We start from the raw sequence: 576,716 nt of genomic DNA on the forward strand, positions 1-576,716 counted from the left end.
ACACAGCTTTTGCTGCATCCCAGAGATTTTGATATGTTGTGTTTCTGTTTTCCTTTATTTCAAAAAAAACTATTTCTGCCTTAATTTTGTTCTTCACCCCAAAGTCTTTCAGGAGGAAGTTGTCTAATTTCTGTGTATTTATATGTTTTGAGAGATCTTGGTATTGATTTTGATTTTCATTCTACTGTGGTCCAAAATTATGGTTGATATGATTTTGATTTTTTTGAATTTTATAGAGACTTGCCTTATGATTAGAGCATATGATCCATCATACAGTGTGTCCTGTGTACAGATGAGAAGAATGCATATTCTGTGGTTGATGAATGGAGTGTTCTGTAGATGTCTATTAGGTCCAATTGGTCAAGTGTCAAGTTTAAGTCCAGAATTTCTTTGTTGTCTGTTTCAGTGATCTAATTCTGTCAGTGAGGTGTTGAAGTTTACTGCTATTATTTTGTGACTGTCTAAGCCTTTTCATGGATCTAGAAGTACTACTTTTATAAATCTCAGTGCTTCAATATTGAGTGTGTATATATTTAGGATAATTAAGTCTTCTTGTGGTATTGAATCCTTTACCATTGTGTAGTGCCTTTCTTTGTCCTTTTTTCCATTGTGGGTTTAAAGTCTGTTTTATCTAATATAATAGCAAGCCCTGCCCTTTTTATTTTTCTGTTTGTGTGATAGGTCTTTCTCCAACTCCTTACTTTGAGCTATGGATGGTGGTATTTGTGAGATGGGTCTCTTAAAGACAGCAGATGGATGGATCTTTTTTTTTTTTTTAATCTGTGCTTGACCATCTGTGCCTTTTAAGTGGGGCACTAAAACTGTTTACATTCCGAGTTAATATTGATATGTGAAATGTTGGTCCTATGATGTTGTTAGCTGGTCATTCTGCAGTTTCTGTTGTATAGTTGCTTTACAGGATCTGAGGGCTATGTATTTAAGTGTGATTTTATGGTAACACATATTGTTCTTCCATTTCCATGTTTAAAACTCTCTTAAAGATCTCTTATAAGGCTAGTCTAGTGATAATGAATTCTTTTAGCAATTGCTTGTCTGAAAAGGATTTTATTTCTTTTTTACTTATGAAACTTAGTTTGGCGGGATATGAAATTATTGGCTGGAATTTCTTTTCTTTGAGAATGCTGAAAATAAGTCCTCAGTCTCTTCTGGCTTGTAAGGTTTCTGCTGAGAAGGCAATGGTTAGTCTGACGAGGTTCCCTTTGTCTACCTCTCTAGCAAGATTAGAAACATTTTTCCTGAACTATTGTTGTGTACAATTTCTCCTTCTTTCTCAGGAATTCCAATAATTTATAGGTTTGCTGGCTTTACATAATCCCGTATTTCTTGGTGATTTAGTTCATTTGTTAAGTTATTTTTCCTGAATTTAGTCTGACTGGGTCAATTTAAAAGACCAGTAATTAAAGATCTGAAATTCTTTCTTCTCCACAGTCCAGCCTATTAATAAAAAGTTCAATGTGTTTTGAAATTCCTTAAGTGAGTTGTCTATATCCAGTAGCTCTAATTCATTTCTTTTAAAGATGTTTATCTCTTCCTTTATTTTCTGGATTGCTTTAGAAATATCTTTGTGTTGATTTTCAGCCTTGTCTTGAATCTCATTGAGCTTCTTTGCAATCCGTGCTTTGAACTCTTGATCTGTCTTTATGAGTTTCCATTTTTTGTTAGGGACCACTGCTGAAGATCTAGAATGGTCCTTTGATGGTGTCATAACAATCAGATATTTTATGGTGCCAGAATTCTTATGCTGGTTGCTTATCACCTGAAGAGGAGTGTATTGGGTAGAGTCTTTTGATTTTACTTCTATAGCCCTATGTACTTTCTGTTGGCAGGTTTTATATTGGGCTGTGCACTTCAACCTACAGGCCAGTAGATGAAGCTTGTGAGTAAGAGCTAGCTGTGACACTAGCAGATGGGTATGTACCTCAGCTTTGTTTACTGTGAGTCATTTTCTGTTGCTTCAGGTGAAGGGCTGGACAGTGGAGTGCCTAGTGCCCTGAGCTTCCTGTTCTGTGGGGTTGGGAAGACACCACTGGGCAAATCTGAAGCTCCTGTCTTGCCCATGAATGCCCTGATGTCAAGTACAGGAGCCAGTCCTGATGAGAATGGCTAGGAGAAGCTTCTGGTGAAGTGTGCTAAGGTCTCTGCAGGAAGGTCAGGTGGCTGCAGTAGCTCCCTGTCCTAGATAGGCAGGAGCCTGCTCTGTTTCTCTATCAAACCCCTGTTCCAGGGCTTGTGACTCCCAGTTCAGACGCACACTGTAGTCTATCTCCAAACTACAGTGTGGCTGAGAACCACAGGAAACACCTGTTTGGTGATTCTGTGGGAATAGATTCAGGGCATAACTTCATCATGTTACATGATACAGATTGCTTTATGGTCCACCTATTCTCCAATGCGATAGCACTGCTGCTTCTTGTAAAGGAGCAGGCTCTATCTTTGGGCACGTTGAGTGGGTGTTAGTTGTGGTGGTATTGGCTGGTTGGGTCAGTCTGACTTCAGGGTCAGTCTGACTTCAGGCACTGGGGAAAGGGGTCAGGTGCCAGTAGAGTTGCAATGGGGTAAGTGGTTTCCCAGTTTTCAGGCCCCTAGTTGGCCTACTGGACAGTGTGTATGAGTCCTGAAGGGCTGGACTGGAGTCAGGCTACCCCAGAGTTTCAGTGCTGGCTGTGATGTGGAAGGGTGGACTGATCTCTGGGTCATCAGCTGAACTTTCAGGCTGAGGTAAGGTGGAATGCATAGGTGGTGAGAGCCTGAGAATATCACAGGCAGGTGGGGATTGAGTTTTCAGAAGAGCTCTGGACTGCAGGTGAAACATTCAGACAGGGGCAGGGCATTCCTTGACTTTCTTTCTGATGATTTTCATGCATTTTGTCAGCTTTATGGCAATGCTTACTAAACTATGCATCATCTTCACAATGCCTGCTCTCCTTATTTCAGTGTTACATCCCTAATACCAGCATGCCTAAGTACTGTTCTAAACCAAATCAATCCCTCTCCATCATAGTTTGTTAACTTATACTATGCCAATTGTTAAGAATGGCTCAAATATCTCTTATATTTATAGTGAACAAAGTTATTCTGAAGTCTAAAATCATAAGAAATACATTGCTACTTTTATCATTCTAGGCAGCCAGGGAGTAACTGACTGTTAGAAGAACTTATATTTTGTACATCTTGGACAACTGTGCTTCTTGATGATACTATTTTTGATATTTCTTTTATTAGTCCTGTCTTAAGGCAATGTGGATAATCAACAAGAATGCTGTTCCTGATTTCTGATTTTTTTATGCTGAACTCGTGCCAGCAAAATTTGACTTGTTATATACTTACCCATATTTACCCATTAACTGTAATGTCTTCTCAAAAATTATGTGAAATGGTTTTGTTCCCTTAGTAGATGTGAATGATTAAGATGACACTGTAAAGCCAGCATACCCTCTCAACCTCCCAGCATTTGAGTGAAATAAAAGAGCATTAAATCCAAGTCAGATTGAAAGCCAATGGACATAAATGTTCCCCATTGTAATCTTTACATATTGCTAAAAATTAGAAATGGAATAGTGAGATGTGAGGTGCAAAGTTTTTAAGTGAAAATACTTAGATGAATTCGCCATCTTATCCCACTCAGCCAGCCAAGAGTGAGGGTACTTTTAGATGTTTATACATTTGTTTGCTCATTTGTTTATTTATTTGTTCATTTTAAAATATGCTAGATATTTGGATACACAGACACAATAAACTTCTCTCAAGAAACTTGTAGTAATTTAGACTCGTGGTTCCAGACTTGAGTTCAAATCCAAACTCTATCATCTAAATTTATGAGCATTTGGGCAAACAATGGCCTCTGTGGATGGTTCCTTTATATGGAAGATCACATTAGATCGTCTTAATAAAGTTCCTAGCAGTGGTATCTGGCACATTTTGGGCTTTGTTAATGAGAATTATGATTTTGTGGTAAAGCATATAAAATCTGAAATCAGGTCGTCTCTACCCCTTGTTCTTTAACAAGACAGTTTTCTGCTTTGCGTCTCCAGTTTTTTTCTGTATAAAATGAGGATGATAGTAGTACCAATCCCACGGGAAAGTTATGATTACTGAATGAGTTAATATATGCAAAAGACTTAAATGGTGCTTGGCTTGTAACTAATGCTGGTTGAGTGTTTTCTATCTCTTTTAAAAATAAGAATAGTTAAAAATAACAATTCTCATTATTGTTATTACATATGATCTGTATACAAATGACTATAACGCAAAACAGAAAATAGTGATTCAATTAGAGATCTATAAATAATTATAAGACTTTTTAAAGTAATATTTTAGGCTGAGAGGTGGTAAAAAATTTCCAGGAACTATGATAGTATTAGGCATGCTAAGTTGAGAGGTCAAGAGAAAATCCTATGGATAAATAAAAGAATGTAAGCAAAATGATGTGTAAACTGTGGATAGTTCCATTGCTATACATGGGAAGATATTATGAGTGAGTGGTTACAAACATAGGTTAAAGCAGATCATGAAAGAACTTGAATGCAAGCCATAGGCTATCAATTAATTTTCTCAGTAATGGGAAATCTCTGAGGGCCTGTGGCAAGACCTATCTTGTAGAATAATTTGTAGAGCAAAGAAACAAGAAATAGAAACGCCAGATAGGAGATTTCTGCATAGCTCAAGCTAAATGTACAGGAGAACTTCACTAGGTTAGTAGCAAAGAGAGATGGAATGAATGTATGTGTTGAAGTGAATTCCCAAACAAAACAGTTTGAGTAAGGGTTAGATTGGATTTTTTAAATGAATACAGCACAAATCAAAATTGGACTTCTCTCATGTCTTCCCTTCTCCACTACCACTTTCCCTTTTTGAGAAAGAGATATAGCTTCTATCTGAGGCATTTGAAAACTTAGATGCTTACGCAAAACAGGCAGGTAACCTGGATAAATAAGGAGTGCCTGCCAGAACGAGGCTATGGAGAACTTGGGGTCTCATGACCCATCTCAACTGTGAGGTAGTCTTGGGGCTCCAGGCAACTATTGCTATGGAGAAACATTGCCCAGCACTGCCAGTTATTCTGAGTTTTCCAAGAGAACTAGGAAATCTGGATCTTCAAAATGTGAAAACTACCAATTTTTACATGTTGGCAACTACTTTGAAATTTTTAAAAAGCCTCTCTAGGCCAAACAAAACATGCCTGTGGCCAAATGTAGCATGTGGGTCACCAGTTTGCAAAATCTGTCTAACTCTTGTTATCTGGCAAGGTAATGAAGCATTCTGGTTAGTCAACACTCTGACTGAGTTTCCACATACGTTATATAAGGCTTTTGAGCCTTCCAAGAATCGGGATACATCAGCTACGCTGAACATGAAAGTTCTACTTAACATTTACCAAACTTTCCCCTGTTGATTCAAACACTTATTCACTCAGCAAATAATTATTATTTGGCTATGTTTCATACACAATGATAATAATTTAGAAATATATAAATATGAATGAGATAACCCTGACCTTAAGTAGCTCAGTTTGATGAGGGTATAAACACAGGTCACAGATACTGATAGTACAATCAGTTTGACAACTCAGAATCATTTAATATCGCAATATCATCAATAGTCATGTAAAAATATGGAGAATGGCATAGTGTTTTCCAACTGATAGATATTCCAGAAGTTCTGTCTAGAACTCTAACTTTCAATACTTAACATTTTCTCAGAAAGACCATTTCAGACTCTCAAGCAAGCTTCTGTACTAGCTCCTGTCTTTTTTCAAAATGCTTTTTCTTAAGATACCTCTTTCAAAAATTAGGGAATGGAATCAGTCTTCCAAAGATAAATAATCCCATTCTAAGATTCCTGGGCTCGTGATTTAAATTCCATAGGTCAGAAGTAGGAAGAGGAATCACTCTGGATGGTTTATGGGGAACACTCTATTTCCATTTAATTCATATCAACAATTTCCCTCCTAAAGCAACCCCTCCTTGCTACACTGAAGAACAAGGAACACAGTGTATTCCCCTGCTGAGGTTAATATTGTTCAGCAACTTGAGAGAAACTTCTAAAGAAGTAACCATTAAAATAAGTACAGTATTATTCTGTCTCCTCTAGCATACGATTTCTTTGGCTACATGATGATTTTTTAAAAATATATCAAATTAGTGGCTTAAATGCATTTCTTCTTCAGGTAGTAGAAGGGAAGGGAAGACATACATTTAAATATTGAATTTTAGACAAATATTTGGGGAAAAGCTATAATCATTTCCCTGTTACTACAAACTCAGTGACTCTCACATTCCCCTCAACTACCATCATTTGGTGTCACTAAAAGGCTGTCCCAAAAGGTCACATTCCAAAAAGAAATCATTACTTTGTTTTTATAATTGATATATCCAAAGATATGGGCAGAGCTATTACAAAGGAATTTATAGGTCAAAAAAAAAATAAGACTTAAAAGTGTAAAATACTTGGTTCCACAGTATATGAAATAACTATTTTTCTCATTAGGTGCAGTAGTATACATAACATCATGTACTTTGAGTAGCACAGAGAATAAGAACTGAATGATACAAGATTAATTACTACACTATTGTCATCTCTAGCTAATAACAACATAGAGATTAACCTTGCTGTTAAAGTCTCTCTGGATGTATTTGTTTGCCAGTGGCGTAATTAGGGAGGCATGCAAGTAGAAAAAAAGCACACAAAATAAAGTTTGTGTCTTGGGAGGAACAGAATTTGTTTATTACTTTGTCACTGCAGGCAACAGGGTGTGAAACCAGCAAGAAATCAAGCCAGTTCTTGACGTCAGTTATTCCTAATTTGGAGCAATTGAGTGCATCTTTGACTTATGTGCCAGGGCTGATCATTGATTAAGCTGCAGGGGTGTTTCCTATGGTGTTCCTTTGGCCTTATTACTGTGACTAGCAATGCGTTATCAAGTTGCTTTTTGTTTTGTTATTTTCCTTCTCCAGAAGACCCTGAATTAAAATATTACTGAAGTTAGTTACAAGTAAACTTAGTAATTTCCTAAGTATTAAGTACATATTTTCTCTTGATTTTGATCTTTACCTTTGGAGAACCAAATGTCACATTTTGGACGTTTCATAGTTACAGAAAACATGCAGTGAGCACATCTAGCTGATGACGATCACACCTTTTCCCCCATCTTTTTTGAAAAATTGTAAATCTGATCATATCAACATGTATGAACTTAAAATATGGAGAATATTATGGAAGAAATAGTTTATAAGTTTGTTAAGTACTTATAACATGGTGTATCTTTTTGATTATTAATTTTTTATGCTAACCATTGTTTCTGTAGTTAAAATTGTTTTCTTGGTGTTATCTTTTCTCAAAATAAAATTAGAAACTTTTGATGGGAAAAAAAAAACTTTTTTAACCTTGTGTTTTCAGGTTTGGATAAATGGTACCAAAGCAATCCTTTGGGCAAGCAAAATGAACTTCTCAATTGTTACATATTATTCATTAGACTGTTTCTATTTAAATAAAATATCGCTTGAAAGCAAAAGTGATTCAGATCTTTCTTTCAGGGTTTAGAGAAGTTACAGGCCATTTTAATGCTTGATAAAAATGAACAACCATTATGAAACTTTAAGGAAATGGCCAACATCCTGAGGTTGCCATCCAGAAAAAAATGGAAAGAATCTACATCTCCAATGACTTTATAGAACTCCTGAATTAAAACTCTGTCACTACAGACTCTAATCATATTTGTTATGAGATTATCTTGCTTTAAAGAATGAATTTTCTACTTTAAAAACTTATCAAGAGACCAGACATGGTGGCTCATGCCTGTAATCCCAGCACTTTGGGAGGCCAAGGCAGGAGGATAGCTTGAGCCCAAGACTTTGAGACCAGCTTGGACAACATGGAGAGATCCCATCTCTATGAAAAATTTAAAAATCACCTGGGCATGGTGGTGCACCTGTAGTCCCAGCTACTGGGGAGGCTGATGCGGGAGGATCATTTGAGCCCAGGAATTTGAGGCAGCAGTGAGCTATGATAATGCCACTGCAAACCAGCCTGGGTGACAAAGTAAGACCGCATGTCTAAAACACACACACACACACACACACACACACCCCACCCCAAAGAATTGTATCTGCATTCTAGATGCCAGCTAAGGTCTCTCTGACTTTTCAGTATTTAATTAAAATGGCTTGGAGACCACATTTCACTTTATCTGAGAAGTCTAATATCTTCTTCAAGAGTTCTCAGAATATTTTCTTGTTTTGAGATACTGGAATACTATGCAGCCATAAAAATGATGAGTTCATGTCCTTTGTAGGGACATGGATGAAACTGGAAATCATCATTCTCAGTAAACTATCGCAAGAACAAAAAACCAAACACCGCATATTCTCACTCATAGGTGGGAATTGAACAGTGAGAACACATGGACACAGGAAGGGGAACATCACACTCTGGGGACTGTTGTGGGGTGGCGGGAGGGGGAGGGATAGCTTTAGGAGACATACCTAATGCTAAATAACAAGTTAATGGGTGCAGCACACCAGCATGGCACATGTGTACATATGTAACTAACCTGCACATTGTGCACATGTACCCTAAAACTTAAAGAATAATAATAAAATAAAATAAAATGAAAAGAGATACTAACCTTGCTGGATTCTGTCACTTGCATGAGATAGCTCTTTCTTCTTTCTGGTTAGTGCCAGCTCAGATGTGAAAATTGGCCTCTTTGTGACATTTGTGTAAATCATGGAAAAAAGGTACAGGATGCATAGAAGATTCTGCTGAGGTTCTGAGATGGAGAGTATTTTCCTTGAGCAGTAAAGAGAACTTAAATGTTTCTTTTTCATAAAATGCCCTCCATTAGTCTACCACAAGAAATTACCTATCTGCTTTGTAGAAAATTTACCGGTCTGATTTCTACTGTACCGTTTCCCATCCTTGCTCCTCTTTTAACTTCTTCTCTCTGAATTTTATGTATACTTTCTATATGTAGTACTTTAAATACATTATTTCAACTTAAACTTACGTAGCCAGGCACTCCTTTTACTAAAGACATTTCCCTTCACAAATGCAGCATTGTGCCGTTTGATGTGTATATATATATGTGTGTGTGTATATATATATATGTGTGTATGTGTGTGTGTGTATATATATGTGCGTGTGTGTGTGTGTGTGTGTGTATATATATATATATAGTGCCAGTTGATGTGTGTGTATATATATTTAATCTGCTATACATGTCTAGAAATTTCTCTACTGTTTTTGTGAGGTGTGGTATGGGAATTGAAAAATATAGTATTTACATCTTCACTTAGGGCAAACAACTAAACCAATGTAGATAGATAATAAAATGTTAAGATATATAACCTGAAAATAAATAACCTGAGTTGTTAATTCCTTAAGTCTTACACACTTAGGTGACTTACCATTCTCTTTCTCAACTCCTCAGGGACCAGCTCCACTACCGTTGAGATATAAATATTTTTGGATTCACAAAATAAGTTGATCATTTATTACTGGACAAAGTAAATACAGTTTCTTTTAAATTTAGTATCTGATCTTTCATAAGTATAAGACAATTCTACTTACATTCATTCTTTTTAATTCATTATAATGAAATTTGGATAAAGGAAGTATTGCTACAAGATGGCCAACTCTTAGGCGGGCTAATAAAATTGCTTAAATATCACAGCAATTAAGTATTAACTCCAGGATTTCAAACCAGCTCTGTTGGACTTTGAGCTCACGTAATTCCATTTGCTGATTCTGAGCACAGTCATACTTACTCCATCTCATTTCCAATGTCTTTTAATAAGAAGGCAGAGGTGGGAAATGAGATTTTGCTGAGGCCCTGTTATTTAACATAAATGTGTTGGGTTAATAAAGTAAGTTATTTTTAGGACAGAAAAAAATTGTAAAAACTGCTTTACAAGTCACAAGATTAAAGGAGAACGGGAAAACAATGAACAAAGGGTAGGCAGAGTGACAGATGCTGGGACAGATTGTGTATCTTCTCCCCAGCCTCAATCTAGCAAAGAAGGGGGGAAGGGAGAAAAGGAAAAGGAGAATGAGAAAAAACAAATCTGATCCAGTTACACATGGTCATTTTAGGTCTCTTCTGGCATAGTTGATGTGCACCTCTCCTAAAAGTACACGGCAAATGTTCCATCATCCGCTGTACACCTCTCTTGTTGGCCAGAATATAACAACTGGCTCCTTGCTGGCTTGCTCAACTTTTTTTTTTTTTTTTTTTTTTTCTCTGAGACAGAGTCTCGCTCTGTCGCCCAGGCTGGTGTACAGTGGCGTGATCTCGGCTCACTGCAAGCTCCGCCTCCCAGGTTCATGCCATTCTTTTGCCTTAGCCTCCCAAGTAGGGGGACTACAGGCGTCTGCCACCAAGCCCGGCTAATTTTTTTGTATTTTTAGTAGAGACAGGTTTTCACCGTGTTAGCCAGGACGGTCTCCATCTCCTGACCTCGTGATCCGCCCGCCTCGGCCTCCCAGAGGGCTGGGATTACAAGCGTGAGCCACCCCGCCTGGCCAATGTTTGGTTACAATTATCTAAAACAAATTCCATGTTTTTCCGCTGTGTCTGCATAAAATGGGCTTAAGATGCGCAGAAAATATAATGTAAACATTTAAAAGCTTTCCCCCATATTCTCACTTCCACATTTGGGAGGTATTTTGAATTTTTCTGCCGTTCTTCGTGTGGGATACCCCGTAGTTTATATGTGGGTTCTCTCACTTTTTATCACTTCTTTCTTGCTATGCTTACCCCCATGTTTGTTTTCGAAGTCATCAAAAAGGAAAAAAATATAAAACCATCCCAGTGTATTAATTGAATAAAAGACTAGGAAAAAAAAATTGTAAAAAAGACTGAACATGGTCATTAGGATGTGAAAACATCTGGCTGCAATGTGAAAAGTTTAGTCAATTGATGGGCTCTTTTTCAAAGATACTATGTTTTTGCTTCTGAATTTTGGGGGCCTGTTTCTGGATTCACCAAATCTATGGGTTGTCCACATTGGCATAGTATAAACTTATCCAATGATTGATTTTGATCTTGTAGATAACTTGCAAAATATGAGGTAACTAGAGCTTCATTTTATTTTTTTATTTTACTTTATTTAATTTTTTTATAGAAACAGGGTCTCTCTCTGTCACCCAGGCTCCAGTGCAGCTGTGCAATCATAGCTCACTGCAGCTTTGAACTCCTGGGCTCAAGTGTTCCTCCTGCCTCAGCCTCCCAAGTAGCTAGGACTACAGGTGCACACCACTACACCTGACTAATTTTCTTTTATCTTTTTTTTCCTTTTTTTTTTTTTTCTTAGAGACGAAGTCTAGTTATGTGGCATAGACTGGTCTGGAACTCCTGGCCTCAAGTGATCCTCTTGGATTTGTCACCCAAACTGTTGAGATTACAGACATGAGCCACTGTGCTTGGCCAAGAGCATGCTTTAAATACATCTAAAGAGGAAGAGAGAATTGATCAATTGATTACTTGATCACTTGTTATTTTAGAAGTTTTACACTTAATAATCTTCTTTCATTTTCCAAAGCAATCAAAGAGAAAAAGCATGTAATATTTTATGTTTGCCACTATAGAAAATACTCTAATTATCTATCTATTGTAGTATTTACAATTACACTATGAAGTAAATGTTATCCACAATTTATGAGTGAAATGTTCAGAGAACTTATGGAATTTCAGCTGCAGATTTAATTAAAATGTGAAGCTAAAGTTGAAATTTCATCTCTGGAATTTAAAAACCTATGCTTTTTCCACTAGGCCAGTACAGTGCTATAAAATCATGTCTCTGAGCCTACACAAAATTGAATTTACAAAACATTTATCTTTTAGTTATTTAATAAGGATCTTTCCAACACATAGTGGGTGAACAAAAATCACACACTTCTCAACAGATGAAATAAGAAAAAAACTATTGAATAGTAATATTTTAATGCATCGCTTATTTCAGCATAATTTAGAATGCTCCAGCCACATCTGAAGATCTTAAATTAATTATTTGGGTCCTGAGGGGAGAGAGTTTCTGAAAGAGCAGGGTAGAATTAACTTTCATCAAGCACCTGATATATGTGAGGTGGTATCATTTATTTAACTCTTTTTTATAGGCCGGAACCATGAGAAATGCTAAGCATTCTACACTTAATACATCCTTTAATATTGTTAATAACCCTGTGTGGCATGACACATTAATATTAACCTCATTTTACCCAGTAACAAATTGAAGTTGGTCAGTAGTAAAGGTGAAATTTGAACCCAGGTCCTGTTTTTTGAACCTATGTACTTTCTCAAATAATTGCTGGAAGACACATACAGAGCCAGTAGTACCTCCAAATAAGTTCTGCTTAGAGTAACTGCATAGTTGCTTCTTACACCAGCACATGAGCAGATAATTTTTATCAAAGATTCATTACTTGGGATTTCCATTCATTTATTTAATGAAGTAATTCCTCAGCTAGTGTTAGTATTTGGCCAGGCTCCTGCAGTCTCTCAGCCTTTTTGTGTTTATGGACAGGTCAACCAGTGGAATAATTTTCATTTGACAAGCCCCAGTTGAACTTGTTTCCTGGATCATTAAGCACATTGGCATGTACATTAACAACCATTTTCTGCCTTGTTGGTTTCCATCTATTTCATTCACGAATTAATAGGTACATAAAGAGAACTCAATTAATGCCTCTTTGCATACCACCACCAGCCTTCTTGGTGGGTGGCAGGTATTGAAGCTGTGATGTTGAAAGAGACTGAAAACAAGCAGAACTGAGACTCAAATCAAGATTCATTTATCTTTTTTGGACCAGAAAACTATGCCAATAGAAATGAATCACAGATTCGTAAAATCAAATTTGCTTTTGATGTTATCAAGATTCCCTATCAAGAACCTTCTAATCAAGGGTTTTTCAACCTCGGCACTATTGACATTTGGAGCTGGATAATTATTTGTTGTAAGGGCTGCTCTGTGCTTTGCAGGCTGTTTAGCCACATCCCATCCTCTACCCACTAGATGTCAGTAGCACCACCATCCTCTTCCTTGAAAATTAAAAAATAAATAAATAAATAATAATGCCTCTAGACATTACCTAATGTCTCCTAGGGCAGCAAAATCACCCCACTGAGCATCACTAGTCTGTCCTCATCAAGAATTACCTCTTTGTTTCATTCCCCTGGACTCCAGAAGAACAAGTGCTAGACATCATGTTCTTTCTTTTTATTTATTTATTTATATTTATTTATTTATTTATTTATTTATTTATTTATTTAGAGATGGAGTCTCACTCTCTCACCAGGTTGGAGTGCAGTGGCGCAACCTCAGCTCACTGCAACCTCCGTCTCCTGGGTTTAAGTGATTCTCCTGCCTCAGCCTCCTGAGTAGCTGGGATTACAGGCATGCATAACCACGCCCAGCTAATTTTTGTATTTTTAGCAGAGACAGGTTTCACCATGTTGGTCAGGATGCTCTTGATCTCCTGACGTCGTGATCCGCCCGGCTTGGCCTCGCAATGTGCTGGGATTACAGGCATGAGCCACTGCGCCTGGCCCTTTCTTTTTATTAGTAGGGAAACTAAAACCTGAGAAGAGAGAGTTGCTTAAGTGGGGAATATTTGATGAGCATATGCTATGTGCCAAGACATTGTAGAAACACTAAGAGGATCCTCATGAGAAAATTCTTGCTACTCTTATTTTTAAAATGAAAAACTTAGGAGACGATCTTGCCCCAAAACTCATATATGCTAATTTGCCTTATAAGACCCAGGTATGGGAAACCAGGTTTTAATATAGACATACCTCAATATGTATATTTTAAAATAATTCTAAAGATTTGCAAATGTTTTTATTGAATATTTACTATCTAAAATGAAAATCAGCTCTAATGGATTCACATGGTCACAGTAGAAAAATATTTCAGTTGCCCTCAAGTTCAGGCAAAAGGATATTGAGTTGTCTGCAGTCATAACTTAGTTGTGCTTTTCCAGTTGATATCATTTATTTCTTTGTGTTTAGCATGTTTGAATCATTGTTATCCTCATCTTTTCCTCCAAGATGCTATTCTTCATGGGTCTCTGGTATTTCTTCTGCCAGGTCTGGGGACACTACCAACCAGTTTCAATTTACTTAATTTTAGCATCTTTAATATTATCTTATTGCTTGTTTATATAAACATTTCTTAAACAGCTTTGCAATTAGGGAAGACAGAAAACCTAATTCAGATCTGGTACTCTACAACATTGGAACCCACTGTACAGATATCTGAGTTCATTAAGTGTTAAATAATTTGATAATTGGCATTTTAAATGCAGTATTTGATGCTGAACTCCTAGTGTTAAAGCACGTTTTAGTAGTATTTGGTGAACTTGTTCAGGGCTTTTGGATGGGCTGGAAATACTGTATTTTATCATTTATAGCATATGAAAATTCAATAGCCAAGACATTCACAAGAACAGATTAGATATTATTTTGAGAGATCTCTCTAGTCCTTTTCTCTAAAAGTATCCAGGATCTTTACACTTTTCATGATCTCACAATAACCTATTTTTCCTGAAATTTCCACCTTAGTTAACCTTTACTCTTACCTCAAACTTAATGCCAATGAAGAGTATATGTGGAAGCTTTAAATTACAGATTTCAATTCTTTGACAGCCTTGTCTTCAAGATCAAGGTTTGTGTTCCCTCCCTGGGAATCCAGGAGGGCTTGTGGCTGTTTTGACTGATTTGTCAGAAGTGATGTCATATGACTTCTGAGACTAAATCATAGGCCATGTAGCTCCTGCCTTGGTCTCTTGGAAAGCTCATCTCTAGACATTCCCTCTGGAGATGTTCCATCTAAGAAGTCAGGCTCCATTATGTAAGAAGCCTAAGCCACATAAATAGTTCAGGAGTAGTGACTCTGGTCAATAGATTATTTAGCTGAGGAAAGCTTTGGGTAACCCCAGGACAGGGGGCATACATGTGAGTGAAGAAGCCAACTTAGATATGTATCCTCCCACTTCAGATGTTTGAACTCATAGCACGTCAGTCACCCTATCTCTTAGACTTTACAATTCATGTCCCAGATGTTATGGAGCAAAGTCAAACTATCCCTGGTGTGCTTAATCTGAATTCTGGACCACAGAGTATAATAAAATGGTGTCATATTATGCTGCTAAATTTTTGAGTGGTTTGTTATTAGGAATGAATAACTGAACCATTGCATATAGCGTGGCCCATTCTCTCTAGATCCTGCTCTCTGATAGAACATGATAGAAAATACCTATGACCATCAGGTAGGACTCATGCATTTTAACCTAGTTAAAAAATAAGAAACTTTTTCTACAAAGTAACCTACTTGTTAAAGATTTCAGGCTGAACATTTATAAAATTTTGCATCAGAGCATTTTAGAAAGTAGGACTAGTCACTCCCTTTATAAATTTCTAAGGATATAGAAAAGAATGCAAAAGTAAGTCCTAAGAGATATAAAGAAAACAAAAATGAGAATATGAAGATAGAGAAATGTTTTGAGATTGACAATATTAATAATAAAAACTTTCTATTGCAAGTTTTTGATCTGAACAGGTGAAGCTGACTTTCACTGTCAAGGGGCAGCTGGATTTGAGTTGTATTTTACAAAGTATGCTTTTCAGAATAATGGTTCCCACAAGGTAGATGTAAGTTTTATTTACATTCACATACACAGTGACGGTTAAATATTTGTCTAGGTGTTACTATGAAGGTGTTTTTTGGATGTAACATCTATAATCAGTTGTCTTTCAAGATTACTTTCAATAATGTGGGTAGGCCTCATTCAATGAATTGAAGACCTAAAGAGAAAAAACTGAAGCTTTCCAAAGAAGGAATTCTGCCTCAAAAATGTGACATTAAAACCCCTGCTTGATTTTCCTGTCTGCTAGCCTGTCTTCAGATTTTAGAATTGCCAGCCCCGTACTCAAGTGAGCCGATTTCTTAAAATCATTACCTCTGTCTCTGTCTGTATCTCTATCTCTCTTTACCTATGTATCAGTCCATTTATCTACCTATCATTATCAGTAGGATATATGTGTGTGAGTGTATGTGTGTATGTTTATGTATGTGTGTACTATGGATTCTGTATCTTGAGAACCCTAACCAATAGACACACTTAAATATACACATGCATATTTATACACATATGCATATATACACATGTACATACATATACAAGAACTGAAATTAAGTAAGTTCGGAAAACACTGAGATAAGCCAATATCTGTAACAGAAGAATTTCTCTAAAAGTTGCCATGCATGTCACCATATTTCATCATGTATACAGTATTTGTCAAACTTGTTTTTCCATGGAACTCTTGTTACAAAGCATCCTCTGAAACTTGTGTTATATAGAAACAATTTGGACTTTCTGCAGTGGGTTTGCCGCCAGAACACAGGTGTCCTGAAGATGACTCCTAAAAGCCAAATTGGAAAAGAATAGAGTCATATCAACATCATCATCACTGGACACACAGATCTGGGCCAGTCCACCACTGCTGGCCATCTGATATACATATGTGGTGGCACTGACAAAAGAAACATTGAAAAAGCTGAAAAAGAGACTGCTGAGATGGAAAAGGGCTCCTTCAAGTATGCCTGGGTATTGGATAAACTGAAAGCAGAGCGTGAACATACTGCGTCCACCTCATCCAACTGCAAGCCCCTTTGCTGCCTCTCCAAGATGTCTCTAAAATTGGCGATATCGGTACTGTCCCTGTGGGCTGAATGGAGACTGGTGTTCTCAAACCCAGCATAGTGGTCACTTTTGCTTCAGTCAATGTTAAAACTGAAGTAAAGTCTATTGAAATGCACCATGAAGCTCCGAGTGAAGATCTTCCTGGGGATAATGTGGGCTTCAATGTCAAAAATATGCCTGTTGAAGATGTTCATTGTGGCAATGTTGCTGGTGACAGCAAAAATGACCCACCAGTGGAAACAGCTGGCCTCACTGCTCAGGTGATTATCCTGAACCAACCAGGCCAAATCAGTGCTCACTGTGAATCTGTACTGGATTGTCACACAACTCAAATTGCTTGCAAGGTTGCTGAGCTGAAGGAAAAGATTGATTGCAATTCTGGTAAGAAGTTGGAAGATGATCCTAAATTATTAAATGCTGATGATGCTGCCATCCTTTATATGGTTCCTGGCAAGCCCATGTGTGTTGAGAACTTCTCTGACTGGCCTCCTCTGGGTTGTTTTGCTGTTTGTGATATGAGATAGACAGTTGCTATGGGTGTCATCAAAGCAGTGGACAAGGCAAGGTCATCAAAGGTGTCATCAAAGCAGTGGACAAGAAGGCAAGGTATTGCCAAGGAGCTGGCAAGGTCTGCAAGTCTGCTCAGAAAGCTCAGAAAGCTAAACAGATGTTATCCCTAATACCTGCCACCCTAGTCTTAGTCATTGGTAGAAAACATTCTCAGAACTGTTTGTTTCAATTGATCATTTAAATTTAATAGTAACAGACAGATTAATTATAACAATGCATTGTTAAACCTTCAGAAGGAAAGAATGTTTTGTGGACCATTTTGGTTTTTTCTGGTATGTGGTCATTTTAAATTATTCATTTTAAAAATCGGTATTTTTAATGGAAACAACTTAACCAAAAATCTGTCGCAGAGTTTTAAGAACCATTAAAACAAAATTTAATGAGAAAAAAAAACATTTGGGAAATTCTCATTTAGCATTTGAGGGAAACAGAGAAAGCTTGGAGTAGCTGCCCCAGGGAGGTGAATGAAGAGTCAAAGAGGGGTAAGTCAAGTGTTTTTTACAAAGCACCCATAACTTAGATATTTTATGGAACACAAATATTGTACAGTTGGTTAGTCTATTTTATTTGCTTTCTTTATAAATAAAGTAGATATTGAAATATACAAAGTTTTGGGTGTTAGCAAAAGTTAGAGGCAAAAATCAAGAGGGTATGTAATACTAAATCATTTAAAAATTATATGTATAAAATGGGTAGACTATGGAAAGATTTTCTTCCATTTATCCACACTATTTACCTAAGCCAGATGACTGGCAATTTTATCTAAATTTCTCCCTTATCATCTCACATCAGGTGGGTTGCAAAAGCATATCATTACACTTCTTAATTTCACTGATATCTATATCCTTGCCTCAATCTTTATTGCTTTAAAAGGGTCCAATTATTTCCAAGTTACATTTAAATAATAGCTTCTATGTTTGAATGTTTGTGCCCATTCCCCACCTTGCCCCTGTAATTCATATGTTGAAATTCTAACTTTCATGCTGATATTAGGAAGTGTGGCCTTTGGGAGATGATTAGGTCATGAGGGTAGAACACTCACGACTGAGATTAGTGCCTTTATAAAAGCATCCCTAGAGAAATGGCCCATCCTTTCCATAATGTGAGTACACAGCTGGAAGGCACCATCTATGAACCAGAAACAGGGTCCTCATCAGACATTGATTGCCCCTGTCAGTGCCTTGATCATAGACTTCCCTGCCTCCACAGTGGGAGGAATAAATATCTGTTGTTTATTAACCACTCAGTTTATGTATTCTTGCTATAAAAGCCCTAATGAACGAAGACAATAGCCTTACAGGTTCTCCTCAGTTCAATCATCAAAGGATTCTCCTTGCTGTAGCCAACATGATATTCTTAGAAAATGAATAGGATCTAATTACTCTGAGGATTAAACCTGTTACTTTAATGATAAGATCCAAACTCAGACGGTCCATGATGTGGATATTAATAAGCCATGGTTCTTCTCACTTTGGATCTTATTATGAAAGTAATGGAACAAATTGAGTTAGGATCTTCCTTCAGATCTATCCTTTACCCTATCTCCACATCAACCCTTAATCCAAACAACCAAATATGATTCTGTTTCCTCATTCAATTTTCTCCAATAGCAGATGCCTTGCTTATGCTTTTCTCATTGCTTAGGATGCCAACCAATAAGCCACTCAGATGCAAAGGAGGAGCCATGTTTAAAAATTGTACCCAGACTTAAATGAGTAAAAAGAAAGAAAAGAGATCTAGGCAATTAGAAACCTGGACAATTGCTTCAAACAGAGGATGGGGAATTCAGAAATGTATTTCCAATTAAAAATTATACATACATAAGCATATGGGATATTTGTGGCGTATCTGCACGTTTTAATTAAATAGGGTCAAATGCTAATAAGTGATGCTGTATCTCCATTTTCTCCTTTTTTTTTAACATTACAGTTTTAAATGTATGTTAGTATACTCTGAAGCTAGATGGCTTAGTGTATAATTATTGCAATTGAAATAGTATATGTATACTTATGATAAAAAGGGACAAATAAGTCATACTAACAATTTATATCTTAAAAACCTAAACTTATAACCTTTCTGCTACTCAATCAGTTCTTTTTTCTCACTTAAAAATTTAATTTTCTTATTATAATTGTAATATGACTTTTTATTTAAAATTTTAAAATATAGATATGAATAACAATAAATCTGTGTTCATATGTGTATTGAAAAATACTTGTTACTAACATTTTATTTTTGCTTATATCATTCTGTCCTTTCATTTATGCAAATGTAATCTTTTTTATTTACAAAACTGGATTGAAAAATAATATTACATTGTAAACTGTTTTTCTTCAATAAGATATACTATGTTTATCTTTCCATGACATCACATATTTTTCACGGAAAAATATTTTAAAAATATTTTTCAAGGCTGCATAATATTGCATAATATGAGACTGCTATAATTTAATACATTTTCTATGACTGGGCATTAAATTTACTTTCACTGTTTTATTATTACAAGATGTAAACTACAATAAGATCCTTATAGCCATATAATTGTAAAAAGCCTTCCTTCCTCCTTTAGGATTGATTTGTACAGGATAAATAGCTACATCAAGAGGTATGCAAGTTCGATATACTAATAATGGGTTGTCACGTTTGTCTTCAGAAACACTGTAACAGATTTATTTCCATTAACAAGAAATGAGAATCCCTGTTTTCTGCACTATTGCCAAATTTAGCTACCTAACCATTTCTAAAATGATTCTTTAGATTTTTTTCAGCTTCTATTTGCAACCAAATTCCCTAAGCCCTTATCTTTTCTATTCTGGTTTTCTTTTATTTAAATAAAAGAAACTTCCACATGGAAAATATGACTTGTAAGAAATAAGTCCAGAAGCAACCAAATAAGCCTAGAATACAGGAGCAATGAAAGGGAGGCAGCTCTTGCAAAATTTCTAGGAAGGAAATAACAACAAAAAGATACAAAAACTTAACTACGTGATTTTACAGTGCCCATGCCTATTATTTTATTAGCCAGTTAGGTAGTACAACAAAATCAGAGAAGAGTATGTGATTGTGTTTGTTCATTATTTTGGTCAACATAAATTACCTTTATTAAAGAAGAATTAGGTTTACAATCAGATAAGGAAAATGTGTGGTAAGATATTAAAATAGAAAATGATAAAATTCTACAGGACATTGAGGTTGAACCTTATAGTCAAGTGGATAGAACACTTTAAAAGGTAAAGGAAAAATAATAAATTCAATTGTCTGATTTTTAAAAATTAGTCATAAAAATAATGATACATTCACAAATCCCTATAAGCAAGAACTATTTAACTAAGCAAGCTGACATTGACATTCAGCTGATATTGGCAAACAGCAACAGAAACCTGACTATGGTGCATAGCGGGTTAGAAAACACAAGACTGTCCTTGTGTCTGTTTTTACACCTATGCAGCCTCGCTTCACACATTCTCACAATACCCATCTTAGTTTAATCAGGCAACCTGTACATTCACATTTCAGGAGTTTCTAGATCACCACAAAGGGCACTATTTTATGGAATGAGTGTAATTAAAGCATTCCATTATTATCATCTACATTTTCCTCTCTAGAAAATACAATTGTTTCATTTCAGTAAAGCCTGTGTGTGAAATGAAGAACAACCCGATGAATTCTTTGTACTCAGGAAATAAATATTACATATAAGCTTTTCTTTCCCTTTGGGAATTTCCCAGAATTAAGGAGGGCTTCTACTCTTCCCGGTCAGCTAGGAGAAATGCTGGTCAGTGAAGCAAACGCAAGACATTTAATTATTTTAACACAAGTTGGTAGCAGTAAAGGATAAGAAGAAAATACCGTCATTAGCTGAGAAGGCAGCACTCTTCCTCCAGCAAGAACTGATCACTCTCATAAAAATATAAATGAATTAATCAGGTAAAAAGTATGAGAGAACTGAAAAGGTGGTATCATGTGGTCCTCCATCATTTCTTTAGAAATGCATAAACTTTTCCAGTTAAAGAGTGATCAGGGAAAAGGGACTGAGGCTGGTGTGAAGAGAAACAAGTTCGAGACAAAACCTGAGGTCCTTAAGCAGGAAGACATTTTCTGTGTGTGCTCTAAAGCAACTTCTCACAGGTTTCTCCATTGTTGGAGCTGGACTGGAGAGAGACAAAGAAATGACTCACTCTAGATTCACACCGAAGAACACCACCCTGGTTTCACATTTATTAGCAGGTGGTATTTTCCATGGTTAGGTAAGAGTATAGCTGTATTTTCTCCACTCTACTCTTTTTATTTTTTGACTCTTTGAAAGTATGCTAAACAGCATCCTAGCAATTATCAAAGCTCTGTGTGTTTGTGTGTGTGTATGTGTGTGTGCGCGCGTGTGCATGCATCTGCCTGCTTGTATGTATGAGTGCGATGCTATCTGTGTGTAAATACTCTTACAATGACACAGTACTTGACCATTGCTATCCTCCATGAGCCATATTTACAGGGAAGATTAATTAAGCAGAAGCCTAATTTTTATAAATAATCTATGTTCCTTTTACAACACAGGGGTTGTTTAGAGTTGCTGTGTGATCACACATTTGCAGCTTTATTCCTCAGATTTTAATGCTGAAACCAGGCTGTCATTAACACTTGCACTCTCTTATTCTGATAGAGTATAACAGTTTGCAGTTTAATTAAAGGGCTATTGGGGGTGGTAACAGTGAGAGGGGTGATGGTGTGGATTTTAGAACATCAGGGTATCCAATAGCCACAAACACCTGGTGCTATTTAAGTTGTACCTTTAACCAATTGCAGTTGGCAGCCATCAGAATACAAAAGAAGCCAGAAAGGGGAATAAATGACATATTTTAAAGAGTGAAGGGATTGATTTTTACATCAGTCACTTGAATGAGTGATTCTCTCCAGAGGGTGCAGGGAGGAGGCTCCTGTCTAAATGCTAGGAGTGTCTATGGATTTGAATAATGGATTAGGAAGTGCCCAAACATCACGATTTTCAGATTTCTCCTGCTGAATCAGGACAGCTTGTCCAAAGCGTCAGGGAGAAAGCTATTCTTTACCTTGGAAACACTGCGACAGGGGGCCTGAATAATGACTTTTCAATAGGGAGAGAGTCCCCAAAGACCAATGTTGGATGAGTGTGAGTTACAATGATCAGAGGTAGTTTGCTTTAGGTGGGTGGGCCTTGGAGCACTTTCCTGCTTGTCATTTTTATTCCATTAGGGTGTGTGTGGGGGCAAGGAACTACAAATTCAGAATGCTTTGGGGAGAGCAGGTTGTGAGGGGAGGGCTGGGGGAGGGATCTTAATTATTTCCTTGACTAGATTGTTTAATGGTGCCATCCTTAGAGACCCCCTTGCTGCCAGCTTGTTACTCATTCCCAGAGTGAATATTACTTTAGTAGATAGAGTTCTGAAGTTTGTATGGCATCTGAATTGAAAAATAGGAAACATTTCTTTAAAAAATAATGACACTCTTCAGACTGCAAGAATTGGGAATTCGTTAATATCCACTCCTATATCTTAGGAAATAATTACATATTAAGAACATGCTACAGGGACCAATGTAAACAATCAAGGCCTCTAACACATTCTTTGAAAATAAAATATACATATACCTTTACCTTGACCAAATAGGGGAAAAGGTGAGCAGAAAGGTCAGATGTTTGGCAAGAAGAGGAGTAAGTAATTGAGTGGGAGGGGGAGCATAACCAAGTCATTTTCCTCATCAGTGAACAGCACCAAACAGTTGGAGGATGGAAGCCGACAGTGTTTTTAAAACAAAAAGCAGAGTGAGTAGCCATACGTGAGGCTATGTAAACAGGACACTTTTGATCCCAGGAGTTAACAAAGACAGTGCCAGAAAAATGAGTCACTCAAGCACTGCCACAAAAGCCAAGGATGAGGTTGGGGCTGAGTCATCTCATATTCAGATCTAAACTCATGTCTCTGCCTCCTTGTCCAGGTCCCCTGCTTTGGGCAGATGAAATGGAATCCTAGCTGTGTCTCCTCTCAACATGGACTGGGTGGATAAATAAGCCAGAAAATTCAGGATTTTTGAAAATTACTTTAACTGTAACTTTTCTCACTGAATTAGTCAACCCTTCTTTTCAGGTTGGTATCTACATTTGGGTACAAACTGTACTGAAAATGATAGCATACTCCAAGGACTCCTCAATAATAAACTCAAGGAATTATCTACATGCACCTCTGGCCAAATCACCATAATTTGGTGAATAAAAATGTCTACAGAGAACACCTTTCCTCTGCCTCCCTCAGAAAGTCCTTGCATCTTGAAGAGCTGACTTTGGTCTCTGACTTCTAGGTTTAATGCTAGGCTTCGTCAGCCAATGTGCCTAAGACAAGTCATTGGCTAAGACACACGCATGACCTTCAAAGAACTAATAGGCTTTTTGGTAAGATAAGCTATAGAAACATATAACCTTCAAAGATAACAGTTAAGTAAAATATTTTATTTTGATTCTGTGAATGAATGTATAGACAATATTGTAGAAGTGGCAAGGAGAACATTTAAAATAGATACAATATATAAACATATATATATATACACACACACACACACACACACACACGCACACAAATACAGAAGATTTATGTGCCTGTGTATGTTTAGTCTGAGATGTATTTCAAAAGGAAGATGGATGATCCTGAATCTCTTCGAAATGAGTGGCATTTAGATAGGTAGAAAGAAAGAAGGAAGAGATTCTATTCACACTGAAACACAGGTAAGCCTTTAGTGCAAAGACAATACTTGTCTTGACTCACATTTAAGTAGGATGCAAGGCAGTTAAAAACATTCCTTGAATCCCCACAACTCCTTGCAAACTTTATACATAGACACTCTTGAGGATGGCCAACATAACACATTAGTAGAAGAATCAGAATTTGCAGCCAAGTGTTTCCTGACTTCAACACCCACAGTGTTGACACTGCGTGTACTAGATTAAGGTAGATAGTTTGAGAAACTGGCAGCTTCGACTTTCTCAATGACTTAAAAGCATGTAGTAAAGTCAAGTAGGCGGCAGACGTGCATGTCATTACAGAATTTTTACGTGCTCAGAATTAAAACATAGAATGTTTACTTAAATTTAGAAACAATTTTCATACATGTGCTTTCATTTGTTCTTTTAATTCCAAAATCAAATACTGTCAACCATCATAACTTTAGTGAGAATTCAATCAAGGCTAAAGAATCACCTCTTTCAGCAAGCCTAATGACTTTCACCTTAGTCTCTACTGTATTAAGATAAGGGAAACTACTATTTTATTTCTAGCCTCTACCTTTGTTTTTCCTTTATTTTTTTAAATTTAAAGGCAAAACATAAACACTTAATTACACAGACACCATTGCCATAGTTGGTGACATGGATCAAACTGTTTTGTTGGCCAGAGAAAACAACACCTGCATGGGACAGTTAAATGTTCGTTTGGGAGTTGCCCTGTGGAAGTCCCAGTGTTGGGTGTATAAAGAAGCCTCAGGTTGTCAAACAATGCACATGTGAAAAAGTAAGGGTTGCAAAGATCTACAGTAATGCTAGTGTTGGTTTTTATAAAATGAGTCCCTGCATTTTTAACATTCTGGAAATGTAGAAAGTAATTTATTATTTTTCAACATAGAATAATTTTGAATTAATTCACTCATGAAAGATACTCTGTTGAGCATGTAATCCTAAACAAAACAGGGTTCCTGCCTTTAAGTGTTTCTCCAAATTAGAATTTAAAAATATGTTTACATTATGTTTGGCAAATGATATGTTGCATATATCAATTAACGGAATTATATTTTTGCAGATTTTGTATGATATTTGAATTCTACTTTTTTGGTACCCTTGGTAGACAAATGGCTCCCCTGGAGCAATAAAACTGCCTTGGGATAGTTGAGTTGGAGATAAATAATACACTGTATGAAAAAAAATTCTAAAGAAATAGTATAAATAGTTCTGGTCTGTCTAAAGTGAAATAGCTATGACCTGCACTCACAGTAGGACAAGAAAACAACTTCAGGAACAGAAGTATTTTTTACATTTATATTCTGAGGAATCTTTATTATTAATAGTGACCTATATTTTTATTACCCAAGGCTAAATATCTCTGTATATCTACCTTTTGACCATATTTCCAGAAAAGTACAGATGTAGATATGTATGTAAATATATGTAGGAGGTATGAATTTCAGTCCACAATCAGAAGAAGCAGGAGATATCATAGTTTTTTTTTTCTCTTTAAAGTAGATTTAATACCTCAGAGTTCTCACCAGTGAAATATAGGAATTTCACTTTGAGTAAATTTGGGTTATCTTCTTACCAGGATTTAAATATGGAGGTGACTGAAATCTTAATTGATGGAGGCTATCATTTTAAAAATTGCTCCTGTTACCCTATAATGCTGTGGTCAATTGACAGTACCTGCCCTCTGGCTCTTGAAAACTGATGTTCTTCCAGCTTTGCAACAACATAGATGATCCTGGTGGACATTATGCTACATGAAACAAAACAGGCACAGAAAGACAAATACCGTATGAACTCACTTATATGTGAAATTAAAGTGTAAGTCATAGAAACGGGGTAGAAGGGTGGTTACAAGGAGTTGGGGAAGTGGGAAAAATGAAAAGATATTGGTCAAAGGATAGAAACTTCTAAATATGTGATAATTTTTGAGACTTAATATGCAGCATAGTGAGTACGGTCATCATGTATACAGTAATGTATTACATACTTGAAATTTGCTAAGAGAGTAGATCTTAAGTATTCTTACCACACACATACACATAAAAGGTAACTATATGAGGTGATGGGTATGTTAATTAGCTTGATCATGGTAATCCTTTTACAATGTATACATATATCAAAACATCACTTTGAGTACTTTAAATATACAATCACGCATTGCTCAGCTACAGACATGCGTTCTGAGACATTTGTCTTTAGTTGATTTTGTCTTTGCACAAACATCATCATGTGTACTTTCACAAACCTAGATGGTATAGTCTACTACACACCTATACTATATGGTATAGCCTATTGTTCCTAGGCTATAAACCTGTACAACATGCCACTTTACTGAAGGTTACAGGCAATTGTAACACAATGGTAAGTATTTGTGCATCTAAGCATATCTAACATAGAAAGGGTATGATAAAAATACGATATGAAAATCTTCTGAGACCACTATTATATGTACAGTCTCTCATTGACCAAAACATCTTTATGCAGTACATGGAGTATATAATTTTAATTTGTCAATTATACTTCAATTAAGCTGGAAAAAAAAAACCAGAACAAACAAAACTTCTGATCTAAGCTGGTTCTGAGATGACCCTTACATAATCTTTCCTATTGGCCTGATAGTCCACATCTGGGATGCAGGGACGTGCCACCAGCCACCCTGTCTCTGTCTCCTCCTTAATCTAAGAAGAGGTTAAAACTTCCTTTCTTGGATGGAAGCTTCTACCTCCCTTACCTCCACTATTCAAAACACTTCTTTCCATCCATCCCCCTCATCTTCTCCTTTTTGGGCCTTTAGAAATACAGAAACATTCTTAATTTCCTCTGTTATATAAATAACTTACATGCTACATAACTTGGAAGTTTATTTCTCACTAACCCTATTGTGAAAAATATTTGAGGAAGTTTTCTCTATTGAACAATGCCACGCAAGCTATGAATGTACATTAGATCAGTGTACATCTGAGCATGCAATACTTAGAATTTATTTTTAACTATGTCTGACAAGGTAAATCAATTATATTCCAGTCATTTAAAATGATTATTTAATCCAACAATCACAATTTTGTTGACTTGAGTTCCTTATAAGCTTTCCTATCATTTCCCTCCCTTCTATTTCCTGGTCAGAGATTAGGCACTGGACAAGCTCATGTGATATGTATTTTTTTTTCTTAAATGAATGCTTTGTAATTGAATCACCCAGAAAATTAATTAAAACGATCAAACTTCTTGGTGTCAGATAGACATATCCCTTTTCAAATATCATTTGATAGTAGATATGAGGCATCTCAAAGACTTACGGTAGAGAAAAGAAAAAGTGGTTGTTAAAATAGCCTTGTACAGTCACTATGAACAGAATTTTTAACACAAAAACATACAAGGAGTATGATGTTTACAATCCACAAAGATGCTTTAAATAGAACATTTCTGTAATGCAACATCTTGTGTTTTCATATTTCCCATCATATTCAAAAATATTCTTCAACATAAAGAAAAAGTCCAATATATTTGCATAGTAAGAAGAGTTGAAAACATCAGATAATATTAAGAAACTGAAATAATAATATATAGTGCTTTTATTTCTATATATTCTAAAAGTGGGTGTTTATACTTATAAATTGATATATAAAGAGTTACTATCAAATTCATATTTAAAAAAATAAAAATACCAATGCTCTGTTTAAATGCTGGCATCAAAAGGATTAAGCTATAATTATTTTCTTGAGGACTTGTGGGTTTCGAAGTGATACATAGGCTTATATACAATTATATATAGACAGGAAAAAAGACTAAGCAAAGTAGTAAAAAATTATAATGAATCTAGTAATAGCTAAAAAATTAAGGCCTTGTTTGTACATCTATAGATAAGCAAACTTCACTTTTTAAAATGATATCTTGCTTTCTTTAGAATCACTTATACTCAAAATGATTAAGCATTTTAATTTTTGTAGTTACATTTGCATTTTATCCATGTTACACTTCCTTGCAGAAATAACAGTCTTGGGGAGAGGGAGAAGTGGTTTGGGGCTGCTTCAGGCAGCATTTTCCTCATTTATTTGATAAATATTTATTGTGTTAGTTACTAAGCATACAGCTGTGAATAAGACACAGTTTAATCCCTCACACAATCAAAACCAGGTCATTATTAAATTAACAATGATTATGCTTCAAAGCATATATAGACACCATTTCTTGATTTTGAATTAACCAGTTGTTTTTCCCGGATGTGCATACTGGAACACATAAGTACACAGACATTTTATTTCTAGCAGTAATCTTGGCTATACATTAACTCTTTCACTACATATTATGCATGTCTTATTATCTCCATGGTTTTATTATTTAAGGAAACCTAGATGATTCTTCTAAAGGTAACTGGATAATTCAAATAAGAAAATTCAACAAAAGTTGAAAAGGGATATTTTACATTTAAAAATGGGTCATAGTCAGTTTATTGTCTACTCCTAAAGTTCAGTTTAAAAAGGTAATTCTTTTCTTTTTTTTTAAGATTGAACAAAACTATTTATTAGGTTTTATACATATTTGTTCCAATTTTTTTATTATACTTTAATCTTTAGGGTACATGTGCACAACGTGCAGGTTAGTTACATATGTATACATGTGCCATGTTGGTGTGCTGCACTCATTAACTCGTCATTTAACATTAGGTATATCTCCTAATGCTATCCCTCCCCCCTCCCCCCACCCCACAACAGGCCCGGGTGTGTGATGTTCCCCTTCCTGTGTCCATGTGTTCTCATTGTTCAGTTCCCACCTATGAGTGAGAACATGCGGTGTTTGGTTTTTTGTCCTTGCGATAGTTTGCTGAGAATGATGGTTCCCAGCTTCATCCATGTCCCTACAAAGGACATGAACTAATCATTTTTTATGGCTGCATAGTATTCCATGGTGTATATGTGCCATATTTTCTTTATCCAGTCTATCATTGTTGAACATTTGGCTTGGTTCCAAGTCTTTGCTATTGTGAATAGTGCCTCAATAAATATACGTGTGCATCTGTCTTTACAGCAGCATGATTTATAATCCTTTGGGTATATACCCAGTAATGGGATGGCTGGGTCAAATGGTATTTCTAGTTCTAGATTCTTGAGGAATCGCCACACTGACTTCCACAATGGTTGAACTAGTTTACAGTCTCACCAACAGTGTAAAGGTGTTCCTATTTCTCCACATCCTCTCCAGCACCTGTTGTTTCCTGACTTTTTAATGATTGCCATTCTAACTGGTGTGAGATGGTATCTCATTGTGGTTTTGATTTGCATTTCTCTGATGGCCAATGAAACTATTCCAATCAATAGAAAAAGAGGGAATCCTCCCTAACTCGTTTTATGAGGCCAGCGTCATCCTGATACCAAAGCCTGGAAGAGACACAACAAAAAAAAGAATTTTAGACCAATATCCCTGATGAAAATCGATGCAAAAATCCTCAGTAAAATACTGGCAAACCGAATCCAGTAGCATATCAAAAAGCTTATCCACCATGATCAAGTGGGCTTCATCCCTGGGATGCAAGCCTGGTTCAACACACACAAATCAATAAATGTAATCCAGCATATAAACAGAACCAAAGACAAAAACCACATGATTATCTCAATAGATGCAGAAAAGGCCTTTGACAAAATTCAACAACTCTTCATGCTAAAAACTCTCAATAAATTAGGTATTGATGGGATGTATCTCAAAATAATAAGAGCTATCTATGACAAACCCACAGCCAATATCATACTGAATGGGCAAAAACTGGAAGCATTCCCTTTGAAAACTGGCACGAGACAGGGATGCCCTCTCTCACCACTCCTATTCAACATAGTGTTGGAAGTTCTGGCCAGGGAAATCAGGCAGGAGAAGGAAATAAAGGGTATTCAGTTAGGAAAAGAGGAAGTCAAATTGTCCCTGTTTGCAAAGAAAACATTTTTTTAAAGTAGTCTGTGATAAAAAACATCCAGGTCTAATCTACTCTTCATACAAAAAATTCACCTGAGTTCCCTAGATTGAAACTTGCTATTAAGTAACTGTCTACATTTGGAAATATGTCCAATAAACTGCAAGGCCATGACTTTGAAAAACTCAACACGTGGTCTTTCCTTAGGTGAAATCAACACTACTCTAGAACTGATTGCAATTCTGGTACCCTCAGACAGGGTAAATATGTGTTAGTTAATTATGATCATTCATTCATGTTTTTATGTGTTCAACGGTTCATCAAATGATTACTAAGTGCCTACTATGTGATAGGCGTCATGCCATAACTAGGTAATGCAATAGTAAACCGAGTAATTTTCTTACTGTCACGCAGTTTGCATTGAAAAGTTTAATTGTAGAGAATAGCTATGACAGGCAATGTTTCTACAATATTTCAAGTGTTTTTTTCTTATCTCTTTGTGCACATAAATGTTACTGTCTCATATGTTTTGTATCAAAACAGTCATCAAGCCCCAGTGTGTGATGGTCCCCTTCCTGTGTCCAAGTGTTCTCATTGTTCAATTCCCACCTATGAGTGATAACATGTACCCTAGAACTTAAAGTATAATTAAAGAAAAAGAAAAAAAAAACTACATGAAAAATAAATTTAAAAAAACATTTGAACTATAAAAAAAAAAAATCATCAAGTCACCAAGAGTGACACTGCATATGTATTCTGATAGACTAAGTTACATGAATATCTTTTTGTTTGATTAGTTGTTAAAACTTATGAAGTACTTTAAGTGAAATGAGTATCAGCAAAATAGTTGATAATTCTATGGAGAACTTTTTAGCCAAAGCATTAACTCATACATTTTGATTTTATGTCAATAACATCATTTGCTGTTGTCTCCTAAAGTTTTTGGCTTTGTTTTGTTATGCTTTTGAAGAGGAATTATGGGGACATTATCAGGTGTATCTTAGTCGTTGTTTAAACTTATTTAATTTGTATCAAGGGCAATCTTTCATAGAATTTTGTTTAAAGAGAAAGTAGTCCTGCTTCTCAGAATGAACGAATTGCTTTTAGAGTTTATATACAAAATGGGGAGGAATAATTTTCAGAAATAAAATGAGTGTGTGTGTGTGTGTGTGTGTGTGTGTACACAGAGAAAGAGGAATTCACTTATTCTCTTATGTTTTAGTTCTGAAATTAGTATTGCTATTATTTTGGGGTTTTCTTCTGGGGAAAAATTACTTAGTACCAATTTTTAAATACTTATGAATGAAAGTCACATTCAATTAATAGATATTTTACCCTAACTGATTTCAAATATATCTGTAGGATAGTTAATGATAAGGTGATCATACCAGTTTTCCTAGAAAAGCTCCAATTTATATCAGTATTTTCAGAGTAATTATGAAATGTGTCTTTTTAAATTCTTAAAACCATCCTTATTTGGGCAATGAATCTTATGGTCATCTTACTAGTGAGAGACTGGGGAAGTTAAAAGAAAGGTTTAATCTGAAAAATTAAATTCTATATAATTTTATCTTTTGTGCAAAAGAGAAGAAAGAAATTGCTGATGATCCACAAAAGAATAACTTAGCTGAGTTTTAATTGGGAGGAATGTTTTCTACATAGAAACTTCTAGATTGATGCTCTGATCTGCATAATTACCAACATACATTTTGGTGAAAGCAAGTAACGGTGAGAGGAGAATCATTTGAGGCCAAAATTTTGGGATTGCTAGTCCCAAAAGTTCAATCCTATAATTAAGTTCATATATAATACCATGTCTTCCTAAACAAAATAAAACAAAACCAGAAGTGGCACTGTTGAATCTTAAAACTTCCCAGTCACAGGAAGATGCTGCATGATGAGATGGTGAAGGTAGGGGAATCAGAACCTAGATTTTAATCCTCACTTTGCCAATGGAAGTGGAGTTGGATAACTTTGGAAAATTACTTATCTCTTTGGGGCCTCAGTTTTTTCATCTTTTAAATGAAAAAGACTCCATCCAGAATTTTCAATCTTTGTATGTGTGTTTGTGTGTGAGGGGCGGTGGGGGGGGGGTGGTGTCAGAATATCTAGAAGCTCTTTCTTACAACTATATCTCAGGAGAATTCCTCAAGTGGGGGAAGTTGATTAAAGTGAGCTATATTGATTGAAAGTGAAGCAGGGGTACCTGGAACTCTGTCCTATTGGACTTCTCCTTACCTCCTATAGTAACTTGTGAGAGCTCTAAGGAGCACAGATTTTTTTAAATGCTAGAAAAAAATAATAGCTAAAGGGCTTTCTTTATCAAAATTTCCTAGGCATGAAGATTTTACTCTGTGCAAACACTAAAGTGTTCCACTGTTTTTCAATGGTTCATCAGGACCTCAACCACCATTCATAACTTTAAAACAATGGAAAGAAATTAACAGTTCTTCAGTGATTAATCATAATGAGGCATTGAGTTTATATAGCACTTATAAACTCACTATACACTATAGTGTATCTTTTATGTACCTCAACAGCAAATATAGACGGTTGATAGGGAAAAAGGAAAGCATAATTATTTCTGCTTTACAGATGAGGAAACTGAGTCTCAAAAGTGTAAAGAAGTATGTGTCATGACAAACAACCATTGGGTGAAGAATGTACTTCATATTGTTTCTCTATCAAAAATATCTTATTTCATAATCAAAAGAATAAAAGAATATTTTATTTGATTGAAGGACCTAAAAGAGACAGAGTTAAATATCTTATTGTTTAGGAAGATGATGAGTTTCCAAAACCACGAAATCAGTGGCAAAAAAGGAAAATCATGGGAGTTTTAAAATTTTCTTTTGCAGAAAATGTAACATAACAGAGAAGGTACAGTTGATTGCTAATCAAGTAGATAAGGAGGTCATATGAAGATGTACATTACCACAAAGTCAGTTTTAATACCATATTACAAAAGATAACATAAGTGGTATCAGCGGTTACTCATTGTGTTTTCTTTTCAAAGTTCCTCCTTCTATGGAAATATAATTTAGCAAGAGAAACAGTGCCATACATTGCTGTGATAGGGAAGTGAATATGGGAGAAAATGGAGATAGATAGAATTAATACTGAAGTGGAAACAACAATATATCAGAGGACAGAAAGCTTAGATATGTTTTGCTACAAAATAACTCAGTAGTTTGAGGACAATGTCTCTAAATTTTTATAAATCTCAGTTTCTTAATCTAAAACACGAAGGTGTTGGATTTAACGATTTTTACTTCCATTTTAGCACGAATACTTTCTCATTTTTGAGTCCTCTTTAAATAACTTGAAATGTCTACTGACATAACTTAGGAGATCCAAGGGAAAATGCCAAGAAGTTTTAACCATGCTGTAGTGACACATATTTGGGAAAATGCATTCACTTCCTTGCAAGTGATATCAGTGATCTACTTGGTGAGATTGAGATGCATCTTCTGTCAGGAAATCTTGCCCACCCTTCATTATGCTTATGCTGGTCAAGCTTTTTTGGTGGCAAATGATAATAAGCAAAGCTCAAAACAAAGTAATCAATAAAGCGAACCCATTGTCTTACTTAACAAAAAATATCTCAGGTAAATATGTTAAGATTTAAGAGGGAACTCCAATAGTGTCATAAGAACATCATCTCTATTCTTGATTCTGCTTGTCTCTCTATGGCATTTATTTTCAGGTTATACAAGGTCTTAACATGGCGGCCAAAGTCTTAAGTCGTGAGTTATTCCAGATTCAGATTTCCCAGAATCTTCCAAGTAGCTCCAGTACAACTTCCCGAATTCACAGAAATTGGAACGTTTTGGCTTTATGCTCTCATCCATTAGTCAGTCAATATTGCCTGGGGAATAAAATTACTCTAACTAGCCAGGCCTACTACAGAGGTCAATATTAATTTTCGTGGACTATACTGTTACTAATCAAGCAGGTGTCAATTTCCTAAAATGATTTAAAATTCCAACAGCTCCTTGGGTAGAACTTTTCATAAATAAAGCATTTCCTGCTTTATTTATCACCATAGCATCTATCATTACCTAATATACTTATTTTGATTGGCTGATTGATTGTCTATTCTTTTTCAACTAGACCATAAACTGCATGAGAACAGGGATTTTTATCCCTGACCTAGAAAAATGCATGACATTTAGGAGGGACTCAATAATGAATAACCCTGGGGAGAAACATATATTATTATTCACGATTTATGGTAAGGACAGAAAGCTGAGGCATAAAAATGTTAAAGTTTCCAAAATTATATATTTATTTAGTAACCAGGAAGTCTGACGAAGGAGATCAGAGACTTCACCATTAACTTTTATACTAGTTGCCAGTAGATGTTGGTTTTTATACTATGTCTACCATTTGATAGCTTTCTGAATTTTATTAGTGACTAAGGGACTCTGGACTCAATGTTTCTACTCTAAAATGAGGTAATATTAGCTCTGCTAACTTCACAGGAATATGAAAATGCTATTCAAATTGTAAATGAGTTTATAAATGTGAGCCATTATTGTTTATGTTGCTAAAAATTCAGGTATCATGAGAGGTCTTAATAAAGACAATTATGTCATTTTGATAAAGGAACAATCCAGCTTCCCTGGTAATTAGTTCAAATACTGGTATATTTGATGTTTGCACACCAAAGTTTGAAGTGAATATTTAAGCCAAATCAGTATCATTAACTTTCACTTGATTAAGCTCAGACATCCCTAGGTAACTTTCTCAAACTTCTCCCATTCATAGATGACACAGCTGGGTAGAAATTAGTCTCTAAAAATACTTTCACACAACCGGCTTGTTTTCTAGTCACTGTCTGCTTATGTTATGCTCATTCCATCTGTCAATAGATGTGAGTCACACATTCGACCTTTCAGTTTCACTTGCGCACATAAATTTCTTCCAATTTCCTGTGAAACAAACACTTTTAACTCTTTAGGGTTTTGTAATTTGTACACAGGTCATTCAGGGATGATTCAAAGAACAAAGTAAGCCCTTGACTGTGTGACAAATTTGGCTTGAGCATTTTATAACTGGAACAAATTTTCTTTTATTGTTTGACTAATAAATGTAGGTCTATGTAGAGACACAGACATACATATATTTGTATTTGTATTTTAATTGTATATGCATAAACTAAATCTTCTGGTAGCTTTCTATAATGTAGGACAACTAAAAGTAAAATAGTTTAAAGGAGGCCCATGTATGGGCTAAAAAATTCTCATTAGCCTCCCTCCTTAAGTCAGTATAGTTTTATCTTCTTACAATTCATGTGAAGAAAACACTTGGATTTTCAAGTGAAAAAGCAAAGTTTATTCCTTTCTAATGTTTACCTGTGATCATGACTGTTATATCAAATTTGTCTAATCTTTTTATTTTGACTACACACAAGAAATAAAAATGATATGTTGGTAGAAACATCTCTATTTTGAGAAATCGTATTTGGACTGAGCTTAAATTAAAACTAGTTTCATGATTTAACAGAAGCTGCAAAGCTCTCCCCAAAGTCTTTTATGATAAAAAGTACACAATAACTGAATAACAAAATGATGGAATCAACAAAGGTAATAAAAATAAATGTATTCTTATCTCAAAAGCTATTCTTACCCAAGACAAAAGAGGAACAACAAAACCTTTTTCTTCCATTTCCTCCTTGGTTACCAATCTCAGAGCAGCTAAAGTGATAATGGGGGATGTTTGTTTCAGCACTGTGGAAGGGAGCCATACCTGCAAAGCTCCAGGAAAATGGAAAGGAGGTATTCTAGCTTTCTGCCAAAATGTTAAGGACTACTCCTCCAGGCCCATTTCTGTTTTACTTTTTGTCTCTCCTTTTTTTTGTTTGTTACTTGGCAAATCTATTGTCTTCAGTCACATTTTCTAAGTGTACTTCCTATTTTATGGATACAGGCCTAGGACTATAGAGACAGAGTTACTCCGGGGGAGATCCATGATTATTGGTAGTATAATTGAACCACTTCATCTGAGACCAACTGAGATTACGATATTTTCCCCTTCACACACCCTAAGTGCAGAACCCAGAGATCCTGATTCACTGACCAGTAACCATTAGGTTTTGCCACACTCTATTCCATACCTCTGTTTGATGTCGTAGAAGTAGGTACTCTGAATCATGCTAGCAAACAGTATAAGCCATAATTTATTCATAATATATAAATCCTGAATGCAAGTTTGATTTCCCCTGAAAATTTTTGTTATTTTTGTGATCAAGTCTGAAATGTAGGAAGAAGGATAAAATGGCCAGGAACCTAGCAGTAGCTTATGGCAACTGGGTGCAACAATTGCTTAAAGGCTTCTCTAAACATATAGGACTAGATGAGAGCTGAAGGAAATTTTATTATGGACCAATACATAACAGGTATGGAAACGTGAAGGCACAATACATTCCAGCTTTGTTTGCCTGGAAGTGAAAGGAGACAGAGCTCGATGAAGTTTAATAGAACTCTTTGAAATAAGGCAGATCTGAGGTTTAATTTAACCTCTGCAGCAGAATGATCTTGCACAAATGGCTCAACTATAAATGGGATGAATGGAGGACAAGTGGTAGTTATAAATATCTTGAATTATGAGAATTAAATGATATGGAACACGGTCTGTCTTATTCACCATTATATTCCCAACTTCTTGGTGCTGCCAAGAAATTCCCCCCAATTCCCTGAGTTTGGCACATAGTGGGAGCCAGAATTCTATAAGTTGTTCATTTTTGCTCTCTCTAAACTTCCTTTTGTTAAAAACTAATGTGTCTTCTTCTTCCAGTTTTATCAGTTCATTCTCTTGGGAATGTGTAGAAATGGAAACTATAACTTATTATTAGGGTATCCCTAATAAATAGGAAATCATAAATGAAGAGCAAATCTGAAACAAAAAATAATGGAGATGTTCAGGAGATCAGAGGAGACATTTAATATGTGACAACGCAACCAGTCACAGGGTCTGTTGTAACTCAATCTTATTAAGGAAACAGCAATAATGTATACCTATATAGGTTGGTCAATAATAAGTTCAAGAAAACTTGAATTTCATTTAAAAGACTAATGAAACATCCTAGGCAAAGAACAACTTTCAAGACCCAAGCTAAGGAGAAAACTTTCTAGATACAAAATGTGTGCAAGGACTTTGTAGCACAGGAAGAGCCAACATCATGCCAGCTATGAATTCAGGTTTATCAAGAAGGCATAACCATTAAGACCAGGTTCTTTCCTCAGGTCCAACAAAACAAAAAATCCAAGAAGACATAACCAGAAACGGAAGAAAACAAAATGTTGGTTGAAAAGAAAACTTCCTAGCAGGACAGTCTATCCAAACCATGATTCTTTCCAAGAAGGTGATTCAGCCAGCCTCCCCAGAAGCAAATGAACCCAGGTTTGCACAGAGGAATAGGAAGTACACCATGGTGAACAGTCTGCTCCTCTAAGTCGCTAGGTGTGCCCTGGCTGCACCAGTGAAGGCTTTCCATCTTGATTCTCTGTGATTTTAGGACAAATTGCTTTTGGGGTTCCTGACCCCTGCTGGAATTTGCAAAGTTGTTAGAGGGTGACTAAATTAGTGGAAAAGAGAGAAGTGAGGAGGCTCCCAAATCAGATTACTGTGTAAATATTAGAGATGCTTCAGAGGGCCCAGTGTATTTGGATGCTGGCTTCTGATTCAAAAAGCAAATTTGCTTGGCAGGTATCTGTGTCTATGGCTCTTGGCCTACTGTCCAGTTGTCAGTGTTTTAAACAAATAACTTTCTAAACTTTATTTCATGACATCTAAGTCACATTGCAAGGTTATTCTCAATAGGTGGTGAGTCAAAGGGAGGTGGCAAACAACCTTACCATTTTTTACAGCCGCTTTACTTTGGCTACAGCTTCTGAATGACAGGAAAAATATTTAAGATAGTCACTCATATTTCTTTCTCCATCAATTGATATTCTAGGAAATCTATTTACACCCTGTCTGAAACAAGCTGGCATGTAACAGAATAATGAAAAATGATGCTATTCTAGTAAGGAAAACCACTTCTACAAACTACAAGCAAGAACAGGTCAGAGAAATAGAGACCTTAGTATCAATGATATTGGATTCTTTTCCAGAAAATTTTTCCTAAAATTAAGATTAAATAAACCCAAACTAAATCAGATTGGCCTACTGCCAAAGGTAAATGGAAGGCTGGACACACAATCTGAAATTTATCTTTCACATTTTATATTTGCACTATTCGTTTTTGCCAGTGCATTTCAACAAGATTGCTCCAAAGGTAATTTGGATATATCAAACCCCATTTAGCCTTTATTATCTATATAATTAATGGAACAGCAGTCACAACTATAATGAATCTCAATGAAACAAGTAGAAAAGCAGTAGTATACTTAAAATGGCTGGCCCTGTTACAAGTTGGGGACTATAATCCTAAAATAAGAACATCTAGTGTCTGTAAATGCCTTTTCATTGTCAAAATGTGTTAACATGGAGTCCTCTCCAATTTTTAAATACGGAGGAAATGAACTGCCAAGGAAGTTCACTGAAATGGTCAAGGACAGGAGAATGACGTGAACCCAGGAGGCGGAGCTTGCAGTGAGCCGACATCACGCCACTGCACTCCAGCCTGGGCGACAGAGCAAGACTCCATCTCAAAAAAAAAAAAAAAAAAAAGAAAAAGAAAAAAAAAAGCAATGGCCAAGGAGACACTTACTCAAATGACCAGTACACTCCATCGTGTGGTAGTGGCAGCCCACATAGTGATGACTGTTTTTATTTTAACATCATTTTGCAGCCAACCTTTCTGTCATTCGTTTTGTTTTAACACCACATTACCACCCCAGATAACAGGGGTTTCAGACCCCGAGTAGGTAAAATATCAAAGAAATGTAGTACGGTTGCCTTGGGGTCAATTCTTAGTGCACACCACTATTTATCTGTCAATTTATTTGACTGCTCGTAACTCCTGAATCCTTGCTTCCCTCAATAACTTTGTGTAAACAGATCTATGTGTAAATCAAATTTTAGCCACTTAAGAGGAGTTCACTTAACTCCTCTGTATCTTTAAAATGGATATCATAATAATGTTCATTGTTGTTTTGAGAATTAAATGAGGGATAATGCATTTAGACACATCCCACTGACAATCAGTAAAAGTTTTCCTTTTCCACTCATTCCCTATTTTATCTAACCCAGATGCACATCTTTCAAATAAACAGAAATGAGATCTTCCCAAAATATGCTGCCTTCCTCCAATCGCCAATTGCTTGCTGTATCTTGAGGGTCCATCCCTATTAACTTAGGAGATTAGTATCCAAACCCAATTATTGCCCAAATCCTTTGTCACAAAGACATTGCTCTAGAAGACAGTGTTTTATTATTTTACTATAAAATTACATCTCAAAGAAAAATGCAAAAGAAAAATAAATGTACCAAATGATAGGTATAATGCACACAATTGTGTAATTAATTCCTTTGTCAACATATACAACATTGCCGTCAACATAGGTGTTCTTTTGAAGGTATAACTCTTTTAGAGACAGTTATGCACATATATAGAGATGAATTCTTATATGGTGGGAAAGACTTAGGTTGTAAAATGACACAGGCCTGGGATTAGTCTTGTTTCTCTCACTTATAAACAGTGTGACTTTGGCCAAGTCACTTTTATCATTAGCATCCACATCTGATAAATGAGAGTGATAAAACTTTTCAGTATAGCTGTGAGGTTGACATATGTATACACATACACACACATATATACACACACACACATATATACACACACGTGTGTGCACAGGTATGTGGGGGAGGCATATATACTTACTCAATGAATAGTAACTATTACCGTTAGTAATCATGCATACTTCAAAGGCATTGTGGCTTCAATGCATGACAAATTTATTAATTCTAGTAATTTAAATAATAAACATTTGCATTGGCAAAAATTTGTCTTTACAATGATTCCAAGCTGGAAGAGTGCTGATTTCTTAAGCAAATGGATATTTTAAATCAGAATATAGAAGACTTATTTAACAAACCTTTAGATATTGTGTGTATGCACTGCAAATTGAAAATATTTATTAAAATATACCCAGCAGAGTTTCCAATTACATTGTACATTATTTACTAAAATATTAAGTGATTTTTAATTAAAATGTTTAAAATTCAGATTTTCAATTAATTGACCAAAATAATCATCTCCAATAATCTGATTTAAAAGTAATTTGGTGAATTATTATAACATTTTTGTCAGTCTTTTGTAACAATACAATTTTTAATATATCATAACTAAATCAACTGGATTATTAGACTATCACTTTATGGATTATATCTCATATCAGAATATTCTAGCACTCCATTCTTGGGAAAACTTATACATAAATTAATACAATGAGAAACGTAGTCCCAACTTTCCTAGAATTCTCAGGAATGACATCATCTTTTCTTAATTGGCCCTAGCTTCTGTGCCAATAAGAATAAAAGGAAATTTAGGTCGTTTTATGACAGCAAGATTAGAAAAGAGCGAATGGGAATTGTACTTAGTTAATTAGCATTTAATCCTTTATATTTTGGGGGGCTTTTCGTTTGTTTGTTTTGTTTTTTTGAGACAGAGACTCACTTTTGTTGCCCAGGCTGGAATGCAATGGAGTGATCTCAGCTCACTGCAACCTCCGCCTCCCGGGTTCAAGCAGTTCTCTTGCCTCAGCCTCCCAGATAGCTGGGATTATAGGTGCCTGTCACCACACCCGGCTAATTTTTGTATTTTTAGTAGAGATGGAGTTTCGCCATGTTGGCGAGGCTGGTCTGAAACTCCTGACCTCAGGTGATCCGCCCATCTCAGCCTCCCCAAAGTGCTGGGATTACAGGCGTGAGCCACTGTACCCAGCCAATCCTTTGTTTAGTTTTGAGTTTTCCACCTGAAAATAGACCCATGGGAAGTTTTATTTCCTCACAGCAGTGAATGCATGCATACTCGTGTTATGTCTTGGGTTTGATTCTCATCTCTGAAACTCTTTCTATCTGATATTGAGTAATTTCTTAATGTCTTTTAGCTTTAGTTTCCTCACCTTTAGATTGAAATAACAATTTCATCCATACCTACATAATATATTTATATTAAGAATAAACTGATAATATATGTAAAACTACTTTTTAAAAAAACTATAGCTGCTATACTAATGAAAATTATTACTGTTTTCTCATCAAGCCAGAGTTTAGTTAATCCCAATTTTACAAGTTGTGATATTCTTGAGTTGGATTATTTTACAAATCCTACTTCACTGTTTACCTTACTTCGGGAATGTCTTTAGAATATAAAAGGAAAAGTTATGTTTATGGATACATACTTTGTGGATTAATGGTTCTAAGAAGAATCTTGGCTTTATCTTTTTGTTAGGTCAATCGAATGAGACCTCACCACTCAGGAATGCATTCATTGTGATTCAAAAACTTTCAGGATTCACTTCTAAGTTAAAATGGGTAATACTGATTTCTTTGACCAAGATTGTAGCTAAGATGATTCATTAAATCATCTGAAAAGAGAGTAAGTGTGGTTACAGAACTAGGCACATGAAGCACATACAGGTCCCTCAAGGCAGATTCTGTAACATGCTGTTTCCGCTCCCTGGAATGCTCAAACTCTTCTTCCCCTCAAATCCTGACACCCACTTTAGAGTCCAGCTCAGCTGTTCTTTTTTCAATAATGATAATTCCCCAATTGGAATCAATTTAATTCCTTGCCTCATTCCCTAAACACTGCCTTTCTTCTGTATCATTTATGCTGCTTGATTCTGAAGATCAGGAATCTAGTCTCACCCGTTCTTCTGTCCTTTGGGTTATCATAACAACTTTCATTGTTTCTCACTGTGATGTGAATGTTCTCCCCAATTATCTGATATCACCTATTTTCTCATATTTTCCACTTGGATATGTGGCTGCCTGGAATAACAACTGTATTTCCAAATCTAAATGTGGTCACATAACAAAGTCTATCTTGGTATTGACTTAACAGCAGAAATGATACAGGAAAATTCTAGACAGTACACCTTAAAGAAAAATATTGTTCACTTCCCTAATTTCTTTTCTGTTCATTATGAGTGATTTTGAAACACCCAGAACAAGTCAATATTCTAGGAATCATTGAGCAATATGATTTAAGGAGACTTGAGCCCTCAACACTGTGGAACCACCATCTCAACCTGGGATGACGCTTTGACTGTTACATGAGAGAAAAACCAAACTTCTCCCATGTTTAAGCTTGTATTGCTTTTGGGTTTCATAGCTCATTGCTTTTGACTGTTATGCCCTCTGGGCATTATTCATTGTAATTTGCTCTGTTAGCTTCTAGGTCTTCTAGGTTTTTGGGTAAAGATACATTTGGGTTACTTGTGCTTTTAAAATATTTTGTTGTGTTTAACAGGGGTCTCTTTCTTACGGTATAGGATTATAAAAGAAGATTGTGGAAAGAATATAATTCACTCTTTGATACAGTTTTGGCTATCGACATAAATCTAGGATATATTAGACCTCGTTTTGCTCATTTTCTAATGTTCACATAGGCTGTTCCCATTGTCTGGGAAGCTCCATATTTGGAATTACTTTATATCCTACTCATATTTTGATCTCAACTTCAATATTGTTGCCTTTGGAAAAGTCTTCCCTGACCTTACAGACTTAAGTTAATATAATATTGTCTCATATTTTATAACATATATTATTAGCACTACAATTATATCATACTTTGTATAGCTTTTAATTTAATTATTGATCTTTTACTAAACTATAAGTTCCATGAAGGCAGAGACCATGTCTGCAAAATTTACTGATGTAGCCTAAGGGCCTGGAATAAGGAATATTCTATGTATTCAATAATTATTGAAAAGAAGGAATGAAGGAAAGAAGGAAGGGGGAGGGAGGGAGGGAGGGAGGGAGGAGAGAAACAGCGAGACAGAAGGAGGAAAGCTACCCAGCCATGAAAAGGAAGAAAACAAGCAGTCATTTTGGAATCTGATTGTTTAGATTTAAAAACCTCCACTTGAAATACTTATATAATGGAGGAAAATATGTTCTTTAGGAGAGGTGTTTGAATCATTGAGATTAATTTTTTCAAATCTCTTCATTCTGGATGAGGAGTTACAGTAGGAAAATATGTTGCCTTTATTTTGTCACTTTTTATTTTTTAAATTTTCTTCTAGGTCGAAATAAATCAAAGCTCGAAAACTTTCTATATTTGGAAATCAGTAGTTACTTCCAAAAACTTATCTATAGTATTTTGGGACATGTGCCCAGCGTCTTCCATTTTCTCTTATTTCTTGAATAATAATTTTCCAGGAGGGATTTGATCAGGCCCACCTCTTGTGCTGCCAGCCTGACTGAATTTCCTGGTCCTCTAGGTGATTTTGGAAATGTCAACTCGAAGGAGCACTGCCAAGTTAGAAAATCACTGCTTATGACTCTACATGCAGATAGGGACAGGTGTCTTCATCTTTCTGCTGGCAGGTTCTGTGCCATGAGAAGTTTCTGTAATAAAAAAATCAATAAAGTTTCTTTTGAAATATGGATTTAATTTCCAATACATTTCAAATCAAAATTATTTGACATAATTGATACTCCTGCTCATTGATACAGTTTTTTCACTTGGCTCCCAAGACACCATACTCTGCTGGTTTTCTTCGTACCTCACTGGTCACTTCCTCTTAGTCTCTTTTATTCATTAGAATGTCCCATGACTCATTCTTAGGACCACTTCTCTTTCCTACTGCATTTTCATGAAGATTTCATCCATATTCACAGTTCTGATTACCAGATATGCTAATGACTCTCTCAATTTTGTATCTTCAGCTATACTCCAGACCCATGTGGCCAACTTGTATACATGACAATTTCATTTGACTATCCATAGTCACCACAAATCCACCATATCAAAAATGACCTTCTATCACACCTCCAGATATGCATCATCTCGGCTGACTGAAATTCAGGATTCCAGTTGTGAGAACAAAAAGTGGTATTTACAAGTGACAGCTTTGATAGCCCTCTTTCACTGCTAATCCATCAGAGCATCTTGCCTACTCTTCATCAAAATATAGGCACACTTCGTTTATTGAACTTTGCTTTACTTGGATTCACAGATATTACATTTTTTTTTTCACAAATTGAAGGTTTGTAGCAATCCTAAGCTGAGCATGTTTATCAGTGCCGTTTTTCGAATGGCACATGTTCACGTCATGTCTCTTTGTCACATTTTGGTAATTTTCACAATATTTCAAACTTTTTATTATTATATCGTTTATGGCAATCTGTCATCAGGGATCTTTGGTGTTACTGATATAATTGTTTGTTTTGGAGTGCCACAAACTATTTCCATATGAGAGGTCAGTAAATTTTGTGTGTATTCCGACTGCTCCACTGACTGGTTATTCCTTTGTTTGTTTGTTTGTTTGTTTCCTTTCCTTGGCCCTTCCTATTCCCTGAGACACAATAATATTGAAATTATGCCATTTAATAACTCTGCAATGGCCTCTAAGTGTTCAAGTTAAAGGAAAAGCTTGATGTCTCTCACCTTAGATAAAAAACTAAAAAGTATTAAGCTTAGTGAGAAATACATGTTGAAAGCTGAGATGGGCCAAAATCTAGGACTCTTGTCCCAGTTATTCAAGGTGTGAATGTAAAAGAAGAGTTCTTGAAGGAAATTAAAAGTGCTACTCCAGTGAATACATGAATGCTTAAGAAAGCAAAACAGACTTATTTATGATATGGAGAAAGTTTTAGTGCTCTGGAGAGATCAAACCAGCCACAACATTCCCTTAAGCCAAAGACTAATCTACGGCAAGGCCCTAAATCTCTTTAATTCTATGAAGACTAAGAGAGGTGAGGAAGCTGCAAAATTGAAACCTAGCAGAGGTTGATTCATGAGGTTTAAGGAAGGAAGTCATCTCCACAACATAAAAGTGCAAGGTGAAGCAGCAAATGCTGATGTAGAACCTGCAGCAAGAGATACAGATGATCTAGCTAAGATCATTGATGAGGGTGGCTACACTAAGCAGCTTTCTCAATGTGGACAAAACAGCCTTATATTAGAATAAGATGCCATTTAGGACTGTAATAGGTAGAGAGGGAAAGTGAATGCCTGGCTTCAAAGTTTCAAAGGACAGGATGATTCTCTTGTTAGGGGCTAATGCAGCTGGTTACTTTAAGTTGAAGACAATTGCCATTTACCATTCTGACAATCCTAAGGCCCTTAAGAATTATGGTAAATCTACTCTTCCTATGTTCTGCAAATAGAACAACAAAGCCTGATGACAGCAAGCCTATTTCCAGCAAGGTTTACTGTCACTGTAGAGACCTACCACTTGGAAAGAGAGAAAACAGATTCCTTTAAACTATTACTCCTCATTAGCAATGCACCTGATCACCCAAGAGCTCTGATGGAGATGTACAAGGAGATGAATGTTGTTTGCATGCCTGCTAACACAACACTTATTCTTCAGCCCATATATCAAGGAGTAACTTTATCTTCCAAGTCTTATTATTTAAGAAATATATTTCACAAAGCTATAGCTACCATAGATAGTGATTCCTCTGATGGGTCTGGGTAAAGTAAATTGAAAACTGTCTGGAAAGGATTCACCATTCTAGATGCCATTAAGAATATCTGTGATTCACGGGAAGAGGTCAAAATATCAACATTAACAGGAGTTTGAAAGTCGTTTATTCCAACTCTCATGCATGACTTTGGGGGTTCAAGACTTCAATGGAGAATGTAACTGTAGATATGGTGGAAATAGCAAAGACCCAGATTAGAAGTGGAGCCTGAAGATGTGACTGAATTGCTGCAATCTCATGATGAAACTTAAATGGATGAGAAGTTGCTTCTTAAGGATGAACAAAAAAAGTGGTTTATTTATGTATTTATTTTATTTATTTTTGAGACTGAGTCTTGCTCTATCACCCAGGCTGGAGTGCAGTGGTGCAATCCCGGCTCACTGAAACCTCTGCCTCCCAGGTTCAAGAGATTCTCATTCCTCAGAACCCGAGTAGCTGGGATTACAGGTGCCTACGACCATGTCCGGCTAATTTTTGTATTTTTATTAGAGACGGGGTTTCACCATGTTGGCCAGGCTGGCCTTGAACTCCTGATCTCAAGTAATCTGCCTGCCTCAGCCTCCCAAAGTGCTGGGAATACATGCATGAGCCACTGTGTCTGGACGAAAGTGGGTTTTTTTGTTTGTTTCTTTGTTTTTGTTTTTTTTGTTTGTTTGTTTTGTTTTGTTTTGAGATGAGATCTACTCCTGGTAAAGATGCTATGAACAATGTTGCAATGATAACAAAATATTTACAATATTGCATAAAATTAGTTAATAAAGCAGTGGCAGGGTCTGAGAGGATTGACTCCAATTTTGAAATTCTATTGAGGGTAAAATGCTGTCAAACAGCATCACATATTACAGAGAACCTTTTCATGAAAGGAAGAGTCTGTCTATGCAGCAAACCTTACTTTTGTCTTATTTTTAGGAAGTGCTACAGCCACTTCCACTTTCAGCAACCACAACTGAGCAGCCAGCACCACCAAGGCAAGACCCTCCTTCAGCAACAAGATTATAACTCATTGAGGGTCCAGATGGTCATTAGCATTTTCAGCAACACAGTATTTTTAATTAAGGCATGTACAATATTTTAAAGACATAATGCTGTTGCACACAATAGATTACAGTATAGTATTAACATAAGTTTTATATGCACAGGAAAATTTAAAAAAACTTCTTGTGCCTTCCTTTATTGCAATATTCAGCTCATTGAGATCCAGAACTGAACCTGCAATATCTTCAAGGTATGCCTGTATCTACATGCTGTGACCATTTCTCCATACTTCCCCTGCCACCACCCTGGCTGGAACCAGCTTCATCTTAATCATACATCATTGAAATAATCTCCTATGTGGTTGCCTTGCTTTTACAAACTCTTCAGGCCCTATCACCCAAGTTTCAAATAGCAACCAGAGTGCTCCACTTTATTTTGTTCTTGTTTTTATTTTTATTTGTTAAAGGTTAAGTCTTGCTATGTTGCCTGGGCTTGGAACCAGCTTTATCTTAATCATATGTCATTGAAATAATCTCCTCTATGGAGATCCCTGCTTTTACAAATGTTTCGGTCCCTACCACCTAAGTTTCAAACAGCAACCAGAGTGATTTATTTTTTCATTTTTATTTGTTAGAGATGAAGTCTCACTATGTTGTCTGGGCTGGAGTGCATTGGATATTTATGGGGCAGATCATAGTTCACTGAAACCTCAAACTCCTTGCCTCAAGCAATATTTCTACCTCAACCTCCCCAGTAGCTGAGACTACAGGGGTGTATCACTGCCCCTGGCTCGAGTGATCCTTTAAAATGTCAGATCCTGTCACCTTTCTTTCAAAGCATTATAATAGTTCTCCATTCCTTGCCAACTTATAGCCGAAGGCTTTCCTCCATGGCTTTATGTGGCCTGCCCTCATGACCTCCCTAACCTCATCTCTTCTTTTTCTGGTTACTTGCTTTGCTTTAGACACACTGGCCTGGCTGCTGTTCAAATGCATCAGGCACACTCTTGTACTTGGGCCATAACACTGGTATTTCCTCTGCCTGGAATGCATTCTTCCCTGATATCCACAAGACTAACTCTCTGACTGCCTCCAGACTCTACTCAAAGATCACTTCCTCAATGAGGTCTATCCTGCATCACCCCACTAGCACTTGGCACTCCCAATCTTTCTGATTTTACTTATTCTCTGCTGTACTTTCATTACATAAAATGTTAGAATGTATATTAGAATTAGAATATTAGACTATTTCACATTCTAATATTTTATATAACTTATGTATTTATTATGTGTATTATATATTGTATGTCTCTCCCACTAGAATATAAGTTACATATTGTCTTATTTAATGATACATAGAATAGTTTCTACATAGTAGGAGATTAATAAATATTAATGGAATAAGTGATACTTTCTTAATAAAAATAGGAACAGGGCAAGTTTTCCTGCTACTACCACTACTTGTCAGTATTACAATTGATATGTCCAAATCAATGCAAAGGGACAAAGAGAAAAGTTATAAATAATAGGAAGAGTCAAAATTGTGACCATGTGCATACAATGTGATTATCTACTTATAAAACCAAGGACATTACTCTAAAAGGTGGGAAAAACCAAACTTCTTTTTCTACTCTCATGCTCAACACAGAGCACTTTTATGACCAGATGTGTATTTTTTTTTCCCTGCACATTGACGAATTCTCAATACCATCTGGATGTCCTATAATTCAATTTAATTCTGACATTAACTCGAATGAGTATAGACTCCACATGTTAAGAGCTCAGTATTATGAAACTGCCCCTCTCCACTTCAGCTGAAGTGCCAAGGGAAAGTCCCAAGTTGTTTTACCTGTGATTCTGACCAACCGCCTATAAATGGGTGGTTCCCATAAATCCCTCCTCAGGTTCAATTATTATAGAGTTGCTCACAGAACTCAGAGAAACAATTTACTTATGTTTGTTCATTTATTATAAAAAGATAAGGATGAACAGCCAGATGTAAGAGATGCTTAGGCAAGGTATGGAGGAGGGTGCAGAGCTTCCATGCCCTCTTGTAGGGGGCGCACCCCACTCCTATCTCCTCCATGTGTTCAGCAACAAAGAAGCTCTCTGAACCCTGTCCTTCTGGTTTTTGTATGGAGGCTTCGATACATAGGCCTGACTGATTAAATCATTAGCATTGGTGATCAACTCACTTTTCAGCCTCCTTCTCTCTCTGGGATTGGTGGAGGTGAGGAAAATTCCAACTCTCTAATCACCTGGTTGGTTACCCTGGCAACCAGACCCCATCCAGAAGCTAGCCAAGAGCCCCCAACCACCAGTCATCTCATTCTCTTACAAAAAGACTCTTTTCACTTCAGAGATTCCAAGGGTTTTTGGAGCTTGTGTGCCAGGAAAAGGAGAGGAAGATCAAATTTATAGTTTTTATTATAAATCATATTACAGTCACCTAAAGAGACTTGTGAGACCTAATGACAGAATTCTGTAAAGAGGCCAAATTCACATTTAATATAAATTTTTTACAATTTAACAATTTTTCTATGTTTCAACAGTAACCATATTTTAAAAAATAAATTCATGGACAGAAAGGGATCCTATCTGCAATATCAAAAATAGAGGCTGGGTACAGTGGCTCATACCTGTAATCCCAAAGCTTTGGGAGGCCAAGATGGGAGGATTGCTTGAGGCCTGGAGTTTGAGACAAGCCTGGAAAATAGGGAGACCTTGTCTCTACCAAATATATATAATATATATATTTATATATAATATATATTTATATGAAATATATATTATATAAAATATATATTTTTAATTAACTGAGTGTGGTGTCACATACTTGTAGTCCTAGCTACTTGGGAGACTGAGGTGGGAGGATTGCTTGAGCCCAGGAATTCCTAGCTGCAGTGAACTATGATAGTGCCACTGTACTCTAGCCCGAGTGACAGAAGGAAACCTAGTCTCTAAAAAAAAAAAAAAAGAGAGGGAGAAAAAAGAATGCCTAGAAATACACCTAACATAAAAGATTCAAGACTTACATTAAGTAATGTATCAAATTAAATATTATGAATAAATTGAGTAGCATATCAACATCATGAACAGGAAGATGCATTCTTATAGACATATATTTGTCCCAAAGTAATTGATGATTTAATGCATTTTAACCAAAATATAAAAAGTAATTTTATAGAATTTGACAATTTTTAATTCAGATGGAAGAAAAATATTTAAGTATATCCAATACACTTAATTATTAAGTATATCCAATACAAGATATCAAGTATATCCAATACACTTCTACCAAAGGTAAAAAGAAAAATATAGCATTATTAGTACAGGAGTAGACCAGATCCACAGCCTTTCAATCTCTTAGAAAAAGAATTACTGTTAAATAAATCATGTTCAGATAATTGACTATTAAGCAAATAATAAAGCAAGATTCTGTAATTCAGGCATATACCAAGTTTAATTTCCTGTGGCTCAAAGAGCTAAAACTAAACTAGAGATATATTGTGAAAAATGTAGGAGAATACCTTATAATTTTATTGTAGGGAAGGGTTTCCTAAGAAAGCACAAAACATAGAATGTCTCAGAAATTAACTACTAGCTTTGCCCTTATAAAAATGAACACAAAACAAAATAGGTTAGCATAGGCATCATCGAAATTCTGGATTAATTTTCAGGGTACATAAAGAACTCCTTCAAGCCAGCAGAAAAACATACAAGCTTCTGAGGGTGAAATATATGAAAATATAGTTTATAAGAGAAGAAGACAAATATGAAAAGACAATCTCACTGATAATCTGGGAAATACAATACAGCAATTTTTTTATACACCTAACAACTAAAAAGTTTAAAAGATTGCAAAGATTGAGCATTCCCAAAATTTGGGGAAATAGAAATATGTCATACACTCTGATTTAAAGGGTGAAGACTTTTTGAAGCCATTTATGTAATGAGTCCCCTGCCACTTACTTTAGAATTCTGTCTAAAGTGAGAGAACGAAGGAAATGAAAATAGCATATAAAAGACACTCTCATCTTTATCATTCTATTCATTTGATTTCAGTTTCTCATGTCAATTCAACCTACATTTATCAAGTATATCTCCAAATTATACGCACTATAGAAAAAAACAAAACAAAAGTGTATCAGAATCAACCCTGTTTGTTTTCTGAGATGTTGGATGAGAAAGACTCTTTCAAAAGTGTCTCATAAGATTGTTAAGTGCTCTGATAAAGGCTCCTACCAGGTGCTATGCAACCATGGAGAGGAAGAGATTAATCACTACCATTACCACATTTTAAAATCAATTTATCAGGTTCTCAGCTTTGCAATTAAAGGAAACTTGCCAGGGCACTTAGAACAAAAGTATCTGTATATAACTTTCTTTCCCCCTTTTACCTCTCTACTGTAGGCCATTCCACTCAGTGGATTACATACAATCAGGATTTTCCTCTTGCTACTTACTGGTTAAAATATGACTCAGAATGGAGACTAACTCTGGATACAATATCAATGCCTTATATGGCTTCACTCTTACCATTTGTAGTTCCAGAAATACCGTACAATAAAGGTCATTCATTTTACCAGCATGACAAAATTGTTTTGAGAAAAAAAATTGCCCATATTAAATTTATGAATTCTTTATTATCTAAAATTTGAAACGATTTCTACTAGTCACCTCTATGAAAGATAGTGTTTTCTTGATTATTTCAATTTTCCTATTTGGTGCAAATTATATCATTTATCCAAATTTACCACAAAGCACTAGTAAAGTAAATTAAGGACAATAAACTAACTATTTTCATTATCAAATAACAAATAACATTTCTTCTATTTTTTTCATTCATTCTTTCAAATAATAATTGTGGAGCACCTAGTAAGTTCAAAGTGTTCTTCTAAGTGCTGAGAATACAGAGGTAAGCAAAATAGACTAAGTATTTGACCTCAGAGGACTTCTTTTGTCATAGAGGAAACCAGCAAGTAAACTTTAAAACAGAGCACGATTGAAGATAATAATAGGTGTCAAAAAAAGGACAAGGATAGATTTTGGAGATACAAATGCTAGGCATCAAGGCTATTCTAAGGTGGACTGGTAAGGAAAGAATGACATTTGAGCAGAGTTAAAAGGTGAGAACACATATCACACAGAGGTATGGGGAAACAGCAATTTACATAGAATGACTAACAAGCACAAAGACCCAGAGAAAGGACGGTGGATGTTCCAACACATCTTGGAAGTGTAGTGAGCAGCCTTCTCACTTGCTGAAAACTGAGTGTGTCTCAGGATACTGAGCTTTCAATGGTGAAACTGGAAAAATCCTAGGAAAAAAGGGACAATTTAGTCATCCTACTAGGAAAGCCACTCTGACCAGAGTGGATGAGAAGTTGGGCAATGTAGTGGGAGATGGGTTCAGAGAGGTAGACAGGAACCAGATAATGAGTGACCTTGAGAATCTGGCTAGGAGAACTGCACTTTATAGTTTGGCAGAAACATTTGGAGAGAGATTATTAGAAGAGCTGTGTGATCGGAGTTACACAAAGCCCTAATTCTTATTTGCTATATTGAAATAAGTAGGCATCCTGTTTATTGAGAAGACTTCCTGTTTCTTTACAAGTCAGGACAGTAGAGAAGTTTGATCAGACACCTATGAGGCAAACCAATTCTGAAAGTCAGTGTCGAAAACTTGGGTCAGAAGATTAACCTGCCCTCAGCATCCTTTCTAATGATATATTCAGAAATAAATTTTTGAGTGCCTTAGGGCAACTCTGTTTGTTGAGAATGTAAAGAAAATAGGCTTCTCATAGAAGAAAATGCTGACATAATCTACCATGTCTTTGTGGATATAGGTAACAGATCGCAGACTCTGCTTGTGAGCCATTCGTCACCTCTCAGCCATTCTGAACTGAAGGTGCCAATGTGATCACTGATGTGATTTGAGCTCAGGAGCTCTTTATTCAGCAGAAATACTAAAGGCTTCTCTCACTATATTTTCTGCATTGATGCCTTTAAAAAGTGTCCTTCCTGGAAAGTCTCAAAGCAATTTCTCTAAGCTAGGAAAATATCCTTATCTTTTGGCTCAAAAGGAGATTGTATACCCCTTCATCATTAGGAATGGCTTACTGTGTTCAGCCCAAACTGTAACTGCAAAATACCAAAGACCCACCTCTCTATGATGTTGTGATTCTAACATGTATTCTACCCTTTGCCCACTGTGCAACCTGATAAGTGTATCAGTGAAATCCACCTCTCTATGATGTTGTGATTCTATATGATGTTTTGATCCACTGTTCTTTATTTTGTCTGAAGCATAGATGCAGAGAGAAAATGAAAAATTAAAATAATTGAAGAAAAAACAGGTGGGAGATTACAAGCCAAAAAAGTAAACAACACAAGAGCAAAGAAAGATGAAGTGAAGGCAAGACAAGGGATTACAAGTGTAGGGCTTATATTATAAAAAATTTATACAAAGAATAACTCATGTATGATTTTGTTTTCCAAGTAAGGCAGATAAGAATAAAGACAGGCAACATAAAATATATAATTATGTGTAGAATCTTAAGAAGAGTCTTTACACTGGAAGCATAGTTTTAAGACAGTCATTAAAGCATCTCAAAATGAGATATCCAGTGTCTTGGAAAGAAGCAAGAGAAATGTGAAGAGAAGATGGGACCAATTTAAGGTTTGGTATGACGGGGACATTACCAGAGGTCTATCCTATTTTATTGCACAAACTTAGTAATATTCACCCAGGCATGTGCTCAGCACCAAAAGAAAGAAACAGGGAACAAGTACCGGATCTATTAGAGGAAATGAAAATAAATTATCATTTATCTAGCAACTTTTATGTTCCAGATTCTGGGCATTTCCAATATATTACCTCATTTTATTCTCACAGAAACAACTAGGGGCATTTTAGAAAATTTAAATGACTTTTGTAACAGAGATTGTCAGTGCTCAACCATATCCAGTTCTCTTCTTCCTGGTGCACAGGAAGGCTACAGTTCCTGGCTACCTTGACATCAGGCAGGGTCATTTGACCAATTCTAGCCAATGAAATGCAAATGAAAATAAAAAGAGTCATTTTTCTGGACAAGATATTTGTGAACTTGTATAATATCTACATAACTTTTTTTCTTTATAACTTGGAGCCAACCTATGGAGATGGCAGAGCCAATAGAATGGAAACCATCTGCCTTATTGAGTCATTGCTTGGAGGGGTTTTCAGAATGTCAAGAACTACCCAATCCATACTGGACTCAGTATGAGTAAGAAGCACATATTTCCTGCATTAAATCACTGAGATTTCAAAGTTTATTTACTATTATAGCAAATTTGAACTTGTCCAGACTGATACACTTATTGACTTCCACAGTGATTAAAGGGTAGACATCTATATACATACTGAAATCTATGTTTGCCTAACTCCAAATCCAAGGCCTTTCCACTCTATCATACTGCCTCTAATAAGCAATGCAAATTCACTGCTAATATGTGGTGATTCAGAGCCTACAATTTCTGTACGCTCAGAATAAAGTTCATATCATCTTTAATACAAGGTCATGGAACATGACTGCAGGTTACTGGGCTTTGACTTGGATCTTGAAATGAATGTTGGAGAAGGAAGGGAATTATCAATAAAAAGAAAAGGAAGCTGTATAAAACCAGATCTTTGAGGTGGGCATGAGAATGGCCTATATGAGGAGAAGATGCATACAATGGGAAACCATAGGATATAAGATTAGAGTATAAAGGAGCTATTTTTTGAGATTCTCAATGCCAAACTGAGGAACTTAGACTTGGAGACAGGGCAACATGGTGGACAAAGCACTAAACCGAGAGTCAAGAAATTTCCAAAATAAAAATCTCTGCTGTAGCTACATCTCTACTGACCACAAGCTCCTTTTAAAAATGCAAGGAGTGTCCTGGATAATTTCTAAGATCTGGGTTCTATATATTTTTATGTCTGCCTCTTAAAGTTTTTTATTATGGATTCATTAGTTTTTTCTATTTAGGGAATATCAGAACTAATGACATTGAATAATCATGAACTTTTTAATGAAGTGGCTACTAATCTTCTAGATTTAGCAATGTTCTTAGGCCAGAATTTATGAAGATTTTTACGCTGATTTTGCCACAAGAAGTAGTAGCAGAAGAATGACTCTACTGCTGTAGTGATAGATGTTAACCTTCCTATAGGCAAAATTGAATAGCTACTTTTTTCCGTTGCAAGGGGACGTTGCCATCATCACCTTCTGTTGGGAAAAGTTTATTATCTCCAATTTCCAGGAACTCCATTACCAAGTCTTCTGTCCTCTAGTTCTTATTCCAACTCTCTTCGTAGCACTTCCCTCTTCAGAAGCTCCTCTGTTCAACGATAGTGGGAAAGGTAGCATAAATGACTGCATATGAGCATAGGCATACATTGACTGTCCTATAAATGCTAGCAATCTGTTGAACACTAAAGATTATATAAATCTTAGCAGCTTTACTGATGCTTCATACACAAGCAGCTGTTGTTTCTTGGTCGCCTGATTAAATATGCTGCAAAATTTCTCCCAAGAAAATCTCACTAAAGTTGATTCCAGCAAATCCTTCATAACATCTCTGCTAGCAACTTCATTTTCTAAGCAATTCAAAGACAAGACCCAATCAATGGCAATTTTTTTTCAAAGGGCCTGGTCTTTCTTCCTTTGAAAATGAGACATTTATAACATCAGACCACATATTCTAGTCTTGGCTCAGCCTTTAACAGGCAGTCACTCAACATTTCCAAAATGAAGTGTCTGTATATGACTACTTCTAAGACATATTATGTGGATTGAAATGTGTTTTTGACAATATGCCTATCTCTTTATATATGTATCTTTTTATATCATATCCATATATCTATATGTCTCTCTCTCTCTCTCTCTCTCTCTCTCTCTCTCTCTATATATATATATATATATATATATATATAGAAATAAGTGAAATAATTATGGCATATTTAGGAACAAAGTTGGGAAATATGTTTTGCTAAGCCTAAGACTATCATATGAACATTAAATGCATAAAACTAACCATCTGTAAAACCATTCACTGGGAAAATCAAACCAAGAATATGCCTAAAATGTGATTTTCAGGACTGTTGACCACAAGAGTAGGAGTCTGCCTCAGTCTATGCAAGAGGTTTGTGGGACTCCCTGATGTCCAGTGTTTAATCTATCTTCACATCTCAACTGAGAAATTACTTCCTCCAAGACTTACTTAATTTTTCTAAATGTGGGTCATATGCCTTTTATTATGCTTCTGTGATCCCCAATACTTGCCATCATCATGTTTGATTTTCCATTAAATTGTACTTTCAAGAAATGAACCATACCTGCCTTGATCATTGTATCCTTAGCAGTCAGTACAGTGCTTGATACAGTATGCTCTCAATTTAAAAAATAAATTGTTGAATGATTGATTAAAATGTTATATGTAAAATGCATTAAAATCTCAGGAGCACTGCATGTAAATTATGATGTCACATTCTAATGACAGACATTTAGTGAATGCACTATATATTTTTTTCCTGCAACAAGACTTTTATATATTCTATTTCTAAGCCTGGAGAAATCTTTCTGTGGTGTCTTCCTAGTGGTTGCTACTCCCCATTCCAACATCTGGTAATGCAGCATTTCTTCAGATGCACTTTTCTGACCCCTCTAACAATCCATCTTCTCTTATTGCATCCTTTCATATATTCACTACCCTCTCTCACAGCACTTTAACCTTCCTAATTTTATATGTCATTGTGTAAATATTTGCTTAATGTATGCTTCTCTGTCTAGACAGTAAGCCTCATGATGTCAGGGGCCCTGCATGATTTTGCTAATTACTGTATCTCCTCTTCTATTTTTTATTTGATTTATAGATCAGTTCTTTGGATTTAGCTACTGTGAGATGATAATCCAGAGATAGGCAATATCCATTGGAACATCCCTTCATTCAGATGCACATTCATTTTTTATTCTTTCTAGAGTGCCTACTCAGTGCCAGCACAGTGCCAAGTATTACTCTGGTGTACCTAGTTGTGTATAAAGGGTTAATATCAGGCCTGGGCTGATAAAGAACTGAAAACTCAGTGTCTGTCTTCTCACAGCCCTGTTTCCTTGGAAACTACAGAGTTAAGATAAATGTGGAATGTTGTGTCTGCCTGATTTGCCGTTTGGGACTACACCTGGATTGGGGCAGCTAGGATTTGGCATGAAGACCTTGGTCCTATGTAAATACAGTTATAAAAGATGGCTGGGAAATAACGGAGCAGTTTATCTGGGTCTAAATGACCCATACACGTCTTGGGTTTTAACAGAAGCAACCATATGTGTCTTATATGGACACAGGGACTAAAGAATCTGTGAACTCAGGTAGCTGACACCTGCCCTTCAATGAAGATAAAATAAATGCTGAATCTCTTGACCTATATAACTAAAGAAACTCAGATTGAAGCCTCTTTGTGCCTTATGGGACTGATTGTCTTCTCAAGCTTGTAACACCTGTGGTGGATACACTGACAAAATCTAGGACGGATCCTCCAAAGCCTAAACTATGTGTTCACCTGAAGAAACTACTTTCATAGCACATGCTCCTTCTAAGGTCCCAGTTCCTGTCTTGCCAGCCTTTCTCTTTTGCTCTGTTTACTCTGTTGCAGCTTCTGATGTGCTTAGGATGTCATGATGATCAGCATCGCAGTAGGAGAATGACCAAGGGTCATCTCCCAGACCAGTGACTTCCTGGCTCCATGATGTTGGCAAACGATTTAATTTTGTACATCCGTTTTTTTTTTCTTCTGCAAAATGAGCTCATACTGGAGAAGTAGTAGAGCAAACTCATTAAAAATGCACTGTCTGCAGCCAGGCTTCATAAGTTGAACTACCATTAGTAAACAGTTGTGTGTCCATGGCCAAGGTACCACACCTCTCTGGCCTCTGTTTCCTCATCTACAAAATAGAACAATTAAACCTACATTATAGAGATACTATGAGAATATAAAAAGTGTATGTGTTTGTGTATATTCTCATAGTATATATATATATATAGAGAGAGAGAGAGAGAGAGATAGAGATGTATGTGTATATTCTCATAGTGTGTATATATATATATATAAAACTCTGTATACTCTGTATAGAGTTACTATGAGAATACACACACACACACATCTCACATAGTTGGTACGATGTGCAGAATATAGTAAATTATCAACAAATGCCAGCTATTAACTATAATTATGATTACATTCAAATTTCAATATAACTCTGCTTCTTCCACTGTTTTTACTTCAAAAGTAATGAAATAGGTCATTAGCCTGGGAAGATGAACTGGTCAACAAAGAGCTACAGATTCCAAATCTTTTGTTTTCTTTCATGAAAACAAAAAATGAAACACAACTACTCCAGAATGGTTACTTTTACTTTCCTAGACTGGAGAAACAATGGAATTATGACAACATGAGATAGCATAATTCACAAGCAGCAAATTATTTGAAAAAGAGCAAGAAAATCAGGACACATATGAAGTCGCCATGGTGACCCAGAAAAAACATTTGGATTGGCTCTATTTAATATTTATTCCTCCTTATTTTACAAAAGATTTTATACAAGTGGATATGTCTTGTCTTTTCTCTAGAGGCCTCGTTTTCTCCTATAAAATGAAAGATTCAAATGAAATAACTTCTACAGCCATTTTTAGTTCTAAGTTTCTACTACCTATTCAAGTTAAGGAAAATCAAGCTAAGAATTGCCAAGTCTCTGATACTAATGAACAACAATATATTTATAGTCAGGTATCATTAGGCCATTCAATTGGGTGAACATCAGAGTGTACTTACACTTACCTAGATGGCATAGCCTACTACACATCTAGGCTATAGGGTATAGCCTAGTTCTCCTAGACTGCAACCTATAATGGCATGTTACTGTGCTGAATGCTGTAGGCAATTGTAACACAATGCTAGTTATTTGTGTTCCTAAACATAGAAAAGGTGCAGTAAAAATATGGTATCATAATCTTATGGGAGCACCGTCATGTAGTCAATCCCTCCTTGACAGAAACGTCATTATGCAGCCCATGACTCTATATCTTTTTCTTAGCCAAAAATAATGTGTAACTGAACTTCCTTTTCAATTAATCATACCAGAGATTTTTATTTTAAGATTCGTGTAACTTAAATTCTTCATCTGCTTATTTTAAGTTTTGTGAAGAATTTCCATTTGCCTGTGTGGAAACTGAATACTGAGCCTCTCCCAGAATCTAAAGTCATGTTTGTCTCCCACACAGTCCAATTCTGAAATGTTTTCATGACATTTTCATTGGTTCAATAAATTACTCCGCAATATATACTTGCCTTTCCTTTTCCCCCATCAAGCATAAATAAATAAATAAATAAATAAATACAAATGAACCCTGTGTCAGCTGTGAAGACTTTCCTACTTGCCTCACCCACACTCACCCAACTCACCTGGCAGCTGTTCATAGAGATCATTTCAATTAAAGAAGAAATCACTTTTAATCAGGGACCCTGGTTGGCTTTGTGCTGTCTTGTGGTAAAGTTTTCTCAAGTTCCACAGATGCACTGTGGATGATTCAAACTCCTTTGTCATTCATTATGTTTGTACAAGAGTTTAACGTGAGGGGGCTGGTTTGGAAATAATTAATTGCTTTTGTGAGCTGGGGAGGAGTCCCTCAGATACAGCTCTCTGGGGCTAGAGGACACCATGGCAATGTTCTTAGCCAATATTCTAGTGAAAGAGCCTATAGACAATTCAAACCATAGGCTGGGAAGTCTCATGCATAACAGGCCTCAGTACAACAATGGATTATCATTACATCCCTCTATTTGTTGAGGATAGAATCAGAGTTGGAAGTTAACGTGATGTCTAGGTATGCTGTGCCCAGCTGTCATGGAAATCAGAAACTATAATGCCACAGAGAGGAGTATGAGCTTTGGAATTCAAATGAGACATGCCCTTTACAAGTTATGTATTTAATGTCCTTGAGACTTAGACTTCACATCTGAAAAACGGGGAAAAATATACTCAACTTTATAGGATTGTTACCAAAATTAACCAAGATATTTTGTGTAAGGTGTTTAATATTGTGCTCAATTGATACTTCTTCTTAGTATTATTCTTAGGCCCAAGTGATGGATGTGATTCCCTTTGACTCACTAAATTTCATGTGGTAAAATACCCACCCCAGAGTTCTAGGCTAATTTTCCAAACACATGCTTTTAAGTATAGTAAGAGTCTGCACAGAGTCAAAAATAAGAGCATGCACACCGCTATTTCTATAGAGACATCTGAGACTGAATATTTCAGAGAATGATGTATGGAATCATTTTAATAGATTTTATACCCATGTGAAGGGCAATGCATGGCATTTTGTTGATGCACAAATGAGTTTGAAGATGATCCTTAAACTCCAGAAAGACTAATGTAAACAGGAAAAGTGAGGAGATCAAGAAATGTCCTCTGCTGTGATAGATAAGTAATCCTCAAATGGTTTTAGAGCTTACAACAGTGCATTGTTAGCACATGGGGCTTTGGCCATTACCGGGCTGCTACAATTTATGATAGACCACACCCTAAAGCTAGCCAGAAAGGAGGATGCACTCTGAGGTTCTATTAATATTTTAATCTACATATGGCAACAGTACCACTTCAACCCAAGCATAATTAGTCAGGCAACATTCTTCAAATGGCAGTGTAATCTGGTGGGAACTATTCCCTTCCAAATGTACTGCTACAGATGCTTCTTATCCAAAGCTACCTAGGAGACTGAAGGCAATTTTTTAAACAGTCATAGAGAGAAACAGTGAATATCTTTTAAGCTATTAGAGATATCAGTGTATTTACATAGTTTTAGGCATAACAAAATAGTTAGCATACAGTGTATGTGAGGAGACCTAGTTCATTGTGCTTTTTTATGATTTTTAAAGGGGTGATAAACTTGAACATCTATGAAAATATTGAACCTTTTGTGGCACATCTCTAGCATGCATTGGCTGAAGAAGGATAGTGGATTTCACTCTCCAAGTGTGAATTCTTCATCTTGACAGATGAAATACTGTTCTTAATATTCATTATTAAATATTGTTTCATAAGACACAGAATTATTTGGTACTTCTATATTCAACACACTAGACACTTGTATTTATGTTCATTCCATTTGATATTTATTTCCGTTCTAACAATGTTACTATCCCCATTTTAAGGCTGAAAGAAAGCCATACACAGATGATGGTAACCAACTTGCTCATGCTCTCATAGCTAGAATGGCAGAGTTGGGTTATGAATTCATTAATTGAAAGCCTGATATTCTCTTTCCTAAGTTAAAAATGAGGATAATAATTGAGAAGTGGGGTCTGGGGGAGTCCAAAACCCTGCCAGGACTGCAGAGCTCCTCCTTAAAGCAGGCACCTCTTCCAACGTAGTAACAATTGTAAAAACATGAGGTTCCTTTTTTCAAACATACCTCTACTTAATGAGCACCTATGATTTGTCCAGCATGTTTTAGACGCTAATAAATAAAGCAAGAGAGAGAGAAAGAAGGAGAAAGAAAAAATCTTTTAAAATAAGCTTATCACCAACAAATCCATCTAAAGAGCAGCTCCATGACTCAGTTATTGCAAAACAGTGGTTAATCCAAAAATCTTCTGCTTTGTGCTCATTTTGGAAGCAGGTCCATGACCCACAGCACGAAGTGCTGGCCATACAACTGGACCAATGCTTCCAAAAACATAACTGAATTCTGTTGTGTTACAAACTTTGGACCAGGGGTTTACAGAACAGGAGTAACATTAATACATTTTGTAATCTTGCTCCTGAATGAAAGACTTGGTTGTTTGAGATCCAGAAATTAAGTCATTTAAAATGCCAATTTACTCATTAAATCATTTATATGATAACCTACAAGTTATCCATTTTGGAAAAAAAAAAAGACACTTTACAAAAACATTAAGCCCCTCTAAAAAACTGAAGCTCTAAAGATGAAAAAAAATCACTACACCATGGAAACAATTATCAAAATAGACCTAAGCATGTAGACTTAATTACTGATTCTTGTAAAGTATGTGTATAAATAGTTTGACTTTGTAAATAAATGCTGATATCTGACAGCTACTTAGTAAAATAAAATTTCATTACAAACTCTTAAATTTTATTCATTATGTGTTGTAAATACAAAAGTGGAAAGGGAACAACACGAGAACCTCTCATTTGATTAGGAAATTGTTTATACTCTTACCAAGTGAATATGAGCTGTTTTTTGTTGTTGATTTTTCTCCCCAAGTACTTCATATCTTAGTTTTAGGCTTGTTTTTCTGTAACACAGTTTTGATATTTCTTTCAGGTCTTATCACTTATATGCATTTACTAATCCTTCAAGGTCTTCTTACTGAAAAGTTCATCAAATCTTCCCTTGAAGAGTTGACACTCAAAGTCTTCTACCATTAAGCTTCCTTTCCAACATTATCGTCCACTCTCCCCTTTCAAATGTGGCCTCTGTTTTGATATATTATTTGCTTATATTGCTCATTCCACATATGATTTTCTTCTAAACCTACTCATCCTGAAATGCAGTGACAAAACCAAGTAGGGCTCCCATGAGCCAAACACAATCCCCCGTAATATCGATTTGTCCCCATAAATGAGTCTAAATAAATACACCTTCTAAATTGGCATAAGCCACAAAGACTGGTGAAGGTTAGGAGACTGATGGTAGACACTCAGCTTCAATGTGAGGTTATTTGCTTGAGGTTACTATTCAACCTGCAAATAAACAGTTCAATGGAAACACAAGATCAAGGGTACAAGTTAGGGGACAAGGCCCTGTAATTCCTTTTTTTGTTTTGTAGAGATGTACACTGAAATTTAGGCCATTAGTTAGCCCATTAGAATGACAGATATGCCTAATAGAGTAAATCAGAGCCACAGACTCATAACATTTGTCATTTGTGGCTGGGGATCAGACCATGTGAAGAGCAAAGGGTGCAATTATTGGCGTATCTGAGTTTATTACTATACCAGAGTTACATACTATTTCATTCAATATCTTCCTGGACTATTGGGTTTGTAGCTGGCTGGGCAGTGCCCTATCATATAAATAAGATAGCATGTGCTTGTTCTGCACACATAACCCAAAGATGACTCACATAGGTGGGGGCACCCTCTCAGCTAACCCTTCAACCTCATCACTACTCATAAACCACTTCTAAGCTGTTTCGAGATAATGTTTCAAGGCCAAACTGAAATACAAACAATGTGGAATATTTTCTAGATATATCCATTTTCTTTCTACAACTGAGAGTAACTTTTCCCTTCAAAACATCAAAAGTGCCTTGGACTGCTCTTGGGATTCCCACATTCTATTTTCCATGAAAACCACTGGAGTGTGTATCTCGTTTCCCTTACCAGACTGAAAGCTCCTTGGAAACAAGGATTCAAATTGGATTAACTTTTTATTGTTTCCCAGTTGCTTAGCACAAGACCTGGCCAACAATATTCTTTGAATTCACGAATGGATGAAAAAAAAGTCAGTCACATCTGGTATCATGGACATAAATATATCACGCAAGCATGGTATTGGCCAGAGACTTTATTATGCTAATTATTAAAAGGGAAAAAAATAGGTGGGTAAAAGAATATTGATTTATTTTGCTGCTTGGACAAGATAGTTAATTCTCCTCATCCACATGCCTGTGGTCCTTGCTCAACTCTGGATCCTGACTTTTCATCCCCACCAGCATCATGAAGAGAGAAGCCAAAAAGAAAATCACAAATGCTTTCAGATGTCAAATGAAAGAGCTACTTACAGAGCAAATGCACTTGCTTATCCCACTGTTAAATGAGAATGATCTGAGAAAAATGCATTTCTGCATCTTTAAAAAAGTAGAATAAGGCAAACTTGATTTTGTACGATTCTCAAATGAAACAATCAGTGATATAAAATGGCGAGAATTAAAAAGATGAAAGTTAACAAGTGTTGGCAAGAATGTGGAGAAAAGGGAACTCTGGTTCATTGTTGGTAGGAATATAAATTAGTACAGCCATTTTGGAAAAAAATATGAAATTTCCTCAAAACACTAGAAATAGAATCACCATATAATCCAGCAATCCCGTGCATGGGTATATATTCGAAAAAAATTAAAATCAATATGTTGAAGAGCTATCTACACTCCCAAGTTAATTTCAGCATTCTTCACAATAGCAAAGATATGGAAACACCCTAAGTGTCCATCAAGAGATGAATGGATAAAGAAAATGTGGTGTGTGTATTATTAATATATATTAATTTAGTCTATGTTATAATATCTATATTATAGTAATAGATATTCCTTCTTTATAAATGCTGTGTAGTCTTCCATTGCCTCTGGAATATATGCAATATATCCATCACATATTCCATATGCAATGGAATACTATACAGCTTTTATAAAGAAGGAAAGTCTATTATTTGCAATAACATAGATGAACCTGGAGGGCATTACACTAAGTGACATAAGCCAGGCACAGAGAAACAAACACTGCATGATCTCACTCTTTTGTAGAATCTAAAAATTTGAACTCATACAAGCAGAGAGTGAAATAGTGGTTAAAAGAGGTTGGGGTGAGAGGTGATGGGGAAAGGGGAGATAATGGTGAATGGGTACAAATTTCATTTAGAATAAATAAGTTTTAGTGATCTATTGTACAACATGATCATAGTTAATATTGTATTATATATTTCAAAATGTGAAAAGCATGCATTTAAATAATCTCACAAGGTAGATGAGACGATGAATATGTTAGTTAGCTTTATTTATCTTTCTATAGTATGTGCATATATTAAAATGTTTAAAATGTCACATTGTACTCCACAAATAGATAGAATTATTTTTGTCAATTAAACATTTTAGGCTAGGCACAGTGGCTCACGCCTGTAATCTCACCATTTTGGGAGGCCAAGACAGGTGGATCACTTGAGGACAGGAGTTCGAGACCAGGCTGGCCAACACAGCAAATCCTCATGCCTACTAAAAATACAAAAATTAGCTAGACATGATGGCACACACTTGTAATCCCAGCTACTCGGGAGACTGAAGCAAAAAAAAAAAAGAAAGAAAGAAAAAGAAAAAGAAAAAAATATCAGCTTCTTCCAAAATGAAAGATAAAATGATAAAACTGAGAGAATAAGAGAACAAAAGAAAAGCATTGTCCCTTCCATTTCTTTATGTGATTTATGTATCCCCTGAACAGAAAGGGAATGAATTAGCCTTCAGAGCATGTAACTGTGTTCTGGGTACTGAAGGCACTTGATGTTGCTTATCCAGTGAGGAGCCCTGACAACCCATGAAATCTCCATTCCACCAATGAGGACGTCAGAAAATAGAAAGGAACTTGCCCAGAGTCACATAGGTCCATGCATCAGACCTAAGACCCAAACACAGACATCTCTGTCTCTAAAGTTCATGCTGTCTAGTCTCTCTTGGCTGAACAAGTACAGGACTATTTTGTGATAATTATATGAGGACAGAATATTACAGAATGACTATTTAAGGAGAAAACTGCAACTGTTGTGAGAAACCAAAAATGATCTGATGTTAGCAAGAGGTTCTAGTGCCAAGGAGGTTAATTAAAAGTAGATATTTAATAAAGTTTACACTGCAACAGCAGAATGGCAGCTGTAATCAAATCCAGGAGAAGAAGAAAATATACAGGCTCCCAGTGTTGTGAAGGACAGAGCTATTTCTGAAATCAAAACAATAACATGAAGAGATTACATTTTGACCCATTTCCTGGCATAAGAACTTGGTATTTCCAGATTGCTTCAGAACACCAATAATCTTACCACAGCTTGAAAATATTATTTAGGATCAACAGATTGGCAGACAATGTTGGGCATGGATGCTGAGGCACTTGAAACAGATTTATCTATTACTTAAATTAAAAATGTTATTTATGTTTTATATGCAGAGATGGCTTGGGGGCCAGATGGCTATACAATCTCATATTACAAAGCTCACAAAGTACATTTGATTTGGGTTTTGAACTTACAGTTTCCACATTTTAAAAAGGAATTTTATTAAAGCTGCACATAGACCCCATTCTCAGTAATTAAAAATGGCTTTTAAACGCTTCTAAAAAACTTGTAGCAGACAGAGAACGCAGATTTATTTATAGGATGATTTGTGAGGGCAAGTGATCTGGCATGAATGGTTATTTTCCCTACACATTTATATTTTCCTTTAATGCAAACTAAGAAGAATCAAAATATTTTTAGTTATTAGGTATTAAGCCCTATTTCTAGAGGCTTCAGGCCACTGTTTCTAAGAAAAAATTGCTTTAGGAACACATGAAAATTTTTATCTACAAAATGACAAACTATTCCAATAAAAAGCAAAAAAAATATTTTTCAAATGTTTGAAAACACCTTGATATTTGTTAAAGTATAGCTTCTGGAAAATATATTTGGAATTTTGTATGTGAACCATGGAGAAATTATCACTTTTATTTGAATTAATAGTAGCTTTCTCTGAAAAGGAATATTCAGTAATGATCTTCAAAAAATGATAAGAAAAAAGTAAATAAGATATCACCTTTAAGAGACACTGTAGTGCTGAACACCTTAGATTTTGGAGTGATGCAGACCTAGGTTTACAACCCAGCTTCCCTACCTAATAGTGATTTTATTAGGGTAATTTTTTTTTTTTTTTTTGAGATGGAGTCTTGATCTGTCATCCAGGCTGGAGTGCAGTGGTGCAATCTCAGCTCACTGCAAACTCCGCCTCCTGGGTTCAAGCAATTCTCCTGCTTCAGCCTCCTGAGTAGCTGGGATTACAGGCGAGCACTGCCAACCCCAGCTAATTTTGGTATTTTTAGTAGAGACGGGGTTTCACCATATTGGTCAGGCTGGTCTCGAACTCCTGACCTCGTGATCCACCCGCCTCAGCCTCCCAAAGTGCTGGGATTACAGGTGTGAACCACCACGCCTGGCCGGTAATTTATTTTAATTTCTCTTATATTGAATATTTTAGATTATAAAATGAGAAGTTTAAATAAAATAATGTGTGAAAAGTAAGTAGATAAGTATTTGATATATAACAACTAATAAATGTTAGCTATTTTTATATGTGGATGTTCCACATGAAATTGCCATTTCTGTAGGGCAAATGGTTAAATATTGGCAGCTAGATATGATATCATAAGGTTCAACTCAGCATTATAAATGCCAAATACCCTCAAAGGGAAAGTAGAAAGTGAACGTGTAACTTGCCCAACGAAATCAAAGTAGAAAAATTTCCCAAAATATGAGAAAACATCCAGCAATACTTATAGACATACAGCAATACTATAAGCTAAGAAATTGCATTGGGTTTTTAGAATGCCAAAAAGCACATTAAAGGATGTAATAGAGGGAAAATTATTTGATGAAATGTGGAAATTGAAGATGATGGGGAAGTAAGTATCCATATGCCTATTGTTTTTGCTGATGATTATTTTTAAAAAGGTATTCACAGATCAAACTGGAATCAAAGGAAAACAATATGGAAAATAATAAATTCAGAATACTTTCTTGGTGAAGTATAAGTTCAGCTCAGCAAAGATAGTTCAATAATAGCAAAGAGAATTCTTTCTACCTGTCTATATTTTTTCAAGCTATGATTGAACATGTTTTCTTGGTTTTTCACATCCTCAAAGAAAAGTTGTGGAAATACTTTTAAAATTATTTAAAATGACCAGCAATGCCTATTTTACTTTCATGTGCTTTGAAGTTATTCAAGTGATCAGATTTTTTTTGTAGTAGTTGTTGAAAAAATATCAAGCAAACTTAAATTCACTTAATAAGGACCAAGCATCCTCAAAACCTTGGAATAGCCTAGAATTCCCATTGTCTCTGCCTACACCCTCCAATTCTAATCTTGTCATGTATTCATCCTCATGCCAACCTTCAGGTAAAAATGTTCTCCAATTCACAAAAATGAATATATCTCTGAGATTCTTGATTATAATGAAACATTATTCAAATTGAATGTGTTTCTTAAATATATTTACTTCCAAAATGTAAGGCTTTCCAAAAACTGTACAATGCAAACTAGACACATTGTACCAGCCGTACATTCACAAAAAAGAATAAGTATGCATCATAATGAAAGGAAATTAAAATATCAAGCAGAACAACCACAAAAAATTCCCACAGAATATGCTACAAGGCTCAGAACTTCTCTTCAAGTACTCATAGAATCATTCATTCATTCATTCATTCATTCATTCAACTAAGATATAGTGAGCTTCCTGAAACTGGGCACGCAACTGTGAGCAAAAACACTAAAAAGTAGCGGTTTTTATAGATTTTGCAGTCTGGTGGGAGAATAGGTGACAAGACACAAGTGAATGTGAATAAATGCTTCAAAATGAGATAAGTGTTATGCAGGAAACAGGGTGCTAAAATGAAGTCTTTTTATTGTAGGGGTTTATGAATTTCTTCCTAAGGAAGTAGCATTTGAAGTAAAAGATGAAGGGCGAAGGAGTTAACAGAAAAGGGAGAGTGTGTTCAAAGATTCTGAAGTTGGAAAGAAAATGGTCTGTCCTAGAACTTGAAAGGCCAGGGTGGCTAGAGCACAGAGAATGAAGAGAAGAAATAGGACTCTAAGATGAGATTGGAGAGATGGACAGGACCCAGGCCAAAAACCCGAAAGCCGTTGTAAGGCTTTTACTTTACTTTTTCTTATAGGAAAGATGGTTTAAATCAAGGAGTGGAAAAAATAGATTTCTGTTTTAAAAATTGTACTCTTCGGCCAGGCACGGTGGCTCACGCCTGTAATCCCAGCACTTTGGGAGGCCGAGGTGGGTGGATCACAAGGTCAGGAGATCGAGACCATCCTGGCTAACATGGCGAAACCCCGTCTCTACTAAAAATACAAAAAATTAGCCGGGTGTGTTGGCGGGCGCCTGTAGTCCCAGCTACTCGGGAGGCTGAGGCAGGAGAATGGCGTGAACCGGGGAAGCGGAGCTTGCAGTGAGCCGAGATCGCGGCACTGCACTCCAGCCTGGGCAACAGAGTAAGACTCTTGTCTCAAAAAAAAAAAAAATGTTACTCTTATGGGAGGGTGGAGAGTAGCAAAGAACCAGGTCAGAGGCCAATACCATCATTCTGTCAGGAGATAGTGGTGACAAAGAACCAAAAAACTATCGGGACCAAAGATACAGAGACAGTTTCCCCTATTTCATAAACTCAACTATAAGGAATTTAGTATTTTGAGTTGACTCACAATAAAATATGCTTTCTAAATTTTAGTTCATTGAGAACAAAGGACTGTTCGGGAATCTTTGACAGTCAGCTCAAGGAAAATGTAAAAAGTTGGGGAAAGAGTGGCTGTAAAGTCTCAGAAAACCACATGTGGCATTTGGTTGAAGGAAGTATAAGCAGTGCACGTAGGAACTGGAAGCTTTTCAGATACCTATACTGTGTATCTTTCTGAGTCTAAATTTTTTTCTCGCATATGATATTTTCTTTGTACACATCCCATTCTTCTTTCTGCAGACTGAATTCCTCTGCTTATTCATAAAATTAGTATCCCCAAACTTCAAATTCTTTATGGCTTTGGTTTGCCAAAGTGAAGCTCCTACTTTGACACGGGGTGCCTTTTCAACCCTAGAGCCTTCTTCCTTCTGGATTCAGGCTTTTTGTCTCCTGATCCATGTTCTCTCAGGCCTCTGGATGGGTAATTTCAGTCTATGGTTGCTTTCCACTTACTTCAAGTATCCATCCCAGAAACAATTCATTATCACAATGGGAGAGTTTGGTAAGCGTGATTGCTCATTTTAGAAGCTGTCGTCAAATTGGATTAATTTAGAAATGAAAGCTAAGCCTAGAAGAAACTGAGTTCATATCACAAACTTAAAAAAAAAAAAAAACCAACTTTTACACTTAGAAAAACTAAAACAAACAAAAATTGAGTTTCCACACTAACCAACACCACCAGAACAGAATATAAAAAAGGCAGGTCAGGCTTAATAACTTACCTCTTAGCTTCTCTGATTAAGCAAGGCTTGAGCATGGGAAATCTTTGGTCCATTTTGTTCTGTTACATTTTCTAATAACCCACAACCACCTAAGTTATGAAATGCTATAAAACAGAATGTTTATTCCCACTTTCAGCATTCATATATCATCTGCTCAAAGCTAGACTTTAAAGTTTGGAATGTGGAGAAGACACGTGCTTTATTGGTCTGCGGCATTCATGTTTTCTGTTGACACCATCACTCTTGAAAGACGGAGGAGAGAAAATGAGACATCACCTCTGGTTGAGTGGAATTCAATTGCAGAGGACCATGGCTGCGGAAAGCTTACAAAGTGCACTCAAATTTTCAAATCTCTGGACTTTCATGTGCAGGTAGACACTCTGGAGCCATCTAGTGGCATAACATCATTGAAATGAGAAGAGCCAGGGTTGAGAATTGACGAAAAGTCCAAATGTAACTCCAGTGTAATCTAGCATAGTCTCACCCACATGGGTCATGATTTCAGGAAGGTAACTGATATGGCAAATGCCCTGGTTCTGGGAAGGAAACTGACAACCTATGATCCTGCCTCATTCCCTGTGACTGCAGTTTCTTCTAGCACTGTTCCTACATGTGCATCACCTGGTGACCTAGTTGGAGTGGAATTTATGAGCAACAGTTATTTTAATGAATCTGTTAGAAACAAAATACAAGACTGCGTTTAACCACTGCAAATTGTAACATGTCAGTGACTTTACCATTGTCTCTTAATTAGCTCCACCTATTTTCAAATAAGCAGCTTGGGGCCGAGATAGAGTTTCAAAGCGTTATTCAATGGTTTTAAGTTGTTAAGCTAGTGCTTTATTTTGACTGATATTTATGGGGCTGGAGGAATAGAAGAACTGGAGGCATTTTTTCCTTTCTCTAAAACTGAAAACCAATTCTCTCTATGATGATTTAGACTGGAGCTAAGATATAATACTTGGAAGAGGTTTTCCTTAGAAAGTGCACTACTGCACTGACAGTGACTTTCTATTCATACCACCTCATTTCTTTTACTTGGTAAACTAAATTAAGCTCTAGGACACTTGTTCTCAAACTTGAACATGCATCAGAATCAACTAAAAACCTGTTAAAATGCAGATTGCTGGGCTTTATTGGAGTTTCTGCTTTAGATAGGTCTGGAGTAATGTTCAAGAATTTGCATTTATAAAAACTTCCAAGGAGATACTGATACTGTTGTTGGCTGAGGGACTGCACTTTGTAAGCTATTGCTGTGGAAAATTAAGGCATGGATGTTCACCTTTTATTGTTTTACTGACTCAAAGACAAAGCCGAAACACTCTTTCTGGCCTTCTCAATGAGCAATAGGGTTTTATGGCAGGTAATCTTTTATTTTTTAGAATAGATCTGGTTCTTCAAATGAGATCCTTCATAGAAACTCAATGTATAAGACAGGTAAAAATAGAGCTCCTTTGATTAATGTGAAGGTGAGAGAACAGCACCTCTTCTGTCTTTCCTCATAAATTTCCATAGCAGATACCGGCACCACCTCAGCAGAAACTGGGAGCCAGCATAGAGCATGTTGAAAACCAAAGCGGGTATTACTATCATTGCTGACTCTTTAGCTCCCTCTTACATGGTCACCAGATGCTCAGAAGTTTCTGTTCATCATCCAGATTGTTCCATTCCAGCCTCAAATTACTATTTTCTACAAAATTATTGGTTTGCCCCTCACTGATATATTCCACTGGGTTCGGTGCAGTGTAGTTATAATATGAATAAAAGAGTGTGCATTGTTCTTTTCCAGATAACTCTTGATTACAGAATTTGTTTTGTAATACCAGTCCATGAGATATTGGGAATGGTGTAAAACACCCATACTCCATGAGGAGCGTCTGTGCACAGCTACATTTTTCAGCACTTCTAGCAGCATGACATTCACGTCCCCATTGCCCTGGCTGTTGTCACTGTTCCCAGGACCACCGTCATGCTTCCCACCAACCCCTTCCACAATTACAAAACAGATAATGGCATTGATAACTAATGTATCACTTATCACAAACAATTACAAATATTTATTGAGTAACACTTTTGAACTATATCCTTTAATTCAGAATTCTCCCCTTCAATAGCTCAAAGATGGTTGATATATAGCAGAGAGAAGGCAGGTTAGGAATTTTCACCAACTTGCAGATGTTCTAAGTCATGGCTTTTATCAATTTACCTATGGGAATATGTAACCCTATGAATATTTTCCTAATTTAGATATTTCTTTGTTTCATCTCCAAATGAGTTCTTGAATCTAAACTACTACTCAAAAACAGAAAAGTGGAAAGTTCTATATCTCTTAGTACTGGACTTTCCTTGTAATATAAGTCTAGAATCAATCCGCTTCAGGCTGAAGAGATTTGTTTTTCTTTCTGGGAGATAAGAATCAAAGATAAATAGTTCTACGGTTTTCCCATAGGAGATAAGACCCACTTTGACAATCAGAACGAACAGACTAATTCGATTAAGGATAGGTACACCTTTGTTACTGATCTACCAACAAAGTATAGGAAAGTTTCAGAATAAAATAAAACCACTGAGAACTGTACGTCCACTTTTACCTTGTCGTTTTTTAATGTTCATTGACTGAAGGTGAATTTCATCAAGAATATTTTAGATGATCAATTTTCTTTCTCCAAGAATTTACAATTATAGTCCTTATGCCCATTGGCAAGAAACTGTTCCCTAATCTCAACTAAAAAAAAAGGAATCTAATTTAAAATCACTGCTATTTATAATATCTGCTCCACACCTTGTTGGATCTCCTTGTTGGCTTCAACAAAGAGGAGACTGTCTCAAAGAGGTGAAAGGAAAAATTAGCTAATGTACAGTGGAGATCCGGAAGTTAAAGGAAGAATTATGCAAGTGAGTCTAGGTCATAGTATGCAAAACAAACAATACAATATTGGTGACTCTATTTCATAGGTTGGTGTTGTTTGGCATATGTATTACAGTGCATATTCAGAACACGCAAATAATATCTATCATTAAAATTCCCAACATGTTTTTTACACTCTTTTCTATTTCTTAGAATAGACACACTCCAGATTCCTGAAGAGGGGTGTGACAACCAAATTTTTTTCAAGGTGGCAATAATGGAATGATACACGGAAAAAGTATGTTAGCATTTTTTATCTTCTCCAATCCCTTAGATGTTGGTGTAAACTATTATATTATCCAAATTAGTTCACTCTGAGGATATAGAGCAAACAGAAGGGCAAAGCAAAACCTACAAAGAAATTCTTCCAAATACATTCATCAAGGGCTTTTTATACAGACAGCTTAGGGACTCTGCCTATGGCAGGGAGTGAGAGATGTGACATTAAGAAACAAAGATTAATTGCCCAACTTCATATCACAATGTGAGAGTGGAATCTAAAACATCTCCCAAGGTTTACGGTTCTAGTCTAGTCACCCTTTCTTTCTTATAATCAGAAACTATGAATAATTCTCTCTGTATCTGCTACTTTTATACTTAGGAAAGGAAAAGATAAAAATACAAAAAAAAAAAGAGTAAAGTCTACATCCCCCTGGAAGCAACTGCTCAATTTCCTATGGAAAAAAAAAATTAAGGTACTTTAATAGCGCACTAAGGACATTTGGATAGTGGTCCAAATAAATCCTCCAAACCAATAGACTTGTGATTTGTCAAGGTTTGTTACAAAGACTATGCCCTTAAGCCAAACAAGCATCATCTTTGGGGAGATTTTATTTGTGTTATCAATTCATATCTGGACAGGTCTTCTGCTGGTTGGCATAGCAACTAACTGAAGTTCATTGAACTTTCAGATGTGTGTGCTAACAGTCTAAAGCTGATTTCCCCCCATGGGGACCAGAAAAGGCTTTCTTTGTTAAACCTCTCCAGTTGCATTCAAAAATACATCATTTTTCTCAAGCCTACAAACACACACATTTGAAATTTGGAAAATAATATTAGGAAAATTGTTTCTATCATGTAATATCATAATGGTTTTCCTCTATTTTCTGAAAGAAAGGCTAAAGTTTATCATATTTTCTGTCCATTTCTAGGTCTTTCAATAGTAATCTTAGGGAAATTCTTTCCAAGAATTTATTTTTTTTTTAAGATTTTGTTGAGGACATCCGGGTAGAGATTTTGCAGACTGTTGATATTTAGCATGGCCTTGTTAAAATTTTAGACATGGAAATGTTAGGCCTTCACTTAGGTGAAGATCACAGGTAACTTGCTTTCATGCTATGTTGGTTAAGCAAAGATTTAATGAATGTTCATTTAGAGAGGAAGTAGTGTCAAAACCTGTGCTGAGCACTGTGGGAGATGAAGAGGAACAAGAGATAGCATTGGTTTTTAAATTATTTATAATACGACTTCAAAAAAGGAACTAAAGGATAAGGAATATTAGTGAAGAAGATGTCTCTACTTTTGGGAATAGTAGAAAAAACGACTAAAAAGGAAAAGTTTGTAGTTATACCTTTGCCTTGATTAGTTACCAATTTTGGAAGTCATATTACTATGATAATTTAAAAAGCTTAAATGCAGAATAAATGTTTTCCCCAGAAGGATATAATACTTATGTGTACTTTATTATTATTTAATTGAGATGGAGTCTCATTCTATCGCCCGGGGTGGAGTGCAGTGGTGAGATCACGGCTCACTGCAACCTCTGCCTCCCTGGTTCAAGCGATCCTCTGGTCTCAGCCTCCTGAGTAACTGGGACTACAGGCGCACACCATCACACCTGGCTAATTTTTGTATTATTAGTAGACATGAGGTTTCACCATGTTGGCCAGGCTGGTATCGAACTCCTCACCTCAAGTGATCCTCCCACCTTGGCCTCCCAAAATGCTGAGATTACAGGCATGAGCCACTGCACCCAGCCAACTTATGTGTACTTTAGATAATCTAATATTTAAAGATATGAGAAATAAAAGTCACTTTTTGAAAATCTGCCCTCCCTTTATAAAGTAGGAATGCTATTCCAAATATTTGTTAAAGAAGTATCCTTGCTTTTTGCTTCCTAATTAAAGTCTGTAAGCAATACCCGAGTTTTCAAATTTCAGAAAGATTTTGTCTCCTTTATTTTTCTGAAAGTATAGAAAAGATGTATCAAGCATGATTTTGTACTTATTTCTTCTTACTGGATCTGTTTAAGGCTCCATGCTCTGATTAAATAATTACCATCCCAGTACTCATGAAAACTATTTTCTTGTATGTTGAACCTGAGCCAATTCACTGCCAATGAGGCTATTATACTTCAATGACTTTATTGATTAACAGTGATTAGGTCAAGGTTGCTGACAATGGGTAACCAACCACTGCTATTTATAGGCAACTACTCAGCAGCCCTGAACCAAGAGTTAGTCGCATGTGGTTTTGTGGGCAGCTGGACTCTGGCCTCCTCTGTCTGGGGGTCTTTTATAATGAAACTGTTGTATCATATGGATTTTTCATTCATAGACCTCCTTTTTGAACTGAAGAGGCTGGCTTTGTTTAAGATTAAAAAGGGGGAAGTGAGAAATATTTAGAGCTGAGTTACAGGAGGCTGCGGGTACATGGGGAGAGAATCGAGTGGCCAATTCTCAACAAAACCCCACTCATTCTGAAGGCTGTGTGTGCTGAGGTTGAACATTAACTTATACTGCCATCATGTGGATAAAAGGAGAAAGTTTTATTCTAGTGACAGCTGCAACAGCTGCAGATAACTTAATGATAAATGGCTGGCCAAAGGCTGAGGCTTCAGACAGTGCATGTTTAATTAAAAATATCTGGAAGCCCATGCAACTGTTTCAAATAAAAAGTTTTGGTTCATTTTCCATAGTGTCAAAAAAGCAATGCTCTGAGACTTCCAACAGTCTCTAAGGACCCGAGGCCAAGCCTCCCTTGTACAACGGAAAGTCTGAGGTTCCTTGGTACAGTCTCATCAGCCAAGTAAACACAAACAAAACCTTCTAAAGGTTAGACTAGAGAAAAAATAAAAAAGAGCCATAAATATCAATAACAAATGAGCATAACCAAAAGAAGCAATAGAAGATAGATTTGAAGCCAGTGACTAAATTTGTGTCTACACCCTGATAATCATTTACTGAGTCTTCTTGAATGAATAATTCTTTTATTCATGCCAAAGAGAAAATGCACTGGATAGCTAAACATGCAAGGAAGACATTATTCAAGACTATTGCATTAGAGGTCAAGAGCTCGAGGAAAAGCACTGTGGATTTTAGGGGAAGGTTGTTCAATGTGATGTAACCATCTAGGTTTGCTCATTGCTGCTTATGGAAGTTAGATTCATACTCTCCCACAGAGACTGGCAGATACAGGCACTGTCTTTTTTGATGATTATATTTGAAAAAAAAAATGGCTCTCAGATCCTTGAGAAAGAGGTGACCGGGTTGTAAAACTGGCAAAAGAGTCTGAGAAGATTTCCATGTAAAGGGGAGAGATACATTATTCACAAGCACAAGTTCTTTAAAGCAAATGATCTAAGAAGAAGGAGGTCAGGGGCCTAAAGTCAGGAAAAAACCTGTCTAAAGTTTGACAAAGGTAAGGGGAAGATTAAGACCATATTCGTGAGTCCCAGTCTCCTAATCTGTAAAATGGCCAGAGTAATCCCAGCTATCCTTATCGACAAGAGTGAACATGAGCACTGAAAAAAAAATAGAGAAATATTTGAATATGATATAAACCCAAAATGCAGTAGATGGTAAAGTACGGCTACTACTTTTGTCTATCCTGTTTTTAAAGTATGCACAAATTCAACTTTAAAGGACTAACTTGAAAAAGAAAAAAAATGTTTTTCCAAAGCAGAACAAGTCTAATAGAAAAATCTCAGATTCAGGCTTTGCTCTATAACTTACTAACCATGGAGCCTTAATAAAGTCATTTAATCTTTTTGAAACTTAAATTGATTACATAATGCTTACCTCTTATTGTTGTTGTAAAATTGAAATGAGAGAACGTGCAAAGATGCCAGCACAATGTTGGCACTTAGTGAATACTAGTAGATGCCGAAGTTGCATGTACTCTAGCTCTGTGTTGTGGGATTATTCTTGATTTGGTTGGTGTCACTGTCAACTATTTTCACCAAAATGTGGTGTAGCAAACAACCTTCAACCTCAGTGTCTTACAAAATTGAGCATTTATTTCTTGAAAGAAGGTATGGAAATATATTGTAGGTCTCACGGTTCTTCTGCACAGGACTGGGAATTATGAGATCCAAGCTGGGTTTGGCTGTGCTTGAATCCAGGCTCTGGGTTCATTTCAAGTCTAATCCATTTGCCTCTCCTTATTCTGGGGTGGTATGTCCTTCTCATGGTGATGACACCTGTGCAAAAAGACAATGCTTATGACATATTTGCTAAAATTCAACTAGCTAAACAAGTCACATGGGCAAGCCCAAAGGCAAGAGGTGGAAAATGCACTGCATAGAAAGAGCAAGAGGGTTAATCTATACTATTACCTCAGAGAAGCAAAGGATTAAGACCAATCATTCCATCTACAACCCTATCTCATCTATCATCTGCATATATTGTAGCTTCTCCCTCTCATACCTTGTTTTCTCAAATCTTGAAATCTTCAATGGCAATACATTGTGACAATAGAGAGAGTGTTTGAAAGTAAAGCAAAATCCTAGGAGAAAGGTGGGCAGGCTTTTAGCACGTTCCCTGCAATAATTCTGGAGGGAAAAAAATTAGAGGAAAGCATGACCTAAAGAAAATCTTGCATCTTTTGCAAAAGATTTTATTATGCAGATGTCTTATATTTTTCAATTTTCTTTAAAGATTTCCCCTTATTGAAAAATATTCCTATGACAAATTAAATGAAATGGAGATGCTAGGTTGAGGCAAAGAATTTGAAAGAGTTTGAAAAGTACAGGGGAAATAAATAACTATCAGAAGGTGAGCAAGAGATGGATAAGAATGAATACTTGTCCCCTGCTTTTTTATCTCCCCACCTCCTACTCACACCCCAACTAACAAACCTGCGTCATTTGAGCTGAAAGAAGAATTCATCTCTGAATATAGATCTGAGTTAAAATCATTTTGCAATGGTCCTACTGTGGTTTTTGAGAACAATGCCATCTCTTAAAATAACTGTTTTCAATCGTGACCTTCAGTGTGTCTGAAAGTTTGTGATGATGAATAGTGAACGCTGAATGGCATGCTACGGAATGCAGCCCCTTAATTGCTCACAGAGAAGTCACATAGGATTTTCAATCCTTCTGTTTATGCCAACGCTTGGAAAAGATCACTGAGTTCGGATCTGTGTTGAGCTACCAGACTGAATCAGAGATAAAATTTTCCATTTGAGCCAGCTACTCAGCCTTTGGTGAAATAATTTGGAGAGGTTGCGGGGCAGGGAGCACAGTGTGTAACTATGTTGTGCACAGACTCTGGCGTCAGACATATGTGGGTTTGAATTGTGGTTTTACCATTTCATGGCTGTGTGGCCTTGAGCAAGTTCATTAATTCTTTTGTTTTTCTCTCACAGTATCTGCAAAATAGGCATCATCATTCCTCACAGGGTTGTTATGAGGATTTAACATGCTAATATATGTAAAATATTGCATACAATAAGCATGCAAGAGAAGACAGCTGTTGTTGTAACTATTATAATGTATTATGAATTTGTTTTCAGCAAAGAGTAAGGAAGCAACCCAGCCCTGTGGCAAACCTGAGGCATGGACAGGGCAAGGGTGGAGGCTGTGGGATGGGCAAGGAAAGGGTCTGATAAGAGAGGTAGGTGGGTGCTCAGGGAATATAGCTAAAGGAAATGCAGACCAAAACCCATGAAAGGGTGATAGAAAGACCTCTTCTCTTTAAGCTGCCTCTTCTTCAAGGCTAAGCATTTAAAGTTCCTTCCTGGAAAATCATATTCATGTTAATGACCCTGAATTTAGTGACTGCAGCAGTGCACCGTGTATTTTTCAGCCTCTGGAATAATAGAGGAAGGATGTGATAATTAATTTTATGTGTCAACTTGACTGAGCCACAGAGAACCCAGATATTGGTTAAGCATTATTCTAGGTGTTTCTGTGAAAGTGTTTTGGATGAGATACAGATGTGTATATATATGTACATATACATTATGTATATATGTGTGAAGCACATATGTATGTAGTATATATATATATACATATGTATGTATATGTGTGTATATATATATAGAGAGAGAGAGAGAAAGAGAGAGACGGAATATACATATACATTCTATTGGTTCTATTTCTCTGGAGAAACCAGGCTAATACAAAGGATGTTGTACTTCTTGACTTCTGCTTCTAGAGACTACTTCTGAAACAGTGCTGAAAGCCATCTGGGCTTAAGGTATGAGGCAAATTACGCTGGGAATTCTCCTCCAACTTCTGTGTTCCAAGGAAAGCAAATAATGATCACCCTCCCAGGTAGTACTAAAGGAGAAAGGAAGAGGGAGCTATCTGTCAGGGATTCCACCTAGGAAAACCTTTGGATGGCATTGCTGGAACTAGAAAAATAAGACACTTTCTCTACAAGTGGATTGAGCATGGCAGTGGGGAGTCACAGAGGCAGTATGGTGAAGATTCTATAAAGCAACAGAGAGACTTCTGAGAACAAATCATGAGTCCAAACTGAGTTAGAAGTGGTAGTGTATTAGTCCATTCTCGCATTGCTATAAAGAAATACCTGAGACTTGTAATATAATGAAAAGAGGTATAGTTGGCTAATGGTTCTGCAGGCTATGCAGGAAGCATGATGCTGGCATCTGCTTGGCTTCTGAGGAGGCCTCAGGAAACTTACAATCATGGTGGGAGGTGAAGGGGGAGCAAATACATCACATGGCCAGAGCAGGAGCAAGACAGAGACAGGAGAGGAGCCACACACTTTTAAACAACCAGATCTTGCAAGAACTCACTCACTACCATGACAACAGCACCAAGGGAATGGGGCTAAACCATTCCTGAGAAATCCACCTCCATGATCCAATCACCTCCCACCAGGCCCCTCCTCCAACATTAGAGATTACAATTTAACATGAGATTTGGGCAAGGACACAGATCAAAAACATATCAGCTAGTGAGGCAAAGAATCTTCACCTTGGAAAGGAATGGAATTGGCAACACCAGGCTTCAGCCTTGTCAGAACATGTTTGGAACTAAGAAATAAAATTAGGCCTCAATTCATACATAAGGTACAAAATGGTATGTTGTTCCCTGAAACCAGGGAGAAGCCTGGTCACTAGGGCTAGAATACAAGGCAAGGGATGACTAGAAGCCAATCTGATCTGATGAGAGGCACCTGAACTGCTAATGTGAGTTCTACCAAAGCTGTTTTTCTAGATGAATGACAGCTATGATCCAGGCTTCTGTGCTGCCTTTAAGACAAGGGACCTTGAAGAGACTTTTGTAATGATCAGACTATTGGTAACTGGGCTTTGGAACAATGAGTCTTTCCAAAACTCTTTCTTCCACATTTGTGGAAAGGAGGAGGTCCATGTCTGTCTCCATCCTTGTCCAGGTCTTCATAGTCATGAAGCCTCCCTTGGTGAAATCCCACAAGACAGGACTCCAACAAACATTCCTTCAACATTTCAGACTGAATCCTAGGATTTGCTCAACTCTTTCTAATCATAGTATATGTGTTAGTCTGTTCTCATGCTGCTAATAAAGATGTATCTGAGACTGGGTAATTTATAAAGGAAAGAGGTTTAATGGACTCGTAGTTCCACATGGCTGGAGAGGTCTCACAATCATAGCAGAAGGTGAAGGAGGGGCAAAGGCACATCTTTCTTACATGGTGGGGGGAAAGAGGACATGTGCAGGGGACCTGCCTTTCATAAAAGCATCAGATCTCATGAGACTTATTCACTATCATGAGAACAGCACAGGAAAAGTCTGTCCCCATGATTCAATTATCTCCTACCAGGTCACCCCCATGATACTTGGGAATTATGGGAACTACAATTCAAGATGAGATTTGGGTGGGGACACAGCCAAACCATATCAGTATTATCTCACACTGTTTTTCAATCCCTGAGTGGTGGCCTTGTTACTGACTTTCTCATCTTTAACTTTACTACATCTTATACTTTGGACTTAATGCCCAATACTACTTTTTTAGAACCATCCTTGGATACTTCCCTTGGATTTGTTAAAAACTAATAAGTGCATAGCAGTCTAATTATTAAAATAGTATTGGAAATTAACTTTTTCTATCTCTGACAGAAATCTGGAAGATAGATTTATTGATCAGGCACATGCGCAGGGACTTAACCTTATTCTACCAATGGTTTAGAATGTGGCTGAAAAACACCAAACTGGACAGCAGCCCTGTAACACATAAATCTATATCAAAGGAAGAATAAGATGATAAGTTTCCTTGAAACAAAATGTATAATTTCACATTTTTTAAGAATTAGCATGGGGTGCAAAGTAGCATGGCAGCCAATCTTTGGAAAATCAAAACAAGAAGTCAGACCTTACCAAAGTGAAATGGTTGCCACACTAGACTGTCTCTCCTACCCCATAGATATGAGTAATCACTCTGTATGTTGCAGAGCATTTAAATTTGAGAGAGGAGATATGATAAGTTATTGACTTTGGGGAGGTTTAAAATTCCTCATAAATATTTGTCTTGAAATTATGCTTGGTGGGAAACCTTTCAGATTACAAGCTTATAGAGGCAAAAAAATACCTTAAAAGTCAGCAAGCCAAATAGTTTCTGTCCTCATTGCTACTACCCCAGCTTTAATGTAGAGATGTGTTATAAGGATTTTTCAGGCTGCCCCTGCTACACACTTTTCAGAGTAACACCAGTGCCCAGGTGGTCCTGAATTGAAGCAGTCTCTGCTCTACCCCTCTACTATTTGTCCATCTCTTACTGAATTTGTTCTGATGACTCATTAGAAAACAAGACATCAATTCTTTACCATTACTGAACTTCAGGAGATTGGAAGTTACCAAAGCAATTTGTATACTCTTTCTAGTTCTTGCCCTTCATCCATCTCTCAACCTCATTGTTCAACCAGTTAAGATAAAACAAATAAAGGAAACAAATAGGTTGTGAATGAATTCTATGACTTGATGCAAGAGATCCTGTTTCCCAGGCTGTCCTTTATCTGGCAATAGCTAGGAAGCCTACTTGAATGTGGCAGGACTGGTCAGTTTCCTAGGGTCGTCTTTGAACTACTACTTCAAAAGATAAGGGCATCATGAACATGGAAGTATGGTCTGACTTCACGGTGCCATATAGTATCAAGCATCCTTTCCTCCCCTCCAACCCAGGTACCATAAAGCCTATTGAATACCCATTTTCTTTGATATACTCACCTTGTTCTGAGACCAACTGGGCTCTATGCGAACTTATACAAATGCTGAAAGCAAAACAGCTAAAATGAGTGTTTTAATGAGTTTGAGCTGCTATAAAAGAACACCATAGGCTAGGTGGCTTATAAACAAGAGAAATTTATTTTTTTAACTTCTGAAGCCTGGGAGGTCCAAGATCAAGAGGCTGGCAGATTTGCTGTCTGGTGAGGATTCATTTCCTGGTTCATAGACAGCTGTCTTCTTGCTATCAGCTCACATGGCAGAAGGAGAAATGGAACGTTCTGAGGTCTTTTTAGAGCACTAATCCCATACATGAGGGCTCTATCCTCATGACCTATGATGCAACAATGAATTAAAAGAGAAAAATCTCAATTCACTGTGGATTTGCTGTTCTCACACCCCAAACTCACTTTAATTAATTTATTCTGCCTAAATGAACTCAGTAGATCAACCATGAGGTGTCATTACACATCACAGCATTCAAGAGACAATATACTTCAAGAGACGATATACTCTTGACAATATATCGTCAAGAGACAATAAAATGAATATATATATATATATATATATATATATATATTTATGGAGAAATCTTACATATAAGATACTGAGCAAAAGATTTTAATTATCGTCTATACTGACACAATCCAGAAATAACTATTATTTTTTCCCATTCTGAGCAAAATATTGCATACTATACTACGTCCCAAGTGAGCCACAAAAAGGCAGGCAAATTCAGTAGATTCAGTTTTACTAACTTTCAAACACATACAATGGATTATCTCTGAATTCAAGATTGTTCACAATTCCCCAAGAGGTCAGAAGCACGAGGACTGAGAATGATGTCTACATATTGCTTAGAAGCACTAAGAACTAGGAAGTGACTGAATAATTGAAAATTAGATGACTTTTCTGAAACTGGAATGTAAACTCCAGGTTTGACTTAATACGGAGGCATTCAGAAGTAGTTAGCATTATTCTCATTTTGTAGATGAAATCACTGAAGATCAAAAAGTATAGTGGCTTTCCTTAACTTACATATTTAGTAAGTGGCAGAATTGAGGTTTAAAATCTGGTCCTACGACTCCAGACCACAGAAAAGGGACAGAATACACAGCGGTTTAAGCAGTTCTAGACTAATAGGCTGGAGTGGGGGGCAGGGAGAAGAAATGAGAAGATGCAAGAAAATGGAGAAAATAAATTCAAATTTATGTCTATCTCTAAACCATATAAACCCCAAAGAGCCTCTTCATCCTCCTTGTGTCGTCCACATTGTTTTCTTGAACCTTCCTTCCAGGTTTGGCTGTAAAACATGTTGTAGGCTAAAAAAAGTCTTAAGATAGAGTAACTAAATAACAGATATTCGGGGTGATTTCTGAACTTTTTAAATAAGAATCTCCTTATTTAAATCAGACACATTCTCTAGAAACTATCTCCATTATTTGAGCAATGTGAGGAGGATATTAGTGTTGGCAGGGTTAGTTCGATGGTAAACTGAATAGGCAGGCACTCAACTTCAAAATGATTTAAAGGGATACATGGCTTCAAAATGTTTGTGACTGGAGTGTACCAGGATTTACAATCAGAAAGACAAGGTTTGAAATGTAGACCTGACCAGATGAGTAAAATTGAACAATTCACTTAACCTCTTTGGACATAGAAATAAATGTCTAAGATAGATGCTTACCCAAAGGCACACCGTAAGATCATGGAAGAACTGGGCTTGGAGCCCAGATCCACTGATACCTAGCCAATCATGTTAACTATGAAATAACCCACAGTAGACACCAAGTACTTGATTGCTGCTTTCTAATTTGCCTACCTGCAGCCTGGACCCTGGACTCTTTGCCAGGCTGGATAATCACAGAACTATTATTTGTCAAGTGGTAAACCCCGAGGGCCCTGAAACAACTCTTTGCAGTTCCTAGCCCCCACCACCATTCCCTCACCAGGCTGCAGCCTAGATAGAAAATGAATGCAACCTACAACGAAAAGGAGGGGCTTTTTAAAAATTACTCCCCCAAGTGTCAAACTTTATGGTGTTTGGATGTTATCTCATATCTTAATGCCCATTGTTTTATGTCATCTTACAAATGAGTCGCGATCATTATTATTCTCAATTTAAAATTGGGGAAACTGAGGCATAGAGAGGTGACGTGACTTTTCCAATATTGCACTGCTAAAGAGTGGCTAAAACAGGGTTTAAGGTCCATGCTTTTTCTCTGTCTCAAGCTTTCCTCCATGAAATATTGAGAGATGGTTTTATTTGATGAGAGAGGTGTTTACTGACCTCCATGATATATAGCCACTCTGAGCAAGCCCTTAGCTCTCAGAAAAAGGATGAGGGGAGAACCCCATTTTCAGAGTGGTCTACACTGTTCTCATCTTTCTCTCTGTCCTCTACCATGATGGGGAGGTCACTGCAGCTTCCTTCTCTTTCACTTTGGAAACCCAATAAAAGAGGAACAACCACGAGACTAGCAGCTCTGCTCCTTGGAATCACACGCACCACACGGCGGGAGGAGACCCCCTGGATTCCCCCATCACAGTCTGAGTCCCATTTATTTCTTACCCAGGCATCTCTACAAAGACCGAGCTGAAGGAATGCTGGTGTGGCTTTCCATTCCTTGCCCTTTATAACAGAATGTAATTGGTTCTAGTTCAGCTACCTCACAAGTGAAAATCTTCTACAAAATTGCATTAGGAAGAAAAAGCAAGCCAATCTGGCAGAGGGCAAGGGCAGCAGAAATCCTGTGTAGGTGTGTGACAAACGGGTTTATATGATTTCCTGAAAAATAAATACATACATAAATAAGCAAACAAACACCACCAGGCTGCCTCTGTGCATACGCAGTGCTCCGCTAGGTGGCAGCACACTCTGCACCTGGCTTCCTGCCTGCTCCATTGGAGAGTGGAGCATACCCACTCCACAGGCAGGAGAAAAGGGCAGGACAGAAAGAGGAGTGGAGCTAATATTTCTTGAAGGTCTCCTGTATGCCAGGTCCTAATACAGACATTTTGAAATATATTAGTTTATTTAATTCCTACAACAACATATTGGGGTAGATGTCTCTGTTTTAAAGTTATTCACAATAACATTGGATTTTGTTGATTTACTCTATGCCAACCACTCTACTATGTACTCTTAACTTCATTTGACTCCCTTAATATCCCTAAAAGTGATTCTTATTTTTATCTCTCTGTTACAGATAAGGAAACTGAGGTTTAAAGAGGGTAAGTGGCTTCAAAACCACACAAATATTAGGCCAGGACACTGAAATCTGAATTCTGGAAGTATGACAGCATCTGTAAACAACTGGGAATGACATTCCCTGATTATATGAAAGATTAAGTATTTTCAAATATAAAAAGTGAGACTAGTAACTAGTGCCAATGTTCCTAATAATAATTTTTATGAGTGTAAAATGAATATATATATATATATATATTTTATGGATAAATTTTACATGTAAGATACGGAGCAAAAGATTTTAATTATCATCTATACTGACACAATCCAGAAATAACTATTATTTTTTCCCATTCTACTTTTGCCTTTGTGCATGTGCATGTGTTTATAATTGTTCCTGATATGTTTTGGCTCTGTGTCCCAACCCAAATCTCATGTGGAATTGTAATCCCCACATGTTGAAGGTGGGGCTGGTGGGAGGTGACTGGATCATGGGGGTGGATTTCCCCCTGGCTGTTCTCATGATAGTGAGTGAGTTCTCATGGGAGCTGATGGTTTAAAAGTGTGTATCTCTTCTCCCTTCACTCTCTCTCTCTCTCTCTTCTGCCACCATGAGAAGAAGGTGCTTGCTTCCCCTTCACCTTCTGCCACGATTATAAGTTTTCTAAGGCCTCCAGTCATGTTTTCTGTTAAGCCTGTTGAAGTGTGAGTTGATTAAACCTCTTTTCTTCAGAAATTATTTAGTCTCAGGTAGTTTGTTATAGAAGTGTGAAAACAGACTAATACACTTCCAATCATATTGAATATAAAGCTTTCGATAATTATACATATACTTGGGAATTTGGATTGCCCAATTTTTTACTACTCTAACATTTGTTGTAATACACAGCCTTGGCTATTAATCTGAACACACATCGCTACTTTTTTCTGTAGACAAGTTTTCTATAAATGGAATTGCTGGATCAAAGAATCTGACCACATTTAAGTTAATACCTACTTCCAAATTATTTTTAGAGAAATTTTATCAGTTTTATTTTATTTATGCAAGCCCTGTATAAGATTCTCAGTTTCAATTGCTACTGCTGGTGCCTTGATCTTGGACTTCCTAGCCTGCAGAAATGTATGAAATTAATTACTCTTACTTATATGCCACTCAATCTAGGATATTTTGTTTTAGCAGCCTGAGGGAATAAGACACCTGCAATTACAGTTGAAACTTCTCCACTCTAATGAGGTAATCCTCATAATTATCAGCTTGCGTGTATAATTTAGCACCATCAAACTTTGTCACAGGATTTCACTCAGTGAGAGTGAAATCATTTTCATTCTTTAGTCTGCATGACATTGTACTTCCCTGTTTTTGTCCTGTTTCTGACTAGCATTTTCCTCCATCACTAGAACCTATTGCTCCATGAAAATCTTCACATGATTACCAGAGTCCACTTTTCCTAGTCCTAGCTGCCTATGTAGCTTGGCTGTCTTAATATAAACACAAACTTAAACTTTTAAAATTTCTCAAATAAGCATAGAGTTCATCCAAGCAGAGAGAAAAGGCAGGACACAGAGACACTATTCAAGGCAGAGTAATAGAGCAAAGAATGAGGTAGGGATGTGAATACCACTCCGAAGAATGACTAAAGTAGTGTTTCTCCCAGAATTCCAGGGCATTTGACAGGTGTTGCTCAAAATGAAAGAAGGAACACAGAGAGGGTACTCAATTGTCATTCTAGTTTGAGAAATATGATATGTTCTGCCCCCAATTTACCGTATAAATTTGCAGAGTAAAAAGCTCAGAAAAGTCCTACAATATGAAGACCTATTTAATCCAGTCTTTCTCATATTTATTTAACTATTGGGCATTTTGTGGCAAAAGGTCTAGTGAAATATAAGTGTGGGAAATTCTGAACTAGGAAGATGAGGTTCCCAGTAGTGACATTAGTAAGTTAGAGACAAACAGGTCATGGCAGATCTTAGCTGCCTGGAGTTGCTGGAGGGGTATTGTAGGTGTCTTGTTCAGCTTTGGGGACTGAATAAAAAACAGTGTTTCATCAGTTCATCAAGTTGGATTAAGTTATTTTTCTTGAATAGATTATTTAATGCATTTACCCAATGGAAGAAACCATACTTTGTACATAAAATAAAGTAACATTTCTTTAAACTTCAAAAAAATTGGAGGGGGCAGGGAGGTATACAAAGTTTCAGTTAGATAGGAGAAATAAGTTGAAGAGATCTATTGTACAACATAGTGACCATAGTTAACAACAATGTATTGTATTCCTGAAAATTGCTCAAAGAGGAGATTTTAATTGTTCTCGCCAAAAAAAAGTATGTGAGGTAATGCATATGCTAATTAGCTCAATTTAGCCATTCCACAATTTATACATATTTCAAATCAATATGTTATACATAATAAATATGCATAATTATTATTTGTCAATGAATTACTTAAAATATATTTTACAAGGGAGAAATCTGATGAATATTTTCTTTTGTAAATAGATAACATTTAGTGTGATATGAGCAAGGGTCTGAAGCCAGGTGATGGATTGAGACGACTTTGGAGTTGATAGGACTTCTCCCCTAGGACAGATGTGGTGCCTAATTCTCATAATGGTCTTGTGAGTGGAGAGAAAAACAATTCAAAAAGGAGAAGGAAAGACCAAAATTCTGCAATTGATTAACAGAGGAGGTGAAGTGGAGAAAGGAATCAAACGATGCTTATGTTTATTAATTCATTTATTTATCCAGACAGCAAATATCTGCAGTGCTAGTAACTGTAAGTATCAATTAAACCTTCCATAGGCCAGGTATAGTGGCTCATGCCTGTAATCCCAGCACTTTGAGAGGCTGAGACCAGAGGATCACATGAGCCCAGGAGTTTGAGACCAGCCTGGCCAACATAGTGAGACCATGTATCTACAAAAATTAAAATACAAAAACTGAAAAGATTTTTTTAAAAAAACCCTCCACAGCCCCTACTTGTATTCTGAGAATACAAGAGAATGTGCAGAAGGACTTTTTTTCTCTCCCCAATGCCTCACAGAGATTGAACAATATTAACTATAAGGAAAATATAAATGCACATAATAATTTTTATATCAGATATGTATATACAAATAAAATATTAATTTTCTATCAGCCAAGTTCTATTATGTCTGTGTATGTGTATTATATTGAATGTATAGTGAAATATTTAAATGTTATAAGGAAACAAGATAAATCCTGTGATCCAGGCTAATAACTAATATTATCACACCTCCCAGAACTCATGCCCTGATGTTGATGTAGCATCCAAAATTCAGCTTCCAAATCACTCAGACTATCGTTTGTTATTTCATTGCACTGTTCCTTTTTTTATTTCTGTAATAATGATAACAACCAACTCATCAATGCCTGGTGAGCAGAGCATTCAAGCAGCAGAGAAAATCTATCCTGAAAGATAACCAGTTTCTCTAAGCTGAAATGATACTAAAAAAAAAAGACACAGTCAAGCAAACAAAAAAAAGAATAGACCATGCAGTATCTGAAGGGAGAAAACTCACTCTCTTTGCTGTAATTTTAAAAATGGGATATGACAACCTCTTTTGGTGTGGTGCCTGTGCATGTTTCAATATTTTTATAGAAAATGGTAATATAATTTCTAGTCTCAGAAGTGAGCTGACATGACCAGTAATCTTTAGTGCCCTCTGAAGAGAAGGTTAGGCAGATATAAATTACAGCTTTGAAGATATGTGTATACTTACCAGCATTATTCACTGAAATAAAAGCTAGAATATTATCTTGGAATTGAAATGAGTCAGAAATGGATAAAACACTTGTTCTCACAAGATTTTGCTCTTCCTGGATAAATAACAAATCAAATTGTCAAGTGTATACTTCGCTGCCTAGTTGAGGGAAGCTCCATGCTAAAAAGGCTGGGAAAACAGTAACGTAAGAACAAAAGTGCTGAAGTCACATCGATACGGGTGTGATACCTCTCCCCATCCAAGTTACACTGACTAGCTGTGTAACTTGAACAAGTTGTTTGATCTCTCTGAACTATGGTTTCCATTTCGGAAAAATGAGGAAAAATAGTTATAAAACATATTTTATAATTTATGTAATTTTTTTAAAGTGACAGTGTGTGCTGTAGAAAAGAGACTCAAAAACTATTCATTATTTCACCTCACACAACACTTTTATTGGACTAGAAGGTCATATTGCACTCAAATACTTTGAGAACAAGGATGTGGCCCCTAGTCTCAGAAGAGTTGCAACGCGGTTGCCAAAAAAAAAAAAAATCAAAAGAGAAATAGACTAAACAATTTTTATGAGGCCCGCTCAAGGAAAAGCAGTGAGCTACTTCTCTGTGAGTCTCATCGTGTAGTGCGAAGAGCAGATGTTTCAGGACTGAGTTAGTCACCCTTGATATACCTTGATCTACGTGTTAGAGGGTTAGGATGCCACTAGTCATTGGAACATCAGGAGGGAGCCCTCCAGGTGGGCAAAGGGTTTCAGCAAATATGACAGCATAAAATCATTTTAGACTATTAAATGACAGAAAATTCATTACTTATAATTAGTATTTTACTATCCAGTATTTCATCTTCTACAACTGAAACAAACTTCCATTTTAGGCATCACTGAAAGGAGAGTTCAATAATGAAAAAGAAAACAAAGAGAAATACTTTTACTAAAAACAAGATAAAGGATCTAGCCAAACAAATAACAAAAGTACAAAAGACTAATATTTTTAAAATATTAAGCCTTGTTAGGAAAGAAATACAAACTAAAAAATTAAAAAACCATGGTTAACTATTCAAATTTCTAAATATTGCAGAAAAAGGGGGAGGAGGAGAAGGAGAGGGGAAGGAATAAAAATGTTGGTACAAGTATAGGACAATAGTCATTCGCATGGATTCCTAGTTGGCATGGAAGTCAATTTGATATTATTTATCATAATTTTAAAAAATTATGTAATTTAGCCCAGCAATTCCCAAGAAATTTATGTTAAGCATATAGCTACAGGAATGTTCATGACAGCTCTCAAATAATAGTGAATGATTAGAATAAATCTAAATATCTTACTGCTGACAGATTAAATGATTTATATCATATCTATTCATGGAATCCTATGAAATCATAAACATGTAATACTTGTCTCAGTAATGCTACGTTATGAAATGGAAAATGATATTCCAATATAAACCATTTTAATATGACTATAAATATATACAAATAGAAAGAACAAATGTTATTTTGAGAGTGGTCATTATTTGGTAATACTGTTTGTATTACCAAGTAATACAAATGTTTTAGCTTGTTCATTTGTACCTTCTGAATTTCCTGCAGTTTTCTGTTAATGAGATGTTAAAAATAAAAGATAAAAAAAACAAAGAAAATGAGAAAATATTATTCAATGCAATGAGAACTAATTTTTCAGGATCTACATACAGGATAAAACTCTGGAGGAAAATACAGTGATCTCTATGGGCACGTGTAGAGGGAGAATAAATTCTAAAAAGTAAGTGGACCAGCGATGGCTAAATTCAGCTTTGTCATAACTTATTCAACAATGATTACCATGTATCTTGAGAACTATGCTGATTTTGACTACAGTAGTATAATGAATTGTACTATTAGTGGCCATTATACAAGGTCATCATAAGGGCAGAATTTGGGAGAAATTTGGCTTTTCCACTGTAAATCATCCTGAGAAGAGGTATCAATACCGGACATAAAAGAGTGATTGATTGAGAGTAACTTTGCATATAAATATTAAGTATTTTCAGGGCTATTCCAGACAGATAGCTAATTTTATGATACGGGAAAGTCTTTGTCTATAGTTTCTAAGAATAGCCGCATCTTGTAGGAATTGTAAATAACTTTCCCTATTGAATTTCCCTTCTGTTATTATTAAACCTGTAATGATATTCAACTATGGTTTGCCTTAGCTGTGTGAGGGGCATTATGACAAATATAAGATTAGGGTTATAAAGGTCACCTGAGTCAGGGAGAACAGTGTTCATTACATGGAAAGAAAGACGGCTGATGAAGTGCCAGATTCCCAGGAACGGTGATAAGCAACAGCAATGACAGATGTGTAGATCATGAAAGCATCTTCAGGGTTTTTAAACAAATTCTGTGCACTTGAACTGAAGATTTGCATTAAATTTACCTAAAATATAAATGGTGAGTTTAAAATCAAAGCAATTTGGATATTCAAAGTCTTCGTAAAGTTAATGATACCTGGAGAACTCAGACTGAGCCCTAGGTGACATGGCACAAGCATGTTCCCAAAAATACATCAATTGACTCCAACTCAAGAGACACCATTAGTTCCTGATGCATACTAATCATAGAAAGGACTTAAGATCACACTGTGGTTTCTTCAGGCTTCACCAAGATATAAATACAAATGAAGTTGCATTAATGGTAATAATTGAAATCCTGCAAGACTACTCCTTAACTACACAATGGATAACCTCCAGCATCTTTTTAAAAGTCTGCCCCAATCACTTCTAAAGGCCACCATAGGAGTTACTTACGATTCACTAACCTTTATGCCATGTTTTTACACTGTTTGTTAGAGTCAATTGATGATAGCGCCTTGATTCTGGCACTGCTGCTAGTATCTATTCTTCATTGCACTGGGGTCATTAATTTATTCCAAAAATATTTGTTAAACAACTCCTATATAATATTATCTGTTCAACTGACTGTATAAAACAGAATGTAAATAAAACAGAAATGTTCTTATTATCCTAGGGCTCACATGGCAGGAGACAGAGAATACATAGGTAGGCAAATAGACATACAATATGCCAGGTTGTGATAAATGCAGTGATGACAAATAAATCATCAGAGTAAGAAAATGCAGAGTGATGGAGGTGAGGACAAGCTTTTTAAACAGGGGAGTCATGGAAGACCTGTTTATGCAGAGACATGTTTGAAATGAGGGAGCAAGCCAGGTGGTTATCTGTGCAAAGATCATTCAAAATAGTGGTAGCAGCGAGGGCACATGGAGATTCGTGGGCCCTTTCTGTGGCTAGTGATAATGTTGAGACTGGGGAGAGGTTATGCCAAAGAGATAATTACTAGTACACCCAAAGCTATATTATCAAATATAAAATTATCAAATTACCACTAAATGGAGGCAACTCATATTTCATGCCAGAGAGGAACAATGCCCCTTCTTATACCCTATCTTGAAATTAGTCACTAGAGGCATTGAAGAAGCATGACTTTAATTCAGACCCTCAGAGTCCCCGGGGAAATAACTCCCTCTTTCAACTTCTCCTTGTAAAATCCCTCTCTTGAGAACTAATGCATGAATCCAGGAATCAGGTTAAAAGTTAGACACAGTGCTATCTTGTCCATCCCCTCCTTCCCTTCAAACTCTATAGCACATATCTACAACCCTAATCCCCTGCCATGCTATAAAAATGACTCATACAATTCATGTTTTGTTAATAATTTATCTCTCTCATGTAGCATAGTGTGGGAGTTCACAAATACCCCAAACAAAATTTGAAGAAACAAACCCATCAATACCATAGCCATGTCCAGATATATCTGAATGCCAGCATGGGCACAGATGAGGCTTGGATTCTGATTTTCCCAAAATTTTTGGAAAAATTAATCTATGGATGAGACAAAGGGAACAGGGAGCTGAAATAATACTATTTTCCTAAAGCATTTCTCACGTTCTGATGGGAAGAGATTGGCTTCCAAACCAAATAGATATAAAGTGTTTGTTTTTCTGTGTGTCTGCCCTTAGACAGGTACATTCACTCATCCATTCTTCACTTACTAGGCACTTATTGAGGACATACTGCCTTTTGAGCCCTGTGCAGGTACAAAGTATTCAGAGATGAATCAGGCTTTTAAAAAATCTCTTAAGAAACTCATTTACTAGTGGGTAAGACAGATAAAAACAAGCATGTAGTTATTCCAGTTTAGTGTCTCTAATCCTCAGTTTCATTAATCTAAAAATGAAGCACACTACCTCCTTAGCTAGATAATTACAAAGATTAAATAGTTAAAATACATCAAACACCTAGCAGAATGCTGGACTCATAATAAGCACTCAGTAAGTGTTAAAAAGCAGCACAAGGCAGAAAAAAAGAGCATTAGGTAATTCAGTGGATCTCAAACTCTAGGGAATTTCAGAATCCTTTGGAGGGCTTGCTAAACAGACTGCTGCCCACCCATCCCCCACCACCAGAGATTCAAATTCAGTAGATAGGGGGTGGTACCCAAGGATTTGCATTTCCTGCAGTTCTTAGCTGATGCTGATGCAGTTGGTCCAAGAACCACATTTGAGAATCACTGGCTTACAGAATCAGATGTACTTGCAATGTCATTCCAAAGCTCTCCTTTACAATATCTGTGGTCATGGATGAGTAACTTAAATTCTCTTAGTCTCTGACTACACATCTCACAATTGAGGATACTAATACATATATCACAGGACTGCTTTGAGAGGACTCACTAATACAGTTTGGCATACGGTATGGGAACAATAGTCGTAAATTAGCTCTCGTTTAGTCTGTTTTCATTTATCTGAGCTCTGAAATTACTACTGAAACTCCTCAGAACTTTCTAATTTTCATGAAAGTAACTTTATAAGATTATCTTTTCTGCTGGACAGAAAGCTCCTCAGGAGAAAGAATATGATTTTCTACATTCTTCATCTAATATAGTGCCTGGAATATGACAGATATTCCCACAATATATGTATATTGTCTTTATTATAACTGGATCTTTCTAAAGATACCGTATGCCTTCATTATTTTACCCTCTTGCTTGTTTTCCAAAAGAAGGAAGTTGATAAATAGAAAGTTGCAGAAATTTTGCTGTCTTTCAAGCATAACTCACATACCATTGTCTATTGATTAATCAGACAAGCTCTGTTTCTAGCATTTAAGCAGTTGTTTGAAAACAATTACATAAACTTTCTCAGATGTGATATTGACCTTTCTTCTTGTTCTCTGACCAGTGCTCATGGAAATGTTGTTTGCAATTATTTCTCCACAACCTTGATCTTGGTGTCATTCTGCTCACTACCTTTTAGTGGCCAAATTTGTGTCATCTAATACTATTGTGGTACTCAGGGTCATCGTGATAGATGTGCAACCAGTGCAGTCAAACAGGGCCCTGGGCTTAGAAAGACTCTGTGCTTGGTTTAATGCTCTGTGATTATCATCTTTAAAGTCTTAATTTTTGGTCAAGCAACCTGAATTTTTATTTTGCACTAAGCCCTGCAAATTACGTAGCTGGTCCTGCTGGCACTAAAGCTGGGATTCCAGGGAAATGCAGATGCTACATCAACAATTAAAAAAAATCTACTTCTTTCGTCTTTCGCCAACTCATTTGCAGGTTTCTCAAAAACTACATAACCTTGGGAAGATCACTTCGGTTCAATGAGTCTGAACAACCTCATCTTAAATGGATGCTTTTTTATGTACTTCTAGTTCTAAAACACTATAAATTTGTTAATTTCTAAATACAGAGTACTTTACAACTTAAATAAAAGGAACTGCTACTTTAAGGACACACATTTGCTAAATCCATCTAAATCCATTCAATGTCTTTTAAGATGAAAAGCAGATGGTGAATGTATCCTAAGATACCATTACTTCTGAATTCATATAACTATATACCTTGCATTTCCATGTAATTTCCTGGGGATAGTCAATCCAAGAAAGCTTCCTATATCTTAACCTGAAAAATGACACATCAACAGCATGCTGAGCCTCCCCATTACCGGGAATGCAGGGCCCATTAAACTGTGAGGATGCATATGCACACCTAATTATGTTTATGCCTCCTTATAAATCAGCAAAGTGAAAGCATATGCATGCTGAAAATTACCCATAATTAACTTTCCTAATTGCACCCAAATAAAGAGGGAAATAATTCACTTCAGAATATGCTTTCATCCTTTGGGCAAAGCCTACACTCATCTTGTTTAGGTTTTGAAAAATTGTCTCCTTGTTCATAAATGGAAATTAATTCTTTGTATGCCAAACCACAACAGAGTTCTTCCCTGGGTGTTGAGCCACAGAAAATGAAAAGATTCAGATATGAATGTCAGAGGACTAGAGCAGGGATCTAGGCAGCAAAAAAAGCATACAGAGGAAATTCTAGGTAAATGAAAACAATTCCTTCATTCTGATGAAGAGGGCAATGCAGATGGTGACAGGCCAACCACAGATACAATAGGAGGCAACAACCAGGGACAGATCCTCAGGGAAAAGAAGCATTAAATTTAGATGTCGGACAGAAGACTCAATTTCGCGACAGTAATTGAGATCAATTGGAGCACTTTCTGTTCTCCTTACCCACCATTTCCCTTGCAGTTTCTCTGAACAATTACTGTTCTATTACTGGCAGAATTAAGACAGGCAGAAGTTGTGCATGCCTAATTGGGCTTCCAGATATGGTTTATTGCTATCCTTAGGGACAGTAACCAGAAAGAAAAGGTTTGAAGGGAAGGATGAAACACAGGGCTTTTGATGTTCACAAAAAGATAAATCATTCTTCTCCTAACTCGGAAGTGCAGAGCTCTGAATAAGTCTGAGTATCTGACTTCTGATCACTCTCTCTGGGTGCTTTGCATTCATTGTGTCATTTAGTCCTCATATCAGCACCATTCTTGTCTTCATTCACTGTACAGATGAAAATGGGGATAAAGAAATCAAATAAGATGATCCAATAATAAGTTGATGGAGTGAAGTTTCAAACCTCAGATTGTTTCTTACCCCTAAGCCCTTGTTTTAGGCTACACTGCCATGCAATTCAAGGGAACCCAAATTCCTAAATTGAATCATTTGCATTTTGGCAAAGATGTAGATGGACTTCTATTTTCTTTTTACTATATTAACAATTTTAAAATATAGAACAAATGAATTAATGACTTTAAAATGGGTATCATATGTATCATACGACTTTACTGGCTTCTGTTGACCTATGCTAGGATGATGTTTTTATTTGAGCCTACCTACTATCTTTGAAAGCCCTCAATTTTAGTTTTCCCAAATAATAAGTCTAGCTTTCCCAAAGGAAAAGGATAGAAAATTTCCATCTAGACTCTAACAATAACACTCACTTTTGCAAAATTTTCATGAGAACTAAATAACTCAAGGAAGTCATGTGTTTGGACATTGAACCTCAGGAAAGCAGAATGGTGAATGAGACCAATTCTTTTTTTTAATTATTTAAGTTCTAGGGTACATGTGCACAACGTGCAGGTTTGTTACGTATGTATACATGTGCCATGTTGGTGTGATGCACCCATTAACTCATCATTTACCTTAGCTATATCTCCTAATGCTATCCTACCCCTTCCCCCAACCCCATGACAGGCCCCGCTGTATGATGTTCCCCTTTCTGTGTCCAACTGTTCTCATTGTTCAATTCCCACCTCTGAGTGAAAACATGCGGTGTTTGGTTTTTTTGTCCTTGTGATAGTTTGCTCAGAATGATGGTTTCCAGCTTCATCCATGTCCCTACAAAGGACATGAACTCATCCTTTTTTATGGCGGCATACTATTCCATGGTGTATATGTGCCACATTTTCTTAATCCAGTCTATCATTGATGAACATTTGGGTTGGTTCCAAGTCTTTGCTATTGTAAATAGTGCCGCAATAAACATAACAGTTTGATTTATAATCAATAAACATAGCAGCATGATTTATAATCCTTTGGGTATATACCCAGTAATGGGATGGCTGGGTCAAATGGTATTTCTAGTTCTAGATCCTTGAGGAATCACCACACTGTCTTCCACAATGGTTGAACTAGTTTACAGTCCCACCAACAGTGTAAAAGTGTTCCTATTTCTCCACATCCTCTCCAGCACCTGTTGTTTCCTAACTTTTTAATGATCGCCATTCTAACTGATGTGAGATGGTATCTCATTGTGGTTTTGATTTGCATTTCATTGATGTCCAGTGATGATGAGCATTTTTTCATGTGTCTGTGAACATAAATGTCTTCTTTTGAGAAGCGTCTGTTCATATCCTTCACCCACTTTTTGATGGGGTTCTTTGATTTTTTCTTGTAAATTTGTTTAAGTTCTTTGTAGATTCTGGATATTAGCCCTTTGCCATATGGGTAGATTGTAAAAATTTTCTCCCATTCTGTAGGTTGCCTGTTCACTCTGATGGTAGTTTCTTTTGCTGTGCAGAAGCTCTTTAGTTGAATTAGATCCCATTTGTCAATTTTGGCTTTTGTTGCCATTGCTTTTGGTGTTTTAGACATGAAGTCCTTGTCCATGCCTATGTCCTGAATGGTATTGCCTGGGTTTTCTTCTAGGGTTTTTATGGCTTTGGGTCTAACATTTAAGTCTTTAATCCATCTTAAATTAATTTTTGTATAAGGTGTAAGGAAGGGATCCAGTTTCGGCTTTCTACATAGGGCTAGCCAGTTTTCCCAGCACCATTTATTAAATAGGGAATCCTTTCCCCATTTCTTGTTTTTGTCAGGTTTGTCAAAGATCAGATGGTTGTAGATGTGTGGTATTATTTCCAAGGGCTCTGTTCTGTTCCATTGGTCTATATCTGTTTTGGTACCAGTACCATGCTGTTTTGGTTACTGTAGCCTTGAGGTATAGTTTGAAGTCAGGTAGCGTGATGCCTCCAGCTTTGTTCTTTCGGCTTAGGATTGTCTTGGTAATGTGGGCTCTTTTTTGGTTCCAAATGAACTTTAAAGTAATTTTTTCCAATTCTGTGAAGAAAGTCATTGGTAGCTTGATGGGGATGGCATTGAATCTATAAATTACCTTGGACAATATGGCCATTTTCATGATATTGATTCTTCCTATCCATGAGCATGGAATGTTCTTCCATTTGTTTGTGTCCTCTTTTGTTTCGTTGAGCAGTGGTTTGTAGTTCTCCTTGAAGAGGTCCTTCGCATCCCTTGTACGTTGGATTCCTAGGTATTTTATTCTCTTTGAAGCAATTGTGAATGGGAGTTCCCTCATGATTTGGCTCTCTGTTTGTCTGTTATTGGTGTGTAGGAATGCTTGTGATTTTTGCACATTGATTTTGTATCCTGAGACTTTGCTGAAGTTGCTTATCAGCTTAAGGAGATTTTGGGCTGAGACAATGGGGTTTTCTAAATATACAATCATGTCATCTGCAAACGGGACAATTTGACTTCCTCTTTTCTTAATAGAATACCCTTTATTTCTTTCTCCTGCCTGATTGCCCTGGCCAGAACAGCCAACACTATGTTGAATAGGAGTGGTGAGAGAGGGCATCCCTGTCTTGTGCCAGTTTTCAAAGGGAATGCTTCCAGTTTTTGCCCATTCAATATGATATTGGCTGTGGTTTTGTCATAAATAGCTCTTATTATTTTGAGATACATCCCATCAATACCTAATTTATTGAGAGTTTTTAGCATGAAGGACTGTTGAATTTTGTCAGAGGCCTTTTCTGCATCTATTGAGATAATCATGTGGTTTCTGTCTTTGGTTCTGTTTATATGCTGGATTACGTTTATTCATTTGTGTATGTTGAACCAGCCTTGCATCCCAGGGATGAAGCCCACTTGATCATGGTGGATAAGCTTTTTGATGTGCCGCTGGATTCAGTTTGCCAGTATTTTATTGAGGATTTTTGCATCGATATTCATCGGGGATATTGGTCTAAAATTCTTTTTTTATGTGTGTGTCTCTGCCAGGCTTTGGTATGCGGATGATGCTGTCCTCATGAAATGAGTTAGGGAGAATTTTCTATTCATTTTCTATTCATTGGAATAGTTTCAGAAGGAATGGTACCAGCTCCTCTTTGTACCTCTGGTAGAATTTGGCTATGAATCCGTCTGGTCCTGGACTTTTTTTAGTTGGTAAGCTATTAATCATTGCCTCAATTTCAGAGCCTGTTATTGGTTTATTCAGGGATTCAACTTCTTCCTGGTTTAGTCTTGGGAGGGTGTATGTGTCCAGGAATTTATCAATTTCTTCTAAATTTTCTAGTTTATTTGCGTTGAGGTGTTTATAGTATTCTCTGATGAGTAGTTTGTATTTCTGTGGGATCGGTGATAATATCCCAATGTGACCAATTCTTAATGGATGACAGTGTCAGTGTTTGTAGTGTCTAGTCTTTGACATCCCAGGTGGTGTGCCATGGTACCTGAAGTGGGGTTGCACATTGATTTCATCTTTAGGGCTCAGTACCTACCTCTCTTGGCTTCCGGAGATTTTATAAACTACCTAATACTCTTTAATAAATCCCTTTTCTGCTTTTAGTAGCCAGAGTGGATGCTATTTTTTGCAACTAAAAATTGTAATTTTGACACCATCTTAAATATGAACTCTCTTCCCTGGCATCCATCAACTTTCTTCAGGGAAAAAAAAAAAACACTTTGGTAACATCACCTACTGCTTGTGCATAGCAGTGTTCTTATCAGTGTGATTTGTACCAGGCATTCCCTGTACTCAGAAAGCAATCCTATTCAATTAGACACCTCACTAGGCTTACTACACTGGAAATCATAGAGCGATCAGTTTCAAGGATCATTTATTTTATATACAAGTACCTAGACTAAGCCCCTACCCATGAGTAAATATAAGGATCATCCAGCCACCAATAAAGATTGCACAAAAAGAAAAACAGGGCAAGCTCACATCAAAATCAGTCGATCCCCAAGCAGATCTCTTCTGCATTCCTGCTTGTTTCCTACATTTGAACACTGGAAATGGCTAAGTGCTAGGAAAACTAAGGGTCGTGTTTATCTTCATACCTTCATACCTCTGATTTTCACATTTTTATTACAGAATTCTATGACCCACTCCCATTACTTAAGTTAAAAACCTGTTATTTTTTATTACATCTATACCATTAGTTCCTGAATTCAATTCAGTTAATAGTATCTACTTAATATTTTTTCAAATTATTCCTATGTCCATCTACTCATGACTTATATCAGTGGCTTCCTGCTGGTTTTACTTGCTTCCAGTTTCCTTGCTGTTTTTTTTTTTCTCCATAAGTATTAGGAGGGATATTTTTCCAGAACACAAATATGATCATGCCACTCCATGCCCCAAAACTCTTTTAATCACCCACAGAATAAAATCCCAACTTGCCAGCAAATAGGACGTACATGATGTGGCAAAACCTGCCCCTCCATCCTCATCTGCAGTGCTCTTCCACCCACACTATAAAAATCAACCCTTGATAAACCACAGAAACACATGTGGCTCTCCAAACAATCTTGCTTTCCATTTCCATGCATTTATCACATTGTCCCTCTTAGCAACACATCCTGCATAGAGTGGCTCAAAAACCTCAGCTCTAAGGACCCTTCAATGTCTCTAGACTAATTTGAGTTTTTCCTCTGTGCTCCCACACTCCCAAGTGTCTTATTCATTCGTTCCACCCTCCATTATGTGGTCATGATTATCCGTTTGGGGTTCTGTCTCTTCACCTAGTTTCTACTTCCTCTTATCATTGCCTACAAGAGGAGTCAGATTTGATGCCTGTCTTGTTGGTCAGTGACTGATGCTTGACAGCTTGTGTAAATTGGATTCTCTCAGCTGACTTCCATGAATTATTGTTGCTGTTAGCATAGACATTCTTAGGGCTCATGAATTCCTCAGAGAACCTCATGTTACTCTTCAATGAATATACCCGTGTCTAGTAGTGGATGAGAAACATAATTATTTTAATGATTATTATTAATAATAATAATTATTAGCTACTATTTACAGAATGTTACTATATGGCACCAGGTCATTTAATCCCATCACAACACTATGCCAGAAGTTATATCATTGTCACCTTGTAGATGAGGAAAATGGAGTACAGAATAATTTTAAACATTGCCAAGTGTCATGAAACCTAAAGAAGGCAAAGCCTGCAAATGAACTACACTCTGTCTGATTCTAAGTTTTACGTGCATAATCATTTAACTTTGCAGACCAGAAGTGGCTCACTTATTTAATTGTAGTGAACTGCATTTGCCTTGCTTCTTTAACAGCTTTATTCACACAATTCACATATAATACAATTCACTCATTTAAATTATACAACTCAATAATATTTTCAGATGTATGCAATCATCTCCACAGCCCATTTTAGAAATTTTCCTTATCTCATAAAGAAATCCTGTACCTTTTAGCCATCACTTCCCATCCCTCTACCCAACACTCTCAGCCCTAAGCAACCACAACTTACACTCTCTCACTAGAGATTTTCAGTTCTTGATGATTTATATGAATTTATATGATGATTATATGAATGAATCATATAATATGTGTCCTTTTTGTTTCCAGCTTCTTTCAAATAGAATAATGTTTCAAGTTTCATTCCCTATTAGCATGTATAAGTACTTCATTCCTTCATGTTTGCCTTGCTTCTTTTGGCTGGTTTTCTAGTCTGTTCTTATCTGAGAACAGTAACTTCCTTATGCCAGAGCAAGAAGGGCTTCTTTCCTGGACTTTGTCCTTGAAAGGCACTTCTCTGTCCCTTCTCCACCAGTGCCCAGTTCCCTTTCCTATGGGGTAAGTCCTTAGGTCCAGGTACCTGGGGCCCAAGAATATCCTGACCAATTAGCCCAGGGTATGTGCATCTTCTCAGAGACAGTTCTCCTCAAAGTGAATCCCACCCCACAATTGGTGAGGCCACCATTTGTTGTGAAGTATGAATGGGACTTTGACATGAGGGCTGGGGTGTCCATATACATGCAGACAGGGTCCCTCACACAGTCCAGTGGAGCTGGCGGTGGGAAGAAAAGGTGAAGTGCAGTTGAATAACACAGAGAAATTTGAGAATGCCTAGCTTAAACCTGAACTTGCTACACAAAGCTATATTTGTTAAAATAAGAGAAAAAAGAAAATATTTAATAGTTTCTAGTTTATAACTAACTTTTAAATATTTAGACATATGGTATGTTGACCTCTTATTGTACTCATATAACTGACCTTGCAAAATTTTAGAAGTGGGCCTTTTAAAAGCACAAACAGATCAATGAATAGCTCCACAAACAGATCAATGAATAGCTCCACATCACATCATTCATAAGAGCAATTTTACAGTTTTCTCTCAATGTCACAGGTTTTTGAGACTGACAGGTTAGTCTTTCATCTTCTTTGGAATCTTATTTGTGTCTACCATGTGCAACGCCAATCTGTACACTGAGATCCTGCAGATGTCTTACTAGGATTACTTAGTGAAGAAACCAACTTGATGGGGTGCCATGCCTCTCACTGTCACACTCAGTGTCCATATTAGATTCCTAAATCACTTTGAGCCTCACTGCCTAAGTCTGAGAAAATGTTTATCCTTCACATAGCCATTCTTTTGGGTGTAACTCCTGCTGGCCTGCAGGAACAGCACAACCATGATGCAATTCAAGGAAAGCAATCTCCCAAATAATTAGCATACAGAAGCCCCAAAGAGACAAGTTATATTTTTCCTGTTTAATTTAGGACATAGCTAACAATAATTTTCTAAAACAGTTCCACGAGAGAAAGTAGAAATTGTTATTTATATTATGTGTCATAATATTACCAGCTGGCATTGTTGAAAGCAGGGAACAAAGAATTATTTTCTCAGCTGATGAAATGACAACCAATTATTATATCTTCTTGAAGTAGTATGTTATGCTCTCCAAAAATACCAGAAGTCATTCATTGTTCTTAACTGCTACGGCATGTTTTTAATATGCTGGCTAAGAAGTTACCAGAGGTTGCAGTCAAGCTCAGGAGTGGCTCATGATCATTGTAGGGAAGGAGCTGCCTAAAATAAATGCGCAAACCCATACTTCATTGACCAGCCAGCATAAGTGTTCATGAAGAGCCCCCATGTGCCCAGCTTTATGCTGCATAGCCCACTCTCTTTGATAGGCTAGCACCTTCTCCAGACATTGCTTAAAACTCTCTTGTAACTTAAAAACTATGTTTCTGTTGACTTTTTTATTATTATTATACTTTAAGTTCTAGGGTACATGTGCACAACATGCAGGTTTGTTACATATGTATACATGTGACATGTTGGTGTGCTGCACCCATTAACTCGTCATTTACATTAGGTATATCTCCTAATGCTATCCTCCCACTTCCCCCAACCCCATGACAGGCCCCGGTGTGTGATGTTCCCCTTCCTATGTCCAAGTGTTCTCATTGTTCAGTTCCCACCTCTGAGTGAGAACATGTGGTGTTTGGTTTTTTGTCCTTGTGATAGTTTGCTCAGAGTGATGGTTTCCAGCTTCATCCATGTCCCTAACAAAGGACATGAACTCATCCTTTTTTATGGCGGCATAGTGTTCCATGGTGTATATGTGCCACATTTTCTTAATCCAGTCTATCATTGATGGACATTTGGGTTGGTTCCAAGTCTTTGGTATTGTAAATAGTGCCGCAATAAACATACGTGTGCATGTGTCTTTATAGCAGCATGATTTATAATCCTTTGGGTATATACCCAGTAATGGGATGGCTGGGTCAAACGGTATTTGTAGTTCTAGATCCTTGAGGAATTGCCACACTGTCTTCCACAATGATTGAACTAGTTTATAGTCCCACCAACAGTGTAAAAGTGTTCCTATTTCTCCACATCCTCTCCAGCACCTGTTGTTTCCTAACTAACTTTTTAATGATCGCCATTCTAACTGGTGTGAGATGATATCTCATTGTGGTTTTGATTTGCATTTCTCTGATGGCCAGTGATGATGAGCATTTTTTCATGTGTCTGTTGGCTGCATAAATGTCTTCTTCTGAGAAGTGTCTGTTCATATCCTTTGCCCACTTGTTGATGGGGTTGTTTGTTTGTTTTTTTCTTGTAAATTTTTTTAGTTCTTTGTAGATTCTGGATTTCATTCTCTTTAGAGATGCTTCATCAACATCATCATCATTGTTTTTCTTGCATGTTGTTAATATTCAGTGGGAGGTCTCTCACTCAGAAAGTTTAAGCAACTTGCCCAAGGTTACCATAACTCACGTCTTCAAATGCTCAGTCCTGTGCTATATACCACACTGCTTTCTGGTACAATTTAAATTATATTACACCTTGTATATTACTTTAAATGTATGTTCTGATCTACCACTCCATTATCTTTTCAAGCTATTCAGTTACTTACTAATGCACAAAAAAAAGTGTTCGCTTGCACAAAGAAAATCTTTATTCAAATAAATCCTAAAGTGGATTATTTAGTGAAGCAAGATTTATTTGTAGTCTCTCAAATTCATATTTCATTTTATCTTTATCGTGAACATAAACAATTGTATACCAGTATTACATTAATTTAATGAGGCTTACCTGTCATGTATAATATAGATTTGTGTGTTTCAATTTTTTTGTCTTGAATAGGGCTGTGCAGTGTTTTACTACAGTTTAAAAAACATAGTCAAAAAAAGGCTGTACAACCACAGCACTTGAATTCTCTGAACCAGAGAGGCCTTTTAAATTCTTGCAAAAGCTCCAAATTCTCCTCTCTGGAAGAAACAGATACATATACCTACAACATTTTGCATATGATTTTCTAGGGTTAGTGTAACCAAAGAAGCCTGTAAGAGAACTCCCTTGGTGTCCAGGACCCCTGATTAAGAACTTTGCCTTCTCAAGTGCCTGCCAATCTCTCCTCAATATTTTGATAGGAAGATTACAAGGAAGAAGATGGTGGAAAAGAAAAGTTGATGTCCCAAAGAGCAATAATTTAGATCTAGGGAAAATAATAGGAGAGAGAAGAGGGAGTAGGGGTATGGATACCTGAGAGGAAATTGGCAGAAATTAACCAAGTAAATTTAAAGATGTCTTAAATTTGATATTCAAAATATTGTCTGTGTCTCTTAGTCATGTAAGCTCCTCCTAGCTCTAATCCTTAAATCTCCAGTAAAAGCCTCCTGTGTGTGACTGCCTCACGGGAGATGAATTTGTGTGTAAAGAGCTCAAGTAGTAGATGCCGTCTTCAACATTTAAGTCAATGACAGGGCAGCAACAGAGAAACAGATGCAAGATGCAGAAGCCAGAAATCACAGCCAGACAGATAAGAAAAATAGTTTTTCAGAAACTAAAGACATCTTGGCATGCTAGATTTCCCATAGGATGTAGAACTGACTTTAGAGCCAATTTTATTCTTACTTTAAGTGGGTAAGTAACTTCAGCTCTTATCTTATTTACTCTGACTTATGACTAGCTCTCAAGAATTTGCAAAAGATAAGCACAATAATTATTTTATCTACTTGGAGACCCTACAAGGTGGGCTTTCCCCCCTCACCTTTACAAATGAGGAAACTGAGGCTCACAGTATAAAATAACCAAGATCACAGACTTGGCTCAGAGAGCTGTCAGGAGCTCTAACCTCTCTCCCTAACTAACCTTGTGCCCTTTCTTCTGGGACGCACTGCCTATTTGAAAGCAAATGCTAAATGATGGCTTGCTAGTGCTTGGTCTTTATTGCCACTTCTTCCCTATTGTGCCTATATATAATATTTCCTGCTGAGACCAGTTACAGCCTTAGTCTGCTACTAAACACACTACTCCAGGGGTCACTATCATCAGTTAAGAATTGGCAGTCGAGGTGAAACCTATTTAGCATCACTGTCTGAAATGACTTGGGTCAGATTTCTCCCAGAAGTCTATTGAGATTGGGTGAAGAAATCAGAACTAAGACGATTTTAAAGAAATAATTTGGCCATCAGTGTTTTTCAATTCCAGTTTTGTCTTTCACACCTGTGTCCCAGTTTCAAATTTTCCACAGGACATTCCCATGTGAATACACTTGTAACCTGAATAGTCCCCAGGTAAGACGGAGAAGCATATTTGCAGAAGTCCAAGTTATACGGATCACTCACTCTTGTTATTTATCTTGTATTTCACATTACAAAACAGTTTTGAGTGTTGAAATAAAGATCCAAAAATTTTCCCTTGGGAGAGTTGCATTTTCTCTCTCTCTCTGAGAGAGAGAGAGAGAGAGAGAGAGAGGGAGGGAGGGAGGGAGGGAGGGAGAGAGAGGGAGGGAGGGAGGGAGAGGGAGGGAGGGAGGGAGAGAGAGGGAGGGAGGGAGGGAGAGAGAGGGAGGGAGGGAGAGGGAGGGAGGGAGGGAGGGAGAGAGAGAGAGAGAGAAGGAAGGAAGGAGAAGGGGAGAAAGGAAGAAACGAAGAGAGAAAGAAAGTCTTTATGAGAGAAGCCTCTCCTCCATCCTCTAAAGCTCATTAGCCCTGTCCCCACCCCATTATCCTCCATCTCAGCTCCTAGTTCTTTTCCCTCTTGTTACACTTATCACAAGTGGTAATTAATTAATTACTGTTTAGTGAAAATCACTTCTGCTTTACTATGCCCTCCAAAAGACAGGTATCACATCTGTTTTGGGTACTATAATATCTCCTGGCAGAAGGAATAACACATAATAGGCGCTTCAGTAGTAATTGTGGAATAAAAGAAAGTCTATAAAATGTGCTCATGAATAAATGAATTGCAGTGCCATGTCTGCTGAAGACTAAGTCCAGTTAACTATATACTTCCCTTACATCTGTACACACAATATTCTGGAATGTTCCTCATTCCTACCGTTATTCACCAATTGTAGCAACAATGTTCCTCTCTCCCTGAGTTTTTACCTTGGACTGCTACCTGTGACTGACTTCTTCTGCTTTGCATTTTCTAGTCCTCATAGAAACTGATTTTATGTCCCCAAGTGTGCCACAGTGTTTGGGATTTGCTCGCTATCATTTGTTTGCCTAATCCTACTGTGCTCTGTCTAAAATAATGCTTGTTCATTTTTTGCAAAGACAGTGAAAGTAAGGCAGTTATTCTCAAACCTAATCAGCACAAATACCTGAGTTTTTGCATATAATTGCTTTTCAGGACCAAATCTTATAGAAGGATAGTCTCTAGGGTTAAATATCTGTAAGGAAGTGGTATTTTGTAACAAGCTCCTGGAGTGATTATTATGATTCAGGGTTAGGAGCTACTAAGGTAGAGAAGAGGTCACCAGCTTTGGAATCATATGTGGATTTGAGTCTTTGCTCACAGATGGGTTAACTCTATGACTTCAACCAATTAATTAATCCAACCATGTTTCCCAATCTGTACAATGGTAAAGAGGCCAATGGTAGAGAGGTGGTTTTTACCCGACCTCCACCTTCAGTCTGTTCAGAAGCAGACCAGCTTTTCATACTAATTTTCCATAAGAGCCAGACCCAATATTTTTCACTTAAGCAAATAGCTTTTCTAGACTCCAAATTACAGGATGAATTCTTTTTCTAGAAAAAAGTATTCAAATCTGAATAAACCAAGTAATTATACTTTGACATAAAACACCTCATAATATATGATATCTTCATCATTTATAATCAGTAGCTGAAAAGATATTGTTGATGTACTATTGCTATTCCTTCCAAAAGCCCCTTATGTTGCTGCCATCAGGACCCTGTCACTGGTTCTACCTCCCTGCTGCAGGTCTCATAACCAGTCGCCTACAATCTTCTAAAAGCAGTAGAGGATATACCTCTAAAAGCAGTAGAGGGTATAAAATCCTCTAAAAGCAGTAGAGGGTATATCTCTACTGCTTTTAGGCCTGTGGTCAGGCTGGCCTAACCCCACTGAGATACAAAGGCCAGTAGCTAATATCCCCAGTACAGCGCCAAAGGAAACCCCACTCCTGCTGCAGATGTAATCTTATCACACTGTCCTGGAGTCCCAAATTAATCTCTTCTTTGCAGTAATATTACAAATGATGCACAATATTTTAAAGATCACTGTGAGTAATGTCATAATTTATTTATGTTAAAAGTTGAAACAAAATGAGTGGCATTTTAATCTCATTGAATGTGTACTTTCTAGTCCTGGCGATAGGACTAGCACTATGTCTTTCATAGGCCATGTTTAGTGCTACTTCCTGCTAACCTTGACTCAGTGGTCAGGTTAAGTTCTATCATTTTCATTGCTATATAGGGTAAGATATGCCTCTCCTCCCTTAACTGGACATGACATAGGTGTGTCTTCACCTGGGGACAAGGACTGTGAGCAAGTACACATCTCTATCTCCTATTAAATAAACTTCCCTTGCAACACAAAAACTAAACAAGTCTTCTCAGATCTCTGGGAGCCATTCACTCCCCCTGAGTTAGACTACTCTTTTTTGTGTTCAAGCATAAGATACTCGATCCTGCCTTCAAAGACAACTCTGTTTTTTAGTGCTGAATTTCTGAACATAGACATGGGTGGAGTTTTCTTCAGGATATCCTTAGGGGCTGGTGAGGGGGGTGTAAAGAAGAATTTAATGTGATCAGGCATAAAGGTTCAGTAGAACCAGAGGGTAACAGTGAAAGGGAATGAAAAACAAAATGTCTTTTTATTGTCTCTCTCTTCCAGAAAGAAGAATGAAATAGAAGTTAATTTCACTGTATATTTCCTTGCCAAATTTAATCAAACATATATTTGTAGTTCTCTCCAGTGTCTCATGGAAATAGAGGGAATACCGAAGTTACTAAGGATGCAGCTAACAGTAACCAAAATTATATCAATATATCCAATATATTTATATTATTAAAATTATTTTCACTAGATCATCAGTTTTCAAAACATCACTGGGGTAAATACTATTCATAATAAGTATGTTTTATCCCAAGAAAGGGCTTGTTTTTACTGTTAACATAATTCTAGGGGGCAGTGTCTGATGTACTTTCCTCTTAGGGAAGTGTTTTAAAAGACTGTTCTAAACCCTGCTGTAAAGAACTTTATTGAACCTTGTTTTCACCCATTGTTTTCTCATTTTATTTATGACCCTACAGCCTCAGGAAGAGCCTGCACATTATTGATCTTAGAGACTGTGTTAGTATTTTGAACATTCAAGTTGAAAAAGATACTATAACTTCCTTTGCCCCTTCCCTACCATTTTTAAATACTTGTTTGGGGTTTGATAACCTCTCTGCAAAGATGCCATGGAGACACCAGCAGAACCAAATTCCCTGGCTCCAATCGCTGTCGCGTTGACTCTGAGGAAAGAGATTGAAATTTGGAAGTAAAAATAGCTTGAGAGATTGTAAATAGCAAAGGCAGAGGGAAAGGGAGGCAGTAAATGATAAGAGATGTAGCTAAATATTTATATATACAAAAAATGAAAACATGAAAAACGTTCCTTCTGAAATACATAATTAAGCTCAAGACAGAGTAGGCAGATGGGAGTCAGTAATTACAGGTTCCTAATGTATCCAAAATTCCCAGAGAATGAAAGTGTTGCTACTAATTTTGTAGCTTCACAGTTTATAGCTTGTTGCTGTTTATAACAGGCGCTGCTCCATTAACACTTGACATTCCAGTTAAGATAGTTTGCATTTAAAAATAAAGCTAGCAGAGCAAACCCACACAATTTCTGACCTACTTAGACTATTTATGTGAAAATGCCATGTAAAGTAAGGTTATTATGCATGTCTTGCAGTTATTAGCATTACCATCATTCTCCTTATCATTACAGGCATTTCTGGTGTCATAGAAAAGACTGGATATGGGACTCATTTCACTTCTACAAATATAGTCATGCACTACCTAATGACACTTTGGTCAGTGACAGATGACATATACGACTGTGGTCTCATATGATTATTATACTCAAAATTTACTGTACCTTTTCTATGTTTTTTTAATTATACTTTAAGTTTTAGGGTGCATGTGCACAACATGCAGGTTAGTTACCTATGTATACATGTGCCATGTTGATGTGCTGCACCCATTAACTCGTCATTTAACATTAGGTATATCTCCTAATGCTATACCTCCCCCAACCCCACAACAGGCCCTGCTGTGTGATATTCCCTTTCCTGTGTCCAAGTGTTCTCATTGATCAATTCCCACCTATGAGTGAGAACATGCGGTGTTTGGTTTTTTGTACTTGGGATAGTTTGCTGAGAATGATGGTTTCCAGTTTCATCCATGTCCCTACAAAGGACATGAACTCATCATTTTTTATGGCTGCATAGTATTCCATGGTGTATATGTGCCACATTTTCTTAATCCAGTCTATCATTGTTGGACATTTGGCTTGGTTCCAAGTCTTTGCTATTGTGAATACGGCAGCAGTAAACATACGTCTGCATGTGTCTTTATAGCAGCACAATTTATAATCCTTTGGGTATATACCCAGTAATGGGATGGCTGGGTCAAATGGTATTTCTAGTTCTAGATCCCTGAGGAATCGCCACACTGACTTCCACAATGGTTGAACTAGTTGACAGTCCCACCAACAGTGTAAAAGTGTTCCTATTTCTCCACATCCTCTCCAGCACCTGTTGTTTCCTGCCTTTTTAATGATTGCCATTCTAACTGCTGTGAGATGATATCTCATTGTGGTTTTGATTTGCATTTCTCTGATGGCCAGTGATGATGAGCATTTTTTCATGTGTTTCTTGGCTGCATAAATGTCTTCTTTTGAGAAGTGCCTGTTCATATCCTTCGCCCACTTGTTGACGTGGTTGTTTGTTTTTTTCTAGTAAATTTGTTGGATTTCATTGTAGATTCTGGATATTAGCCCTTTGTCAGATGAGTAGATTGCAAAAATTTTCTCCCATTCTGTAGGTTGCATGTTCACTCTGACGGTACTTTCTTTTGCTGTGCAGAAGCTCTTTAGTTTAATTAGATCCCATTTGTCAATTTTGGCTTTTGTTGCCATTGCTTTTGGTGTTTTAGACATGAAGTCCTTGCCCATGCCTATGTCCTGAATGGTATTTCCTAGGTTTTCTTCTAGGGTTTTTATGGTTTTAGGTCTAACATGTAAGTCTTTAATCCATCTTGAATTAATTTTTGTATAAGGTGTAAGGAAGGCATCCAGTTTCAGCTTTCTACATAGGGCTAGCCAGTTTTCCCAGCACCATTTATTAAATAGGGAATCCTTTCCCCATTTCTTGTTTTTGTCAGGTTTGTCAAAGATCAGGTAGTTGTAGATAAGCGGCATTATTTCTGAGGGCTCTGTTCTGTTCCCTTGGTCTATATCTGTTTTGGTACCAGTACCATGCTGTTTTGGTTACTGTAGCCTTGAGGTATAGTTTGAAGTCAGGTAGCGTGATGCCTCCAGCTTTGTTCTTTTGGCTTAGGATTGACTTGGCAATGTGGGCTCTTTTCTGGTTCCATATGAACTTTAAAGTAGTTTTTTCCAATTCTGTGAAGAAAGTCATTGGTAGCTTGATGGGGATGGCATTGAATCTATAAATTACCTTGGGCAGTATGGCCATTTTCACGATATTGATTCTTCCTACCCATGAGCATGGAATGTTCTTCCATTTGTATCCTCTTTTATTTCATTGAGCAGTGGTTTGTAGTTCTCCTTGAAGAGGTCCTTCACGTCCCTTGTAAGTTGGATTCCTAGGTATTTTATTCTCTTTGAAGCAATTGTGAATGGGAGTTCACTCATGATTTGGCTCTCTGTTTGTCTGTTATTGGTGTATAGGAATGCTTGTGATTTTTGCACATTGATTTTGTATCCTGAGACTTTGCTGAATTAGCTTATCAGCTTCAGGGGATTTTGGGCTGAGATGATGGGGTTTTCTAGATACACAATCATGTCATCTGCAAACAGGGACAATTTGACTTCATCTTTTCCTAGTTGAATACCCTTTATTTCCTTAGTCTGCCTGATTGCCCTGGCCAGAACTTCCAACATTATGTTGAATAAGAGTGGTGAGAGAGGGCATCCCTGTCTTCTGCCAGTTTTCAAAGGGAATGCTTCCAATTTTTGCCCATTCAATATGATATTGGCTGTGGGTTTGTCATAGATAGCTCTTATTAATTATTTTGAGATACATCCCATCAATACCTAATTTATTGAGAGTTTTTAGCATGAAGGACTGTTGAATTTTGTCAAAGGCCTTTTCTGAATCTATTGATATAATCATATGGTTTTTGTCTTTGGTTCTGTTTATATGCTGGATTAAGTTTATTGATTTATGTATGTTGAACCAGCCTTGCATCCCAGGGATGAAGCCCACTTGATCATGGTGGATAAGTTTTTTGATGTGCTGCCAGATTCGGTTTGCCAGTATTTTATTGAGGAGTTTTCCATCGATGTTCATCAGGGATATTGGTGTAAAATTCTCTTTTTTTGTTGTGTCTCTGCCAGGCTTTGGTTTCAGGATGATGCTGTCCTCATAAAATGAGTTAGGGAGGATTACCTCTTTTTCTATTGATTGGAATAGTTTCAGGAGGAACAGTACCAGCTCCTCCTTGAACCTCTGGTAGAATTCGGCTGTGAAGCCATCTGGTCCTGGACTTTTTTTGGTTGGTAAGCTATTAATTATTGCCTCTATTTCAGAGCCTGTTATTGGTCTATTCAGAGATTCTACTTCTTCCTGGTTTAGTCTTGGGAGGGTGTATATGTTGAGGAATTTATCGATTTCTTCTAGATTTTCTAGTTTATTTGCATAGAGGTGTTTATAGTATTCTCTGATGTTAGTTTGTATATCCGTGGGATCGGTGGTGATATCCCCTTTATCATTTTTTTTTTTTGCGTCTATTTGATTCTTCTCTCTTTTCTTCTTTATTAGTCTTGCTAGCAGTCTATCAATTTTGTTGTTCTTTTCAAAAAACCAGCTCCTGGATTCGTTGATTTTTTGAAGGTTTTTTTTGTATCTCTATTTCCTTCAGTTCTGCTCTGATCTTAGTGATTTCTTGCCTTCTGCTAGCTTTTGAATGTGTTTGCTCTTGCTTCTCTAGTTCTTTTAACTGGGATGTTAGGGTTTCAATTTTAGATCTTTCCTGCTTTCTCTTGCGGGCATTTAGTGCTATAAATTTCCCCCTACACCCTGCTTTGAATGTGTCCCAGAGATTCTGGTATGTTGTGTCTTTGTTCTCATTGTTTTCAAAGAACATCTTTATTTCTGCCTTCATTTCGTTATGTACCCAGTAGTCATTCAGGTGCGTGCAGGTTGTTCAGTTTCCATGTAGTTGAGTGGTTTTGAGTGAGTTCCTTTATCCTGAGTTCCAGTTTGATTGCACTGTTGTCTGCGAGACAGTTTGTTATCATTTCTGTTATTTTACATTTGCTGAGGAGTGTTTTACTTCCAAACATGTGGTCAATTTTGGAATAGGTGTGGTGTGGTGCTGAAAAGAATGTATATTCTATTGATTTGGGGTGGAGAGTTCTGTAGATGTCTATTAGGTCCACTTGGTGCAGAGCTGAGTTCAATTCCTGGATATCTTTGTTAACTTTCTGTCTCGTTGATCTGTCTAATGTTGACAGTGGGGTGTTAAAGTCTCCCATTATTATTGTGTGGGAGTCTAAGTCTCTTTGTAGGTCTCTAAGGACTTGCTTTATGAATCTGGGTGTCTGCACTCTCAATTCTATTGTATTCATCTATCCTTCTACTATGCATCTTGTTTTGATTGTTGATACTTTGCAGTAAGTTTTGAAATTGAGAAGTGTAGCTTCTCCAACTTTGTTATTCTCTTTCAAGATTGTTTAAGCTATTGTGGATCCCTTAAAATTGTATATAAATTTTCTAGTCAACATGACAACTTCTACAAAGAAGTCAACTAGTCAACATCGTTTTTCTGATGAAGATTGTCTTAAATCTATAGGTCAGTTGGGCAATATTGTTATTTTAACATTGTTTATTCTTCCAGTCCATGGATGCGGATTGTTTTCCCATTTATTTAGATTTTCCTCAATATCTTTCAACACAATTTTTTAGTTTTCAGAATATAAATTTAGTTTTCAGAATATAAACTTTGTTCTTCTTTTCTTAAATTTATTCCTAAGAATTTTATTTTTTTGATGCTATTGTAAACAGAATTTTCTTAATTTTATTTTTAAATCATTTAATGTGTATATAAATACAATTCAAAAACTTTCCCTTACTTTATTTTTTCTTTTACTTATTTATTTGTGTTTCTGACACATAGGAGAGTATTTCCTGCAGACAACATATAGTTGGGTCATACTTGTTTAATTCATTCTCACAATCTCTACCTTATGATGGGATTATTTAATTCATTCACATTTAAAATTATTGATATATTTTGATATATATCTATCATTTTACTTTTGTTTTCTGTAGGTCTTATGTCTTTCTTATTGTTCCATTTCTCCTTTACTACTTTTCTTTTAATTGAGTGAATGTTTTACAATGTAGCATTTTTAGTTTTATGCTCTAGAATTTAATATGTATTTCTTAATTTGTGAGAATGAGATTCATATTTATAATAGCTCAATTAAAACAAGATATATTATTCCTTACATTGATCTGTTCCCTCTCCCACTTTTGTGTTATTATGGCTCTATATATCTAATCAATGTTACAACTTAACAATAGATTTTTATAATTATTACTTTGCCATATCCTACCATTTTCTTAGTCCATTACACTTTTTCTCCAACTCACCTCTGTTGGCAAATATATTACGTATCTATATGTTACAAACCCTATATTATATAAATACCATTTTAAACAATTGCCTTTAAGTAAACTAAGAGAAAAAAAGAAAAATGTGCCTTTTATAACTTCATTGTTACCTTTACAGGTGCTCTTGTTTCTAAGGATTTAAATTACTGTCTGGGGTCACTTGCTTTCATCCTTAAAAACTTCTTTTAGTCTTTCTTTTAAAGCAAGTCTGCTAACAATACATTCACTCAGCTTCTGTTCATCTGGGAAAGTATTTTGCTTTCATCTCTGAATGATAGCTTTGCTGGATATAATATTTCTAACTGACATTTTCTCTAAGACTTTGAATATGTTACTCTACTGCCTTCTGATAGCCATTGTTTCTTCTGAGAAGTCAGCTGTTAATCTTTTTGAGACACTTACAAATGACACATTATTTTCCTCACCAGCTTTAAGATTTTTCTTTTCTTTGACTTTTATAAATTTTTCTATGATGTGTCTGGTTATGGGTCTTCTATATCCGTCCTACTTAGAGTTCACTGAGTTTCCAGGATGTATAGGTTATTGGCTTTTTAAAGTTTAGGGAACTTTCATTCATATTTCTTAGAAAAATTTTCTTTTTCTTTTTCTCTCCCCTCTTCTGATAATTCCATTACTTGTATGTTGGTGTGGTTAATGGTGTCCCACAATTCTCTGATGCTGTGTACATTTGTCTTTATTCTTTTTTCCCCACTGTTCTTCAGCTTACACAGTTACTATTGATCCATATTCAAGTTCACTTTTTTTAATCTACCAGTTCAAATCTAATGCTGAGCCCTGCTATTGAATTTTGATTTCAGTTATTGTACTTTTCAACTCCAAAATTTTCATGTAGTTCTCTCTTATAATCTTCATCTTTGTTATTTTTTATTTTTTGACATTATCATTATTACACCATCCTTTACTTCTTTAATTGTGAATTTTTTTCAATTCTGTTAACATATTTATAATAGCTACTTTGAAGTCCTTTTTTTTTGTTGTGGTTAAATCCAACATCTGACAGACATCTGGTGATTTCTGTTACCTGCTATCATTCTGTGTATGTTATACTTTCCCATTTCTTTGCATGCCTCATAAATGTTGTTAGAAACTGAACATTTGGGATAACATGTTACAGCAATTCTGAATATTAGTCCCCTTCCCCCAGAGCTTGTTAATTCTATTTGCATGATTATGTTTTATGACAGGCTAGATTATTTTTTTGAAGTCTATTTCCTCTCTACAGTGTTAAGACTCTGATACTGTTCCTCAAGGAGGCTCAATTTTGTGTATGCTAACAATCTCATTGGAATGACAATAGTACTGATAGGGCTCTCTCCCATTCTTTCCCTGATCACACCCAGCTGTTAAATCTCACAAATTTCTAAGTCAGTTTGCTTTATTGTTTTCAACGTTGTCCTAGGATATGAACTTATATACTAACTAATCCAACTAAATTGCGGCTTCTTTCATGGAACAATTTCTGAGTTAAGTATTTTATATTTGTTCTGACTCTGGGAAGGCTTCTCCCAGCTCTTCTATTCTTCAGTTCTCTCCTTCAAACTAGCCAGCCTGCGGTCTTTTATGTATTTTTTATTAGATTGACAGTATCCTCCCAATTGACTTTCACCACAGACTCTACTGTTTTTGAGAGTATGTTCAAGTTTAAACTAATTCACATTATTTTTACTAATGTAGTCTGTTCTAAATTTTTGTAGACTCTCTTGAATGCATATTTATTTGTTATTTGACCTTGGGACCATTTCCAGGAGCTTTAGTTTTGTTTTGTTTTGTTTTTTTCCTACTTTCACCAGTTTTACTGGGGAATGAGTTAGCAAAGCTCCTTGTGCTTTCATGCCATAAGTAATGCTCTTCCAGTCTTATATACTTACAGTTAATGTTTTTATAAACTATAGTTAATGTTTTTATAAACATTATAATGTTTATATAATTTATATATTATGTTTATAATAGTGTTTATATATGTTTATATATACTATATAAAAACATGCTTTTATAAACATTAACTATAGTTAATATTTTTATAGTTAATATTAACCATATTTTTATAGTTAATATTAACCATATTTTTATAGTTAATATTAACTATATTTTTATAGTTAATGTTTAAAATTTTTAGTTTTGCTTCTGTTATAAATAATATTTTTAATTTTTATTTATTGTACTTAAATATAGAGAAAAGCTATTGATTTTTGTACATAGATCTTAAATATAGTCATTTAAAAAATTTTTATATAGTCTATATTTTTAAATAGCATTTGAGTGCTTTTAATAAATAGCATTTGAGTGCTTTTAAGTCACGGTGAAGTCATTCTAAACAAGATGGTTTTCCTTTTCCTTTTCCCATGTTTATGCTAATTATTTTATTGTCAGGCCTATTTCATCCAATAGCATATAGAAGGCAGCATTGAGTGACAATATAATGAGAATCCTTGTATATTTTCTGATTGTTATTGGTATGATTCTGTTGGTTTCCATTTCAAATTATGTTTGGTATTGTATTTTGTTATGTTTGGTATTGTATTTTGTAAAGAGTCATTATCATTTTAAGTAGATTTCTTCATATTCTAACTTATTATTTATAACTGCTGAATTTGACAAATGTCTTACTATCATCTAATAATATTATCTCTATACACTTAATTAATAAAATTAGATTGCATTGCTGTATTTCCTGTAATTAAATTACACTTTTCTTTGAATAAAAGGTCTACTTGGTCAATACTTAATATATTATTTTTATGAGGAAGCCAACTGTTCTTCCAGCTTCTATCTCTCCAACAACAGTTACTTATGGGGTGCATAGACGTGTTCTTGGAGTAAGCTAAATCCTTTTTTGGGGGGAGAATCTAAAATCTCACATTCTCTGGGTAACCCCGCCCAAACCCCAACCTCCACACTGTCATTAACAACATGGATTTCTGTTAAATTTAAATTTACTTGTTAAATTTACAACTCAATAATCAGGAGACAGAAGTGTCTTGAAAGCCAAATACAGATAGTGTTTCAAGAAAGAAGAAATCATCTCTTTGAGTCAAATTGTGTTGAGGGTCAAGTGGTGGGTGAAGTAAGATGAGAACTTAAAATTGACCAGTGAGTGATTTAATCTTGGTCACATGGTCATTTTTCAATTTCTATCTTACTTGCTATATTTGGCTTCCAAAAAATCTTCTGTCACTTGTTGGTCTTCATACCTAAGCGGCCAGTCCTTCTCCATTGTTTTTGGTTCTTTCCCATTCTCTTTACCTCAATATAGGAGTGCCCCAGAAATCAAAATATACTACAAATTAACTAATTCTTTTGGTAATCTCACCAAATCCTTTGATGCAAATGCTTATGATTTATATTAAATATGTTACCAAATTTATCTTTCTGACCAGGCCTTTTATCCTGAAATCTAGAATATTGTGAACACACAATTTATGTATCTAAATGCTTACTCAAGAGTACCATTTGAATATATAATGAACAGGTTCAGAACATACCCCTAATCATTTCCTCCAACGCTTTAGTCATTCAAATTTCAGGAATGGCAGTTCAATTAATTACTCTAAGCACTAAGAAAAAAATATTTAAATTGTATCTAACATTCATCGTTCTCTGTACCCCACATCATTCCTGTTTTTTTTTTCTTTTAAATAGACATAGTGTACATAGCCATTCTCTTATTTCCTTAATCATGTTCACAACAGGTTTATCTGTTTTCTCAGTCTTTGAAAAATGCTAAATTTTGAATTTATTTATCCTTTAGGCTAGTTTAGGTTTTTATATTTTACACATTTTTTAAATCTTTGTATATTTTCTCTTTCTAATATTTTATTTTTTCTTACCTTGTAAAATGAGTAATAACTTTTTCATTTTTTATTTATTTATGAATAAATTTAAAGCTATACAATTTATTTTGAAGGTATCTTTTGCTGTATTTCATAGATTTTGGTGGGAAATATTATTCTTTTTCTTATTTCATAATCCATAATTTGTTTTAATATTCTGTTTAATCCATGGGTTGTTCAAAAGTTTATTTTTTTTTATTTTTGTATACTCGTATCCTAACTTTTTGTTAAAATTGTTGTCTTTCTCTTCTAAAAACCTCTATTTTATTAGCTAATTCTTTTAACTTCTCTCATCTTCTTTCTTTTTCTGTTTATCCACTTTAGGAATTATGAAATTAGTCTTTGTCCATTCAGTATAGAAAGAGGAGATAGTTCTGTAAATGGTTAAAGATTGGGTGGTCTGCCATTTGTACAGGCTAATAAGTCACCAGCCTTCTGTTTACTCTGTTTGTAATCTATGCATGTCAAAAGTGGGGATAACTCCTGCCAACCTGCAAAGCTCTTTCTAAATTATTTGAAGGCCAAGAAAATGGGGGATACTAGTACTAGGTGTTGCTAATTTCTTTCTTCTCTTCCTACCCTATCTGGGACCTAAGCAACTTCTGAGATTTTCCTTTCCCAGGACTCTGCTGTACTGATTTACAGGCTTGCATAAAGGCTGGAGAGAAAAAAGTTTCCATCTCTGCATCACAACTTCCAGGCTTTTGCTTCCTGTTAGCATCAGCTGCTATTTAGCTATGTAGAGCAAGTAAAATGGCTGCTTAGGAACTCACTGGAACTGAAAGGCAAGCTGGAGACATTATTTTGGCATGTTTCTAGATTTCCCTTTATACCTTTTAAATAAAGTTTTAATTCTGGAAGTTTATAAACTTATCTTTGGCTTGCAAGAGAAATAAGATAGTTCAGTACGTACAGCAGAATGGAAATCTGAATGCCGGGCTCTCTGCAGTTTCAGCTTTATCCTTGATTGGCACTTGTCCTTAAATCTAAATTTTCTGAAATCCTAGCTTCCACAGCTTATCTTCTTTGTTGCAACTGCAAAGTCAAACAAGCAAGCTCAGATAGGAAACTTTAGTGCAACCACATTACAGATATTCCATTGTAAAGTACTAACACTTCTTGCATGGCAATATTGATAACCTCATTTCCTATCTGGTGTTTGAATATGAATCATTGACGATTTAAAACGAGTAAGTAAAATAATAAGGATTGTAGTGGCATTACTATTGACCTATTCCAGCCTTGCCCCTTCCCTTAATGATCTCCTAAAAAAAAATCCTTCCTTCATGTTTCTTTCAGCATGATTTTCTTGAATTGCAAACCTACTCATGGCACTCTCAGGTGTAAAACACGAAAATGCTTCCTCATAGCTTTTAGCATTTTTTGTTGTCACAAAAAGCAGCTATCTGATTTTTATTTAACACCATAGTGCTGCCTTTGACTGCCAGAATATAATTTTCAGTTTATATTTATTTATTGAATAAGTAGTTCACCCAAAGCAGTGGGAGCAGTTTTGTTCACCTTGATGACAGGAATTGTGCCTAGTTTTATGTGTCCACACCAAATTTGACACCTGCTATGTGTTCCATAAATATATATTGAAGAAAGTAAGAGATGAAGGAATAGATACAGATATGTGTTTTTCTGAGATTTTGAGGAGAATTATCCTTATTGTGGTACAACATTTAGATATGCTGATCTGAATATAACTTAATTTTTTTTCTTTTTTTTTGTTTTTTGTTTTTTGAGACGGAGTCTCGCTCTGTCACCCAGGCTGGACTGCAGTGGCACGGTCTCTGCTCACTGCAAGCTCCACCTCCCGGGTTCACGCCCTTCTCCTGCCTCAGCCTCCCAAGTAGCTGGGACTACAGGTGCCCACCACCACACCCAGCTAATTTTTTGTATTTTTAGTACAGACAGGGTTTCACCGTGTTAGCCAGGATGGTTTCGATCTCCTGACCTCGTGGTCCACCCGCCTCGGCCTCCCAAAGTGCGGGGATTACAGGCGTGAGCCACCACAACTGGCCAAAACTTAATTTTAAACTAGAAATACCATTTGACCCAGCCATCCCATTACTGTGTATATACCCAAAGTATTATAAATCATGCTGCTATAAAGACACATGCACACATATGTTTATTGCAGCACTACTCACAATAGCAAAGACTTGGAACCAACCCAAATGTCTGACAATGATAGACTGGATTAAGAAAATGTGGCACATATACACCATGGAATACTATGCAGCCATAAAAAATGATGAGTGCATGTCCTTTGTAGGGACATGGATGAAGCTGGAAACCATCATTCTCAGCAAACTATCGCAAGGACAAAAAACCAAACAGCGCATGTTCTCACTCATAGGTGGGAATTGAACAATGTGAACACATGGACACAGGAAGGGGAACATCACACACTGGGGACTGTTGTGGGGTGGGGGTAGGGGGGAGGGATAGCATTAGGAGATATACCTAATGCTAAATGAGGAGTTAATGGGTGCAGCACACCAACATGGCACATGTATACATATGTAACTAACCTGCACGTTGTGCACATGTACCCTAAAACTTAAAGTATAATAATAATAAAAAAAAGAAAATTTTTTTCCTAAACTTATTTCTTCTGAAATGTCCAGAGTACAAAATACTGTGTTCAACACAATGCAACAACATACAGTCTGTACAGAATTGCATTTTCCTCACCACTTCCCTCAGCAGTCATATTTCTTTTTATCTGGATCCACTTGTCCCTGAGGTGCAACTAATCACTATTCTTTATACAGATCTGAGAACAAAGCCTTGCAAATACTGATACTCAATTAATTCTTGGGAAGTGCTTTGGTGAACACTTTTATGATAAAAAAGAATAAAATGTAGTTAGAAAGGGCCTTGAGTTACTTAATTTTGTATTCTCCCAGTTTCCTGAAGAACACAAAATTTAATTTACCCCTGTAGTCTAATATTAATCTTATTTTTAAAAATATTGTTTTAGTGCTTTGCTTAGTAATCCATTCTATTGTCTATTAGTCAGATTATCCTAGAATCTAGTATCTTTAACCTAGGTGGCCTTAGGTATGTTCCATAAAAACTATAACGTCAAATTTCTTCATCAGCAATATGGAAATAATAGCTCTATCCTAATAGGCTTGTTGTGAGGATTAGAAATAAAATACACACTAAGTACGTAGAACAATGTCTGGCACTGATTAAGGGCTCAGTATATTTTAGTTATGTTTTTGTTGTTATTCCACATAATATCATATTTTAATTAGTTGCAAGCTCACAGGAGAATGAATATGGCACCACAGCAGCCAGAGTCAGTGTAAAGAGAAACCTCCAAGTGAGGAATGATTAAGTTGCCCACTATGCTTCCTTCTCCCTTAAAAGTGCCTTTTCTGTTGCATATGTTGATCAAATGAGCAGCCCATGACCCATATTCAAATTATGTGTATCTGAATTTTTGAAAATGCATGTATTTAAAGATTCCTAGCACTTCATAGCCAGAAGAAATGTTGATGTCTATAATGTCTCCCCCTAATTTTACCAGTGAGAAAACTGAGAACCAAAGAGGATGATTATCTTGATTGAGGTCATGAATAAGCATTCTGACTCCTCACCTGATTCTCTTTCTCTCTGTCTCTTTCATATATTTAAAGAATATTATTTTGGAATAGTTTTAGATTTACAGAGAACTTACATGAAAAATACGGAGTATGATGCACACCCAGTTTCCTTGTTATTATCATCTTGCATTACTATGGTATGTTTGTCATAACTAATGAACCAACATTAATGCTTTATTAACTATAATGCATATGTTTTCAGGTATCATGTTTTCTCCATGATATCTTTTTATTTTTTTTGGTTGTGCCTCAACATTGTCCACCTATCCAAACCAGAATTGCTTTGGCCTGTGGAGGGGCTCCCCTTAAAATGTAAAATAACTAAAAAAGTGCATGAGAACAATGTCTCACCAAATAGAAAATAACACCAAGAAGTTAGAAATTATTTCAACAAATAAAATGGAAAGTTTGCAGTTGAAAAATACAATTTCAGTGCTAGAGGGGCTCAACAGTAGATGTGATGAGACAGAAGAAAGTATAAGCAAACCTGAATATAGACAAATTAAGATGATCTAATATGGAACAAAAATGAAAAAGAATGCAGAGACTTCAACAGAGCTTCAGATTCCTGTGCAGCATGCTTATCATACTGGCATACACATGATGGAAGTCCCTGGAAAAAAAGAAGGCTGAAACAGAATAATACTTGAAGGAATAATGGTCAAAAGCTTCCAACATTTTATGAAGTACATTCATGTAAACACCTAAGAAGCTCAATGAATTTCAAATAAGATAAACTCAAAAATACCTACACCTAGACACGTATATTTAATTTATCAGAAACCAAAGACAGAAAATTGAAAGCAACAAGAAAAATGTGTCCCATGATATACAAGGGATCCTCAATAATATTAGCAGCAAATTCCTCATCTGAGACCATGGATGCCAGAAGGCAGTGGGATGACTGAAAAGAAAATGAAGAAGAAATTAAGACATTACCTGATAAACACCAGTTGAGAGAATTTGTCACTAACAGACATGCCCTACAAAAATTACTAAAGAAAAGTAATTCAGTCTTGAATGAAAGGTCAAATTCTAATCCATATGAAGAAATCCTGTAATCCAAACCATAAGCTGTAATCCAAATCCACATGAAGAAATAGAGTACCCTACAACTACTTATGTAAGTATACATATATATATATATACACACACACACATACACAAGATAGTTAAAAACATTTCATGCAAAAACCTGTACATAAATATTCATAGCAGCTTATTCACAATAGCCAAAAAGTGGAAATAACCCAATTATCCATCAACTGATGAACAGATAAACTATCATATAACGGCCTTCAATGAAATATTTATCTATAAAAAGGAATAACACACTGACACAGGCTATGACATGAAAGGACTTTGAAATTGCTGTGCTAAGTGAAGGAAGCCAGGCGTAAAAGGCCACACATTATATAATCCCAGTTATATGAAATAACACAAATAGACAAATACATAGGAACAGAAAATAAGTTAGTGCTTTTAGGGGCTGAGGGAAAAGAGGAATGGGGAATGAATGCTAATAGTCACAGGGTTTATGTAAAACAAGAAAGTTCTGGAATTAGACAGTGGTGATGGTTGCACAACCTGAGGACATGCTAAAATCCATTGGCTTGTAAACTTCAGAATAGTTAATTATGTTGTCTTAAATATATCTCAACTTAAGATGCACATGCACACAAAACAAAGAGTAAGTAAATTATAGAAAAAGCTAAATTATAGAAAAAGCTAAAGAAATAGTGGTATATTCATGCAATTGTATGCTATTTGGAATTATAAAGGAATGAACTAAAGATGCTGACAAGATGAATTTCAAAAAGATTTTGAGGAAAAGAAGCCAAAACAAGAGTACATTCTGTGTTATTCCATTCAATTGAAGTTTTAGTGTAAGCAAACAAAACTATAGAAACATATTAGACAGTGGTTGCTTGAAGTAGTGGTGGGAGAATGGACTGAGAAAAAGTATGAGGCAACTTCAGTGACAGTGATATTCTTTATGTTGATTTGTGTGGTGTTTATTTAGATGTATACATTAGTCAAAACCGATTAAAGTGTGCACTTAATATCTGTGTATTTTATGTAAATTTTAAGTCATTACAGTTGACTTATAAAAAAAAGAATGAGGTAAGAAGTAGTAAGGCCACTTCTGCTGGATTTTAGAACGCTGGAAAATCTGATGTTGGCAATTAAGCCAAATTTATTCATTTACTTCACAGGTTTGGGAAAAGAGAAAGTTGTCATTAAATTGACATCAAACAACCAGAAGACAACTTGGGAAAAAGCAGGAATTTATGTCCTTCAGCTTTTGCTAAGATATTCATGCCATGATATTTGGCCTATGTGAGTAAAGTCTGTCTCTTTGGTTATCTGTAAAATTTATATAAAATATCAATCTATAAAGATTAAGTAATCAAAAAGGTACAGGTGTGAAGCTGCAACTCCTTTTTTCTCGGTATGATGTCCTTTGGGGAGATCTTTTCTCTTGAGATCTAGGAAGTACATTCATTTATTCTGATACTATTTGCTACCAACATATACATATTCTAGCAGGATGATCATCATTTTGCCCTTGGAATAGAAGTGAAAGAAGAATTGAATGTTTATGCCAGAGAGGATGTCAGATACATTTATTGGATACCTACCATATGTTTAGCATTTTGCTATATTCTAATTTATTCCTCAAAACTAACCAAAAAAGTGAGTTTCTATTTTTTATATAAAATACACAAAATATAATATATATTTTGAAATACTCCATTTCTATAAATCCCCATGGCATAGGCTGAGGTTTAAAGGGATTATATAACTTATCAAAAACACACCTGTAAGTATCAGAGTTTATATTCAATACTAATTTTGTTTGACTTCAAAATTTGTCCCCTTACTGCTATATCAGATTCCCTTCCAATTGAGGACCTCTTCTCATGGAGAAAAAAGTTAAGAACAAGAGAAGAAAACTGCCTTGCTCAAGTACACATAGGATAAAACTAAGTGACTGAGCTGGAATACCAACAGCAGCCTAATAACTTTAATTCAGTGATTTTTCCACCAAAGACTCAACAGCAACTGATAAGTGAGTAGTACTTCTTAACTCTGGTATGGTTTTTCTGGTGTTTATTCCATGCCTAGATGTTTGCTGATTCTGCAGGCACATCTCTATGGCACCATGTCAATGGTGCCTCTCAGGGATTACAGATCTTCCTTTGTGTATCAATTGACCTTAGGAGCTTTTCCCAAACCAAAAGAAATAATAGAAGAAAAGGCTAAATATTCTATTTTCAACTTACTTCTCTTGAAAATGAAACAAAGAGATTTCTGTGGTGAGAATACATATTCAAAAATATAAATCTTGCCAGGGAGTTTGATGTTTTCTTAAGAATGATTTGTAAACATGGACCCCTAATTACACTGTCATAGAAACTATAGTTTCTAAAATAATTGGAAATTAAAGTCATCCATTCAGTATAAAATCACCAAATTTGATCCCTTCCAGAAAACTGAGTCAGAATTCAGTGTTCTCTGTCACTTGGGAATTTTTTTGTGAGGATTAAATTAGACAACGCAGGTCGAGCATTAGAACATTGCATGGTATTTAATAAAACCTTAAGAAGGATTAGAAATAATGGTGATAATAATGAGGATGATGATGGTATTGGTAAGGTTCTTCTCAAAGAAATTATAGAAGAGTGATGACAAATTAATTCAAAGAAAAAGAAATCAAGGAGGCAGAGGTTTCAACATTAAATATGTACATTGCTTTAGAGCTATTTTCTCTGTGCGTTATTTTTTTAAAATTTTATTATTATTATACTTTAAGTTTTAGGGTACCTGTGCACAGTGTGCAGGTTTGTTACATATGTATACATGTGCCATGTTGGTGTGCTGCACCCATTAACTCATCATTTAGCATTAGGTATATCTCCTAATGCTATCCCTCCCAGCTACCCCCACCCCACAACAGGCCCTGGTGTGTGATGTTCCCCTTCCTGTGTCCATGTGTTCTCATTGTTCAATTCCCACCTACGAGTGAGAACATGCGGTGTTTGGTTTTTTGTCCCTGTGATAGTTTGCTGAGAATGATAGTTTCCAGTTTCATCCATGTCCCTACAAAGGACATGAACTCATCATTTTTTATGGCTGCATAGTATTCCATGGTGTATATGTGCCACATTTTCTTAATCCAGTCTATCGTTGTTGGACATTTGGGTTGGTTCCAAGTCTTTGCTATTGTGAGTAGTGCCGCAATAAACATACGTGTGCATGTGTCTTTATAGGAGCATGATTTATAATCCTTTGGGTATATATCCAGTAATGGGATGGCTGGGTCAAATGGTATTTCTAGTTCTAGATCCCTGTGGAATCGCCACACTGACTTCCACGATGGTTGAACTAGTTTTCAGTCCCACCAACAGTGTAAAAGTGTTCCTATTTCTCCACATCCTCTCCAGCACCTGTTGTTTCCTGACTTTTTAATGATTGCCATTCTAACTGGTGTGAGATGGTATCTCATTGTGGTTTTGATTTGCATTTCTCTGATGGCCAGTGATGATGAGCATTTTTTCATGTGTTTTTTGGCTGCACAAATGTCTTCTTCTGAGAAGTGTCTGTTCATATACTTTGCCCACTTGTTGATGGGGTTGTTTGTTTTTTTCTTGTAAATTTGTTTGAGTTCATTGTAGATTCTGGATATTAGCCCTTTGTCAGATGAGTAGGTTGCAAAAATTTTCTCCCATTTTGTAGGTTGCATGTTCACTCTGATGGTACTTTCTTTTGCCGTGCAGAAGCTCTTTAGTTTAATTAGATCCCATTTGTCAATTTTGGCTTTTGTTGCCATTGCTTTTGGTGTTTTAGACATGAAGTCCTTGCCCATGCCTATGTCCTGAATGGTATTGCCTAGGTTTTCTTCTAGGGTTTTTATGGTTTTAGGTCTAACATGTAAGTCTTTAATCTATCTTGAATTAATTTTTGTATAAGGTGTAAGGAAGGGATCCAGTTTCAGCTTTCTACATATGACTAGCCAGTTTTCCCAGCACCATTTATTAAATAGGGAATCCTTTCCCCATTGCTTGTTTTTGTCAGGTTTGTCAAAGATCAGATGGTTGTAGATATGCGGCATTATTTCTGAGGGCTCTGTTCTGTTCCCTTGGTCTATATCTGTTTTGGTACGAGTACCATGCTGTTTTGGTTACTGTAGCCTTGTAATATAGTTTGAAGTCAGGTAGCTTGATGCCTCCAGCTTTGTTCTTTTGGCTTAGGATTGACTTGGCAATGCAGGCTCTTTTTTGGTTCCATATGAACTTTAAAGTAGTTTTTTCCAGTTCTGTGAAGAAAGTCATTGGTAGCTTGATGGGGAAGGCATTGAATCTATAAATTACCTTGGGCAGTATGGCCATTTTCACGATATTGATTCTTCCTACCCATGAGCATGGAATGTTCTTCCACTTGTTTGCATCCTCTTTTATTTCATTGAGCAGTGGTTTGTAGTTCTCCTTGAAGGAGTCCTTCACGTCCCTTGTAAGTTGGATTCCTAGGTATTTTATTCTCTTTGAAGCAATTGTGAATGGGAGTTCACTCATGATTTGGCTCTCTGTTTGTCTGTTATTGGTGTATAAGAATGCTTGTGATTTTTGTACATTGATTTTGTATCCTGAGACTTTGTTATTTTTAACCTGCTGTCACTCTTAGAGTCTAGCTTCACATAGAAAGAACAGTGAGTTAAGAGAAACAGGGATGTAAAAGGGAATAGAAGGAACACAGTTATTGCAAAGAGTTACCAATTGGCCATTGTACTTGATACATAAATAAGAAACAACTTTAGTTAATATTTTGATCCCGGTGAAATTATGTTTTGTTATAGGGGGAATAAAATAATAGAAAGAGAAATATAGAAAATTTGAACAATTTGCTTTCTCTAATCTTTTGTATGTATACACACACACCAATCTTAGATACATTTAGATATATTTCATTGGGACAAATATATGTACATATTATATAGATTATAACCCTTCAGGGCAATTTATAAAGAATCCCACCAATTAGGATACTAATATATATTATTTAATTATATATTAATATATAAGAACTTATAAAATATATGTAATAATACAGCCTCATAGTTGTATCTTTTTGATTACTTAATCTTTATAGGCTGAGAGTATATATAAATTTTATACATAACCAAAGAGACAGACTTGACCCACAGCCCAAATATCATGGTTATATTATAATATATATACACACATAATATATAATAATATATACGTAATATATAATAATGTATATATAATGAATATATGTTGTAATATATACTATATATCAGATATATACTTATATATTTGTTAATATATAACATTTTCTTATAATTTAGTATATAATATATAAATATATAATATTTATATATTTTTATCTAGTTATATATATTTTTGTCTATTTATAATTATAGATAAGAATATGTGTATGTATACATATGTGTGTACATATGTATATGTGTATATATACATTTATGTGTATGTATGTGTTTTTGTGTGTATATATATAGATATATATACACACATTAGGATACTAAAATTTATATATCAGTGTCCTAATTGGTTAGATTTGATATTAATAAAAAGCAATCTTTGTGCTCTAAAGAATAAAATAATCATATTGAAACATCTGATTATGATACTAATTTAATGAATTTCTGTTACCAAGCAAAATGTGGAACCATCCAAAGAAAACTGTGGATCGTTACAGTTCTATTAGTTTATGTTTCATGTATTTTGTTCTTGGGTGCACGTACATTTAGGATTGGCGTGTCTTTTTGGCAAATTGATCCTTTATCACTGTGTGATGTTCCTATTCATTCTTAAAGTCTTTCTTGCTCTTAAGTTTTCTTTGATGTTTATATGGTCATTCCATCTGTGGTTGACTCTCAATGACTCACACACTTGTATCATGTCCTCCCTTGAGGCTGAGCAGCAAATATCATGAAACTATATTATGTTCTATGACAAAAGTTTAGAGGTTTTGCAGATGTAACTAAGGTCCTCAAAGAGTTGATTTTTAGTTAGTTAATCAAAAGTGTGATTATCTGAACAAATCAGGCAAACCCTTAAAAACAGAGAAAGGAATTAGCAGCAGATTGTCCACTAATAGCCTCAATAAGGCAAATGGCCATTTTGTTGAGAAGACCATGTGTCAGGAAATGGCGAGTAGCCTTCAGATGTTGAGAGCCTCAGTCCTACCACCACAAGGAGCTGAATTATGCCAAAACCAGTGAGCATGGAAGGGAAACCCAAGCTTCACCTGAGATTGCAATCCTGGTAGGCACCTTTATTTCAGATTATTGAGTCCCTGAGCATAAGATTTAGCTAAACTATACCTGGACTACTGACCTACAGACATTGTGATATAATAAATTTGTTTTGTTTTAATCCACTAAATTTAAGATAATTTATTATGCCCTGCTAGAAACCAATCCAACACTAGTTTTCCTTTGTTCTGTGTTTTCATGGTATATCTTTTCCATCTTTCTTTTTATTTTTAAGGTACCCATATTACTATATTTTGTATTTTGTTGTTGATAGCATGTAGTTGATTTCTTAAATTATTCTGACAATTTTTGTTTTTCAATTGGTATGCTTAGGCCACTTATTTGAGGTACATCAATATAATTATTTAGGTTTGTATTTATGTCTACAATTGTATTATTTGCTGTTTATTCTCTCAGTTTCTTAGCTGCAATCCATGGGAGAACAAAGGTACAATGTGAATAATTCATCTTGATCAAAACTAAATCAAGAATCTGTTCACTTTTAAATAATTCAGAAGAAGAAAAAAATTATATTTACTAATGTATTTACTTTTCTAGTTATTTCTATTTCTTCCAATAAATAAGAATTTCCATTTGGTGTTATTTTCTTTTAGACCAAAAGCCTTTCAATTTTCAATTGTAATTTTTTGCATATGGACCAGGACCAGCTTTCAAAAACTCCTGTTTTGTTTTGTCAATCTAGAATTATCTATATTTTGCTTCCATTTTTGAAAGTTATTTTAACTAGCTATAAAATTCTATGATGGTGATTTTCTTTTTACTGCATTTTGAACATGTTCCATTGTTCTTAGACAGCCTTTTATTTTTCTATTTTTCCGCCCCGTGAATTTTTTTTTTTTTTTTTTTTTTTTTTTTTTTTTTTAGCATGGCTTTCATCAATATGCCTAGGTATGGTGTTCTTTGTATGTACTCAGTTGAGATTTACTGAGTTTCCTGGATCTGATACGTATTCAGATACACATTGTTCTTACACTCTTCAAGTGATCGTGCTTTAGCACTCTTACTGTTCTTATAGAACATGGTTTACTACTCTAGCCATGTTCTTTTGTAAAATTAGTTAATTCATTATTTAATCATTTCAAATTTTATTTTAGATTTAGGGGGTATATGTACATGTTTGATACATGGGTATATTGCATGATGGTGAGGTTTGGGGTACAGATCCTGTCACCCAGCAAGTGAGTATATTACCAAATAGGTAGTTTTTCAACCAATTCTCCTTTCCCTCTCACCCCTGTCTAGTAGTCTGCAATGTCCATTATTCTCATCTTTATGTTGATTTATACTCATTGTTTAGCTCTCACTTATAAGTGAGAACATGCAGTATTTGGTTTTCTGTTCCTGAGCAATTCACTTAGGATAATGGCTTCCAGCTGCACCCATGCTGCTGCAAAGGACATGATTTTGTTCTTTTTTATGCTGCATAGTATTCCATGGTGTATATGTAGCAAATTTTCTTATCCAATCAACCATTTGGGGGCACCTAGGTTGATTCCATGTCTTTGCTATTATGAATAGTGCTGTGATAAACATACAAGTGCATGTGTCCTTTCGACAGAGTGATTTATTTTCCTTTGGGTATACACCCAGTAATGGGATTAATGAGTCAAATGGTAGCTTTGTTTTAGGTTCTTACACATTCTGAGACTAAGCTCATTCATGCTTCTCTAAATATGTAATATGAACACCTTTGAGTTTAGAAAGCAGAACTTTAACTACAAAGTTCCACTAAGACCTGTACAAAAGATTTCCTTCTTCTATGGCAGACTAAGGAGTGATATAACACTTCCCTGAAGAATGGTGTTAAAAATTGCAACAGAAATATAACAATCCTCCCCAACCCCACAGCCTATCGCCTGGCTCTGGATACCTAAAAGATGCATGCATGCATTCATTCATTTCAGAAATACTCATTAATAAGGCCATGTCCTGTAGGCACTGCGTCCGTAGTGATGAATAAGACAGACAAATCTGTGGGTCAGTTTCATAAATAATGATTGCTAGCAGGAAATAATACAGAATAGGGACAAAAGGAAGGAAGCCACTTTAGATTGATCAGTAAAGATAACTTTGAGGAGGAACCATTCGGCTAAATGGTGAGAAGTAGACAGTAGTGCAAATATTGGAAAGAACATTTAAGCTAGATAAAATAACACTGTAAAAAAGCATAACTGACATATCAAAGAAATTTAAAATATCATAAGGAACTCTTTTGAACAACTCCATGTAAATACATGTAACCAACTAGATAAAATTGATAATTCCTTAGGAAATTGGTAGAGATAATAAATAGAGCAATCTCCATAAAAGAAATAGAAAATATCATAAAGTAACTCCCCCTCAAATAAAAATAAATAAATCAAAATTAAAACTACCATGTCCCAATAGTTTCAGAGGGGAATTCTATGAAGTCTTTAAAGATCAGATTATCCTAGAGCTGCTTAGATAGTCCAGAGTACAAAAAAAGAAAAGCTTCAAAATTGAAAAACTATTTTCATAAAATTAATATAAAATTGACAACAAAATCTGACAACTATTGAAGACACAAAGCACAGACCCATGCAATTTATGGCAGGTACCATATGCATATTTTGTTTAATTCTTGGAACAAACCTGAAAAGTTGGAGTTATTATTTCATTTTACATGTGAGAAAATTGAGGCTAAGTAAAGTTGCCCAGTGTTTTAGAACTTGTAAGGAAGCAACAAATTTTACCATGTTGACACAGCATACTTCCAGGGCTATCACTCCCAGGTTGTCAACTTCATCTATTCATTAATTCATAAATTAATTCATTCTACACACATTTCTTGAATGCCTACTATGTGTCAGGAACTGTACTAGGTGCTGAAGGATAGACAACAAAATAGAATAATAAACAAAAAATAGAATAAACAACAAAACAGACAAAAATTCCTGCTTGCCTGGAATTGATATTCTAGTGAGGGAGACAGACTATATGCAAAATAAAAAGTAAAACATGTAATTTGAATGGTAATATTGTTCTGGAAAAATAATGTGTATACCTGGCTTGGACCTTTACTCAAGCATGTCAATTGTAACAAGACATCTCAAGAAATTGAGAAATTTGAACACAGACTAAAATAATATGATAGTTAATTTTATTAGATTAGATAATGGCATGTGGAGTACTCTAAACAGAAGTGAGACATAAATGCAGAAAACCTGCTCTTGGATGCTGATGTGAAAGTCAAAATTTCAGACTTTGGCTTAAGTAGCAAATTTGTCTTTGGCAACAAGATGGATACCTCCTGTGGCAGTCCCCCATGGGACCCTAAATTCTTCCAGGGCCAAAGGTATGATGGGCTTGAGGTTGATGTGTAGAACTTGGGAGTCATATATACACTGATCAGTGGGGCTCTGCCTTTTGATGCACAGAAATTCAAGGAGCTGTGAGAGGAAGTACTGAGAGTGCAATACCATATTCCCTTGTACATATCCATGGAATGTGGAAACCTGCTCAAGAAATTTATCCTTCTAAATCCCAGCAAGAGAGTCATATTAGAGAAAATAATTAAAGATTGATGGATGAATGTAGACCATTAAGATAATAAACTAAAGCCAGATGTAGAGCCATTCCCTGACTATTAGGACTCCAGTGGACTGAGTTGACAGTGTCTGTGGTTACATACTGGAAGAGACCCAGGACTCACTCATGGGCCAGGAGTACAATGAAGTGATGGCCACCTATCTGTTCCTTAGCTAGAAGAGGTCTGAGTTGGAGGACTGCACCATCATTCTGAAGCCCAGTTTTCAGTTGATTTGAGCAATAGCAGTGTACCTTTCCATCCCATAGAGTACAGCACAGCAACTCTGCCAACCCCATACAGCTGAGTTCCAGAAAGCCTGCCAATTCCCACCTTTAATTCCCACTCTCAGAATACCCAAAGTAGCAATGCAGAAAATCAGTGGCCTGTGGAGGACCAGGAGTCAGGGACGAAGACCAACAGTATAGCCAGTGGGTCTGCCAGGCCCCTCCATGGTCTGGAGAGGAAGAAAAAAAACCCTCCAAAGCAATTTCTCCACAAACACAAATCAAAGCAGAAATTTACAACTTTTGGAGAGGGCCAGCCTTGGTGAGTTATCCACTCAGCATGGAAAAGACTGCCTGACTATGCCGGGGTTTGGGTCTCCATGGCTTCTGCTTCCACCATAGTGTCCCCAGTTCCTCTCAGCCTGCACCAGTGCCTTAGTGCATTATAGCCACTATAATCAAATACCTTAGACTTGGTAATTTATAAACAACAGAAATGTATTGTTCACAGTTCTAGACACTGGGAAGTCCAAGATCTATGGCTGTAGCAAATCCAGTGTCTGGTGAGGGCTCATTCTCTGCTTCATAGATGGCTCCTTCTCATTGTGTCCTCAAATGGCAAAGGGACAAACAAGCTCCCTCAGGTCTCTTTTGTAAGGGCATGAGTCCCATTCATGAAGGCAGAGCTCTCATGATCTAATCACTTTCCAAAGGCCTTATCTCTTAATACTATTGCATTGCTTGTAACATATAAGTTTTAACATATAAATTTTGGGAGGACACAAACACTCAGACCATAGCAACCAACAATTAAGATGGCCTTGGTTCAGCATAATCCTGCCTCAGACCTGACCCCAGGAGAATAACTCTCTATTCCAGTGCAAGGCCCCAGGATGTTCCTGGGTTTTGGCCTATGCTTCACAAACAGCCTTTGCAGTAGTGGTGGTTTCTGACAGAACCAACTTTCTCAGAGTGTGTTCAAAGGAAACTTCATTCTCACTGGCATACTCCAATAGATGTATGACTTGCAGAATTTGCCATATGATGTGACCCCAGTCTAGGGCCAGCTATTGGGAACTTCTTCAGCAAGTTCTCATTCAAATGCATACACAGAAATCTCGGTTTCACAATGAGAACACATGGACACAGGGAGGGGAACAACACACGTCGGGGCCTGTTAGGGGATGCAAGGGGAGGGAGAGCATCAGGACAAATAGCTAATGCATGCAGGGCTTAATAACTAGGTGACAGGTTGATAGGTGCAGCAAACCACTATGGCACACGTTTATCCATATAACAAACCTGCACATTCTGCACATGCATCCCAGAACTTAAAAAGAGGAATCTCAGTTTCAGGTTTGCTTGAAACAACCTGAAATAACCAGAAACCAAAGACCAAGTGAAGATATGGTCTTATGTGGTGGGCAGCCAAGGCAATGATAAAGAGAAATAATTTCTCAAGGCCAAAATGTGTCCACCACACTTTCCATGGAGAATGAAGATCATGAGCACCATGGAACCTAAGGTGGAGAAGGTGCAGTAGGTAAACGGCAGTGTGTGAAATGTACAAGGAGTATGTGCCATTTTGCATGCAGGGCTTGCTGGGCCAAAGGCACTTCATGCAATGGAAGGTGGAGGTGTGTAAACTGCCCTGGTGATCTCTCTGCAGAGTTCAATTAAAGCAGGTATCAAGCACTTTCATGGCAAAAAAGGAGTGGAATCTTTAAAAGCCTTCCAGTATCCTCCTGGGAGACAGGAGGGGGCAGCTGGCATAGCTGCCAAGCCTGCCATTCAGTCCCTACCTGGGAGAAACTGTATGGATTAAATTGATGGGCTTCCTCCAGGGGCACTTCTCTCCTCTCTGCCCTCCTCTTTCATGTTTGTGAGGGAGAGAAAATGGTTTTGTAGAAATAAACATAGTGCAAATGAAAACAGGCTACCTAGTCAAAGTTGCTGGAGCAAGGTAGTCAGAGCCCATCACTTGCCTTTGGCAGAGATTCCAATGTAGGCAGGGCAGTAGGAAAGCTTTATATTAAAAGAGGAAGGCTTCGGAACTCATCGGAAGCTGTTGGCATGAGGAACCTGGGGCTTCTTATATGATTGGTATGTGGAGCATATTTGAGTTTTTCTGGTTGCCTCAAGTTGGGAAGGGTTTGAGAAGACAAGAGCAAAAAATTAGACCACTGGCAGTTATTGACCAAGTTCTGACTTTTCTAGGTCAATTACTTGCACAGGTTGTAGTTTAGCTGCCTAGACTTATTGCTGCGGGTATGGTGAATCAGACTATGTTGAGTCCCTCAATTCTTTACCTGCGCAGAAATCTACTTTTCTTTCCTCTTACTAAAAGGAGGCAAAAGAAAGGAAGGTAGAGTGGGTAAAGACAGAACACTCCTTGAATAATGCAGGTGCACAGAATTTTCCACCTAAAGTAGATGTTTTTTAATTATCAAAGAAAAAGAAAAAAATATTCTGTGGCCACCTTTCCTCCCTGTCCCATTGAAACAGTAGAGATGGCTTATGAGGTTTCCCAGGAAGGTGGCTCATGGCTTGGAACACTCTCAGGCTGGAGTGATGGAGCTCCCTGTTAGGCCTTCCCAAGGTGTACCTTTACCCTCTCCTCTCCTTTACCTTCTCCTCTCCTTTCTCCTTTCCAAGGTGCTTCACCCTCTCCTCTCCTTTCTCTTTTCCAAGGGAACCCAGAGGTGGCCTGCTCCTGGGCTCAGGCTCCTGGACTTAAAGCCTGGTTGGCTGTGGCTGGGTATAGGGTAGCCCAGGGTAGGTGGGACTAGTGGGACTCACTCTTGGGCTGCAGAGATGGGGGTGACGGGCTTTGGCCTCCCTCTATGCTGAACCCTCTTTCCTCACTCCTTCCATGGAGCTGGGCATTTCCTCCTGCAAGCTTCTGTGCAGGAGGTATTTGCTCCCCTCAAGAATGCATGCCATGCTTCCTCTGTCAACCTCATGGAAAGAAGGAAGGGAGGGGAGGGTACTACAGGGGCATTCAGCTTCTCATGTCATAGTAATCCCATATCATCATGCATCTGATAATTTTTAAAGTTTATTGTGGTCATTTTACATTAAAAAATAATAAAAGTTAAGCAGTAGATTTTGAGGTTATTAGGGACGTAATATCTTTAATCACTCTTTTAGGACCTTGGTATTTAATCACCAGTAAGCAATAGCTTCAAAGTTTTGAGATCATCAAGGGACAGATATCTTTATTCTTACCAGAAATTGCTTTAAGTAGAGTAGAGGTATTGTTGCAGCTTCAGAAAGTCTCACTTCACCTCTGGCTTCACTCCAAATTTTTGAGACCACCTAAGGACAGATATCTTTGTTCTTAGCAGAAATTGCATTAACTAGGGATATTGTTGCAGTTTCAGGTAGTCTCGCTTCACCTCTGGCTTTGGATGTTTGAAGGTGACTTAAAGCATCTTTTTTGTGGAGTGCAAGTTTCCTAGATCTTGAACTTGCTAGACTGAGACTAAGAGATACCAGGTCTGCAAGTCCATAAAATTTTAAGAGCACAAAACCACAAGATTCAGAGAAAATGAGAACTCAAGCCTGTGAAACTGCAAAAGAGCAGCCCGTAAGAATGCAGGAGTGTGGTATCACCATGAGACTGGGAGACCACAAGACTGCAAGGCCGTGGGACTGACATTATCAGACATTGAAATTGGGAGACCGAGACTGCAGATCTCTTTCTGCTTTCCAGCTATGCTTTCAGTCTCTGCTTACTCAGCAAAGTTTCACTGTAAAGGAATTCCTCATTATGGAGAATTGCCTTTGCATTTGAGTCTTCTTTAGATTCAAATTTGAAACACCAGCTTGCAGGCTTGTCAACATTTTGAGAGATTTACTTCTGAGCAAAGAATTCCCTGACAAGCTCAATCCTCCACCTGATCTGTTCCCAGCCTCAGCAATTGGCCCTGTTTGTGAATGCATCTTCTGTTATCACCCATGGAGCACTTACCTCTCAAGAGTTAAGATTTCTTAGACTCCTTCATGTCCACAATTATCAAATGCCTTTGAGGAAAAAGTATGTATTTATGCTTTAGTAAGAAATTCTAGTTGTTTGGGAGGTAATGAAATCCTTATCTTCTCCATCTTAACTAAAAGTAAAAATTCCAACTTGATTTCTGGTAGCTTTAGGAAAAACTCTGTCACATCTATGGCTTCAGCAGTGAGTAAGTGGTCAGGGATATATTTGGGTAACAATCTCTTAGTTTTGGAGAAATTACAACCCTTACCCAAACAGAAAGAGGGCAGGGGTTGGCAGTGTGGGTCATGGATTAGAGTTTTTTGGCAATCTCATTGTTGCAGAAGCTCTCTCTTAAATCCCTGTCTTGAATCAACACCTGGGAAAAGAAACCGAATCCATGTACAACAGTGGGGAGAGGTGGTGGGTTTAGGATAGACCCTGGCTGTCTTCCAAAGAGATAACAAACTGAGACCACTTTTATGATAAATGTCATGGTGCTTTTGCAAAAAAGATCTCTGTTATTAAAAATTATACACCTCCTTTTGTTTCAGAGTTAGTTGGCTGGGATTGATTTTTTTTCTGTTACTATAAACATAAAATAAAATAAAATATGAACCCATGTAATCTGAAGACTTTCTAAAGAAATCCTTTAGTAGTCAGTGCCAACATTAAATGTAAATCAACTTATTTCACTCCACTGCACTTCAGAAACCAATTTCAATTTCTCTCACATTACAAGCCAAGAACTTTATGATGACAAACATAGTTTGGGGTAGAATCTCCCTGAGCCTCTTCTCCAAGCTCACATCTTACAGTTCTGCCATTGTAGCCTACCTCCTACTATTACTTAACAGGCCAGACTTTCACATGGAGTGTTCCCTCTCCCGTTGCCACAGATTTCCATATGGCCAATTTCTTAGTCTTTGCCCACATGTCATGCTCTCCATAAACATTCCTATTTATAAGCCCACTGACTTGGTACCATCTCCTTTAAGAGCATTTATTACCATCGAATATCCTATATATGTTACTTGTTTTGTTTATTATTTATTTCCTGTTTCCCCAACTCCCCCTAAAATGAGAGTCCAATAATAAAAGAAATCTTAGTCTTTTTGATTCACTAGTGTATCCTAAGGGCTCAGACGAATGCCTAGCCAGTAGCAATAACTCAATACAGTCACGCATCACTTAACATTGAAGATAGATTCTGAGAAATGTGTCATTAGGTGATTTTTTCATTGTGTAAATATAGAGTGTACTTACACAATCCTATATAGTATAGCCTACTACACAGTTAGGTTATATGGTATAAACAACTACACATCTAGGCTATATGCTTTAACCTACTACACACCTAGACTATATGGTTTAGCTTACTGTATACCTAGATTATGTGGTGTAGACTACTACACACCTAGGCTATATAGTTTAGCCTACTCCTCACCTAGGCTGCATGGGATAGTCTATTATATACCTAGATTATATGGTTTAGCTTACCACACACCTAGGCTATATGGTTTAGACTATTAAACACCTAGACTACATGGTTTAGCTTATTATACACCTAGATCATATGGTATAACCCATTACACACCTAGGCTATATGGCTTATCCTACTACACACATAAGCTATATGGTTTAGCTTATTACACACCTAGATTATAAGGTGTGGCCTACTATACACCTAGGCTATATGGTTTATCCTACTACACACATAGGCTATATGATTTAGCTTATTACCCACCTAGGTTATATGGTGTAGCCTACTATACACCCAGGATACATGGTTTATCCTACTACATACCTAGGCTATATAGATAAGCTTATTACACACCTAGGCTATATGGTGTAGCCTATGACACACCTAGGGTATACAGTTTATTTTACTACACACCTAGGCTACATGGTATAGCTTAATACACACCTAGGTTATATGGTATAGCCTACTAGGCTATATGGCTTAGCTTACTATATACCTACATTATATAGCATAGACTACTATACACCAAGGCTATATTGTATAGCCTTCTACACATCTATGTTATAGTCGCCTACCACACACCTAGGCTATATGGTTTATCCTATTACATACCTAAGCTATATGGTTAAGCCTACTATATGCCTAGATTATATAGTAAAACATACTATACACCTAGGTTTAGCTTACTACACAGCTAGTTTATTTCATATAGCCTACTACACACCTAGTTTATATGGTATAAATGATTGCACAATGAGGCTATATGGTTTAGCTTAATACATACCTAGATCATATGGTATAGCCTACCACACAGCTAGATTATATGGTATAGCCTATTGCTCCTAGGCTACAAACCTGTACAGTGCTGAATATTGTAGGTAATTTTAATATAGTGGTATGTGTTTATCAAAACAAATCTAAACATAGAAAAGGTCAACATACCAGAATCTCTGAGACACATTCAAAGAAGTGTGTAGAGGGAAATTTATAGCACTAAATGCCCACAAGAGAAAGCAGGAAAGATCTAAAATTGAAACCCTAACATCCCAGTTAAAAGAACTAGAGAAGCAAGAGCAAACACATTCAAAAGCTAGCAGAAGCCAAGAAATAACTAAGATCAGAGCAGAAGTGAAGGAAATAGAGATACAAAAAACCCTTCAAAAAATCAATGAATCCAGGAGCTGGTTTTTTGAAAAGATCAACAAAATTGACAGACCACTAGCAAGACTAATAAAGAGGAAAAGAGAGAAGAATCAAATAGACGCAATAAAAAATGATAAAGGGGATATCACCTCCGATCCCACAGAAATACAAAATACCATCAGAGAATACTATAAACACCTCTACGCAAATAAACTAGAAAATCTGGAAGAAATGGATAAATTCCTCGACACATACGCCCTCCCAAGACTAAACCAGGAAGAAGTTGAATCTCTGAATAGACCAATAACAGGGTCTGAAATTGAGGCAATAAGTAATAGCTTACCAACGAAAAAATGTCAAGGACCAGATGGATTCACAACCGAATTCTACCAGAGGTACAAGGAGGAGGTGGTACCATTCCTTCTGAAAGTATTCCAATCAACAGAAAAAAAGGGGATCCTCCCTAACTCATTTTATGAGGCCAGCATCTTCCTGATACCAAAGCCTGGCAGAGACACAACAAAAAAAGAGAATTTTAGACCAATACCCCTGATGAACATCCATGCAAAAATCTTCAATAAAATACTGGCAAACCGAATCCAGCAGCACATCAAAAAGCTTATCCACCATGATCAAGTGGGCTTCATCCCTGGGATGCAAGGCTGGTTCAATATATGCAAATCAATAAATGTAATCCATCATATAAACAGAACCAACGACAAAAACCACATGATTATCTCAATAGATGCAGAAACGGCCTTTGACAAAATTCAACACCCTTCATGCTAAAAGCTCTCAATAAATTAGGTATTGATGGGACATATCTCAAAATAATAAGAGCTATCTATGACAAACCCACAGCCAATATCATACTGAATGGGCAAAAACTGGAAGCATTCCCTTTGAAAACTGGCACAAGACAGGGATGCCCTCTCTCACCACTCCTATTCAACATAGTGTTGGAAGTGCTGGCCAGGACCATCAGGCAGGCTAAGGAAATAAAGTGTATTCAATTAGGAAAAGAGGAAGTCAAATTGTCCCTGTTTGCAGATGACATGATTGTGTATCTAGAAAACCCATTGTCTCAGCCTAAAATCTCCTTAAGCTGATAGGCAACTTCAGCAAAGTCTCAGGATACAAAATCAATATGCAAAAATCACAGGCATTCTTATACACCAATAACAGACAAACAGAGAGCCAAATCATGAGTGAACTCCCATTCACAATTGCTTCAAAGAGAATAAAATACCTAGGAATCCAACATACAAGGGATGTGAAGGACCTCTTCAAGGAGAACTACAAACCACTGCTCAATGAAATAAAAGAGGATACAAAAAAATGGAAGAACATTCCATGCTCATGGGTAGGAAGAATCAATATCGTGAAAATGGCTATACTGCCCAAGGTAATTTATAGATTCAATGCCATCCCCATCAAGCTACCAATGACTTTCTTCACAGAATTGGAAAAAACTACTTTAAAGTTCATATGGAACCAAAAAAAGAGCCCGCATTGCCAAGTCAATCCTAAGCCAAAAGAACAAAGCTGGAGGCATCATGCTACCTGACTTCAAACTATACTACAAGGCTACAGTAATCAAAACAGCATGGTACTGGTACCATAACAGAGATATAAACCAATGGAACAAACCAGAGCATCAGAAATAATGCCACTTATCTACAACTATCTGATCTTTGACAAACCTGACAAAAACAAGCAATGGGGAAAGGATTCCCTATTTAATAAATGGTGCTGGGAAAACTGGCTAGCCCTATGTAGAAAGCTGAAACTGGATCCCTTCCTTACATCTTATACAAAAATTAATTCAAGATGGATTAAAGACTTAAATGTTAGACCTAAAACCATAAAAACCCTAGAAGAAAACCTAGGAAATACCATTCAGGACATAGGCATTGGCAAGGACTTCATGTCTAAAACATCAAAAGCACTGGCAACAGAAGCCAAAATTGACAAATGAGATCTAATCAAACTAAAGAGCTTCTGCACAGCAAAAGAAACTACCATCAGAGTGAAAAGGCAACCTACAGAATGGGAGAAAATTTTTGCAATCTACTCATCTGACAAAGGGCTAATATCCAGAATCTACAATGAACTCAAACAAATTTACAAGAAAAAAACAACCCCATCATAAAGTGGGCAAAGGATATGAACAGATACTTCTCAAAAGAAGACATTTATGCAGCCAAAAGACACATGAAAAAATGTTCATCATCACTGGCCATCAGAGAAATGCAAATCAAAACCACAATGAGATACCATCTCACACCAGTTAGTATGGCGATCATTTAAAAGTCAGGAAACAACAAGTGCTGGAGAAGATGTGGAGAAATAGGAACACTTTTACACTGTTGATGGGACTGTAAACTAGTTCAACCATTGTGGAAGTCAGTGTGGCGATTCCTCAGGGATCTAGAACTAGAAATACCATTTGATCTAGCCATCCCATTACTGGGTATGTACCCAAAGGATTATAAATCATGCTGCTATAAAGACACATGCACACGTATGTTTATTGAGGTACTATTCACAATAGCAAAGACTTGGAACCAAGCCAAATGTCCAACAATGATAGACTGGATTAAGAAAATGTGGCACATATACACCATGGAATACTATGCAGCCATAAAAAATGATGAGTTCATGTCCCTTGTAGGGACATGGATGAAGCTGGAAACCATCATTCTCAGCAAAGTATCGCAAGGACAAAAAAACAAACACCGCATGTTCTCACTCATAGGTGGGAATTGAACAATGAGAACACATGGACACAGGAAGGGGAACATCACACACCAGGGCCTGTTGTGGGATGGGGGTAGGGTGGAGGGATAGCATTAGGAGATATACCTAATGTTAAATGACGAGTTAATGGGTGCAGCACACCAACATGGCACATATATACATATGTAACAAAACTGCACGTTGTACACATGTACCCTAAAACTTAAAGTATAATAAAAAAAGAATAAAAATAAATAAGAATAAGAATTGAGAGTGCAGAAATAAGCTCATATATATGTATGAACAACTGATTTTTGACAAGGGTGTTTGGACCAAAAAGCGTGAAGAATAAAAGAAAAATAGATAATTTTTACTTCAATAAAATTAAAACACTTGTGTTTAAAAGGACACTATCAAGAAAGTGAAAATTCAGAGAAAATATTTGCACATCCTATACCTAAGGAACATGTATCTAGAATAGATAAGGACTTCTTCAAACTCAATAATAAAAAGACAACTCAATTTTTTAAATGGGCAAAGGATCTGAATGGTTATTTTTCCAAAGGAGATATACAAATGACTAATAAACACATGAAGAGGTACTCTATGTGACTAGTCATCAGGACAATGATCAAAGCCACAATGAAATATCACCTTATCACCTCACAACTATCAGGCAGCTAGAATCAGAAAGTCAGATAACAACAAGTCTAGTGAGGATGTGGAGAAAATAGAACTCATTCATTTCTGGTGAGAATGTAAAATATAGTAATGTAATTTATTAAGAATAGTTGGAGTATGGGAGTACTAAGGACCTTCCAGACATAGTGCAAGTTAATCTGCAGGACTTGACTACTCTGGGATAATGTGTGTCTTCTGTTTGAAAGAGATGTTTGAATTGACATCTGAAGGATGATTACCATTAACTTGGTAAAGGAGAGGAAGACCATTTCAAGCAAAGGGTATTATTTGCATAAATACCCTGAGCATGAAATGAAAATGATGCATTGGATAGGCAGAAGAGGGAGCTTGCTTGGTTGAAAAGCAGTAAGTAAAGTTACAAATGGCTGATGTAAGGCTTGTAGTACAGACAGGAAGCAGATTGTGTAAAACTTGGTGCTTTATATTAAATAGTGCTTTTAAATCTGATTTACTTTCCATACTGATATGCAATACTTCTCTAACTCCTTCAACCATGATTGATTAACCCATTCTTATTGACCTATGTGGAGAGGATGCATTTGAAGTGCAATATTTTAACTCAGACGGTTTCAAAGGATTGTAATTTTATTATTTTTAAACTTAGAAGTTACAAATGCTCACATAGTGCTTCTTATACTCCTAGAGAGATGTTTAATGGAGTGGATGAGGCTCATCAGTAATTAGCAGCAACATTTGCATATAATTAGTCCTTTGATGCCTTATAAACCAGTTTCTCTCTTAAGTAAACTTCAGAGTTATGTTTACATTTTCAATTATTTTTTCCGAAAGAACATATTTCACAAAAGGAGTGAGTTGAAAGGATTTTACCAGCATCATTTTGCTCCTTTGGGAGATTCTAAATGCATATGCAAAATCTTCTGGAAGAGAATCTGTTTTGATCAGAAATCAGTGACTGAGGAAGCCTCCCTGAGGTTTTAGACACACACACACACACACAGCATGAAGAGATTTTCAACAAGGCAAAAATACAAATGTTGGGATCGGGACAATCAGGGAAGAAATACAATGACCTCTTTAAAGCAAGTGAAGGAAATATATATATATATATATATATATATATATACACACACACACACACACACACACACATATATTTAAATCAAATGAAAGAAATATATTTAATATATATTGAAAATACATATATAGAAAAAACAGGAAATAAGTAGCCGTAGGCAGACCTTTCAAAGACAAGTAATTTATTTATATACATACATAAAAACATATAATTTATGTTATAAAATTATATATGAATGTATATTTTTAAATTATATAAAATTATATGTAAATATATATTTTCTAATATAATTATATATTTTATATAATTAAATATATATTTTTTTCTTCACTTAATTTAAAGAGGTCCTTGTATTTCTGCCCTGATCCCAAAATTAGTATTTTCTCCATGTTGGAAATTTCTTTATGCTCTCTGTACCCTAATTATATTTAGTGCTACACAATGGGGACAGGAAAGGGAAATGGGAGAGTTGTAAACAAAAATATGAAACCAAAATCAAAAAATGTGCTGGTTTCTCATACTTGCTCCCCAATCAAATGGTAAAATGTATGTGATTGTATATGAGGGAGGCATGGATGTATAAGATTCGTGGACATAAAGCTGTTGAATTTGAGTATTTTTGTGTTTTTGTGATTTTACATTTGAATCATTGTGAGAGATGTGAATGTATGTGATGTGTATATAAACTTGTTCATAAAACTAGTAACCTGAGACTTTTCTGGTCTATATATTCGAAGTCATTTTTTCTTTGGATGTCTGCCTGTGAGCAGCTTGTGAAATGGAGACTAAATTACTTGTCTTTGAAATGCCTGCCTACAGCTACTTATTTCCTTTTTTTTTTATTGTTACTGGTCAACCTGTTAGTCAATTAACAACATTTATTGATTTTAACATGCTAAGCAGAAAGAGGTGCTAACTATAGAGACAGTGGCTTTAGAGAACTCATAGAAATAAAGAGAAATAGCAGGAATTAAATGGCTAAATATAGTCTAGTCTCTTGAATAAACAAATGACAATAGTTCTTTTTAAGAGCACTCAAGAATAAAAAGATGATATAGAACAGAGCCTTTGCAGAAAGGGTTATGATTCCTATTTTTCTGTGTCTCATCTTATGGGCTTCAAATGTCAAAATGTTGTTGGTAGGTTGGTTGGTTTTCATTTGGAGCCATTGGACATCTCATAAACTCCCATTCTCTAGTGAATACTGTTGAATACTGTTGAATATGACTTTTATGGGCCAATTCTTTTACTACTTGGCACTCTCAGTTATACATAAAGAAAGAAAAAACATAAGAAGTGAATGAAAGGAAGAAGAGGTGGACCCAGAAAAGAAAGGCCCCAAAGGACAGTCAAAATACAAGAGCACTGGAGTAGGAAGCTAGAGGCCTAAATTCTAGTAATTACTTGGCCATTAAGTAGTATATGCAACTATATCTTCTAACCTTACTGTTAGTGGACTTAAGTGGTTGCCCTAAGTTTTCAGAATGTGTTCTGTGGTAGTACTTCACAGGTCACCCTGGAGGATAAGAGATAGGATTGTTACCTATTTTATGATATACATTTAATTAGGAAAAGACTCTGGCCCTAATAGCAGCATGAAAATTATTGGATAGAGTATTCTCTCATACCCTTCCTTGTTGAAAAATTCTCAAAATTCAGCACTCAACTAGGAAGATTGGACCTGCTAGGTTGTGGCTTCTGGAAACTACAAAGCGGCACTGTCATTTGAGCACAGACTGGTCTCTTGAAGGTAGCAGTTTTCTCTCACAGTATTTAGAAATTCAGAGAGAATGATATGTTTAAAGACCACAGAGAGATATTTTAAAGATTTCAGTAATCTCTGACTACAAAGTGTTCTTTTTCCAGGTAGTCTTGTTTGGGGAGCTTCCACATTCAGCAAGAGTGTCAGAAAGCCATACTATAATGTGCCTAGAGAGGAAATTAATAGCAACATGGTGAGGACTCACTGCAAGAACCATAAGGGAAGTATATACTAGTTAAAGTAAACGCTGACAGATATAACAGATATGCCTCCAAAATCTCCGTGGATTAATGAAATAGAAGTTTATGTTGCTAACGTAAAGTCTAGAAAATGCATTTCTGATCAAAAGATTGTTCTCTACCAAGAGGTCATTTAGGGATAAAATGTCTTTCCATTTTCCAACTCTGCTGTCTTCAGTCTACAGCTTCCCAGGTCACTGTGCTCATCAGGAGAGAATGAAGTTGTCATGTGGGAAGTTTCTATGAATCAGTCCTGGAACCAATATACATCTCTTCTGCTCACATTCTGCACTAATCTGTCACATGACCATTTGATTACTGCAGGGCATACTGGGAGAGATAATCTGTGTGACTAGGAGAAAAAAAAAAGAGTTCAGAAGCCAGACTATGCTTCATAGCACTAAATCATCAGAAGACCTCTATAACATAGATTCCATTATTATGTCCAGTCTGTAGCTGAGAATATGGGACCAAAAAGAAATTAAATAGTAAGTTCCAAATATGGGATTTGAATCCATTTCCCAATACTGCCAAAAATACTTTTCCCAATAAAGCATGGAAAATTCAATATAATTCAGAAGGCCCTTCTCCCCACCTTCAATGCTTCATTCTTTGTAAATTACTGAATACTCTATATGTTAGAATTCTTTGCTTTTCTGCAAATCTAGTTGAAACTGGGTAGAGGGAAAGTGGCAACATAGTTAAGACATAATAGAAAGCTACAAAACAAAAGAGATGCAAACGTTACATTATGGTCAAAAATGTTAAACACACATAGAAGATGACTGGAAAGAAATATGCTCAAAAGATCAATCGAAGCTGCTCTGTGGGATGGCAATATGGAAACACTTTATATCTTAATACAATTTACTTTCCTATATTGTTTTAATTTCGAAAATTGATACGTTTGCATTTATAATAAAACATTCATTATAAAAAGAAAGGGTGCACTGGCACAAGGTCACTGTAGTTTGATGGTGATGGGAGAAGCAGCATTTGCCAAGTCCATTACCATTTCCCTCAGTGAATAAGACATGAATGGACCCTGCTCTCACAATGGCACACAGCAGTCCTATGGGGAAGAGGGAGGACAGCAAAGGCCCTGATTGGGTTTCTCTTGACATCTGCTTATTTATTGCTGAAAACTCCATTTACCAGTTACCAGATACAATTGTGCACACCAGGAGGTCACGATTAACGATTTAAGCTCCTTTAATTTGTGTTTCTAATTATTATAATTTGGATGCTTTAAAAACATAGAGTATCTAATAACGTGTTGCATCACAATTCCCAGAACTGGAAAAATTTAATCAACTATCATGGTCCAACTCCTCTGTAGAAGTTACTCCAGTGACTTAGCTTTACATGTCAACCTCATCTGTGCAGAAATTCTGCTTTTTGAGTCCCTGTAAAAGAGACTGTGATCCAAATGACTCTACACCAACCCAAATGGGCACTGGATTAAGAGCCTATGGAACTGCCTGACCAGAGACTAATAGGTTTTTATCTCTTGAGAACCCAAACAAAGCAAGAGGACTGCAGTCAGTCAGTTGCTGCTGGATGTGGAAAATGTACGATTGTAAAGCATTGTGAATGCTAATGGTGTCGTAGAAACCAAGGACCAAGAGGAGGTTGATGTTATGGGAGTAAGATCTAAGACTCCTGCCTAAAAGTCAATCCTTAGAGAGACAAGATGGAAGCAGCTGCACAGCAGAGATGAGAAAGAATTATGGCACCCAGCAGGATTGAGTCAGAGAGAGAAAGAGGAGCAGTCTGATACCTCCCTGAGTCCTAGGGGACTCCCTCCAGTTTGCTTCCATGATGTATCACTGAACCTATACAACTTGCCCCCTAAAAAAAGGGGGCAGTGAGTGATCTAGGAAGCCTGTTGCAGTGAAACACACAGCACTAGTTCAGAAATCTCTCTAGAATCACATTTCTCCAAATAAATTTGTTACTTTTACAGCTTTATTTGAGGTATACTATACAAAACATAGAATACAACACACAGCATATATTTAAAGTGAACAACTTTGTAAGTTTTGACATAAGTATTTACCTAGGCAACTATCACGATAATCAAGATAATGAATGTATCCAGCACCATCCAAAATCTATTTTTGCCTCTTTGTGATATCTCATTCCCAATCCTCCCTACCTCTTCCTCTCTTCAGGCACCAATTGATCTAATTTCCATCACTAGAAATTAGTTTTAATTTTCTAGATTTTTAAGTAAATGGAATCATATAGTAGTTGCTTTGATTCATTGCTCTAGTTTCTTTTGCTCAGCATAATTATTTTGAGATGCACCAATGTTGTAGCATGAGTCCATAGTTTATTACTTTTTATTGCTGAGGAGTATCCCATTATACAGATAAACCACATCTTAAGAAATTGATTCATATTTTGAAGGACTTTTGAGGTATTTTTATTTGGGAATATTAAAAATAAGGCTGCTATGAACATTTGTGTACAATGTTTTGTTTGAACATAATCTTTTATTCTATTTATTTTTTCTTGATAAATTTCTAGAGGTGGAACTCCACATCATAAGATAGGTATATGTTGAACTTCTTGAAATGATCAAACTCTTTTACAAAGTTTTGTGCCATTTATATTCCTCCCCAGGAATATATGAGAGTTCCGTTTTCTTCACATTCCACAAACACTTGGTTTGGTTATCTTTTTCTTTTAATTTTAGCCATTTTAGTAATACTACATTGTGGTTTTAATTCCACTTACCTAAAGGTAAGTAGATATCAGATAGATAGATAGATAGATAGATAGATAGAAGATAGAGAAAGGCGGTAGTTTCCCAGTTATGTGCCTATGTAACACTTATCAAATTGTCTACCTTAAATATGTAGACTTTTTCAAGTTCAGTTATGCCTTATTAAAGCAGTGAAAAAAAAGTAAAAGCAATATCTGGGGGAATGTGATTCTAAAATATATCTTTATACAAATATTTTCTAGATTCCGCTATGCTGATTTACTTTTATACAAATTTGTTATACTAAATGCATACTGTGTTTCTGGCTGTAGCTTTAAGTTTTGGCACAGAATAGGGCTAGGCTCCCAAAGTTATTGTTCCTTTTCAAGCTTGACTTGGCTATTCTAGGTCCTTTGATTTTCCATATGAATTTTAGAAATAGTTTTTTAACTTCTACAAAAATGGCTTGCCATGATTTTGCTTGGAGATACACTGAAAGTACAGACTGATCTTAATACTGAGTCTTCCAATTCATAAACATAACAAATATATACATTTTTAGGTCTTTTTCTTTCAGCAAGGTTTTTGAGTGGCCCATCTACAGGTGTTACATATCTTTTGTCATATTTATCCCTAAGTATTTAATATTTTTGGTACTATTGTAACTGGTATTGTTTTTATAATTTTCATTTCAAATGTTTATTGCTACAAATATAATAGTTTTTTAAAAAAATCTTACATCTTGCAATCTTGCTAAACTTATGTTAGTTTTAGTGATTTTATTGTAGGTTTCATCAGATTTTCTGCATAGACAATTATGCAAATAAAATATTTTTTCTGTAGTGTGAATTTTTTTTATTTTTCCATTTCTTAGTTTGCCTTATTTCACTGACTAGAACATCCAATACAATGTGAATAGAAGTGGCGAGAGAAAATTTTGTCTTGTTTGCAATCTTAGGGAGAAAGAATTTAGTCTCTCAATATTGGGTATAAGATTAGCTGTAGGTTTTTTATAGATGCCCTCTATCAGGTTGAGGAAATTTTTTTCTATGGCTACTTTGCTGAGAATTTTCAAAAGGAATAGATGTTGGATTTTGTTAATACTTTTTATGCACCACTGATAATAAGAATACATTTTTTCTTATTTAATTTGTTAATATGGTGAATTATATTCATTAAATTTGATTGCTACACTAACCTTGTGCTCTTAACATAAATTCCAATTGGCCACAGTACAGATTTTAACCAAAAAATCAATTTCTTGAGTGATATTTTCCAAGATGATTTAGGTCATCTATCTCTTCTGAGTGAGCTTTGATAGTGTCTTTCAAGGAATTTACCTTATTCATTTCAGTCGTCAAATGTATTGCCTTGAAGTTATCGATACTATTCCTGTATTATCTTTAAAAACCTTATTATTTGAAATAAATACAGACTACTATAGGGAGTTGCAAAACTATAGTCCTGTGTACACTTTACCCAGCTTTCCCCAGTGGCAACAACTTCTGCAGCTATCATTCAATGTCAAAACCAGAAAATTATTTCAACTAGACCTTATTTGGTTTTTACCATTTAACTTGAATTTATTTGCATGTGTGTGTATGTGTAGTTCTATTCAATTTTACCCTGTGTATAGATTTCTGTAACCTTTACCACAATCAAGATAGATTATTCCATCACTGCCAAAGAACTCCTTTGTTCTACCTCTTTATCCATACTCCCTACCCCATCCATCCTGTCCCAGTCCCCTGACAACCAATAATCTGCTTACCATCTCTATAATTTCGTCATTTTGAGAACATTACATAAGTGAAATTACAAAGCACATAGCACTTTTAGATTGACTTTTTTACTTAACATAATGCATTTGTTAATAGTTTATTTCTCTGTATTGCTAAATAATATTCTGTCGTTATGGGTATATTAGAGTTTGTTCAACCATTCACCCTCTGAAAGACATCTGCACTATTTCCAATATTTTTCTATTACAAATAACGCTGTTTTGAACATTTGTGGGTAATTTTTATATAATCTTTTTTTTAAATTATCAGATGTAATATCTAGGTAGTATGGTAAATGAATGTGTAGTTTTGGGGTTTCGTTTGTTTTTATTTTTCAGAAACTGACAAACTATTTGCCAAAGTGACTCTGCTACTTTACACTTCTACCAACAATGTGTGAGACATCCAGTTTCTCTGCATACTTGCTAGCATCTGGTATTGTCTCTATAATATTTAATATTAGCTGTTCTAATAGAAGTGTAGTGATAGTTCATTCATTGCAATTTTAATTTGCACATATCAAATGGCTAACAATGATGAGCATTTTTTATGTACTTTACTTTGCCACCTGTAGCTCCCTTTTGGTGAGATATCTGTTGCTTATCCCTTTGATAGCTTTATAATCGGTAGCAGCAGCATCTCTCTGATTCCTTATAGTGAAATTGATGTCATGTTGGTTTTCTCAGTCTAGACATATGTTTACTAATATTCCTTATTTTTTCAAATGAAACATCTTCCTTGCTTTCCTATCTGATCTTTCTTATTATCCTTCTTCTGTTTACTGTGGCTATATACTTTTCTTCTTTTTGTAGTTTCTGAAGGTGGAAGTTGAAGTTGTTTGAGATATTCCTGCTTCTCTGATGTATCTTTTTTTCTGATATTTTTATAGTATAAACGCCCCATTAAGGACTGCTTTAGTGTTATGTAACAAATTTTGAAATACTAAGTAAGTTTTTTGATCAAGTTAAAATTATTTTCTAACCTCTTTTTGATTCCTTCTTTGACATATGGATTATTTAGAAGTGTTCTATTTAGTTACCAAAGATTTAAAAATTTTTATATAGAGATATTTTTGTTATTAATTTCTAATTTAATTCCATGGTATCAGAGATTAAATTCTGTAAGACTTAAGTCCTTTCAAGTTTATTGAAATTTGTTTTATTGTACCAAATATAGTCTGGCATGATAAATGTTCTAAAAGCAAAGCACTCAAAAATGAAATGCATTTTCCTAATTTTGTGTGGAGTGTTCTGTAAATACACATTAGGCCAAGTTGGTTGATTGTGTTTTCCAAGTCTTCTTTATCTTTAATGATTTCCTGTGTACTTGTTCTATCAATTTTTCAGAGAGATATTGACGTCTCCAACTATAATTGTGATTTGTCTATTTCTCTTTGTTTATTTATGAATTTTTGCTTCATATATTTTGAAACTCTGGCATTAGGCATTTAAACATTTAAAATGGTTATCTCTTCTTGATAAATAGAACTCTTTATCTTAATGAAATTCACCTCCTCATCCCTGGTAATATTCTTGGATCTGAAATCCACTAAGTGTGTTGTTCCTATAGCCATCCTAGTTTTGTGTGTGTGTGTGTGTGTGTGCGTGCGTGTATGTCAGCATAGCATATTATTTTTCATACTTATACTTTAAATCTAAAGCTATGAATAGGTTAAAAGTAAATTTTGTTGTTTTTGTTGTTGTTTGTTTTTGTTTTTTTTGTTTGTTTGTTTTTTGAGACAGAGTCTTGCTCTGTCGCCAGGCTGGAGTGCAGGAGGTGCAATCTCGTCTCACTGCAACTTCCGCCTCCCGTGTTCAAGCAATTCCCCTGCCTCAGCCTCCCAAGTAGCTGGGATTACAGGCGCATGCCACCATGCCTGGCTAATTTTTTGTATTTTAGTAGAGACGGCGTTTCACCATGTTGGCCACAGTGGTCTTGATCTCCTGACCTCGTGATCCACCCGCCTCGGCTCCCAAAGATTTAAAGTATAATTCTTATAAGCACCCTATAGTTTGGAATGTCTAAAAAGTTAATAACCTTTATTGTTTTGAATAGTTTTAGGTTCACCGAAAAAAAAATGAGTGAAAAGCACAGAGTTTTCATATATGCCCTCACCTCCCACAATTTCCTCTATTTTTAATATCTTACATTAGTGTGGTACCTTAGTTCCAATCGATGATGAAACTATATACATTATTATTGACTGAACTTCATAGTTTACATTAGGATTCACTCTTGGTGTTGTATATTCTATAGGTTTTGACAAATGTATAATGACATGTATCTACCATGTCAACTGAGAAAAATGGCAAGACAAGTCTCAATCATTTTAGGAGGTTTATTTGCCAAGTTAAGGATGCACACCAGGGAGACAGGACTATGCCTTTCTTGGAAGATGATTTTGAGGGCTCCAAATTTAAAGGGGAAAAGGTGGAGCATTGAGAAGTACACAATTTTCATGTAAGAGAGGTTAGGGAAAAAACAGTCATTTATGCCTTCATCTGGCTCAGTGTATCTGCATTTGTTACATAAGATGACATAGACAAATGGGGCAGAGAAAAAATGTAGATAATCTGCATTTTTACATAAGATAACATAGACAAAATGGGGCAGGGGACCAATTAGATATCGTTTATGTCTGGTGGGCAGGGGAGGTGACTGCACCTGTAAAGATAAGCTATGAATGTGCATTGCCATGGTGAAATTTTAACAGATACGCCTTAAAGATCTTGGAGCTCACTAGGAATTTCCTTGTGGGCAAAATATGGGGGAAGCGTGTAGCTTTTCATATTTTAGCCATCTTATCTAGGAGCCAAAAGGGGAGGAAGGTTTGCATGACCCAGTTTCCAGCTTAACTTTTTCCTGTGGCTCAATGAGTTTGGGGTCCCTAGGTTTATTTTCCTTTCACAACCATACAGAGCAATAGTTTCACCACCCTAACAATCCTCTGTGCTCTACCTATTCATCCCTCTTTTGTTCTCCCCAACTTCTGGTAACCACTGATATTTTCACTTTTTCTATAGTTTGTCTTTTCCAGAATGTCATATACTTAGAATCATTCAATGTGTAGCCATTTCAGTTTAGATCCTTTCATTTAGCAGTATGATTTAAGATTCCTTCATGTCTTTTCATGGATGGATAGCTTATTGATTTATTCACAGAGTAATATTTCATTGTGGATTTACTACAGCTTGCTTTATCCTTTCACCTACTGAAAGACATCTTGGTTGTTTCTAAGTGTTACGTTATTAGTAAAGTTGCTGGCATTGTTTTTTACTTCTATCTTTTCGTTAGATTGTTTTACATTTCATTTACATTTAATGTAATTTTTAAGATTTCCATCTATCATCTTGTTATTAGTTTCTATTTGTGTGATTTGTTTATCGCTCTTTCTACCCCCTCCCTTTTGCCTTTTGTTGATAAAATCAGTCTATTTATGATTCTATTTTAAGCATTTTACTTATTATTTATAATTTTTGTTTTAATTTAGCAACTGACTTAGGGTTTATTGAACACATATTTAACTTATAATTATACGCCTTCAAGTAACTTTGTAGTATTTCATATATAGTATAACAACCTTGCAGTATCTTCCCTCAGCTTTTGTAATCTTGCTGCCATATACTTTACTTTTATATATGCCATAAGGTACACAATAAGTTATTATTTTTATGTAAATGGTAAATTATTTTGGAAGACATTTAAATAGAAACAGTTATATATTTATCCATGCCATTACCATTTTTGGAGCTCTTCTTTTATATACATCCATGTTTCCATCTCCTATAATTTTAGTTCTGTGCTTAAAGGAGTTATTGTAGTACAGGTCTGCTAGTGATAAAATCTTTCAGGTTTTATTTATGTGAAGCCTTTATTTTTTCATGGTTATTAAAAGGTACTTTCATTTTCATTGGGTATGGATTTTTTTTTTTTAATTATTGAGACACAGTCTCATTCTGTCACCCAGGCTGGAGTGGAGAGGCACCATCTCAACTCACTGCAACCTCTGCCCCCTGGGTTCAAGCGATTCTCCTGCCTCAGCCTGCCGAGTAGCTGGGATTACAGGTGCTTGCCTCCACACCCAGCTAATTTTTGTATTTTTAGTGGAGATGGCTGATCTTGAACTCCTGACCTTGTGATCCACCTACTCAGCCTCCCAAAGTGCTGGGATTACAGGTGTGAGCCACCACGCCCAACCTGGATATGGAATTTTAATTCTAATTTTAGGGCAATTTTATTCTTTCAGTACTTGTAAGTGTTGTTTTATCTTACATTTGTTTCCAGTAAGAAATTGCTTGCCTTCTTCATTTTTTAAAAAATCTCTGTATAAATCTCTGTATATAGGCCTATTTTTATTCTGGATGCTTTTACATATGTTTTCTTATCATTTTTTTGGAGCAGTTTGACAGTGGTGTGCATTTATGTAGCTTCCTATTTTGCGTGCTTGGGGTAAATTGAACTTCATGGATCTGTGGAGTTTTACTTTATATTTAATCTGGAATTTTTTCAGACATTATTTTATCAAATAGTTTTTCAGTCCTGGACCCCTCACTTCTGGAACTCCAATTGTACTCATACTACGCCACTTGAAATTGTCCTAAAACTCACTGGTGCTCTCTTTATTTTGTTTTTCTCTTCTTTTTCTCTATGTGTTGCATTTAAAATGGTTCCTCTTGTTGTGCCTTCACTTCACTAATCTTTTTATTGCACAATGTTTAATGGGTATAATTCTCAATCAGTATATTATTCACCTCAGATACTGTAGATTTATCTTTTAAAGTTCAATTTAGTTTTTTGTAATAACTCTCATGTTACTACATTAGCTTTTTAATATGATAAATATTGTTATAAAAATTATTTTCATGTCCTTATCTACTCTTTTTAACATCTGTGTTCATTCTGGTTTATTTTGATTATTTGATTGTTTTCATTGATTATATATGGCACTTGATAGTGGCATTGCAGGACAAGAATGGATAATGATTGATATTCTGGAATGGTTCTGGGGCATTTGGAATGGATAATGATTGATATTCTGGAATGGTTCTGGGGCATTTGGCTTTGCATATGAAAAATTTCAAGAATAAAAGTACATATACAATCTAGGTTTGTGTAGGTATACTCTATTATGTTTGCACAATGACAAAATCTTCCAAAAATGCATTTTTCAGAATGTATCCTCATCATTAAGTGATGCATGCTGTACTCCAATCCTTTAAAATGTGTTTTTTTCTCAGACTCAGTCTTCTCACATACATACATAAATTGAACCATACCAAACAGCTGAGAATGATGTCTAGAATTCTCTGGAAAAACATCTCTGTATGCCTAGTTCTGTTCTCTCTCGCAGTCTTCTCTGCAAATTCTTGCCTAAAGTTATAGTTATCTTTGGCTTCTCAATTCAGAAAATCTGCCAGACTCCACTTGGTTTCATCATTCATATGCCATTACTGAATATTCTCTCCAGGCAGAAAACTGTGGCAACCTTAGCTTTCACTTTATTAATTTCTCATTTCTCAGAAATCTCTATCCTTCCATCCCCAGTATAGTGTCTTGAAAATCATTGTTTCATGTATTTTTCTAATTTTGCAGTGTTTCAGGTGCAAGGGTAATCATATATATATATATATATATACACACACACACATATATATATATACACACACACATACGTATACACGTGCCATGGTGCTTTGCTGCACCCATTAGCCTACCATCTACATTAGGTATTTCTCCTAATGCTATCCCTCCCCTAGCCCCCAACCTCCCCCACAGGCCCTGGTGTGTGATGTTCCCCTCCCCGTGTTCATGTGTTCTCATTGTTCAACTCTCACTTATGAGTGAGAACCTGGAGCAATTGGTTTTCTGTTCCCGTGTTAGTTTGCTGAGAATGATGGTTTCCAGCTTCATCCATGTCCCTGCAAAGGACATGAACTCATCCTTTTTCATGGCTGCATAGTATTCCATGGTGTATATGTGCTACATTTTCTCAATCCGGTCTATCATTGATGGACATTTGGGTTGGTTCCAAGTCTTTGCTATTGGGAACAATGCTGCAATAAACATATGTGTGTATGGGTCTTTACAGTAGAATGATTTATAATCCTTTGGGTATATACCCAGTAATGGGATTGCTGGGTCAAATGGCATTCCTGGTTCTAGATCTTTGAGGAATTGCCACACTCTCTTCCACAATGGAGGCCAATAGTAAATGTTCTCATAATTATGGAATTAAAGTAATGTTAATTTTAATTTTAAAGTAAATTTAATTCCTCTGAAGGGTAATCTTTTCCCTTTTACTCCATCCTAGTAAAGTATAAGTCCCCTAAATTATTTTTCTTAAAAAAAAATCAAACATTATTCCTCTTAAAATAAAAAGCCAGAGTTACGTAAGTTTAGGAAGTATTAAAAATTATCGGGGATTGGCCAAGATGGCCGAATAGGAACAGCTCCGGTCTACAGCTCCCAGCGTTAGCGACGCAGAAGACGGGTGATTTCTGCATTTCCATCTGAGCTTTGAAGAGAGCAGTGGTTCTCCCAGCACGCAGCGGGAGATCTGAGAACAGGCAGACTGCCTCCTCAAGTGGGTCCCTGACCCCTGACCCCCGAGCAGCCTAACTGGGAGGCACCCCCCAGCAGGGGTGGACTGACACCTCACACAGCCGGGTACTCCAACAGACCTGCAGCTGAGGGTCCTGTCTGTTAGAAGGAAAACTAACAAACAGAAAGGACATCCACACCAAAAACCCATCTGTACATCACCATCATCAAAGACCAAAAGTAGATAAAACCACAAAGATGGGGAAAAAACAGAACAGAAAAACTGGAAACTCTAAAAAGCAGATCGCCTCTCCTCCTCCAAAGGAACGCAGTTCCTCACCAGCAATGGAACAAAGCTGGAGGGAGCATGACTTTGACGAGCTGAGAGAAGAAGGCTTCAGACGATCAAATTACTCTGAGCTATGGGAGGACATTCAAACCAAAGGCAAAGAAGTTGAAAACTTTGAAAAAAATTTAGAAGAATGTATAACTAGAATAACCAACACAGAGAAGTGCTTAAAGGAGCTGATGGAGCTGAAAACCAAGGCTTGAGAACTACGTGAAGAATGCAGAAGCCTCAGGAGCCAATGCGATCAACTGGAAGAAAGGGTATCAGCAATGGAAGATGAAATGAATGAAATGAAGCAAGAAGGGAAGTTTAGAGAAAAAAGAATAAAAAGAAACGAGCAAAGCCTCCAAGAAATATGAGACTATGTGAAAAGACCAAATCTACGTCTGATTGGTGTACCTGAAAGTGACGGGGAGAATCGAACCAAGTTGGAAAACACTCTGCAGGATATTATGCAGGAGAACTTCCCCAATCTAGCAAGGCAGGCCAACATTCAGATTCAGGAAATACAGAGAACGCCACAAAGATACTCCTCGAGAAGAGCAACTCCAAGAAACATAATTGTCAGATTCACCAAAGTTGAAATGAAGGAAAAAATGTTAAGGGCAGCCAGAGAGAAAGGTCAGGTTACCCTCAAAGGGAAGCCCATCAGACTAACAGCGGATCTCTCAGCAGAAACTCTACAAGCCAGAAGAAAGTGGGGGCCAATATTCAACATTTTTAAAGAAAAGAATTTTCAACCCAGAATTTCATATCCAGCCAAACTAAGCTTCAAAAGTGAAGGAAAAATAAAATACTTTACAGACAGGCAAATGCTGAGAGATTTTGTTACCACCAGGCCTGCCCTAAAAGAGCTCCTGAAGGAAGCACTAAACATGGAAAGGCACAACCGGTACCAGCTGCTGCAAAATCATGCCAAAATGTAAAGACCATCGAGACTACGAAGAAACTGCATCAACTAATGAGCAAAATAACCAGCTAACATCATAATGACAGGATCAAATTCACACATAACAATATTAACTTTAAATGTAAATGGACTAAATGCTCCAATTAAAAGACACAGACTGGCAAATTGGATAAAGAGTCAAGACCCATCAGTGTGCTGTATTCAGGAAACCCATCTCACATGCAGAGACACACATAGGCTCAAAATAAAAGGATGGAGGAAGATCTACCAAGCAAATGGAAAACAAAAAAAGGCAGGGGTTGCAATCCTAGTCTCTGATAAAACAGACTTTAAACCAACAAAGATCAAAAGAGACAAAGAAGGCCATTGCATAATGGTAAAGGGATCAATTCAACAAGAAGAGCTAACTATCCTAAATATATATGCACCCAATACAGGAGCACCCAGATTCATAAAGCAAGTCATGAGTGACCTACAAAGAGACTTAGACTCCCACACATTAATAATGGGAGACTTTAACACCCCACTGTCAACATTAGACAGATCAACGAGACAGAAAGTCAACAAGGATACCCAGGAATTGAACTCAGCTCTGCACCAAGTGGACCTAATAGACATCTACAGAACTCTCCACCCCAAATCAACAGAATATACATTTTTTACAGCACCACACCACACCTATTCCAAAATTGACCACATAGTTGGAAGTAAAGCTCTCCTCAGCAAATGTAAAAGAACAGAAATTATAACAAACTATCTCTCAGACCACAGTGCAATCAAACTAGAACTCAGGATTAAGAATCTCACTCAAAACCGCTCAACTACATGGAAACCTAACAACCTGCTCCTGAATGACTACTGGGTACATAACGAAATGAAGGCAGAAATACAGATGTTCTTTGAAACCAATGAGAACAAAGACACAACATACCAGAATCTCTGGGACGCATTCAAAGCAGTGTGTAGAGGGAAATTTATAGCACTAAATGCCCAAAAGGGAAAGCAGGAAAGACCCAAAATTGACACCCTAACATCACAACTAAAAGAACTAGAAAAGCAAGAGCAAACACATTCAAAAGCTAGCAGAAGGCAAGAAATAACTAAAATCAGAGCAGAACTTAAAGAAATAGAGACACAAAAAACCCTTCAAAAAATTAATGAATCCAGGAGCTGGTCTTTTGAAAAGATCAACAAAATTGATACACCGCTAGCAAGACTAATAAAGAAAAAAAGAGAGAAGAATCAAATAGACACAATAAAAAATGACAAAGGGGATATCACCACTGATCCCACAGAAATACAAACTACCATCAGAGAATACTACAAACACCTCTATGCAAATAAACTAGAAAATCTAGAAGAAATGGATAAATTCCTCGACACATACACTCTCCCAAGACTAAACCAGGAAGAAGTTGAATCTCTGAATAGACCAATAACAGGCTCTGAAATTGTGGCAATAATCAATAGCTTACCAACCAAAAAGAGTCCAGGATCAGATGGATTCACAGCTGAATTCTACCAGAGGTACAAGGAGGAAGTGGTACCATTCCTTCTGAAACTATTCCAATCAATAGAAAAAGAGGGAATCCTCCCTAACTCATTTTATGAGGCCAGCATCATCCTGATACCAAAGCCAGGCAGAGACACAACAAAAAAAAGAGAATTTTAGACCAATATCCCTGATGAAAATCGATGCAAAAATCCTCAATAAAATACTGGCAAACCGAATCCAGCAGCACATCAAAGAGCTTATCCACCATGATCAAGTGGGCTTCATCCCTGGGATGCAAGGCTGGTTCAACATACGAAAATCAATAAATGTAATCCAGCATATAAACAGAACCAACGACAAAAACCACATGATTATCTCAATAGATGCAGAAAAGGTCTTTGACAAATTTCAACAACCCTTCATGCTAAAAACTCTCAATAAATTAGGTATTCATGGAACGTATTTCAAAATAATAAGAGGTATCTATGACAAACCCACAGCCAATATCATACTGAATGGGCAAAAACTGGAAGCATTCCCTTTGAAAACTGGCACAAGACAGGGATGCCCTCTCTCACCACTCCTATTCAACATAGTGTTGGAAGTTCTGGCCAGGGCAATTAGGCAGGAGAAAGAAATAAAGGATATTCAATTAGGAAAAGAGGAAGTCAAATTGTCCCTGTTTGCAGATGGCATGATTGTATATCTAGAAAACCCCATTGTCTCAGCCCAAAATCTCCTTAAGCTGATAAGCAACTTCAGCATAGTCTCAGGATAAAAAATCAATGTACAAAAATCACAGGCATTCTTATACACCAACAACAGACAAACAGAGAACCAAATCATGAGTGAACTCCCATTCACAATTGCTTCAAAGAGAATAAAATACCTAGGAATCCAACTTACAAGGGATGTGAAGGACCTCTTCAAGGAGAACTACAAACCACTGCTCAATGAAATAAAAGAGGATACAAACAAATGGAAGAACATTCCATGCTCATGGGTAGGAAGAATCAATATCGTGAAAATGGCCATACTGCCCAAGGTAATTTACAGATTCAATACCATCCCCATCAAGCTACCAATGACTTTCTTCACAGAATTGGAAAAAACTACTTTAAAGTTCATATGGAACCAAAAGAGAGCAGGCATCGCCAAGTCAATCCTAAGCCAAAAGAACAAAGCTGGAGGTATCACACTACCTGACTTCAAACTATACTACAAGACTACAGTAACCAAAACAGCATGGTACTCGTACCAAAACAGAGATATAGATCAATGGAACAGAACAGAGCCCTCAGAAATAATGCTGCATATCTACAACTATCTGATCTTTGACAAACCTGAGAAAAACAAGCAATGAGGAAAGGATTCCCTATCTAATAAATGGTGCTGGGAAAACTGGCTAGCCCTATGTAGAAAGCTGAAACTGGATCCCTTCCTTACACCTTATACAAAAATCAATTCAAGATGGATTAAAGACTTAAACGTTAGACCTAAAACCAGAAAAACCCTAGAAGAAAACCTAGGCATTACCATTCAGGACATAGGCATGGGCAAGGACTTCATGTCTAAAACACCAAAAGCAATGGCAACAAAGGCCAAAATTGACAAATGGGATCTAATTAAACTAAAGAGCTTCTGCACAGCAAAAGAAACTACCATCAGAGTGAACAGGCAACCTACAGAATGGGAGAAAATTTTCGCAATCTACTCATCTGACAAAGGGCTAATATCCAGAATCTACAATGAACTCAAACAAATTTACAAGAAAAAAACAAACAACCCCATCGAAAAGTGGGCGAAGGACATGAACAGACAATTCTGAAAAGAAGACATTTATGCAGCCAAAAAACACATGAAAAAATGCTCACCATCACTGGCCATCAGAGAAATGCAAATCAAAACCACAATGAGATATCATCTCACACCAGTTAGAATGGCAATCATTAAAAAGTCAGGAAACAACAGGTGCTGGAGAGGATGTGGAGAAATAGGAACGATTTTACACTGTTGCTGGGACTGCAAACTAGTTCAACCATTGTGGAAGTCAGTGTGGCGATTCCTCAGGGATCTAGAACTAGAAATACCATTTGACCCAGCCATCCCATTACTGGGTATATACCCAAAGGACTATAAATCATGCTGCTATAAAGATACATGCACACGTATGTTTATTGCGGCATTATTCACAATAGCAAAGACTTGGAACCAACCCGAATGTCCAACAATGATAGACTGGATTAAGAAAATGTGGCACATATACACCATGGAGTACTATGCAGCCATAAAAAATGATGAGTTCACGTCCTTTGTAGGCACGTGGATGAAATTGGAAATCATCATTCTCAGTAAACTATCGCAAGAACAAAAAACCAAACACCGCATATTCTCACTCATAGGTGGGAATTGAACAATGAGAACACATGGACACAGGAAGGGGAATATCACACTCTGGGGACTGTTGTGGGGTGGGGGGAGCGGGGAGGAATAGCATTGGGAGATATACCTAATGCTAGATGACGAGTTAGTGGGTGCAGCGCAGCAGCATGGCACATGTATACGTATGTAACTAACCTGCACATTGTGCACATGTACCCTAAAACTTGAAGTATAATAATAATAATTTAAAAAAAAAGTGTAGGGATTGAGTAGTGGAAAAAAAAACAAAAAAAATTATCAAGCAGGTGTCTTTGCTATAGGTATTTTCAGAAACTTGAGTTTTCTAATGTAATTTCCTTACAAATATCAAAGGGTACAAAAATAGCAGAAGCCATTTTAAACTATAAGCACTTCATCTGCCTTGTGGATTAACCAATATGCTTAATTCCTTCTGGAAAACATTACGAACAATGCCCTCAGTTTGCTGTAAAAATGTGATGAATGACTTCTTTTAAGCTACTTGCTTCAACTACCTCCAGCTGTGTATTTAAAAAATTCACATTTTTTATCTGTTTAGGTCAATAGTAAGTGCTCTAATTATGTAATTAAATTAATTAAATAGTACTTTTTAAACACCATGAAATAAATGTGCAAATTTTTAAGGGATATTATTTTACACTAATTAAGTAGGACATCTTGATAAAAGTTATTGGCAAAAAATAAGTTGATACTGATTTAGTCTTAAGGAAGAAATCTAAAATGCAGAGTAAAGATAATAGTAAAAATTTAGACTTCTTCAGAGATTTTTTCACAATTAAAAAACATTCTCACATCCTTCACAAAAAATTGAAACTAGAAAAAATGATTGACACTGCAATCAGTGGACTCATACTCAAATAAAAGACTTTAGCTTTACAGCAAAAGACTGGCAAATAAATGCATATTTGTATGCTTTATATTTAAGTAAAATTCTAAAGATACATATACATTGTTTTAAATTTTTTTTTGCCTTAAGCACATTTTTACTTACAAAGCTAAACACAAGTCCTAATAAGATTGGTTTTTAAAGCTTCTATTCTATTCGAGTAGTTTGTTCTCTACTCTAGTAATTTTCTTATTCTATTTAATTATGTATTTTTTTAGATTATTGTTTCTCATTGCTAACCAGCTTTGGCTGAAAAATGTTCCAAAATACTTGCTTTTGTGGCTTTTCTTCATTTCCATTAGTAATAGAGTTAGATTGACAGTTCAAAGCAACTTAAAATTATTTTAAGCCACTTTTGTCTGAGAATTCCCATGTAAAGCAGGATAAATACCATATATAATGAATTAAACAGGTAGGTGGAAAAGTTGGTTTCTGATGAACCAACACAACCCCCAGAAGATGGGCATTAAAAATGTTCTTCAAATGTCTTTCGACAATAGGGCAGAGAAAGAATGAAGATAATTTTCAAAGTCACACAAAGGACATTTTGTTTCCAAAGATCACTTTAGAAACAAGAAATCAGGATTGAGTCTTGCCATATTCCCTCTGTCTACACCATTTTAGTATTCAGATTAGAGAATGTCTAGAACTTACTGGAACCTAAATGACACCAGTCTTTTAAGCTTTAGTTTTACAATACAGAGATAAGACATTGGGAAAATAAAATAGGATTACAGAGACCAGTACTCTGAATAGCTAAACATGACATAAAATGTTATTATATTTACTTACTTTTTGTCTTGTTTTCATTTTGTCTGACTATATAAACAATAAAACTCTCTTAGTTTCTAATAGATTAAAAATATCTTTAATGTTGAGATACTGTGTCAATTTAGAGCTCTTAAATCAGACCCTCCTATTAATTTAAAGTTCCCTTGTTTTCAGTTAAATCAAGGGAGGCAAAATATTCACAAAGCCTCCTTTGTAAGTTCCATTGATGCTCCCATCTTTTTCTCACTCTCCTAGTGTCTTCATTTTATCTTTACCACAGATTGAATTTCATAGTCAGCCAATTGAAACACTGCTTTGCATTTGTTTCAACCTCCTTGATTCTATCTCTAGGTTCATTCTATTCTGTTGTTAAAATCACAGTCCTGGGTAAATGCAATTCCTTACCTACTCAGAACTGCATCAGTATAGCTAGATGTGGCTGGATAAATGTGTATGACCACTCAGGTTAAAATCATTACCACAAATTTCAAGCCCAACCTTTATTGCTTGACAGTAAAACTACATTTCTTCAGTCCACTCATTTACTTACTTGTAAGAAGATTATTTTATGCATTCCTTTTTCTCTTCAAACCCCATTCTCATTTGAGTTTCTACTTCATTAAGGAAATTGAAGTACTTGAGAAGAATTTCTACAAACTTCCACTACTGAAACTACTGACATACTAGCATTTGTGTTTATACACTTGCCCTTTTTTCCTATGTATACACATAGATTATGCATGCTCCTATTTAAAGCCAATTCTCCAAATTTCCACCATATAACACCCTTTCATCTATTTAAGTACATTCATGTACTGCATAACGACATTTTGTTCAATGACAGGCCATATACACCAGTGGTCTCATAAGACCATACTACCTAATGTTTACTGTACTTTTTCCATATTTTAGATTTGTTTAGATGCCCAAATACTTACCATTGTGTTGCAATTGCCTACAACATTCAGTACAGTAACCTGCTGTACAGGTTTGTAGCCCAGGAGCAATAGGCTATATTATATAGCCTAGGTGTGTAGTAGCCTATGCCATCTAGATTTGTATAAGTACACTCTGAGGTTTGTACAATGATGAAAACACCTAATAATGCATCTCTTAGAATACATGTCCATCCGTAAGTGATGCATAACTGTAATTCATTAAAAAAAAGTTCCCCTCTCTCCAAATGGATGGAACTAGAGGCTCTTATTCTAAATGAAATTACTCATATACAGAAAGTCAAAACTTGCATGTTCTCACTTATAAAAAGCAGCTAAATAATGGGTACACATGGACATACAGACAGGAGGGAGTGAGGTCTGAAATACTCCCTATCAGGTACAATGCACACTATTTGGGTGATAGGAACACTAACAGCCCAGACTTCAGCAGCATGCAAAACACCCATGTAACAAAATTGTACTGTGTTTTAGGCCATTTTTGCATTGCTATAAAGAAATACCTCAGGCTGGGTAATTTATAAAGAAAAGAGGTTTAATTTGCTCATGGTTTTGCAGGCTGCCCAGGAAGCCGGTGCTGGCCTCTGCTTATGGTGAGGCCTTAGGGAGCTTATAATCATGGCAGAAAGCAATGTCACATGGTGAGAGCAGGAGCAAGAGAGAAAGTGTGGAGGTGCCACACACTTTTAAACAACCAGATCCCACTTAAACATAGAGTGAGAACTCACTCATTATCATAAAGACAGCACCAAGCTATTCATGAAGAGTCAACCCCCATGACCCAAACACTTCCCACCAAGCCCCTCCTCCAACACTGGGAATCACATCTCAACATGAGGTTTGGAAGGGGAACCTCCAAACCATATCAAATTTGTACCCCTAAATCTATAAAAATGAAAAGTTTAAAAAATGTTCCCCTCTCTCTTCCATATCATCATTTCTTTCTTTATTGAATGATTACATCAGCATTTAAACATACTGCTACTTCTTCTATTTTAAAAATAAAGTCCCCTGACCTCACTTGGCCTCCAACTACCATTTCATTTTTCTATTTCCATCTATCAAAAAACTTCTCTCAAAAATATTTTCTATCATGTTTTTCCTTCCATTTATTTCAATCCACTTCATTTAAACTCTCTCCACTGCCCCACTGAAACTGCTCTTACTGACATCACCAATAGTCTCCATATACTAAGTCTAATCACATATTCTCATTTTTCTTGAACTATTATCAGCGTTTCACACAGTTTATTACTCCCTTCTTCTAAAAACTATTTGTCTGTTTAGCTCCTAGGATATCACACTCCTTCCTACTCATTTGTTTCTTTTCAATCTATTTTGCAGGTTTTTCTTCTTTCTCTGATATTTTAGCTTTGATGTAACCCAAGGCTCAATTCCTAGACCTTATCTCCTCTCTCTCTACACTCACGGCTAGGATGAAATCATCCCCAGTGTCATGGCTTTAAATACTATTTACATGCTAATAATTCCCAGCCAGGTTTTCTTCTCTGAAATTATAATATATAGAGTCAGGTGGTTGCCCCTGAAATCTAAACTGCTGTATTAACTATCATGCCCAAAACAAAACTCTTAACTTTATACCCCACGTTCAGATTTACTCCACATATGTTTTCCTCATGTCACTTAATGGTAGACAATTCTATTTATTTGCTTAGATCAGAAATCATTGCCTTCTTACTTTTTCTCACACTACACATTTGGTTCAGTAGATCGTCCTCCACTTAAATTGTATATCCAGAATCACATGACTTCACACGTTTCCAGCCTAAGTCACTGCTTTCATGGATTACTGCAATTTATTTCTAACTGGTTTACCTACCTTCACCTTTGCTCATCTATAGTCTATTCTCAGCACAATGGCCAAGATAATTATATAAAGAGTAACAGGGTCATGTCATTTTTCTGTTCAGAACAATGCAGTCTTCCTCCATGGCACTGAGAATAAAAGCCAAAGTTCTTAAAATAGTCTGTGAGACCCTATTAGACCTGACTTCCTATTATCTCTCAGATCTCACCTACCATTCTAACTCAGCACTGCATGGCCACCCTGGCCTCCTCACTGTACAAGTATATACCAAAGATGAAACTCCTTAAAAACTTTGTAAGCCTTTTCCATCTTCCAGGAATTTCTCTCTCAAATAGTCAACGTGCCTCACTACCACATATCCTTCAAGCCCCTGTTATACTATTAATTTCCCTGTGAAGCCTACTCTGACCAACCCTGTTTAAAACTGCATGCCACTATCCAGCCCTCCCAAAACCAATGCCTTTGTATGATTCAGATAAGAAAATAAGTCACACCATATTTTAAAAACAGAGAACATTTAATATAAGGAATTGATGACTAAGCTGTAGAAGAGCTGAGAAGCCAAAAAGAGGTTGGAGAAGCAGCCTGGGCATTAGCAACAGCAAGAAACTTCTACAACAACCTCATAGGACCAGAAGGCCTAGCAAGGGAATGATGTTACCGGAACCCTGAATCCAGGTCTTCTGGTGGGAGCTAAAACCATAGTGGAGGTTGTTCAGCTAAACCTCTACTGGAACCATAGAAGAGGGACCGTTTGGCTGGATGTCCCCAGAATCACAGAGAGGTAGAAGGAGAAATACTCCAGTTTCTGTACTCCTGAGCTCCTTTGTTTCACATTGGGTAAACCCACCTAAAGACCAGAAGGCCATGGAACTTGAGTAACGTAGCTCCCTGTAATGCATGGTAAAACCAAGATAAGCAGACGGTAGCAGGTTGGTGCACTTACCATCTCCTTTGTGTACCAAATAATGTGATTGGTTTATTATCTCTTTGCCTTAACAAGATCAAAGGTGAACAAGGGAATGGATATCTGTTTATTTTATTTACTGGGATATCCCTAGCATTTAGAAACATGTCTGCCACACAGATGTCAAATGTATTTGTAGAATGAGGGAATATGGTAGAATATGAGGGTTGAGAAATGGATTTGCTTCTTACACCCATCGCAAAACTTTTACTTTTATGAATTAAAATAATGTACCTATGTGATCATTTGTATCCATTAGGAATTACTCGTAAGGATTTATTGTAGAAAAAGTTATCAGAGCAAAAGAACAAACATTCAAAATAGGTGGCACACAGAGGACAGAAGCATAACTGCCTCCCACAGGTCACTTGTAAGAAAGTGGCGTTTCATGACTTTTGAAGAAAGTATAAAAGAGGAATACTTGTTCAAGTGCTAAAGAGAGTTCGAAGGAGGGATAGAGTGAAGATAAAGAGGATTTCAAGCAGCTGCGCATAAAGTTTTAGAGTGATGAATAAGGGATAGAGAAATTTTAGGACATTATCTTGGACTAGGAATTGGATGCCCTTTAACAGTTTGTCAGTGATGACTATAATGATAGAAGAACCCTTAACTACCTGTTTCCTCGGAACTGCTTCTTTGAATTTAATAGTACCAAGGCTGTGGCATTAGTGTCCCTGGGATTTATAGGGGTTACGGCTTACCTAAATGTGTGCCAGTCTCGCTCACAAGATAAACGTAGCTTATCTTAGTAGCTAGATGACACTACTGCCTAGTTTAGAAAATTAGATCTTCCTAGATAAGCCATTTATTTACCAACAAGAAATGTGTATATGAATCTTATTTGTTCCTATTAATCTATTTAACATTTATTTACAAATGCTAGAGATACAGCAACACGGACACAATTCTTGCCTTCAAAAGTAATGCACGTTAAGGTATATGGGACAGAAAAAAGGAGACGGAAAGTATAATATGATAAAGCATAGTATAAACTATAAATGCCATGAACTATTCTTTTCTCATGAGATAATTTCTAATAGTGACCTTCAGCTAGCTTGTAATTACTGTCTAATTACAAACAGTTTCTTTCTCATACAAATCAAAATTTGAGAGTTAAGGTAGAAATTGTTCTTTATTTTTTATTTTTTAACTTAATCCCAAATGCAATTGCAGAAAATTATTCTTTAAAGAGGAAAAAAGTAAGTATTATCTTATCTTCTTCATGGTTCCAGTGGAGACACAGCCTTAAAAACTCTTTGTCTACAGCTAATGGCAAACATTTTTTTCTTTCTTTTTTGGTTCTTCTCAACTTAAGTCCTGGAATGGTTAATATACATCCTTGAGTCTTTATGTATAAGCTTTTGTGAGAATATAGGGCTCAACTTCACATTATTTTCTAAAATTCAGAGACTCAAGAGTTTAAATGCTATAAAGAGACCTATAAACACTCTTCTATGAAACTTCTTTTTTTTATTTAACCACAGTTGTGTGTGTTTTTTTTTTATTATTATACTTTAAGTTGTAGGATACATCTGCACAATGTGCAGGTTTGTTACAAATGTATACATGTGCCATGTTGGTGTGCTGCACCCATTAACTTGTCATTTACAATACGTATATCTCCTAATGCTATCCATACCCCCTCCCCCCACCCCATGACAGGCCCCAGTGTGTGTTGTCCCATCCTAAGTCCAAGTGTTCTCATTGTTCAATTCCCATCTATGAGTGAGAACATGCGGTGTTTGGTTTTCTGTCCTTGTGATAGTTTGCTCAGAATGATGGTTTCCAGCTTCATCCATGTCCCTACAAAGGACATGAACTCATCATTTTTTATGGCCGCATAGTATTCCATGGTGTATATGTGCCACATTTTCTTAATCCAGTCTATCATTGATGGACATTAGGGTTGGTTCCAAGTCTTTGCTATTGTGAATAGTGCCGCAATAAACATACGTGTGCATGTGTCTTTATAGCAGCATGATTTATAATCCTTTGGGTATATACCCAGTAATGGGATGGCTGGGTCAAATGGTATTTCTAGTTCTAGATCCCTGAGGAATCGCCACATTGACTTCCACAATGGTTGAACTAGTTTACAGTCCCACCAACAGTGTAAAATCGTTCCTATTTCTCCACATCCTCTCCAGCACCTGTTGTTTCCTGACTTTTAAATGATCGCCATTCTAACTGGTGTGAGATGGTATCTCATTGTGGTTTTGATTTGCATTTCTCTGATGGCCAGTGATGATGAATATTTTTTCATATGTCTTTTGGCTGCATAAATGTCTTCTTTTGAGAAGTATCTGTTCATATCCTTCGCCCACTTTTTGATGTTTTTTTTTTTTTTAAATGAACTACTGTCATCACCTTCCTCATTCTGCTGTACCTCCCTGCATTAACTGATGAGGGCATTTTTCCCCCTCATTCAGCTGTTACCTTTTTCTATTCTCTTTTCTCTTCTATTCCCTAATTTCTTCTGTTATCTCTTTTCCTCCTTTTTAAACTAATCTCCTTGTATCCTCTTTAACTTTCTTTTCTTATCTTTTTCCTACACTTCCTCTCCACACTTATTTCTGGGAAGCTTATATACTCCTGCAATTTGAATATTGCTGTTATGTTGACAGTGATAAAATAGACATATCTATCACAAAACTCTCTCCTGGCTGCAGGCCCCCATTTCCTACTGTCAAAGATACAGCTCCGCTGTGCTCCAGGCTGGAATTCACTTTCCCAAATACCTTCCCTGTAACCTCACTACTTATTGCACCACGCTGTCCTATGAGCAGTGGTAAAAGTAAGCACGATGGATTCATATACATCGAGCTTCTGATCCTGGCTCAACCACTTGACTGCTGTGCAACTTCAAGAATAATTTCAAACCTATTTGAGATTTTTATCTTATGCAAAATAACTTGATAATCCTTACCTCATAATTTTGTCATGATGATTATGATGACACATAAAAAACTGAGTTATTCTATCCTTAGGGGTTCATTATAATGGATTAAACATAATCCCACATGCGGTGGGTTCCTTAGGATGCTTCTTTATCTCTTTAGGGATTCTAGGGGAATTTGGTACCTGATTTTCCTATTATATTTGGTTTTGAGATCCTACTTTCAGTGAATGAGAGCAAATAATAGACTTATTTTGGTAGTAAGTAAAAAATATGGCCACAATTTTTTTGCAGTAACTTTCATTAACAGATGGGCTTCATTTCCTTAGCCTTTGAATTTGGGGTGGCTCTGTGACTCTACTTTGACCAATAGAAGATGACACAGTGACACAGTGCGATTTCTGAGCCTAAAGCTCAAGAGGTCTTGCAGCTTCCACCACTGCTGTCTCAGAACACTGAAACTTACTAAAGGATAATTTTCTTTTCTGTGAAGAGAGATACCAAAAGTACTGTCCTCATTAAGATTTTTTTAAGGATTACATGAGATGGTACAGGTCAAAGGTTCAGCACAGAGTAAGTATTTGGTAAACGTAATCTATTTTCCTCTATAGTTTCCTCATTATTATAAAAAACAACATTATTTTAATTGTAAAACTCTCTCCAAGCCATAGTGAATTCCAGGTCACTCTTCATATTGTATATACTCTCCCCTCCTTGCCATTGTGCATTATTACCTCCTTCTATAATGTCTTTCTTCACCCTGAAACCAAATTTTATTCATTGTGTTCGTTCGTACCCATTCCCTAAGGACCAATTTATGAATTATCTTCATGCATTCTTCTTTTAGCCTTCCTTCCCCAAACTAAATCCATCTCTCCCTTTTTCCCAGCTGCACACCCACAACACCTTGTATGACTCTCCACTCTCATATTTACTACATCAGTGTAAATTCGTGTTCATTTTTGTGTGTCCAGGAAAGACTGATATTTTGGGGAGCAGGCATCATACAAATATTTCTTTATATTATCATTATTGTCATGATTATGGCCACAATTTATTCTGGGTTTCCATGAGACAGACCTTACATTAATCACATGTTTCTGATGCTTTGACATCTGATGCCATACTGGCCCCTAAGATACTGCCCCTCGCAAGGCTAGACGATTTCTAGAAATAGTGAACAACTCACCTGGGAGCGTGCCTTTCACATGCAAACCAACCAATCCAGAATCCAAACTGCAATCACCTCTTTATGCTGCTCTTACAAACTAGGCCACTCTTCTCCTGTCCTGATCACCTCAGGATCAGATACCAGAAAACTAGGGACAGGCGCTATGCCCTGGAGCGCCCCACAATTATTTAAAATGGACAATCCTAAGCCTGATCACCCTGCCTTGCCTGTTTCTTCCTGGGGAGACCAGAATAAAGACTCTTGCCAACATTTTCTCCTTGCTCCCTCTGCCTCCCAAATGACCCTGGTGCTTCCTCATGTGGCCCCAGTCGTGTGTCATACTGCTTCCTCTTGTGATCTGTGACTATAACAAGCTATCTTTTTAAAGGTAATCGTCTCCTGAACTGTTGTCCTTGCCATGCCCAAATAACAATAATACCTGTATTATTATTGTTATGATTTTGAGATGGAGTTTTCACTCTTGTTGCCCAGGCTGGAGTGCAATGACGCAATCTCGGCTCACTGCAACCTCCACCTCCCAGGTTCAAGCAATTCTCCTGCTTCAGCCTCCTGAGTAGCTGGGATTACAGGCATGCGCCACCACACCTGGCTAATTTTGTATTTTTTAGTAGAGACAGGGTTTCTCCATGTTGGTCAGGCTGGTCTCGAACTCCCGACCTCAAGTGATCCGCCAGCCTTGGCCTCCCAAAGTGCTGGGATTACAGGCGTGAGCCACTGCACCCAGCCAATAACACCTATATTTTAAAAGAGACTCTTTAATTCATTTTTAAAATCACTTAAATTTTCTTACTGTGAGCACACGTGGTTGACTTTTTATAGAGATAAGAAAACTATACATAGGGAGGTTAACTTGTTCAAGGTCACAAGACTGTTAGGCAATGCCTATAATTCAAATCCTGGATATTATTGTCTCCAGATTCTGAGTTCTTTGCTGCTATTTGGTACAGCCTGTAAGACTTCCTCAGTCACAGCTGTCCCCTTCCACAGGGTTGACTAAGACAGGGGACCCCCAACCCCTGGGCAATGAACTAGCACTGGTCCTAGCTTTTTAGGAACCCAGTGGCACAGCAAGAGATGAGCATGAGTGAAGCTTCATCTTTATTTACAGCTACTCCCCATGGCTGCATTACCACCTGAGCTCTGCCTCATGTCACATAAATGGTGGCATTAGATTCTCATAGGAGCATGATCCCTATTGTGTACTGTGCATGTGAGGTTGCCCAATCCTTACGAAAATCTAATGCCTGATGATCCGTCAGTCTCCCATCACCCCCAAATGGGAACTTCTAGTTGCAGGAAAACAAGCTCAGGGCTACCGCTGATTCAAGATTATGGTGAATTGTTTCATTATTGCATTATATCTTACAATGCAATAATAATAGAAATAAAGTGCATAATAAATGTAACACGCTTGAATCATCCCTAAACCATCCCTCTATCTCCCCGCCCCTGGTGCATGGAAAAATTGTCTCCCACAAAACCTGTCCCTGGTACCAGAAAAGGTTGGGGACTGCTGGACTAAGACATATTTAGCAAAGTATGTTGCCTGGTGCTAAACATTGATTCAAGGTGTCGATTAATATATCTTAATTTCATACTTCTATTTTCTCAGTGCATCCTCTAATAATAACAAAATCGACTTCCTTTTAGTTATTGAGAGTTGGGAAAACATATGGGAATGTTTTTAAAGACCAGTTATGAAAGATATTTCTAAATGGCTGCAAAAATAAGTAAATTGTGAAATAAAGTTTGAAACAAATATTAATCCATTTGGATAAAGCTAGTTTTAGATCAGTGTAGAAATTATTAAAATAGATTTAAGCAACTCTTGAGTAGCTATGAGATCTGGGGCTATTCACTTTCTTTCTTTCTCTGGGTCTTTCTTTTCTCATCTGTAAAATGAGCTAGGGTTGGATAAAGTAACTGTACCATCGAGTCCCACCGACAGTCCAGATTGTTTCCCAGTTTTTCTCTTTTTAATTTTGGATGGTACCACTAGGTGGCAGCAGGAATTTAATAATACTTATCTTTTCCTTAGTTCTCTGGTTTCCAAAAAGATATTTTGCTTGAGTAGGAATCATTTTGGAGAATACTACTACCATACCACCACCACATTAAACACAACTAAAAAACAAAGCTAAAGCACACAGTAACGAAAACAAACCACTTCAAACTCACCTCAGCATATCACTATCTTATGAAATACATTATCACAAGGTCTAAATTTTTATTATTTATTACATATCTTAATTCTATGAACTCTAAACATGTGTATACAACTACCAGCTCAATATTTCAACTTGGATGTCTAATAAGTACCTTACACCTAAACACAGCCAAACAAAACTCAATTTCTCTCTCACAACCCTTACACCTTCAAAGCTTTTGCCATCTCAGAAAATGAAAATATTATTTCCCACGTTTCTTAATCCAAATATCTAGTAGACATAAATTGATTGCTTCTTTCCCTCCTATTCTACAACCCACCCGTCACAAATGCTTTGACTTTACCTTCCAAACCCATTGCTAAAATTTCCATTTATGTCTGTCTTCACTGCTACCATCGCTTTCTCTTGCTGGAATGAACTCAAAACCCACTAATTGGACTTCCTATTTCTCTTTTTGCGCCTCTACAATCTATGTTCTGCATTTTAACTAGAGTGATTGTTTCAAATATAATATAAATAATACCAATACGGCCGGGTGCGGTGGCTCACTCCTGTAATCCCAGCACTTTGGGAGGCCGAGGCGGGCGGATCACGAGGTCAGGAGATCAAGACCATCCTGGCTAACACGGTGAAACCCCGTCTTTACTAAAAAAAAATACAAAGAATTAGCCAGGCGAGGTGGCGGGTGCCTGTAGTCCCAGCTACTCTGGAGGCTGAGGCAAGAGAATGGCGTGAACCCCGCGGGGCGGAGCCTGCAGTGAGCCGAGATTGTGCCACTGCACTCCAGCCTGGGCGACAGAGAGATTCTGTCTCAAAAAAAAAAAAAAAAAAAAAAAAATACCAATACTACTCTGTGGTTTAAAACTCTCCGCTATAGCGTGCATATTTGTTCCCTCAAAATCTCATGTTGCAATTTGATCCTAGTGTTGGATGTGGGGTCTAATCAGAGGTTTTTGGGACATGGGAGTGGATCCCCCCTCATGAACAGATGGGTTGGAAGGAGTGAATGAGTTCTAGCTCTATTACTTCCAGTGAGAGCTTGTTAAAAAGAGCCTAGTACCTCCCACTTCTCTGTCTTATTTCCTCTCTTGTCATGTGGTCTCTCCGAACTGGCTCTCCTTCACCTTCTTTCATGAATGGAAGCAGCCTGACACCCTCACCAGATCTTCCGTTCTCCAGCCAGCAGAATCATGGGCCAATAAGCCTCTTTATTTCAGTTTGGTGCAAAATTAATCGCAGTTTTTGCCATTACTTTCAATGATAAAAACAGCAATTACTTTTGCACCAACCTAATACATTACCTAGCCTCAGTTATTCCTTTATAACAACACTAAATGGACTAAGACACCCTCCAAAATATTCTCATTGCCCTTAAAAAAATTCCAACTCTATGCCATGATCTATGCATGTTTTCATAATCCCGTGGCTTTCTACCCTTACAGTTTACACATTCACTCCTCTGCTCCAGCAACACTGAGCATCTCCCAACCTACAAACACACACACACACACCCCAATCCCTCCTGCTTTAAGTTGGTTCTTCCCTCTGTCTGGAAGGCTCCAATACTACCAATGCCTGGCCTCTTTTCATCCTTCAAGTCTCAGCTTATGGAAGTCCTACCTGCCTAGACCATCTGTGGTGCCAATGGACACTTTCTTTACATTAGCCTAATTTGTTTCCATTTCAGCAATTACCACTCTTTGAATTATCTTGTCTGTTTGTTTGTTTACTTGCTTATTATCTTTCCTCACTAAAATGTGTTACTTAGGCCAGAAATAGATCATGTATTCACCACAGTGCATATATTTCAAATGAAGTATGGATATAATTGGATTTTTCATGAAAGGTTAAAAGGGTACACCAACATCACAGGGAGAAACAGGATTTCCCTATGGATCTTTGGTCTTCATTGAATCCAGCCATTTAAAAGCACTTATTTTTCCGTGAAAATCCTCATATTACAAGCATTTTTGGTCTTAATGTTTTTTTCTCTCTCAGTAACCATTTAACAACAAAATAATGTTATTTATAGCCTCTTAGCAATGACAACAAGTAACATTTGAGTCCTTACTCTGTGCTAAGCCCAGGGCTAAATACTTTATATTTCCAGTATACTAATTATTAAAACTTCTCTGTGATTGGAGTTCATACTGACATTTTCTAAAATATTACAGTCAATGCAGCAAATGAGAGTAAGGGCTACTGCCAAAATCTCCCAGGTCTGAAGCTAGTATATACTGGAGCCAGGACCTCATCTCTAGCAGTACTGGTCCAGAGACTGTCCATTCATTCAACTGCCTTTTTGCCTTGGTTTGTTGTGGCTGCTAAACAAATTACCACAAATGTAGTGGCTTAAAACAATGCTTATTTATTCTCTTACAGTTGCAGAAGTCAGAAGTCTGAAGTCATTTTTACTAGGTTAAAGTTAAGGTGTAGTTAGAGCTAATTTATTCTGGATTCTAGGCAGGAAGAATTTGTTTTCTTGACTTTTCAACTTCTAGTGGCTGCCTGTATTTCTTGGCAGTGACTCCAAAGTGCAGCAGTCCAGTCTCTCCTTCAGTCATTACATCACCTTCTCCTCTGCCTCTGACTCCTCCTGCCTCCTTTTTATAAGGATCCTTGTGATTACAGTGAGCTAAACCAGATAATCCGGAGTATTTTCCCACATCTCAAGATTCTTAATCACACACACATTCAAAGTCCTCTTTGCTGTATCAAGTAACCTTCCCAAGTTCCAGGGATTGGGTTGCAGATATATTTGGGGGACCATTTATTAAGCCTCATCACACAACCCCATTGCTAGCCAGAGATAGGGAGGAGATACTGGGGTGTCATATGCATGACCTAAGTGACTTGCCTCCACACACCAGTCTCTCTACAAGTAATTTAACCTACTGCTTCAGCAAAATTACAGAATGCAGAACATCATGGACCTTTGACTTCACTCACAAATAATTGATGCTGAAAATGCTTGTGGTATACTATATATTGATAATAAACATGCCTGCAAAGTGTTAAACACAAATGTTGAAAACTAAGTTCTAATTCATTCCCTTTCTACCTCTTAAGAATCACTCTGACATGCTACAGATAATTATTATTTGAAAAGGGAGAATACTTTTTATAAGGTTCAAAAACCTTTGCTTATTACAGATATGACCTAAATGAATTAACTTAAAAAAAATTAATGCTGGGCTTTATTAAACCAGCTCCTCAATGCCAGTTGTTAAAAAATGATACTGGCAAGCAGTGAAATACCTTGTAAAGTGCCCAGTAGCATCTATAAATAAATTTACAATTCACTTAGGATGGAAACAGTAAAGAGGAAGACTAGAATATATCAATAGGGCTGTAAAATGATGCTTTTGCTTCCATTTACTTCTGACCTCTCAATTACAAAGGCTCCTCAAAAGAGGGTAGAGCGTCACCCCCACATTGCTGCTCTCAGCATATCTGGCAACACAGACCTTCCATTGAAACTTTCATTTCATTACATCCCTGGAGGCAGAAGAACTTTCCAAGTCCAAAGTGGTTCTTTAAGAGGAATAGTTTAAGCACAGGATCATCTGCAATCAAGGTCAAATTGTCTCCATGGTACACTTTTTAAAAAAGCCACTATAACTGAGAGTTTCGATTTATTTCTCTTTTGCAACGAGATGAGAATATATGATACTACTAGGAGAAATTGTAATTTTGCTATAAAGAAGCGTTTTTCAAATTGTTTCTGACAAAACATGAGATCATTTTGTAAGAAAAAAGTTTGAAATATTGTTGACAAATGTTTATTCTATGGTTCTCTTACAGGAATTTGAAATACCAGAGTAGCTTAACAAAGACTCTGAGAAGTCCTGCAATAAGGAAGTATCATTAACTTTGTTGAACATTTTTTACCATTGACTCCATGATATAGTTTGAATATTTGTCCCCACTCAAATCCCATGTTGAATTGTAATCCCCCATTTTGGGAGTGGGGCCTGGTGGGAGGTGTTTGGGTCATGGGGGCAGACACCTCATGGCTTGGCACTGTACTTGCAACAGTGAGTGAGTTCTCATGAGATCTGGTTAACTGTTTGGCACCTCCTCCCTCCTCACTCCTACAAGAGATGTGAAGGAGTGCCATGTGATGTGCAAGCTCCTACTTCGCCTTCTACCATGAGTAAAAGCTCCCCGAGGCCTCCACAGAAAATGAGCAGATGCCCTTGTTATGCTAGTACAGCCCACAGAACTGTGAGCCAATTAAACTTCTCTTCTTTTTAAATTACCCGGTCTCTGCTGTTTCCCTATAATAATGCAAGAATGGCCTAATACACTCCCTTATCTGCATACCGTGTATCTCCATTTTATAGAAGGATGCTTTGTGACGTATGCTATAAGAAATACTGCTCTAAAGAGTTTTTGTAGATGAGATGGCTAAAGTATCACAGAAATGGTATTGTGAACAACCATTCTGAAATGGATGGGCCTTGGAAATAATGATCTAAAAATTCAGAAACTAAAATATTTGTCCCATGAAATACTCTCTAAATGAGTTCCATGTCCATGTAAATTTAGGCAACATTGCACATTATATCCATTTTCTTAGAGAGTAAACATGCTGGAAAAAAAAACAGCGTTACTTTATCTAATTAAATTTTAGAAGGTTTATTTGAATATCAAAATTCATTTCCCCCCAGGAGTAATGATAAATACTAGGGGAGCTAGTGTGAAAAGTGCTTTGGAAAAATATGATGTGGTAGCAAGAAGAGATTTAAGATTCCAACCAATTCAGATTTAATTTTTGGCTCTGCTACTTGCCAGATGAGATTTATTTATGTGGGAGTTTCTGAAGATTCCCATGGTAAATAGTATTCCTCTTCCCTGCTTAGGTTTTGAAGAAGTTGAATAAATAATTAAATGTAAATGTTGATAGCATAAGATGACCTTTATCGCTAACAGAGGTCAGGTTTTAGGACATAGCTAAAAGTCTGCTAATGCTGGTGGACTTGCTCACACAGAAAGAACACCCTTGCTAAAGAGGAAGAAGAGGGAAGAGATGTCAATCATGTGCATATATGGACATTTTAAATAAGTTCTTCTATTTCTAGGGGGGCTGAGGGATGGAAGGAGTGAAAAGAAGCCAGCAGTACCACACCTCTAAAATTCCAAATTCCCTTCAGTGAAAAAGAAACATGAAACATCTCCTCCAGACATATAACCCCATCTTTGAAAAGTGGAGATATCATCCACACAAAAGCCTTCACATGAATACTTATACCAGCTTTATTCATAATAAGCTCAAACTGGAAGGAACCAAGATGTCTTTCAATAGGTAAATGGGTAAACAAGCTGTGATATGGCCATACAGTGGGATATTACCCAATGATAAAAAGAAACGAAATACTAAGCTGTGAAAAGACAGGAAGGACCCTTAAATGCATATTGCCATTTAAGGAAGAAGCCAACCTGAAAAGGCTACATGGCATTTTGGGAAAGGCAAAATTATAAAGAAAGTTAAAGGATTGGTGATTCTACGGGTTTCAGTGAGAGGAAGAGAAGGGATGAATAAGTGAAGCATAGGGGATCCAAAGCGTGTGATACTATATGATATCATTTTATATGATACTGTATTCTGTAAAAGATTATAGTTCTATATGATACTATAGTGGTGGATAGATAATATTGTGCATTTGTCAAAATATATAGAACTGTAGAACACAATAATAGAACTTAAATTGTGGGCTTAGTTGATAATAATATATCAATATTGATTTATTATTTGTAACAAATACTCCACACTAACGTAAGTAATAATAGGGGAATGTAATAATAGGGGAAACTGTGTTGGTGGGGAGGGAGGCATGATATATATGGTACTCTGTACCAATGCCCAATTTTTTGTAAATTTAAAACCATAATAAAATTAAGTATATTAGTTATAAAAATTAAAATAAATATTAAAAACAAAAAATATATTAATATGTAATTCATATGACTGCTCAAATGATGGAACAAATATGTGTACCATGTGTATCCTCTATTTAATCCTAATTAATATCCATAGCCATCCTATTGAATCTATCCATCCCATTACTTTCTATTTTCTGGATTCAGATTATAATCAGTATTTTTAATCTCTGCCTAACTGGGCTATTTCCCAGTGACACATTCTCACAAGATGGAGTGTAATGGGAGCAAGACCAAATTCTTCCTCTCATCTTCTTTAGACCCGCTGGGAGATGAAAGAGAAGATTCCTAGCCAAGATTGAGAATGAGGTGTTAGAATGAATACACAAAGTGGTTGGCAGATGTTGATAACAAAGAAGGGGCATGAGGAAATAAAATGGGCAATCTGTTCTTCACCTAAGAAACTGGGCTCATCCTCATCTGCTTGGGGGAAAAATTATACTTTGACTAGCAGTTCTTAGAGGTAGAAAAAAACTGTCAGGGACCCAGTTTGTCTTCTGTTGTTTTAATCTATCTGCCAGAAATTAAATCACCATGCTTTCTTTATTATGGCCATCTATGTGTAGTACTGATTCTTGTCAAGAAGGAGAAAGCATTTAGGGACTAGGGTGCCTAGACAAAAGTAATCCACCAATTCTCTTAAAAAACCATTAAGAGCTACTTGTATTAGCTTAATATTGCTGTGTAACAATTTACCACAAATTTAGCAGCTTAAAACAACAGCCATTTATCAACACTGCAGTTTTCTAGGTCAGAGTCTGGAAGGCTCAGCTTTTTTCTCTAAGTTTCAAAGGACCAAAATCAAAATGTCTACAGGGGTGTGTTCCTCTTTGGAGGCTCTGGAGAACAATCTATTTCCAGGATAATTTATATCATTTGGACTGGGCACAGTGGCTCATGCCTGTAATCTCAGCATTTTGATAGGCCAAGGCAAGAGGATTGTTGTTTGATCCTAGGAGTTTGAGACCAGCCTGAGCATATAGTGAGACCTCATCTCTACAAAAAATTTAAAAATTAGCTGGGTGTGGTGCCACATGCATGTTGTCCCAGCTACTTTATTTGGGAGGCTGAGGCAGGAGGATTGCTTGAACCCAGAAGGCAGAGGTTACAATGAGCCATGATCATGCCACTGCACTCCAATCAGAGCAACAGAGACAGACTCTCAATCTCTCTCTCTCTGTCTCTATACACACACACACACACACACACACACACACATATATATATATATTTGGCATAATTCAGTTCTATGTAGTTGTAGAAACAGGGTGTCTGTTTCCATGCTAGCTGTCATCTAAGGATCATTGACAGCTTCTAGAAGCTGCCTGCCTTCCTTGATTTTTGCCCTCTTTTACTTCAAAGCCAGCAATGGTGGAACAAGTCCCTCTCATACTTTGAATCTTTTGCCCTTTTTCCATTTCATCACTCTTTCTCTTCTGCCTCTCTCTTCCACTTTTAAGGGTCTATTTGATTACATCAGGTCCAACTGGATAATGGTGAATAACCTCTCTATTTTAAGATCAGCCAATTAGCAACCTTAAAGTTCCTGTTGACATGCAGCAGAATATATTCGTAGATGTAACATCAGAGGATAAAATATTATGAGGAATTAAAATGCCACCTTCCACACAAATGTTATTATAAATGTATGTATGTATGTATGTATTTTTTAATAATTTCACCTTTTATTATAAATTAAAGGGTACATATACAGATTTCTTACATAGGTATATTGTGTAATGCTAAGGTTTGGGGTACAAATGATCCTGTCACGGAGGTAATGAGCACAGTACCCAATAGGTGGCTTTTCAGCCCTTGCCCTGCATCATCTCTGCCCTGTCTAGTAGTCTCCAATGTCTGTTGTTCCCATGTTTATGTCTATGTGTATTCAATATTTAACTCTCACTTAAACTGAGTACATGCGGTGTTTGATTTTCTGTTCTTGCATTAGTTTACTTAGGATAATGGTCTCCAGCTCCATCCATGTTGCTGAAAAGCACTTCATTTGTTTTTATGGTTGCATAGTATTCCATGGTATATGTACCATATTTCCTTTATCCAGTCCACTGTTGAGGGGCACCTAGATCGATTCCATGTCTTTGCTATTGTGAATAGCACTGCAATGAACATACAAGTACATGTGTCTTTTTGATAGAATGAATTATTTTCCTCTGCGTATATACCTAGTAGTGGAATTGCTAGGTTGAATGGTAGTTCTGAGTTCTTTGAGAAATCTCAAAACTGCTTTCTACAATGTCTTAACTAGTTTGCATTCCCAGCAACAGTGTATAAACATTCCTGATTATTTCCTTCTTGCATTGCTATAAATAAATACCTGAGGCTGGGTAATTTATAAAGAAAAGATGTTTAATTGGCTCATGATTCTGCAGGATTTACAAAATGCATGGTTTTGGCTTGGCTTCTGGTAAAGCCTCAGGCAGCATTCAGTTATGGCAGAAGGCAAAGGGATAACAGGCACATCACACGGTGAAAGCAGAAGCAAACAGGAGAGTGGGTGGTGTGGGGGCTGCTGCTAACACCTTTAAACAATCAGATCTTGCAAGAACTCACTATCATGAAGATAGCGCCAAACCATGTGATATAGTTTGGCTGTGTCCCCACCCAAATCTCATTTTGAATTGTAGCTCCCATAATTCCGTGTCATGGGAGGGATCTGGTGGGCGGCAATTGAATCATGGGGGCAGGTCTTTCCCATGCTGTTCTCGTGATAGTGAATAAGTCTCATGAGATCTGATGGTTTTATAAAGGGGAGTTCCCCTGCACATGCTCTCTCTTGCCTGTCACCAGGCAAGACGTGACTTTGCTCCTCCTTTGCCTTCTGCCATGATTGTGAGGCCTCCCTAGCCATTTGGAACTGTGAGTCAATTAAGCCTCTTTTCTTTAAAAATTACCCAATCTTGGGTTTGTCTTTATTAGCAGTATGAGAACAGACTAATCTACCATGAGAGATCTGCCCCCACGACACAAACATCTCCCACAAGGCCTCACCTCCTGCACTGGGGATTACAATTAAACATGAGATTTGAACAGGGACAAATATCCAAACTGTATCATTCTGCCCCTGGCCCCTCCGAAATCTCATGTTCTCCTCACATTGCAAAATACAATCATGCCTTCCCAACAGTCTCCCAAAGTCTTAACTCTTTCTAGCATTGGGAGATATACCTAAGGCTAGATGACGAGTTAGTGGGTGCAGCGCACCAGCATGGCACATGTATACATATGTAACTAACCTGCACAATGTGCACATGTACCCTAAAACTTAAAGTATAATAAAAAAAAAAAAAAAAAAAAAAAAGTCCAAGGTCACATCTGAGACAAGGCAAGTCTCTTCCACCTACAAGCCTGTAAAATTAAAAGCAAGTTATTTACCTCCAAAATATAATGTTGGTGTCTGCATTGGGCAAACACACCCATTCTGAAAAAACAAATGGTCAAAAGAAAGGGGCTACAGGTCCCATGCAATTTCAAAACCCAGCAGAGTAGTCCTTAAATCTTAAAACTCCAAAACAATCTCCTTTGACTCTATTTTCCATATCCAGGGCACACTGGTGCAAGAGGTGGCCTCCCAAGGCCTTGGGCAGCTCCACTCTTGTGGCTTTGTAGGTTTCAGTCCCAGTGGCTGCTCTCACAGGTTGTTGAGTGTCTGTGGCTTTTCCAGGCACAGGCTGCAAGCTGCCAGTGAATCTACCATTCTTCCATCTGTAGGACAGTGGTCCCCTTCTCATAGCTCCATTAGGCAGTTCTCCACTGGGCACTCTGTATGGGGCCTCCAACCCCACATTTCCTCTCTGCTCTGCCCTAGTAGAGGTTTTCTGTGAGGGCTTATTCCTGCAGCAGATTTTTGCATGGAAACCCAGGCTTTCTCATACATCCTCTGAAATCTAGGCAGAGGCTGCCAAGCTTCACTCAGTCTTGCATTTTGTGTGCCTGCAGGCCTCACACCATGTGGAAGCCACCAAGACTTATGGCTTGCATCATCCAAAGTGGCAGCTCAAGTTGCATCTGGGCCCCTTTGAGCCCCAGATGAAGCTGTAGTGGTCTGAATTCAGGAAGCAGTTTCTCAAGGCTGTGCAGGGCAGTGGGGCCCTGGGCTAGGCCCATGAAACCATTCTTCCTTCCTAGGCCTCCAGGCCCATAATGGGAAGGGCTACCATGAATGTCTCTGAAATGCCTTCAAGGCCTCAATGCTTCACAACCTGCCAATTTCTGCTGCTAAAAAAACTTTTACTTTCTCTGCCACAGAACCAGTCTGCAAATTTTCCAAACTATTATGCTGTGCATGCTGTATAAATATAAATTCAAACTTTAAATCATTTCTCTGCTCCCATATCTGAGCTTAGGTTGTTAGAAGTAGCCAATTCAATGCATTGCTGATTAGAAATTTATTCTGTCAGACAGTCTAAACCATCACTTGGAAGTTCAAACATCCACACATCCCCAGGGTATGGCCAGAATGCAGCCAAGCTGTTTACTAAGGCTTGACACTCATGACTTTTGCTCCAGTTCACAGTAAGTTCTTCATTTGCATCTGAGACCTTGGCAGTCTGGACTTTGCTGTCCATATCACTATGAGAATTTTGATCACAACCAATTAACCAGTTCCTAAGAAATTCCAAACTTTCCTCTATTTTTCTGTCTTCTGAGCCCTCCAAACTCTTGCAACCTCTACCTGGTACTCAGTTCCAAAGCCACTTCCACGTTTTCAGGTATCTTTACAATGCCCCACTCCTCAGTACCAATTTTCTATATCAAATTCTTCTTGCATTGCTATAAAGAAATACTAGGGGCTGGGTAAATATAAAGAAAAGGGGTATAATTAGCTCCTGGTTCTGCAGGATTTATAGGAAGCATGGTGCTGGCATCTGCCAGGCATCTGGTGAAGCCTCAGTCAACTTTCAGTCATAGTAGAAGGCATGGGGGAACAGGCATGACACATGGCAAAAGCAAGAGCAAATGAGAGGGTGGGGAGGAGAAGCCACATACTTTTAAATGGCCAGATCTCCTGAGAACTCACTATTGAGAAGACAGCACAAAGTCATGAGGGATCTGCCCCCACAATTCAAACACGTCACACCAGGCCCCACCTCCAGCATTGGGGATTACTATTCAACATGAGATTTGGGCAGGGACAAATATCCAAACTAAATCAGCTTTTTTTTTTTTCCAACCTTGCCAGCACCTACTATATTTTGACATTTTGATAATAACCATTCTGATGGGTATAAGCTAGTATCTCATTGTGGTTTTGATTTGAATTTGATTAATATTGGTGTTGAGCATTTTTTTCATACGCTTATTTTCTCCTTGCATGTCCTTCTTTGAGAAATGCCTGCTCATGTCCTTTGCCTATTTTTTAATTGGATTATTTGTTTTTTGCTTGTTTCTTTAAGATTCTGGGTAGTAGGCCTTTGCCAGAGGCAGCATTTGTGAATCTTTTCTCCCATTCAGTAGATTGCCAGTTTCCTCTGTTGGTAATTTCTTTTGCCATGTAGAAGCTCTTTAGTTTTAGTCCCACTTGTCAGTTTTTGCTTTTGTTGCAATTTGCTTTTGGGGACTTAGCTATAAATTATTTGCCAGAGTTAACGTCAAGAAGGGTATTTCCTAGATTTTATTCTAGGACTATTTTATAGTTTGAAGTCCTGCATTTAAATCTTTAAGCCATCTTAAGATAATGTTTGCATATGGTGAGAGGTAGGAGTTCAGGTTCATTCTTCTGCATATGGCTAGCCAGTTATCCTAGCACCATTTATTGAATAGGGAGTTCTTTCCCCATTGCTTATTTTTGTTGATTTTGTCAAAGATCTGATGATCGTAGGTAGGCAGGTTTATTTCTGGGTTCTCTATTCTGTTCCGTTGGTCTATGTGAGTGTTTTTGTATTTAAAACAGAATTGGAATTTAACTACAACCTGCTTATACTCTAAGGAATTTACACTGGCCTTTTCACTGAATATGCATATCACTGTTGGAGACAATCTGTGAACTTAAGAAAGTAAGATTTGTTACAATGTGGTATTTGCTTAAGGGGCCTCCTGTTGCACAAAATAAATCAAAGAAAATATTCTCATTACAAAATAGCAGTTGCTGAGGGGAGACTCAGGTCCCATGAAAGGGATTGTGTTGGGTATTCCTGCTCAAGTGGATCCTCCTCCCCGAACACACACCTATTTTCTTAGAGTTTTAAAATCTACTGGGTTCCTGCTATAGGAAGTTAATTTTTCAGTTGTGATACTAGTTGATATGGTTCAGCTATGTGTCACCACCCAATTCTCATCTTGAATTGTACTCCCATAATTCCCACATGTTGTGGGAGGGACCTGGTGGGAGATAATTGAATCCTGGGGGCGGTTTCCACCAAACTGTTCTCGTGGTAGTGAATAAGTCTCATGAGAGCTGATGGTTTTATCAGGGGTTTCCACTTTTGTGTCTTCCTTATTCTCTCTTTGCCTGCTGCCATCCATGTAAGATGGGGCTTGCTCTCCACCATGATTTTTAGGCTTCCCCAGCCAACTGAAACTGTAAGTCCAATTAAACCTCTTTATTTTGTAAATTGTCTAGTCTTGGGTATGTCTTTATCAGCAGCGTGAAAATGGACTAATATAGTAAATTGGTACCAGTAGAGTGGGGCGTTGGTGAAAAGACACCTGAAAATGTGAAGGTGACTTTGGAACTGAATAACAGTCAGAGGGTGGAGCAGTTTGGAGGGCTCAGAAGAAGACAGGGAGATGTGGGAAAGTTTGGAACTTCCTAGAGACTTGTTGAATGGGTTTGCCCAAAATGCTGATAGCGACACAGACAATAATGTCCAGGTCTTAGGTGGAGAAGAGGAACTTGTTGGGAACTGGAGCAAAGGTGACCCTTGTTATGTTTTAGCAAAGAGACTGGCAGCATTTTGCTCCTGCCCTAAAGACTTGTGGAACTTTGAACTTGAGAGGAATGATTTAGGGTATCTGACAGAAGAAATTTCTAAGCAGCAAAGCATTCCAGGGGTGACTCAGGTGCTGTTGAAAGCATTCAGTTTTAAAGAGGAAACAGAGCATAAAAGTTTGAAAAATTTGCAGCCTGACAACGTGATAAAAAAGAAAATCCCATTTTCTGAGGAGAAATTCAAGTGGGCTTCAGAAATTTGCATAGGTAATGAGGAGACAAATGTTAATCCCCAAGACAATGGGGAAGACTTCTCCGGGGCATGTCAGAGGCCTTCACGGCAGCCCCTACCATCACAAGCCTAGGAGGAAAAAGTGATTTTGCGGGGCCAGGCCCAGGTTCCCTGAGCTGTGTGCAGCATAGGCACTTGGTCCGCTGCGTCCCAGTCACTCCAGCCATGGCTGAAAGGGGCCAGTGTAAAGCTTGGGCCATGGCTTCAGATGGTGCAAGCCCCAAGCCTTGGCAGCCTCCACATGGTATTGAGCCGGTGGGTGCACAGACCCATAGTCGAGAATTGAGATTTAGGAACATCCACCTAGATTTCAGAAGTTTGCTGCAGGGGTGGGGTTCTCATGGAGAACCTCTGTTAGGGCAGAGCAGAAGGGAAATGTGGAGTTGGAGCTTGCATACAGAGTCCCTACTGAGGCACTGACCAGCGGAGCTATGAGAAGAGGGCCACTGTCCTCCAGACCCCAGAATGGTAGATCTACTGACAGCCTGCACTCTATGCCTGGAAAAGCTGCAGACACTGAACACCAGCCCATGAAAGCAGACAGGAGGGAGGCTTACCCTGCAAAGCCACAAAGGCGGAGCTGCCCAAGACCATGGGAACCCAACACTTGCTTCAGTGTGACCTGAATATGAGACAATGTCAAAAGAGATCGTTTTGGAGCTTTAAGATTTGACTTCCCTGTTGGATTTTGGACTTGCATGGGCCCTGTAGCCCCTTTGTTTTGGCCAATTTCTTCAATTTGGAATGGTTGTATTTGCCCAATGTCTGTTCCCCCATTGTATCTAGGAAATACCTACTTTGCTTTTGATTTTACAGGCCCATAGGCAGAAGGAACTTGCCTTGTCTCAAATGAGACTTTGGACTGTGGACTTTTGAGTTAATGTTGAAATTAGTGTAGACTTTGGGGGACTGTTGGGAAGACATAATTGGTTTTGAAATGTGAGGACATGAGATTTGGCAGGGGCCAGGGGTGGAATGATATGGTTCGGCTATGTGTCACCACCCAATTCTCATCTTGAATTGTACTCCCATAATTCCCACGTGTTGTGGGAGGGACCCAGTGGGAGATAATTGAATCATGGGGGTGGTTTCCACCATATTGTTCTCGTGGTAGTGAATAATGTGATCTGATGGTTTTATCAGGGGTTTCCACTTTTGTGTCTTCCTCATTCTCTCTTTGCCTGCTGCCATCCATATAAGATGGGGCTTGCTCTCTACCATGATTGTGAGGCTTCCCCAGCCAAGTGGAACTGTAAGTCCAATTCAGCCTCTTTCTTTTATAAATTGTCTAGTCTTGGGTATGTCTTTATCAGCAGCGTGAAAACGGACTAATACACTAGTTATCAAACTAGTTCATAAGCAAGCTGGCATTATCTGCCTTGAATTTTTTTTTTAATTCTCTGGAGCAAATGCTCCAATATATGAACAGGACCATACAATGAATGGGAACCTGTAAAGATACAGCCCCAGAGTATAAACTTTGTTTGTGAAGTACTCACAAACAAAGCAAATGAAAAAATAAAAATAAAATAAAATAAAATAAAACTGTTCACTATAATCCAGGGAAATTAGTTAATAGGGAGAAATATCCTGGATGCTATGTGATCTGAGGCATAGCATCCTAATTTTTGATACTTGGTTTTCTTATTTCTGATAAGAAGTTAAGACTCTAACTTTCTCTCCTTACTTTATCATTCTGTAATTATAGAAGAATCCACAACAAACCCTTTTTTTATTTTTTTCCCTTTTAAAGCATCACATTAACAGTTTTAAGAAATATTAACCAGGTACTTCCTCATAGACTGATTGTCCTGGAGCTATGAGGGAAATGTAGTTGTTGAGCCAGGCCTAAGGAATTTCAATTTGAAAATGAGAAAACGGGCAATGAAACATACACAAATGACAACAATACAGATAAATATATTGAGTAGAACTGTCATGAAGGTGGTGACACTGAAAAAGTTATGGAAACAGCTGTCCAAATCTACCTAATTCCAACAAAATCATTGAGAAAATATCACTTCAGGAACAGTTGTAAATGGAAACAGTGAGAACTTATTTCATCACAGGAAGTTTCTGAAAGTCTCAAAAAAGTATTTAACTTTCTGTAACCTTTTTGGAGACTCATGACACTCTGGTAGACTGATGGTCCCACTATTTTGATGGACTCATTTTAGTCTGGTTTGCTTACACAACCTATGTGCCTTAAAATAGGCCCCATAGCAGCAGCTGCAAATCAGACCTGTAATTAAGGGGCCTGTGGCTGAAGGACATTCAAGACAATAACATGTGCGTAATGAATATCCTCTTGCTACTTACTTGAAAACATTAACTAAAATGCATGTGGCAATTAATGCTGAAAATTTTGAACTGAATACTCAAAAATTAAGATCAACAAAGAGTCTGTGATATCCATACAGAAAAATGGCCTGTTTTTAGTTTTCTCCCTTGTTAAAGAAAATAATTCGCCTGCCATGCTCCAAAGGACCAGAAGACGGCAGAAGATGCACATGGTTGAGAGAACCCAAACAGCTCTAGATTCTGTTATATAAAGTAGCCTTTCAGACAATATCTTACTTATGCTTTGCTGAAGCTTAATTGTTTTAGTCTTCATTCAAACTTTTTCCTTAGAAAATTAAAATATGTGTGCAGGTTTTAATTTTACCATATACTATCAATTCTAAATATTAATGATTCTACTTTTTGAAGAATGCTATATATTAGTTCCTAAGGTATAAAATAACAATATCCAACAGCCATTAAGTACTTAAGTGAGTGGTAAATTTTCTAAGTGCTTCACAAACACAATACAGTAGGCAGAATTCTAATATATTCTCCAAGATTTTGCACCTGCTAGCATACATATCCTGCATAAGGGCATGAATTGTGAAATGAATTTGATGGATTTTATACTTGTGAGTAGGTTATATTTTACAGTATGGCACTGAGTGTATGGTAAGGAGATTTTCTGGGTGGACCTGATGAAATCACCTGAACCCTTTAAAAGAGGAATTTTTTATCTGGCCAGTAACTGAAGGAAGTCAAAGATTTGAGGCATACAAATTACTTGACATATCATCATTGGTTTAAAGATGGAGCAGGCAGTGCATCAAGGAATATAGGTGGCCTCTAGGAGGTGAGAGTGACCCCCAGCAGCAAGCCAAAAAGGAAACAGGAATCTCAGTATTATAACCACAAGAAGCTGAATTCTGCTAGCAAGAATGAACTCGGAAGCAGATTTTTCCCTGGAGCCTCTAGCAAAGCGCTCAGCCTGGAATGTGGTTTGATCTCAGCCTTGGGATAATACCCAAATGATAGAACTGAATTATGCCATGCCATGCCTCTGACCCACAGAAATGTTGAGAAAATAACTGGGTGTGGTTTGAAGATTCTAAATTTTTTAAATATTTGGTAATTTGTTACACAGTAATAGAAAAATAATATAAATAAATTCATTTGATTCTCATAACAGCCATATGAATTAGGAACTATTGTTCTTATTTTAAATCTGAGGAATTGGAGATATAGAAAAGTATAATAACTTGTCCAAGATGGCACAAGTAGTAAGTGGAAAAGCCAAGATTCAAAATAAGGCAAATGAATCCTGTATTCTCATACCCCAAGCTTGCTTGCTTTCAAAGGGAAATGCCAGCAAATTCCAAGCAAAATACTTGAAATATTTAAATATTTCAAAATATTGAAAGTCAGGCAGCAGGGCAAAATTCATCATAGGTTGACAGAAAGACTTCCAGCACACTTTTGAAACTTATTTTCAAAATAAAGACTTAAAAGATGTAGTGGAAAGTAACTGGCATGTCCTTTGGGACACACAGACACATATGTCCTTAAGGACAAAGGCATCAGGCAATCCTGCCTTCATCATTTGCTGCATCAGCTTGGGGAAGTCACTTCACCTCTCTAGATGGGAATATGGTAGCTGATACGTTTTCCTCTATGTCCCCACCCAAATTTTATGTTCAATTATAATCCCCAAAGTTGGGGGAAGGACCTGGTGGGAGGTGATTTGATCATGGTGGCGGATATCCCCCTTGCTTTTCTTGTGATAGCGAGTGAGCTCTCATGAAATTCAGTTGATTGAAAGTGTGTAGCACTTTCTCCTTCACTCTCTCTTCCTCTTGCTGGCTATGTGAAGAAGCAGAAGCCTGTACGGCCAGCAGTAGAACCATGAGCCAAGTAAACCTCTTTTCTTTATTAATTACCCAGTCTCAGGTATATCTTTATAATAGTGTGAGAATAGGCAATACACCACCCATAAATAATACCATGAAATCACTGTTGTGTTATTCAGAAACTATTGGATATAATGGTACATTTAACAAATATCAAGAATGTTTTTGAAGATTACTTAATGAAACAGTAAAAAGCTCTGACAAAATGTTCAATAAAATCAGTATTTACAAATATATTACATATATATATATATGTAATGGGCTCACTTACATAATTTTAAAAAGTATATAAACATACCCACTGAGTTATTTGGGAAAAAATTAAGGAATACACTAAAACATTAAACTTTTAGTGTTTTAGCACTACATACGATTTTTAAAATCTTTTATTCTACTGAAATATCTGAACCTACTATAATTAATCAAACAAATATTTATTGAATGTATGCTGTATTCTTTGCTTACATGAGTATTTTTAGAAAAAGGTATTGTATCTTTCTGAAAGTTTCCTTCTATCCCTTCAATATCTATACTCAGATCTCCGATACTCCTACCATGATTTTACCCCATCTAATACCTGACAGCCAATACCTTTATGCTCATCTCCCCCAGTAGATTGTGATAATCCTTTTTTGCGAGGGACGATGTCTTGTCCTATTGTATTTTTAGCACCTGGCACATAGTAGGATCTCAAAACGTCTAATTTTCTTTCTTATTTGAATAATAATAAAAATCTTGAGAAATAAAGTCAGATAGTTATCAGGACTTGTTGAATTTTTGGTTATGTTTTAAGAATAAAGATCTTTCCAATGATATAGTTGTTTGCTGTTTTCTGGAGCCTATTATCACAATGAAAAGGCTGGCTGTTCTCCCATAGGAGCCCCTGCTGGCTTCCTACTAAATACTCATTCCTAAATTAACCACAAGCATGCAGATTGTATCTGTAAACAAAGTAGTAAATCTAAAAGTAAAAGTAATTATGTAATTAAAATGAAAAAGATAATAATTAATTTAGAATGCATTCATTTTAATTGAGTAAAAGAAAAATATGATGGCCGTATAGAGAAGGTGTTGAGAGAGAAGGAGGGAGGGAAGGTGAGAGGCAAGTGAAGGGAAGAGAAAGATGGCACTGATTTAATAAAGACCTCAGTATTAAAAAGTACCAGTCAGAAATCAGAATTTAAAGCATATCATAGCCATGTTGGCATTGACCCCACACAGAAGAGTTGAAAGCATCTCATAGATGTGATGGCATTGCTCCTAGTTTTTGGCTCTTGGTGAAGAAAGACTATAGGATCAGCCGATGAAAAATTATTCCATAAAGAATATATCATCAATAGGTATTTTATAAGGTTCCTTTCCTGGGAAATGTCATAAATTGCCATAAATTTTTGAAGAGGTATCAAAATTTTCTTTAGGTCATATTTTTCTGATTCTATAACATCTTGATCAGTGGTCACATGTCATCACACAAAGATAAGCAGAAGAATGACATGTAACCAGAATAGATTTTGAGTGGCCTCAAGGCTTTGCTTGTTAATTACTGTCATGAACTGAATGTGTTCTTCCAAAATTCATATGTTAAATCCCTAAAGAGGTAACTACAGTTAAATGAGGTCGTAAGCATGGGGCTCTATTCCAATAGGACTAATGTCCTTATAAGCAGAAGAGATAACAGTGCTCACTCTCTCTTTCCTTCTCTCTCTCTCTCCTCCTCTTTTTGTGTGCAGAAAAAAAAGGCTGTATGAAGACCCAGAAACCTTCGGACCTGAGAGAAAATTAATTTATGTTGTTAAAGTCACCTAGTCTGTGGTGTTCTATTGTAGCAGTTTAAGCTGACTAATAGACTTACAAAGATCTTTGTGGTAGCAAAATCTCAGTTCAGTGAGCAAACTCTGTGTGATCAGCTGTATTTTCTCAGGCAAAATGATTCAGTGTGACTTGTCTCCTCTTCCTGCCTCATTTCCTAGTCTGGAATCAGACAGACACTGCCAAGATCTCTTTACTTAATTGGCTCAGAACTGAAACACAGAGTATCTAGGGGAGTTAAGAGGAAAGCCTGGGGGATGTAAAGAAAGAGTCACTTTCTGCCCCTGTGTCTCTGCTCATGAAGGAGGAGGGGTCAACTTTTCAGGTGGTTGGGAAGATGCCCAGGAAGGACATAACTGGAATCTGAAATTTCTTAAAAATGGCCATATCCTTGAATGTTGAAAACCTCAGAGAGAGACCCAGAAGATATTTCAGGTCTATGAACACCCTATATTTGTCACTGATATTAGACAACCTACCCTAGCATAGTTTCCTAGCCAACCGGAAGAGATAATATGGAACCCACAGGAATATTTTTTTATAAAATAGACAAGCAGATTGACTCAGACCTCTTTCCTCTGGGCCCCTCTCTAGTTTCCAAGATAGAATTCTAAGGTGGATGGAATGGTGGATACCTCCAAGTAGGAGACCCCTAGACCCTTCTTACTATGCTAGCCACATGAGAGAAGACAAAGAGTATGATTCTACAAAACTAAACGTTAAAAAGAAGAATCAGATGGATTACTCTTCATGACCACAGAAGACTTTTTACCTTTTCACAGATCACATGGTATGTGAAAGGGTTAGTCTTTTAGCTTTGTGGCATAATTTTAGCACAGCTTGTCTTTGGTATGAGTAGTTAGTATTGTAATATAGAACACATGTTAACATTATGCACTGAAAGAGTAATAATATTGTATTAGTCTGTTCTCACATTGATATAAAGAACTACCTCAGACTGGATAATTTATAAAGAAAAGAGATTTAATTGACTCACAATTCCACAGGCTGTACAGGAAACATGGCTGAGGAGGCCTAAGGAAACTTACAGTCACGGCAGAACACAAATGGGAAGTAGGCATGTCTTACATGGCCAGAGAAGAAGGAAGAGAGAGAAGGACAAAGTGCTACACACTTTTAAACAATCAGCTCTCATGAGAACTTACTCACTACCACGAGAACAGCAAGGGAGAAGTCCGCCCCCATGATCCAATCACCTTACAACAGGCCCCTCCTCCAATATTGGGGATTACAATTGGACATTAGACTTGGGCAGGGACATGAATCCAAACCATATCAAATATTGTATTGAGATGGTTCAGTTCACCTATGTGCTGATCATTTTGCCATAGTGTCTTACATAAGCCATAGAAAATTCCAGGATATTGTGGCTCTCTGCTATTTTTGCATGCTAACATTCATTCATTCTGACCCTGTTTTAAAAACCTCAGTTTCCTTCTGGGAAGCTATCTCTTTTCCACTTTGTTCTTTAACTTTCTGTGGGTGGATGGTAGAAGTGAAGCATGAGACAAGTCTGAGCCAATCAGCAGATCATAAACAATATGGATGATGAAGGTATTTTCCCTGAAACTTCTCAGGAGGAAGCACTCCTATTTTCCTCTGTGCCTGAACTGAGATATACACCTAAGAATTGCTGGTTTGGGTTGATTATCTAAGAGAATAAACTGCTTAAAATTAGTCAGAAAAGGGTAAAGTGAGGCTACAAAGTAAAGAGAGAAATTGGATCCAGGCAATGTTGTTTGAATCCTGGATCAAGCCTCATCTGAATTCAATGTCTATCTTTGATCTGTTCAGTTATGTAACATTTTTTAGAAAGTCCGATTAAGCCAGTGTAGGCCAGGTCTTTGGCATTTGCAACAGAATCCTCACTGCAGCATTTCATGTTACACGTGAGTCCCTGAATCTTATGGAAGTTAAATAATTTAACCTAAAGCAATATTTATATTAAGTAACAGAAATGCTAAACCCCATACACAAACACTTGGAGAACTTGGATGCAATACTCCCCATGTCTGAGCTGAAGATAAGATATTTTACCATGAACTGGCTCATGGAAGCAATGAAAAGAAACACATTTTGAAGAACATTGGTCTGACATTTACTTTTGTTTTTCACATAATGAGTACATGTCAAAGTAGGATTCCATCCTGAGTCTCACCAACTCTATAGCAAATACCCTACTGTATTTTTTTATGTAACAGAAGTAAGAATAACATTCTATGTCACAGAGAAATTGATTATTTCTCAATAAAGCCAATATAAGAACAGGTGAAGCATAGGGGGAAAGGTTAGAATTGCTCTATGATTAAAGTTTGTTGGCCTGAAACAGACATGCTATAGAAAGTTGTGAGAGCTGCCTTCAGGAATGTGTGACATAGATCCTCCTTCCTTAAACCACCAGGAAACAGACAAAGAGACTGGTTATGGAAAGAATCTGGGCCTTGGTGAGAGATAGTAGAAAGGACGTGGCCATTGGTATTAATTGAAATATATAACATGTCTTCCTAAGCTATTTTCTCCCCAAATATGTTCCTTGCAGTACTGCTGTTTGACATGCTCTCTAAACATATTTTTTATTGTAATCCACAGAAATTGACTATATAAAGGAAAAGAGGAAGGTATTGAGGGACAGTCATTAGCACCTAAGTTGACAGTGGGCTGAGGTTCTGCCTTGGCTAATGGCCAGATCCAATAGTGGCTAGAAGCACTATAAGGTCACTGCCGAACAGCCTTGTGAGTGGGAAGCTACTGCCTGCCACTGGATACTAACTACCACTACTACCACTCAGTGGTCATCAGATGTTGTCAGCACTGCAGAGGAAAATTCTATATTGTCCTGCTTGCTTTCTTTTATCATTGGTTCCCGATTCAGAGTTTCTTGTAGGAGAATCCTATTGGCCAAGCTTAAGTCACTTCACCAAAATCCAACTGCTTTTTCTCGAGGAAAAAAAAAAATGTCAGGTATTTTTGGCTTCTATGATGTGAGGAAGATCTTTAATCCATGTATAGATTTACCCCAAATTATCTTCTTTAAACATAAAAATGAGCAAGTGAGTAAGCAACAAATATCTGCTCCACCCAGAAAAATGTTCTTTAGAAAACAAACAAAAAGCACAAAAAATGGGAAGTACTGTTTACCATAATTTTATCTTGGAGATTCACAATTTATTTAAGTGGTCAAAATCTCTGAGAATTCTTACTGCACAACAAACAAAAAACCCTGTTATTTTTAGAATTTGTCATTCAACAAACTTATTTGAACATGATACCTTTGATTATAGAATATTTGAATATCTCTCGTATTTTTCCTCAAGTTGTAATTTGAGAAAAGTTGTCTTGAGCCTTCTCCAGATGTCTTATCTATGTCCTCCCCCAGCCTTTTATAAACATACCCCGAGATGGCAAACTAAATGCAGGAGCTAAAAAGTCTCATGTTCCCCTTTCAAACTATGGTTATATTTAATACCAGAGTCTTTTAGAATCCATTCACAGGACTTGAATCCTGGATCTGAGTTTGCAAAAGAAATGAAGCTAATGAAAGACAAGGAACTTCTGGTCTTAGTTGAGATGCAAAAAGAATTTCAAGGAGAAGTCAAGGAACAAAAAACAATGGCCAAAATCATGGTGAGTAAATTATATCCTTTACCCTTGTGAAGAGACTTCAGCCTACAACCACATTTGTGTCCTCCTCAATTATACTGTCAATATCTCAAGTCTAAACCCATGCACACATTTCTGTTTTCTTTGAAACATTCCCTCTTCTGCTTGCTCTGGCTGATTTCTTTTCATCTTTCATCCTAAATAGCTCTTCCTCACGGATGACTTTACTTGCTTTCCCCACCAACTGAATTTGAAATCACTGTTATGTGCTCCCATGATACCTTTGTAAGTTCCCACTTAACTAATATCTTACATTATGCGATTGATCATTTGATTGTGTCTCCACAGGATGGGTTATAAAAGAAAAAAACTATTTATCTGTTTTATTCCTTCTTTGTATAGAACTCCATGAATTTCATCCACCATATAATAAGGTAGATGATATTCATTTCCCACCAGGTGAAAGGTAAGTGTGTTAGTTTCCTAAGGTTATTGTTAAGTATAAGAAACTTGGTGACTTAACAGAAATTTATTCTCTCACAGCTCTCAAGTCTGGAAGTCCTAAATCAAGCTGAGGGCTGAGCCACGCTTCTTCCAAAGCTTCCAGGAGAGGACCCTTCTTTGCCTCTTCCAGCTTCTGGTAGAACTCAGATGTTTCTTGACTTGCCAGAATAGCACTTTGTTGCCTGCCTCTGTAGTCACATGACACTCTCCTGTGTGTGTCTGTCTCTGATTTTCCTTTTTTTTTTTAAGGACACCAGTCATATTTGATCAGGGCCCAACCTAAGGACTTCAGCTTAATGTGATTATACCTGCAAATACCTTATTTCCAAATAAGGTCCTATTCACAGTTACTGGGGATTAGGACTTCAACATATCTTCAATCCATAGTAATATGGTTTATGCCCTTTTTGTTCATCTAATGCATGCATAACCTCTTCTCAGAATGTTAAGGCATAGTACATAATAAGTGGCTACTTGCTCTCTCTCTTTCTATAAATAGTAAGAGAGAGAGAGAGAGAGAGAGTGTGTGTGTGTGTGTGTGTTTAACAAAAAGTTCAACATTTGAGAGAGGACTGTATGAGTTCCAATTGCTATGTTAATGCCCAGGGAGTTGGGATGAGAGAGGAATGGCTGGAAGGAATACAAAAACAAATCTATGGTAAATCCCTACTGTGAAGGAAAGTTAAGAGAGATAGATTGTATTTCTTACAACTAGAAGAGGTGGGCATGTGGAATAAACTTGGGTTTAACTTTAAACTGATATTGTAATCTGTTTGGTGAGATAAAGCTTCAAAAAGAGAAAGAGGCAGCAGCAATCTTGCCATTGTCTCAGGAGTAAGAATATGCATTCATGTTTTCTCTTTGTCTTTCCTCACCCTCTTCTATTTTTCCTTTTCCTTTTGTCTTTTTCCCAATTTCCCTAGAACCGTAACTAAAATAAAGTATTTTATCTACCTACCTGTCTCTTCTTTGCAGGAAAACATTTCCATCTGGCTTTCCTCTGTCTGACTTAAACAATGATTTTCCATCCTACCTGAACATTATAATCATCTGGAAGAGTTTTTTAAAATACAGATGCTATTGCTACACCCATGGAGCTTGTGTCTTACCATCTGATATGGTTTGGCTGTGTCCGCACTCAACTCTCATCATGAATTGTAGTTCCCGTAATCCCCATGTGTCATGGGAGAGGCCTAGTGGAAGGTAATTGAATTATGGGGAAGGTTACCTCCATGCTGCTGTTCTCATGATAGTGAGTGAGTTCTCAAGGGATCTGACGGTTTTATAAGGGGCTTTTCCCTCTTTGCTCTGCACTTCTGCCTGCTCCCACCACATAAAGAAAGATATCTTTGCTTCCCCTTCCGCCATGAGTGTAAGTTTCCTGAGGCCTCCCCCGCCATGCTGAACTGTGAGTCAGTTAAACTCTTTCCTTTATAAATTACCTAGTCTATGGTATGTCTTTATTAGCAGCATAAGAATGGACTAATACAGCATCTGTGATTCTATTCCAGTTTAGGATGAGATCCCCTGGTCTCTAAGATGCTTCAAGATAGCAGATCCAGCATTAACTCCTTCAAGTGTGAAATCCTGACAGCTAAATAGTTTCTTTCGTAAACATATCTTAAGCATTTAGTGGCCTCCTTGTCCTTCAAGACTGTGTTAAGTGTTTCTTTTCATACAATATGTTAGCCTTGTATTATATAACCTGGACAGTTTAATTCAACTCTAGTCGACTTTCTCCCTACCCCCACCTTTACTTTTATCTCTGTCTCACTTAGACTGACCCCATTGAGGATGGGGGCTGTTGCCTTTATCTCTGTGTCCCATTTATCTACTACAGGGCTCAGCACACAGTATGCCTTTAATGCATTTAGTAAAATAATGACTTACTTCTCTAGTTTGAGTTTTCAGAAAAAGGAAATTTCTCCTACTCTCAATATCTCATATTGGCCTGAGCCCTCAACCAATTGAAAGCAAACAACAGCTAAATTTCTCACTACATCTCCCATGCTAACTTAAAAAAAATTTCCTTTGATCTCAGCTGCTGATGGAGAGACTATGAAGTAACAGAAGTTTCTCTCTTCTTTAGCGAAAAATAATATGGTACTAATGCCCAGGAGGGATCTAAGGTTCTATTTTTATCCCTTCTCTGAATTATCAATTTACTGCTAGGCTTTGTTTTGAATCTCAGGGCTCTGACAGAGCAGGCTCTATCTTTCAGAGCTGACTGTTCTGCAAGATTATTTTAAAAGTAGCTTTATTAAAATAAACACATTTAAAATCAAAACAACTCTGGTGCTTCTAGAGATATTTCCTAGAAAGGAGTGTGAAAAACAAGTCAACTGCTGAAGGACCATTTTATTACTTCTAACTACAAGTAGTTTTTTCCATGCTATAGTGACTTTTTTGAGCAGAGAAGCAGGGCTTATTTAAATAATTATTCAGGCTTTCCAGGTACCATGGCGTCTTGCTCTTTTGCTTTCTGACCTGATGCCTTCGGTGTCCTTCTCAAAAGGCTCTCAGATCACCTTCAGTTGTTCTAGACCTTGTACTGCAGAGTTGCTTGACTTTGAATTTTCCATAAAATTGCATTTAAATATAAGAAACCTTCAAAATATTTTTATTGAATTTATAATTTGGAAATAAAAGCCTAAGATGAAGGGAGGCATTGTGATGCAAAAGGAAAAGGCATAGATTTGAGCATCAAAGGACCTAAGTCCCTGCACGACATTAATTGTATGACTTTTGGAAGGTCATTTTACCTCTTTGAATTTCATCTCTTTCATCTGCAAAATGAAAGTACTGAGCACATAGCTTATACATACGTTTGAGGGTTAAAGAGGACCAGCTATAAAGTACTAGACACATTGCAGTAAGTGTTCAGTGAAACAGGATTCACTCCACTGCCCGTGATTGTCCTTTTCTTCATATTTCAATTAAAATAACCACTGTAACAATCTTTTCTCTGTCAAATCATTAGCCTGATGAACTAATCCTCATCCTCCATTGCATCTATATTCTGGTTGTAATTGCTGTGAAAAACAACTCATGTAAATGACACAAAGACCCAGCTAATGAGGAAAGGCCAAATATTAATTCACAAATACATTCTGAAAAATGTCATTTTTACTTTAATATATTTTTGATGTATCTCCCATATGCCTGGGTTTATGCTTATTTCTATTAACTCTTATGTCCTCTCCTCAAAATACTGGCATTCTTGTAGGTTAGTCATTACCATGAAAAGTTCCTGTATGAAATTGACATTCATGTATACCATGAATGAAGCATAGATAAAGACTAGTCATTCAAAAGAAAAAAAAAGAGAGAGACATTTATTTCCTTTATGAGGGAACAGTAAAGGATTCTGGAAGTAAGTAGAATATTAGCAATGGCAAAAAAAGTTAATAGAATTTGGAAATGGAGAAACTAGAAAGGAAAGCATCATCCATGATAATAGTAACATGAACAGAAACATTCAAGGGCCAGCAATGGGTGCATTTGGAGAAGTGAGAATTCAGTTTTGTTGGAACAAATAGTTCACAAAAAGAGAAAGATTAGTTTTATATGTGTATTGCAACTTTAGAGCACTATGATAATGCAACTTAAAATCCTAGTAGGCATCTGAATTGGCCTTAGATAATTTGGAGTTGGAAATGTGTCTTCCTATATGGTAAAAATTAATTTTGGCTTAGAGATTACTCCTTCTTGACTAAAATCTAACTAAAATCTGAATTGAGCATATATATATATATACACATATATATATGTGTATACATATATATGTGTACACATATATATACATATATATGTGTACACATATATATACATATATATGTGTACACATATATATACACACATATATATGTACGTATATATACACATATATATGTACGTATATATACACATATATATACATATATACATATATATACATATGCACATATATATACATATACATATGCACACACACACATACATACATACACGGGGGGGGGGACAGAGAGACTGAGAGGGGCAGAGGGAGAGACAGAGAGAAAGAGTGCTAAATCAATAGATGACCTATACTACTTCACTGAAAATACCATGATCTGGGTAAATGCCATCCTTTGAGAATTTCCAAAGCCAATGCTTAAACAGTGAAAACATGAGAAAGGCAGTCCCTCACCCAATCAGTTATATAATTAGTTATTTGAAACCAAATCATCAAAAACAGGCTTTTGTCTTGATGTGACTACCCGTAAAAACTTTAACCAACATTTAAGACCCATCGAAAATGCCAGTTCTTCCATTAAACTTTTAAAATTTCTTAATACTGACTCAAGGTTTTTCTCTTTTATTCTCTTCTCTTTATTTATATTAACACTTTTTGTGATATTATGAAATTCAGGGCTTTAAATATTGTCCAGTTGACTCCTAAATATATATCTCCATTCCAGACCTATGTCTTAAGCTGCTGATGTATTACTCCAACTCACTCAACATTTCTACTTGAATGATTAGTTGATATCACAACCTAACATGTCTAAAACTGAATTTCTGATATTCCTCCCCAAAGATGCTCAATTGATCTTAGTTAATGCCAAGTCCATTATTCCATTTTCCCTGATCCAAAACCTCGAAGAAATCTCCTTTCTCTTATACCATCCAAATATTCAATCGACCAGCAAATTCTGTTATTTCTACTTTCAAAATCCAAAATACTTCCAAGTATCATCACCTCTCTAGTCCAAATCACTGTCACTTTCTCACTTATTATTACAAATAGCCTTCTAAATGTGGTTCTCTTGCTTCTATGCTTAACCTTCTTTCTAATAACCAGTCTAATCTCAGGACAGCAGCTAGAATAATCTTCGTAATACAAAAGTCAAAGCATATCACTCCTCTACTCAAATATTTCATGTAGATCATTATTTCACTCAGAGTAAGAGCCAATGACTTTACAATGTGAGATCCCTAGAGGGCTTGCAAATTTGACTGTTGAGGTCATGTATGTTTCCTAAGTGCCTGGAATCATGTTGGCACACCATAGATGTCCAAACAATAATTAATAAATAAAATTGATGAAAAGATATTTATCCTTTTTTACCTGCTCTCTCATTTTACTTAGTTCTTGATACCAGCAGCTTCTAGTATAGTTCTTTTCAGTAAATGTAGCATGAATTCAATTATATTCCACATTTCAATGGCTTTAGAGCCACAGAGTCTGCACATTAGCAGGATGGAAAACAAACCATTATTTGCTTATATCTATTGATACTAGTGGAAAAGATCATCTGCTCTTAAAAAACAAATAAATCGATATTGTTAGCAGCAGAATCTGAAATCTGAATTCCCTGGATTAGTGGTTTTAAACTGTTTTTCACATTCCGCTCGTGGTTCTGAAAATGTGCTACAAGTGTTACTGGAAAGGTGAAAGTCATGAGGCACTTTCATCCCAACCCATCAAGAGTTGTATAGGAACTTCCCCGAGTTCCTGCTCTCCCAGGCCAGCTCTGCTATTCCTGTTTCCATATTCAGATTTTGGGTAAGATTTTGTTGAAAGGAAAAATTCCAGAGCAAAAAGAAATTTTGAAGACAACTAAATTAGGTCATTTTTTCCAACTCTCAACTTATTTTCATCTGTATAAACACAATTTTTGCTTTCAACCATTGCCAGCTCTGGAGCTAAAGGGAATTTAGCTCACATTGAATATCAAAATATAGGGTTTTTTTTAAATTTCAAACTGACACTTTCTATTTTTATTTAAAGTAGGGCAAATGGATTTTTCTTATCTTAAGAAAAATATTTACTTTTCTAAACTATCAGCAGTTTATTCATTTATTTTGTCATTCTTTCTTCCCCTTAGAAGACAATGGCTGAATGATAATTGGTACAATAGTGTCCAGGAAAATTCATGTTTTCTATTAAATACAACAGAGAAGGAAGATAGGAAATCAAAATGACAGAACTTATCATGTCATAACATATCACACCGTCAGAATCTTTAATTTGATGTCTTAAAAAAAAAAGCCCCCACCTACAGATGTGCTACAACTAGCAATTTTTAGTCATCCAGGAATATTTAACATCTACTCATATACAATTACCTTGCTTGATGCTTTTCTTTTTCATTTATTTTTAATTTTTTCTTTGGCTTATTATTATAGTCTACAAAAATGTACCAATATGTATCACATCCTTTCTTATTTGTCTGATCCCTCTTTTCCTAGGAAAAAGGAAAGTTAGCATTTTCTAAGTTATTTTTGTGATTCTTCTCTGTCCTCTCTTTGAGGCATTGTTAAGTGGGCATTTAGTATCTGTATATGGTTTAATACTTTCAGAAATCTGAAAGAGATAAATGTATTGTACATTTTTAACTACCAGCCAGAATGCAGATTTTATTGGCCAAGTATGATAAATATTTTATAATCTTGTAACTCCTTAAGCCAATGATTCTTGACTCACTACACATTAGAATTAACTTAAGAGCTTTTAAAAGACATGGATGCTTAGCAAGGACAAATTAAATCAGGATCTCTTAGAGTGAGATCTAGGCACTGGTATTTTAAACTACCTGGGATCATGCTGATGTGTAGTTAATGCTGAAAACCACTTTTCTAAGAGGACTACGTAACTAAAAGGGGAGCTATCAATTTATTTTAAACTTGGTCTCAATGCATAATACTTGGAAAACATGGAAATGCAATAAGGACTGAATTTGCTGTGCTTTGTTAGTTTGATATGACCTGGAGTGGCTTAGAATGGAACCAGAGGTAAATTTACCATGAGCCTGATGAAGCTTAAGCTTCAGTATCCCTAATTGCTTCTGCCTCTGTGAGTGCTGGGATTTGCTAAGATTTATATAGTGTTCAGGTAGGATAAATCAGGCAGCAACCAGAAAGCATTTCTGTCTAAGGAGTACTTGTAAATTGCTTAAAGAGGTCTCAGAAAAAAGGGACTTGTGTTAGTCCACAGAAATTCGTTGGAATGTCTTTTATTATTTTACATTAATATTCAATTTCAAACCCATTTGTATGTTTGTAATTTTGCACACCTTTTCTCAAAGATGAACTCAAAATTGTATATGCTTGAGGCCTCCCAGTACCTGGATTTGTCTCTGAGTGTGACATGTTTTAAAAAAGTAGAAGAGGTCATATTCATAACTAGAAATTTAAATGTTAGAAATTCACAGTGAAGAAAGGCACATTGATTCTTGCCTGCATAATAATATATTTCAAGTAGATGGTGACTCTACTTTTGAATCAGACTTTAAAAAATATTTAACTTAAAGAATGTGTTATTTCAGTTCTTCTCTAAGTTCTTTTGAGTAACTTTAATATATATTCTTAAATGCCTTTCTGAATGAGAAACAACCTAATAATTTCTGTTGAATAAAATTCCCTAATTTTCCCTAAAATTGTACAAATTTTAATTTCTGCAAGAGTTCTTTTAATCCAGTCTGCTTTCCTAATTTACCTTGGACTGATACAGAGAAAATAAGGAACCTCTTGTTCATGGCACCTAATTTTATCACAACCAACATTGCATTTTCTTGTATTAGCAGCGATATATACGCCTATTATAATACTTATATAATTTTACCCCAGATATTTGTCTCTATATCTTGGTGTATGCTTTTGCAACTTCAGCAAGAATTATGGGATCTATGAAGCATTCTGCAAATAATTGAAAAAACGATTTTGTTTTAGAGGTCTTTTTAAGGGAACTCTTTTGAAGGAAGTGTCACAACCACTTTACTTAATTTCTCTACTCTTAATTTCATGTAGAATGTGAGGGAATTTGAGATGAAACTAAGAAATCAAATTAAGTAGATTCATTTTCTTCAGCTAATGGTTCCTGCATCCTTCATAGCTAGGTGCTTATTTCCTTTTCACGGTACTCAGATTAGTCCACTTTCCATTTGAAACCCAGTGTGGTAAAGCCATACAAAGTAGCTGACTGTTAATATTGGCAACATGTTCATCCTCTCTTAGTGTTTAAATATTCACACTCTCAGAATGGAGATGATGATCATAGAGAAGAGGTGGGAGCCCAGGGCTATACCTCAATCTGCTTTTACATATATCTTTATAGCTGTAGCTTGCATTTAACATCTCTGGAAAGCACCAAAGGAAATCTAACCAAAAACCTTTTCAAAATTCAGGAGAGGATGAAATATTTTAGAAAGTGCGTGCTCACAACCTTATTGAATTCTTATCATTTATAGCATTTCTTTCTCAGTTGAATCTCTTGGATTTTCCAAGTATACAATATTCTCATCTGAAAATAGTCATCATTTTGCCTTCTTTCAATTCTTATACCTCTAACATCTATCTGCTTTTAATGACTAATACCATAATAAAAGGTTACCTATAGTATGGATGATGGCTGGAATCTTTATCTTATTCCTGACTTTAGTATTTCCCTGTTGAGCATGAAACTGGTGCTTTTTTTATTATTATTATTTTTGGAGACAGAGTCTGGCTCTGTCTCCCAGGCTGGAGAGCAGTGGCGTAATCACGGCTCACTGCAACTTCCGCCTCCCAGATTCTAGCAATTCTCCGCCTCAGCCTCTTAAGTAGCTGGGATTACAGACGCTCACCACCACATCTGGCTATTTTTTTTTTCTTAATTTTTTGTAGAGATAGGGTTTCGCCATCTTGGCCAGGCTGGTCTTGATCTCCTGACCTCGTGATCCACCCACATCAGCCTCCCAAAGTGCAGGGATTACAGGCGTGAGCCACCATGCCCAGCCGAAACTGGTGCTTCTTTTGAGATAAACATAGTTTATAATACTGAGGGAATATCAGTAAATCCTTTTGGTATTTAGACTTTTAAAATCAAGAATATGTGTGAAAATTCTGAAAATGTATTTTCAGCATGTAAGCATGTGATCATATGTTTTAATACGTTAATTCATGTAATGTATTATATCAATACATATCCTAATATTGACCCAATATTGCATTCCTGTTATTAAATACATTTAGCTAGGATATATCAATTTTTAATGGGTAACTAAATTCTATTTGCTAATATTTTATTTGTGATTTTTAAATCAGTATTTTTAAGCAAATCCATAATTTTCTTTTTATGTTGAGTCTTTGTCACATTTTCATAACAATTTTGAAGAGACTTAAAATAACCCTTTTTAAAAATGTTCAGAGCATGCTCCAATCTGGCTATCATTGAAGATAGATATAATATTGGCTGAACTTGAAAGATGTGATAGAATTCCTCTATAAAGCCTTCTTGGCCTTTTTCTTTTGGGAGTGGGAGGTGGTGGTGATTATTTCATATACTACTTTTGCTATTATTTTTCTCATCCTAAATAATTTTGGCAAGACAGAAGAGTCACTAGGGGCCCAACAGTAAAGTTCCTGAGATTTGATTATTGATTACCAAACTGGGGAATGGGGAGACTATTTATTAGGTGACTACAAAGTGCTAGTCCTTCCATTTATTTAACTAAAAATCAGTTTGATTAAATATCGGAATATATGTTTTACAGGTAGAAAAATGAAGCTCCAAGATGTTATGTAACTTTTTCAAGAACATAAGCAGCACTGCATGATTCAAATGCTTATCTCTATGACAACGAAGCCCAAATTTTGTAGATTGCGCTATTCTTTCTCCTGTTTGCTTTCTAACCAGATACGTGATGTAGAATGTATAAATCAGGAGGTATAACTATCACTTAGTTATTAAGGTGTGTAAAATCTAATGCTCAACAGCTTTATAGCAACATAGGTTGTAGTCCATGTGCATGTAATCAACTCACCAAACAAGAAGGGGATGCTGAGACCTTCAAGGTATTAAATCCATTTAGCCAGGATATATTAGTTTTTTAATGGGTTACTAAATTCTACTTGCTAATATTTTATTTTTGATTTTTTAATCAATATTTATCAGATAAATTCTTAATTTTTATGTGCATTGTTTGTCACTTTTTCATAGCAATTTTAAAGAGACTTTTCTTGTTCTGATTTGGAAGCAAGAAAAAATAGAGCTAACCTTCGCTGGTAGGCCTGGGATATGTTGGCCTTTTTGCCCCCATACTGAGTGATTCTCTCATATAATCATCCTATCATCTCTTTCACAGCATCAGATTGGACAAATTTCTAAAGACTTGATAACATTTTTAAAAGCATTTTTATAAGAAATGCAACCTGTGGTTGTGCATAACAGAATTGTAGAAATACTTTATTGACATGTTAGTAATGAAACTCAGAATAGCGAAATATTAATAAAAAAATAAAAGCTTCCCCCAAATCTCATATGGGTTTATCCCTTTACCCAAAAAAATATGGACTACAATCACTCTTTATTTGAAACTCTACTAATTCTAATTCCACAATCAGCCTAAAGTTTTTTCCTTTTGAACTTAAAATATTTTTGATGTTTTTCGCCATAAATTATACAAACTTCAGATTAACCTGTAAGCCCCCAATAGAATGTTATCAAGTTATATTAATCTGAAATAATAACTGAAGTGAATGTCAAAATAAGTGACCATATTGCAGCACAAATCACATATCACTGTTTTCTACTTATTCTATAGCTGCCTATTGTCTCAGATTCAGTAGCAACTTTGCACATTAACATCAATAATTTTATAGGACATGCACTTGTCTATGACTCTGGAGGAAAATAAACCAATATTTATAAGTTAGTGAGTTCATATCCAGTGTCTTCCATTCTAATTGATGAATATCAGAGAAAAAATAAAATCAACTTACCTTATTTATATTTAATTAAATCCATAAGCCTACTAGCCTGACTTAACTGAATATGATTAATAGCAGCTTCATGTCAACATACATATGCAGATACAAAGTCATATTCATTACAGAATTTCATATAATTGCATATTGTGACTAATTCCCATATTATTAATTAAAATTGGGGTTTTAGACAAAAGAGATACTAGAAGTAAAATTGTCAAATAATTTTTAAAGCATTAGCACCATGACTCTTCTATAAAGTAAGCCTGTTTTTAAATGTATGGAGATACTACTACATACCAACTAGAATGGACAAAATATTTTTTAAATAACTGAAGTAAATGCTGGTAAGGATATGGAGAAACAGGAACTCTCATTCATTGCTGGTAGGAGTGCAACTGGTACAGACACTTTGGAAGAGTTTGGCTGTTTCTTACAAAACTAAACATAGTCTTACCACCACCCAGCAATCCTGCTCCTAGGTATGCATCAAACTAATTTTAAAATTTGTGTCTACACAAATAAAAAAAAAAGGCTACATAGAAATGTTTAGAGTAACTTTATTTATAATCACCAAAAATTGGAAGCAACCAAGATGTCTTTTGATATGTGAATGAATAAAAAACTGTCCCACCCAGTGAAATACTACTCATCAATAAAAAGGAATGAGCTATCAAGCCATGCAAGCACATGTGAGAATCTTAAATGTACATTGTTAACTGAAAAAAGCTCGTCTGAAAATCTACCTACTGATCCATTTATAAGACATTCTGAAAAAGGCACAATTGCAGTGATGATAGATCAGAGCTTGCCAAGAGTTTAAAGTATGTGTGGGGTGTTGAATAGTAGAAGCACAAGGATTTTAGTGTAAGTGAAACAATTCTGCATGGTACTTTTAATAGTAAATACATGACACTATGCATATTTCAAAACCCATAAAACTTTACACAACAAAAATCAAATTTAGATGTATACAACTTAATAAATTATTTAAAAGGATGAAGAATCCCAAGATGAAATGCAGACTGTGAAAAAAGAATCTAACTGTTACAACTATATAAAGCAAACTCAATGATAGGAGTAGGGATTAAAGGTGCTGACCTGAGTAGGTTTGAAAATGAGTGAAATCTGTACTAAAGGCAAAGGGAACTGTACATACAATCTGTATTCTAATTCATAAGCTCATTTCCCGTGGGGAAGTGGGTTAACGATTTTGAAATCACTCTATACGTATAGTAAAATTGAATAACAATGTAAATGCATGGTGGATGGTGAGAGCATGATTTCACAGTGCTGAAGTAGGATCTAAGATTTTTATAGGAGTAATACTCAACTTGATTCTTAAAGGACATATAGAATTCTGGCATCAAGGAAAAAGAATAGAAAATATATATTTTTTTCATATTTAAAATTTATATATTTTGCATATAATAATGCAACATCAAAATTTTAAATTAAGAAATTAATATTTTTTTTCAATTTTATTTTAAGTTCTGGGATACATGTGCAGGACATGCAGGTTTGTTACATAAGTAAACATGTGTCATGGTGGTTTGCTGCACCTATCAACCCATCACCTGGGCATTAAGCTCCACATGCATTAGCTGTTTATCCTGATGCTGTCTCTCTCCCTGCCCCTTCAATGAGCCTCAGTGTGGGTTGTTCCCCTCCCTGTGTTTACATGTTCTCTTTGTTCGGCTCCCACTTATAAGTGAGAACATGCAGTGTTTGGTTTTCTGTTCCTGTGTTAGTTTGCTGAGAATAATGGCTTCCAGCTCCATCCCTGTCCCTGCAAAGGACATGACCTGATTCCTTTTTATGGCTGCATAGTATTCCATGGTGTAAATGTACCACATAAGAAAATATATTTTAATGAAAATGAACACATTAAGTCAGTAGAACTAAAACTTTTAGGTCTTAGAATCCCTCGACACTCAGAAACTTACCTAGCATCAGAAAGGATTTGTTAAAATGTGCACTATACTCATTGATGTTTCCATATTTTGAATTAAAACTGATATTTTAAAATACTCATTTACTAATTTAAAATAAACTAATAAGCCCATGCATGTAGACATAGACAACATATTTTTATTAAAAAAAAGTTTACAAAACCAAAGCATTTAGTGAAAAAAGTATCATTGTTTACATTTTTTTTTTTTTTTTTTTGCAAATCTCTTTTATGTCTATCTATCTTAATAAGGTGGCTGGGTTTTTGTATCTTATGCATTCAATGTGTTGCAATATTACATATCTTATAGTCTCTGGAAAACTCCACTTTATACAGTGATATAAGATTAAGATTTTAGAAGGCAAGTAGCATCTAAATGTTACTGTGTACATAGTTTTAGTCTTGAAAACCTTGCAGAGTATCTTAGGGAACTTAAGTGGTCTTTGTACCATACTTTGAGAACAACTGGCTTAAGCAAAGGCACAGAAGAGAGGAAACACAGAATGTTTAGGGAAATTAGGGAAAGAAGGCATAGGTTATTAAAAACAGAATCAAATTCAAATGGCGAGAACCACAAAAGACCCCAAATAGCCAAAGCCATGTTAAGCAAAAAGCAACGCTTGGAGGCATCACATTACATGACTTCAACATATACTACAAAGCTATAGTAATCAAAACAGTAGGGTACTGGCATAAACACAGACACACAGACTGGTGGAACAGAATAGAGTGTCCAGAAATTCAAATATTTACTGACAGCTGATTTTTTGACAAAAAGGTGCCAAGATACACAATGGGGAAAGGACAGTCTCTTCAACAATCATGGAGGGAAAACTAGATATTCATATGCAGAAGAATGAAAATGGACCCTTATTTCACCCTTTATACAAGAATTAACTCAAAATGTATCAAAGACTTAAATATAAGACCTGAAACTGTAAAACTACTAGAAGAAAATACAGGGAACATGCTCCATGGCATTAGTCTTAGCAGTGATTTCTTGGATATGATCCCCAAAACACAGATAACAAAAGCAAAAATACACAAATGAGATTACATCAAACTAAAAGTAGCAAAGGAAAAAATTCACGGAGTGAAAAAACAATGCATAGAATTGGAGAAAACATTTGCAAACCATGTTTGACAAGGGTTTGATATAAGAAATATACAAAGAACTCAAACTACTCAATAACATGAAAATAAACCTATTAAAAATTGGCAAAGGAACTGAATAGACATTTTTTAAAACAGATATGCAAATGGCCAACTGATACATGAAGAAATGTTTGACATCTCTATCAGAAAAATGCAAATTAAAGCCGTAATGAGATGTCACCTCACACATGTTAGAATGGCTATTATCAAAAAGATGAAAGATAACATGTATTGGCAAGAATGTGGAGGAAATGTAGCCTTTGTACATTGTTGGTGGGACTGTAAATTAGTACAGTCATTTTGGGAAACACTATTGAGATTCTTCACAAAAACTAAAAGTAGAATTAACACATGATCCAGCAATCCCACTTTTGGGTCTATATCTTAAGAAATTGAAACAAGTATGACAAAGCAATGTCTCCATTCCCATTGCATGAATGTTTCTGCATTATTCACTAGAGCCAATATATACAGACAACCCAAGTGCACATCAGGGGCTGAATGGATATAAAAAATGTGGTATGTATACATAATGGAATACTTTTCAGCCTTAAAAAAAAAGCGGGAAGTTCTGTCATATGCAACACTATAGAGAAATCTAGAAGACATTATGCTAAGCGAAGTAAGTCAGCCACAAGGAGACAAATGGAATATGATGTCACTTATATGTGATATTTACAAAGTCAAACTCAGGGAAGTAAAGAGTAGAATGGTAGTTACCAGGAGCTGGAGTGGTGGCAGGAAAGAGGGTAGACAGGGGGGGAAAAAAAAAAGATGCTGGTCAAAGGATACAAAGTTTCTGTTAGATAGAAAAAAAATAAATAATTCTGTTGAAATGCTGCACAGCATGGTGATTATAGTTAATAACAATGTATGGTATATGTCAACATAGCTAAAGAAAAACATTTTAAACATTCTAACCACAAATAATAAATATTTGAGGTGATAGATACACTAATTACCTTGATTTGATCATTCCATGATGCATGCATGTATTGAAACATCACGTTATACCCCAAAATACAGACAATTATTACTTGTCAATTAAAAATAAAATTAAAATTAAAAATGTAGTTATATATGAAGTGGTGGATATGTTAATTCTTTTGGCTTAATGATTTAATAATGTATACATATATCAAAATATGTTGCAATCACTAAATATATATATACAGGTTTTGTCAGTTATGCCTTAATAAGGCTGGGAAAGTTTTTTTTTTTAAAGTTTCAATAGTGCAACATCATGGCTAAATTAAGAATTAACTAAAACATAAATTGAGATATATTGGAAGGGTTTCAATGTCATGGAAACTTTGATTGCTTTTTTAAAAAAGCTCATAAAGAACAGGCTTTGTGCAGAATAGTGACAATATTTAATTTCTAAAGGAAATACGTTTTAATAACAACATAGACTATAATTTGTCTGGTTAAAACATTGGAAGTCAGAGATCAAAAATCAGATGATGTGATTTTAATAGTCGAGGTGAATCATAATAAGAAAGAGTAGTGATTTTAAAAGGATGCTGAATTTTATAGACAATATAAATGTAGAATGAAAAGCACTTAGGACTTAATCAATATGTGGTAGAAAGAAAAGGAGAAAGATATTGGAGAGGAGGGAATTTGAAAGAGGCCCATGTAACACTATATATATTCTGTATCTATACCTTACAGAGAAAACTTGTATTAGACTTTACAATTACAGTAGATATTTTTTTCCAGAGACATTTTAAACAATACGCAGAAATCTTGGCAGTAGTATTCCCCTTAGGAAGATGGATGCGTATCATTGATAAATCCCTTGGACTTAGGTCTGGGATCATACAAAGGGCATGCTAAGAAAGCTATGTGGCTGCTCATGCCTGTAATCCCAGCACTTTGGGAGGCCGAGGAGGGCGGATCATGAGGTCAGGTGTTCCAGACCAACCTGGCCAACACGGTGAAACCCTGTCTCTACTAAAAATACAAAAATTACCCAGGCATGGTGTCTGTCACATGCCTGTAATCCCAGCTACTTGGGAGGCTGAGGCAGGGGAATCAGTTGATCCCAGGAGGCGGAGTTTTCAGTAAACCGAGATCACGCCACTGCACTCCAGCATGGGCGACAGAGCAAGACTCCATCTCAAAAAAAAAAAAAAAAAAAAAAAAAGAAAGAAAAAAAATATGTGTGGACTCTATACCAGGTTGTTTGTTTGTTTGTTTTAACTTTGCCTTGGAGTAACTATGTATAGATTATTATAACTTAATTAAGATGTTACATTTGGTTAACTGCAGGGGTTTATGTTTTGCTGAGTGGGGTTTAAAGTCAGAAATACAAAGCTGAATTTATTAACATAGAAAGTATTGAAAAGATGGTGTTTATGGGCTTTAAAAGATGGTGTTTATGACTTGTGGGCCCATCCCAAATTATATGTTGAAACCCTATCAATGAATACCTCAGAATATAACTGTATGTGGGGATGGGGCCTTTAAAGAGGTAACTAAGGTTAAATGAGGTCATATGAGTGTGCCCTAATCCCTTTTATTGTATTTGGAGATAAGACCCTCACAGCGTGACTAAGTTAAATGAAGCCTATAGAGTTGGAACCCAATCCTACCAGACTCCGTATACGAAGACATAAGAAGACAAATATTGTATGATGTCACTTACGTGTAGAAATTAAAATAGTCAAACTTATAGAAGCAGAGAGTAGAATAGTGATTGCCAGTAGCTGGAGGGCGGGGGGGGTAGAAGAAATGGGGAGGTGATGGTCAAAGTGTACAAAAGGGATTTCAGCTATGCAAGATAAGTAAGTCTTAAGAGTCCCACTATACAACATAGTACCTATAGCTAGCAATACTGTATTTTATACTTAATATTTGCTAAGAAGGTAGATTGTAAAGTTTTCTTACCATAAAAACTAAATAAAGATAAATAAATAATAAAGGGGGCAGGAGGAAACTTTGAGAGGTGACAGATATGTTTATAGATTTAATAGTGGAAATGGTTTCACAGGTTTATATGTATCTCCAAATTCATCATGTTGTATACATTAAATACACATAATTTTTATATGTCAATCATTACCTCAATAAAGTGGCTTGCAAAAATAAACTTTAGTGATAGACACCCAACAAATGATAATTTATGGGTGGTATGAATTTCAGAAAAAGGTCAGGCATGTACTATTTACTATAATAAAATCAAAAACAAAGCCAGTCATTAATTATATTCCTTGGCTTCCTGCTTTCTGAATGTAGAATTTCTATAACCCATAAAGGCTGAATGTGGTTACATAATATGCTTTAGCTAAAGAAATGTAAGCAAAAGTGATTTGTGTCTTTAGAATCAAAATATTTATTATTTTTTTAATTTTAGTTTCAGGGAGTCCATGTTTGTTTGTTTGTTACATGGATACACATTGCATAATGGTGAGGTTTGGGTTTCCAATGCAGCCATCATCCAAATAGGGAACACATTGTATAAAATAGAAAATTGTTTAACCCTCATCCCCTTTTCAACCTCCCCTCTTTTGGAGACCCCAGTGTCTATTATTTCCAGCTTCATATTTTAACATCCAGTTTTCTATACTGTGTCCTTTCTATTGCCATGGTCACCAGCAACATTGAAAACAGTGGTTGCTCCAGTAGCCCACAAGGAGATATAGAGCACATGCTCCAGCAGAATCATGACATACATAAAACACGTGCAATAAATAAATCTTTGCTGGTAAAAGCCACTGAAATTTGGTGGAGGGGATTGTTACCGTGGCATAATACAGTTATTCTGATTGGTGGAGCCAGCTTGTTCAACATATAAATGAGGTGTCTGTCTGTTGTTAGACATATAAACAACTTATCTCTCTCTGTTTAAAACTAAATTTAGTCTCTGACAACAGTCTTTTCTTCAATCACAATCTTATAGAACAGAAGGGCTTATCCTCTCAGATTATTATGAAAAACATTTATCGAGCATCTAATATAGAATGAAGATGTTTTCACATGCATCTTGTTATATATCTTTTAAGTATACATTATTGTTTCTATCTTACATATATTGGAACTAAAGATTAAAAGTATAATAAAATGTACAGATTGTAAAACTAGGAAAGTAATAGACTCACTTTGAGCCAGCTTCTAAGTTTGATATATTTGCTCTTTCCATATGCTACAATGCCTTTGGTTAACCTAAAGACAGAACATTGACTATTGCTGGCTAGAGGAAGTTTCTTATTCTCCCTATTCTCTTAAACATATTTAGAAACTCATTCAGTCAATTTTCCAGATCTTCTAGAAATAGTTTTTTAAAAAAGGTGACCTTTTCTTTTACATTTTGAAAACAACTTCCGCTTTAGATTCTTATGCCCTAGGTGAGTGAGTTCTCCCAAAACAGAAGGAGTTTCAGATAAGTTCTAAGAGAACTTGATCCTCTTGCTTTATGGAACAATGAAGGAAATTTCAAAAAAAAAAAAAAAAAGATGAAGAGCTATTTTTATGTCACTCAATCAGGTAGACTGTTTACCCATTTCAAAAAAGGTAGAAAATTATAATCAGACTAATCATTTTTCTAGTCTTTCCCTGAGGAAAAAAAAAATCAGTGATGTTTAAATTAAAAAGAAAAAAAAACAATGTCAATTTCATTTTTTTTCAGTTCCTGGAAGTATGACTTGACTTAGTCAAATAATCTATTATTATATTTTCCTATTTTTAAAATAAAAATGATACCTCTCCAACAAGGTTATAGCAAACATTTTTAAAAACTGCATAGGGTAACCATAACAGTGTTTACCATAATGGTGATTACATTTTCTTTCCTTCAGATTCTCAAATAAAAGGAACCACAATATTCAGATATTTTCCTTCGGATTTGCAAATTAAAGGAACTACAGTATCTGTCCCTTGAAGCTCCAATTAGACAAACCTTAACATAAAGGTCTTAAAATATATACCCTGTTTCATTTGGATTGAACAGACAGTTGAAAGTTGCTTCATCCATTTTACCCATAGAATATATCACAGTGGAGAATTCTGTATTAACTTGGCCATGAGGAGCATTATCTACTTTCAAATTAGGCAAAACAGCCAGACTGGATACTTTATGCTACTTTTATTTCATAAATCTAGAGAAAGCCTTAGCTAAAGGAATGTAAGTTATGTTTAAGTTATCTTTATGTCCATTTGCTAGTGTTCTGGGCACTGATCATAGACACATAGACACAATGATCCTAGACACACAGTTGAAACCTCACAGAAGCTTCCAATCCCAAAGCCAATATACCTGCAGATAATCATAGGTAAATTGTTTACTCATTTTGATGAAAATAAGAGGAAAGATATGAAATGGCTTTACTTTTTAACAAACTTTATATTTTCTTTCTTTTCACAGACAGGGTCTCGCTCTGTTGCCCACAGTGGATAGGAAGTGGTGTGATCATAGCTCACTGCAACTTTGAACTCCTGAGCTCAATTGGTCCTCCTGTCTCAGCCTTCTGAAGAGTTGAGACTAGAGGCATGGGCCACCACATCTGGCCATCTGGTTAATTTTATTTTTTAGAGATGGAGTCTCCCTATGTTGCCCCGTCTGCCCTAGAACTCCTAGCCTCAAGTGATCCTCCTGTCTTGGCCTCCCAAACTACTGAGATTGCAGGTGTCAGCTACTACACCCAGCCTATATTTTCTAATTAAAAAAAAATGTACATATGCATTGTGGTGAATTTAGAAGACATAGAAAACTAAGTAAATAGAACAAGAAATTACATAACCTTGAACAAAAAATAGAACAAAATTGAATGTTGAAAATAGAACAAAAAATTATATAACAAAAAGGCAACACTAAACTTTGATTACAAATTTTTGTGAAGTGGAAAGATATTAACTGATTTTTTTCTCTCTAAAAACAAACATTCCTATTTATATTTAGTTATATTTGCTGAATTTATATAGAAACATTAACAAGCAAAATGAGACAATATTGTATATATTGCTGATTTAGTTTTTTGTTTTGTTTTTTGAGACAGGGTCTTATTTTGTTGTCCAGGCTGGAGTGCAGTAGCGCAATCTGGGCTCACTGCAGCTTCAGCCTCCTGGGCTCAAGTGATCCTCCCATCTCAGCCTCCCCTCCCAGGTAATTGAGACTACAGGCATGTGCTACCATGCCAGGATGATTTTTTTGTAAGACGAGTTATCACTGTTTCCCTAGGCTTAAGCCAACTTCCTGCCTACTTGTTCAAAAGTGTTGGAATTACAGGTGTGAGCCACCATGCCCAGGCTTGATTTGCTTTTTGATTCAATGAAACGTAGATACATTTCTAACATTTTACTAGATTGTATTTTAGTGTATACTCTGTTAGATCTGCTTCTAAGAGACATTTAAATTTTTTTCAGTATTTTATTTTGTTCTAAACATTACCACTATGAATCTGTTTATTCATATGTACAATTTATTTAGCAAAAATCTAACTGAATTGGAGAACCTTAACCAAAATTTCTAAAATATTTTAAGACTTTTAAAATGTAGGTCAAATGTCCTCACAAATTACATAAACATTAATGTTAGATAATACAATCTCTATAAGAAAGTGTTCATTTTCCTAAACTCTCACCAATATTAAGGATTATCAATCTTTTAATATTGCATATTTTGTCCATCTGATAGCCTAAAATAGCAACAACATAAACCAATTCTGTTTTCTTTGAAAGTGAATGACTTTGACCATAAATATTCTTGCGTTCATTATTCATAAGTATTGCTTCTTTTGGTTGTCTGTTGAAACTCTTTCTCTCTTTTTTATCTATCTTTTTTTTAATTGCTGAGTAATAAATCTTGGATTGATGGACAACTTTTTTCTTTCAGCATTTTAAAAATATTACTTCATTGTCTCCTGAAATTCCGTCTATGTTTTCCCCCAATAAGATGTTAAATGTTATTCATGTTGTTATTTTCCTCATGCAATGTGTTGTTTTTCTCTTCTGATTGATTTAAATATTTAATCTTTAGCTTACAGAAATTAGGGTGTAATTTGCTTTAGTGTGGTTAGCTTTGTCCTTATTTTGATTGGAGTTGATTTCTTGAACCTCTAAATCAATGTTTTTTGTCACATTTGGGAAATATTTGACCTCATTATTTTTCTAAATTTTTTTCTGCCCAGTTGTCACTTTCTTGTCTTTCTAGACTCAAATGGAATTTACGTTGGACCATTTGATATTAATTCAGAGATTGTCGGTACTCCTTTGTCTTTAGAGGGCTATTTTTTCTTTATATAGCTTCACATTCATTTTCTCTTTCTTCTGCCATGTGCCATGTGCAGTGAAGCACATCCAGTAATTTTTTTTTTTAGTTTCAATTATAGTATTTTTACATTCTAGAATTTTCATATAATTATTTTTGATTGTATTCATTTTCTGTTGGTATTCCTATCTGGTTACTTATTAATATCATGTTTTCTTTCAATTCTTTAAACATATTTTCATTTTTTAACATACTTAATCATCGCTCTTTCAAAAGTCCTTGTCTACTGTAACCAGTTTCATGCCATTATGGGGTTAGTTTCTTTATGTTTCTACCAATTGTCATTTTTAAAAACTATTGGTTGTATTTTTCTGTTTCATTATGTTATTCATTATTATTCATTATATATTGAACATCATGAATTACTGCAGAGACCAGAAATTCTGTTGTCTTTCTCTGAAGAGTATTGACTTTTGTTCTAGTAAGTAGTGCAATTACTAAATATTTACCTTGAACTTGAATAATCTTGGTAAAACCCAAGATGCTTACCATGCTTCTTTAATTTATTAAAATTTACCCTTCAAACTCTGTGTTCCCATGTGTGTCTTCTCAGAGATTAGTTTTAGTCTTAGTCACGGGGGAGTAATAGAATTTATGTCACTCTAGGGCATAATCCTTATTATGAATTAAGCTTTATGAAAGCTGTTTTTATGTCTCAACTGGAATGGGATGCTAAAGATATTAATAAGGACTTAAGGTTTCTTTCCTCTGGCTGGACCCCAATCCCCATGGGTATAAAGGCTACTCAGCATTTAGTATTTTTATTCCAATCACAGTCATATAGTAGTTGCTCTCTGATAAGTCTCTGGTAGTCTCCTAGGTATGAGAAGTCCAGTCCTCAGCCAAGGACTTGTAGAGAATCCCCACACTGAATTCTGGAGCTACCTCTGCATATATCTTTCCTTTATTGTGCTTTACCTACCTAAATCCAGTTGTTTTAGCTCTTCTCTGAACTCTAATCTCTGCCTTCTGGAGCTCTGAATTTCAGTGTTGCTTGAATTGCTGCACTGGAATTATGAAATTTCCCTCAGGTCAAGGCAAACATAGGTGCTACCTTCAGCATTTCACTTTTCTTAGAAATTATAGCCTCATGCTGCCAGTTTTCCACTGCCTGACAATGGGCACCATACACAGTCTGTTCAAGTTTATAGTTGATTGTGGCAGGAAGACTAATCTAGTACCATTGACTGCATCATAACCAGGAGCAGAAGTTTTTGCACGTAACAAATTTTAATTTTTTGGCACTTTTTAAATGTAATTTTATTTAAGATGTGATTATCATGTATATAAAATTTGTGATCTTTTTATTTTCACCTAAAATTAGATGTATCATCCAATATTTCTCATGAAAATCATTAGCCATCCAAAACACTTAATACATACAAATAATTGGATTAGCAATAATTTTATTTTTAATAGCTAATTCAGAACTGTACAATTTTTCTGCTTTGTAAATAATCTTGTTTTATATCATAATTATTATTCTTTCATAATCTTGTGATTTAATCCTTGCTGTCACTCGCCCTGGAGCACAATACATACAGTTATCTCATGAAAAACAGCTCAATTACAAATCTATGCTTGCAATCTGGAATGGAAAATGTGACTTATCACTAGTAATGGCAAATATTACACTCATAAGTAACAGTAGGTAATTGAAAGTGAAGAGGAATGTAAATGATGAGTGCTTATTCCTGCCTACTATTGTTCCTCATTTTAGTGCATTTGTAGCCTACCATCTCTTTAATGTACTATCCTCATTAAGATTTTTTGTGGCTTTGGTGAATTAGTAACAGATTATGACAACCTTTCCATTGATATAGCTTATGCTTTTAGGCTCATCTTTTCAGGTATTGATAATAGTGGAATAATTCAGACATTGATTCAAAGTTACATTCCTTAGCACATTTGAATTGAGGTTTTCTTGAAACCACTATTTGCCTTCTCTGTCCATGACATTTCAATATATATGTAATGTTTTCTCAGATCTGAAGTCACATGTACCTCATTCTAGAGTTTGGATTCAATTCCAGTAAAAGCTTCTGCCTCTCTCAATTTGCAACAGTAGGCAATAGTATACTAGTAAGTGTTCAAAAACTGGCTGTCCAAAAGCAAAACAAAAAACCTGATTGGAAGAATTGGCTGTTGGGAAAAGGTGTGCATGATTGGCTTCCTCACACCACTCACCCTAGGGCCCTTTTATTACCTCCTGGAAGATGACTGACACCTCATTGGGTGTGCAAATATTCTTCCTGTTGGACATAAACAAATGCTTAATGAGTGAAGTTTTTCAGAATGGTTGCCAAACATTGGTTTTATTGTAAATCACTTGCATGTGTCCTAAAGTCTTTTTTTCCTAATGAATATTTAAGCAGCCGTTTCTTTTTGCATTAAATTCAGGAAATTTAAGACTTTTTTAGCTCTTGAATATAAGCTTTAGTGTAGATGTTTGTCGCTTTTAGAATGGCTGGCTGGCTGGTTTCATTTGTTACATAAATACTCAAATACATATTAAAACAGACACACATACACGCAGTATTTCTTCAGTTCAAATTTTCTCAAATTTTTTATTTCTTCAGCTTATAGAATTAAGAGCTAAGAGATGCTATAAAACCAAATTTGTCTACTGTCAGGATGGCTATTTGGCATAATGTATTTAAATATACTGTACTACAGATGAAAATAAAATTAATAATCATTTTGTTATTTTTAGACATGATTGATTTTTCTGACCATACCTATCATTCCCTATTACCTTTTTTCAATCAAAATATTTATTACTACCTAATATTATATTAAAATGCTATTTATTGTTGTATCCATAGCACCTAGAACAGTACATAGTCACAAAATGATGATTTTTTTGAATAAATTAATTAAAATCTTAAATAACATTTGGAATTTTCAGCTCCTACCAAAAATTTCCATCAAAATAAAATAAGCTGACGTAGTGTTATATACCTGTAATCCCCGCTATTCAGGAGGCCGAGGCAGGAAGATTGCTTAAGCCCAGGAGGTGAGAACAGCCTAGGCAACATAGTGAGATACTGTCTCAAATAAATTAATTAAAATAATTCAATTAAGTAAATTCCTGAACTTTATTGAGATATTTAAAATATTCGTGTGATAAAACCATATAAAATAAGAAAGTAATTGAGGAGCTAAACATAGCAATTCAAAACTAATTTTAGGTGCTCCATATAGTTCATCTTTTACCTCTAGATTTGCTTAAAATCTATTTAGTGTTTTAGCCTGCATCAATAATAAACAGAAAGATATACCTAGAGATATTATTTAAATATATGATTGCAGAAAGCTTTTTCATTTATATTAAAAGTTCTTCTGACAATTATTTTAAATGGTTACATATTTTATTGCAAAATTATGTAACTTTTTAGGAGTACTTTCTAGGTGCACAGTAGCCTACTAGAGTCCATCATAAATTCCCAAAAGCATCCATGGATACTAGACTAGTGCAGCAACCTATAGTACAGTGGAAAGGAATACCTTTCTTGTGATACATTAAAGTACTGTTTGTTATGCTCTGATAACAGAGAGGTGTATCAGCTTTAATTTAACTAATGATCTTCATCCTGGAAATACACACAAAAGCCCATGTGAATAGACTTAAGCGTATTCTCTAATGACAGATTTAGAATTAACCTTCTCTTTGGTTCTAAGACTTTATTACATGATGAAGCTTGAGATATTTGCTCTGTTTTCCCCATAGAATGAGTTATTTTCCAGCTCCATCCTCAGTGACTCATTCAAATTGATATCTGATAACACTTCCTTTTTAAAATTCTTTTTTTTCCACCAGTTTCTCAAATATAATCACAAACTTGAGTGTCACTGTATAAGCATTACCCTAGTGTTAAACAGTGAGTGGGTCAAAGCTTTCCTCATATTGTAATGGAAATCTTGGGGGTCTAAAGCTGTTTCAGTGTTAAACTTTGAGTCCTTGAAATGAATTCTGTGAAAGTGTTATTATTTGGGCAAAGGTTCTGAAAAGTTATAGGATTCCTAATATGTATTTAAGGTAGATATTCCTGTCTGATTTTTTCTTATAGATAATCCTGTTTCTAATTTCAAGAAACCAATTTCTTCATTAAGGAATTTCCATGGCAAAATAACAATTGTTCTTCAAAAACACCTGCATCACTTATTGTAAGTGTAACTAGCATACTCATAATGTGTCACACAAAAACACCAAAACATTTTAATTTAAAAAATAGTCAAAAAGTTCACTTCAATCTCCTTGCTAGCAGGTATTATTTTCACAAAACATTGTAATCGTGTAAGCTTTCAGGTTTGAATGTCAAGGTTTAGGGCCAATCTTTGAAATCTCATACCCATAAATTTTGAGATATATACAAAAAATTTCCTCCAGTCTAACATGAGATATCAGTGGCCTTGATAGCATGTCTTGCCTTGGTCTTATCAGCAACTGGAAGTTGAATGTGTTGCAACTTTGAAGAATTTCCATGAGGCCATGGAAAACAATGTTAATTATATTTATAACGATCTCTTCTTGACTCTATACTAATCAGTTCTTACTCTCTGAGTCAGTGAGTTGTACTTGCCAATGTTATTCTTGTCCTTGCCTACGTCAGTGTGCCAGGTATTGACATTCAAAGTGAGTTTTTCTAATGTATGTATAATTGCTAAATAATTATTTAATTCTCTCATCTATCTTCTGTCTCTGTCTGTCTCTCTCTCTCTCACTTTTTACACTAAAAGCAAAATAAAACCTATTTAGTAGGTAAATCTGTGTGTGAATATATAGATAATAAATGTCCTAGATGAAATTGCCAACAGATTTGGAAGGCATGTTAATGTAAATATTTTTTAAATGTACCTATAAGCCTGTCAAAATCTAAAAACAGGTCTGTATAGGACTGTACATGTTGAATAAATATTTTTATCTGTTGATTTTTAAAAGAAAAGTACAATGATCAACTTAATCATCATCCTAATCACCCTATATATGATTTGTTAAATGCTTACCAAGCATCAGATAATGTGTGGGGGACTTTTCTAGCAGTATTAGTTTCCTAGGGCTGCTGTAACAAATAACCAAAAAACTTCGTTGCATAAAACAACAGAAATGTATTCACTCATAGTTCTGGTGGCCAAAAGTTCAAAATCAAGGTATCAGCAGGGTTACACTTCCTCCTGAGGATATACGGAAGATTCTGTTCCTTTCTTTGTCCAGCTTCTGGTGGTTGCAAATTTCCTTAGGATTGTGGCCACATGTTTTCAATCTCTGCTTCCATGGTCACTTACCCTGTTTGTTTGGACAGTCTCACTCTGTCGCCCAGGGCTTGAGTGCAGTGGCATGATCTCAGCTCACTGCAATCTCCACCTTCTGGGTTCAAGCAATTCTCCTGCTCAGCCTTCTGAGTATCTGGGATCGCAGTTGTGCACCACCACGCCCAGGTAATTTCTTGCATTTTTAGTACAGACAAGGTTTCCTTATGTTGGCCAGGCTGGTCTCGAACTCCTGACCTCAAGTGATCCGCCCGTCTCGGCCTCCCAAAGTGCTGGGATTACAGGTGTGAGCCACTGCACCTGGCCTATTTATCCTCATCTGCCACTGTGCCGTGTTTCTTGTAAGAGCAATTGTCACCAGATTTAGAACCCGCTGCAATAATCCAGATGATCTCAATTTCCTTACTTAATTAAATCTGTAAAGATCCTTTTTCTAAGTAAGGTAACATTCACAGGTACTGGAGGTTAAAATGTGGACATATCTTTTTGGGAGTCACTATTCAACCCGTTCCTCTAACTGTCTCTAATTGTCATAAACATAGAGATAAATTGAGAGTGAGAGAGGTTAGCAATTTTCCTAAAGTTGCACAGATTAGGAGTGGTAGGACTAGGATCTTAAATAGAAGCAGAACTCATCCCGTTGAATTTTAATTGTTCATTCTTCCATTTATATCCCTGCCTAGGTCCAGGTATCTTGGTGGTTGAGACTTATGACGTATCCCTAATGTCATGCTTTGGCCTTTGATACAGGCTAGGCACTAAATAACCAATTGTTGAATAAATTGAATACATGATTTCTCACCAGCAAGTCCGTTACTGATAAACAGCCAAGGCCAATATCCATTGAAAATGAAAATGTATCTGTTATTTTGCAGCAATTTTATCTAAATGTTATCAAAATTCAGTAGCGAATGTTTATCTCTTTCCAGAGTTTAGTATGAAAATTCTTTAGACTTATTTACTCAGAAACTAAGCTCTGTGATGTAAATATAGAAGTAGCAATTGGCCACATACTATCTCCTTCTTCCCTTTTGTTATTATGTATATTTATTTACATAATAAAGAAATATATGTATATATACATACATATGTATATATACACATATGTGTGTGTGTATGTGTGTGTGTGTGTGTATGTCAGGAGTAACTAAAAGAGGAAAAATACCTAGATAAATCACCAGTTTATTTGGTTTTTAAGCACAACCACTGCCACATATTGGCTGGTGTGTGAGTTTTATTGAGCAATGAGATCCAATTTGTTGCCTAGTTATTGCTGGTGACTGAATATAGGTCTTCTTTTTCTAGAAAAATTGAGTGGTAACTGAAGATGGCAAAACACCGCATCAGAACGACTCAGTCACAGTGGCAATTGTTTTGTGAGTGAATCATTCAGCCTTTCTTTCTCTCCTTAAGGAAATTTTAGTAGCTAATTTCAATAAGCAACTAAAATTTTGGTAACATACAGGCCCAGGATTGAGAATTATAAAACAGGATGTATATGAAAAATAATGTTTTTAAAGTTACTCTTTCTCTCTCTCTACACACACACACACACTCTCTCACACTCATATTTTCTGAGCTATTTCCTCTTTTTGGTCACTCATTCATTAACCATTCTTATGCCAGAAGTATCTACCTTCCAGATGAATCTTCAAGTTTTATGATAGACCTCTTATTCAATTTAGATGTCCTTTCCTCTCCAAGTGCCCCAAGATTAGGATTTCTTATCTACTCTCTAAACATTCCTGAGTCTGGCAAGGAAGCTTCAGGCATGGTAAGGAGAATGACAACCAAATTTCTGTTGTAGGTCACTAAAAAAAGTTGATGCCAGACTTGTGGATGTGAGGATGCATGCAGTGGTTTGAAAGAGCAGAATTCAAGGACACTAAAGAGTTATGATTGAAATATAATTGATTTGAGGTATGCCACTGAGGCACCCAGTCCGATATACATTCAACCACAAGAAATTAAACCTTCTCTGTATATCTGATGTTCAATTTCCTTATTTCTAAAATGTACAATGTAACATATTTCAACTAGCATTCATATAAATCTTAGATGAATCTGGCACAATGCCAGAAATATATTAGTTGCTCACATATCATTATTTACAAGAGGCTAAGAAAAGGCACATGATTTTAGGAAGTTTTCTCCTTGTTTGTGGAAATTTTATTATGTAGTAATTAATTTAATACCTTTGTGAACTCTTCAGTGCTCAATGCTTACCCCTCAAGTATAGAAGATCAATAAACTAACTTGAGTGAGCAAATAAAATTTTCAGGAAAACATTGGCATTAACAAACTTATGACACTGAAGTAAAAAATCAGAATGCTGACTTATTAATTTTCTACTTAAAACATAATTGTCATTCATTTAAAATATGAGTCCTTATTATTTTATCTCTGTTGGTAGATGTCATGGGAAACCAAACCATAATTAGGATTCTATGTGGAATCTGAACAAGGAACACTAGATGAGAATTTTAATTACCATCAGGTTTATGAAGTTTAATAAATCCACCTCTACAACATGGGTGCCCTCGTTAACAAGACTGCTGCATTTAAATTTCATTGTTTAATTTTCTCTTTCCTTAGAATGTTCATTGAACGGACATTCCATTTGCTTGCTTCTATGTCTAAACTTTTATTATCAACCTCCTGGCAGATTGACCTCTTTTTCCTTCAGAAATATTCATGTTTTCCATCAGAGTAGTCAATTCTTGCTTGCCAGGAACAACTCTCCCTTTACAAAATATCCTCATCTCTCAGCTCTCATTCATTGTGAGTTGATATTACAGTATAAATAGCAGAAGAAAAATCTCATTTTTTTATTTCCAGAATACTTCAGTCACCTCTAACTGAAGGCGATATTTATTTTTTTGACTCTCACTTTTCTCACTAAAAATCAAAGATGATAATAGGATCTTCCTCATTTGGTTTTTGAGAGTGTTAATAAAACAATGTTTTCAAAGGTCTCAGTACACTACCTGGTACAAGGAATAGACTCAATAAATATTTTTAAAATCTATCATTACCACAACATTTAACAGTGTTTTGCTATGACCTGACTTGTCATATAAAGGGAGCCCTGTTATAGTAAGACCTTTCATAATAAATACAGCCCACTCTGCGTGTCGCATAACAGTTTTACTCACTATCATGTGAGGAGTAAAGATTCTATTTTGACTGACTCACAGAGAAGCGATGAATATTTCAGAACTTTGCTTCGTAAAAGTATGTGGAACATGGAGTTTTAGATCCCTGTTTTGAAGAGTTAGGCACACCAATCAGGATAATGCACATGAATGTTCTTTTAAAATGGCAAAAACACATTGTATGTAAAGAGGGTAATTATTATTATTATTAGGGAAAGTATGGTAGCTTTGCAGAGAACATGGGAGCAGCAAACGGGACAATGAGGCTTATTGGAGTTTGTGAAGGGACAAATTCCATAAACTTTTATGCAGTTCCTCTGTTTAAAAAATCTTTAGTGATTACTTGCTTAACAATGAAATTATCTTTTACAATGAAAAATTATTGAAATAATCTAACAACATAACAAGACAAAATGCTCTGGCTGTTAACACCTTCAGGTGACATCTCCTAAAAAGGAAAATCCCTTACAGAGATTAGAAAATGACATTTTTCTTGCTTCACTATTTTAATATGCAGCAGTAAGAAACTACAGGCTAATGAATCAACAAGTCACTTACCCAGCCTCCTCTTTTCAGCAACATTACTTTAAATAATCTCTTATTTGAATTATTCAGTAATTCCACCAGCAGCACAGCAAGGATTATTAGTCAATCTTTCCTACACCAGGCATGGGTGGAAGGCTTAATAGTTTGAAACTCAAAATCATTTCTTAGTTATGTAAATCCTTGTCATCTATTATTTGTTCATGAAATGGTGAGAGGCTGAAATAAAACTTGAAGTTTAAAACAAGAAGCCAATTACTATAAGAAGAAAGCAGCCATGGATTTATTAAGTAGATAGCAACCACAAGGCCATTAGCCAGAGGCATATATGTATTAGAATATACAAACACTGGAATTCTTAGAAAAAAATGGATCTCAATGCAGGCTACTTCTACCCAAATGTGGCCATCTCTCTGTTAAATGCAACCAATTAGAAAGTTATTTAAGCTCTACTTTTCCAATTGGAAACACCACATTTTTTTCTATATATATATATATATATGTGTGTGTGTGTGTGTGTGTGTGAGTGATGTATGTGTATATATATGTACGTATATAAATTTTATGTGTGTAGACATAATTATACATATATGTAATTAAGTTATACATATGTAATTAAGTTACATATATCATTTTTGTATATGTAGCATGCCCGTGTGCACAGGCACACACACACACACACACACACATACAATGCATATGCCTTTGATCCAGCAATTCATATTTCAAATTTCCAGTGTAGAACAGTTGTCCTAGGTCAGATATGCCTTGGGCATCTTGGGAAGAATCAGTTTGATCTAGACTTTTGTCCTAACTCACTCTGATTGCCAACTGCTTCTGTTGCTCACAACATCAGATTGGACCCAAGAAAGTATTAGCAGTTTACTTCTTCAAAAGTTCAGGCAGGTCTTTATTCCTATCAGCTTTCCAAGTGCCCATGGTTGATTTGAACCATCTGGAGAAGTGGTCTTTGTTCTAATGAAATTACATTTGTTAAATCCTTTTAGGTGCAATATGTCATGGGGTTACATTGCAGGGGAGCAGACACAACAAGCATGTGCTCTGGAATCAGAGCAGGAGAGAGAAGCAGACAGAACGTAAGCAGTCCTTAGTAGCCAAAGATGCCTAGGCTAAAAATTTAATTGGAAATCTTGCTTTTAAGTAAATGAATTCATTTTCTTGTAGGTAGTTTTTCTAACAAAATCTTTACTTAGCAAACAAAGAGAAACAGCACTAGACATTTATGAAATAACCTCCAAGCTTTTTATGCATCATGCATTGATTTCAGGAGCTCAGTTAGCTTTGCTAAGTGTGGTTATGTGCTGTAATATAGTTGGATATCACTTGGCTCCTCTCATCATATCACATATACTCTATGGATGCACAACCTTGCTTGAAATTAAATAGAAATAAATAGAAAACCTATAATTTATTATTTGTCAGATTAGAAATATTTCAAAATTGTGTTTAAAAGCCATTGATAATGGCAAAAGTTCCCAGCAGGAGTGTTAATTGGTACAATGGTATGATATTTGGGATACTTTTTTGTGTGTGTGTACATATATATGTATGTGTGTGTGTACACATAGGAATTGTGATATATTTGATAAGTTATACATATGTAATCAAATTACACATATAATTTTTATATATATACAAATATAAATTTATATATAGCATGTGTGTACATATACACACATAGCATGTGTATGTATATATGTACATATATGTATATACATATATATATACACATAGCATACGTACATATATGTGTACATATATATGTACTAACACATATGCTGTATATATAATGCATACAAATTTGATCCAGCAATTCCAATGGTTGAAATTTAATCCAATAGATATACCATAGGGCTCATGGCTACATTGTTTGTAATACCAAAATACAAGCTTGTACTCTCTTTCTCTCTTTCACACACACACACACGCACGCACACACACACACACACACACACCCCAAACTGATGGTCCATTAATGGGATCAATAATAAAAGACTATTACTAAAGACAGTGCAAGATCCAGGCTCCCTGGCTTTGAAGGTCAGCTACCTGTGTGATATAACCTTAAACATGTTACTTTACCTCTGCTTGCTACTTTTCTTTCATTTATTTCAATTGGCATATAATTGTTCATACATCATATGGCTGCTTTGAGGATTAAGTTAATATATATAAAGCATTTTACAAAAAGTCTGATATGTAGAAATGATTTCCTGGTTAGCTATTATTTTATGGTCCATTAAAATAATGAGTTCAAATTGCTTAGGCTGATCTGAAAAGATTACTAAGATCTATTATTAAGCAAAAATAAAAAGAAAATTTAAAAATTATATCATGTATATTTTATATCATTTAATTAAAACTTATATATTTTTATAATTAAAAATTATAACATTCTGATAAATGCTAAAGATTGTTGGAATAATATACCAGAAATTGATAAGTAATGGTTAGTGGCAGTTACCTCTGAGAAATGGTAGGGGAGGTCTAATGCAGGACAGAGATATTTTAACTTTCATTTTAATCCCTTTCCTATTATTTAAAATGTTTACCAAATGTTCCTGTCTTTTTATAAATTAAGCAGAAATTTACAAACATAACTTACTGTTTTTAAATGACAAATTTAGTGACTCTTTGTTTTCTCACCTTATTTGTCTTTAACGTGATTGATATGGGTTGGCTCTGGGTTCCCACTCAAATCTCACCTTGAATTGTAATAAATCCCATGTGTCATGGGAGGGACCTGGTGGGAGGTAATTGAATCATGGGGGCGGGTTTTTCAGTACTGTTCTCGTGATAGTGAATAAATCTCACAAGATCTGATAATTTTATAAAGGGGAGTTACTGGCTGGGCACAGTGGCTCACACCTGTAAACTCAGCACTATGGGAGGCTCAGGCGGGTAGATCACCTGATGTTAGGAGTTTGAGACAAGCCTGGCCAACATGGTGAAACCCTGTCTCTACTAAAAGTATGAAAATTAGCCCAGCGTGGTGCCGTGTGCCTGTAATCCCAGCTACTTGGGAGGTTGAGGCATGAGAATGGCTTGAACCCTGGAGGCAGAGGTTGCAGTGAGCTGAGATCACACAACTGCATTCCAGCCTGGGTGACAGAGCCAGAGTCTGTCTCAAAAAAAAAAAAAAAAAAAAGTTCCATTGCACGTTGCACATGCTGTCTTGCCTGCCAGCATATGTAAGATGTGACTTTGCTCCTCATTCACTTCACCTTCAGCCATGATTGTGAGGCCTCCCCAGCCATGTTGAACTGTGAGTCAATTAAATCTCTTTTCTTTACAAATTACCCAGTCTCAGGTATGTTTGTATTAGCAGCGTGAGAACAGACTAATACAGTGACTTAATATTCTAGTCGGTCACTCATGGGAAGGGTTAACCTTAGTAAGACCTTGTGCTCATACCCACCAAGGTGACATAATATAGCTGGTTCCATCAGGTTATGTTCTGTGTACCCTCACATGGTATGCTTTGCAGGTAGTTCCATTAAAGTGCCTTCATAATTATCTTCTACTCTAGCTTGTGACTGGCGCTTGAACAAAAGTATAAAGTCCATGATAGAAAAGGAAGAATGGCAACCCTGCTCAAAACACATAGAATAACCAATAGTCTTTCCTTTTGTTTCCAAATGGCACATATTTATCTTCTAGAGCTCAGGTTCATTTGGAGAAAAACTGGAAAAATGATGACCTTTGGCTCTTGAATTGTTAAAGTGAGTTGCACATCATTCCAACATTGATGCCATTTCAGCTCTTTTCAGAAGAGTTTATTTATTTAAAATGGCAATTCCCCAGGAATTTTCAGGTTTCACTGACTGTCTCTACATCATTTTAGAGGGGTGATGAAAACTATCAAGTAAATTATGTCTGAACACAAATGTTTGTATAGCTACAATATTGAGAAATCTCTTCAAGTTAGTGGCAGGGTCTTCAGGAAATGATGAAGATGTGATGGTGTGAGTTTTCCTTTTATATGTAAAGGGTTTGCCCAAAGATTTCAAAAAAAATCCAAGGCTTATTTGGCCAGGAAGGAAACAAAATTTGTGAATACTATAATATTTTTGGAAACTATGCAGTTGGGGATTATATATCCCATCTAAAGACAGTCAAACAAAAATTAAGCAGTTTGCATGGTGAAGAACACTAGACTATAGCCAAATTTGACCTCAGGGGCTTCTACCTACCCATTTCTGCATGGCTTTGTCTTTCAAATCATACTTCCGGGTTGTCTACCTGTTTCAGCCATACATTATTTAAGAGTGAACAAAGAAACATAATTTGAGTAAAATAACAGTACTCTTAAATCCTTATTCTCTTTGAAGTGGCAAAGCCCTCTATCATCGCAGGGATTAAAACAGGACCACACTGTCTAAAACTGTTTAAGGTCCTAGTATGTGTCTGTCACATAGATAATCAATAAATAAATGAATACCTGAACAAATGATATTCAAATTATTTTCTTGCTAGTAAAACAAAGGTTAAATGCAATATTTTGTGTGGTGTCAGAGTTTGGGCAGAGTGTCTGAAGGTGGAAAACAGTATAAAATATGTTAAGCAGTCTGTCTTCTAAAGCCAAGCTGGAGATTGCCCATGTAAGCCTTAGGCCGTTAATCATATCATGGGTATAAAACAGATGAAGAGTCAAGAGAAAGAAATATTTTAGGGAGTTGTTGGAATGCTCTGACATTTCTCTCTTCCTTAATCAATAATGTGACTCAAAAGATTCCAAGAGGACCACTGGCAAATCAGCTCCTTGGAATTTAGGGAATGTAGTGCTGTCACCTAAAATTCCTTGAAATTATCTAAAAATAAGAGGTTGATGGTCAATACTGAGTGTCAACTTCATTGGGTTGAAGGATGCAAACTATTGTTCCTGGGTGTGTCTGTGAGGGTGTTACCAAAGGATATTAACATTTGAGTTGGTGGACTGGGAAAGGCAGACCCACCTTCAACCTGGGCACACCCAGCTGTCAGTGCAGCCAGAATAAAAGCAGACAGAAGAACGTGAAAAGACTAGACCAGCTTAGCCTCCCAGACTACATCTTTCTCCCATGCTGGATGCCTCCTGCCCTCGAACACCAAACTCCAAGTTCTTCAGCTTTGGTACTCAGACTGGCTTCCTTGCTCTTCAGCTTGCAGACAGCCTACTGTGGGACCTCAACTTTTGATTGTCAATAGTCCTTAATAAACTCCCCTTTATATACACATCTATCCTGTTAGTTCTGTCCCTCTAGAGAACCCTGACTAATACAGAGGTTGCAACTAGGGCTGTCTCTGTTGACAAGCATGGCAAAGAGAGGTAAGTGCATTACAAGGGAACTGCATATCTCTGTGTACAAAAAGCTGTGTGTGTGTGTGTGTGTGTGTGTGTGTGTGTGTGTATTCAGAGGAATAAACAAATGAGATCTTTGTGGACGTGAATCACTGAATTGTCTTAAAAGGAACCTGTCTCAAGACAATGTCCTAGAGAGGCAAAAGGACCTCAACGTATGTGTGCACTTACTTTAAATGACAAGTTTAGTGGCTCTTTGCTTTCTTAACTCATTTGTCTTTAACGTGACTTAATACTCTAGTAGGTCACTCATGGGAGGGGTTAACTATGGGAGGGGTAAGACCTTGTGCTTATGTGCAATCACAGTGGGTATCATGCTATGAGAAGCCCACTGGCTGATGAGAGAGTCAAAATCAGAGAGTCAAAATGAGATTATGCCTGAGGAGGCATAATCTATGATGAGGTAAGCACTTGGAGTTTCCTAAATTCTAAGGAGAATTTTAGAAAAAAATCCATGTAAGCAATTCAAGAAAAAAAAATGTACTGACAGACTTGTTTTCACATTTAAAGGATACCAATATCAGATTTCAACCTCATGGCCAGGTAAAACCATGTTTTTTTCCCTCTAATTATTATTTTTTTCCTATCCCAACAGGGAAGGTGTCAGAAATACTTGTGAGAAAGGTGGGCAGTAAGAAATGAGGCATAGAAAAAAACTGATTACTCTCCACAGTATTTCAGGCTTTCAAAGCTGAACCAGGCTAAACCATGGAGGGAAAAGGGAAACTCTACATTTTAAATTAAGTGAGATTAGATTGGACACTTTATTATCCAAGAGTTACTGAAAAGGCTTTTGGATCTGCCCACACTTTTATTTAGATATAGAGAAGAGTGAGTCCATAGAGTAAGTTTAATGGTGAGAAAGAAGAAAAAATATGAACATTAACGCAAATTTATCTTATCAAGTACACATTATTCAATAAACCTGTTACAGAACAGCACTTGATCAATGAATAAATGAATAAACTAATATTTTAAAATATACAAGTTAGTTTTTTGAAAACCAGATGTGGTCTAGTAATGTAGGAAGAATCAATGCAGCTTTAGGGACTACTGTAATTAAAATTGGATCCAGCATGCCTCTCTCTCACACCCTCTTGGTTACTCCCTGGATAGCGGTTTTATTTCCTCAGAGGCCATTAGCTTTACAACTTCATTTCCAATGAAGAAAAGGAACTGGGAAAAAAATTCCAACGGAGGACTCTATTAGCTTGGCTTTTGTCATGTGCCCACAGTAAGCAAATCAAAATGGCGAGAAGGGATGATACATGTGGAGATTGGCAAACCCACTAAGAAATATTTGGATGCAACAGGGAAAGAGTATTTTTACTGCAAAAAGGGGCAAAAGAACATGATTCTGGAATTCCAAAGCACTAAACATCTGTTTCCTATGTTTTGTATTCATATATTTCAGTACTATATAGAACTGGTGTTAACACATTTCTGTTCTTTCTTAGAGACTTTAGTTTTTCTTTATCTTTTATTATTTTGGGGACCGAATGTTTTAATTTATTCAATCTGCAATGAATCATTGGCTAGCTTATGTTTTCTGTCCAACCATAATGAATATTATAGTGTCGTTTTGTAACCATAGCATTTGTTTCAAAAAAAGTTATGGTTTAATAAAGTTTGAATTTGGGGGCTTTGAAAAATTAATTTCAATGATAAAAATTTTATAACACTTTGGAGAAAATAAAATTTGAAAAAAAATTGAGGCAGATAGCATTTACATTTTTGGAAGAGGTCATCCATGAAGGCTCAGTTTTGATGTCTCTGAATTGGTAAGTCAGTTTAACCTGGTTCTCTCGTTTAACCCAGAATCCGCTGCACACTATGCTAAGAGTTGTCTTAGAGTAGTAGCCACTAGGTAACAACCACCAAATCTCCCCCTAGTTAACAGGTTCCCTAAGAATGCTGCTTTGTTGCCTTGTTGCCATTTCGTTATTCATACTGCTGATTTTCATATGTACCGAGAACATTGCAATTTTTTCGTCATCAAATATTCAGCTACTAAGGTATCTCAGAAAAGATGCATAGACTATGTATAGGTAACTGCTTATTCACCAATATACTGAATCACCGTTAACATGCTTCCTTCCCCCTCTTCCTTCTGTCTTCTTTGTTGGAATTTCAAAGCAATCAGGTAATAGTTCAGTGTTAAATTAATGAGTACAACTGGTTTGTCAGTCCAAATTTTCCAGTGTTGCAAATAGAATACAGATCTGTGATAATATAGAGTTGCCACTATAGTATATTGGAATTGTTATTCAATTAGAAATTAGGAAACTGAGATTGTAGTTCTGTTTCATTATTAACAATATACGTAATAAGAGATGTGTAGTTTATCCTGTTGAGTTTTAATTTCCTTATCTATCAAGTGAGGAGTTGAGGGAGGTGGTCCAAAATGTGCCTTAGTCTAGCTTCCTGTTGTATATTGTATGTCTGCCCCGGCATAAATAGGAATAGCCTGGGCCGGGCGCGGTGGCTCACGCTTGTAATCCCAGCACTTTGGGAGGCAGAGGCGGGCGGATCACGAGGTCAGGAGATCGAGACCATCCTGGCTAACACGGTGAAACCCCATCTCTACTAAAAATACAAAAAAATTAGCCAGGCGTAGTGGTGGGCATCTGTAGTCCCAGCTACTTGGGAGGCTGAGGCAGGAGAATGGTGTGAACCCAGGAGGTGGAGCTTGCAGTGAACGGAGATGGCGCCACTGCACTCCAGCCTGGGCGACAGAGCGAGACTCCATCTCAAAAAAACAAAACAAAACAGAACAAGGAATAGCCTGTACTTGCTTTAGCTTAGATTTTGAGTACATATTTTCCTTCCTCACTCTCACCATTTATATGTTTTTTCTTCATAAAATATAGAGTTACTGCATAAACAATTCAAAATGTCTCTAGAGTCTCATGACAGACATCTCAAGAACAAGGGTTCTCTGTGGAGTAAGAGTATAGTGAGGGCGTTAACTATATTTACATATTTAAGCTATCCAAATGTGGAAAACCTAAATTAGTTGAATACTGATTGTGAATTTAACATCTTGGCTATGCATTGAAGATGGGTGAGAAATATTCTATCTAGGGCTGCTTATACACAAATAATTTTTAAAAATATATAATTTAAGTTTTTATAAATTATAAAACACTTTAAAGTACTTACTTGTTTTATTTATAGAGTCAATTACAAATTTAATAAAGCACCAATTTTTAGATCTCTTTCATTTCTCATTTCAAAAAGTTAAAAAAAAAAGAAAAAAAATGCACTTAAGCAAAAAGTCTAGAATGAAAGGAAAAAGATCCTGAAAGAGGCGAATGAGAAAAATCCATAAAGTCTGATGTGGCTGATCATAAGGGAAACTGATTTTTCACACACCTAAATATTAATTCACTGAGATAGTGAGTTTTAAAGCATAGCTGAATGTCATTGCCCTTTGAAATGTCAATTTACCAATATCCACAGTTCATCAGCTGAATTAATCCTTAACCTTTGGAGGCCTTTAAAAGGCACAACTCAACAACGAAAAAAAAATCTCTTCTAGAGACATAGCAGCCATGAAACTTCAACTATTATGGAACAAGATATGTATAAATACATGAAATCAATCATGTATGTGTGTGCGAGATGTGTGTGTACACACATAGTAGAATATCGGGGGAGATAAATGAAAACATTTATAGAAGTTATCCTTGGATAGGAGATTATGGGTAACTTTCATAAGATGGTTTTTTTTTAACTTTCTAAAAGGAGTATGAATTATATTTGAAAAATGATAATTTATTAATCAATTAACTAATATATAAGTAGGAGTTATTTGAATATTTCCTCTGTTTCTTCAGCAAGTGGACTCTAACCATCTGGAAGAGTAAATATCAAATTTTGCTGCACATCAGAATTATCTGAAGAGCTTCAAAAAATTTCTATTGCTTAGGTTGCGCTTCACACCAATTAAATTAGAAGCTCTGCAAATGAGACCTAGACATCAGTATTTTAACACAAGGCCCTATCCATGTGATTCCAATATTCAGCCAACTTTGAGACCCAGTGATGTAGAACACAGACAGATGACCTGGCCACTTAGACTTTCCCTCAAGGACTCTGAATTATGGAAAAATAGTAAAATGATGCAATCTTACAGTAATACGTATTTGGTGATGGCATGCTTAATTAAACTTTTTGTGACCTTTTGCCTGACTTTTCAATAGCCTATCCTTCCTTGATTCATGTCTGTTTCGAAACCTGGTTTGGAAACATTTATGTCAATCTTGTGAACTACTTGATATTCTTCCAACAAATTTTCCTTATTAATGGAAGCTACTCAGTTACTTGCAACCCAAACCAAGAATTGCTATATTTTTAATAAATTATTAAGGGAGAGTAATTTGAGCTATGTAAAAGAGAAAATAAGCAGCTATATTGGTAAAATGAAATATTTATAAAGAAAAAGGTAGCTCAATACTGTTGAAAATAACTACATATACACTGGATATCAAGTACATGACACTATGTTTTACATGTATTTTCTCCTTTATTTTCTCACCAACATTATAATGTAATTACTATAATTATACTCATGTTGTAAATGAACAAGCTATATATAATGAGTCCAAAGGTGTGAAACTAAGTAGTTATTCAAAGCTTATTCTTTTAACCATAATGCTATACTGCTTATTAATGGATAGGGGTTGTCGTGATGGTGGAAAGAATATTAAGGTAAAATAGAGGTGACCAGAAAATAATTACAAAGCCAGGAGAGTCTTGAAATACATAAGCTTTCATAAATGCATAGTCCTATCACATGATGTTGGCATATTGCTTTACTTACTTCAATTGTGTTAATTAATAAAACCCTCTAAGATTCATAAAGTTGAATTTCTAATTCATGAGCAAAAAATTAAAAGACATACAAACCTCTCTGTGTGGTAAAAGCATACTACTGTTTCTGCTTAATTAATACCTTAATCATCTCATTATGTAACCATGAAATGGTATTCCACCCCGATAAATGGTGGAATTACCTAAACATCTTAAAATCAGGATCTGATTTTGATTCATCTTTGCACCCCTCATGACATCTGAATATTAAAGGGCTTCTTCAGGTTTAATCCCTGGCTTTATAGATGCAAAATTCTTCTATGCATTTATAATTTCTACATATATTCAATAGAAATTGGCAATACTTAGAATGTGGAAACACAAAACCAACTGCAACAATCCCTTCCCTGAAAGAGTATTCTCCAAAAGGAATTTGGGGGTCCAAATATTTAAAAATTAGAAATAATGTTACTCTATTTAGGATAAGTATTAAGTCAGTCATTTTGCCTCCAGTGTGTACCCAGGAAAACTATCAAATTTTTTTCTCTATTCTTGATCTTTCTCCTGGACCTCAGAATTCAACTTCCTAACATCTCCATTTGAATGTTTAGACTTAAAACAATAAAACCAAACTAATAGTTACTGCACTTAAACCTGCTCTGCTCTACTCTGTCATCACTTCGTCTTCCGCTTCCTTAGACCACTTTGCCATCATCAGGTTAGGACTACTGAAATGTCCATTGTAACTGATCTTCTAATGTCCGCTCTTATCCCGCTAAATGCATTCTCCAAAAATAATCTAGAGTGAATATTTTTAAATTTAATTTTGATCATATACTCCATTGAGTTCAGAATACATATTATTTTGTAATCTTCATTAAGACTTTAAATGATCCTGCCTTAACTTTTTGCTCTCTCTGCCATAGCTATACTAGATGATTACATTTCTCACATTGATATATCAAGCATGATTATACCTCAGAGTTTTTGGAGTTATGGTTTCTTCTGTCTAAAATGTTCTCCCAGTTACCAAAGGACTTATGGTTTTATTGCATTTAGTTTCTTTCTCCAATAGATACTTTAGCAGACAGGTCTTTTCTATCCACCCTATTTAAAGTAAAATCACTACACTGCATACATGAAAATACTCTCTAGGACCATATTTAAATGCTAATTTATGTAAACCTCCTCCTCAGAACTGTACAGATAAGAAAATATAATGAAATAGAATTTTTATCTCCCAGACATACAGCATAAAAAGTATATAGAGAAAACTACAAATGTGATTTGTCTGACATTATTCGTTCAGAAAAAAATCTAAAACAAATGAAGAAAAGTAAAAAGATTCTAGAATCTCTGCAATGTTACGAGATTACAAGAAAAAAAAGAGAGAGGGTAAAATGCTTCAGCAGGTAAAAGCTCACACACAAAAACATACACCAACCAACTACAGAGTAGAAGGTAATGTTACACAGCACTCTGATATAAAGTAAATATAATCAAGCAATTTTACATTTAAGAAATTCTGAAATAAGAAAATTTAAATCACAGATTAAAAAATTAGAATAAAAATTGACAAGTAACAGAAATCTGAAATGGAAGCTCATATTACTCAAAAAAGACCTGGAAGAATATTCCAGAATCTTCTAAAAAATACAGATTATACGACATCAAATGAAAGAAAAGCCATGACCAAGTGTACAAAGAAAGGCATATGGTTTGGGAATCGGATGGTTAAAATAAAACAAAAATAAAGATGAAGGTAGAAAGTGCTGATGAAAAAGGATCACACATAGAAAAGAGGCAATGGATAAGCAACATGTATATAATTGAAACTTCTGAAGTGGAAAAACAAAACAATAAATTGAACTGGTATTTGAAACTTTAATTTGAGAAAACATTCTTGAGATAAAAGAATTTTCTTATCTACATAGCTAATAATCCAGTCATGTAGCAGGAAAAATTTCTCAAGTCATTTAACTACGACATATGTCAGGAAAGCTTCAATTCAATGAAAACGGAAAATAAAAATAACTCTCATGTGTGCATCTAATAAAAAAAGACATTAAAAAATGAGAAAACAAAATAAATTTGATTTGGCCTCAGACATTTTAATGTCAACACACAGAACAAGAGAACTTCAAAGAAACAAATGTGTTTAAGAATGCCAAGGATAAACAATCTGAGACAACTGCTTTATATTCAGCCAAGTATCCATGAAGTATTAAGGCTACAATCAACCAGATTTAAATATGCATTAATGCAGAAAAGTTATGAAAAAAATTATTCCAACAAGCCTTTCTTGGAACCTACTAAAAATAAGCTTCATTCAATCAAGAGTTTTTTTAAGAAAAATAAAATTATTTTAATAATTAACTGTATGTATTTGTATACAAATTATTATTTATAGATTAATATATTCAAATATATCTAAAGAATTGAATCTATTTGTCAAAAAAGTGAGGATAACAGTGGGACAATAATACATAAAACTTAATGCTCTGACAAATTAGAAATGACACTCTAGGTAGAGATTGGAGATGAAAACAAGAAAGTATAAGAGTCTGGAAGTTTTCATAGGGAAAGGTGAGAGTCTGGTGATATAATTTATAACAGACAAATCAAATAATAGAAGCTGAAGTAAGCTGAAGGTGAATTAAACAATAGTGAAAGAAAGAAAAAGACAGAGAGAAATGAGCCAATGGACAGTAGTAGTGAAACAGACTACATTGACAAAGATACACAGTAATTATAACACAATACACAGTAAGTGTATCATAAAGTTATCTGACTAAATTGAGATTCCCAAAATGACTGATTATATATATATATATATATATATATATACACACACACACATACACACACACACACACACACACGTTAGAAAGTGAGTTTCTGATTGGCTTATAAAACAAAGTACAAGCCTAGTTATGTACAACAGGTAAAGTTATTTTAAAAAGACAAGATAAAAAAGATGTGCAAATGTATGCCATTTAAATAGAAGCATTAAAATCTACCTTGATATTTAACAAGGTAGATTACAAACCAAAAAGCACTAAACAATATCAAATATACATGTTCTAATGTTCAAGACCACAATTCTCAATGAAGGTATAGATAAAATAGCTATGAATATTCAAGCACTAAATAACACTGCAACAACCTTCATATAGAATAAATTATAGAATGTGAAAGAAAAAATAAAAATACATTAATGGAAGGGGATTTTAACAGAATTTTATTCATTCAACTAAGTCAAAGGAGCACAATTAAATAAGGATGTAGAGGATCTTAAGGAAACATAATAATGAAAATCTAAGGTAGAATATTTATCAAAGGTGTACCTCCAATAAATAGAAAATATACCTGCTTTCAAAGTATAGTGATAGCAGTCATAAAAATTTACCACTTAATACCATAAACAAAATATCAATACATTGTATCAAGAAAAAATGATATAAACAAAATTATCTGATTACAATACAATAAAACAAAAACTAATAGGAAAATTAAACAGAGGTCTCTTCCCTTTAGATATTAACATATAATACAAGGGAATATTTAAGAAATTGTATAAAGTAATGTTAATAAAAATAGTATATTCTGGAATAAACATGATTTAGCAAAAGAAATGTTCCGATAAAACTGCATAACCTTAAAAAATTATATCAGTAAAAACAAGAAAGTGAAAGTAAATATTTAAAAAGAACAAAATAAAACAAAATTAAGCATTATAAAAACATATTAGTAACAAAATAGAAATAAACAGTTTAGAGAATAGAAAGACAAGGAAAAAATGAGTAAATAAAAAGTTCTTGGGGAAATATCAAGAGAAAGGAAGAGCAAGGATATATGTATTCTATCCTCAAAGGTGACTGTCACATGAATTTCTTTCTCTAAATAAATTAAAGAAGATGAAGTATTAATTATTTACCCTCCTTTTTCATGAGAAAATGCAGCTCATTAACAGTTGAAAAGGAAACTTTTGTTAAAGAAAAGTATGAAAGCTAATAAATAATGTATAACAGATTTTTTAAACCACCATTTTTTGACATCAAGTAAAATAATTGTGTGGGGCAAAGATCATTCACTGGATGATAAAAGGATGCAAAAATTGTGTGGACAAAATATTTGTATGCTGCCAAAATATCACCACACAAATTACTTGACAATTGCAAAGTGAAACGTTTATTTTTACAATAGAGAAGTTTGGCAGAAAACACCTTAAACAAATGACCCAATTTACCATCACTAATTGTAAAATTATTTAACTATATATCCTGCTTGATGTATCATAAAACAAACACCTCTTAAAACTATTCCTGACAAAAGAAATAGTTAACCTGAGTATAATCAAGCTATTATATCTAACTTGCATTTTAAAAGAAAGTAATATATAAAGAGATGTAATGACCCTTAAGGAAACAATGAAATATCTATTAAAATAAATCAAAATTGGTCTTATTTCTTTAAAAGTGAGTGCTATTAAAAAAAAAAAAATGACAAGCCTGGCAAAGTGGCTCATGCCTGTAATTCCAGAACTTTGGGAAGCTGAGGTGGGAGGATCACTGGAGCCCAGGAGTTCGGGCCAGCCTGGGCAACAAAGCGAAACTCTGTCTCTACAAAAAAATAAAACAAATTATCTGGGCATAGCATGTGTCTATGGTCCCAGCTCTATGGGAGGCTGAGGCAGGAGGATCATTTGAACCCAAGAGGTCCAGCTTAGGTGACAAAGTGAGAGCCTGTCTCAAAAAAAAAAAAAAAAAAAAGAAAAAGAAAAGGAAAAGAAAAAATAAGGGAAAGAAGACAGACAATTATCTTAGATTAAAAGAGATTTCAATCAAATGCAAACTGGAAACTTGACTGGATACTAGCTTGAAGGACCTGATAATAGATTATTTTCAATTTCTCCAGGTATAATAATTTTATTTGATTTTCAGGAGTATGTCTTCATTCACGAAAAATTTGTATTAGTTAATTATCATGATTTCTGCAACATTTATCGAAATGGTCAGCAAGGAGTTTGAAAGGTGGAGATAGAAGACAGATAGCAAATGAGCAAGAGGAGAGCAAGAGCACAATGCATAAACAAGTGTTGAATGGGAGTGTGAGTGGGTATGAATGAGTGTTGAATGGGTGTATGAATGGATATAAGAGTGGGTATATGCTGTTCATTATCATAATATTTTATAGTTTAGAAATGTTAATAATTGATAGTTGAAAAATAACCTGCTATAATATTTTGAAAAAAAAGGAAGTCTAAAAAATACAATATTCCACCTAATTCCTTATTCTCAATCACGGCCAAAAATGTTCCTCATAACTTGGTAGACTTCATTTTTTCAAAAGCTGCAATATGAAATGAGCACTACTAAAAAATTTATGACTATTTTAGCAACTGCAAACTGAATTAGTACAATTTAAAATATTTAATAGTCTTATTTGTTAAAGAATCCAGAGTTTTTTGAATAATCATGCCAGTAATTCCACAGCAATAAAAGTTTTTAAATAAACCAGTCTGCAGTCTAGACAGTTAAATTTTTGGAGCCCTGTACTTCATGTTGACAAAGGCTATAAGAGTGATTCATTGCTGAGTGAGAAAGGGGCAAACACAGATTATTCTTGATTTCCTCCCCTCCATGACACTTGCCATCTATGATACTTGTGTGAAGTTCATGACCTATAAATTCAAATTGGTCAAGAAATTAGTTTGGTAGAATGTATATACCATGTAGTTGTTGGTAGTAGGGAATCCACCTATTCATCATTTTTCTTTTCTCAGAGGGTGGCATTTGGTGATTTGCAATGATGGTAGCCTTCGTCACCATGGTTTATTATTGATGTGTGTTTTTTTCTAATTTTTTTCCATAAAATTCACACATTCTCCATTTTTATTTCATTTTAGGTTCTATGATCCTGGCTCACCAGTGCTACTTTGAGTGTAGGATGACCCTAGCAATATGGTATGCCAAACATTACTAGTGTTCGCCCAGACTGGACTTTCCTCTCCTTCCTGGGCACATACATAATAACATTTTCCAGTTGCTTTCCAGTTAAGGAGAATCAGGTGACTAGATTTGGCCAGTGGGCAGTATAAAATGATGTAAATCATTCCCAGCCTGAAGCAATGAAAACTCACTAACAGAAACTCTAGCGCCGGGTTCAGTGGCTCACGTCTGTAATCCCAGTGCTTTGGGAGGCCGAGGCAGGAGGATTACTTGAGCCCAGGAATTCAAGACCAGCCTGGGCAACATAGTGAGACCCTGTCTCTACCAAACATTTTTTTTTTTTTTTGAGCGGTAGGAAGGTTTTTTGTGAAGAGTAAAAGAACAAAGCTTCCACAGCGTGGAAGAGGACCCGAGCAGATTGCCCCAAATGTTTTTTTTTAAAAAGAAAAATTAGTTGGACATGATGGTGCATTCCTGTGGTCTCAGATCATACCACATCACTCCAGTTTGGGTGACAGAGCGAGAGAAAGAGAAAAGAAAGAAAGAGAGAGAAAGAGAGAGAGAGGAAGAGAGAGAGGAAGGGAGAGAGAAAGAAAGAAGGAGAGAAACTAACAACTTTGTCCTCTTGTTTCAGGATCCATAAAAGTCAGTGTAGAACAATTGCCCTCCCTCTTCCATGATATATTAGCACAAAGTAAGCCTTTTTGTTTGGGCACCAAATGTTGGCACAGCACAATCTAGCCCATCTTGCCTAGTACACAGAGCTTCTTCCTTCCCCAGTGAGCAAGGATTTTCACTTGGTTGCTAAAGTTCCTACTGACACTGCCATTTAATTTGGAATTTTTAGGCCTGTGAAACCAGCTCTTTAGGGAACCTTGCAATCATCTTTCATTTGTTTCAGCTGGAAAATCACCCTTCACAGATTCTTGAACTGAAGCTGCAGTTGCTCCTAAAATCTGTATTTTAGGCACCTACTGAGGGATAATACATCTGGCATGAACCCCTAAAGACTCTTCAGTTGCCTACCTCAGCTACTGTGATGTGCCTTGAGCAGCCTTTGTTTCTGCTGTACTTCTTTTGGCAACAGTAGAGTCTGTTTTCCGGTTCCTTTCAGAGAAGTCTGACTTAAGTTTTCACAGTTTAATCTGCTTGTTTAGTTAGGTCCATTCCTCCTCAAACATATCTAGAAGTCACATTCGTTTGCTGGAACTCAATGCCTTTGTCCTTTTAATTTCCCTTAGTTTTCTGGAGCATATATTTGTTCTTCATATATACTCCTCTAGATGCTGAAATATGTAGTCACCCACAGTAAGATACATGAAATCAGTGACTTCTGTTCAAAAAATAATGTTTTTATTCATCTCTCTGATTTAGATAACCCTATCCTGGAAGGTTCCTACACCAATTTTAGTACTGGCCTGATTGGCTTCTCATTGATATTTTTTATATTTGCTGTCTTTCCTTAGAGTCCTAATTCTGTAACTTTCTCTGGTATGTTCTCTGTAAGTAGAGACAATTGTTAAACTTTCACCTACAATAACCTGCTTATTATACTTTTTCTCTTTTTCTTTTTTTGGTTTTACTCTTGTTGCCCAGGCTGGAGTACAATGGCAAGACCTTGGCTTACTGCAACCTCCTCCTCCTAGGTTCAAGTGATTCTCCTGCCTCAGCCTCCCGAGTAGCTGAGATTACAGGCACCCGCCACCATGCCTGGTTAATTTTTGTAATTTTAGTAGAGATGGGGTTTCACAATGTTGGCCAGGCTGGTCTCAAACTCCTGACCTCATGATCCACCCACCTCCACCTCCCAAAGTGCTGGGATTACAGGCGTGAACCACCGTGCCTAGCCTTCTCTTCTCTTCTTTTGAACCTGAAGACACCCACATAACTTCATGCCTGGCCTTCCTATTGGCCCTAACAGCCACTCAGCTCAGAAAAGATGATTGTTAATTAGGTTGGGACAAGGAGGAGAGGGCATCCTAAAAACATTCAAGTCACCATCTTTCCAGAATTCCCAAGTTACATTCATTTGAACTGTCTACCCTCTGATGTGCTATATATATATATATATATATATATATATATATATATATATATATATATATATATATATATGTATATAGTTTCAATAATTATTTACAGAAAGCAAATTAAGCAACAAGAGGTTCTTACTGTATAGGTGATGAAACAAAAGTTTTAAGAGATTCAACAATTTTCTCAGAGTTGCATAAATAATACATTCTGGACCAAAACCTAGAAGGTTCAGTTTCTTCATTCTCCTTCCATTATATACCATGAATTTGGGTTGCGTAGTTGTGTTAATACCTGGCATAGACACTGTCTTAAGCTGGAACTGGAGCCTAAGGAAGCTGTTAACATAGCAACAGTTTCCATCCTTGTTAAACTGTCCTCTTCCTTTCAATCAACTCCATGATGGATGAGAGCCTAGGCTCCAATTTTAACAGGAAGTAGAAAGATGCTGTATCTTCCTCCTCTTACTACCTGTGAGGCTGACTTACCACAGACATTGGGCAGGTACTGCTGAGATTCTGATTCAACATCCAGCAAATCTTTTCCAAGTAACAGAAAAGAAAATCTCAACTTCAGACCTTAAAATATATCTTTCTGCATTGTAGAAAAACCCATAAATGAATATTTAGAAAATAAGGGGGAAATTCTTACCAGGAAGAATTCAAAAGATTCACAAAATAACTCCTTTCTTATTTTCTGCTGTGAAGCACTTGAAGTTCACCTTAATTTCAGTCTCACAAATACCCTACAGCATGCAGTAGCCTTTGATGTTTTATTAAAGAAACAAATGCTTTGATGATCTACTCATGGGCCAAGGGATTGTTCCCCTGCCAGCCACCATCCCACCAATTTTGCCGAAACATTCCCACCAGAAGCTGAAACTCTAGCAGAAGTTTGATCTTACCTTGGCTCTCTTTACCAGCTCATCATAAAACCAGAATTTGAAAAATGGTCCATGAGGAACAGCATAGAGATGATTTGTTAGATAGTAATTAAGAAAGTTTAGTTATTACCCAGGAAAATGTGCTATTGGTTTATGTCTGTGTAAAACAAAATGTTTCTCTAAAATCTTTATTAATGCTTTACTCTTGGAATAATTTATCCATGCTAGCTATTTTTTATTGGCCACCCTGGTCTTCTTCATCCTCCTCTGTCCCCAGGATACTGACTTCTATAGATTGCATATAAAGACTCCTTAGTTCATTGGTTTCTGGTTAGCTTGTGTGAAGAGAAGTCATGAGTATAGAGCAAAAGTACTAGGAGGCTGAAGGAGAGTAAGGTTGGGGTATTTATTACCTCTGTTGCCTTCTTGGCAATATGGGCTGTTCCTTTTACCAAAAGCTTCAGTTCCTATACAGTAGCCCTTTTCATATAGCTATCCCCTTTGGGTAACAGTAACTGCCGTCCTTTCCTTCTGTCTTCAGATTTAGAGTTTGTAATGATGTCTTACTATTGCCAGTATGGGAAACGTACCGTCCTTTGCCGGTTTCCCTAATCCCTACCCACATATCTTTCTAAATAGTTCATTTAGTGAACTCTCTTAACCCAGAATGGATATGCCATGTGCTACTGATTCATTGTGTAAAAGTATTCAGATGGGGATAGTCTAATGTTAATAAGTGAAAATTTAAAGATTAATTACAATCTAAAGTCAAAATACTTGGTCTTAAATTGAATCTCATTTCTGCCAGTTTCAGGAAGTTTTCTAAAAATTAGTAGGACTCTCTGAACCTTACTTTTCTCAAAGGTAAAATAATTTCTCAGATATTTGTTTTAATATAAAGGATAAATGGAATAGAAATTGGTGCAGAGCCTAGAAAATGTGATATTGAAAAAATATGTGTTGTGGTAGCTTTTGAGCTATGTCAATATCAATAATTTCTTCCCTGGATGGTTCTCTTAGGGTTGGCTCCAAAAGAAGTTTGCGTGAGATTTGGGAGGCAAAAGTGAAGCAGCAATTTAGCTCTGAACATAGATATAGGGCTAGGGGCTGTTGTAGAGCACACATAGCTTTATTAATCTACTGGCTCATTTTGTTGGTGTTGGGAAGCATTTGGATCCATAGCTCCTTCAGCTTTCACCAAGTCTGTCTTTCCATTTGAGTCCTAAGCTAGGTGTAAGGGTGCCACCTTCTTTTGCAGATTGCTCAGATTAACAAGGTTGTAGGCATTAAAAGACAGTGCTGTTTGCAATTTGTCCTTATGGATTATAGTTTGTCCTCACTCTTTTCAACTTTATGTCCAGGTTTTCTTGCAAACTACTGGCTCTGCAGATTTATGGCATTTCAAGCTCCTACCAGACAGAGAGGCAATTTCCATAGACTTTTTCACTGGCCTCCACAGTTGTGGATGATCTAATTCCTGTTATATTCCCTTATTCCATATTACCGATAGTAGCTCTGCTTACCTAATTGAATGCTAACTAATACCTGGGTTCTCTTCTCTTCTTCTCTTATTAATGATATGATCACAAATATGACTAAGAATATAACACAAAATATTAGGATCTGTTCTTCAGTATGAGTGGAGAATCCAGAACAATGTAATAAGCATTTTACCTTCTGGGATCATGAAACTAAAAAAAAAAAGATAAAAATGATACTGAAATTTAGAAGTCTTTATTTCAGGAATTAAGCCCACCCCTCCTCCTTAGTTCCAGAATTTCAGGAGTAGCTTGGAGTAAAGTATTTGTGGCATTGTTTTTCTCTATTCTACAGAAATTATACAGAAGCTTTGTTCAGTGATAGGCAAAGGAGACAATTAATGATTATTAATTTTCACTAGGGTTATTAAGCAAATCCTATGTTTCTTTTCTCCCCCAAGATTTCTGTCATTATCTAGTAAGGTTTGCTTCCAAAGCTTTGCTTCCATATAAAATTTCATGCTCATTTAGTACATGATACATTTGAAGCTGACAGGAGTGATCCACCTGGAATGGCCCAGCAACACTATGCTTAGTCCCAGAAAGCTACAGAAATAGTCTTCTTTGTCTCTTTGATTCTCTATGGGTCATTTAATAGCAACAGCTCCTCTTTATTCTTTTCCTTTTTGAATGGTGCTTTTGTGAGTTGGAGTCTTGATGTATCTGTCACAGACCTTCCACTTCAGAGGTTAAACTGCAAGATCTAATGAGGGGAAATTATTTTTAGCTTAGCCTCTGGCACTATAAATTTCAGAAAATTTTTGAATTAAGCCTTATAACTTTATAGGAAAAAATAGCAGACTGCCATTTTAACTCTTTCTCTGTCTTTCTTTTTAACTAAAATCTCAGTAGGTAGTTTTTTTAAAAATATTATTTTTATTTATTTTGGTAGCAACTGAATGACAATTTAATCCCATAAAAATTATCAGATGCTTCTTATTTTTCGTGTTTTTTTTTTTTTCCAATTAGGCCTCCATCTCTGACTGCTGACATCAGACTAGCAAAGTGTACAGTCCACAATCAATGATATGTGAGTGTGGATGGTGCTGTGTTGTTCACAGTGGAACAAAGAATTTATCCCTTAGGTCTAATATTGGGTCCGAAGAAAAAATGTGCTATAACTTTATTCTTAAAATTTGAATTATTTTTCCTGAAGTAGAAATCCATCCTAATGGAGAGTCAAGAAATAAAATAGAGGCTCAATTTTTTTTTGGAAACAAGCCCAGTTGTGAATTACTCAGGGATTTCTCTCCTGTAATATGGCTTATCCACGCCACTGGCCTCACATTTCTGAATCTCATCTTTGGTCATTTCACTGCTTGTTAACAATTACATCCAAGAGAAGGTACTAGAAGAGACAAAGTAAAACTGAAGACTTGTTAGTTGGGCCAATGGTCATGAAAGCAAAATATTTATTATACTAACCATTATGAGCAAGGCAATGGAAGATTTGTAGGGATACCAGGTTTATTTCAGACTGGCTTGAAAGAAAGCAACAAATTAAAATTATTTAATTAACACCACTTGTTAATAGTGTTCAAAGTGGGCTTTTATTGTAAAAGAAATTTTAAACATTGTGTGGTGGGAAATGGTGGTCCTTATTAGGAAGAAAGGGAGGAACTGAAGCTACTCTCTAATACCAGGAAAGGATGCTTTCGGGGCAGATATTGTGGTGATATTGGAAAGTCTTGGTTAAAGTAGCTATGTGTATTCTGTGAAAACTGTGTAGCTGAGGTTGGATATGTACTGAGAAACAAAGACAATCTCATGCAAAGAAGATGGACAGCTTGGGGTCTTCCTTTAAATATTATAATATGTGCCCATATATGGCATTCCAGCTTAGTAAAACCAGACTATTAGTCATGGTGATGATAAGGGTAACATTGTTATTTCTCTATGTTCTATTATTTATATCTTTATTTTCTATGGTACTGTGCTAAATAATTTACATACATCATCTCACATATCTTCAAATAAATATTACTACCACCATTTACAGAAGAGGAAATGGAAGTTCAAAGGGTTTAAAAGCCTGACATCACATAGCAATGTGTGGAAAATCTTAGACTCAAACCTTCAACTCAAACCTTAGAGCATCTTAGACTCGAACTTTGATTTCAGAGCTTGTGATTTTAATACTGAAGAGAAAGAGGATGGCTCAGGCAATAGAGCCATTGTAACACTGTGAATTTAGACAGTAAGATTAACTTTTATGGAATCTGAAAAGGTAGAATTTGATCTAAGCCTTGAAGGATGAGGAAGGCAATGGAAAATTTGTAGGGATACCAGGTTTATTACAGACTGGCTTGAAAGAAAGCAACAAATTATTTAATTAACACTACTTGCTAATAATGTTACAAAGTGGGCTTTTATTGTAAAAGAAATTTTAAACATCATATGGTGGGAAATGGTGGTCCTCATTAGGAAGGTAACATTGTTATTTCTCTGTCTACGTTCTATTATTTCTATCTTTATTTTCTATGGTATTGTGCTAAATTCTTTACATATATCATCTCACGTATCTTCAAGTAAAGATATGTGAGATGGTGGTAGGGAGACAGGGTGTCCTATGAGAATGAATTGCACGAATACAGTTATACAGGCAAATGAAGAAGGAATCTGGGGTCAGTGAATCGCTGGCCTGGATTTTCTCCAAACATTTTTGGATAAATAACATTATGTATAGATGCAATTTATCCACGAAACCATGCTATTGCAACATTTCATTGGTATGCTATCTAAATTTGTAGATATTTGTTATAAAAGACCATCTCCTGAAATCTATTAGATTGAAAATATATAAAAGATGAAAAACCATTTGACAATTTATTACAAATTTCTAACTGGGAATCCTTGTTGTGTCAATGAACTAATAAATGTAAATGTAAAACCAGGTAAATGTAAAGTTTTATTACTATTAATTTTACGATTATTTTTTAAATGAATGAAGTCCTACAACTTCTCCAGAATAGGACTAAGTTTTCATTTGCAAATATTTATGAGGCTATTTTGGAATGACAAAATTCAGAATGAACTTAGAACCAAATTCTATTCATCTTCTGTGTTTACCCAATTTTCCTTTCCCTCCCCTTCCCTTCTCCCCTCCTCTCCACTTCCCTTTCCTTCCTTCTTATGTCTCTCACTTTTCTTTTTTCTTTTCTTTTTATTTCATGTCTGTCTTCAGAAGAAAATCCTTATATATGCCAGGGAAGCAGAGAAACATAAAACTTTGCTGTAAAGAAAGGAAGATCCCCATGCCTATAGTCCCAGCACTTTGGGAGGCGGAGACGGGTAGATCACTTGAAGTCAGGAATTTGAGACCAGCCTGGCCAACATGGTGAAACCCCGTCTCTACTAAAAATACAAACATTAGCTGGGCATGGTGACGGACCCCTGTAATCCCAGCAACTCAGGAGGCTGAGGCAGGAGAGTGGCTTGAACCCAGGAGGAGGAGGTTGCAGTGAGCCGAGATCTCACCATTGTGCTCCAGCCTGGACAGCAAGAGTGAAACTCAGTATCCAAAAAAAAAAAAAAAGAAAGGAAGATCTTTATGACATTTTGACAGTAGTTCCACTGTGAGGTGAAACTCATGATGGAAAAAGAGAACCAAAAATAACAGCTTTAATAATTACTCAGCAACATGTACAGAGCTGCTGTAAGCAAAGTAAGGTTACAGCCGTAAGTGATCAGTGTATCATAATTTCAATGCTTCTGATTCAAAATTGCTGCCAGTGTTGCTTGTTAAAAGTCGAAGGGACCCAGGAATGAGAATGATGTCATGGCAATAGTTCTAGGGGATCTTTACACTTACCTTACATTCTACAAGTCAAATTGCAGAAAAACTCTTTTCTTTTTCGTGTCTAAAGCAAGCTTTGTCACATACTATTAAGAATTATTAGTACTCACTTGACCTATTTAAACAATAGCAGAGTCTTTTTCTAGTAATCTAAAAGTTGTTATTAGCCCAATGAAAAGGACTGTGGTTATAGATGACACTACATTTCCTTTGTTTTGGAAAAGGTAATTTTCTGCTAAAGGATTTAGAGGTGAAGACAGTTTCACAACATGAAAGACGAAACACAATGTGCTACATTGATTTTTCTGATGTTTTATGTTAAAACATTTTATTTTTTTTCTTAGAAGATTGTCCAACACACAGACTCATATCTGTAAACTGACACTAGAACAGGCACTAAGATCCACAGTCTCTTTCTCACTTTTTAAAAAAATCTGGCTCAAATTGGATTTAACTCACAAGAGAGTGCAGGTTAGTGAATCACTTGAAGTATTTAAGAAAGAAACTCAGTGCCTATAATCATAGTCAATGAAATTCTTTTAATTGTTGACTATGATCACACAACTGGAGTAATCATTAAAAATTTATTTCCTTAAAGAGGAAATTCATGGAATTTTTTATTTAACATTGACAGGAAAAAGCATGGAAGTTTAGAGAAAATCATCATGTATTATTTTTACTTCATGTTAAATAATACTTACTCAGAAACACAAATAATGAACTATAACATGGTAAGTATAAAGTCATTTACTTTCCAATTCTCAAAAGTTTAAAAGTCAAGTTTAAAAGTCAGGATAAGCATGGATGGAACAGGGAGTTAGCCTCTGTTACTGGAGATCAAAGGTCAAGTGCAAGCCTGGCAAAGCAACATTACAGGAGAAGGCTCTCAATGGGTCAGAAAGAATTTAAATCAGAGGGATTTTTATTATCAAAGCCTAAGTATGCTTTTTTATTGTTGTTTCCATATATATTAAATCTTAAAGAAGCCTTGTAAACAACTGATGGGTTCTTCCTGCCCTCTGCACAAACAAAGACCACAGCATTGCCATAAAGAAAGAGTTTAATTGATGTGAGGCCAGCTGCACCATGCAGGAGACAGAGTTATTAAGCAAATCAATCTCCTGAAAATTCAGAGACTAGAGTTTTTAAAGGATAATTCAGTGGGAAGGGTCCAGGAAGTGGGGCGTGTAGTGTTGATTGGTTGGGTCATAGATGAAATCATAGGGAGTGGAAGCTGTCTTCTGCTGATTCAGTTTCTGAGTGGAGGTCACAAGACGAGCCAGTTTATTGACCTGGTTGGCGCCAGCTGCTCCATCAAGTGCAGGATTTGACAAATATCTGGAGCACCAATCTTAGGTTTTACAACGGTGATATTATCCCTACGAACAGTTGGGAAAGTTTAGAATCTGGTGGCCTCTAGATGTATGACTCCTAAACCATTGTGGCTAATTTGTTAATCCTACAAAGGCAGTCTGGTCCTCAGGCAAGAAGGGGGTTTGTTTTGGGAAATGGCTGGTATCATCTTTGTTTCAAAAATTAAACTATTAACTAAGTTCCTGCCGAAGTCCTACACCCAGGAATGAACAAGGACAGCTTAGAGGTAAGAAGTAAGACAGAGTCGGTAAGGTCAGAACTGTTTGACTCTTATAATTTTCTCAGTTATGATTTTTGCAAAGGTGTCTTCAGCGTTATCCTCTTTTATTCTAAGTACTCAGGTATCACCTTCATTTTACTGTATTTTCTGGCTTAACTGGACATCTCATGAGGGACTCTTACAAGAAATATCATGAGATAATCTTACAAGAAATATCATGAGATCTATAAGAAAATCTACCAAACATGAATACACATCTACACTCTCCTTGGCATTAAAAAGGCATTTTTAGAACAATAAACCTTAACCTCTTTCCATCTCACCTCTCACCATTTACACAGCTGAGAAATCACACACAAACCCATTGGTAACGGCGCCTCAAAAGTGGTAGTCTTTCTTAATAAAGATCAGGTGTACTCATTTTGATGTGTGTGAATAAGGATCTCAGAGAGAATGAGTAAATTGGAACAGCACTGCAGATGATTCTAATACATCTTAGAAAAATGAGAACCGTTGTTTCCTTCCTCAGACGCTATGGTGAGGATCTTTTGCCTGGAAGCTCCATTTTCCCCAGGCTGGTATGTGGCTAACCGTAAGTTTAGGCCAATACAAGCATAGGCAAAATATAAAGAAAAGAAATTTAATATTTGATATTATTTAAAGTTTTGAGATGATAATTATTAAAAATCATAGCTCTAAATTCTTTACACTTATTTTAGGGTATAGCTTTGTCTTCATTTTGAAATACACTGCCTGTGGCCAGAGTGATGGGAACACCTTTATGGTTTTTATTTTTCAAGTGGTAAAGTTATTAATTTTGTCCTTCTTTAGGATCACAGGCTCAGTCCAGAGCAAGGCCCTGATAGATTCTATTTGGATGATTTCTTTTTAATTAGAACTGTGATAATTCTGGTGCTTCCCCAAGAACAGACAGGCCCCAGACACTTATTCCTCTGAATAAGTTGGTGTACTGAGATTTCAGAAAGAAAGCCTTGACTCAACCTTTCCCAATTTGAACTTTATAATTATAAATGAGTGCTTCCCAAAAGACAGCATACAAATGAAGGTCATTTGAGATGATTGGATAACACTGTATTCTACCTCAGGTGACATACCTTGCAACTCTGCCATTACCTATGGGCCAACATGGTGTGGTAGAGTGATGAGATATCAATTCTTAGATTCAGCCCACTTTTAATAGGCCCTTAGCTAAGAGTATATTCTTGCTCTTGCTGTCCCATATAAATAGTATCTGAAGAAAGGCAGTCATTAAGGGGGCTGAGAAACAATCTCACCCTTTTTGTCACACCAGACATTGGTATTTTTCCCCTTTCACTTCTGGGTACCATGTTCCAGTATTTACAGATGCTCAGTGAGGCAAAAACCCAACTTGCAAGAATCCAAAATAAAAGAAGAATGTTATTTGCTGGAATATCAATATCCTTGTAATTTGTTCTTCTGTTGTTATTATAATTTTTACTTTCAAATAATTTCAATATTACAGAAAAGCTGTAAGAATAACATAAAGAACTACCGTATAATACTGTCATCCAGATTCTGCAGGTATTAACATTTTGTCACATTTGCCCTCATTTTGTGTGTGTTTATGTGTAATTTTTTCTGAATAAATTCACAAAATGGGGCAGTCAGAATGCCACTTCCCTGCTAAATACTTCAGAGTAAATTTCCTAAGAACAAACATATTGTCTTATATAAGCACAGTACAGTCATCAAAATAATTGTAACCAAGAGTAGCACAATCTATTATCAAATCTACAGATCTTTTTCCAATTTCTCTAATCTTCAGAATCAGTGTCCTTCATTGTATTTCAGGATCCAGTCCAGAATAGATTTGTCAGATCTTTGTCTTCCATGAAATTTGATTTTTGAAAAGTAAAGAACAGGTTTTTTTGTTTTTGTCTTTTGTTTTTAAGTGTTTTTTGGTTTGGGCTTGACTGATGTTTTCCTGTAAGAAGATTTAGGTGACTCATTTTCAGAAGGAATATTCCAATGGTGATGAAGTGACTTTCTTAGTGTATCATATCTGAAGGTCCACAGTATTATTTTGTTCCATTAATAGTGATGTTAAATTTGATCTGTTGGCTAAAGTGCTGTCTACAATATCTCCACTATAGTCACTAGATTTTTCTCTTGTTATTGATAATTAACTTTTGAGAAGATACTTTGAGATTATGTAAATATCTTGTTTCTCATTAAATTTTACCCATCAGTTTGATGATTTTGCTTAAATAAATTAGCGTGATGGTTGCCAAATTTTAATTTTCTAACTTGACTGTTTCTTCTATAAGAATAGCATTTTACTATAAAAAAGAGAGGTGTTTTTTGTTTGTTTGCCATTTATGTGCTTATAATTAAGAACCCTGACCTGGATGCTAGGTGTAGTTATTGCTACTTAGGTGGCATAGTTTCTAAGACCTGTCTGGGGAGACATAGCTAGAAAATATATGTAATACAGAAACATGCACACATGAAAAAACATACGTGTCTATCTAATCTATCTGAAAAACCGTGAATCTGTACTGATACCTTTAGTCTGAATCCAATACCACATGCTTAATTTGAGGCTTCTCTCCTTATGCTTAACTTTTTAAAATTACTTACTTGTTCATTCCTAGAATACACAAAAAGTTGTTTCAGAAATATCAACCCATACCACAGCTACAAACAAATCTACCAACTAGAATTCAATATTTGTTTACAGTTCTTTAAAGCTTTAGTCTAAGAATATATAGTAAAAATGTTCAAAAATTATTTTTTTAATTAGCTGTCACACTCAAGTGTTATGACTTTATTTATTTGAAACACAATTAGGCTTATGAGTTTCTGCTTCTATTTCAAGTACTCCCCCAACAACTTTGTGGATCCATTATTTACGTTTAAGTATGCAAATCATTAACATGTTTCCAAAGTAAGAATTATACAAAAAGATAACAAAAAAGTATCAGGCCTGCACCAAAATCCCTCCGCTTCACTTTCAAACTCTCCCAAGAGATAAACACAAACATTTGTTTCTGGTTTATCCTTCATGTGAGTGTCCATGGTGATGTTTTCCTGTTTTTTTTCTTATTTTCTCTCTCTTGCACAATAGGTAATATTAAACACATGCTTATATGCCTTTGCACTTTTTTTCACTCAACAATATATCCTAGAATCACATAGTGTCATTTTTCATTACTTGTTGAAGCCACATGATAATCTATTGTCTGGGTAGGCCACAACCGAACTTTCGTACATGAGCATTTGGTTACTTCTGATATTTTGTAATTCCAAACAATGATTCAAAAACCTTGAATAGATCTATTTCGTATTGTTGAATGTGTACTATAGGGTAAATGACAAGAAATTGAATACTGGGTTGAACGTGTACGTAGTTTTGACAGATTTGCCAAATTTTCCTCCGTAAGTGGTGTACCAATTTGTATTCCCACCTGCCACTTGTGGGAATGTCTGTTTCCCTACAGCTTTGCCAACAGAAGAGGTTGTCAAGCTTTGATATTTCCAGTTTGAGAATTTCAAGATGATATTCCAGTGTAATTTCAAACCACATTTCTCTGATTATAAATAAAGTTGAACATCTTTTTGACATCTTTAATACTTTTTATGTAAATTGTTCATTTCTTTGGCCCATTATTATTTAATATTTGAGTTTTTCCCCTAAATTTAAAAGAATTCATTTATAAATAATCCTGAAGAAACTGAATAACTATATGAAAAATAATAAAAATTTTCCCCAAATGTTAAAAAATTTATGTCTACATATACATTACTTACATATTAATATTTATATTAATATACACATATGTATATAAATACAGCTACATATACAACTCTATATGCATATTAATGTATATCATATAGACTTATAGATGTGTAATAGACATTTATACATATTACACATATATGTATATATATTTGCAAGTATATATTTTTCAAATATATATTAGAAATAATATGTTATACATCGTATATAATATGTGCAGTATATATTATGGATAAAGAGTACCATTTGCATATTAATTATAAATTAATAGGACTAATATCTCATATATTGATTTATGATGGACCAATACGTATGAAATATTAGCCCTTTATGTGTGATATATATTATAAATATTTTCTCCTGGTTTGTTATTTCTCTTTTGTCTTTGCTTATAATTTTTTGCCATGCAAAGGTTTTCGTTGTTTTAATCTTATGAAGTTGCATTTAGTTCATCTCCATTTTGACTCAAAATCAATATTCTTTTCTACACCAAGTTTATAAAGAAATTAACTCAGGTTTCTGCTATTACTTTATTACTTTCATGGTTTCATTTTTACATTTAGCTCCCTGATCTACTTGGAGTTTATTTTTGTGTTTAATGTGAAGTGTAAACCAAATTTTATTCTGTTGATATAGTAATCCCATTTCTTCAGAACTGTTTAGAAAATGTTTATATTTCCCTAGTTATTTAAGATGCCACCTATATTCCTGTGTACCTAGGACTATTTCTGGACTTTTATTCTATTCCACTGGTGTGTCTGACTATTCTTGTTCTAATACCACATTGGTTTACTAGATTGTGCTATCTGGTAAGTCTAGTGTCCCTAACTGCTTTCTTTTTCAATTTTTTCCTAATTATTTGTTCTTGTTATTTTGCCATATAAGCCCTAGTAACTAGAAAGTTTGTGATATAGTTACTGATATTTAGTGAATTTATAATTTAAGGAAAGCAGAAATATTTTTCATATGGGTTTTATATATTCCTTGTTAAGTTTATTTGTAAAATTTTTCTTTTTTATTTCTATCGTGTGTATGATTTTCTTTACCATTAAATCCCCTAACTGGTTATCATTTTATTAAGGTTATAGATTTCTTTACGTTATGTCAGCTACCTTATTAAACTCTTACTGTTTGAGTATGTTAGTTTTATTATTGCTTCCCTAAGGTTTCTTAAGAACACTTCCATGTCATCTGAAAATGGTTATTGATTTCTTTTATATAGCTGCATTGGCTATTAATCCAATATTAAATTGTAGCAGATATGGTGGTACATTTTTGTCCTGATCTTAGTGAAAATGTTGCTAGGGCTTCCCCATTTCTTAGTATCTTAAGATGCTGGCTTTATGAATGAGGTTAATGCATTTTATCAGGCTAAGGAAGTATCCATCAATTCATTCTTGTAGTTTTCTTGTTTTGAAATCAGCAAGGAGTGTAGAATATGTCAAAGTTTTTTGTTTTATTTTGTTTTTCTCATGCATCTATGAAGATTAATCATCTTATAAGTGATGTTTTTCTGTAATTTTCTTTTTGTACTGTCTTTATCAAATTGTTAAAGATTTGGTAGAATTTATTTGTGTGTTCACCTAGGCTTTCTCTATTTATTTTATAGAAGTTAGTAAGTTTGGGAAAATAGGCAGCCCTAATATATCATCTATTTAATCTATAAAAGCAGTCAGGCCTCTGTGATCGGTAGGGCCCAGGGCAAGAACACAAATGGAGATCTATATAATGTCTCTAAATATTTCAGAGTTATAAACTAAGCAATAAACTGTGAATAATGTGTTTTGTCTTTCTACTTTGATACATACATCTTCACATGGGTCTGTAAGGCCAAGTTTGAGTTTAGAATTCTCATATTCCTCACTGTTTTGTTCTGGATCATAATGGCATGGAGAATGGCAATCACAACCAACTCATTTGATTTGCTTTTTCTTCTTCCAGTGGGTAGCCACAGTAGATGTGTGTATACATCTGAGACCACATGACCATTGTCTTCTCATGTCACTGTCTCCACAAAGAGCTGCCTATTGTCCATTCCATGGGCAGTTAGTCCTTAGGAGTACTAGCCTGCGATGGGGGCCCCTAGGGTCTCTGGAAATGGGTTTACGTTTATTTGAGCATGATATTTCAGAGTGCAATATACTCAGAGCATGGTCGAGAAGGGGTAACATGGATTTGGTGTGGAAATTCCACTTGGCCCTGTGAAATCCTTGTCTCTTGGAGAGAGGTAAGTCTTGAAGAATGTCAGAGTGGTCCCGTAAGTATAACCAGGCCCTCATACAACCTATACAAGGTTGCCTGAGTCCAAAGGGAGTAGTATTACAGAGTAAAGCAAAATGGTTTTGCCTATCAAATTTGTGTGTTTTGCATTGGAGCAGAAAATGTAAAAAGAAAGAACAAGTTAAAGGGAGGAACAAGCCTTCTCTTGCTAGGCTGACTCACTCCAAGACCTACGATAGGCAGCAGAGCTCTGAAAAGGATTTAATAACATTATCTGCAAAACCAGAGCCCTCAAGGAATGTGCTCTAGAGCCCCCTCTCCTCCCAGTTAGGAGCAAAAAAACAGGTTTTTCTCCTCTCCCAGCTCCCCTCCTTTTTGTAAATCCTTCCTTAGTGAAACTCAAGGTTCCTTCACAAAGTTTTACAGATTCCCGTTTCTCTTCTGTGTAACATAAAAAGGTCACAAGACATGCTTGAGTAAGACAGGTACCAGCTGTAAACCCTGCCTTAGCTTGATAAGTTCCTGTTTTTCCTCAAGTTGCAAAACCTGTCACAGTATGATTAACTGCCTTTGTTCTGCTTCTGTAAGCCCGTTTGCCTGCCCTGTAAGTTTTGCGCCACTAGATGGCCTACCCCCTTGGTTGCATGTATAAAAGTCAAGCCCTGTCTTTGTTCAGGGCTCAGCTTTTTCAATGTGAATCTGCTGGGCCTGAGTGCACTCAATAAATCACCCTATTTCACCTGTTTGGTCTCTCCAGTCCTCTGATTCCTGCAGTATTTTTCTGGGGGCTCCTGTGGGATTGGAGATGACAGGTTTACTGTCTCCTTTGCCTGTGGGACTTGAACCCCAGGCAAGGGGAGACCCATGACCCCTGGTGCCATCAGAAGAACTTCAACGCAGAGAGGAGATTGGCTGTCCTGCAACTCAGTGCCCTTCCCTGATAGTGCAACGAAATCTAAGGGGCTGTAGGACGATTCTTGGGACAGTGTGCTTCAGGACCATGGTAAGATTTGGGGCCCAAGGCAGGACCCATCCCATAAGGATGGAAGGGGAGCCTGATCACTTCCCAGGGTGTAACTAGTAGCTCGACACAGGATGCGAGACTGGCTCGCAAAGTTGGGGAAACTTACACCCCACCCGACCCAGGATGTGAAAGTGGTTTGCAAAGTTGGTCTAGAAAGCAACTGGGAAGTGTGTGACTGCTTATGAAAGAGGCAGTTCCAGGAGGATTCAATGCGGGGAGTGATGTGTGGGGGGCACAGGTCTCTTAGCATAGACTGTACACTCCAAGTGAATTGTGGGACCAACAGGGACTAGCGGTGATCTGCATATGGCTTGGGGAGGTGCCCCACAATTTAGTAATTGTGGGAGATTAACAAACACTTCAAAGCTAAGCAGTGCCTGAAAACTCCTGCGAGGGGGGTGGTCTAATCCGTCTGAAGCAAAAGAGAGAGAGAGAGAATGTGTTGCACTGTAACTGGGAGAAATGGGAGGGAAGTCATCAAAACCCACCCCATTAGAATTCATGTTAAAGAACTTTAAAAATGTTACAAGGGGGATTATGGAACCCAGTTGACCCCCTAGAGGTTAAAAACTCTGTGTGAAATAAAATAGCCTTCTTTTGAAGTCGGATGGCCAGCCGAAGGGACAGTATATAAAGGAACAATTGGCCATGTACATCAGGTAGTAACCAGTGTCGGAGGACAGCCAGGGCACCCAAACAAGTTTCCCTACGTTGACTTGTGGCTAAATGTGGTCCAAAACTAACCTGCATGATTCCAGCCCTGCCTGGTGTCTTACTGCAAGATGCTCGTAGCCCGAGCTGAGCCTAAAGTGAAAGTCAAGTCAGCTTCACCGGCAGCTGTGGAAATAAAGGAGGAATCACCTAAAGGGCAGGAAAAACCACCATTACAGGAGCCACCGGAGGAAACAGAAATCCCTCCTCCCTGTACTCCATTATCCCCCATTTGACGAGACCAATGGCCAGCGTGGAGTCAGATTCAGAGAATGACACACCCCAAGCTTCACCCCAGAGGGAGGAACCAGAGCCCCCACCCCAGGGGGTCAAGGAGGAAACTCAGGACGATCAGACAAGCCGTCTCCAGTCTGGCCGTACTTGGGCTTTGCAGATACCCCTCCAGGAAATACAGGGACCCCTCTATTATGATGAACATGGCCAGATTCAAAGGGGGCAACAAACCTTCATTTATCAGCCTTTCTCGATCACTGATCTCCCCCTCCTACACGGAGAAGACACAGGCCCTCATAGATCTAATGCAGTCCATCTTCCTGACACACAATCCAACCTGGCCAGATTGCAAGCAAGTCCTTCTAATGCTGTTAAATACTGAAGAGTGCTGAAGAGTGACCCAGGCAGCCCTCCACTGGCTAGAAGCCACTATGCCGGAAGGCACACTTAATGTCCAAGCATATGCTCAAGACCTATTCCCAGAAGCAGACCCTCACTGGGACCCAAATGATGCAACCCAGTTTCAGCACCTGCAGAAGTACCAAGAAGCACTTCTGCAAGGGCTAAGGGAAGGCGAAAATAAGCCAATCAATTTAGGAAAGATCTCAGAAGTGCTTCAAGGAACTGACTCTGTGAGGCATTCAGGCTTTACACTCTGTTTGACCTTGAGGCTACTGAAAATCAGTGCATGGTAAATAGAGTGTTTGTAGGACAAGCCCAGGGAGACATCAGGCTGAAGCTGCAAAAGCCAGAGGGTTTTGCAGGCATGAATCCTACTCAGTTTATAGAAGTAGCCACCAAGGTGTACGTCAACCATGACCAGGGGCAAAAAAGGAAGCTAATCAGAGACTTAGGAAAAAGGCTGATCTGCTTGTGGCAGCCCTCATAGAAAGAGAAACTGGCATCACCAGGGGATGCAGACGTGGGCACAGAAAGAGAAACTGGCATCACCAGGGGATGCAGACGTGGGCACAGAAAGGGCCAGGCTGGGCAGAGGACTGGAAGCCCACCAAGGCTAGATAGATAGGAATCAATGTGCACAATGTGAAAAGAGAGGACACAGGAAAAATGAGCATCCAGAGGACAATGAAGAAGATAGCCAAGGCTGTGAGACAGGCCACCAGCCAAGGGCTGCCACACCCTGAGGGAACCGGATACCAACCTGATCATGCTGGAAGGGACTGGAGGATATGAAGACTAGGCCAGACCAGGCTCCATCACCATAGGCCCCCAGGAGCCCATGGTCACAGTGGAAGTGGGGTGCCAACTGGTGGACTTTATGGTAGACTCTGGGGCTGAACATTTGGTGGTGACCTAGCCCATAAGGCCACTATGCAAACACCATACAACTATTGTTGGGGCTACAGGGGTCCTAGAGAAAAGGCCGTTTTGTCAACCAAGGAGGTGTGTCATAGGAAGATAAGTCCAACATGAGTTCCTATACTTCCCAAATTGCCCAGTTTCCCTGCTGGGAAAATACCCACTCCAAAAACTGTAAGCACAGATTGCTTTTGGGCCACAAGTAGCTATGACTTTAAACCTGACACTCCCAAAGGCCATGGTAATAATCCTTACCATCCCGCAGACTGACAAATGGAGACTATACACAAAAGAGTCACCAGAACCAGGAATAAATGAACTGTATGGGCTACTTAATAAAATTCCTGGAGTATGGGCTGAAGACAACCCACCTGGGCTGGCTAAAAATCAGGCACCAGTAGTAGTAGAGTAATAGAGTAGTAGAGTTGAAACCAGGGGCAGTTTCACCAGTTCAGTTCAGTTTCACCCCAGTTCAGTTTCACCAGTACCCGTTTTTCCAAGAAGTCATATGGGACATTCGCAAACACTTAGAGCAACTCTTCAAACATGGAATCATAGTCAAATGCCAGTCACCCTGGAACACTCCTCTCCTGCCGGTACAGAAACCATCTGGTGAATAGAGGCTGGTGCAGGACTTATGTGCTGTGAATGAGGCTACAGTGACCATCCACCCAGTGGTACCTAATCCATATTCTTTAACGGGACTTATTTCAGCAAGTGCTGTCTGGTTTGCTTGCCTAGACCTGAAAGATGCATTCTTCTGTCTTCGTCTGGCACCAATTAGCCCATCTTTGCATTTCAATGGAGCGAATTGCAGTTCACCTGGACAAGACTCCCACAAGCACTCAAAAACTCTCTCACAATCTTTGAAGAAGCACTGGCTTCAGACCTCAAGGCCTAGCCAAATGACAATTGTGCCTTGCTGGAATATATAGATGACCTGCTTCCAGCAGACCCAACCCAAGAGGACTGCCTCCAAGGAATCCAAGACCTCCTCCACCTCCTGTGGAAAGCCAGATATAAGGTGTTCAGAAAGAAGCTCAAATCTGTTCCAAAAGAGTCCAGTATTTAGGCTTCGAAGTGAGTCAAGGGGAATGATAGCTAGGCAGTGAGCCAAACTAAGCTGTTTGTGCACTCCCAACTCCAACTACCCAGCATCAAATAAGATAATTTTGGGGGACAGCATGGTTCTGCCACATTTGGATCCCAAATTACTCACTGATGGCCAGGCCTTTATATGAAGCCACAAAAGAGGGGGAAGGGAACCCCTACTCTGGGAGGCTGACCAAGATAGGGCATTTAAACAAATCAAAGAAGCCTTAACCCAGGCCCCAGCCTTAGGACTTCCTGATCTAACTAAACCTTTCTTTCTGTATGTCCATGAACAAAAAAGAATGGCAATAGGGGTCCTAACTCAAGTCATAGGATCATGGTATCATCCGGTGGAATATTTATCCAAGGAATTGGATCTCGTGGCACTAGGATGGCCTCTGTGCCTTAAACCACTAGCTGCCACAGCCCTACTGGCACAAAAAGCTGACAAACTAACCCTGGGACAGCAACTGACCATCCAGTACCATACTTGGTTATAATTTTAATGGATCAGAGAGGACACCATTGGTTATCAAATCTGAGAATGACTCAATACCAACAGCTCCTATGCGAGAATTCTCCCATAACTCTAGAGACAGTAAATACCCTAAACCCAGCTACCTTGCTCCCAATTGAACTGGGACCGGGAGCCCCGCTTCATTGTTGTGTAGATGCAGTAGACGAAGTATTCTCAAGCCAGAGGGATCTCACAGACCAACCCCTCAGGGATCCAGATGTAGAATACTTTACAGATGGAAGCAGTTTTGTACTAGAAGGGGTCTGACAGGCCAGGTATGCAGTAGTAACATTAGACTCAGTGATAGAGGCTCAGTCTGTCTACTGGAACATCAGCCCACAAAGCAGAGCTAATAGCCCTGACAAGAGCTCTCTGGTGTCAAAAGACAAAAAGGTCAATGTCTATACAGATTCCAAATATGCCTTCGCCATGTTGCATGTTCATAGGGCTATATATAAATAAAGAGGACTCACAACTGCTGAGGGTAAAGAAATAAAATATAAAGAAAAAATTCTACAGCTTTTAAATGTAGTATTGGCCCCAAAGAAAGTGGCAGTTATACTTTGCAAGGGGCACCAAAGAGCAGGAACACTAGAGGCCAAAGGAAACAGAAAAGTGGACAGAGAGGTAGCAATGGCTACCCTACATTGTGAAGAGGAAGCCATAGCTTTACCTCTCCTCCCAGAGCCTCCGCTTCTAGAGGTCCCAAATTATTCTCCAAATGAAAGGGCCTGGTTTGCCAAAGATACTGGAAGTTACATTAAAGGAGGATGGTGGAAATTCTCCAATAGGAGGCTAGCCATCCCTGAAACAGTGGCCCCTAGATTTGTGAAGCAATTCCATCAAGGAACTCATATAGGAAAAACGGCACTAGAAACACTACTGGAACATCATTTCTATATGCCACGGCTCACTACCATCCCTCAAGCTGTTTGTGAACAATGTCTAATCTGTGTCCAGAATAACCCATGGCAAGGGCCCACTCAGCCCCCGGGAATTCAAGAAATGGGAGCCACACCCTGTGAAAACCTAGTCATGGACTTTACTGAGCTGCCTCGAGCAGGGGGCTATTGGTATATGTTAGTACTAATCTTCACCATTTCAGGATGTGTTGAGGCTTTCCCCACCAGAACAGAGAAAGCACGAGAAGTAACAAAAGTGCTAATAAGGGACATTATCTCTAGATTTGGACTGCCCCTGATTCTGGGGTCAGACAATGGGCCTGTATTTGTAGCTGAAATAGTTCAAGAACTAATATGACTGTTAAAAATAAAATGGAAATTACACACAGCCTACCAGCCACAAAGCTCAAGAAAAGTAGAACGCATGAACCAGACACTCCAAAAGCTACTGAAAAAATATTGCCAAGAAACCCATCTGAGATGGGATCAGGTCCTTCCCATGGTTCTTCTCCGAGTCAGGTGCACCTCCGAGTCAAGCACTCTATGAGATCTTGTTTGGCCAGCCACCCCCAATCATAGGTCAAATTAATTGTGATCTCCGTGAACTAGGGAAATTATCCTTGAGAAGGCAAATGAAGGCTTTAGGAATAGCCATGCAAGAAATTCATGGCTGGGTATGGGAAAGAATGCCCATAAGCCTGACAGACCCAACACACCCCTTTAAACCCAGGGATTCAGTTTGGGTTAAAAAATGGAATCCAACCACTTTGGGACCCATATAGGATGGGCCCCATACTGTAATCTTGTCCACTCCCACAGCTGTTAAAGTTGGAGGAATTTTACCTTGGATCCACCATAGTCAGCTGAAACCAGCAGCCCAGAACTAGTGGACCAGCCAACAGGAACCAGACCATCCCACTCGGCTGATCCTACGGTGAGACCAGGTTGCCAATGGAGCTAGCAACTGCCTTGCTCTGGTCCTTCTGGAAGCTGACCAATCTACACACAGCTGAAGCTTGAGGTGACAACTGCCCTGCTCTAGTCACCCCAGGAGCTGACTAGCCTATGCACAGCTGAAGCTGGAGTAAAGTCATGTTGTTAGAAATCTTAGGTCTAATAGTTTTCCTTGTAATACTAGTTGTTTTTCTATTGTTCTGCCACTTTAGTCAGCCTCCTCCACCAGGAGAAAGCCTTTTCTGTCCCTGCTGGGTATAAGTATGTCACTCTTTACCTTGTTCTTACTAATCCCCTTATCTATGTTAAAAGGAGAACTCTTGGAAGGATTTGAAGGATGCCCCCAATGTACTCATACTACACGGTCAGGGAGCGCTATAACGAGAACTCTATTGTACCATACTCATTATGAGTGTACTGGAACCCACCTAGGAACCTGTACTCACAATCAGACCACCTACTCAATCTGTGACCCAGGGAATAACTAGCCTTATGTATGTCACTATATCTGTACTTTAATATCTGCCAGGCAACATTTAAAGACTTCATTGCCCTGTAGCAACCTGTGGTATAAATTAAGAACACCCCTGCTTGCTCCACTTGGGACTGTGCAACATTGGCCACTAAACAAAAGCAGGTCATGTTTACCCACATCCAAGCAGACCTAAACTGTAAAACAAATGCTTGCAATCTTGTAAATTTCAAAATCCTGAAGCCAAATTTACAAATATGGACTACAGGAATAGGAGCACCAATAGGACATTACTATTTAACCAAGAATCCAAGGGGAAAAACTATCTTAAAAAATAATTTTCTATGTATTATAAAGAAAGCTCGGGCCTGTTCAACCCAACAATTCTGAGTTTTCAAGTCATTCTATAAGCAGGTCAACCAGAAATTGCCTGAACCCCCTCCCATAGCCAAAAAACTATTCACCCAACTGGCAGAAAGCATAACCAGCAGCTTGCCCATCTCTTCATGTTACGTCTGTGGGGGAACAAACATGGGGACCAGTCACCATGGGAGGAAAAGGAGCTAATGCCTCAAAGTAACTTTACTCTGACCATCCCCTCCCCCGAACCAACACTCACAAGCTTGAGCACCTGGCTCTTAAAAACCTCTCTTATCAAGAGATTCTGCATTGTGCACTGGGGAAAAGCCTTTACAGACCCAGTAGGAGAATTAACTTGCCTAGGACAGCAATATTACAATGAGATACTAGGAAAAACTTTATGGAGATGCAAAAAGAATGACTCCAAATCACCGCACCCAGGCCCATTCTCCCGTTTCCCTTCTTTAAACCACTCCTGGTACCAGCTTGAAGCTCCAATACCTGGCAGGCACCCTCTGGCCTCTACTGGAACTGTGGGCCACAGGCATATTGACAACTGCCAGCTAAATGGTCAGGGGCCTGTGTACTTGGAACAATTAGGCCCTCTTTCTTTCTAATCCTGCTAAGGCAAGGGGAAGTCTTACGGTACCCCATCTATGATGTAACTAAAAGGAAAAGCAAGAGGGGCATAACCACAGGAGACGGCATAACCATAGGGAAGTGGAAAGACAATGAATTGCCCCCTGAAAGAATAATCCAATACTATGGCCCAGCCACCTGGGCAGAATATGGAACATGGGGATACTGCACCCCTATATATATGCTCAACCACATCATAAGGTTACAGGCAGTACTTGAGCTAATTACTAATGATGCTGCAAGGGTCTTAAATCAGCTAGCCTGGCAAGCTACACAAATGAGAAATGCCATCTACCAAAATAGACTGGCCATCAACTACCTCCTAGCTCAAGAAGGAGAAGTATGTGGAAAGTTCAACCTAACTAATTGCTGTCTAGAGATTGATGACAACAGAAATGTTGTCAAACAATTTTGGATTCTGCCAGAATCCAGAAATTAGCCCATGTCCCAGTGCAGACTTGGAAATGATGGTCTCCAGATTCACTCTTTGGAGGCTGGTTTTCATCTCTTGAAGGATTTAAAACCTTAGTAGGAATAGTTCTGGCCATACTAGGGGGCTGCCTCATACTTCCTTGTCTTTTGCCCCTCCTTGTTAGGAACATGCAGTCAGCTATTGAGATTCTTGTAACCAGGCAAACTACTACCCAACTAATGGTTCTAACTAAATATCAACCCCTGCTTAATAGGAAACTAGCGCCTCATGAAAGGATAAATTTTAAAGATGATGATGCTTTCTATTAAACTTCATTTATAAGAAGCATCAAAGGGGGGAATGAAGCAGAAAATGTAAAAAGAAAAAACAAGTAAAAGAAAGGAACAAGTCTTCTCTTGCTAGGCTGACTCACTCCAAGACCTAGAGATAGGCAGCCGAGCTCTGAAAAGGATTTAATAACATTATCTGCAAAACCAGAGCCCTCAAGGAATGTGCTCCAGAGCCCCCTCTCCTCCCAGTTATGGGCAAGGATGAGAAAACAGGTTTTTCTCCTCTCCCAGCTCCCCACTCCCTTTTTGTAAATCCTTTCTTAGTGAAACTCAAGGTTACTTCACAAAGTTTTACAGATTCCTGTTTCTCTTCTGTGTAAAATAACAAGGTCACAAGACATGCTTGAGTAAGACATTTACCAGCTGTAAACCCTGCCTTAGCTTGATAAGTTCCTGTTTTTCCTCGAATTGCACAATCTGTCACTGTATGATTCACACCTTTGTTCTGTTTCTGTAAGCCTGCTTGCCTGCCCTGTACATTTCATGCCACTAGATGGCCAATCCCTTGGTTGCATGTATAAAAATCAAGCCCTGTCTTTGTTCAGGGCTCAGTTTTTTGGATGTGAATCTTCTGGGCCTGAGTGCCCTCGATAAATCCTTTTATTTCACCCATTTGGTCTCTCCAGTCCTCTGATTCCCACAACAGCATGTGTAGGTGTATGGGTGTTTGTATTCTGTAATACTAGTGAAAGTGTGGACAATGAGACTTTCTTTTCATTACTAGTAATAGAACAATTTGAAAAGCAATTTGAACATATGTATATATTTACCTAGTAATTACACATTTGGGAACCTAGTTTTAAAAATTAACGTGAAGAAACTAAAAGCTTTATTTTGAAAATGATTGTTATAGAATTTTATATGATGGTCCCAAATGGGAAATAGTAAAAATGTCCAATTCTAAGAGATTAGCTAAGCAAACTATGATCTTTTCACCAAGTAGAATACTACTTAGACATTAAAATGATTATTAATATTATTTTTTGAGAGAGTCTCACTCTGTTACTCAGGCTGGAGTACAGTGGTACAATCATGGCTCACTGAAATCTTGAACTCCTGGGCTCAAGCAATCTTCCCACCTCAACCTTCCTTGTAGCTGGGACTACAGGCATGTGCCATGAAGCCTGGCTAACTTTATTTTTATTTTTTTGGTAGATACAAGGCCTTGCTATGTTTCCCAGGCTGGCTTGAACAGCTGGATTCAAGCAATCCTCCTGTCTCAGCCTCCTGAAGTGCTAGGATTACATACATGAGACATCTCACTTGGCCTATCATTTGAAATACTATATAATCCCATAGAATAATGTTCATGATATAATATTGAGTAAAACATAATGTACAAATTATATATAGTTATACAATTATATACATAAAACTATATACAATGTGGTTTAAACTGTGTTAAAATAGTTTTTCATAGAAAGAAAAAACAAAAATACTGCACAGTATATTGTGTTTGTGTTTGAGTGTTAGGACTAGAGGTGAGTTATTTTTCCTGGTTTTCTTTTCAGTTTTTTTGTTTTCTTTCCTAAGAATGTATTACTATTATACTGTATAAAATATGATAAAAGGTCAGACTCACTTATCTCTAATGTCCTTTCCAACTCTATCATGGAGTAATTTTTGTCCCTGTATAATCAAAAGCTTGCTTCATCTTTCACACTTTTTCTTGTCTCTACCACATGTATATAATCCAGGATTTATAGTTTATGCTTGTCTTGAAATACCTGAATGTTAGCTAAGCTTATAAATAGATCTTAACATTTTGAGGCAGATTCCTGTTCTCAACAGCCAATTTTCTCATAGTAAGCATTCATTCAATGTATCCAAGATAAATTTTGAGTGTAAGCAGGCTGGACCAAGACCCTGGCCATTAATGTAAACTTATATTCCCTGCATTGCTAGATATTTTTTCTGGCTTAATAACATATTGATTGCAGGGGCTTATCTAGAAAGAGTTAGAATTGTTTTTGCTGGCAGTGTGATTTTGCATCAGCTACTCTTGTACTATCTCTTGCTTCTGATGAAAAATAGAATTACCTTACTAAAATATTTTAATATTATTAAAATTTTGAGTTTCATGACATATTTTCTGGGATTTTTAAACCTCTGAGCTAAAGTTCTGTCTGTAGCTTGGATCTATATCAGAACTTAATATTTATAAAACAAAGAAGATCCTGACACACCCTTGCATGAAAACATTGCATGATTCTAAGACCTGAAGTTAGCACTGAACAACAATGGATGTCAAAGTTGACCAGAATTGTGTTCAGATGGAAGCCTTATCATTTACTATCTATGCAACTTTGACTGATTGTTTAACTCCTCTGAATTTGAGATTACCCCCTGTAAATTGTGAATAATACTGCTTAACATGTAGGCTTGTTGCAAATATTACATCACATAATGTTAGAAAACACATAATAGGAGTCGAATCAACCAAAGTTTTAATTATCATAACTATCTAGAGATGTGGTTTACAGTATTATAACCTCAAAAGTCGATAGTGAAATGTTACATTTTTGCAGAACCCAATATGAAACTATTCCAACAATAGGGTCCACTGATGGAGAAAATACATGGAGAAATATGGATTCTTATATTGACTCATAGGCTTAAAGCTCAAACATTAAGAAATGCTAATGTAGAGAAAGAATGGTGATGTGATTGGTAGCAATAAAGTTTGGAGCTGTGAAAATATAATGCTGGCTATGAAGCTGAAGTAGGAAAATAAAGGATGCTTCATAGAAAAAATGGCAGGAAATTCAATATATAGATACATAGTTAGATTTAAGAGCCGTTTGTTTAATAAACCATTATTGGTTGAGAGAAGAACTTGTATTTTAGGCAACAGATTATAATAGAATTTTGTCCTTGCTAATCTTAAACTTGATTGACTTATACTAAATGGTCACCTCCTTAGTTCAATTTTCATATTATAAATTGTAGGCAAACACAACTTCTTATAATTTTACTAATATTAAATAAAATTATGTATTTAAAGCATCAAGCTGAATACTTGATACCTGTATGTGCTCAATTATCATAGCTCCCTCTATAACATTCAGAGCAACTCTTGAATAACATCCCTTCATTGAAGACAGATATTGAATGCTAAAATTATTCCACGGTATGTTAGGCAGTGAGAAAATCTAAAACAGTGAGGGAAATTTCTGACTTTTCCTGGGTGCCAGTGTTTTTTGCTACAGTGGCCTAAACACTCCTTCCTGGGGTTCTGGGGACCATCAGACAGGACTGTCACAATGACAATAAATCATCCCCCAAGCTGCTGCAATTTCATCTGGGGGATGCTTCCAGATGCAGTTATTACCTACATGTTGCCCAGTTAGGAAAATGCAGAGCAAATGCAATGTGACCATATTTTAGCCAGAGATTCTCAGACCTTTCCAGTCCCAGATACAGAAACCCAGACCAATCTATGGAACCATGATTACGTGGATGCTTTTCTGAACATATCACTTTAAGGAGCTTTCTGAGAATCCCCTTGAGTGTCCTTAAGATATAAGGTGTGTTTACAGATGCAAACAGGAGCTGAGGCCCTTATTATCTCTGGCCTCATGTAAGTCACTCTGCTTCTCCAAGTCTCATTTTGTAACCTGAAACAAAATTTCCTGTCCTATATGCTGCAAAGGGTCATGAAGGCCTAATGAGATAAGGGATCTAAAAATGCTGTAGGGAAAACAAAATGCAATGCTCTTTATAACACAAACTAGGATTGTTACCTCCAGAGGCAAAGAGATTACATAGTTAAAGTCTTTTAAAGTCTTTTAAATAATGTTAAGAAATGATGACCTTGCAAACATAGCCAATAGGGAACTAACTAATGGGGACAGCAAATGAAGTTGCAGAGACTGATAAGGATATAATTGAAAACCTTTGGAAAACACGAACTCTGTTTTGGGTCCTTTTCTTTTGGCATCTTACCTTGTTCCTTGTGTTTTTCGGATTCAGCTGCTGGATGCTTGATTTTGAGGTGTTACCATGCTACTGCCTCCATCTGTATCTGTCTGGGAGAAAAGCAATAGTGAAGATGAGAAAGAAGGGAGGAAAGAGAAAGGGGGAACAGAGTTCTGCATAATGCTTAGTGCTCCAAGGTCCCAGCATAAGAGGCCCACCCTGACTTTATCCATTCTTATATTTTAGATCCTAGGAACCAAAGATCATTTAATCAAAAACGTGCCTCTCATAGTTAGGGAAATTACATTCTTTTTGCCCAGTGGAAAATTTACATGTTTATTGGTTATATTCTAGGATGATATTTATTATTCACTGAAAGTTTCAAGGGCAAACAAATACACTAGAAATTTTGGAAAGACTCAAGAAACGATAAAATATTACCCCTTGACAGAACAATATTTTATAATGATATTTTGTCTGGTGGGCATGGCTGTCTGTATAACATGAAGATTAAACCTTGGCTGGCAGTGAATTTTTATGTATTACCAAGGTTAGAAGCATAAAAGGCCCTTCTAAAGAAAGTAGTGTCTGCATAAAGTAGTTCATGCACAAAATGCTTGTGATGGTGAGTTGAAATGGGAATAAGAATAGCAAGTACAGGGGCTTCTGGAAAGGTAAAAGATTACAGATGTTGTCATGGGAAATACCCACACAACATGACAGGCTACATTCACAAGAAGCTATCCATGTAGAAAGTGAATTCTTAGAAATTGCTATGGGAGCCCTAAGTAATGACATTTTCACTCTATTGCCATATAGCTTCAACAATTGTCAGATTACCACTGACTTACTAGCAGAATAACCCCAAGGTAATTGATCATCTCTTATAAATGCATGTCTCTATAAAGGGTCACAATTAAAGAAACTTTCCCAATGTACAGGTGAAGAAACAAAGTTCAGAGAAGTCATAGAGCAAACAGGTGTTGATGCTAGCCAGAGGGCAGATCGAAGCCACTTAAGCTCCAAAGTCAATTCTCTTAATCAGCTTACTATAGTATATAAGTTCCTATTAATAATGAAGTGTGAACCAAGTGGGAACAGAAAGTTGTGAAACCAGATTTTCTTGATCTTAGTGTCTTTATTTTTTGAAAGAAATTAATGATAATACCCAAGGCCATAACACTCAATAATGACAGGAAAAATATTTTTCCAACTTTTGTTCTAGCATTATACAAATATTAGCAGATAATACTTTATTTATAGTATCTGAAATGTTGTAGACATTCGGTAAATTTTACCAGCTTAATTGAGTCAAGTATCTGCAAATGCTTGTTTTCAGGCATGAATGGATTAATCCCAAACAGGACTAGGACTATGCTTAGAATTAGGAAAAAAGAAAACAAACAGAACATGGTATATTGGAAGATAAATACAGTGGTAGTAGTAGTGGAGACAAGAGATGTGTATCTCCATAAAACGCTGTTACTCTCAATATTAAATTCTTATGTCTAAGAGGAAGGAAATTAAAACTGTCAGAAAAATTTTAGTGCCTTAAGACCTTCAAAGATATGTAAATCACCTAAAATATGAAAGTATTATATTGTTCAACATGTATAAACAATAACAATGTTTTATTCATATATTTCTTCAATCACTTTATTTGTATTAATTTGCCTAAAAGTGTGCTTGGAAACAAGAATGAAAGAGACAAAAGTGATTCTTGTCCTAATTGAGTTTACATTTTCATGCAAGACATAGACAAGAAAATAAATACCATACTTATAATTTATGATTGTGTTAAGTGCTATGAAATACCAAAGAGACAGTTCTAAGCATGATTGGTATCTTAGTATGTTTACAAGTTGATTTTGTAGACATGAGACCTGATGGCTATAATATTCACAGAATCATTACCAATTGTTGGCTATAATTAGACTCCTGCTGCAAAGGGGCAACTTAACATCCTTAACTTCTTTTGACAAGGTTCAACTTTTGTTCTGAAAATAATAGAAAGGGTTTATTTTCCCAAGAGTCAGTTATTCTGAGCACTACAGAGTTCAACTGTAGTTCAAGATGCCATGTGATACATTTTGACTGGGAAAATATGGCAAAGCATGATTTCTAAGAATTAATTATATCATCCAAGATACATGATAGCAGGGGTTGCTGGTATAAAAATCATATCTGACAGAGTCCATATGACAAGCATAACATAAAGAGACCATATTATGTTTAACATGTGTATAATACAAAGAGAAGGCAATGATGGTGCATCGAACAATTTACAGAATTAGCAGATAGCCCAAAAAGCTTAAGTAAATCATTGTATTTGATTGAGCCTCATTTTTCTTATTTGAAAAAAAAAAAGTTAGTAATCAATGGTGGGAACAAACGTTTCTTTGCTAATTTTGATGTTTCCTTGCAGGTGATGAGAACACAATTAGGGTAACATTCCTAGCTTCTTTCTACCCTTTTACTTGTTCTGCTCCAGAAAAATTGGAATAGTGTGATTTGAATGGTAAATTTATGGAGAATAACATGAATGCACTCTGTTCAGCACCTCTCCTTTCTTTTTAGGAAGAGGCTGTAAAAAGGACCAGGTTTTCCCTTAGAGAGGCCTCACTGAAGAGCCAATTGCCAGGGGCGGGAAAGTCTATCAGTTTTAAGAAGCTGGATGATAGATATTCTTAGATGACTATAATTAGGCGATAAGGCAATAACATGCTGATCTGCTTAGAATTTTATTTCATTTTTCAATTAGTTCAGACTCTGGTGTAGAAAACAAGTTTTATTTAAACCATCAGCAATAATAATTTGTGACTTACAAATTCTGTTGTGAAAGTCAAATGTAGTGATGAATTTGAAATGGATGTATAAATTCAAATCTCCACATAATCTTGTGCAGTTTTTTTAGTCAAGCAATATACCTTATAACTAAAACTCAGCTCTCAAAAGCAGAAGTAAGTGTGGAAGGATAGAACTGAGGCTCAGGAATTTTCCACCACTACTAGCATATTCCCAAGATGCCTGAGCTTCAGGCAAAGCTGTTTCTATTGATCCACATAAGGCTTATTTCCATCTCTCAGTTAATTGTTTCTGTTTTGAGTTGGATTGTGACACTCAAAAAAAGCTGTGTTGGAGTCCTAATGACTGGTGCCTGTCAATATGATATTTTCTGAAAATAGAGTCTTCATAGATGTAGTCAAATTAAGATGAAGTCATATTGGAGTATAGGGTGGGCCCTTAATACAATATGAATGGTATCCTTGTGAGAGAGAAGATGCATACAGACAGTCACACAGGAGAAGGATGGCCCTGTGACATACATAGAAGCAGTTAGTGGAGAGATGCATCTACAAATCAAGGAACAACAAGGATTGATGGCAAACACCGGAAGTTAAAACAGGCAAGGAAAGATTCTTCCCTACCATTCTCAGAGGCAGCATGGCCCTGCCAATGTCTGGACTTCAGATTTCTAGCCTCCAGAAATACAAGTCAATAAATTACTGTCGTTTGAAACCATCCAGTTTGGGGTACTTTGTTATGGAGGCCCTAGGAAATTAATGCAGTGCCCATACCTAGTGACAGGAAAACCTGGGTATCATTTTTACTGCTCCACTGAAAAGACTGGTACTCCTTGACCTCAGAGAACATAAGAAAGACCATGTCCCAGTTGGCCCCTCTTCCTCAGATGCTGCTGAGCTCAGGACTATAAATAATAGTTCCCAAACCAATGTTGGTAGTGTTTTGCCCAGGAGCTCTACAAATGGAAGAGTCATGGATGAGCAAGTGGATGACTCAGTGGAGTATATGTGTGCTGACTCCCAAATGCTGGAGAGAACCAAAAGTAATCCTAAAAATTAAGTTCATTTTTTTGGTATGAAGTAGTTGTGTTTTTGTGGTTTATCAAATTAATTCCCAGATCTGAGGCACCAATGCTTGAAAAACCATGTAGATTTAATAGCTAATGGATCTACAGTGTCTCCCAGTACATGTACTCCTGATCTCTCAGCTTAACTTCTAGGACTTAATGTCTCTAAAACCTTGGACCCCATGCCTCAGACGTAAGTTTTGGCCACTTTTATTCTGACTAGTCTCTTGATCCCAATAGTATGCCTATTTTTATCTTCATACTTACAGCTGATGATGTTTCTGCAATATAAAAATCTCCCTGCTCCTATTTGCCCCTAAAAATTCAACCTTTCAAGGCCTAACTTATAATCCACTTCCATTGCAAAAACCCTGCCAGTGACTGTAATCAAGACCAACCATTCCACTACCTTATATTCCTTTCTGGTACTATTGTGTTGGTGGACTGTGTGTGTGTGTGTGTGTGTGTGTGTGTGTGTGAGAGAGAGAGGATTGTGGGGAGTGGAGAGAAAGTGGTAGCCTTGTCTTTCAACAGGATTTTTTTAGCTCCTTCAATGTATACATTACCTAGATTTCATAATTTTATTATTATCTTCAGTACATAGCACAGTGAAGTGTTTACTAGTTGATCAATACAATTTTAACTTGATGACACAGAAGTCTAGTGCTATTGTAATTTTTTTAAATGCAACTAAGTTGTGGATGCAGAATCAGGGCAAATCATGGAATTCCATTATTTCAATGAATATATGTAAATCTTGGTCAGTCCTAGGTGACAGAAGAGAGTAAAGAGGAATTACTATTTAGTGAGCCACTGAATTATGTTTCAGATACTGCACTAAGCAATTTACATAGATAATCTCTCTTAATCCTCAGATTAACTCTTTGAGTTCAGGGTCATTATTTCCAATTTTAAAATCAGAAAATTGAGAATCAGAGAGCTTCTTGAAGAAACAAGATTAAGCAAAAGGCCTTTGCATGATACTATGCCCTCTTTTCTCTTTCATCATTATATCTTAAGACATTTTGAGGAGCAGAACAAGAACACCTTTATATCCTACACAGGGATCAACCTGGCATGGTGGCTCACACCTGTAACTCAAGCACTTTTGGAGGCTGAGGCAGGAGGACTGCTTGAGGCCAGGAGTTCAAAAACAGCTTGGGCAATGTAGGGAGACCCATCTCTACCAAAGAAGTTATAGACATTGAAAATAAATAAATAAAAATAAATGGACAGGCAAACCACCGCGTGTCTATGCCTGGACATCTTGGTTCTTGGTGACATGAAACATACCACCTCAAAGGATGAGTACCGTATAGTACATTTGATTCATGAAAAGCATCAGAAAAAAAAAAAGTTTCTTTGAGGGAAAAACATCTGCTGTTAAAGTCACTTCAAAGACATTTTAAATAATTGGTTTTATTCTTGAGGATTGTGATTAAAAGAAAGCATTTAACTATTAACCTGCAAATTGACCTTTGTGATCTTGGAAAAGACAGGCTAATTATTTTTGAATGTTAGATTTTCTCTCACATTTCCAAAAAGAAGAATGAATGACTAGAACAGTGGAAGAATTGTGGATGTTCCTCATCACAGCTGATAATTACTTAGGGTCAGTGGCAGCCCCAGACATTGGCATAGTAGGTAGGTGAAAGAATTAGTTAAAATATGTTCCTTTTCAGTACAGTGATTAGAATGCATATCTAAAATATATAAATGAATACATAAACATCTTACTTTTAAGTATGACCAAGTATAGTGGTTAAAAAGAGAGATGCTGCAACTAATCTGATATTTTCTAACTCTGGCTCTACCTCTTAAAACCTGTGTGACCTAGGTCAAATTACCAAACTTCTATGGGCTTCAGTTTTTTCATTCATACTATGAGGATAATTGTAGTGCCTACTTTATAGAGCTATTATGGTAAAGAAGTTCATAGGTATAAAGCTCTTGCAACAGTGATTATAAGTGCTATGTTTGTGTTTTATATAAAATAAAATAAATTCCCAATAAAATTATGTATGGAATCATAAAAAATCATTTTCTTGGAAATCTTTGAATCCAAATGTACATTTTATTTTTCCTTTGGAGACAGCTATCTTGCTCAAGGTTACACAGATAAAACATGGGTGGAGTGAGGGCTAGAACTTCTGACTCTTAATGACTATTCTAGATCTTTTCCCAAGCTATGTTGCATGCTCAACATTTGTCAGCCATAAAAATATGCCATTAGCACTTCTCTTTTTCCTGTTAGGCTGAGAGATTCTCAGTCTCCAAACCTGACTAGAGACTGTAGTAGTAAACTTCTTGAGCTTTAAACCCTTTCTAGCTCTAGAACAAGCTTGTCCAACCCATGGCCCCTGGGCTGCATGTGGCCCAGGATGGCTTTGAATGTGGCCCAACATAAATTCATAAATTTCAAAAAGCATTATGAGAATTTTTGCAATTTTTTTTAGCTCATCAGCTATCATTTGTGTTAGTGAATTTTATGTATGGCCCAAGACAATTCTTATTCTTCCAGTGTGGCCCAAGGAAGCCAAAAGATTGGATACCCCTGCTTTAGAGGCTAAGAACAAGGAGAACAATATTCTTCAGAGCTTTTGAGTTAAGGAAATATTTCTATAGCCCCTGACCTAATTGTTTATTGCACTGAGGCATCAAATGAATCTCTTCTTCCTCTGAACCCCTGATCACAAAATATCTTATCTAACAAAAGTACTGATGGTGAATAGGACAGGGAAAGCAGATTACTATGAGATGAGTGGCATGGGTAGCAAATGACAGGTGTGTTGGGGGTGGGGAGTGTGTAGCAGAGTTCACTGCGGAAGAAAGAAGAAGGCAACCTCTGGAGCAAGAGAAATTGACAATGTATATGGTGCCTTGATATAATTTGAATGTGGTTTCTCTTACCTTAGCCATAATATTAATTGGGAATGAACAGAAGTGATGGAAGGGCAAGAAGGATGAAGAGGAGTTGGAAGCCAGTGCTTATTGGTACTATGTGCAGGTCCTGTGCCAGCATTTTCTTCACAATAATTCTGTGAGGCAGCTGTTTTTAATCCCACTTTCTGGGGAAACTGGGTCTAAAATTGGTTTTAAAACTTGCTCATCTAGTTAACAAGAATTAGAGCTGGAATTGAAATACAGGGGTGTTCTGTGAAGTTCAAAGTCCTTTGGCCACAATGTCTGACTCTCCAATATAATAACCCCTTGTGTTTTCTTCTACTTGCTGAACCCAACTGAATGAATTCTCACTGTGGAACACTTTTTTTCTGACTACTCTTACTGCCAAAAACCCATCACCCTGTATTAGAAGGTACTTGACTATGTGTCAAAAAGAGAAATTGCTTTTCTTCAGTTAACTATTTTTAGCACAGATTATCTGACTAGCAGGTTTATCTTAAGTGATGCTGGCACTGTTCATGGGCCCTGGACTACTACTAAAAATACAAATGCTAATTGTGCTGAGAGCACTCAGCACAACTTTGGCTTTCAGCTCATTCTAATTGACAGACTTAGGCTTTGTTTCATGTAAATGTGCATGAACTAGATTATTTTCTTAAATTCTCAGCCTTACCATCATACTCTGCTATATTTAGCATGTTTGCTTCCCTGAATAACCCAGTTGCCTCACAATTGATTTCATCTATATTTATTGACAAGAGAGAAAGAGGTCATCAAGTACAACATTAGAATGGACTTTGGAGGCTCAGTTGTACTGAGACATATCCTGTGGTACTTGGTTCAGAATGTGGTACTTTGTACAAAAGAATCATGAATGAAAGAAAGTGATTTCTCATATTTGGAGCTCTCCAAGTGACCCAAATGATCCCAAATAAAAGAAGAATGGTATTCTTGGCTGAAAATGAGACATTCACATTCATAATTACAATTTTTATAACCAAAACAAGCATTATTGCTATTGATAGATGTAGTCAGAACATGAATATCAGCATAGGCCCATAGATTTTAATACATAACCAAGAAGTTTTTCTTGAACCTTCAACAACTATCAGTTGTTTTTGTTGATGATAGAAGTTAGGAGTTCTTTAAAGTAATGGTCTTCGAAATAATGTATTGTGCTTTTGTGTATTGTTTTGTTTTTGGATATATTTTCTGTTCTTCTATAATTACTGTCTCTCCTCTGAGGCACCAAAAGATGTTATTTATTAATTGACAGTAGTTAGTACTGAATATAAGCACAATATAGTGAAGGATACAAGAAAAAGAAAGTTAACTTCCAAATCAGTTCTGGCTCTGTCACTTCCTAGGAAACAAATGACTTTCAGCAAGTGATTTATCTCTGTAAGCGGCAGCTTCCTTAACTGGTAAGAAAATAAATAGAAAGAAGGATACTAGAAACAGTCCTACTTAAAGGGAAGTTTGTGGCAAGTAAATAATATTAGTGGGAGTCAACACAGTGAAAGGCACATAGCATTTGCTCAAGCAAATGCTCAAAAAATGGTATTTTTAAAAAATAATTATTACGTACAATAGTAAAAAAGGAGCAACTTTTAATTACTTATCATTTTATTATTTTCTGTAAATTAAATTAGATATATGGTTTTCCTTTGACGTGATAGCTTTAGATATATTTTATTTTCTCTGTTTATTGTTTCTGTTTACAAAACATGCTTATGACATTTGCATACTGCATTTTAAATTTAGCATAATTCTGTCATAAGTACATTTACATAGTATTATGTGCTCTGGATTTGCATTGTGTTTCACGCAGTACAGATAGCGTATTAACTTTTGGTCCCTGGATGTGGTGAACAAATTATGAAAGCTGGAAATCCCAGTGCTTCACTCATTCCTCGCTCAACACTAAATCCTACTAGTTTTAAAATCTGTCCACTTATCTATCCATACTGCTGTGTTCCTCATTTAGGCATATTCTCCCCCTTTATATTTAACTTGAAGATAGTAACAGCTGCATTACTGAACTTCCTGTTTCGGAGCTTGCCTTCCTTTGTTTCAATCACCCTTCACTTTGTAAACAAAGTAATGTCTGTAATTTCAAATATGACTATTTTTCTTCTGTTTTTCAAAGCATTTTCAACCTCAAGAAATGCATTTAAGCACACTGACCTCAAAAAAAGATGCAAACTCCTTGAGATGCTTATGAGGACCTTTAAGAGCTGGTTGTTTTCTTTCTGAATGTACTGTTTCTAAATATAAATGAATGCAATTCTTCACAGAATTCAATTTAAAAAGCACTGGGTAAAATTAATGTAGTTATCATGGAAACGTAAACATCTTCAAATATTCATGAACATTTTTAAAAATTAAAAAATACTAAAAAGGATGTGCTTTTTGATACTAATGATTACCTTAAATTCAAAACCATATAATAAATGGCTCAGAAATCAATTAATAGGTTGTTTTAACAGAATTTAGAAGTAGTAAAGAGAATAAAGTAAATATGAAAACTTAATATGTAACAAGGAAGGCAGTCTAAGTCACAGGAAGTAAGGAAAATTAATAAGTTTTGCTAGAATAAATGACTTCTCACTAGAAAGAAAATAAAATCGATTTTGTTGTTCACATAATATAGGAAATGTAAGACTACATACATTAAGTGTTAAAATAAATAATTAAGACATTTTAAGCCAAAATATAACATTATAGTCTATAGAAAATAGACTTTTTGTAAAACTTGTGAGTGGGAGACCTTTTTGTCTTTAACAGTGTACCCAGAATCCAGACATATATATACATTTTAAGAATATACCTTTAGTGGGCAAAAGTCACCTTATAGAAGTTGTAAGAAAAATAATAGCAATGGAAAATATTTACAATAAAATATATGACAAATAAAATTTATTATAGTAACTATTTGAAAAATCTCTCCAATGATTTGGAAGAAGACAAATATTTTTATAATAAAATTGTCATTGAATAACGGCAACTCACAGAAGAGGAAGTCATGTCCACAAAATATGTGCAAAGATGTTTAATCTCACTTGTGGTAAAGAAAATGCTAAATAATAGTTTTTAACAATTTAATGATATTAACAATTTAAGCAATAATTAAATACATTTATATCAACTTGGCAATAATTATAAAGGGCAGTACTATTCATTGTTGGCAACAGCGTGAGTAAACGTATCTCCAATACATTGATGTTGGAAATGTGAACTGATAAAATATTTTGCTGAAGTACTCGTTTTGTGGTTTGTCAAATGAACATTACAGAAGATAGCAAGAAACAAAACAATCTCATTTATGGTATGTTCTCCTATAGTATATCACAGAAATAATGTAAAATTACACACACACACATACATATGCACACACACGATTGAAGTTGAAAAATGTGGAGATGTGAAATATATATGTAAGAGAATGTTTTAGATAAAATTTAAAAATACTCATTTTATGGAATATGATACAAGCATTGAAAAGAACAAACTAAGCTTTTTGGATGAGAAGAGTAATTTACTATACATGCTTTCCCCTCCCCTAGTAAAAATTCAACTAAGTAATAATAAAGGAATAAGTAGATACAAACAAAAATAAAGACAAAAGAAAGCTTTAAAGACAAAATGTTTTATCAAATTTCCTCAAGACACCAAGAAGATGAAATACAAATGTTATAAAAGAGATCATAGAAAGCTACAGCAAATAATAGAGATAAAAGGGACTTTAAAGGTGAGAGAAGGATGAATATCCTTTCAGAATGCTAGAGAAATCCAGAATTTAAGACTTACAGGTACGGTGTTGGTGCGATTGATGCTAACAGTAGGTAGGTTACGTAAAAGCTATGTACAGAATGGATACCATCTTGTCCTTGCTGGAAGAATACATATAGTATGTGGCCATTATTTAGTATGCATATAGTATCAGATGAAATACTATATTGAAGCCATGAGAGAGAAAAACAATTGTGAGGGAAAGGATATTTTTGGTAAGACAATTGAATCAAGTATAAGTAAAAAAAAGAGTCTTGAGATGATTAAGAAAGGCTGGGTAGACTTAGTAGACTTAGGTGCGTATGAGTAAAGGCAGTTTCACATCTCGAAGTCCCTCAGAATAAAGGATGTTTCGCTACCTCATTACTCTCATACTTGGATTGCTGGTTAGTCAGTTTTTCCCTATAACTTTTTTATTTTTTATTATGAAATATTGGATGAAAAAGCAAGACTCTCCAGACATTGATACATTCTGTAATATAAAAGAAAATTCTTTATGAAGCGAAAAAAAAAAAAATGCCTTGGAAAGATTAGTTCAAGAACAAGAAAAAGCTTTAAAACATATACTTAATTTATCCTCAACAATATTTAGATAAGAAATCTATAAAACAAGAAGAGTCACTATGAATAAGTAAGTATCAAGAAGCATGAAACACCTATAAGAAATTTAAAATAAATATTTTTAATTAAAAACATGATTTATGAGATAAAAACCTGTACATCACTTAAAAATTAAGACAAAAAGAAAAAAAGGATATTTGAGAGGAAAGACACAAGACAGAGGATCAATTTGAAGGTCAAATATCAAAATATGAGGAGTTCCCCGAGATCAAGTTTGGAAATATAAATAATTGAAAAGTAAATCAAAATATCCTTTTCTTTTTTCAGAAAAAAAGGATGTGCTTCAGCTAAATGAGACAGCAATTCAATAAAGAAGGCATGGAATTCAAATATCACTAGTTTCAAACTACAAAGTAATTTGGTAAAATTTCAGAATGTCACATATGTCTTATATCTAATAAATAATCAGATCAGAATGGTACATAAAGATAAATGACTTATCTTGGGGAAAATATGTGTGTGGGTGGGAGTAGTTTGGGGAGAATTGGGATTTAAGAAATTTCTGACTTGAAAAAACAAGTCTTTTTTTGTTTGTTTTTAAATGTGAAGAATAAACCAAACAGCTGATTAGAGTCGGATTAAAGGAAAAGAATGTATTTATTTGGAAGGTAGAACTGAAGAAAGTATTCTGAATACAGTTCAGAAAGACACAATGATAAAAGGGATATTATAGAACATATAAAATACAGTGAGAAGAAGAAACATACATCTGATCAGAGCTATTGAACAAAAAGAGACAATGAATCAGAGATAAAATGTGAGTACTTAATTGTTAAAATTTTTCTATAATTGATTGAACACAAACCTTCTAAAGTCCAGGTATCTCAACAGAGGCCAAAACAAATTTTTAAATAATAATAAATTCACACTGTGATACATCCTAGTGAAACTTCAGAATGCTGAAAGGAGTTAAACTGTCTTAAAAGTAGCACAAGTAAAAAGATTGCTGACAAAGAAAACTCATAGGTGACTCAGAGTCAGTGAGAGTGGAAACAGAAAACAGAGGGGTGACACCTTGTTTTCAGAGAAAATGAGTATCAATCTAGATTTATTATGTTCAGTAAAATTATTTTCTAGATTGAGAAGAAATAACGGCATTTTTATACTAAAAGTAAGTACCTGAGAGCGTACATAACCAATAGGTGATATTATATTAAAAGAATATTTATAAAATGTTCTTGAAGAAAGAATACCAGAAGGAAATATCAGATGAAAGAAATAAGCTTGAACAATGATAACTGTAAACTTCTAAGTAAATCTAAGTAAATATTGGCTGCATACTATAATAACAATTTTTAATTTATGAGTTTAGAATTCAATTTCTTTTAAAAAATCAACTGTCTCTAAGTGAAGGGTAAAGGAATCAGATTTAAAGCCTTTTGAGAGTCATTTATTGTAAAGGGGATAGATAATGATATTTATAAACTTCATTAAATTACATATGCACGTAATGCTGCTAGACTTACCCCTTTATAGATGGGAAAATGTGCATAACTTCTAAATGAGTGGAGAAATAGAGGGGAATACAAGGAAAACAAATCACACTAAACAACTCAAATAAATATGAGAGAGAAGCAGGACAAATACAAATAAGAAATTAATTTGTTAGATAAATAAATAAAAAATGTTTATCGTCAGAACAATGTAACATCAACTAGTTTGTACAGTTCAGGGACAAAAGTAGACAGATTGGATTAGAAAAATTATCCAAGTACATGCTATTTAAAATGTCACACCTGAAATAAAGGCTGAACATAAAAGACTAAAAAAAAATTCAACAATTACTCTCTGAAAGAGATAGTAAGAGAAAGTTTTTAAATAAAATTAATAAATACTGAAAAATTGGAATAGCTCTATTAATATACATAAAAAGACTGAAGGCAAAAACCACCACCAGAGATAAAGAGAGTCAAAACATAATAGCTTTTATTCAGGAGGAAATATATACATTTTAAATATAAATTATAATAACAGTTTCAAAATATACAAAGACATGATTGAATTAAAAACACAAATTTGCAAATTAATCATAATTGGGACAAATATTTCAAACATTTATTTTAGTGTGGTTGAGCGATAAAAATGAACAGTAGTATTTAAAGGATTTAAATAACTTAGGTAACAAACTAGCAAAAGTATCTAATAACTATATGCAAAACACTGCCTCCAAGAAGGTGGAAAGTACACCTTCTTTACAGGCATAAATGAAACAATTTAAAGAATTGAACATGTTCTAGGCTATAAAGTAAAGCTCTACTGATTTTAAAGGGTTGGTGTCATATTCATCATATTCTCTAACCACCTCGCAGATAAATTAGAAGTCAATAATGAAAAGAACTTTAAATTGTGCATACATTCAGAAAATTCAACAAAAAACACTTCTAAATAATACAGGAGACAAGGAAAATAATAATAAAAATTAGAACATTTTGGGGATAAAAGCAATTATATGTATATATATATATATATATATATATATATATATATATATATATATATCTCAAACATGTATGATGTAAACTTTTATGATTACCTTTAGTGATTAAATTAGGAAAAAAAGAGAAAGGTTAAAAAAATTGATCTGAGTGTCTAACTTAAAAAAATCAGTTGGAGGCCAGGTGTGGTGGATCACACCTGTAATCCCAGCACTTTGGGAGGCCCAGATGGGCAGATCAGGAAGTCAGGAGTTTGAGACCAGCATGGCCAATATGGTGAAACCCCATCTCTACCAAAAATACAAAATTAGCCAGACATGGTGGTGCATGCCTGTAATCTGAGATACTTGGGAGGCTGAGGAAGGAGAATTGCTTGAACCTGGGAGGCGGAGGTTGCAGTGAGCCAAGTCATGCCACAATGGGCAACAGAGTGAGACTCCATCTCAAAAAAAAAAAAAAAAAAAAAAAAATCAGTTGGAAAAAAACTAGAGAATGACTACAAGTAAAATAAATGTCAGCAAAAAAAAAAAAAAAAAAAAGACAAAAACAGACATTGAAACGATGGTATATTTTACAGAAAAAAAAAGGCCAAGAATTGAAAAACTTAATAAAGTTTTAAAAATTGGCAACATTAATCAAGAAAACGGAAGGCACATATAAACAATAATACAAATAGAGTCAAGGTATAGGCACATATGAAGCAGGCATTTATATCCTGATAATAAGATAATAGAGAATAATATGAAAAGGTTGAAATTTAGATGAAATGGCACACTCCAAAAAAAAAAAAGAATCACAAGAAAATAGGAAATACAATGCTTCAGGATACCTACATATGTGGTTAAATACTACAAAGAAAAGTAAAAGTATCATTAACATAAATTTTAGAATTATGGCTTCTTTGGTTTGAGGAGAAGGGGCTGTATAAGGGAGGGCACATTCCTAAACTATGTGGAGGGAAATGTTTGTTCCTTTTGCACATATTCCTTAAAAAGTGTACCAAGTTAGATATGCACTCTTTAGTATGTCATATGTATTCAAAAATAACAAAATAAAATATATAAAAATAAAGTGCAAACACTACATATGTGTGCATGTGTTTAGAGGAAGAGCAGAAAGATATTCATCTGGTCTGAATAGTTGATTACATCACTGGAGTCAAGGTAGTGGGAAAAAGTGAGGGTATATTAAAATTAATTTTTTACTCTTCCCTTCTTTAGAATATTTTTCAATTAAAACAAACATGTTTATTTTAAAAACTAAATGAAATAAAATGTGTTACTTTTATTATGAAAATAATACAGAAAAATAAACTATGCTATAAATGCATTACAAAGCAATATTTTGTTTCATGTTTTCTGTTTTTAAGCTTTATAAAAATTGAATGTTGTGGTATGTTTTCTCCTGTGCTTTACCTTTTTAAAGAATATTATGCTTTTGAGATTTATCAGTGCTGATGTGTGTAGCAAAAATTCCCTCATTTTTACTGTTGTGTGACATTCAATTTTGTGAATATACCACAAAAAAATTAAATTATCTACCCCAGTTTTTCTCTCCAGGTTCCTCACTTTCAGTAAAAAATTCCATGTTCTAATCATAGTGAATTTACTTTTAACTTCAGTAATTCTCTGTGTGGGATGACATTGATATTTTTATCGGCCAAATATGGTTAAATATCACTCATTTCATATAATTCAGCCCAAACTATACGGTACTGTCTATAATTTATCTGAAATTTAACTAGACTATATGCTTAGAGCAAGGTTCCTCAACCCTGGGCTATGGACTGGTACCAGTCCATGGCCTGTTAGGAACCAGGTCACATGCAGGAGGTAAGCAGTGAGCCAGCCAGCATTGCTGCTTGAGCTCTGCCTCGTGTCAGATGAGCCATTAGATCCTTATGAGTGCAAAACCTATTGTGAACTGCACATACGAGGGATCCAGGTTGTACACTCCTTATGGGAATCTAACTAATGTCTAATAATGCCTGATGATCTGAGGTGTAACAGTTTCATCCCAAAACTATACCACCTGCCTGCCATCCCCACTTTGCCCCCATTGGGAAGAATTTTGTCTTCTACAAAACCAGTCCCTGGTGCCCAAAAGTTTGGGGATTGCTGGCTTAAAGGTTAAAAATTGTTTCTCTACATTTTTCCTTAAATCTCCAGTGCCTAACTCAGTCTTTTATACATAAAAAGAACTAAATACATGTCCTGAAATAATTAGTATTTTAATTATGTTAGAATAACTGCCTTTTCTAATTGTTTCAAAAATGAGCTCATTTCTCCCCATATTTTACATTAACTTTCAAGAAAAAAAGTAAAAATTGAAATATATTCTTTAGTCATAATTACCAATAAATATTACTTACATTGTTATTTAAGTTATCTACAGTACAATGGAAACATATTTTGTGCTATATTCACATAAGAAAATATTACATAACATTGACATTTAAAATATTGCCACACTTCTAACACTGGTTAATCTACCTTCTATTTAGGTAAATGGTATTACAATCATGACAAAAAGTCTCTCATCTTTAAAATGCATTATTTCCCTCTCATTAAAGCATCCTTCTTGTCATGGACAAAAGAAACCATAGCCTGAATTTTGTAATAATAATTTTCTTGTCTTATGATTTTTAGAATATGTTGTCTACTTTTGCTAATTTTTCAAAATTTTATAAATGGGCTCATTCTTTATGCATTTACTTGTGCATTACTTTTTGTTCAATGTTATGATTTAATTTTATGCTGTTTCAGTTATGAGTCTAAAGTATAGGTTCATGAATACAGACTTCATTCTAGGTGCTTGAGCCTAACACTGATTTATTGATTGATTCATTCATTCATTCATCAAAAAGTTACTGAGTATCAATCTGAGCTATGAATAACTTTATACAAATAATATTAAAAACTTAAGAGTGACAGATAAATTCCCAGTATAATGTTTTGGTGACTACATCATAGTCACCAAACCTGAAATAATGAAAAATAGAAAACCTGAATCTTGAAAAAAATATATTAGTAGTGAAAAATCTTTTCATAACTAAACAACACAATTAGATGATTTAGTTCCCTAAATGGTTAGGGAACAAGTACTTCTAAAAAATACTTCTAATGAACACTTTATAAAATAGGAAACATTCACCTACTTACTTTATGAATATTCATGTAACAGACAAAAACTTCATAAAGCAAAATATATCATTTAGAGATCATTTAGGAATCTGAATTCAGAGAAACCTCATATTACTTTCCAGTTTTTAAAATTAAGTATTAATGTGATGAACCATATCATACACTTCCTTCTCCAGAAGAGTTAAAATTATTTATTATAAATAATAGAAAATTAACTTAAAGATATTTGAAAATCTGTCATCAATTGCAAGAAATGCCTCTACTATCTAGTTGAGATTTATCAAGTCAATGATCTTGGAAGTTAACAGAAATTGAATAGATATTATGTATGCAATAAATCAATCAAAATGCTGCAACTCTACACAGGCAAGATTAAATAAGGGAGATGGAAAAAAGTAGATTCTTGGTTGTTTGTCCCTCAAGAATTTTCAAAGTTGGCCAGGCATAGTGGCTCATGCCTGTAATCCCAGCACTTTGCGAGGCCAAGGTGGGCGGATCATGAGGTCAGGAGATTGAGACCATCCTGGCTAACACGGTGAAACATTGTCTCTACTAAAAATACAAAAAATTAGCCAGGCGTGGTGGCGGGCGGTTGTAGTCCCAGCTACTCTGGAGGCTGAGGCAGGAGAATGGTGTGAACTGGGGAGGTGGATTTTGCAGTGAGCCGAGATCGCGCCACTGCACTCCAGCCTGGGAGACAGAGTGAGACTCCATCTCAAAAAAAAAAAAAAAAAAAAAAAAAAAAAGGAAAAAGAAAAAAGAAAAGACTTTTAAAAGTTATACATAGAAAGAAGCTACTGAAAATGTAGCAAATAATACCACAGAATGAATGATACAGATAATAAGAGTCAGGGAAATTTCATAGCAATGAAAAATTCCTGTAAGCTGGCTGGGACAATTTAGTCTTCACAGAAGAGGTGAGGCATTGGTAGGTATGCAAAGTCCACATTACTAATGTCGACACTGAATTGAAATGACAACCTAGATACTCAAGCCTACTTGTTATTCATGGTATCCTACTTTTTCAGATTTATGGTATGGACATTTAACATGAGATCTACTCTCTTAAAAATTTTTAAGTGTAAAATATGGTGTTGTTAATAATAGGCACAATGCAGTACAGTAGAATGTTTAGAACTCATTCATTTTGCATAGTTGAAACATTATACTCACTCATTAAATAGCAACTCCTGATTTCCCCATTGCCTCCAGCCCCTGGAAATCACCATTCTACTCCCTGCTTCTATGAGTTTGACTATTTTAAATACCCCGAATAAGTGGAATTATATAGTATTTGTCTTTCTGTGACTGGTTTATTTCACTTAACATAATGTCCTGGAGATCCATCCAAGTTGTCTCATATGTCAGGATTTTCTTCTATTTTTAAGGCTGAGTAGCAATTCATCATATGTATATACCACATTTTCTTTATCTATTCATCCATCTATGAACATTTAGGTTGCTTTAACATCTTAGCTACTGTAAATAATGCTGGAATGGACATAGAGGTGCACATATCTCTTCAATATACTGAATTCAATTTTTTTTTTTTTTTTTTGAGGTGGAGCCTTGCTCTGTCACCGAGGCTGGAGTGCAGTGGTATGATCTCAGCTCACTGCAACCTCCGCTTCCCAGGTTCAAACGATTTTCCTGCCTCAGCCTCCTGAGTAGCTGGGACTACAGGCGTGTGCCACCACGCCCGACTGATTTTTTGTATTTTTAGTAGAGATGGGGTTTCACCATGTTAGCCAGGATGGCCTCAATCTCCTGACCTCATGATCCACCCGTGTCAGCCTCCCAAAGTGCTGGGACTATAGGCATGAGCCACCGTGCCTGGCCAATTCTTTTTTATAAATACCCAGAAGTGGGATTGCTGGTTCATATGTAATGTAGTTCTATTTTTAATTTTTTTAAAGCTCCATACTGTTGAAAATATAGTCCAAAAATAGCTGCTGCACCATTTTAAATTCCCACCATCAGTGTATAAAGGTTCCAATTTCTCCACATCCTTGCCAATACTTGTTATCTTTTGTTTTTGTTAATGGTAGCCATCCTAACAGGTTTGCAGTGATATCTCATTCGGGTTTTGATTTGCATTTTCCTGAGGATTAGCGAAATGAGCATCTTTTCATATACGTGTTGGCCATTTCTATGTCCTCCTTAGAGAAATTTCTATTCAAACCCTTTGCCCATTTTTAATTGGAGAATTATTTTGCTATTAAATCATTGAAGTTTCTTACATACTTTGGATATTAACCCATTATCAGATGGATGGTTTCCAAATATTTTCTCCCATTTCATAAGTTGCCTTTTCACTCTGTTAATTATTTCCTTTGCCGTGCAGAAGTCTTTTAGTTTGATACAGTCCCACATGTCTATTTTTACTTTTGTTGCTTGTGCTTTTGGTGTCATATCCAAGGAACCATTGCCAAGCCTAATAACATGAAGCTTTCCCCCTGTGTTTTCCTCTAGGAGTTTCACAGTTTCAGGTCATGAATTCTATCTTAGTTCATTCCTGCCACTATATTAAAAAAAAATCTTAGACTGGGTAATTTATAAACAACAGAAATTTATTGCTTACAGTTGTATAGGCTGTGAATTTCAAGATTAAAACACCAGCAGATTCAGTGTCTGGTGAAGCCTCATTCTCTGCTTCATAGACGGTGTCTCTTGCTGCATCATGACATGGAAGAAGGAGCTAACACTTCCAAGGATCTTCTTTCCTAAGGTCATTAATCCCATTCATGAGGATTCTGCCCTCATAATTGAATCACCTCCAAATGGCTTCACCTCTTAATACTATCATATTACTAATTAAGTTTCAACTATGAATTTGCAGGGGGGTATCATTTGGACATAACAGTAATCATTTCCAAATAACAGTATTCAAAAATTTTAGCAGAGAAGGCACTGTGAACAAACCACCACCCTCCATAGTTTGTAACTCAATTTTAAGAACTCAGAGATTTTTAAGAAAGATGAGGATCTCAAAGAGCCTGCAGAAATATTATTTCAGAAATAAAAGTAAATCCGATCAAAGGAGGTTAAGTTAGAGATAAAATGTTAAGCTCAAAGAAAAGTCCCAATTTTTCAAGGGAACTGAGAGCTGAGAAATGAATACTTCATACAAATGAAATATAGAGCTATAAAACCTGGGAGTTTTCTGAAAAACATTATTTGTCAGTAGATATTCACAGTTATATGCTTGATACTTTGTTTACCTTAGGTATGAATGTGCACAAATGCTTATGTTGCTTTATTTTTCTAAGTCTAAATTGAAATCAATTTTTCTTTATCTAGCTCTGTGCTGTTTCTTGCCAAAGTTGACAATTTACCCATATTAATCACTGTTAGTGAACACCTCTCCTTTTCCAGGATTGTCCAAGCACCCTGGAGTTTATATTACCCAGAACATTTGGAGACAAACTTCTGGTCTTCAGGCACTCATTCTCACTGCTGACATGCCCAGGCTCACCCGGACCATTCAAATTCATCATACCTAGCTCTCTACCTGCCAGTCTTGGGAAGCGAGAGCTTTGAAAATAGCCCCCAACTCCAAGTATCAGCCTTCATTCCCTATGTTTCTGACCAATTAAGCTTAATTTTTTTTCTGTCAGCTTGAAACACAAAATATTTATGCTCCTCCCTCCCATACATACACATGTGCTCAGGCCTTAGAAATATACTACCGTCTTTTCCCCCAGAATATGGAGTTAAAAAAAGAGAAAGCTTTTTTTTCCAATGGTGACTTAATATCACAAGAGAAAGGAAGAACCCAAGGTAATTTTTATTTTAATATTTCAGCTTCTAACATTTCAACAATATGTTTTCAATTAATGATTTGAGCATAATACTATGAAATGGAAAATTGAAATATAAAATGATTCATGATTTTAAAAATCTTACAGAGCTCCTTTGTTTCCCCATTTTGTTTCTTGATTTGTTAAATTACAATTGGCAAAGTAATATCAAAAGAGCTCTAAGGGTCCTTAGGAGTCCAATCTCTCTTTCCAGGCACATTTGGACATAGGGAGAAGGGATTCTGGATTTAGGCTGAGAGGGGGAGAGTGAAAATCTGTGTCAAGTCTAATGGCTATCAATGCCGCCTTTTTGCTAGAACTACTTGGTAAAGACACTTCAGTAAATCATCAACCCTTTGGGGGTTTCACACTGGGTATCTCCTTTTAAATCTCAGGTTATAAAGGATTTAGAAGAGGGAGGTCTCGGTTACACCCCATCCATAACTTTTTAAGTGATGTTTTTGTACTGAGTAAAATTGCTACAATAACACAAATCTTGATATAAACTGATTTTTCTTCTTATACCATCTCAGGAAAGATGATGAAAGAAGGGCTAGCCTGAAAGAAACTTCTGCCTTCTTTGGAAATGAGATGCAAAAAGTATGGCTCCCTGCTACAACAAAAATGGATCCCCCAAGGAGGACATAACTGGAATTGCTGTCATTGTTACCCCTTTGAAAATCTCAGCCAGCTAGAGGACCAGAGACATTCTCATCAAGATTAAAGCCAGAGCAACCACCACCAACAAATGATGACAAATCCCTGCCAGGATTGGAGTGGGTTTGAATGGCATAGCTGGCCCCTGGTACTCCTGAGTGGTTAGATCGTCAGTCTTACCTGTTCATTTTGTTAACCTCATAGTAGTACAGCAACATATTTTACTTGTTTGAATTGTTTGTGTTAGAATCAGGTATTAACCTTGTAGGCAACATGGATAATATATTTCTGTAGTTCAACATAATTTCCATTTTAAATTCACAATTTATTAGAGCAGCAGAAAATAATGTCAATAAAATTGAAGCCTCTTTTTCTTAAGGGATTGTGCCTAAGGAGCTTACTTAATTCCAAGACTGGGTGTGTGGTGAGGAGGGGAGAAAATGGAGAGGACGCTATGCCTCATTATTTCCTAAGATGCTCATCATTCCAAATGATCATCCATCACTGGTCTTAAGGTCACTTTTGTCTTCTGGTCTCTTTGGGTCTGAAAGATCTCTGCTATGTCCATTATTCAGGTGGGGGTTTGGAAATAACTGCAACCTATCTAGAAACTCATCTGCCAAATGAACTTCGCAACAATTTCCTATGTGGGGGCATATCACCTTCCTGAGACTCTGCCTGAGGTAAAGGCACAGAGCCTCACTCCCTTGATCAAGCTTCCTTCCATCCTTCTTACTCCAACCTGTTTTCTGTTTGCCACAGAAATCTCACCTTCTTTCAGAGACACAAAGGGAACTCTACCCCAAGATCAATTTTATAAAGGCTCATAATTCCAGTTCTCTCTTGATAATAGAGCAGTCTCGAAATCAGTTACTAAATGTAGGGTGGATTAATTTTAGATCTTGTGTATAGGACTTGGTCTGAATCCTTTAAAATCGTAGGTATATACTTTACATAAGCCTTACCCCAAGGGCAGCCATAATTTTCTTTCAACCATATTTTGTAGGCTGGTGAGTCCTGCACCTGCCCCAAGTTTCAGGCAATTAACTTGACTGTGGTCTCCTGCCATGCACACTGAGCTTTAGCTCTCATTAATCTGTGGGAGACAAATTCTAGCTTCCTCTAGACTGAGAACCAGCAGGCCTAGCTCCAGTCTCTAATCACTAACTTATCACTGTGACATTTTTTTCCCTTTCTGGTCTGTGGAGATATTTCTCTTCTTTTGAGTTTACCATATCTTAGTCATTTTGCCATTCTTTAAAATTATTCTTTGACTGCTAAGCTTGGAGTTGATGGAGAAGTTCAAGCCTAAACTCATAATGTCATCCTGACCCTTGGTCCCAAACTGTTGGTATCTGATTATCTAGTTCTCAGGGTGAATTTGGATATTTGTAGACTTGAAGGCCCAAATAGACAAGTGGACACTCCATGTTAATCATAGCCCAACTTATCCTAGAAAGAAAATTAAGTTTAATTAAGTTCCTCAATATATTTCACCTAAGATGCAAGAACAAATAAACCCTGAAAAATATTTTTTATAGTGAAGCCCTTGCTCAGAGAAAAAACAGAACAAAACCTCAAGAACTGTGATTAATTATACTAAAGGATATTTTCAGGCATGGACTTGTCTTGAAAACGTGCTGTTGGGCCTAATTGTATTTACAGTTCACACTCATATATAGAGCACTGGTAGACCAGTCAGTGAGTGAATGATTATAGTCCTATTTTTGGCTTGAACATTCATCAATGTGTGAGTGTTGGCAGGAAAGCCACTAAACTTTTCACAGTATGTCTTCTCATTGTAAAATGGAAATATTAATTCCTGCCATTATTGTGGTATGGTTATGAAGAACAAACAAAACACAGCCAAATGATGCTATAAATCTGTTTTGAGATTATCCCTGGCACATTTACCTAGTAAAATTTTGCATTCATTTTGCATAGTAAAATGAATAGTTGTTATTTTAAAAGAGGGTAAAAAAAATAAGCTAAGTAATTCAAGAATCTAAAAACAACTATAAAATAAGCAATACATTAAACAAATATTAAAATTACTTAACCAAAAAGAAAGCTATTTTGTTTAAAAGATTAGTAGAATTAAGACGAGATTTTAAATGTCTCTTTCTACTGAGGTTAATGCTAAAAAATTGTATCTTTGAGTTTTTTTTTCTTTTTTTAGAAAATGATAGTGGAAAAATTTTTATCAGAAGAAAGCTTAAAAGCATAGGTAAAATTAGCCTTTTTTTCTAGAGAAAATATAAGTATCAAAAATGACAGAAGGAATAGATCAATTAAATACTGTAAAGAGTATATAGCTAAAAATAATCAATTCCCAATGTCTCAAAATTCACCTTATAGTACTAATTATAACTGTGGCCAAATCTCCAAGGTACAGATAATGCTTATATATTATGACCTTTCCAGACACTATAAAAAGAGGACAACCTGTCAAGAAAGTTTATTACTATCTTTGGTTTTTCATGTTATGATTGTTTATCTGCTAAGAAATTATTGGAACTGTTATTACAGTTTGTTATTAATGCCAAAAATTAGATCGATATGCAAAGGCCAATGGAAGAAATAGTTAGCAACAATAAGAGAAAAAAGTATATAGAGAAAAAATATCTAAAATATCAGAAAAACCTTTATGATATCAAAGAATGTAATAAAAGTAAAACCATTATAGAATAATAATTTTTAAAATATTTGTGAAAGATATGTATGAATACCAAAACAGGTGGTAAAAATCTTGTTATGGATAAGAAAATTCACGGCCATAAAGCTGTCAATTTTTTTCAAAATTAAAGGGCAACCTCCCTCTAGGATTTTTAATGTACATACTAACTTGGTGCAAAAGTCATTGCAGTTTTTGCCATTACTTTAATAGCAAAAACTAAAAATAACCAAAATGTCTGGTAGGGGGTCTGCCTGAGCAAGTATTAAAACATAAGTAACAATAATTAAAGCAGCATTATATTGGCACAGAAATAGGTATGAAGGAATTAAGAGCTGAGGTAGAGTCTCAAGTTTATACATAATTTTTTATTGTTGAACAATTCTATGGAGATAAGTTTTGCATACAAAAATTTCATGTTTAAAGAAATAATTTGGTGTTTTGAGATATGTATTTATGCATGTTAAAAAATTGATCACTCACAAAAATTTCCTCCACTTTGTACTCTCTTTCTTAGAGTCCTTCCCATTCTAGGAAGCCAATGATTGTCTTTCTATCATTAGAGACTAGTTTGCATTTTTAAGCATTTTATATGAATGGAGTAATACAATGCATACTCTCATTTTGTCTGGCTTATTTCACTCAGTGTAAGAGATGTCTCAAACCTGTTGCCAACAGTTTTGCATCAATAGTTAATTCTTTTCATTGCTGAGTAGTATTCCATTGTATAGATGTATCATAATTTATCTGCTTACACACTGATGGACATTTGGATTCTTTCCAGTTTTTGGCTATTATCATAAAAGTTTCTTGAAGAATTTTATAAAAGTCTTGGTATGAATATTTTCATTCATTTCTGCTGGGTACAAACTTAGGAGTGGAGTGTCTGGAACATATGGTAGATGCATGTTTAACATTTTAAGAAACTGCCAAATCATTTTCCAAAATACATGTATTACTAGGATAAGTTAGAGTGAATTATCTCCATACCCTCTTGAAATAGGTTGACCATGTCAATCTATTTTTATGTAGTCATTATACTGAGTGTGCAGTGGTATGGCCATGTCAATCTATTTTTATGTAGTCATTATACTGAGTGTGCAGTGGTATGGCCATGTCAATCTATTTTTATGTAGTCATTATACTGAGTGTGCAGTGGTACCTAATTTTGGTTTCAGCGACTAAGGGGTTGAGCATCTTTTCCATATATATAAAATATAATGTTTCTGTATATTATATATTTTCTTACTGTTGTGGTTTTTAAAAAAATTTTCTTGAAAATGTTTTCCAAAGAGCAGATGAAAGCTTCTAATATGAAAGATAGGGATCAAAACATATAAATGTTAAAGTGACTTGAGAGAACAGAAATCAATGTAGGCAGATGAAAATTTAAAAAAAAGGTCATTAATATTCTCACAGCAATGAGAAGATAGTGTATTCATGTAAAAAAGAATATGATGCCAGAGAAAATAAATATTCAGAGAACAAACAATAACTCATAATTTATAAACATAATAGGTGAAAACAGTTATTAAAAATAGAAGTATTAGAAAATAAATTTGAGAAAATATCCCAGAATCAATAGAGAAATGGGAAATAGGAGTGAAAAAATTAAGAAAATTAGTGTATCAATACAGGTGGTTCAAGATCTATACGATAGGAATTCCAGAAAGAGGGGACAGAAAGAACAAGAGGATACAAAATAAAGAACAAAATAATTCAAGAATATTTCCCAGAACTGAGTGACTTAAAAGACACACTGAGGACATACCAATCTCAATGGATGAAAACAGGTGCACACCAAGGCCTATCATTGTGAAATTTCTACACACTAGGAACAGAGGAAATGTTACAAGCTTTCAGAGGGAGAAAGAGAGAGACATCAAAATTCTGAAGTAAAAATATTTCCAATTCTATATCCAGGCAGAGAAAGCAATAAAGAATAGAATAAAGACGTTTGCAGGAATCCAACCTCCCCACCCTGCAATAAAGTGCCATCTCTGCAAATGATAAAAGAAACCTATAAAAAGGATGTTAGGTGATAAATATAACTGGAGATTCAATACAGGAGCGCTTAATGAGACATCTTAGAATGACAATGGTGCACATCAGGGCAGAGCAACTGCAGAAACACCAACACATACTGAGGGCTGTCATCACTCATAATGTTTTGTAAACCTGATGATAAAATATCAAGGTGATCCTCGCCCAGATACCTTATCAATACTCAGCTTGTCTTCACCATGTGTGCATGGAGTTCCTGCTCTCTACTCTAGGCTTTTCTGCTTGGACCAATTGTGAAGACTCCTTCTAAAGGAGATTTCATCTTTATTTTCCTATCAGTTTTTGAAGATAGGCCATAGAAAGATTAGAAGTGGAAAACACCAAGCAGCAACGTCTTCTCAATTTTCTTCCCAGGGTCTATTACTTGGCTTGCACCCTTGACCTGACCACAGTGAGCCCCATGTTTCCAGGCCTCCCTCGGACCTTACCTCTTCTAGGAGATTTTACAAATTACCAGGGAATTGTAGCCAGATTCTGACCTGGGCTCTCTTCTCAGGGCCTTCATCTAACAATAGTAATCCTGCCCTTTGATTGTACAGCCATATTAGTGACTCCTACATAACACTAATTATCTGAAATATTCGTTTATTTCTAAATGGTTGTTAAAAAATATTAAATTTAGTAAAATAAATATAAATATGCCAAAATAATAAATTTATTTCTTACAAATAAAATTTTATCCATTTCAGGTTGAAGATACGTATTTTTTAACTTTTAAAAAGTTTTTATATAAATTTTTATCAAAATATCAAGAACGAGAAAATATATATGCATATACTTTATGAGCTATAAAGTGGTTTTTAAATGTAAAGTGTATATTACTATGCATACATCTTCCAGACACCAATGAGTCTAAGCTTCTAATATTGACTAGTTATAGCCTGTTCGTTCCAATTTTCATATAATATTTCTATAGATCTGGCTAGTTGTGGTAATAGGTGGTTACCTATTTTGATGTAATCTTTAAGTATAAACATATATTTCAAATGAAAAATACTTCCAATCAAAAATTCACTATCCACTGAAATGTTAGTTCTACCTTTCAATCAACCCCCCCCCTTTGATTATGGTTCCCCATGCTTAATAGTCACTGCTAAAATTGAGGATATTTCTTAGGAAAAGCAATACTTGCATTGGGGCAAGACAGGAAACGTGTGTGAAGCTGTGGGCAGAAGTATTAGAGGATAGTGGGAAATGTAGTGAACTTGACAGTGTGTTCTCTGCCTATCAAATTTATTTATTTCTAACAGTCCAGAGTCAAGCCAGACAACTTCCAGTGTTTGGCCCGTGAGTCACCATTTTGGAATATTGTTTTAGCTGAACCTATAAACCATCTTTAAATAGTACCTTGTGATAAAGTGAGATAGGAAAAGTAAACTCTGATGAAGAACTGACTGGAAAGAAAAACAGATTTACTCTCTAGAGCAAGGAGCCCAATATTCCTTGGTTTCCACCAATGCCATCAAAGTACTTTGCTTCCAGAGGCAGCATGAGTCCTCTGAGGCTTCTCTGATGGGCAGAACTGAGTTCATTACCTTGCATAGAAAGGAGTATAGACCTGTCCCATAGCTACCTCTGTATCTCTTTCACAGATTGTTTTAAAAGTAGTAGGTGTTGCACTTTTTTACTGTCTTCTTAAGCATCTCACACACGATTATGCGTAAGACAATACTGAGGAATTGTTTCTTGAAATGGATTGAATTTGCCATTTTTATCTCAGGTAAGACCAAATTTTAACTTCTGGCCTTTAACATTGACATTGTTCATAGCAAGTAGAGAAGATAAAGAAGCTCAGAAACCTGCTGAATATTAGCAGCATTCTTTCTGGAATCCTGTTAAGAACAATGCCAAGTTATTGTGAAATTTGAAGGTTTTGTAACTATTATTATCACTTTGTTTAGCATTTGAATCAAAGTTTTTAGATCGGCAAAAATGTATTATTTTCTTATATAATTTCATCAATTAAATTTGGGATGTCAACAAATATTTGCCAATCTGTGTAGGCTACTGCCTATATGGAAAATATTGAACTATATGCCATTTTTTTAATTCTAAAGAGCTCTTGTCTACATTTTTGAATACCTAAATAGTTATTAAAAGCAGCCCTTTGAGAAAAGTGTCTTCACATTAGTGTTGAAGGACCTAACCTTTAGGGTATCTTATTTCCAACACAACTAAAAATTGACAGAGCCAGCACTTGAACCGAAATGTTCTGACTCCAAATCCAATGCTCTTTCTGCTATACTCTGCTTTCATTTCTTGCAGCAATACATCTGCCAGTGAAGAAAGTTCCTGTCTACCACTGAGCTGGTGAATATCACTTAATTAATTTATTTACTTATTCACTAAAAAATATTTGTTTAGCCCCTGTTGTAGTTCAGGTGTTAAATAGGACCAATTTGGTGCCTGCATGACATTTGCTCTCTGACAGAGGCAAAATACATGAAATTAAAAAGTTATATCAAGAATTAGTTAACCACAATTTGAATAAATTGTTCAAAACCAGAAATGTAGAATTCAGCAGTATATGAAAAAAGGAAGTTAATTTGTTTTAGGATAATAAGATTACTCAAGGAACATTTAAGACCTTAATGACAAGTAGGTAGTTTCCAAGAAGTGGTGATGGAGAGCAACAATCTTCTCAGGAAGAAAGAAGACCTTACACAAGAGCTCTAGACACTACAGGGGAAGTACATTAGAGAAGAAAATGAAGTCAAGTGCTGTTAGACTATAATGAAAGAAGGGCGAGGTCATGCTTTTGGATGAAGAAAAGCTCTGCTCCACTTTCAGCTTCCGAAAAGCCACTCTTATCTCCATGATGTAGACCTGCTTCCTGGTACACCGGAGCGGTGATTACCTGGAGCAGCTCTTTCCCCTCAATGTTGAGAGGCATTTTAAGTTTCATATATAGGAGGGGTGCGGTGGCTCAAGCCTGTAATCCCAGCAGGTTGGGAGGCCGAGGCGGGTGGATCACGAGGTCAGGAGTTCCAGACCAGCCTGGCCAACATGATGAAACACCATCTCTCCTAAAAATACCAAAAAAACCCCCAAAAAAGTAGCTGGGCGTGGTGGCAGGTACCTATAATCCCAGCTACTCGGGAGGCTGAGGCAGAAGAATCCCTTCAACCCAGGAGGCGGAGGTTGCAGTGAGCTGAGATCACACCACTGCATTCTAGCCTGGTCAATAAGAGCGAAACTCCATCTCAAAAAAAAAAAAAAAATTCATATGTAATTCACATCTTGCCATTGCAAACATTGCTGTATAGATGCCTATTGTGGTGCCCAGAGATAGAGAATGGGAACAGATAAGTAAACTAACTGTAGAACTTGGGAGCACTGTGTGAAGACTTAATTTCTTCTAGATTTCCATAGAGAGAAGGTTCAAAAATGGAAGAAAAATGTAGCTACTGTGAAAAATAAGTAAAAAAAAAAGATACACATGTTTTAAATTAGAATGTCTTTAAACAATTCACTTTATAATCTAGCCAAGTGCTAAAGTCCCAGCAATTCCAATGATCAGGGACTTGCAAAGATGCCAGCTGTTGAGGGGAAAAAAAGTACTTTTTGTCCTGTTTTCTCTTACAGTAAAACATTGGGCCTTAGCTGTTATGCATAGTTCTCCATGAGTTTCCTCTATATTTGGGGGCCAGAAGACTTTGACCTTATTTAAGTTACTTTTTATTGACATTGTCTATTCTCTGAAGTCTAAAGTCTGTGACTTTCTATATTTAGCATTTATTCTCTTCATTATTAGAAATTCTAGAAAGACATGACAATTTTCTTCCAAGAATCACATTTCTCTAACCAGCTGTCTTTTTTCCTTCTTGTTCAGGACTAATTTCAGTGAAATAATTGTATGCATATATTCATATACCTTTACACTGCAGTCATTGTCATAATTCCACAAAAGAACTATTTATAGACTAACTATGTAAAATTATTGGTGATGAAAGTGTTAGCTTGGCAAAGGCTACTACCTGACAAATGATTACATATTCACCTATTAATTGGATAAGAAAGTGGCATATGCTAGTACCTATTAATAGCAACATCTGCATTTCTACCACTACAATGTTAAGCACTTATTCTGGAATAGAAAAACAAATTCTTTGAAATAATTTGTGAGTGAATATTGCATATAACATATCCATCTGGCCCATTAGAAACTGACACAAAACTAGAGAAAGCTAATACTACCAGACTTCAGCATAAACCATTCACATCTACTACATAGTATCAAAGGCCAAAAAGATAAGTGATTGATTAGTTCATATTTACATGAGTAGAATAATCCCCCTACACTGTCAGCATTTTTATGCTAACTTTTGCACTTCAGGATGTATTTTCTGACTTGCTATCTATGACATTAACTCTGATATGGATTTTCTATTATTAGGGTTAGTTTTGAACTTATTCATTTATAACCACTTCCCAGCCTCTGTCATGATAACCCAACATTTATGGAACCCTTGCTATGTGCTGTACAAGTATTTTCCAAAGTGTAGCACTTTTATCTCAAGTAGTATGCTATTTGGTTTTAGGTAACAAACCTAAAAAAATGATTTAAAGTATATTAGAAAATATACTGGCATTATGAGTTCAGAACTTAATGCTATGATAAATAGAAATTTTAGAAGATAAGTGAAATGAAAAGACAATATTATAAATGATATGTATTTGACAATGGTTGTATTGTGCTCTTCCATCAAGAAGAATAAAATGAATACTCTCTTTTAATGATGTTAGAACCTGTGAATCCTTAACAACTAGATCCATTAATTCAGGAAAGTTTTGTTAATATATAGGTTTTGGTGTTTATTCTGATCCTTCAGGTTTTTTCTTTGAAGACAGATGGTGAATCTTCATCATCTATCTTCAATATTTGTCATTTTCTTTTTGTCTTTTTTTTCCTTTTTTATTTTTTTCTCCTGATTTTTGTAAGGCATTATGATAGGCAGCCTCTAAGATGATTCCCAGTGATCCTCCCCTTTGGGTATTCAGATGTCTCTGTAATCCCATTGCGTTGAGTATAGGCTGGACCTAGTGACTCACTTCCAGTAAACAGAATGCACCAAAAACAATGGATGCCACTCCTGAGATTAAGTAACAAAAAGACTGCTTTCCACTTTCATCGCCTTCTCTTGCTCTCTCATTTGTTCACAAGGAGAGGCCCACCTACCAAGGAATCCATGTATCTGGCCAACAGCCAAAGAGAACCTGAGGCCTCCGATAGAATAAATAAGCTTAGAGTGAAAGACTGAATTAATGAATATTCATTGGATTCATTGAATAAGCTTAGAAGCTTACCCTCCCCACAATGAGCCTTGAGATGACTTCAGCTAGGTTATTATCATCTTGATTTAAGTCTTGTGAGACATCCTGTGCACCATTTAAACTATGCACAGTTTTTGACTTGCAAGCATGTTAATGTTTTTTGTTTCATTCGAATACATTTTGGGGTGATTTGTTACATTCATCAAAAGACGATTAATGAGCATTATTACTGTGTTCATTTAATCTTAGGTTTCTTATACATTCAGTATTAATTTATGAAATTATTTTTTACATTTCTAGTTCTTTCCACATGTCTGACCAAATCATATCCAAGTTTTTACAATTATGATTGATATTGTTCTTTTATGTTATATAATTTCCTCAGTGTCTTTTTAGAGCAGGTTACAGTTTTTATCTGTTTCATAGTCATGACTTTCTTCATGCTTCCTGTAAAGATATTTTGTTCCTTATTCTCTCTTTTTATGTTAAACTTACTATTTAGCTTATAGACATTTTCATGTGAAATTAGTTTTCCTGAACTTTTTAAAAGCAAATTTAAGGTAGCTTTTCTGTTTTTTTTTTTGTTGTTGTTGTTGTTGTTTTTATACGGAGCCTCGCTCTGTCGCCCAGGCTGGAGTGTAGTGGCACAATCTTGGCTCAGTGCAAGCTCCGCTTCCCGGGTTCACGCCATTCTCCTGCCTCAGCCTCCCTAGTAGCTGGGACTACAGGCGCCCGCAACCACGCTCGGCTAATTTTTTGTATTTTTAGTAGAGATGGGGTTTCACCGTGTTAGCCAGGATGGTTTCTATCTCCTGACCTCGTGATCCGCCCGTCTTGGCCTCCCAAAGTGCTGGGATTACAGGCGTAAGCCACCGTGCCCGGCTTAAGGTAGCTTTTCTATGTTCATAAAGATTAATCTTCTTTTGTTTTCATGTAGTTAAAAAATACAGCAGCTTGTTTTCTAAGCTTCTTGCCTCTGTTCTCTCTCCATCTGTACCTTCTCTTTTCTGTATCTCTATTGTCCCTCCTGCTTAGTATTTATTCTACATCCAGCAGCTTATCTGAGTACCATGTCTTAGCAGGGAGTCCCATGTGGTCAAGTTTTGAGAGTTCCCAAACCGTAGACTGACTGAGCCCTGCCAGTACTTGCTGAAGGCCCCATGTACTTACTGGCTGTGGGACTAAGTAAAACCTCTTCATTTTCAGTGGCCATTTGCAAACTAGCCCACCAAATATTCTAGTAAATCCCTATTGGCTATTTTAGGGGTTCTCTTGTTTTTAGGTCCATAGTATTCCCCATTGAACTCTTCTACTTTCTGATACCAAACGTTTTGTAACTATTGGTGGCTTGTCCTTATGACTTGTATCTTAAGGTTTATGGGAATAACTTGTAGCTAGATTTGCCATAAGTGTCAATGGCTTTTTGACTTTGCCATCTAGCTCCTTTTTTTCTGTATTTATGCAGGAGTTCAAGAAATTCAAAAATGATGCCCTATCACTGCTGCCATCTTCCCACAATCTGCACAGATGGTGTTTTCAAACCCCATCTGCTATATCTCCTTGTGACCAAGCATATACTGAAAGAGGTAAGTGAGGGGTAGGGCAAAATGGAAGGAAGGTAAGTTTGTTACAGTGAGAAAATATATCTTTTTCTTATTTCTGTAAAATGTAGTATATATAACTAATAACAATTAGCTATAAAATGCCTCTTCTCTTAGCCCCTCTGCTTATATTCTCCATGGCCTTCTTACTGCTCTGTAAACAGGCTCTATCTTTCAAATGAGTCTATTGAGAATAAAATGTTAATTTGTTTGTTTAGGGACACAGATTTCAAGAATGTCATGGATATATATATATGTCCTTTTATTGCAGATGAGGGACCACCTAAGTCCTGATAGAAAAATCCAGGTTCCTACATGCTAATTCCATTAATATAGATGAAATAGGTCTAAAACTCAGAAATTACCATCTAAAAATAGAAAGCAGAGCTGAACTGGTTTTTCTCTTCTTATTCACTGATATGAGATTATTTTAATGAGTTAGTAATGGTATTCAATAGTTAGATGCTGTGCTACATTTTCTTAGGCACCATTCTTTATGATAAAGTGGCTGAGAAATGGATACAATACTCAATTACCAAAGTCAAGATGCATAATTAAGAGCCCTCTAGGGAGCTGACCATAGCCCTGGAAAAGACTGACTTCCTTGTCTTCCTGTACTTATGAGCTGCTGTTTGAATATAAAATCTGCTTTGTGAATTCCTTAAGAGCTAGTAGGAATGAAAAGAAGAAAATTTGTTCCAATGAAAATGAAATGGACATGCTTTAAGACCAGTTCTACTTTGGTGAATGTACATATAAGAAAAATAAGGCTATGAGCAACACAATGCTTAGAGTTCAAATAATAATCTAGATTGATAAGCATTTTCATCTAAAATGCTCCTTGACAATCACATGTATGTTACAAATAGCTTTTATTTTTTAAAACAACATGGGCTTAGAAGTCAGGAAAATTTAAATACATGTTTATTTTCTTTGTATTATACAAGTATGTGTATGTGTGGGCACATACACACAAACACACATATAGGCATATATATCTTTATCCTTGAAGCAGGCCATGGAGAAGAAATAAAACAATGAACCCCTTAGAAGATTTTGATATTCAGCTATTTAGAAATTTACTTTGTTATCTTTAAAGGAAATGAAAGCTATGACATATACTTTTCATTTAGTGAGTATCATTCTATAGATCATGAGGAAGTGCTCATGTTATTTTGAAAGATTTTATTTTTCTTTTTAACTGAACTTAGGTGGAGGACAAGAGAAGGGAAGTACTATATAATAGAGCAACTTCTGCTGGTAACATCAGAGATATTTAAATGTCCTTATATGTTTATTATAAAATTAAGCAAAACAAAAGTATTATGTACTGTCAATATTAATAATCTTATTTTAATATCACAACCAGCAAAATATTAAATATTAAATTTAATATTTATAAATTAATATTGCTATTAATTTATAAAATTAATAGCAATAGCTATAAAAATAGGAAGTGCTTGCTCATTAAATATACTGAGAAATAGAAATGCAGAGATAAAATTCAGAGACATTGCTATACACTGACAACAATTTTGAAAATTCATGTTTGGTTTTCAAAGATTTAACATTATCTAAAATTTCCATTTTAATAGATATTTTGATATATAAAGACCTTCATGTCAAACATGCATACACACACACACACACACACACACACACACACACACACACACACTATTTGATCTTTATATATCAAATAGTAAGTGTTCAACAAGTATTTGCAAAATTATTCAATTGATAACACATACATATGTAAAGGAATTCTTATTGTCCAAGAAAATGTTTTCAACTCCTTACAGTGAAAAAATTGTGCATGGAAACAAATGTTATACATAAAAACAATAAGTAATGACTGATCAGTTATAAAACTAGTCTCTTTTTACACGTTGCTCCAAAGGGAACAATAGATACTATCTTCCATACATGGTCTCATTTCTACAGGTCAGTCTCTCCTATATTTAGCTATATAATGCAAATATGAGTCAAATGAATTTCAGAGTGAAATGTTAAATCTTGCAAAGATGTGGAATTTTATAAAATCTCTGAATAGAATGTTGGATATGATTGCTGAGTTTAATTATGAATTTGATAAAAATTCAAATCTAGTAGAACTCTATCACTTAACAATTGAAGAAAAAAATTGAGATGAATGATGACATAGTAGGTACTTCAAAAGAGAAATAACTAATATCAAATAAAATTTTGTAAAACTCTTACTCTGACAAAATTAATGACTTTATAATAAAGCTATAAAAGTTAAAAATAAGAACACTTCTTTTTTTCATTTTAAACATTAGCTCATAACCTCATTTAGAATCCAAATTTCAACTTACTTTTGTGATATTTATTCTCACATGTTAAAGATAAAAGCTTGATAATTTTTTGTCAAATCTAAAATATGTTCAGTTTTGCTGTAATGGAATCCTGGTAGGAAAATTTTTCTTATTAACTGCACTCAGATATTGAGGATTTCCAGGATTTTCCACAATGTCCATTGGGAAGCCACTCAATTTATCCAGTTTTCCATTTTATTATTATATGGACTATGATATAAAGAAAGTGATTGGCCCAGATAATATCCATTTGCTCTTTTAAATCTAGATATTTAATTATATAATCCTGTCAATTATTTCATTATGTTTCCCCTCACCTACAACTTTTCTGTACATTCCTACAACCACCCCTTCAGTCATGCTTAGACTACTCTGCTCCATATCTCATATTTAATATGCATTTGCAAAATATTTCAAGCCAATACACAAACACTGCAGAGAAATAGGCATACACTAATACAATTACAAGTAATCCTCCTACTTTAATTATTAATCATCAAAAAAATTTTGAACACCATTGTACAGAACCGTAAGATTTTCTTTAAGCTACAGAAAGGTTCAGGGAAGCAGTTTATTCTAATAGTTGAAAGCATGGGTGTTGGCGTTAGAAAAACCCTAAAGCCCATTTTGATGCTAATTAAATGGTTTTGTTTTGGTTACTAAAACAAAACAAGTTACTAAATCTATTTAATAGATGGAAAAACAAGTTCTATTTTTCTTATCTGAAAACCTGGGATATAATAGAGCACCATAAATATGCTGAGTGAAGAATTAAATAAGAAACACAGTAACTGCTTACTGCATAGAAATTGTTCTATAACTAGTTACAGTGGGCTTCATGTCAAAGCCATGACTATGGCTTCTTTTCCTTTCTTTTAATTTTCTTTTCCTTTTTTTTTTTTTAATCATACTTTAAGTTCTGGGATACATGTGCAGAATGTGCAGGTTTGTTACATAGGTATACACATGCCATGGTGGTTTGCTGCAACCATCAACCCGTCATCTATATTAAGTATTTCTCCTAATGCTCTCCCTTCCCTAGTCCCTCACCCACTGTCAGGGCCAGGTGTGTGATGTTCCCCTCCCTGTGTCCATGTGTTCTCATTGTTCAACTCCCACTTATAAGTAAGAACATGTGGTGTTTGGTTTCCTGTTCTTGTATTAGTTTGCTGAGAATGATGGTTTCCAGCATCATCCATGTCCCTGCAAAGGACATGAACTCATCCTTTTTGATGGCTCCATAATATTCCATGGGGTATATGTGCCACATTTTCACATATAGAATGAAGTTGACCCTTGAAAAACTGGGTCCTTACATGGGATTAGTGGCACCAAAGTTTATGTATAACTTTTGACTCTGCAAAATGTTAATTACTAATAGCCTACTCATAACCAGATGCCTTACTCATGACATAGTCAATTCACACATATTTGTATATTACATGTATTATATACTATATTCTTCCAATAAAGTGAGGTATAAAATGTTGTTGAGAAAAATGTAGGGAAAGGAAAATATATTCACTATTCATTAAGTGGAAGTGGATCGATATTAAGATCTTCATTCTCATTAGCTTCACATTGAACAGGCAGAGGAGGAAGAAGTGGAGGAGGGCTTGGTCTTTCTATCTCGGGGTGGCAGAGGCAAGAGAAAATCCACATATAAGTGGATCTTTCAGTTACAACCACTGTTGTTCAAGGATCAACTGTATTTGTAAATGGACTGTTTCTTGCAGGGGGGTGTTGAACCAAGTTGAGTCCAGTAGATTTGAATATGATAAATCTTCAAAATTAATTTGAAATACACTCCACAAACGCTATGAATTAAAAGAAAATCATTACATTAAAATTTCAATAATATGGATTTTAAGGAGTTTCTGGTTTCAAAATGGCAGTATAGAAGCAAGCTGACTTCACTCTTGCTTCACAGAAAACAAAAAATAAATATACAGCACCAAGATCATCACAAGCAATATCTTAGAACTTGAATATGAGAAGGAGACAGCTCTCATAGCCACATAGAAGTGAAAAAATTCTGAGCAGATAATAAGAGAATTGAACTTCCATATCCATGATGCCCCTCCCCACAACCTTCTGATATTCTGGGCGTCAAGCACTCTGAAAATGTCTTCCTGACTCATGGTTTCTACACTGGAACACATGATCTGAAGGTAGACAACCAACTTCTCCAACATCTTAGGTTTCCTGGAAGGAGACTTGTCTCTGCCTCAACCCACAGGAAGCATCACAAGCACCCAAAGGGAAAAATATCCCTGAGGACAGCCAGAAACAAAGGGGAAAGATAAGACTGGTATCCCCAGCTCTGGAAACTGCTCTCAACTTGGCCAAAAGAGATCAAATCAGAGCAGCTGTTCAGCAGCACTATGCTGTGGGAGGTACATTTCACAAGTCCCCTGGGCATGAACGCCCAGCTGGCCTGCCCACACTGTCAGGATATTCCCTATGGGACCTCCCCCATTCTGTACAGGTAGCTCAAGTGAATCATTCTGGATTCCTACAGGAAGTAGAACAGTCACAATCGTGTTCTACAACTGAGGCAAACCTGGGCTTAAGGCACATGAGTAATATGTATCAATTTAACCATGGTTATATTCAAAATATTTCTCAACAGATTCCACGCCAATCAGAATGGAAGGCAGTTATGATCAACCATATGGATGTATGAATGCATATCAACTGAATATCAGCTTTGAATGTTACAAGTATATAATTTCTCACCTCTCATTATTACTGACCACTTATATTACTCATTGCTTTTATGTCCAGTTTTCTTAAATGTTGGAAGTCATGTGTAGTTAATAGTCTCTTTTACCTTGAACATAAAGTTAAGATATCCCATTCATTCAAGCGAATAGTATGTTAACAGAAGTGAATCATGCTGGGTTTCTGCAAGAGGTAGCAGTCACATTTGCAAGAAAATTACAAGGAATGAGAGCCATGAGGCTATTAACTGCAAAGCTGCTAACTCCCCAAGGCCTAAAGAAACAACGGACAGGAGGTACCTAGCATCTGATTGGAGAGAGTCCTGTAGAGAAGACTATCCTGGTAGGAGCAGTGACATTTGCTGGAAAAACTCAGCTAGCCTGATGCAAACTTCCAGGTAGAAAGCCAGGGGACATATCCTACCTTCTGCTTCTCTCCCTCTGATGACTTTCCAGGGCTTCTTATTAGCCAAACTCTGTCAGAAGCCAGAAAGTAAGGTGACATTCCTCCATGTAGTCCATAAAGCTCAGACCTCTGAAGCAGAATATTAAAGAGAGATGGCTGGAGAATGAATCTGAAAGGGCAAAAAGTATATACTGGCCCAATTAGACCGTCTCTTTTTACCTCGTCCTCGTATCAAGTATTTAACTCTGATACTGTATTAGTCTGTTTTCACATTGCTATAAAGAAATACCAGAGACTGCGTAATATATAAAGAAAATGTTTCATTGGCTTATGTTTCCACAGGCTGTACAGAAAACACGATGTTGTCTTCTTCTTGGCTTTTGAGGAGGCCTCAGGAAAATTACAATCATGGTGAAAGGCAAAGAGGAATATTCCACAAGTCCCCTGGGCTTGAACCCCCACCCAATCCCACACTGACAGGATTCTCCCTGTGGGACGTCCCCGATTCTGGACAGGCAGCTCTCTTATTGTTTACTAGAATCAAGGCAAACCTGGGCCAGCATTTCACATGGCTGGAGCAGGAGGAAGGGAGAGAGAGGGGGCAGGTGCTACAAACTTTTAAAAACCATGTCTCTTATGAGAATTCTGTCATGAGAACAGCATAAAAAGAATGGTGCTAAACCATTCATGAAATATGCACCCCCATGATCCAATCACTCCCCAAGAAGGCCCCACCTCCAACATTGATGATTTCAATTGAACATGAGATTTGGATAGGAACACAGATCCAAACCATATAATTCCACCCCTGGCCCCTCCCAAATCTCATGCCCCAAATCTCATGCCCTTCTCACAGTGCAAAATACAATCATGGTTTTCCAACAGTCGCCCAAAGTCTTATCTCACTCATTCTAGCATTAACTCAAATGCCCAAAGTTCAAAGTCTCATCGGAGACAAGGCTAGTCCATTCCGCCTATAAACCTGTAAAATCAAAAACAAGTTGGATACTCCAAAGATACAATGGAGGTATAGGCCTTGAGTAAATATTCTCACTCCAAAAGGGAGAAATTGGCCAAAAGAAAGGGTCTGCAGGCTTCATGCAAGTCTGAAAACCAGCAGGGAAGTCATTAAATCTCAAAGCTCCAAAATAATCTCCTTTGACTCAATGTCCCATATCCAGGGCATACTGATGCAAGGGGTGGACTCCCAAGGCTTTGGGCAACTTTGTGCCTGTGGCTTTGCAGAATTCAGCCCCCACAGCTGCTCTCGAGTGCTTGCATTGAGTGCTTGTGGCTTTTCTAGGCACAGGGTGAAAGCAGCCAGCGAATCTACCATTCCAGGGTCTAGAGAATAGTGGTCCTCTTCTCACAGCTCCACTAGACAGTGCCTCAGTGAGTACTCTGTGTGGGGGCCCAACCCCACATTTCCTCTCTGCTGTAGTAGAGGTTCTCCATGAGGGCTCTGCCCCTGCAGCAGGCTTCTGCCTGGACTTTTTCATACATCCTCTGAAATCTAGGCAGAGGATCCCAAGCCTCAACTCTTGCAATCTGTGCATCTTCCAGACTTAACACTACTTGGAAGCCACCAAGGCTTACATCTTGCACCCTCTGAAGCAGCAGTCCAAACTGCACCTGGGCCCCTTTGAACCATAGCAGGAGCTGGAGTAGCCAGGTTGTAGGGAGTGGTGTCCTAGTGTCCTGAGGCTGTGCAGGGTAGTGGGGCCCAGGGCCTGGCCCATGAAACCATTCTTCTGTCCTAGGCCTCTGTGCCTGTGATGAGAGGGGCTGCCTTAAAGTTCTCTGAAATGCCTTCCAGGCCTTTGTCCCATTGTCTGGGCTATTAGCACTTGGCTCCTTTTTACTTATGCAAATTTCTGCACCCTGTTTGAATTCCTCCCCTGAAAATGGAATTTTCTTTTACACCACATGGCCAGGCTGCAAATTTTCCAAACTTTCGCACTCTGGTTTCCTTATAAGTTCTAGTTTTATGTCATTTCTTCATTCACATATATGAGCATGGGTTTTTAGAAGCAGCCAGGCTACATCTTGAACACTTTGTTGCTTAGAAATTTCTTCTGCAAGATATCCTAAATTATGACTCTCAAGTTCAAAGTTTCACAGATCCCTAAGACAGGGGCACAATGCACCCAGGTTCTTTGCTAAAGTATAACAAAAGTGACCTTTGCTCCAGTTCCCAGTAAGTTCCTCATCTCCATCTGAGACCTCATCAGCATGGTCATCTTTGTCCATATCACTATAACCATTTGGGTCACAACCATTCAACAAGTATCAGGGAAGTTCCCAATTTTCCCTTATCTTCCTATCTTCTTCTGAGCCCTTCACACTCTTCCAACCTCTACAAATTACCCAGTTCCAAAGTTGCTTCCACATTGCCAGGTGTCTTTATAGCAATGCCCACTCCTCAGGACCAATTTTCTGTATTAGTCTGTTCTCACATTGTTATAAACAAATACCAGAAACTGGGTAATTTAGAAGGAAAAGAGGTTTGAGTGGCTCCCAGTTCCTTAGGCTGTACAGGAAGTATGGTGCTGACATCTGCTTGGCTTCTAAGGAGCCCTCAGGAACTTATAATCATAGCAAAAGACAAAGAGGGAGCCAGAACTTCACATGGCTGGAGCAGGGGGAAGAAGCGGGTAGTGCTACACACTTTTAAACAATCAGATCTCATAAGAACTCTATCACGAGAACTGCAGCAAAGGAAAGGTATTAAACCATTCATGTAGGATGCACTGGCAATGATCCAATCACCTCCCACCAGGCCTAACCTCTGACACTGGGGATTACAATTGAACCTGATATTTGGGTGGGAACATAGATCCAAACCATATCAGATACCATAGAAATCAAAAGGTGGTTTTGACCTACGCTATGCTCTGATCTAAACCCTTACAAAAAGGCAAATATTTTGAGATTTGAACAAATATGTTACACCATCTATTATCAGACTCCATTATCTGAATTTTCCCTTGGAAAAGTTAAATTTCTACTGTGTTTAATATTGAAACATTGTATACACATTCTTCAGAGTGACACAGGAAGAGTTAAAACTTGTAACCTCAAGCTTACTACAAAAAAAAATGTATTTTTCTTAAGTCAGAAAGAAAGTTACTGACACACTGAATTGGGAAGTCACACTCAATGCTCACATGAGTAATTGGCTCTGATGCTAACGACCAAGTGCTCTTAGAAAGTTTATAAGATATCATCAATTTTAAATGAGAGCAACAAATTTGCTAAGGTTTATTATTTAATGTCAGCAGCTAACTCTACACTGTGCCCTGTAGGGAAATAGCTACATACTGAAGAAATATCCTACTAGGAAATAAAGTTCCAAGATCCAAATAAAGGAGTTAATGTAGCAGGAGAAATTTCTAATACGTGCTGAACACAGTAACCATCTCCCCAGAACAGTGATAGCCAAATATTTTCTTGGAATCTAGGCATAGCTGGTCTTGGGCAGAGCTGTTTGTCTGGAACGGAGACAAATGAAACACACCTGGAATCTCCAGAACAAAAAAATATTTCTTCTGTAAGGTCCATGGGGCACAGGAGCAATTTTATTAAAGACAATGTCAGATGAATAAGAAAATTCAGAAATTAGAAAAGGCAGTGGGGTGCCACAGGACCATTCTACTTGTGATTAGTAAAAGTGTGTTTTGCCATGCCTGGCAGCTCATGCCTGTAATCCCAGCACTTTGGGAGGCTGAGGCTGGTAGATTGCTTGAGTCCAGAAGTTCAAGACCAGCATGGACAACATGGTGAAACCTAGTCTCTACAAAACATACAAAAATTAGCTGGGTGGGGTGGTGCATGCTTGTAGTCCCAGCTACTTGGGAGGTTGAGGCAGGAGGATTGCTTGAACTCAGGAGGCAGAGGCTGCAGTGAGCCGAAATTACACCATTGCACTCCAGCCTGGGTGACAGAGTGAAACTCTGTCTCAAAAAAAATAAATAAAGTGTGTTTGTAATGATAATCAGATAAGTCTCCTTAGGGTCTGGAAATCTCACAGTAAAATCAAATGAAAGAAGTGTCTCTAGACCTCATGAATACCCCCAAATAAATGATATAAGAAAGGTTAAATGGTCAGGCTAAACATCAAGGAACCAATATTTATGATACGTTGTCAAAAGATGGTTTAACACTTACTACCCCAATAATTCCATATTGTAGGCTTTTTTGGAGCAGTCATACTTTTATTTCCTTATGGAATAAACTGCCTATTTATAGAAAATCCAAGTCAGAATGTTTGAGAATCAAGATATTATTGAAAGTTCCATTTGAGGATATTACATATGTGATGGAATTTTCACTACCAAAATTAAATAAGCTGCAGTATCTGTCATGAATGCTGACCTCTTCTTATAGAACCTCAGAGACTCGTTGCTGACCCAGTGATATCACTTAGAATTAAAATGCTACCAGAAGGAATGGTTTCATTAAAAGTCCACTTCGACAGCAGGTTGTCAAATATTTTAGTATAACTCTAGGAAGGCAGAAATCCCATTGGATCCTTCCAAGTGTTCAAAGCCTTCATTTTCTTTCTGTCTTATTTAATTTTGAAAGAAGGTCAACAGAATGGAATTTACTAGGGTAAGCCCTTGACTAATCCTGTCTTCTTGAGCTCCTGCCAACTATAGTAAAGTAAAATAGACTCTATAAGAAAGACAAAACTATCTGCTTCCAACAACCCGAACTTTCTAAGAACTTACATTGGGGGGGACTTAGTGCTATAATTTTAAGTCTTAGAAGAAAATATTTTCAAGGTGTTTACACGACCAGTTTCTGATATAGAAATCTTAGGCAAAAAAGTATATATGTAAAGATACTTTGTTTCCAAATCCTGAAGTGACAGTAGCCACAGGATGAAACAAGAGAGACAAGGTGGAAGACAACCAAAAGGGTTTAGATACCAACCCCAAGGAAAGCCCAAATAGAACTCTAAATATTCAGTACCAAATGCAGAAATCAAAAAGGACATTCAGAAATACCCATGTTGCATAGAGCATGATATTCAAAGCAAACTAGTCTTTACTTTTTTAAGAGAAATTTTTAAAGCCTATGCAACAAGACAGGAAATAGTAAAAGGTTGCTAAACCATAATTTAACATTTTTAACAAAGTCAGTGGTAGACTAATCTATGCTTAATAGATTTAATTGCGACTAAGATTTTCCTGGAGAAGATAGAGACGTAGCCTATTTCCAGAGCTATGCAGAATTCCTGTGCATAAAGACAACTTAGTGGATATCTAATTTGATGGTTCTCAGTCTCCACTGTGCATCAGAATCAGCTTAAAATATTTTTAAAAATATATCCCAACTCCAATCCTGGATATTCTGGTTCAATTGCTCTAGGATGCGGCTGGTCACTGGTATTATTTTTTCCCCAGGTATTTTGGTTACACATGAGAGCTGATAACCACTGGTCTGATTGAACCTGAATCACTTATTTTACTGGTGAGAAAAGGGTAAGAGATGTTATGTGATCTATACAAAATCACCCTGTTCGTCTGTAGAAATAGCACAGAATTTGTGACCAGAAGATATAGGTCTGTTGTGGCTCTCTTATTGAGTAATTGTGTAAAATTGTGCAAATTATTTAACGCTCATTCTCTGGAAATTTATTTGGAATATGAAAATATAATATCTACTTAACTCACAGGGTTGTTGAGAGAATCAAGTGACATCAACTATGTAAAAGTACTTTGTAAAGTGCAAAATACTATATACATGTTAGGAGTTGTTTTTGTTGTTATTTGTAGTAAAGGCAAGACTAGAACAGAAGTCTCCTCTGTCCCCTACTTCACTACTGTTAAAATCATTTTCTATTTCATTGAGACTATATTATTACACAACCAATTATCAGGCATTGTGTAAACCAGCACATAGTATTAACTAGCTTATTCCCCTACAGTAGCAATTAATTTACATATCCATGACCCAAGCGCTCTACAACTTTGCTATTCAAAGTATGCTTGGTCCAAGAATAAACAGCATTGGCATCACAGGTTACTAGAAATGCAAATCTCATGCCTCACTTCAGATCCACTGAATCTGAATCTTCAGTTCAACAAGATCCCCAAGCAATTCGGGTACACTTTAAAGTTTGAAAAGTACTGTTCTGTGAGATTCCAAAATGTCTTTGGCATGATGGAATTAGGTCCAGTGCCATTTGAGTTCTTTTTCCATTTTAATTTTTCAAAATCTAGAAATTCATATGATTAAATAGCTATGTACAGAAGTGAGATTCTATCTAAATCTATCAGATTAGAGAAATGTTCCCTTCCTCTGTTTGGGCTGAATAACAGCATTCATTGCATTAATTTTCTCAGACTGTCTTTATATTTCTCCTCATAATAATCAATTATTCACAGCAATTTTGATTCATTTGAACTAATCATTATTAGGTCCTGTGGAAGCTTGGCAATTTAACATTCTCATTTTCGATGAGATTTTTTTTAACAAGAGTGATTAGACTGTATATGATCAAAGTTCCCCAATTGCCTATAACATTACTTTTTTTTCCCCATTCTTCAAAGCCACAGGTCATTTTACTCAGTGAGGGTTGAAAAGACTTATTATTCTTAGCATGGGCCAACGGATGCAACTTATTATTTGGATCACATTTTCTTAGTTACAAAAGACACATCCTTGGTTATTTTAATGTAATCAGAATACTGCAACTTGAAGAGAGGTAAAGTAATAAGATCTAGTCTCATTATCCAGACATTTTTGAAAAAGAGGAAAAGAAGTAAACAATTTTGTCCTTATTTTTTTTCTTTCAAAGATGCTAGGCTTCAATTAATTGCCCTGTCTTAAGTCATTCCCTAGGCTCTGCACAAATTAAGAGTGTCTGAGTGGAAATTAAATACGTAAAATCTTAACAAATGGCAGCTACATTAGTTACTCAGCCACCACATAGACTCTGCATACTGAGCAAGGGGAAATTTTCCTGCAACCCAAGATTTACCTTCACATCTAATTAGGTATAAATTGCTGCCTATTTACATTCGATCTATGAATAGTTGTCAGTCCCAAAGTGTCATGGACTTGAGGTATATTGCAAGAGGCTTATTATGAATCTGTTTCCATGAGAGGTAATGATTTTTTTAAAGTGTGGCCACAGAACTTGAGCAGGGCAACGTGATGTGGCAGGAATGATGCTTCCTAGAACATTTTGTAAACTTTTTGTGAAATGAGACAGCAGTAAGGAAATGCAAAGTGATCCACAGGGCTTTGGTTGAGGAGAATGGAGGCTCCCACTTTGTGCAACTGTCAATTTCACTTCACAAAGTGAAGTGAAAGAATGGAGGGTATGAGAATCAAGAGAGAGATGAGAGAGAAAGAGAGAGAGAGAGAGAGAGAAGGCCCCAGACATAAACTAACAGCTTGATGGGGAGGATGTATTTTCTTGAATAGATTGCATCTCCTCTACCCCAAAGAAAACCATTGATTGTCAGCTATTACACATAGGTAACTACTCAACATTTTTGCATAATTCTCTGGAATGCAACTTGTAGTGATTGGATTAAATAGCGCAAAATGTACAACCTTAGAATTAGAGATAATATAATCAGTTATGTATAGGGCCAAGCCTGTTTTACATTAATTCAAATAAATCTATATCATATCAAGTGTTCTTTTCAATTTAATGTTCCATGGGGATTGTTTTTTTCCACTTTCTGCAGGAATATTATATGCTAAGACAACAATAAATGCTCAGCAGTACACTCATCAATGTTGTTACTTTGGTTAGATTCTCAGTGTCTCTTCCAATGGAAGTATTTCTCCCTGTGGTTCTTCATGTTCACTCAAGTCATAAGGATTCATATCAGTCAAGGATTTATAGGCAGCCTGTGCAAGTTCATTCTTTACGACTATAAGCATGTTCCTTCTCAGTTTATAGGCAAAGAGATGATCTATTAAGTGTTGCTATTGGGAATGATAAATGAATATTTACAATTTACAATAAATAAACCCAAAATACCAACAAGTTTCCCCAAAGATAGAGAAGTTTCTAAAAGTTTCCACTTTTCAGCGACTACTGCACATTGTGAAGAAGTAGAGACATTCTAGGTCGAGTTCACTTTAACTAGCTAGGTTTCATGGGCCACTAAAACCCCTAAATATTCTAGGTTTTGGTGGAACGTAAGAGAAAGAGAATCAGACAAGCAAATTATAAAACCTGGTTTTGACACTTATTTACAGAGAAGCCTCAACTCCTTGGATATCCTCATCTGTAAAATGTCTACCTTAGTGTGTTCTTGCAATGATAAAAATCAGAGAATATAACACACCTAGAACACTGCCCACCACAGTAATAATGTTTTAAATAAATGTTACCTCCCTTATTTTCTTATTTTAATAACAGTTCACAATAGTTTAAAGAGGATCAAAGCAGATAAAATGTGGGCACATAAGCAGTTTAACATAAATATTTGCTATTACAATATAGTAAAGGGTGGAATATGAATACTCATATGCTTTTTGTGATTGATAACTCTAAGACATCATGGTGGTTGATTTGAGTTTCCAAGTGCTATTGAGAAATGAAGTGTTGCGCAAACTTGACCTATGAATCTAGATTTTTTCTAGAACTTCTTTTCTGTCAATTCTACCTAGTACCTTATACATTTTGGGACTGTAAGCTTCTGCTGTTGGAGAATAAAATACAACTTTGATCTGGAATATTTTTAATCAAATCGCTTACCTATTTCACCTACAGCCAATATCTTTTGAGACACAAGGATATAATAATACTCAAGCCCCTCTGCAGTACTTTTTACTCATAAATACAGCATGTCAGCACAACATAACATGTATATCAATATTCTTCCTTATGTATTAATAGAGCTGTACCAGTAACTAAATAAATACTGAAATACTGCTACACAATTGGTAAAGAGCTACTCACTACCCGGAGCACTTCAAGGGTCCTCCTATTCCCACTACTCCTTCCCTGAGACCCACTGCATGTCCCCACAATCCATCAACCAAACACATTTGAGCTTACAAATTCTACCCTGGCGCTAGTCCTGGGGTCTGTTTTTCTTGATCAGTGTGTGTCGTACCTACAATTAAATTGCATCTCTCATTCATCCATGCCAACGTCTTTGTCCTTCTTGCTCCCCAGCACAGCATAGAAAGACACTCCAATATAGTATAGAAAAAAACCACCAGCTTATCTCCACAACTGCTTTGATTTCTGCTGGCTCCACTTCCTCTCTCATTCCACTGACCCTTGACAATCATGCTTCTGATAGAACCCAAAGGTAATCTCCTCTTTTCAGGCCTAAGCTTATCTCTTCTGAGTCACTCTGGATCCTCCTCTCCTCATACAGGAGAGATGTTAGACCATTATCATACTTTAGTGCCATGACATTGGCCTGCCCTTTGACATCTTCTAGGCTTCCTTTGAGTCTGACTGCTCTGACTGCAGCCCACTGTAAGCATTCCCAGGCCCACTTCTACAAAGAAGACCGGGTTGATAAGAGGTTTTATCTCAGTGCCACAGCAGGCATCCTGCCTGGCGGGGTAACACTTAAGAAGTGCTAGATACTTTTTCAATGGGACAGCAGAGAGATTCAAAAAAATGACCTTTGGTGACTTTGCTATTATAGACTATCTTCTAGAATGAGATAATGCAGGATGGATCATGGTCAATGGTATGAGTCAGTTCTAGACTACAGCTGTTCAAAGTTTATCATGGTTTTATATTTCTTATTCTTTGGGGGTGTAGATGATGAAGCTCTGTAGAATGGTAAGAATACTTGAGAATAGTGTAAGACCCAAGGCTGAATGTCTCCGTTCCAATTCTCCATCTTCCCCTCCAACTGACCCAATAACTAAAGAAGTTCCACTTGACCAAGTTTTACCCCAGCTCTCTCACCTGCCTTCTGCCTTATTCCTTGTCAACTTTCTTGATTTTCTCATTCACATGGCTTCTGATCTTTTTATTTTGTCTCTATTTTACCCGCTCCTTCAAATTTGGTAATTGATATAGTTTCTCCCACATAAATCATTTCCCCCAGGTTTTCAGAACAGAGATCCAAATTTTCTCTATGATTTTATCCAATTTCTGTGACTCTTGGAAACTATGAAGCCCTCTTTTGCTTTCCATTTATTCCACTGGTTTCTGTATGACTATAACACAACAAAATATGGAATTGCTTGTATTTATTATAGAATTAATCAGCATCAAAAAAATGAATATAGGGCTGGCACAGTGGCTCACACCTATAATGCCAGAACTTTGGGAGGCTAAGGCAAGAGGATCGCTTGAGGCCAGGAGTTCAGAAACAGCCAGGGCAAGATAGTGAGACCTCATCTCTACAGAAATCTTATAAAATTATCTCAGCATGCCTATATGTGCCTGCAGTCCTAGCTGCTAAGAAGGCTGAGGTGAGATGATTGCTTGAGCCTAGGAGTTCGAGGCTGCAGTAAACTATGACTGTGCTACTGCACTCCAGCCTGGGTAGCAGACAGAGGTCTCATTTCTATAAATAAGCACAAATAAATAACAATTATTTAATTTATGTAAATTAATCTTTTCCATTTTAATAAATAAACAATTTATAAATATTCTTTCAGGGTATGGGGAAAAGCCACAGAACCTTGACTTCTAGGTATGTCCTTTAGTTGGTCCATTAAGCATTGTGTATGAAGGATGATATTTCTCTTTTTCAAGTGACTAGACTTCCATGGCAAATCAATTCTAGTATCGAGCCTCTTGCTAAGGCAGCATCTAGAGCCTTCGGCCAGAAACTTCAAACTTAAGAAGAGTGGAGGGATCTTTCGTGCTCTGCAACAGAAGTTCAGTGCCATTGAACTATGGAAACACGGGGTTTTTAGGTCCTCTTATGAGGAAATGCCTTCCTATCACTGGTTCTGTTTTTGCCCTTGCTGTGATTTTATATGCAAAGTAGCTATTCAGCAGACACAGTCAAATACCTTAAATGTCTATCAGTCACTTTATCAGAAACACGGACCAAGAAAATATAATAGAAAATATGGAAACAGGCCAAAGTACATGTGGTAATTTAATATTATAAAGAATATAATCTCAAATTAAGGATGAGGAAAGAGAACATTTTAAGAAATTGTATTAGAACAAAGAGATAGTCATTTGAGAAAAAAAGATACATTTGAATTTTATACCACACACATTGTACCATATGCTGGGTAAATGCAAATTGATCAGAAATCTAAATGTAAAAACAAAACCATACAAAAAGTGAAAAAAATCAGTGTATTAGTTTTACAATATTGAAGTGATGAAACCTAAATTTGATCTAGAAATAATTATAAGAAACATGAATATATTATACTATCTATTTTTTTAACTTTTCTTGGTAAACCTAAAACTCTAAAAATCTTGAAAGACAACCCAGGTAATATCATTCAGGACATAGGCACAGGCAAAGATTTAATGATGAAAACGCCAAAAGCAATTGCAACAAAAGCAAAAAATGACAAATGAGATCTAATTAAACTAAACAGCTTCTGCACAGCACAAGAAACTATCAACAGAGGAAACAAACAGTCTACAGGATGGGAGAAAATTTCTGCAAACCATGCATCTGACAAAAGTCCACTCTTCAGCAGCTATTAGGAACTTAAACAAATTTACAAGAAAAAAGATAACCTTATTAAAAAGTGGGGAAAGGACATGAACAGACACTTTTCAAAAGAAGTCATACATGCGGCCAACAATGATATGAAAAAACAGCTTAACATCACTGATCATTAGAGAAATGCAAATCAAAACTACAATGAGACACCATTTCATACCAGTCAGAATGGCTATCATTAAAGGGTCAAAAAATAGCAGGTGCTGGTGAGGTTGTGGAGAAAACGGAATGCCTAAACACTGTTGGTGGTAGCATAAATTAGTTCAACCGTTGTGGAAGACAGTGTGGCAATTCCTTAAAGATCTAGAAGCAGAAATACCATTCAACCCAGCTATACCATTGCTGGGTATACACCTAAAGGAATATAAATCATGCTATTATAAAGACGAATGCATGCATATGTTCATTGCAGCACTATTCACCATAGCAAAGACATGGAATCAACCTAAATGCCCATCAATGGTAGACTGGATAAAGAAAATGTGGTACATATACACCATGGAATAGTATGCAGCCATAAAAAAGAACAAGGTTATGTCCTTTGCAGGAACATGGATGGAGCTGAAGGCTATTATGCTTAGCAAAATAATACAAGAACAGAAAACCAAATACCACATGTTCTCACTTATAAGTGGGAGCTAAATGATGAGAACATATGGACATATAGAGGAAAATAACACACACTGGGGCCTTTTGGAGGGTGGAGGCTGGGAGGAGGGAGAGTATCAGATAAAATAACAAATGGGTACTAGGCTCAATACCTGGGTGATGAAATAATCTGTACAACAAACCCCCATGACACAAGTTTACCTATGTAACAAACCTGCACAGGTACTGAACTTAAAAGTTAAAAAAAATAGGCAAAGGACATGAATAGACATTTCTCAAAAAAAGTCATACCAGTTGCCAACAAACATATGACAAAATGCTCATCATTACTAATCATCAGAGAAATGGACATCAAAACCACAATGAGATGCCATTTCACACCAGATGGAATAGCAATTATTAGAAAATAAAAAATAAAAATAAAAGATGCTAGAGAGGCTGCGGAGGAAAGGGAATCTTTTTACACTGTTGGTGGGAATGTAAATTAGTTCAACCACTGTGGAAAGCAGTTTGGAGATTTCACAAATAATTTAAAGCTACCATTTGACCCAGAAATCCCATTACTTTGTATATATACCCAAAGGAGACTAAGTCATTCTACCAAAAAGACACATGTACTTGTACGTTCATCACCATGCTATTCATAATAGCAAAGATATGGAATCAACCTAGGTGCTCATCACTGGTAGATTGGCTAAAGAAGATGTGGTACATATCCATCATGGAGTACAATGCAGCCATATGAAGGACAAAATTCTATCCCTTGTCACAATATGGACACAGTTGTGGATACAAGAACCGAAAACCAAATACTTCATGCTCTCATTTGTAAGAGGGAGCTAAACATTGAGCACCCATGGACATAAACATGGAAAGAAAAGACACTGCAGACTACTAGAAGGGGGAAGGGGAGGATGGGATGAAAAACTACCTATTGGGTAGTATGCTGCCTCTCCAGTTGACAAGATTATTCATATGCCAAACTTCAGCATCATGCAATGTACTCATATAACCAACTTGCACATGTATTCCCTGTATCTAAAATAAAAGTTTGAAGAAAAAAAAAACAAAACAAAAGAAACAGATGGCCTCATCACATTGACCAGCCTCCCCCTAACATCCTTCAGCACTTTTCACTAGCTCACTTAGTCCTCAAACTTCTGCTACTTTTTGTTTGAGGGTAGTTGAATTGAATATCCATATTGCAATAGCCATGAATAAAGTTTTCCTTTCCTGTTTAATCCTGTCCTATGTAATTTTTCTTTGACAATAAATACCATCTTGCTAAGAACAGATCATTCATGATTGAGACTTAAATTCCAAGGTTCCAAGAAGGAAACATTAAGAGCACACTGTCTTATTTCAACACTACCTGTGACATTTTTATAGCCAGACTGGGCAGTTATTTAATGATGAGGACCTACTTCAACAATTGACCTTAATAATAGAAATGTGTTTAGGAAGACATCATGGCTTGCTAATAGATCTTCCTTATCTATGTTTTTATCAGTCAGCATTTTCAGTTTTTCAGTTGTGTCATGTGGGGAAAATAAATTGCCAGTCTTCTGCATATGATCATATACCCTCATGCCCCACCTCCATAGGAGTCCAGTAAAATCAATTTTCTATGTTTTCCATTTTTCTCTGAAGCATGTCTGGCTGGTTACTTCAGCAGATGAACAGGCACACCTGAGGGACAACTGGTTGTGTGGCTCTTGCTCAACCTATCACTTTGATACTAACACTGAGGAAAAAGATCCCAGATGCCAGAAACATTTATAGACAGATGGTTGTCCCTAGTTTTCATTTGCATCTCTTTGTTCTCATCATCAAAGACACCAGGATAACTGTAGCCATAAAGGAGGTACTTCTACTTGCTCATTATGTGCTTCTTCCCAGGGTAGCATCATAGCTACATCTTGCTAAATTGCAAAAACTCTGATTTAAAGCACTGCCCTGGGCAAATCCCTTATCCAGCCTCAGGTGAAACTGAGCCTCCCATTTCTTAGAGGTTTCTTCATGTGCTTTGTATGAAGAAGCCTTGAAACAGAAGTAAGCTCTGTGCACTCACTAGCAACACAGGGGAGATGGAATAATGATCTCTCCTTAATCAAGACTGATGGGAACTTTGATTAGACCCACTTTCCCACAAGAAAAAGCCACATTAGACATGTTTGTCTGAAGTGAAGACTGAAAAAAAAAGCTGTTTATTAAATCATAGATGACTGATAATCTCTTTTCTAGCATTATATTATTAATGTGAATTGGTAGAATTTGAAATCTACAGCAATTTCAGAGTGCAGAATGAAGGCTGGGAGTGTTGGCCTCAATTTGAGCAAGAGAATTTTAATAGTTAAAATGCACAGAACAAGGTGCTTTGGGAGAGGATGAGGTTATTACAAAGTGAATTCATGCGTGAAAGAACCAGTGCCATCCGTACCATTTCTGAAACTATTTGATTCTTTTAAAATTCCAACAAAAGTAAATTGAAGCCATGAATGAAGTGCACCCAGAATCTCCACAGATTCTACTGAATTTTTTGAAGGCTTTCCCTTTAGTAAATTTGAAAAGGGCTTGTATAGATTGCCATTATTTTTCTGTATACAGGTTGTACCAAATTACACTTCCCTTAGTGAATTATGAGAAGGCCTGTTTCCCTACAGTGTGGCAATCCACAGTATACAATCAAGCTTTTTGACCTCTGCCAATCTGAGAGGTAACTATGAAAACTCTGTGCCATTTTAGTTTACATTCCTTTTATGAAGTGTGAGGTTGAAAAGATTTTGTGTGTTTAAGCAAGAGTCATATTTCCTCTACTGTGAACTGTTGGTTCATATCTTTTGCTTATTTGCTTCCTGAACTCTTGGCTTATTTCTTACAGGGTTTAGAACCATTGTCTGTGATATGATTAGCAAATGCTCCCCAGAGTTCTGAGACTGTCTTATGGATTTATTGTGTTTTTCCAATATAAATTTCAGAAAACTTTTTAGTGGAATTTATCTATGTTTTTTCTTACTTTTCTTCACCTCTGGACATCGTGTTATACTATGGAAAATATTTTAAAAGTTGACCAATCTTTTTAGTGTTTATATTTCATGTTTAAGTCTGGAGTCACTTAGATGTGAACTATGGATTAAACTTCATTCTTTTCCAGGTGCCTACATATTCCAACAACATTTATTGAATAATCTATCAGTTCCTCACCAATATGAAATGTCATATTTACCTTATACTTAAAATCTCATGTATAGTTGATTATGTTTCTTAAATGTATGTGGTATTTTACTGCTTGGTCTATACACATGACAACACTATACTGTTTTAATTATTTTAGCTTTATAGCATTTTAACATCTAGTAGTAATAAACTTCCCCATGAATCAAATAATCTCTTGTATATTAATTTTTTCATATAAAATTTATCCAGTAAGAAAACAATGGATGAAATTTGTATTGATACTATATTCAATTTATAGAATGAATAGGTGAATATGAATTGTTAGCATTATTAATATGAGAGCTTCCATGAATACAGTATTTCTTTTTGTTTGTATTTTGGGTCTTCTGGTAGTTTTCTTCATTTTCTCAAGTAGAATGAACTCTTTTCCATGTATGTGTTCACATCACTTCATTCAGACTCTTTCTCTACTATAACCTGTCCACTTTCTGTTACAGCTTATATTGTTGTTGATGATTTATTGTTTTACTTTCTCATCCAACACCTTTGTATCCTGAATGTCCAACCCATAGTTGACACTCAAATGCCTGTTATCTGCTTAACTGGCCTCTTTTGCAGCCTATGCCTGCTTTCCTGTTTCACCAAAAATCAATACTAGATCCTATAAAAGTCCCTTATGTATATTTCCATTGTGCACTTGAGCCAGGAGGGCAACATGTGAGGATGGGGTCCTGTACTCTTGGTTTTGTTTCTGGCTCACTCTAGAATTAAACAAAGCAAAATATCTTATCTGTAGACTCTGGTGTTTATGCCACAGACCACTGGTTGTTCAAATATTAGAAAAACCAATATTTGATTTTGCTTCATTCTCTTCTGTATTGGCTCAATATTCTTCTGAGGCATTATTACCACCTTGCCAAATGTTAAATTCAGAGACCAAGAAATGAAGACAGCATCCTTTAAATAAGTTACTTTCTACAAGACACACATGGAGGCAATGGAAGGGGAAGACTTTTGAAAACTGAAAAACTAGAACTTACTTCTTTCTTGTCTCTGAATAGAGATGGTATTTTTCCGTGCTCACAGATAGATGAGAAATGCATGGATTTTAATGTCTTATTTATACTTTAAAAATTTCTACCAGAATTATGATTTTCTCTTTAACTAAACTTTTTAACATAGTCTCAAAATCAGATCCCCATATATTCCAGATGTGCTTATAGATATTTGCAATTAGATTTTGTCATTTAATATTCATAATTTTGTTAATTAAGAACTATTCTCAACACTTAAAGATGAATAAGCAAAGAGTCAGAGAGACTAAAATAATTATCCTTCCTATGTTATACATCGCTACATTTTAGAATCCTGAGTGAAACCTAGAGTTAATTCTCTTTCTTAAAAAATATTTTAATATTTCTAAAATGGTCCTTGCTATACACTGAATATTCATGCTCCCTCCAATTTATATGTTGAAATTTTAACCTCTAATATGATGGTATTAGAAAGTGAGGCAATTGGGAGGTAATTAGGTCATAAGAACTGAACCCTTATTCATGGAACTAATGGCTCTATAAAAAGACATAAGAAAGCCTGCTTTCTCTCTCAGCTTTCTACCATGTGAGGATACAATGAGAAAACAGCTGTCTGCAACCCGAAAGAAGGCCCTTACCAGGACATGATCATGCCAGCACCCTGATGTCTGACTTCCAGCCTCTAGAACTGTGAGAAATAAATATCTGTTTCTTTGTAAGCCATCCATCCAGTCTATGATATTCTGTTATAGCAGCCTGAAGTAAGATAGTCCTCAGTGACCCCTGCCTCTTGGTATTCCAGTCTTTGTGTAATCCCCTCCTCTTGAGTGAAAACTACATCTTGTGACATTCTTCTAATTAATAAAATGCAGAAAATGCAATGGAATGTCATTTCCTTGATTAGGTTCCAAAACATTTTGACTTCTGTATTACTGGTAATTTTTCTATCTTGTTGTCACTCTCACTTGCTTGCTTTCTTGCTTGCTTGTTCTGACTTGAATGTTATATGGAAAGGCAGGTGGGGCAGGAGTGGAAGGAGTCCACTAGCCAACAACAAGTGAGAAGTTAACTCCTTAATTCAACACTCTTTAAGAAGGTGAATTTTGCCAACAACCATTTAAGTAAGCTAAAAAGGAGATTCTTCCCAGTTGACCCTTGAGACGACTATTATCCTAGCCAACACCTTGATGCAGCCTAATGAGAGACCTTGAAGTAGAAGCCCCAGATAAGCCATGACCAGATTCTAAACACACAGAAACCGAGGTAACAAAATGATGTAGTTTTAAGTTACTGATTTTGGGGTCATTTGTTATATAGCAATAGATAACTAATATGCACCTAGTCTCTGTTCTAATTATCTACAGTTGTATAGCAAATTATTCCAAAATCTTAGTGGCTTAATAAACAACCATCACTTATTTTGCTCCAGAATTTTCAGTGTGGGTGGGTCTCATGGAGGTGGACTTTTGTCTGCTCCACAATGTCTGGGGCATCAACTCTAATGATTAGGTTTTCTGACGGTGGGAGTAGCTGGCCGCTTGCTGAGCATCTCTCTCTTTATGTAGTGTCATGATCTCTTCATGTGGCTTCTCCATCTAGTGTCTCCAGAGTAGTGGCCTCAAAGTAATCACATTCTTAATTTGGGAGCCAAGGGTACCCAGAGAAAGTTTTGTAAGAAATCATACCAAAAACTACAAAGCTTCTTATAATCTCTTATGAGTCCCAGAAGTCACAGTGTCACTTCTGCCATATGCTATGGGTCACACAGAGCTAACCACAACCTCTGTGAGAGAAACCTACACAAAGTGTGAATACTGGGAGATGAAAATATCTGGGGACTATCTTGGAGTTTGCTACCAAACTGCTCTATATTTGTGTCTCTTCCTCATCTCATCAAATGTTACGAAATGCTTTAAAAGAAAAGAGGCTTGCCAGTTGGAGAGCTGTGCTGCTTACTCTCTGTTTTTTAGCTTTTACCTAAAACACTTAACCTGTATGTACTCTAGTTTCCTGATGCATACAATTAGAGTAAATATCTATGCTCTAATTACGTTGTGATACAATTGAGTAGGGTAAAAAAAAAAAATGTGAACTCTCAAGTAGAGTGCTAGCACATACTAGGTGCTCCAGGCATAGTGGATAACATTCCTACTTTTCTAATTCTTATATCATCCCTAGCCCCATTTTTCCTAATCCTCTTTGCTAGGGCTTTCCACATCCTGCCCTCTGTTATAGTTGTTTATATACATTTATTATCTTGCTTAATGAATTGTAAAAATACTTTAGAGTCAGGCTTTACAATTCCATTAACTTAGCACCTGGTAGGTGCTTAATAAAAAAGCATTGATTAAATGTTCACTACTTACCCTTTGCACTATTCATCTAGCATTATTTATTCATTGTCTTGTCCTCCCGTGAAGGATAAGCATTTAGTGGAAGTGATCATGCCTTGTAAGTAACTCTTAAAGTCTCCATCAACAGCCCCTAGGCCTTGTTCAAAGTGTTCGTTAATGGAAGTCTATAAAACAAATTTTAATATCTACTGTCTATTAACACATTCACTTATTCCTTTGACAGGAACTTTCCTCGTTCTGGCAGGAAGCAGCAGGGAAAAGTGGGAAAAGACAGTAGAATAGAGGTTAGGCACTCATACATGGTGGCCGGACCACCTGGTTTTGAACAAGATTCAGGCAGTTACTACATATAGACCTTAGAAATAACTTATTATCTGTAAGCCTTCTTGTGTCATTTGTAAAATGGAGAAAATAGTTTTTCCTTATAGGGCAGTTTTGGGAATAAAATGGGATAATGTGTATGTAACATGCAGCACAATGCTTATACAAAGTAAGTGCTTAGTAAACCTTCACTTTCATTAAATGTCACCACTTCCATGAAGTCTAGATTGCCTATGCTGAAACTCTGCTCAGAACACCTACATGATTTTGTTTGATTTTTTCTTATGGAAAAATGTCTTACTCATGTTTTCAATAGTGAACTATGTGGTTTGTTTTATTGTCCATGCTAGACTTCAAATTCTTAGACTATAACATCTGGACGTGATTTGACATGAAGTCCTGAACATAGCCCAGGTAAGGAATATTTCTGTATCTTTCCCCCACATTTATACTTCTGCCTGTCTTTTTGTAACAGTTATGCAGATAGAAATAAGTTGCTAAATTGTTGGTTGACATCTCATATTGAGCCATTTTTTTTAACTAGGCAGCATTTTTTATTAAGCCCGCCACTCTGATTACCATTATTTTAGTAACTATACCTAGCGCAACCAGCATCTTTCTCTTTCAGTTTTTCTCACCACAGACTTAAGAATATGTCCCCCTACAATCTTTATATTTCTTTCTTTTTCCTATTCTCAGAGATGAAAAGGTGAGTAAATACCTAAACTTCATTTAACAACCCAATTTTCACCACAGTGCCCTACTTTGGACATTATTGAGCACTTCCTCAATATTATTCACTCTTCCTTTGTTCTGTGTGTATATTTCTCTCAACCCAGAATTCCACAGGGAGACAACGTAAATGGAAGGCAGGATCTGGCTGTATCTTTGGTCTTGGAAGTAATAATATCAAAATCCCATCTCTTGAATATCTAGTTTACAGTGACAGCAATACTAGTAACAGTAATGGATGACATGCACTGAGCTCCTCATGAGCCCTTCTAAACTTTGTGTATTTGCTAGTGCACATGAACCACAGAACAATGAAGAGAATTAAGTTATGAAGCAGAAGTTAACCACTTTGCCTAGTGACAGCTGATAAGTAGCAAAGCTAGGATACAAACCTAGAAAATTTGGCTTTAGCAAGAGACAGCTCGTATCCTGTGTCATATACTGCATCTCACTGGGGGCTTATAAGTAAGGAGGGGACACAGAAATTGTACTTCTCCAGCCTACCTCACTATCATTACAAGGCCTGGGACTTGTACATAGAGAGTTACAAAGTCTCTTATAGCAGCTGATGCACAGTAAGTGCTCAATTAATGATTGTTGAACAAACGAATGAACATTAGATGAAAACATACTTAAACAAGCACATAAACCAATTCAAGTGAGATGAAATTGAAAACTACAGACAATCAATTTACATACAGAAAGGACTCTTCCATATTTTGTGAGTAAATGATGTGTGTGCATTACAGACACATATTCCAAACAAACATGCACACATGTACTAATACACTTAGTTTCTCCACTTGCAACTCAACTGTGATTTTCCTATCAGAGAGTAGTATTTTCCTAGACTCCAGAAATAACACTAAGGCAACATATTAAATGGTGTGTTATACAAATGCTAAGTACCCCACAAATTCAGTGTTACCTAGCCATTTCATAAACAAAATTTAAAAGTCAATTGGTTTAATTGAACTGTCAAAGTAGGTCAAACTGAAAGGGCAGAGATTATATATAAATAGTCCAATGTCTGTCAGTCTCAGGGAGCTAGTCATTAGATGCCAATCTGATCATAATTAATATGTTATTAAAATCCTCACAAAATAAATTGACTTGATTTAAATCAAAGAGTTGAAGTCATGCAAGGGCAATGAAGAGAAAAAATGTTAGGGCAAAGTTCTGTACTTTCCTAAAATTTCAAATTTGGGCAAACCAACATGGGCTATCTTATTTTTCCGCTTGGAGAAAATAAGAGATCTTCTCATTTAATCATCTACTCATATTTTAAAGTCTTGGAAACTTAGAACACCCTAAATTTGTCTATATTAGATCAGAGTCATGATTTTCTCAGCCCAATATTGTGTCTGCAATAAAAGAAACAAGTGAAGCATTTTGCCTACCTGCATATCAGCCTCAAGGTTTAGGTATGTTCACAAAATATCTGTGTGCCTAGCACAGTGCTTAGAACAAAACAGAAAAACAAACACTTAAAAAATATTTGTTAGAATGAAATAAAATTCTTATTTCCAAGAATAGTATATGCATGTATTTTCCCAAAATTGTTCTAAATTTCATTCTGTTTTCTGTCTGAATCTACTATGAAATTATGCTGTCTCATGTATGAAGCACAATTTTTGTAATAATTTTTTTAAATTTTATTGAATATTTGCCACGTGCCAGGCATAGTATCTTATTTTTAACCTCACAACAACCTTAGAAGGCCCATTTTACAGATGAGGAAATTGACACTGTGAGAAATGAAGTTGCCCAAGTTTATGCAGCTAAAACAAGAGAGAATTAGAATTTAAACAAACTCCTTGTGTTTCCAAAATATCAATGCTCCTTAACTCCAACTTTACAATTAAATGCACTGAGAGAAACAGCCTAGCCCCTCTTCCCTCAGCATAGTGCTTCTCTGTATTCTGGTATTTCCTGCTTCATAATCTTGGCAGGGCTAGAACAGGGGTTGAGCAGAAGTCTTGTTAAAAATGCAAATTCATCTACATCACCCAGGACCACCGAAGCAAAATATCCAGACCTACTGAAGAAAGGTGGTGCCCTGGAATCATCATTATCATCATCATCATTATCATCATCATCATCATCATCTGTCACACTGGAAGGAAGACGAAATAAATTAAATGACATTTTGATTAAATATTAATAAATATTACCGATATTTTCAGAACTTGTTAATGTGAAAGGCAAATATATTGTGTATTCATAACTGATAAGATTAATTTCAAAGGAGAAGCTCAATGACTTCAAATGCCACAATTACTCATAAATACAAAGGTTAACAGGTTAATAGAGAGAAAGGCCAGTACTGTTGAATGGATGGTAAAAATTCATAAGATAGGAGTAGGTAACCAATTTTCAGACTTCAAGGTGACCTTGAATACATTATTTAAACCTCTCTAAGCCTCAGTTACTCATGTTATAAAATGAGGAAAATAACATGTATAATGGAAAAACAAAAATACTGTAAATAAATATGTGTAGCCGAGTGCCTGGCATATAATAGGTACATAATTAAAAATATCTTTTTCTTAAAATAGCTAGCTTCTTCTGTGTGGATATCCCTAAAATCTCTGTGTATTTGTATAGCCATCTTTTTAATTTTGATTACATACTTAACTAGAAGGTGGATTCTACAGTCCAATAACTATCCTGTAAAGCCACCTCCCAGGATCAAAAATGGAGAAACGTGGAGTTGTCTTGTATGTCCCTTGGAATAGCAATGCATTCATTTTCTTACAAACCAAATGTTCTTTACAAATACTGACCAATGCAACAGTCCTTTTGCCCCATGTATTCTAAAAATGGCATAAAGACATTTTTAAGTTAACTAGCTAGCTTCTTTATTGGGTCAGCCACATGACTTTAAAAATAAAACATCAAGAGTTATCTCAGAAAAATTCAGCAAGCACTTTAGAGTTAGTTCTGCTGGGTAGAGCTTGCTAATAAGAACAGGGTCAGAGGTTCAACCCCTTTGTGGGACCATTATATTCACTTTCTTACAAGACCTCCTTGGCAGTATAATTTGGGCCAGCCTTCTCACGCTGGCATAGCAATGGCCACAGGAAAGATGCAGCAGAGAGCAAGGCTTCAGCAGAAACCACCTCAGTTCTTTAAAAATATCTGCACAGTAAATGGGGTGGGCATTCTGTCATACTCTTTCAAGACAGACACCAACCTTGCTTTGACTCAAAGCGTATTCTGAATGTCTTCATCGCAAGAGAAACTTTAGTGGAAGTGCCCTCTGGAATCAATGATTGGGGTGGTGGATGGGGGAAGGATATGTGTATATAATTTGAAGGGCAAGGACACAGGGGTATTAAAGTATTTGTATTTTCACGAGGTACATTTATATAATGGAATACTGTTCAGACAAAAAAATAAAATAAAATCATGTCTTTTGCATCTACATGGATGGAACTGGAGGCCACTGTCTTAAGTGAAACAACACAGAAAGTCAAACATAGCGTGTTCTCACTTATAAGTGGAAGCTAAAACATGTCTACACATAGACGTAGAGAGTGGAAAAAGTGAACATTAAAGATTTGGAAAGATGGGAGAGTGGGAGGAGGGTGAGAGGTAAGAAGTAAGTTAATGGATACAATGAACGTTATTCCAGTGATAGTTAACAGTAAAAGCCCAGATGTCATCACTATCCAATATAGCCATGGAATGAAACTGCACTTGTACCCCTTAAGTTTATACAAATAAAAAGAGATTTGTTCCTGGTGTTAGAAAAAAAGTAAAGGGGGAAGGTGCTAGGAGAGGAACTCATATTTATTAAGCACTGTGAGAGCTACTTGATATAAACCTTTCATCTACCTACTTATTAACTATTTCTAGATGTTAGACTCTGTGCTAAATAAGCACTGGGAAACAGGAACAAGGTAGACAATATTCCTTGTTTTTATAGAATGTACTGTCTGATGAAGGAAACAAATGTTGAACATTAATTACAAGTATGATCCATTTTATAAAGATAAGAGCAAAGGGCACTATGGAGACATATGGCAAATGACAGTTTCTGAGTGTAAAACACAGAAATCATTTCTGATTAAACTTAAGCTAAACTGTTTTATTAAGGGACTTTGATAATATTAAAACTTTAGGTCACTTAGATGACAGGGTACACAGAGTGTAACCTCAGACTCTCACAAACAAGACATTGTGGATCTATTTGGGGATCCTACCATCACATGACTGTGCCCCAATCACTGTGCTCCAACCAATCTGATTGTTTATTTTTGAACTTATGCCCAATTGTGGTCAAGGTGTACAGAATCTGTTACCAAACAGAGTATAGGGTGGAAACAAAACAGCTATGTTCTACAGACAAAAATATCCAAGAATCTCACTAAGGTGGTAGAATCAGGAAGTGAAATTTTAGGTGAAATTTTAACTATAAGATACATATTATCATCTCCATTTTATACATGATGAAATTAAGATCCAGAAAGCTTCCATGACTTCTTTAAGAACACAAAGCCATTAACTTAAGAAGGTTGGATGGGAACTCATGACTTTCAGTTTATAAAACTTATGGCTTTTCCATTATATCACATTTTCCCAATTTGTATGTCATTAATACAATTAAAACAGGGGATCTTAAAGATATTATGGGCTAGTTTTTGAATAATAAATTTTGATGTCATGGGCATGTCTAATTAAAACAAACACCTTTCACCTCTACATATGGATGTATTTTGCACAAAGTCTGTTAAAGCTGTAACAAAGTCAACCTTAGAAGATAGTAGTGGCATGATATACTTACTTAATAAAACCACAAGAAAATCAAACTTAGAGGGAAAATTCAAGATACCCTTGAATTCTGCTAATTACTGTCAAGATGGCCAAAATCAAGGATGGCAGTTGAAGACACCGTTAACATATTGGTGTGGGGGATGGGATATTTTTAAAGCTACTCTGCTTTTCAACATCAAAATGTCTGCAAAGTAATCCTTTTCCCAATTTAGTACAGCAAAAGCAAGTAAATTAACAAAATCTAGAATGGCAGACATGATAGTTGGTGAAATACCCTATAGAAAAGCATAATAAATAAGACACAATGTCAGTTTTGAACTATTCCAAGCACTGTCTGTAACTTTACGACTTTTCCTCGTACTCAAGAACACCAGTGATAATGAGAGTGATGTTGAAATGAGGATAACTTGGAAGTGACTCTAATATATGTAAAATTTAAGCAATCTCATTTTTCTAATTTATTATGAGACACACTCATAACTGATAATGATACAAAGTACATTTTGATAAGATTGTTGAGAAAATGAATTACTGCTTTAGAGTCCAGATCCCAATTCACCTACTCATGTATTATTTCTGACTATTGTGATCTACCATTTTACTATAAAATACCTATTCCACTCTGAATCACATAACGCACAGCATTTATTCAGAATATGCACTGTTTCACAGTTTTCTAATTATTTCATGTATTTTCTTCCCAGCTGGATAAGAAATGCATCGAAGATATTAATCAGCTCATAGCACAGAGGTAGGTACAATAGATTTCTCTTCTGTGATTTTGATCCTTGAAGTCACAAAAATAACTTTATAAATAATATGTAGAACCTCGAAAAATTTTATTAACTTGCTGAAGCTAACAGGTACCACAGGAGCAAACTATAGGTTACCATATACCCATTCCCAAGTGATATGGTTTGGCTGGGTCCCCACCCAAATACCATCTTGAACTGTAGTTCCCATAATCCCCACGTGTTGTGGGAGGGACCCAGTGGGAGGTAATTGATTAATAGGGGCATTTAACCCCATGCTGCTGTTCTCATGATGGTGAGTGAGTTCTGACAAGATCTGATGGTTGTATAAGGGGCTTTCCCCCTTCTGCTTGGCACTTCTCCTTGCTGCCACCACATGAAGATGGACATGTTTGCTTCCCCTTCCACCATAATTGTAAGTTTCCTGAGGCCTCCCCAGCCCTGCAGAACTGTGAGTCAATTAAACCTCTTGGCTTTATAAATTACCCAACTGTGGGTATATCTTTATTAGCAGCATGAGAATGGACTAATACACCAAGGAATATATTTTTGACTAAGACTTAAAGCTAAAGACTTGAGATAAACCCCACAGGGTTATGATATATTAGCCCTTTTATATATTACTAGATTTTATTTGTGAATGTTTTTTATATACTACTAAATTTGATTTATTAATGATTTTTGTGTTTATGTTCAAGAGGACCATTCATTTGTAATTTTCTTATAATGTCTTTGTATGGTTTAGAATCAGGATAACTCTGGCCTCATAAAACTAAATAGGAAGTGCTCCTTCTTTCTCTGTTTTCTGTAAGAGTGAAAGATTAGTATTAATGATCCCTTAAATGTTTGATAGAATTAACCAGGGAAGCTATCTGGCCCAGAGTTTCCTTTGTAATAAAGTTTTGATTATGGATTTCTATTTATTCTTAATCTAGTTTTAATAACTTGTCTTTCAAAGAATATGTTCACTTAATCTAAGTTGTTAGCATTAGCATTTGGGTGTTTATATTATACCTTAATATCATTTTAATGTCTGAGGATCTGTAATGCTGTCCCAGATCCTATTGGTAATGTATGTTTCCTGTGGTTTTAATCACTGTAACTAGAAGTTTATCAATTTAACCCTGAATATTAGTCATGGATGCTCACTCTTACATTGAACTGGAATTATTTTGTAATTAATTGTTAATTTTTTTCAACATTGAACTGAAATTACAATATAATTAGGCTAGAAGATGAAATAAAAGGTATAGAGATAGGAAAGAAGCAGCAATATTGCTTTTGCAGATGATTTGATCATTCATGCACAGTCAGCTGTCTATGTAATATGGGTTCTATATTAACAAAATTTTCATCCATGGGTTCCACGCCCATGGATTCAACCAATTGCAGATCAAAAATATTTTTTAAAAAAGATAGTTACATCTGTAAAGAACATGTACAGATTTTTTGTTATTATTCCCAAAACAATACATGAGGTCAGGAGTTCAAGACCAGCCTGACCAACATGGTGAAACCCTGTCTCTACTAAAAATACAAAAAATTAGCCGGGCATGGTGGTGCACTCCTGTAATCTCAACTACTCAGGAAACTGAGGCAGGAGAATCACTTGAACCTGGGAGGCAAAGCTTGCAGTGAGCCAAGATTGTGCTACTGCACTCCAGCCTGGGCAAAAGAGCAAGACTCCCTCAAAAAAAAAAAAATTACATGGTATTTATATTACATATTATAAGTAATCAAGATGATTTAAAGTATTTGGGAGGATATGCATAGTTTACATTCAAATATTACACCATTTTATACAAGAAACTTAAGCACTCATGGATTTTGGTTTCTAGGTTGTGGATTTTCAAACCAATCCCCTGTGGATAACAACTGTCGCAGGTGAGTGGTGACTATCTGGGGCTGGTGGCACAGGGGTAAGAAGAATCTACCAGGACAGTTGTAGATAAAGAAAGGCAGATTTATTAGAGAAAGTATGAAAACATATTGCAAGGGAGCAATGGGCAGGTCAGCAAGAGAGGAGCTAACTGAAAAAGAGGCTTGTTGGGGATTTTATAGAATGGTGCGTGAGCTGTATGCTAAAAAAGAACTTTGTGTAGTACTGATAATGCCAAGGTTGCAGTGAGCTAACTTGTAATTTTTAAACCAGCCAAGGGTCTGGTGACAGCTGCATGCAGGAAGATTGTGCATTATTTGCACGGGAGGGCTATGTGTTGTAGACCATGAAGAAAGGCAGACCTATAGCTTATTTGCTTTCTCTTTTTGCTCTCCCTTGGTCCTGCCAGCCTGACTCCACCCCACCCCCAAAATTAGGACTCCACACCAGTCACCCATGACATACACTCAGGACTATATATAAGAATCCTAACAGTCTACAAAAAAAAAAAAAGTGACTAAAAATAGTAAGTGGTAACAACATTTTACCAGTGTTGCAGGGTACAAGGTCAATAGGCAAAAACGAGTAGTATTTTGTATACTAAAATAAACATTTGCAATTTAAAAAACAATATAATTTACAATGGCATAAAACCTTGAAATAGTTAGAAATAAATTTAACGTAACTAGTACAATGAAAACTACAAAACATCACTGACAGGAATTAAAGAATAAAAAATAAATGAAAGCCATCCTTATAGATACAAAGATAAATATTCCCACATAACAATCTGTAGAGTCAGTATACTACCATTCAAAATTCTAGTAGGAATTTGTATAAATTTACAAACTGATTCTAAATTGTATATGGAAATGTAAAGGATATGAATGAACCAAAACAACTTTGAAAAAGAACTAAGTTGGAGGATTTACACTACTTAATCTCAAAATTTACTATAAACTTATAGTAACTAAGAAAGTGTAGTATTGGCCGGGTGTGGTGGCTGACGCCTGTAATCCCAGCACTTTGGGAGGCCAAGGTGGGTGTATCACCTGAGGTCAGGAGTTTGAGACCAGCCTGACCAACATGGTGAAACCCCGTCTCTACTAAAATACAAAAATTAGCTAGGCATGGTGTTGGGAGCCTGTAATCTGAGCTACTCGGGAGGCTGAGGCAAGAGAATCGCTTAAACCCAGGAAGGTGGAGGTTGCAGTGAGCCGAGAGCACGCCATTGCACTCCAGTCTGGGCAACAAGAGTACAACTCCATCTAAAAAAAAAAAAAAAAAAAAAAGAAAAAAAAAAAAAAGTGTGGCATTGACAAAAGAAGGGTCATATAGATAAATGATAGATCATATAAATTTCACACATTGGGCCAGTTAGTTTCCACAAAGGCGCCAAAATAATTGAATGAAAAAGGAAGATCAGCCAGGTGCGGTGGCTCACGCCTGTAATCCCAGCACTTTGGGAGGCCGAGGCGGACGGATCACAAGGTCGAGAGTTCGAGACCAGCCTGGCCAATATGGTGAAACCCCATCTCTACTAAAAATACAAAAAAAAATTAGCCAAATGTGGTGGTGCATGCCTGTAATCCCAGCTACATGGGATTCCGAGGCAGGAGAATTGCTTGAACCCAGGAGGCAGAGGTTGCAGTGAGCTGAGATCGTGTCGCTGCACTCCAGCCTGGGCGACAGACCGAGACTCCATCTCAAAAAAAAAAAAAAAAAAGGAAAAAGAAAAAGGAAGATCATTTCAAGAAATGGTGCTGGAACAAGCAGATATTCATGTGGAGAAAAAGTAAATCTCAAACTTTGCCTTATAAAACACACAAAATAATTCACTTAAAAGGACCATTAACCTAAATATAAAACATAAAACTATAAAATTTTTAAAATAAAATAGAGGAGAAAATCTTCATGACCTTACTGTCAAAAAAGATTTCATAGGATATATAAGGCAGAAAGCATACAAAGAAAAAAATCTTTAAAATTGGATTTCACCAAAATTCAAAGTCAGTCTTCTCATTGAGAGACAATGTTGAAGTTATTAACAGGAAGCTGCCAACTGAATGAGAATACTCACTATATGTATATCTGACAAGCACTTATATCCAAAGTATATAAAGAACTCTTCCAACTCAATCAGATGACAAAAAAAAAAAAAAATCAATAAAAAATGAATAAACAGCCGGGCCCAGTTCCTCACGCCTGTAATCCCAGCACTTTGGGAGGCCGAGGCAGGCAGATCACTTGAGATCAGAAGTTCGAGAGTAGCCTGGCCAACATGGTGAAACCTCGTCTCTACTAAAAATACAAAAATTAGCCAGTGTAATGGTGCGTGCCTGTAGTCCCAGCTACTCGGGAGGCTGAGGTAGGAGAGTCACTTGAAACCAAGAGGCAGAGGTTGCAGTGAGCTGAGATGGCGCCACTGTGCTCCAGTCTGGGTGATAGAGCAAGACTCTGTATCAAAAAAAAAAAAAAAAAAAAAAGCAAGCAATATACACAATTGTCTAATAAGCTCATGAAAAGACATTTAAGATCTTTATTAGAGAAATGTAAATTAAAACAATAACGAGATACTACTGTGTCCGGAATTGGTGGGTTTCTGGTCTCACTGACTTCAAGAATGAAGCCACGGACCCTCGCCATGAGTGTTACAGCTCTTAAGGTGGCACATCTGGAGTTTGTTCCTTCTGATGTTCAGATGTGTTCGGAGTTTCTTCCTTCTGGTGGGTTCGTGGTCTCGCTGGCTCAGGAGTGAAGCTGCAGACTTTCGTGGTGAGTGTTACAGCTCATAAACGCACTGTAGACTCAAAGAGTGAGCAACAGCAAGATTTATTGCAAAGAGCGAAAGAACAAAGCTACAACAGTGTAGAAGGGGACCGGAGCGGGTTGGCACTGCTGCCTCGGGCAGTCTGCTTTTATTCTCTTATCTGGCCCCACCCACATCCTGCTGATTGGTAGAGCCGAGTGGCCTGTTTTGACAGGGCGCTGATTGGTGCCTTTACAATCCCTGAGCTAGATACAAAGGTTCTCCACGTCCCCATCAGATTAGTTAGATATAGAGTTTGGACACCCAGGTTCTCCAAGGCCCCACCAGAGCAGCTAGATACAGAGTGTCGATTGGTGCACTCACAAACCTTGAGCTAAACACAGGGTGCTGATTGGTGTGTTTACAATCCCTGAGCTAGACATAAAGACTCTCCACGTCCCCACCAGACTCAGGAGCCTAGCTGGCTTCACCTAGTGGATCCTACACCGGGGCTGCAGGTGGAGCTGCCTGCCAGTCTCGCGCCGTGCGCTCGCACTCCTCAGCCCTTGGGTGGTCGATGGGACTGGGAGCCGTGGAGCAGGGGGTGGTGCTCGTCGGGGAGGCTCGGGCCGCACAGGAGCCCATGGAGTGGGTGGAGGCTTAGGCATGGCAGGCTGCAGGTCCCGAGCCTGCCCCGCGGGAAGGCAGCTAAGGCTCCGTGAGAAATCGAGAGCAGCGCTGGTGGGCTGGCACTGCTGGGGGACCCAGTACACCCTCCGCAGCCACTGGCCCGGGTGCTAAGTCCCTCATTGCCCGGGGCCGGCAGGGCTGGCCGGCTGCTCCAAGTGCGGGGCCAGCCAAGCCCACGCCCACCCGGAACGCCAGCTGGCCTGCAAGCGCCGCAGGCAGCCCCGGTTCCCGCTCGCGCCTCTCCCTCCACACCTACCTGCAAGCTGAGGGAGTGGGCTCCAGCCTTGGCCAGCCTAGAAAGAGGCTCCCACAGTGCAGTGTCAGGCCGAAGGGCTCCTCAAGTGCCGCCAAAGTGGGAGCCCAGGCAGAGGAGGCGCTGAGAGCGAGTGAGGGCTGTGAGGACTGCCAGCACGCTGTCACCTCTCACTACTACATACACATTAGAATGAATATTATTAAAAGAATTGACAATGCCAAGTGTTGTCAAGAATGTGAAGTCACTGGGATTATCATAATTCTGCTGGTAGAAATGTAAAATATTGCAATCACGTTTGTAAACAGTTTGCAATTGCTTATAAAGTTAAAGGTACAAAGGTACAATTACTATATACTCCAGAAATTTCTCTCTCAGGAATTTATGACAGAGACATTAAAACATACATTCATACAAAGACTTGTATATGAATAATTACAGAAGTTTAATTCATAATAGTCAAAAACTGGAAACGACCCAAATACTCAACAATTGGTGAATATATAAACAAATGTAGTATAGCCATACAATGGAATATTATTTAGTAATACATAAAAATGAACTACTAGTGCACAAAGCAATATGGATAAATATCAGAAATGTGCTAAGCAAAAGAAGCAGATACAAATGAGTATATAATACTTGTTTTCACTTACATATAAAACTATAAAAGGCAAATCTTATATATAATGGTAGAAAGCAGGCCAGTGGTTATCTCGGGCACAGGTTAAATTTGGGGGGCAATGTTTTATATTTTGATTGTGGTAGAAGTTACATGTCAATATAAATTTGTCAACACTCATAGCAATATACAAGTATAATGCATACATTTTGCTATACTTAAACTGTATTTCAATAAAATTGATTTTAAAATTATATACAACTCTCATTGTGACAATTCTCATCTTCTCCCAATTTTCAGTCCTCTCCAAAAGCCATCACACATGGTAGAACATGACAGGAGTGGAGGAAACACATTATTAAGGGGGATAAGTGTTGTCAGCCTGTTGCAGGACCTTTACCACCTTAGCAGTGGCCTTTCCTCTTCTATTTATTCTCTGTTAGAACTATGTGACTTTCAGAAGCTGCCCATAAACACTTAAGCATCTCAACCTTAGTGAGCATTTAGCACTAAAAACTTTACCTGAATTGATACCCTAAGTCCACATCAATACATAAGAGAAACACGTAAATTTTATAGATATGCCTTACCAACTAGGGAAGAGAGGAAGATGATTATAGGGAAACAAAGGCATGCTGCTTATTTCCTCTGTTCCACTAATTGACGTAGATACAGAAAGGCAGAGGAATGACAGTGAGCTGTACAAAAGAGCAAGGAGAGAAACCAGAGCACCCAGACCCCACAATTAGCATCTAATTGGAGACAAAGCCTAGAGTGTGGGGGTTGCCTTCACGAAAAAGGCACAGAAAACTTGAGAACCACTGCAGTGTCCAAGAGACCAAAACAGAATTGATAGAGATGACATTAAAAGTTTTGCTTAAACATGAATTAATATGCCATTTCCTGTGTTTTGTGAGAATCCAATATCTGAATTGAACTTTTAATTATTCTTGGTTATTCACTGGTATAATTGGAATGATATAAGTCCTACAGATATACTTTCAAAGAGCTTCTTGGCTTATATAGATTATAAAAAAAAATTACCTCCTCAGAAGGCAAGAAGAGAAAACAGGGTAGAAAAATGGCAGCATTTGGGTGCCATCTTTGAAGATGAGATCTTTTCACTGGAAAAGCACAAGATTCTTCTTAAACCAATTTTGGATTTCTATCATCTGAACTTCCTTCCACAATGAGACTCTGAGGATTACAGGATGCTTAGATCCCTTCTTACAAACCCAGTAATAGTTAAATTCAAGTTACAAACCCTTCCAGTTGTCTTTATTTTGATATCTTTTCAGTGTTTTTAGTTTACGGAAGTAGCACAACGGCTTTTTTACTATTTCACACATTTTGAGACCCAGAGGAGAGCACAAAAATAAACTTATCCCATCTACCATAATGATGGGAGAGAAAAAAGCATATAATATGTGTGTGTGTGTGTGTGTGTGTGTGTGTGTGTGTTTTACTTGAGCACAGATAAGCCATCAGGCTCACACATAAAATAGCTTAAGTAAATATGGTTTTAGGATATGTGTACAGGCGTACAGTGAATCCACAAGAAGCAGTGGCTCAACAAATCAGATAGTCTTTGCAGAGGCTGTGTCTCATTTCCTACGGGACAACTGAGGAGTCCACGTTTTAAGTATTTTCATATTTGTGAAGCTATGTGAGAAACAGCCTGGGATCTCTAACTGAAGAAGATGTTACAGAGCTTGGTCACATGGCACGAGTAATAACAAAAGCCAACTAACCTTGAGTAATTAGTATTAACATAATTCCACTTTTTAACCTGGGATTGGGCTTGGTTGGTCTGAAAACAATTCAAGATATATATTCTACGATTCTAAGTTACCTCCAACATTTTGGCAAGTAGACACAATATGTTAAAAAGAATAACACATCCTTCTAAAATTTAAATGTTTCCTCTGTTACACCCCCTTAATCCAGATGGCCTCTTTTGAAAATTTCATAAATTCTTGTATATATCCAGAAATTCTGGGTAACTCAAAACTGACTTTTGCTTCTCTTAAAGAGTATTTCCAAACTTATTTCTCATCCTTTCTATAAAATCGTAAGCTGAAATTGTCTTCAAAAATAACGAAAGGATTTATCTTCTATTAGATTATAAATGATACCTTCTTCTCACTTACTCATATAAATGGGAATATCCAAAATATGAAAAAAAATGAAAGCACTGATGAAGCCATCAAGAGTCATTAACAGAACAACAGGGCCTTGCACTAACTCCATTTAGAGACAAGTCATAAATCACATGAGGGCCTCTGCTATGGTCTGAATTTTGTGACTGCCAAAGTTTATATATTCAAATCCTAACCTCCAAAATGATAGCATTAGGAAGTGAGGGCTTTGGGAGGTGATCAGGTCATTGGGGCAAAGCCCTCATGAATGCAATTAGTGCCCTTATTTAAAAAAAAAAAAAAAGGCCTGAGGGAGACTGAGATTCCTTGCCCCTTCCACCATGTGAGGACACAGAGATAAGGCAGTGTCTATGAGACAGAAAGCAGGCCCTTTACGAGACACTGAATCTGCAGGTCCCTTGATCTTAGACTGCCCACCCTCCAGGACTGTAAGAAATAAATATTTGTTGTTTATCAGCTACCCAGTTTATGATATTTTGTTATAGCAGTTTAAAAGACTAAGAAAGCTTCCTTTCTCCCAATTTGCACACAATATTAAATAATGAAATATAATTTGAGTATTCATTGTCAAAGAAGGCTATCATGGTCACCTACAGAATTCAATGCCATATCTATCTTTCTAGACAAGCATCACCTTCTGAAAATATTACCCAATATTTTGAACCAGAATTTATGGTAAAACAGAATTCAACCCCATATCTATCTTTCTAGACATGCATCACCTTCTGAAAATATTACCTAATATTTCGAACCAGAATTTATGGTAAAACTTTAACTGTAGCACAAAGGCCTTGAATCAACCATAAGCAAATCACATTTCCTTGAAATACTCAGTATTTAAGATGTGGAAGGAGAAATGCCCAACTACCTTTATTTACTTTCACCCACATCAACACTCCTGAACTTTCATGCTATCAAATAATTCTTTTTTAAGTTTCATTTATTTTGTATATTTGCTTATTCTTTTGAAGAATATTTTATGGGAACCTATTTTGCACCAGGTATTGATTTTGGTATTGAGGGTATAGTAGTAAATGAAACCAAGGAAAGCCTACCCTCACATGGTTTACATTTTAATTGTTGAGGATTTCCCTTCAAGAAATATTATTGGGAGTTTTATGTGAGTCCATTTGTGTTGTGGATACAGAGATAAGTTCAGCAAGGCAAATGACAAATCAAGATATTCTCTTTAGAAGAAATCTAGAGAGATCCTGGTGGACACATCTTGCATTTTAAAGCAAATGCATGATCTCTTCATGTTAAAAATCACTTTTAATATCCTACTATGCTTTGGTAGAGAATGAATTCCGGGTCTTGGGATACCAGGTGACCTTGACCCTGAAGCAGCTGGTTTAAAGGAAATATGGGCTTGGTGGTAGAGGCAGGAAGTATAAATACCAGCCATGACTCTGCCCTGTGACTAAAGGGGAAATAAGGACCACTATGCCTGCCCACGGTTTATTTCTTGCTATTTATTTACCTGAAATAAATTTCATTTGTTTTCTTCTTCCTTTATTCTACTATTTTATATCAGATATGTTATTGATAGTTATCATTACAATTTACTCTAGAAGGTAGAGAATATCAAAGGGCTCATCATGGAACTAGAGTCAGAATCGATATAGTAACAGATTATCAAATACATATATGTTAGAGCTTATTTTATCCCATGCCTTTTTCCAGGCACTTTACATCTATTAGCCCATTTAGTATTTCTAGGAATTGTAGCACATAGATACTTACAAAAAAAAATGGGGAGGAAAAATCAGTTAGTAAGTTGTCTGAGGTCAGAAAGCAAGAATATGATGGAGCTCGAGTTGTTGTCAGGCAGTTTGGGTTTCAGAGTCTGCGATCTTAAGCACAGTGCTTTAGGGACTCTAAACAGATATTGGGTTGGATTCCATAAGGCAACTTGATTTTCCAAAGATATTTCACATACCACTGGATACACCAAGTCACAGGGGCCATGTAAGAGAGATGCTTGCACTATGGAGTGGATCGGCTATGACATGGAATGAAATACCCACTAATGAGATACCTGCTATAAACATGACCCTCCCTGCTTTTTAGGGTAAAGGAAAGCACATTTTATTTTGTGTACAAAATAACTGCACTGTGTTAGGCAGAAACATCTGGTACTGTTGTAGTTTGAAATTTAAATATCGTCTGCGTAATCTGATACTGCACAACAAAGGGGGTGAATTGTAGTAGTTTTTTTTTTTTTTTGCGGGGGGGCATATGAAGTCTTTGAAAAGTCTTTCTACATTTATGGAATTCAGTACCTTATGAGATCCCTAATCCCTTTATAGAAGCCACATGTAGAAGCTTTTACCAAAAAGAAATACTTTTTGTAGTCAGATTGACCTGCTTCAGAAAATATCATAAACTGGGAGGCTTATCAACAACGCACATTTATTTCACACAGTTCTGGAAGCTGGGAGGTCCAAGATCAAGGTGCCAAAAGATTTGGTGACTGGCGAGAGCCCACACTCTTGTTCATAAATGCCCCCTTCTAGCTTTTCCTCACATGTTGAAAGAACAAAAAAGTTTTCTGGGATCTCTTTCAGAAAAGCATGAATCATATCCACGAGAACTCTGTCCCTTTTACCTAATCACTCTGCAAAGGCCCTTTCTCATGTTGGGTTTACTATTTCAACATATGAATTTTGGGTGGAAAGAAATATTAAAATCATAGTAATATATCTATGTTAAAATATTTTAAATCAAAAGCTAGTGTTAGACAACAATGTGAATATATTTAATGCCACAGGACCATCTAACTAAGAATGGTTCAAAATGGTAAGTTTTATGTTATGTATATTTGATCATTTATCTTTATTATCCCATTTAACTGTCACAAAAATAAAAGGAGATGTAAACTATGATTTTACTCTTTACAAATGAAGAAAATTATGACAAGTGGGGTTAAGTAACTTGTCTGAAGTCATGTTGCAAACAGTAGAACCAAGACTGGAACCCAGGTTTGCTTGATGTCAGTTCCTATGCTCTTAACTACTGTCCTATAAAAGTTACTGATTGATAGTCCTGCACTAATATATTCCAGTGGTACTGTACTTTAAAGACTTAAGAGAAGTAATATAAAGATTTTAACTAATAACAACTAAACCCAAAGTCTGAAGAGCTGAGTTACAGACCTGGCTCTTGTGTATCACATGAATCTGAGCCAGTGACCCACTTTCCTGGGCCTGCGATTTCTCTTCTGTAAAATGAGGGATTGCATCAACTGAGTCAAAATCCTCTACAGCTCTGCCATTCCACACTTCCAGCCTCTAATTAGATGTCTCTCCTCTTATCCACCTTGTTAACAAGAAGAAATACAAAAAGCTATTAATTCTCCATAGAGCTTTGAAGTTGTCCTTACATCCTCATCTCCCTCCTCCTTGTGCCTGGGTAGAATCATGATGTGATAAAAAGTCTAAGGAACTTTTTTATGTGCAACCCAGATAATCCAAGGTCAGGCTGTAGAAGCCGTTGTGCAACTGTTGGTTGAAAATCAATAGTACATGTCCTGTATTCAGGGACATACACACACAAATAAACACAAATCACTTACGATGACATCTGGTCCTTTGATTTCATAATGCAAATGCCAAAGGGTTATTTTGTTTTTTCCAATGTCATCTCATAAAGGCAATATATTCCCTGAGGCAGGCTTTGGACCCGAGTATGAACAGGGTCATTATTGTTGAATTTTAGGATTCTCCCTGGGAATTTAGGTGTCACTAAAGCAGCGATGTTGTCTTCGGCCTTAAGCAACCAATTGATACCCATACACCAGTTCTTTTTGTCATTATGACCAGTATATCGGCTCTAATATTATTGATATTTTCATCACCCAAATTAGTTTTCAGGATTTACTGCCAGACTGGAAATACTGGGTTAGAGACTGGGAGTTCCATTGTAGTATTTTAACATAGTCGACTATTAATAATAATAAAAATAATAATACCTGTACTATTTATTTAGTCTGTGCAGGCATTGGGATAAGAGCTTTATAAGCATCATCTAATGTTATGGCAACCTTATATGTTAAGTACTATTATTTTTTCTTTAATTTATATATGGAGAAACTTAGGTTTAGAGAGGAGAAATGATTTCCCCAAAGTCACATAGCTAGTATTGAAGGCCTGTGTGACTTCAGGCCTTATTCCCTTAACCCCTTCATTATTGAGATAATGACTCCCATTGAGAATCAGCCTGCCTAAAATATACATGAAATAGAATCTTATTTAGAAATTCTAACAGTGTAGCAGAGCTCATCCTGTTTCATTAGTGAAGAAAGTTTCTTTTCAATCTGAGAAAGCCATTCATTTAGACTGAGTTTCAGGAAGGAGAGACACATAGGGATATACCAAAATTAGCTGGCTAGTGTCAATGAGGCATGACCAAAGAGTCCATGGGGACAGAAGCAGTGATTTAACTTCAGGTTCAGTCCCAGAGGCAAAGACCGAATTGAGGACCAAAGCCAAGGTCACTTACTAGGTATGTGAATGGAGCATGCCACGTGAAGGAAGAAGTCATTAAATCATCAGTTAGCAATGACAAAAAAACAAAGTAGCTAGAAATTGGTCTTTTAAAAAACTAGGTAGTAACCAGTCAGAATGGCTATTATTAAAAAAATAAAAAAATAATAATTTATGCTGGCAAGGTTGCAGAGAAAAGGGAACACTTAGGCACTGTTGGTGGGAATGTAAATTAATCCAACCATCGTAGAAAGCTGTGTGGCAATTCCTCAAAGAGCTAAAAGCAGAACTAGCATTTGACCCGGCAATCCCATTACTGGGTATATACCCAGAGGAATATAAATCATTCTACAATAAAGACAGATGCATGCAAATCTTCATTGCAGCGCTATTCGTAATAGCAAAGACAAGGAATCAACCTAAATGCTCATCGATGACAGACTGGATAAAGAAAATGTGGTACATATAAACCATGGAATACTAGGCACTCATAAAAAAGAATGAGATCGTGTCTTTTGTGGGAACATGGATGGAGCTAGAGGCCATTTAATTAGCAAACTAATGCAGGAACAGAAAACCAAATACCCTACGCTCTCACTTATAAGTGGGAGCTAAATGATGAGAACTTACGGTCACAAAGAAAGAAACAACAGACACTGGGGTCTACTTGAGGGTGGAGGTTGGGAGGAGGGAGACGAGCAGAAAAAATAACTGTTGGATACTAGGCTTAGTACTTAGGTGATGAAATAATTTGTGCAACAAGTCCCTGTGACATGAATATAACTATATAACAAACCTGCACATGTGCCCCCAAACCTAAAAAAAAAAAGTTAAAATGAATAAAAATGAAAAGATTAAAAATTGGGTAGTAAAAGTAGAGGAATTTCAGTGGTCCTACTTAAAATCGGAAGATGCTCTTACTTCGAGGAGCTTGAGTCATGCCTAGTCACTAAGATATAATTCTGTACCTGAACTGATGAGCCTAAAGCTAGTATGGAAGAAATGACTAGACTTCACAGTCCAGTGAAAAAGCATTTAAAAAATAGGTGCAACACAGAGACAGAGAAAAAAGCAGACTGATTCTAAATTAGATGATCGCAGATTTTGAAACAAATACCTGCAATAGGGAAGGGTAAATCATCAGGCTTATAAAACTGTATAGATATATTTAAATTGCACTCAGTATGCAATTGCTTCATAATTAAACCCTGCTGGGTAAGCTCACTCACCAAAAAGCAGGTTGAGAGTAAACCTGTTGAAAGGGTACAGAGAGTCTTACTTGCAGACACCAAGTTCTGATTGACAAAGATTTCTCCCATTACAAAAATTGTATTTATTTATTCCTATTTATTCAGTAGAAAATATTTTTCATGTACATTTTGAGTTCTAGACATAGAGTGGTAGGCATAGTGGACAAGATCCCTGCCCTCACTGAACTTACATTCAATTAGAAAAAGTAAGTCAACAGTCAATAACAGCACAGTGGGATAATGCAGGGTGCAAGGGAACCTAACCAGAGATATGGGGACGACAATGACTTTCCAGAAGAAATTATACTTAATTTGGACTAAGGGATTAGTGAGAGTGATTCTGGAAAAAAGAAGCAGGGGGCAGGGTATTCTAAGATCAATGAATAGCATCTGGAAAGACTCATAGTCTACTGGAAGTATGATCAATTTTACCAAGTGTCAAACGTTCACTATGCTCAGAGTACCATTTGCAAAGGCTAAGTGGAAAGACATGAGGGTGGCCAGGTTCACAGGAGATAGCACAGGAGAATTTTGTAGGTTAAGATATTAGTACCTTTCCTGAGACAAATGGGAAGACATTGATGCGTGCCATTGATGAGTGCCAAGGAAGAAAATGAAATGATCATATTTACATTTTAGGAAAAGTGTTTTGATTTAGCTCCAGGCTATGTTAGTTTGAATGACATGTGTTATTTCCCTGAAAACAACTGATAAATATCTTTGGTCATCCCAGAATGAGCTAATGAAATTCACTTTCTCAACCTATAAAGCTGAAGCAATCCCCTGAAGGTGACACCACAGATAGAAGCAACTATGTAGTTTGTCTTTTATTACCAAAATATAGTATACAGTGACAGTGACTTAGGAGTCTCAAGTGTTCCATTTAAAAATCCACATCCTCTCCATTTAGTTAATTCTGATTGTAAATTGATCACTAGCTCACATAACTGTTGTTTGTAGACAAAAATGGTGGCTCAAAATAACAAAGATAATGGACATTAGCCTTTTTGGACCAAAATTTTTGGTGGCCTTAACCTTTTAAAAGAGAACTTCACATAATAATGTCAACTGCTCATTGAATAGGTTTCGGGAAATATTGTAAAGACTTCATGTGCATTATCTTATAACTTTATGATAATTCTTTGAGGTTAGCACGGGCATTATCCTTACCTCTCAGATAAGAACACTGAGGCTTAGAGAGGTTTCAGTAGCTTGCTGAGGGATGTAGTTACCAACTGCAAAGCTTGCCTTCAAACCCATATCTGTCCTATTGCAAAACACATGCTTTTAACCATGATCCAGTTCTGCTTCTTTTTCATAGAGTGATGTGAGAAATGTCACAGTGCAAACTATCCTATCTGGTAATGAAGAAAATCACTGAAGAAAACTGTCCATTTTAACGTCAATTATGTTGGAGCTCAAATGTGAATGCACTCTAAAACTTGGTAGAACAACCCTGTTGAAAATGACAAACATATGTAATCATTTATAATACCTTTATTTTCATCCTGCACAAGCAAGGATCTGGAAAATCAGACTCAGATAGGGATTTTAGAATTTAGAATTAAGTGACTATATGTATGGGAAGTTAGCCCATAACTTCAGAACAAGAGGTTAGAAAATACAGTAAAAATAGTCAGAAAAAGCACTTAACCAAAAGAGAGACTAGACAAAATTTTAGTCAAAATTAAAGACGAAACACTTGGTGTCAGCAAGACTAAGCAAGTTCTTATGGTTGAGAAAGAAATGAGAGGCAGAGAAAGAGATTCTGCAGGCAGTTCTTAAGACATAGACGCATATGCCTTGTGTAGAAAACAGTAAGCTGGTTTGGACTCAGCCTCCCATCATATGTAGGAGTTTTATCCGTGATAGATTGATAGAAAGAGTTATCATTCACCTCCACTTCAGGAAAGACACTTCAAATAGATTAGATCCTTGAGTAGACCAAGGCATTCTCTAAAGCCCAGAAAGGCCTGTACTGTAAGAGGCACTATAGGAGAATGGTTTGAGAACAACTTTCTAGAGGTAGGCTTCTTAAGTTTGACACACAGTTTCAGCACTAACTGTTTGTCCTTCAGAAACTGCCTTATTCTCTTTATGCTTCAGTTCTCTCATCTATAAATTAAGATAATAATATCAATATCTACATCATAGAGTTGATATAGGAATAAATGAGGAAATCCACTGGAAAACCTAGCACAGTGACTTGCACAAAATCATAACCTAAAAATATCATCATCATTGTTATTATTACCATCAACATTTTCATAGTTACATACTTGGATTCTGTAGTTATTAAGATACTGCTTCAGAATACAGAGATTTTGGTAAATGGAATAGAATTTCAAACAACAACAACAATAAATAAAGCCTTTGAAAAGTTCAAGGATCTTGAATAAGGCCAGTGTAAACTAAAGTACCAAGCAAATGAGAAAGTGCTGATGAGGTGGTAGATGTAGCAGAAGGCTAATCAGGCATGCCTTGCAATTCTAATGAAAAATTCAGTTTTATTCCAATGGCAGCATAATCATCAATAAACTAGGTTCCTTCCCCAAAGGGGCAGGTGGGCAAATAAGTGGATATGTCAGTGCACTATGATAGCTGTGCTAAAAATTAAAACAGGAGTTTTAGTGCAAAGAGAAAGGAAACTTCACTCAGCCTTCAAGGAGCCTTCCGCACCTTGAAAGAGAGAGGGAAAATATGTCTATAGCCACAATTCCATAAAAGGAAAGAAAATGAGGTCTTGGCTTGCTTCACATCTTATCAGAAGATGTTTCCATCCTCTTTCTATGCAAAATGCCTACCATCTGGGTCACCATTACAAAACAACGGTAATTTTATGGAATAAAATTATGAAAAGTAAGAGTAAATTTGTATTATGTCCATGCCACTGTAGAATGTCAGAGTACATGTTGGTTTTTTCAATTTTCCCACCAACAAATCTCTTGCCAGGAAGTCCCTGCTTTTGAAAGTTTCAGGGTTGATGACCTTTCATATCATGATAGATTGGAAGAAAACTCAAGTCTATTAATGGTCAGCTGGGCAAAGTAGCAGGCAAGCAGATGTACATTTTCACAATACCCTCAAAGGAGAAATTTGAAATGATTACTTATTTCCATTGATGGAGAGAATGGTTTGTAATAGGCAGAGATTTTATGAGTGTTCCTGAAATTCTGAAGCTCAGAAGGTGCCATCTTCAGACTTCTTACATCTTGTCATTTTGAAAGTGTAGTTTGGCCAAGTATGTTGGTAGCTTAGCTGGGAAGTAGATCTCAGGCTCAGATGCCAGCTAGTATGGTCCCAGGGTCCAGAAGACTGGCAAGGTCATCATAATGGATGACATCTGGCTCTGGCATTAATGAAGAACATTTGAGTTTTGGCCTCTTAGCCAAAGCCACTCAATGAAGACATCAAGCAGTTTAAATATTTCCTGATATCAGGAGGTAAATATCTGAGGCTCCCAGAAGTATCAAGATCCCAAATCATGTAGAGATGTCTTACACAAGAATTCAGCAAACATTTTATTCTTATTGCTCACCACCTGCAATGAGCCTTCCACTCCAGATGTTTTAGCTTGAGTAGCCTTCCATATATGACAGACCCAGTTTTACTCTCCCACCGGGACTCCTGCTGGTCAACCCTCCTCTCTAGTTCTCAAAATCCTGACAATCCTTTTAGATCTGGCTCCAGAGCTATCTCCTCTATGGAAAAAGGACTTAATTTCTCCGTCCCACAGTAGGGCAATTGCCTTCCTCAGAACTCCCTCATCATGTAGTTTCTAGGACTAGAAGAAAACCTCAACCATAACTACAATGAGGTAGTTAATACATATCAAAGAGCAACCATAAATGTGTATTCACAAAATAAGCTGTCAGACAAAATTAGCAATTTTCTAGCTTTTTCCATTAAATATATAGTTACCGGATAATTTGTTATGTCTTCAATGAGCACTTTTATTAGCACATAAGAGGTATAGGTATTAATGGTTTAGTTAAAAAATGTGTTGAACAAAAGCTTAAGTTAATAAATAAATCATTGTCACTTTTAGTATTTTCTGGGAACTGGAGAAATGCCAACTTTGAGATTTTTAAATATGAGGTATCTCAGTATATCCCATAGAATACCAGTGTTTGCTCTTAACATATTGGGACCCAGTGACCCAGATTCTTTAAGCCTGTGTCCAGATCTGTCCAGTCATATTTGTTATGCTTCATCCAGATACAGACTGAGCTTCTTGCCCCTGAACTACCTGAATTTTTGCCTGACTGATCAGCTGGCAGGCAGACAGGCTGTTGGACTTTTTGATGGGCCAACTGGCGAGTTCCACTGGAAATATATAAACTCAATAGAAATAGGTAAAAATATAGCATTTTAGTAAGTCCTGGAAATAAGACCTCTCCAGAGACAAAAGTAGAATGTTTCTAGCATTTTTTGGGGGGACCCAAAATTGACATTCATTTACTCATCATACATGGTGGGAGATACAATGTTGATGTTACAACTATCTACCATGATTGAACTGATCCATTCCAGGATTTAAACTAACACATAAATGTGTTTTCCTCATTAGTTATTGGCATGGATACATGACAAAAGGCTGCCTGTCACGTGGTTAGGTAGAATGTTGTCTTCGCAAATGGCTGCTCAAAACAGATGCTCTCCCCACCTCTCCCACTCCACCCAAATCCCAGGAAAAATGGGTCTGGTAGGGAGGATATGATCAAAGATAAAGGATTTAAATACACATAGGTACACACACATACACACGCATCCACACACCACACACACACTCACATATAACCTGAGGTTTTGTCTTAAGAGAAGTCAGTTCTTTTTAAAAAGTACCATCTTTACACTGAACAAAACAAATAAGACTAGGGATTTGTGTATTTGCTTTTAACAGATCTTCTCAAAATATACATTCTCTAAATGTGGAAGAGGCAACTAGTAGCATCTGTGCCCACAACATGAATCTGGTAACATAAAGTGTGTTCATGGACAAACAGGAGGAGCTTTTATTGAAATCCATAGAGTGCCCTACCTTGGGACTGAAGGAAGTAGCTAGGACCTGTTGGGGACCTGTGGCTCTTTGTCTTCTCAGAAGGCCAATTAAAGTTGGAATTCAGAGTATCTGTGGTCTCTAGCAGCAACTCAAGGCTGACTCTTGGCTTAGGACTCTGTGAACTATAGGAAACCAAGGGTTAGACAGAAATCAGTTGGCAACTTGGCTGAGACATTGCTCCTCATCAATCAACTCCCAGCAGCATGGAAGGACATTTCTTCTCTACTTCTCATATTTGGTTTGAATCAATTAATTTGTAATACTCTAGGACTAGGAAAACAGGCTAAACATTTTATTTTTTTCAGCCACAGCTTTTTCTCCTAACCGTCCACCTCTCTGTCTTGAAAACATAATATCTACCACATTTTCATCACATTACTGTACCCAGATGATAACTCAGTGGTATAAGTGCCATTCCAAGTATCATTTAAAACAGATGAGTATATGCATTTGATAAAGGATGATTATACAGTCATATATAGTATGGAATCTAGGGGCATGACCCTTGGCTAGATTAAATTGTATCCTCTAGTATTTTTGAGAAAGTCATTTAAAATGCATTGGCCTCTATTTGTCTGTAATAATAGGAAAATACTTTCAGATCTACTGTTAGGGTAATAATTAAATGAAGTCATAGTTAAGAATTATTTTTTAATTTAAGCACCAAGGTAATAAGGGATTATCATGAAAATTATAAAACAAAGATTATTGAGAATGGTTATGATATTCAGTTCTAGAGGTTCTCATCAACAGCACTGAATTCAAGTCCTAGGACTGTCTGCTTCTCATTAGCTGTGTGAACTTTGTAAAGTCTCCAAACTTCAACACTGGCTGCCTCATTTGTAAAAAAGGAATGATAATAATTCTACCTCACAAGAGTTATTTTATCAGGTTTAAATTACATGATGAAATTAAGCTCTTAACACAGTGCCTGGCAAGGAGTAAGTGCTTAATAAATTATCAGCTAGTATACTATTGGGAAACATATGGCTCATACAGTTTAGAATAATTTGAGGAAGATTCAATAAAGGGACAATATGCAAAAAGTGCAGAGCTGTTTGTTAACTACAAGAGATAGTGCAGAGATATTACCATCACTATATGGGAAAAAATGAAGGTGTATGGAGGTACCTGACCCAGAGGAAGAGATTAAGAGAGAATTGCCTTAAGAAGAGCTAAGAACTTTGATGGAGGGACATTTTAGCTCAAGGAGACCTTGCATAGACCTCAGTTTTTCCTCTTCTTCTAATCTCTAGCTCTGTTCTCCATTGACCAATGAAACTGGAACTTTGAAGGCAAAGGACGCCTACCGCAGTCCAGAGTTCAGTAATTTATTTTCTGTAAAGAGTCAGATAGTAAATACTTTTGACATGCAAGTCATGGTCTCTTGAAAACAGCCAATGACATTATGTAAATGATGGGTGTTACTGTGTCAATAAAACCTTAGTTACCTAATGAGGCAACAGTTTACAGATACCTGATGTAGTCCATACAAATCGGATTCCTGATGCAGAGGAGAAAACTGGAAAATTGATCAGAGGGGCAGATGAAGGATATCCACTTCAAGATAATGATAGCTATCTTAACTGTTATGCAGGCTCTATTATGAATATCATTTTAACTGTACATGAGTTGAAGACATTAGCATCTTGTTTCAGCTATATAATGGCTTTTGTTTAACCATGCCAATTTTATATGGGTGTACTACAGAAAACTACAAATAAAGCTATATAAGCTCCATGAAGGTAAAGACTACATTTTATTCACAACTGTAAATCCTAGGCCTAGCTCAGTGTTTTGGTGTACTGCAGATGCTCAATAAATATTGGACAAATTAATGAATCCCAAATTGTACTAGATGTCCTGAAAAGGATGAAGTCATCATCATTTTATATAGAGGTATAACATACACACAAAACTACACACATTTTAAATATACGGGCTCGATAAGTCTTGACAAAATTAATACATCCATTTAATTATCATTCAGATCAGAAAAGAGAGTATTACCAGCATCTCATAAAACTTCTTGACCTTCCTCCAAGTCACTATCCCTTTTCCCCAAAAGTAACTACTGTTTTTATCTCCATCATCGTAGATTAGTTTTGTCTTTTTGGTTTGTATCAGGTTTCTTTCATTCAACATTGTGTTTGTAGATTCATAGGTGGTGGTGTAATGAGAAGCAATTTGTTCATTTTCATTGTTGTATGTTATTTCATTATATGACATAGCACTATTTATTTTTCTAGTCTATTATATGGGCATATGAGTTGTTTCCAGGCTTTAGCTACTACAAAGACGGCTTCAATAAAAATGTTCGTGCATGTATTTTGTTGCCCATATGACTACATTTCTATTGGAGATATGCTTAGTGGGGGAGATAAGTTGGAAAACATGGCAGGAGCTTGTTTGGCTTTAGTATATACTACTGTAAAGCCCAAATAACAAAGTGGCTGTCTAAAAGAAAATGATATTTATTTGGGATTGAGCATTGCAGTGGGAATATAATGGGTACATTCAGGGAGGTAAAGGAAGACAAGAGTTTTTAAAGGAAAAATGAGGAGAGTTACATGAGTTGTTTTGAAACAATTATCCTTGGCTGTAAGGATTAATAACAAGTTTGAGGTCAGTCCAAGTTTGAACAGGCAGTTGCTGGGCAGATGTCCTCATAGAAGCATTTTTTTGTGTGTGTAAGGGTTGCTGTGGCATTTGTGCAATGTTGTGGTTTATGTAGTCTTCTGTGAAAGTTCCTATTACCAGGCATACTTGCATGAGAATCCTCCCTTCATGGCCTTGCCTGTTCCCATTTTTCAGGGTTTTGATACAAGTGGCTCCATTTGATTCTGACAATTTTCATACTACCAAATGGTTTTCTACAGCAATCCTAATAATTTGTGCCCTACTAACAAGTGCATAATATGCTTCACATCTCAGCCAATAATTAGTATTATTCAACTGTTTAATTTTAGCCATTATTTCAGGGATGTAAGAGTAACTTGCTGTGTTATCTTTCCCTTTTGGGTAATGAGGATAAAATCCTTTCATTATGCTTACCAGCCATGTGGATAACTTTGTGAAATGCCTCTTCAACTCTTTTTACTTACCTTTCTATTGAGTTTTCTGTCCTTATCTTAGTATTTAGAGGCATTTAAAAAAATAATTTGGATATGTGTTTTTATTCATATGTACGTATTAAAATATCTTTTCTACCCTGTTTCTTGCCTTTTTACTTTCTCAATGGTATATTCTGAAGTCCAAAAATTTTTATTCCTATGTGGCCTGAGTTAACAATTTTTCCTTTATGGTTTCTTTTTATGTGCTCTGAGTATTTGTATACCCTAATAATGTTAAAATATTTTTCTATATTAACTTCTAGAAACTTTATTGTTTCTACATCCCCCCCAAGATATATTTGTATGTATGTGTACGTGTGTGTGTGCATATATATATATACGTATATATATGTGTGTATATATATGTGTATATACACACATATATATGTGTGTATATATATGTGTATATGTGTATATGTATGTGTATATATGTGTATATATATGTGTATATATACACATATATGTATACACATATATGTAGACATATATGTGTATATATACACATACATGTGTATACATATATGTGTATATATACACATATATACACTCATTCTAAAGAAATATACTTTTGTGTATGGCGTGAAATAAGGATCAAGAGTCAGTCTTTTCTTATGCATATCTAGTTGACTTCTAATCATTTATTGAAAAGACCATTTTTTACTCATTGTGCAGAAATCCCACCTTTATCATAGATCAAGTGACTATATACATGTGGACTATATCTACATTTTTTATTTTGATCAATTGGTCTACTTGCCTAAGTTACACATCTTAATTATTAAGCCTTCATAAGTATTGATATCTCAAACTCTCTTAATTTTCTTAGCAATTCCTGGCCCTTGGCATTCCCAAATATATTTTAGGATCAGCTTTTAAATTTCTATCAAAATATGACAAATTGTTTTATTATGATTACACTGAATCTTTAGATGTTTGATAAGAAGTCTTATTTTTGTGGTAATAATAATGAGACTCCTAATACTTGAACATGGTATATACCCCTTTATGACTTCTTTAATATTTTGTAGTTTTTTGTTTACACATTTATAATTCCTATATTATACATATTTCTAGGTATTTCGTATTTCAGGTACTATTACCAATGGTATCATTTTAAAATATTCATGAGTTTCTGCTTTTGGTCTATCAGTATGAAAGTGATTTTTGTATATTGGTGTAATGTCATGCAATTTTACCGAATTCAATTACTACTTCTGTAGAGCCTTTTAGATTTTCCATGCTGATTAGTCTGTTTGAGCTGCCATAACAAAATACCACAGACTAGGTGGTTTAAACAACAAAAATTTATTTTTTCATGCACTGGAAACTGAAAGTCTCCAAGATTAAGGGGCAGCCCTGGTTTCTTTCTAGTGAGCCTCCTGGCTTGGAGACAACTGCCTGCTTTCTATGTCCTCATGCGGCCTGTCCTCTCCATGCATGTAGAGAGAGACAGAGTGAACAAATGGCTCTGGTGTCTCTTCTTCAGGGCCCCACCATTATGACCTCATTGAATCTTAATTACCTTCTCAAAGCCCCTATCTCCAAATATAGTCATGTTGGGTGTTAGGGCTTCAGTATCTGAATTTGGGGAGAACATAAGTCCATGACACATGTGTACAAAACTTTCATTGGTAAATAATGACAATTTTTGCTCTTTTCAATCTTTATGCCTTAGTTTACTTTTTTATCTTATTGCACTGGCTAAGGCCTCCAGGATAAAGTTGAATAAGAACAATGGGAGCAAATATTTTTGCTACCTACCTAATCTCTGTGGTAAATCTTTTACTATTTTCATTCAAATGATGTTTGCTATAGATATTTTGTAGATACTCTTTATCAGAAAGTTTGCTTTCACACCCAATTTGTTCAGCACTAATGAGTATTGAATATTATAACTTTTTTATACCTAGTGAGATGACCATAGGAATTTTCTACTTTATTTCTAAAAGTTATGAATTTTATTGTTTGAATGTTAAGTAATTGCATTTCTGTAATATAGTTTGGAATATAATGAAGTCAGACATTATTCATTATCCTTTTACTACCTATACAGATTCAATTTCTTAATATTCTGTTGCAGTTTTTTTGCATTTTTTATCATGAAAAATTGTCATGTAAGTATCTTTTTGCAATAATACTAAGAGTATGCTGGCCTCACAAAACAAGAGCTGTTTCCTACTTTTTCTAATCTCTGTGTGTATTTGAGTAAGATTAGAACTATTTCTTTCATTAAATACTTGGAGGGGAAATGGCCCTTGAAGCCACAAGCACTTGGAGATTTCTTTTTGTTAGAGATTTTAATTACAAAATTAAATGTCCCCAAAGATATAGGACTAAACGTATTTCAATTTCTTTTTACATCATTTATACCAGTTTGGGTAAGTAATGTTTTCCAAAGAATTTTTTTCCATTTCATCAAACTTTTCAAATATCAGCATATAGTAGTTAATAATATCCTCTTCTTATCTTTGTAATATTTTAAGGATCTGCAATGATGTTTTTTTACATTCCTGATGTTGGTAATTTGTACCTTATTATTTTTGGTTGTTTTTCATCAGCCTTGCTAGAACTTTATAATCTTTGTAGTGGTTGAAAGATGACTCCCCAAAATACTTTCATATCTTAAACTCTTTAAAAGTGACTTTGTTTGGACAGAAGTAATTAATTAAGGATCTCAAAATGATATCATCTTAGGTTATCCAGGTGAGCTCCTAAATCCAATGACAAGTATCCTTAAGTAACAGAAGAAAAGACAGAAAGAAGACCATGTGAAGGAGGAAGCAGACTGAACTTATGCAGCCATAAGCCAGGAAAAAAACTGCAATGCTCTAGTTAGATTTTTAAAGCCATTTCTAGATCAGTTTCACAATAGCCAGATAATACACTTTTAAATCATTTCAATCCACTAAAATCTGTTGAAACTTCATTAATGGCCAGCACATAATCAGTTCTGATGAGTATTCAATTAAAAACAATGTATACTGCATTCTGCAGTTACAGGTTTTGTTGTTTCTATTTATACATGGTAAAGTTTGCTAATCATGCTTTTCAGATCTTCTAAATCATTGTTGATATTTTGGATTATTTGTACTGTCAGATACTGAGAGACCTGTTAGCTCTCCAACTCTGATTTTTTTTTTTTTTCTATTAGAGATGGGGTCTCACTCTTTCACCCAGGCTGGTGTGCAGTGGTGCCATCTCAGCTCACTGCAACCTCTGCTTCTTGGGCTCAAGCTTTCTCCCACCTCAGCCTCCCAATTAGCTGGGACCAATGGCATGCACCATCATGCCTGGCTAATTTTTTTTTTTTTTTTTTTTTTTTTTTTTTTTTTTTTTGGGTAGAGACCGTGTTTCCTCATGCTGCCCAGGCTAGTCTTGAACTCCTGAACTCAAGTGATCTGCCCACCTTGGCTTCCCAAAGTGCTGGGATTATAGATGTGAACCACCATGCCCCACTTCCAAATCTGATTTTAGATTTTTCTATTTCCCAGTTAGTTCTGACAATGTCTCATTTGTATATCTGTAGGTTTTATAATGTGCATAAAAATTTATAGTTGTTATGTTCTACGGACAAACTGACCTTTTATCAATATGAAAACAATCTTTTTATCTTTAATAAATGCATCATGCCTTAATGACTACTGCATCTGATATAAACATATTCACACAGTTTTCTTTGGTTAATATTTGTGTAAAACTTTTTTATATCTATTTTCAACATTTTTTACCTTATCTCTGTAAATTTCATTTCATAATTTATTCAATATTATAATTTTTGCATTTTAATTAGAATAGTCTTTCTAAATAAAATGTAGTTCCTAGGGATTTAAATTTACCTTGTCACAATTTGATTTGTCCTTGACTCATTCATATTATGTTCTTTCTCTCCTTTCTTGCTCACTTTGGAGTAGTCAGGCCTATTATTATTATTATTACTATTATTCTTTTTAGTGTATTTTCTGTTCTACTAGCTATACACTACATATTATTTTACCACTACTTCAATAGTTTACCTTACAGAAGTAGTTTTCAAAGTGTCTTCTTAAAAAAAATTGCATCTGCAACTTTTAGCAGGAATGCAAACTTTTGACCCCACCCCACCACTCAAAAAGTTAAATGAGAAACTTTGAGGGTGGTATATAGCACACTTTGAAGAAGCCCTTCATATAATTCTAAACAACTCTAAAATTTGAAAATCACTGCCCTACAGATTAAATATGTATCTTTGACTTATTAGAGTTTAATATAATACATAAGGTCGTTAAACAACTTAAGGTCTGTTTATCCCTTCTCTATCCTCTTGTGTATTATTGTCATATATTTTAATTACACAAACATTTTAAACAGACTCATTTAATAGAGTCTGCAGTCATTTGGAGTGATACACACATTACTTAGTTTTTTCTCTCTGTATTAGTCTATTCCCACATTGCTATAAAAAATACCTGAGACTGTGTAACTTATATTAAAAGAAGATATTTAAATGGCTCATGGTTCTGCAGGCTATACAGGAAGCATGATGCTAACATCTGCTCCGTTTCTGGGGAGGCCTCAGAAAACTCACTGTCATGGTGGAAGGCCAAGGGGGAGCAGGTATGTTACATGGCCAGAGCAGGAGCAAGCAAGAGAGGGAGAAGGTGCTATGGACTTTTAAATGACCAGAACTCACACACACAGGTACACACAGAAAAATTTCATTAAGTATTGTGAAGATAGTACCAAGGGGGATGGTAATAAACCATTCATGAGAAATCTACCACTATAATCCAATCACCTCCCACTAGGCCCCACCTTCAACACTGGGAATTAGATTTCAATATGAGATTTGGGTGGGGACACACATCCAAACTACATCACCCTCCATACCCACAATTACCTGAGTGTTTTCTTACCTGCCAAACCTCTAAGGCTGGGCATGCACAGCATTAGAAATCATCACATAAGAATTGTATGTAAAATGTATGGAAGCTCAGGTAGAAATGTGTGGAGCTCAGGTAGACACAGAAAACGCAAGTAATGTTAATGACTAAGAGACTCATGCTACTAGAAATCTATCCCTGTTGCACTGTCTTAGCTCCACTAATTTATTCTCATAGTATCATGAAGAGTTGCTTACCGCCAGTTAAAGAGAAAAACCTCAGGTATACTCTACAGATAATTTTGCATTATATGCCAGTGCCAACTGAAATTCAATTCATCTAGTAGAGTCCTACAACCCAAGCATAAGTGTCTCTAAAAATACAGTAGTGAAAGGATATTTTTCCTTTGGACAGAATACTGATCAATGTATTTTACTGCTTATTTTATCTAGACATATAGTAGCAGAAGCATGGATATACTGATTTCTGGACATTATAGGGATCTTAAAATGCCTTAATTTCCTTAATTGTATTTTCCCTTTTGCAGTGATATTAGTGTCATAATAATAATATATAACAACATACAACAGAGCAACCAACAAGCTTAACACCTGAGAAAAGATAGGTGCCTCCCAGAAGTAACAAACATGAGTACTTGATTACCTAGGGCACACATAGCACAGACCAAGATATAATCGCCTTGAAAGTGGATGAAAAGAATGCAGCTGAAACATTTATCAAATTATTGGAGGCCAAATGTGAACACTAGTGAAGATCAACTGTGGTTGGAGAAATGAAGAACAGCAAAACTCTAACCCCGGGACAAGTACAAGATTACTGAGAAAGCTTCACCCCACAAACTCAGGGGCACTAAGACTGAGGCTGAGCCGTAACGACAGAATTTTCCCACTGTTAAAGCAAATAAATATGGCCTGAGAAGGATTTCTATATTTGAGTCCTTGTGGACTAACTGCAACCTAGCTTAACAGGTAAACAAGATTGAAAACCCAATTTAGGAGTATGTGCCTGTAATTATAGCTGAGTCTTGGCCAATTGCAGTATAACAGAAACAAGCAAACTGAATATGGCCTGAGAAGGACTTCTATATTTGAGTCCTTGTGGACTAACTGCAACCTAGCTTAACAGGAAAACAAGACTGAAAACCCAACTTAAGAGTATGCGCCTGTAATTATAGCTAAGTCTTGGCCAATCGCAGTGTAACAGAAACTTTGAGAATTACCTTCTACCAACCCATCCCCCACGGAGAGGATGCCTGGAGGAATTTGAGGAATGTGGTGCACTGAGAGCAACCACAGTAACAACCAAACTGAAACCCACCTTAGTAGTAGGGGGATTCAACCTCCCACTATGCTACTTCTGATTCCTTTCTGCATTTCTGTTTTTCCCTTTGGAATTACCTCCTCCTCCTCGAAGACCATGTCAGTATTAAAGTGTAGATCTGTTTTCAATTATTTCTGTAAGATTTATTTATTTTTATCTGGAAACAGCTTTATTTATTCTTAATTTTCAAAATACTATCCTGCATGGCATCAAATTCTGCTCTTATAGTTAGTTTATTTTAGGATTTTAGAAATGCCTTTTTATTTTCTTCCAGCATTCGTCATTTCTGTTGACTAATAAGCTATAATTCTTATGGTTACTCCTTTGGTAGCAAGATAACTTTTCCTCTGGCTGCTTTAAGATTTTATCACTGTCTTTGTTTTCCATAGCTTTACCCCGACTGAGGTTTATAGAACTTCTTTAGTTTTTGAGTTAAAGGTTCTTTTTTATTATTTTTGGGAAATTATCTTTCTTCATTTTGCAAATATTATTTTCACTTCATTTTCTCCTTTCCTCTGGTACTTTAATGTCATGTAGATTAGGCCTTTTCACTATATGCTAAATGCCACTAATGCTCTTTTGTGTATTTTGTTTTTTCTCTGTGTTTCCGATCAATTTTTTTCTCTGTTTCAGATCAATTTTTTTTCTCTGTTCTATTAATCTGTATTACAGGTAACTAATCTTCTCTTTGGTTTGTCAAATCTGGTATTTCAAGAATCTTTACCTTCTTAATTTTAGTTATGTCATATTTTGGTCTCAAATGTTTATTTAGTATTTAAAATATTTATTGATCAGGCATGGTGGCTCACTCCTGTAATCACTCTTCGGGAGGTCAAGGCAGGCAGATCACCTGAGCCCAGGAGTTCAACACCAGCCTGTGCAATATGGCGAAACCTCATTTCTATAAAATATGTAAAAATTAGCCAGGTGTGGTGGTGCATGCCTGTAATCCCAGCTACTCAGGAGGCTGAGTTGGGAGAATCCCTTGAGCCATGGAGGTGGAGGCTGCAGTGACCCAAGATCACGCCACTGCACTCCAGCCTGGCTGACAGAATGAGACCCTGTCTCAAAACGGAAAATAAAAAAAAGATTTCTATTCACTTGTGACATCCTCCATCTTGCCATCTGCTTTCTTAGACATATTAATCATAACTATTTTTAAGGACACTATTTCTCTTACTTTTTTTTTCTATTAGTATTATCTTTTTGTGTCTTTTGGTTAGCTTTGTAATTTTTAATGCACTTATTTTAAATAAGGTAGTTCTAGAAGTTCTAGATGAGTCTTCATGTCTAAAAGTCAAAGAATAAGTCACCTTAATCCAAGAGTATAAAATATTTCAAAGTTGAATGTCTTTTTTTTTTTTTTTTTTTGTAAGTTCTAATCTATCTCTGGTTTACTTTTACTCCTATGATGTAATCTTTCAGGGACCCCAGCTGAAAGCTTGGGTTATCGGGGTCCCTCTTCTTAGTCAATAAAACTCCAACATTTAGGTTTATAGCCTGTAAGACTGCCAAAAATTCCAATTATCTGCTTAACTACTTAATTACCCCCCTTTAACTTGACTTCTTCATATGTAAGTCCATGTTGCTTATGGTTGGCAAATGTGATGAAGATGAGAGAAGTCTGGGATGTCGACTTCACTTTTCTGTGCTTGCTTTTTGTCCTGTATCTTGATTCATCAGGTATGAGCTGCTTAGGCAGCCCTGAGCTTCATTTTTAAAAAAATATTCACAAACGCATGAGACTGTCAAAAAGCTGTTTTGAACTTCTTAGCTTCTTAGTAGCAACTTACTACTCAGCATCTCAACTTCTTGAGTCATGACTCTTAGGCATCAGTGAATCTCTCAGAAAGACAGGGTAATATGTTCCATTCACTTAGCACAATGTTTTTCCTTTCTCTGAGATGTAACCCTTCTATGCAGATGCCTTAATATTTCTCTGATGCCTTAAAACAATGTATTTTAATTACTCTATCCATCTTTTTCTGTTGTTTTTGATGGGTGGATTCATCTCCTAGCTAGAAGTAGAAATTCAGACAAACTTTGGGAAGTTCTTGAGAGAAGAGAGAGAGAATTGGAGCTTAATAAGAATTACGTAGCATAAAGATAGTGAAAAATATTGCAAAGAGGTGAATCGGTATTGAAAAAGTTTCAGAGGCAAAACTAAGTCTATAGTGGTAAAGGGTATGTGTTAGAGACAAGATGTGGCAGGCAGTCAGTTATTGATTGAACACCAGCTACTGGGCTACATGCCAATAGAATATAAGGACATAGTGCCTTGCTTCTGGGACTTGTATCATTGGAGAGGAGATAATAGATGTTACCAAACAACTATAAAGCAAGGTTTCATAGATATATGTCTTGTAATTTTTAATATATATTTTTTATTTTAAAGGAATTCTGATAAGGGAGAAAACAAGGATGGCATTTGAGATGGGACAAGAAAAAAAAATGCTGTTTTTACCAGGAAACAAGGAAGGAACATAGAGCACATAGGATAAAATAAGGAGAGGGGACAAAAAGTGTGGTATAGTGTTTGAGTGGTTCTCAAACTTCAGCATGCATTATACTCACATGCAGGGCTTAAAATAAAGACTTCTGGGCTCCATCTCCAGAGTTTCTGAAGGAATAGGTCTGGACTAGGGCCAGATAATTTGCATTCCCAACAAGTTCCTAGGTATGCTGATGCAGTTGATACAGCTGATGCTGCTGATCTCGAGCCACATTTTGAGAATCACAAGTATAGACAGAATGACTACTAAAAGAATAGTAAAAGAAAGTGTAAATAATAGCTGACAGAAAGGCAAAAATGATTTTTTTAAAAAGTACTTGCTTCAAAGAATTTATAATGTGCTTAATTTGGTGGAAGCACGGGGCAGGGGAATAGAGTTCTGCATGTAGGATCATAAGTAATTTGCGATGAGAAAAAAGAAAAAAAAACGTAATTTGCTAAGAAATGTGATGGCCATGCAACTAGTAAAAATAATTACTTTAGAAATCATATTTCCTGAGCCAGCATCTCGTTATCTTGATAACTTTGTAAATAGTGCAGTTTTCCTATCCAGTATTTCTACTGAAATCCAGGCTGATTATTTTAAGAGCTGTTAGTAGCACTCCATGGTAATTGAACATATTAATAATTATGAGGAACAGAATAGCTATACAGCATTTTTGCCTTAATTATATACCATGTGACTGTGACTATCCACATTACTGAGACAGAGTTTAGTTGAACTATCCCTTCTGATGTAATGAATCTAGGTGAAACAAACTTCCTTTAATATTTCAGAAACATCAAATTATACTTAGATATAGCAAAGTACTTATATTTGAAGTCAACTTCAGAAACATCAAGTTATACGTAAAAATAGCAAAGTACTTATATTTATATGTTTACAGAAAATGAAAAGGAAATATTGTTTTGGTGTTAAAATTAACAATAAAGGAAAAACAAATAATCAGCACACTTCTCTGTACAATTAAAAGGTGAAGTTTATTTTAAACATTGAATACAAATTTGATTGTAGAAAAAATGGCCAACTTCCTATTCTTCCATCTTTGCTTGGAAAAGTCTAAGTGTCTTCAATAATTATAAAACTATTTTCTTTAAGTAAAATGCATGTGATTGTTTTAGGACAGCATGGCATCTTTAAAGAAGGCACAAATACTCTAGCAAGTCTCCCAGCTTGTCCTTCCAGGCTAGCCTAACAGCTGGTGATAGATTAACCTTCACCATTTCTGAAAATTCTTGTATAGATAAAAATCACAGTGGAAATCGCCAGAACTCAGTACATTAGTACATTAACAATTTGAAAAAGGTAATGAATCTGGGGATAGAATAGATGAAAACCTGGGGAAATGTCAATTGTGATAACATCAATAATGAAATTCATTCTATTCAGATATAGATGAGATTCAGTGAACCAAGTCTCAGCTCTTCAAAATGATTCTAAAATGTCCAATAGTTTCCATCCCCCTCAACCTGAGTCTGATCTGCTAGCAGTGAAGGAAAGGCAAATTAGATTTTTAAGCTTTAAGCGCCAGGTCAGCAAGTCCCTTATTGGTTCTTGGCTGTTTTAAATAATTTAATGTGTGATTTTATCAAGCAGACATTAAAGACACAGGAGGTAAAATACTCCCTGGAATGAAGAACCATTCTTATTCAATCAAAATAGAATGCCCTGCTTTTTGTAGTAAAACATCAAATTGTTTGTGGTTACATAGAAATAATTCAGAGAGTCCTAGAATTTACCACTTCCTTCAACACTATATTAAAGCACATTGTGTCCTCTCAGAATATTCCAGTCTTTGATGACCAAGCAAACACAGTCAGGCCTCCTGGGGTTGATGGGGAACTATTCCCTCTGGATCACAGCTCATGAAGCTGTCTGGTAACATTCCTGTTATCACTTTCCCACAGGAAAAACAATCAATCTATAAAATAAAGTTTTCTCTCGCTTTCTATAGCTTAACCAGATGTGTTAGGGAGTTGAACTGTATGTTTATTAATTTCAACGTGTTGAATTGTCTTATGTTTTACCTTCTTTATATATAAAGCACATTAAAATATGAAATTTTTTTTCTCTGCCACAAACATTGTTTAACTAGTGTAGAGTCCTTGAAGAATGTCTTCTATGCATGAGAATTATTTAATATGCAAAGATTCTATACTCTGTCAATTCTGGATATGGCTAACTAGTTCTTTAAAGGGCTAGACAGTAAATATTTTGAATATGTAGCTATAGCATCTCTGTCATAACTATTTAACTCTGCCATCATAGCAGCATTGAAATCAGAATCAGATAGACCTGAATTTGGCATCCAGTTCTCCCATGACATGATTTAGGCTAAGTTATTTACTGTCTATGAGCCATAATTCCTCTGTAAAATGGAAGCAAGATCTTTTTCATAGGCTTGTTAAGGAGCTTGCTATTGAGTCCCTAGTACATGCCAGGGACAGCACCACACAATTTCACCAAGTACCTCATTCTCACAATAGTGGTGTTTGAGGTAGGATTAGCTCCTTGGAGAGTTATGGCAATAGGTTCAGTGAGATTAGCTCTGGGTCATACCACTAATACAGACCTGGGGTTCTGAACCAACATTTCTGAGACTCCAAAGTCCTTTGTTCCTTTTAATCTGTATTACCTGGCTGTCACTATACTGCCTATTAGGAATGAGAGGGCATATTTAAAAAAAAAAAGTGACTAGCACATTTTGTGGCCTGTGTTAGATGCTAAATAAACATTGGTTTTCTTTCCCTCTCTAGGGAGGCTAAAAAACTAGTTAATGGCAGCACTAGAAAGACAGCCTGATAAATCTTCCTGAGGAGAGGAGAGAGGGGGGAAGATACCTATCAGATACTACTGACAGCAACTGAGTAGAAAATTCAGTACTTGTCTAGCTCTCACGCAAGAGCAGTTTCTGATGGGCAGCAAAATAGGGCTTGAAACCTGAAGACTGGCTGCAGCCACGAAGTCTCCACAGAGAATATGTGTCGGTTAGATTTTAAATCCCAGATCCCATATCAAGCATATAGCATTCTCATTACTTTCAGCAGCCTTGGCTCAGCATGCCCAGGAATTAAGGATATGCTGTTTCTCTCCTAAGCTTGCCTTTTGCTGCAGCAGCTCTGAGATGAACCAGAGTATATGGCAAGGACAGTGGGAGAAAAGGAGGCTTCTAGATTCAGGCCCCTGAGTACTCAGTAGTTCTACTATCCCTGAAGAACATCCCCTTGTTCTTTGCTTTTAAAGAGAAGACTTTTGATGGGTTTGACATTCCTTCTTAGGAAGCATGCTGTCGGGCTCCAGAGAACATAATTACAATTACACAAGACAAATGGACATTTTTAAAGGACTATTACAAAGATGCCATACTAGTCATGGTGACTAGGCTTGGTTGTGCCAACAAAATAGGCCTGAAATCTCAGTGATATGATAAAACAAATACTTGCTTCTTGTGCTTGTAAAGTCTGCTTCCAGCAAGTTGAGTGACTCTGGGGAAGCTGGCTGCGGCAGTGACTCAGGATCCAGGCAGTTTCCATACAGACTCTTACATGCTTTGGTCCAGAGGTGATATGCATTACTCAGATTTACAGCCCTTGCCCAGAGTCACTTGACCTCTCCTCATTACAAAGAAAGTCAAAAAACAATGCGGAGTAAGGGAACTGAGACTAACGTGTGGAAATTCAGTCAGCCATAAATGTCTCTGCTAGAGATGAGCCTGCTGTCAGTGCAATGGAAGTAAACCTTTTTCTGAATACAAAACCATTCAGTGTTCTTCATATCAACTTTAAATTCCAATAGGGGACTACAGTGTATAACGAAATGCTATTGAGTAACTCATTATGGCAAACAAGAATCGCCTTAGGCATGGCTGAATTTTCCCTAACTCTTCTTTTTTGCCCAATGCCTTAATACCTGAGAGGTGGCATGTTTGTGTTGTTCCATGAGGCAGAAGCAAGACCAATGATATTACTGGGGATAGGCTTTGCCTTTATGTCCGTGAAGAAAGTCTACTTTGAGCCTAATTCATGTTTTGATTGACCAGTGGAGAAAGAGCAAAGGGAACTCTGGAGTTAAAGCTCAGGTTCTGAGCCCATTTTTTTTTGGTTGGGGGAGGAGGGTTGTTTTTGTTTTTTCCTAGGAGAAAGGCAGGAGGGTCTGACTGGATCACCAGAATCCTCAAAGACAGGGCTAAAGGAAGAGAGTTTGTCTTCTACTTTTCTCTGGTATAAAGTTAGGTAGGTCATTCTCAGGATTTTATCTGAAAGACAGTGTTAAAGAAAAACACCCAAAGTATCTTCTAGGCAAGAGAACCAGGAGAGGGTTGAGGAGTTGGGAGGAGCTCAATGTTAGAATGGGGAAATCCGAACAATTACTCTGGTGGGCTAACTTTCTCAGCTTTTTCTTTCTTCTCTTCTGTTTGTATAGAGTAAGACCATTTAAAGGGACCAAAAATGGATGAACATACTTGGCACTATGAACTAAAAGATCTTTGGCTAAAGAAGAGATGAAGACTCATTCAACTCCTACAAGTGAATTAAGGAGCTCTGAGAAGGCAAAGCCAGCCCAGGAGGGTGGACACACTAAGAACAATGTGCCTTGTCCTGATACACAGTTGTGGTATAGGTAACAAAATCTGAGTATCCAACCTAAGATGTTACCCCTCACCTCACCAGAATACCTCCAATCCCTTCCCTGGAAACACAGAATAAATTCCTATAGAAAGTTATAAAGCAGAAAAACAAGGTATCTTTTGTGGAGTAAAGAATGATTATGGAGGAAAAACACCATTAACTGTCACAGAAATAATTGTGTCATTCAGCAGAATGGTAGCTCTAAGGAAGACAGCAGCAATACTCAAGGTACAGCCATTCTTCTGGAACAAGTCCCACCAATCTGAAGCTGGAGTCAATGGTGGTGACAGTGGTGACATTGCAGAAAAGTAAGAAAGTTGAGGGAGGGATTCAGGAGAAACATGGCTGTTGGAATTAGACACTCAAGATCTAAACTAAATGGGATTAGTAATGATAAAAGGATAAATGGTTGATTTCTCCCATCACCACTTTGCCTGGAAATATTGAAAAGCAGGAACCCAGTGGTATGGTTGACTTCTCTAGAGCTACTGACAATAAAATGGGCTGCAACAACCACCACACACACACACACAAAAAAATCCCAGTGGGATTCTTGTTAATAGGGACATTTAGGAAAGGGTGGGATGCTCACTCACCCAGGTTATTGCAGAAAACATCCTGCTTTGACTGAGAAATTGTGGAGGATGCCTAAGGTCACTTCTGACATCTATGGAACTGTAAAGTCTGTTTCCCGTGGGGTATAGTTTTGTCATATTGTGACTATGTATTTGTGTATGTATTGTGTATGTATATTTGTCTTCCTATTAGCCAATGCTCTGTCAACCCACGGTTGTTTTGAGAATCAAAGAGATAACATGCAGGAGGATGAAATGGGAACAGATTAACACAAGATGCTCACACTGCCTAGTAATCATAGCTTTCTCCCTATTTCTGTCCCTGTCATCGGGCACAGCTATTCTATTAAATAGCTGCTCTCAATACACAATGGAAGTGCTTATTTTAATGTCTGTCTGAACCTGGATATTGATTGGGAGCAAGGTTGGAGATTAGTTGATGAAGCTACATTTTGTTTTTTTCACTAGAAACCGCAACAGGCAGAGACAAAGTTTGCGAATCCCAGTGCATCTCTTGACAGGCAAGCCTCTAAGCTCTCTCTGAAGCCTTCCCCACTTCAGCTCTTGAGATAACACGATTCCTTTCCCCACCCCAGCCAGGTGTCCCATCCACTACCAACCTGGAACAGAAGGAAGCTGGATGTTGTAACTTCCCTTCAGGCTGGGGCTGACCACAGAGTGGTTCTCCCTCTTCTCAGTTCTAGAGCTCGAGCCTCCCCTGCAGCTTCCATTGGAATAACTTAAGTTTTCCTTTCAGGCCTTCCATAGTGAGGCCCTGCTCATTTGGATGCAGTGCAGCCCACCTCCTGCCAACATGATCTTTCTTCCATTCTTGATCAATAAGTCACAAGCCTATTTGGCCTTTTCCCAGCAATGAGAGATGCACGGCTTGAGGTCAAAAGGAAAGAAGGCCAAAATAGACTCTGCCTCTGCCTAGCATTTAACTCCCATATACCCTTCACCTCCTCCACCATGCCCAGGTGTTTTCTTACTCCAAGGCTAGAATTTACATCAAATTTACTACAGGAGAGAAAAAAGAAGAAAGGATGGGAAGGAGGAATTAAAAGACAGAAGCATGAGGGAGGAGGAAGAGAATGGGAACAAAAAGGGAAGCAATATGTTGAATTGCTTGAATAAATACAGAAAGGGAGACAAAAGAATTATCTTTCTATTCTGGAAACAGGGTCATATACTCTTATTCTTCCCACTGGCTTGAAGCAGAAGCCACAGCCTAAGCCCTGTCTTAATCCCCTCCACAAGCCCTCCAGCTGCCTCTGCTTGGACCCAGCATCCCCAGTGAAGCCCTAACTGTAGGTTCTTCCTTAGATTCACAGGTTCCCAAACATGGAGACAGTAGTTGACTGACTGCTTGCTTGATTGACAAAGAGCTGGCCGGGAGTGGTGGTTCATGCCTGTAATCCCAGCACTTTGGGAGGCCAAGGCAGGTGGATCACGAAGTCAAGAGATCAAGACAATCCTGGGCAACATGGTGAAACCCCGTCTCTACTAAAAATACAAAAATTAGCTGGGCTTGGTGGCACGTGCCTGTAGTCCCAGCTATTCAGGAGGCTGAGGCAGGAGAATCACTTGAACCCAGGAGGCGGAGGTAATAGTGAGCAGAGATCACACCACAGGACTCCAGCCTGGTAACAGAGTGAGACTCCGTCTCAAAACAGAAAGAGCTATTAGCTGTTGTCTATTGTCTGCTCCCTATGATCTGGGCTCTATTCCAAGTGTTGTTGCCTCTAGTTGTCCTCATCTCATGTAAAGCTTACTATTAGCTTCATTTTCTGATGAAGAAACTGAGGTTAAATAACTTGCCTCAGGTCATACATCAAGAAAGATGTCATGATTCAGTCCAGAATGGTCTGCAGCTGGGACTCATGCTCCTCACCACCTTGTCTCCTGCCTCCCCATCCACCCAGCACTGCCTCCCATGAAGGAAAAGAGAGGCAGGTCAAATGCTTATCCCAGACTCCTAATTCTCCTAAGCTACTGCATCCTCCAATGAGAAAAAGTGTGCCTTTCTCAAAATCAGTGGGGATTTGGGAGATGCAGCTACCTCATGGAGGTACTTTGGGGCAAAGTAGAGCAGGAGCTTGGATAAATCATAGTACTGGAAAAAAAATGTATCCAGGCTGTTTATTTTACAAATGAAAACCCTAAGGCTCTCAAACCTGAATGAAATCATGAGATAACTTTGCTGAGTGTAGCTAAAACCAGAGCTGTTGAATTAAAGAACCTTAGAAATAGAAGACATCTGATATTCTATCAAGTCCAAGCTACTTCTTTGTATCTGCCTCTATTTTAAAGATGTGTGCACTAAGAAACTTCAGTAACTGGTCTATCTTTGAATTATAGTATCTACTTTTCTGCAAAATGTGGAAGGAGTTAGTGGCAGATGTCCTGGCCAATTTTAGAGAGGTATTAGGGTCTACTACAGAATAGATGGTGACCAGAATAATGATCAGGCCAAGTGAGGAGGGCTGCATATATGGTGTCTATATATAGTAATCAATCAATAAAGAGATGTTAAATGCATGAATGAATGAAATTTTGAAAGTAGAAGGAGAAACAACTGAAGACTTTTTATGACGTTCCAAATATGCCATCTTAAAGTCTTCCCTGATGACCAGAAACTTCTATAAGACAAGTTCTGGAAGCTTCCGTGTTAAGGAACTCTTTTGGTAAATAGAGTGAAAAGAACACTTTTGATGTTGGGACAAAAGTATGAGTGGGCTCTAAGGTTTTTATTTGATTTGCAGTTTAATCAGCCTTCACTGGTATGGCAAATCGAAATCGGAGACAGACTTTAATTATCCTAGTGACCTTTAGACAAGGCCCCAGAGTCTGGTGCCGTAGGTTGTCATCTGAACGGAGCCTCATCAGAGATACCCTCAGGGTTTATGAATTGCTCTGCCTGTTTTATATTTATCCCAAATCACCTGGTACTGTTAGCTATCATTTTATTTAAGTCTCCACAAATGAATACTTTTAAGAAATGCTACCTCACAGTATAATATAATGGTCAGATAGAATCTTGGGCTCTAGGGAAAGACAGCTCTTATTAAAATTGTGTCTCTATCACTTAATAACTATAAATAATATCACATTATTTAATCTCTCTGACCTCTGTTCAGAGTTCATCTATAAAATAGATAGGGGTAATAATGTTCACTAACTCAACAGGTTCTTAGAGCAGAGAATGAAATATGCAAGTTTTTTGCAGAGATCTCATGTCTAACCTTCAAGAAGTTGCCCATGCCATCCAGAACTGACCCAAGCAACTCCTCTCCTGACCACTAGTGGACAATAATATAATGACTCCATCTCCATTCCTCATTTTACTTTTACAAAATAAACTTCTCTGGTTGACCATTAAGTTATTTAATCCCCAGGCACTATCAAGTTGAAGTCTGAATTAAGACTGTTACCCAGCTTTAAAAGACAATTGCAGGCTAGAGTGAAGACAAATTACTTGAGAAAAGTGGTTTGATTCAGTTTATGCATATATTGACTGTCCCTGTGGTCAATGAACAGGGTCTCATTTAAAATTCAATTTGGAGAATTATGGTGCTTCTGAATGAGAGGAGAAACATAAATGAAATGGGCCACAAAGTGGCATTAAACTATTTCATACGGGTTAGACACAGCTTGGCAAATAAGAGAAGAGTCTCTCTGAGAGGTCTCTGCGGGAATAATCTTGGAGGAAGAGTGAAAGCAGGAAAAGAAGAAAGACAGTTTCTCTACATATTCTGACCAGTACTAGGGAGCCCTCTCTGGCAGCTTCCAGAAAGGAGAGGAAGAAGGTATGACTGGAGGGAGGGAGAAGTCAGAGAAGCTCTGTGTTCCCTTTTTCTTAGCTAGACAGGAACCAAAATGATGCAGTTATTTTCAGAGATGCTGCATTACACCGCTCACCAAAAGTTGCCTTGGGTCACAGAGAATTCTCCTTTCTCTGTATTCATAAGAATTTAATATCTAACTTCAGCCCCTTGTATTTGAAGCTGCTCCTATTTGAAGCTGGCATTTGATCTGTCTCAGGAGGGTCAATTAAGAAAGACTACTAACGTTATTTTTTCCCTTTCATGGTACAAAAGGCAACTCACCTGCACCGTGGAATAATAATTAAAGAACCAACTCACTTCTTGCAGAAGCTATGAAGGAAGAAAACATGTTCAGAAAATAGAATTCAGACAGGAAAAAGGGAGCAACTTTTAAGCATCCACTCTGCACCTGGTTTTCTATATATCATTTCACATAGCACTCATCACAGCCCCCTGACATGAACTTATTATATTCATTTTAAAGACTGGAGAACTGAGTTTCAAACAGGTTAAATAGCTTGGGTCACATAGCTGCTAAGTGGTAAAGTCAGGTTAGGAATTCTAACCTGGCAAACAGTCCTAATTCAAACTCCAATGCCATAGGGTAGTACCTGGGGATAAAATACTTTAATAACAGCCAACTAACACCCTAGAGGAAGAGCTTGTTTTGCCAAAATGCAACTTGGAAAAGAAAGTAAAATTATTAGATCATTATTCATGTATGGTCCTTGTTCTTGACAAATCATTCTCTTTGCTAAGCAGAAACAACTGTCAGATTGACCGAGAATTTCTTCTTCTTCACAAGGTTTTTAGGTTGGTGCTAAATGATTATGGCTAGTGGAAAAGTTCTCCTTTCTTCATATACACAGATACACACAGAAAATATATACATACACATAAAAGAGTTTAGGAAGGGTAATCAAAAGAAATTTTATATACTCATCTTCATCACCATCATCTTCATTATCATTATCACAGAATAAAGCTTAACTAAATAGGTAAGGAATTTCCTTAACTACCAATTTTAACAAGTTCTTCCTTTTCCCTCAGTGGTTTTATAGCATTTGAAATAGAACTCTTAGTCCATTCTGAAAACCACAAAAAAAAATCCACTCTTCCAAATGCTTGTCTTTATAGTAGAACCAGACAATAAACTATAAGTTCACTAATGCATATTTTTAGAGAAGACTGTTGAGGCCTTTAATGAATGCATTTATTTATTATCTCCCTCTATTCCTTTCTCCCTTCCTTCTTTCTCCATTCCCTTCCTCCTTGCTTGTTTCTTTCCCTTCCTCCTTTCTCCAGCAAATGTTTACTGAGTGCCTATGATATGATTAGCACTGAACAAAGCCCTGGGATAAAACTTTCATGCAGGCCTAATGTAACCATTGAATGGAGCTGTGTGATTAGTGGAGGAGATAGAAATTAATCAAGTGACCACACAAACCATTGAGCAATGGCAATTGCTACAGATGTACTAAAGAAGAGGTGCACAGGGCTCTTTGAGAGACTGGCTGGTCAGGGAGGGCAAGGAAAGCTTCGTTGAAGAAGGGATGCTTGAGTTGAGATAAAAAGCCAACTTTTCACAGAGGGTAGAGAACACGTTTCAGGCAGATGGAGCAGCATGTGCAATGGTCCTGTGGCAAGGGGAATGTGGCATATTGGAAGGAATGAACAGATGCCAGTGTAGATGAAGGACAAATGCTGAGGCTAAGTCTGTAGCAAGATGAGGTTGTAGAGATGAGTAAGAGCATAAAGGGACATGTATATCATTGTAAGGAGTTTTTCATGAAACCCTCACAAGGGCTATAAGTAAGAGATGACTTGATCAGGTTTGTGTTTTTAAATTTTATTGCCTAAATGTGAAGAATTGATTATGCAGGGCATGTGTTTGGTAGGGGACACAAGTTCACCAGCCCACCTTGAACTCTGAAGTTTTGTTCTCACTAGATTTCTATCACCCCATTTACCTGCATGCATCCTGTGGCTACGTTTTTGTTTTTTCATCTCTTGGTCCCCACACTAGACATTGTCCCGTTTTCTTTAGTCCTCTAAACACCGTCAATGTAAGGCAGCATGTAGCATGTTTTCTATTGATGCTTAGTGATTACAGAAAAGAGTTTCAGCAGAGTGCAGAAGAGGTAAAAATATATATACTGAACCTTGGATTTTACTCTCTATAAGCTCTCTGCATAATTTCTTCCAGGATTATCTCCCCGAATTTCTTGCCTTCAGCTCCAACTCACTGCTGTCTTCCTACACCTTTTTTCCTACTGTAATCTTGTTCCTCCATCTTCTCCAAATCTCAGGATTCCCCAGATCCCTGTCTACCTCTTACCAGGCTCAAAGGTGCTGCTTCCATCTAAGTTTCTGCCATATATATCAAGGCAGTGGGGAACAGGACAAGAGATAGGAGACTTTGGTTTTCATATCAAACAAGCCCAGAGAAGGGTTTGTCATAAGCAAAGGAGAAAATATCTTTCTAAAAAGAATTCTTTTTCCACGTACCCCAGCAGTTTAAAGTACAGTTGGCTTTTAAAATAGCAATTATTTTCTTTTCTTTACATGTGTCAGAGTCCTTTGCTTCCGTTTTACTTACCTGAATCTATCCAATTATGCCCTATCAACACCAGAATGCAAGATGTATGAGGGATGTTTTATAAAAAATGACTGTGGCAGACCAAAGCCAGAAGAGAAGAAATCAGATGGTCATTACCAAATTGGGAGAGAGGAGATAGCAAACATGTCCTTGGAAGCAAGTAGACAAAATAGATCTGTGCATGAATTTGGGAATGGAAAAAAACAAACTAGCTGTAGGAAACAACAGTTCCCAAAAGACACTGAGAAGTGATAGCATAAACAATAATAGAGACAGAAAGGAAGACATAAAATAGGGAATGAGAAAATATGAAGGCTCTCAAGATGAACAGAACAATTTGCCAACACGTATGTCATTTCTCTCATAAATTAACTTCCTTGATGGGCTTAATTGTTTGAACAAATGAGATGGAGCTATTTTCAGAATGATTATTTATTCTAATCACCAATTCCCTTACACTAAAAGGAATGGCAGAGAAACCAGGCTTTTCCAAGCTTCATCATTTTAGTTAAATATTTACACATTCCAACTGACACTAAAAGTAGTTGCTGCTTCTTGGGTCTCTGAAAGATATGGGCTTAGGGTAATAGAGAGTTTAGGTATCTGCAGGTGGGTGTCTCAGAGAAGAAAGCCATCTCTCTGTGCATTGCCTGCTGGTAAAGAGCTGGGTCCTTCTCCTTAAACTTGTTTTACCAAGCCCAGAGTCCAGTCAAACCTGTTCTCAGGAGCCCCTGATCAGTTTATCTTTGAATTGTATTGAAATTTTACTTTACTTCTTTTCTAAAATTCTTAATTTAGTACACCTTACTGTAATAGAATGAGAAGGATAAAGAAAATATATATTTTATATCTATTTATTCTTTCTTTAAGTCCATCTGAGCATAAATCAATTTATTTAGGATTAAGAACTAGGCTTCAGCAAGAGAAGGGTTAGTTTCAACTCCTGACTGTATCACTGCCAAGCTGAATGACTTTATTTAACCTACTTACTCTCTCCAAACCTCAGCTATTTTTCCTGTAAAATGGGGACAGTACTAGTTTCTATCTCATAAGGCTGTTATGATAATTAAATAAGGTAAAACTTTAAAACACTTCAAATTGTGGCTGTCACATAATAAACCTCAAAGGTATCAGTTATTGTTATAGTATTACTTCTTATTATTAAGAGTTGTAGATGAAGTGATGTACTTTAAGCATAGTAATTCTTCCAGATGTTTTTCTTCTTGTCAGTTCCTTCAAAAGTAGACTTAGACAAGGATTTGAGTGCAAGAAATTTGTGCAGGAAGTGCAGAGATAACCTTCAAGGACACCAGAAAGTGATATGAGGAGGGAAGGCAGTAAATACAAGCTGAGTTAAATCAGCAACCATGCTGGGTGGCTGAAGCTATTCTGTAGGGAATTTCCAGGAAATGATGGTGTATCACTTAAAGATGAAAGGAGTTAACATATTTATGTGCTCACTGGCTTCAGTAATTGGTTGAGGGCACTAATTACCCAGCATTTCTAGCCTACTGTCCATGGCAGAGTCATTTTCTAGAAAAAGCCCTTAGGCAAAGAGAAACATGTACTAGAAGTTGGAAAATGTCCAAAGCACAAAACAGACATCTGAAATTAATGATAACTCATGGCATCAAAGACAGCAGCTTTCAGGATACAGCTCTGGACTAAGGCAGGCGACTTCCTTAAGTAACCCTAAAATTTAAGTGGTCTTGGAAATGATCATACCACCAGGTGGTTTCCAGCCAAGCTGTCACTTTGCAGAGTTGATCCAAAAGAGAATTATGTCAATTTTTTCAAAAGCATTAAGAGAAGCAATATGGAATATAAGTGTCATTATAATACAGAAGAAATTTAAAAAATGGGGGGTACAGAATTTCTGCATTTAAATCTTGACAGTCACATAACTAATTTATGATTTCTTTTTAAGATGGAGTTCCGCTGTTGTTGCTCAGGCTGGAGTGCAATGGCGCAGTCTTGGCTCACTGCAACCTGCACCTCCTGCGTACAAGTGATTCCCCTGCCTCAGATTCCCAAGTAGCTGAGATTACAGGTGCCCACCACCCCTGGCTATTTTTTTTTTATTATTTTATTTTTAGTAGAGATGGGATTTCATCATGTTGGTCAAGCTGGTCTTGAACTCCTGACCTCAGGTGATCCACCTGCCTCGGCCTCCCAAAGTGCTGGGATTACACGCGTGAGCCACCGTGCCTGGCCTAATTTATCACTTTTTAACCAAATTATACAATCTCTTTGAGCCTCTCTTCTTACTTTATTAGACTGGAAATAATATTTACCATTCATGGTTTTTATATTAAAGTCATTTGAACACATCAAAATGCTTTACAGTAAGGTATTCTTACAATTGTCAGGTCTAGATAACTGAAGTTGACCCCCTTAAAAAACTAACAACTTTTGTGGGCCATTTTTGATGGAAATATTTCTATCAGGTGAAAATACAAATCTCCAATAAACTGTATTTGATAAATATTGTTGAATTACTTCTCAGAGCTGTAACACTGCAACAGCAATGCTCTCCAGGCTAATGTGATAAGTCACACTATTTGCTTTTATTCTTTCTTTTCCCTCATGGCCCCTTCTTATTGCCATTAGTTTCTATGGAAACTAAGTAACTAAGCTCATTAAAACAGTAACCCAAGTTAACACCTAATACTAACCAAATAAGTGCCAGCTAGCTTGAGGATGTGCACCAACTTAAAAAAAGTTGTGATTGCTATTTTTCTTGCTGCTCAGAGGAATTTTTCACTTAATTTCAGATTTTTTGCTGTATTTAAATAGTTGAGATTGCCAACAATCTGATCATTTTATAAAAAGTAGTGTTCTCCTATACACTGACTGTGGTATTAAGGAAGATGGGGCAGAATGGGAGTGCTTAGACATTCCTCTAGAGGTACCTTATTCATTCATTCATTCACTCAATATTTCATTCATTTATTCTTTCAAAAAATAATGCCCACCCCCAATGTAAACTGTAAATATAATAAATACAATAAGGAATAAAACATTTACCTCATTATACAGTTAGCATAGAAATGGAAATAATCTTGTACAACTGATTAGAATTTTATCATACTCTACATGAATCATTGTGTTTTATCAAAATTTGTAAGTGTTATAAGACTATTACAGGTAAAGTCCTTTGGAGTTTAGCATTCAAAGAGAGGAGAAAAATTATTTTAGTTTAGGAGACCAAGAATGATTCAAGAAAAGAGTTGAAATAGTAACGGAGTCTTTGAGCTTGGGTAGAATTTGGATTCAGAGAAGGTAGAGAGAAAGGTCATCACAGGCTTAAAATGAACAAAGACATAGGAGCCTTTCCTAAGCGAATATAGAACACAGAATAATAAGTGATCTGTTTGATTTGAGACAGATGCAAAGGAAGTTGTGGGAAATAATTTTTCTAATGTAAAAGTGGCCTGAAAGTAGAAGGCATTGAAAGCCTGACTAATAGGTTTGGACAATGGGAGACACTGAATGACTGTGAACAGGTATTGGATAAGGTCATGGCTATGTTTGGAGTGTTCTTGTATTAGGTAGAGCAGGGAACAGGCTGGAGTAGCACAGACCAGTAAATAAGTGTTAGGAACAAGAGAAAAAAGAAATGAAAAAAGAGTTATGGCCCACTGAGGAGAAGAAACCTAAATGGTGTCTCCTAAGAAAAAGACAGAGGAAGAAAGAGGAACAGTCTTGGGACCTTGACAAAAGCAGAGGGCCAATCTGTATCACTCAGCTCCAAAAATCATTTCTTTCTCTTAGAAATGAGGTCATCCATCATGAACTCATTCTGCTTTCCACTTGTCTGTCATCAAAACATTTATCTCAAAGTAATTGCTCCTTAGTCATCTCTCTCCCTAAAGAACAAGTGCATGAATCATAATTTCTATTTTACAGCAAGAAATAAGGAGGCATGAGAAGTTCTGAAACTCACTTATCATTCAAAGTTCAGGTACAGGCTAAGATAATAAACCAGGATATTAATGAAGAAAAACAGGCCTAAGCAGAAGACAGAAAGTAGCTTATTCAAGTCCTAATAATGTATATGATAAATAATAGGCACCCAATAAATATATTATAAATTAGTGAATGAATTAATGAGGGAGTGAATAAATTAATCAAAGAAGGCCACAAATCCTTGAATCACTTGTCAAGTTATTGAAACGAGTTCTAGATGTGACAGCAAGGTTGCCTCAATCTTTTATGTTCATATTTTTCAGCAATTTTATATGCATAACAATCCTCAATCTGTTCAAGTTGAGTCAAACTTTATTCAAGTAAGTCAAAATTACCCGTGTGTTATGACGAGATTTAACATACATTTGAACAACAGCAATGAGCCAACCAATGTACTAGGCTCCACGGATATAAAAACATATAGAGGGATCTTGACTTCAAGAAGCTTATAATCTGGAGATAAACGTTATTAAATAATAATTATAAACTGCGATAGGAGTTAAAGTAGACTTTTTAAAGTTTGCACCATGAGCTCTGTAAAGTATAAAAATTGAATTCTATTTTGCTCATTCTTTAATTTCTAACTTTTTTAAATATCAGAAGATTGGCAATAATAATGTTTGACTATTTCACAGGGTTATTGTAAGGGATTTTCTGAGTTAAAAATTTTACATACCTTAATATGAGATGGGATTATTATTATTATTTACACATGTATGACATTATTGCCTCAACATTGCAAATAAGCTACTAGCAAAGTTTTTCAGATCTAGAAACTGATGAAAGCAGTATCCATTGACCAAAATCTCAAAAAGATCTCTCCAATTACAGAGTTTGAATGACTAGCTAAGGAGAAAATTCTGTCACCAGAATTTAAACTCACTCCTAAACTTTTCAGGCAGAAAATTTTCCCTGAGAAATGATAGATAACCAGTCCGTTTAAATATGTCAGGCCACATAAGAAATTAAAAAATTCAACCACTTAAAACCAAGTTATTTAAAATGGTATATAATACTGCGATAATCAGTAGCTCCTTTTTGCCTTGACTCAGATCACAACACTTGAATTCTAATTATACTCAAGGCAAAGAGATGTATTTTTCATACCAACCTTGAATTGCATTCCTACTGTGGCCTGACATGGAAAAATTGTTAGGGTTTATATACAAAAGCTCATCACAAAGAAATGAGATGCTTTTTAAATAAGTTTGCTTCTGGACAGAAAATGAAATTCATATCTTACCTGTGATGAAGGCTGAGCGCAGCTTGAGTCTGGGACACCTGCAAGAGACAAGAGCGGGAGGTGGATTTGGTTCATGGAATGTTTTCAGTGAAACTTCACTTTGTATGCAAGTCTCAAACTGGATTCTTCACAAGGTAAGCCAGTAAACTGGATTGCATATTGCATGGATTTTTAATTCATGGTATTAAAATAGAACAGTGAAGTACAAATTAAACAGAAAAAGCAACTTCTTGTCCTCTTATTGCAGAACTACACCCACCACAAACACCATAAATATTGCATCTGTTCCCAATTATTATCCTGGAATTAACATGAAATTTGGAACCAGGAGAAATCTTGAAAATCATCCTCTCCATGATGCCAGTCCTGAAACTTGTCATTTTTATTTTTTAGATGAAGAAATTGGCAATAAGAAAAGTGAAGTTTCTGTCCTGAGAAATGGAAAAGAAAATACAGTGTATTGAACTTCTGCCATGTGCCAGACACATTATCTATGGGTGCTATGTGTCACAGATTAACCTTATAAGGCCAGTTCCCCAAGGTCAAGTGGCTATTTCAATGTTTGCTCATCTTTTACATCACTGTGTAGTATAGGGCCTCACACTTAGTAGTTGCTCAATAAATATGTATGGCATGAATTAATAACTGTTTTATTAAAGACAAAGCCACAGAATAAGCCAATGGCAGAGTATGACTTCAGATTCAATTTTCCTGACACCTAAAAAGGCCTGTCCTTTTTATTGTGTCATAAACTCATCTACAAGTTTTCTAACTGAGTGTTTGCTACCAAAGACCAGTCTTTGAGAACAACGAGCCCCTGTTATATTTACTCCTTGGTAAATACACACAAAAAAGGTGCCTGTCTTATTTCAAGTTAAAACTTATTTTCCAGCGTTTTTGGTAATATCTGGTAATTGTTTGCTGCTCTATGTGTCTTTTAAAATAAATGCCATTAATAGCCATTACGAAAATGTCAAGAAACAATAGATGTTGGTGTGGATGTAGGGAAAAGGGAACGCTTATACACTGCTGATGGAAATGTGAATTAGTATAACCTCTATGGAAAACAGCATGGAGATTCCGTAAAGAGCTAAATTAGATCTACCATTCTATCCAGCAATTCCACTACTGGGCATCTTCCCGAAGGAAAAGAAGACATTATATTAAAAAGACACTTGCACATACGTATTTATAGCAGCACAATTCACAATTGCAAAGATGTGAAACCAGGCTGGGTGCAGTGGCTCACGCCTGTAATCCCAGCATTTTGGGAGGCTGAGGCAGGTGGATTACCTGAGGTCAGGAGTTCAAGACCAGCCTTACCAACATGGAGAAACCCCATCTCTACTAAAAATACAAAAATTATCCGGGCATGGTGGCACATGCCTGTAATCCCAGCTACTCGGGAGGCTGAGTCAGAAGAATCGCTTGAACCCGGGACGCAGAGGTTGTGGTGAGCCGAGATCGCACCATTGCCCTCCAGCCTGGGCAACAAGAGTGAAACTTAGTTTCAAAAAAAAAAAAAAAAAAAGATGTGAAACCAAACTAAGCACCACTGACTAATGAGTGGATAAAGAAAGTGTGGTGTGTATATATATATATATATATATATATATATATATATATATATACATATATATATATATATATATGTATGTATATATATACATATATATATATATATACATATATATATATATATATATACACCATGAAATACTGCTCAGCTATAAAAAGGAACAAAATATGTATTTTGCAGCAACTTGGATAGAGCTGGAGGCCATTATTCTAAGTGAAGTAAACAGGAGTCCAGAACCAAAAACCGTATGTTTTCAATTATGAGTGGAGGCTAAGCTATGAGTTATACAAAGGTATACAGAGTGATATAATGGACTTTAGAGATTCAGATGAAAGACGGTGGAAGTGGGGCTGGAGATAAAAAACTACACATTAAGTACAACGTACACTAGTCAGGAGACAGGTGCACTAAAATCTCAGAATTCACCACTATATAATTCATCCGTGTAACAAAAAACCACTTGTACCCCAAAAGCTATTGAAATAAATTTTTAAAAAATCAGTGAAGAGTAGAAATACAATTTTTCCACATACACCATCAGATGACTTGCTATTTGACCACAAGATTATTTAAAAGGAATTTGGGGCTATAAGTTCATTATGCCTTGTGCTCTTCTAATTAAACAACTTCAAACTTAAAAAATAAACAAATAAAATAAATGTCATTAGGAGCTATGCTTTCTAAACAATTTGACCAAGGTAAAGTCTAGAATTATAAACAATCCAGTCCAAGCAGCATGCCCATAGTGGTTTAGAAAATTAAACGATAGTCTTAAGAATAAGAAGAAGATTAAATAACCTCTAACATCCCATTTAGCTTTAATATTATAAAGCATTGTTTAAATTAAAATTTCGGAAAAAGGCTGGGCTTGGTGGCTTATGCCTGTAATCCCAGCATTTTGGGAGGCCAAGGCAGATGAATCACTTTATTTCATGAGTTTGAGACCAGCCTGGGCAACATGGTAAAACGCCATCTCTATTTAAAAAAAAAATAGCTAGGCATGGTGGCAGGCACCTGTAGTCTCAGCTACTAAGAAGGCTGAAGTGGGAGGACTGGTTGAGCTCAGGAAGCGGAGATTGTGGTGAGCTGAGATCACACCACTGCACTCCAACCTGGGTGACAGAATGAGGCCCTGTCTCCAAAAAAAAAATTTTAATTGAATTTTATTATTTAATTATTTAAATTAGAAATAATAATTAATTTAAATACTTGTATTAGTTATTTATTTAAATAATAAATAATAAAAGCTGGAATTAAATAGCATATAAAATTTACAAAAAAATTTCCATAAATACAATTATTGTGATGACTAAATAATACAAATAGAATAATGCCTGGCACATAGAGACTATCAAAAAAAAGTTTGCTTTCCTCATTATTATTATTGATCATAGCAATAGTTGCATTTGGAATTTGAAGTTAGTGAACCATAGGTAAAGGCATCGTGTGAACTGGATTTGAGTTAGGTTTCTCCTTCTACTAGACGTGTGTAATCTGGAGAAACCTATATAACAATTCTGAGTTGCAGTCTGCTCACCTGGAAAATGAGGACAATAGCCTGCTCATGATTGCTGCAAAAATTTAAAACATGCTGTCTGAAAAAACTAACAGTATTAGTGCCTCATAATAGCAGGGACAAAACAAATGTTGCTCTTTCTATAGTTTTATTATTGTTATTGTTATTTAGTCACAATATTCACATGAGGGTTTTTGCTGTATTCATTTTATTGAAGAGGAAACTAAAGTTTGTAGAGGGAAAAATATCTTGAACATGTTCACCCAACCTCTTAAGGGGCAGAACTCAGATGACAGACTAGATCTACTGATTCATTTTTTTGTTTGTTTGTTTGTTTTTTGAGACGGAGTCTTGCTCTTTCTCCTAGGCTGGAGTGCAGTGGCTCGATCTCGGCTCACTGCAAGCTCCACCTCCCAGGTTCACACCATTCTCCTGCCTCAGCCTCCCGAGTAGCTGAGACTACAGGTGCCCGCCACCATGCCCAGCTAATTTTTTGTATTTTTAGTAGAGACGGGGTTTCACTGTGTTAGCCAGGATGGTCTCGATCTCCTGACCTCGTGATCCGCCTGCCTCAGCCTCCCAAAGTGCTGGGATTACAGGCGTGAGCCACCGTGCCTGGCCCATAGATCTCCTGATTCTTAAGCAGTCCAGTATCCACTTAGGCAAAATTTCTTTGCAGAAAATAGTTATTTCCTGCCATGGCTTGTTAGTGAAAGCTTATGGGTCTATGTACAATAGGTTAATGGGTAAATATTTTTATTGGTTTCCAGAGGCTAATAGGTTAACATTTTTGTTGGTTTCCAGAGGCACAATGCCTTAAGCACTTTTCATAAGTGCATCTTTTGAAACAAAACTCTTGTTTTGAAAGAGCAACATTTGTTTTGTCCCTGCTACTATGAGGCACTAATACTGTTAGTTTTTTCATATACTTAGAAATAAAATGGAGAAGGATGGTGTCTATGTCTAAATTTGAGAAGTGCTCTATATCTTAATCACCTGATTTAAATTCACATGTATATTAGTATATCAAAGGAGTCCCACATAGGATACTTAAAAAAAGGAATCTAACTCTATTTAGCTCCAGATTTCCTGAAGTATTTGAACACAGAAGACCTCTTAGGAGCCCACAGAACCCATTTTGGGAAATACCACCTTCCATGATGCTGGGAATTACAGATACATTGGCAAATTGTTGGGAGAGATAATGAAGAACAAGATAGAGTTTTACTTTCCTTTCAAATTCCACAATGTATATGGATACCTGATGTATCCGTACATGATTATATTTGAGATTATTAAATACTTTGCTATAACTATTGAAATACAAAAATGAGAATCAGAGTTAACAGGAAATACTGGACTAATGTCAAAAACTGTAGGTTATTGTCCTAATTTTATAACTAACAGTATCTTTACAGCTGGATTGCCTTGCATTAAAATCCTACCTCTGCATTTAACAGCTATGTGACTTTGGGCAAGTCTATGATATCTACAAGCCTCCACTTACTCATCTGCAAAATAAAGATAGTAATAAATACCTCTCATGGTTGCTACCAAGTTGATTGTAAAATGAGGCTGATATCACCTACTTGAGATGGCCACTGTAAGGATGATGATAATGCATGTAAAATACCCACCAGAGATGAAGCACGGTAGACATCCAAACATTTTTCACTGTAAGTATGACCACTTTAACACTTCTCATCTGTGCTTTTCTTTTTCTGTAAACTGGTTGATTCAACATCTGCCCATCACTCAGTGTTGCTGCCCCAACCCCATTTTTTCATTCATTAATTCATTCATTAATTCTTTTTTCTTTGTATGTGTTAAGCAGTTGATAACTAAGTGTACACATTGGAAGAAGCACACGGCATAGATGAAAATGGTATACTCCTGGCATTCAAAGAGTACACAATTCAACGAAGATAACAAATGCTACTCCAGATAGACATTGTTTAGGGCCAAAAGAGAGATGTGTAAGAGGTAGTATGAGAACACAGCAGAAGGGGGAAAATTATTCCTTCCAGGAAGAGACAAAAGGACATTGGGAACGTTTCGCAGAAAAATAATCTTTGAAATAGACCTTAGAGGTTGAAGAGGTGCTCACAAGGCAAGAAGTTATATCACTAAAAATTGCTACCATGTATTAGTCCTTAAAATAAGCCAGGCCCACAGCCAATATCATACTGAATGGGCAAAAACTAGAAGCATTCCCTTTGAAAACGGGCACAAGACAGGGATGCCCTCTCTCACCACTCCTATTCAACATAGTGTTGGAAGTTCTGGCCAGGGCAAGTAGGCAGGAGAAGGAAATAAAGGGTATTCAATTAGGAAAAGAGGAAGTCAAATTGTCCCTGTTTGCAGACGACATGATTGTATATCTAGAAAACCCCATTGTCTCAGCCCAAAATCTCCTTATGCTGATAAGCAACTTCAGCAAAGTCTCAGGATACAAAATCAATGTACAAAAATCACAAGCATTCTTATACACCAACAACAGACAAACAGAGAGCCAAATCATGAGTGAACTCCCATTCACAATTGCTTCAAAGAGAATAAAATACCTAGGAATCCAACTTACAAGGGATGTGAAGGACCTCTTCAAGGAGAACTACAAACCACTGCTCAAGGAAATAAAAGAGGATACAAACAAATGGAAGAACATTCCATGCCCATGGATAGGAAGAATCAATATCGTGAAAATGGCCATACTGCCCAAGGTAATTTACAGATTCAATGCCATCCCCATCAAGCTACCAATGACTTTCTTCACAGAATTGGAAAAAACTACTTTAAAGTTCATATGGAACCAAAAAAGAGCCTGCATCGCCAAGTCAATCCTAAGCCAAAAGAACAAAGCTGGAGGCATCACACTACCTGACTTCAAACTATACTACAAGGCTACAGTAACCAAAACAGCATGGTACTGGTACCAAAACAGAGATATAGATCAATGGAACAGAACAGAGCCCTCAGAAATAATGCCGCTTATCTACAACTATCTGATCTTTGACGAACCTGAGAAAAACAAGCAATGGGGAAAGGATTCCCTATTTAATAAATGGTGCTGGGAAAACTGGCTAGCCATATGTAGAAAGCTGAAACTGGATCCCTTCCTTACACCTTATACAAAAATGAATTCAAGATGGATTAAAGACTTAAATGTTAGACCTAAAACCAGAAAAATCCTAGAAGAAAACCTAGGCATTACCATTCAGGACATAGGCATGGGCAAGGACTTCATGTCTAAAACACCAAAAGCAATGGCAACAAAAGCCAAAATTGACAAATGGGATCTAACTAAACTAAAGAGCTTCTGCACAGCAAAAGAAACTACCATCAGAGTGAACAGGCAACCTACAAAATGGGAGAAAATTTTCGTAGCCTACTCATCTGACAAAGGGCTAATATCCAGAATCTACAATGAACTCAAACAAATTTACAAGAAAAAAACAAACAACCCCATCAAAAAGTGGGCGAAGGACATGAACAGACACTTCTCAAAAGAAGACATTTATGCAGCCAAAAAACACATGAAAAAATGCTCACCATCACTGGCCATCAGAGAAATGCAAATGAAAACCACAATGAGATACCATCTCACACCAGTTAGAATGGTGATCATTAAAAAGTCAGGAAACAACAGGTGCTGGAGAGGATGTGGAGAAATAGGAACACTTTTACACTGTTGGTGGGACTGTAAACTAGTTCAACCATTGTGGAAGTCAGTGTGGCGATTCCTCAGGGATCTAGAACTAGAAATACCATTTGACCCAGCCATCCCATTACTGGTTATATACCCAAAGGACTACAAATCATGCTGCTATAAAGACACATGCATACGTATGTTTATTGCGGCATTATTCACAATAGCAAAGACTTGGAACCAACCCAAATGTCCAACAGTGATAGACTGGATTAAGAAAATGTGGCACATATACACCATGGAATACTATGCAGCCATAAAAAGGATGAGTTCATGTCCTTTGTAGGGACACGGATGAAATTGGAAATCATCATACTTAGTAAACTATCGCAAGAACAAAAAACCAAACACCGCATATTCTTACTCATAGGTGGGAATTGAACAAGGAGAACACATGGATACAGGAAGGGGAACATCACACTCTGGGGCCTGTTGTGGGGTAGGGGGAGGGGGGAGGGATAGCATTGGGAGATATACCTAATGCTAGATGAGGAGTCAGTGGGTGCAGCGCACCAGCATGGCACATGTATACATATGTATCTAACCTGCACATTGTGCACATGTACCCTAAAACTTAAAGTATAATAATAAAAAATAAAAAAAAAAATAAGCCAGGAATGTGGAAAGTTGTAAATCCACATTAGTGGCAATCAGGACTGATAGTGATGTCAACATGTTAACCATCTTGTTAAACATATTCTGAGAGATGGCTAGCTGCCTCATCCCTAAATGTCCCCCCACAGAGGACTGACATCACAATGTGATTGAGCTCTATAAATTATTCATGTTACTTTTATCTTGTTTTAATTCTTTCCCAATTTACACTTTGATTAAATTTTAAAAAGAAACTACATGGCATCTGAGAAAGAAAATAATCATCAATGAAAAAAGGATAATTTCTTACTTCTCTATTTCCTAATGCTGTGTCTTCATTAACACACTGCTGTGGTCTGAATGTTTGTGTTTCCCCAAAATTCATATGTTAAAATCCTAACCCCCAAAGTGATACAGGAAGTGGGACTTTTGGGAGGTAATTGGGTCATGATGGTGGAACTCTCTTGAATGGGATCAGTATCCTTATAAAGGAGGATCCAGAGAACCTTGCCCTTTCAACTGCATGAAAACACAGCAAGAAGGCACAATGTTATAAGCCAGAAAGCAGGCCCTTACTAGACACCAAATCTGCTGGTGCTTTGACCTTAGATTTCCAGGCTCCAGAACTGTGAGAAATAAATTTCTATCCTTTGTAAGGTACCCAGTTATAATATTTTGTTATAGCAACCTGAACGGCCTAAGACATACACCTTCTCAAATTACAGTTGTCTTTAATATTTGCATATGTGCCATTTTAGTTCTTTATTCTAAATTTTAGCATTTTTTAATTTTTAATTAAAAAATGCATTTCCCCTTTAAATCATGGAAAATACCCAATTCATATGTTGTCTTTTGTTTTTGAAAAAAGGATGTTTTTCTATGCCAGGTGTGTGTAACATTTATTTTAGCTCATGTCCTCCACTTCATTAAGATTGAAATTAGACTGGCTGGCTTGTAGTATTCCTCAAAGGGAATTAAAATTTCCAGGGTGCTTACATTCCAAAATTCCATTTTGGAGCTGATTTCTTAAGTTAGCTATTAAGTTGGCTTCCTGGTCTGGGTCTTACTTTGGAATCACTCAGCTGCTCTGTACTTCCTCTCTTTTCCAAGAAGACTTGGGGGTCATGTGAAGGGTTCACATAGCAGCAGGTAACTCAGCCATCTATCAAGGCACTCAGCCAAACAAAGGGAACTTTATGATATTATAGCTTACTCCACTTAAAATGTGGCTGTGTTTATAATTAGCACTTTTCCCTTTCTAGTCACCTCTTTTTAATAATCCGAGCGTGGGGCAGCTGAAGATGACTTTTTTTCCTACCTTATGTGTGCATTCTTTTAACAAATATTTATTGAGGACCTACTGTGTGCCAGGTGCATTTCTCAACATTGGTGATATTCTAAGAACAAAGCAAATTACCTACTCTTAGTTTTTTTGTTTGTTTGTTTTTTCATTTGTAAAGAAGTAGGGATAGAAATAGCTACCTTGAATTCTTGTTAGAAGAATTAAATGAGACTCGTGCAGAAATCACATAATAAAGTGCCTTACACACCACTAGTAACAATACCATCCCCATCAACATGAAAAATAATATTGAAAGGAGGCTTAGGCTTCCTCTGGACGATACCAGAGCAAAAATATCCCTTACCTTCTACCAGTGAAGGCAAGAATATTAGCAACTAGGAGACAGATAATAACCAAAAAATATTATGACAGAGTATGAAAGTGCTAAGAAAACAAAGCATGGAAAAGTTGGTAGCGAGTAGGATAGCTACGGGAGAACTAATTGTATATTGAATTATTGAAGACATGCCCACAACCTACTTCATACTGCATATAATGACAGCAGTAAAAATCAACAGGAAAGAATGCCCATAGGAACAATCTTTCACACTTCATAGAGTCATATCAAAATCTATTTAAAGGATGAATTAATCCTTGCTTTTTTTTCTGTTGGAATAATTTCTTTTGTGCTTTCTATAAAAAAACAGAATTCACTCTAAAAAGTTATAATTATTATAAGTATAAACTTACAGGCTCTGAGCAATAAACCAAATTAAAGGTAAGAAAGCTGCCATGGAATCTCAATCTTGCAACCCAGGCTGTTAGAAACAGACATGATGGTGATCCCCAAATGGAAACCTGCCAAATGATAACTCCAAAGAAAGGCATAGTCATTCTAGCTCAACAGAAAACAACAACAACAATCCCTCTGTTTCTTCATAGAAGAAATCTTCTTCTGGTAGATTTATATTTGCTATAGAATTTGTACATCTGGAGGGGATTAATAGACTCATTCTCTGGGCCCAGGTATGCTTTTGGAATGAAATCTCTGCCCTCAGGTGGAAATTAAAAGCAAAAAAGAGAAGTTGGCAGGTTGTTTAGGTAGAGGAAAGATTCTTGTTGATATTCCCTAACCAGGATACCTGTTTTCTACCATTTAATAAATGGAAGTCAGGAAGGAAATTAGAAGGATCTGCTGTTGTACTTGATAATTGAGGTAGCTATAAAAATATAACAGCATGCCTGTGGAAAGTGTCCTAACATGGAAACAAGATGGACCAACAAAAAGCTCTCTTTAGTGTTGATACTTTTACTGACTCCCCCAGCTAGTCTTCCATACTTGACTTCTCCCTCTTGATTTTTCCCTTCTATCCCTCACCCTCCACAAGCTCCCTTAGGAGCTAGTTATCATATGCATTACATCCTTAGCCAAGGGAATGCATGGAGCCCAATTCAGTAACCTGGGTGACCTATGAGTAAGCCATTTTTACTTTCCCTTTCATTGTCACCCAGTATCCCCTGCCCTAGGAAACAAACTTTTTTCCCATTTTTAACTCAAGTTTCCATCTTAGACAACCTTTTGAGAATTTATTTCTCCATCTTTCTTCTTAAGCCTGAAGCCTCTCTTATTATTGTTGCTGTTGTGATGATGATGATTATGAGTGACAGTGGTAATATTTTTGTGCCAGACATTATGTTCTTTATGTATATATTCTTCATTAATCTTCACATGGAAAATTCAAGGTAGTGATTTTTACTTTGTGTCTATTGTGCAAAGAATTATGGATATGGCTTTTAGGCAGAGTTAACCTCAATCAGATTCATGAAAAGCCCATAAAATTTTTATGGGAGATGTACCAGCTTGGACCAAAAAAATAGAATTCAAAATGAAGAGGCCACTAGTTCTCCAGATTTCAACAAGAAAAAAGCATGATGACAAAGCTACCTAGCTACACACATGGAAAACTAATTATATCTTAGTGGGCACAGACATAAGCCCACAGCTCAGAGCCAAGAGCAGAAGAAAACAGGATAAAAGAATTACTTTCAGGAAGCAGAAGTTGGTCCTAATATAAGAACATGTTTTTCTAGAGTTGAAGAACCTGACAATATGGGCCCTTCAAGCTTGATGCTGGTCCTATGATGGATTTGAGTATATTTTGTACGTAAGAGAAATGTGAATAATTTGGGGCCCAAAGAGCTAGAAATTTACAAAGTTTACAAGTCAATTGTGGTAAATTGCAAAACACAGCCATATTCTTCCATTTCTATTATACAAGCCTCTTTGCACTATGACTTTGGCATTTGTCTCATCAATATGAGTAATCTACTTTTTCGCTTCTTGCACTTGAGATGAACTGTGATTAGCTTTAACTAGTAGCATGTGGAGGAAGTAACATTGTATGACTTCCAAGCCAAGGCCGCTAGAGCCAGTGCAACTTCTTCGCTTTTGCAAAAGCTGAGACCTCCTTGCTGTGAAAAGGACCAGGATTAAAACCTAGAGGAAGGGAGAAGTTAGTCATCTAAGCTGCTCCACCCAACACTTGTCATCCATCAGGTAACTGGCTGCCTGAGGAAGCCCAGGTGAAATCTGAAGAAAAACCACTCCATCAATCTACAGAATCATAAGAAAAAATAAACTGTTTTTAAGCCACCATTTTACGGCTTAGCTTCAGGTTTGTTATTCACCCATAGATAATGAAAACACCATGTGACACACGTGAAATTACGTAGCTTTCATCTGTCTCTAACATCTGCAATACAGACATGATAATATCAGTTTTCCCTTCTTTCCACAGATATTAACATAATTAAAGGAGGTCCTGAGTATTTGAGTAAAGCTGAATAATAATGCTTTAATTTATACTGCCTCCAATATTTTTAAAAATACTATTACATTCAAGTAATATTATTCAATATAAATCTTGGCTACAAATTTCTCAGAAGAAACATCTGCATCAATAGTAAGAAAGTGATAAGTGACTCAATAGCTGGGTCGGCATGGAAGAAAGGAAGGGAGGAGAAAGAATTAACTCTGAATTATCAACCAAAACAAATAAATTGACTATAATAAACATAAATATTATTTTTTTACTTAAGTATAAAGCTTAAGGTAAGTTAAACCTTGATGTTATGGAAGCACAGATATCAGTGTTGGAAACATTTCACAAGACATGGGATTCAACCTCCTATACAGAATTCAGGCCAGTGAGTATCTAGGCTTGGTTGCACACATTTAGCAATAAATAATGTGCTTTCTCACTAAGTAATATAGTTTATTTCAATGCAGCTAAAAATGTTAGATTGTCCCTCTTTTGCACTGAAATCTGGCAAGTTCACAAAGAAAAAAATCTCACTAAAGACTTTCATTTATCTATATCAGAGTTCCCCAGATGTTAGCCTCAAATAAGATTGATCAGACCCTCCTGTAGTGCTTGCAAACATGTATATTCCAAGTTCATTTACCCTGACATGCTAAATCTGGATCCCAGAATTTTTCAGTTGTGTGCTAGGTCATTCTTATGTGCACAGAGGCCTGAGAACCTCTGCCTTATGCTCTAAGTTCCTCAAGGATAGAAACAACATCCTATTTGTCCTTGTATTTCCAGCCATTGGCATACTCCCTAGCATATATGGGAATTCAACCACTTTTCTCAAAGAGAAGTGAAGGGAAGAGTAAATGATGAATGAATGCCCTGTGTGGCTCTCAGATTTGAACAGTCATGTCTCATCAGTCTGTGCTTCAGATTAGATATTCATTTTAAATGGAGCCAAACAACATACATGATTGTAGGCAGTTAAATTTTAGAGATATGACCTAATACCAAAGTCCTAGTTCCTACCACTGGGTAGGTGGTTAACACACAGTTGTTGAAAGATTTTGTTTTGAGACTTTTGCTAGTCTATTTTCCATTATGTGTTATAATATACTCAGAATAATTGGATTTCTGTTCTGATAACTGAGATTTTAGTTAATCCTTTGGTTTGACAAACTGTTGATGACTCTAGTCCTTTTGTATAGGGAGGATTTGTCATTCTCTTTCCAAAATTGTCACCTGGCCCCAAGAGTACCTAGCCCAGTGGTTGAGTTTCTTTGAACTGCTGCCTGACTCCCTTGCTGCCTGACTGCAACCTACTCTTGCACATCTTATTCCTGTGATATACTCCTCAGCCTTTCCTGAAGGTAACTGCTGACCTGAAACCATTGTCTATTCCTATTTCTTCATAATATCATGTCCTAACTCCCTCTCCTTTCATTTATAGCCCACCTTCAGATTCCAGATCCTGTTACCTGAATCTTTCCACTGTTGTGGAATATCATCATATTTGACTGCTTTATTCATTTCCAGTTTGTGGACCAGAGTACAATGTGCCTTGCAAATAATGAAATGGTAGGAAATCATTTCTCTAATTTAATTTGGAAGCTGAGATTTTAAACTAATTATGTCCCATTCTTCTTTTCCAGTTGTGCTTGGAATTTGGAGTCAGCCAGAAATGAAGTTGAAACTTGGCTGTACTATTAACACCTAAAAATTACTTAACTCCTCTAAATACCACTTTCATCTGCAAAATGGGAACATTAGTATTTCTTCACTAGATTGGTACCAGATGGTGTGCTTTGCACACTGCCAGGTACATAGTAAATTCTTGATAAGTGGTAGTGTATTAGACTATTCTAGCATTGCTATAAAGTACCTGTGACTGGGTAATTCATAAAGAAAAGAGGTTTAATTGGCTCATGGTTCCACAGGATGTATAGGAAGCATGATGCTGGCATCTTCTCAGCTTCTGGAGAGACCTCAGGAAACTTACAGTCATGGTGGAAGGTGAAGGGGGAACAGGCCTCTCACAATGGCAGAACAGGAGCAAGAGAGAGAAAGCGAGGTGCCACACAGTTTTAAACAGCCAGATCTCACAAAAGTCATTCTCTATTGTGAGGACAGCACCAAGGGGATGCTGCTAAACCACTGAGGGAAAACATACTCCCATGATGCAATCACCTCCCACCTGGCCCCACCTCCAATACTGAGGATTACAATTCAACGTGAGATTTGGGTGGGGACAAAGATTCAAACTATGTCAGGTACTATTGTTAGGACTCTGTATGGATCCTCTCCAGGAGTCCATCATCTAACATATGGCAGTAAAGTGTTAGGAAACAGTGCGGGCATTTTTCAGTTTCTTCTAAGATAAGAATGCAACTGTATCATCCCTAGCACATAACTCCTCTTGCCTAAAAATAGAACACCTTCTGCTTTGTGTCAGGAACTATCATTATTCCATTAGCAGCTTTGCTGAAAGCCACCGAGCGCTCAGCAGAACCACTGTGTCTGCAGCTTGCTCTTTGACCCCCTAAAGGACCACAGGGGCTGAGTTTCATTCCACTCTCTGGTACATCAGGCCACACATCCCTCACAGCTCTCCTTGTCACTTACAGCTCATACCTTATTAATATATGTATCTCTCTTTGCTAGATAGCAGGAAATCATAGAAACCACCAAGGTCATGCTTATGATAACTGATCAGTCCATTCATTCATTTCAAGGAAGTGACTAATTACAAGAAGCTTACAAACATACTGAAAAATAATTTATGCTGGTTAGGAAATCTGCATTCTGGTTTCTCCCTGTGAAAAGAGAAACAGATGACAGTTCAGGACAGCCATGGGCTAGTAGTTTGTGAACAGTTGAATAAATATTAATATTTGGCCCTGATACAAAGTCTAATTCAAAAGGGAGCTGCTTCCATTTTTTTCCCTATAACTTTAGGAATTATGGATTTGACTAAGTGAAAAAAATAATGTAAAGCTTAACAATGGTGAGGTAAAAATGATGATAAAATAACTACAGATTTACATTTGCTGAGTATTCACTATATATCATCCATTATATTAAGGGAATAAGGTATACTAAGTCATTTAATTTGCAGAAAAGTTAAGAAGTAAATATTTGTATTCCACTATATAGAAGGGGGAAACTAATTCTGAGAGGTTGGGCATTATGTCTAATGCCCCCAGTGAATGGGTGGCAGAGCCAGGATCCTAGCACTGATTGTCTGGCTCCAGAGCCAAGCATGGGCTCAAGACCAGCAAATGTTTTCTATAAAAGGCCACCTAGTTGATATTTTAGTCTTTGTGGGCCATATTTGTCACAACCACTAATTCTACTGGGATAATGCAAAAACAGACACAGACAATATGTAAATGAGTGAGGGTGGCCATATTCCAATAAAACTTCAAAGAAACAGGTGTGTAGCATACTCCTGCTCAACACAATGAGTGCGCTGAACTTTATCAAAGTAGCCAGCAATCTCTTACAACTTTGAAACTAGATGGTCTTTGAATGAAGATTCTGCCTCCGCATCACCTTATCAACCTTCTCCTTTGGCCCCAGGCAGTGGGATGAGCCTTGAAAGAAGAAGCTGTAATGTTTACTCTTGCTCCAAATGAAGCCAATGGAAACTTGGCCCTTGACCAGCAGCCTTTCAGCCTGGACAAAGCTGGGTCAGAGTGAATGTATTTTTTCATCACCTCTCACCTTTGGGTTAACTCTTTTACATTTCCTAGCAACAAAAGAAGGGAAAATAAATGAATACAGTTCTTTCAAACTCAAATTCTTCTATGGCCACCCCAATAGGAAAGTGACAATTCTGACAAACTCTTTCACCTTGCTATTAGATACTTTACCAGAACTGAGTAATTAATTGATCACTATTTGTTACAGTGTCCTGCTTCCTCATGAAGTAATCAGTCATTACTAAGTAGAGAGGCTGTGTCATGCAGTGAATGGACTCATGAGCCAGACCACCCAGGTTCAAATCCTGGCTCTGACATTTGATGGCTATATGACCTTGGAAAACTTAACTCATTTCTCTGTCTCCACCACATATCTGTAAAAGGAAGACAATTATTAAATTCACAGGGTTTGGTAAGAATTAAATGAATTGATATATGCATGCTAAGTGTTTGGAAAAGTGCCTGGTGCAGGAGAAACACACAATAAACACTAGCTATTTTTATTAAAGAATATGGGGGAAAGAATTCTTAATTTTGCCATTTTTTTAAGTAAGGAAATATTGATTGAGCTTATACTCTCAACAGCAGTTCTTCTGAATAAGACACAGCCCTGGCCCTTAAGGAGCTTAAAATCTAGTAGCCATTATAGCTTTGAGAAATTTCAGGGTGATTTTAGAAAAATGATGTGCCAGTTGCATTAAAACATTGTAAGTATAATTGCCTTAATTCAGTTTATGTTCCTTGGTATATATCAGAAGCATCTATCAAAAGTCTCATGTGTGCATTTCTGGAATACAGTGAGGAAAACATAAGATGGTGTATCTCAGGTGGAGAAAGAACTAGAATATGATTCTGAAGTGAAATACGAAATCAAAAGCTATCAGAGAAAATACCAAGGAACTGCAATACATGATAATCTTTTACTTAGACTGTAGTTAAGGTCATGAAATTGTGGTAGCTTCATACCCTTCAATGGATTAAATTCCTTTATGATAATTTATAAGTGATATTCATCCCTAGGCGGAACTGGAATCTAGTAGTATCCAAAGCTTTTTCGTGTGACAGTGGATAAGAATTATGCTATTTACAATACATGTAACCTTGAGTAAGTATCATAATCTGTAAGTTGATTTTCTCATTTGTAAAATAAGTATTGAAATAATAATGGCTGTCTCATTGCATTATTGTGCAATGTAAATGAGATAGCATATGTGAACTACCTAGCATGGAGCTAGTTATAGCATAAACTTTTTTTTTTTTTTTTTTGAGACAGTCTCACTCTGTCACCCAGGCTGGAGTACAGTGGCGTGATCTTGGCTCACTGCAACCTCTGCCTCCCAGATTAAAGTGATTCTCTTATCTCAGCCTCCCAAATAGCTAGGTCTACAGGCACAAGCCACCAGGCCCCAGCTAATTTTTTGTGTTTTTAGTAGAGACGGGGTTTCGCCATGTTGGCCAGGCTGGTCTCGAACTCCTGACCTCAGGAGATCCACCTGCGTCGGCCTCCCAAAATGCTGAGATTGCAGGCACGAGCCACCGCGCCTGGCCTAGAATGAACCTTAAAAAAAAAGTGTTTATTATCTTTCCCCACAGAGCTCAGAAATGTCTACTATCTAGAGTCTTTATCACAATGGAGTATATCCTGAATTTTTCAAGCCCCTTTAGTTCCTAAAGGGGGCATATTGAGACCCATTGGATACTGTGGCAGCCTTGAAAACATGCTGCTCAGAGCTCTTGCTATGGGGAATATAATTGATAGCCCCCAGAAGCTTCCCTTTTGAATTTTTTCCCCACATTCATGCCAAGGCTCCACCTTCTATGGGCCACTCTCAGCCAATGACTAAGCAAGATGAAAATACTAATGTAGGCCTACTCTGTGAGACACAGCATTCTTTTAACCAAAGTGCCTCTGGCTTGATGACGTCCATCAGCCTAGTCAACACTTTCTTTGAGCTATTATAGAGTCTCTAGACTGAGACTCTTCCTGTACTGTGCTCCTTCCTCACTCTCTCTTGCACAGGTGTTAAGCCTGCATGGTGGGATGAAGTCTCCTCTTCCTCCTCTGGCTCACCACCTGATCCTTCACAGATAGTTGCCCCAATGAATGCAGCTTAATTTCACCATATCATCTACTTCTTTTAGGATCCAAAATGATGCAGACACTCAGAATTTATTTATATAGGGTTTAACTGCCTTACCCTTATTCCTGGCTGTATTTTTCAAAATTTTTTTTTTATCAATTATTCAATATAAACCTACTCTACTGAACACATTATATAGAGTTTTCAAGACTATGATTTCTGCTCTAATTCCAAGTTAGATTCTCTTGTCTAACTAGTCAACTCTGCCAGAAGTCAGTGTTTCTACTGCTTTGATCAGCAATATCATTATTTCCCCTTACCCACACCCAACACAGTGTACTGTGAAAACTGGTACTTCTTTTGTAACTTCCCATCGGCTGCCCCAGCTCTCTAATGAAGTTTTTCTGGGCCTCATGGTACCATTCAAAATGGTCTGTATAAATCATGTAATTGTCAGGAGATACTTGATTTCTTAATGGTGCTTATTAAATGTGAGAACTATACAGACAAATCCTTTATTACTGGATTTAAGAAGGAACTTAAACATTAACTTTTCCAGTCATGACTTTTCACAGATTATGAGTCCAAGGACAAAGATACTAAGAGACTTTCTTGAGGTCAAGCACAGAATGGAAATGAGACCAAAAAAACCAAAAAAACAAAAAAACAAAAAAACTGTGCTCCCAAAGAAACAAGAAGCCTAAATAGCAGATGCAGCAACTTTCTGAAGAGCTCCAGCACGCACAACTGAAGACAATAAAAAGGAATTTCAAGATGTCATGTGGGGACAAGGGTTCCAAAAGAGAAAAGACTGGATGCTTTTTAGGAGATTTGTATAGAAAAGGAAAAAAAAACTGCTAATAAAATTATGAGTAAGAATAGTAACCTGGACAATCAAGTGCTAAATAAATTGATGTTAGACATTAAGGGTTCTTGCTTGAATATTTGACTACAGGCTCAAATATAACAATGAGTGTCCCGATAATCAACACATACAAATATAGCCATGTAGGCCTTCCAGGTAAGGAGAATGTAATTTATATGAAAGGACATTGTTTTTTTCCTAACAATACAATCGGATAATTTATGTGTGAAACTGTTATCTTTTTCTATAAACTTAATAAATATCTTTTTTCTCCTAGAGGGAGAGTTATCTTTTTGTGTTATGTACAGCTCTCTACTTCAACATTAACCATACATTAGCACCAGAAAATTTTCTTCCATGAGTGGAAAATTTGATTAATTTCTTGACTTTATATTGGTTATTTTCATTTCTTAGACCAATGATCTACAAACCCTAATGAGCATATCACACAGAGCTATCAGTAAAAATTTTGAGTATGCATTTCCCAAGAAATATTGATTTATTTATAAGGTATACGCAAGTAGTATACTAGTTGAACATATTGTGAATACTACAATACATAAAGAAAAATTTATTTAGAGGAAGGATGAAATAAATATTAATGAAAGCTCCAATATTTTGTTTTCTCCCTCATGGATCATTTTGAATAACCCACTTTTTAGACCACTGGTCTATTTTGTGAATGAAGAAATAAATATCTTCTATATTTAATCAAACCAAAATTCCATTTCATTTTCTTTGTATTCGCAATTCTATCAGGATGCATTCAAACCACTTTTTCTACTATCCTAGCTTTCACATTTCTTAGGTTATCCATATAGTCAATACTTCACAAAATCTCCTAGATCAAGGCTTACAAACAAGTTGACAATGGTAAAATTAAACCAATAAACATATTATGTATGGACTAAACTCTGTTTCTTAACTATCTGAACTCTAAACTCTATAGGAGGCAAAAGTTCTCTCATTTACGTATTCCCTACCACTCTTTGTTATCTCATGCCTGTCCAACTTCACTCATTTACATTGTGGCAGATTTAAAATAACAACAAATTATATGACACTCTTCCAAGCCAGAGGTAAGTTTATTGCTTCTCCCTTTGAATCTGAGTTAGCCCTGTGATTTGCTCTGACCAATATAATGCAGTGGGAAATGATGCTGTATAAACATATGATATATGTAACTTCTATTTTCACATATTTCCCCTTGAATTCCAGATGCCATTCTGTAGGAAGTCTAGGCCATATGGAGAGGCCATGTGGAGGATAAATGATGCACTACAATTAGTACCCCTGCTGAGCTCCTAGCTGATAGTCATTACCATTCCCAAAGCATTTGAGTAAGTAATCTTAGACATTCCAAGCGATTCAAGCCTCTGGATTATTACTGAAGTGGTTGACAACACATGGCAGCAAAGGATCCACCTGCTGAGCCCAGTTCACCTACATAATTTTGAGTGAGAATAAATGGCTGTGATTGTTCTAAGCCAACAAGTTTTGGGGTGGTTTGTCACATGGCAATAGAGAACCAAAACATCTATTATCTTGAAATGGCCTGTGGATTGGAATATCTTCCCTATACAGATCGTTAATCCAGTTGGGTTTGTCTAGAATTGGGTTTCTCATCTGACTTTACATTTCTATTCTCCATATCTTTGCTTTCAATAGTTTTTCAAATGTTTTGTGCACCTATATAAATTCTAACCATCTTTCCAGGCAGAGGTAGTTAAAATTCCAGCTCCTGTATCCTAATTAAGTAATCATGTATGCAAATAGTAATAGCCACTAACTTGGGATTGTAAGGAAGATTGAAAGACATATTGTCTATATAGGGATTCACAGAGTGTCTGGCCCACAGACATGAAGATTATCTACTACTGAAACTTACTTCAAGCATTTAAATAGCCTTTATCTTTATTCAACCTAATATTATTTAGTTGAGTGACTACCAATGTCCAGAATTCTGTTCTCAAAGATGTTAGTACATTCTTTTCTACCCCTTGGAAACCTGGCTCTAAATAGATCAATGAAGAGAGTTTCTATCAAAGAGCCAAAGCCCTTCCTTCAAAAGAGAAATATTTTGGTCAGAATAAGCCCAGTAAGTAATAGAAAGTCAAGGCATATTTCTCGAATTAATGAATAAATGAGCAAACCAGATGGAACAGCTGTACTCACCTGAAAATGGGGAAAAATTATTTCAGATACCCTATGCTTTACAATGTGTTAGTGACACCTTATATTTTATTCAAAAATTAGATGATCATAAAATATCAGTTATTTGGGATATAATTCATGTTATATCATCTTATAAAACATAATCCATAAATATGTTCAAATCAAAATAAAGCTGGAGGCATCATGCTACTTGACTTCAAACTATACTACAAGGCTACAGTAACCAACACAGCATGGTACTGGTATCAAAACAGATATACAGACCAATGGAACAGTACAGAGGCCTCAGAAATGACATCGTACATCTGCAACCATCTGATCTTTGACAAATGTGACAAAAAAAAAAAAAAGAAATGGGGAAAGAATTCCCTTTTTAAAAAATTGTGCTGGGAAAACAGGCTAGCCATATGTAGAAAGCTGAAACTGGATTCCTTCCTTACACCTTATACAAAAATTAACTCAAGATGGATTAAAGACTTAAATGTTAGACCTACAACCATAAAACCCTAGAAGAAAACCTAGGCAATACCATTCAGGACATAGGCATGGCCAAGGACTGCATGACTAAAACACCAAAAGCAATGGCAGCAAAAGCCAAAATTGACAAATGGGATCTAACTAAACTAAAGAGCTTCTGCACAGCAAAAGAAACTACCATCAGAGTGAAAAGGCAACCTACGGAATGTGAGAAAATTTTTGCAATCTACTCATCTGACAAAGGGCTAATATCCAGAATCTACAAAGAACTTAAATTTATAAGAAAAAAACAACTCCATCAAAAAGTAGGCAAAGAATATAAACAGACACTTCTCAAAAGAGGACATTTATGCAGCCAACAGACATATGAAAAAATGCTCTTTATCACTGGTCATCAGAGAAATGCAAATCAAAACTACAATGAGATACCATCTCACACCAGTTAGAATGGCGATCATTAAAAAGTCAGGAAACAACAGGTACTGGTGAGGATGTGGAGAAATAGGAATGCTTTTACACTGTTGGTGGGAGTGTATACTAGTTCAACCATTGTGGAAGACAGTGTGGCAATTCCTCAAGGATCTAGAAATAGAAATACCATTTGACCCAGCATTCCTAATACTGGGTATATACCCAAAGAATTATAAATCATGCTACCATAAAGACACATGCACACGTATGTTTATTGCAGCACTATTCACAATAGCAAAGACTTGGAACCAACCCAAAAGTCCATCAACGATAGACTGGATAAAGAAAACGTGGCACATATACACCATGGAATACTATGCACCTATAAAAGATGAATTCATGTCCTTTGCAGGGAGATAGATGAAGCTGGAAACCATCATTCTCAGCAAAATATCACAAAGACAGAAAACCAAACACTGCATGTTCTCACTCATAAGTGGAAGTTGAAAAATGAGAACACATGGACACAGAGAGGGGAACATCACACACTGGGGCCTGTTGGGGGGTTGGGGGCTAGGGGAGGGATAGCATTAGGAGAAATACCTAATGTAAATGACGAGTTGATGGGTGCAGCAAACCAACATGGCACATGTATACCTATGTAACAAACCTACACGTTGTGAACATGTTCCCTACAACTTAAAGTATAAACATACCAAATTGTAAAGACCATCAATGCTAGGAAGAAACTGCATCAAATAACAGGCAAAATAACCAGCTAACATCATAATGACAGGAACAAATTCACACATAACAATATTAACCTTAAATGTAACTGGGCTAAATGCCCCAATTAAAAGACACAGACTGGCGAATTGGATAAAGAGTCATGACCCATTGGTGTGCTGTATTCAGGAGACCCATCTCACATGCAGAGACACACACAGGCTCAAAATAAAGGGATGGAGGAAGATCTATCAAGCAAATAGAAAGCCAAAAAAAAAAAAAAGCAGGGGTTGCGATCCTAGCCTCTGATAAAACAGACTTTAAACCAACAAAGATCAAAAGAGACAAAGAAGGCCATTACATAATGGTACAGGGATCAATTCAACAAGAAGAGCTAACTATCCTAAATACATATGCACCCAATACAGGAGCACCCAGATTCATAAAGCAAGGCCTCAGAGACCTACAAAGAGACTTAGAATCCCACACAATAATGGGAGATTTTAACACCCCACTGACAATATTAGACAGATCAACGAGACAGAAAGTTGACAAGGATATTCAGGAGTTGAGCTCAGCTATGCACCAAGTGGACCTAATAGACATCTACAGAACTCTCCACCCCAAATCAACAGAATATACATTCTTCTCAGCAACACATCATACTTATTCCAAAATTGACCACGTAGTTGGAAGTAAAGCTCTCCTCAGCAAATGTAAAAGATCAAAAATCACCACAGTCTCTCAGACCACAGTGCAATCAAATTAGAACTCAGGATTAAGAATCTCACTCAAAATCGCACAACTACCTGGAAACTGAATGACCTGCTCCTGAATGACTACTGGGTAAATAACGGAATGAAGGCAGAAATAAAGATGTTCTTTGACACCAATGAGAACAAAGACATAATGTACCAGAATCTCTGGGACACATTTAAAGCGGTGTGTAGAGGGAAATTTGTAATACTAAATGCCCACAAAAGTAAGCAGGAAAGATCTAAAATTCATACCCTAACATCACAATTAAAAGAACTAGAGAAGCAAGAGCAAACACATTCAAAAGCTAGCAGAAGGCAAGAAATAACTAAGATCAGAGCAGAACTGAAGGAGATAGAGACACACACACAAAAACACCCTTCAAAAAATCAATGAATACAAGGGCTGGTCTTTTGAAAAGATCAACAAAATAGACCACTAGCAAGACTAATAAGAAAAGAAAGAAGAATCAAATAGATGCAATAAAAAATGATAAAGTGGCTATCACCACTGATCCCACAGAAATACAAACTACCATCAGAGAATACTATAAACACCTCTGTGCAAATAAACTAGAAAATCTAGAAGAAATGGATAAATTCCTGGACACATACACCCTCCAAACACTAAACCAGGAAGAAGTTGAATCAGTGAATAGACCAATAACAGCTCTGAAATTGAGGCAATAATAGACTACCAACCAAAAAAAGTCCAGGACCAGATGGATTCACAGCCGAATTCTACCAGAGGTACAAGGAGGAGCTGGTACTATTCCTTCTGAAACTATTCCAATCAATAGAAAAAGAGGGAATCCTCCGTAAGTCATTTTATGAGGCCAGCATCATCTTGGTACCAAAGCCTGGCAGAGACACAACAAAAAAAGAAAATATTAGACCAATATCCCTGATGAACATTGATGCAAAAGTCCTCAATAAAATACTAGCAAATCGAATCCAGCAGCATATCAAAGAGCTTATCCACCAAGATCAAGTTGGCTTCATCCCTGGGATGCAAGGCTGGTTCAACATAGGCAAATCAATAAACGTAATCCATCACATAAACAGAACCGATGACAAAAACCACGTGATTATCTCAATAGATGCAGAAAAGGGCTTTGACAAAATTCAACAGCCTTTCATGCTAAAAACTCTCCATAAATTAGGTATTGATGGAAAGTATCTCAAAATAGTAAGAGCTACTTATGAGAAACCCACAGCCAGTATCATACTGAATGGGCAAAAACTGGAACCATTCCCTCTGAAAACTGGAACAAGGCAGGGATGCCCTCTCTCACCACCCCTATTCAACATAGTGTTGGAAGTTCTGGCCAGGGCAATTAGGCAAGAGAAAGAAATAAATCGTATTCAATTAGGAAAAGAGGAAGTCAAATTGTCCCTGTTTGCAGATGACATTATTATATATGTAGAAAACCCCATTGTCTCAGCCCAAAATCTCCTTAACCTGATAAGCAACTTCAGCAAAGCCTCAGGATACAAAATCAATGTAAAAAAATCACAAGCATTCTTATACACCAATAACAGACAAACAGAGAGCCAAATCATGAGTGAACTCCCATTCACAACTGCTACAAAGAGAATAAAATACCTAGGAATCCAACTTACATGGCATGAGAAGGATCTCTTCAAGGAGAACTACAACCACTGCTCAATGAAATAAAAGAGGACACAAATGGGAGAACATTCCATGCTCATGGGTAGGAAGAATCAATATCATGAAAATGGCCATACAGCCCAAGGTAATTTATAGATTCAATGCCACACCCATCAAGCTACCAATGACTTTCTTCACAGAATTGGAAAAAATTACTTTAAAGTTCATATGGAACCAAAAAAGAACCTTCATTGCCAAGACAATCCTAAACAAAAAGAACAAAGCTGGAGATATCATGCTACCTGACTTCAAACTACACTACAAGGCTACAGTAACCAAAACAGCATGACATTGCTACCAAAACAGAGATATAGACCAATGGAACAGTACAGAGGCCTCAGAAACAACACCACACATCTACAACCATCTGATCTTTGACAAGCCTGACAAAAACAAGAAATGGTGAAAGGAGTCCCTATTTATAAATGGTGCTGGGAAAACTGGCTAGCCATATGTAGAAAGCTGAAACTGGATTCCTTCCTTACACCTTATACAAAAATTAACTCAAGATGGATTAAAGACTTAAATGTTAGACCTAAAACCAGAAAAACCCTAGAAGAAAACCTAGGCAGTACCATTCAGGACATAGGCATGGCCAAGGACTTCATGACTAAAACACTAAAAGCAATGGCAGCAAAAGCCAAAATAGACAAATGGGATCTAACTAAACTAAAGAGCTTCTGCACAGCAAAAGAAACTACCATCAGAGTGAACAGGCAACCTACAGAATGCGAGAAAATTTTTGCAATCTATTCATCTGATAAAGGGCTAATATCCAGAATCAACAAAGAACTTAAACAAATTTACAAGAAAAAAAATCAAACAACTCCATCAAAAAGTAGGCAAAGGATATAAACAGACACTTCTCAAAAGGAGACATTTATGCAGCCAAAAGACACTGAAAAAATGCTCATCATCACTGGTCATCAGAGAAATGCAAATCAAAACCACAATGAGATACCATCTCACACCAGTTAGAATGGCGATCATTAAAAAGTCAGGAAACAATAGGTACTGGTGAAGATGTGGAGAAATAGGAACACTTTTACACTGTTGGTGGGACTGTAAACTAGTTCAACCACTGTGGAAGACAGTGTGGCAATTCCTCAAGGATCTGGAACAAGAAATACCATTTGACTCAGCAATTCCATTAGTGGGTATATACCTAAAGGATTATAAATCATGCTGCTATAAAGACACATGCACACGTATGTTCATTGTGGCACTATTCACAACAACAAAGACTTGGAACCAACACAAATGTCCATCAATGATAGACTGGATTAAGAAAATGTGGCACATATACACCATGAAATACTAGGCAGCCATAAAAAAGAATGAGTTCATGTCCTTTGCAGGGACATGGGTGAAGCTGGAAACCATCATTCTGAGCAAACTATCGCAAGGACAGAAAACCAAACACTGCATGTTCTCACTCATAGTTAGGAATTGAACAATGAGAACACTTGTACACAGGACGGGGAACATCACACACTGGGGCCTGTCGTGGGGTGGGGTGATGGGGGAGGGATAGCATTAGGAGATATACCTAATGCTAAATGACGAGTTAATGGGTGCAGCACACCAACATGGCACATGTATACATATGTATCAAACCTGCACGTTGTGCACATGTACCCTAAAACTTAAAGTATAATAAAAAAAAAAGAAAAGAGAAAATAAATTGATGATAGAAAATAGTTGGAAGGAAATAACACTAACCAAACTGTGTAACATCACAGATGTCTTTTGGAATCTTTTTCTTTGTCTTACATTGTGGAATCACTCCAGCCTGTTGCTAGCCACAGAAATGCAGACTCCAGGGCAAACTCTGTAGCTGTCACACAGCACAGTGTCCTTTCACAGATAATCCTAAATGCATACTTTCTGTTCCGACTAGTCATAGGATATAGATCTCAAGCGAGTCCATCCTCAAGAGCAGCACAAACTCATCCTCAGTTAAATCTCTTGGTGTCTTATCAATAAAAGTAATGGTTCCAGTTCCAGGCAGTGCACCAGAGTACATGCCATCTGAAGGAAGATTGTCCTGTCTCCTCTGACCTGTGGTTGCGTCCAACACACAGCTGATCCACTCAACCAAAGCCTTCATCAGATCTTTTTGTGGATTCTCACAACTTGCTCACATTTCTTCCTTTGTTTGCTGATCTTCATACTTAATAACTTGACGCAGAAATGTATTTTGTTCTAGAATAGACAAATAATCAATAAAAAGAAATATCTAAGAGCCTAAGATGTGACAAATCACTTTCTTTGAACTATTGAAGCCCCACAGAGCTATCTGAGAGCATTAAGTACTCGTTCATCAAGGTTGACATAAATTACCAAGCCTGTCTGAAATAGCTCATTAGCCCTTTCTGCCTGCTTCCAAGGGAGACCTGCCTCCATCAGTCTGACAGTATTCTGTGTGAGTGACACGAGACACATCGATTCATGTTTTCTTTTTAACTGATTCCCATTGTCATTGACCTGATTGCCCTTTCATTATGCAGGGCAAAGCAAGAGCGGGCACACTGGCCACTGATAACTGATCCTTGGCACTTTGAAAATAACTAGATGGTGGGAGTGCCACCCTCCTCTGCTCCCATCAAGTATTTTTGCCAAAAAACAAAAACAAAAACAAACAAAAAACAAAAAAAAAGCTTCAGTCAGATCATGCTTCCCGATTTAGTTGTAGTAGTTTATGGGAAATCCAGGGCACATAGCAACGTGTTAAACACACCATGAGGAGACAACCAGCAAAATCCAAAATGCAGGAAACCCTGAAGGACAAATGATTTGGTAGTTTGGAATAAATTACAAGAAAAAGAGATGAAGAATGTTTAGATTGAAAGAGATTTCAGAGGCTATCCATCAAATGCAATGAGTGGATGTTATTTGAATCCCGATTCAAGCAAAGTGCGAACAAAACGTATGAGACAAATGGGGAAATTTGTACACTGAATAATTGATGATATTACAGGATTGTCAACAACAAAAAACTCAAAGTATAATAATAAAAAAATAAATTTAAAAAGATAAAAAATTCAAAATAAAGAAGTTTAAATACATCAAGTCTATCGTCTAAGACATATATATTCTCAGAATCTATGAGAGCCTCTGGGTCATTTAATGGCATTGTTTTATAGCCTAAAATCAGGCCTAAAAGATGTTATTATTTCACGTCATTTCAAACTTTGGCCTTCACTGTTATATGGTACTTCTCACTGTGTAAGATTTCTAGACACTCCACTGTCCTAGAAAATAAAGAACAGCAGAAGAGGTGACCCTTGAGGAGACAGGTTAACACAGATCCAAGTAGAGTACCAGGACAGTAGCTTAGAAATGCAGAGATGTCCTGCTTGTGGATGGTAATATGCCCTTGAAATCAGATGTTCTCTAAAAAGAAAGCCAAACAAAACAAAGCAATGTCATGAAGCCCATTTCCCATTATTTTTCCTATATTTTATATAGGAAAAATTCCCAACATATTTCTAAAATATAATTGAAATACAGAAAAAATACTTAGCCTATAACCCCATGATTATCAAAACAATATAGTTGTTAAAAAAGAAGCAATTACATTTTATGCAGTAGCACTTTTATTTCCATTGCAATTACTTCCTCATTTGCTTTGCTTACTTCCCCACAATTTTCATGAGTAATTTCTTGTGTTTGGGGGCTCACATTGTATTATTCTTGGCAAAAACCTTGCAACAATATGAAAGCTATTCAGAACAAGTGCCCAGTGGCAGAGGGTGGCTCACCTTGAGTGTGACACTGTGATGCCTTCTTAGAATCAGACATATCCAAATTACATATCTTGTTTGTTGACACTCACCAGACTTTATAGTTTTCGAACATTTATCATGATTTTGACATTCTACTAATTGTGTTTTGGAATACAACTCAAGACTTTTCCTAAACATCATTTTGTTTGAAATGTTATATTGTGTCTAGGGACAAAAATATACAGTTTTTGATGCAAATATAGGCTGAAAAATGTTGCATTGATATTTTTGTAGGATCCATGAGTTTTGGATATTAAAAAGTAAAAGGTAGTATTCCGTCGGGAAATATCCACTCAGAAAACCCTCTATAGGGCATTCTTGTACAATATTGCCTAGAATTATAAGGAGTTAGTCTCTGTACTAATATATGAATTAATATGAACTTTTTTGCCCCTCAGCATTAATATTCCATGACTCTATTTCATTTTGGAGAACTGCTCCTCACTCCTTGTTAGTTTGTATTATTTGGGTGGGACTCATCATACCTCTTGACCCACGGTCAGGCCAATCCTAACACGTTAAATATATGGTCACAATTTATATTCATGGATAGAGAAGTAAATACATGATCCAGGCAAATAAAATGATATTCAATTTCAGATTTGTTTGTTTACTTGATTTGCTCAGAGTCAGAAAACTACTGTTTAAAAAGCACCCTACCCCACATTTTTTAACCAGACTGCTGAGTAAAGAGCCTGAGATACTTCAGAGACAGAGAGAGACTGTCTAGGAATGAAGGCAATACAGAGGGATTAAAAACAAAAGTAAGTAATCACTTAAGTCTAGCTATTTCCAAAGTCAGTTACCCCTGTAGTTTTAGGCTATGTGCTTTTTAGCAAAAGCCATGCCAACTTACAATACCAGGCAAGATGTACAAGCAAGATTATGTTAACAAGTAAACAGTACAAACCTAGTGGCTTAACAGAACAGATTTATTTCTGGATCACACAATATCTGATTTAGATTAGACAATTCTCTAGGAAAGCTCTCTTCCATGCAGTGATTCAAGGATCCAGGCTGATTCAACCTGTGGCCTGCAAGGTTACCACTAAAGGGGAAGAGACAGCATGAGGTAACATCTTGTTCTTAAAGGCTTTGGGCTAGATGCTACACAGATTGCTTCTGTTTGGGATCCATTGTCTAAAACTTGTCGTGTGGTTTTCATGTTCAAGAAATGCAGAATCAAATACTGAGCAATATTAGTTTCGACCAAAAAATTTTGGGGGATATCTTTCACCAAAAATATCCTGATTAATACAGACATATTTAAAAAAATAAATTATAAATATTTTTTCCCATAATTCTCTACTGGTAAGAAAATTGATGAAGAAAGGAATGAGGATGAAATGTGATGAGGAAGGTGAAACTGAATGCTTTGGAGAGAATGTGCCCTGAAAGAAATATTGTATAAATAAGTACCTAATATGATTCATCATGTGGATGTATGCTAGCACTATCTTGTTGCTTTCCAGAAATGATATTATTTGCTCAAACATATAAGCAGTATGTCCTTGCACCTCAATATACCACCTCCCAACAACATCTGATAACCACCCTCTTTTATTTCTCCATCGTAGCATCAATCATATTTTGTAGTTGAGAAATGACAATGGCAGCTTGGGCTCAGCTGTGAGGTACAAGACTCAGTGCTTTCATTCCTCTTTATCAGCTCCACTATCAACTTTGCTGCCATTCAGCAGCATCACCTGCTTCTCTGCCACCAGGCCATGGTATTATGCAGTTTAACTATTTCAGCTCCATTTAAGCAATAAATATTAGCAAAATTTTCTCTCATTCTGACTAATAAGACTCAAACTCAGCCTTCATCACCTAACTCCTCGTTCAGTTCAATATCCTTCATTTGGGTTCTTTTCATATTAGGTTCATTTCTGTCAGACCTATCTATACACCCTTACCAGACCAATTTTACACAAACACCCACAATGTATTTCTTCATATTATTAGTTGATTTCATAGTGGATATCTATTTTCTACCAAACCCAATGTAAACTTCAGTTCCTCGTTTTATTAGTATGGTCCCATCATTTCTACCCAAACTAATGATGCACTCTTTCCAACATTTATCTGTCATTCTAGACAAGGCTGTCTCCAAACAATCTTGTGTGGAATACAGATGGCTCCCAACTTCTGATGGTTTGACTTACAATTTATTGACATTACAATGGTGGGTTAGCTACATACATTCAGTAGTGACTGTACTTTGAGTACCCATACAATCATTCTGCTTTCCACTATTAGTACAGGATTTGATAAATTACAGGAGATATCCAACACTTCATTATAAAATAGTTTTTGTGTTAGATGACTTTGCCCATCTGTAGGCTAATGTAGCTGTCCTGAGCACATTTAAGGTAGACCAGGCTAAGCTACAATGTTCAAAAGTTAGGTGTATTAAATCCATTTTCAAGTTAATAATATTTTCAATTTATGATGGGTTTATTGGGACATAACCTCATCATAATTCAAGGAGCATTTGTATTCTAAGTGGGTTTGTCTGCGAGGCCTACTAGTTCTATAGAAGAAACCTGGTTGGGAAGAAACAAGCCTGTGATCCTGTCCCAAAGAATTACAAGCAGTAGACTTAGATTGCAAGGTGGGTAATTAGCAGTCTAATTAAGAATGTTCAGAGATATGGTAAACTCATTCACCAAATTTAAAGGAGTCTAATATTATAGACTAGGTACTACAGTAGGAGTCTCCAGGATAGTGAATTATTTAAAAAGAATTTTGAACGCTTATAACACAAAGAAATGATAAATGTTCAAGGTGATATATGTACTAATTACCTTGATTTGATTGTTATGCTTCGTATATATGTATTAAAATGTCACTCTGAGCCAGCTGCAGTGGCTCTTGCTTGTGATCCCACTGCCTTGGGAGGCCAGAGTGGGAAGATAACTTGAGCTCAGGAGTTTGAGACTAGCCTGGGCAACATAGTGAGACTCCATCTCTACAAAAAAAAAATTTGTTTTAATTAGCTAGCCATGATGACACACACACACACAAGTAGTCCCCGCTACTTGAGAGACTGAGGCAGGAGGATCATTTGAGCCCCAGAATTCTAGATTGCAGTGAGCTATAATTGCACCACTGCACTCCACCCCTGGTGACAGAGTGACACACACACACACATACACACACACAGAGAGAGAGAAATCACTCTGCATCTCAACAATATGTACAATTACTACGTGTCAACTAAAAATAAAAAGATAAAAAAGAAAACAAAAACAAAAAACATCAAGATCACAACTTGAATATAATTAGATCACTGAATTATACGTTTAAAAGAGGGAACTTTATGTTAAGTAAATTATATCTCAATAAAGCTATTATTAACGTAATTACATCTCAATTTGAGTACAAACTTCAATGGTAGATGTACAAGCTATAGTAATATTTCTCACAATTTAGTATAGTGTTTTCTCAAACTTTTTCAAATTATGAAAGTTTCTTAACTTCCAAAATCTAGGGTACTCTATATGGGTATTATAATTTCAGAAGTCTAAAATTGGATTCTGAAACATGTACTTTTATTAAGCAATCTAGGTGACTCTATAGGTGTCTCATGGCCCATACTTAAAAAATTAATAGAAATCACTGGTCTACCTAGCAACCAGCCCTAAGAAGAGAAGCTGATTATGGCTGGAGAGATTGTCAAAGTCCCAGTCAAATGTATTCTTCAGGGAAAATTCAAGATTTTACAAACTGGAGCAAAATCAAAAACAAGAAAGACTCATTTCATTCAGACTATGAAAAGAGGGCAGATGCAGTGGTTGGGGGAAATTTGCATCTCAGTAACTACAAAATCACTCTAAAGCTGACCTGAACAATTCAGCTTATCAGACTTTATATAAGGTTTATATAGCAAGGCTAATTTGGGGTGCACTTATTCATAAGTGTTATAAGCTAATAACATACTCTCCACTTTGACTGAGCAACTGTAATTGGTAGCTGCCAGCTGAAGACATCAGGGCTTGCATTTGGAAAAGGCTGGAAATACAAGGAAGGAATAAGAGTGCAAACACCCGCACGATTTCTGCTCCTTACATCAGGAGCTATTGCATGCTCAGATAACATCTCCTGATGGGGGAGTGTCCAGAGTCACATAGGAATTAAATAAAGATAAAAAGTGTATGCCTGCAAGGTCGATTGTGGATATGTCCAAGCTGCTGACCAGCAAAATCTGTCATGTCAGAGGCACATCTTAGAGAAGATTGATTCTAAGGGGACCTAAAGTGATGCTTAGAACTTCCCAAAAAACAAAAATAAATTGTTTCCTGGAAGAAGTCAGAGAATGATGCCTGAGGACTAGTATCAGAAATTAGGAAACAGAAACCTGGTTTCAGTCAAAAGGAAAAAGCAACCTTTTTATGCCAAGGCTGTATCTTGGACAGCACAATATAAGTCATGACTTTAATCAAAGTCATTTTAAAAGTCACTTTTCAATATATGGCATACATTCCCAGCTTTCTAGCAATTTCTTATTCCTTCTTATCAGGACTTTATAGCAAGAAATCATCTATTCTATGTCGGTTAGCCCCAAATTGTTCTCTTTATTAGTCTATCATGTATTCATTTAGTAAACATTTATTGAGCAGGTTATTGTGCTAAAATGACAAGGAAAAATTTCCTGTTCTCAAGGGGCTTAAAGTCCAACATAATTTGTTCCTTTACCCCAAATAAATAAAAAATATTTTAGTCAATGACTGAACCATATCTCCTAGCTGTGTCCACTTTAACATCCATCACAACCAGACTTACTGTTGTCTTTGAATACTTTTTTGTTAATGGAATATCAAACCCATTTATTAAACACGGGATATTTTTTAAAATATTCCAAGCACTGTGAGTTAGGTTATGCCTCAGTATGGTCAAGGCTTCTAATCTACAATACTGGAGATGCCAATGCTGACAATCAGTTTGAAGGTTTTTACTGAAATAAAAATACCATTTCTATTAAAAAAATTATCTACTGAGTATTTAATATTGAACAAATTGGTGTGTTTCATAAATAGAAGTTTCTCTAGTAGATACTAGATAGGATTTCATAGGCAGATTTAATCAGAAGGAGCACCTGGGTGTCACCATGTATACATGAAAATGAGATTCAATTAAGTGGGGAAGAGGTTAAAATAGGAGGAAAACTAGCAGTGAATTAGTTGTTCAACATGAACAGTCTAAACAAGACAGCCAGGAGATGGAATCTAACTTTTCAATCAATATCAGAAAAACAAGGTACTGAATTGTCTGCCCCTACTCATTATAAGCATGAGCAGAAAGTTAGGAGTTGAATTCACAATTACATAAATTATTTATTCACTATCTTTGTATTCATTACCATCACCAAAATTTTATTAGGTTTTTTGGTCATCCAGACAATTTCAGATATGGAGAAAATAGTGGAGCCTCGACACAGTGACAGGCACTATTTTAATAAAATCAGTGTTGATCTCTCTCAATCTTATAGTTACTGTCATGTTGGAAGCTGGGCTTTCCCAGCAAAGGAAAAGAAGGTCTAACTTCTTATACTTCCTATCAGCACTATGCTTATGGACAAAAACACGTTTGAAGTGTTTTTGGTAGGACAGCTAGGGGCAGCAATGTACATTTTATTTTCTAAGATCATTAAACCTATCAGATTAATAAGACCCAGTATTTCAAATAAGTGAGTTAGTCAAATGTCTACTTAACAATTATTATAATACTGGATTGTTACATCAAAACAATGCATGGAATAAAACAAGTTTAAAACAAGTTTTTTTGTTTTGTTTTGTTTTGTTTTTAATAGGGCTCCCTGGGTCTTTTAAAACCATTGTTCAGACTAGGTGGGTTTTCTTCATTAATACAAAATGAAGATTTAAAGTATCACATAGCTATATTCTGTTTATGAGACTAAGAATTCCTCTTGTAGAGGTAATTCACAATTCATCTCAAAATGCAAAGGAATTACAAACACCAAATATTATATGCTCTCTATAGTAGTAACTAAGCATGTTATAGATAAATGTTGTAACTTAGCTAAAACAAGACTAACTAAAGGATTGGTTTGGGACAGTGTCAAATGAGTCTTTGGGTGGTTTCTGGTGGCTGAAAGTTGCCTAGAAGAAAGAGATGGATAATAAAGTTTTGTAAAGGCCTGTGAATGAAAATGGGTCAGCTGAAAGAGAGACTATGGTTATTAAAGGAAAGTGGGAAAAAAAAAACCCTGGAATTTGAGAAATGTGCCATATCATTTGGAGGAGTGACTCAAATTCAAAAGTGAGGATCAACAGATGAACCAAAACAGATTGGTACTGAGTCAAGTGCATATGTTGCCAGCAGTTGGAGGAGGAGCAGATTCTGTCTGGACATTTCTCTGGTTTTAATGTACTAGGAACCAGAAACACTTTTGAGCAGCCAGTGGAGCAAAATAGTTACAGAGGCCAGAACTACCAATAGCACTGTATCATGGTCACCTTTCAACCACATTGCCTCTTTTTTTTTGCTACTACAGCTTCTGAAGTAAATGCATGCCATCTCAATAAGAAGGCCTACAAGAATGGAAAAAAAAAATGAAGCTTCATCCTTGGGTGAATTCACTTCCTTCGGAAAGCAAATGCCAAAATGGAATTATACATGAAAGAGATTTAGTAGGGAAAAGCCAGTGAAAAATAAAGAAGAGAGGGAACGAGAGTAGACAGGGATTGCCTTCAGATAGATGCAGTTTTGATACCTGTAAAGGGACAGGGAAAAGAAGGAGAATGCTGTAGAAAGTCTCATACTGCATTGTAGTTCCGAGAAAGTCTCTATCAGCTCAATGAGGAGCCCAGATAAGAAATTGCATATTAAAGGAATCCTGCATTTAGCAAAAATGGCCAAAGTCTAGTACCCTTGCTGAGCTAGTCATGGCATGGGGGATCATGGCTGTGGTGTGAACAATGCAGTGGATTCCAATTAGAATGCAGCTGGAGGCTACTGTACTCCTCACAGGATCTTCTATCCTAAAGTGACAACTGAGCAGCAAAATTCTGTTGCTGCCATAGTGCCTCCCTTGCTCTGCACAGATCTACTTCTCCATACAGTTTTTAAAGTAGTTCCTCCATTTTCCCCTTAACGCTCTCTTCATAAAAGGAAACTTTAAAGAGAGGTCAGTAGGATGAACAACATACCCCATTACTACACTTTGCTTTGGGGCTGCAACGGGTAACCATCTCTCCCTTCTCCTAACCATTCCAAATTTCCATCTCTGTCCTTTGTTATCCATTCTAAATTCCTTTACCCCTGTAGGTCTTAGTAGCTTACCAGCTGTCACCTAACCCCTCATTTTTAAGGGATCTAAGTGGCTAGTAATCATACACATCTCAGGCTAGTAGAATTTCACATAATTTACAGTCGAAATTGTACAAGGGAATACTAAAAAACAACCAAGTTGATCACGTGTTCCATACATAGTCTTCTCTGCCTCAAGGTATAAAACAAAGAATATCTCTGGTGTTGATCAAGATCAACTGTCTTGGTCAATATGGTAACTCTTCTCACCTGAGGGTGGTCCCTACTCACAAAGAGTCCAAAGTTCTCAGGCAGCATCCACAACTTATAGTTCGATAAAATCTCCCCTGTCCACTGGCAAGAGTGTTCCTTTAGGGGAACCAAGATCTCTGAACCTCCATATCCCAGACTTTCAGAGATGAGAAGTATAAGGTCTCCTGGTGGATCAAGAACATAATGACAAAAAAAAAAAGTAAAAAATGGAACAGAGAAGAGATCTAAGAATACATGAAACCACTGACATTTTACCAGATCACATTCCTTTCTTGTGCAAGTCTATTTCTACTGTACCATAGAGAGCTCTGAGGTGTACCTGAAACAGAAATTTTGTAAGTTAAACCAGTAAGTTGTCAAATAAACATCATCAAGTAGTCTTATTTTCTCAGACCATTTCAAATACATACTAAGAAATAAACAGTATAAGATATTTTTCAAAGCATCTATTCTCAAGGGCTTCCAGGAACACTCATGACCATCCCTCCACCATCAATGTTCCGAAAGGATGATACTAATGGAAACAAGATACGCTGTTTGTTCTTTTATTGTCTATCTGCCCACATTCTCATTTTCCCAGAGAAAATATGGCATTTTCCCAATTTACTGCTCAGCATCTTCTGCTTGGAGGTTGGTGAAGTATTGCCATTCCCAGGGCATCTGTACCCTCTTCCTCCCACAAATGCCAACTCTCTCCTTAGGCTCTGCAGTCATACCTGCTTCTGAGGGTCTCCTCTGGTGCTGATGTATTAAGTATATATTTCTCTGATCTGAGCCTGACTTAGTAAAATATTTATTTAACACCTCCACTGTAAAGTATTTTCTCTTTCATAAATCCATGCATGCAAAATAGCTTTAGTGTCTCCTGACTAACAATAAGAATAGCAGTGAAAAGATTAGAAAGAGCTATGAACTTGAAGTGAGATTATCTGGTGGGTTGAGTTCTGCTTCAACTAGTCAAATTGTCATGAGAGTGAAGCAGTTACTTGGTCTTTCTGAGACTTTTTTATTTGCAAAATGGAGGTAGTAGAAATCTACCAGAGGAATATTTTCTGAAGACAAAATGAGATAAAAGATTTGAAAGTCCATTGTAAACTCCAAAATGGATTATACATGGAACAGAATGAAATACTAACAATATTACTATTATACACAATCCAAAGAAGCACATCATTAATCAAATTGTTATGGTCAAAACAAAATGGGAAGATGCTTGAAGTGAGACATACTTTTTGGAATCCTTTGAATCACATAAATGATTCCCTACTCAGCATATTCTAAGATCAACCAGCTTCATCCTTGGCTCTTACTGTGTGTCACTTATTTAGACTTTAGTCATTTTTTTTTTAATCATCAGGATTAATAACTCCTGGTTTAATCATTCCTCAGGGTAATTGTAAAACCATATACAATAAACCCTAAGTAAAACTAAAACATTTTGTACACTGTAATGTGATGTGCAAATTATAGATTGTGTCTTTATTTATCTATCTTCTTATAGGTTTGACGGTGCTTTCAGAAATCTATCTTAGCTTAGAGCCCTCTACTTGAAAAGGCTTAAAAGCAGTATCCAATATCATATATACTTTAAATTTGGTATCAGGAAGACTTAAATGAAATATATTAAGTATCAGTCACTTTCTTTCTGTCCCTATGTGCTATGTCAACCATACGGTTCCAGGTCAGAGTTGGCCAAAAGGGAAACCTGCATGTGGTTTGGAAAGCAGAAGTGAAGTTGAGACATTACTTGACTGAAAGTCGTTGCAGTCAGACATGATAAAGGTGAACACAATAAGGACAGATGAAGAGGTACCCAGCAAATCCAAGCTTATCTAGGTTCTCTTCTGCTCCACATTCAGCTAGTGCCTGACTATAGTCTCTGCTGGCCAACAGCAATCCCTAGCCCTACATCAGAGACTTCGCTGTAGATCCACAAAAGGGTAGCTTTACCTCTGTAGAGACAACAGCTTCTTCCAGGGCAGCAATCTCCACAGATCCTTCAGAAGTCACCCCTTTGCTGTCCACCTTGGCTCTGTTCTGTCCACTCACACTAGCGTATGAGACTGACTGATTAGCCACTATTACTGTAACCCCCCAACTTTCACTTTTCAGACTTCTACTTCCGCATTTTCTCCTACATTTGTGTAAATCTAATTTCTAATAAAATTTTTATTTCTAATAGAAACCCCTGATTTCCATAAAACTTACAGTGGTTCTCATTTCTGACTGATCCAAAGATTTCATAATGCCCATGCCTGCTGCAAAGCTCTGGACAAAGTTGTTTACTATCCAAAGCTAAAAATGTAGTACGAAAGCATTAAAAAATGCAATGTCATTCACTTAAAACCAATAGGGATATGTCATGTTTTTATTCTAATATATGGGTTTTATTATTTAAAACATGTAGTAGCCAAAGTAAATATTTAATTCCCTTGGGTCCTGTGAAAAACTTGGAGACTTTTGAGTAACAAAAGACCTTAGAAACTACCCACTATTCCCATAGCAGGTAGATGAGGAAACTGATGTCCAGAGATGTCAAGTGATTTGCATGAAGTCCCTCAGAGTCAATGACTTGCAGTTCTGTTATAAGACCTCCTAAACTGTTCCCTTAACTGACCATAGAAGAATGCAAACAATCTTATTCAGTTAATCCACTTAATTCAGAATGGCTATCTGCTTTAAATAGCTTCCTTTTCCCATACATGATCCCATTCCTTAATCTTCACTCCCCTTTCTCTTTGTCTCCCAAGCTACCAGCTTCTATTCCCTGCAATATGAATTGCTTTTATTTTCCTTGACCTAACTAAATACATACTAAGATTTCCTCTCTCCTCATTTTGGACTGAAATACAAAATAAACAAGCTCCTAGTTACATCACACATTCAGTGCATTTCTTATAACGTGCTGTATTAGGAATATCCACCCTGTGTTATCTTTGCTTACAGCTTGTTATTTCAAAGATAATGAAATAGAAGTAAGTTGATGCAGACTGGAGTTTTACAAATAAAACTATCAAATGAATGGAGCATGGAAATCTATTCAAGCAGAGGAAATACACTCCATTATAACAAGATGCCAGTGCCTGTTGATGAGCAACCATCTGAATATAATTGTTAGCACTGAAAGTTTCCAATGCCTGAAATACCTGCAGGCAGGGTTTTCTTAGGTCAGCATTGAAAAGTTATAGAAATGATGCACTGCTGTCTCAAAACTCATTGGTAATACCACAGTCTTCACCAAAGTTAAACCTTGCTTTGCCTGAGAAAGGTTTTCTTAGAACACTTTGCCTGTCTTTCACTTTTTCTTTTGCCCATGTTATTCTTAGGATAGCTTCAATTTATTATAACTAAATAATGGTAAATTTTATAATTTATTTTAACAGTGGTTGTTAACTACAAATTTAATTTTGCACTATTCTGATAATATCTACTACCTTCTTTATGCCATACTTGATGGAAGGTGTTGGGATATGGAGTGAAAGTCCATTCCACTCTAAATTTTGTGAGAGCAGGAACCTTGTCCTTCTTGTTCACCAGTAATATACTCTGTGCCTAGCACTCACCTGATACAGAATAAGTACTCAACAAATAAATGATTTTTATTAATTGAATGAATAAATAAAAATTCATTGCAAAATGTTCACAGTCTGGTGAAGCTAATTATATTGTTTTTAATAAGTGTGATAATAGTGATATAAATGCCTGCTTTCTGGGGCTGAGATGAGGAAAAGTCTAACTGATATGCTTAGTTCAAGAATTCCACTATGGAAAGTAAATTGGAGCCTTTTTGGCCAGCTTGAGTAAGAAACTCTCCTACAATGAAATGGTGAAGAAGAAAGTCACATCCCATCTCAATCTGGCAGAACAAGTGAAGATAAGAATGGGAAAATGTAAAAGGACCCCAGATATGTTGCAGAAAATGCTGCTTCTGGTATTTTTCATTATTCGTAGAGACTCCAAAGAGCCAAAAAGAGCTGAGATTCCTGAGAATTAATGGCGCTAAAAACTTAGAGGGACTTTACAGAATAGAAGGAGGCCTTGTAATCTGACTCACCGGCCTCGTTGGAGTATATTTAAGCCTCTTCCAAATAGATAAAGAAAAAAAAAAAAAACCTGGCAAAAATCCAGCTAACCAAACAAAATAACACCCACTTCATTTAATTACCTATATCTTTACTGGCTTTGTCAATGAATAAGTGGTTGGATATAGGAGGAACTGGTAAGACACATAAAGATCTATGTCTTGGGTAAAGAGGCAGAGAGCAAATCAGTATGTTCATGCTAATGGGCTGCTATAGCATTTTGTATATTTACAACAAGGTCTAAAACTACATACTCTGCCGGTAAATCATAAACATTTTAAATTCAGTAAGAAAATCAAGAATATCTGGAGTAGTAAGAAAAATATGAAGCTTAAATCTAAAATTAAACCCACGAGTATAAACAATTCAACCAAGAGCCAGGTGTTGGATGCAAAATCAACTAAAATTTTAGCGACTTCAGTGGTATTTTAGCTAGCTGAAATCATTTCAGGAGGCTGGAAGGCACAGCTTGCCATATCCAAGAGATTGAGCTTACATCCCAAACTTAGAATAGAGCCTTTCCTGGTTATGCTGTTGATATTTTAAGAAACATGACAGCCCCATCTGCCATCCATATGAGAAGTCACTCTTTCCAAGATGTCACTGAATTTATGCCTATAACCCTAAACTAACAGGAAAAGGAAATATCATTCTCCCTCATCTCCTTCCAAGAAAGGTTTAATGTGCAAAAGTCTAGCACTCTTTCCAAGAAGATAACCAAAGATTTTTTTCTACCAATATATACCAAAGTATGTCAATATCCAAAGAAGATAAGAGGTAGAAAAGAGTCTCAATACCCATGTTGATTATTTTTAACCTAAAATTTCCCTGCCAAACCTTCACTAACCACTCCATATGCATTATTTTATTTAAGCCTTACAATGACTCTAGGAATTTAGTTAAAGGTATAATCATTAAGTAGGTGAAAAAAAAAAAGTCCCTACAGAAGTTAAGGTACTGGTTCCATCCACAACAAAGTTACAGAAATGAGATTCAATTCCACATTTTTCTAATGCCAAATTCTATACTCTTAACTATTCTGATATGGTGTCTCTATAATCGCATCACATCCTTGATTACCATTTCTTCACAGTCTCTCTCATGTGTAGCAAGGTTCCTCATTCTTCTATAGGCTAGTTATGGATAGAATTTTGGTTGTCTATGAATGTGGTTGGGAAAAAATTATGTATCTTTATATTTTCACCAACTTCTAAGGCACGTTAACATAGCCTTACATTATTAATTTAGGCAAAACACTGTAGTAACATCACCAGTACCTCTAACTTTGTCACTAATAGAAACCACAGATATTTTCATATCACTTTACATTGCAAATATCTCAAAATACGTTTGTCATCACCATTTATTGCAATTATGTAATTAGGTTGTTAGTACCTGCCACTAAATCTTCTTATTTATTGCACTAATAAAGAAGCACATATACTATGATTATCACTATTTTAAAAATATATTTTGGTTCAACACAAATGCCTTTGAAATCATAATAGTCTTGTTTAACGTTACTCAAAAATTTTCTGAGAAGCGGCTTTACTATATTACCAAAAAAGTGCACGGCACATACAAAACTGAAGAAATTCTGTTCCATAGGACAGTGGTCCCCAACCTTTTTGGCACCAGGGACTAGTTCCGTGGAAGACAATTTTTCTACAGAGGGGGTGAAGGAGGGTATGATTTTGGGATGAAACTGTTCCACCTCAGATTTTCAGGTATTAGATTCTCATAAGGAATGCCCAACCTAGATTCCTCACATGCACAGTTTACAATAGGGTTTGCACTCTATGAGAATCCAATGCCACCACTGATCTGATAGGAGGTGGAGCTCAGGCAGTAATGCTTGCTCGCCAGCCACTCACCTCCTGCTGTGTGGCCCAGTTCCTAACAGGCCATGGACCAGTACTAGTCCACAGACTGTGGGTTGGGAACACCTGCCATAGAATATAATCCAAACTCTATTATAGGAAATCCAAAACTTTTCATAGAGTCTATAGGACAAGGAGCATTTCTTGACACAAGTTGAGCCCATTAGAGTCTTTCTTAATAATTTTTTTTAAACTAGATTTGGAGATTTACTCAGCTTTTCTTTGGGGACATAATACATGAAGGTGTTAGACGCTCAATCTTCAGCGGCTGTGTTTTCCCCACTGTGGTCAAAAGAGCGTGTGTGTGTGTGTGTGTGTGTGTGTGTGTGTGTGTGTGTGTGTAAAACAAAGTTAACCAACAAAAAAGAAGATTCATGGACCAAGAGACCCAGCAGCATTTCAGCCTGGCTTTAGTTAGACATGAAGGTTGACAGAATTCCTACCTTTCCTATAGTTTAGTTCCTAAGCCCTTCAACTGAGGTACTCCCATATATACTTAATAAATCCAGTCCTTTGCCCAAGATGGTTCAGGTTGGATTTCTGTTACTGGCACTGAAATGAGCACCTAGTAATAATCTGCATTTTCAATTGTATATACATGTTTGCCTTTCATTGTAAAGACATGTAAAGAAAGGCCCAGATGACTTGAGACTATTTTTGTCAAGAAGCATATCAGATTGAACGAGAGTGTCATTCATTTGTTCCTTCATTTTCAAACATTTATTGAAATCTATTCTATGCCAAAAATGATACTAAAATCTCAGAACTGAGAAGCTATGTACCACCTCTGGCCTTAACAGCATCAATAACAAAGATTATGTATACATAATAAAGGTTCTGATAAACATATCCACAGCAGGTAATAGAAACACAGACAATAGTTACTTAGCCCACCTTGGAGACATCAGGGAAAGGATAGGTAATAAGGCAGGGTTTTCTGGAGCAGATGAACCTGGGAAATATAGATGACAAATTAGAAATTTCATGTCTTTCTGAGGTGGTGCAATTGTGCAACTTGTTTGGTTTTTAATTTCTTTTTAAATTATTTTCAATAGCCATCTTTCAGTGGTTCCATTATTTCATGTGCAAGAATTGACAGGATAAAAATATCTTGATACTGCTGAGTCACTCAAAGTAGGATTCTCCTTGGCAATTGGTATGTGTCTATCTAGGGAATATGTGACTCCTGAAACTGATCATATTCTCTTTGGCTTTAGCCACTAAACATTTTTGAGCCACGCTTTTGACTCACTTTTTGGAATCATTTGAGAACTATGCCAGAGACTTATTGTATTAATTTGCCCTTTGGTTTCATTTTACCTCTTTTCTACTTCCTCCAAGCTGACTTTCATCTTTTTCATCCCTTCATCTTTTGTGTTTTAATCTGTGAACATTATGAACATTTTCCTGTCTTATCATGTTGCCTGTTTTATTATAAGCAATTACAAAATCTTATTTGGATCTAGAGATATAATAAATAAATGCACTCATAAACAAAAGTAAACTAGTACTATTTAATCACTTCCATTGCCTGTCTCTCCTCAGGGTCCATTTAAAATTCTTCTAAGTGATTATCCTTCAGCTTTTTCTCTCCTTCCAAGTGTATTCTGTATGTCATTAGTCTACACATTCAGGATAAGTCATTCCTAAACAATGAGTATGTTTATATCAAATTGCTTTGCTTCTCAAAAAGTTTCCATGACTCCCCATGGTCTATAAAGCAAAATTCAACCTCCTTAAATGGATTCAATTCAAGGATTTTCATGCAATGGACCCACCTTGCCTTTTCAACGTAGTCTCTCATTTTCTCCCTTTCCATTATCCCATATTATAGTCCAAATTGATCAATTACTATTTCCTGTCCATGACCCTGTATTTTCATCCCTCTGTTTTTAATTAAACTAGACCCTGTCACCCCTTTAATCTTCACATATCTAAATCATATTTATTTGTCAAGGCCCAGTCCAAATGCAACCATCTTCATTCAGTCCTAATTCTTAATTATTCCCAGTAGAAATGAAATATAATTTCTGAGCTTTATTGAGAATTCAGCTATTCCTTCCATTGGCCATTTAACTTATCTTACCTAGTTATATTATTTAATATATACCTTTCTCCCACAATATTAATAGTAGTAGTAGCAATGGCAGTAGAACATTTATCTTATGCCAAACACTTCTAAACATTTCACTTGGATAGCTTATTTATTTCTCACAGCAACCATGTAAGTTAAAAACCATTATTATACCATTTTACAGATGAAGAAACTAAAATAATAACAATTAAGTTGTGTCTCACAAAGGTTACATTTCTAGAAGATGAAATTACTAGCCCTCAAACTTGAGTAGTCTGACTCTAGAACTCATTCTCACCCCTGTTCCACTATTCTCCCTACTGTGATAGACTAAGATCACTGAAAACAGTTCTGAGTTTGGTACAACTTTGTAGCCTACATAATGTCCAACATCATATTTTGGGTCTAATTAGTGCTCAGGGAAGATGTGAGTAAAAAAAATGAGTTAATAAGTTATGTTTAGACATTACCAGGGATAACAACATTTGAGACAAAATGAAACAAAACACAACAGCCCTTTCTACTAAAAACATATTTTGTTCCTTTTTAGTGTCATTATCAGCTATGAATTCAGTCTTTTTTAAAAAGTTTTTACTGAAGTATGTAACCTAGTAGCTACATTTAATAATCGTTAGTAATAGTTATGGCTTTCTTTGCTATTATTATTATTGCTGTCAGTACCACAGTGAATTAGAAAGAAATATGTAGATTCCCAATGCACAACAGAGAATGCTAAGTCTTCATTCAGCTGGCTGAATGATATGGTGAAGATTATTTTCATAGCCAGTACTAAAATCAGTGGCTTTGCATTTCCAGGCTGGTGATCAGAACAACAGAGCCCACAGCTACAACCTAATCTCAAGAATCATACCTGCTTCTTTAACAGAAAACAGAAATGAAATCCATTCATTACTGGTCTGTGACATATTTGGTAGCATTCAGAAACTCAATTTCTATGATCATCTTTATTCATTTATCTAAAACAGAAGTTGTGATGAAAAAAAATTGAAGACGATTTATGTGCTTAACTGGCACCAGAAAATTCAAGATGTTATGCAACTTCAATTTTTAAATAGCATTTTCTTCCACCTCAGAATCACAAGCACAGGAAAAATAACCAACCTTTGTTTTGAACTCCCTTGCTTTTGTCATTTCATGGCAAATTCTAAAATGCTTACAGATAACAACTTTGATTCATTCTGACTAGGTAGATGAAGCCAGTCTAATAGCAAATGCTGGTATTCCAACTTCAAAAGATATGTAGAGCTAAGTCATTTCCTATTTATGATCTATCATCCTTTCTGAAGTATAAAAAATGTTGCATAGACTATACGGACAGAAGAGGAAAAATTAAATTTAACAACTTTCTGCAACAGGCATGCCTTTCTCTAGAGACAACCCCAATTATCTTAACTGTAATAAGAAGTTAATTGTTAGTAGCCTTCCCTCTGCCAACTTTCTTCAACTTCAGTCCCCAAACATGCAGACTGCCTTCAAAGTAAATAAAGATTCATTGCAGGAACAGGGATGCAAGTGGCTCAAGCTGGAAGCAATGACCCAAGGGGCTTATATTAAATTTGATCTCTGACTTTAATTGTGACTCTAAACAGATGATAAATTACCCTTTATTTGAACTCAACAGCTGTGTACTCTCCCCATCTTAGTCCCACTCCCCTCTCCTCTAACCCTTCCTAATATAATTCTCTTTCAATATCTCCTACCTCTGTTAATATGACCGTTATCTATTAGTCACTGTGTCCCTTCCGGACCCCTACAAAGTCTCTATTCAACTGTGCTGGTTCCTCTCCTAATGCCTTCCCAGATGCTAAGGAGTTAGGTCTTTTCCATGCTATTTGTTCTACCACTTCCCTTTCTACTAACAATCCCAATCATTGTACCATGCAAACTGGAGGGGACCTATTCCTTTAACTAAAAAGGAACATGTTGCAAGCAATGGGAACATCATATTCATCAGTGGCAATATGGCCTCAGCTTGTGAAGGGCTTAGCAAACTACCAGACCTCAATAGCACTCCCTCTTTAAAGATTGCTAAACCTTTATCTTTGATCAGCACATTTCTGGTCTCTCAAGCATAGCTGAGAAAAGGAACTCAGAACTAGAGTTCTGATAGCACCAGGTCACAGAGGTTCATTGTCATGTCACAAACAACTGCCACCACTTTTATTATTTGAGTCAGTTTTATTGTTCTCCTAGTATAGGAAGAATACTGTTTAAAATAAACCCTGGCTGCTATTGATTGTTCCTTTTGACCAATCATATAATTACTCTTCAGAGAGACAGAGAGGGAAAGGGAAAGGGGAAGGGAGAGAGAGACGGAGCGAGAGAGGGAGAGAGTGAGAGAGAATATGATGTAAATCTAGCTTTTGGCTAGATTTTACATAGCAGAGAAATTCTGGAATGACTGTTGAGGGTGACACAAAGAATAGAACATATCTTTTAGATTGATTTATTACCCTTTAAAGTGAAGGCAAAATAATCCATTAGATATGGAATATTAGAACTTTTGTCTCATTTCAAAATTTTATTTTGCATGTGTATTGTTTGTATATGCATAGAATATTGATAAAATGGTAAATGTGGATAATTTATAAATAAATCAATCTACAGATACTAGTGGAGGCTCAAAAATGTTTTACCTACATTGGTAAGCTATTTACAAAGTTTGGAAACTGCTAGATTAATACATTACCCAAAGAACAGAAAGATGCCTAGAGGTACAGTAACATTCCAGTTATTCACTTTTGTTGAGCCATTTCACTCACTCCATGGACCCAGAGCCAAAGCCATTTTTTTTGTTTTATATATAATTCAGATTACAAGGGTAAAAGGTGGGGTGGTTGGCATTTCTGTCCATAAAAACACTTGCCAAACAATTGAAGCATAATCCTCAGATTTTTACATTCCTCTAAACCAGAAATCTCATAGTTTCCCTAGAATCCTCCCTCTCTGTCACCATCCAAATATTAACTGCTCACCAAGGACTGCTGATTTTTTGTGCAAATACTGCCTGCTGTCCCTCCACTCCATTTTCTCTGCAACTTTGCCACAATGTATATGTACACTGTGGCTCTTGTGAATGGTGTGTTCCCTGGAATTGCGCATTACATGGTCTTGACTTTTGTATTCAGTGACTGTGCCTGTTACTTCTCTAACTTGAGCAGTTACCACTTCTTTTCTTTTTTTTTTTTTTTAACTTTGAGTACTTATCACTTCTTACCTCAACAATTGCAGTTGTCCTTGCCTTTTATTGCCTTCTAATTCATCTTTCCTAGAAGTATATCTAAAAGGCCAAGTTTGATAATGACCCAGAGCCACACTTCTAAAATTTTCCTATGGCTTACCATGGCCTTCAAGATAAAGTTTGAGCTGCTTTGCAGATAGCCTGTATATTCTACCACCTGAATCTGGGTTTATCTCCCATCATTACCAATATAATTATACCCTTAAAATACTGAATTTGCTGTGGTGTCCGACACATCACTATGTTTCTTGGGTCTTTACATATTGTGCACTAACTTTCAATTGTCTAGGATGCCCTTCATTCCCCAACCCCAAACATTTATTTGCCTAGGTAACTCCTGTTCTTTCCTCAAGACTCAGCTTGGTTCTCATAGAAGACTTTACCTTAACCTTCACACTAGCGTCAGTTCATCAGACCGCTATCACTTCACTTAATAGATTTATTCTCACATAAAGTATCCATATGATCAGTTTCTTTGTCAGTCTCTTCCCTGGATTGAAAATTTATTGAAGTCAAGTACCTTATAATTTTTGCATTCCCAGTGCCTAACATATAATGTGAGCATAAAATTATTTATTAAACTGAACTGAATGTGTACTTTTATTTCTTCAGAATGTCATATGCAACAGGGGATTCAGGTTTTTACCTAGGGCATCCTTAACCATATTCTCAGACAGCACATCTCTTAGTATTTAGCTAGTCCAGAGCTTACCACCCACAAAATAGATATAAAATAGGGGAGAAAATTATCCTTTCATTTAAAAAAAAAAAGCTCTTTTATAATATCAAGTATTTTCTAAGGAACATGACTTCTGACAATTCAAAGTTTCTTTGTTCTGCTGCACTTTGACGAGTTTGGGATTGCAAGTTGTCCTCAGGAGCTAGTAGCTAAATTTCTATGCAAAATTGAGGGAAAAACTTAGAGCTGAAGAGGACAATGTGTGAAGGAGGAGCAGAGGAGGAGAAGGAATGAGAGACATAAGCAAGCCGGCAAATTGGGAATTACATGAGAAAGTGCCTCCCGTCACCCATCCCTTAGCCCTGTCATCTTAAGATTATTAGTTCATAGAATTTGTGGCATGAGTATATTTCTGGTGGAAACTGAAGAAAAGGATAAAAAATAAGCTTATGCGTACATAGGAGTGAGAAGTAGGGAAGAACATGAGAGTCAAAGTCCACTGAGATGAGTAGCAATCCTCAGAAATTTGGATTTCTTAGGCATGGAATGAACTGGCATTGAAACCAATCACCTCTAAATCTCTGAGAAGCAGAGAAACCTTGATTAACATTTGGAACCACAACAGAGAAAAAGAAAAGGTGCAATGCAGTATTATAACTCCATGCATTTAAAAAGACATAGCAGAGATACATTGATAAAGGTTTCAAATTAAAAAAATATTATTCTTGCAAAAAGTGAAAAATTCCTAGAACACCATCAGGTTTCAAAGAATACAGAGATAATTCTGGACCACATTAACTAGGAAAGACTATGTATGGTAAAAGCAAGATCGATACTAGGCTCTGACTTACCTGAAGACATGAGTTAATGGACACACTTTAGAAAAGGAATAAGCAGAAGTGCAGAAGCAGCAGTTAAAAAAATAGGTCAAAAAACAATAGATCAAATAGAAGGTGTATTTGAGACAAATAACATACTTTTCATCCAGAAATGTAGCATCTCACCTCTTTGAACTGTATCAAATAGCTTAGCATTCTGACCAAATGCTTTCATTCAGCTATCAGTGATCTCATTACCAATTTGTATGCTCTAAAAACAAGCCATCCTACTAAGAACTTTTTAGGAATAAAAGTACCCTGAGCATCTAATACTAATAACTTCAAATTTTCCCTATGAACTTTTATTAGCCACAGTATTTGAATCACTTTGAAGAGAGAACAATTCTTGCTTTTACTATATTTTACAAAAAGACCCTAGTGCTTTACACAACATTAAAATCTTTCTAAGTCCTCAGTGTCACCAAGGCTCAATTTCTCATATTGGTCCTTGGAAGATGAGGTAACTAGATCATGTTTTATAAAGTTCCATTAAAATTATGAGGACATGTCATAGAATATATACCTGTCACTTCATTAGTACCATAGATGCTCACTGCTTTTTTCAGATAGGCTGAGTTGAATCTTCTTGTTTGTTTCTCATGTAAGACAATAGTTCAGAGGCCCTAGAAAAGGATTGGCTGGGCTCATATCCATGTTCAGTTCCTACTAAGATATGTGACCTTATGCAAGTTATTTCAGTTTTCTCTGCAACTCTTTCCTCATCTGTAAAATTAGGATGCTAATAATAGTGCCTATCTTGTTTGTAAGAATTAAATGAGCTAATCCTACTGTATGTGTACTGATGAGTTTGGTTCAGCTGTGAGAAAGAAAGGCCCAGAGAAAGAAGTCCACAGGTCAGCAAGCTGGTAGGGTGGCTCCATGGTATCAGGAAGCTAGGCTGTTTCTCTTGTTGATCTACAGCACGGGTCCCCAACCCCCAGGCCATGGACCATTACCAATCTGGTCCATGCCTATTAGGGACTGGGCCTCGCAACAGGAGGTGAGCTGCATTTGAGCAAGAATTACTGGCTGAGCTCCACCTCCTGTCAGATCAGCAGTGACATTAGATTCCCATAGGAGTGTGAACCCTACTGTGAGATGCACATACAAGGGATCCAGGTTGTGTTCCCCTTATGAGAATGTAACTAATGCCTGATGATCTGAGATGGAACCAGTTTCATACTGAAACCTTCTGCTAACACCCCTCAATCTCTGCAAAAATTGTCTTCCACAAAACCAGTCCCTGGTGCCAAAAAGTTTGGGGACCACTGCTCTACAGTACTTAGATTCTATTTTCATGGTTATTTCATTATCCTAAGGAGCTGTTGAAACTAGAGGCATCATCTTTGCATTTCAGACAGTAAGAGGAAGGGTCAAAAGAGAGAGTATTAGTTATCTGCAAATTACACTTCTTGGACACCCCACACAAGACCCTTACTGTCCTCTCACCAAGCAAAACTTATCACATGATCTACCTATGAAAGAAATTAGGAGAGGAGAGGAGAGGTAGAGGTTATAATCTTTTAGCTAAATTGTAGTATGCCTAGATTTTTATAAAAATCAGATTTATTTTACTAAAGAAAAAGGGAAAATAAGTAGCAGTCTGTCCTATACTATGTGAACATTCAATATACTTTGTAGAATATAGGCAGTGTTCAATAAACTCAAGACATTGTATTTTTAATAATCTAATTATTAAGATACATTAAGTTTTCTCATTGCTTAACATAATACAAATTCTAGGTTCTAGGTCCAAAATTCACTTGTTTATTAAACTACAGATAATCTCTTTAATGTTCTCTGCAACTCTAGATTTTGGTTTGTTTGTTTTTTAAGACAGGGTCTGGCTCTGTCACTCAGGGTGGAGTGTAGTGGCATAATCACAGCTAACTGAAGCCTTGACCTCTCTGGCTCAAGTGATTCTATCACCACAGCCTCTGGAGTAGCTGTGACTACAGGTGCATGCCACCACACCCGGCTAATATTTGTACTTTTTTAGAGACAAAGTTTCAGTGTGTTGTGCAGGCTGGTCTCAAACTCCTGGGCTCAATCAGTCCTCCCACCTCAGCCTCCCAAAGTGCTAGAATTACAGGCATGAGCCACCATGCTCACCCTAGATCTTTTTTATTTTGGTAAAATTAATACAATGTTTTTCTTTTTTTTCCACTGCTAATTACCTTCTAGAACCTGTATCATTTTGGTCAAATTATAATTTAGTCTCCATAATTTGAACATAATTCTTATACAATGGGTTTATGCATACTTTGATTTTTTTTGTTTAACTAGGAGGTGTTAAAAAAATTCAACTGAGAGATCACTAGAATGTGATAGCTCCAGTGCCCTGGGTTCGTACATAAGCAAACCAAGACCCAACTCAGTGTAAACAGTAAAACAAAACTTAAGCTTAACCAATCAAAAACTACCAGCTAACATCTAACTAGAGACTTGCCAATCATAAACCACTAATTTAACTAGAGACTTTCCATTTTAACCAATCAAATATTTTCTTATTACTTCAATAGGTTTTTGGGGAAACAGGTGGCATTTGGTTACATGTGTAAGTTCTTCAGTGGTGATTTCTGAAATTTTGGTACACCCATCACACGAGCAGTGTACACTGTACCCAATGTGTAGCCTTTATCGCTCAACCCCCTTCCATCCTTTCCCCCAAGTCCCCAAAGTCCATTGTGTCATTCGTATGCCTTTGTATCCTCATAACTTAGCTCCCACTTATGAGTGAAAACATGCGATGCTTGGTTTTCCATTCCTGAGTTATTTCACTTAGAATAACGGTCTCCAATTCCATCTAGTTGCTGTAAATGCCATTATTCCATTCCTTTTCATGACTGACTAGTATTTCCTGGTGTGTGTGTGTGTGTGTATGTGTGTGTGTGTGTGTATCACAATTTCTTTATCCACTCGTTGATTGATGGACATTTGGGCTGGTTCTGTATTTTTCCAATTGCTAATTGTGCTGCTATAAATATGTGTGTGCAAGTATCATTTTAGTTCTTTAAGAAGTCTCCACACTGTTTTCCATGGTAGTTGTACTAGTTTACATTCCCACCAGCAGTGTAAAAGTGTTCCCTTTACATCACATCCATGTCAATATCTATTAATTTTAATTTTTTCATTATGGCCATTTTTGCAGGAGTAGGGTGGTATTGTATTGTGGTTTTGATTAGCATTTCCCTGATCATTAGTGACACTGAGCATTTTTAAATATATTCCTTGGCCATTGTATATCTTCTTTTGAGAAATGTTTATTGATTTCCTTAGCCCACTTTTTGATGGGATTGTTTTTCTTCTTGCTCCTTTGAGTTCTTTGTAGATTCTGGGTATTAGTCCTCTGTCAAATGTACAGATTGCAAAAATTTTCTCTCACTCTGTGGGCTATTTCCTTTGCTGATTGTTTCTTTTGCCATGCAGAAGCTTTTTAGTTTAATTAAGTCCCATCTATTTATCTTTGTTTTTGTTGCATTTGCTTTTGGGTTCTTGGTCATGAAGTCTTTGCCTAAGCCAAAGTCGAGAAGGGTTTTTCTGATGTTATCTTGTAGAATTTTTATGGTTTCAGGTCTTAGATTTAAGTCCGTGATCCATCTTGAGTTGATTTTTCAATAGGGTGAGACATGAGGATCCAGTTTTATTCTTTTACACATGGCTTGCCAATTATCCCAGCACCATTTGTTGACTAGGATGTCCTTTCCCTACTTTATGTTTTTGTTTGCTTTGTTGAAGATCAGTTGGCTGTAAGTATTTGGCTTTATTTCTGGGTTCTCTATTCTGTTCCATTGGTCTATGTGCCTATTTTTATACCAGTACCATGCTGTTTTGTTGACTATGGTCTTACAGTATAGTTTGAAGTCAGGTAATGTGGTGCCTCCAGATTTGTTCTTTTTGCTTAATCTAGCTTTGGCTACGTGAGCTCTTTTTTGGTTCCATATGAATTTTAGGGTTGTTTTGTCTAGTCCTGTGAAGAATCATGATTGTTTTGTCTAGTTCTGTGAAGAATGACAGTGGTATTTTGATGGGAATTGCATTGAATTTGTAGATTGCTTTTGGTGGTATGGTCATTTTCACAATATTGATTCTACCCATTCACGAGCATGGGAAGTGTTCCCATTTTTTGTGTCATCTGTGATTTCTTTCAGCAGTGTTTTGTAGTTTTCCTTGCAGAGGTCTTTCACCTCTCCTTGGTTAGGTATATTCCTAAGTATTTTATTTTATTTTATTTTATTTTATTGCAGCTATTGTAAAGGGGGTTGAGTTCTTGATTTGATTCTCAGCTTGGTTGCTGTTGGTGTATAGCAGAGCTACTGATTTGTGCATATTAATTCTGTGTCTTGAAACTACAGTTCTAGTAGCTTTTGGGAGGATTCTTTAGGGTTTTCTAGGTATACAATCATATCATCAGCAAACAATGATAGTTTGACTTTCTCTTTACTGATTCAGATGCCCTTTCTTTCTTTCTCTTGTCTGATAGCTCTGGCTAGGAATTCCAGCACTATGTTGAAATGAATTGGTGAGAGTGGACATCCTTGTCTTGTTCCAGTTCTCAGAGAGAATGCTTTCAACTTTTCCCCATTCAGTATTATGTTGGCTGTGGGTTTGTAATAGATGGCATTTATTACTTTAAGGTATGTCCCTTCTGTGCTGATTTTGCTGAGAGTTTTAATCATAAAGTGATGCTAGATTTTGTCAAATGCTTTTTCTGCTTCTACTGAGATGATCATCTGATTTTTGTTTTAAATTCTGTTTATGTAATGTATCACCATTATTGATTTGCATATATTAAATCATCCCTGCATCCCTGTTAGGAAACCCACTTAATCATGGTGGATTATCTTTTTGATATGTTGTTGGATTCGCTTAGCTAGTATTTTGTTAAGGATTTTTGCATATGTGCAATATTTGTGCGTAGTTTTTTTGTTGTTGTTACCTTCTTTCCTAGTTTTGGTATTAGGGTGAACTGGCTTCATAGAATGATTTAGGGAGGATTCCCGCTTTCTCTATGTCATAGAATAGTGTCAGTAGGATTAGTACCAATTCTCCTTTGAATGTCAGATAGAATTCAGCTGTGAATATGTCTGGTCCTGGACTTTTTTTTGTTGGCAACTTTTTTTTTATTACCATTTCAATCTCACTGCTTGTTATTGGCTGTTCAGAATTTCTGTTTCTGAGTTTATCTAGGAGGGTTTTATATTTCCAGCAATTTATCCATCTCCTCTAAGTTTTCTATTTTATGTGCATAAAGGTATTGTTCATAGTAGCCTTGATGATCTTTTGTATTTCTGTAGCATCAGTTCTAACATCTCCCATTTTGTTTTTAATTGAGCTTATTTGGATCTTCTGTCTTATTTTCTTGGTTGATCTTGCTAATAGTCTATCAATTTTATTTATCTTTTCAAAGAACTAGCTTTTTGTTTCATTTATCTTTTGCATTTTTGGTTTTAATTTCATTTAGTTCTGCTCTAACCTTTGGTATTTTTCTTCTGCTGCTGGGTTTAGGCTTGGTTTGTTCTTGTTTCTATAGTTCCTTGAGGTATGACCTCAGATTGTCTATTTGTGCTCTTTCAGACTTTTTGATATAGGCATTTCAGCCTATAAACTTTCCTCTTAGCACAGCCTTTGCCATATTCCAGATGTTTTGATAGTTTATGTCACTATTATTTTTCAAAGAATTTTTTAATTTCCATATTGATTTCATTGTTGACCCAGTGATCATTCAGGAGCAGGTTATTTAATTTCCATGTGTTTGCATGGTTTTGAGGGTTCCTTTTGGAGTTGATTTCCAATTTTATTACATTGTAGTTAGAATACTTGATAGAATTTCAATTTTCTTAAATTTATTGAGACTTGTTTTGTGGCCTATCATATAGTGTATCTTGGAGAATGTTTCATGTGTTTATGAATAGAATGTATATTCTCCAGTTGTTGGGTAGAATGTCCTGTAAATATACTTTAAGTCCACTTGTTCTAGAGTATAGTTTAAATCTATTGTTTCTTTGTTGACTGTCTTGATGACCTGTCTCGTGCTGTCAGTGGAGTATTGAAGTCCCCCTCTATTATTGTGTTGCTCTGTATCTCATATCTTAGGTCTAGTAGTAATTGTTTTATAAATTTAGGAGCTTCAATGTTAGGTGCATATATATTTAGGATTGTGATATTTTTCTGTTGGATAAGATTTTTCTTCATTATATAATGCCCATCTTTGTCTTTTTAATGGCTGTTGCTTTAAAGTTTGTTTTGCCTGATATAAGAATAGCTACGTCTGCTTGCTTTTGGTGTCCATTTGCATGGACTACCTTTTTCCACCCCTTTACCTTAAGTCTATGTGAGTCCTTATGCATTAGGTGAGTCTCTTGGACAGCAGGTACTTGGTTGGTAAATTCTTATCTATTCTGCCATTCTGTTACTTTTAAGTGCCATTCTGTTACTTTTACTTTAGGCCATTTACATTCAATGTTAGTATTGACATGTGAGGTACTATTCTATTCATCATGTTATTTGTTGCCTGAATACCTTGTTTTTTTTTTTTTTTCATTGTGTTGTTATATAGGTCCTGTGAGATTTATGCTTTAAGGAGGTTCTATTTTGGTATATTTTGAAGATTTATTTCAAGAGTTAGAGCCCCTTTTAACAGTTCTTCTAGTGCTGGCTTGGTAGTGGGAAATTCTCTCAACTTTTTTTTTTCTTTGTCTGAAAAACACTGTATCTTTCCTTCATTTACAAAGCTTAGTTTCAATGGATACAATATGCTTGGCTGACAATTGTTTTGTTTAAGGAGGCCGAAGATGGGCCCCAATCTCTTCTAGCTTGTAGGGTTTCTGCTGAGAAATCTGCTGTTGATCTGTTAGGTTTTCCTTTATAGGTTACCTGGTGCTTTTGCCTCACAACTCTTTAAGATTCTTTCCTTCATCTTGACTTTAGATAACCTGATGACTATGTGTCTAGGTGATGATCTTTTTGTGGTAAATTTCCCAGGTGTCCTTTGAGCTTCTTCTATTTGGATGTCTATTGGGTAGTGCAAAAGTTATTGCATTTTCTGTCATTCAAAGTAATGGCAAAAACCTAAATTACATTTGCACCAACCTAATAGATCTCTAGCAAGACTGGTGAAGTTTTCCTTGACTATTCCCTTAAATATGGTTCCTAAACTATTAGATTTCTCTTCTTCTTTAGGAACACCAATTATTCTTAGACTTGGTTGTTTAACATATTCCCAAATTTCTTAGAGGCTTTGTTCATTTTTAAAATTATTTTTTGTCTTTGTTGTTGTATTGAGTCAATTCAAAAACTTTATCTTCAAGATCTGAAGTTCTTTCTTCTACTATTCAATTCATTGCTGACACTTTCCACCATATTTTGCATTTCCCTAAGTGTGCCCTTCACTTTCAGAAGTTGTGATATTTTAATTTATGCTATCTATTTCACTGAATATTTTTCCCTTCATATCTTGTATCTTTTTTACATTTAAGTTGGAATTCACTTTTTTTCTGGTGCCTCATTGATTAGCCTAATAATTGATCTTCTGAATTATTTTTTCTGGCAATTCAGGGATTTCTTCTTGGTTTGGATCCATTGCCAGTGAGCTAATGTGATCTTTTGGGGGTACTAAAGAACCTTGTTTTGTCATATTATCAGAATTATTTTTGTGTTTTTCTCAATTGTTCTTTTGTGTAGAATATGTCAGAGGTAATATCTGGGGCTCAAGGGCTTCTGTTCAGATTATTTTGTTCCATGCTCCCTTGATATAGTGCTCCCCCATTCCCCTAGGGATATGGCTTCCTGGGAGCTGAACTGTAGTGATTGTTATTTCTCTTCTGGATCTAGCCACTCAGTGGAGTTACCAGGTTCCGGGCTGGACTGGGGGGGTGTCTGTACAGAGTCCTGTGATATGAACCATCTTCACATCTCTTAGCTGTGTATAGCAGCACCTGCTCCAGTGGAGGTGGCAGGGGAGTGATATAAACTCTGTGATGGTTCTTGTAGTTTTGTTTATTGCACTAGTTTTCTGTTGGTTGGCCTCCTTCCAGGAGGTGGTGCTTTCAAGAGAGCATCAGCTGTGGTAGTATAGTGGGAGTCAGGCTGTGGGTGGCGTCCTAGAGCTCTCAAGAGATTGTGTCCTTTTGTCTTTGGAGTTTTTCAACTATTTACCAGGGCCTGCAGGAGAAATCCACTTCCTTCCCAAATATTTCATTTGTCTTGCTTTTACAAACCACCTTATAGAAGTTTTCCCCTCCCCTTTTCTCAATGAAGCCTAAACTGCTGTGGTTTGGTGCTGCCCAATTCATGACTTGCTGTCTGCTCAAATAAATTCTTTAAAATTTTAATGAGCCTAAGTTTGTATTTTAACAGAGGTAACTAAAAAATACCTTTTCACTTTTATTGTATTTTCGCATCTCAGTTGTTAAAACAATGTCTAAGCCCATGTTGCTACCTTAAAAATAATATCCTTAAAACAATTCCATCTTTGATATTAAATCCATACAGTGATAGGATCTTTATTCTAATCAGTAATCTCCATTGTGTCTCTCCTGTATGTGTGAAAATACTTTGAAAGCATACAGTATCCTGACTGACCATAGGGCAGTTTATAAAAGATTTTTGTTAATTTTTTTTTTCAAAAATCCTTCAATCATTTTTTTCTACAACCTCATTGTTATGTTAAAAATTACATACAAACTGTACTAAGAGTTCCAAATAGTCACATGAGAATCAAATAAATATTTCATAGGTGTTAGAGAAATATTGTAAACAAATTGAACTTAACAAAGTTTAATTCAGCAAAGAATGATTCGTGAATCATACTGCTCCCAAACCAGAATAGGTTCAAAGAGACTCCAGTGCTGCCATGAGATCAAAGAAAATTTATGGACAGAAAAATGAAAGTGACAGACAGAAAATGTAAGTGCAATGCATGAACAGCCAGATTGGTTACAGCTCAGCATTTGCCTTATTTGAACGCAGTTTGAATAGTTGGCCACTTCTGGTTGTCCAAAACTCGATGACTGAAACAAGAGTAGACCACAGTCATTTTACACATCCAGTTAGGTTATAGTTCACTAGGTACAGAGCAACTTTTAGGCCATACTTAAAATATGTAAGAAGACAGCCACTATGTACAGAGAAACCTTTAGGCCATACTTAAAATATGTAAGGAGACTGCTTTAGGCTAAACTTAACATAGGTCATTGAAATCACTAAAATCATAAATCCGTGTTCTGGATCCAATGAATAGCTATCTCATTTTCATTATGCAGAATCCTAATACTTTTTAGTATTAATATCAACCTAAAAATAGATTTTGTCTCAAAAGGATCCACTATAACCATTGCTTTGAAAAAATAAGAAAATAGTCATTTGGAAAAAATTATATGTATTTGTTATCCAGTTTATCCAATTTCCATACAAAGTACTTATTCATAAATTTAAAGTACAATATCCTGGTTTGAGTATGATAAATAACCAAAAGAAAATAGTCATGCTTATGAATGATTAGCCTACAAGTGTGGTAACATTCTTTCTGAACAAACACAAAAGTCCATGCTTCAAATTTGGTTTTCTGCCCAATAAACTTCTTATTTAGGATGTGATTAATGTACCATTACTTCAACATCACTAATGCATATACTCAGTCATATGAATCACACATTTAGATTAAAAACTTGCCAGGAATGAATTGTTGAAAAAGTTGAGGTCTCAAAGCAGCAAAATCACTTGAAATTCAATCAATAATATCTTCAGTAATTGAAGCACTTGTTCCAGTTGAGAATAAAGATGCTCTAAAAATTACATGGTTACCTTTGCTATTTCTTGCTCTGGGAATGAAATGACTTTGCAGCACAAAGTCATTTAGGCAAGAATTGGGGTTCATGTTTATAATGGCCAGAAGTATCAAAAAATAGACTTTTATAAGCCCATGATCCAAAGATTAGTTATGTTATCAGAAAACTAACTACAATGAGGGTTGCTGATGTTTAAATAACTTATTATAAATATGTTAGAGCTTATAGACATATTCCTTAAAAATTGGGGGGAAGAATAATAAATAGAATCAAGGAGGAAAATGGACTACGAATATTTTTGTAAGGCAGGTTTAGAAAAGATAAACGAAGGCAAAGCAAACTGTTCTCAACTCAGGACTTGAAATCCTGAGTTGGTCACTGAGAATAAACTAACGTATATATAAAGGGCAGAAAAGAGTATAAAACAAGCTTTTATGGTGTTTTCTGCTGTGTTTTTATGTATTCTGTCATAAAGTACCTAATTCTGTAAATTAGAAAAATATTTTGTAAAACATACTTTAGTGGACATGGTTATTTCTATTTTGGCTGAAAAGATTTTTTTCAAAACAGAATTGCCTATTATTTTCCCATTTTAAGAAAATAATCTAAAATCATGGGACCTATAAGAAAAGTCAGTTAACTTTTTATGAAAGAATATAAGCAATGGATCACAAGATCAAATCATCCTTCTACTGAGTATAGGTTCTGTGTTTTCGACATCTATCAAAAAATGGCAGGTATGAAAGATGAATTCTCTTGCCTGTGGTCAGATCCAGCAGTGTACTGGAGCTGCCACTAGCTAAGTGTTAAATTTTTAGAAATTTGTCCAACTAATTTTTAAACACAGCTGCTTTTTTTAATCATATAAAATTACAGTTAAAAATTTTAAAAACCAAAGGTAATAAATACTCAAAATTCATCACTTCCTAAATGTATTTTACTACCAAATACCAACTATGCTGTTGAAGTTATTTACATTGGCATTATCTGTATGATAAATACTATATAATCGTAAATTCTGTGCATTTTTCCTAATTCCATGTTCAGTGATAGTAAATTCATAGCTTGAAACTGGCCATGCTGTATTTACATCATGAAAATCAGCAAATGCTATGAATCAAAGCTTGATTTACTGTGTTGTTGTCTGTATTCGATGTGGTAGAAAATGTTAATATGAAGATTAAATATAAAAGTGGGTTATGTCTCTAGCTGTTACATTATAAATTGCACAAAAAATAAGAAAATATTACTCCTGTTTTCAAAAATGATTATTTAATTCAGCAGAGAAATCATTTGTATGCTTGAAGAACAAATAGTCATACAAACGTTCTCCTTCCTTCACTTTTACATGACTAAGTCAATGAAAATATCAATCAACATTCATGTTGAGGCTACACTCATTTATCAATGTCAAGAGTGATTCCTTTTGTCAAATCTCATAGTAAACAAGTGTTTATTTGTAGTCTGATTCCTTTTGTCAAATCTCATAGTAAACAAGTGTTTATTTGTAGTCTGATTTTGTCAGTTCATTGTTTAATTGCAACCATAGTTTGGCTACAGGTAAAAGAGTTTAACAAAACGAACAAAAGTATTATTTCAGAAACAGTTGATTATATGTAATGTACAATAGGAAATATTGTATATTTTATTATTTGTAAATTTCATGCTATACAGCCTTTATATCATTAAAGTATATTATAGATTTGAGTATACATATATGTTATTTTATCACATTTACTATTGTTAGACATCTCCAATACACCATTATCAATATCCAAGTTATAGATCATTTTTTTAAAATATCCTAACCCAATAACTCAGTATGGCTTGGTACTCCAAGAATTTAGCCAATTTATTTGTAAGTCTATATTTTTAGCCTACATTTCCTCTTGCACTTAGTGAGATCTGCTATTATTATACAGATTATTGCTTCCTTTGGATTGATTGAAAAACTTTAGCATAGTATTTTTAAATATGATGAATTTATTTCATCCTACGCACCTTTTGTCCACTCATGGCTCTATTCAACTCAGTCACATCCCCTTTCTGCTTCCATTATTACAAAATGAAGATTCTTCACTCAACTGAATAAATCACTTTCTTTGCTTTTGTCTGTTATTTATAAATACCTTATAAATCAAAGACCACGAAACACATCTGCTTAAGTAAAGTGTTTTCCCAGATTATCCACTGATACTTTCAAGATCTGGAATCTATAAATCCAAGAGAAACTTATGCCAATTTCAGAGGCATCAATAATAAGAGGTAAGTTTTACTCTCAATACTGCACCACAGATTGCAAATGGCAGATGAATAAAATGATCAAGGTCCAATCATAAACAAGAACACAGTAGGAATGGAAAAGGAAAATAATGAGAGTACTGGGAAATGATCAAGAAAACATTCCAGTATCTGTAGATTAGAATTAACGTTTTTCCAAATTGAGGGGAATCCATAAGTAACTGGCTGTAAGTATGAGGTTCCTTCATTCTTCAAATATGTAGCAACCACCTACAATATGTCATGTACTGTGCTAGGTGCTGGAGATAAAACAGTGAGCAGTATATAATCTTAGTGCCTGCTTTCAGGGCACCTATACTTTAAAAGTGAGAGGGATGACTTTGTCATCTTACCTCTTAGGGAAGCATGTTTATTTTCTATTTCTATTGCAGCATTTGTGTTTTCATTGGCCTTCCTCAAGCTGCAGTATCAAAGAACATTTACAGAAATGTCTTGACTTCAAATATTTCTATAAATACCCATCACCTCCTTAGTTATTATTTTAACCACACTTATCTTCTAGTGCTGTGCCTCAGACATGCCAGGCATACTCCAATAGTAGGGACTTTGCACTAGATATTTCCTGTGCCTGAAAGTTCTTACTCTAGATGTTCACATGAGTGACTTCTTCATATTTTTAAAATCTTAGTTCAGTGTCAACTTCTTAATAAGTCTTACCCATGTTAATAAGGCCTTCCTTTATAAGATCTGCTACCTGTGATGATTATTACATGTGTCAAATTGGCTGGGCTATGGTGGTCAGCAGTGTGGTAAAACACTAGTCTAGATGTTGCTGTGAAGGCATTTTGTAGATGTGATTGACATTTGTAATCAGTTGACTTTAAGTAAAGGAGATTACATTTGATAATATGAGTGGAACACATCCAATCGAGGCCTTAAGAGCAGAAGCTGACATTTTCTGGAGAAGAAGGAGTTCTACCTTAAAACTCTAACATAGCTCTGCTTGAGTGTTGCGGCAAGTCAGGGACCCTGAACAGAGGGACCAGCTGAAGCCATGGCAGAAGAACATAAATTGTGAATATTTCATAGACATTTATTAGTTCCCCAAATTAATACTTTTATAATTTCTTATGCCTGTCTTTACTGCAATCTCTAACATAAATTGTGAAGATTTCATAGACACTTATCACTTCCCCAATCAATACCCTTGTGATTTCCTATGCCTGTATTTACTTTAATCTCTTAATCCTATCATCTTCATAAGCTGAGGAGGATGTATGTCACCTCAGGACACTGTGATGATTGCGTTAACTGCATAAATTGTTTGTAGAGCATGTGTGTTTGAACAATATGAAACTGGGCACCTTGAAAAAAGAACAGGATAACAGCAATGTTCAGGGAACAAGGGAGATAACCTTAAACTCTGACTGCCGGTGAGCCAGGTGGAACAGAGCCATATTTCTCTTCTGTCACTAAGTTCTTTTTCTCAGCAAGGAACATCCCTGAGAAAGAGAATGCGTCCCTGAGGGGAGGCCTCTAAAATGGTTGCCTTGGGGGCGGCTGTCTTTTACAGTTGTAGCTGTGGGATGAAATAAGCCCCGGTCTCCCATAGTGCTCCCAGGCTTATTAGGAAGAGGAAATTCCCGCCTAACAAATTTTGGTCAGACCAGTTGTCTGCTCATAAACCCTGTCTCCTGATAAGATGTTATTAATGACAATGCATGTCCGAAACTTCATTAGCAATTTTAATTTCGCCCTGGTCCTGTGGTCCTGTGATCTCGCCCCGCCTCCATTTACCTTGTGATATCTTATTACCTTGTGAAGCATGTGATCTCTGTGACCCACACTCTATTCGTACACTCCCTCCCCTTTTGAAAATCATTAAGAAAAACTTGCTGGTTTTACAGCTCAGGGGGCATCACGGAACTTGCCGACATGTGATGTCTCCCCCAGACACCCAGCTTTAAAATTTCTCCCTTTTTTACTCTGTCCCTTTATTTCTCAGACTGGCTGACACTTAGGGAAAATTGAAAAGAACCTACATGAAATATCGGGGGTGAATTTTGCCTGATATTGAGTTTCTGGCCTGCTGGCCTATCCTATGTATTTTAAACTTTCCAGTTCTGACAATCATGTGGGTCAATTTCTTAAAATATAGCTCTGTAAATATATATGTATGTAATATTAATATATATACTGTATACACATATATGCATATATAACAAATTTTATATCCAATTATACCCAATAGTATATAAAACTAATTATATACATAAAACCAGTAGAATATGTACCATGTAAATAGAATATATACTAATTACATACATAAAACCAATAGAATATATACCATGTCTAAACATACAGTTAGATAAAAGGCCTAAGTTCTTTTTTTTTTTTTTTTTTTTTGTGAGCAACAAGGCTGTTTATTTCACGTGGGTGCAGGCGGGCTGAGTCCAAAAAGAGTCAGTGAAGGGAGGTAGGGGTGGGGCCGTTTTATAAGATTTGGGTAGGTAAAGGAAAATTACAGTCAAAGGAGGGTTGCTCTCTGGCCGGCAGAGGTGGGGGTCACAAGGTGCTCAGCGGGGGAGCTTTTGAGCCAGGATGAGCCAGGAGAAGGAATTTCACAAGGTAATGTCATCAGTTAAGGCAGGAACAGGCAATTTTTACTTCTTTTGTCATTCTTCAGAGGCCATCTGGATGTATACGTGCAGGTCACAGGGGATAAGATGGCTTAGCTTGGGCTCAGAGGCCTGACATTCCTGTCTTCTTATATTAATAAGACAAATAAAATGAAATAGTGGTAAAGTGTTGGGGTGGCAAAAATTTTGGGAGGTGGTATGGAGAGATAATGGGTGATGTTTCTCAGGGTTGCTTCGAGTGGGATTAGGGGCGGCGTGGGAACCTAGAGTGGGAGAGATTAAGCTGAAGGAAGATTTTGTGGTAAGGGGTGATATCGTGGGGTTGTTAGAAGAAACATTTGTCATGTAGAATTATTGATTATGTCCTGGATACGGTTTTGTATGAATTGAAAAACTAAATGGAATAAGAAGGAGAAAAACAGGTATTAAAGGACTGAAAATTGGGAGGACCCAGGACATCCAATTAGAGAGTGTCCAAGGGGGATTCAGTGTAGTTACTTGCTTGGTTGGTGAGTTTTTCGGCTCTATTCTTGACAGAGTCCCTTTTTTAAGTTGGAGGCTGAGCTTGGTGTGGTGTGTTTTTAAAAGACCATTAGTCCATTCTAACTTTCATTAAGATTGAGGACGGTAAGTGATATGAAGGTTCCACTGAATACCAAGAGCCTGAGAAACTGCTTGGGTGATTTGACTAGTAAAGGCCGGTCCGTTATTGGACTGTATAGAGGTGGGAAGGCCAAACCGAGGAATTATGTCTGACAGAAGGGAAGAAATGACTGTGGTGGCCTTCTCAGACCCTGTGGGAAAGGCCTCTACCCATCCAGTGAAAGTGTCTTCCCAGACCAAGAGGTATTTTAGTTTCCTGACTTGAGGCATGTGGGTAAAGTCAATTTGCCATTCCTGGGAGGGGGCAAATCCCTAAGCTTGATGTATGTGTAGGGAAGGTGGGGGGGCCTGAACAATCCCTGAGGAGTAGTAGAATAGCAGATGGAACACTGAGAAGTGATTTCCTTAAGGATAGACTTCCACGATGGAAAGGAAATGAGAGGTTCTAAGAGGCGGGCTAGCGGCTTGTAACCTACATGGAAGAGGTTAGGAAATGACAACAGAATAGAATGGGCCTGTGAGGCTGGAAGGAGATATTTTCCTTGGTCTAAGAACCATTTGCCTTGTGTGGGAAGAGATTGATAGGTGGAAGTTTTAGTGGGGGAGTAGGTGGGAATGGCCAAATGAGAAGGAGAAAAACTGCCATGAGAGATAGAAGTTGGAATGCTAGCAGCTTTTTTTTTTTTTTAAGCTATCTTATCAGCATAAGCATTGTCCTGAGCAATGGGATCTGATGAAAAGGCATAAGTTCTAGCATTCAATACTACAGTAGGAAAATTGTAGTTAAAATAATTAATGTATATTTCAAAATAGAAGAATTGTAATGTCCCCAACACAAAGAAAAGATAAATGTTTGAGTGGATAGATACCCCATTACTCTGATTTAATCATTAAACATTCTATACATATATCACAATATCACACATATACCAAGAACATGTACAACTATTATTTAATCAATAAAAATTACAAAAAAAGACATTTTGATTACCAATAATAAAAGCTTATGCTGGTTTAGGCAGAACAATTTCCATTTCTGTTGGTTTCTCACACTAAAGTCAGATCTCTCACTCTTTAATAGGACATTGGCCACCACTATCTCCATGTATGGCAACTTTATTTGGGATGGGAAGCAAAAATGTTTTAATATTTTATTCTGAAAAGTTTTCAATTTGAGCTGTATATATTTGAATCCCATTGAACTGGCTAGTTTTGCATCCCTATCCCTAAACCTATCACTGAAGCCAGGGTAATAAGATATTCTTATTTGCCAAGCCTACACAATATGACCATTCTCAGTACAGGATTGAGGATAGCCCAGCTCCATCCAGAAACATAAGCTGAGAGATAAGGATGGGTGTATTTCTCACTTTTTACTAAAACAGTCCACTCTTCACTCTACCTCCTTCAGGAAATCCAGGCTCTTAAACACAACAGAAAACCATTATCTACAAAAATAGAAAATGCTGCTAATTTTAGTTTGTAATTTTTTTTTTCCTGAGAGGCAGCCAAGCACAGTGTGAAAGCCCATGACCTGGAAATCACGAATGTCAGGTACTAGTTCTGGCTCAGCCGACATCTCAATACATGAATTTCTGTAAGTCCTGCTTCAGGTTCTAGAAATAACACACTGGAGACCAAATCTCAGCTACAACACTTTTTAGGTAGTTTATATTGGGTGATGTTATGAATTGAATTATGCCCCCAAAAAAGATATGTCCAAGTCCTAATTCTTAGCACTTATAAATGTGACTTTATATGGAAATATAGTCTTTGCAGACATAATCAAGTTAATATTAGGTCATTAGGGTGGGCTATAAGCTAAGATCACTGATGTCCTTAGAAGTGACAACAGAGATATAGACACGAGGAGAATGACATGTGACAACCAAAAAAAAAAAAAAAAAAAGATTGGAGGTATGCATATATTGGAGGAATGTCAAAGATTGACTACCACCACCAGAAGCTATTAGAAAATGTAAGGAAGGATTCTCCCCTACAAGTTCCAGAGGGGGCATGGCACTGCCAACTCCTTGACCTCAGACTTCTAGCTTCAAGAACTATAAGAATAATTTTCTGTTATTTCAAGCCATTCAGTTTGTGGTATTCTGTTATAGCAGCCCTTGGAAACTAGGAATATTCCTAAATTGTTGAAGCTCCAGTTTCCTCAAATACAAAATAGGAGAATATTATTACCAACTTCATTAGATCACTGAATTAATGTACATTAAGAGTTTAACATTGGGTCTAGCACAAAATAGATACATAAGTGGAAATTGTTTAACTCAATGTTGTTAAGATTAATTTTAAGAACTCGCTCCTTGCAACTTCACATGTTTCAGGTGGTCTCAACCTGTAAACAACCTCGTAAATTAGACAGAATGGAAATTCTTACATCTGTTTTACATATGCGGTATTGGAAACCAAAATACACACACACAATATATCCAGGTTCACACAGCCACTTCCTGATGGAGACAGGGTTCAATCTTAAGCATTTTGAATGTAATTGGATATTTCTTTACATGTAGAAAAATATATCTCAGAGTAACATGAGTCTTTTTATCCTCCAGCATTGAGGGTCTATATTTCTGAATATCTTCTATACTTATTACTCTTCTAAGTGAATTATAATTATTAATATATGGGTTCCTGTAACAATCACTGTGGCAACTACATGCCCATTTCTCAGGAAAGGAAACCAAAGTTCAGAGAGAGGAGTTATCTACTCAAAGTCACACAACTTGTAATGGTAGACACAGGATTCCAGATTTCTTACATTTCTAACCGGTGTACATTTCATTTCCTCCCACTGTCCTCATACACAAAAAAATAACCTAAGATTGTTTTTATTCTTTTGGCTGTGCATAAGTTAGTGTCATTTATCATGTGCCCTTTGGACAATACAATTCCAAGTTCTTCCAATACTCATTTGAATATATCAAGGTAATTTTTAATCCTTTTTAAAGACCCAACTCCTTGCTTGCCGAGTGTCATTAAAAGGGAGACTACTTATCACAACATTTAGCAGCACAAAATGACACTAACATAAATGGTGCTGCCTTCTTTAAGGGACAGCTTCCAAATGGTTCACTAGCAGCTCTGATCTTTAAGCTCTGGATCTTTGGGTGACACACAGTTCCACTCAGCAGCTTTGCTCAGGAAAACAAAAAAGGTATGATCACAGAGTCATGTAAAGTATCCAGATTAAAATGGGATTTAAAATCAGTAAAAATGGTGTGCAAGAAACAGAAGACAGAACAAAAGAGCTCTGACTCACAGAGCCAGACATTCAGATTAAAAAATAGATATGAGTTCACTTCTGAAGGTGCTAAGGGAAATGTCACCACACTCTAATGCCCTGATGATGGTTTCCTTTTGGCTTCAATAAATAACTGAAATTACAAAGATCCTGTGACAATGTGATAAGCACGTAGTGCAAGTAGCACGTGCTCTTAAATGCTATTTATTGGCAACACATTTTACCAGAAAATGTCATTTCCTATCAAACTTTACCAGTAAACGGAGTCAGGATGACAGAAACAAAGAAGGAAAGGAACACATGTTGTGAGTCCACAACAGGCATTAGCTGAGCATCTACTTTTGCAAGTTATTATTCTAAGCTCTTCAGATGCAGCATGGAATAGAGCCAAGTTCTTGCCCTTGCAGAGCTTTTATCCCAGGGTAGTGTCTACTATGTGCCAAGGGTTTTATGAATGTTATATCATTTAATCTTCATTAACTCTATCATGGTAGGTATAGTGCAGATGGTTTTTGCTTTTGTTTTTTGACTGTTGACATTTATTTCTCCTTCTTGTGGCAAACATCCTTTTTGAGAAATTACCTCTCATCCATATATGTAATCTTTATATGTCTGTAAATAAAAGTATTCTATGCTCTTGTAGCCAAGCTGTTATGTTAGGGCAACTGGATTTTTTTTCAAGAACCTTAAAACTTAATGTGAGAATTTTAAGGGTAGAGGGAAAAGCAGCGGGCAGCATTTTTTACAGCAATGTTGTCAAAGGAGATATGAAGTATTTCTGCCTCTTGATTCCCCATGACAGCCATGAATCCTGCCTATTTGCAGTCCAGGTTTTACTGCCTTCCCATGTATTCCATGAATTTCCCCAATATTCTTCCAACGAATTTCCTTTCTGTTAAGTTTGCCAACAAGTATCCATCACTGGCAACAAATGAACCCTAATTATTAAAATACTTATCATCAACATAATGTTGTACCATGAGGAACCTAAAGGACAAAGAGATTAGAAACTGTTAATCAAGCTTAGCCTAAAGCTGCCTCCTTACATATTTAAGTTTGGCCTAAAGGTTTTTGTGTACATTGTAAACTATAACAAGTGTAGGTGTGAAGCAACCGTAGCTCACACCTGTGCCAATCACTGAGTTTTGGCCAAATGTAGCCAACTGTTTGAACCGTGTTCAAAAAGGCAAATACCAAGCTGTAACCAATCCAGTTGTTCCTGTACCTCACTTCTGATTTCTGTACATTTCCCTTTTTTTTTTTTTTTTTGGCTATAAATCTTCTGCCACGTGGCTGTACTGAAGTCTCTCTGAATCTGCTGTGATTCTGGGGGCTGCTTGATTTGTGAATTGTCCATTGCTCAATTCAACTCTTTTAAATTTAATTTGGCTGAAGTTTTTCTTTCAACAAAACATGTCCAAATCAAGTCAACATAGCTACTATAAACGTATCTGATCCGAAAAGTCAAGCTCTTTCCACCATAACATGCAGCATGCTTCTTGATGAGGGCAGTTTAACGGAGAGCATCCTTTTCATAGCTGGTGATGCATCTGTTGCTTTCTTTCAACAGGATTTCTTAAATAGTGGAAATAACATTAAAGTACACAGAACAGACTGTCTCCTTTTTACAATCACAATACCCAAAAATAAGGCAAACTACCTGAAGGCTCCAAGTTCTGCTTGTTGTCGGAAATAAACAATATAAGAAGAAATGCTACAGAGTCTCTTTAAAGGGATTTATTTAAATGCTTTCCTCTAATCCTTTTCTTTGCAGTTCATTTAATGTCTAGCATGATTACATTCCCTGAGTCTTCTGCCAATTAAAAACAAGCATGCCATTGTTCACAATGTCAAGTAAATTTTTGAGTCAAATACCTTAGAGAAATAAATGTACACTATTAGTGATGATGTATGTATTTTATGGACATTGCATCCTCCACGTTCAATCTCTTCCCATGGTGGTTCTTTTACTGTTTTGTATGGATAACAATGATTTTGGCCCATGGTGAAGGATGTTATAAAAAACATCCTTTGGAAATGCATTGTCTTATTTACTCTAAAGCTAATGTTTGCTCTAATGTAGTTTCTATTCAGTGAGAACTCATTCCTGTAGCCATAGAACCAGATCTACCTGTGCTCCTCCTGAACTGGTGGTTTCTCTATAATTGATATAGTTAATTATATTTCTGCCTTTCACTTGATTGTTTGAAACTTGAATGCAAGAGTTTGTAAGGAATTGACTCACAGTTGGCTTAAAATTGTCTGCTTATGTTTTTCAACTATTCACCTATTTTTTCCTACTACTCACTCATATTCCCTCATTTACTTGTATATGGTTTACTATGCTATTTTTAACTTTATGGAAATAAAAATGATACAGGATGATACCACCAGGCAAAGATAGACATCCAAATGCAATATGTGACATATAGGTTGGTTTAATTCACTTGCAATTTGTTGAATGCCTACTTTGTGCTCAATCTTAACCTATGCCAGTCTGTGCATATACTATGCAATGTGAATGTCTTAAAAATTACTAAATTTACAATAAAATATACAAATCTGTAGAATATCCTGATGTAATCCTTTGGGAAATCACTGATGTTGAGAGGTAACAGCGTGCTGGCAGCCCTTGCAGCCCTCGCTCGCTCTTGGCACCTCCTCAGCCTCGGTGCCCACTCTGGCCACAGTTGAAGAGCCCTTCAGCCTGCCCCTGCACTGTAGGAGCCTCTTCCTGGAATGACCAAGGCTGGAGCCAGCTCCCTCAGCCTGCCGGGAGGTGTGGAGGGAAAGGCATGGGCGGGAACTGGGGCTGCGCGTGGTGTTCTTGCAGGCCAGCTAGAGTTCTGGGTGGGTGTGGGCTTGGCGGGCCCAGTGCTGGGAGCCACCAGCCAGCCCCACCAGCCCGGGCAGTGAGGGGCTTAGCACCCAGGGCCAGCAGCTGTGGAGGGTGCTCCAGGCTCCCCAGCAGTGCTGGCCCACTGGCGCTGCACTGCATTTCTCGCTGGGCCTTAGCTGCCTCCTGCAGGGCAGGGCAGGGCTGGGGACCTGCAGCCCACCATGCCTGAGCCCCCCCCCAACCCCCACAGTGGGCTCCTGAGCCGCCCGAGCCTCCCCAAGGAGCGCAGCTCCCTGCTCCATGGCCCCGGTCCCATCTACCGCCCAAAGGCTGAGGAGTGCCAGTGCACAGCGCAGGACTGGCAGGCAGCTCCATCTGTGGCCCCAGTGCAGGATCCACTGGGTGAAGCCAGCTGGGCTCCTGAGTCTAGTGGGGACTTGGAGAACCTTTATGTCTAGCTAAGGGATTGTAAATACACCAATCAGCACTCTGTATCTAGCTCAAGGTTTGTAAACACACCAATCAGCACCCTGTGTCAAGCTCAGGGTTTGTGGATGCACCAATCGGCACTCTGTATCTAGCTAATCTGGTGGGGACTTGGAGAATCTCTATGTCTAGCTAAGGGATTGTGAATACACCAATCAGTACTCTGTATCTAGCTCAAGGTTTGTAAATGCACCAATGAGCTCTCTGTGTCTAGCCCAAGGTTTGTAAATGCACCAATCAGCACTCTGTGTCTAGCTCAGGGTTTGTAAATACACCAATCAGCACTCTGTATGTAGCTAATCTAGTGGGGACCTGGAGAACTTTTGTGTCTAGCTCAGGGATTGTAAATGCACCAATCAGCACCCTGTCAAAATGGACCAATCAGCTCTCTGTAAAACAGACCAATTGGCTCTCTGTAAAATGGACCAATCAGCAGGATGTGGGTGGGCCAGATAAGAGAATAAAAGCAGCCTGCCGGAACCAGCAGTGGCAACCACTCGGGTCCCCTTCCACATTGTGGAAGCTTTGTTCTTTCACTTTTTGCAATAAATCTTGCTACTGCTCACTCTTTGGGTCCACACTGCCTTTATGAGCTGTAACACTCGCTGCGAAGGTTTGCAGCTTCACTCCTGAAGCCACCGAGACCAGGAACCCACCTGGAGGAATGAACAACTCCACGCGCCCCACCTTAAGAGCTGTAACACTCACCACGAAGGTCTGCAGGTTCACTCCTGAGCCAGCGAGACCACGAACCCACCAGAAGGAAGAAACTCTGAACACATGCGAACATCAGAAGGAACAAACTCCGGACACGCTGCTTTTAAGAACTGTAACACTCACGGCAGGGGTCCGCGGCTTTATTCTTGAAGTCAGTGAAACCAAGAAACCACCGATTCCGGACACAATGTGAGAACTTCACTGAAGCAGAATTACCAAAGAAACCAGCTTCTTCATTACAGGTGAAGTCTGCAGTATATGTGAGAAACCATTTTGCCTACTGGTTTTCTTCTCTTCTTTTCTGACAGTGTTATTGAAATTAACCATAAAGGTCGGGCTCATTATTTTTACTATTAAATTTAGGTATGGGCATTTCCTCCTCCTGCTTCTAAAGAAGCCCTACTCTGTAACAAAGTGGTTTCCAATAAATGTGCTTATTTTATTGTGAAAAAATAGTAAACAAATACACAAATAAATTTATGTACAATTACTTTTTGAACCACAAGAGCCTTGGTAAGGATTTTTCTCTGGACAATGCTTATCTTTTTAAAAACATGTAGTTAGCACCTTTCTTATAAAATGGGTATGAGAACTATACGTGGTGGGGCTGAATGCCTTTGGAATTAACAGAATTGATCACTAATCAAACAACCATTAATTCTAAGATATGAGGTTTTTTTAATCACATCCTAAAATATGAGCACTTGAAAGCTCCAGATATATCACACCTCACTTAATCAATGTAATATCATTATTAATTTTATAATATATAAATTGACTTTTTCCAACTGAATATATTTATAGGATACAAAGTGATATTGTGATTTACAAATACTATATGAAATAGAGCCAATTAACAGATTCATAACCTCAAATGTTTATTTTTTGTGGTAAGAACATTTGAAATTTACTCTATTAGCAATTTGAAATTGCTATGTCCACCATACTGTGCAATAGATTTCAAAAACTCACTTATTTCTCCTGTCTGAGACTATGTATCCTTTGACCATCATCTCCCCATTTTCCCCATGTCCCAGCCTCTGTAACCACCACTGTACTCTCTGCATTTATGAGTTCAATTGTTTTAGATCCTATATACAAGTGAGAACACAGCATGTATCTTTCCATGCCTGGTTTTTTTGACTTAGCATAATATTTTTTCAATTCCATCCGTGTTGTTACAAACGGCAGAATTTTCTCCTTTTTAAAGACTTAATAGTATTCCTTTGTGTGTATATATATCACATTTTCTTTATTCATTCATCTGTTGATGGACACAAGGTTGATTCTATATCTTAGCAATTGTAAATAGAGCCACACTGAACACAGGAATGCAGACTTTTTTTTTTTGACAAACTGATTTCAAACCTTTCAGGTAAATACTGAAGTGGGGTTGCTAGATGATATGGTAATTTTATTTTTAGTTAAGAAACCTCCATACAGTTTTTCATGACAGCTATACTAATTATATTTCCACCAACAGTATATAAGAGTTCACGTTACTCCACATCCTCACCAAAATTTATCTTTTTGATAATGGTCATTATGATAGGTGTGAGGTGATATCTCATTGTAGTTTTAATTTGCATTTTCCTAATGATTAAAGATGTTGAACATTTTTTAATATTTCTGCTGGCCATTTATATTTTTTTGAAAAAGGTCTATTAAGGTCTCTTGCTCATTTATTAATCAGTTTGTTTTCTTGTTATTCAGTTGTTTGAATTACATATTTATGTATTTTAGATATTAGCCCTTTATTGGACATATGGTTTGCAAATATTTTCTCCCAATCTGTAGGTTGTCTTGTCATATTGTTAACTGCTTCCTTTATTGTACAGAAGCTTTTTAGTTTGATTTGATCCTGTTTGTGTATTTTTGCTTTTATTTTCTGCACTTTTGAGGTTAAATTAAAAAAAACACCCAGGCCAATATCAAGGATGTGACATGATATGTTTTCTTCAAAGTTTTACAGTTTTGGGTTTTACATTTAAGTCTTTAATCTATTTTGAGTTAATTTTTATACAGTGTGAGATAAGGGCATAATTTCATTTTTTCTCTCGTGGATATCCAGTTTTCCCAATACCATTTATTGAATGCAATGTCTTTTTCTCATTTTGTATTCATGGCACATCAGTGCCATGAATAATGTCTCTGAAAAGGATAATGTCTTTGAAAAATCAATTGACCATATATGTGTAGGCTCATTTCCGGCCTCTTTATTCTGTTGCATTGGTTGATGTGTCTATTTTATGCTAATACCATGCTATTTTACTTACTACAGTTGTATTGGTCCATTTTCATGCTGCTGATAAAGACATACCCAAGACTGGGCAATTTGCAAAAGAAAGAGGTTTAATTGACTTCCAGTTCCAGGCCTAACAATCATGGTGGAAGGTGAAAGGCACCTCTCACATTGACAACAGACAAGAGAAGAGGGCTTGTGCAGAGAAACTCCCCTTTTTGAAAATCATTAGATCTCTTGACACTTATTCACTATCATGAGAACAGCATGGGAAAGACCTGCCCCTGATTCCATTACCTCCCACTGGGTCCCTCCCACAACATGTGGGAATTCAAGATGAGATTTGAGTGGGAATGCAGCCAAATGCTATCACTCTGCCCCTGGCCCCTCCCAAATCTTATGTCTTCACATTTCAAAACCAATCATGCCTTCACAACAGCCCCCCAAAGTCTAACTCATTTCAGCATTAATTCAGAAGTCCACAGGCTAAAGTCTTATCTGGGAAAAAGCAAGTCCCTTCCTCCTGTGAGCCTGTAAAATCAAAAGCAATTTAGTTACTTCCTAGATATTACAGGCATTGGGTAAATACAGCCATCCCAAATGGGAGTAATTGGACAAAACAAAGGGGCTACAGGCCCCATGAAAGTCTGAAATCCAGCAGGGAAGTCAAATCTTAAAGCTCCAAAATGATCTCCTTTGACTCCACATCTCACATCCAGGTCATGCTGTTGCAAAAGGTGGGTTCCCATGGTCTTGGGCAGCTCTGCTCCTGTGGCTCTGCAGGGTATAGCCTCCCTCCAAGCTGCTTTTACGGGCTAATGTTGAGTATCTGTGGCTTTTCCAGGCACACAGTGCAAGCTGTCAGTGGATCTACTATTCTGGGTTTCTCAAACAGTGGCCCTCTTCTCACAGCTCCACTAGGCAGTGCCTCAGTAGGAACTTCATGTTGGGGCTCCAACCCCACATTTCCCTTCTGCACTGCCCTAGCAGAGGTTCTCCACAGGAGTCCTGACCCTGCAGCAAACTTCTGCCTGGACACCCAGGCATTTCCATACATCCTTTAAAATCTAGGCAGAGGTTCCCAATCCCCAATTCTTGACTTCTGTGCAACTGCAAGATCAACACCATGTGGAAGCTGCCAAGGCTTGAGGTTTGCACCCTCTGAAGCCATGACCTGAGCTCTATGTTGGCCCCTTTCAGCCATGGCTGGAGCAGCTTGGATGCAGGGCACCAAGTCCTTAGGTTGCACACAGCACGGGGACTGTGGGTCCAGTTCACGAAACTTTTTCATCCCAGGCCTTTGGGCCTGTGATAGGAGGGGCTGCTGTGAAGACCTCTGACAAACCCTGGAGACATTTTCCCCATTGTCTTGGGGATTACCATTCAGCTCCTGGTTACTTATGCAAATTTCTGCAGCTGGCTTGAATTTCACCTCAGAAAATGGGATTTCCTTTTCTATCACATTGTCAGGCTGCAAATTTTCTGAACTTTTATGCTCTGCTTCACTTATAAAACTGAATGCCTTTAACAGCACCGAAATCGTCTCTTGAATGTTTTGCTGATTAAAAATTTCTTCCATTAGATACCCTAAATCATCTCTCTCAAGTTCAAAGTTCCACAGATCTCTAGGGCAGGGGCAAAATGCCACCAGTCTCTTTGCTAAAACATAACAAGAGTCACCTTTGCTCCAGTTCCCAACAAGTTCCTCATCCACATCTGAGACCACCTCAGCCTGGATTTCATTGCCCATATTATTATCAGCATTTTGGTCAAAGCCATTTAACAAGTTTCTAGGGAGTTCCAAACTTTCTCACATTTTCCTATCTTCTTCTCAGCCCTCCAACCTGTTCCAACCTCTGCCTGTTACTCAGGTAAAGTCACTTCCACATTTTTGGGTATGTTTTCAGCAGCGCCCCACTCTACTAGTACCAATTTACTATATTAGTCCATTTTCATGCTGCTGATAAAGACATACCTGAGACTGGGCAATTTACAAAAGAAACAGGTTTAACTGACTTATAGTTCCACATGACAGGGGAGGCCTCACAATCATGGCGGAAGGTGAAGGGCACATGTCACGTGGTGGCAGACAAGAGAAGAGGGCTTGCACAGAGAAACTCCCCTTTTTAAAAGCCATCATATCTCATGAGACTTATTCACCATCACAAGAACAGAATGGGAAAGACCTGCCCCCATGATTCAATTACCTCCTACCTGGGAATTCAAAATGAGATTGGGTGGGGACACAGCCAAACCATACAGCCAAACCATTTCAATAGTGTTGTAGTATAGTTTGAAATCTGGTAGTGTAATACCTCCAGGTGTATTTTCTTGCTTGTGATTGCGTTGCATGTTTATAATTTTTTTGGTTCCATGTTAATTTTAGGATTGTTTCTCTTTTTATGAAAATCACATTGGAATTTTGATAGGGATTGCATTGAAACTGTATCTTGCTTTACGTAGTATGGACATTTTAGCAATAATTTGTCCAATACACACAATACAGGATATCTTTTCGTTCATTTATGTCTTCAATTTATTTCATCAACATTTTATAGTGTTTTAGTGTATAGGTCTTTCACCTCCTTGGTTAAATTTATTCTTAATTGTTTTCCATAGAAATTGTCAATGGGATTGTTCATTTCTTTTTGGATACTTCATTGTTGTTATACAAAAATGCTACTGATTTTTGTGTGTTTATTTTGCATTCTGAAACTTTAACATATTTATTAGTTCTAACTGTTTTTTATGGAATCTTTAGACTTTTCTATACATAAGATCATGTGTCAGCAAACAGTGACAATTTATCTTCTTCCTTTCCTATTTGGAAGATTTTATTGCTTCCTATTACCTAATTACTCTAGCAAAGAATTCCAGTACTAAGTTGAATAGAAGCAACAAGAATGGGCCTTGTCTTGTTCCATTTCTTAGAGGAAAGGATTTCAGTTTTTCACTTTTGAGTATAATGTGAGCTTTGGGCTTGTATATGCCTTGTATTGTGTTGAGGCACATTCTTATTATAGCTAATTTGGTAAGAAATGTTTATCGTGAAAGGATGTTAAAATTTGCAAAGTATTTTTTTCTGCATCTAATGAGATACTCATATAGTTTTTGTGTTTTATTCTGTTAATGTATCGTATTTATTGATTCATGTATTTTAAGTCATCCTTGCATTGTAGGGATAAATTCTACTAGTTCATGTTGAGTAATTCTTTTAATGTATTATTGAATTCAGTTTGCCAGTATTTTGTCAAAGATCTTTGCATCTATGTTCATTAAAGACACTGGCCTGGAATTTTATTTTAACTTGTTATGGTATTCTTGTTTACCTTTGGTATTAGAACCTTCAAATGTTTGGTAGAACTCAGCAATGAAGCCATCAGGTCTTGGTCTTGGGCTTCTCTTTGATGGGAAACTTTTCATCACTGACTCGGTCTCCTAAATTGTTACTGGTCTGTTCAAGTTTTCTATTTATGATTCAGTCTTCATAGGTTGTATATGTCTAGGAATTTATCAATTTTTTACATATTATACTAGAAAGATGGCATATAGTTGTTCCTAATAGTTTCTTATGATCCTTTGTATTTCTGTAGTATCAGTTGTAATGTCACTACTTTCATTTCTGATTTTATGTATTTGAATCTTCTTTTTCTTTTAGTCTAGCTTAAGATTTGTTGATTGTATTTATAATTTCAAAAAAAAAACTCTTAGTTTTGTTGATGTTTTGTATTGATTTTCTAGTCTATTTTATTTATTTCTTCTCGGATCTTTTTTCTTCTGCTAACTGGGTTTAGTTTGGGTTTTTTCTAGCTTTTCAGGAATGACATTGTAATTTATTTTAAATCTTTGTTATTTTTTGATGTAACCATTTATTGCTATAAACTTTCTTCTTAGAAGTACCTTTGCTGTATCCCGTAAGTTTTGGCATATTGTGTTTCTGTTTTCATTTGTCTCAAGATTGTCTCTTTAGAGACAGGGTCTCACTCTGTTGCCCAGGCTGGAGTGCAGTGGCATTATCATAGTTCACTGTGGCCTGGAACTCCTGGGGTCAACTGATCCTCCTGATTCAGCCTACCAAGTAGTTGGGACTACAGTCATGTAATGCACAATCATGCTCAGCTGTTTTTATATTCTTTTTATTTTGTAGAGACAAGGTCTCACTATGTTGCTCAAGTTGGTCTTGAACTCCTGGCCTCAAGCGATCCACCTGCTTTAGCTTCCCAAAGTGCTGGGATTACTGGTGTGAGCCACCACACCCAGCCTCAAGATATTTTTTAATTTGCATTTTATTTCTTTGTTGATCCATTGGTTGTTCAGAAGCAATTGTTTAAAATATCTCATTTTATTGATTTCTAGTTGTACCATTATGGTTTGAAAAGATACTTGTTATAATTACAATCTTCTTAAATTTGCTAATACTTGTTTTGTGGACTAACATATGATCTATGCTGGAGAATGTCCCATGTGTTCTTGAGAAGGATGTGCCTTCTGTTGCACATGTTGGAGAGAATGGTTTGTACATGTCTATTAAGGCTATTTGGTCTAAAAGTGTTGTTCAAGTTTAATATTATCTTGTTAATTTTGTTTAGATGACCTGTCCATTTTTCAATGTAGGGTATTGAAGTTCCCTACAATTGTCATATTGGAATCTGCAATACCCATCAGATCCTTTAATATTTCCTTTTTATATTTGGTTGCTCCAATGTTAGGTGCATATATATTTAAAACTTTTATGTTTTCTTGATGAACTGACTTCTTTATCATTATATAATGTCTTTCTTTGTCTCTTTTTATAGTTTTTGACTTAAAGTTTATTTTATATAAGTATAGCTACCCCAGTTCTCTTTTGGTTTCTATTTGTGTAGAATACCTTTTCTTCATCCCTGAATTTTCAGTCTGTGTGTATACTTAAAACTGAGATGAATCTTTTGCAGGCAGCATATAGTTGGGTCTTTTTTTATATTCATTTAGTCTATGTATTTTTATTAGGGAATGCAATTCATTTACATTTAAGATAATTATTGATAGCTAAGGTCTCACTACTGTCATTTTATTAAATGATTTGTGACGTTTTTGTTTGTGTGTTTCTTGCTGTCTTTGTAGTTTCATAGTTTTCTGTAGTGGTATGCTTTGAATTCTCTATACTTTTGTTTTGTAATTCTTCTACAGATTTTTTTCTTCATTGTTACCATTACATTTACACATAACATCTTATAGCTATAACAGTCTATTTCAAGTTGATAATAAATTAACTTTGCATGCAACTTTATACTTTCACTCCCTCTTCCAATATTTTACATTTTGATGTGAGAATTTATGTTATTTTCAGCACAGGAGTTTTGACCTGCTCCAATTCTGGCCCAGGCTGGTACACCCCTCTTTAGGCAACCTGGTAGTCCCCACTATGGTGGGTCACCATGTTGATGCTGAATTTAGCAGGGACACCCAATCGGCATACTGCACTACAGCCCAGTACTCCTGGGCTCATGTGATCATCCCACCTCAGCCTCCCAAGTAACTTGGACTACAGACACGTGCCACAGCATATGGAAGAATTTATATTATTTTCAAATGTTTATCCCTTGAAAATTTATTTTAGATAGGTTCTTGTTAAAATTTTATTTTAGCTAGGTTTTGTCTTTTAACCCTCATACTAGAATAAAATTTCTTTGCACAACTGTCATTACAGTCCTAAAGTATTCTAAATATAGCTCTGTATTGTGTATACTATTGGGTTCTGTACTTTTTGTGTTTTATGTTTTTAGTTAGCAGCCTTTTGTTTCAACTTACAAAACTTTCAGTAATCTTTGAGGCCTAATGGTGATGAATTCCCTTAGCTTTTGTTTGTCTGAAAAGTTTTTATTTTTCTTTCATTTCTTAAAGTTTTTCTGAGTAAAGCATTCTTGGTTGGTGGTTTCATCAGTTTTTTCTTTTTTCCTTTAGCATTTTTAATATCTCTTCCCCTTGTTTCCTGGTCTGCTGGGTTTCTGCTGAGAAATCTGTTGATAGTCTTATTTTGATTCCTTTCCATGTAATATGTTTCTCATCTCTTGCTGCCCCCAAAGTTTTTTTGAGTTTTGATATTTTGATTGTGTCTTAGTGAACTCTTCTTTCGGTTGATTTTGACTGAAACCTCTGTGTTTGCTGTACATGAACACTGGAATCTATCCTCAGATTATGAAAATTTTTAGACATTATTTCTTTAAATATGCTTTCTGGATTTGTTTTCTCTTTCATCCCCTTCTAAGCCTCCTATTATACAAAGGTTTCACTTTTGATGGTTTCCCATAGCTCCTGTAGACTTTCTTATTTTTTATTCTTTCGATTTTTTGCTTCTCTGCCTGATTAATTTCAAATGTCCTGCCTTCAAGCTCAGACTTTCTTCTGCTTGATTGAGTTTTCTGATGAAGCCTTCTATTGATTTTTTTTTTCAGTTCAGTTATTGTGTCTGTAATTTCCAGGATTTCTATTTTTTACTATTGTTTCTATTTATTTGTCAAAGTTCTCACTTTCCATGTTATTTTCCAAATTTTATTTAATTTTCTAGCTGTATACTTTTCAAGTTCACTGAACTTATTTAAGATTATTATAATTTTTTGTCATTTCATAGATATCCATTTTTTAGCATCCATTATTGGAGATTTATTAATTTCTATAAAAGATGTAATTATTCCCAGATTTTTGGAAAATCTTGTGTCTTTGCATTGTTGTGTGCACATATAAAGAGACAACCACCTCTTCTTGTTTTTACAAGGGTTCTTTGGCAGGGATGCACCTTCACTACTCAGTTTACTCTGTGATTCTGGAAGGCCTGTTATGGGTTCTTTATTTGGGTTGGTTTGCTGCCTTTGCTCTTATGTCATGTGGAGCTTCTGGCTGGGCTCTGCTATTACACAGAGCAACTGGATGATTACTGTGAGGCTCTCTAGTCACACCTATCAGAGGATACATTCCCTGACTGAGACATTTTAGATCTGCAGTTGGACAGGGCTGCAGGCTCAGCTCTGAGGTTAGACAGAGTTGCTGCTTGGGACAGGCAGGGCCCAGAGACTATGCTCCTTAGAAATGCACAATTGAGAGTTGCCTCCTTCTTTGGGTGGAACCATGGGGTGGGCTTTTGGCTGAGTTCAGCCACTGTTTGATCTCTTGGTTCAAGCATGTCTGGCCCCTATGCTTCTCCAAAATAGGAAGAGGCAGGGATATCCCTGCCTGGATGAGGTCACTTGTCAGGCTTTTTGGCTGAGCTGAGTCATTCTTTGGACTTCCAGGTCAAGCAGGTCTAGCCTCTCTGCTTCTACTAAATGGAGAGAGAGGAAGGCGTTTCCCTGCTTGGGTGAGGTTGTTGGGGTGGAATCTGGAGCTTGGTATAGAGACTAGCCATCTATAACTCAAGCCAGGTTGAACTTCCTACTGTGGTTCTGAAAACAACCAAATCAGCTTTGCAGGTGGGGTATGAAGTTGGCTGGTATCTATGACTGGGTGCCATAGCTGGCAGGAACACAAAGGTACCAACAAGATCACACACTGGTCAATGTAATCTCTATCTTATTTCTCTGTTTTTATTTGACTTCAGATGTTATTCCCAGTGTTCCCTCATGAGGTGAGACAAAAGCGGGCTTCCAGGAAGTGCTTCAGAATGCTAAGGAAGCTGGATGACTGACTCCAGTTCTTTTTTGCCCCCTGTAAAAACCATGGCCAGCAGAAATTGTACCCATCTGGCATTGTGCTGACTTGGGAGAAGAGGGGTTGAAGTGAGGCAGTTCTTATCCTTCTAATGCCGTTCTCAGTCAGCCTGTAGACCACGTTAGTGTGTCAGACTTAGTTACAAGTATTTGGATTTTCAAAAATATGTTTTGGTTTGTAGATAGTTGCTAGCTGCATTTTTAGTTGGGCAGAGAGTAGAGCCTGAGACTTCCTCTCTGACCATCTTGCTGATTTCACTCTTCTGTAATACCATTGTTACAGATGATGACCATAGAAACAGAATTAAATTGTTCTCCACTCACGAACTAGATAGTCTTGGAATATGGCCTTATGGTTTAATCTCTCTAAATCTCAGTTGTTTTCTCTTTTTTAAAATGTGAATACTAACTTGTCAGTGTTTCTCAGAAAATTAAATAAGAAAATCAGTGTAAAGTTTTATGACAATGAATAGTAGGTACATACTAAAAGACAGATAATAATGGCAAATATATATATTTATATGTTGGTGTGTGTGCGTGTTTACTGAGTGTATTGGTCTGTTCTCACATTGCTATAATGATAATACCTGAGACTGGGTAATTTATAAACACAGAGGTTTAACTGACTCACAGTTCCACATGATTGGGGAGGCCTCAGGAAACTTACAGTCATGGCAGAAGGTGAAGGGGAAGCAAATACCTCCTTCGCAAGGCAGCAGGAAGGGGAGAGAGGGAGAGACGGGGGGGGAGAGAGAGGGAGAGACAACGAGAGAGAGAGCAAGAGAGCAAGAGAGAGAGCGCGTGAGAGAGAGAGAGAGGGAGAGGGAGAGGGAGAGAGAGGGAGAGGGAGAGAGACGGAGAGGGAGAGGGAGAGAGAGGGATAGAGAGAGAGGGAGAGAGAGAGAGAGGGAGAGAGAGAGAGCAAGAGAGAGAGGGAGAGATAGAGGTGGAGGGAGAGAGAGATGGAGAGAGAGAGAGAGAGACAGAGAAAGAAAGAGAGACAGAGAGAGACGGAGAGAGAGAGAGAGATGGAGAGAGACAGAGAGAGAGAGAGAGAGAGAGAGATGGAGAGAGAGAGAGATCGATCCCCTTATAAAACCATTAGCTTTCATGAGAACTCCCTCACTATCATGAGAACAGCACAGGGGAAACCGCCACCGTGATCCAATCAACTCCCACCAGGTCCCTCCCTCAACACATGGGGATTACAATTCAAGATGACACTTGAGTGGGGACACAAAGTCAAACCATATCATTGAATATCTACTATGTGCCAAGTAGTCCACTAAGTATTTTAGGAAATACAAAATCTATATTAGACACATTCAAGCCCAAAGAAAATTGCCATATTTGGCAGGTGGGGGATAAGAAAAAAAAATGTAAAGCCATGTAGTAAAGACCTAAACTGAAAAGTTGTTCTGAAAACAAAGCCAACATTTAGAAAAAAAATATCATTTCAAAAATGAAAGTTAGAGGTCTGCATTAAAACCCCAGTGCTAATTGTCAGTCTAAATGGATATTAAACCCAAATCAGAAGTACTGACATTTAAAGTTCACTAAATTTATTCTACATAATTTGCCATTTTTGACACACTTTCTGCTATGGTTTAAATGTTTTGTTCCCTCCAAAATTCATGTTGAAACCTAATCCCCTCTAAAATTCAAGTGCTGCCAATGTGATAATATTAAGAGGTGGGCCTTTAAGAGATGACTAGGCCATGAGGGATGCTTTTTGTTAATGGGATTAATGTCCTTTGAAAGAGGCTTTGGGCAGCATTCTGCAAACCTGTGCTCACATGAACATCTACTTCCTGCCACATGAGGATGCAGCGGAAAGGTGCCTACTAGACCACATGCTGGTGCCTTGATTTTGGACTTCCTAGCCTTCAGAATTGTGAGAATATAAATTCTTGTTCTTGCTGTTTCCTCCCACTGCCTAAGATGCTGAAAGGAAAGAAGACCAAGGGGAAGAAGGTGGCTCTGGTCCCTGCTGCTGTGAAGAAGCAGGAGGCCAAGAAAGTGGTGAATCTCTTGTTTGAGAAAAGGCCTAAGAATGTTGGCATTGGACAGACATCCAGCCCAAAAGAGACCTCACCTGCTTTGTGAAATGGCCCCGCTATATCAGGTTGCAGCAGCAGACAGCCATCCTCGATAAGTGACTGAATATGCCTCCTGTGATTAACCAGTTTATCCAGGCCCTGGACCAGCAAACAGCTACTCAGCTGCTTAAGCTGGCCCACAAGTACAGACCAGAGACAAAGCAAAAGAATAAGCAGAGGCTATTGGCCCAGGGCTGAGAAGAAAGCTGCCAGCAAAGGGGACATCCCCAATAAGAGACCACCTGTCCTTCAAGCAGGAGTTAAGACTGTCACCAACTTGGTGGAGAACAAGAAAGCTCAGCTGGTGGTGATTGCACATGACGTGGATCCCGTTGAGCTGGTTGTCTTCCTGCCTGTCCTACATTGTAAAATGGGGGTCCCTTACTGCATTATCAAGGGGAAGGCAAGACTGGGACATCTAGTCCACAGGAAGACCTGAACCACTGTCGCCTTCACATAGGTTAACTCGGAAGGCAAAGGAGCTTTGCCTAAGCTGGTGGAAGCTATCAGGACAAATTGCAATGACAGATACAATGAGATCCACCGTCACTGGGGAAGCAATGTCCTGGGTTCCCAGATCTGTGGCTCACATTCTCAAGCTCAAAAAGGCAAAGACTAAAGAACTTGCCACTAAAGTGGGTTAAATGTATGCTGTTGAGTTTTCTCTACATAAAAAAAATTAAACTACAAATTTTCCTTCAAGAAAATAAAACATAAATTATTGTTTTTATAAATTACCCAGTTTAAGGTATTCTGCTATAGTGGGACAAACAAACTAAAACAAAATATGCCTACTATTAGAAAATACTCTTTTTTAGGCCGGGCGCGGTGGCTCACGCCTGTAATCCCAGCACTTTGGGAGGCCGAGGCGGGTGGATCATGAGGTCAGGAGATCGAGACCATCCCGGCTAAAACGGTGAAACCCCGTCTCTACTAAAAATACAAAAAATTAGCCGGGCGCGGTGGCGGGCGCCTGTAGTCCCAGCTACTCGGGAGGCTGAGGCAGGAGAATGGCGTGAACCCGGGAAGCGGAGCTTGCAGTGAGCCGAGATTGCGCCACTGCAGTCCGCAGTCCGGCCTGGGCGACAGAGCGAGACTCCGTCTCAAAAAAAAAAAAAAAAAAAAAAAAAAAAAAAGAAAATACTCTTTTTTGTTGCATATACATGTAGTCCAGTTGAAATATGTTACAAAGAGAATAAGTGTTTCCTAAATTTTCACATACCATACATGTTAGTTTGCCATACACATAAGATCCATCTATAGATCTCCTTAATTTCCTTAATAAATTCAGAAGAACTTTACTGAAGTACATATTTGGTGCCACTATGGATATCAAATAATATAATGCTGCATGATGATGCTGCATAACTCCTACTTATTGAACATTTATAATGTACCAGGTAGTATGCTAAGTATTTTGCACATAATTTAACTCTTGCACCAACACTGGAAAGTAGGTAGTTCACCCCATTTTTGCAAGAAAACTGAATCTTAGTAAACCTTAGTAAAGAAAGTGATACAGAATAGAATTTTAAACAAGCTCTTTGTATACATACTTTTGTCCAGTGTTCCCTATCTCTTAGTACATCAGTTTACTCCAAATAATTAAGAGAATTCCTATTTGGCTTCTCTTTCAATTATGTGAAGATGTTGAAAAAAATGTGTTCTACCTAAACACACATCCTCACAGTAGCCTCTCTGGAACTAATTTCTAAGACTGGCTAAATTTTCATACTATTTCTTTATTATAACAGGCATAATTCCTTGTTACCTTTAGTGATGGGCAGAAGGATGCTCAATAAAACACTATCATCTTTTAAAGTTTTTATTAAAGTTCTTTTCCCTCAACCCTTGATTGATTTTAGTACATTTCTTAGGATTATTTTAAGAGATAAATATCAGAAGTTAGTTCTGTAAATGAATCACATTTATTAATTTCTATGTATTGAATCAGCCTTGCATCCAATGAATAAAACCTATTTGATCATGGTAGATTAGCTTTTTGATGTGCTGCTGGATTCAATTTGTTAGTATTTTGCTGAAGATTTTTGAATTTATGTTCATCAGGGATATTTGCCTGAAGTTTCTTTTTTCACTGTGTCCCTTCCGGGTTTTTGGTATCAGAATGATGCTGGCCTCATATAATGAGTTAGGGAGGAGTCCCTCCTTGATTTTTTGAAATAATTTTAGCAGGATTGGTACTGGCTCTTCTTTATACATCTGGTAGGATTTGGTTATAGTTCATCTGATCCAGGGCTTTTTCTGTCTAGTAAATATTTTGTTGGGAACTCATTAGTGCTCTGTTCAGGATTTCAATTTCTTCCTGGTTCTGGTTATTGTATATTTCCTAGAATTTATCCATTTCTTCTAGATTTTCTAGTTTGTGCACATAGAGCTGTTCATAATAGTCTCTGAGGACTCCTTGTATTTCTGCAATGTTGGTGGGAGTGTCACCTTAGTCATTTCTGATTGTGTTTATTTGGATCTTCTTTTTTCTTTATTAATCTAGCTAGCTGTCCATCAATACTATTTATTCTTTCAAAAAACAAACTTTAGGTTTCGTTGATCTTTTCAGTGGATTTTGCATCTCAATTTCATTCAGTTCAGCTCTGATTATGGTTATTTCTTTTCTTCTGCTAGCTTTGGGGTTGGCTTGCTCTAGTTTTTCTAGTTCCTCTAGGTGTGACATTAGGTTGTTAATTTGAGATCTACTTCTTAATTTAGGCATTTAGCACTATAAACACTCCTCTTAACACTGCTTTAGCTGTGTCCCAGAGATTCTGATATGTTATATCTTTATTTCATTAGTTTCAAAGAAGTTTTGGATTTATACCTTTATTTTATTATTTACTCATAAGTTTAGGAGCAGATTGGTTAATTTCCATGTAATTACATGATTTTGAAAGTTCTTCTTGGTACTGAATCATATTTTATTGTGTTATGGTCTAAGAGTGTGGTTGGTATGATTTAGGTTTTTTAAAATTTGCTAAGGATTGCTGAGCTTGTAGCCAATCTTAGAGTATGTGCCATGTGCATATGAGAAGAATGTATATTTTATTGTTGCATAGAGTATTCTGTTGATGCCTCTTAGGTCTACTTGGTCAAGTGTCGAATTCATGTCATGAATATCTTTATTTTTTGCCTCAGTGATGTGTCTAACACTGTCAGTGGGAATATTGAAGTCTCACATTACTATTGGATGGTTATCTAAGTCTCTTCATAGGTCTCTAAGAACTTGTTTTATGAATCCGGGTGCTCCAGTGCTGGGTGCATATATATTTATGATAGTTAAGTTTTCTTGTTGTATAATTTATCATTAAAAACAAAATACACATGATCCTCTTAATAAAGGCAGAAAAGGTTTTTGATAAAATCCAGGATTTCTTCAGGCTAAAAACCCTGACAAACTTTAATGCACCAAAGGAACATACCTCAAAATAATAAGAGCCATCTATGACAAATTCACAGCCAACATCATATTAAATGGGCAAAAGCTGGAAACATTCCCCTTGAGAACTGGAACAAAAGAAAGATGCCCACTCTCACCAGTTCTTTCAATATAAACTGGAAGTCCTAGCCAGAGCAATAAAGCAAAGTAAAGAAATAAAAGATATCCAAATAAGAAAAGAAGAAGTCAAGCTATCTCTCTTAATTAATGATATGACTCTATGCCCAGAAAATGATAAAGACTCCACCAAAAGCCTCCTAGAAATAATAAATAACTTCAGCAAAGTTTCAGGATACAAAATCAACATCCATAGCATTTCTACACACCAGTAATGTCTGAGATGGGAGCCAAATCAAGAACACGCTCTCAATCACAATAGCCACAAATAGAATAAAATATCTAGAAATACAGCCAACTGAAGAGGTAAATGATCTCTACAGTGAGAATTACAAAACACTTCTGAAGAAATCAGAGACATCACAAACCAATGGAAACACATTTCATGCTCATGGGTAGGAAGAATCAATATTATTAAAATGGCCATCCTCCCCAAAGCAATTTACAGATTCAATGCTATTCCTATCAAACTACTGATGACATTGTTTTTCACAGAACTAGAAAAAACTATTTTAAAATGTATGTGAAGCCAAAATGGAGCCCAAATAGCCAAAGTAATCCTAAGCAAAAAGAACAAGGCCAGAAACATCACACTACTTGATGTAAAACTATACCATAAGCTACAATAAACAAAATATCATGGTACTTGTACAAAAACAGACACAATGGAACAGGTTAGAGAACTCACAAATAAAGTTGCACACCTACAACCATCTGATCTTTGATAAAGTCAACAAAAACAAGCAATGGGGAAAGGAATTTCTCTTCAATAAATGGTGCTGTGATAAGTGACTGGCCATATGCAGAAGATTGAAACTGAACCCCTTCCTTTCTTTACTTCTTTTTTTTTTTCTTGAGATGGAGTTTCATGCTTGTTGCCCAGGCTAGAGTGCAATGGTGCAATCTCGGCTCACCACAACCTCTGACTCCTAGGTTCGAGCAATTCTCCTGCCTCAGCCTCCTACGTAGCTGGGATTACAGGTGCCCTCCACCAAACTCAGGTAATTTTATATATATATATATATATATTTTTTTTTATAGTAGAGACAGGGTTTCACCATATTGGCCAGGCTGGTCTCGAACTCCTGAACTCATGTGATCCACCCACCTCAGCCTCCCAAAATGCTGGGATTACAGGTGTGAGCCACCACACCTGGCCCTTCCTTTAACATATACAAAAATTAACTCAAGATGGACTAAAGACTTAACTCTAAAACCTAAAGCTATAAAAACCTTAGAGGAAAGCCTAAGATATACCATTCTGGAGATAGACCTTGGCAAAAATTTTACGATGAAGTCTCCAAAAACAACTGCAACAAAAGAAATAGAAAAAGTAGTACCTAATTAAACTAAAGAGCTTCTGCACAGCAGAGAAACTATCAACAGAGTAATGCACAACCTACAGAATGGGAGAAAATATTTGCAAACTATGCATCTGACAAAGGTCTAATATCAAGGATCTCTAAGGAACTCTAACAAATCAACAGGCAAAAACAACCTCATTTAAAAATGAAGAAAGATCATGAACAGACACTTCTCAAAAAGAGACAAACACATGACCAAAAAGTATGTGAGAAGACGCCCAACATCACTAATGATTAGAGAAATGCAAATCAAATCCACAATGAGATACCATTTCAAACCAGTCAGAATGGCTTTTATAAAACATTCAAAAAATAACAAATGTTGGTGAGGTTGCAGAGAAAAGGCAATACTTATACACTGCTGGTGGGAATGTAAATTAGTTCAGCCACTGTGGAAAGGATTTTGGAGATTTCCCAAAGAAGTCAACAGAACTACCATTTGATCAGCAATCCCACTATTGGGTATATATCCAAAGGAATATAAATTGTTCTGCCAAAAAGACACAAGTATTCACAAGTTCATCACAGCACTATTCACGATAGCAAAGACATGGAATCACCTAGATGCCCATCAACAGTAGACTGTATAAAGAAAATGTGGTAAATATATACCATGGAATACAACACAGCCATAAACAAAGAACAAAATAATATCCTTGGAAGAAACATGGATGCAGCTGGAGGCCATTATCCTAAGTAAATTAACACAGGAACAGAGAACCAAGTACTGCATATTGTCACTTATAAGTAGAAGCTAAACATTTAGTACACATGGACACAAAAAGGGGAACAATAGACACAGGACCTACTTGAGGTTGAAGAATATTAGGAGTGCAAGGATCAAAAACTTACCTATCAGGTACTATGCTCACTACCTGGGTGATGAAATCATTTGTGCATCAAACCTCAGAGACACACAATTTACCCATGTAACAAACCTGAACATGTACCCCTAAATCTAAAAGTTGAAAAAAAAAAAGATATCTGAACTTCAAACATACTCTATGAACAAAAAGTAAAGGAAACAGGAAAATGAGCCTTTCCTTTAATACATGCAATTTAATAAACCCATGTATTAGTCTGTTTTCATGCTGTTATGAAGAAATACATGAAACTGGGAAATTTATACAGAAAAAAGGATTGACTCACAGTTCTGCATAATTTGGGAGGCAGAAGGCCCCTCTTCACAGGGTGGCAGGAGAGAGAATGAGTGCCCAGTAAAGGTGGAAGCCCTTTATAAAACCATCAGATCTTGTGAGACAGGACTCATAATAATGAGAATAGGATGGGGAAAACCTCCCCCATTATTCAATTATCTCCACCTGGTCCACCTTGTCCCTCCCATGATAAATGGGGATTATGGGAACTACAATTCAAGGTGAGATTTGGGTGGGGACACAGCCAAACCATATAATCCGTATCTTACTTTCCTGCCCAGCACACAATAAAGTCAAAACAATGGTATATATTTCCTAGGAAAGGTAGCCATTCAGATTGTTTCTAGCTGATTCCCCCATTGCCAGTTGTAAAACTTGTCTCATCTTACAATGAAAATATGGCTTGTAAAGTGTTTGTGAAATAGTAGGTTGTAAAGCAAGCTAGAAGGAGCTGTTTTGTGCATTTGACTGTGCCCCTTCATATGTATAACATGTTGGGTCTTCCTTAATGGAAAAGTAGGTGGATAGAGAGGAACAGGCATGTTAACACACCAGCAGCAGAGTAGCTTCCAATGGGCAGAACTCAAATCTGTCACTTGCAAGCAACCCACAAAAATCTTTAGTTGAAGCTTAGTTTTATACTTCTATTAAAAATATAAAAGTTAAATTTATTCTATAAGTTTATTCTTTCCTATTTTAAGTTATTATTACTATATTATAAAAAATTAGTTAGACTAGCCTCATATAATGCTTTTGCCTCCCATGCATAATGAAAACATTTTTCTTGGGCAGAATTACTCCTCTTTAGACAAATGTGAAGAAGTTTTGCCAATTAACAGATGCTACACAAATGTGCACAATTATTATTGTTACTGCTGTCATTATTGTTTTGAATAATCTTAAATACCAACATCTTTCTTTTTAAAAATAAAGATAGTGACACCTCTTCCCATAAATAAATGTTCTCTATAGACACACAGGATTCGCAGCCTCAAATGTCTATGAATAGAGAGGCAAAGAGAAGATTGACTCAACAGCTAATACATCTCATGATTTTACCTTTATACCAAGACATAACTTATTGTCTTTTTTCTAAAATAGGTTGATGCTTTTATTCACCATCTTTATTTTTCATTAGTAAAATATTTATCTATTGAAGACAGTATGAAAATTCAGAAAAAAATTACAGGTAGAAAATTAAACCACTCTTAAGGATGAATAACATTAATGCTTCAGTATACTTGACTAAGCTTTTTCATATGAGTACATAAAAATGATTCTCCCTTCTCCAAGTTTAAATTAGATGTGCTGTTTCTCTATAGCCCACTTTACTTTAGTTATTAGAATATTCATGTTATTAAATATTATACTATAACATGAATTGTGATATCATGTTATAGTACATGACTGTAGTACGTGACTAATAGTAGACTATTCTTGAATAAATGTATTAACTACACTGTTAGAAAATTGCTAAGTATTTGTTTCCAATTGTTTATGACTATAAATAACCCTATAGTGTAAATCCTTATGTATGAAACATCCTTCATCTCTGTATCACTAGTAGGACATACAGCCCATAACAGTCATAGTTTTCCTGGGTTTCCTGGGATAACATAAGATAGCAAGGACCAGTCTGGCTTACTAAAACTCATTAGGAGCATCTTCATTATCTCTGCCCTTATCCCTGGTACATCCAGTATGTATGATATTTCAGGGCCAACTCAAGGAAATTTATTTCCCAAGTTGTTCATGCCCAATGACAGTATTTTTCTAATCCCTCTCTTAATTCAGTCCCCTTCCTTCACAACCCTCGTAATAATAAAAATTCAAGTCATAATCCAGAGAGGCAGCAATGGGATAATTTTTGGTGTGTTTTTCAGAGGTTCCATCTGGGGCTCATTCTTTACCTTGAAGTCCTTTAATATTTACCAATTAACCTGATAAAAAATCTCCTTACATCAAGTAGTCTACCACCTATCAGAATAAGAGGAGTATTATATAGCAAATAGGGTAAGGATGAGAGATCTTATTGTTCTCTTTTTGAGATGGGGTTTTGCTATGTTGTCCAAGTTGGTCTCTTGGGCTCAAGTAATCCTCCTGCCTCAGCCTCCTGAATATCCGGGACTACAGGTGTGCACCGCTGCCCCCAGCTTAAGAGATCTTGCTTTTAAGTGTTTAAAATAGTATATAAATCAAGCCAAGCTATAATAGGAGTCAAAGGTGACAATAGAAGGCTATTATAACCATGGTCACAGTCTTAGAAAAGGAAACGTAGATGTTAATAAAGTTATTTTTCCTTTTCCAAGAAAAGGGGACTCATTTAATAAAGTATGGGCAAAACCACCTAGCATCCTGCCCTTAGACCTGGGTCATCAAGCCCCTACTCTGAGGTCCCCTACTTTACAGAGACTCAGTATAGGTTTTATCTTCCCTGCCTTTGTAATACTGTAGTCTTACAAAATCTGAGTCTTTCCTCACCTTCTGAGTCATATTCTTGGCATGGGGGATTCCAAATTCCATGCCTGAATACCATAAACTCACCTCTGAGGCTTGTGCCGGTTTCTTTCCAGCAGACATTTCTTCAGGTGAACATAATCTTAATTCTGAGGCAGAGTGAAGGGGCATCTGTTTGGGGGAACAGATAGTGCTTGGACTTGAGTTCTGGAATGTCCACCAGATATGGATGAGGCACATAATAGAGCAAAAAAAAAAAAAAAGAAGAGAGAAGGGTACACTTGGGAACCTCAATGTACTCTTGTCTAAGGCTCTGTAAATGTTAGAAAGAGCCTGCTCCTCTGAACTCTTACACTTAGTGACAAGTATATTTTATGTCATTTTTTATTTCAGCATCATTCTTCTTGAGCCTGGAGATTCTTCTTTTATGAAAAGAGTCAATATAAATGTGTAAACGTGATATATACTTTTAAAATCAACTTTGAGGACAGAAATTGTGAGACTGCAGTACCCTAACCCTTTATAAACCATAACTCAAAGGTCTGCAGGTGAGAGTCAGTGTTTTCTAAGGCACTACAAAAATACTCTTGTAATAAACATGGGAAAGGATGTCTGCATTTTATAAAGTTTCAGCAAGGTATTTTAGCAGCCACTTAAAGGAATGACACTTTGTCTATGCCCCCAGATCAGCTTACTGTTTATCGCTTTTGACTCCTAAACAGAGCCATTCTGTTTGCATCCCTCCGTCTCCATGTGACTACAAGTCTGTTTACCAAGACAGGAGGGGTAGTGGGTTGCATTATTTCCCCAAAAAAGATATGTTGAAATGCTAACTCTCAGTACCCGTAAATGTGACCATCTTTGAAAATAGGGTCATTGCAGAAGTACTCAAGTTAAAATGAAGTCATTTTGGAGTACAGTAAGCCCTAAATCCAATAATGGTTGTTCTTATAAGAAGAAGAAAGGACCCACAGATATCCAGGGAAGTCTTATGGAGGCAGAGATTGCAGTGGTGCAACCACAAGTCAAGGATGGCCAAGGACTGCTGAGGCCATCGGAAGGTAAAAAGAGGTAACTAAGAATTCTTCAGTAGAGCCCTCAGTGAGAGCATGGTCTTGTTAACACCTTGATTTCAGACTTCTAAACTCTAGAACTATGATAGAATAAATTTGTGTTGTTTTAGGCCACCAATTTTGAGATAATTTGTTACAGAGGCCCCAGGAAACTAATACAGGGGATACTGGCCATTCTCTTCTCAACCTCTCTGCAGAATATCACTGGGCCTTATCTCCTACTTCCATCTTCCCATTCTTCTGAGGAATACTCACAAGTCTTTTGTTAAATGGTTCACTTCTAGTCACTTCAAAGAAGTGGGCTGGTGATGTGGGTGGGTGGGGGACAGATGGGGGTAACAAAATCAGTAAACCTGGAAGAATGAGAAATAATTTTCTAAAAATCACTCACTGGCTAAGTGTATTTCTCTACTTAATTGACTAAATCTTCACAATGGTGCTAGGAGGTAGATATTTTTAAATCCCTCTATTAAGAGGAGAACTCTATGGCTCAGAAAGTTTAAGCACTCTGTCATCCAGCTAAAAAAAGAAGAGCCAGGAGTCGAACTGAAACTTGATCCAAAAAAAATAGGGTCTCCAAAACCTTCTGGTTGTATCAACGCACAAGTAATATTGGTAGTTTCTCCCTTTTGAAAATGAGTTTGTAGCCAGGCGTGGTGGCTCATGCCTATAATCCCAGCACTTTGGGAGGCCGAAGCAGGCGGATCATGAGGTCAGGAGATCGAGACCAGCCTGGCCAACATGGTGAAACCCCGTCTCTATTAAAAATACAAAAATTAGCTGGGCATGATGGCGGGCGCCTGTAATCCCAGCTACTTGGGAGGCTGAGACAGGAGAATTACTTAAACCTGGGAGGCGGAGGTTGCAGTGAGCCGAGATTGCGCCGCTGCACTCTAGCCTGGGTGACAGAGCAAGACTCTGTCTCGGAAAGAAAAAAAAAAAAAGAGAAAAGAAAAGAAGTTTGTTATATCTCAATATCTCATGATCAGATGTATTATCTCTATATATACTTATTTTATGACTGATTAGTTTCATATTAAAATTCTATTTATTTTTAGTAAACAAAGCATGTTTGGAATAAACATACAAACACACACATACATACATAGGGAGGTAAATTTCTCTTCCCCTCTCTGACCTAGCCACACAGTTTTCCTGTGCGGAATAAGCTTCTCTGATCAGTTTCCTAAGTATTCTTATCAGGATACTCCATGATTTTACTCATGTATACATACATATTATTACTTTCTTCTCAAATCATAGAGTATAAACCTGGTTCTATACCTCTCTGTGAGCTTTTTTTTTTTTTTTTGACTCTCATCTTACACAGTTGTATTAGTCCCTTTTCATGCTTTCATTAAAGACATACCCAAGAGTGGGTAATTTATAAAGAAAAAGAGGTTTAATGGACTCACAGTTCCACATGGCTGGGGAAGCCTCACAATCATGGTGGAAGGCGAAAGGCACTTCTTACAGGGTGACAGTAAGAAAGAATGAGAACCAAGCGCAAGGGGTTTTCCCTTATAAAACCATCAGGTCTCGTGAGACTTATTCACTACCTCTGCCTCCGTGATTCAATTATCATCCACCAGGTCCCTCCCACCACACATGGGAATTAAGGGAGCTACAATTCAAGATGAGATTTGGGTGGGGACACAGCCAAACCATATCACCAGTCATAGAAATCCTCCTGCCTTTATAATGTTCCTGTCTTTCCTGAAATATTGCTAAAAAATTCACATTATCCTTTTTTTCTAACTCTTCCTTCTCTCATTGTCCACATTTCTAATGCTGGCAAGTTCGATGTTGTTTTGTTCCTTCACACTATTATTGAAGCAAACACTCAAGTTAATCAGAATATTCAAAAAACCAAAACACCTGTTTATTCCACAAACCCTAACAATATCTTATCATAATGTAGGTCATTAAATTTTTACTGCTTTAGAAGAAAATGGTTTACAAATTGGTGTGGAGTTCAGGGATTTTATATGTTTGGTTTGTTTTTGTAAAAGATTTGTCCTTGAGGATACATCAGGAAGACTGCCCCCAGCAGGAGCTAGATCCCACCACGATAAAATTCATTTGTCATTTTCCTTCCTAAAATAAGCTAATCCACCAATAGAGCAAAAGAGATCAACTTTGTTTACAGGCTCAGGAGAGCAAATTGTACTCCATTTGATTTTTGTTTAAACATTTATAGCAACTCATCTGACTCATATTTGCATTGTCGATACCATATAGAAAGTTTATTTGTTTACCTTTGTCAAGACCCTTCAGCCAAAGACCACTGGAAATGCACCCAACATTTAACAAATTGCATATATATATATATATATATATATATATATATATATATATATATATAATTTGTTGCAGTAAGGGAGAACACACAACATGGAGAACCATGAGGTACCTCAGTGAAAGGGTGTTAGAGAACACTTACAAATTAGGCTTGCGTGAGGTAACTTTAGGGAAAGTTTAAAGAAGCAGGTTTGCTTTGTTTTTTATGCATCAAGAAGCAGGGGCAATATTTTTTTTTTTTTTTTTTTTGAGATGGAGTTTCACTCTTGTTGCCCAGGCTGGAGTGCAATGGCGCCATCTCAGCTCACTGGAACCTCCGCCTCCTAGGTTCAAGAGATTCTCCTGCCTCAGCCTCCCGAGTAGCTAGGATTACAGTCAGCCACCACCATGCCTGGCTAATTTTTGTATCTTTAGTAGAGACAGGGATTCACCACGTTGGCCAGGCTGGTCTCAAACTCCTAACCTCAGGTGATCTGCCTGCCTCGGCCTCCAAGAATCAGGGGTAATTTTATGGTTGGATATCCTAACATATATTCTCTAGGAGAATGGAAGACTAGACTAATACTTAAGCTAAAAAAAGTGTTGAATACAGAGGCAGCAATCATTCATATTAGCCAGGATAAGAAAATGTTTGGTCATTTTTGTTGCTTAAACAATGTTCATGGTTTCTGCTTTGTCTTTGTTCAAACATGATTACAGATTAGTCTTTTTTGTTGTTGCTGTTGTTGTTGTTAGAGAGATAGTGTCTCACTCTGTTCCCTGGAACTCCTGAGCTCAAGTAGTCCTCCCATCTCTGAGTAGCTGAGACTACAGGCACATACCACCACGCCTGGCTAGAAGCGCCCTTTTTAAATTTTATTTTGGAGGGAGAGGGTCTTAAAATTACAATGATTCACACAATGGTCATGAATGATGCTGAAGTTCTGGGATATTGTTTATGTTCAACAGAACACCAAAGCCTGACTAGCAGAATATCAGACCAGCTTGTAGCAACTTTAGTTCTGGCTGATAGTATCAGGTCAGCTTCTGGATGTCAGGAGCTGCTTAACTCTTTCCTCTTCTGATTAATGGCAGATGAGGTTAAGTTGCAGGACATTAATCCATGATACCCACATTTTCACCGTTGCTGAGATTTTGCTGAGCAAGAGATTGTTCATAGAATGTAGTCTGTAGTTGGGCTAGGGCTAGTTGCCCCTGCTCCCTTTGCTATAGAATGAGTAATTGAATCCTCTCATGTGTCCATAGTTACATGGGAAATATCAGCCTACTGCAACACAAGCTAGTTATCAGAAGCAAGTCTTGAACCCAGGGGTCTGGATCATAAACTCCAGACAGTGAATCCAGCAGGGCCTGTGTTAGAGTACCAGGTGACTATTTTTTTCTCGACTTAGTCATGGGCTCCTTTATTTGTCATATGTAAGTGCAGGAATATGTGGTTGTTATGATTTAAATATTCCCTTGGCTAGGTAAGAGGGAATCAAGAAATATGTGATTGTGCATTAACAACTCAGTAATGAATTTATTGGTTTGTTAGGTTTTCAGAGTAGCAGTCATATGCAAATAAAATATTGAGTGAAAGCAAAAGTGATCATGGTAATATTAATAGTAACCAATTAATGAATAGTACTTTAATACTTAATTCTCAAAAAAAATCTGAAGTATATGTTGTGTAACTCTATTGTACAATTCAAGAAAGTAAAGCATAGAAAAGGCAACTTCCCCAAGGTCATACCACTAATAAGTAGAAGAAAGAGAATTCAACCTCAGGCTTGTCTGAACTTACAGACTGCATTCTTTTTTTTTTTTTTTTTTTTTTTTTTTTTTTTTTTTTTTTTTTTTTTTTTTTGAGACAGAGTCTCACTCTGTCACCCAGGCTGGAGTGCAGTGGCGCGATCACAGTTCACCGCAAGCTCTGCCTCCTGTGTTCTTGCTATTCTCCTGCCTTAGCCTCCCGAGTAGCTAGGACTACAGGCGCCGGCTACCACGCTCAGCTAATTTTTTTTTTTAATGTATATTTTTAGTAGAGACGGGGTTTCACCATGTTAGCCAGGATGGTCTCGATCTCCTGACCTTGTGATCCTCCCACCTCAGCCTCCCAAAGGGCTGGAATGACAGGCATGAGCCACCGCACCTGGCCATAGACTGCATTCTTATTACTCTATCATTAGGAAAAGCTTCTGGAATCAAATCCAGTGATCAATTCCCTGAGTAATATGCCTGGAAAACTTCCCTTTGTAAACCAGTCTTCTTCCACTGTTGTTCTCTATACCTTCCTGCCTGGAGTGCCACTGCTTTGTGGTTTCATGGGGAAAAAGATATCACAAGAACCACAAAGCTGGGCAGTTTAGTGAAAAAAAAAGAATAAGGAATTAAAGAATGCCTCATTCCATACCTGTCATCTTGCCTTTACATGAACTGATATAGTAAATACCCATTTTGAAGTGGTTGCATGTATTAGAAGTCAAAATTACAAACAAAAATTCAAAGGCAGAGATTTGTCCTGTATTTTTCTTCAATAAGTATGGCTATGGAGCATTTGAATGATTATTCATTTCACCCACTTTTTTAAAATGCTATTTTTAAAGATTTGTTTTGCTAAAATGTTTCCACTGAAATGTAATAGAGTAAGCTGTCAAACTTTCCAACACTGCACCATATCATTTAACTTAGCAAAGTGTGCTGATGGATGCCCCCAGCTAATTAGAAAGATGACTCGAAGACCATATCCTAATGACTCAGAAAATCCACATCAACTATTTTTCTTCTAAGCTAATTATTGGTTTGAGAAATACGCATCCTATTTTGAGGGCTAAATTTTTCTTTCCTGGAATAAAAACCACAGAAATCTATAATGGTGTTAAATTTTTGTATCCATGGTTCTGACTAAACTTTTCCATTTATATGTATTGCATCCTTGGCCATATAAATCATATTTATAACATAGAATGCCATATCTGCTTCTTACCGTGAAGCTTAAAACAAATAATTATTATTAAAACAATTTAAATTAGAAAGCTGCTCTATCCACTGTGTTCTTCACTTTATATGTGATCGTCAGGATACTAAAAACTTGAATGATAAAAAAGATCTAAGAAATTGAATCATATTGTGAATATTTCATTGCATATAAATTGTTCTATTACAGCATTGCTTTAAAGCCAAATGTTGTTTTGTAACTTTCTAGTTTGTATGTACCCAAAGTTCATATGTTCCTATCTCAGTTTTTCCCAAAGTAGGCAGGCCTATGTTGTTGAACACATTGCAATTCTGGTGAGTAAAAAAAAAAAAAAAAAAAAAAAAAAAAAATGTGTATTCTTACAATACTGCTTACATAAATATCAAGCATGGTGCTACGTAATACAGAGAAAATGGTATGCAGTGTAGTCATGCAAATGCACCAAAACTCAAGAAGTATTTTTAGTCTCTGGAACTTTCAAAGAAATGGATGACATTAAGTATAATTTAACAGAAACCAGTTGGCCTATAGCTGAACATAAAGTTCTAACCAAATCCAGCATGAATCTAATTTTTGTCCAAAATATTGTGGGCTTCATGAAGTTATATGTTTATTCTAATTTTATTTTAAAAGTGATGCTCATTTCTAGGGAAATCGAGTTCACAAATCAGACCCTGATCCATTCCAAGTTACATATGGCAAAAAGATTATTTTATTTTTATATAATGTCATGCTTTGAGGCATTTAGAAGAGGAGAGATGGAGGAGGAAAAGGAGGAAGTAGAAGGAGAAAGAAAATAGACATGTGGTGAAAGAAGGCCAGGAAAAACAAGGAATGTTCACGTTAATCTAATAAAAAGTAGAATGAAAGACCAAAGAGGAATCAAAATTTGTTCTACATTCAGCAGTTCATGTGATTTCTAAATCTGGCAAACCTGGAATCATGTCTTCTCTCTATAGTGAAATCTCTTCACACTCTGAAGATCCTAACAGAAAACCTTCTGGAAGGTAGAACTACTCATATTTTGCTCTCAGATGTTCCTGCAAGACATTCTCCAAATTTAATTACATCTTCCTACTCATGGAAGATAGGTATGAAGGACTTTTGAAATGCCAGTTAACAGAAGATGCTTCAGAGATCACTAGAGTAATTTGTCTGATGTCATAGTTTAGGACAGTGCCCATTTTATAAAGCACACATCAAATCCGATTCTCCCCTCTAAGCATCCCCTATTACCTTGGTCTAAAATAACTCATATTTCTCTACTCCTATAAGCAACCTGCTCTTATGTTTTTTTTTTCTATAAGAGAAGTCCCTACTTATTCTTATAAAGTAAAATTTATATTTATTACTGGGTTACTTAGCGTTTAGGTCCTACAACTTTAATGTTGGTGTTGAAAATGTGGCCCTACTACCCACTAGTCATGTGGTCTTGAGCAAAACCCTTTACCTATCAGCTACCAAAGATATCGTCAGTTATTTCAACGGCAAAATGAGGTGAAAACACTTATTCTGCATAGTTACTGTAGGATGAAAGACGTTAAAACATATAATGCTCTTAGAAGAGTGTCTAGCACATGGTAAAAACAAAATGAGTGTTAGCCACCATTCTATTAATACTACTGTCACATTGTGATTATAATTATCATCATCAACTCTTTGATGGAACATACTATGTAATATCTTTAAAATATTTTGACTCATTTTTTTTTTTTCAGGTAAACCAAAAGTTTAATAAAAATGAAAAAAAAATACAGTATGGTGGGCTAGCTGCTTCAAAAGGTCTGTTATATGTTGGTCAGCCTGATATCCTGACTCTGTGTGTTCTGGAGGTCACAGGACTGGCCCCTCACACACAGTCAGGACTACAAGCCCCACAAATTATAAGGGTCATATCCTATTCATTTTTGTATCCCAACTTCCCTCCATCATTTACTTGAGATTTAGAAGTTCTCAGAAAATATGTGTGTGATAAATAAAATATAGACTTGTTTATTGCTGACAACACTAATATAGATTAAGTTTCTCTGCCATTAATCTATACAGGCTCTTGGAAGTCAGGAAATTTATCTGTTTTTGCTCACTTAGTACAGTTTCTAGCATATTATAGATAATATATATTGTTCAATGTGTAAAATGAACTAGTAAACACTAGAACATATGCATCATACATGAAAGTTCTTCTTTCTGTCTACTGCCATATCCTTATTACTCCACACACACTTGAGATAAAGTAGGCAGGCACTCAATAAACTTAGATGAAGGAATGCATTTCCTAATACTCATTGACTTTAAAGATGTCTTTCAGTAAGCTCTGCAAATAGGCAAAATCTCTGAAAACCTTAAAATAGGTCCAAGATGGATATCACCCAATATCAAGTGAAATTGAATACATGAAGTATAAAACCATATTTGGACAAAAATCACTGACAGGACCATGCAAGAGAGTTGTTCATGGCCTCAGGTAATATTTAATGCCACTTCTTCAGGGGCAACCTACTCTGTTTTCAGGAAACTGCTTTGAAAGTGCCCGAAACAAATCCCTTTCTCTAGTCCTTTGTTTTTGTGAAGCCCAAATGGTAATCTCTCTCTCTAGAATGATAGTGTATACATCTAAGTTCTTGGGAGAAGTACTACATTAAGGAAAAGATTAATATCCTCATTCTGCTATTCTCTGCTCCAAAATGAACAGTGGGTTCACAGCTAACAAATATCAGCCTCTGACTTCTGAGCTTTCCAAATTCACAGGCTCATGGTTCTCTCAAGCAGAAAATAACTTATTTTCTCTGTGCTGTATCTTTCTATTTTATTTTCCTTTGCAATTTTTTTTCTTTTATTATTATACTTTAAGTTTTAGGGTACATATGCACAACGTGCAGGTTTGTTACATATGTATACATGTGCCACGCTGGTGCGCTGCACCCACTAACTCGTCATCTAGCATTAGGTATATCTCCCGATGCTATCCCTCCCCCCTCCCCCCACCCCACAACAGTCCCCAGAGTGTGATGTTCCCCTTCCTGTGTCCATGTGATCTCATTGTTCAATTCCCACCTATGAGTGAGAATATGCGGTGTTTGGTTTTTTGTTCTTGCGATAGTTTACTGAGAATGATGATTTCCAATTTCATCCATGTCCCTACAAAGGACATGAACTCATCATTTTTTATGGCTGCATAGTATTCCATGGTGTATATGTGCCACATTTTCTTAATCCAGTCTATCATTGTTGGACATTTGGGTTGGTTCCAAGTCTTTGCTATTGTGAATAGTGCCGCAATAAACATACGTGTGCATGTGTCTTTATAGCAGCATGATTTATAGTCCTTTGGGTATATACCCAGTAATGGGATGGCTGGGTCAAATGGTATTTCTAGTTCTAGATCCCTGAGGAATTTCTTGAGCATTACACTGTATAATTGACCACAAAAGAGGAGGAGAACAGAAACCGTGTGCAGCCAGAAGCCTGGGGGCTGAATTGGACTAGTGTTTGCAAGGGGATAGTTTCTGGGCAACAGGGTGAATTGCTCATGGCCTTTGTATAAGGAGTGAAGTTACTTGCCAAGTGATTTTCAGTTGTTATGGGGAAAGAAAATTAAGTTTAAGATGAACACATTTTGGGGAGAAATCATAAGGACTAAGATGTTTCAGATTTATCTTACTTACTCCTCTACTTATATAATAGCAGCAAACCAAGTAATCAGTTAACTTTCTGCATAACTCAAGTGTGCTGAGCATTAGTAATATATACATATCAAAGTTACAAGGAGAAACATACAAGTAATCCTTACCAGTACCATAAGATATGATGGAAACACACACATACATGCATGCACACACACACACACACACACACACACACAGTTGATTTCTGGATGAAAATCAGAAGTAAATAATTAGATGTTGGCTGGGTCTGGTGTCTCATGCTTGTTATCCCAGCACTTTGAGAGGCCGAGGTTGGCAGATCACCTGAGGTCAGGAGTTTGAGACCAGCCTGGCCATTATGGTGAAACCCCATCTCTACGAAAAATACAAAAATTAGCCAGGCGTAGTGGCGGTTGCCTGTAATTCCAGCTACTTGGGAGGCTGAGGCTGGAGAATAGCTTGAACCCGGGAGGCAGAGGTTGCAGTGAGCCTAGATCACACCACTGCACTCCAGCCTGGACAACAGAGTAAGGCTCCATCTCAAAATAATAATAATTAAATGTTATATTCACACTTTCATAAATTGTATGATTATTTATTATGCTCATTTATTTATTCTCTCTCTCCTCATGATAAGATTACGTATCCTCAGCTGGCTTTGCCATGTGACTTGCTTTGGTGATTAAAATTGGAACAAGAAGCAGTGGATATCACTGTTACAAGTTTCACCATCGATCTTTTCCCAGTGCCATGCACTCAGGTAGGATGGCTCCTTTGGCATGTGTCCTGGTCGGAAGGGGCATGAAGCAGAGCCACAATCTACATGTAATATTAATGAAAAAAAAATCTTTCTTTGGAAAGCAGTTAGATTTGGGAATACATTTTACCGCAGCAAAACCTAGCATAAACTTATTATATGCATATATTGATAGGTCAAAATATTTTATACTTTTTTCCTTTTTCCCTGGCTCATTCCTTACTTCAAATATTTCTAAGGTTCTTCTTTATTTAATATATAAAGTCAAAACTCTTAATGTGGAATTTAAGACCCTGTATGAGGTAGACCCTGACTCTCTTTAATCTCATCTCTTGCCTTCTTTTTCACCCAATACAGCCATACTGTTCTATCTACAATTAATCCATTCCCCAAGATGTTTAACCTCTGTACATGGCTTATAATTTTTCCCTCTGTTTGGAATATTATTCATTCCCTTTCTCTACTCTCACTTTACCCACAGGGTCAATTTCAACCCTTTTGCAAGAACAAACCCGCTCTTCTCCCTTTTACTTAAATATTCTCTGACCAACTAATTATTCTCTTCCTACTTCTTGTCATCAATGTACCATCTCAGACGTCATTGCAATTACTTTTTTTTTTTGACATCTCTGACATTGGACGTTTCTTGAAAGGAAACTACAATGGTTTAGATATATGTAGATCCCCAGTACCTAGCAGATAGTCTGAAATATAACAGATATCTGACAAATTTTGTGGAACTCATGGGTAAATAAATACTTCAATGAATTAATGTTTCTCCTGTTCGTCCTTTCACACTGGCATGTGATTTTTTAAAAATTATTTGGTAAATGATTCTTAGCATGGAAAGTAATTGATAGGAGTACATTGACTTTGCTTTGAAATAAAAATGCTATTACCTGTGGAAGTTATGTCAATCTTAAAGGCTTCTGCAACATTTAATTTTGTACATTTTTCAGGGTGGTGTCATTCTAACCACATTAGTATGTTCTTCACTTCATCTAGAAGGTTAACACCAAAGAGCCACAGCATCACCTGAGAAGTTTCTATTTGATACTTCATTCCATTTTAATGCAAGAAATAAATAAATTATCCCATACTTCTCCTCAATTAGACATCAGCCTCATTTTCTTTCTAGTCAAGACATATTTTTTTTTGTCTTTCCTTTGGTATTAGAAATACTAGAAATACTTGAAGGGGGCTTAGAACCAGAAGACCTGAATTTAACATCCAGCTCAACACTAAACTGGTTTTATGACCTGTGTTGTGTCACTTATCCTTCTGTAGTTTCATTTTTCTCATCTCTCAAATGAGAGTACAAGAGACAAAGAGTATTGAAATCTCTTTTAGCTGTGATTAAAAACAAATTAGACTAAGTTAATTCACTTACAAACTGAGAACCAAAAGAGAGGCCTAATATTCAGATTTGAAATGAACGAAAAAAATCTACCAAGTCAAGACTACTTTTGAGTCTTTCCCACTATTCCAAACTGAAATCTACAGAACAGGCTGCAAAATCAGATAGACTTGGTTAGAATTTCAACTCTACCTTTTATTGACTATGTGATCTTGATCACGTTGCCTGATCCATCTGACTTCAATTACCTACTGTAAAACAATAATAAATGCCCTTATCCTATAGAATCTTTATAAAAATCAAGTGTCTTCATATCTCAGTTTATGACAATTTCTTTCTCCTGATTGCTCAAACCAAAGATTTTAGAGTCATTATTGATTCTTTTTTCTTTTTCTCTTACTCCACATCGTATAACTATAAATCTAGCATATATTTTGAATGCAATCATTTCCCACAATCTTTACTATACCACTTAATTCTTACAACAATCCCACAAATTAATTAAAGTGATGAGGAGGAGGCATGGGAGAAGAAGAAAGTTAACACATAGTACTTATTATTTACTGAACAACGTTTTAAGCAATCGGGCTATGTCTTAGTTGTTTCTGGCTGGTTTAACAAATTACCATAGACCAGGTGGCTTAAATGACAAATATTTATTTTTCATAGTTCTGGAAACTGGCTGTCTGAAATCAGGATGCCAGTATGGTCAGAATGCTAGAATCTTCCATTGAACGGAATAGAATCCTCATTTGGTTGCAGGGTAGAATCCCCATGTGGCAGAAAGAGGTCCAGAGTTGTCTGGGGTACCTTTAATATGGGCACAAATCCCATTTAGTAAGCCTCCATCTTCCTAACCTAATTACCTCCCGAAGGCCCCCACCTCTTAGTACCATAATACTAATGATGAGGATTTTAACAGATAAATTTTGGGGGACAAAAACAGTTAATGCATTGCAGACCATCTCATTTATCCTTGTAACAATATTTTGAAGTAGATACTATTTTTATTCATATTTTACAAATGACAAAACTGAAGGTCCAAAAGTTGCTTTGCCCAAGGACATTGAACCAGTAAAGGAAGATCTAGTCACTGAAGCCAGGAAGTTTGGCTCCAGTACTCTTAACCTGGATGTTGTAGTACCTTCCCAATAAAAACAAGTACTTGGAATCCTGGAGTGAAGAACAGTGAAATTCAAATCAGGGCTGCTCTTTTTAAAAGGACAGCCTTTGAAATAAAAAAATATGGGCTTGAGTTCCAGCTTCATTACTTTGTATGTTACCCTGTGTGCTTTCTAAACTGCTCTGAGCTTCAGTTTCCTCATCTTCAGGCTTGGAACTTGGGGTTTTCTCTTGGATATTTGTTAGGTGCCACTCCAGTATCCATTTCTCCTTATCCATCCTTAGCAGTGCTTTTAATTTCTCAACTATGTATACTAGGAAGTAATGGGAAGCAAAAGAGCTTAGAGCTCTTGGAATTCTTAGATCCAGGCATGGGCTTATATCTACAGGAGAGGCCCATCCACTGGGAAATGTGGCCTTCAGTAGAGAATCACAACAACTATCAACTCTTAGCCTAGCAGGTAGCAAGATGGGGGAATAATCGCCCAACTTCACTTGTTTCTTGCCTAACAATTTTCTGCTGAATCCAAGTGGAAACCAGTGGTCAACAGGCAAGAGAGACTATGGCTGCATTCTATGAAAATGAGCCTCCTGGCACAAATCAGGATAGAAAAGAATGAAGAATGTGTCTGTAGAGACAAATAGAAAAAAAGATCTATCACATTTTAATTGTCAATGTGAAGTCTAAATGTCTGAAATGGCAAATCTCCATCACAAAACGGAGCATCAAGAACAAAAATCAAGGGCGTCCCTCAAAGATGAAAGATTGGACCTCAGAACATTATAAATAAATATATTTCTTTTCAACTTAACTAAGATAAAAAGAAGTAAAAAATGATTTGTGTTATAATGACAAAAAGTTCTGAGTTATCAAATTTTTATTTCTCAGTGTTGGCATTTATCTTTAACAATTTTCCCAACTTTTCATTTTGCCAGTTCACCTCAGACAGTCTGTACCATTGTTTGTTGAAACTCTTTTCCATCTTGACTAAATCATGTCTGGCCTGGCAGTTGCTGTTCACATAAAATTGGGGACCGAGCGAAAAAAAACTGAAGTGATAATAACTCCTTCTTGAAGAAAGTACCTGGAGTTTTCCATAATTGGTTTTCTTGCAAAAAAAAAAAAATAAATCTCTTCAATTTTCCCCCTCACTTCTACTGTACACCGCAGCCTGTATTTTCAATCAAGCAACCATATACGACTTGCTTTCATACATACCCTTTCAAGAGTTTTCTGTCCAGTACCATGATCATTCATACTGTAGTTTATCTTATCAATAATTAAAGCATTTCCAGCTGTTTCCCAGCCAACTCTGAGAATTACTTTTTTTTTTATGGCAAGACAGGGAGAGTTTTGGTCTTGCTCTTGCTCAGATTTCATTGCAAGAGAAAAGGCATTTCTTTCTCTATATAAATTTCTTGCCACTAGACCAGAAACAATAATAGTTCCAAATTATTCTGGGAGATCTCTTTTCTTTCCAGTCTGTACACCCCACAGATTGAGACAATCTACACTGGAAAGGAAGGGTCCTTCGGAAGAAATCTCTGCACAATAATTTCTTTCAAGTACCTCTGGTGACAAATTGTCTTACGATCCCAGAAGCTGAAATTTCAAGATATGTCTGTGACTTCTCTAAAAAGTATATAAAATAGCAATTACTATGTGGGCAACAATTCAGCGCCTCCTAAAGAAATGAAAAAGATGGAAATAAGGTTGGCATTTGAATGTTAAACTATGTCACCAGTACACACACAAAAATGCATCCAAGAAGAGTTGGGCAGTTCTCTCAGAGAGGCAGAACTGGCTATCAGCAGTGTAAGTACAATGGCAACAATAATATTAGCAGCAAATTAGCAAAATTGAAATGAATATTTACTACGTGTCAGATACTATATACGACACTGGCCATGGTTATTTTATTTAATTCTAACAAGACCTTGTGAGGAAAATATTATTATGGTTCTATTTTACTAATTAGAAAACTGAGGCTTAGAGCCATTAAATAACATTTGTCCAAGGTTTACACGAGTGGTAAATAACAGAGCTACAACTTGAAAATTTGGGACTATTACAGTCTGTGTATCCAATCAATGTTGAAGTACAGACAATGGAAACTTGGGCAGTTGCATGCTTGTTGACCCCCACATAGCAGTCACAAGGTAGCACAGCTCAGAAAAAGTGTCCATTCTCCCTGGAAGGTACTACCCTGCTGTGGAAATAGAAATGACAGCCTGCTTTGGGCTGAACTTATTAGAGGTGACTCTCTGTCTTCTAATTCCCAGCTTACCAGTAACCCTGGATAATTTGGCTTCTCTTGTGGCTTTCTTACAGAGAAACGATGTGTTGATGCCTGGTGGCATTTTAATTATTTGCTTTGGACTTTTATGAGTTAATAGTGTGAGTTGATATCCTTACCTGATCTCAGAAATGGGACTAACAAGTTTGAACTAAGGGTCTATTAAATGAACATCTATTGTTTTTATCTTCCTGGATCAGCCACCAACTTCTACCACCCCTTTAGTGAGGAAATGTTTCTTCCCACTCTAAGCATGTTTTTTCAATGCAAGTTTTTAAAATTTTTGCAGATTCAATCTTTCTGGCTATAGTTAGCAGCTGATCTATGACGAATCTATCGTAGTACCCCATTTACCCAGACAAATTCTCAGCCCAGGGAAATGTACATGTTGCAAATAGAGCCAATCGTAACTTTTCCCTAGGACTGTTTAACTCAGGATTAGAGAAATAGCATGCATTTAATGTTCTTTTCTAAAATGGCGCTATGTGACTTTAGAGCTATGAGCAGCCACAGTTTCCATCCTGTGAAAGAAGCCAGTCTGTAGGAATAAATGAAACTGCACATAGGAAAGAGCAGACATGAAAGAACGCGATTAAGCTGTCACAGATGGCAGCAGTTTCTTCTCCCAGCTGCTTCTCCCCCCTCCCCCCAGGTAAGTAAGCTTTCTCATCACTCTTCTTTTAGGCCAAAGCTAGTTCACAGTTGGTTTTAACCAAAACAGTACTGAATAACATATCTTTTAATCTAAAGACCAAAAAATGAAATGATAAAGCCAGAACTACCACAGACAGTTGTATACTTTGTGCACTGCACAAGAGCCAAAGTGAGCAGAAGATGATAAAAATCCAGCCATGCAACTTGGTGAGAGTTAGCACCCACCTGCAAGTGGTGATGTTTTCAAATTTTCACAAATCACTTTAATCATAGGGCTAATGTTGGCCCTAAATGAAGTCAACAAAGAAAATAGCAACTTGTAAGCCTTCTTGGGGACTGAGTACACTGAGAATACCCAGACCTTACCTGATTTTTTTCTAACTTAATAAATGCCTCTCCCAAAGAGTATGTGATTGAGAGATGTCAATATCTGAGAATGATATATCAAGACTCCCCACCCGCACCAATCCTCAGTAAATCCTAGATTCTGTTTTTTCATTTATATGAGGGAAAAACTAGCTAATTTTCTTTTACCATGGTCATTGAAAAAGAGTCTATTTTTAAATGATGAAACTTCTTACCACTATGGAATGTTTGTCACACATTATAGATTCAGCTGACAATTCCTGGGTTAGATATGATTTTCCTATAAATTTTAGGAGACAATATGTGCATGTGAACATCCATGCCAAAATTTCCATTGCAAGCCACTCCATCCATGCAAATGCTCGGTCATTTGGATGTGGTATAAAATGTTTCCAAGTCCACAAGTTATACTTATCCTCTTTCCTGGGCATCTTAAAAGAGTGCCATTGTTGTCATTGTGGTGAGTAAGTCACCCATGTCATAACAGCCTATAACCACTAGCCTTAAGTTCCTCAAGCCATCTTTCACATTCTTCTTGACTGTTATTGGGATATAGAAGAAGATGAAAACTGAGCAGCTGGGTTTTCCATTTACCCAGTGAATCACTTTATCTCCAAGACATATAGGGAATTGTAGGAAGAATAATTATTTAAATCTTGACTGCATGAATAAGCAACCAAATGGAGAAATAGGTCACAATTCTTATTATGCAGATTTCTGAATGTCAGTCAAGTCTCTAGCCATACACCATCACTGCAGCTCCTGAAAACATAGCTCATGATATCTACTCACATTTCCAACCATTTGGATTAGTCACTGATGACTTACTCCTTTAGTTGAGAGAGAGTATAACATAGTGACTAAGAGTACAGGCTTTCTAGTTGGTACATGACCTTGGTAAAGTTAATGAAACTCTCTGGGCTTCAGTCTCACTATGTAAAGTGATAATAGGAGCACTCACGTCATATAATTATGATAAATATAATAATACATATATAGTGCTGAGAACCATTCCTAATATGTGATAAGGACTAAGGAAGTATCAGCTCTTATTAGTTTGTACATATTTCATATTCATTAAGCTTTATCATATGCTGAGTAATAAGAAATGAAGAAGAAAAACAAAAATGAGTAAGACAATCCCTGCCATCAAAATGTCATGTTAGGTAGTTGGATGAGGAAACATATAAACAACTCTGGCAGAAAACAGAATAATAATTGTTCAATAGAATTAAAAACCAGATAGTAACATGCTATATATGTTCCAGATAAGTAAATCTAACTGGGGCTTCGATAAAGACCCCTCACTAGGGCTTCTTGGCTTAGATACACAATAGTAGCTGATTTATTAAATAAGTTCAAACATGGAATAGGAAATGTAATGAACATTTTCAGAGATATCTTTGATTAATTTCCCTCTTACAGAGCCTGGCCCATAGTAGGTACTCAATTAATCTTTGTTGAAGGGATAAAAATAAATACTGTATCCTTCAATCCCTTTCTACGGGTGAGTTCCCAACACCAATCCCTCCACATGCAGATGTTCAATACCCTAAGCCCTTATGTTGAACTCACCTGCAAGAAAATCAGAGAAAAATAAACCTAACCCTTGTGATTTTAGTAGCAGCCCTAAGGCTTCTTGTTCTTATGTAGTAGTTATGTTCCCACATCAGAAAAGAAAGAAAAGACACCTGGGTAATAAGACATCCAAAGAGTAAGAAAAGGGAATAACTATGAAAATTCATACTACAAACTCATGTGCCCTTACACTCTGGTTTCCTTGCAGTTAGTTGCCTCCATGACTGTCCCTCTCAAACCATCCTTTAATTGTATAGATGAAGAAACAGAGGCATAAAATTACTCACCCAAGGCCAAACAGCTCACAGCTCAAGAACAAGAGAGCCATCACTGAAAACCGGCTCTCCTGCCTCAGAGACTAGGCCCTTTGACCTCACAGTGCTGCATCTCTCTGAAAGGTCAGTTCCTTCACTCCTTATTACATCTTGGGTGTTCTTCTGTCTCCCAAAGTGTGGATTTTAACTGACTCAGGGATACCTTGAGAGCTTCTTTAATGAATTTTTCTTAAACAACAGCCCTTCCCATTTGGAAGCAGGTGTGAAGAGCTGGATCCGGGAAGCCAGCTGGGATGCTGCAGGCATCGTCCCTGGCATAGGTGCAGCAGATGGAAGTACTCCATGCCTCCTGCATGTGGCTAAGTGGACAGCAGAGTAGAAGCACTGGACACATGAAGAGCCTTATTTATAAAATGTTACTCTGAGCAGCAGGAAATAAAAATTGGAATTAAGATAGTAAATGTTGCCTATCTGCCTGTGTACAAATAGACTATTTCTAGGGCAAAATGGCCCTCAGCTAAGTACATAAACATAAAGTAAAAGCTATCCAAAAACTTAGAATGGTGTTTACTTATTAGATGGTTACATCTCCTGCGTCCTGATTCTACTTGCAATTAACCAAGTTTGATCACGTCAATTTATTATCCCTTATATTTCTATGTAAATGCTGTGAATTACAAGGTTAATCAAGTTATTTTGTTCTCTAGCTCCCTATCCCCTCATCACCAACACTACCAAACTCTGACCTATTCTAGAAACTTACAACCTGAGGGACGATGACAAATTATCAGGTCTAGCCCACAGTCCTCTAGGAAGTGAATATCTAAGACAGCTAGGATTGGGAATTATATTTTTCCTTCATGCAGATGACCATGATTAGAGGCTTAGAGACCCTTCAGTCAAGTGTGTTGGTTTGTTATCACTCTGATAGTCAGAATGAGCCTCTGTAAGTTTTTAAAAATTTATTGCACTTTATTCTAGTTTCCATTCATAAGAGAAACAACTAACAGTCAGATATCTGGCTGGTCTCTAGGATTCTCTCCAACTCTCAGACTTTATGTCTCTATTAAACTGCATTTTCCATATAAATTTGAACTACACTCAGCCGAAGTTAAACCATCACTTATATTTACATTTATCACTTATTCACAGACTTAGGTTGTGTTATATGCCAGGCATTGTGAGTGGCTTTAGGAACACAGAGTTGAAAGAATGTCTCTAAACTCTAGTTGCATGAGATCTGAGATAGAGATGAGCATGAGGTGCCATGGAAAGAACAGAGGCAAAGAATAGAACTCACTGTGGAGTTTCATTGCCAGGTAGACAATGGGTGATCAAAATGTCCAAAGGTGATAGCCAAAAGGTGTGAGAGCAGAATGAATTCAGGTGTGAGGAATAGGTTAGAAAAAGTGGTTCGCACCTACCTCACCTAAAAGGGGTAAATGCAACATGATGAAAGAAACACATAGGGATGGACAAACAGACTCAAAGAGAATGAGCAAGAAGTTGAAGGCAAGAACCTTCCTGACAACAGATGCAAAGAGCAAAACCAGGTGCATGGAGAGGTTAAGGCCTTGATATGAGCCATCAAAGGACAAAGAGATAAATCATGGTATGAACTTGAAATAAGTAAGGCTTGAGAGAAAAGTGGCTCTGTTTGTCAACATACAGTCAATAAAACCAAAATCATGCATGCTAATTTGGTAGAGGGATTTTAATACTATGAACTAGTTAGGAAGGTCTAAGATAAACTGAAAACCAACTAGGTAATCTGAGGCAACTGCAAGATAAACAACATTAGAGAGCCACAGTGACACCTAGGAATGGAAATACAAAAAAAAAGTATTCAGGAGGGGATACTACTAGATCTTAGAATCTGGGGCTAGAAGAAGAGGCTTTACGGCAGGATGTAGAGACACAGTAGCTGGCAGAAATGTCACAGGGAGCAAAGGAGTGAGGGAAGGAACATTCTGTTTTCTTCTTTCCTCTGACCCTCTAATCTCTTGCCAGGGCTTCCACTGGCTGAACCTAACAGGAAGCCAGCTGGCAAGTAAGTCTGAGAAAGAGCAAAAGTTTCTTTGAGATTCAGAGCAGACTAGGGGGACAGGAGCGGAAGGGACATGAGAGCAAATGGCAAATGACTGACAGAGTAGATGAGAAATCAGAGGAGACACGGATCTGAATATTGAAACAATAAAACTCATTTAGAAATTTTAAGTGACACAGGTGGCTAAATATTCCATCTTAATCCAAGAGATGACAATGGAAGTAGGGTGTTTGCCTTAAAGAGGCATAATTGCAAAGGAAGCAGCTCAGAAATTTCCACAGAGAACTTCATGCAAGCATTATTTTGTGTGCTCCAGTAAAGATAGTAATAACAGCTACATTAGTTGAGTGTCTAGTGTACAATATATGTTTTACAGGGCACTTTGGATGAACTAGTCTAAATCATACTTCAGGATAGCATTGTAACCACACTTAACAGCTGCCAACCAAAACTAAAGTGCAGAAAACTTGAGTGAACTGCCCAAGGTAAGACAACCAATAAAAAGGAAAAATAGTATCTAAAGTCCAATCTTACACCAAATCCTCCGTTCATGGCATTAAACCACCATGTCTCAGTGAACTATAATTGTCACAGGATCCAAAGTGACACAGGGTGTCACTGTGCCGGCTGGAAACCTCTGTGGTCAGTGGCACCTCTGCTTGGGTTTTGCTTGTACCCACTGGGTTCATTCCACCCACTTGGTCCAGCAGGCTGCACTTGGCTCGCACTACTGGACCAGATCCCATGCCTGCCAAGGGCAAACCAGGTGTGGAGTGGCGAGCGGTGTGTAAGCATGGGTTCCAGCCACTGTGCACAATCAGGCATGCTGGCTGCAGCAGGGTGGGCAGCTCCAGACACTGGCACAGGCACTGGCTTTGTGTGAGGCTGTGACTGGACCAGATATACCATCAGCAGTTTCCACTGGCACCAGGGAATGTGGTGGTGACCAGAAGCTTGGAGATGCTAGGAACCACAAAGCCCCAAAGAGGGTGTTACAGCCCTGGTTCAGGGAACCCCTCAGTCTGGACTACCCCAAGGGCCACAGTTCTTCTTTCCTCATCACCTGAAATGTGGCCAGTGGGGGCAGGTGGGTATTTCAGCCCTGTTTTTCTTACAGCTCTTTCAGCCCTGCCATTTGGCAGGTCCCAAATTCTTCTTCCACATCCAGGAAGAATGAGGTATGTGGACAATCAGAGGATGGGCAAGGTGGAGAGGAATATCACTGAGTGTCTTAACAGTTCTCTGGAGACCCAGGGTAGCTCCTTTCCGCAGGCAGGTCATCCTGATGAGTGTCCAGCTCTCAGCAGTGAGGAGACCTGTGGTGGGTAGCCCCTCTCCGCAGGCAGGTCATCCTGAAAAGTCAAGGAGACCAAAGTGGGTAGCTCCTTCCTGCAGCTGATAGTCCTGACATCTGTGTGAGTTTGGCTGAGTCTGGGGTTTTTACGGGCTCAGAAGGGAGGAAGTATATGCTGACGGGTCCATGGGCTGCCATGGGTGGGCCTGGAAAAAGCGCCGTAAGTTCTCACTCCAGGCCACATACTCTACCTGGAACTGGCAGCCTGGCCTCCAGGCGTCAGGCCATCTCTGGCTTGAAGGTGAAGTTTGACTGGGGACCTGCCCCTTTCCTCCCAGGAATATGTCTGCTTTCCACTATCAACATACCATCCATGGTGCCCAGGCTGTTCAGTGCCTGCTGGCACATGCTGAGCTGCCCTCAGCAACCCCCAGCCTCCCTTCTGTGCTCATCAGCACACAAAATCCATAAAGGGCCAGGGTGTCAAGAAGCTGGCATGTCAGTGTGACCCAAGCATGTGTACACCTAGCTGAGTCGCAGCAGCAGAACCCAGTCTCTACCTCAACTTCGCTGTGAAATCGGAGCAGGCAAGAACAGCAGGGAGAGACCAGGTAGTAGGGGCAGGCACTGTCAAGCCTGCAGGTGGGTGGGCTTCCCAGGCCCTGCAGGCTGAATCTTGGAAGGTGGGGCTCCTGCCCTGCCAACTCAGAAAGGGGCAGGGCTTCCACCTGTTTCCATCTCCTACTGGCTCTGTGGAACATGCAGCCCAGGCTGTACCTGCCCTGCTGCAGCTGGCATCTTTGCAGCAGCCTCTCCAGACAAGCTGCCATTGCCATCATAATGACTTATCTCAAATTCATACATTGAGAGAAAATAGATTTAGTGTCTAAACACACAGATGGTGAAGCCAGATGGATTCAAATCGCAGCTTTGCCATTTACAACCTATTACTATGGGAAATGTATTAGTTTTCTACTGCTGCTGTAACAAATTACCACAAACATAGTGTCTCAAAACAATTGGATTCATTGTCTTATAGTTTTGGAAGCCAGAAGTCATAAATGAGTCTTATGAGGTTAAAATAGAGGCAATAGCCTGGCTTGTCCTTTCTGGAGGCTACAGGAAAGAATTTGTTCCTTGCTCCACTCCAGCTATTAGTGGCTGCCGGCAGTCCTTGGATCATGGCCACATCATTCCAGTCCCTGGTTTCATCATCACATCACCTTCTCCTCTAATGTCAAATCTCCCTCTGCTTCTCTTTTATAAGGACAACTATGATTACACCAGGCCCACCCAGATAATTCAGGATATCTACTCATATCAATATCCTAAACCTAATTACAACTACAAAGTCCCTTTTCTACATAAGATAATAGTTACAGGCTGGGTGCAGTGGCTGAGGCCTGTAATCCCAGCACTTTGGGAGGCTGAGGTGGGCGGATCACAAGGTCAGTAGATCGAGACCATCCTGGCTAACACGGTAAAACCCCGTCTCTACCAAAAATACAAAAAAAATTAGCCGGGTGTGGTGGCAGGCACCTGTAGTCCCAGCTACTTGGGAGGCTGAGGCAGGAAAATGGTGCAACAGAGCGAGATTCCATCTAAAAATAATAATAATAGTTACACATTCTAGGTATTACAATCTGAATATCTTTAGGAGACATTCAATCTAACATAAGAGGGCTCACTAACCTTCATGTTTTCATTCCTAAAGTAGGGATAGCAATATTTATCACCCAGGGCTGTTATAAAGGTTAAATAAATTAATGCATGCAAATCCCTTAAAAACAATGAGAATAATCATTAATTAAATGATGGGTATTATTTTAGATTATGTTTTCACATTTGCAAACACATGAGTATGATATTCTGTAGCAACAGGGTTCATAAGAGCAGGGACTGCTGATTTTCTTCCCTGCCACAAATCCAATGCCTAACATAATTATTAGCCCATGATGGATATTAGTATTAGTTCCTCAGGGCTGCTGTAACAGAGTTTTACAAACTGTGTAGCTTAAAGCAACAGAAATGTATTATCTTACAGTGGTGGAGATTAGACATCCAAAATCAGGTGCTGGCAGGGCCATGCTCCCTCTGAACAGTCAGGAGTAGAATCTTTCCTCTCCTGGCTTCTGGTGGCTGCTGGCAATCCTTGGCTTTCCTTGGCTGAAAGCTGCATTACTCCATTGCTACATGGCCTTCTTCCTGTGTGTCTGTGTCTTTGTGTCCAAATTTTCCTCTTCTTATAAGGACACTAGTCATTTATGATTTAGCTCCTTCCTAATTCAGTAGGATCTCATTTTAACTAATCAGATGCAAAGATGTAATTTCCAAATAAGGTCATATTCTGAGTTGCTGGATGAACATGAACTTAGAGGGGGACACTGTTCAACCCAATACAGTACTTGGTAAATATTTAATTGTATGAATGAACAAATTAGTTCTGATCTGGAGCTGACAAAGTAGGCCTATCACCAAGAGTCATACACAAAAAAGCAAAGCAAGAAGCCACAGTGATTGAGATTCAAGCGTGTGATGCTTCATGGGAGAAATCTCTCCACAGTGAAGTTGGTTAGTGCCAATCAACAATGAACTCAAATTCTACTGGACTGAAATAAAGAGTCATATCCCCGTTGTCTTTCCACACATAAACACAAATACAACTTTGACAGGTTTAGCTGGGATTAAAAAGAAATTGTCAGTTCACATGTAGGCTTTAAACTAGAATTTCAGGTCATGAAAATAGCATTAATTGTGGACATATATCTTAATTTGAGCAAAGAAGCATGTACTAACTCTAGTAACCCAAAGCTGTTATATGAGGATATTGGAAAACCTGCAAAACAGCCATTTGGTTCACTTTGGTGGAAACAACATTATTCTATTGACCTGAATCCTCTGTCTGCAATTATAAACCTGAAGTGCTCCTTACAATATATATTTCACAATACAGATTCTATAAATACAACCTACATGCACATGCCTAGGATGACTAGTAATTTACAATTGCTTTATTCATCTCATAAACCAAAATGGGATAGATACTATATATTAATAAAACATTAATTAGTGTAGAATGACTGAAAATGGGCTTAACAGAAGGCTGGAAGTGGATTAAGGTGCTGCCATATTTACTAGCTACCTATTACTTGTATCTTTATAAGTATGTGGTCCCCATGGAAGATATAATTAAGATTCCATAACGTAATGAAAACAATTTCAATCTAGATAATTCATCATGTGGAAAACAGCAACATATTTTGCTTATTCTCTACTTAAAATTTTAACTCAAGAGGATTTTAAAAATCCTAGTCAAAAGAAATGTTAATGGGCATTAATATTTACTTTTTATCAATATCCTGGTAGGTGTCTCCCTTCCTATTCTTGTTTTGTCTTGTACTTTTTGTATGCAAAATTCATTTATATATGCAAATCAGGAACCAATATAATCCATCATCCCCGTTGCTGTAACATCTGGTGTATTCCAGTAGCCAAAAATGTCTGCTTCAGAGGAGGGAGTTAAATATCCTGAGGTGTGTAATTGCTTGATACCATCCTCAGTTATCAGAAGTAAAGAAGAATTTCTTTCTGATAAGAATATATAATTAGTTTATACTATACCTTAACCTCACAAATTAGCATCAGCCCATAGTTCAGGGTACAGAAAAGAATTAGTTTTGACCTAAAATAAAATTTAACTGGAGGAAAAAGAACAGGAATTCTATCTTCTCTTCTGTGCTGCTTCTGCCACTGAGGCTCAATTGCTGAAGGCAGATAGTTCTTTCAGCAGCAGCAAGCATATTGCTCTGAGGTTTGGGAACTGGTTTCAAAAACATACTCCTCTGATTGAATATTACTATAAGAGAGCATCCTCTACGGCCATGTCAGCAGACACTGCACATTTGACCATTTCAGCTCAGTGATCCCTGATCTATTGCCAGAAAGGATGGGTCAGTGGTGGCAAAGGATAAAAAACCCACAGATCTGAACTGAGAGAAGAGAGATGAGGGCTAGATTGTCTCAAGGAAATGGTGTCGATTTAAAAGTATTAATGCATCCCCTTGGCAAAATAACAACTGGATATAAAGGATTTTTCATGTTTTAAGAAGTAAAGCACACACATAACAAAAATTCTACAAAAAATCAGAATAGTATTTTATCATTTCTTCTTTAGTTTTGCAATCCTAACAACTATCACATCCTCAGAGTAATGCAGATTACTAACGTCAGGGCAAAAGGGCTCACAAAACATTCTCAAAAGAACTATCAAATAATTTACATCTGCACTAAATGTGTAAGCGAAATTCTCTTTGTGCTTTCAGTGTTGTAAAAAGGGATTTGTTTTCAGATCGATTCCTTTTGAAAGACCTTTAGCTACTTAATAAATTGTGCCAATCCTTATTAATTTTTCTCTTATTCTGTCTCTGCTAAAACCTTATGACCTGACTCTTACATCCTACTGTACAAGTGTATCCACTCTTCATCTTATTTTGTTATTCCTAAGGAGCCTTCCGTGCTTTGAAAACAGAATGATCAAATAGCTTTTGCTACCACAGTATGGAACTATGAACTGGGAACTTTCGTTTTACCTACCCGACTGATTTCTTGCAATTGAATCATTATCTAATTTATGCCTAAAAATATGTGTGTCAATATGGGCAACATTAAAGGAGTAAAAACTTTTATACTATTTTTCCAAAGTTGTATGTCAATAAGATGTTTGTTTGGGCATTCATAATGTAAAGAAAATAATGGCAAAGCAAGAAAAACTGAGATTTATGTAAAGCTAAGATTTATTGTCAAACTGTCCCCCAGACTTAAAATTTCGTGGCTCCTTAAATCCTCCAGGATCCTCTATCTTAAAGATCCACTGTATAATTCACTTTTCTGAACCTTACCAAAAGAGGGCCAATGAATGTTATCAATTTCTTTGCCTAACCATTCAATGGGTGACGGTGGGACAATTTTTTTAACTTCTCAGCAACATCTTTATTAATTTCTGATGCTTTAATTTAGTGAAAAGACTAATAAAGGTGAAGCAAAGAGCTGGTTGGTTATCCTCAATCACATAACTTTCAAGTTATCAGTACTGGTTTTTGGTAATAGAATCCAAGAAGACTGAATTTACTTTGTTTACGTCTGTATGACTTGGACAATAGCTACAGCCATTCAGAAAGAAAGAGAGGACTTTGTAAATGACAACTGTTCCAATTTTAAGAGAGCTGGTGTATTTGTACATTTTCATGCTGCCAATACATACCTGATACTGTGCAATTTATAAAGGAAAGAGATTTAATGGACTCACAGTTCAACATGTCTGGAAAGGTCTCATATTCATGGCAGAAGGTGAAGGAAGAACAAAGGCACATCTTACGTGGTGGCAGGCAAGACAGCATGTGTAGGGGAACTCCCGTTTATAAAACCACCAAATTTCATGAGATTTATTCACTATCATGAGAACAGCATGGGAATAACCCATCCCCCATGATTCAATTACCCACTGGGTCCCTCCCATGACATGTGGGGATCTTGGGAGCTACACTTAAAGATGAGATTTGGGTGGGGATAAAGCCAAACCATATCACCTGGTGTTTTCGAAATAGTCTCATTTTCAGTTGTATATTTTAAAAAAAGAAAGGAAAACATCAAGCCAATTGCCTAAGAACTGTGTTGAATAGTGTTCCTCCAAAATTCATATCCACCTGAAACTTCAGAATGTGGCTATATGAAAATAGGGTCTTTGTAGATTAAGTTTAAGTTTAAATGAAGACATACTAAAGTGGGCCTTCATCCAATGACGGGTATCCTTACCAGAAGAGAAAACAGAGACAATCATAGAAAAGGTGGCTATGTGATGATGGAAGAAGAGATTGAAGTAATGCATCTAAAGCCAAGAAATGCCAAGAATTGCCTGCAACCACCGGAAGTTAGGAAGAAGTTAGGAAAAATCATTTGTTAGAGTTTTTAGCAAGAACATGGCTTTTCCAACACCTTGATTTTGGACTTCTAGCCTCCAGAACTGTAACATAATAAATTTATGTTGTTTTAAGCCCCTTAGTGTGTGATACTTTTTTACAGCAGCCATCAGAAATTAATATAGGCCATGATTGCATCTCTACTCAGTGTGACCCTCTCTACTCATGTCATACCAGGAATCCAAAGACGGATTTCATAGTTTCTCTAGTTAGGAAATCTGTCCCCAGAAATTCTACCACCTCCCTCACTGCCATATTTTTACCTCTTACTGAAGAATGCATCAAAAGAATGGCCAACTCTAGTCCCCTGAGATATCAAGTCTAAAGAATTCTTAAATAGAATCATGACAATTACTACTATTATGTTTATTATAACATGATCTAACAAAATAAAATTCTCCTAATTCACCCCGTTCCAATAAAATAGAAGTATCTGTTGACGTCGGTGATGGTATTCATCACTGAATATTGTCAGGTTTTTCAGTAGCTCAAAGTACCAAAAGTAGGTAGTTGTTCTCCTTGTTGTCAGGTCCCAAAGATCCTGGGAGTAGGTCGGGGCGGGGGGTCCTAATTATCATGGTTTTCAGAAACCTCTCCTCAAAATGTTGGTCCCAGTGTGTAGTAGCCTCTGGTGATGTAACTTCTGCTGTTAGCAATGGTGGCAATTACCCGGGACAGTAGCTCCTAATGTGGATTTCATTTTGTATTTTTTTTAGGTTCCCACTGTCCCTTTGGTGTATCTCACATCCTCAAACAGTGTCTAAGTTCTTTAATAACTGACATCACAGTGTAACTCTCATTACATCACTTCAGAGATTGCTCACTGCAGGATTTCTAGAGACTTCAAGGGTAATAGTTATCACTGAATCCATATCAGAATCATTTGGAAAGCTTCTTTAAAACAGAGATTTGTAGGCTCAGCCCACAAAAGTCTGTAAAGCCCTGAGGGTTGAATAATTCTAACATGGTAGGACCATGGCCCTGTGTTTGAGAACTTCGACTCTAATGCTAGCCTAGAGTGTTCTTTCATGCAACAAACTTAATTTTAGGAAGTGTCACTAACAGCTCACAGTTCTATTTTTCTAACTAGTCCCTTAGCCAACAGTCTCTGTTTCTTGAGTATCTCAAATTCCTTTCCCATCAGGGTCTTTGCACTTTATGTTTTTTTTTTTTTTTTTGGAAACATCTCTGCCTTTCATCATCATGTCTCTGCTTTCTTCTCATCACTAAAGCCTTAATTCCATGTTTCCCTTCTCAAAGAGATGTCTTCTCTGACTAGCCATTAAAAGTAGTGACTCTTCCTCATTCAGTCTCCTCTTATTCTGTATTTTTTTCACATCAAGTACCAGTAGCTGAAATTATATTACTTATATATGTCTTTCATGGATTAGTTTTATTTTCCCAGCACTGCACTGTGTTCACAATGGAGCACCAGCCCTTATCCATTGGTCCCAGAAGTACAGCCAATATTCAAAAGTGTCTGACACAAAATAGAAATGCAATAAATTGAATGCATATAAAAAGGAAATAATGTATGTTTCACATTACTTGATATCTAATTAGCAACATAACTTGGGACAACAAACAATTATTCTGGAATATCTCTTAACTCCCTTGGCTTAAACCATTGAGGGATGCCAAATACGTACATGAACACAATCATCACCACCAAGAAGTTTCCTAGAGTTTCCATCTTGTTAGAGTATACAGATTACTTGAACTGAAGTATACAGATTACTTGATAAACATCCCTAATTCCTCTTTCAACACTCCCTACCCACCTTGTCTATATTTATACATATATTAAAACTGCATCCTAGAATCAAGACTGGGTATTGAACAATTGTTTAAAACAGATGTAACAACTAAATCTTATTAGTAACCCTTAATAATGTTAGCATTAAAATGTCCTAAAATATGAACAAATCAAGACACTTATCCAAAGGATGCTCCAAGTGTTTGACACTTCTTTTTTCCTTTATAGGTTGTGACTAGAGTTCGCAAATGTTCATTTCTGGTGAGTAATTAATAATGAAATCACTTTCTGAACTATTGTCTAAGAAACTCAGTCAGACTTCTTCAGCCCTTCTACATTTTAAATTAAATCCAGAATGACTTTGGTGCGGCTGGTAAGGTGATTTACTTTCCTTCTATATGTAGCACAATAAACTTGTTTCTGGAGAATTAGTGTTTTACTTCACATCCAGGCCAATCCAGACCCCAAAAATCCATCAAGTAAGTCTCACTAAACAAATATTAAAATCCTTGAAAAGAACAAACTTTAGTTATAGGTATGATATAAACAGTCTACAAAGGCCATGTAGAAAGAAATATATTGTATTGCTTAGTGGAATTTTCATTATAGAAGTGTACACAATGTACGCTTCTTTCATGTTCTTTTCATAAAAATTGGCTACTATAAATGAAAATGGGCTTATTGCAAGTAAAATTGAAGCCTATATTTGCCATGAGAAGAAAATCTACTCATTGTTATCAGAAAATGTACTCATTATTAGGAAAAAAAAGAATATTGACTGTATAGGTACTACATATTAGTCATTTCATAAGAAGCTTTATATATGTTATTTTTACATAGTGTGCTATGGTTTGAATGTGGTATGTCACCACCAAACCTCATGTTCAAATTTGATCTCCACTCTAGCAATGCAGAATGGTGGGGTCCAGACGGAGGTGTCACGGGGTGGATCTTTCACGCATAGATTAGTGCTCTTATGCTGGTCTGACTGAGTTCTTGCCCTCTTGGGAAAAGATTAGTTCCTGAGACAGTGAATTGTTAAAAAGAGTATGCCTTCCTTTTTTTCTCTTGCTTCTTCTCTTGCCATGTGTTCTCTGCACACACCTGATCCTCTTCTTAATTCTGCTTTCCGCCTTGAGTGGAAGCAGCATGAGGCCCTTACCAAATTAAGCTGCCCAATTTTGGACTTTTCAGACACAGGAATCATGAGCCAAATAAACCTCTTTTCTTCATCTGTTACCCAGCATTGGGTCTTTGATTATACAACACAAAACAGACTAACACATAGTGCAAACAACCCTGGCTATATATACCAAAACTCCATTTTTAAATGAGTAAATTTAGTCTCAGAAAAGTCATCAAAGCTAGTTAGAGAAAGAACTTGGAAAGTAACTATGACCTCAAAGTCCATACTGTTTTCCTTATCTCATGTTGATTCTCTTTGTGCTAATGACAGCCTATGTTAGTATAACCTCAATTTTTAAATCAGCTACAAAGACTTCATGAAAACTTTGTCTCATAGGAATATTGCAGCACTATTTAGCAAGTTCTAAGACTGTTTCATTTTTCTTTTTTTCTTTTTAAGACAGTTTCTTGACATGATCTACCATGGAGAAAAATTGTGCTTAAAACACGGCACTTTCTAACAACTTAATCATTGAACATATTTGGTCATTCATAATATACCATATTATTCTTTTAGTATTGTTCAAATCTTTTATACTTTTAATGGTCTAGCCACTTCTTTTTCTTTTTTTTTATTATTATTATACTTTAAGTTTTAGGGTACATGTGCACAATGTGCAGGTTCATTACATATGTATACATGTGCCATGTTGGTGGGCTGCACCCATTAACTCATCATTTAGCATTAGGTATATCTCATAATGCTATCCCTCCCCCCTCCCCCCACCCCACAACAGTCCCCAGTGTGTGATGTTCCCCTTCCTGTGTCCATGTGTTCTCATTGTTCAATTCCCACCTATGAGTGAGAACATGCAGTGTTTGGTTTTTTATCCTTGTGATAGTTTGCTGAGAATGATGGTTTCCAGCTTCATCCATGTCCCTACAAAGGACATGAACTCATCCTTTTTTATGGCTGCATAGTATTCCATGATGTATATGTGCCACATTTTCTTAATCCAGTCTATCATTGTTGGACATTTGAGTTGGTTCCAAGTCTTTGTTTTTGTGAATAGTGCCACTATAAACATACGTGTGCATGTGTTTTTATAGTAGCATGATTTATAATCCTTTGGGTATATGCCCAGCAATGGGATGCCTGGGTCAAATGGTATTTCTAGTTCTAGATCCCTGAGGAATCACCACGCTGACTTCCACAATGGTTGAACTAGTTTACAGTCCCACCAACAGTGTAAAAGTGTTCCTATTTCTCCACATCCTCTCCAGCACCTGTTGTTTCCTGACTTTTTAATGATTGCCATTCTAACTAGTGTGAGATGATATCTCATTGTGGTTTTGATTTGCATTTCTCTGATGGCCAGTGATGATGAGCATTTTTTCATGTGTCTTTTGGCTGCATAAATGTCTTCTTTTGAGAAGTGTCTGTTCATCTCCTTCACCCACTTTTTGATGGGGTTGTTTGTTTTTTTCTTGTAAATTTGTTTGAGTTCATTGTAGATTCTGGATATTAGCCCTTTGTCAGATGAGTAGATTGCAAAAATTTTCTCCCATACTGTAGGTTGCCTGTTCACTCTGATGGTAGTTTCTTTTGCTGTGCAGAAGCTCTTTAGTTTAATTAGATCCCATTTGTCAATTTTGGCTTTTGTTGCCATTGCTTTTGGTGTTTTAGACATGAAGTCCTTGCCCATGCCTATGTCCTGAATGGTATTGCCTAGGTTTTCTTCTAGGGTTTTTATGGTTTTAGGTCTAACATTTAAGTCTTTAATCCATCTTGAATTAATTTTTGTATAAGGTGTAAGGAAGGCATCCAGTTTCAGCTTTCTACATATGGCTAGTCAGTTTTCCCAGCACCATTTATTAAATAGGGAATCCTTTCCCCATTTCTTGTTTTTGTCAGGTTTGTCAAAGATCTGATGGTTGTAGATATGCGGCATTATTTCTGAGAGCTCTGTTCTGTTCCATTGATCTATATCTCTGTTTTGGTACCAGTACCATGCTGTTTTGGTTACTGTAGCCTTGTAGTATAGTTTGAAGTCAGGTAGTGTGATGCCTCCAGCTTTGTTCTTTTGGCTTAGGATTGACTTGGCAATGCGAGCTCTTTTTTGGATCCATGTGTACTTTAAAGTAGTTTTTTCTAATTCTGTGAAGAAAGTCATTGGTAGCTTCATGGGGATGGCACTGAATCTATAAATTACGTTGGGCAGTATGGCCATTTTCACGATATTGATTCTTCCTACCCATGAGCATGGAATGTTCTTCCATTTCTTTGTATCCTCTTTTATTTCATTGAGCAGTGGTTTGTAGTTCTCCTTGAAGAGGTCCTTCACATCCCTTGTAAGATGGATTCCTAGGTATTTTATTCTCTTTGAAGCAATTGTGAATGGGAGTTCACTCATGATTTGGCTCTCTGTTTGTCTGTTATTGGTGTATAAGAATGCTTGTGATTTTTGCACATTGATTTTGTATCCTGAGACTTTGATGAAGCTGCTAATCAGCTTGAGATTTCAGGCTGAGACAATGGGGTTTTCTAGATATACAATCATGTCATCTGCAAACAGGGACAATTTGACTTCCTCTTTTTCTAATTGAATGCCCTTTATTTCGTTCTCCTGCATGATTGCCCTGGCCAGAACTTCCAACACTATGTTGAATAGGAGTGGTGAGAGAGGGCATCCCTGTCTTGTGCCAGTTTTCAAAGGGAATGCTTCCAGTTTTTGCCCATTCAGTATGATATTGGCTGTGGGTTTGTCATAGATAGCTCTCATTATTTTGAGATACGTTCCATCAATACCTAATTTATTGAGAGTTTTTAGCATGAAGGGTTGTTGAATTTTGTCAAAGGCCTTTTCTTCATCTATTGAGATAATCGTGTGGTTTTTGTCTTTGGTTCTGTTTATATGCTGGATTACATTTATTGATTTGTGTATGTTGAACCAGCCTTGCATCCCAGGGATGAAGCCCACTTGATCATGGTGGATAAACTTTTTGATGTGTTGCTGGATTCAGTGTGTCAGTATTTTATTGAGGATTTTTGCATCAATGTTCATCAAGGATATTGGTCTAAAATTCTCTTTTTTTTTGGTGTGTCTCTGCCAGGCTTTGGTATCAGGATGATGCTGGCCTCATGAAATGAGTTAGGGAGAATTCCCCCTTTTTCAATTGATTGGAATAGTTTCAGACGGAATGGTACCAGCTCCTCTTTGTACCTCTGGTAGAATTCGGCTGTGAATCCATCTCGTGCTGGACTTTTTTTGGTTGGTAAGCTATTAATTATTGCCTCAATTTCAGAGCCTGTTATTGGTCTATTCAGAGATTCAACTTCTTCCTGGTTTAGTCTTGGAAGAGTATTTGTGTCAAGGAATTTATCTTCTAGATTTTCTAGTTTATTTGCGTAGAGGTGTTTATAGTATTCTCTGATGGTAGTTTGTATTTCTGTGGGATCAGTGGTGATACCCCCTTTGTCGCTTTATATTGCATCTATTTGATTCTTCTCTCTTTTCTTCTTTATTAGACTTGCCAGTGGTCTATCAATTTTGTTGATCTTTTCAAAACACCAGCTCCTGCATTCATTGATTTTTTGAAGGGTTTTTTGTGTCTCTATTTCCTTCAGCTCTCCTCTGATCTTATTTATTTCCTGCCTTCTGCTAGCTTTTGAATGTGTTTCCTCTTGCTTCTCTAGTTCTTTTAATTGTGATGTTACGGTGTCAATTTTAGATCATTCCTGCTTTCTCTTCTAGGCATTTAGTGCTATAAATTTCCCTCTGCACACTGCTTTGAATGTGTCCCAGAAATTCTGTTACGTTGTGTCTTTGTTCTCATTGGTTTCAAAGAACATCTTTATTTCTGCCTTCATTTAGTTATGTACCCAGTAGTCATTCAGGAACAGGTTGTTCAGTTTCCATGTAGCAGAGCAGTTTTGAGTGAGTTTCCTAATCCTGAGTTCTAGTTTGATTGCGCTGTGGTCTGAGAGACAGTTTGTTATAATTTCTATTCTTTTACATTTGCTGAGGAGTGCTTTACTTCCAACTATGTGGTCAATTTTGGAATAGGTGTGGTGTGGTGCTGAAAAGAATGTATATTCTGTTTATTTGAGGTGAAGAATTCTGTAGATGTCTATTAGTTCTGCTTGGTGCAGAGCTGAGTTCAATTCCTGGGTATCCTTGTTAACTTTCTGTCTCATTGATCTGTCTAATGTTGACAGTGGGGTATTAAAGTCTCCCATTATTATTGTGTGGGAGTCTAAGTCACTTTGTAGGTCACTAAGGACTTGCTTTATGAATCTGAGTTCTCCTGTATTGGGTGCATATATATTTAGGATAGTTAGTTCTTGTTGAATTGATCCCTTTACCATTATGTAATGGCCTTCTTTGTCTCTTTTGATCTTTGTTGGTTTAAAGTCTGTTTTATCAGAGACTAGGATTGCAACCCCTGCCTTCTTTTTGTTTTCCATTTGCTTGGTAGATCTTCCTCCATCCCTTTATTTTGAGCCTAAGTGTGTCTCTGCATGTGAGATGGGTTTCCTGAATACAGCACACTGATGGGTCTTGACTCTTTATCCAATTTGCCAGTCTGTGTCTTTTAATTAGAGCATTTAGCTGCCCATTTACATTTAAGGTTAGTATTGTTATGTGTGAATTTGGTCCTGTCATTATGATGTTAGCTGGTTATTTTGCTCGTTACTTGATGCAGTTTCTTCCTAGCCTTGATGGTCTTTACAATTTGGCATGTTTTTGCAGTGGCTGGTACCAGTTGTTCCTTTCCATGTTTAGTGCTTCCTTCAGGAGCTCTTTTAGGGCAGGTCTGGTGGTGCCAAAATCTCTCAGCATTTGCTTGTCTGTAAAGTATTTTATTTCTCCTTCACTTATGAAGCTTAGTTTGGCTGGATATGAGATTCTGGGTTGAAAATTCTTTTCTTTAAGAATGTTGAATATTGGCCCCCACTCTCTTCTGGCTTGTAGAGTTTCTGCTGAGAGATCAGCTGTTAGTCTGATGGGCTTCCCTTTGTGGGTAACCTGACCTTTCTCTCTGGCTGCCCTTAACATTTTTTCCTTCATTTCAACTTTGGTGAATCTGTCAATTATGTGTCTTGGAGTTGCTCTTCTCGAGGAGTATCTTTGTGGTGTTCTCTGTATTTCCTGAATTTGAATGTTGGCCTGCCTTGCTAGACTGGGAAAGTTCTCCTGGATAATATCCTGCAGAGTGTTTTCCAACTTGGTTCCATTCTCCCCGTCACTTTCAGGCACACCAATGAGACGTAGATTTGGTCTTTTCACATAGTCCCATATTTCTTGGAGGCTTTGTTTGTTTCTTTTTATTCTTTTTTCTCTAAACTTCTCTTCACACTTCATTTCATTCATTTCGTCTTCTATCACTGATACCCTTTCTTCCAGTTGATCCCGTCAGTTACTGAGGCTTGTGCATTCGTCACGTAGTTTTCACACTGTGGTTTTCAGCTCCATCAGGTCCTTTAAGGACTGCTGTGCATTGGTTATTCTAGTTATCCATTCATCTAATTTTTTTTTCAAGGTTTTTAACTTCTTTGCCATTGGTTCGAACTTACTCCTGTAGCTCATAGCTCAGAGTAGTTTGATCTTCTGAAGCCTTCCTCTCTCAACTCGTCAAAGTCATTCTCCATCCAGCTTTGTTCCATTGCTAGTGAGGAGCTGTGTTCCTTTGGAGGAGTAGAGGCGCTCTGATTTTTAGAGTTTCCAGTTTTTCTGCTCGTTTTTTCCCCATCTTTGTGGTTTTATCTACTTTTGGTCTTTGATGATGGTAATGTACAGATGGGTTTTTGGTGTGAATGTCCTTTCTGTTTGTTAGTTTTCCTTCTAACAGTCAGGACCCTCAGCTGCAGGTCTACTGGAGTTTACTGGAAGTCCACTCCAGACCCTGTTTGCCTGGGTATCAGCAGCAGTGGCTACAGAACAGCAGATATTGGTGAACTGCAAATGCTGCTGCCTGATCGTTCCTCTGGAAGTTTTGTCTCAGAGGAGTACCCGGCCGTGTGACGTGTCAGTCTGCCCTTACTGGGGGGTGTCTCCCAGTTAGGCTACTCGGGGGTCAGGGACCCACTTGAGGAGGCAGTCTGCCCATTCTCAGATCTCAAGCTGCATGCTGGGAGAACCACTGCTCTATTCAAAGCTGTCAGACAGGGACATTTAAGTCTGCAGTGGTTATTACTGTCTTTTGTTTGTCTGTGCCCTGCCCCCAGAGGTGGAGCCTACAGAGGCAGGCAGGCCTCCTTGAGCTGTGGTGGGCTCCACCCAGTTCGAACTTCCTGGCCGCTTTGTTTACCTACTCAAGCCTGAGCTATGGTGGGCACCCCTCCCCCGCCTCGCTGCCACCTTGCACTTTGATCTCAGACTGCTGTGCTAGCAATGAGCAAGGCTCTGTGGGCATAGGACCCTCTGAGCCATGTGAGGGATATAATCTCCTGGTGTGCCGTTTGATAAGCCCATTGGAAAACCACAGTATTAGGGTGGGAGTGACCTGATTTTTCAGGCCATCTGTCACCCCTTTCTTTGAGTAGGAAAGGGAATTCCCTGACCCCTTGTGCTTCCTGGGTGAGGTGATGCCTCACCCTGCTTCAGCTCATGCACAGTGCACTGCACCTACTGTCCTGCACCCACTATCCAGCACTCCCCAGTGAGAGGAACCCAGTACCTCAGTTGGAAATGCAGAAATCACCCATCTTATGTGTCGCTCATGCTGGGAGCTGTAGACTGGAGCTGTTCCTATTCAGCCATCTTGGCTCCCCTCTGTTATTTTTCTAAAATGCTTCAAAAATAACACATATCCTCCCCCAGTTCCTCTTAATACCACCTTACCTCTCCTTTCAAACTAAAGTTGTTTTGGTTTGCTCTTTCTTATTTGAAGATTGTTTTTCTGAATCCATATGCCAAAACCATTCCTTCACCCATTGAGTAACTTGTATTTTTCCCCCAAATATTATGTTTTAGGGCCTTTGATTTGTTCTCTTTGATTCTGACCTGACTGAAGCAATGGTCTTTGATCTTGACTGGATCAGGTCTTCCAAATCTCCTAATGAGATATTAGGCTTTGGGTGGAAATAGAAATAATAAAAAGACAATGATTTGAAGAAAACATAAAAAATCAGGAAAAGGTTGCATAGTCTCTACTATAACCATCAATTCATATTTATTCAATACCTACTGGATACATGATATGAACTAGAAAAAATAAAAATTCAATTATCAGCTAGCTGACTAATTAAAAATTGGCTAAATAGTACCTTCAGAGTCACAGGCAACTAGAAATAGAAGGACTTTAGAGATCATCCACTCAAACCATGCCATTTTTTAAATGATCAGAAAGTTAAATGTTAAATGTTAAATGCTCCAGACTAGGGCCTGGATCAGACACTTAGGTGATGCCAAAAATTCCACGTAAGCTCAAACATTTTCCAATAGATTTACAGTCTGGGAGAATTTCAGGAGGATTTAACAAAAATACAAAATGATCAGAACAAGTTTGTAGGATAAAAAGATAAAATCAAAGATTTGTGAAGTAGTTAGAAAGGCCATGGAAGAAACACTGTCATTCCGACTTTATATTTTACTGGTTAAAGCATGGATTTAGATCTCTATTTTACTTCCTAGGCGTATCATATGTTACCTTGGGCAGGTTGATTAATCTGTCTCCATATATTTAATATAAAATGGATTTGATAATGTCAAAAATGTGATCAGAATAATAAATAAAATAATGCATATTTATTTCTTAGGGATTGAATTTGGCTGCATGTATATAAAATCCATTTACAAAGTTTCACCCAATGGGTGAAATGTATTTCACAAACTCAGCCTATACGTAGGCATTTCAGGGTTGGCACAGATGTGCTAGGCTCCTTCTATCCTCCTGCTCCATTGTCCTTTATATGAGGTTGCATCCCCATGGTGGCCTGACAGGAACTAAAAGGCTGCTCAACTCAATGTTCACATATGCACTTCAGGTAGAAAACAGAAGAAACTAGGGAGAGGCAGGACTTTCCCAGAAATCTTTAGCAGACTTCTCAATCTAAATCTTTAGCCAGAACTTTGTCACATGGCTCTTCAAGACAAACTAAGAAAAGTAGCTCTTAAGCCAGGCACAAAATTTAGGAGTCTGTTAATACAGAAGCATGAATACAGGAAAGACAATTGACCATATCTACTCCAACAATTAAGGTAGTTATCACTGTGCCTGGCATATAATAAGTACTCAAGAATATGACATATTATTATTAATACAAACAAGGCTCCAGGAAAAAATGGGATTGCCTACCATATTTCAGTATTGTGACAGAGAGTTGTATGTATGTTGTTTTATTCAATTACCACCATGACCCTATAAAGTAATTCAGTTTGGTATGCCAATAATGTTTTGGAGTAAAAAACATTAATGCTTAAAGAGAAGTGAAAAATCTTGTCTATGTTCCCCCACTAGGCAATGACTGAGCTGCTATTCAAATTCAAGTCCATTTGACTCCAGAAGTCCATTTTTCTGCTCATACTTCCACTCTGTGTCACTTTTTTTTTTTTTTTTTTTTTTGCCAAGGAGAATGACACCATGGATACTATACTGTTTCCTGAAGTGATCTTTCTTGGACTTGATTCAAGTCCTTGGACTTGAATTTCTTGGACTTGATTGGTCTTCTAGAGACAGGCCATTCTAAGCTGTGAGGTGTGAGTACGAGCTGTCAGTAAGGTACTTAGGAGTAATGTGAGATTGAAAACACAGGCAGCAGATCCAAAGGAACATTCCTAACAGACATATGACTCATTTGGAGCCTGCTCCACAGCACATGCAGCCCCCGCACACTCAGTACCTTAGAACTGAACAATGCACTCCCACACCTCATTCCTGAGATACGCAATCTTCTTACTGCCAATGGATCAATAGGAGCAAATATACTGCACAAATGAGTCACATGGTGTACTTGTCAGCATGTCTGTGCAACAGAACTCTGAGTGCTTCTGGGTTTTTGGAAGACCATTACGAGGTAGGATTTCTCACTTCCTTCCTAGATTGGAGGCATAGTTGGCTGTGCCTCTCTAATCTCCCTGAGACTCTCTCAGAAGGTTTTCAACAATAAACAGGAAAGAACTATGCTCAAATAATAAGTGATAATTTACCCCTGACTATTACATAAAAGAGGTTTCAGATTAAGTTAAATGAGTACCCCACCACCACCATTTCCAAAGTATCTGAAAAATATTAAAGATGACACATGATTTGTAGGACACAATAACTTGAAGAAATGTGTGAACACTCCCCAGTCTACATGTGTGGATAAAAATAAAAATTAGTGATTTGAGTGGACTGAGAATAAACAGACTGAACAGACATACCAAACCAGATGTGGATAGATGTGAGCATGATCTTCTCTTACATGATTCTTTTTTAGAGCTGATGGAAAAACTGAAGTGCATGGTAGTCTTAGGAGACTCTTCACTAACATGGGCAATAATAACCCCTGCAGCCATTGTTCCTAAGTGTTGATATTCATATGGTTGGAATAACAGGAGCCTCCTTAAAATGGCTGAAGTAACAGGAAATATTTATTATACCTATTATTTATTCAAAGTCTACTTCTTCAGACCTCCAGTGTAGTTCCACTCTTTTACAGTGTTGAAAAAACAGTAGTGAAACAAATACAGAAGCTATCTGTTGTGGTATATTCTATTAAGAGAATCTGATCAAAAAAGAAAAAAAAACTCAAACAGCAATACCCATGTTGTGCTAAATGCTGTGAGGAAAACAAGCAGAGTGACCTAAGGTAAAGAGCATGACAAGAGCTATTAAGGGAATGTTTCTGCTAGGAAGTGACATTCAAGATGAAATGAGAATGGCCTAAGGAGTTAGCCATGTTGAGGCCCTGACAAGAGTACCCATTAATTCAAGAGTAGAAGTGTGGAGCCCAAAACTGAAAACTGAAAAGTTATCAGGGACTACAAAGTCATCAGGAACCAAAACAGCCATTCTCTCAAGGGCTAAACCATGCCCATCTCTGCGTTTTTTCTGTGCTTATCCTTAATTCTGTCTTTAACCCAACTGTATCAGTACTGCCTGACAAAAGTTCATCTAGATAACTGATCAGAGTTACTATCTTACAAATTTAAATTTCAAGAAGAATCTGTTTGGCTCAACTTGAGCCAGCTGACCAGTTTTGACTCAATGATCTGTGACCTGTTGGACACATTTCCAACCTCTGCTCTTCATGAAGTGGGGTGAGAAGAGAGAAATGTTGGCTCTCTAAAAAGGGCTTATGGAGTTCAGTAAAGTGGATTTTTTGAGAACATTCTGTTCTTTAATTCTTCAGTGGTTCATCTCACTATTCTCTCATCTATCCATTAACCAAGTTAATACATGATTAAAGAGTTCACTATATTCCTGTTAGTCTTTATCTAGGTGCAGGGGTTTGGGTGAGGAGACGAGTAGTACAGAACTGGGATGCAAATACAGGAGGGTACATTCTACTAGAAAAGTCAAATACAGAAATATCTATAATTTAGAGATGAAAATTCCATAAGAGGCACACAAATATATTAAGGCGTTTTAGCACAGACAGAAAGACGCATACCTTTGTTCATTAATCATATATGGGTTCTCATTTCTCAGAGAAATAGTCGACATAAAGTTCCAAGCCATGGGCAGGATTTTCAATGTGCCATTGCCTTCTCATGACATCCTGTAAAGTTAACTTCCATCAGAAAAGTAAACATAGCAGGGGAGGTAATGGGTTTCTGTCAGGGAAAGTGTGGAGAAGCCAGAAGGCTAAGTGCTATATCAATAATAAATGTGTATGAATACACTATGGCTTGTAATTAAACCAGGCTTTCCCAAGAGTCAATAGGGTTCTTCAGAAACATGATTATCTTTGCCAGGATACTGCTGTGCTGGTGTAAGAATGCAGCTGAGATTTTTTGATGGATTATACTAGTACATCACTTTATATTTCCTCAACTAAATTCACACTTATGATCAAATTCACATCTAAAATTAACTATTGCATTGGGAGTTTTGGAATCAAACCTTTATTATCTCCATTATCAAAAGTAACATTTTACCCCCCTTTGTAGGAGAAAAATTATCTGAGCTAACGTTTAAGAGATTAAGATGTGAGGAATTATTAGTCACCTTATATAGATATAATAGGATGTTAAACATTATTTTTTTTCTGTTCTTTGCAAGTCCTGTAGAAGCTTCAACAGTTGAAGACAATACAATAGGCAGTGGTCCTCATAATTAGGATACATTGAAGCTGTTGATAATGGACCTTCAATCTTTAGTTCATCAACCACTTAGAGGTTGCAGGTTTAAGATGTGGGTGGAAAAGAATACTTGGAAGAGGTTTTCTCAATCACTAAACCATCACCATGAATGTTGAGAGAAGGGTGTCTCTTTTTCATCTAAAACTAAATGAGAAGTTTTAGGAGAAACACTGAAAAGCTTGGCTGTGGTTTGAGTTGATGGTAGTGGCACAGAAAGGGAAGATACAGACTGAGGAGAGAGTTGTAAGTGGACAAATAGAGAAGATTTCACTTTCAGTGGCTCTATCTGTATTAGGGGAGGTTCCTATGAGAAGAACCACTGAAGACCCCAAAAAGGGCTGTTCGTAATAGAAACCCTCAGCTTTGGCACTACCAAACACAGGCATTAACAAAATCCGAATGTGGCTTCTAGATCTTCTTGTCCAAATCCATCAAGGCCTGACTCTAGAGGGACCCCCAATAGTAGCAAATGAATGAGAATAAAAAATGGAGAGAGGAAGAATCAACCAAAATCTTCCTTCCCTTTAGTGAATAAGCCTCAACTGGGCAAAGTCAGAAGGCTAAAATTGAGTAGGAGTTTTTATTAGACTGGGCTGGTTAGTTTTACTATCTGAGAATGACCAGAAGAGTTATAAGCTGTGCCTGAGATTTTATTCAGGGAAGCAGTACATTGTAGTTTTAAGGTGTGTCTACAAATTCTTTGATACTCCTTCCTTCAAATGGTAGAGTTTAACCCACTTCATCTTGAGTGTGGGCTAGACTTAATGACTTTCTTCTAAAGAAAAGACTATAAAGGAAGTAAGTTGGGCACAGTGGTGTATGCTTGTAATCCCAGCTACTTGGGAGGCTAAAGCAGGAGGATTACTTGAGCACATGGATTTGAATCCAGCCTGAGCAACATAATGAGACCTCGTCTCTGGAAAAAAAATAAAAATCAAATATGGAAAAAGTGATGGAGTATGACTAGGGACTATGTTGTAAAAGACATCACATTAGCTTCTTCCTTGCCTTCTTGCATAGATTAGTCACTTTAGAGTAAGCCAGTTGTCATGCCATGAGGACACTCAAGCAAGTCTATGGGGTCTCTGTGTTGAGAGCTGAGAGCTTCTACCCAGAGACATATTAGTGACCCAGCTTGAAAGTGAGTTTTCCAGACTTAGTCAAGTCTTCAGATAACTATAAACCCCATTGACATTATGACTATAGCCACAATAGAGTGTGAGAGCCAGAACCACCTGACTAAGCTGTTTCTAGATTTCTGACTTTCAGAAACTGTGTAAGATATTGCGTGTTTGTTATTATAAGCTGCCAAATTTGGGGGTAATTTGTTATGCAGCAATAGATAAATAATACATAGTATTAAATCCACAGAAAAGATTAAAAGGGGCAGATGGGAAACAGAATCTAATTGCCTCCTGATTGCACTATACCAAGCCCAGCTTATTTAATTATCAGTCACAAAGAAAGCAGGTTTAATACCTCACAATAATGACTTCTCTTCACTCAATCTCTGTCTCAATAGTTGGAATAATTTTTATAAGTATGAAATACTGGGCCGGGTGTGATGGCTCACGCCTGTAATCCCAGCACTTTGGGAGGCCAAGGCGGGTGGATCACCTGAGGTTGGATGTTTGAGATCAGCCTGACCAACATGGAGAAACCCCGTCTCTACTGAAAATACAAAATTAGCCAGGCGTGGTAGCACATACCTGTAATCCCAGCTACTTGGGAGGCTGAGGCAGAAGAATCGCTTGAACCCGGGAGGTGGAGATTGTGGTGAGCTGAGATTGCACCACTGTACTCTAGCCTGGGCAACAAGAGCAAAACTCCATCTCAAGAAAAAAAAAAAAAAAAAAAAAAAAGAAAGAAAGACTGAGTTGCTCACCAGGTGATTTGGAAAGGTCAATTCTAAATAAAGTCCAACACTCCTGATTATGGGATAGAACGTGGTTTAGCAGAGTAGTTACAAGTAGTCTTTGGTGCCAGATTAAACTGAATCTAACCTTTATCACCTATTAGAAACGTGACTTAGAGAAGTAACAACAGTTCTCTGCTTCAGTTTTCTTATCTGTAAAAGAGAGTAATAAGGAAAAACAATCCTTGTGGTGGTGAGATTATCAATTTTAGATACTCTACAGAAAAAATTGCAATAGGTCAAAGTATAAGACGACTACCATTTCTTCCCATCTCTCCAATCATGGGAACAGAAGTACGGGTATCCACCTCTCCTTCTGTGTTCTAAAAATAACAATGGTAAAAACGAACCATTGACAATGAAAGCTCAGCAGGGAAATCTGTGAAATATCTACAAATCAGGAGGAGATAAAATGATAGGAGTGGCTCCATTGTTCCTTGAAGTTGCACTGACACATAGTACTTTGAAGAAAACTGAAAAAAATATCTTTTTCCCGTGTCAAAAATGCAGGGCATGGTTAATTGAGATGATGGGAGGCTAAAGTCATCACACACACACACACACACACACACACATGCAAACATGCACACACATACATTCCTTTGGACCTGGCACTAACACCAAAAGGTATGAAATTTGCACAGCACCAAATGGCAGTGAGGAGTCTGAGACCAGGTCATTTCTTAAAGGAGAAGTGGCAGATCACAGGTACAGAGAAGAGACAGGAACACTACATGAAAAAGAGATCTCACCTCATGGCACCTCAGCCCTTCTCCCCTAAATCACATACCACCAAATCTCACCTGGTCTGAGAACATCACTCCAACCATTTCTAGTATATACATGCTTTTACCAGAATTCAAAGTGTATTTGCCTCAGAGAAAGGTGCATGAGATGGATAACAGTTAGAGAACCTACTCATCAAGACAGAAAATTCAACAAAACCTCTGTGTAGACTTTGGAACTTTGAGGAACATGTACTTTTAGATCCCCGAATGCAGATGGAGATAAAGTGAGGACATTTCCTCAACTTCTCCCCTGTGGTTGAAGAAAAGCCTACCATTAGACATTCCTGTAAAGTGTTTAGCATTACCCCTGGCACAGAGCTTAAGTGTATTAAATGAATGATGGGTAGTAAATCAGGATCTACAGAATTTCTTACTCCAAAACTTTGAAGTGAGATCATAGACCCAGATATAGAAAGTCCAGGGACCTTGTCTGTCCTCTACCTATTTGCAGTTTTTCCTATGGAAGCCAAAGCCCTTGAGAACTAAGGTCAGCTGACTTTGCAAGCAGCATCACCTCTGAGGCATCACAAGCCTCAGGGTCCCTCATAAGCCTCTAATTCAAGGTTTCATCCATGGCAAGAGAAACTGTTACCTGGAAGGGAGAAGTGAGAAAGACAGCCTTGCTACGGATCAGCAGATTTTACAGCTTCATGTGTGGCAAGTTTGTTGACATCAACACTATTGACATGTTGGACCAGAAATTATTGTGAGGGCTGTCCTGTGCATCCTAGAACATCTAGCCACCTCCCTGGCCTCTACCCACTACATGCCAGTGGTACCTCTTCTCCGTTGTGACAAACAAAAACATTTCCAGACATTGCCAAATGTCCCCTGTTGGCAGAATCTCTCCCAGTTGAAAAGCAGTTTTCCTGTCACAGGAAACTCATCTCAAACTGAGTGCAGCACAAAAGGAGCTAATTGATTTCTATGATGAAAAAGTTTAGGCATGGAACCTGCCTCAAGAACAGCTGGATCCAGAGGCTTAGATGATATGACTTAGGCTCTGTTCCTTTCCCTCTTCCTAAATCCTTTAGTGTTAGCTCCATTTTCATGCAGACTATCTAGATAAGATTATTGCCAAAAATTCTAAAATTACATCTTTCATTTTAGAAATAAAAAAAAAAAATCCTTCAAGCTGGGCAGTCATCCCAGCCACTTGGGAGGCTGAGGTGGGAAGATCGCTTGAGGCTGGGGGGCTGAGGTGAGCCTCCAAGTGAGCTATGATCATGCCACTGCACTCTAGCCTGGGCAAGAGAATGAAACCCTGTCTCTGGAAAAAAAAAAATCTCAGTTCTTCAGTATTAACATTTCAGTCTGATTTGAGTCTCCGGCCCATGCTTGAACTGGCCAATGTAGTAGTTACATGACATATGCTAATATGGCTTGGGTCTGGGTTATGAGCCTTCCCTAAAGGGGTGTGGGGATAGTCTTTACCAAACCCGTGAATCAAGAATAAGAGTGGGATGTGTTTCTAAAGCAAACTTGGATCTAGTACTACCAAAAGGTGGGGATGGGGAGTGGAGGTTGGATACAAAAACTAAGGTTGGCCTCTGCAGGTGACCTTTCCCCAGGGTGCATCTGGCTTGCATTCCTTTCATGCTAAAAAGGAGGCAAGGCTGGCTTCTCAAGCTTCATCCAGACCCCAGGCCCCCTCATTAAGAAATATTAGTCACAAAGCCTTGGAGAATCAATAACACTGAGGAATTGAGACAGCACATAATTCATCCCCTTGGAAACTTTTCAAAAATATTATCTTGCTGATGCAGAGGAGGATTTCTTTACCTACTATAAATTAGGGGGAAAAAAAGAAAAAAAAAAGACAGAAGAAAAAATCTGAGCTGCCTGACAATTATCCTCAGTGTGCATCACTCACATTGCAATCACACCCACACGCTGTGCCAGCACTCCAGCTACCACAGGCACGCACGCGCCCAGCACCCTCAGCCACCCTCTCACACACCTACCCCCTCAGAGTCAGCCCACCAGGCTGACAATCACACTGGCAACTTAGCGCCACCAAAGCCTTCTTCTCCCACACACCGCCATTTCCTAGGTTACCAGCTCCCCAGTGCCGAAGGGGCTACAGAAACAGGAAGGAAATGCCCCACAGACATGCAACAAACCCAGCTGCACAGCAAACATGGTTTTGGCAGGTGGAGAAAACCTTCTAACAAACCTTCCCAGAGAGTTAGCTGCAGGTGAAGATCCTGCCCCTGGTAATTCCTACCAGTCTCCTTTCCAAAGTATGAGATGCCAGAAGCACTGGCTAGATTTCAGTAACCAGTTTGGGCCCCCTAAGCATGGGCCATGCTTGCCTGTGCCTGAGCTAAAAGACAAACTGAATGCAGGCATTACTGGGAGAGATGAGCAGCGTATGAGGAGGAGGAGAATGGAGACAGTGCCAGGAATTCCAAAGAGCAGTCCTCCCCCAGGGAGCTGGGTGCCAGGCTCTGTGGGATGGGCAAGAGACATAAATAGCATTCTCCTGGATCCCTGTGGGGCCAGTAGTGGGTGGGCAGCTGGAACCCTCTGTGACCCAGTTAGAAGAAAGCTTTCTGGGGCTGGGACCTGGCCATCTGTACAATGAATAGAATAACTGTGAAGGTATTATTTCCCCAACTGTAAAATGATGATAGCAGTATTTAATTTCTCCCTCAGAGTAGTGTTTTGAGGATTCACTGAAGTAATATATACAGAGTGCATTTGGCAGTGCCTGGCTTAGAGTAAAAGCTCAATAAATATTAGCTAATAAGTTGCATGGTAGACAGAAAATAATACATACCTCCATTCAAAACCTAATTCTAGCACTTACTTGCCTAACCCAACCTCTAGCATCTTCTCTGAGCTTCAATTTCCTCAACTGTCAAATACTTATTCCATGTGGTTTCTATAAAAATGTACCATGCAATCTATGTGAAATTTCCTTAGCTCTATGCCTCGTAACTAATATTTCATAGGTAGCTAGTAATGTTGTCATTATCATCAATACTGCCATCAACCTTTGTACTTTTTCTCTAACAAAACATTATTACATTCAGCATCTTTACTTTCCTTGATACAATCCTATGTAGTATGTAGACATATAGGACAGGTTTTACCTCCATTTTCCATATTAGAAAATTGAGTCCCAGAGAGATTCAATAACTTGTCCATATCAAACCAATTAGGAAGGGGAAGTTGGGATACATGTGGTTTTTGGAATCCTAAGATGATGTTCAGTATATTTTGCCACTATACCTCCAAAGTAGAATTGAGGCCACCAAATCCATGACAGTAATGGCAGCTGCTGTTTGTTAAATGTCTACCAGGCTACAGGTCCTGTTCCAGATACTCTCTAGGCTAGAAAAGAATAAGCACAGATGGATCCTGGGAAATCCTGTTTCAGCCAACCCTGGTAGGTCCCCTACAATCTGTTTTAGGTGTGCATCTCTCTAAATTTCACTTTTATACAAACTGCATGCTTTCTGGCAACATCAAATATCCCTCTAATTCACATATGCACCTTCTTATGTGCTATTCAGAAAAGTTAATTTCTGCATAGCCTTCCAGAGCTTTTCTCTTGCCTCCTCCGCTCTCCTCCCAGTCTTAAAAAAGACTCTCTCAACCTCACAGCCAGCTGGGTGAGTCATGGGGGAGGAGCCCAGCTTCTTCATCTCTCCCCCAAAACAAGGACCCATTTTATTTTGACTTTGCTATGCCATGCACCAGTACATTAGCAGAAAAGGGAGGTTATCCTGGGAAGACCACAGCAGCAGGAACACTGGTCCCTATTCATGCATCCTGCAGGTTCCAAACCTCTCCAAGTTCTAAAGTCTCCATCTCTCTCTCTCAGTAACATTTCACTTAATGTGTAATTCTAGATTATTTTGCCATTCAAAAGTTCTTCATTCTTCTTGGTAAGAACACTGCTCATTAAGTGGTCTCTTTGGATATTAATGTGGATGTCAAAATGTGGGTTTATTTGATGAGTGTCCTAACACATAAGTGATTTCTAAAGCATTTCAAAAGAAAATAAAAAATGGTTGGGAATCAGCTTGTTTTATTAGCTTAACTGTACTGGCCTGGGAAGAAAAATCTATCCTTAAAGTGTCATACTTGACAAGAAAAGGTAAATTCAGAGAGAGATTTCAAAGGTGCAGAAATGATACTAAGGGCTGATATTGCTCATCTGACATAGATATAAAATGAGTTATATTTATCAAGGCTTTTATAGAAGGAATGAAAGATGAGTATAGATCCCTACACTAGAATCAAGCAGTGAAAGGTTGTTATTTGCTTAAATGCCATGTTTCACACATTGGAAGATTAGTACTCATTTTGAAGGGCATTATCCATTAGTCTCCTACAGACAGACTAGTCTCCTCTGGTCTCTGACCAGAGTTTAAGAATGAACCTTTCCAGTGGTCAGAAAAGTGTATGTTTTTAAAAAATGGTTTTGGAACCAACTCTTTACAATTTCTTTTTTCTATTTGACTCATACCTTGACCTGGAAATCTCAAACTCCCAAGTTAATGATGCCTGTTGGCTTTCCTCATTTGGAATTAATAATAACCAGAGGATACTTCTAGCCTCGTAGAGTTACAAGAAGTGAAGATATATGTATGACACATGGTTAGGTGCTTGTGGTTCAAGTGCTACCAGAAACTGGTCAGGTGACCATGAGCAAACCACTTTCACTCTCTGGGATACAAGGGTCTCATTCATAAGAAAAGGTTATTGACTATAGTAGATTCTGTCAGCTGAAATATCTAGAGAAATATACAAAGGTAATAAACAGAAGGCTCTTAGGGCAAAATGAGAATCAAGGCTCTGAGAATTAGAAGACAGTCAGTAACTCACTTCAACTGAGCAGCAACTTTAGTGATTAACTTCATCAATAGATGGAAGTTCCAACTTCACTCATTCCTTTATTTGGTAAATGCTTAGTGGGAATTTGCTGTGTCCCAGGCACTGCTCTAAGCATAGGGCAGAATAAGACAAAAGACTCCACCCTTTTAGAGTTTATACTCTTATGCAGGAGACAAACAGGTAAACTTTAAAAATATAATTTTAGCTAGGAATAAGTGCTATAAGAACAATAAAGATCTCTATTGACTGCCATATAAAGAAAAAAACTATGAAAAAAGTCACACAATTCAGGCAAGTTCAGGGTCTTCCTTCTAAATTCTATCGTCTCCATCTATGAAACAGGAATAGATCCCAGATAGAGAAAAATAAGCATGCATGATATAGTTGCTTCATGAGGATCTAAGAGAATAACATTAAAAAAATAGCAAACAGAAACTTGAACTGTGATAAATAAGCCAAAGAAAAAGCTGGACTTCCTCTAGAGTAGATGCTGATACGGTATTCAGCCCTGCATTGAACCAGGTCCCTCAAGGGGAAGACGGTGTTTATCCAATGAGTAGTGCCGGCTGGCTTTCTGCAAGAAGCACATACAAATATCTCCTAAGGAAGAGCACCCTCAATTTATATTCTCAGGCTTTCACCTATTAAGTTCAACCAAATGTGATCTGTTTGCCTTTGGTTATTCAGTTATAATTTAGTAAACACTAAAAAGACAGAATAAGGAAGCAACAAGATACTATCAAAAGTGATCAGGCAGATGTTAAAAAAACTGGTCAGATGGATCTCAATCTCCAATTATTCAGATGATGAGCTACGTTATTCAGACCAATCCTCTGCTGAAATAATAGATAAAAATTAGGTTGAAATTCTCTTTAAACCATTTTTAAAAATTGAAAATATAAAAATATTTATAGGACCAAAATCTAAGCCAGTACTTTTCAAATTGTGGTCCATCTATGACTGGAGGACCCTGACACCCACTTGGGAGTATATGAGGTCAAAACTATTTTCATAAGAATACTGGAATGTCATTTGCCTTTTTCACTGGGCTGACATTTGCACTGGTGGTGCAGAAGAAATTAAGGGGGAGGAGGGCTTAAAAACTTCAGGTACCCTGGCCCAAGTTAAGATGGTAGCCCAAACTGTATTAGTGGTCAGGGTATTCTACCACAGACTCACAGAGAAAAAGTGGAGGAAGGGAGTTTCACTTAAGAATATCTCTGAGTAGTAAAAATAATTTTAAAGACATTGGCCACTGAGTACATATCTTTTTAATACCTTGTGGGATGAAATGGGCAGAAACAAAGCATTTTCAGTGTAACCAAAAATAGTGTTTTGTCTTGAGGAAAAGCCCATGTGCCTTTTGACCTGTGAGCTCTACTAGCCACGTTTTGTGTGGATCTCCATTTTTAACTGAAAGAGCTGACAGAAAAACTTTAGTTATTCATATTTGGGTATTTTCCAATTTTTTTCTTAAAAATGAATAAAGAAAGCCAGACTGTCCCTTCAAGGAAAACAAGTGACAGTATTTTTTGCCAATGATAAAATTTGAGCTTGGAGCAAAAAATAAGATAAAATTTTGGAAAACTTCTATCTGCCTCCATGAGCTTGACAGCCGTCCTATACATAGTTTTCTGAGAAAATCAGTAGTGATATTAACAAATGTAATTTTTAAAAATCAATAGGCTCTCTAATTTTGTTTAGCAGTTTAGGGTTTACAGAGAAATTGAACAGATAGTATAGAGTGTTACCATACATTCCCTCCTCCACTCCCCAGCTTTCTGTATTATTAACATGTTGCACTAGTGCATTGCATTTGTTCAATATGAATCAATATTGATACATTGTTATTAAGTAAATTCCACAGTGTTTATTAGGGTTCATTGTTTGGGTGTGCCATTCTATGTGTTTGGACAAATAGAAAATGTTATGTGTCTGTGCTACATTATCCCACAGAAGAGTTTCAGGGACATAAAAATTCCTGTTTCACCTAATCTCTCTCTGCCTCTCTCCAAATTCATGATCATTTTATTGTCTGTAGTTTTGCCTTTTCCAGAACATCATATAGAATCATACAGTATGTTGCCTTTTCAGACCGGCATCTTTCACTTAGCAATACGCTCTTAAGTTTCCTCTGTGTCTTTGCATGGATTGGTGGCTCATTTCTTCTTATCACTGAATAATATTCCATTACCTAGATGTACCACAGTTTATCCATTCATCTATGGAATAACATCTTGGGTTGCTTCCAATTTTTTAGCAAATATGAGTAAAGCTGCTATAAAGCAGCTACATTTGTGCACAGGTTTTGGTGTTGACATGCTTTCATCTCACTTGGTTAAGTATCTTGAAGCACAACTACTAGCGTGTATGCTAAGACTAAATTTAGCACTTCAAGAAACTGCCAAACTCTCCTCCAAAGCAGTTGCACCATTGTGCCTTCCCACTAATACATGAATGTGCATTCCTGTTACTCCACATCCTATCCAGCATGCAGTGATGTAAGATTTTTGGATTTAAGTCATTCTAATAGGCATTAGTAGTATCTCTTTGTTGTTATCATTTGCAATCCCCTAATTGTATGTGATGCTGAGCATCTTTTGATATTTTTATTTGGTGAGGTATCTTCTCAGATCTTTTGCCCATTTTGTAATTGAGGTATTTTATGTGTATTATTATACTATTTAGTTTTAAGAGATCTTTGTATATTTTTAAAAATCCTCTATCAGTTATATGTTTTGCAAATATTTTCTCCCAGTCTGTAGTTTGTCTTTTCATTCTCTTAACAGTGTCTTTTGCATCACAGAAGTTTTAAATTTTAATGAAGTCCAATTTATTAATTTTCTTTCAGGGACCATGTTTTTGGTGTTCTATCTAAAAATTCATTGCCAAACCCAAGGTCACTAAGAGTTTCTTGTTGATTATCTTCTAGAAATTTTATAGTTTTGCATTTATAGATGTATAATCTATTTTGAGTTAATTTTTGTAAAAGATAGAAATATAGATCTGAATTCTATATTTTGGATGTGGATGCCCAGTTGTTCCAGTGCCATTTGTGTACACAGATTTCTGAACTTTCTATTCTGTTCCACTGATTTATCCCTGTATTTTTTTCTCTGTCACCACTTCACTAGAACACTGTGACTTTATAATAAGACTTGAAGTCAGTGTCAGTTTTCCAACTTTATTCATTTTCTTTTTATCATTATTATTATACTTTAAGTTTTAGGGTACATGTGCACAATGTGCAGGTTAGTTACATATGTATACATGTGCCATGCTGGTGTGCTGCACCCACTAATTCATCATTTAGCATTAGGTATATCTGCTAATGCTATCCCCTCCCCCACTCCCCCCACCCCACAACAGTCCCCAGAGTGTGATCTTCCCCTTCCTGTGTCCATGTGTTCCCATTGTTCAATTCCCACCTATGAGTGAGAACATGTGGTGTTTGGTTTTTTGTCCTTGCGATAGTTTACTGAGAATGATGATTTCCAATTTCATCCATGTCCCCACAAAGGACATGAACTCATCATTTTTTATGGCTGCATAGTATTCCATGGTGTATATGTGCCACATTTTCTTAATCCAGTCTATCATTGTTGGACATTTGGATTGGTTCCAAGTCTTTGCTATTGTGAATAGTGCCACAATAAACATAGGTGTGCATGTGTCTTTATAGCAGCATGATTTATAATCCTTTGGGTATATACCCAGTAATGGGATGGCTGGGTCAAATGGTATTTCTAGTTCTAGATCCCTGAGGAATCGCCACACTGACTTCCACAATGGTTGAACTAGTTTACAGTCCCACCAACAGTGTAAAAGTGTTCCTATTTCTCCAAATCCTCTCCAGCACCTGTTGCTTCCTGACTTTTTAATGATTGCCATTCTAACTGGTGTGAGATGGTATCTCATTGTGGTTTTGATTTGCATTTCTCTGATGCCCAGTGATGATGAGCATTTGTTCATGTGACTTTTGGCTGCATAAATGTCTTCTGAGAAGTGTCTGTTGGTATCCTTCGCCCACTTATTGATGGGGTTGTTTGTTTTTTTTCTTGTAAATTTGTTTGAGTTCATTGTAGATTCTGGATATTAGCCCTATATCCTTGATGAACATTGATGCAAAAATCCTCAATAAAATACTGGCAAACCAAATCCAGCAGCACATCAAAAAGCTTATCCACCATGATCAAGTGGGCTTCATCCCTGGGATGCAAGGCTGGTTCAACATACACAAATCAATAAATGTAATCCAGCATATAAACAGAACCAAAGACAAAAACCACACGATTATCTCAATAGATGAAGAAAAGGCCTTTGACAAAATTCAACAACCCTTCATGCTAAAAACTCTCAATAAATTAGGTATTGATGGAACGTATCTCAAAATAATAAGAGCTATCTATGACAAACCCACAGCTAATATCATACTGAAGGGACAAAAACTGGAAGCATTCCCTTTGAAAACTGGCACAAGACAGGGATGCCCTCTCTCACCACTCCTATTCAACATAGTGTTGGAAGTTCTGGCCAGGGAAATTAGGCAGAAGAAGGATATAAAGGGTATTCAATTAGAAAAAGTGGAAGTCAAATTGTCCCTGTTTGCAGATGACATGATTGTATATCTAGAAAGTCTCAGCCCAAAATCTCCTTAAGCTGATAAGCAACTTAAGCAAAGTCTCAGGATACAAAATCAATGTACAAAAATCACAAGCATTCTTATACACCAATAACAGACAAACAGAGAGCCAAATCATGAGTGAACTCCCATTCACAATTGCTTCAAAGAGAATAAAATACCTAGGAATCCAACTTACAAGGGATGTGAAGGACCTCTTCAAGGAGAACTACAAACCACTGCTCAATGAAATAAAAGAGGATACAAAGAAATGGAAGAACATTCCGTGCTCATGGGTAGAAAGAATCAATATCGTGAAAATGGCCATACTGCCCAAGGTAATTTATAGATTCAATGCCATCCCCATCAAGCTACCAATGACTTTCTTCACAGAATTAGAAAAAACTACTTTAAAGTTCATATGGAACCAAAAAAGAGCCTACATCGCCAAGTCAATCCTAAGCCAAAAGAACAAAGCTGGAGGCATCACACTACCTGACTTCAAACTATACTACAAGGCTACAGTAACCAAAACAGCATGGTACTGGTACCAAAACAGAGATATAGATCAATGGAACAGAACAGAGCCCTCAGAAATAACACCGCATATCTACAACTATCTGATCTTTGACAAACCTGACAAAAACAAGCAATGGGGAAAGGATTCCCTATTTAATAAATGGTGCTGGGAAAACTGGCTAGCCATATGTAGAAAGCTGAAACTGGATCCCTTCCTTACACCTTATACAAAAATCAATTCAAGATGGATTAAAGACTTAAACGTTAGACCTAAAACCATAACAACCCTAGAAGAAAACCTAGGCATTACTATTCAGGACATAGGCATGGGCAAGGACTTCATGTCTAAAACACCAAAAACAATGGCAACAAAAGCCAAAATTGACAAATGGGATCTAATTAAACTAAAGAGCTTCTGCACAGCAAAAGAAACTACCATCAGAGCGAACAGGCAACCTACAAAATGGGAGAAAATTTTTGCAACCTACTCATCTGACAAAGGGCTAATATCTATTTTCTTTAAAATTATGTTGGTTATTTGAGTCCTTGCATTTTCATATAAATTATTCCTTTACAATCAGTTTGTCAATATTCACAAAATAACTTTCTAAAATTTTGATTGCAATTGCACTGAATCTCCAGATCAAGTTAGTAAGAATTTACATCTTAAAGAATTTTGAGCCTTCCTTCCTGCAAATATGAACTATAACTCAATTTATTTATATATTCCTTGATTTAATCAGTTTTCTGGTTTTCCTCACGTAGATCCTACATATATTTTGTTAGATTTCTGCTTAAATATCACTCTCTTTCTCTCTCACTCACTCATATAAATTTCATGACATTGTGTTTTAATTTTAAATTCTAGTTTTTAATTTTAGATATATAGAAAACCAATTGACTTTTGTATATTAAGTTTGTATCCTGCAAAACTGCTATAATTGCTTACTAATTCCAGGAGTTTTCTTATCAATTTGTTGGGGTTTTCTACATAGACAATCATGTGATCTCAAATATATATGTATGTGTGTGTGTGTGTGTATATATATATATATTTCATATATATACATATATATTCATATATATTTCAAATATACATATATATTTCATATATGTGAAATAAAACTATTTACAAATATGTGTGTGTATCTATATCTATATGTGTGTATATCTACAGATATATATACATATACACACACTTTTTCTTTCTTGAGGTAACAGTTTTATTTCTTATTTTCCATTTTGTGTACCTTTTCTTGTCTTATGGCCTTAGCTAAGACTTCTAGTATGATGTTGAATGTGAGTGATGGCAGTAACTTGTTTCTGGTTTTAGTGACAAAGCATCTAGTTTCTCATCATTAAGTATTTAGCGAGTTGAGAAAATTTTACTTCTATTCCTACTTGGCTGAGAGTTTTATCATGCGTATGTACTGGATTTTGTCAAATACTTTTACGGTATCTGTTGATATGATCATATGATTTTTCTCCTTTAGCCTATTAACGTGACATTAATTGAGTTTTGAATGTTGAACCAGTTTTGCATACCTGGAATAAAGCCCACTGGTCATGGTATATAATTCTCTTTATACATTGTTGGATTCAATTTCCTAATATGTTGCTGAAGATTTTTATATTTATGTTCATGATAGGTATTTGTTTATAGTTTTCCTTTTCTGTAATGTCTTTACCTGATTTTTTTATTAGGGTAATGCTGGCCTCATAGAATCTGTGAAAAAAGTGCTCCCCCTGCTTCTATATCCTGGAGGAGATTGTAGCAAATTGGTATATTTATTTCCAAAATGGTTGGTAGAATTCAGTAAAACCATCTGTGTCTGGCACTTTTTTTAAAAGAAGGTTATTGAATTTTTTTCCTAATATATATAGGGCTACTGATGTTATAGATGTCTCCTTGCATGAGTTTTGATAGAGTCTATCTTTCAAGGAATTGGCCTATATCATAGAAGTTATCAAATTTGTGGGCATAGATTTGGTTATAATATTCCATTTTTAAATAATTTTAATGGCCTTGGGATTGCTAGTAATGGATTCTCCATCATTTCTGATATAAGTAATTTGTGCCTTCTTTTTCTCTTTGTTAACATGGCTAGGGGTTATTAAATCCACTGAACTTTTCAAAGAACCAGGTTTGGTTTTGCTTTCAATTTTTTACTTTTTTAAAATTTCATTTATTTCTACTCTAATTGTTATTATTTATTTTCTTCTGCTTGCTTTCAGTTTATGTTGCTCTTAACATATTTAAAAAATATTTTTGTTATGGGATGACTATTTGTGTGCCCTCAAAATTCATATGTTCATGGTAGTTGGAGAGGAAGCCTTTGAGAGGCAATTAGGTTATGAAGGTAGGGATTCCATGATGGGATTAGTACTCTTATAAGAAAAGACATGGAGAGTTTGCTTCCTTGCTCTCTGCATTATGTGAAGATACAACAAGAAGATTACAACCTGCAAAGAAAAAAGGCCTCACCAGACACCAGATTTGCCAGCACCCTAATCTTAGACTTCCTAGCATTGGGAACTGCAAGAAATATATTTATATTGTTTAAGCCACCCAGTCTATGGTATTCTGTTATAGCAGCTTGAAATGAATAAGACAATTGTATAAACATTTGGAATACCTTCAAAACCCAATGAATCAATATTTTCCAAATTACTGACACATTAAGTTATAAAATGCATATGTACAAAATGCATTGGTAAAATATGCATTCCAAAAGCAAGACAGATTTAATGTAATTGAATGTAAAAATTCACTGATACACTTTAAAATTTCACATTACCATTAACCTTTAAAAAGCTACCACTCTACAAGTTTTGGTGTAATATTAAAAGAGAATATCCACTATCATCCAAAAAGGCTATTAAAATATTCCTTTTTCTCTCAGCTATATATTCATGTAATACCAAATTTTCTTCATATACTTCAATCAAAACAATAAATCACAGCAAATTGAATGCAAACAAATAAGATAATTTAACCAGCTTCCATTAAACTAGACTTTCAAGAGAACTACAAAAACATAATATTAATATCATACTTTTTAAATTTTGGATATTTGTTTTTCATAAAATATGTTATTTTATGAAATGTAAAATGTAGTGTCAGTACTACAAATTAGTGTTGACATGTGATTAATCTATTTTTGATAAATTAATATATTTTTAATTTGTCAGTTTTAAGTTGTAATATGAAAAGTGAAAATAGATATAATTTTTAAGAAAAAGGTCTTTGAGGATCCCAATAATTTTAAAGAATATAAAGGAATCCTAGAATAAAAAATTTGAGAACTGATTATTTAAGTCAGATGTTGGCAAATATTTCCCATAAAGAGCTAGATAGTAAATATTTAGGTTTTGTTAGCCAGTGTATGTCAGAATTACTCAACACCATCATTGTAAAAGCAGTTATAATCAATATGTAAATAAAGGTACATGCCTGTGCCCTAACAAAACTTCATTTAAATACCTAGTAGTTTGTCCACCATTGATCAAAGCAAAAGCAGAAATACCAGAGTTTAGCCAAGAATGGAAAAAGCTTTTTCCCCAAAGGGATTTGCAAAATGGGTGAAACTGATTTCTTTTGACTGCCTAGTGAGCCCTGAACTTCAGAAGTCAATGCCCAGGGTCCTTGGTAAGGAAGAATTTTAAATGGAGATCCTCTCCCCAAGTAAAACAGGGAAATCAGATTAAAATATATTAAAGATAAGACTAAACCAGAACTAACTCTTCCCCCTCCTTAATCCTTGAGATACTTTTATGAAAATGTCTTTGGTGTTGAAGAAAATGGTAGGGTGTAGAGGAATGGATGGAACAGTCCCTGAAAGAAGTCATAACCACAAGTTGGTTCCCATGAGGATTTGCAGCCCAAACTTACACCTTAGTGATAAAAAACAGCAAAAATAACAACAACAAAAAACCGACAACAACAACAAAAAAACGAAGACACATAATTGAGGGTAAAGCCCTGATGGGCTAGTAATATCTTTAAACTCCTTTCAAAGGAAAGAAAATCCAGTAAGGAGGTTGGGGGGAATAACAAATTGATGAATATGTTATGAATAACAAATTGATGAATATGGCATGAGGTTGTTATTTGTTTCACTCACTCTCTTACCTCTGCTTGCTTAGGAGATAGCTGCTGGCCAACACCTTGAAGAAACATTGTGACTAATGAAAACTGTACCCCCAGTAGTTGTGTGCCAGGCCACCACTGCCAAGTGAGAGCTGATTCTTTACATCTCTTCCCAACTCAGCATTCAGAGAGCTAATACTGGTTTCGTGAAATTGGTTATGGTGGGAGTATTTATACTACAGAAAGTGGCAAACACTACAAATTAGAGTTCCCTCCCCAAAGCGTACTATGTCTTTCATCCTAGGGTACAAAATAGTAGCTCTCTCTTTTAATATGAAAGCCAGATACCATAGGGCACAAATGGATCTGAATGCTCTGTGAATGGACTAACAAAGACATCTTATGTTCTGCCTTAGATTCATTCAGTTCTCTCCACCTCACTTCATTTCACTTAGGTGTGGGCACTTGTTTCTCCTGTCACCATTACCATGACCACTCCTCTCCTTGCCGAATGGCTTGAGTTTGTCACCTAAGCCCTCATTATCCTACTAATTACCAATAAATTTTAGCTTAAGCACTGTTTTCTCTAAAAGACAGATGAAGAAAAGATCCATATATATATACACACATATATATATATACACACACACATATATATATATACACACACACACATATATATATACACACACACACACACACATATAAATACATATGGTTAAGGTAAAGTATATTGCTAATTAGTATACATATAATTAGTATATATAATTCATATATATTACATACAATTAGTATATATATATGCACACACACACATACATGTTGAAGATAGAGGCAATAGGATTTAATGTTGGATTAAAATTGGGCTATCATAAAAAAGCATGCAAGCATGTCTTTTGTGGGAACATGGATAGAGTTGGAGGATATTATCCTAGCAAACTTATGCAGTAACAGAAAACCAAATACCACACATGTTCTCACCTGTAAGTAGGAACTAAATGATGAGAACTCATACACACAAAAAAGGGAATAACAGACACAAACGTCTACTTGAGGGTGGAGGACGGGAGGAGGGAGAGAAGCAGAAAAAAATAATCAATAGGTTCTAAGCTTAATATCTGGGTTATGAAATAAACTGTACAACAAGACACAAATTTACCCATCACACAAGTTTACCTATATAACAAACCTGCATATGTACCACAGAACCTAAAATAAAAATTACCAAAAAAAAGGTGGGCAATACGGGAAAAGTAAAAAGCAACTCAAATCTGATTTTGTCCTGAGCAATAGCGGTGCAATTCACTGAGAAAGAAAAGACAAAGTTTAAAAAAGAATAAAGGAGGCGGGGGGAGCCAAGACGGCAGAATAGGAATAGCTCCGGTCTACAGCACCCAGCATGAGCGATGCAGAAGATGGGTGATTTCTGCATTTCCAACTGAGGTACTGGGTTCATCTTACTAGGGAGTGCCAGACAGTGGGTGTGGGACAGTGGGTGCAGCGCACCATGCGCGAGCCAAAGCAGGGCAAGGCATTGCCTCATGCGGGAAGCGCAAGGGGTCAGGGAGTTCCCTTTCCTATTCAAAGAAAGGGGTGACAGACAGCACCTGGAAAATCGGGTCACTCCCACCCTAATACTGCACTTTTCCAACGGGCTTAAAAAATGGCACACTAGGAGATTATATCCCGCACCTGGCTCAGAAGGTCCTAAGCCCATGGAGCCTCGCTCATTGCTAGCACAGCAGTCTGAGATCAAACTGAAAGGCAGCAGCAAGGCTGGGGGAGAGGCACCTGCCATTGCCCAGGCTTGATTAGGTAAACAAAGCAGCTGGGAAGCTCGAACTGGGTGGAGCCCACCACAGCTCAAGGAGGCCTGCCTGCCTCTGTAGGCTCCACCTCTGGGGGCAGGGCACAGACAAACAAAAAGACAGCAGTAACCTCTGCAGACTTAAATGTCCCTGTCTGACAGCTTTGAAGAGAGCAGTGGTTCTCCAAGCATGCAGCTGGAGATCTAAGAATGGGCAGACTGCCTCCTCAAATGGGTCCCTGAGCCCCAAGTAGTCTAACTGGGAGGCACCCCCCAGTAGGGGCAGACTGACACCTCACACGGCCGGGTACTCCTCTGAGACACAACTTCAAAAGGAACGATCAGGCAGCAGCATTTGCGGTTCACCAATATCCGCTGTTCTACAGCCACTGCTGTTCTGCAGCCACTGCTGCTGATACCCAGGAAAACAGGGTCAGCAGTGCACATCTAGCAAACTCCAAATGACCTGCAGCTGAGGGTCCTGTCTGTTAGAAGGAAAACTAAAAAACAGAAAGGTCATCCACACCAAAAACCCATCGTATGTCACCATCATCAAAGACCAAAAGTAGGTAAAACCACAAAGATGGGGAAAAAACAGAATAGAAAAACTGGAAACTCTAAAAAGCAGAGCACCTCTCCTCCTCCAAAGGAACGCAGCTCCTCACCAGCAACAGAACAAAGCTGGATGGAGAATGCCTTTGACGAGTTGAGAGAAGAAGGCTTCAGACAATCAAACTACTATGAGCTACAGGAGGAAATTCAAACCAATGGCAAAGAAGTTAAAAACTTTGAAAAAAAATTAGATGAATGGATACCTAGAATAACCAATACAGAGAAGTCCTTAAAGGACCTGACAGAGCTGAAAGCCAAGGCTCAAGAACTACGTGAAGAACCCAGAAGCCTCAGGAGCCAATGTGATCAACTGGAAGAAAGGGTATCAGCGATGGAAGATGAAATGAATGAAATGAAGCGAGAAGGGAAGTTTAGAGAAAAAAGAATAAAGAGAAATGAACAAAGCCTCCAAGAAATATGGGACTATGTGAAAAGACCAAATCTACGTCTCATTGGTGTACCTGAAAGTGACAGGGAGAATGGAACCAAGTTGGAAAACACTCTGCAGGATATTATCCAGGAGAACTTCCCCAATTTAGCAAGGCAGGCCGACATTCAGATTCAGGAAATACAGAGACCACCACAAAGATACTCCTCGAGAAGAGCAACTCCAAGACACATAATTGACAGATTCACCAAAGTTGAAATGAAGGAAAAAATGTTAAGGGCAGCCAGAGAGAAAGGTCAGGTTACCCACAAAGGAAAGCCCATCAGACTAACAGCGGATCTCTCAGCAGAAACTCTACAAGCCAGAAGAGAGTGGGGGCTAATATTCAACATTCTTAAAGAAAAGAATTTTCAACCCAGAATTTCATATCCAGCCAATCTAAGCTTCATAAGTGAAGGAGATATAAAATACTTTACAGACAAGCGAATGCTGAGAGATTTTTTCACCACCAGACCTGCCCTAAAAGAGCTCCTGAAGGAAGCACTAAACATGGAAAGGAACAACTGGTACCAGCCACTGCAAAAACATGCCAAATTGTAAAGACCATCAAGGCTAGGAAGAAACTGCATCAAGTAACGAGCAAAATAACCAGCTAATATCATAATGACAGGACCAAATTCACACATAACAATATTAACTTTAAATGTAAATGGGCTAAATGCTCCAATTAAAAGACACAGACTGGCAAATTGGATAAAGAGTCAAGACCCATCAGTGTGCTGTATTCAGGAAACCCATCTCACATGCAGAGACACACATAGGCTCAAAATAAAGGGATGGAGGAAGATCTACCAAGCAAATGGAAAACAAAAAAAGGCAGGGGTTGCAATCCTAGTCTCTGATAAAACAGACTTTAAACCAACAAAGATCAAAAGAGACAAAGAAGGCCATTACATAATGGTAAAGGGATCAATTCAACAAGAAGAGCTAACTATCCTAAATATATATGCACCAATACAGGAGAACCCAGATTCATAAAGCAAGTCCTTAGTGACCTACAAAGTAACTTAGACTCCCACACAATAATAATGGGAGACTTTAACACCCCACTGTCAACATTAGACAGATCAACGAGACAGAAAGTTAACAAGGATATCCAGCAATTGAACTCAGCTCTGCACCAAGCGAACCTAATAGACATCTACAGAATTCTCCACCTCAAATAAACAGAATATACATTTTTTTCGGCACCACACCACACCTATTCCAAAACTGACCACATAGTTGGAAGTAAAACACTCCTTATCAAATGTAAAAGAACAGAAATTATAACAAACTGTCTCTCAGACCACAGTGCAATCAAACTAGAACTCAGGATTAAGAAAATCACTCAAAACCACTCAACTACATGGAAACTGAACCACCTCCTTCTGAATGACTACTGGGTACATAACGAAATGAAGGCAGAAATAAAGATGTTCTTTGAAACCAATGAGAACAAAGACACAACATTCCAGAATCTCTGGGACACATTCAAAGCAGTGTGTAGAGGGAAATTTATAGCACTAAATGCCCACAAGAGAAAGCAGGAAAGATCCAAAATTGACACCCTAACATCACAATTAAAAGAACTAGAAAAGCAAGAGCAAACACATTCAAAAGGTAGCAGAAGGCAAGAAATAACTAAAATCAGAGCAGAACTGAAGGAAATAGAGACACAAAAAACCCTTCAAAAAATTAATGAATCCAGCAGTTGGTTTTTTGAAAAGATCAACAAAATTGATAGACCACTAGCAAGACTAATAAAGAAGAAAAGAGAGAAGAATCAAATAGATGCAATAAAAAATGATGAAGGGGATATAACCACTGATCCCACAGAAATACAAACTACCATCAGAGAATACTACAAACACCTCTATGCAAATAAACTAGAAAATCTAGAAGAAATGGATAAATTCCTTGACACATACGCCCTCCCAAGACTAAACTAGGAAGCAGTTGAATCTCTGAATAGACAAATAACAGGCTCTGAAATTGTGGCAATAATCAATAGCTTATCAACCAAAAAAAGCCCAGGACCAGATGGATTCACAGCTGAATTCTACCAGAGGTACAAGGAGGAACTGGTACCATTCCTTCTGAAACTATTCCAATCAACTGCAAAAGAGGGAATCCTCCCTAACTCATTTTATGAGGCCAGCATTATCCTGATACCAAAGCCGGGCAGAGACACAACGAAAAAAGAGAATTTTAGACCAATATCCTTGATGAACATTGATGCAAAAATCCTCAATAAAATACTGGCAAACCGAATCAGCAGTACATCAAAAAGCTTATCCACCATGATCAAGTGGGCTTCATCCCTGGGATGCAAGGCTGGTTCAACATACGAAAATCAATAAATGTAATCCAGCATATAAACAGAACCAAAGACAAAAACCACATGATTATCTCAATAGATGCAGAAAAGGCCTTTGACAAAATTCAACAACCCTTCATGCTAAAAACTCTCAATAAATTAGGTATTGATGGGACGTATCTCAAAATAATAAGAGCTATCTATGACAAACCCACAGCTAATATCATACTGAATGGGCAAAAACTGGAAGCATAACCTTTGGAAACTGGCACAAGACAGGGATGCCCTCTCTCACCACTCCTATTCAACATAGTGTTGGAAGTTCTGGCCAGGGCAATCATGCAGGAGAAGGAAATAAAGGGCATTCGATTAGGAAAGGAGGAAGTCAAATTGTTCCTGTTTGCAGATGACATGATTGTATATCTAGAAAACCCCATTGTCTCAGCCCAAAATCTCCTTAAGCTGATAAGCAACTTAAGCAAAGTCTCAGAATACAAAATCAATGTACAAAAATCACAAGCATTCTTATACACCAATAACAGACAGAGAGCCAAATCATGAGTGAACTCCAATTCACAATTGCTTCAAAGAGAATAAAATACCTAGAAATCCAACTTACAAGGGATGTGAAGGAGAACTCAAACAAATTTACAAGAAAAAAACAAACAACCCCATCAATAAGTGGGCGAAGGATATCAACAGACACTTCTCAAAAGAAGACATTTATGCAGCCAAAAAACACATGAAAAACTGTTCATCATCACTGGCCATCAGAGAAATGCAAATCAAAACCACAATGAGATACCATCTCACACCAGTTAGAATGGCAATCATTAAAAAGTCAGGAAACAACAGGTGCTGGAGAGGATGTGGAGAAATAGGAACACTTTTACACTGTTGGTGGGACTGTAAACTAGTTCAACCATTGTGGAAGTCAGTGTGGCGATTCCTCAGGGATCTAGAACTAGAAATACCATTTGACCCAGCCATCCCATTACTGGGTATATACCCAAAGGATTATAAATCATGCTGCTATAAAGACACATGCACATGTATGTTTATTGTGGCACTATTCACAATAGCAAAGACTTGGAACCAACCCAAATGTCCAACAATGATAGACTGGATTAAGAAAATGTGGCACATATACACCATGGAATACTATGCAGCCATAAAAAATGATGAGTTCATGTCCTTTGTGGGGACATGGATGAAATTGGAAATCATCACTCTCAGTAAACTATCGCAAGAACAAAAAACCAAACACCGCATGTTCTCATTCATAGGTGGGAATTGAACGATGAGAACACATGGACACAGGAAGGAGAACATCACACTCTGGAGACTGTTGTGGGGTGGGGGGATGGATAGCATTAGGAGATATACCTAATGCTAAATGACGAGTTAATGGGTGCAGCACACCAACATGGTACATGTATACATATGTAACAAACCTGCATATTGTGCACATGTACCCTAAAACTTAAAGTATAATAATAATTAAAAAAAAAGAATAAAGGAAAAATTTTGAGTTCAGCATTGATCGTAAGTTGGAGATGCCTGCTAAGAAGGCCAAGTGCCTCCATCAAGTCAGTTGTTTGATTACAGTCTGGCGGGAGGTATTTAGAAATAAGAATTTGGAAATAACCAACAATTTTTTTGTATTAACTAGGCCATTTAAAACATTACTCCATTCCTACTGACCACCAGATTCCAACTTTTAAAGTAGGTTTCTTTATATTTTCTACTAGTTTAGTAACTCTGAATCTGGGCAAGTTTCCTGGAGAAGTTGATCCTTGAGCTTCAGTTAAAAGAGGAGACGTGTATTTGGCAGATAGTTTTTATCCATGTGATCAGAATGATTTCAATAAGGTCTAAAAAGGAAAGTGAATCTCACACACTAAACCCTGCCTGCCATTTCTCTCTTTGTACCTTGGGATGGTGATACTTGCATAAAAAGAAAAAAAAGAAAAGAAAAAAAGACTAAAAATTATTCCCAGAAGAGGAAACTAGAGAAAAAAATTGTTATTAGGATAAATAAAAAATTATCTGGACAAGTCTTCGGGTATTTTTACAGAGTAGGTGCTAGCAATGATAAATAATTGGCTAAAATATATTTTATTCCCCAATCAGGGAGAGATTTACTCTCAATAATGTAATATTTTGTGATATATATTTATTAATTTTTATACAGCCAGCTGGGAAATTTTGTAGTATATATGCAGCTACAATGGAAGTTATTCTTAGGGAGAAGAAATTATCTGTATTCCATTTACAAACCTGAACCTGTCTTGTACTTAACAGACATACATGGTTTCCTATATGACCACACCCTCTAATGAAAAAGTGCTGCCACCTTAACATTTAACTTAATGTATTGTGCTGGATTAAACCCAGAGAGATGCTTTATCCTAGGAACTAATACGTATTTTTGGCAGCAGTTTTATTTGTATGAGAAGAAACAGCAACTGAAAAGTATTATCATCAACTGGGTGACTGTAACTGTATCATGAGATCTCATTTGACAACACCAGAGTTATAACAGCAGGAGGCTAATTCTGCAATCACAATTTAGGCAAAGCTCTAACAATGCAAGCTGCTCCATTCCACACAAATGGGAAAAGGAAGCTCTGTGAGGGATTTGGGGAAGAGAGAAAGGGTGGGCTGATTATTCCAACATACTATAGAATAAAAAGTATTTCCTGAAAATCAGAAGCAGTCATTAAAGTTTTAATTCCAGAAAAAAAGAATGTTTCCCCCTGAGAAATCACTCCTCTGTGTATTCAATAACAAAAATTTAGTGCTCATGTGTGTTCCCTATTTCTGTTATTACCTTCCAGGTTAACTTAATTAAGAGGATGGGCACTGAAATTTGAGAAATGTAGATTTGAAGGCCACTTAGCTGCATGATCCTGGGCAACTTAGCCTTTCTAGTCCTCTGTTCTTCATTTGTAAAAGTAGGAAAATATTTGTATCTATTTCAGGTTGTTGAAAGGACTAAACAAGCTAAGGCCTGTAACAAAAATACTACTACAAATGTGGTCATGGCACATAGTACATGGCACATGGCACATATGATGTATATAATATTATTATTGATAATGATAATAATTGTGTAGCTTATACAAGTCCCACTGAGTCTATTTTAAAAATGTCACATCCTCTCTTTTTGTTTCTATTTTATCACCAAGACACCCATCACTTGACTGACCCTAGTAGCCTCTAATCTCTAAGCTTTCCCCTCTCTGCTTTATTTTGCACACAAATACCAAATTAATCTATTCAAAAACCTTTATTGGGGCCACAGTGTTCACAGAAAAGAGTCTAAACTCTTTACTTTGGCACTCAAGGCCTCCTGACCATGACCTTCCACTGTAAATGTTCTATCCTTGCCATGCATTGAAATTCCAGCCAGACTGAATGACACAGCCAAGCTGAAGCTTGATTGAGTTTCAGTTTACCAGAATGGTCAGGAGGGAACAAAGCCAGATGAAGAGTGTAAGCCTCACCTAGAGGAGAATGCCAAGTTTTAAAACTAGAGAAAAGCAGCCAATTCTGTGGTCAGGACCGAGGACTAATTTGAGGATCACAGATGAGAGATAAAGCCAAGAAGGTCCAGGAGGTATTAAAAGCAATCATAGTGGAATCAAACAACAAAGGCAGGGAGGCAGGAGGGTTTCAAACTTTTTATGTGAATAGGGCTAGAATTGATAAAAAGTGTTTTTATTTGGTTCTACATTCTATATAAAGCTTAAATGTTAAATAGGGCTGGGAAAACATCACATTGCATAAAACATCACCATCTGTAAAAATTAGCAAAAAAAAAATTTAGCAATAAGTGTTCATCACAGTTCATTTTTGTAAAATGAAACTTGAAGACCTTTACGTAAGTAAAATTTACTAGGAGGAAAATACTGAACAATTAATATTGGTGCTTCCCTTTTATATTAATTTGTATAGGTATACGTATTTATATGTTATATGTAATATGTGTTATACCTCTTTATGTATTACATAAATTGGCTTACATTTATACATATTTATTATCTTATATATGCTTCTATATGTATTATATGCATATTTATGTTATATATGTTTGTTTGTATACATGCATATGCATATGAATACATGCATCTCTATGTATATATAAAAATTCCCAGAACAGTATATCCTGAAATATTCACTGTAATCAAGAGTTGTATGGGATTACAGGCAATTCATTTTCTTCTTCCTTGTTCATAAGTATAAATTTTCTGAAGTGTGTTGAAACAATAACTGGGGTAAATCAGCTGCTTAAGCCACTTAATTGGTCAGCAAAAATTTAGTGGTTGATCACTATGAAGTTTCCAAATACACAGTTTATATAACAGAATTAAAAAAAAAAAAACACACACACACACACAGACTAAGGGCCTGGGTTTCTGCCCTAGACTTTGGTCACTGGGTATTTGCATTTCTCCTGTAAGACTTTCACTCTCTGCTGAGAGCATTCAATTGACTAATCTTAGGTCATGTATCTTTGATTTGGCTCTCCAGAGGCCAACAAATATATGAAAAACAGCTCAATATCATTGATCATTACAGAAATACAAATCAAAACCAAATGAGATACCATCTCCCACCAGTCAGAATGGCTATTAAAAAGTCAAAAAAAAAGATCCTGGCGAGGTTGCAAAGAAAAGGCAATGCTTATGCACTGTTGGTGGCAGTGTAAATTAGTTTAACCATTGTGGAAAGTATACTGATTCTTAAGCCAAATAGTTATAAATAAATGTGAGAAAATAAAAGACATTATGCTACCTACAAATTCAGATATACATCCTGTATGAGTATTAGCTTTCTTGAATATTTGTGCTCAGTATATTTTAGAGCACTTTTGTAGACATTGCTGCATTAGATTCTCAAGACATACCTTTACATATGGATGTGGAAGCCTGGATACAGAGATATTAAGGAATTTTGTCAATATCACAACGTGAAATTTCACAGCAGTGTAACTAGACAGAATGCAGATCTTCTTCCAAATAATATAGGGTCAAAGACAGTATATAGTACATTTAATTGCATGGGGATTTTTGTGTTTTTTAAGTTAAATGACAATTTACATTATATATTGAGAACATTTTAATCTGTTTATGAAGAATAATTAAACATTTTTAATGACACTAACTTATCTGCTATCATTGAGCAATATCTCCGTTTTCTAACAAATAAAAGAAACCAAATCAAACAAATGAACAGGAGGAAAACAGGAAGGGAAGGAGGGAAGAGGACAAAGAAGGAAAGAAGGGAGTTGAAGAAGGGGGGAAACCTAGATCCTTTAAGCAGTAGAGATTTATTTTTAGACAAAAGAAGGTATTTTTCTTTCTTGTTTGCACATTTTCTTACAAAATACTACAATCCCCCAAATCCACTGCTAATATGACATTGGGGACTAATTAAAGTTATAAACCAAGAACTCTATAGAATGGATTGATAGGGCTTGGACTCAGGTGAATTGACAAACAAAAGAAAAACAATCAAAAACCATGTCTCCCCTGTTCCATTTAAAATGATTTATTCATTAAAGGATTCTAGATATGGATTAACCTTCTCTGATTTTTTTTTGTCCCTGCCTTGAATCCAAAAGTGCTTTGATAAATGGATCAACAGCTATGCTGTTTCTAGCTGGTTTCACTTCTGTCTCTGTGTATTGGGCTATCATTCTGTTTTCTTAGTTCTGCTGTTTTATTACTCCTTTCAGTAATAATCCTTATTGAATTACAGCAATACCTATAGTACCTTCTAGAGTACAGAGAGCTCAATGTTTTTCCCCATTTTCTCTCAAGAGTAGAAAATGCCAGGGAGGAAAACCTGAGCTAGAGTCTGAAGCCAATTCTTTCAGTAACATTAAGACCAGCCTGAGGCTATCTATGCTGTGAATATGCTATGTGGGCTCCCTGAAGTGGATGTTGGGTCCATAAATAAAAACAATAAGCAAAACTTTCTGGTTTTCTGCTTGATGACTTTCCATCTTACGATTGTGTACATTCCACTCATCCTCTTGAGACCATTTCATTTGTTACCTCCTGACCCCCAACCTATGCCCACATCAACTTCTCCTGCCTTTGAAGTCACGTATTATCTGTTCTATTCATTTGGCACTATCCTCACATTGCCTTGCATTGATATTTATATTTTTCTATGAACATTTTTTTGTCCTTTTATCCAGGCTATCAGTGTAATTCACAGCCCACAAGAAAGAAACACACCTTCTTAAGCTGACTTCTGTATAAGGCTCGTGCTTCAGTGGTCCTCGGGATGACAATCATGACTTTGTCAGGTAAGGCTCACCTGTGTCTGTCTAAAACAATGTTCAGATAGATGCTTCAAGTCATGAGTTTACGAAGACATAAACTGCACATAGAACAGCTGGTTATTCAGTAATTCAACCAGAGTTTATTGAATGCTTGCTCTGTACTAGGCATTGTTGACACAATTGTAGAAGATACAGCCCCTGCCCTCAAGGAACTCGGACTACTGAAAGTCAAATAAACAAAGGTTATGGTAGAGGATATGATCAAAGAGCATTCTGAAATCAGTCCCTAGAAGGAATTTACTATTCTGTGACTTATTAATAGTATGTAGTAAGGTCCTAATCTAGAATCCAGCATTCTTCTTAGCAAAGGGCTATTGAAAAGCAAACCCTTAACCCAGAAACATTTTCATCTTGTTGAGGCATCCTCCTAGTTATGTTTAATTTTTTGTCTTGCCCTCATGTGAAGCCCATGCTGGGCTTCACAGGGATGTCATTTTCTTACATCAAGGCCCTTACTGAAATTACAGCAATATCTTTCAACTCCATTAAAATGTCCAAAGTTGAGATTTATAAAAGCTTTAAAAATCTTATTTTAAAATAAGATTTTTAAAGCTTTTGCTCATTAAATCACACAGTTGGTAAAATGACTGACTTGCAAGGACCAGATTTTCTCTTTGTGTAGTGCTAGGCCTCCATGTCTCTCCCACAGCACTCTGAACTGGTTAGGAAGGAGTTTATCACCCCTAGTCTCAGAAAAAAAAAAAAAATCTATCTTTCTTCTGAAAATATGTATTGTTTTTTGTTTTTGAGGCAGGATCTCATTCTGCTGCCCAAGCTGGAGTGCATTGGTGCAATCTTGGCTCACTGCAGACTTGACTTCCTAGGCCCAAGTGATCTTCCCACCTCAGCCTGAGTAGCCAGGGCAACAGATGCATGCCACAGTGCCCAGCTAATGTTGTTTATTTCTTGTAGAGAGGAGGTCTCACCATGTAGTCCAGGCTTATTGTTGTTTCTTAATTTAAATAAAAAGGAAGGAAGGAAGGAGGAGGAAAGAGGAAGAATGGAAGGCGTGCAAGGAATAAAAATAATCGAAGAGCCTCTCGTTTGGGTGTGTTTTCTATTCTGACATTTTCTAGTATCTTCTTCCCTCATTATCTCTACCAATGACAGATTAGTGTTTCTTAACCAGAATACTCTGGCAGTAACAAGTGAGTTTTAAAATAGGTTATGGTAATTTTTGGCCTTTTTTCTGGAAAGAAGTTAGCTTGTGAAGAAATGTTTTAAAGAAAATTAAAAATCCAGCTATCATCCTAATCAGATCTTTAAATTGTTCTTTCATATAGGCTCTCAGCTCTGTAAATGGGTTGTATAGACATAGGCAATGGCCTTCCCATAATCCAGATCAAGCCCAGTATCCTGCATGCTTCCCAGGGTTACTCTCTAGAACTATACTGGAGTTGCAATTCCCTGAAACCGCCTTGTCTATCAAGGGAAAATGCATCCTGGTGGATGTGTGGAGCCATACCTCAACACTCATAGTTGGTCCCCATCTCTGCAATGAGGAGAAAATGGACTGCTGGCCTGTCCTATTTTTCCATCCCTAATATCTCTGTGCTAGAAAAGACAGGGAAGTCTAAATAGATCTTGAAATTTGTGCTGAGCCCACAGTATTGGCCAGTATAGAATGAAACAGACTTATCTGGCAGATGAGTGCAAATAAGACTGTGTGTTAAAGGCCCCTGAGCCAAGCTAGCAGTATAAAATAGTATTAGTTTAATAATTTACAACAATCATCATAGTATTTCACATTTGTGTATTACTTCGAATTTTACAGTATCTTTAGCACATTATTACTTTTAATTGTGCATGAGCCAGAATGAAGTTGTGGAAAGAACTGTGAAACTAGTCAAACCCAGGTCTAAGTTCCAGTATTGCCAATTATTAGCTGTGTGACTTTGTGGCAATTACTTAACCTCTCTGAGCCTTGGTTTATCATGGGGAAAATATCTAAGGCTCCTGTGAGGATTAAATGGTTAATATACATAAAGTCTGTAGGCACATTACTGGGCAATGTGTTATATATGCTCACTCTAGCGTCCCTCAGGATTTAGCTTGAGGCAGGAAGAGGAGAATGGAGAATGAGGAAAGGTGGGAAAGAGGAGTGGGAGAAGAAGAAAATAAGCTAACCCAGCTAATAAAATATAATACTTTCATTAGCAGAATGCTCACCATCGGTGGTGAATGCTATGACTTTTTGCGTATTGTCTAATTTACTCTTGTAGCAATCCTGTAAAATATTCTCAATTTGCATGTATGAACAGGGAATGAAATTTAAGTAACTTGCATAAAGTCACACAGATAAGCAGATAAGCCAGTGCTTAAATCCATATCCATCTGAACCAAAAACCCATGGTGATAACAGTGTTTCCACCCAGAATTTACCACATTCCTCTAAAATTCTATGGGCCATGGAAACACAGAGCTCTTCTAGTAGAATGTTAAAATAAAACAAAATATTTTACTTTATACAGAAATATAAAGTAAGCAATTGTGTTTTGCGTACATGGGCTTATTCTAACTATTACAAAAAGCAGGGCTCATTTTCTCATGCTATAGATAAAATACGGAAGGTGACTGTAAATTAGCTCAACCTCACATATGTAAGTGGTAAAGGTAGGATTCGAACCCTGAGACTCTGACTCCAGACCAAGGCTTTTCTCACAAACACATTACCTATCTAGCAAGGTGAGGTAGACCTGCTTCTGATGAAATAGGTTTGCCTATCATGAGAGGAATTTCGACTAGTTGATTGATTTATCAGAAATCCCATCAGCATGACTTTATTCCTGTTTCCACTTACACACAATTGAACTATTGATTTCGACTGCATGAAAAGATCTCAGATAACTAAATGTCCTCTGGCCAGCAAGGATCCTTGAAGAAGAGAAATACTGAATGTCTATAGCACCTATCACCATATGTTTAACTAAAATAGTATCAAAACCAATCATTTTTCCAATATTACAGAAGTGTGTGTAATGTGTGTATATGTTCACATGCATTCCAGGACTGAGAAGTAATGATATGGAAAGTGGAGAGTATTATTTCTCAGAGAAAAAAATAACTTTTAGAGAGATACGTTTTATTCAAAGGTGCCAGTTTCAGGTGCCCTAGACACAGCCATCCCTGGACCAAGTTAAGACGTTGGTCCCATCTCTCACCTTACATGTCCCCATACTCTTGTCAGCTTCCTTCCTTCCTTCCTTCCAGTGCCCATGTTCTGCTGTCCCACTGAAGCATATTTATTCACCTTTCACCTACATAGGTATCTTTATGGCTCACAGGAAGAATGCCTTTCCAAGGAATCCAGTATCTTTCCTTCTTTTCTAATTTTTGCCATTTCTGTTCTGCTCTCCAGTCCCTATATTCTGCTAATGGACAGTACACACTGTCTTTCATTTGCCCTCCAGATCCCTGGGTCTCTTTGCCCTTGACCTCCTTACCCTCTAACCTAGGTGGCTAATCTGTGTGGCCTATTTCAACATGTAACTTTTCCCTTGGGTTTCTAATTGGTTTGGCCAGTGGAGAGCTCCATCAGAATACTAAAAGGAATGGAGAGAAATCTGGATTCCTGCTTCCTCCCCAGAAGGCATCTTTGTGCTGGCTCCATCTTTTAGTTGAAGGCTAAGGGGACTGATTGTTCCTATCAAGGGGTCCTGTCTCTATGATGCTCTCCTTTAGGTTCTGGAAACCACTCCCCTATGTTCTTTTAGAGTTATGGTGATATAAGCTTCTCTGCTTTTACCTGTCTTGGGTACTATCTCTCATGGTTTCACTTTATTCTGCACAAATTTTTGCTAATAGGTCTTCAATTACATCCTCTTTAACCCATTTTGAGTATTTATTTTCTGCAGATACCCTAATATATGTACTAACTAGCTTTTATATACTATCTTAAAAGTCTCAATCTGTCACTATTGTTATACCAATGGCCCAAACTGAGACCCTCTAGGCTATTGCAACACTCAGCTAGTTTCTTGAGTCAACCCTTACAGTTTATCATCTACCCAGCAGCCAGAGCACCTTTTCCAAATTACAAATCTGACATTTTTTAGACTTTAGTGATGTCCCATCTCCTCTCAGTTAAAATCCATGTATCTTAGCATACAAGGCCACACATCTACTTTATATCTTCCTCTGCTTTCCGCTTCTCCTGCCCTTAGTCTGAACTCCCCCACTCACTTACAAAGCAGACCCTGAAACAATGACTTGGGTGAATGTAATTTATTTGGGAGATGATACTAGGAGATGGGAGAAAGAAGGCTAGGAAAGTAAGAAAAGACAATAAAATGTACATTAAAAAGCCAGACAGCTGGAGTTCAGTTTTGCTGGTTCATTTTTGTACAACTGTGGAGACTGTGCTTTAGAATTTCCCCACCAATGAACCAAGGAGCAAAAACATTAACCACTGATTCTCATCTCCCACTGGTTGAGAGTTGCTCCTGGGGTTAACTCTCCCATTTTTCCTAGCAGCACCTTTCTGCACTTGAGCAAACTGTCCTGGTGCCAGAGAAAGTCTCCCAGCAGAGCAGCAGACTCAGGTGCTTCAGTTGAGAAATTGTGTACAACAGCTTCAGGTGAACTCAGAGATGAACTCAGGATATGGACTGGTATATTAATAGCATCTGCTATACCCAATCTGCCTGCTATTCATGTCACAACATATCCTGTATGCTAGGTATGCCTAATTATTTCCTGCTTCGTGCACTTTCACCTCTCGAAGAACATTTGCATTCCATTCCTTCAATCAGGAAGCTCTCTACTCCCACTTCTTTCGCATGCAACTCCCAAAGCCCAGCTGAAACATTACCTAGAGCAATACTCCAGAGAGAACAATTTGTTTTATTCTGAATTCCTAGATCATTGGTTTACATTTTATAATTTATACACATAAATTATTAAACATATTTATTCCCTACCATATTTAATAAGAGCCTCAATTCTATATCTGAAAAATTAAAATGACACATATTTCATAGTGTTAAAACTTAAATGAAATTGTGTGTATAGAGTGTCCAAAACAATATTTGGCCCATAGTAGATGCTCCAGAACTTTTAATTCCCATTATTCTATCTAACCCTTTTCCATATTTTCATCTTTGATTCTCAAATAACTAACACAATTCCCAGCATATAATAAGCTCTCACACAATATGAATGTCTCAATAACATTAAATTACCATCACCATAATCCACATAACACCTCTGTTATAATAAGCAAGTCAAGGAACAATGGATCTTTAAAAACAACTTTAAAATTTAAAACTATAGGAAAACAAAAGTTTTGTATGACCAAAAAGAAAACATTGTGTCATTAGCATTATTGCTCCCACCAATACATTGCAGTATTGGTTAGAAACTCCTCCATTAAAAATTTCAAATAGCTGTAATAATGATAGGAAATTGGATCCCAGGAGTTCTGAAATGACCCAACCTTAGGTGAATTGTTTAAAATGAATTTTTTTATAAAGCTCATAGTTCCAAATACCTACTTCCCCCTTCTTCTGAGAATCAATTTCAAGTGCAGTATGGCTTAACTAAAATAGCATAAACTGTATAGCTCTTATTGAGTTTCCTTTGCCCTAGGAGTAAGACGAATTGACATGGCCTTTGAAAAAAAAACTAGCATTTCAAGGAAAAGGTTTCATTAGAAATAAGATGTGACTCAAGGGCCTTAAAACTTCTTAGAAGAGGAAAACCAAAAAAGCTTGGGGAAGGCTGCAAGAGTCACTTTATTTAAAATGTCACACCAGTAGTTTAAAAGTCATGGCAACCCGACTGCACTCTCAGTGTGGACTGTGAGGCCTCTGCTGCACTCACCTGCTGGGATATAAACAGATTCCCTGTAGCTCCCTGGGAAACAATTTGTTTCAGTGGTGAATATAAACTGGTTTTAGGGGGCCTAGGTCCTTGTTAAATGAAAGAATTAGTGACTGAAATTATGGCAGTAAGAAAATCATTCTTGGCCTCAGTTTCTTTGCATATTTAAGGAGAAGGTTAGAGGATGATGCATATTCTCAATTCTAAAATTTAAATTTTTAAGAAAATTTTGGTGGATACCTAGTAGGTGTATATATTTATGGGATACGTTAGATGTTTTGATAAAGACATGCAATGTGAAATAAGCACATCATGAGGAATGGGGTATCCAACCCGTCAAACATAGGTCCATTGAGTTGCAAACAATCTAATTACACTCTAAGCTATTTTAAAATGTAGTTAGTTATTATTGACTATAGTCACCCTACTATGCTATCAAATAGTAGGTCTTACTCAGTCTAACTACATTTTTACACCCATTAGCCAACCCCACCACTCCTTTATTTCCCCACTACTCTTCCTAGTCTCTTAGTAACCATCCTTCTATTCTCCATGTCCATGAGTTCACCTGTTTCAATGTTTAGATCCCACAAATTAAGTGAGAATACGCAATGTTTGTGTTTCTGTGCCTGGCTTATTTCACCCAATACAATGATATTTAGTTCCATCCATGTTATTGCAAATGACTGAATCTCTTTTTTTATGGCTGAATAGTACTCCACTATGTATATGTACCAAGTTTTCTTTATTCATTCATCTGTTGATGGACACTTAGTTGGCTATTTCAAATCTTGGCTATTGGGAACAGTGCTATAACAAACATAGGAGTGCAGGTAGATCTTCAATATACTGATTTCCTTTTCTGGGGTATATACCCACATGTAAGGTTGCTGAATCATATGGTAGCTCAATTTTTAGTTTAGTTTTTTTTTTTTTTTGAGGAATCTCCAAACTGTTCTCAATAGTGGTTGTACTAATTTACATTCCCACAAACAACGTACAAGAATTCCTTTTTCTCTACATCCTCGCCAACATTTGTCATTACCTGCCTTTGGAAATAAGCCGTTTTAACTGGGATGAGATGGTAGCTCATTGCAGTTTTGACTTGCATTTCTCTGATGATCAGTGATGCTGAGCACCTTTTCATGTGCCTGTTTGCCATTTGTATGTCTTCTTTTGAGAAATATCTATTCAAATCATTTGCCCATCTTTTGATTGGATTATCAAATGTTCTCCTATATAGGGTTGTTTGAACTTCTTATATATTCTGGTTATTAATCTTTAGTCAGATGGGTAATTTACAAAAATTTTTTTCCCAATCTGTGGGTTGTCTCTTCACTTTGTTGATTGTATCCTATGCTGTGTAGAAGCTTTTTAACTTGATGTGATCCCATTTCTCCATTTTTGCTTTGGTTGCCTATGCTTGTGGGTTATTACTCAAGACATTTTTGGTGTATTCAGATCAACACCAAATGTCAATGTCCTGGAGATTGTCCCCCACATTTTCTTGAAGTAGTTTCAGGTCTTAGGTTTGAAATATTAGGTTTAAGTCTTTAATTCATTTTGATTTGAGTTTTGTATATAGTGAGAGATAGGGGTCTAGTTTCATTCTTCGGCACCATTTATTGAAGAGACTTTCTTTTCCCTAGTGTACGTTTTTGGCACTGTTGTCAAAAATGAATTCACTGTAGGTGTGTGAATTTGTTTCTGGGTTCTCTATTCTGTTCCTTTGGTCTGTGTGTCTGTTTTAATGCCAGTATCATGCTGTTTCGGTACTATAATTTTTAGTATAATTTTAAGTCAGGTAATGTGATTTCTCCGATTTTGTTCTTTTAGCTTAGTATAGCTCTGGCTATTCTGAGTCTTTTGTGGTTCCATGTAAATTTTAGGATTGTTTTTTCTATTTTTGTGGTGAATGTCATTGATATTTTGATAGGAATTGCATTGAATCTGTAGATTGCTTTGGGTAGTATGGATATTTTAATAATATTGATTCTTTCAATCTGTGGACATGAAATATCTTCATTTTTTTTGGTGTCTGCCAATTTCTTTCTTCAGTGTTTTATAGATTTTTTTTTTTAAATAGAGATCTTTCGCTTCTTTGGTTAATTCCTAGGTATTTAATTTTATTTGAGGCTATTACAAGTGGAATTACTTTTTTATTTTTTAGATTGCTCACTATTGGCATATAGAAACTCTACTGATTTTTGCATACCAATTTTGTATACCATGACTTTACTGAATTTATCAGTTCTAATAGTTTCCTTGTGGAGTGTTAAGTTTTTCCAAATGTAAGATCATCTCATCTCATCTGCCAACAGGATAACTGGACTTCTTCCCTTCTAAATTGGATGTCCTTTATATCTTTCTTTTGTCTGATTGTTCTAGCTAGGACTTTCAGTTCTATATTGAATAACAGTGGTAACAGTGAGCATCCTTGTCATGTTCCAGATCTTAGAAGAAAAGCTTTCATTTTTTTCCCCATTCAGTATACTAGCTGGGGTCTGTTATATATAGTTTTTATTATGTTGAGGTATGTTTCTTCTATCACCAGTTTTTAAAGATTTTTATCATGAAGGGATATTGAATTTTTCAAATGCTTTTCCCGCATCAATTGAAATAATCATATGGCTTTTATTCTTCATTCTGTTGACATGATATATCACATTGATTGATTTGCATATGTTGAACCATCTTTGCATCCAAGGGATAAATACAACTTGGTCATGATAAATGATCTAATATATTGTTGACTTCAGTTTGCTAGTATTTTGTTGAGGATTTTTGCATCAATAGTCAGAGATATTGGCCTATAGTTTTCTTTTTTTAATGTATTTTTTCTGGTTTTGGTGTCAGGGTAACACTGGCCTCATAGAATGATTTTGGAAGTATTCCCTCCTCCTCTATTTTCATAATAGTTTGAGTAGGATTTGTATTATTTCTTCTTTAAATGTTTGGTAGAATTCAGCATGGAAGTCATCGGGTCCTGTGCTTTTCTTTTCCAACAGACTTTTTATTATGACTTCAGTCTCATTGCTTGTTATTGGTCTGTTCAGGTTTTGGATTTCTTCCTGGTTCAATCTTGGTAGGTTGTATGTTGCTAGGAATTTGTCAATTTCTCTCCAATTTTCCAATTTATTGGCATATAGTTGCTCATAGCTGCCTCTAATGATCTGTTGAATTTCTGCAGTATTATTTGCAATGTCTCCTTTTTCATTTCTGATTTTATTTGAATCTTTTTTTGTAAGTAGTCTAGCTAATGGTTTGTCAATTTTGTTTAACCATTCAAAAAAAAACCCACCTTCTTGTTTCATTGGATCTTTTTTTTATTTCAGTTTCATTTATTTCTGCTCTGATCTTTATTATTTCTTTTACTAATTTTGGGTTTGATTTGCTCTTGCTTTTCTAGTTAAGATGCGTCATTAGATTATTTTATGTTTTTCCTGTTTTTTGATGTAGGCATTTATAAGCTTCTCTCTTACTACTGCTTTTGCTGTATTCCATAGGTTTTTGTATGTTGTGTTTCCATTATCATTTGTTTCAACAAATTTTTTGATTTCTTCATTGACCCATGGGTCATTCAGGAGCATATTGTTTAATTTCCATGTTCTTGTATAGTTTCCAAAATTCCTCATGTTACTAATTTCTAGTTGTATTCCAATGTAGTCAGAGAGGATACTTGATATTATTTCAATTTTTCTTAATGTTTTAAGATTTATTTTGTAACCTATGATGTATCCTTGAGCATGAACCATTTGCTCAGGAAAAAAAGTGTGTATTCTGCAGCTCTTCGATGAAATGTTCTGTTATCTATTATATCCATTTGGTCTATAGTGCATATTAAGTCTGATGTTTCTTTGCTGATTTTCTGTCTGGAAGATCTGTCCAATGCTGAAAGTGGGGTGAAATTTCCAGCTATTACTGTATTGGGGCTTATCTCTCCCTTTAGCTCTAATAATATTTCCTTTATATATCTGTGTGCTCCAGTGTTGGGTGCATATATATTTAAAATGGTTATACCCTCTTGCTGAATTGACCCCTTTATCATTACATAGTGACCTCCTTTGCCTCTTATAGTTTTCATCTTGAAATCTATTTTGTCTGATATAAGTATAGTGACCCCTGCTCTTTTTTAGTTTCCATTAGCATGAAATATCTTTGTCCTTTTTTTAGTCTATGTGTGTCTTTATAGGTAAAGTGTGTTTCTTGTAAGCAACAGATCAATGGGTCTTATTTTTTCATCCATTTTGACAGTCTAGGTCTTTTGATTGGAGTCCATTTACATTCAATGTTATTACTGATAAATAAGGACTTACTCCTGCCATTTTATTATTTGTTTTCCAGTTGTTTTGTAGTCTTCTATTTCTATATTCTTTCATTCCTGTCTTCCTCTGGTGAAGATGATTTTCTCAGGTGACATGATTTAGTTTCTTGCTTTTTATTTCTGTGTATCCATAGTATGGTTTTGGTTTGAGATTATTATGAGGTTTGCAAATACTATCTTATAACCCATTATTTTAACCTGATAACAACTTAATACTATTCACATATGCAAACAAACAAAAAGAAAACTAATAAGAACTCACCTGAACTTTGTCCTCCTGGTTTTTAATTTTTTCATCTTTTTATTTATATCTTACTATACTAGGTCTTGAAAAGTTTTCATAGTTATTATTTTTGATTGGTTCATCATTTAGTCTTTCTGCTTTGGATAAGAGTAGTTTACTCACCACAGTTACAGTGTTATAATATTCTGTATTTTTTGGTGTACTTACTATCACACCAGTAAGTTTTGTACCTTCAGATGATAATTAATGTCTTTTTCTTTCTGATTCAAGTACTTCCTTTAGCATTTCTTGTAGGACAAACCTGGTGTTGATGAAACCCCTCAGCTTTTGTTTGTCTAGGAAAATCTTTATTTCTCCTTCATGTTTGAAGGATATTTTTACCTAAAATACTATTCTGGGGTAAAAGTTTTTTCCTTCAGTATTTTAAATATGTTATGTCACTCACTCCTGGCCTGTAAGGTTTCCACTGAAAAGTCTGCTGTCAGACACATTCAAGCTCCAATGTATGTTATTTCTTTTCTCTTGCTGCTTTTAGAATTCTTTCTTTATTGTTGACCTTTGGGAGTTTGATCGTTAAATGCCTTTAGGTAGTCTCCTCTGGGTTAAACATGTTTAGTGTTCTATAAGCTTCTTGTACTTGAATATTAATATCTTTCTCTACGTTTTGGAAGTTCTTTGTTATTATTCCGTTGAATAATCTTTCCATCCCTATCTGTTTCTCTACCTCTTCTTTAAGGCCAATAACTCTTAGATTTGCCCTTTTGAAGCTATTTTCTAGATCCTGTAGGTGTGCTTTGTTGTTGTTTTATTTTGTCTGTTCTGACTGTGTATTTTCAAATAGCCTATCTTTGAGCTATTTCTTCTGCTTGATCCATTCTGCTATCAAAGAACTCTAAGGATTCTTCAGTATGCCAATTGCATTTTTTCAGCTCCAGAATGTCCGCTTGATTCTTTTAAATTATTTCAATCTCTTTGTTAAATTTATCTGATAGAATTCTGAATCCCTTCTCCATGTTATCTTGAATTTCCTCAACACAGCTATTTTGAGTTATCTGCCTGTAAGGTCATGTGTCTGTTTATCCAGGATTGGTCCCTGGTGCCTTACTTATTTGTTGAGTCCATGTTTTCCTGTATGGTGTTGATGCTAGTAGATATTCTTTGGTGTCCGGGCATCGAAGAGTTAGGTATTTATTATAGTCTTCATTATCTGGGCTTATTTGTAGCTGCCCTTCTTGGGAAGGTGTTCAAGATATTTGAAAAAACTTAGGTATTGTGATCTAAACTGTTTCTGCACCCCAAGCTCAGTAACATCGTTGTTCTTGCAGACTCATAGAGATACTGTCTTGATGGTCTTGGACAAGATACCAGAAAATTCTCTAGCTTACCAGGCAGAAACTCTTGTTATCTTCCCTTACTTTCTCCCAAACATGCAGTCTCTCTCCTCTGTTCTGAGCCACCTAAAGCTGTGTGTGGAGTGACACAATCACCCCTGTGTCCACTATGACTCTGATTGCACTAGGTCAGACCTAAAGCCAGAACAATGCTGGGTCTCACCCAAAGACTGATGTAACCATTCTCTGGCTACTGCCTATGTTTGTTCAAGGCCCTCGGGCTCTAAAATTAGCAGGTGGCAAAGCCACCCAGGTCTGTGTTCTTTCCTTCAGGGCAGCGATGTCCCCCAGCCCTTGGGTGGGTCTAGAGGTGCCATCCAGGAATCAGAGACTAGAGTAAAACACCTTAGAAGTTTACCTGGTATTGTATTGCAGCTGAGCTGGCAGTCAAACCACAAGACAGTCTTTCTCACTCTTTCTTCCCCTTTCCAATGGCAGAGGAAACTCACCCCATAGCCACCGCCATACCCGGCCACAAGGAGTACTGCCAGACTACCATGTTCACTTAAGGCCTAAGGTCTCTTAAGTCAGTTTGTGGTGAATGCTTGCCTAGCCTGGAACTCACCCTTCAGGACTGTGGACTCCCCTCTGGCTCAGGGCAGGTCTAGAAATGATATCCAGGAGTTGAGTCCTGGAATTGGGGACCAAAAGAACTTGCTTGGTGCTCTATCCTGCTGTGGCAGTATTGGAACCTAAGACAAAGTCCCGTTTACTTTTCCCTCTGCTTTTCTTAAGCAGGAGGAGTTTTGCCCCATAGCCACCACAGCTGGTAATGTGGCTGAATCTAACCTGAAGCCAACAAGTCTTCGGGGCTCACCAAAGCCCTCGATGTAGTACCTGGGTATTGCTGCTGGTAATTCAGGGCTCAAGGGCTCTTCAGTTAGCAGATGATGAATGCTGGCAGGACCCGTAGGAGAAGAAAGCAGGTTCCCTTCTGGTCCATGGTGTGTCGAGAAATGTGGTTTGGGAGCTAGGACCTGGAACGGGGCCTAATGACTGACTGGTGCCACATCCTGCTATGGCTGAGCTGGTATTCAAGATGTAAGACAAAAAGTCCTCCTCATTCTTCCTTCTCCTCTCCTCAAGTGGAAGGAAGTGTTCTCTTTTGGAGCAACAAGCTGTGCAGCCTTGGTTTAGTGGAAGGATGATGCTAGTACTTGCTTGGCTGCCCCAGCCAGTGTCTCAGTATGTCATATGCCTCCCCAGTCCACTGTACTCGGACCTAGTTCTGCCCAGGATCTTGCCTAAGAGTTGCAGTCCTTATGGCCTAGACTGCCTTTCAAGTTTGCCTAGAAACCAAGAGCCCTTTGGCCCTTGGTAGCGAGGTTGCAGGTACTCAGGCATTCAAGTTCAGACTGCTGGCATTGATGGTTTCCTGCTGGCATCAGTGATTTTCCTCTGGCTAGGACTGGTTTAAATGCTCCCTCTGTGGGTAGGCATCAACTGAATTTGGTCTACTTTTCCTTTCTGCTCTAACAGAGCAGCAGAGTTCAATGCCTCACAATTGCTGAGTTCTCCCAGGTGGGGGTGGGGGCGGTTGGAGGGTGGCTGGAGATTCGGGACTGTTTCTCTTCAGTGCCTCTTTCGGTGATATGAAGTTAAAACCAGGTACTATGAGTGTCCACCTGATTTTTAATTCTTATGAAAGTTTTTTCTTTTTCCTATATAGATAGTTGTTAACTTGGGGTCCTTGCCTAGTGGCGGAGCAGAGGATGATCAGTGGAGCCGTCTCTTCTGCCATCTTGCTCTGCCTCCTAAATTCTACAATTTAAATCCATGTCCATGTCAAGTAGAAAGAGTCTTTCTCTTACTGAAGGTACTTCCTTCTGGAATTGGGAGAGAGGAGAAGGCAGGGATGGATTCCACTTTAAAAAAGGGTAAGATTTATTATGGATATTTAGGAACAGGTAATTTTCCATTGAACTGAAATCAGAATAAAAACAACCTAACTGATAATGGAAGTCTGTGTTCAGGACAAAAAAAATAAACCGACTTCAGTAAGAAATTTGGTGTTTGTGGCAAAAATAATTCACTAATCACTCATCTAAATGAATTTTGGAAAGGCAGGAGTGCAAAGCTGAAGTGTTTACAACTACAGGTTTCAAACTAGATTCCCTTGGGTAAATTCTGGCTCTGTTTTCCTGTCAGCTAAGACTGCCTTTGGCAAGCTTGCATCTAGGAATAATTTTATATCTAGTTTCCTCTACTGTAAAATGAAATAAAAATATCATGTTCTCTAATAGTGTTCTTGCGAATATTTGACAAATACATGTAAAATGTTTAGAATGGTGCCTGTCATGTACTAAGTGCTTAATAATTACTGGCTATTATCATTAGTCCTCCAATTCAATTTCCATAAAATACTAGTAAAATAAATCACATTAAATTTTCAAAATATATCAGAATACATCGATGAGATTCAGACCCAGCTGGAAGAACAGGCTTGGGGGAGAATCAACTGTCAACTTCTTTTAAATTTCTATATTTAATCCTGATGATAATTATCATTCATTGAGTCCCTACCTTGTCTTACTGGAATTGCTCAAGGAATTTTGTATTTTCATTGTTACATCCTATCAACAAATTTATAAGGAAAAAATATTATTATATAAGTTGAAAATCTAAGGCTCAGGTATGTTAGTAAAATGCCTTGTAGTTATAAAATTAGAACTCCAAAGAACCATAGCTTGAAATTGTGCCTCGTGGCTGGAGAGCTCATTCTATTTCCGTTTCAACACACAGAACACCATGCCCATAAGACTAAAGTTTAACTGGAGGGGCTTCAAGAAACAATAACACAGAGATAAAAAATGTAGGAAAATTGCCAGATGTGTTATAGGCTAAATATTCAACCTGGTTGAGGACAACAAGAATATAAATATATCTCAGCCTCCCCATTTTAAGACTCAACTGGAATAGTTTATTCAGTTACTACCCTGACTCAACCACATTTTCTAACTCTGAATGGTCAATAGAGCTGAAAGAAACCTGAGAAATACCACAGGATTAAGGGCAGATAATAAAAGTAGAATGAAAATAGACAGATAGGAAAGATGGGATCCCTCAGGAAACTAAGGTAAGAGAGTGGTGAAAGGACCTAGCTGGAAGCCAGAAGTCTCTGCAACAAATCATTTGGTTTCTGAAGTAATTCAAGTGTGGGGAAAAGTTAACGACAAATGGCAGAGGGTAAGGTTCAGATTGTTGCAAAAAAGATGCTGAGAATTTTTATATTTGGAATATATCTTGTCCAAATAAATATGCCATAGTTGTATCAGTTATCTATTGCTATGTAACAAAGTCCCAAAACTCAGAGGTTTAAAGTATAACCTAAAGTATTTGCTTGAGATTCTGCAATTTGGGCTAGGTTAGGCTGTCAGGTTGTTTGTTTGTTTTTTGGCTAGTTTCTCCTAAAGTCCCTCATGAAGCTATAATCTGGCAGCCTAACTGGATCTGAGTTGGGGCTGGGGCTGTCAGCCAAAGAACCTTGGTAAACCATTACATGTTCTCTTCAGCAGAAAAGCCTAGGCTTCAAACATGGTGGTCACAACATTCCAAAGGGTAAGCCTTCATGTTCAAAAACTTAACTGGTTGCTGTTTGTTTCATGTTTGTTGGTGTCCTATTGACCAAAGCCAGTCATAGAACCAAGCCCAGAGTCCATTTAGAAGGGAAATATACAAGGTTATAAATATTGATAGGTGCCATTAATTATCACTGATGTATAATCTACTACAATGGCCAAATCAGTGCACATATATAAAGTTTCTCTCAGTTCCTTCCAAAGTTCAGATCATACTTTTAATCTTTTGATGAAAATGATACAAAATTTATTTTCAAGATACAACAAAGATATCAACCACAGGATTTCACACTCATTTTGTTCATTATCAAGTACAAGGTTAAGTGAGAATGATTACCTGCACTGCTCTCAGCATGGAAAAGAGAATTGAATTATTCAATGGTTTCTTCAGTGCTAGATCTGGTGTTAACTCACTTGGCAATGGGAGAGTGTTTTTGAGGGCTCTAACATACAACCTGTAGCCACTTCCTCTAGTAATTGCCGGTGATGTGTTCCAACAAAATAATGACTTTCCTTTATCTTATTTGAACCACAAGAGACATATTTCTCCCTAATTAGTGTGTAGTGACATAGCAAATGGGAAAGCAAGAAATTTTTCTAAAAAAACTTTAAGCAAAGACTAACAAACGTTATAATCACAATTACATAGTGTCGATTGGGAGAGAGAAAGTAATCGCTGAATACCTTGCTTAGTACTGGTTAGAACTTTAGTACCGTCTGTTTATGTGATAAAAAAAAAAAAAATTGCTGGGCAATGTGAAAGTCTCAAGCCTAAGGAGATAATGACTACAAAAGAGAAATTCATCCCAAGTAGACCGAAGATTGTGGACAAGAATATTTTTTTGCTTCTCTGTAAAACTCTGAGTTTAAAGTTCTCCTGCACCACTTCAATTTCCTGGATCAAGGCTAGTCAAATAATGGGAGATTCTGTTTCCAGGGTGATCTGGATGCAGTAACTGAATGCAGCATTGGATTTTTCTCCCATGGGAAGGGATGGTGTGTTCTGTTATGGAAGGAAAGATGCACGTGAATAACCACTGGCAGTGGAGACAGCTTGTAGTAGATATGATTAGCTGTCCATCAAAAACTTGTGCTCCCTTACACTGTATATAGTCATTGCCATGAAAGCGCTACAAGACAAAGTGCTATATTTCCTAACTTGTTTTGCATTCATTTGGGGCAATATGACTACTAGCTAATTTAATGCTAGTGGAAGTGAAGTACACTACTTCTAGACCTAGCTGATAAAAAAATGTGTATATATATATATATACATATATATATATATATATATATACATATATATATATATATACATATATATATATATATATATATACACAGAGAGAGAGAGAAAGAGAGAGGGAGTGTGTGTGTGTGTTTTTTTAATACCTTGTGATCTTCTATTTTTGCTGCTCATGGACCCTCAGGGCAACATTAGAAGTTCTGTATTAAGGATGGCATGTCGCCATCAACCTAGGACTCCGAATGGCTACGTAGAACAAAACACCAACCTATTTTCCTCACACTCTACTCACTGGGCTTTATGTGAGCAAAAAATAAACTTTTATTATGTTAAACCATTGAAATTTTGGATTCAATTTGTTATAGCAGATGGCTCTCTCTCTCTCTCTGTATATATATATATATATATATATATATATATATATATATATATATATATATACTAATATATGGGAATTTCAAGGATTTTAGCCTCACTGGAATTCTGATATCAAGTGAATTGGCATAAATGATTTGGTAAACGGAGCAGCTGAGAAGAACAAACATGCAGTGACAGGGTTCAAAACCAAAAGCAAGATCTTTGGAGCCAGATAAATTTGGGGTTGAATTCAAGATTCAGAACTTATTGAGTGGAGTGACTGTCATACAGTAACATCCTTTACAGAACACCTACTATTTTTCTGACATTCTTATAAGCAGCAAGGATATTACAGCAAATGGAATAGAAAATTCCCTATCATTTTGGTGTTTGTATTCTAGTCAGGGAGGTAGACAATACACAAAGAAAGAAATATATAGTAGCATGTCATGTAATATGATATATGGAAAAATAGTAGAGAAGGACAAGTAGATGGAAAGACAGAATGTCCTACGTTAGATAGAATAGTATCCAGAAAAGACTTTTCTCAACAGGTGGCATTTGATTAAAAATATGCATGAAGTGAGGGAGTGAAACCCAATGGCTATCAAGAGAATAGGGTTCATGTTGGGAGAAAAATAATGGCCCTGAGAATGGCAGGTGCTTAGCATGTGAAGAAACAGCAAGCAGACCAGTGCGGCTGGAATCAAAATTTTAAGAGGAAAAGTAGTAGGAAATGAGTTTAGCAACGTATGCAGTGGCCAGATCGTACAGGTCTTTGCATTAGGTCAAGTATCCTAGAGGCAAAACCTAAAATGATAATTTATGTAAAATTGATTTATTGAGGGAGTCCTCAAGAAAGATAAGAAGGAAGTATCATGGAATACTACTATCAAGGGAAAACAAAGCATGAATGTGAGCTCAGTGGAAGGCAGCTTCAGTCCTAATGCCACAGGCAATCTAGGGGATGAAGAAAGCTTCAGAGCTGGTGTCACTTTTAAGCAAGAGGAATGGTCTTTTTTTTCCTTTGTGCCATTAGTCATTGCCAATAGGCTGCTCCTGGGACAAAGGGAGCTAACCTTCCATGTGAGGCAGATGAGATAGCTTCTGTCCAGGCAAGGACAATCTCAGAAGAAGTGGGCAATCGTGAGCCATTAACAGCAACCATTGGGTTGGCCTGGCAAATGAAATCTGGGGGCAGCACCAAGAGCTACTACCAAATTCCATTCCTTGTACCACTCACTTGCTTCTTACATGAACTTCACCCTATCCAGACAGTATTTGTCCAGGATTCTGGTTAGTTGTAAATTTGGAAAAAGTTTACCAGAGGAGAATTTTACCTGGTACAATTGATCCCATGGCTGGGATAATCATGTCCCAACCCCATCACCTGTTCTAGACTCCCCCCTCTGGCTCATCTAGCACTTCTACTGGACTGGTGGTTTGCCTGGCAGGGTGATCCTCATCTGTAAGGTATCTGGGTTCTAGTTACCATGCTCTCATCAGAACATGGTTGCTGTACCTGCACATTTGAGTTAAAACTTTGTATGAGACTAATAAAAGACCCCTCAATACAACAACCAATTCCCAAAAATGTATAGCAGCAACTCTATCTCCTCATAATAGGGTCAACCACTTTTGCCCATAACCCCATTCTTTGCCTGCTGACCTACAAGCACAAGGTATCCAAAATAACCAGATGGCAGTTGCAGCTTTAAGTGCAATGGAATTCTTACTGTACCCCCTAGAAGAAGCATCATTCCTCCCTGGGACCCCCCAACACCTAGACCAGGGATCAGCAAACTTCTTCTATAAAGGGCCAGCAAATAAACATTTTAGATTTTCAAAGCCACTTAGTCCCTATCATGTATTTTTTAACAACTTTTTAAAAATAGGAAAAAAAACATTCTTAGCTCATGGAGTCATGGGGGAAAAAAGGGCTATGGGAAAGATTTGGCCATCAGCCATGGTTTGCTGACCCCTGCTCTAGACCCACAGAGCCTAAAGTAGTGGGGACAAGAAATGGAAATCGCCTAGGTAAGTTACTGGTAGTGACCACATACAGAGCCACATTCACTTCCACCTGCAGATTCTTGGATTTACTTAGTCTACCTAATCCTTATAAGATGGAGCACCTGTTGTTGGGTTTATACATTGCTTCTGACTCTGCCAACATAGTAACCACATTCATAATCCACTGCACAAGCTCTGGGGTACTGAAGTGACCAGGACAGACGCTGCTGCTGATGTGAGCTGGCCAAGTCATTTTGTCCACTTAATTATTTAGTGCCTCTTTTGCAGCAAATGTTCTCTTGTGGCATGCAAATGCAATACAAAGATTGTCAGGCTTTGAATTTTCCTCTAGAATTTTATATCAAACAGCCATATTTTCTCCCCGAGTTATCAGGCTCTTTCATTCTTGCTGTTGGACATTTTGAGAAATCTGACTTTTAGAAAATCAGTAATTTGTAGTATATATATACACACACATATATATATATACACACATATATATATATATACACACACATATATATATATACACACATATATATGTATATATGTATATATATGCCTTCATCCAACATTTGTGACACACTGACACTAAGAAAACACTTTTTTAGCTGAAGTTCAAATTTAACTGATCATTCTCTTTTTATTTGTTAAATCTGGCAAACCTACACATCTCAAGACTACTACTACTTCTGCCTGATTTTATGCCCTAACACACCTCACATTTATTCCAATTCTCTAGTACTATTTCAAATTCTTTCACTACTAGTGGTTTCCTATACTTTCATACTCCTGCAACCCTATCTGATCTCAATATTCCCTCAGCCTAGAATTCTTCTCCTCACTCATTGGTATACAGAAGAAAATCTAACTCATCCCTGAGAGCTGAGCTCAAATGTTACACCTCTAAGAAACATTTCTCAGGTCTGCCAAAATTAATTAGTTTTTCACTTTTTCTCCCATAGCAATATTTACCTATAGTATAACGTATTTTTCCTGGCCCTATGTTTTCATTAGTTATTTATATATCATTATTTCCTACTAGACTTTAAGGTATCCATCCCTCTTTTCCTCTGTTGCCTCATAAAAACTAAGCACAGTATCTTAGATATAAGAGATTTAAAAAGATTTCCAATGTCAGTTCAATTAGACTACAACATGTCAATCCAATCCAGTGGCTGGCTAATCATGAAACATGCCTCAGCAGATAACAAATAGCATTGGTGGGAAAAATGACAGTCACATTGGCTGTGTTTTGTCCTGTTTGGCAGATGGGTTTGGAGACAGCCTAAAATCCATGGCAAGAACATTAGCCAGGAGCCTATGTTACACAGGTTTTTTTTAAAGTAGTGATTAAAGCACATGGAATCGGCGGGGGGGGGGGGGGGAACAGGCTGTGGGAAGATAGTATTAACAACGCAATGTAAATATCAAATGTTTAAACATGCAGCCATTAATAAGGTAAATGGTTTAGAAAACAAAGAGTAAAGACTGATTATTTCATGGTCACATGCAAAATCCATCATACCTCATTTTAGAAACAGTGTCACTGAGGGAAAAGTCCTGGGTTTGTTCTCTGGAATGATCAAATCAATTTGTCTCTATCATATGTTCCTCAGATCATCCTTAGTTCCTAACCAGTTGGATTAGACACACTCCCCAATTCAAACGAGCCGTGCTGGAAAGTCTCCTAATCAATATCAGCCCATCAGCAGTATTATATTTGAAATTCAATAATACGTACAGTTTGTACCCATGAAAAAAGTACCCATCCTAATATGTAAAGATGAGGGGCAGAGTTAATGCTCTACCACCTTGTAACTAGGTAACGGGACAATTCCTTTGATGTCTGTGAACTTTAGTTCCTTAATGAGAAAATTCATCAATTCTTCTTGGAACTAAGCATGATGACCTTTAGTAAAAGTAGTATACAAAAAGAAAAATAAGGAAATAGTTGTATTTAGAGGTCAAATACTTTTACAGCAGAAAGTTCTATCATCAAAGTCATGAATCTCATCCTCTTGTCCCTGGTAATGCTATTTTGACAGGTTTACTCATTACCAAAGTCTTCACAACCCAGTAGTCTTGTATAAAAAACATTTTATTTAGCATCTGTCTATGTGGAAGTGAGTTGGCTATTATAATAAAAATGTTTCCTTCCACACACCTACTTTGGAGAAAGTGAGGTGAGCTACTCCATACTTCTATGAGCACCAGGTCCCCAGAGCTGGGACCTTAGTGCTAGCCTGGAAAAGAAAAATATGGTACTTCTACCTCTTGCAAACTCCTGGAGTTTCATGAATCAGGCCCTTCTCAGATGGCACTAGTTAATATTTCCTAAGGATAGAATGAATGAGTTCTGTTGATAACAAATCATGAGCCCCAGCACCAGATTTGGAAGATTAAAGAGAAAATAAAATGGTTTCTATTCATTCTGCCTAGTAATGGAGATCAGAGAAACAGAGGAACAGAGAGATTATGTCACATTTTCTCCTGTCTGGTGTCTGGGAAGAGTTTCTCTCAACTGTAATCAACAGAAAGCTTTTTTCACACAGAATTTTGTGGGACAACAATAGATGCATCCAACCACTCAAGTTCAAAATAGGTCACATCTTTGGTATAAAATTGCTTCAAGGATTGGAAAAGATAGGCTGAGAATAGATTTTTGTGGCAGGGTGTACACTGAGGACTAGGCCTACATCTGCTATTATCTTCTTTTGGAAATTCTGATCATCTACACTAAATTTATCTGCATCCCTAGAGCCTGGCATTGTGCCTTGTACAGCTTCTAGACTTAAAACATATTTTGCACAAATGGACAAAAAAGAAATAAACATCATACAAATGGCAAGAAAATCAAAGACCCACTGCTCAGGGGGAGACTTGCTCCCCAGGGAGACATCTGGTGTTTCAAATATTGGCACCTATCCTTTCTCTTTTGGGACACTTCTCTCTGTTAAAGGGCTTATAATCACTGTGTATTTAAAAATATAGAAATGTAATTCAATTATTAATTGTACTTAAAAAATAATGACTTTTAATTTTATTCACATTCCCACTCCATGGTCTATACAAATAAAAGAAAACTTCCAAAGAATGTCTTTGTGGGAAACAAGCCAAATGGCCAAATAGAAACAGCTCCAGTCTGTGGCTCCCATCAAGAAGAATGAAAATGGCAAGTGGTTCTGCATCTTCAATTGAGATACCCAGGTTCTCTCACTGGGACTGATAGGCTGTTGGTGCAACATAAAGAGAGTGAGGGAAAGCAGGGTGGAGTGAGGGACCACCTGGGAGCTGCATGGGGCAAAGAGAGCTCCCTGTCTCAGCCAAGGGAGACCATGTGGGATTGTGCTACATGGCCCTGAAAACCACACTTTTCCCATGGACCTGTGAAACCCATGGATCAGGAGGTCCCCTCATGGGGCCATGCCACCAGGGCCTTGGGTCCCAAGAAGAGAGCTGTGCTCACGGCAGCTGCTCAGGTAGGCAGCCACTCAGGCAAGCACTGAGACACAGGATTTTTGCATACTCCAACTGCGGGAACTCCAGTGAGGCAGGAGACCCATCCACTTCCATGGGCAGGAGGCTGAAGCCAGGGAGTGAAGTGGCCTTGCCCAGCAGGCCCTATTCCCATGGAATCCCACAAGCTAAAACCCAGTGGCTTGGAATCCCCACCAGCCCAGTGCAGCAGGCTGGACAATGCCTAAAAAGACTGAGTTCTAGCAGGAAACGGGCAGCTATGATCATTGCAGCTCTAGTAGGCCATTTTCTCCTCACATCAGTGCCAGTGAGACAGGGCAGTCTGAACAGGGAGCAATTTCCCACAGCACAGCCGCTGTGACAGTTCATGGCCAGACTGCTTCTTTAAGTGGGATCCTGACCCATTCCTCCTCACTGGGTGGGGCCTCCCTGCAGGATTTTTAGCATCCCCAGCCAGGGGTTTATGGACAGAACTATGATCTACCTGAGAGGAGCCCCTAGGAGGAGGGGCAGGTGTAGTATCCTGAATCAGCGGTCTTAGTCTTTTCTGCCTGCCGGCTCTGGAGAGTCAGGGCAGCCCAGAGAAGAAAGATTATACCCAGTATAGCACAATGACTCTGCCAAAGGGCAGCCAGACTGCTTATTTAAGTGGGTCCCTGATCCAGCTCCTCCGGACTGAGTGAGACCTCCCAACAGGGGTCTGCAGATGCCTCATGTAGGAGCATTCTGGCTGGCATCGGGTCAGTGACCCTCTGGGACAGAGAGTTCAGAGGAAGGAGCAGGCTGCCATCTTTGCTGTTCTGCAGCCTCCATTGGGTGATAACTCCAGGTGTGGGAGGGACCCAGGCAAATAGGGTCTGGAGTGGAACCCCAGCAAGGTGCAGCAGCACTATGGAAAAGGGGCCTGACTGCTAAAAGAAAAACAGAGAGCAACAACAACAACAACAAAAGACTCCCACAAAATCCCCATCCAAAGGTCAGCAGGCTCAAAGATCAAAGGTAGATAAACCCATGAAAATGAGAAAGAATCAACATAAAAACACTGAAAACTCAAAAGGAGTGCCTCTTCCAAATGATCACAATATGTCTCCAGCATGGGCACAGAACTAGGCTGTGGCTGAGATGGATGAATTAACAGTAGACTTCAGAAGACAAGTAATAATGAACTTCACTGAGCTAAGGAAATATGTTCTTACCCACTGAAAAGAAGCTAAGAACCATGATTAAAAATTATAGGAGCTTTTAACCAGAATAACCAGTTTAAAGAAGAACTTAAATGACCTGATGTAGCTAAGAAACCCAACACAAGACCTTTACAATACAAACGCAAGTATGAATAGCCAAATAGACCAAGCAGAAGAAAAGGATATCAGAGCTTGAAGACTATCTTGCCGAAATAAGGCAGGCAGAGAAGATTAGAGGAAAAAGAATGAAAAGGAATTAACAAACCTCCAAGAATTATGGGATTATGTAAAAAGACTGAACCTAAAACTGGTTGGGGTATCTGAAAGAGATGAAGGACAAAACCAAGTTGAAAACCACACTTCAGGATATCATCCAGGAGGACTTCCTCAACCTAGCAAGACAGGCCAACATTTGAATTCAGGAAATCCAGAGAATCCCAATAAGATACTCCATGAGAAGATCAATCCCAAGACACATAATCATCAAATTCTCCAAGGTTGAATCAAAGGAAAAAATGTTCAGGGCAGCCATAGAGAACGGCCAGTTCACCTATAAAAGGAAGCCCATCAGACAAACAGCAGAATTCTCAGTGGAAACCCTATAAGCCAGAAGACATTGGGGGACAATATTCAACATTCTTAAAGAATTCCCAACCTAAAATTACATATTTGGGCAAACTAAGATTCATAAGCAAAGGAGAAATAAAACCTTTTTCAGACAAGCAAATGCTGAGGAAATACATAACCACCAGGCCTTCCTTGCAAGAGTTCCTGAAGGAAGCACGAAATATGGAAAGTAAAAACTGGTACCAGCCACTACAAAGACACAATGAAGTACACAGATCATTGAAACTATGAAGTAACTACATGAACAAGTTTGCAAAATAATCAGGTAGTATCATGATGATAGGATCAAATTCACACATAACAATTTTACCCTTAAACATAAATGGGATAAATGCCCCAATTAAAAGCTACAGAATGACAAACTGTATAAAGAGTCACGATCTATCAATGTGCTATATTCAAGAGACCCATCTCACATGCAAAGACACACATAGGCTCAAAATACAGGGATGGAGGAAAATTTACCAAGCAAATGGAAAACAGCAAAAAGCAGGAGTGGCAATCCTAGGATCTGAGAAAACAGACTTTAAGCAAACAAAAATCAAAAAAGACAAAGAAGGGCATTACCTAATGGTAAAGAGTCATTTCAACAAGAAGAGCTAACTATCCTAAATATATATGCACCCAATACAGGAGCAAACAGATTCGTAAAACAAGTTCTCAGACACTTACAAAGAGACTTAGACTCCCACGCAGTAACAGTGGGAGATTTTAACCCCTCACTGTCAATATTAGACAGATCATCAGGACAGAAAATTAACAAAGATATTCAGGACTTGAATTCAGCTCTGTATCAGTGGGACCTGAGATAACTACAGAACTCTCCACCACCAAACAGAATATACATGCTTCTCAGCACCACATGGCACTTACTCTAAAATTGGCCACGTAATTGGAAGTAAATCACTCCTCAGCAAATGCAAAATAACTGAAATCATAATAAGTAGTCTCTCAGACCACAGTGCAATCAAAAATCAAGATTAAGAAACTCTCAAAACCATACAACTGTATGGAAATTGAACAACCTGGACCTGAATGACTGCTGGGTAAATAGTAAAATTAAGGCACAAATCAGGAATTTTTTTGAAACTAATGAGAACAACGAGACAACATACCAGAATCTCTGAGACATAGCTAAAGCAGTGTGAAGAGGGAAATTTATACCATCAAATGCCCACATCAAAAAGCTAGAAAGATCTAATATCGACATTCTAACATCACAACTAAAAGAACTAGAGAACCAAGGACAACAACAACAACAACAATAAAAACCAAAGTAGCAGAAGACGAGAAATAACCAAGCTCACAGCAGAACTGAAGGAGACAGAGATACAAAAAGTCCTTCAAAATAAAAATCAATGAATCTAGGAGGTGGCTTGTGAAAAAATAAAATAGATAGACGACTAGCTGGACTAAGAAGAAAAGAAGAATCAAAGAGACAATAAAAAATGATAAAGGAGATATTACCACTGACTCCACAGAAATATGAACAACCATCAGAGAAAACTATACACACCTCTTCTAGAAAATCTAGAAGAGATGGATAAATTCCTGGACATATACATCCTCCCAAGACTGAACCAGGAAGAAGTTGAATCCCTGAATAGACCAATAACAAGTTCTGAAATTGAGGCAGTAATAAATAGCCTATCAACTAAAAGCTCAGGACCAGGTGGATTTATATCTGAATTCTACCAGAAGTATGAGGAGCTGATACCCTTTCTTCTGAAACTATTCCAAACAATTGAAAAGGAGGGATTCCTCCCTAACTCACTTTATGAGTCCAGCATCATCCTGATACCAAAACCTGGTAAAGATAAAACAAAAAAAGGAAACTTCAGGCCAATATCCCTGATGAACATCGACACAAAAATTCTCAGTAAAATACTGGCAAACTGAATACAGCAGCGAATCAAAAAGCTTATCCACCACAATCAAGTTGGCTTCATTCCCAGGATGCAAGGCTGGTTCAACATATGCAAATCAATAAATGTGACTCATCACATAAACAGAGCTAAAGACAAAAACCCCATGATTATCTGATATGGTTTGGCTGTGTTCTCACCCAAATCTCATATTGAATTGTAGCTCCCATAATTTTCATGTGTCATGGGAGGTACCCAGGAGGAGGTAATTGAATCATGGGGGCAGGTCTTTCCCATAATATTCTGATGATAGTAAGTCAGTCTCACAGGATGTGGTGGTTTTATAAAGTAGAGTTCCCCTGCACACACACTTTCTTGCCTGCCACCACTTAAGACATGCCTTTGCTTCTTCTTTGCCTTCCACCATGATTGCGAGGCCTCCTCAGCCATGTGGAACTGTGAGTCCATTAAACCTCTTTGCTCCATATATTACTCAGTCTCAGATATGTCTTTATTAGCAGTATGAGAACAGAATAATACAGTAAATTGGTACTGGTAGTGTTGGGTACTACTGTAAAGACACCTGACAATGTGAAAACAACTTCGGAATTGGGTAATAGGCAGAGGCTGGTATAATTTGGAGGGCTCAGAAAGAGACAGGAAAATGTGGGAAAGTTTGAAACTTCCTAGAGACTTAGAGAGCTCAGAAGAGAGGATAATATGGGAAAGACTGCAACCTCCTAGAGAGTGGTTGAATAGCTTTGACCAAAATGCTGATAGTGATATGGACAATAAAGTCCAGGCTGAGGTGGTCTCAGATGGAGATGAGGAGCTTGTAATAGGAATAAAGGCCACTCTTGCTATGCAAAGAGGCTGGTGGCATTTTGCCCCTGCCCTAGAGATCTGTGGAACTTTGAACTTGAGAGAGATAATAAGGTATCTGGTGGAAGAAATTTCTAAGCAGCAAAATGTTCAAGAGGAAGCAGAGCATAAAAGTTTGAAAAATTTGCAGACTGACAATGCAGTACAAAATAAAAACCCATTTTCTGGGAAAAAATTCAATCCTGCTGCAGAAATTCACAGAAGTAATGAGCCAAATGTTAATCATGAAGACAATGGGGAAAATGTCTCCAGGGCATGTCAGAGACCTTTGAGGCAGCCCCTCCCATTATAGGCCCTGAGGCCTAAGAGGGAAAAGTGGTTTCCTGGGTCAGATTCAGGGATCCTCTGCTGTGTGCAGCCTAGGGAATTCTTGCCCTGCATCCCAGCCACTCCAGCTATGGCTAAAAGTGGCCAAGATACAACTTGGGCCATGGCTTCAGAGGGAGCAAGTGCAAAACCTTGGCAGCTTCCATGTGGTGTTGAGCCTGTGGGTACACAGAAGTTAAGAATTGAGGTTTAGGAACCTCTGCCTAAGGTTTACAGGATGTATGGAAATGTCTGGATATCCAGTCAGAAGTTTGCTGCAGGGGTGGGGCCCTTATAGAGAACCTCTGCTAGGGCAGTGCAGAAGGAAAATGTGGAGTTAGAGCCCCGGCACAGTCTCCACTGGGGCACTGCCTAGTGGAGCTGTGAGAAGAGCACCACCATCATCCAGACCCCCAAATGGTAGATCCACTGACAGCTGGCACCGTGCACCTGGAAGAACCACAGACACTCAATGTCAGCCCATGAAAGCAGCCAGAACTAGGGCTATACCCTGCAAATCCACAGGAGTGGAGCTGCCCAGAGCTATGGGAGCCTACCTCTTGTGTCAGCGTGACCTGGATGTGAGACATGGAGTCAAAGAAGATCATTTTGGAACTTTAAGGTTTAATGATTGCCCTGTTGGATTTCAGTCTTACATGGAGTCTGTAGCCCCTTTTTTTGGCCAATTACTGCCATTTGGAATAGATGTATCTACCAAATACCTGTACCCCATTGTATCTAGGAAGTAACTAACTTGCTTTTGATTTTACAGGCTCATAGGTGGAAGGGACTACTTGCCTTGGCTCAGATGAGACTTTGGACTGTGGACTACTGAGTTAATGCTGAAGTGAGTTAAGATTTGGGGGGAATGTTGGGAAGGCATGATTGGTTTTGAAATGTGAGGATATGAAATTTCAGAAGAGTCAAGGATGAAATGATATCGTTTGGCTGTGCCCCCACCCAAATCTCATCTTGAATTGTAGTTCCCATAATTCCTACATGTCATGGGAGAGAGGTAATTGAATCATGGGGGTGGGTCTTTCTCATGCTGTTCTTTTGATGGTGAATAAGTCTCATGAGATCTGATGGTTTCATAAAGGGGAATTTCTCTGCACATGCCCTCTTGCCTGCCACTATATGTAAGATGTGATTTTGCTTCTCCTTTCCCTTCTGCCATGACTGTGAGGCCTCCTCAGCCATGTGGAATTGTGAATCCATTAAACCTCTTACCTTTATAAATTACCCAGTCTCAGATATGTCTTTATTAGCAGCATGAGAACAGACTAATATATTATCTCAAGAGATGCAGAAAAGGCCTTTGATAAATTTCAACATCCCTTCATGTTAAAAACTCTCAATAAACTAGATATTGAAGAAACATACCTCAAAATAATAAGATCCATTTATGAAAAAGATATAGCCAATATCATACTGAATGGAAAAAAGCTGTAAGCCTTCCCCTTGAAACCAGCACAAGACAAGGATACCTTCTCTCACTCTTATTCAACACAGTATTGGAAGTCCTGGTCAGGGCAATCATGCAAGAGAAAGAAATAAAGGGTATTAAAATAGGAAGAGATGACATCAAGTTGTCCTTGTTTGCAGATGACAGGATCCTATATCTAGAAAACTCCACCATCTCAGCTTAGAAGCTTAACTGATGAGAAACTTCAGCAGTCTCAGGATATAAAATCAATGTGCAGAAGTCACAAGCATTCCTACAAACCAGCAACCAACAAACAGAAAACCAAATCATGAATGAACTCCCATTCACAATTGCTACAAAGAGAAGAAAATCCCTAGGAATACAGCTACCAAGGGAAGTGAAGAACCTCTTCAAGGAAAACTACAAACCACTGCTCAAGGAAATCAGAGAGGACACAAACAAATGGAAAAACATCCCATGCTCTTGGATAGGAAGAAATAATATCGTGAAAATGTTCATACTGCCCAAAGCAATTTATAGATTCAATGCTATTCCCATTAAACCACCATTGTCATTCTTCTCAGAATTAGAATACACTATTTTAAAATTCATACAGAACCGAAAAAGAGCTCTTATAGCCAAGAGAATCCTAAGCAAAAAGAACAAACCTGGAAGCATCACACTACCTAACTTCAAACTATACTACAAAGCCACACTAACCAAAACAACATGGTAGTGCTACAAAAAAAAACAAAAACAAAAACAAAAAAAACAGACACATAGACCAATGGACAGAATAGAGAACTCAGAAATAGGACTGCACACCTACAGCCATCTGATCTTTGACAAACCTGACAAAAACAAGCAATGGGGAAAGGATTTCCTATTTAGTAAATTGTGCTTAGAGAACTGGCTAGCCATATGCAGAAAATTGAAACTGGGCCCCTTCCTTACACCTTTTACAAAAATTAACTCAAGCTGCATTAAAGACTGAAATGTATAACCAAAAACTATAAAAAAAAAAAAACCTAGAAGAAAACATAGGCAATACCATTCAGGACACAGGCATGGGCAAAGATTTAATGACAAAAACAACAAAAGCAACTACAATAAAAGCAAGTTTGACTAATGGAATCTAATTAAACTAAAGAGCTTCTACACAGAAAATAAACTATCATCAGGTGAATAAGCAATCTAAAGACTAGGAGAAAAATTTTGCAATCTATTCATCTGACAAAGATCTAATATTCAGAATCTACAAAAAACTTAAATTTACTAGAAAAAAACAAAAACCCATTAAAAGTGGGCAAAGGATATGAACAGATACTTCTCAAAAGATGACATTCATGTGACCAACAAGTATATGAAAAAAAATCTCAGCATCACTGATTGTTAGAGAAATGCAAATCAGAACCACAATGAGATACCATCTCATGCTGGTCAGAATGGCAATTATTAAAAAGTCAAGAAATAATAGATGCTGGCAAGGTTGCAGAGAAATAGAAACACTTTTACGCTGTTGGTGAGAATGTAAATTAGTTCAACCACTGTGGAAGACAATGTGGCAATTTCTGAAAGAACGAAAAATACCATTTGACCCAGCAATCCCATTATTGGATATACACCCAAAGGAACATAAATCATTCTATTACAAAGACACATGCATGCATATGTTCATCGCAGCACTATTCACAATACCAAAGGCATGGAATCAATCCAACTGCCCATCAATGATAAACTAGATAAAGAAAATGTGGTACATATACACCATGGAATACTGTATGCAGCTATAGAAAGGAATGAGTTCATGTGTTTTGCAAAGACATGGATGAAGCTGGAAGCCATTATCTTCAGCAAACTAACGCAGGAACAGAAAACTAAACACTGCATGTTCTCACTTATAAGTGGGAGCTGAACAATGAGAACACTTGGACATGGGGAGGGGAGCAACACACACTGGGGCCTGTCTGGGCATATGGTGGAGGGGAAGGAGAGCTTTAGGAAAAATAGCTAATCCATGTAGGGCTTAATACCTAGGTGATGGGTTGATAGGTGCAGCAAACCACCATGGCACACAGTTTACCTGTGTAACAAACCTGCACATTCTGCACATGTACCCCAGAACTTAAAATTCAAATAAAAATTTAAAAAAAGAAAACCTTCACTTTATTATAAGAACAATCAATTTCTTAGAAAGATAATTGGCTTTGAAATAGTCAAGACACCTTAAAATACATGTGATAAGTCTCTCTATGCAGCCATGAGCCTGTGTCCCTGCTTAATATTGCATACAATAGTTGAGAAGGCATAGATTTGTTACGCCCACCTGTTGTAGAAGAGAAGTTTTCCAGTGTACATCCATTCAAAATGAACAGATACTTGTCCAAATAAGTGTCTCTACCTAGCTAAATTTCCATCTACTACTATCTAACTTATTTAAGTAACAATTTTCCTTTCTTCCTATCATAAGAGTATCTCTGGCTTAAATCCTCTGAGAGATTATAGTATCCCTTATCATTTTATTTTATCAAGATTTATTAT

The 576,716-nt window shown here is 36.8% G+C and overlaps 2 long non-coding RNA genes and 5 pseudogenes across 4 annotated transcripts, besides 3 other annotated features; 4 read left to right on the forward strand and 3 right to left on the reverse strand.

The window, feature by feature from the left end:
* EEF1A1P47 (eukaryotic translation elongation factor 1 alpha 1 pseudogene 47) lies at positions 16,450-17,380 on the forward strand (annotated as a pseudogene).
* On the reverse strand, positions 76,673-335,145 carry LINC02755 (long intergenic non-protein coding RNA 2755). Of its 2 annotated transcripts, NR_183753.1 has the most exons (6): positions 335,021-335,145; positions 272,083-272,165; positions 260,919-261,011; positions 119,125-119,246; positions 91,025-91,198; positions 76,673-76,877 (listed from the first exon to the last, which is right to left on the reverse strand). It is a non-coding gene; the product is annotated as a long intergenic non-protein coding RNA 2755 (long non-coding RNA). The 2 variants fall into 2 exon arrangements; NR_183754.1 differs by lacking the exons at positions 91,025-91,198; positions 119,125-119,246; positions 260,919-261,011 and adding an exon at positions 136,158-136,247.
* Positions 132,320-134,641, forward strand: LOC100421558 (microtubule affinity regulating kinase 2 pseudogene; annotated as a pseudogene).
* Positions 259,592-259,661: an enhancer, noted in NCBI's record as "active region_4553". NCBI's record gives its function as "activates an Ori minimal core promoter by ATAC-STARR-seq in GM12878 lymphoblastoid cells {active_cell/tissue: GM12878}" and the evidence as "EXISTENCE:reporter gene assay evidence [ECO:0000049][PMID:35858748]".
* A 62-nt stretch (positions 335,146-335,207) lies between the features above and the next one.
* On the forward strand, positions 335,208-371,471 carry LINC02546 (long intergenic non-protein coding RNA 2546). Of its 2 annotated transcripts, NR_149107.1 has the most exons (4): positions 335,208-335,232; positions 335,715-335,761; positions 337,601-337,646; positions 371,159-371,471. It is a non-coding gene; the product is annotated as a long intergenic non-protein coding RNA 2546 (long non-coding RNA). The 2 variants fall into 2 exon arrangements; NR_149106.1 differs by lacking the exons at positions 335,208-335,232; positions 335,715-335,761; positions 337,601-337,646 and adding exons at positions 359,597-359,654; positions 363,430-363,871.
* HNRNPRP2 (heterogeneous nuclear ribonucleoprotein R pseudogene 2) lies at positions 409,681-410,423 on the reverse strand (annotated as a pseudogene).
* RN7SL240P (RNA, 7SL, cytoplasmic 240, pseudogene) lies at positions 462,194-462,479 on the reverse strand (annotated as a pseudogene).
* Positions 466,533-467,417, forward strand: RPL7AP58 (ribosomal protein L7a pseudogene 58; annotated as a pseudogene).
* Positions 515,548-515,717: an enhancer, noted in NCBI's record as "experimental_21146 CRE fragment used in MPRA reporter constructs". NCBI's record gives its function as "activates a minimal promoter by MPRAs in K562 erythroleukemia cells, with activity observed for the introgressed 11:29796385 variant allele {active_cell/tissue: K562}" and the evidence as "EXISTENCE:reporter gene assay evidence [ECO:0000049][PMID:34662402]".
* Positions 517,112-517,281: an enhancer, noted in NCBI's record as "experimental_21149 CRE fragment used in MPRA reporter constructs". NCBI's record gives its function as "activates a minimal promoter by MPRAs in K562 erythroleukemia cells, with activity observed for both the introgressed and non-introgressed 11:29797949 variant alleles {active_cell/tissue: K562}" and the evidence as "EXISTENCE:reporter gene assay evidence [ECO:0000049][PMID:34662402]".

This window comes from Homo sapiens, chromosome 11 (genome assembly GCF_000001405.40).
Source record: "Homo sapiens chromosome 11, GRCh38.p14 Primary Assembly".
Lineage (NCBI taxonomy): Eukaryota > Metazoa > Chordata > Mammalia > Primates > Hominidae > Homo > Homo sapiens.